This window comes from Schistocerca gregaria, chromosome 1, assembly GCF_023897955.1.
Source record: "Schistocerca gregaria isolate iqSchGreg1 chromosome 1, iqSchGreg1.2, whole genome shotgun sequence".
In the NCBI taxonomy this organism is placed as follows: Eukaryota; Metazoa; Arthropoda; class Insecta; order Orthoptera; family Acrididae; genus Schistocerca; species Schistocerca gregaria.
The window spans coordinates 358467027-358963452 of NC_064920.1; the positions used below are offsets into that span (position 1 = coordinate 358467027).

Genomic DNA, 496426 nt, shown 5'->3' on the forward strand with positions numbered 1-496426 from the left:
GGCACCCACAGAAAACAGAAGGTCCGCCCAGCAAGGCTTGAGCAGCGACAGACTTGACTGGTATACGATTCTTCTTGTCTCCAGATGTTGTGACAAACTCAGTGTTCTCGATAGTTTTGTACACTGTCCGTTTAGAACGGCGACGGTATCTTCTGTACGGCATCTCGCTCGCGAGGGGGCGAGGAAAACGCCCCATGGAAAACCTGGCCAGGCTGCGCACCACTACTGGGTACGCTCAGATGAGGAGGTGGAGCAACCATGTGCATGGGCGACGTCGGCGGCGGCGTGACGGCAGGCTCAGCGTCCATCGGTTCCGGCACCACAAAGGAACACGGCGGCCGGAGGTGAGGCCATGGCGGCGGCGAGAGGCACCCATCCGCTGCAGGCGACCAGACTGGCAGCGCCGACGACGGCAGGAGCGCCCGCAGAGGCGCGAGCGGCAGAGGCGCCGTCGTGGGCTGAGGCGGCGGAAGCCGCTTAGCATTCAGTTCTGCCAGAAAACATCGAGCGGCAGGAAACCGAGGACGGCACAAACGGATCTAGTTCAGGTGTCGCTTGACAGTGCGAGAGGGACCAGAAATGACAAATAAGGCGCGGCCAAGCTGGCGAAGAATGCGGCCTTGCTCCCAGCGCTGCCTGCCAGAGTAAACGCGATAGAACACCAAATCATGCGGCGAAAAGCCAGAAAGAAGCGAAGCAGCGAGAGCGTGCGGCAGTGGGTGCAGTAGCTGTAGGAGTGAGCGATGGACGCGGTCATGTGGCAGTTCCGCTGGGTAATGGGTGCTGTGTGGCTGGGAGCGATAGGAAGCGAGGAAAGTCCAGAGCGCGCACTCGCGAGAGTGCATAGTGCGCAACTTGCTTATCTGCGACTTAAACGTACACATAAAGCGTTCAGCCTCGCTGTTCGACTGGGGGTGGAACGGGGCTGAGGTCAGATGGCGAATGCCATTAGCAGCACAGAACGCTTCAAACTCTGAGGTCACGAATTGGGGGCCAGTGTCAGAGAAAATAACTTCAGGAAGGCCCTCAATGCAAAAAATATACGTCAATTCCCGGACAGTACTGACAGATGTACTAGAAGACATAGGTACCACCAAAGGCGACTTGCTGTATGCATCAGTAATTATCAACCAGCGGGTTTCCCAAAAAGGACCCGCAAAATTAATGTGAACGCGCTGCCAAGGCGCAGTAGGCGTTGGCCACGCAGAGAAGCGCTGGCGGGGATCAGATTGATGCTCCGCGCAAGAGCGACAGTTAGCAAGCAATTTCTCAATATGTTTATCAATGCCGACCCAAGTGCAGTGACGACGCGCTAATTGCTTCGTCTGCACTATACCCCAATGACCAGCGTGCAGTAAACGGAGGATTTACGACTGCAACGGACGAGGTACAACCACACGAGACTGATCATTATCAGTTCGCAACAAGATAACACCGTGGTGTACAGACAAGTTGTGAAGTTGCGCAAAGTCGAACTACTGGATCGCGAATCTGCATAGCTGATGGAGGCCATTGAGTACGAATATATTGCAAAAGAATCTGCAAAGAAGCATCGGCGGCTGTCGCGGCAGCAATGCGACGAAAATCCAACGGAAACCCAGCAGCTAATTCCTTATCTTGTGAATCAATAAACATGAAGGACAGTTCGGAAGAATCAAACACTTCATCAGGACCGATGGGCAGACGAGACAAAGCATCAGAATTTCCATTCTGAGCCGTACGCCGACACAATTTCGTAGTTTTAGTTAGACAAGAACAAAGACCAACGTTGCAACTTTTGCGCGGCACGTGCCGGAACTGGCTGTGACTGGTGAAACAACGACGTCAAAGGCTTATGGTCGGTGACCAAATAGAGCTTGCGACCGTACAAAAAATCATCCAACTTAGTCATTTCATATACAATAGCTAAAGCTTCTTTCTCGATTTGAGAATAGTTTTGCTGGGCAGAATTAAGACGCAAAAGCGATCTAGCGATCGACAGAAATAATGCGGTGCGAGAGAACCGCGCCGATGCCATGCGAAGATGCATCGATAGCCAAAACAACTGGTTTGGAGGGATCGAAAGGAATCAAACAGCGATCACTCAACAAAGCAGATTTGAGCTTGTGGAAAGCAGCGTCACATTCCGAAGACCAAACAAAAGGAAAGTTCTTATGCCAGAGGCGATGCAAAGGCTCTGCAATCTGCGCTGCATTTGGTATAAACCGAATATAATAGGTGATTCTGCCCAACACGGACTGAAGTTCTTTCAAGTTCCTGGGCGCTGGCAAGTCTCTAATCACACTGAGATGTGACGGAGAGGGGTGGATACTCTGTCCATTAATCATATGTCCTAAATACTGAATCTCAGTTTGAAAAAAATTGCACTTGTCTGTTACACTTTAGTCCTGCCTGCAAAACTACAGTACATAAGGCACGCAAATCCTGCAAATGTTCGTCAGGGGTGCGACCTGATACAACTATATCGTCCAGATAATTTGAGCAACCAGAGGCAGTGGCACACAACTGCTGCATGTAAGACTGAAAAATAGCAGGAGCCGAAGCACAACCCAACGGAAGGCAGCGAAACTTGAACAAGCCAAGGTGGGTGTTGATCACAAAATAGCGCTGCGACTGTTCTTCGAGCAGAATCTGAAAGTATGCGTCCCGCAAGTCAATCGTTGAAAAGAATTTTCCCGCACCAAGCTTATCAAAAATGTCTTCAGGACGCCGTAAGGGAAATGTAGCTACCACTGTCTGGGGATTTACTGTAGACTTAAAGTCAGCACAAATACGGAGACGACCGTTTGGTTTCTTCACAGACACTATAGGCCCAACCCATGGCGAAGCAGAGACAGGTTCACTTACAGCACTGTCTTGTAAATGCTTAAGTTCAGCAGTTACGCCGTCGCGCAGTGAGTGAGGTATCGGGCTTGCGCGCCGTAAAATAGGCATGGCATTGTCTTTAACTACAACATACGCTGCAAAGTCTATGGCGCAACCAGGTCCATCAGAAAAGAGTTCAGCAAAATCATCGCATAGTGCGGCAACACTGTTTGCATGGTCACTAGCGCTGATGCAAAGTACACTGTCCTGAATAGCGATGCCAAGAAGTTCAAATGAGTCCATGCCAAAAATGTTCGTAGTATCACTAGAGCGGAGCACGTGGAAAGACACTGTGCGAGTCGTTGCACCACGCGTGGCTTGCAAATTACACACGCCGAGCCCTGAGATTTCCTGTCCAGTAAATGCAGTCAGTGTGGAATGTGAACGACGCAGTGGGGGCGAACCAAGCAAGTCATACGTTGATTTGTTCAGTAAAGAAACTGACGCACCAGTGTCCAGCTGCAGGCTAACAGAACGTCCACAAATGTGAAAAGTCACAAAAAGTTTCCTTGCATCGCGCTGAATGCGAGAGGAAGTGTCTGGTAAAACTTTATTCCCACGACGAGCTGTAGAAGCACGTGAAGCAGAAGGCTTGGAATAAATGGCATTAACGTCCATAGGCTGATGTACATCATGGTCACGGCGGTCTCCGTTGCGGTGATGCCCAAGAGAGTCACGCGAACGGCAGACAAGTTGTGAAGTATTGTTTCTCTTACTGCAGACAGCTTGCACGTGTCCTTTCTTATTACAAAAATAACACTGTGCTTGACGGGATGGGCAACTGTCCCGTGGGTGGGCACGAAAGCAGTTCGGACATGATTTCAGTTTCTTAGAGGGTTCGTGGTTTGAACCATATTTACGTGCACGCGAGCGGCGCGGCGTCGCTGGCAGGGAGGGCCCGTGCTGTGCCGCGCTAACAATACACACACTCGGGGTCACGTCGAACGTGGAAGTAGCCATGTCTAAAGTATCTTGTCTGTATAGCAAGTCCACTACTTCCTGCAAAGACGCGTTCTTAAATCTGAGGATTTGTTCGCGGATGCAGTGATCCGCCACATTCTGCGCAGTAGCGTCTGTAAGCATTAAATCCGCAGATGAGCGTCCACACGAGCAGTTAAAGTCACAATCAGAAGGTAGTCCCTGAAGGTCCGCTAACCAACATTTATTCGACTGAGTAGGACCACGCCGGAGGCGAAAGCATTTGTAGCGTGCAGCTACCACATTTACACTGTCACGGAAGTGGGAGTTCAAAACATCAATCACTTCGTCGTAAGTTTTAGTTTCCGGGCGGGTGGTGGGAAACAATTTCACGAGGGCACGGTACAACACAACACCCGTGTTGGCAATGAAAAAGGCAAGCCGCTCTGTGCTTGGTATGTTGTATGGTACGAAGTATGCCTCGAGCTGTGCGATGTATTCTGGCCAGCGTTCAACGCCAGGACTGAAGGCACGAAATGGCGGCGCCGTTGGCGACGGCGTCGGTACAGGCGGTGGCGTCGGTGGCGCCGAAGTAGCTGCCGTTTGTAGTGTAACCAGGCCATTTATGACAGCAAGCACCTGAGTCATTTGCTTAACCTGAAAACTTACAAGCTCGGACAGCGAAGCCTGTTCCTGTGACGAAGCCATGGTTTACACAAATGAAAGTCTTATACTGTGCCTAGCACGAAAAGAAAGCAGTACCGAGCAAACGAAGGAAATGATGGAGGAAAAAGATTAGAAATCTCGTCGCCAATTTTTGTATCCCGCCGGGAAGGCGGTGCGTAGGTCTGCTCCGGTAAACTGAAAGGTTGGCCGAATGAAGGAAGTGAGTAGGAGCAGGAAAAGGTAAAACACGTCGGTACTGCTTGTCAAATTATAGATGTTTACTATAGGTAAAAACAAGTTGATAAACGGTTACATAACTTTGCAGTGAGGTGCGAAGTGTCCCGGCCGTCTGCTCTTGATGAAATGGGCAGAATCTGGAGCGGATCTCGTAGAGCACAGCACCGGCTAGAGGGCGCTGTCGTCGGTGTCGCTGTCGTAGTGCCAACCCACGCCGTGGCATCGTAGCTATCGATACCACAGCAACCATTTGTCGGCCTCTTCCCAGAGTGACGCTCAGTTCTCCAGTTGATTCGCACGAAGTAATGGCCGCTATCGACAGGGGATCTCAAGTTGATTCCGTATTTCTAGATTTCCGGAAAGCTTTTGACACCGTTCCTCACAAGCGACTTCTAATCAAGCTGCGGAGCTATGGGGTATCGTCTCAGTTGTGCGACTGGATTCGTGATTTCATGTCAGGAAGGTCGCAGTTCGTAGTAATAGACGGCAAATCATCGAGTAAAACTGAAGTGATATCTGGTATTCCCCAGGGAAGCGTCCTGGGACCTCTACTGTTCCTGATCTATATAAATGACCTGGGTGACAATCTGAGCAGTTCTCTTAGACTGTTCGCAGATGATGCTGTAATTTACCGTCTAGTAAGGTCATCCGAAGACCAGTATCAGCTTCAAAGCGATTTAGAAAAGATTGCTGTATGGTGTGTCAGGTGGCAGTTGACGCTAAATAACGAAAAGTGTGAGATGATCCACATGAGTTCCAAAAGAAATCCGTTGGAATTTGATTACTCGATAAATAGTACAATTCTCAAGGCTGTCAATTCAACTAAGTACCTGGGTGTTAAAATTACGAACAACTTCAGTTGGAAGGACCACATAGATAATATTGTCGGGAAGGCGAGCCAAAGGTTGCGTTTCATTGGCAGGACACTTAGAAGATGCAACAAGTCCACTAAAGAGACAGCTTACACTACACTCGTTCGTCCTCTGTTAGAATATTGCTGCGCGGTGTGGGATCCTTACCAGGTGGGATTGACGGAGGACATCGAAAGGGTGCAAAAAAGGGCAGCTCGTTTTGTATTATCGCGTTATAGGGGAGAGAGTGTGGCAGATATGATACACGAGTTGGGATGGAAGTCATTACAGCATAGACGTTTTTCGTCGCGGCGAGACCTTTTTACGAAATTTCAGTCACCAACTTTCTCTTCCGAATGCGAAAATATTTTGTTGAGCCCAACCTACATAGGTAGTAACGATCATCAAAATAAAATAAGAGAAATCAGAGCTCGAACAGAAAGGTTTAGGTGTTCGTTTTTCCCGCTCGCTGTTCGGGAGTGGAATAGTAGAGAGATAGTATGATTGTGGTTCGATGAACCCTCTGCCAAGCACTTAAATGTGAATTGCAGAGTAGTCATGTAGATGTAGATGTAGATTCGAACTTCATCATGCTCTGCACAGCAGTTGGAGACAGAGGGCCTTTTCATAATCCTTTCAACCTGCGATATTCTCGAACTGCAGCTGCAGCATCACTGTTGTTTTGATAATAGAACTTCACCAATAATGCCCTGCACCTTTCCTTCAAGATCATTTTGACACATCAACACTGCACTGCAACTGGTCAGGTGTGTGAGACTATGAGTCATGAAGACTGATCACAGCAGCTGGTGGCCATGGTGGCGCTATGATACATGGAAATCATGCACCCCATGCTCTGGACATTAATGCTACCAAGTTTGGTACTAGTAAGGTAATTAGTTTCCGTGTTATAAGGTTTTAAATAGAGGAAGTTTAATTATAACCACCCACTATAAACTCATATGCCCCCATCTGATCACAAAGCGGTAGGTATTTCCTAATTTGCCTGCATCAGTTCACCTTGAAATGCATTAGTCAGATTTGGATTCATAACTTAAATATATTATTGCTAACACACCAGTTCATTATAAATCCATATCACAGTTGCGCTGTTTGATAAATAGCTATTTCGATATAATGTAGAATGTCAGTGACTGTGAAGATCGAGCTGCTAACACTCATCTTAGTTCCATTTTTTATTCTGTATATTTAGCTGCATGGCCTCTCTTTTATGGGTTGCTCCATGGAGTCATGGGTGAGCTACCAGGTGATCAAAAAGACAGTATAAATTTGAAAACTGAATAAATCACGCAATAATGTAGATACTGAGATACAAATTGATACACATACTTAGAATGACATGAGGTTTTATTAGAACCAAAAAAATATAAACGTTCAAAAAATGTCCGACAGATGGCGCTTCATCTGATCAGAATAGCAATAATTAGCATAACAAAGTAAGACAAAGCAAAGATGATGTTCTTTACATGAAATGCTCAATATGTCCACCATCATTACTCAACAATAGCTGTAGTTGAAGAATAATGTTGTGAACAGCACTGTAAAGCATGTCCGGAGTTATGATGAGGCATTGGCGTCGGATGTTGTCTTTCAGCATCCCTAGAGATGTCGGTCGATCACGATACACTTGCGACTTCAGGTAAGACAAAGCCAATAATCGCATGGACTGAGGTCTGGGGACCTGGGAGGCCAAGCATGACGAAAGTGGCGGCTGAGCACACGATCATCACCAAACGACGCGCACAAGAGATCTTGCAGGCGTCTGGCAATACTTTTTGTTTGTTCTAATAAAACCCCTTGTCATTCCAAGCATCTTTGTCAATTTTTACCTCTCTATCTACATTATTCCGTGGTTTATTAAGTTTTCAAATTTATGCTGACTTTTTGATCACCCGGTTTATAAGGCAGGAGGAAATGCTAGTTCCAGACAGTGGCCAGGTCCCTGTCAGGCACGGGCAATTTCTAAAGCCCTCCATTCAAAGGCTGACCAGTCCTGAATCCCTGCCAAGCGGGTCTGCCCCAACCCATTCGCCTTTGTACGGGCAATTTTATAGCAGTCAGGTCAATGGTCCAGGTGTGTCAATTTGCTAGCAGATTACTGCCTGCTCGCCTCCACCACTACTTGTTATCCACACACTGTCAGTGCAAGCAGGTAGGGCCCACCACGTTGTTCCAGAGTGCCCACACGTAGTTAGGCAGGTTGCCGGCGACCCCCTCAGCGGGAGCGGGGTAGGGAGGGGCGACCGACCAGTCAGGCTGTGAATGGGCAGGTTAGAGAAAGAGCTGTCGAGCTGCTACTGCCGTCTGGTACACACCCGGAAACCGGCAAGTTACATACTTAGCTTCTTCTGTCATTTCTTAGTAGTACCGGGTGATCAAAAAGTCAGTATAAATTTGAAAACCGAATAACTCGCGGAATAATGTAGATATACAGGTACAAATTGACACACATGCTTGGAATGACATGGGGTTTTATTAGAACCAAAAATTCAAAAAATGTCCGACAGACGGCGATGGCGCTTCATCTGATAAGAATAGCAATAATTAGCATAACAAAGTAAGACAAAGCAAAGATGATGTTCCTCACGGGAAATGCTCAATATGTCCACTATCATTCCTCACCAATAGCTGTAATCGAGGAATAATGTCGTGAATAGCACTGTAAAGCATGTCCGGAGTTAGGGTGAGGCATTGGCGTTGGATGTTGTCTTTCAGCATCCCTAGAGATGTCGGTCGATCACGATACACTTGTGATTTCAGGTAACCCCAAAGCCAATAATCGCACGGACCTGGGAGGCCAAGCATGACGAAAGTGGCTACTGAGCACACGATCATCACCAAACGACGGGCGCAAGAGATCTTTCACGCGTCTAGCAATATGGGGTGGAGCGCCATACTGCATTTTGGTTCTAATAAAACCCCATGTCATTCCAAACATGTGTGTCAATTTTTACCTCTCTATCTACATTATTCCGTGATTTATTAAGTTTTCAAATTTATACTGACTTTTTGATCACCCGGTATATTCAATAAATTTCGTGAGTATTCTCTTCTATTTAAAAGGGTAATCTCGAGTTTTTGTAACTGTGAAGTGCTGTCAGGAAGTCTGCAGCGCAATTTTCATTTCTGCTAAACAGCCATCTACACAGCTCATAAGGCATCAGCCTCCATTGGTGACACGTGAGGAGATAAGTAAATTGCAAATCCAGGTTTCTGTCTGCTTTTATAGCGAAGTTAGTAGTACTGGGATGGGTAGGATGCATGCATGCTGTGGGTGAATGCAGGAGGAGTTAGTCACACGTTCACTAAAATCTGAATGTGCTGTAGGCTATGGTCACTCATCTTCAGGCTGCTACCTCGTGGTGTAGCAGTGGCGGAGAATTTGGCACAGTATGTGAGAAATCTAAGGTATCACTTGTTTCGCCCATGGGCTCTGCTGTCAAGGCACTGCCCAGTGTACCTGACATGGTGGATCTGCCCTCACACGAGGACGAGTGGCTGGTGGTAACGTGTTTGCGTCACCTTAGGCGGAGGGTCAATGTGGTGGCTGGCTGTCCAGCCTCACCCATTCACGCTGTGGGTGGTCCGGTGGCCACTCCTTTAGCAAGTAGGCACACGAGGGAAGGACTTCACTAGTTATCAGGAGCTCAAACGATAGGCGCCTTAGGCAGACAGTGTTCAGGACCAGAAAGAAAGACAATGTGCACTCAGTATGTCTGCCAGGGAGCCTCATATGAGACGTAGAGGAGGCCTCGCCTGCGGCTATCGAGTTTACACGGAGCAGTCGTCTGAAAGTTGCAGCTCATGTCAGCAGCAATGACGCCTATCACTTGCGTTGTGAGCCCATCCTCATTTCATACAGGCGACTGGCGGAGGTGGTGAAGGCTTCTTGCCTCGCATATGTGGGGTGCAAGCAGAGCTCACAATTTGCAGCATTGTTTCCAGAGTTGATCGCGGTCCTGTGGCCTGGAGCCGAGTTGAGGGTTTCAACTAAGGGCTTCGTCGACTCTGTCTTGGCTGCAAATTTTTGGACTTGCGTTATCGAGTGGGTAATTGTAGATTACCTTTGGTCAGGGGTGCTGTAGACGAAAGAATGAGATACTTGTATAGCACAATATTTGTGCAATGCCCACGTTTTTTTTTTTTTTTTTTTTTTGGACGGTTGGTTGAGGTTCTCTGATGAACACTCGCAGACAGTGAAATCAGATCGCGTTCAGGGTAACGACGCTTCGACTGCCAAAATTTTATCAGTTAACTCTCAAAGTATTCGTACCAATTTTCCCGAATTTACTCATATTATTCTCGGGACTGAGAGCTGTCTGAAACCTGAACTAGAAATCTCTGAGACATTTTGTGATTCACGGAACGTATTTCGAAAAGACAGACTAGATACCATACCAGGGTGTGTGTTCATTTCACTTGACAAAAATCTTGTCCCTATTGGGTCGAATTTGAGTTTGAGAGTGAAGTTATCTGGTCACGTATAACAGGCCTAGGTGAAATCACGTTACTTTTTGGATGTATTTACCGGCCACCCGATTCCGGTGTGACCGTTTTAGAGCCATTGAAAGAAAGTCTAGCGTCAGCACCACGGAAATACCCAGATCATCCAATATTAGTTGGAGGCGACTTTGATCGACCGAGTACTGACTGGGCTATCTATGAATGCATTACAGGTGGTACAGATAGTCTTGCAAAGTTCTTTGGAACACATTTTTCGACGACCCACACGAAATGGAAATATTTTACACTACTAGCCATTAAAATTGCTACACCACGAAGATGACGTGCTACAGAAGAGAAATTTAACCTCCTGTGATATGCCAATGATTAACTTTTCAGACCATTCACATAAGGTTGGCGCCGGTGGCGACACCTACAACGTGCTTACATGAGGAAAGTTTCCAACCAATTTCTCATACACAAACAGCATTTGACTGGCGTTGCCTGGTGAAACGTTGTTGTGATGCCTCGTGCAAGGAGGATAAATGCGTGCCATCACGTTTCCAACTTTGATAAAGGTCGGATTGCAGCCTATCGCGATTGCGGTTTATCGTATCGCGACATTGCTGCTCGCGTTGATCGAGATGCAATGACTGTTAGCAGAACACGGAAGGTAATACGAAACGCCGTATCACCAGCAGTCGAGATGACAGGCATCTTATCCGCATGGCTGTAACGTATCGTGCAGCCACGTCTCGATCCCTGAGTCAACAGATGAAGACGTTTGCAAGACAACAACTATCTGCACGAACAGTTCGACCACGTTTGCAGCAGCATGGACTATCAGCTCGGAGACCATTGCTGCGGTTACCCTTGATGCTGCATCACAGACAGGAGCGCCTGCGATGGTGTACTCAACGACGAACCTGGGTGCACGAATGGAAAAATGTCATTTTTTCGGATGAATCCAGGTTCTGTTTACAGCATCATGATGGTCGCATCCGTGTTTGGCGACATCGCGGTGAACGCACATTGGAAGCGTGTATTCGTCATCGCCATACTAGCGTATCACCCGGCGTGATGGTATGGGGTGCCATTGGTTACACGTCTCGGACACCTCTTGTTCGCATTGACGGCACTTTGAACAGTGGACGTTACATTTAAGATGTGATACGGCCCGTGGCTCTACCCTTCATTCGATCCCTGCGAAATCCTGCATTTCAGCAGGATAATGCACGACCGCATGTTGTTGGTTCTGTACGGGACTTTCTGGGTACAGAAAATGTTCAACTGCTGCCCTGGCCAGCACATTCTCCAGATCTCTCACCAATTGAAAACGTCTGGTCAATGGTGGCCGAGCAACTGGCTCGTCACAATACACCAGTTACTACTCTTGATGGTCTGTGTTATCGTGTTGAAGCTGCATGAGCAACTGTACCTGTACACGCCATCCAAGCTCTGTTTGACACAATGCCCAAGCGTATCAAGGCCGTTATTACGGTCAGAGGTGGTTGTCCTGGGTACTGATTTCTCAGGATCTATGCAACCAAATTGCGTGAAAATGCAATCACAAGTCAGTTCTGGTGTAATATATTTGTCGAATGAATACCCGTTTATCACCTGCATTTCTTCTTGGTGTAGAAATTTCAATGGACAGTAGCGTAGAACTTGTGGCTCCAAACACACCTAACCTAATCGACAACGTCAGTGTAGAGATAGGGATTAGTGACAAAGATGTGTTAATAAATCAATCAGGAGGTCTATGAGAGTATTTGTGCTAGATAGGGCATATTGACAATTGTTAACATCCCACTTAGACAGGGAACGTACATTTATTTAGTTCCAGTACGATAGACCTAGAGGAACTGTGGACAAAATTTAAACGGATTGTAAATCGTACTTCGCAGAATCATGTGCCGAGTAAATGGATTAACTACTGAAAAAACCCACCGTGGTTTAACAACAAAATTCGAAAAATGCTCAGGAAGGAAAGGCTGTTGCACTCTCGGTTCAAAAGTGATCACGCAAATGACGGTAGATAAAGGGTAACAGAGATTCGTGCGACTCTAAAAATATCGATTCGCAAAGCTTACAACAGCTCCCATCTTTATATCTTATTAAAAGACCTTACCGAGAATCTGAGAAAATTCTGCACTTACATAAAATTGCTAAGTGGTTCTAGGGCTTCTATCCAATGACTCATTGACCAGTCTCAAATGGTTTAAATGGCTCAGAGCACTATGAGACTAAACATCTGAGGTCATCAGTCTCCTAGAACTTAGAACTACTTAAACCTTAATAATCTAAGGACATCACACACATCCATGCCCGAGGCACGATTCGAACCTGCGACCGTAGCAGCAGCGCGGCTCCGAACTGAAGCGCCTAGAACCACTCGGCCGCAACGGCGGGCCGAGCAGTCTGGTGCGGCAATAGAAGATAGCAAAAATCAAACTAAAGTTTTAAATTCCGCATTTGAGAAATCGTTCATGCAGGAGAATCGAACAAACATCCCGTTGTTTTACCATAGACCGGATTCTCGTATGAAGGACATAATAATAAGCATCCTGATGTAGAGAAACAACTGAAAGGGTTGAAAGCAAGTAAGTCGCCATGTCCTCATGGAATCCCAGTTCCGTTTTACGAAGTGTACTCTACAGCACTGGCCCCTTATTTACTTGTATTTATCGCGAATATCTCGCCCAGCGCAAAGTCCCAAGCTTTTGGAGAAAAGCGCAGTTTACTCCTGTATATAGGAAGGATAAATGTATGGACCCGCAAAATTACAGACCAATATCCTTCGGTTTGCTGCAGAATTCTTGAACATACTTCCGTGAGAAGGTAAAGCTTCTGTCCACAAATCAGAAAGCAACGCTCATGCGAAACCCAGCTAGCCCTTTTCACGCATGATATGCAGCTAATTATCTATGAGGCCAACAAGTGGATTCCATATTCCTAGATTTCCCTAAAGTATCTGACACGATGCTACATTGCTGACTTAACGAAGCTACAAGCATACGGATTAGGTTCCCAGATATGTGAGTGCCTCGAAGATTTCTTAAGTAAGAGAACCCAGTGCGTTGTGCTCGACGGCTAGTTTTTGTAAGAGCCAAAGGTATCGTCAGGAGTGCACCAGAGAAGTGTGACAGGATAGCTGTTGTTTCCTATATGCATAAATGATCTAGCGGATAGGGTAAGCAGCAGTCTCCGGCTATTTGCCGGAGGAGGAGGAGGAGGAGATTACTGTTTAACGTTCCGTGGACAACGAGGTCATTAGAGACGGAGCACAGGCTCGGATTAGGGAAGGATGGGGAAGGAAATCGGCCGTGCCCTTTCAAAGGAACCATCCTGGCATTTGCCTGAAGCGATTTAGGGAAATCACGGAACCTAAATCAGGATGGCCGGACGCGGGATTGAACCGTCGTCCTGCCGAATGCGAGTCCAGTATGCTAACCACTGCGCCACCTCGCTCGGTCGGGCTGTTTGCTGATGATGCTTTGATATATGGGAAGGTGTCATTACTGAATGACTTTGGGAGGATACAAGATGATTTAGACAAAATATCTAGTTGGTGTGATGAATGGCAGAGTGCTCTAAATGAAGAAAAATGGAAGTTAAGACAGATGAGTAGGAACAATAAACCCATAAAGTTCGAGTATACCATTAGTAGTACGGTGCTTCACATAGTCACGTCGATCAAATGTCTAAGCGTCACGTTGCAAGGCGATACGAAATGGAACGAGCATGTAAGGGTTGTGGCATGGAAGGCGAATGGTCGAATTCGGTTTATTGGGAGAATTTTGGAAAAATGTGGTTCATCTGTAAAGGAGGCCATGTTCAGGACACTGGTGCGGCCTATTGTCGAGAACTGTTGGAGTGTTTGGGATTCGCACCAGATCGGATTAAAGGAAGACGTCGAAGCAATTCCGAGACGGGTTGCTAGATTCGCTACCCGTAGGCTAGAACAACACGGAAGTATTACGGAAATGCTCTGCGAACTCAAATGAGAATCACTGGATGGAAGACGACGTTGGGTTCGAGGGGCACTATTGAGAAAATTTAGAGAACTGGCATTTGAGACTGACTGCAGAACGATCCTACTGCCGCCAACACACATTTCGCATAAGGACCACGAAGATAATAGAGGAGACGGAAGACGATTTTATCCATATTCTGCCAATGCTGTTTTACCCTTTGAATAGGTACACTTTTCAAAAGAACTATAAGTGATAAGGCAATGAAATTTTTACTGCATATATATATAACATATATGCCTCAATTTACAAGTAAAATGAACATAATACCTCTTATGGTTTTGAAGAGAAAAAACATATCCTTTCATTAGTAAAATTTAACTTTTATGTACATTAACTATTATAAAACAGTTTCTGATGGTTTGTTGCTCTCAATTTACTTGTAATGCCTTATTACCATCTGCAGTACAAATTGACCAAATTTTATATTTCCAACCCCATTATTTTATCAAATAATGGTACCTGAAAGTAAAAAAAAATGTAGTTTTGAGAAAAATCCATTTAAAGTTTAATATTGCAATTCTAGTATAGTTATTGATGAGAATTACTTACCACCATACGGAGCATCCTCTAAATCATACTGATCTTTTCTTGTCTTGGTCCCTCTTTTATCTACCTGGCTTCTTTTGTGCATTTTGAATTAGGAATATCTGGTTTGCTGATTCTCTCTTTATCTATTTGCACCAAGGATTTTGCAGTATTTCCACTAGATTTTATGCCCAATAATTCCAAAACATCCAGTTTCCTAATTGCACCATCACTGAAGCATAAAAAAGCATCATAAACACCAAATTTGACGGTTGTAAGCTGAACAAATACAGTTTTCGGTAACCGGTTCCAAATGACGGAATTCACACATTCATTTAAATTTTGAGTTTTTCCATAAAAACATTTCTTCAACAAGGTATCTTTCTAAAGGTCTGTAAATATGGGTGTAATTTCATTCATTATGATGCACGTAAAGAATGTTTGTGGTCATATCTGGCACTTCTCCTGTAGTCGCACCAAGTGTCAGGATCATTCGGGCAAAGACCGTGCACTGGATTTTCATTTGTGGAAAGCTTATGGAAAAAGATATCCCATACTGCATTTTTCATGTACTCCCTGCATTTTTTCTTATGGCCAAGCCGAGGATACTACGTTTCAGGCATTAGCTCTTGCCAGGACAACGCAGCGGCCGACGGCCTGCACTTAACGATCGAGACCGGCGACGTTTGCGTAAAGTTTTGAGTGCTAACAGACAACTATATCGATAGTAGATACAGGATAGGAAACATCGAAGCAATAAAACAATAGAACCATGAAATAATATACAAGGAGTAAAAGAATGAATGCTGTGCATTATCTCTGCATGGCGCAAAAGGAAGGCGTGGCATGTAAATGCCATATTGCACAGAGCGTCAGGAAAAACATCGTATCTCATGAAAAGTTGTCGTACTTATATTAAAGAAAAACTGTTTCACGCAAGAAAGACCAGGCGTTTCAAATATGCTAAAATCTAAAAATCGAATTTTTGAAGGCCACTTGCCTTCCGTCTCTCCTTAAAGAGATTAGGGCTCGTACCGAGGTATATGGATAGTCGTTTTTCCCTCGCTGAATTTGCGATTGGTACAAAAAAGAAATGCGGTAGCTTGTGGGCTATGTATGTAGATGTAGAAACAGAAGAGCCGCTACAGACAGAGGCCACTAACCCGACTGTTTGCGGCAGTTAGACTACATCCCGCGTGAGATATTGTTTGCTATGCTGCAAGCCAAATGTGTCCACGCAACATGCTTCAGAACTGCAACTCCCCCCACTTCTGCAGTGTGTTGGCGGGGCCTTCTTCTACAAAGGTGGGTCTGAGGGTCAATGACACAAATCCATATATTGCAAAATAAGTTTTTTTTATGAATCGGAAACTGTGCCATGATTTCTCCGACCCGACTTCCAAGAACACTGAGGGAAGCCGGATTGGCCCAAGAGGCAAGCATCTCATAGCTTTCATGTGGGAAGCTACGTGGATTTTTTTTCTTTTCCTCCTAGTGAAAGAGATGTCTTGGCGTACCCACACCACTCCAAGTAGACTGAAATTTTCTCTGAATCACAACATGGGTAGGCAGCTTGTTATTTAACTAAAAAATATCAGTTGGGTGGGCATTTCGTACTCCAATCTCAAAATTTCATGTGCGGAAAGGCAACTCATTAAGCAACAAAAAACATCTGCTAGAGACGTATTGGAGTGCAGCCAACAAAAGATCTTATTCGTTAATCATTGGTTTGTCCATGCCCACTGGTGGAAGCTCACTGCGCAGATTTTGCAGAGCAGAGAGGAAGTGTAAAATTTTGAAAACTCTCTGAATGGGAGCGCGGAAGAGAACAGATTTGGCCGGGAGCCATAGCCTGTTATTTCGAGACTCAGCTCATCACATCACACCATCACTGACAAATTGTTGTTGACTGCAGTTGCAGCGGGTGTAGTCTACTTCAGTCGTAAATTCTGGTGAGAGCAGCTTGTTGCGTGGATATTCATAGGATAATCATGGTTAGGTGTTATCGATTCATTTCGTTATGTTAGGCAATATAATTCAGTTTCTTTTCTCTTAGTGGAAGACTCATACATGATCGAATTGGCTTAGGCATATGGAGCCTATATCTTGTTTCCTGGTGCGATAGGAACAATCATTTTGTGCCCATCCACGATTAGGTATTATAGGAAATGATTTATTGAGATGAACGTCACTCACATCTTACCTATTTCTTGCAGGTATTGTCAGCTTGATTTAGTTGTCAGTTAAACCGTTTCAGTATTCAATTTTTTTTCTTGTATCTTTATTATCCATATTAATGTACAGTCTTTCCTTTTCATGTGTGTGGTGACGAAGAGCAAATAAAATTGTGGTTACTTTGAACCATGAGTTTCAATTCAATAGATAGTTGAACCCCTATGATTATTTATCCTTAATGCTTCTGTGAAAACTGACACCCAGAACTCACTTGGGAGGGATCAATTTTTCAAATTATAATATCCATTGCGTGACAAATTCATTTCATCATCTGAGTTCATGGGGAGTTATCCTTCTCTCGGTCGGTCCAGCTGGAATAGATTATTAAAATGAACCAAAGGCTGGTTCGCTTGAGTTGGCATCTCACAACCTTTGAAGTGGTCTTCGGCCGTTTTTATGAAATACAAACTTTTTCTCCCCCGGTGAAGAGTTTGTCGACCACTAGAAGGAAAATGTTAGTCTTCTGTCTTCTTTCCTTAGGAGTTTCCATAACTATTTAAAAGGCAAAGTCAACACCAAACTGGTTGTAACGTTCCATCTATAGTCGCCGTACACTCGTATTTTGATTCTCGAGAAACTGTTAACCCTAAACGTGATACTGAAATTATGCGTTGAAAAAGTTTGTTGTGTGACGTGATAAGGGCCTCAAACGGAGGAAAATTATGTTACTATTTGAAAGAATAACCGAGTCGCCACACAGATGCTCACTGCGGTGAAAGTGGTACCCAGACGGAGGATGCGTCAATGGTGGAGGCAAGAAAACAGTCAGCCGGAAAGCATAAAGTCTACATAAGCTACTGCTTTGCGAAAAAAGACTTGATTAAAACTTTGTACACTCAGTCGTCGTTTGACTTCGTTACTGATTGGTGTAATTCTTTTAATTGTGTCAGGCAAAGGATGAATGCTCTTAATATTGGAATTGACAATGATTCCTTTCCATTTTAAGTATACTAGACGGTTACTGAAACAAGGTGCAATGATTTTAAATGCATTTTCAGAATGTACTCAGAATACTGAGATGATTTGAGTGTCAGAGTAACGACTTATTGTCAATTAATTACACCCTAATGGAATTTTCTTTTTATTTTATGACTGATAAGTGAACTTGGGGAATTGTTTACTCTTTACAATTAACGTGAAGTAATCTTTGCCTTACCGCAGCCGGAGGGGCGCAACTTCGTTGTCATACGAAGTTGCATTAATAAAACGCAATCAGATCGAGTATTTTAGGACCCCAGTATGACGTTTGGAATGATACAGCCACAATATTCGGAGATTTTTATGTTATGACCCGAACACGATTTGCCCCCCGAGCTAAATTAACAGAACTGATATTATACGGAACTTTTAGCCCTGGAGAACCTATGGTTGGAACTCTCTTAGTAGGGCACAGTCCTTCAGTAAAACAGCAGAATCGCCGGAGGTCTGAGCGAGAGGCTAGCGGGCGGCAGCACTCCAGCCGAAAGCTTCCTTAACAGATAGCGGAGCAACTCCACTCCATGCCTACACTTAACCTATATACCTGGTCACCATTACGCCCATATTTACCCACAGGCTTTCTAGACTGCATCCTAGGGGCCTGGATCACAAAATTTTAAAATACAACAATATCTCTGTTTGAAATATATGGGGCGGGCCGACTAATAATCGTAATAGATGTAGACGTAATTAATCAGTATGAGGTTACAGGGTTAAAATTTTCGGTGGACAGCTGATAACGGTAGCGTCCGATCTAAAATCGCAACTTAGACATTTAAAAGAATGATTACAGAAATTTTGTCAGTTTGAAGTGAGATACATGTCTCATTTCATCCAAACCAGAGTCTTTTTACTTCTCTTCGCCAAACACGAATTCTTGAGCTCTTGAACCTAACGTAAATCTTTATCAAATATGTTTCTTATTAATAAGACATTGCGATTAAGTGCTGTATTTGAACTGAATACTTCTGAAATTTAAGTTTTATTCCTTTCGTTATATGGCATTAGCATAACAAACACGTTTCCTCATAGTTGTAATATGATAAATATGTTACTTTTAAAATTGTAACACCAGTTTTTTCTTGGACTAGAATATCAACCTTTTATTTCTTCTTATTAAATGTAACCCAGTATCAACAGTAATAAACAGTACTGAATATCTTACTCGTTCCAGTTCTTGGAATTCTTTATTCTCACCAATTCGTGAAGTCGTAAATTGCATAGTAAAATTTTATAAAATTAAATAATAAAACTCAAGTGCATAATTACGGGCGCTCAGTGCAAAAACAGCTGTAAAACTATATTTTTAACACAAAATTTTCCCTGATAGGGTACGCAGCACAGGTTCAGCTTGGAGTTGTGTCGACTGTAAATGTGTCCCTGGTGACCATCACGGAGAAATTTTCCATCTCCTCGGCCGCAGACACACAAATTTTTACTCAAGAGATTCGCAAGTGGAGGGGATTGTGATGATACCCATACTTGGGTATGAGTATACCTATTAACACTGTCTGCAGTAGCCGCCAGAAAGCAACAATATCAACAGGGAAGTAGCTGATTTTGCTACATTGTACGAGTACCTAACCAGGAGCGAATTATGTGGTTCCATTCTGTGTTTTGGTAGTTTAGTTTTTCAATTTATGCCTGTTAATTTAATAATTACTGGACACATTTCCCGTGTTTTCGTCTGCATCGTAAAGTAACCGATTTGTGTCATTCACAAATTTCTACCCAGAGCGAATTATTTACTCTCACCTGTGCCCTTTGATAGTTTAGTTTTTGAATCTCTGCTTGTTAATCTAAATTACTGGACACAGTTCTTGGGTTTTCGTCAGTGTCTACAATAGAGTTCTGCAGTCATTTGTTTGTCTGTGTGGTGTAGTTTCCCACTGTCTTTAGTTTGGACTGTGATTGCTGTGTGCGGATGGGAGCTGTGTTGACGACACTCCATTCTCAGCTCCAGGCATCGGTGACACAGCTTGAAGGTGCAGTGGATGGGCATCACTACTCTGGACCAGCCATGGGAATCAAACGGATGTCCAACACGACTCACGAGACTGCCAATTGGTCCGCACCGGTGTCCAGCACAATTACTGCTCGCATTGAGGTTAACCTCTCACCCGTGAACGAATGAAAGGTTGCGATGGAACGTGGCAAGCTGGAAAAGACTACCAAGGGGGCCGAATATAAGGCCTTCGTGATTAGTCTGACAAACAGGATCCAGGTGCTCCCTGCAGTTGACAGTGTCCTTCAGTCGGATGCAGTCGCTTGTCCTGTTCCACATGAAGCCTCTCAGTCTGCGGGATCTGGGATTACTGGGAGCTCCAATGTTAGGCGCTTTATGGGCCCAAGGAGGGGATGAAAGCCAGTGTGCACTCTGTGTGCATACAAGGTGGAGTCATTCCAGACGTGGAAGGGGTCCTTCCGGATGCCATGAAGAGCACAGGGTGCAGCCAACTGTATGTGGTAACTCACGGCAGTACCAATGATGTGTGTTGCTTTGCATTGGAAGAGTTTCCAGCTGGTTTCGAGCGGATATCTGAAGTGGTAAAGACTGCCAGTTGTGCTTGCAAGATGAAAGCAGAGCTCGTCGTTTGCAGCATAGTCGACAGGACCTGTCGCCTCCAAATGGACGCCTCCAAATAGACGCCTCCAAATGTACTTAGAAATTTCTCTAAAAATCATTGTTTATGAATACTACATTGGATAGTGACAATGTTGGTATCGAGAGCTACGATGCCACAGCGTAGGTGCGCTCTCGTAGGTTGGCACCAAAATTGTTTCTATTTCATAGTGGGCGAGGCACTACAGATTTGCATTTGTAACTTCTACTTCCTTTTGCTATCGTGAGCCAGGTATGAAGCTGCCTTCATGCACTAGTGTAGCCTCAGTAGTTAAATAATAATTAATTGAGATAATAACTAGCTCTATTTCAAGGAGTCTGACGCTCTTCCCTGTTGATAAAAATTAACAAGAATTTCTTTGTAACTCATCAGAATTTGGTAGCATGAGATTGACTAGAACATTTGATCAGACCCCAACAGCCACAGATCGGATATTCTTAAAGTATAAATATTTTTCTAAAAAAAAAGAAATATACTTTTTATTCAGCAGATAGTAATCAGATCTTATCTAAGCCAATGTTCATTCAGTGTAACAGTTTAAGCTATCCACGAATAGTCAATTGTTGATGTACTGCTATCGATGTATTTTACGCCCGGTCAGGAATAGTTGGATAAAAATTATAGAGTTCTCATTCTGAATTTCAATGAAATATAATCAGGTGAAGAATTTAAGCATTTCTGTGTACAACTGAAGCCAAATTAGGTGATTTGAACTTACGTAAAGGGAATGCTCATTCTAACGTTTCTACCTTGCCATATATTAAATTCCATACGGAAACATTATAAGTGGCGTTCGAGCGCTTGGCTCGATTTACATAGTAATTTTATGTAAATATGTATGCATAAAATTTTATCTTGTCTACAGAAAAAAACTTCCTCCATTTTTTCATGCTCTACGATTGTAACCGCTTCCGGAGAAATATTCACAGTATTATTGCAAGAACTGAGAGATAAAAAGAAACCGAGCAACCGGTATTTGTAAGATTTTCAAGAGTTTGTCTCAAACAGAAAATTTGTCGTTCTATAAGATCGCGGCAGAGCGTGAAGGTAAGAATAACTTCTAATACGGTTTTTCTTTGCTGTTCGCGTGTGGTGCTTTTTCTGGTCAGGAAAATCTGTTAGGAAAATAATTTGTCAGTGCTCATAGCGACTGTGTACAAAATTTTAATATTTCAAAATTTAAATGCTCATTTTCTACAACATGACGGAAATAATAATGTGCAGAAGTGATCAGAGATATTCTTGCTGTGTCCGACCAGAAAGTGTATTTCAGTCGTTGATATTCATGTTCATTGTGCGGTCGACTCACGTGAAATCAATACGTTTGTAACCTATAATAACAGATGTTATGTGAAACTGTTGACATACCAAACACGTAACGTGATAAATACTTGTGTACTGGTGTTATGTTTATGAGTATGGTAAGGACGTGTAGGTAGTGAGTAGCAATTATGTCTCAAGTGTCGAATGCTGATAATCTTGAAGCAACAGATGGCGAATTCGCCGGAGATAGAAACGAAAACATGAACTCTACTGTAGATGAGTGTGAATCACTCGCGGATAGCAATCACGTTGCAATAGCAAACACGGATTTAACTGAAGAAACGTCGGATGCCAAACATGTTTCTCGTTTGGTAATTCTCATGGGAATGATTCGACAGCTGTCGGATCAGATAAGACAGCTGCTGGATCATTTCAGGAAGTAAAATCAACAGCAGTTGGATAATTTTAATACCGAAATCTCTACGTGTTTGGCATCTCAACTGAAACAAATAAAAGATGAGCTAAGTAACCATGCAGCTAATCAGTTTAGTGACGTACGTTGTGACCTGCTCCGTTAACAACATCGCAGAATGGCGTGGGACCTCAGTTAGCGGAAATTAACAAGGAACAAATGACTCCGTCACAAGGAATGACGAAGTTTGCGCCAGAATTGGTCAGCCCAACGGTCAGGCAAGATAGATGGAAACTGATAAGAGTAATTTTCAAGTTGCTTATCTTGAAGTTCCGGAAACAGAAAACTGTGCGAAGAGGTGACTACTATAGACTGATGAGCCAAAACATTATGATCACTGCCCACCGCGACGTCGGATACAGCCTGGTGACGTTGCGGTCACGTGACGCAGAAACCAAAGTATGGAAGTGGAGCAATGCAGACGGGAGATCACCCTAGCGAAGATATGAGCTGCAAATGGGGAAATCCATTGAGATAACAGACTTTGCCAAAGGGTAGTTCATTATTACGAAGAGCCTATGAACGAGTATCTCGAAAACGGTGAAGCTTGTCGAAAGTTCACGTGCTACTGTCGTGAGCCCCTAGGAAAATAGGTAGGACAGTGAAATTACCACCAGGTGCTAAATGGTTGGACGTCCAAGACTCTTCAGAGACCGTGGGGTTCGAAGGCTTGTCTCCTCTGTAAAGCAGGATATATGGTGATCTGTGGCACCTGTCCCGAAAGAGCACAATGCTGGTGCACCACAAGTGTTTCGGAGTACACCGTACATTGGACAAACATATTATACTAGAACTGACATGTGATTACATTTTCACGCAATTTGGGTGCATAGATCTTAAGAAATCAGTACCCAGAATAACCCCCTCTGGCCGTAATAACGGCCTTGATACGCCTGGGATGGCGTGTACAGGTACAGCTACCCATGCAGCTTCAACACGATACCACACTTCATCAAGAGTAGTGACTGGCGTATTCTCACGAGCCAGTTGCTCGGGCACCACTGACCAGATGTTTTCAATTGGTGAGAGATCTGGTGAATGTGCTGGCCAGGGCAGCAGTCGAACATTTTCTGTATTCAGAAAGGCCCGTACAGGACCTGCAACATGCGGTCGTGCATTATCCTGCTGAAATGTGGGGTTTCGCAGGGATCGAATGAAGGGTAGAGCCACTGGTCGTAACACATCTGAAATGTAACGTCCACTATTCAAAGTGCCGTCAATGCGAACAAGAGGTGACCGAGACGTGTAACCAATGGCACCCCATACCATCACGCCGGGTGATACGCCACTATGGCGAAGACGAATACACGCTTCCAATGTACGTTCACCGCGATGTCGCCAAACACGGATGTGAACATCATGATGCTGTTAACAGAACCTGGTTTCATCCGAAAAAATGGTCGTTGGCGCTCCTGTCTGTGCTGCAGCATCAAGGGTAACCGCAACCGTGGTCTTCGAGCTGACAGTCTATGCTGCTGCAAAGATCGACGAACTGTTCGTGCAGATGGTTGTTGTTTTGCAAATGTCCCCATCTGTTGACTCATGGATCGGGACGTGGCTGCACGATCCGTCACAGCCATGTGGATAAGATGAATGTCATCTCGACTTATAGTCGGAAACATGATGGTACGCATTTCTCCTCCTTACACGAGGCATCACTACAACGTTTCACCAGGCAACGCCGGTCAACTGCTGTTTGTGTATGAGAAATCGGTTGGAAACTTTCCTCATGTCAGCACGTTGTAGGTGTCGCCACCGGCGCCAACCTTGTGTGTATGCTCTGAAAAGCTTATCATTTGCATATCACAGCATCTTCTTACTGTCGGTTAAATTTCGAGTTTGTAGTACGTCATCTTCGTGTTGTAGCAATTTTAATGGCCAGTAGTGTACATGACCTGTACGTTGACATACAACACCCCATACATCCACAAACCTATCAACAAACTATGGGGTCCCTGAGGCGCAGATCAGTGATGTGTTCTGTTCCAAAGACGTACAAATAAGCTATTAAGCAGGTGGTCATAAAGTTTTGGATCATCAGTTTACGAATCGAACAACAATCGATGAGGACTAATATTCAGGTATTTAGCGACGCTTTACATTGGCTTCCTGCTAATCAAGGACAAAAATGAATTGTTGAAGGAGAAAGAAACACACATCAATGATGTAGTTACTTCAGAGGTAAAGCAAGCCATACGCAGTTCTGTTCATGACATATGCACAGATAGACAGAAGCACAGAAGTCACTTAGGATGGTTGTCAATCAGATTAACGAAACCTAAATAAAGAGATTCCGGAATGGAGAGACAGAGTTAATATCCAACTCAGCAATTAACAAAAAAAATTATCCTGTATTGGAGAAATAGATAATGATAGTGTCAGTTTAGCAAACAGAATGTGGGATTTAAAAGACCGTTCAGTACTAAGTGAACGTTTCCGTAGGGGAACAGCAGACGATTAGGATCTGGCTCCTGCTTTCCCTGCATGTAATATGAGTCAGGGCCAACACTGTCTTCTGTGCTACAGGATGAAACTCTTTTAAAGAATCAGTAATCAGAAATCTTCATTCCTGAAAAATGTCGTTTACATCCTGTAGTGTTCATACGATCATTTTGGGGGTATTTTACCAATTTCGTGTCCAGAGCGACAGAAAATACAATACGAGGCAGGACTTATTCCTCTGGGCTACTGAAGCTATTGCATAATATCAAACATCTGAACAGCCTGAGCAAGCTTGCCTTCCTAAGTACTACTTGCAAGGTATTCAGGACTGATTGCGTCAAAAGATTTCAACCCTGAGAGGTACAACAACAAGAATAGTAATTTACGGAAATATTTTGGGAAGTGTCTGAATAAGATAAACTATTGGAGCGAACCCATTTCACACAGAGATGTATTGAGGATACTAAAAACTAATTTACCTTTTGGTATGAGGGAAAAGCCATCAACGTGCCCAAAACCAACGGTAAACATTTTCTTTCTGTGCTTGACTCGTTGATGGGTATTATTAGGATATCAAACGTGTTCGAAATATTGATTGTACTAATGGCAATGCTTCAGGTTGTCAAAATTATCTGTCCCCACCTCATAACGAACAGGATAGGCCACCTTTCCCCTATGGGAACGGTGATGCTCAGGTTTGTAATCCTACACGTCAAAATTCATACCCTCATAGATTTAATACAGGGAATGCTAATAAAAAACGTAAATCTGACAACAGATTTCAGCCAGAATATCGCAACAATGGAAGTGGTTCCTGGTATAGCAGTAGTAAAAATGGTAATTATGTTAAAAACAATGCACCCGTAATCATAACTGAAGTGGCTGAAGAATCACATCCTTTGGTGAATAATTCGACAAACTAAGATCGACTATATCTTGCCCTCACATGTTAGTGAAGGAATGGAGTGAGACCTAAATTCTTATAGGTGATAAGCTTTTACGATAAAATGATGTTAGCGATATGAGACAGGAATTATTTGAAGGGTATATAATAACTATGTAGACAAACTCAAAAATAGTGTACAAGAAGAAGTCAAAGCAGTGGTAGGTAATATCCAAAGTTGTGACTCTTGACACTAGCGGGTTACCAGTGTGATTTCCCAGGATTCATTTGACCACCTAAATAATAGCAATTAAGTTACTAAACATTCGGTACAGAACTGCCGAGTTGTTGGTGCTTTTGGCAGCAGGTCACAACCTGCAAAGTGGCAAGCTTGGGTCAAAGTAGAACTCTGAAATGGAGTAATTGACTGCCTGTTCCTTTTAGTAAATAAATTTATTACATGCTGAATTTTCGGGCTCGATTTTCTTAGAGGAAGGAATGCAAAGATTGACCTTTCTTCGGGCAAATGGTACCAGTTGGCTATGGGCCAAGAAATTATAGTAGATCTTTTACATGCTGAGGGTTTACATGGGAAATATTGTCGAGGAATGAAGATTAAATCTGTAAAGAGAAAGAGAAAGTATTAGAGGCTGTAGGTATTGATAGGGCCCAACAAAATGATCTACAGCAAGTGTTCTTGAAATATCTGCACATGTTTGATATAAAAAGCATCTATCATCAAAATTTTGTGTATTATATTGTGCATTTTGTGTGTAATTCCACACCAGACCAAATGAAAAAAGCACTACTCCATACCTTGGTAGAAACATGAAGAAGTAAGTACAGAAATTAAACACATGACTGAATGGGAAATTTCTGGACCATCTCTGTCCCTTTCTTGTAGTCCCTTACTGGCAGTAGCAAAACCAGAAGGAAAAATTCGATTTGCCTAGGACACTAGAGACGTCTATAGAATTATATTACCTATCTTTACTAGGCCTCAAAGCTCAGAGGAGCAGCCGTAAAAGTTTCATGGTACACAACTTCTATCTAGCATAGATTTGAAGCCCACTACTGGCAGATGGCCCTGTCGACTGAGTCTAGGAAATATACCGGTTTTATCTTCTCTGGAAGGAGTTACCAGTTTCGGGTACTTCCTTTCAGACTGAATGTCAGTGCAGTAGTTTTCACCACTGTACTAGATACTGTATTAGGCCCTTATCTATTAGGCAAAGTAATCGTTTATGTAGATGATTTATCTACAGCCATGCAGACTTGGGAAGGACACTTTGAGTTACTGACAAGAACTTTACAAAAAATTTTCACAAACAATAGTAATGGTTAACTTAAATCTAAGTTTGGCAAAGATAAAACCAAATTTCTGCCTCATATAATTTCCCTGACAGTACTACATCTGACGCTGACGCTTCGCTATGGAGTAAGCAATGTCAAGAGGATTGCAACAGTATAAACCAAGATCAGGAAATTCTCCAACAGTTTATCACCCTGATATGTCCAAGAAATTTTGCATTACCTCTTATGCTACCTTAATCAAGCTGGCAGCATTTTTTTTTCGAGTGGCATCAAACTAACAAGAACACTTAGGATATCCAAGTCATAAGTTTTACAAACAGAAAACTATCAGAAATAGTGTTTTCTTAAATAGGAGAATGTAGAAACAAAATCTCCTAGGGTTAGAGTTTGAATCCATGGTTAAGATATGGATGTGCAGAAACGTCATAATTAGCAGTAAGTAAGAGTACCTAATCTGGCTTCAGTTAGACACAGAACTGCTAAAATTTAAAATGACTTCACAACTAATTATTTTCATTGAAAGTTAGAAGGAGAACACTACAATTTTGATCCAGCTCTTCCTGCATGTGAGTAAAATATATCGTTAGCAGCACATCTATAATTGACTGCACAAGGGAAATTTAAATTACCACACGAAATGATCATTTGCTTAGAAAAGATCCGATTATTATCTGTTGTGTATAAATTATGTTTTCTCTTGGAACGAGATTTATACTTTAAGAAGATTCGATCTGTGACTGTTGGAGTCTAAACGAATGTTCTAGTTAATGTAATGCTACCAAATTCTGATAAGCTACAAAGTGATTCTTGTTAACATTTATCAATAAGAAAAAGTGTAAAATTCCTTGAAATAGAACAAGTTATTATATGAATTAATTATTATTCGACTACTAAAACTACATTAGTGGAATAAGGCATATGCTTATGTGCTTGGCTCACGAAACTAAATGGAAGAGAACAATAGTCGGTAGTAGCGTTTTATCATCCATCAAAGATAATATGGAGTTTACTGACACTATATCACTGACATCATACACTATATATATTTTTCTATACACAATTATATTATTGTACTTTTTTTCATTTTCACAGAATTACAATTTACGGTTGGGAAAAATGATAAAATTAATAATTATGACTGGCCAATGCAGTATTCATAAACCATGATTTTTTAGAAAAATTATTAAGTCCATTGAACGCATTACATAGCCCCCTGAATGGCAGAAGTTATATGTGATTTTATTCTCTTTGATGCTGCCACATTCACCTGTGCAGGTTGCGTTATTGTCATTGTATAAAGCAAAATTTGATAACTGTTTCACAATCACAGTGTGAAACACTAACCGAATACAACATTATACGTACCATCACTTCCTTGATAGTGTTTGGGGAACAAAATTTCTGTAACACTTTTACAAGGAACGGTTACTCTAATCTGCCAATGAGTTTGCTCAAAACATTATACAAATATCAATATGTAGTTTAATATAGAGGTATAGCCTCTTACAATTGAGTTAAAAGTCATGGATATACTACACTGCAAATGTATGTGTAACTCAGTTTTATAAGCTACTGTTTTCTTTATCCAAAAAGATTTACAAAATCCACAATGGGTGTATCCTGTTAGCTTGTTTCTGTCTCCAAATAAGAAATTATGCATCTCCTGTTATTAGATTATAAAGGGTAAGTTAATGCATTTATAATAAACTTAATTTTGGCCTGGTTTTACACAGTGATTATGTTTGAACACTGTAAGAGTATTTTACAGTTTGAGCTTTTACAAGTAAAGTTAGGAAGATTTACAGTTATAGAGGAACGATATTTCTTCGAGTTATGATACCACTAATTTCATTCGTTATACATTCATAAATTTACCTTTTTAAAGATAAAGTCTTAGTAATGTATCTTGTTGGTCTGTTTTGAGTAGAACTTCTCGAAATTCTAAATTCAGTAATTTAGTAACACGGTTATGCAAGACCACTTTTATGTTTAAAATTTTCGCTCAGCAAATAGCTCAAATTTACATTACAGTGAAGTGTTCACAAAGTTTCTGCTAAAATCTGTGTGATTTTATCGATCCACTAATAGCTTCTATTCGTGTATATGCAGTTATGGGTGCATAATTTTAAAGCATTAATTTTAACAATTTCCATTTACGAAATGGGTTGCATTTGATGGAAGACTTCTCAGGCAAATGGATGGAGCAGGTGGATGGTCGGTTAGAGCTGTACACCGTGGGAACTGCGGTCAGAAGGCAAGCATGGTAAAGACTCAGCAGTCTGCACATACCATGGACTATGACGGGTTTTCCTGTCAATGACAGTTTATCTCTCCCATGATATTTACACAGATTATACTAGTTGCTGTCACCACTCGCCATCATCTGTATATACACTCCTGGAAATGGAAAAAAGAACACATTACACCGGTGTGTCAGACCCACCATACTTGCTCCTGACACTGCGAGAGGGCTGTACAAGCAATGATCACACGCACGGCACAGCGGACACACCAGGAACCGCGGTGTTGGCCGTCGAATGGCGCAAGCTGCACAGCATTTGTGCACCGCCGCCGTCAGCGTCGGCCAGTTTGCCGTGGCATACGGAGCTCCATCGCAGTCTTTAACACTGGTAGCATGCCGCGACAGCGTGGACGTGAACCGTATGTGCAGTTGACGGATTTTGAGCGAGGGCGTATAATGGGCATGCGGGAGGCCAGGTGGACGTACCGCCGAATTGCTCAACACGTGGGGCATGAGGTCTCCACAGTACATCGATGTTGTCGCCAGTGGTCGGCGGAAGGTGCACGTGCCCGTCGACCTGGTACCGGACCACAGCGACGCACGGATGCACGCCAAGACCGTAGGATCCTATTCAGTGCCGTAGGGGACCGCACCACCACTTCCCAGCAAATTAGGGACACTGTTGCTCCTGGAGTATCGGCGAGGACCATTCGCAACCGTCTCCATGAAGCTGGGCTACGGTCCCGCACACCGTTAGGCCGTCTTCCGCTCACGCCCCAACATCGTGCAGCCCGCCTCCAGTGGTGTCGCGACAGGCGTGAATGGAGGGACGAATGGAGACGTGTCGTCTTCAGCGATGAGAGTCGCTTCTGCCTTGGTGCCAATGATGGTCGTATGCGTGTTTGGCGCCGTGCAGGTGAGCGCCACAATCAGGACTGCATACGACCGAGGCACACAGGGCCAACACCCGGCATCATGGTGTGGGGAGCGATCTCCTACACTGGCCGTACACCTCTGGTGATCGTCGAGGGGACACTGAATAGTGCACGGTACATCCAAACCGTCATCGAACCCATCGTTCTACCATTCCTAGACCGGCAAGGGAACTTGCTGTTCCAACAGGACAATGCACGTCCGCATGTATCCCGTGCCACCCAACGTGCTCTAGAAGGTGTAAGTCAACTACCCTGGCCAGCAAGATCTCCGGATCTGTCCCCCATTGAGCATGTTTGGGACTGGAAGAAGCGTCGTCTCACGCGATCTGCACGTCCAGCACGAACGCTGGTCCAACTGAGGCGCCAGGTGGAAATGGCATGGCAAGCCGTTCCACAGGACTACATCCAACATCTCTACGATCGTCTCCATGGGAGAATAGCAGCCTGCATTGCTGCGAAAGGTGGATATACACTGTACTAGTGCCGACATTGTGCATGCTCTGTTGCCTGTGTCTATGTGCCTGTGGTTCTGTCAGTGTGATCATGCGATGTATCTTACCCCAGGAATGTGTCAATAAAGTTTCCCCTTCCTGGGACAATGAATTCACGGTGTTCTTATTTCAATTTCCAGGAGTGTACATGTAAGATTATGCAAAGCCATTAATATATGCACAGTATGTTCACCACATATTGTAATCTGAAAGAGAACATGTGCTATCAATTAAGTCATATGGACACAACACATAATCATTAATTTATGTGATACGCATACTCTGTACTAGTTTGAGGATTTTAGTTATCTGTATTTTCGGTTGCATATCACATATAATTATGCATTAATAAAAGCTTATTTCATGCTAACATGCATGCTCGTCAAGACATGTACAAAGTCCAGGTTATAGATATACAGGGTGGTTATAATTAAAGCTAACCTTCAAAACGCTGTAGAAATAACACCGCTGCTCAGAATGACGTCAAATTGCAACGGAATATTATGGGAGAAAGTGTAAAACGTATGGCAGAAAAAAATACTGTGAAAATTGCTCAATAGATGGCGCTGTATGTGTCAGAATACGTAAATGAAAACATCAGTCATGAGCACGACTCATTGAACCTGCTATAAGCACGCTGGGAACACCGCTTTTCCTCCTTTCGGGCCTGCGACATTCACAATGGCTGTCTCTATGCAGGATCACGCTCTGCTTGTCAAGCTGTAGTACAAGAATGATGACTGTGCACACGTCGTTCTGCAGGAGTTCCGGACACTGAAGGATTTGAAATAAGGCGTTGACCTGATGACTGCCGTGTGTCTGGAGAAAAGATTCGGAAATTCGAAAGGATAGGTTCTTTTAGTGTAGAACCTGGTAGATGGAGGAAACGAATTGATTCGACGTCAGTGGAAGCAATGGCCACAGCAATGCAGGAGAAGACGAGTGGTTGTGTGCACAGGTGTAGTGCACGCGGAAATGCCCGGACATTGGACATAGCCGTGAGCACGGCGCGTAAAATCCTACGTAACATCCTTCTTTGCAATCCATTCAAAATTACCCATGTGCACGAGCTGCTTCCTGCCAGCAAGAGAGACCTTTACTTTAGAATTTCTTGCTCCCATGAAAGTGGACAATGATTGTCCGTGAAAGATTTTGTGGACAGACGAAGCCCACTTCCATATGACAGGATATGTCAATAGATAGAATTGTCAAATATGGGCAACGGAACATCCACACTCAAGTCAACAAGTACCACTTCATCCTGAAGAGGTCGCTGTGTGGTGCAGGTTTACGGCATCATTTATCATAGGGCGAAGATGAGGAACGAGAGATGAAATGAATCTGTGAAGAGGTGGGGGGGGGGGGGGGGTGATGGAGAGTGGGAGGGGGTGAAGGATGGAAAAGGATCTTTCCTTTTTCATGTGATCTAATCACTTATTCAACATAGAGTCTGGTTTCAATACTTATCTGGTCATTGAGCAACTATTTATTTTGTGTTAATGCTTTTTTTGCAAGAAAATTTCCACATACAAAAAGCATTAACACAAAACAAACAGTTGGTCAATGACCAGATAAATATGGGAAACCAGACTCTATATAGAAGAATTGATGAAATCACATCAAAAAGAAAAGAGCCTTTTCCATCCTTCACCCACTCCCACTCTCCCACAACGTCCGCCGCACTCAAAGTTTCATTTCACCTCTCGCCCCTCACCTTCTCCTCTAACCCATACTCCATCACACTGCTGAATACTTACGTCCACTCATCATGGTCTCTCCCCCAAAAAAGAAAAAAATAATAATAAATCTCCATCGCTATTCATATTCTACTATTACAGAGTATATATACTACTGGCCATTAAAATTGCTACACCATGAAGATGAAGTGCTACAGACGTGAAATTTAACCGACAGTAAGAAGATGATGTGATATGCAAATGATTAGCTTTTCAGAGCATTCACATAAGGTTGGCGCCGTTGGAACACCTACAGCGCGCTGACATGAGGAACGTTTCCCAACGATTTCTCATACACAAACAGCAGTTGACCGGCGTTGCATGTGAAACGTTGTTGGGATGCTTCGTGTAAGGAGGAGAAATGCGTACCATCACGTTTCCGACTTTGATAAAGGTCGGATTGTAGCCTACAACGATTGCGGTTTATCGTATCGCGACATTGCTGCTCGCGTTGGTCGAGATACAATGACTGACGGCACAATATAAAGGGTAATACGGAACGCCTTGCTGGACCCCAACGGCCTCGTATCACTAGCACTCGAGATGACAGGCATCTTATCCGCATGGCTGTAACGGACCGTGCAGCCACGTCTCGATCCCTGACTCAACAGATGGGGACGTTTGCAAAACAACAACCATCTGCACGAACAGTTAGACGACGTTTGCAGCAGCATGGGCTATCAGCTCCGAGACCACGGCTGCGGTTACCCTTGACGCTGCATCACAGACAGGAGCGCCTGCGATGGTGTACTCAACGACGAACCTGAGTGCACGAATGGCAAAACGTCATTTTTTCGGATGAATCCAGATTCTGTTTACAGCATCATGATGGTCGAATCCGTGTTTGACGACATGTCATTGGAAGCGTGTATTCGTCATCGCCACACTGGCGTATCACCAGGCGTGATAGTATGGGGTGCCATTGGTTACACGTCTCGGTCACCACTTGCTCGCATTGACTTTACTTTGAACAGTGGCCGTTACATTTCAGATGTGCTACGACCCGTGGTTCTACCCTTCATTTGATCCCTTCCGATCTCTACATTTCAGCAGGATAATGCACGACCACATGTTGCAGGTCCTGTACGGGCCTTTCTGGATACAGAAAATGTTCGACTGCTGCCCTGGCCAGCACATTCTCCGGATCTCTCATCAATTGAAAACGTCTGGTCAATGTTGGCCGAGCAATTGGCTCTAGACAATACGCCAGTCACTACTCTTGATGAACTGTGGTATCGTGTTGAAGCTGCAGGGGTGGCTGTACCTGTGCATGCCATCCATGCTCTGTTTGACTCAATGCCCAGGCGTATCAAGGCCGTTATTACTGCCAGAGGTGGTTTTTCTGGGTACTGGTTTCTCAGGATCTATGTACCCAAATTGCGAGAAAATGTAATCGCATGTCAGTTGTAGTATAATATATTTGTCCAATGAATACCCGTTTATCATCTGCATTTCTTCTTGGTGTAGCAATTTTAATGGCCAGTAGTGTATATACACAGAAACATACTCAAATAGAATTACACATATACAATAATCTAATTTAAAAAAGACTATTTGTAGGTCAAAGACAAAGTAATGGGAACGATATGTTGGCAACACTACAAAACACGAACATCAACGCTCACTTGAAGTACGAAAACAAACAGAGTATAGTAGTGTGCATAAAAGGGTGTTGTCAGAAAAGCCTAGTGCTGCAGAACATCTAAAAAGTAGATAAAAATTATCAGTGTCTAACACAGAAAATCAATGATGTGCTAGCAGACGCCATTTTCCGATGTAAGTGGGAAAGCAGCCGAAAAATCACAGTAAGTACCAACCAAACTATTCTTAACGGACTGTGTTTCTATCTAAAAAGCAAATGAAAATGTAAACAAACTTAATTACAGACCACTGGTGATGCTTTACCTCAATACAGCAAAACGCGTCTGGTGAAAAAATCATACATTGTTGTAGTTGCAACGACGGATCAAAAATACCGAAATGAGTTATAAAGCAACTACGGACACCATGGCCACACAACTGAAGAATTTAATGCTATGAGTGTCTGTTGCGCAACCACGACATTCCAGCTCTCCAAATGCGTGGATGTGTGGATGGGATCATTTTTATGCAAGAAGGCACATCTCTGCACATTGTAAACCCAGTTAAGCTGCTGCTGAAGCGCTATTTCGGAAAAGCTAGAATTATCAGCCGCCATTTCCCTACAGCCTGCAGCCTGGCCGTTTTGATCACCTGATCTTAATCTGTGTGACTTGTGGCTGCGGGGCTATCTGAAATACGTTGTGTTCAATGTTCCGATTGCAAATTCAGCTGCATTGAAGGCACGCATTGCATAAACACATTTTGAATGTGACCCCGGAAACACTTCGATCAGCTGTGGAACACGTTGCTTCTCGATTTCAACTTGTTGCAGAAAACGGTGGACAGCATAATGAATTCGTTTTACGCCATCACGCTGAAATTAATAACCCGATTTGATTTTGATTGATGGTTTTATGCAGTTTTTGGTCTCAGGACAATTAAAAGCCGTTGTGAGTGATGCTTTTTATGCGGTTTTTTGCCTCAGGACAATTAATAACCGATTATTCCCATCCGATGTGATATGACCAGGCCGTGATGGATGGGCTTACGTAACTAACAGTATCACATCTGTACGCCCATGCACATGAGTAGTACGGTTTAGCGTCAGACGTGCACCTTAGCCATTATTAGATGTTCCATTGCCATTTGTAGTCGACTACTATTAGATTATGATGCTTACAGCGCCATCTACTGCTACATTTTGTAACTATTTATTTTTATTCTACCATACGTTTTCTCTCTTCTGCGATAACATTCCGTTGCAATTTGACGTCATTCTGACCAGTGGTGTTATTTCTACACCGGTTTTAAGGTTTAATTATAAACACCCTGTATTGTGAGTCGGCCCCTAGTGGGTTGGCCGTAAACTTTGGATTATTGCTGGTGGAGCTCTCTGAAAACAGTCTGCCAACAAACACTTTAAATTTTTTTTTTTTTGCTGCTCTGCGCCACCGTCTGCTTACGTCCATCACAAGGTGTGTCAAAAGCGCAGTGCACAGTTATCACCACTATAGTAGCACACGCATTGTTGTTGTTGTTGTTGTTGTTGTGGTCTTCAGTCCAGAGACTGGTTTGATGCAGCTCTCCATGCTACTCTATCCTGTGCAAGCCTCTTCATCTCCCAGTACCTACTGCAACCTGAATCTGTTTAGTGTATTCTTGGTCTCCCTCTACGCTTTTTATCCTCCACACTGCCCTCCAACACTAAATTGGTGCACATTCCAATGTAATAAATTTATGCCATGTTGGACTACCAGTGTGTGGCCACTACCCTCCGCTTCGTAGAGGACATTATTGATCGTCAAAATCAGCTTAATCGTTCTTTTTTTTTGACAGGTTTACATATGATTTACGCAGTATTAATCATGGGCTGCACAGGCACAAAGCAAAAATAACTTGATCTTCGTATCCCCAAGATTATACACCCATTTGCTGTGACGCTTTTACGATAGATATTTACTTACGGGCATAAACTACGTACCATGAGTTAGGGTACTCTGATATATAGTAAATCTTCTTATCAAAACTGTGCTAAGCTTTGACCACTAATGGCTAAATTTATCAGTGCCCATAATGCAGTCCCCTCTGTCAATTTCAATTATGGGAAGTAATTGCAAATCTCTGCACGTAGAATTGTGGGAAAGCTCTTTGGAACAAGGCACATCTCTTCATCTACCTCACATTCACTTAAGAAGTAAATAAAATAATCACCTGGTCATATATATATTTACAAGACATCTACAAATGCATTTCTGGAATATTATAGTACTCTTTCTCTGTCTCTCAAGCGTGTATCTTTCACTGAATATCCATGAGTCTAATTCAAGCATACACAACAATCTATTATTTCCTTCTTTTCATAGAACATTGATTCCGATGACATAGTTTATATTGTCAGGTCTACGACTTCCTCATAAAATTACTACATACAGACTACAGTCAGGACCGCGATTTCCCTGATTATTCCTCTATTACTATGAAAAAAATCTTAAAGCTTAATAGAAAGTTATTATATGCATAATAAAGAAATCTATTCTACAAGGAATATTTAGGCATACTTGTGCTACACCATTCCTTACTAGATCAGATAAACAGTTCACATGAAATACTGTAAATCACTGAACAATACACATATAATATATAAGAAATACTGGTTGCACAACACTACATTCTGAGTAATATCTCTTAAGATCCTGAATGGTATACGGACCTATTTTCTTGGTTTTCGGTAAAGCCAACAGCTAGCTGTTACCATGTGCTATTTGTATGATTTCATAGGGACCTGTCTATAATAACTGCCACTTCTTGTTTTGCTGATGCTGTAAGGAAGGCTTATAATGTGTCTTTAAAAGTACAATGTCACCTATGATATATTTCTGGGTTTGACAAAGATTTTTATCATGATATTTCTTGTGCAATTTCCCTGCATCCATGTGTGTAACTAGAATTTGTCTTACCTAATCTTCCCAGGATATGTCGTCCCTACAAATCGTCGGTAGTGAGTCTACCAACTCATTGCTCTCATTTATCTTTTCTGTGATTTCGGCTGCCATGTATGTAGTTGTGCTAATCAGTAGTTTATTTACTATTTCTTCCAAAAAAAAAAGGTAGTTAATCCATTCTACCTGTTGCTTGGCCACATAAGTTCTAATGAAACGATTAAATTTCGTAAGTTCTGTCACTACCAGGTTAACTTAAGGATGAAATTTTAAGTTTATCGCGTTCTTTATTCCTTATTCTTTTAAAAATTTTCAACTAGTGAAATTGGCCGCATTGTCTGACAGTAGTATGTAGGATTTCTCAGCAGTTACAAAGTAGTTATCCGTCAGGAGCATGATAATGGAAGCTGCTGCTGAGGATTTCGGGGGCATAAAATTTAACATATTTTGAGAAAATATCTTAAATGGTTATAACATATTTGACACTATCTCTCCGTACAGGGAAGGGTCCTGCAATATCTACTGATAGTACATTTAATGGCTTTGTGTGGGGAATAGGCTGCAGTTCAGTCTGTCTCTGGTATTGGTGGGTTTAGTCTTTTGACACAACAGCCAGGTTTTCAATAGTTTCTGCATCTACCTTCTACATGTTTCAGAAATAACAATACAAGCTGATTTCCTTTGTATACTCGTTCGCCCCATAATGGCCCCAAACGAAGTGAGTGCCGCCTCTACTATACATATGCACCAACTGGAAGAAAGACTGTTACATGTATAGAATAAAACACCAAGCTGTATTGTAAAATGTTACACAACCTTACCAGCTGGTTCCTGAGTAACGTGAGTTTTGCCTTACTCCATTTACTGTCAGCATCCTGCAACTCAGCCATATTGTGACACATATTAAGAAAATATTGTCTTTTGCTGGTATCTGGCATTAACAACATAAGAAATTCAGGAACTTGTTCTAAAGAATCAGATGATTCAGAAAGGCCTTGAGGTAGATGGGATAGGGCATCTGCCACAATTTTGTCTTTCTCGCTGATATGTGATTTCATAGTCGTACTCTTGAAGTAGTAAGGCCCATCTGGCAAATCGCTGGTTTAATAACTTACATGATGCCAGCAAAATAAGGGCCTGATGGTCACTATACAATTTAACGAGTTTCCCACAGAGATAATAATTAAATTTCTTAAGGGCACAAACTATAGTCAACGTTTCTAATTGCCGACCTCTGACACAGAGCAGAGTGGAGGGTCTCAATGAGAGATTCAGAGGGTTCTGCGACTGTGTATGCTGCAGATTCCTCGACTTGCGCCATGGGGTAGTGGGGTTTCGGGTTCTGGTAAATAGGGCATTACACTCAGGAGGTGGCGACACGGGTAGTGGAGGCTGTGTGGCGTGGATTGGGCGATTTTTTAGGTCAGAAGGTCTTGGGGAAACACAAAAAGGCCTTCAGCTCAAAGGGTACAGGTCGCACACGGGAAAAACGTAGATCTAGGAACCATCGGTATAACAGTTGTAAATTGTCATAGCTGCGTTGGGAAAGTACCAGTGCTCCAAGAGCTAATAGAAATCACTGATGCTCAAATCGTTATAGGCACAGAAAGTTGGCTAAAGCTGGAGGTAAGTTCAGCCGAAATTTTTGCGATGGCGCTAACTGAGTTCAGAAAGGATAGGCTAAATACAGTTGGCGGTGGAGTGTTTGTTGGTGTTAGAAATAGTTTATCTTACAGCTAAATTGAAGCAGATAGTTCCTGTGAGCTAGTATGGGTACAGGTCATTTTTTCCAGCCGGAATAAAATAATAACTGGATCATTTTACCGACCTCCCAACTCAAATGCTACAATTTCTGAAAGATTCAAAGAAAACTTGAGTCTAGTTTCAAACCTGTAACCGACCCACAATTATGGTGGTGGTGGTGGCTTCACTTTACTCTCGATATGTTGGCGAAAATACCCGTTTACATTCGGACGTACGCATGAAACATCATCCTAAATTGTGCTCAACGCATTCTCTGACAATTATTGTGCCCAATTAGTTCGTGATCCCACGCGAGTAGTAAACGATTGTGAAAACGCACTTGATACGTACTCGTGAGCTAATAACGAGCACCAAAACAGATACAAGGATTAGTGAACACAGAGTTGTCGTAGTAAGACTCAATACCGTAACTCCTAAACCCATCAAAAATAAAAGTAAAATATTTCTATGCAAAAAAAAAGAAAACAGATAAAAATGTGCTTAACGGCTTACTCAGAGACACTCTCCACCTCTTTCAAATTAACAGTGCAAGTATAGCTTGAACTCAAAGAAATAGCATCGACAGCAGTCGAGAGATTTATAGCAAATAAATTAACAAAGGACTAAGCTGTTCCCCCTTGGTACACAAAATAGGTCAGAACACTGTGCAGGAACGACGAAAAAAGACTGCCAAATTTAAACGGTTGCAAAATCCCGAAGACCGGCTATATGTACCAATAGTTCGAAATTTAGCCCGAACTTCAATGCGAGATGCTTATAATAGTTTCTACAAGGAAACTTTGTCTCGAAATCTGGCAGAAAATCAAAAGAGATTCTGGTCACGTGTAGAATATGCTGGCGGCAAGCTTCAATCGAAGCCCTTTCCGCGCGATAGCACTGGAAATACTATCGATGATAGTGCTGCTAATGCAGAGTTACTAAACTTAGGTTTCCGAGTTTCCTTCACCAAAGAAGACGAAGTAAATATTACAGAAATCGAATTAACAATAGCTGTCAACATGAGTAACTTAGAAGCAGATATCCTCGGAGTGACGAAGCAACTTAAATCATTTAATTAAAGCGAGTCTTCCAGCCCAGATTGTAAATCAATTAGGCTCCTTTCAGAGTATCCTGATGCAGTACATCGCTCGGGCAAACATCCGTACCAAAAGAGTGGGACGTTGCACAGGTCAGATCAATATTCAAGAAAGTCAACAGGAGTAATCGACTAAATTACAGACCCATATCATTAATGTCGATATGCAGTAGAATTTTCGAACATGTATTGTGTTCGAACATAATGAATTATATCGAAGAGAACGGTCGATTGATACGTAGTCAACACGAATTTAGAAAACGACAAGGTATTTCAAATTGATTCCATTTTTCTAGATTTCTAGAAGGCTTCTGTAACCATACTTCATAAGCGGCTTGTAATCAAATTTCTTGTTTATGGAACATTGCCTCAGTTATGTGACTGGATTTGTAATTTCCTGTCAGAGAGGTCACAGTTCGTAGTAATCGACGAAAAGTAATCGAGTAAAACAGAAGTGATTTCGGGCGTTTTCCAAGGTAGTGTTACAAGCCTTCTGCTGTTCTTTATCTATATAAATAGTTTAGCAGACAATCTGAGCATCCACCTTTGGTTGTTTGCAGATGAAACTGTCATTTATCGTCTATTACATCATCAGAAGATCAAAACCACTTGCAAAACGATTTACATAAATATCTATTAGTCGCGAAAATTAGCAATTGCCGTAACTAATGAAAAGTGTGATGTCATCCACATTGGCCCTAAAGGAATCCGTTACACTACAGTTACACGGTAAGTCAGTCAAATCTAGAAGTCGTAATTTCAACTAAATACGTAGGAATTACAATTACGAACAACTTAAAGTGGAATGAAGACATAGAAAATGTTATGGGGAAGGCGAACCAAGACTGCGTTTTATTGGTTGAAGACTTAGGTGCAACAGATCTACTAAAGAAACTGCCTGCACTAAGCATCTCCCTCCTCTTTTGGAATACTGCTGCGCGGTGTGTGATCTTTACCAGATAGGATTAACGTAGTATATCGAGAAAGCTCAAAGAAATAGGGGTGAGAGTATCACGGACATGATACAGGATTCTAGATGCAAATCATTAACACAGGGTAGTTTTTCTTTACGGTTGTAACTTGTCAAGAAATATAAATCACCTACTTTCTTTTCCGCATGCGAAAATATTTTGTTGACGTCTACCTACATAGGGAAAAACGATCATTATAATAAAATAAAGGAAATCAGAGCTCTCACGAAAAAATGCAGGTGTTCGAGAGCTTAATAAGAGAGAATTAGAGGTCGTAGGTTGTGTTCCAAAAATGAACAGCATAGAGACAGAAGTGATGACACTTTCTGCAGGACCTGACCATCGTTTTGCAGGACAATGCTCAATCACGTACAGTGCAAGCTGCTACTGATTTGTTTGACTGATGGGGCTGCTAAGTTCTACATCACCTACTGCACTAACCTGACTTAAGCCCTCGTAAGTTCAACTCGATTTTTAAACTGAAGGAAACGCTTCACGGCATTCCCTTCAGAACTGCTAGAAATTAGTAGGGCAATATACCGCGCCGCTCGAACTGTCAACACAACTGGCACTGCTAAGAGTATCCTACGACTTCCACATCGTTGGCAAAGGGTTATACACAATCCTGGTGACCACTTTGAAGGTTAGTAAAACTTTGAAACACGTATCTATTTTGTACGAGCTGTAAATAAATAGTTGCCACTGTTGATGTTCCAACCCTCATAAGTTAATGCGGATGAGTAGCAAGATCATATCTGTTGTGCTCGGATCCGTTATTAATAGTGTCCTGCTTGACAAAGTCAATTCGTTTAAATATTTAGGCGTAACGTTGCAAACCGATATGAAATGGAACGAACATGTGAGAACTGTGGTAGGGAAGGCAACTGGTTGACTTCGGTTTATTGGGAAAATTTAAGGAAAGACTGATTCACCTGTAAAGGAGACCGAGTATAGGATGCTGGTGCGACCTGTTCTCGTGTACTGCTCGAGTATTTGGCCTCCATAACAGGTCGAATTGTAGGAAGATACCAGCAATATAGAGGCTGATTGCTAGATTTGTTACCAGTATGTTCGAACAACACGTGTTACGGAGATGCTTTGAAAACTCGCCTGTTCTCGTGTACTGCTCGAGTATTTCACCTCCATACCAGGTCGAATCGAAGGAAGATACCAGCAATATAGAGGCTGATTGCTAGATTTGTTACCAGTATGTTCGAACAACACGTAAGTGTTACGGAGATGCATTGAAAACTCAAATGGAAATCCCTGGAGGGAAGGCTACGTTCTTTTTGAGAAACGCTATTGAGAAAATTTAGAAAACCAGCATCTGAAGCTGACTGTCAAACGATTCTACTGCAGTCAACATACGAGGGTTGTTCATTAAGTAATGGCCCACATTTCTTTTTTCAGAACATATTTATTGTTAAGAGTCAGAATTTGGTGACAATATACATCAACATGTTTGTCCATGTACTATTTTTCTACATAGTGTCCATCACGTTCTATGCCCGTACATCAGCGTTGTGGAAGAGTGTGTATTCCCTGCAGGTAAAAGTTCTTCTCCTGTAGGCGTAGCCATGTTTTCACTGCATGGCTGACACTCTCGTCATCTTCAAAGTGAGTTCCCTGCAGAGAATCTTTCAGTGGCCCAAAGAGATGGAGAACTCCGAGGGTGCCAGGTCTGGACTGTGGGGTGAATGAGGCAATGATGTCCAACCCAATTTGGCGATGTGTTCTCAGACTTGTGTGTGAGCGCGCATTATCGTGCTGGAGCAAGATTTCGGCTACATTCTTGTCCGATCGAAAACGTCGGAAGCGGTTCTTGAGTTTATTCAGAGTCTTAACGTATGCCTCTGAATTGATGGTTGACTCTCGCATCACATCCACAAGAATGACGCCATCTCAATCCCAGAAGACCGACACCATCACTTTTCTGGCAGAGGTGGTTGTCTTGAATTTTTTTTTTTTTTTTGTGGTGAATGAGGATGATGCCACACCATGGGCTGCCTTTTTGTTTCCGGCGCAAAGTAGTGCACCCAGCTTTCGTGCCCTATAACGACCACCGTGACAGAAAGGACTCTCCGTTGGTCTCAAACCTCTCCAACAATTCAAATGAAATGACCTTTCTTTGAATCTTGTGGTCCGCTGTGAGCATTCGTGGGACCCATCGTGAGCACGTCTTTGAGTATCCGAGAGTCTTGATCATTGCAGACGCACTTCCCATGCTGACCGACAACTGTACAGCCAGTTGCCGAGTCGCGATGCGCCGGTCGGCACGAGTAATGACAACCGCACGATTCAGCATGTACGGAGCAGCGGCTGATCATGGAGCTCTGTTTCTGCATTTCCTGAGGCTGTAACTTTCTTTACCCACGTAAACGTAGGCTTCCGCGGCCGTTGTCACAGTCAATGAAATTCTTATAGATTTGATGCCGCATTGTCAACTATAAATTTCCAACTTTTCGGCGATTGTTGCAAGGTGCCTTCCTCAGGGTGTATTGATAACTGCTGAATGAGCCCTAGTTTGGATACTTCCATACTATGGAGGACTGCTGTCATTGGACGTGAGGGTGAGGAGGAATGGTAGAAGGAGTTCATTTTATTGGTCTTTGCACTGCGTGTTGTCATTGGCGGAAATAGGCGTTTTCCATTGGAGTTTGCTACATTGCTTGCCATTGGTGGAAATCGTCGAATAGGAAACTGAGCGATGACTGCAGCGTAGCGTTGTTTGCTAACTGTCTAGCATCGACTAGGGCGCGTCAGCGCTCTGTATACCCTCCACCGCTGTGGCTTTCCACGAGCCTTTTTGCTTTGCGAGAGCTGTCCAGCCAAAACGCTGCAAGTCGGTACCCGTCTTCTCTGTCCATATTATCGGGTAGCTTGGCTATTTCTGTCGCCTCTCTAATCTTCTTCCCCAAACCAAACGGCTTTTTCGCCAGTGCGCGGGTCTCTCGAAATTCCATCTTCATCCTGCACTGTTCCTGATGTGCTGCCACCGCTGATTTGTTGTGTTGTTTGAGGAGGATATATGTCTAGCGTTCAGTTAACCCTGTGCTTATTGGGCGCCCAGTCTCACCTACATACACCACTCCACATTCGTACCCGATTTCGTAAACTCCCTGGGCATGAAACTTGTCAATTGTAACTTTCGTCGAGACTACAACGTCTTTTATTTTGTTGTCGCTACGAAAAATCGGCTTAACACTTGCCCGACGGAGAATTTTGAACAGACTTTCAGTAGCCCCTTATACGTGAGGTAGAAGGACGGTGTTCTATGCTTCGTTCTGCATTTCGCTGTTGCCCTCCTCCTTCGGTGGCATGGTTGTGTGTATCATTGTCATGTCTACATCTACATCTACATTTATACTCCGCAAGCCACCCAACGATGTGTGGCGGAGGGCACTTTACGGGCCACTGTCATTACCTCCCTTTTCTGTTCCAGTCGCGTATGGTTCGCGGGAAGAACGACTGTCTGAAAGACTCCGTGCGCGCTCGAATCTCCATAATTTTACATTCGTGATCTCCTCGGGAGCTATAAGTAGGGGGAAGTAGTATATTCGATACCTCATCCAGAAACGCACCCTCTCGAAACCTGGCGAGCAAGCTACACCGCGATGCAGAGCGCCTCTCTTGCAGAGTTTAACACCTGAGTTTGTTAAACATCTCCGTAACGCTATCACGGTTACCAAATAACCCTGTGACGAAACGCGCCGCTCTTCTTTGGATTTTCTCTATCTCCTCCGTCAACCCGATGTGGTACGGATCCCACGCTGATGAGCAATACTCAAGTATAGGTCGAACGAGTGTTTTGTAAGCCACCTCCTTTGTTGATGGACTACATTTTCTAAGGACTCTCCCAATGAATCTCAACCTGGTACCCGCCTTACCAACAATTAATTTTATATTATCATTCCATTTCAGATCTTTCCGCACGCATACTCCCAGATATTTTACAGAAGTAACTGCTACCAGTGTTTGTTCCGCTATCGTATAATCATACAATAAAGGATCCTTCTTTCTATGTATTCGCAATACATTACATTTGTCTATGTTAAGGGTCCTCCCCCCATGAACCATGGACCTTGCCGTTGGTGGGGAGGCTTGCGTGCCTCAGCGATACAGATGGCCGTACCGTAGGTGCAACCACAACGGAGGGGTATCTGTTGAGAGGCCAGACAAACGTGTGGTTCCTGAAGAGGGGCAGCAGCCTTTTCAGTAGTTGCAGGGGCAACAGTCTGGATGATTGACTGATCTGGCCTTGCAACATTAACCAAAACGGCCTTGCTGTGCTGGTACTGCGAACGGCTGAAAGCAAGGGGAAACTACAGCCGTAATTTTTCCCGAGGACATGCAGCTTTACTGTATGATTAAATGATGATGGCATCCTCTTGGGTAAAATATTCCGGAGGTAAAATAGTCCCCCATTCGGATCTCCGGGCGGGGACTACTCAGGAGGATGTCGTTATCAGGAGAAAGAAAACTGGCGTTCTACGGATCGGAGCGTGGAATGTCAGATCCCTTAATCGGGCAGGTAGGTTAGAAAATTTAAAAAGGGAAATGGATAGGTTAAAGTTAGATATAGTGGGAATTAGTGAAGTTCGGTGGCAGGAGGAACAAGACTTCTGGTCAGGTGATTACAGGGTTATAAACACAAAATCAAATAGGGGTAATGCAGGAGTAGGTTTAATAATGAATAGGAAAATAGGAATGCGGGTAAGCTACTACAAACAGCATAGTGAACGCATTATTGTGGCCAAGATAGATACGAAGCCCACACCTACTACAGTAGTACAAGTTTATATGCCAACTAGCTCTGCAGATGATGAAGAAATTGAAGAAATGTACGATGAAATAAAAGAAACTATTCAGATAGTGAAGGGAGACGAAAATTTAATAGTAATGGGTGACTGGAATTCGAGTGTAGGAAAAGGGAGAGAAGGAAACATAGTAGGTGAATATGGATTGGGGCTAAGAAATGAAAGAGGAAGCCGCCTAGTAGAATTTTGCACAGAGCACAACTTAATCATAGCTAACACTTGGTTTAAGAATCATGAAAGAAGGTTGTATACGTGGAAGAACCCTGGAGATACTAAAAGGTATCAGATAGATTATATAATGGTAAGACAGAGATTTAGGAACCAGGTTTTAAGTTGTAAGACATTTCCAGGGGCAGATGTGGACTCTGACCACAATCTATTGGTTATGACCTGTAGATTAAAACTGAAGAAACTGCAAAAATGTGGGAAATTAAGGAGATGGGACCTGGATAAACTGAAAGAACCAGAGGTTGTACAGAGTTTCAGGGAGAGGATAAGGGAACAATTGACAGGAATAGGAGAAAGAAATACAGTAGAAGAAGAATGGGTAGCTCTGAGGGATGAAGTAGTGAAGGCAGCAGAGGATAAAGTAGGTACAAAGACGAGGGCTGCTAGAAATCCTTGGGTAACAGAAGAAATATTGAATTTAATTGATGAAAGGAGAAAATATAAAAATGCAGTAAATGAAGCAGGCAAAAAGGAATACAAACGTCTCAAAAATGAGATCGACAGGAAGTGCAAAATGGCTAAACAGGGATGGCTAGAGGACAAATGTAAGGATGTAGAAGCTTATCTCACTAGGGGTAAGATAGATACTGCCTACAGGAAAATTAAAGAGACCTTTGGAGAGAAGAGAACCATGTGTATATGAATATCAAGAGCTCAGATGGCAACCCAGTTCTAAGCAAAGAAGGGAAGGCAGAAAGGTGGAAGGAGTATATAGAAGGTTTATACAAGGGCGATGTAATTGAGGACAATATTATGGAAATGGAAGAGGATGTAGATGAAGACGAAATGGGAGATACGATACTGCGTGAAGAGTTTGACAGAACACTGAAAGACCTGAGTCGAAACAAGGCCCCCGGAGTAGACAACATTCCATTAGAACTACTGACGGCCTTGGGAGAACCAGTCCTGACAAAACTCTACCAGCTGGTGAGCAAGATGTATGAGACAGGCGAAATACCCTCAGACTTCAAGAAGAATATAATAATTCCAATCCCAAAGAAAGCAGGTGCTGACAGATGTGAAAATTACCGAACTATCAGTTTAATAAGCCACGGCTGCAAAATACTAACGCGAATTCTTTACAGACGAATGGAAAAACTGGTAGATGCAGACCTCGGGGAGGATCGGTTTGGATTCCGTCGAAATGTTGGAACACGTGAGGCAATACTGACCTTACGACTTATCTTAGAAGAAAGATTAAGAAAAGGCAAACCTACGTTTCTAGCATTTGTAGACTTAGAGAAAGCTTTTGACAATGTTGACTGGAATACTCTTTTTCAAATTCTAAAGGTGGCAGGGGTAAAATACAGGGAGCGAAAGGCTATTTATAATTTATACAGAAACCAGATGGCAGTAATAAGAGTCGAGGGGCATGAAAGGGAAGCAGTGGTTGGTAAAGGAGTGAGACAGGGTTGTAGCCTCTCCCCGATGTTATTCAATCTGTATATTGAGCAAGCAGTAAAGGAAACAAAAGAAAAATTTGGAGTAGGTATTAAAATTCATGGAGACGAAGTAAAAACTTTGAGGTTCGCCGATGACATTGTAATTCTGTCAGAGACGGCAAAGGACTTGGAAGAGCAGTTGAACGGAATGGACAGTGTCTTCAAAGAAGGATGTAAGATGAACATTAACAAAAGCAAAACGAGGATAATGGAATGTAGTCAAATTAAATCGGGTGATGCGGAGGGAATTAGATTAGGAAATGAGACACTTAAAGTAGTAAAGGAGTTTTGCTATTTAGGAAGTAAAATAACTGATGATGGTCGAAGTAGAGAGGATATAAAACGTAGACTGGCAATGGCAAGGAAAGCGTTTCTGAAGAAGAGAAATTTGTTAACATCGAATATAGATTTATGTATCAGGAAGTCGTTTCTGAAAGTATTTGTTTGGAGTGTAGCCATGTATGGAAGTGAAACATGGACGATAACTAGTTTGGACAAGAAGAGAATAGAAGCTTTCGAAATGTGGTGCTACAGAAGAATACTGAAGATAAGGTGGATAGATCACGTAACTAATGAGGAGGTATTGAATAGGATTGGGGAGAAGAGAAGTTTGTGGCACAACTTGACTAGAAGAAGGGATCGGTTGGTAGGACATGTTTTGAGGCATCAAGGGATCACAAATTTAGCACTGGAGGGCAGCGTGGAGGGTAAAAATCGTAGAGGGAGACCGAGAGATCAGTACACTAAGCAGATTCAGAAGGATGTAGGTTGCAGTAGGTACTGGGAGATGAAGCAGCTTGCACAGGATAGAGTAGCATGGAGAGCTGCATCAAACCAGTCTCAGGACTGAAGACAACAACAACAACATGTTAAGGGTCAGTTGCCACTCCCTACACCAAGTGCCTATCCGCTGCAGATCTTCCTCCATTTCGCTACAATTTTCTAATGCTGCAACTTCTCTGTATTCTACAGCATCATCCGCGAAAAGACGCATGGAAATTCCGACACTATCTACTAGGTCATTTATATATATTGTGAAAAGCAATGGTCCCATAACACTCCCCTGTGGCACACCAGAGGTTACTTTGACGTCTGTAGACGTCTCTCCATTGATAACAACATGCTGTGTTCTGCTTGCTAAAAACTCCTCAATCTAGCCACACAGCTGGTCTGATATTCCGTAGGCTCTTACTTTGTTTATCAGGCGACAGTGCGGAACTGTATCGAACGCGTTCCGGAAGTCTAGGAAAATAGCATCTACCTGGGAGCCTGTATCTAATATTTTCTGGGTCTCATGAACAAATAAAGCGAGTTGGGTCTCACACGATCGCTGTTTCCTGAATCCATGTTGATTCCTACAGAGTAGATTCTGGGATTCCAAAAACGACATGATACTCGAGCAAAAAACATCGACGTCAGAGATATAGGTCTATAGTTTTGCGCATCTGCTCGACGACCCTTCTTGAAGACTGGGACTACCTGTGCTCTTTTCCAATCATTTGGAACCTTCCGTTCCTTTAGAGACTTGCGGTACACGGCTGTTAGAAGGGGGGCAAGTTCTTTTGCGAACTCTGTGTAGAATCGGATTGGTATTCCGTCAGGTTCAGTGGACTTTCCTCTGTTGAGTGATTTCAGTTGCTTTTCTATTCCTTGGACACTTATTTCGATGTCAGCCATTAGGTCCAAAAATGGATCTGAGGTTCTGCAGTTCACCTTCAGATTGTGTTCATCGCTGATCCTGTGGGCTCTCTTAGTTAAAGTTTGCAGGGCCGATTTCTTTTGCGTAGGATGGTGGTGCATGCAGGTACCTGTCCGTGTTGGTGGGCTTCCTATAAACTCTGTGTCGAAGCTTCCCATCAGGCTTATGGTAAACTTGCACGTCGAGAAAAGGTAATATCCCGTTCTTTTCCATTTGTAAAGTGAATTTTGCTGTGCTGTTGGTTAAGATGTTGGTGGAAGTTCTGAAGGTCTTCTTCTCCGTGTGGCCAGATAACAAAGGTGTCATCAACGTATCGTAGCCAGCATTCTGGGGGTAATGGTACGGAGTGGAGTGCTATCTCTTCGAACGCTTGCATAAAAATGTCTGCTGCGGCAGGCGAAAGAGGGGAACCGATAGCTACACCGTCCGTCTGCTCATAAAAATGTCCTTTCCACCTGAAATACGTGGTCGTCAAACAGTGGCGCACTTGCTCGCAGGTATCAGGTGCCATGCGTTCCTCTAAGATGTTCATGGTGTTCGACACGGGTACATTCGTGAAAAAAGACTTCACGTCAAAACTGCCCATCAGATCGGTACCTAAGACACGTTTTTCTTTCAAAAAGTGCTATAAAATGTGTGGAGTCTTTGACGTATGAATCTGTGTGGCTCAGTAAACGTCTAAGCTTCGGAGCCAATTCTTTCGCTTATTTCAAATCACATATTTTTGGTGCCTGTGGCATTTGTGGAATAAGTCTTCAGGTCGTGTCAAACTTCATCCTAGTTTGCTTCAGCGGCGCTTGCGTCGATTTCATTAGCTTGGTCGTCGGATCTCCTTTAAGTGTATGGTAAACGGGTTCATTCAGAAGATCCCCCGTCCGCTTGAACCCATTGAATACATGCATCCTGCCGGCCGCGGTGGTCTAGCGGTTCAGGCGCTCAGTCCGGAACCGAGCGACTGCTACGGTCGCAGATTCGAATCCTGCCTCGGGCATGGATGTGTGTGATGTCCTTAGGTTAGTTAGGTTTAAGTAGTTCTAAGTTCTAGGAGACTGATAACCACAGATGTTAAGTCCCATAGTGCTCAGAGCCATTTTTTTGAACATGAATCCTCCCACCACAATCCTACGCAAAAGAAATCAGCCCTGCAAACTTTACCTGATAAAATATGCACGATCAGCGATGAACACAGTCTGAAAGCTGAGCTACAGAACCTCAGATCCATTTTTGGACCTAATGGCTACGACATGACGATGATACACACAACCCTGCCGCCGAAGGAGGAGGGCAACAGGGAAATGCAGAACGAAGCACAGAACACCGTCCTTCTACCTTACGTATAAGGTTTTTTTTTTTTAAATGCGATCATTTTTAGGTTAGGCTTTACCGTGACTGTTACTGACATTAATATATGCAACATGGAATCTTAAGACTCCTTGCCCTGTAAATGTTTGCTCTCATAATCACTCTTTCCTCTCTCTCTCTTTCTCTCTCTCTCTCTCTCTCTCTCTCTCTCTCTCACACACACACACACACACACACACACTTTTTCTCTCTCTCTCTCTCTCTCTCCCTTTCCTTCTGCCTCCAGCCCCTCACTTCACATCTGTTTATTAATCCCAATCAAAGAGTGTAATGTATGTATGACTTTACTGTTGTAGCCAATATGATCATTGTAATTTAAGTCTGTAACATTTCACCTAATTGTTATCAACAAGTATGAAGTTTAAGCCATTTTAACATTTCACCTGATTGTATAAACGAGTATGAATATTTAGCGGTTTTAACTTGTCTGAATTGGATTTATATACCACCTGAAGTACACACACATATATTAGACACCTCAAAACAAACACCGCCAAATGCTTAAAGCAATTATTCTGTAATAATGTTGTTACGATGTATACTCTTTGCACTTTGCGATTATGTCTTCTGCTATACGATCCTTACACCCAGCTGATTTCTGACGCAATATTTGTTTACAAATGTGGCAGTATACATGTGATGTGTTACGACAGCAAAAGGAACCTGTGACCACTGAAGGTACTGTAGTTTACTCATTTAATGTTTACCATTAGATATCAGTTTAATTTTTTTGTCAAAAGTAGTCCTAAACCATATTCTGAAATAGTGTCTTGTTTTCTCCACTAGGCAGTGTCACAAGTTCCTCCAAAAATCGTAACACAACACACACACAAATGTAATACTTACTAATGTAAATCCACCCGATGATGGAGGTTTAAACCTTCGAAACGCTGCGTGGAAATAAATAAAACGGTGACTGGTAACAGTGAACTTATTATTTCATTTAATAGTATAAGGGTTTAGTGAACGTCTGTTCAAAATTCTCCGTCGGGCAAGTATTAAGCCGATTTTTCGTAGCGACAGCAAAATAAAAGACGTTCTGGGCTCGACGGAAGATACAGTTGACAAGTCTCATGCCGCCGGAGTTTATGAAATCTGATGCGAATGTGGAGTGGTGTATGTAGGTGAGACTGGGCGCCCAATAAGCACAAGGTTAACTGAACGCTAGACATATATCCTCCTCAAACAACACAACAAATCAGCGGTGGCAGAACATCAGGAACAGTGCAGGATGAAGATGGAATTTCGGGAGGCCCGCGTACTGGCGAAAAAGCCGTTTGGTTTGGGGAAGAAGATTAGAGAGGCGACAGAAGTAGCCAAGCGAGCCGATAATATGAACAGAGAAGACGGGTACCGACTTCCAGCGTCTTGGCTGCCAGCAGTGATAGCTTTGCGGAAGGACAGCTCTCGCAAAGCAAACAGGCGCGTGGTAGGCCACAGCGGCGTTGGGTATACAGAGTGCTGACGCGCCCTAGTCGATACTAGGCAGTTAGTACACAATGCTACGCTGCAGTCGCCGCTCACTTTCCTATTCACCGATTTCCGCCAATGGCAGGCAATAAAGGAAACTCCAATGGAAAACGCCCATTTCCGCCAATGACAACACGCAGTGCAACGACCAGTAAAATGAACTCCTAATACCATTCCTTCTCATCCTCATGTCCAATGACAGCAGTCCTCCATAGTATACAAGTAACCAAACTAGTTCTCATTCAGCAGTTAGCAACACACTCAGAGGACGGAGCCTTGCAACAGTCGCCGAAACGTTGGACAATGCGGTCTCAAATTCAGAAGAATTTTATTGACTTTCTTTACCCACTTCAATCAACTGCAACAAGGCCATACGGTGCACACAAACGTTTATGGATGTTCACCACGGCTTCTTTTTCTACGTACAAGAATTCATTAACAGCACGCTACTTGTAACTTAAGTCGTCTTTAGACGCCATTTTGACACTGTACTACGTACGGCTCTGCCATTAGCCAGAACAGCTCGAAACTTCACCGGCGCTAAGAACAAACATTAAATGTGAAGCACCAACAAGGACGTCTTTCTGTGTATATTAATAGCTTTTTTAAAAAAAAAAAGGAGTATGGAGTATTACTTGTTGAACGACCCTCGTACATTTCGCGTAAGTACCACGAAGATAAGATACGAGAAATTAGGGCTCATACGGAGGCATGTATACAGTCGTTTTTCCCTCGTCGTATTTGCGAGTGGAACAGGAAAGGAAATAACTAGTGTGGTACAGGGTACACTGAGCCAGGCACCGTACGGTGGCTTGCGGTGTACTGAGTAGATGTACACATCTGATTTCCTGCCCTTACAAAACTGGAACAGGATGAAGACTACACACATCCGTGACTGAATACAAGTGTAAATATTACTTACCGGGAATGCCGTGTAGGCCCTGTTGTTGACGGAATAATGGTGCGACAGACGACTGATGCATCCTACAAGAGGTGTTCAGGAAGTCCCCCCCATCCATCTCAATGCACTTGTCAACGCGTTAGAGGATGTGCTGTGTTGCACATTGGACAAAATCTCGGCGCTTTAATTCGGGCAACAGCGACAATTTCTTCATTTGTATCCACCCTCGTAGCGTACACTTTCCCCTTTAACCAGCCCCATAAACAGAAGACTACTGGGACTAGGTCGGGTCATCTGGCAGGCCAGTTAATGGATCAGCCATGACCAATCCACGATTGAGGAAACGTCTTATTGAAATAGTGGAATACTTGTCTGATACAGCGAATCGGTGATCCATCATATTTTAGGTACATTCGCCGTCGTTGCTCTAATGTTACGTCTTCAAAACCTTCAGATAGGTCTTCTGTCAGGGAATGTTCAAGTGCTGCGGCTGTCATGCGATTTGGCAGAAACACCAGCCCTACCACCAGGTCATCAATAACACACCGGACATTCTCTGAGAACCTAACGTGGAATCTTATTTCCCTAATATCATGTGGTTTCTCCACCGCACATCTTTCAGAACTGTGGGCGTCCATGATACCACTGCATGTAAATGTAGCCCCATCCATAAATAAAGGGTATTGCTGGACGTCTCTGTGTACAGCCAACCATTCACAAAATTGTTGTCTGCTTACTGAGTCATCCGAATGCAGATTATGTGTGAGCTGCACATGGAACTGGCACAAGCTATCAGAATGTAACATACGCCACACTCGCTAATGTGGACGGCTAATGTATTGATGGTGGGACTTTCAGCTGACTGGACGGCTTCACGCTCTGACGTTACATCTATAATGGGTAGTGTTCTGGATTAGCGTAATATCTGAAAAACCCTACCACAGATGATTCGTCGATGAAGGTAACATCTCTAGTATTCTGTTACAGCCACACGGCACTGCCAATACAGAATCCATACACAAACGACATGTCTGCATAGTCTGCATGGTTGAAGGTATACAGCATCTTGCTATTCACGGACTCAATGGTCTTGCTCAATTAAACAATACTGAAGCATGAAACACACAAAGCCTCACGACTGCTCACTGATCCAACCTATGATTTCAGACTGAGTACACTTGTGGCTGTTGCCTCAGTGCGATGTTACAGTGCTGCCATGTGTTGAGAATCCCTACATCTCTTGTAGGATGGATCAGTCATCTGTCCCACCATTATTCTGTCCACCAAAGTGCCTACACAGCATTTTTGTAAGTAATATTCACATTTGTCGTTCATGTTCATTCATGGATGTATATAGTTTTCAACCTGCTTCAGTTCCATAATTATCGAAAATCGGACCACGTTCATAGGAATTTTTCGGTTTATTTTCACATGTAGAATCACCTCACAAAGTATGAGACATTCATCTTGAATCACCATGCTTATAAATGATTTAGGTGACAAGCAGAGGAGCCCTCTTGGATTGTTTGCAGATGGTGACGTCATTTACTGTCTAGTTAAGTCATTAGAAGATCAAACCCAATTGCAAAAATTACTTAGGCGAAATGTCTGTGTGGTGTAACAAGTGACAGTTGAAGGGATTCTCGGAAAAACAGCGTTAATCCAAAGATGAAGTTTTTGTGAAACAAGAAGAAACTGTCCACCATCATAATGCAGCGAGATATATAGAATTTGGTGTTGCATAGGGATACGTTTGCACAGTAAGAAACATAATATGCATTTGTAAATACGTAGAATGTCATATTTCACACATGAGAATAAAACTACGATGGACATATGTCATTTATGCTTGTAAAATTCAGATATCATAAACACATCATTTTTTTCTTTGCTGTGATGCGTTCATAAGTACAACAATGTACCAAAAACATACAGAAATTTAGAATGTTTATTATACGTTCCCTCTGTGGCACAATTAGACCGCACGCTCCTCATCAAGGAGTCTTTAATACCATTTGGGTGAACTGAACCTGCAATATACGCAGTGTACATTCGTAGAACAGCGGCTGTCAGCTGCTCATCCATCACACCTACTGCTATTGTCAATACAGTCAATGTCAGCTTCTTCATTGTTTCCTTCAGGTGCAATGCAAAGTTTGTTATAAAATGCTCTGTTATCGTGCTTGATCAAATATTGCATGAAATTTTGCAGGTCCGCAAACTTGCCAGGTGGTATTGGTAATCTTACATTGTGTGCTGATTTTAGTTCAATTTCTTGTGAAAATGGAACCCTATTGTGAGTGATGCTAGTCCTTCACAGACCTGAATGTGTATCCCTGAGTCTTACAGCTGAGCGTCTCTGCTCTGTCTTGAACATTCTCACTGTTTTAATTTGCATTGGAGATTTGTGACGATTCAGAGAGTATGGGCCAAAGTCGCTCTGAAATCAATTAACTCATTATATTGAGTTTCTTGTATATTAAATGGTGATGAATTTTGTCGTGATCTTGGCATTACTTCCATCAGTCTTTAGCAGATTCTGGTGCATTCAGTTTTCTTTTCTGTTTTTCTAAGAGGGCAAAATCTTGATCTTTTGGTAGATATCTGTGTCCTCGCATTGGAAATAAGTACGTTTTACTACGAAACATTTTCAAGTCACTCCTATAAAACACATGAAATACATCATTACATGGTTTTTGTTCTGTCCAGATGCACCATCACTTATTAGAATGGTAAGTAAACATAGCGACTTGGTCATCAGCTAAGGAGTCTACACCAAAAACATAATACCAGAGCTGCCTGGAACAAAAGACATCATTGGATTTAATGTGTGGCAGCGGAAGGTTTTGCATATAATCGATGCTAATGGATGTCAGCTCATTAGTTTGGGTTTTTGCCTTGAATATTCTCTTTTGTTGTCTGAGTGCTTCTGCTTTGGGCAAGGGAAGCTCGTTTTCGGTTCTCAATTTCTCTCTGCGTTCCAGGGTCAAATCTGGATTGTTCTAGGTCTGTTGCAGCGAATGTCGAAACGTGCATATGTCTGACTGTGGAAAGCCGAACTTAATGTTGTGATTGGAGAAGACGTGCCAATACAGTTTGTAAGGAATATTCAGTTGATGCTTTGCTAGAAACATTATGTGCAGCCTTTTCACTGACATATCTTCTGGTAGGTATTTCACTTTGGGACTTTTTTGGGAGCGAATAGTGAGACTGGCGGACAGGAAATGATGTGATGTGGAACGTAGTAAGATCTGTCACTACTGACGGGAATGCACTAGGCCGGTTGTCATACTTGCCACGCATATCTTTGGGGGACGTGCCATGAACTACAAAAGACATTTGAATTCCGTGCACATCCACATGAGTTATGCCATTGAGGCTTATAAATGCTTTCGGATAAATTGGCATATTCTTACCATCCAACATTACTTTATATGTGGAAGAAGGACAATTGTATTTGCCACTGGATTCTGCATCAAGGGGAAATCTACGAAATACGTTATGCTCATTAATCAGTCCAGCCAAGTGATAATCTCGATCATTTTTGTTTTCCAGTGTATTAAACGTTTGAACAATATGCTGTCTTTCTTCACGTCCTATCTTCTGAAACAATGGAAGTGCGCACACCTGAAAATGAAATCATATTCAATGTAAAGTTATGTGATGCTACCACTACGGAATACAACACATCACAGACATTTTCCAAATGAATCAGTATGTAAATACTAACAATAGGATGCAATTGGAAATTTGTGGTAAGGACTATGGGTCCAAACTGCTGAGGTCATGGGTCCCTAGGCTTACGCACTGCTTAGTCTAACTTAGACTAACTTACGCTAAGGACGACACACACACACATGCCCGAGGAAGGACTCGAACCTTCGACAGGGGCAGCCGTGCGAACCGTGACAAGACGCCTAAGGCCGCACGGCTACCCCGCGCGGCAATAGGATGCAAATTGCACAATAAACATCTGGGACTTCGTCTTGTTTTTTACCTGCAGTCAGCTCCAGTTTCTCAAATTGATACAACGCGGCCCACATGGTTTGAATGTTCTATCCCAGCCACTTTGTTCTGACGTATCACCTCTCTAGCATGATCTTCAACTTCTTACGTAAAGGCCAGTCATAACCTTTAGGTTTTCCATTTGCGTTCATGATTACACACCTTCTCAAAAGAAATGTAATCTCGAAGGGCAGCACTTCTTTACGGAAAACACACCATGTCTGTTGACAAGATTAGTCTCAGGAGCTGCCACTATACCGCAGAACCACGCGCTGCTCTTTTATGCAAAAGCAGCAATTGTGCATAAGTAGTGGTGTTGTTCCCAGAATTCCCGGAATCACGTTGGACATATGTTTTTTTTTTTTTTTTTCAGAACCGCCTATATTACTAACCTCGACTTCTGTGGGACTAATGCCCTTTTAACAGACACAATTTTATCATCAGACGCATTCATATACACACTGCAAGATAGCAGTACTAACTCACGCGATTTTGGGCAAATGCTGTTTTTCCGAGAAGCCCTTCAATTGTCTCTCAGTAATGAAATGTGTGAGATCGTGCACATGAGTACTAAAAGGATTCCGTTAAATTTTGGGTTACATGGTAAATCACACAAATCTAAAGGCTGTAATTTCAACTAAATACATTTGTATTACAGTCAAGTATATCTTAAACTGGAACTATCACATAGCTAACGTTGTAGGGAAAGTGATCCAAAGACTGCTTTTAATCCTCTAGAGCCCACAATAATTAATATTAATTGTAGGTTGTTTTTAGCAGAGTATTATTTACAGTTACCAATATGTTGGAGGACAATTGTACAACTTTTGCGTTTTTTCACTTTTGAGTCCTTTTTTACAATGCGTTACGCACATGTAACACTGGGATTCAAGGTAACGGTATTGGCATGGGTAAGCTAAATGTACAATCACAGTTTTGCTTTATAAACTGGTTTATTAGAAAAGCTCGTACAATAATGTAACAATAAACATATTTAGTAGTGGAATCTTCTGAAGCAGTTTCTGTCTTTTTGAAGCAGAGAAAAACTTTGCATTTTTGGCATTGAACAAAAGAGTTCTGTTTCTTGCAAATTTTACACCTTCCTCTTGTGTTATTCCATTGAGGAAAGTGGTCAATTTTCTCCGTTTGGTATTCTAGTACTGGAGTTACTGTAGTAGCAGGGTTCTTGAATTTTTTGGACATATCTTCAGTATTTGGACGTCCCCTCTAGCATTTTCCTTGTCCAGCAGATATGAATGCGCTTGCGAGATTAGCTTGAAACTGTCTGAGAGAAACAGGTTTTCCAGACAGCGCCTTGCAGTCTTCTCTATATTTCAGCCAGCTATTCACAACAACTATTGTTACTGTGTGCCAGAAGATACACAAATACCATCTTTATGGGATTTAGTATAGCTATGTCAACATATCATGAAGATCTACTACTCCCATATTACAATTGTACATTTGAACAATGGATGGTCTTCGGAAAAGAATATGTTCTTTCTTAGTCCTATCCCATCTTTTTGCCATGTCCTTTGGCTCTACACCTGTTAGCGAAGGATAACAATATAAAGCAGGATGAACTTGCCCGTTGTGTCAACTTGTGAAACTATAGTACCTCGCCCTTGCGATTTCACCTGCTTTTCGTCGGGAAGAATGCATTGCTTGCATCTTCCAGCTCTTACTGTGCCTGTATAATAAATACCCCTCTTCAGTAGTCTCTCAGCAAAATGATACGATGTGAAGGAGTTGTCTGCAAAAACCCTAAAAAAAACGGCTGTCTTCCAGTGCTGCAGTTAACTTCATCACAACGTTTTAACCAAGACCTTTTCCAGGTATCTCTTTTGTTGCCTTAGCAGCTGCAACTTGGTAAACGTCAAAATCACATAAATATCCGGAGCAAACAGCTCTAGCCCACATTTTGAATCCCCATCTTGTTGGCTTGCTTTGTACATATTGCCGAAGAGTACTGCGTCCTTTGAAAGGGATAATTATTTCGTCAACACACTGATTCTGATTAAGCAGTTTTCTCAGGCAAGCTTGTGAGAACCAAGTAAGCCAAGGTCGAATTTTCCGTAGCTTATCTTCTTGCTGTGTTAGTTGAATAACAATAAGATTGTCATGGAAATGCAACAGAGATACTAGTTTCTGAAAGAAGCTTCGAGCCATTATATCAGAAACCAAATTATACACCATATTTTTCCCGTAAAATCGGACACTAGGTATTTGAGCCAAACCCATTTGCAAATAAATACCTAAAAGCTGCTGCAGCTCAGATAGGGTAATGTCAATAGTTTTACCCAATTTCTGAATACCATAAATATTAATGTGTTGAAACAGAGTTCCAGCATTTCACGTGTCACAAGAGATCTGAAGTACACCAAAGTGGTGAGCACTTCTTCAGGTTCGTCTTTGGAAGCTGCACAAATGGATGAACTTCTGGAGTAAAGTCACCATCGACCCATGACAACTCTGTATCTTTCGGAACATCCTAAGGATTTGCTGAATCAAAAACAGCCGACTCTGGCAACACCTATGGAGTAGAAGATCTTCGCAGTCATGATACGAGCTAGTCGAAATTTCATCATCATCCCCACCATCAAGTCCAGAAAAATCAGTTTCATCGGGTTATTTAGGACCAAAAGAATGTCATCAATCGTTAACTGGAAGTAAAAGAAAATGCCTAAACGTCACAATACGAACATTTATAAACGTAACCCTAAATTCCCACTGAAACACATATGATACAAGAGTTCATTTCAACAGCCCTAGGGTGTTTCAATACGCAGAACCAAAAGAATACAAATAATTTGTCCACTAGTAATTTGTATTCTATTGTATTGTACGGAACTGGGGACCTAGAAACGACGGAGAGGCTCTGTCCCCGCCGTAGCCCGCAGTGGTTCACAACCCAACAACAGGCTACAGCAATCCACTCACCTCACCGCCATCCCACACCGAACTCAGGGTTATCGTGCGGTTCGGCCCCCAGTGGACCCCCCCCCCCCCCTCCCCCAGAACGGCTCACAATAGATGAGTGTAAACCCAATGTAGAGTGATTATGTTGTATGCGTACGTGGAGAAAATGTCTGTGCAACAATCGCCGACATAGTGTAACTGAGGCGTAATAAGGGGAACCAGCACGCATCCGCCGAGGCAGATGGAAAACTGCCTTAAGAACCATCCACAGACTGGCTGGCACACCAGACCTCAACACTAATCCGCCTCGTAGATTCCTGTCGGGGACTGTTAAACCGTATGGCTAACCAGGCAGGCCCACTAGTAGTTATTTAAAGAGCAAATATTTTATATATACTGAATAAAAACACATTATGCACATAAACAAAGGATCTCACAAACCTTGCACGACATTATGACCACCTTCTGTCCTGGAGCACCTTAGAAATTACAAACATGGTCAAAGATAATATTTCTACAGTAGTTCCGATTATTCCTCACAGAATGCGCTGCATGGCTTGTAAAAATGTGTAACAATGGACGTTGGTGAACTTGCATTACCTAAATACCAGTAAAACCCATATAAAACGTATGTTACATATATGTAACTGGGGGGTACTGGAGGTTTAATTGGCAGAACCACCAGAAAATGCAACAGATCTATTAAAGAGGCTGTCTACACTACGCTTGTCAGTCCTCCTCTGAAGAATTGCTGCACGGTGTGGGATCCGTATCAGGCGGGATTGGCGGAGAACGTCGAAAAAAAGAAAGGCAGCTCGTTTTGTACTACCGCGAAATAGGGAAGAGAGTGACACGGCTATGATAGGCGAGTTGGGGAGAAGATCAAATGGTTCAAATGGCTCTGAGCACTATGCTACTTAACTGCTGAGATCATCAGTCGCCTAGAACTTAGAACTAATTAAACCTAACTAACCTAAGGACATTACACACATCCATGCCCGAGGCAGGAATCGAACCTGCGTCCGTAGCGGTCGCTAGGTTCCAGACTGCAGCGCCTAGAACCGCACAGCCACTCCGGCCGGCTGGTGAGACGATCATTGAAAAAAAAAGGTGTTTTTCGTTGCGGCGAGATCTTTTCACGAAATTTAGATCAGCAGTTTTCTCCTCTGAATGCGAAAATATTTTGTTGTCTTTCGTCTAAGTAGGGATAAATATGATCACCGTAGTAAAATAAGAGAAATCACAGCTCGCACGGGAAGATTTAAGAGTTCGTTTTTCCCACACCCTGTTCGAGAGGGAATCAGTAAAGTAATAGCTTGAAAGTGATTCGATGAACTCTCTTTCAGACACTTAATTATGAATTGCAGTGTACTCATGTAGATGTAGACCTATAAATTTATTTTGCATCCGAACGGTACATTTCCGGTCATGAACTCGTATTCAGAATTGTGTCTACTAGTTCCCTCCAGAACCTCTAGAAGCCTGTAATATGGAGCGCCCTGTACACAGAATGTAGATGGCATTACTCCTACCTACTTCAGGCGGGTGCACTGTAAGGGTAATCATTTGCATATCGAAGCTCGTAGTACACTTCATGCCGATATGACGCTTGCTGCATGCCATCTTCATATTTCGTAGTTTTATTTACCAGCCTTGTTATGTTTGCATCAAGTTTATAGTTGCTTGTTGTTCTTGTCTTGTAAATTCATAACGTGGAAGCTAAAGAATGCAACCAATTTCCATACACTTTCCATCTACCTTAATCGCTTCGACGTTTGTATTCACAAAATAGTCCTCCTCCTAACAGCTGGTTGGCGCCCCCTCAAATTTTTGACAGCTCTGTTCTTGAACTAATAACTCCATTTTTTTTTAATTTTTAGTCTCTCATCGACAGCAAATTCAAGAAGATTGAAACAGAGTTCATTACTTTCGTTTCTAGGAGGAAATCGGTTGTGGGGAATTCCAAACTCGACACTGTTTGCTGCCCTAGGCTAGCTTAATATGTGACTGGACGAAGAGGTAAACAAAGTTATGAAAGTATCATTGTGAAGCAAATTCTCTCGGCGTATGTGAGCAATACTCGTGGTCCATCTCGTTAAGAATGGTGACAACTCTGAACGCGTCACAGAGCGGTCGGCGAGTTCGCGACGGGAGAATTCCAGGAAACGTCGATCCCAGTTGACTGCCATCGGAACTGGCCGTTGGCAATCGCCGTGGAATGAGCGAGAAGTATTGCGTGAAGCGGAAATTGATTTGGCGCTACGCTTCTGCAGGACACGTGCGCGCGCAGGGTCACACGGTGGGCACTGCGAAAAGAGAACGACCGAGTGGGAGGGGGGAGCTTCGTAGTGCGGTTGTCGGTGGGGGCGGGGGGGGGGGGGGGGGGGGGAGAGCTCCGCCGGCCGGAAGCTTGCATCGATCGCCGTGGTGGCGCCTGCAGCCGGGCGGCTCTGCAGCGCCGCAGTACACCGCGCCGCCGCTGTGTCGCTGTGACGTCAGCTCCCACTACGAGTACTTCCAAGATACGGTTCTCTAGTTCCGGCACTGAGAGGTACGCAAGGGAAACATTAATGTCGTAAACAAGGCGGCGAAGTCACAGCAAATCGTTGTGCTGGAAACTGAACATGGTACCTCGGATGCAGAGCCGTCAGACTAAAATAAGTACCATGGGATTAGCCGATTTGTTCTAGATGTGGCGCAGAGATGGCGTTGATATCAACAAAGTTTTGTCTGTGGCATGTTGGTAACAGCTCAAGTAGAGTGTCAATCAGATCTGCGGAATAATTCCTGAAGTTCGACTTGAATTAGTGTTCTAATTTTTTTGTCAATAAATTTCTGTAACTTTGCTTTTAGTTTCATATAGCTGTAAAACAATACTTAATTTTATAACACTATAGCTTATCACAAAAAATATGTTCCCATATTCTCTTACTGGATCTGAATCGAAATTATTCTACGTTGTAAGACTCCAGATGTTGTTTGTGAAATAAAACACATTAAAAAATGTTTCGCCTCACCCCGGTTCCCAGAACTCCTGAAGATAGACGTTGACTGTGCATATTGTACCACAGACACAGTCTCTTTGACTGTTCAGAGACGTCACTAAACCCGCCCAAAGATATAAAGCACAATGCATGAGCACCGCCTACCTATACAACCACAGACGCCCACCACACAAACACCCCAACCTCCAAAAACACCCACACAACACCACACACCAACCACACAAACACCCCAACCGCAATACGCACCTACACGAACACCAAGCATACCACACTCACATACTTCCAGAAACAAGACCTACTAAAAACCCGAGTCGCGGTTCGAACATGGCCGACCACCATCAGATAAATCTCCTCTTCGCCAATGCGAGAGGGGTTAAAGATAGGAGGACTTTGCTCATGCACACACTATTGCGCAACAACGTACACGTGGCCGGCATCGCCGAAACGTGGCTGTCTGATGGGAAGCCGTGCAATATACCGAAGTTCAACTGCTTCCGCAAGGACAGAGACGGCAGAGGTGGCGTCGCGCTATACGTGCGCAATACAATAGCGGCAACCGAAATCCCTCCCCCCGCACAGCTTGGAGACATAGAGATCGTCATGGTCAAAATAAGGGGCCACAACGCAAGGACTGTGACAATTGCGTGTCTATACAATCCTCCAAACAACCCTCTCCCGATCCACACGATACGACACCTTATGACGAAAGACAGATTCATATTACTAGCAGACCTAAATGCGCGACACGAGAGACTTGGTGACCACAGCACAAATCTCAACGGACAAATCCTCTTCGACCTTTTGACTACCGAACCTGTAGACCGTCTCCCCATCTACCAACCCACTTTTATTGGCCACCGAGGAACGTCAGCGCCCGACCATATCCTGTACAGCCCTACCATGAGCGACACAATAGCCAATGCGGAAGTCGGCAACTCCATAACAAGTGACCACCTTCCCATCCTCTTCTCCACAAACGCAATAGCCCCACCGAATCCCTCACCAATCAGACGAACTGTACGACAGTACTCAAACGCCGACTGGAATAAGTACAAAGACGTACTCGAACAAGAACTATCCATCCCCATGACCGTGACAGACCACCACGACCTTGAACTCGCCACGACGAAAATAGAATCAGCTTTTAAACACGCAATCGAGGAAGCCATACCGCAAATTACCATAGACAACTGGAAGCCTACTATCCCCCGAGAAGCTCTCGACCTTATACAAAGGAAAAAACGACTACAAAGAGAGATGAGACGAACCAACAACCCGAACTTACGACAAACCTGGAACCAACTGAACAATCGCGTCAAACAGATCATCTCGACACATTGACAAAGACAATGGGAAGAAACATGCGAGAGACTTAACTACAGAAACGGAGGACAATTTTGGAAACGATTCAAAACACTGACGGGACAAAGAGCAACAACTACCAACACATTAATTACAAACAACGAGCCAACGACAGACCCACAACAACAAGCTGACATTTATAAAGACGTGCTAGAAGAAGTATACTCCTTCCCACACGACAACAACTTCGACGAAGTCTTCAGACGAACAGTAGAGCTCCGACTTCCACGACTACTTAACACACACACAGTAGAGACAGAAAACGAAAACTCTCTAACCAAACCTATAACTGACAAGGAAATAATGGACGCTTTACTGACGGGACGGAACTCAGCGCCGGGCCAAAACGACATACGACGAATTCACCTACAAAAGGCACCCCTCCTTACCCTCATCCCTATCCTCTCTCTCATGTTCAACTATTGCATCAGCACAGAGACCATCCCAACTGCCTGGAAAACAAGCAAGACAATCATGATCCCTAAACCAGACAAACTAAGAACAGACCCACGATCCTACAGACCCATCTCTCTTTTAGACGTACTGGGAAAAACCTATGAGAGAATCATCACAGACAGACTCAAGACATACGTAGAACAGAAAGAACTCCTTCCCCTGATCCAAGCTGGCTTCCGCAGTAAGCACTCCACGAATGATCCACTGTTCAAACTCGTGAACGGAATCACACAGGGCTTTAACAATGGACGGTGCACCCTCGCAGTATTCCTGGATATTGAGAGGGCGTTCGACAAGCTATGGCATGACGGACTCCTCTACAAGCTGTGCGAGATGGGGATCCCTATCAAAATGGTCCGGCTCGTAAAAGCATACCTCACCGACCGAGTGTGCAAGACACATGTATACAACGCCTCCTCCCAACCTTTCACCCCACAAGCAGGAGTGCCACAGGGCGGCATCCTGTCCCCACTGCTGTACGCGCTGTACACAGCAGATATACCGACCACCCAATCCCCAGACGAAACAATAGCCCTTTACGCAGACGACACAGCTTATTGGTGCACATCACTCAGGACATCAACTATACAAAGAAAGACGGACGAATACCTAAAACGACTCGAAGACTGGATGAAAAAATGGAGAATTAGACCAAACCCAGCAAAGACACAAACTGTACTCTTTCGACACAGAAACTTGACCAAAAAGAGACAACAAAACGACAACGACATACAATTAACACTCTGGAACACGCCACTCAGACTTGTCAACACGGCCAGATACCTCGGCGTGTTCCTAGACAAACACATGAACTGGCTGACTCACCTGAACTACCTTCTCGACAAGACCAGAAAACGCCAAGGACTGATACGACAAGTACAAGGACGCCTCCGTGGCTGCAGCATGGAAACAGCCGTACACACATACAAAACCTTTATCAGACCTGTCCTTGAATACGCCAGCGCCCCGCTGGGAGGCATCCCGCACACGGTAGTAGACAGACTATATAGCACAGAACGACGACTGCTCCGTAACCTCGCGAGAGTCCCGGCAAGGACGCCCAGCAATGACGTATACGAAATAGTTAATGTAGAACCACTCCAGACACGACTGACAAAACTGCGCGCGAACTACGGACAACGAATACTAACGCAAAGACCTGACATGGAAAACCTAATTACAACAAGACCTCATACTCAACGACTCCCCAAACACAAATATATCTGCCCAGCGCGTACAGTAGCACAAAACACATCAACCCACTTCCCAGACTTAGCCCCCACCATGGAACCGCTGATAACCCATACCACTACCCCTCCGCACCTAGACGTCAGACAATAAAACATGACAGACACATAACACAGAAACCAACACCCAACCACCAATCACATCACACACTCACTCTCTCTCTCTCTCCTTCTTCTATGGCACACACACACACACACACACACACACACACACACACACACACGCGCACACACACACACATACACACACACACACACACACAAAACCACAAGACAACTACACTCGCACACTTAAACTAGCCGGAGTACTCTACAACTACACAATCCTGATCTGCCACTGACAAATATGACAATATGAAAATAGGAAATAGCCATAATCGTACAACAAAACTAGTAACAATAGTAACACCTTTATATGTCACCCATAGACTAACTTCAAAAAAAAAAAAAACCTCTTCTCATTTGCTCTGATCCACAACCGAACACAGACTTAAATCAAGAAATATTACACACAAATCACACACAGAAATTCTAGTACTATTCTATTATTATAAACATTGTAAACTCTAGTAAAATATACATTGAGAAACAAATATAACTCCTAATTATGTCTCAACGTTAAAACCTAGCACTATATACTTTGTTAAACCGAAATATAACCTTGCTAAATATATATATTTGTTAATCATGTATTATTATATTGTTTGTTAATTGTTTGTTAATCAAAATGTATACTGATAATGACCACAATAAGTGCAAAAAAAAAACTTGTAAAGCACCTTTCTGCAAGCACTTCAATTGTAATAAAAATAAAATAAAATTGTAAATCACGCCTATGGCTAAAAAGTGCAATGCAAGCACTAGAATAGCCCGCCCTCCCCCTTAAGGGAAGGGAATGAAATGTGCTAAAAAAAAAAAAAAACACCGCCTATTAGACAGAGGTGGTCCGACAGCCGATCAGTTCCAGTCATTCCACAAGGAAGGAGGTACACAGCTCGTACTGTTTGTAGTTCAACTATGTCTACAGCTACATGGATACTCTGCATATCACATTTAATGTGCCTGGCAGAGGGTTCATCGAACCACCTTCACAATTCTCTATTATTCCAATCTCGAATAGCGCACGGGAAGAATGAACACCTATATCTTTCCATACGAGCTCTGATTTCCCTTATTTTATCGTGGTGATCGTTCCTCCCTATATAGGACGGTATCAACAAAATACTTTCGCATTCGGAGGAGAAAGCTGGTGATTCGAATTTCGTGAGAAGATTCCGTCGCAACGAAAAACGACTTTCTTTTAATGATGTCCAGCCCAAATCCTGTATCATTTCTGTGACACTCTCTCCCATATTTCGCGATAATACAAGACGTGCTGCCTTTCTTTGAACGTTTTCGATGTACTCCGTCGGTCCTATCTGGTAAGGATCCCACACCACACAGCAGTATTCTAAAAGAGGACGGACGAACGTAGTGTAGGTAGTCTCCTTAATAGGTCTGTTACATTTTCTAAGTGTCCTGCCAATAAAACGCAGTCTTTGGTTAGCCTTCCTCGCAACATTTTCTATGTGTTCCTTCCGATTTAAGTTGTTCGTAACTGTAATACCTAGGTATTTACTTGAATTTGCGGCTTTTAGATTAGACTGATTTATCGTGTAACCGTAGTTTAACGAATTTCTTTTAACACTCATGTGGATGACCTCACACTTTCCGCATCATTCAGATATCTTTTCTAAATCGTTTTGCAGCTTGTTTTGATCTTCTGATGAATTTATTAGTCGATAAACGACAACGTCGTCTGCTCAGATTGTCTCCCAAATCGTTTATATAGGTAAGGAACAACAAAGGGTGTATAACACTACCTTGTCAACGCCAGAAATCACTTCTCTTTTACTCGATGTCTAGACGGTCAATACGGCGGATCGATCACGTCCGCTTTGTTACTTTGTGCCACGAAGGGCTCTCAAGAAGGGAAGTGTCCATGTGTCTCGGAGTGAACCAAAGCGATGTTGTTCGGAGATGGAGGAGATACAGGGAGACAGGAACTGTCGATGAAATACCTCGCTCAGGCCGCCCGAGGGCTACTACTGTGGTGGATGACCGCTACCTACGGATAATGGCTCGGAGGAACTCTGACAGTAACACCACCATCTTGAATAATGCTTTTCGTGCAGCCAAAGGACGTCGTGTTACGACTCAAACTGTGCGCAACAGGCTGCGTGATACGCAACTTCACTCCCGACGTCCATGGCAGACAATCGTCGGAGACGCGGTCAGGCTGAACGCCTTGGGCACACTGCCCAGCGAGTGCAACAAGGTGGAGATTCCCTACTTTTTGGTATGACGTTATGTGGGGTCGACGTTCAGCGCTGGTGGTCATGGAAGGCACCGTAACAGCCGTACGATACGTGAATGCCATGCTCCGACCGATAGTGCAACCATATCGGCAGTATATTGGCGAGGCATTCGCCTTCATGGACGACAATTCGTGCCCCCATCGTGCACATCTAGTAAATGACTTCCTTCAGGATAACGACATTGCTCGTCAAGAGTTGTCAGCATGTTCTCCAGACTCTGTAGCAAAAGTAGAGCGATTTGACGACTGTTTGATGTAAATTACCTTGGCTATGGACGAAAGGAACATCCATCTATTCTCATGTTACGCTCTGCAAACAGGATGGCTTTTGGATATTACTTGGTGATAACATCTTAGAAGTGCCACGTGAAGATACTCTCATCGTATCTGTTGTTCTCAACGGTCATATTGGCTCAAATTCAGATGGATACCTATGCCATGGTATTAATGGGGCTGGACATAGAAATATAGTTGGCGAGAGAATATTGAACTTTGCAGAAACACACGAACTGCTCATCACGAACACCTACATCAAGAAGAGGATGTCCCACCTATGGACTTACTACAGTGGTAACAACATGAGCCAGACAGATTCCATTCTTATACGGCGACTCGACCTAAACTTCGTTTTGGATGCAAAAGCTACTCCATACGAAACAGATGCTACACAACACCGTCCACTTATTGTCAAATTGCGCATGAAACCTCCAAATCAAAGGAAGAGTGAATGCAATGGCTCAGCCTTAGTAAATGGTGCCGATTCAAAGAAGCAGAAAGAGACATTATTTCATCTATCACTCTTTCCTCTATTAATGACGTGGGAACAACATGGAATGCCCTCAAAGACCGTGTCATAAAAGCGTCCCAGGAAAAATTAGGCACCACAAAACCAGGCCGACGTAAAATTGATCGCCTAACATGGCCCTGGACTGAGAGGTGAAGAAGGCTGTGCACTTTAAAAAGTAGCTGTACCAAAAATCCTCGCCTCTAAGACAGATGAAAACTGGAAGGATTGCCGTGAAGCTAGGAATGCAGCAAAGAAGGCAGTTGCGGCAGCCAAATCAGTCCACTTCAACGAAGTGTGCAATAAACTAGAAACACCTACTGGAGAACAATAAATTTATCGACTGGCGAAGCAGCGCCATAAACAAACAGCAGACACTGAAAAATTCTGTGAAATCAATTATGAACAAGGCAAACTTATCACCAACAGAAAAAAAGTAGCAGAGCGATGGAGGAAATACTTTGAGGAACTTTGCAATGAGGAGTTTCCACATACTCCAATTCCAGCGTTAGTTCTAGTAGAGGGACTCATTGCACCAGTCACCAAGGATGAGTTTGTCGAAGCATCACGGAAAATAAAAAATGGAAAATCAACGGGGCCAAATGATCTTCCTACAAACTTCTGGAAATCAAAACACTGGGATTCAAATGAATGGTTGACGGATTACTTCAATAAGATAATTGAGGAGGGGCACATTCCAGCTGACTGAGCATGTAGCACAACAGTTAACAATTTGGAAGCAGAAGAGAAGTCCAGCTGAATGTAACAACTACCGCCCAATATGCCTTCTGTCACACACCATGAAAGTATTAGAGCGCATCATCGATAAAAGGATCCAACAAATTATCAGTCTCTCCATCAATCAATGTGGATTCGTGAAGGACTGTGGGACGACAGACGCTATCCATACTGCTCGCCTGGTTATCGAAACGCACCGTGAGAAGTCAAAACATCTACACTTTGCTTTCCTCGGCCTCAAAATGACCGTTGACCGAGTGCCACACGAGTTATTTGGCTCACCCTGCGAGAGCATGGAGTACTTGAAGAGCTCGTTAGGTGGGCCAGACTGCTCTATCAGAACCCGAAGATCAGGATTCAGTCAGCTGCCGGACTATCTGACGACTTCCCTGTTTCCATGGGAGTTCATCAGGGATCTGCTCTCTCTCCGCTCCTATTTATCACTGTCATGTATACCGTCACAAGAAACCTGCAAGAAAGCTCATCCTGTATGCTGATGATGTGCTACTGGCCAGTGAAGATAAGAATTATCTATAACTTCAAGTCCAGGCCTGGAATGACCGCCTTGCAGATGTTGGACTACGGCTCAATGTGTTGAAAACATACTACCTTTCCACAGATTTAAATGACTCTGTAACCATCAGAATCAATGGTGTTGGCTTACCAACAGCAAGAACTTTTAAGTAGTTCAGCTCGACAATAGCTGCCGATGGAAATCTCAGTGCCATCTCCAACCACCTTAGCAGCGCGTGACTCAAATGGCGTTCCGTTACTGGAGTACTATGCGACAAGACAGGCTCAAATCAAAAGTATACTGATTGCTAATCCATCCAGTTTCACTGTGTGGGGCTGAATGCTGGCCTTCAACAAAGGAAGTAGAGCAAAGAGTTGCTGTTATGGAGACGAAGATGTTTAGGGTGACATCAGGATTAAAATTCCATTACCACATCGCAAATAATGAAGTTCGCAGGCTATACGGTGTTGCACCAATAGTAGACAAAATGAAAGAAAGCCTCCTACGTTGGTACGGGCATATCCTTCGAGCAGACAAAACAACAGTGGCAGTTTCAACCTAAATGTAAATGGGAAATGGCCAGTAGGACAACTAAGGCAGCGATGGCTTGACATCCTGCATGAAGACCTTAAGATCCCAGGTCTTCACCCTGATTAGGCACAAGATCGCAAGAAGTGGTGACAACGAGCCGAAACAGCGGAACCCGTCAGCACGCGGAACAAACGCTAAGGAAGAAAAATAAGAAGATTTGACTCAGTGCTACACTTACGATTACAACGAAAAGTACGATCATATTGGATACGAAGAGAAATTTGCGGCTATAGATGTACATAGACACACCCAATTCCGACGGATTCCACTTTCAATTCCAGGAGATTACAGTTTCGATTGAGAGATGTGCGTTCTAGATCACAATCAATAAATCACAGGGGCAGTGTATTAAGTAATGTTCAGTGGGTCTGAGATGGTCATGTTTCTCTCGGGGCGACTGTAAGTTGAATTACTGAACTGCGGGTTCACTAAAGAATTTATTTATTCTTGCTTCTGAAGGGGAGACTAAAGACACTATATGTAATCGTGTTTTGTGTTTTTATTACAATTAACTTGTAGACGATTTTATTTCGTGATGTGTATACTGTATTTACGCTTTTAAAAACGTGTGAATGAACTAGTTTTCCTGTTAATTTGCAAAAAGATTTCCTTCATATTTTTCATATAATATAGTTCTGCAATAAATAATCAACTGTAGAACACCAGATAAGAAACTATCATTTGTACAAAATTTCGTTTGTGTTTAGGGGGCATATTTCTGGTGATTTCAAATTCATTGCTGAATTTTTCGTCTTCTACGAGCAACGCACATTCCTCACATGACACACTATACGTATATTAATAAGCAGTTTGTTATATTTACAGTTGTCTCGCCTTCACTGTTAAACACACGCCCATACACAAGAGCGCGCACACACACGAAGTACTGCCTTGTGATACAGCAGACGCACGTCCTCGCCTGTGTGCTTGCAGGTCGTATGGCTTGTTAAAGATTACGTCAGACTTCAGGGATTTAAAATACGGCCCGTAATTCGTACACGAGGACAAGAGCTTACGTAATGCCAGGTTTCTGGTTTTTACTTAGAGTTCTGGAACTAACTGCTTGCGCCCAAGAATTACGGCGAAACTTTCGTGGATATACGATTATGCGATGCAGGTGCACTTCATAGCACCATAATCTTCAGAACAATCCCATTACATGCATCTACAGCACTAAACTTAATACAGTTGGTTTTGTTTAATTAGCCGTTCGACCTTGACTGTTTAGGTTGCTAATGGCCGCCCCAGACAAATTGTTTCAGTTCGAACTGCTTTTCATTAGTTGATTTTTAGGGTTCGTTTAATAAAAATTACAGAAATATGTACAGTTAATTAAACAGAAATGTGAAATGTTCTATAAAATGGACATCATGAGAAACCACGAATTAGCAAGATGAGTGTTGTGTTGGAAAATATTACACTATTGGCCATTAAAAATTCTACACCAAGAAGAAGTGTAAATGATAAACGGGTATCCATTGCACAAATATATTATACTAGAACTGACATGTGATTACATTTTCAAGCGGTTTGGGTACATACATCCTGAGAAATCAGTACCCAGAACAACCACCTCTGGCCGTAATAACGGCCTTGATACGCCTGAGGATTGAGTCAAATAGAGCTTGCATGGCGTGTACAGGCTCAGCTGCCCATGCAGCTTCAACACGATACTACAGTTCACCAAGAGTAGTGACTGGCGTATTGTGACGAGCCAGTTGCTCGGCCACCATTGAGCAGACGTTTTCAATTGGTGAAAGATCTGTAGAATGTGCTGGCCAGGGCAGCAGTCGGAACATTTTCTGTATCCAGAAAGGCCTAACATTTTCTGTATTCAGAAAGGCCTGTACAGGACCTGCAACATGCGGTCGTGCATTTCCCTGCTGAAATGTAGGGTTTCGCAGGAATCGAATGTAGGGTAGAGCCACGGGTCCTACCACATCTGAAATGCAACGTCCACTGTTCAACGTGCCGTCAATGCGAACAAGAGGTGACCGAGACGTGTAACCAATGGCACCCCATACTATCACGCCGGGTGATACGCCAGTGTGGCGATGACGAACACACGCTTCCAATGACATGTCGTCAAACACGGATTCGACCATCATAATGCTGTAAACAGAACCTAGATTCATCCGAAACAATGACGTTTTGCCATTCGTGCACCCAGGTTTGTCGTTGAGTACACCATCGAAGGCGCTCCTCTCTGTGATGCAGAGTCAAGGGCAACCGCAGCCATGGTCTCCGAGCTGATAGCCCATGCTGCTGCAAACGTCGTCAAACTGTTCGTGCAGATGGTTGGTTTCTTGCAAACGTCGCCATATGTTGACTCAGGCATCGAGACGTGGCTGCACGATCCGTTACAGCCATGCGGATAAGATGCCTGTCATCTCGACTGCTAGTGATACGAGGCCGTTGGGATCCAGCACGGCGTTCCGTGTTACCCTCCTGAAGCCACCGATTCCATATTCTGCTAACAGTCATTGGATCTCGACCAACACGAGCAGCAATGTCGCGATACTATAAACCGCTATCGCGATAGGCTACAATCCGACCTTTATCAAAGTCGGGAAGGTGATGGTACGCATTTCTCCTCCTTATACGAGGCATGAAAACAACGTTTCACCAGGCAACGCCGGTCAACTGTTGTTTATGTACGAGAAATCTGTTGGAAACTTTCGTCATGTCAGCACGTTGTAGGTGTCGCCACCGGTGCAAACCTTGTGTGAATGCTCTGAAAAGCTAATCATTTGCATATCACAGCATCTTCTTCGTGTCGGTTAAATTTCGCGTCTGTAGTACGTCATCTTCGTCGTGTAGAAATTTTAATGGCCAGTAGTGTACATTACACATTGTTGACAGGTGCTAAACAATACTTATGTTTGCAGAGTGTTTGGAAAGTTTGGAAAGTTGGAGACGAGATACTGGCAGAAGTAAAGCTGTGAGTACCGTGCTTGAGTCGTGCTTCAGTAGCTCAGATGGTAGAGCACTTGCCCGCGAAAGGCAAAGGTCCCGAATTCGAGTCTCGGTCGGGCACACTGTTTTAATCTGCCAGGAAAGTTTCAATACTTATGTTACACGCCGCTACCACTGTGTCAAGTGCTATCTGGCAGTGGTTCCAGAACAATAGTCAAATATCTGTCAAAACTACCTCCTTCCTGAGCGGTCTGCACTACCGCGGAATCTACCAATGAATCTGAGTCTGTCAAGTGCCTTTCCTGCGATCAGTTTTGCGTGGCCGTTCCATTTTAAATCGTTCTGACATATTTAACAGTCATGACTGCTTGCAGCTGTTGTTCTGCAATCGTGTTATCGTACACTATTAGGTATCGTGTGATTATGATTTGAAGTCCAGTTATTCGCAGAGGTGTGCTGTAATTATCGTTTGGCAGCGAGACTTGATAGATACCCGAACTGTCTTAATAGCGAACCAATTTACGGTGGAAAACAAGCTAGTTCCAGTTGTGGCCAATAGGTGCAAATATGGCGCTGTTCACTGTCTCAATGACAGTATGACATGCACGCAGTCTTTTGACAAACAATAACGTGAATGAACATTGTGGTTATCGAGAAGAGTGACTATGCACTATTAAGGTGAACGGCAGCAATTATAGTCCTGCATTGAGAAAGTATTGCAGGCTTAAAGGTCTGAGGAGATTCCCGATGTCATTAAATCGTTTAAAGAGGGTCATAATGAAATTCTAAAACACAGTGGGCTTGGTGTGGCACCTGAGAAAGGAAGGCCTCGTATCTCGTGGAAGTCATTGCCGAAGCTGCTGTTGCTGTACTGACCGTGCATCACGTGCCCCGGGCACTGCTGGTGCTCGTGCAGTGTCACGAGAATCGTCCACCCCGTGGCAAGCAGTACGGAAAGTTTTGTGTTCTACATTAGACTGCTACCTCAACAAGATCCAGATGGTGAAGTAACTGAAACCTCATGACCCGCAGCAACATTCTGAATTTGCTCTTTGTTTTCTGGCACGGATCGAAGGTGATGACAAGTAACCGGGCAATATTCTGCATAGTGACAAGGCACATTTTACGCTAAAGGTTGCAACGAATAAACAGAACTGTCGAATCTGAGGTACTGTTAAATCGTGTGTTGGGAACGAAGAACCATTGCACTTGCCGTCCGTGGTGGCCGAGCGGTTCTAGGCGCTACAGTCTGGAGCCGCGCGACCGCTGCGGTCGCAGGTTCGAATCTTGCCTCGGGCATGGATGTGTGTGATGTCCTTAGGTTAGTTAGGTTTAAGTAGTTCTAAGTTCAAGGGGACTGATGTCCACAGATGTTAAGTCCCATAGTGCTCAGAGACATTTGAACCATTGCACTAGTAGTTTTTTCCAGCAATAAGGTGGTTTAAATTAAAATTACTTCGACGCTGTTATGGAAGTGAGGCCTCTCAAGGCTTCAATCTGCTCCTATTTTTGCAAACTTTACAGAGGCTCCCCTAGCCGAACCTGCAGACATAGGAGAAAAGATCTTGTGGAAACTCCTCAGCCATAGCCAGTGCAGAATCGCCAACATCCTTACCACAGTGGTAGGGGGTTGTTTCCAGAACTGGCAGAAGGGAGAGAATGACAGTTCTGCACAGCCTTAGTCTGTCAGAAAGGTTGATCTGCTACAAGATGAATAACATCATTTTAGTTATAATAGAAATGACATTTAATGCAAAAACGATAAACACAGAATAATTTCACATAAATTATCAGGTCAAAGGTTCCGCAAAACTTTTAAACTGAGGTGTCAAAAGTCAAGGAACACGTCAAAATATCGAGTCGGACCTCCTCCTACCCGGCGTAGTGCCGCAACTCGACGTGGCATGGATTAAACAAGTCGCTGGAAGTCCCCTGCTGAAATCTTGAGCCATGCTGCCCCTACAGCCGTCCATAATTGCAAAAGTGTCCGCGTCTCGTAGTCTTGCGGTAACGTTCTCGCTTCCCGCGTACGGGGTCCCGAGTTCGATTCCTGGCGGTGTCGGGGATTTGCTCTGCCTCGAGATGACTGGGGGTTGTGTGTATTTCATCCTCATTCACTCGCAAGTCGCCGTAGTGACGTTAAAGAAACTGTCGAGCGGTGGCCGAACCGCCCCGCGAAGGGTCTCCCGGCCACCACTGCCACACACTCATTATTATTATTATTATTATTGCAAAAGTGTTGCTAGTGCAGGATTTATTGCACGAACTGACCTCTCGATTATGTCTCATAAGTATTTGATGGGGTTCTTTTCGGGAGATCTGGATGGCCAAACCATTCACTCAAACTGTCCAGAATGTCCTTCAAACCAAGCATGGACGATTGTGGCCCAGTGAATGGTGCTTTGTCATCCATAAAAATTCCATTGTTGTTTGGAACATGTAGACCATGAATGGCTGCAAATGATCTCCAAGTAGCTGAACATAAATATTTCCAGTCAACGATCCATGTAAACGACCCATACCGTTTGGAGTCACTAGTAGCTTGCACAGTGCATTGTTGACAACCTGGGTTTGCGATACTCTCGAACCCTACTGTCAGCTCTTACCAACTGAAATCGGGACTCATCTTATCAGGCCGCGGTTTCTCAGTAGTCTGGGCTCCAACCCATAAGGACACGAGCCTAGGAGAGGCGCTGCAGGCAATGTCATACTGCTAGCAAAGGTATCGGGCGTCTGCTGCCGTTAACGCCATATTTCGCCGCACGGTCCTAATGGATACGTTCGTCGAACGTTACACATTGATTTCTGTGGTTATTTCACGCAGTGTTATTATCTGTTAGCACTGACAACTCCACGCAAACGCCACTGATGAGAGAAAATGCTTGAAATTTAGTTTTCTCGGCACATTCTTGACACTGTGGATCTCGGAGTATGGAATGTCCCATGCATTTAGTTCCAATTACCATTCCGCGTTCAAAGTCTGCTAATTCCCGTGGTGCGGTCTTACTCACGTTGGAAACCTTTTCACATGAATCACCTCCAGTACAAATGACAACTCTGCCAATGCACTGCCCTTTTATACCATGTGTGCTCGATGCTACTGCCGTTTGTTTATGTGCATATCGCTAGCCTTGATATTTGTCACCTCAATGTAGTGTATATAAGTATAATGTGTGCTCACCCTTCGCCTTTATGACGGTTTGGACTCTGTTAGAATATTTTCAGCGAGGTGTCTGAATGTCTGCAGAGGAATGGCACCTCATTCTTCCTCAAGAGCCGAAACCAGAAAAGGTGTTGTAGTTGGACCCTGGGATCTGAAGCGAAGTCGACGTTCTAATTCATCGAAAAGATGTTCTGGGCGGGAATCTAAGCAGACCACTCTGTTACTGGCCACAAAACATCGCTTCATAGATGTTGCTTTGTGATAAGATCCACTGCCACGCTGTTATAAACAGTCATACTCTCTGAACTGTTCCTCTACTATAAGCATTACACAATAATGTAAAAAGGTTTCATATCCTTCCGAATTTAGCGTTTTCTTAACTGCAACAATGCGACAGCACCTTTATCACGAAAAGTACCCCTATGTCGTGACGCCATCTCCTCAGAATGGCAGGTGACATTCTCCAGGAATTCGCCAAACCCAGACCCTTCCATCGGAGTGTCTCATTTCCAGTGATCCACTGTCCAGTGGCGTCATTCCTTACTCCACCTCAAGTGTCGCTTAGTACTGACTTCAGAGATGTACGAGTAGTAGTTGGCCGACTATTGTACCACCGTCTTCTCAACTCCCTACGCTCAATCATTGTGCTAACTGGACTGCTGGTACCACTTTGAAACTCATTAGTGATTCCTTCCACTGACTTCAAGCTATTTTTACAACCATTCTCCATAAAGAATGGTTCAAATGGCTCTAAGCACTAAAGGACTTAACATCTGAGGTCATCAGGACATCTGAGGTCATCAGGACATCACACACATCCATGCCCGAGGCAGGATTCGAACCTGCTACCGTAGCAGCAGTGCGGTTGTGGACTGAAGTTTCTCCATAAAATTTGACAGTCCCTGTCCGTCAGTGCATGAAGTGTGCCTGGTCTCGCATTAGCTGTGGATGTTCCATCGTATTCCCACTACACAGCCACATTACCAGCAGTCGACTTGGGCAGCTTTACAAGGGTTGAAATGTCCCTCATTGATTTGTTACTTAAGTGACATCCAATGATTACTTCATGTTCAAAGTCACAGCCGTCTCCTGGCCCACACATTCTGCTGTTCCTGCTTCTCCACTGGCAATACAATACTCCCCAGTTCCTTTTCTACTGGCGGGTTCACCTCTCGTGACACCTAGTAGTGAATTCCGCCTTACTTCGGAATGTCTGGAACTTTTGATCAGACAGCCTAACTATCACAACAAGAGATGGGATTAAAAACGCATACACAAATCAAGACAGGTATATTCAAAAGACCTTGTGTTGTGTGGTAGGCGAGGAAGGTAACGGGACAACTAATGTTAGTTTCGTGGTGAACGACGAAATAATTTTGAGATTTCACAACAAAGGGTACACATGCAAGTGAATATCCATTACAAGTTTAGCCTTCTGCAAAATGACACGGATTTGTCTGTACTTTTGGCGCAGCAGGATTAAAGTTCTGTTTACAAAAACTTTTCTACGGCAAGGGGGGGGGGGGGGGGGGAAGGAGAGGAGTAGGAGGAGTAGCTGCTGGCACCTCGCCTCTCCTACACCTTGCTGGGTACGCACATTGTTCAAAAATCAAATGGAACTATCCAAAGTGAAAGCAACAAAATGAAAGAAATCACAGACAGCCGGTGGAAACAAAAGATAGGGGAAACAAATTACTGAATGGTTGAAGAAATAGACCGACAGGAAAGGGAACAAGAAGGGAAAAAGAAAGACAGGGAGGAAAACTCGTGAAAAAGCCAGGAGATGGAATAGAAACCAAATTAAAAATAGAAAAAAGGTCGAAAAATGATACTGGGAGGAAAGTTGCCTAAGATGACAGCTCGTACATGGCGAATGCGCTGGTGGGCCAGTTGGCAACCATTGGAAATCGGAAGTTTCGGATACTGGAAGAGGAATACAAATGGTCAAATACTCATAGAATGTAGGTAAACGTGTCATTTAAATAGTACACTTGTGATCAAAAGTATCCGGACACCCCCAAAAACATACATTTTTCATATTAGGTGCATTTTGCTGCCACCTACTGCCAGGTACTCCGTATCAGCGACCTCAGTAGCCATCAGGCATCGTGAGAGAGCAGAATGGGGCGCTCCGTGGAACTCACGGATTTCGAACATAGTCAGGTGATTGGGTGTCACTTGTGTTATACGTCTGTACGTGAGATTTCCACACTCCTAAACATCCATAGGTCCACCGTTTCCGATGTGATAGTGAAGTAGAAACGTGAAGGGACACGTACAGCACAGAAGCGTACAGGCCGACCTCGTCTGTTGACTGACAGAGACCGCCGACAGCTGAAGAGGCTCGTAATGTGTAATAGGCAGACATCTATCCAGGCCATCACACAGGAATTCCAAACCGCATCTTGATCCACTGCAAGTACTATGACATACGCGGGAGGTGAGAATATTTGGATTTCATGGTCGAGCGGCTGCTCATAAGCCACACATCACGCCGGTAAATGCCAAACGACGCCTCTCTTGGTGTAAGGAGTGGAAACATTGGACGATTGAACAGTGGAAAAACGTTGTGTGGAGTGACGAAACACGGTACACAATGTGGTGATCCGATGGCAGGGTGTGGGTATGGCGAATGCCCGGTGAATGTCATCTGCCATCGTGTTAGTGCCAACAGAAAAAATTCGGAGGCGATGGTGTTACGGTGTGGTCGTGTTTTTCATGAAGGAGGGTTGCATCCCTTGTTGTTATGCGTGGCACTATCACAGCACATGCCTACACCGATGTTCTAGGCACGTTCATGATTCCCATTGTTGAAGAGCAATTCGGGGATGCCAATTGCATCTTCCAATACAATTGAGCCCTGTTCATGATGCACAGCCTGTGGCGGAGTGGTTACACGACAATAACATCACTGTAATGGACTGGCCTGCACAGAGTCCTCACCTGAATCATATAAAACACTTTCGGGATGTTTTGGAACGCTCACTTGGTGCCAGGCATCACCGACCGACATCGACACCTCTCCTCAGTGCAGCGCTGCTCGAAGAATGGGCTGCCATTCCCCAAGAAACCTTCCAGCACCTGATTGAATGTATGCCTGCGAGAGTGGAAGCTGTCATCAAGGCTAAGGGTGGGCCAACACCATAGTCAATTCCAGCATTGCTGATCGAGGGCGCCACGAACTTGTAAGTCATTTTCATCCAGGTGCCCGGATACTTTTGATAACATAGTTTGTATATTACTTCTTATGGTTCTATACAGAAGAAAGTGCGATTTTTCTTAAAAAATAGCTTTCTCTTTAAACAAATGCATGATTTAGTACGGTTAACACTTTATTACCTATTATATGGAAAACTTACAGTGAAACTGCAGTAACTAAATGCAGAATAACGGCGACACATTTTTTTTTTTTTAGTTATTAACATGTGCACATCATTTTGATAGGATGTTACATACACTGTCACGGAGCGTTACTAGCTCTCACTCTTGAAACACGTACTACATTTTGTAATGAAATACGTGGGACGCACGCATGTTGCTAAGAGGTAGTGCTGCAGTTGTCCACAACACGAGGCACCACAGAAAGCCGCATCAATTGAACAACTGTAGCAATCCTTAACGTGAACGGAGTACTGCATAAACGTCTCTCCAAATACCAAATGCAGGCAGTAATTTTCTGGAAATCAGTAGACATTGTAGCCCTTCTCGCAAGTTGAAACTCTCGTGCACACTGTTTACTTGTTGGCCCCACAAAGCAGAACGCGAGTCTTCGCGGAAAGGGTAGCGCTTTCCGTGACCTCCCAGTTCAGAGGGGGCCAGAGAGTCACGCAAATGTTGGGCAGTATTGAAAGGGAGACTTGAGATATACGGCGTTAATTCCGAGGAAAGCAAATCTGTTCTCAAAATCGGCCCTCCTGGATTCTCAAAATCGGCCCTCCTGGAAAACTCGAAATGCACTGTTGTGCAGCTCAGGGGACATTCTGAAATTAAGTGAAATCAGAATTTGGAATTTTTTTCACTACTTTAAGCGCTAACATATTCTATACACCAGTAGTGGGGTAAGGGGGTTCTGAGCGCAATTTTGATATCAAATCATTATGAAAATTAATTAACACATTCCACACTCCTATGTATGCGCCTCAACCGTGCAGGTCCACTGGCGATTTTCAAGCAACTTTAACGAATAAGTGTACAATAACTAAGGGCCTCGAAGGTGCATTTCTAGCATCGTTTGAAAATCGATACTTTATAGATCAGGAAAAAAGTAAGCTTATATGCATGCTTGCATCGGTAGAGGTGTACCAGCATTCCCAAAAACATGAGAAACCTTCACCCAGAAAAAACTTTACAATTCCTAACATCATTTCTGGCGCTTATAATAAAAAGAATTTGGTTCACAGGAAGTTTTTTACTTAATATTTTGTGATATGAAATGATTACATATATTTTATTCATAATTCACTTTCAAGTGGTAATCCTGGAAGTAATGAGGTACACAGAGTCCTACTTTGCAGTCTGTGCATCACCATCTACTGTCTTTTCTTATCCGCTTGCCGGTCTCTTTCTTCCCTTTGTCGGAAGAAACTTTGCAATAACACATAGTATTTACTTTTTTGGCAGTGAGAGGTACTTTTTCTGGAAAGTGACTACCAAACTTTCTGTCCAGGTTAGTGCCTGGTGTTGGTTCTAAAGATTAAAAGTCTCCTCCTGTTGCTACCAATTTCAAGCTAACTTTTCTTATGAAGTCCAGAAGAGATATTTTCTGTTTACTGACGTCTTTGTACAAAATAAAACTGTTCACGACAGACATTACAAAAACATGAAACAAAAGTTTTGTCCACCACTTCATCGTTTTTCGTGCAAATGTGTAGTAACTGTACAGCTGATCCACACAATCTACACCAGTCTGGTTCATATTGTAGTCAATTAAAACATCTGGTTTCATTACTGTTGTAATAGCACCTTTTGAACGTACCGGAACATATTTGGTGGTAGCCTGATGTTTTTGAATAGACAGTATATATTACACTTATTTTTTCACTTCAGCTCTAGAATGTGTCCATTCCTCAAAAATATCATATCATTTTGGTTCAGTTTCTTTGTTTTGAAGCTTGTTGGTAAGAATTTTCTGTTTTTCAGTACAGTTCCAAGCTAATGTAATTTTCTCCCACAAATCTTCAGTAAAGGAACACTAGTGTCGTATCTGTCCATGTAAATACAGTGGCGTTTGACATAATGCGCAGAACAGAGTCTGTCTACTAACACTGGAATATGGTTGTCAGTCCTCCCAGCTATTCCTGCGTTAACGTCGCAGTTCAGGACGTAGCCTGTTGCAGAATCACAAAGTGTTTAAAGCTTCATGCCATATTTATTGGATTTATTTTTCATGTAAACCCCAAAGCCAACACATCTACGAAATGGACAGATAGCTTCATCTATAGTCAAATTTTCGTATGGCTTGAAACTGGGTCTACATTTGTCGATAAAAAAGTCGAACACAGGTCTAATTTTATGAAGAGGATAGTGGTCTTCCTCTCCTTTTTTATGTATGTTGAGTTGTCATTGGCTAGCCACATGAACACAATACTGGAAAACCTATCACAGCTCAACAAAAAACTCGCAAATCCTATATGTAAAAATGGATCAGTTGACCAATAGTCACCAAACTTTGATAACTTCACGGCGCACGTATGCAGAACTGTTGCAAAGAAACAATATAATTTGTTTAATTTTACTAGATCCCATTTGTGCCACATAGAGCAATTTTTTCTTTCATTTGGCAATTTCATTGTTGCAATTTTTATACTTGCATATCTGTTTGTCTCAGTCTTTATGTTTCAGATAACACCATCACTTAAAAAGTTCGAAAAACAGTTGTAAACATCAATTCCTGTTCGCAAACAAGTGGCTCAAGATGCCGTTTGAAAATCTGGAAACAGGCTGTGCGCCTTGCTCCTGCCAGTCGTCAGCATTGTGTTGAGGAAAACCTACCATCGCGTTGTTGCTGAAACATTTGTTGTTCATTGCAGCTCCTCATCTAATGCGAAACCACAATTCAAATTAGATAAAGAGATAAAAAGATAATGTGTTTTCTTTACAAATTCTCCGTATACATTGGCAACAAAATTGAGAAAAAAATAAATACTATTAGGTAACTGATTCGTCACTTCTTTACTGTAATTTTAATACCAGTATAACGGGTAGGCTGGCAGCGGCACAATACGCCTCTCTTCAGCCAAAGATAATACAATGATAAAACAGAAAAGACACATGGGTTGGAACAAAACAGCAGGGAAAAAACAGTAGACACATGAACATAAAAAACATGAAGCCGTTTTCAGTCGATGACAATCCACACTACAAACTGTTGACACGAAGCACAAACACTGAAGATGTCGATGGCACCGGTGAACGATGGAGTGTGACGGTGAACACTGAACACTAAACACGACGGCACACACGAGACACTGATGGTGATGATCTCCAGCGCACGAATGTCAACTTAGCGTGTGCGAGTCCGGGGACCTGCCAAGAGGGGAAGAAGGCTGAGGTGGGGGAGAGGGGAGAACAAGGATTCCAATGGCAGAGGAGATGGGGGGAGGAGGAGAGGGACAGGGGAGGGGAAGCCTGGGGGAGGAGTGGGGAGAAATGGAGGAGGGAGGGAAGAGGGAGAGAAGGGTGGGAGGGTGCCAAAAGGAGCAAACACAGGAAGAGGAAGGGAGGATCAAAGTTGGTAGGAGGGGTAGATGGAGGGGAGGAGGGCATCATCAGGGAGATGGAGCTGGTGGAAGCCACCTTGGGAGAGGGTAAGGAGGGTGGAGAGATTGAGACCGGGTGGGATGTGGGAATACAGGCACGGCAGCGGGCTGGGGCGGGAGAGGATGGGCGAGACAAGCGGGTGAGGAGGATCGAGTTTACGGGAGGTGTACAGGATCCGTATCCTTCCAAGGAAAAGGAGGAGATGGGGGAACATTGTCGTCATCACTGACGTCAATATCAGAGTCTTTTCTCCAAATAAAATGTCCAGAACTTCACTTTCCCAGAGGCCTCTATCTGTGGAAAATACATTTCAGCAACCGCAAAAGTGGTGCCCATACGGGATATCGACACCATCCACATGGCCGAAACATGCGCGCCTATATGGTGTATGGGCATATTGTCGAATTGATCAATTAAATAACCCCACACCCACATCCAAGCTCACCCAAGTAAATGTTATGCATTTTCCTCAGGTAGGCACATGGATCCCTGGCCACTCTCTCTACCCAACCATCTCCCTCTCCTCCCCCTGCCACTTCCTCACCTACCCTATTGGTGAGAATTTCATTGTACCTCCACTGCACTGACCAGCCACCACAGCCCCACCTAGGAATTGGTGGTAAATTAAAAATGGCAGTGCTGTTTCTGGGACTCAAGCCTCAATCCTTCTGGATGGAAAGTGCAAGTGCACCCCCCAACACATGACAACTGTTCAGATGCAGGAGAGAAAGGTTAGATTAGTGAACTTTATTTATTTTGGTTGGGAAACTGAAGTAAAGCTCAGTCCTAATTACGTGATTAATCGTAGAGATTGGGCCAAATTACACAACTGTGTGCACAACGCTACACAAGGAGTGCCTAAAGCTTCAACATAGCTCAAAAATTGAGAATGCCATTAAAATGGTCTTATCTTGCTTGGAAAAAATTTCACAGTACCATTAGAAACTAGTGGCAGATATACACAGATCCTACCATTCACCTACAAACTACCAGGAAAAATGAAGGAGTGGAAGGTACTCTCTTTATTCTGTGCCAGGCATTGTGTTCAACAGACGAGATGCCTGTTTTGGAGTGTATTTTCTGTAAGCATACGGCTGAGGACTGTCTCTATCGCTGTTTGATGTCATAGCTCACTTCAGACAATGCCTCCAGCACTGCTCGACAATCACTGTGCAGCCTGGGTAATTCAACCCAATGCATGCTACTACAACTGATGGGAAATACTTCACTGTTCTGATTACACATCGAAATTGTTGGGAAAAAAACAAGCACCCACTATCAATGGGTCACATGTGCTAGGGAAAAATGTCACATGAAAGATTGCAACAGGAGAGAGGGGCGCCAGTTGAGTGCGCATTCTCCTTGATATGCAGCGAGGTACTAACGAAATTATAGGCAGTCCTATCTCCCCTCATCCCTCCCCCTCCCTCCCTCCTGTGACCTAGTGTGGGGACAAAGACCTTTCCAAATAACCAACTGCTACCATATTCTGTGCATTTGAAGCATGCCAAAATTTTACCAGTTCACAAGAAAGGTGACATAGAAAACGTTGAGAACTACAGACCAATAGCCCTATTGTCATGTTTTTCCAAAGTGATAGAAACAATAATGAAAAACAGGCTTTTGAGCTATTTAAGTAAATTCAACCTCCTCTGCAATGACCAGCACAGTTTCGGGCCTGGTAGAGGTACAGAATCTGCAATAGCACAATTTACAAAAACAGTTTCAGAAGCACTTGATGAGAACAGCTATGTAACTGGCCTTTTGCCAGACCTATCTAAGGCATTTGATACAGTTGACCACCAGAAGCTGTCGCATAAAAAACAGAGTACAGTCAGTAGAGATCACACATGTCTCCAGTGGATCAAAGTACATTGAGAAACATATATGTGATCCACAATATATCAATATTGGAGGAAGTGTACTAGGCCCTGTATTATTTCTGGTGTATATAAATGATTTCCCACAACATATTAGCCACGGAGAGAAGATATTGTTTGCGGATGACAGCAACATAGTAATCACCAGTAAGACACCTGCACAAATGTTGGAAAATTCTACTGAAGTGCTGAGAGATGTTCACAAATAGTCTCAGGAAAACAAAGTAACTCTCTACGTAAAGAAAACAAATACAATATGCTTTAGAATGAACAAAAAACAGAGTCCCTTAAATTTAAAACTAAATAACATCTCCATATATGATGTACATACAAAAAAATTCTTAGGGTTGCACATCGACAGCCAAATGAAGTGGAATGAACATGCTGTGAAACTCTCAAAAAAGATATCCACAACACGTTATGCACTTAGAGTCCTTGTGTCTGCTTGCAGTAGTGAATGTTTGAGAACTGTATACTTTAGTTATGTTCATTCAGTAATCAGGTATGGTATTATTTTATGGGGAAACAGTGCTCAGAATTTACAAACAGTATTTAAAATACAAAAGAGAGCAGTAAGAATTATAACAAAAAGCAGTAAGAGGGCCCACTGCAGAGAACTTTTCAAAATGTTAGAAATTCTAACTGTTCCTTGTGAATTTATATTCCAAACCATAGTGTACATCAAGAAAAATATAGAAAATTATAGCACAAATAGCATTTTTCATAACTATAGTACAAGAACAAGTAACTGTCTTCACCTAGACAGGAAGAATAAACATAAGACTAAAAACAGGTTCTTGTATGAAGGTGTAAAACTGTATAATAAACTGCCACAGAAAATAAAAGAAGCAGATAACATGTACCGCTTTAGGAAAAATCTTAAATTATTTTTGCAGGAACACTGCTTTTACACTATAAGTGAATTCCTTAGTACAAAATGATTGTAAATGGCTTTTGTTTCACAATATTTTGATAAGGAGAAAAAAATGATTGTAAATAACTTATATGTCACAATTTTTAATTACATGTAACAACAAACTATAAATAAATGAATGTACGCAACTGACAACATCCATACATTTAAAATGTCCACAGATGGCTAAATAAATAAATTTCTTTGCCACAAATCACCATCCTCCTGGTGGACGAGCTTGAGGTCACTGGCAGCACTTGGTCCTCCTTGGGGTGACGGCCCAGCCCTTTGCCAACACAAAAGACTGTAACACCAACTAAACAATGTGAGATAAATGATGTTAAAATGTAGCTGCACCCTAGTCAGAGCACAGTGATGTCAGGAGACCAAAGACACACACACACACACACACACACACACACACACACACAGTAGGCCTACTCCCAACGCCATCACCAGCCCCCTTTACATGTAAAATCAAGAAAAAAACTTGCACTGTTTTGCTGCATAAACTACCAATCACTGCAGAACGTGTTCATTATTAAGAAACCGTCATTGGAGTAAAGAAGAAGTGAGAATTTAAACTCTGAAGGAAAAAAACATCTATGTTAAGAAATTTATTTCAACTTGATAGACACATTACACGTTTTCAGAGCAGGCTTCACTTACCAATCAGTGTTCATAAATAAACTGATACGAGTGTGTGCATTACAGACATTTCAGACACATGAAATAACATTACAGAATACAGCCTTTAACACCATTTGCTTAAATGTCAGAAAAAACACAATCATTTAATGTTCAACAACAGCAAGCTATAGTTCAAGAGGACATAGCTGTTTTGTACACTATGGCAGGTCCCATTTTACAGATGTGATGATATAACACACTGGCATTTACGAAACATGTTGCAAGAGCCTGTCTTGCAATAGAACCTCCAATAAGATTTTACAATCTCTCTCCCATCCAATATATCAAAAACAAATACTATCTGTGTGCTTACATTTGACATTTTGTGTTTCATAACTTCCCTCTACTAACTCGCCTGTGAAGCTTCCATCACCCAGCAGACAATCATTCTGAATGGCAGCAGATTCTTGTGATCTACTGTCCAATTTGACCATCACAGCCTGTTTCGTGGAATCTACTCATATGTTGGGAAAAATACTGTTATTTCTAGGTTCCACAATGAACTATAATTCAGGTGGTGTCTACCTCATAATTAGAGGTTATGAGGTACGAAATAACACAGATTAGTGGTAACACCTACCATAAAACCTGCAGTCATAACAACAATAACAAAAATAATCATGTTTCCATGAGAATAAATACACCCAATTTCTATCAATTTTATGAGGAAAATAGGCATAGGTTTGAGAGAACTATTTGCATCCAAACTTTGCCCAGTTATACTGCGCCTTGTGATAGAACCTCCTATAAGAGTTTGACGCATATTCATCTTATGACATATTGAAAAGAAAAGACAAGTACCATCTCTGTATTGACATTGAGCATATTACATATTGAAGTATCACTCTGTAGAAACAAGTGGCCAGTGGATGAAGTCAGTTGCACAGACCTGTGTAAAGTTTTGTCGACTGTACTGGAGGATGACTGTATCCAATGAACTACCAATCACAAGAGAGGATTCTTGTGTTGTTCTTTCATAAGCAGTTTGATGCACTGTTTTCCAGTTGTAACACATCAAAGCAGTGTATGACTACAGCTTTGTACACTGCTATACATTATTGTTTTTCTACCATGACCTAGAGGTCTGTGTCAGGTGATAAACCATCATTAACACATTTTGATCCACTGGCTCTCACAGAAAGCTGAACATCGCATGGTGTAAACTATGCAGCTCCCACATCACACAGGATGGTTGAAATAAAACGAAGAACCAATGTGTCTCACTGCCAAAAATGTGGAAGACATCACAACTGCATCACTATGGAGCAATTCCAAACAGCTATCCAAGGGTGATGTCCTATACAGTTAATCTCATCTTCCACAGTGATGAGGTAGCAGATAGGTTGGTGTTCTGTTTCGAAGATCATTTTCTCCTCATTTTACAGTCATATACATGATCACTGTTCCAGAGTTCACCATTAACAGAAGGTGGTGTTCACAACATGCATTGTGTAGCAGAAAAAGAAAGAGGTACTGTTATCTTATTGGTGCAGAAAGATGTGGAGGGCACCACATCATATGGAAATAAGGTGAGGCTGCAGCTTTGAAGAATGCTCCTAAACAACTATCTGAAGGTGATGACCCCTATGTATAGTGCACCATAGTGTCAAGTAGCAGATATTCAGACTTCTGCCAAGGATCTCTCCATCTCAAACAAGTGGTGTCAGTCAATCATTATGCAGTAATCAACAACACACCAGTGGACAGATGGGATGAGAAACAAAGCATTGATATGGGATGATGTACTGTAATATGCATTTCTGCCGATGGCATGACCAGTTTTACCAGCTGCTCTGTAATTTCAGTGCCAGCCAATGACACAGTAGAAAGCTTCCCAATTTTTGTATCATCGCAAAATCACCCCACCACTGCTTTGCAAGTACCATACACTAGATTGTGAATGCAGATAGATGACTGTGCAGTACATCCATTTAGTCATACACACCAAAGTATACCTGGCTGCATCCTATACTTATGCAGTTAGGTTATCTACATATTTCTAACTCGACGAACATAGTGCATAATTTTTGATTATGACTGTGTGGATGGAAGTCACAGAGTATTCTCACATGCACCGTTCCAAACTGTAGCGCCTAGAACTGCTTGGCCATCCCGGCCGGCCTAACTGCATGTGTGAGAACACAGTTCTGGATTGGGATACACATGTTTTGCCTGCTTTAATATAGCGCCTCTGTGTAATACTTATATCATATTGGTTGAAATATATGTTACAAAAACCTACGTGGTTTATGGAGGGGGGCATGTTTGAATCTGAATACAGACAGAGCTATTCTTGGTACTGAGTATACAAGTACTCCCAACACAGCTCATTTCCCTGCAATTATTGGTATTTTTTCTCTAGTTTTATGTATTCTCAGTGAATTTCCTCAAGTTTGCAATTTTTTCGCAATTTTACTTATTTAATCATATTCCCCTTAATTTTACATATTTTCCATCAATTTGTCATAATTATATCAGGTTTTCCTCAACTTTTACCGGTTTTATGTCATTATTTCATATTTTTGCAATAGTTTTTCTTATGAACATGGTCACATTGCTCTCATACCCATGTGTTGTTTGTTTTTGTATGAGACGGTTGTGTATCCTATAAAACAGCCTAATAAAAAATCCTAGGAATTCCCCTCTTACCAATAGGAAGATCATGAAAAGTATGGTAACACTCGCTTCATACCTAGATGAGGCTCAACGACTGGTGCAGATTGGAAATTTTAAGTCTGGAAACAAGTCCTTGTACTGCTATGACACATCAGAGATCAGGATCTGCTATAAGGAGTTGATGTGTGTCCAGAGTTGATTTCTGCTGCTGCTGTGATATTTTTCTCACACATATATGTTAATATTGCTTACCAGATGAGCTTCACTACTTTTGTTTAAACCTTCCAACACTGATACATTTCCATAACTGCAGCAGGACATCAACAAATTGTAGATGTCAGGTATTTTTTTTATCTTGCTAATAAGTTATTCATTAGTTTATAGTGTGTTGACTGCACTTAGTGTCCTGGAATGTGAGTTTCCCTTCTCCGTACCTACAGAGTGTGCATAACCGGCAACATAATTCATAGACGAACAGTTAGCACCCTATGCATACAACACATAGATGTAGAAATGTAGAAAATAGAGCAAATAGAGGTGCATCTTTAGGATATGGGAAGGGAGGAGGTAGGAGTGCCTGTAATTTCACTAGTTACTCACCATACTTTGAGGAGAGTGCATGTTCAGGCTGCCGTCCCTTCTCGTGTTGCAATCTTTTGGGATGATAATTTTCCCCAGCACATATGTTGCACTATGGCCCATTGATTAGGAGAACTGGTTTTTTTTTTTTTCATGACAATTTCGATGTGTAATTAGAACAGTGAAGCATTTCCCACTAGTTGTGGTAGCACGTATTGGCTTCGATTAGCCAGGCTGCATGGTGATTATTGAGCAATGCAGGGGGAGGCATCTGTAGTGAAGTTTGACATCAAACAGTGACAGATACAGTTCTCTGATGTATGCTTACAGTTAATATACTTATTAAACTCCTCTGTCCAACAATGGAATCTCACCCATTCAACACAATCCCCACCAAAAAATTAGGATAGTACCTTCCACACCTTCATTTTTCCTGGTAGCTTGTAGGTGAAGGGTAAGGTCTGTGTACATTGAGTGGTACTGTGAAATTTTTTCCAAGACCATTTGTATGGCATCATCAATTTTTGACTTATATTGCGATTTTAGGCATTCCTTGTGTAGTGGTGTGCATACAGTTGTATAATTAGGCCCAGTCATTAAGATGAATTATGTAATGAAGGTCGAGCTTTACTTCAGTTTCCCAACCAAAATAAATAAAGTACACTAACCTAATCTTTGTCTCCTGCATCCGCATAGTTTCCATGTGTTGGGGAGTGGGGGAGTGGGGGGGAGGGGGTGGGGGAGGCCACTTGCACTTCCCATCCAGAAGGAAGGGACCAGAGTTCAAGTCCCAGAAACAGCAGAGCCTTTTTTAATTTCTCCCACCAATTCTCAGGAGGGGGTATGGTGGGACGTCAGCACCGCCCTGGGACAATGAAAGTCCCACCAAAATTCGACATTCCAGGCAAAATTCGAAATTACCACCAATAGGGTAGGTAGGGAAAGGCATGGGGGGAGGGTTGGGGTGGGGGAGAGGGTGGGGACCCAAATGTTGGCTGAGGAAAACACATGACATCATCTGGTTTGGGAATAGGAGCGGATGGGGGTGAGGGATGGTTAATTAATTGATGAATTTAATTAATTGGCATATTAATTTTACATCAAAATTGTGCTTGGAGCCCTTTTACCCCACTACTTACACCACCAGTTTTGAACCATTACGTCAGCAACATAATAAACATCACTCAAGCCACTAACACGACACGTCACAGTTGATTCTGATTAGTTTCATTGATATATCACAGGAAAAAAATTTTGAATAATGATTCTTTTGAGCCAAAAACTGAAAGATAACTTTAAGGTCACTGTCTACTTAGGCCATGTATACACTTAAATTGACACCACACCCTCCAATTCTCACATGCCTTCCTCCAGGGACACATGCGCACATGCACCCATATCCCAGGGCAGTGGGGGAGGCATGCTACCTCCCCCCTCCTCCCTGCTCACAGGTAAAGAAAAAAGTATAGTGTAATCACGGATTTTCTTGCAATAAAATCATTCAAAAGTTGACACTGTGTAGATTTATAACAGGGTCGGAACTGGAACTTTCTGTGGGTACTCGAAGTCACCATTCAGCTTCGAAATTATTAGAAATACTCCATAGACACAGGTCTTGTCCCACCCCTTCCCCTACACCCCCAAAAATTATCATATGGGAGCTCTTGCCTGGTAGAGTGGTGTAATACATGGAAACATAATGCAAATCCACATAAAAGCCAAGCCACCATCTTCGCTCACATCACACAGGGCTCAGCGTTACCACCTTCCAGGTTTCTTTCTCTCCATCTACAATGAAACTTTTCCTCTGACTAACACAGTAGAGTATTTGGGACTAACTCTCACAGAAAATTGGCATGGAATAAAAATCTTCTTAGCATCCAACACAAAGCCTGAAATCAAGAAAAACTGCTAAAGGTCATAACATGGTGTTACCTCTTTCTACCATTATTCTCACCTATATATACCTTATCTTTCCGATCCTAACTTGTGCCAGTATTACCTGGATCTTCACTTCCCCTACATTCTACAAATACCTTAAAATCCTAGAAAGACATGTGCTCTACCTCACCTTCTGCATGTGCCTACCATCCCAAGTCACTTATATATCATCTCATCCACTTCTCACACCTTCTTCCTTTCTTAAAGCATCTTCAGGCCCACTGCATTAATCATAAAACCCGAGCATTTCTGAACATGAGGTACATGTCATTTGGCACCAGCCCCCCACCCCCACCTCACTCTTTTCTTTGCTGCATGAATTGCCTTTCCTGGGGTTGTTGGTAAGACTAGTGTGTAAAACCTTCAAAAATAAACCTAAATCTTTTGATGATGAAAAATGATTTTCTTTTCTTTTTACATATTTGCTATTTAGTTGTCTTCTTTTAGATAAATTTCTGAATCTTATTGTAGAGTTAAATATTAAAACAAGAAACAAATTATAGATTAGAGATTCAATTAGATTAATACTTGTTCCATAGATCATGAATACGACACTTCAGTTAAAGATGTCTGTACTAGATATTACATTACACAAAATATTTCATGACACTAATGTTTGAGTTGTTGTTATTTTTTTCCCTCTTAATTTATATCTAAAAAAATTCAGCCAATGAGTAGAAGGAGTTGTCATGTACAAATTCTTTTAATTTATTTTTAAATGTTAGTTGGCTATCTGTCAGGCTTTTGATGCTGTTTGGTAGGTGACCAAAGACTTTTGTGGCAGCATAATTTACCCCTTTCTGTGCCAAAGTCAGATTTAACCCCCCATAGTGAAGATCATCCTTTCTCCTGGTGTTATAGCTATGCACACTGCTATTACTTTTGAACTGTATTGCATTATTAACAACAAATTTCATAAGTGAATATAGTTTTGCAGTCTTATAATTTAGCGTGTGCATACTGTAGGACTTCTATGAAGTGTGGAGGGTGTTGTATTTATGTAAAACAAAATTATCAGTATAAGACCAGAAGCGACTTATGTGTAATCAGTGAAGAGCAACATTTTGAACTGGCAGCAGTTGAAATCAGAGACAAATACAGGTGTAGGAATTTGATTATCTTATGTATATACAGATCTCCTAGTGGAGACTTCAACATCTTTCTCTCTAAACTTAATCATGTTCTTGACAAGATATCCACTCCAAAGAACCACATTCTCATATGTGGAGACCTAAATGTAGATAAACTGAATCCTGATGCTACATGGGACTCATTACTAAGTCTTGCTCAAAGTTTCAATCTAGTTCCAATGGTTAACAGTGCAACAAGAATAACAAAATACTCAAAGACAGCTGTTGATCAGGTATTAACAGATTTAGGCAAAGAAAACTGTGAGGTGGTGGTAGCAGAGCTAGGATTATCTGATCACTCACGTCAAATCATTACTATAAAAGTGGCTCCAGAAGAAACAAAGAAAAGGCATATTTACAGACGAATTTTTTCTAAACAAAATAGATGTGAGTTTGCCAAACAGGTAGCAGGACTAACATGGGACTCAGTATACTCAGAGGTAGATGCAAATGAAAAATTCAAAAATTTCATGACATTGTTTAAATTAAATTTTGAAGAAACATTTCCCAAAGTGTTATGTCCATTATCAACAGCAGGAAAAAACAAGTGGGTCACAAAAGGCATCAAAAAATCGTCTGAAACACTAAAGTACCTGAGCTCCATTAAACACAGCCAAACTAATCCTGCTTTCTCACTCTTTTATAAAAGATACAGGAAAACATATAGGAAAATATTGCTTGCAGCAAAGAGAGCTCATAACTCCAAACTGGTGCTCTCTGCTGAAAACAAAAATAAGGCAGTATGGAAAATTGTAAAGCAGGAAACTGGTACCAGGAAAGTGAATCTGTCAAACCTGAAAATCAAAGAGGAAGGGACTGTAATAAAAGACCCAATATATTTGGCAAACTATATAAATGATTATTTTAGTAGCGTAGGAAAAAAATTACAGGAAAATTTTTTAACAGCCCCTCAGGTCAAAAAGCCAAATAATGGTGTATCACACTCGATGGTGTTATTCCCTACAACACAGGAAGAAGTCTACAAAGCAGTCAACAAACTGAAAAACAAAAACTCAGCTGGTCTGGATGAAGTCCCCATTTTTATAATTAAGGACTGTATCAAGAGCCTACTTCCACTTTTAGTTGATATTATAAATCAATCTTTCAAGCAGGGCTACTTTCCAGACTATTTAAAATATGCTAAATTACTACCTCTCTTCAAAAAAGGTGATGCAGGAAAAATTAAAATTATAGGCCAATTTCTCTACTCTCATGCTGTGCAAAAATATTAGAAACTATTATGAAAGATAGGCTAATGAATTATTTAAATAAATACAACTTACTGTCTGTTGACCAGTTTGGATTTCGATCAGGGAAAAGCACAGAATCAGCAACAGCACACCTCACAAATCACATTCTAGAAGCGTTAGATAAAGGGAACTACACAACAGGTATATTTCTTGATCTAACTAAAGCGTTTGATACAGTAGACCACAACATATTGTTAAATAAGTTAGATGAACTGGGAATAAGGGGCCTTGTGAAAAAGTGGTTCCAGTCATATCTAAAAAATAGAAGACAGATAACTGATATCTCACATATTTCAAGTCGCTCAAACTATATTGTAAAGTATACTTCAGACCGAAATTATGTAAATATAGGTATCCCACAGGGTAGTGTCCTTGGCCCAATACTATTCCTCATTTACATAAATTACTTCCCACAGAGCATCAAGCATGGACAAACAATATTGTTTGCAGATGACTCAAATGTACTAATCAATGACAAATCACCAGATGCACTGAAAGAAAAAGCCGAACAAACACTAAACAGTGTACGTGAGTGGGCATCCAATAATAAACTAACACTAAATTTTAAAAAAACAAATGCTGTAAACTTCTATGTCTGCAAAAAACCACACTATAACAACTTTAAGCTAAACGATGAAACTATAGAATGTGTAGACTACACAAAATTTCTTGGTATGCATGTTGATAATCAGTTAAAGTGGGAGGAACATATTAAAATACTTAGTAACAGAGTCGCCACAGCATGCTATGCTCTCAGAATTCTGACTGCAGTGTGTGATACTACATGTGTCAGATCTGTATATTTTTCTTATATCCACTATGTTATTACCTATGGAATAATATTTTGGGGAGTCAACAGTAAAAATATTCAAATAGTTTTCAAATTACAGAAAAGAGCAATTCGTATAATAACCAAGAATGGCAGTAGGGCTCACTGCCTTGAACATTTCTAAAAGCTGGAAATCCTAACTGTCCCCTGTGAATACATTTTTCAAAGTATTATGTATGTAAAGAAAAATATTGACTGCTATGTTAAAAATTCTTTAGTACACAGCTATGGAACCAGAAACAAATACAATCTGCATCTAGAGAGAAAAAATAAAGTTAAAACGCAGCAGAGCTTGTTGTACAATGCTGTTAAATTGTATAATAAATTACCCCAAAATATAAAAGATATTGACACAATTGGACAGTTCAAAACAAAACTAAAAAAAATTTTATTAAATAAAAGTTATTATGCAGTAACGGACTATCTGAATTAAAACATGTAGTGAAATTAAAGTAGCCTGCATTGTAATACATGAGGAAATAATTAAAATATGAAATCCAAAATTTTACAGTACTATAAGAAAATTACATAAGGATATAAAACTAATGTAACAAATTTGTGTAAATATTAATTTTATGTGCATAATTTGTAGGTATATTGTATTGTATATGATTTTGCTGACGAAATCCACACAATGTAAATTGTTACATGGATTAATAAAGAAATCAAATCAAATCAAATCAAATCTTATACTGTGAGTTTACTGTGAGGATCCCTAGATCCTTAAATAGATGTCTACAGGATGACCATGGGTGGGCTCCAGCAATTATTCTGACTACACGTTTTTGAGCAATGAATACTTTTCACTCAATGATGAATTACCCCAGAATACGATGCCATATAAAAGCAGTGAATGAAAGCAGGCATAGTAAGCTAATTTACTGAGATTCTTATCACCAAAATTTGCAATAACCCTAATAGCATATGTAGCTGAACTCAGACATTTCAGCAGACAATCAATGTGTTGCTTCCAGTTTAACCTCTCATCAATGGACACACCTAAAAATTTTGAAAATTCTACCTTAGCTACAGACTTCTGTTCAAAGTCTGGATTTTTTTTACTGGAGTTGTACCATTTACTGTACAGAACTGTATATACTGTGTTTTATCAAAATTTAAAGAGAGTCCATTTGCTGAGAACAACTTAATAATTTTGTGAAAACATCATTTACAATTACATCACTTAGTCCTTGGTTTTTGGATGTTATTACTATACTTGTATCATCAGCAAAAAGAACTAACTTTGCATCTTCATCAATGTGGAATGGTAAGTCATAAATGTATATCAAGAACAGTAAAGGACCTAAGACCGAACCCTGTGGGACCCCATACTTGATAGCCCCCCAGTTTGAGGAATCAGCTGTTGTTTTAACATTACATGAACCACTTATTTCAACTTTCTGCATTCTTCCAGTTAAGTATGAATTAAACCATTTGTGCAGTGCCCCCCTCAAACCATAATAACTTAGCTTATCTAAAAGAATGATTTACACAATCAAAGGCCTTTGAGAGATCACAAAAAATTCCAATGTGTGATGTCCGGTTATTCAGAGCATTTAATATTCGATCAGTGAAAGCGTATATAGCATTTTCTTTTGAAAAGCCTTTCTGAAAATTAAACTGACATTTTGTTAGCACTTTATTTTTACAAATATGAGAGGCTACTCTTGAATAAATTACTTTCTCAAAATTTTTTGATATATCTGTCAGAAGAGAGATTGGGCAGTAGTTGTTGACATCCAATGTATCCCTCTTTATATGCAATGGTTTCACAATGTCATATTTCAGTCTATCGGGGAAAACACCCTGCTCCAAAGAGTTATTACATACATGGCTGAGAATCCTACTTATCTGTGGGGAACAACCTTTAAGTACCTTGCTGGAAATGCCATCAATTCTGTAAGAGCTTTTACTTTTCAGTGAGTTTATTATTTTACTGATTTCAGAGGAAGAGGATGCTGGAATTACAGTTGTTCCAAACTGCACAGGTATGGCCTCTGCTTCCTGGGACCTTTGAAAGCTTTTAGTGAAACTGGAAAGAGCTGACCTGTTGTATTGTTCTGACTTCAGTAAAAATCTGCTGCCTATTAAATTGATTGGAAAGAATACACAACATGAAATTTCTGTTACTTTTTAGTTTAATAAAGGAAAATGATAATACTATAATATACAAGTTATTTCCTTTTAATAGAACAAATGTGGAATACAAATACAAAAAATATTGTCCAATTTTATATTGGTGTAATAAACATACGGGACCAGTTAGCTGTGTAAGATGTGTGTAAGTTATGAGGAAAAGTCACCTGCTAGTAGTTAAATTTCACAAAATTCACTATGAGAGTAGCTGAAAATTACTAAATATGGTGAACATATTTCTGTACCCAGCTGAAAAGGAGAACATGACTTTGGGTGTGATATGAAAAAGAAATATTCTATCAGCAAAGGTGTGTGGGGGTGGCACATGGAAAACAAACTGTAACTTGTAATGTGTTGATGTGTAGGACGGGCTCAAAAATATTCACACAAGATTGACATGAGGTTGCTATTGTTCTAATTCTTTTTGTATAGTTACCCTTTTTGTTCACTAGTGAGCTCGTCTTGCACCACTTTGCCATGAAGCTTTGCGCTGCAGATTTTGTTGGTGAGTTTGCTAAAACACTTCCAGTTTTAAACTCTTGGACAAATAGTTCCAGTCATGTTTCCCATGAATTTTACTTTGCATAGCACTTGACAGTTAACATGCTCTGTATTGTGGACACCATTTTCTGTTGCTTGCAACTGATCGCTAAACACGTTTTCTCCTCTCACTCACTCAAACATAAGGATGCAGTGAAGTACTAGACACAGAGCATGTGGGAGATGCCAATGTGCAAACATGTGACAACAAGTGTCTGGTGTGTCAAAATCACAGTTTCCAACCTTCTCTGTAACGGCAATCCTGTTCATTACCAAGAATCAGTTCCATGTCAGCCTTATAAACATTTTCCAGTTGAATGAGATTTTCACTCTGCAGCAAAGTGTGCACTGATATGAAACTTCCTGGCAGATTAAAACTGTGTGCCAGACCGAGACTTGAACTCGGGACCTTTGCCTTTCCTGGGGAAGTGCTCTACCAACTGAGCTACCCAAGCACGACTCACGGCCCATCCTCACAGCTTTACTTCTGCCAGTATCTCGTCTCCTACCTTCCAAACTTTACAGAAGCTCTCCTGAGAACCTTGCAGAACTAGCACTCCTGAAAGAAAGGATACTGCAGATACATGGCTTAGCCACAGCCTGGGGGATGTTTCCAGACTGAGATTTTCACTCTGCAGCAGAGTGTGCACTGATATGAAACTTCCTGGCAGATTAAAACTGTGTGCCGGACCGAGAATTGAACTCGGGACCTTTGCCTTTCGTGGGCAAGTGCTCTACCAACTGAGCTCAGTCTCGGTCTGGCACACAGTTTTAATCTGCCAGGAAGTTTTATTTTCCAGTACACTTTCACTTTTCCCATCCTATAGTATTATAGATCTTGTTAAGTCTTAGGTGAAATTAGTGCCCAATTAGATAGTGGCCACTGCTCGTTACAGGTGTCTGACAACGTAGGCTGGACACACTGGTAAAACAAGACAGGTGGCAAACATCAGAATTTTAACACTGGGCAAAGTACAAGTGTGAATGAACATACAGTGCACCAAGCACTCCTAACAATGAGCCTCCACAACCAACAACCTATGCATGTCTCAATGTTAACACGACAACATCAGCAGCTATGACTGAAATGGGCCTGTGACCATTGGCACTGGACTTAAGCCCAGAGTCAGAGCATTGCCTGGTCTAATGAAATGCAATACCTTCTTCATCATACTGATGGGAGTGTATGAATCCACAGTCTTCCAGGAGAAAAGTTCCTTAACATCTGCACTGCAGAACTGAGACTAGCATGCAGCATCTCCATTATGTCCTGTGAAACATACATGTGCCCATCCATTGGTCCATTGGAGATCATGCAGGGCATGATGATGGCCAAGAAGTACCGTACACTGGTTGCAGGTCACGTACACCTCTTTATGGTGATCATGTCTCCCAAAGGCAGTGGCATTTTTCAACAAAATAGTACACCATGTCACAAGGCCTGGAGTGTAACGGAGTGGTTCAAGGAACACAGTGACGAGTTCCAATTGATGTGCTGCCACCACTCCAATTTGCCGGATCTGTACCCAATTGAACACGTATGGCATGTGACATCAGAACTAACCAGTTAGTCCCCAGGACCTGAGTGGTCAGTGCAATAGAATGTCAATCCTAACGACCCAGGTACGATTCCCGGTGGGTTGGAGACTTTGTCCACTCAGCGACTGGGTGTTGTGTTGTCCTAATCATCATCATTTCATCCCCATCAATGCACAAGTTACTGAAGTGGCATCAAATCGAAAGACTTGCACCCAGCAAACAGTCTACCCGACAGGAGGCCCTACTCACCTGACATTTATATTTACATTTACATTTATCGGAACTAATCAACCCCTTCCCCAGTATTTATGGGAATTAGGTTACTTGTGTGTGCATGCCATCTCCCCCCAGCAGCCTACTGAGCCTCATTGCTTCCATGCCACGACACTTGCCAAAAGTGGACATACAAGTAGGTGATCATAATGTTCTGGCTGATCAGTGCACCTTCTTTCCAGAAATTTTCCTCCCTTTCCATTCCTTCACCTCAAAAGACTTCTGTTGCTCTCTACAGTTCTCCAAGGACCAGTAATAGACATTCTGATTGTTGGAAATTGATTTGTTAAGACATTTATATCCATGATTAGTATAATTGATTTGTAAGTTAAAACGCTGTATGACTTGTTGTAAACTCTTTTGTTATACGAAGGTGGTTTGAAAAGTTCTGGGAATGGAGTAGGAAAAAAGTACTTACATCACTGAAACCTTTTCTATTTTTCAAAGCAGTCTCCTTGAAGATTAATGCACTTGGTCCAATGATGTTCCAGTGCCTTGACACCATCTCAAAAATGAGTTTCCTCCAGGCCTGGCTATCCACTCTTCATTTGAAGTGAAACTTCACCCACCATGAAAAATTTTCAGTTTTAGGAAAAGATGGAAGTCTGATGGAGCCATATCAGATGAATAAGGTGGGCGTGGCAACAATTCATACCTTATTTCATGTAATTCTGCCATGGCGATGGCACATGTGTGTGGGCGCGCATTGTCTTGGTGGAAGATGACTTTCTTCCTCGCTAAACCTGGCCTTTTTTCATGTATCTTTTGTTGCAAGTTGTCCAGCAGGTTAGCATACTATTCTCCAGTAATTGTTTGCGCTGTGGGGAGATAATCTACGAACAAACCAAATCTCCTACCTATCCCAGAACAATGTTACCATGACTTACCCGCCAAAGGAATTGTCTTTGCTTTTGTTGGTGGCAAAGAATCAGCACGTTTCCACTGCTTCGACTGTTGTTTTGTCTCTGGTGTACAGTAGTGCACCCAGGTTTCATCTTTGGTCACAAACTGGGGCAAAAAATCTTATTCGTTTCTCCTAAAACGGGCCAAACATTGTTCTGATATGTCCATCCTTGTGCGTTTTTGATCCAGCTTCAAGAGTCGCAGCACCCATCTTGCGCATAATTTTTCATTTATAATTCTTCAGTTAAAATGTAATATACCCTTTCAGATGACATCTGGCAACCATGAGTAACTTCACACCTTTCAACTGCAATCCTCCATGACCATTTTGTTCACTTATGCAATGATTTTTGGAGTAGTAACCATCTTGGCTGACCACTGTGTGAATTACCATCTAAACTCACCTGACCAAATTTAATTTGATTTATCCACTTGGTAACAGTTGAATATGAAGGAGCAGAGTCCCCAAGTGTATTCCGGAAATTGGCTTGAATGTCCTTTGGTTTCATATCTTTCTTTACAAAGTATTTAATTGCTGCTCGAATCTCGATTTTTTCCTTCACAAATCACTGTGCAGGAACAACAACAGAGCCACATCACCACCACAGTTCTCATCCAAGAGCACTGCCGTGGCACATGTTTACAGGCTACAGTCCAATGAACATCACATGAACAACTCATTGCACTAGCACTGATTCTCATGATTCTGAGAACTTTTCAAAACACCCTCTTTTATTTCTCTGAATCATAATGAGAGTGTTGTAAGACAAAGTTACAACCTATTACTGTTGTTTATGACATAGAAATTGGTTCAGAAACCCTGAAAAATATTCATAGTTGCTGCTGGGACCCCACAATTTTAAACGCACTACACGCAGAAATGCCGTGAGATAGTGTGATTTGCCATACCAGACAATGAATGCTGCCGACAATGACCACTTGCATACACAGCTAAGTTTAACTGAATTATCACACCACACATATTGTAGTTCAGTTTGTAAATGCAGTTGAATCAATAGTTTATACTGCTACTGCAGCTGCTCAGTTGGCACTATAACTAATTGTCAGGTATTGCACTATACCAGTAGACTGTTTATGACTGATGTTGCCAACTGTTAGTTGTGTATCAAACAACAGTATGTACTAGCTTGGCACAATGCTAGATGCAGAATGAACGTGCCTCTCCTATAGAGATGTGAGACTGTATTTCTCGATGCCACACAAATTCTACCCAACAATGCATTTGAAACAGATAACAACAATGAAGCTATTGCTTTGTCTTATGAAATAGGGTGATTTCATCTCAAAGCATACATGTCAAGAGTGAATATGTCACATCATTATTTCAAAGTTTTCTGCGAAGTATGTTGAAGTTCCCCAAGACACCTCTAAAAGATTGAAATATTTTAATTTTCTGATGTTTTATTAAAACATTATAGACCTCTCTAAATGGGAGTATTTGTGAAAATATGGGAAAATAAAAACATGTAATAAAAACTTACAAGCGATAGAGATCTGAAATTATTTTTAGTAGAAACCTTGTTCGTGTTACTATCAGACATGATTACAGTAACATGTACAAACTTTTAAGCTTCTTCCACCTTTAATTTGAAAATATAAACTACAAAAATTTGTAACATTTAGCAAACTTCAAAATGATGGTTTGAAAATATGAATAGTCACAGGATGTTAACTGTGATGAGAAATGATAAAATGGAAAGACATCTATGAAATTAATATCTGAAATTCTTAAAGTACCAAAATTTTTGTGCAAAAAGATGAGAGAATCTGAAAATTTTTGACTCTTTGTAAATTATTTTCTCTAAAACCTCCATCTTGAATACTCTACTTGAAGTAGCTATCAGGTATTGGTGTCAGTAATTGTACCTTCTTAGTGACGGTAGCTCAGATAGCAGTATCAAGATTTTGAAACCACATATTACATTGGGTACACATGTCACTATCTTCAGGCTCTGTACCAAGTGTATCTACATTATACACTTCACAAAGTTTTGAAGATGTTGTTTGTGTAAAACTTGTTTCAGGTTCTTCCACTTTTCTTTGTACATACCATTTTCTTCTTGTGCTTCTTATCTTGCCTGGGCGTTTAAGAGGAGATATATTAGGGGCTGCAACAGAAATGCTAACACTGAATACATCAACAACTTCACTCCCAGGAATAAAAACATCTGTACTGTCTTCTTCCGTCTCACATATTGGTAACAGTGGTCATTAAGGTGGTTATAACTAAATTTCTCTTTGTAGTGATTGTAACAGTTCTTACAAAGTAACTGTGATGGTAAAACAGTTATTTGAGGACCAAAATATTTCTGCAACGCCTCTGACAGATTTCCAACAATTGTGAAATGTTTTTCACTTTTGTTAAACACTGTCTTCTTTTGTATTTTTTCGTAGTCCACACATCACACACTTTCGCTGCTGGTACTGTATTTCCTCACTGAGATTGTATCTAACAAAAAGTTCAAACCAAACACAAAACTCTCTGCAGAACGATTCATGTGCACAATCTCACTTGTTTGTTATTAGAAAAAAAAATTTAGTAGAAGAAAATAAAATTTTTGTATTTTATTCTTAAATTTATAATTTAAAAGAATGTCCATAAGTGTGTGTATGTGTGTGTGTGTGTGTGTGTGTGTGTGTGTGAACTAAATTTGAACATATAAAGGTGGATCTTTAAAGCAAAACATCAGCCAGGTCTCCAGTTCTTTGGGTTTATTAGTTACACTTTTTTAGTTCTCTACTCATTTAAGAGTTAATTACAAAATATAAATTTTTCAAAGGACTGTGCCATTTAATTTTTGCCAGTAATGGCCCACATGAAGTTACTGAATTTTTATTTAGCAAAATGGGCAACTAATTCAAACTAGTTACAAAACATGTGGAGAACCGTTGAGCAAGAAAAATACAACAAATGCTCAAGTTTTAGGTGTATACTGAAACACTAAAATGGACTCCAGAATTACTTGAAAGAGCTATTGCTGGTATCTAATATTAGTTGGAAATCTGTTCTGCATGTAAGAAGAGAGAACTACTTGAAAAAAGAAGAATAGCAACTCAAGCTCAAGGAATGAGAATACCAACAGGTGGAGTATCGCAGTCAACCTGAGGAAAGAAACCAGAACCGAGGGACCAGGATTTTTGGTGGGATCAGCAGTGGTTTCACGGAAGAAAGCAGTTAACAAAGTGAGTCATCAAGTGGATTAACAAGTATGTGACTATCATAACATAGATGATCACAGTGCATCAAGATTAAAGACATTAACTGAACCTACAACTTCAAAGATAGAGTCAAATTGCTCTCAGAGGAATACAGACAGAGACAAACTACTTAATTTTCTGCAAATTAACATACATTGTATTAGAAATAAGATTTTAGAATTGGACCATTAATGTAACACTGAGCATGTAGATGTTATATGTGTTTCTGAGCACTGGTTAACCCAAGAACAAGTAAATATGTTTGTTCGCCAAGTGTATGTTGCGGGAGACATGATATGTAGAAAACAGAGAAAGAATGGCGGGGCTGGAATTTTAGTCAAAGAAGGAATAAATCTTTCCAGAATTGATGTATCTATATACTCTTCAGAACTAGATGGAGAGTTTAGTTGTGTAAAATGAATGAATGAAATTATAGTGGTAGTTAGTCTACATAGGTCGCCAGATGGTGATATAAATTTGTTTATTGAAAAATGTGAATTAATAGTTAAAATGATATTGAAGAGTTAAACAAGAATTGCTACATGTGGTGATTTCAATGGTAAACACACAGAGGCCATTTGCTAGGACATTTTTGAATATGCTAAGATCATTAGACATCTATAGTAGCAATAACCGTGCCACACGTAAGAATGCCTGCATAGGCAATATTGTTGTGAATTTCGATAGGAAAGATTTTACAGTCAGACTTTGCAGGAAGTGGACTTGCAAATCATGAGCCACTACTCCTCACACTCTGTAAGAAGCAACCACTGAAGAATCGAAAGTAGTAATGGTACGAGGACAAAAGAAAGAATACATAAGTATGTTTGTTATATATCTAAAAACAAAGATGATGTAACTTACCAGACGAAAGTGTTGGCATGTTGATAAAAACAAACACACACACAAAATTCAAGCTTTCGGAACCAATGGTTGCTTCGCCAGGAAAGAGTGAAGGAGAGGGAAAGACGAAAGGATGTGGGTTTTGAGGCAGCGAAAAGACTTACCTTAGGGGGAAGAAAGGACAGGTACACACACACACACACACACACACACACACACACACACACACACACACACACACACACATATATCCATCCGCACATATACAGACAAAAGCAGAAAATGTCTGCTTTTGTCTGCATATGTGAGGATGGATATGTGTGTGTGTGAGTGTATACCTGGAAAAACATGTTAATTTTATTACAATATCAGTAAATGTGGTAAACTGCACACTCAACTGAGACTATTACTGTTTTATTTGCATTTTGAGCTGTAGCTATGCTTCCTAAAACAAAGTGAAGCAAAACATAATAAAACAAATTAATCCTCCTGAATGTCGTTATCATCGCTTGTTCCCTCTGATATTGTCCACTCATACAATTGCTCATAAAATTCTACATATTCATGTGGAACATATCTTTTCAGTTTCAGTATATCTTAATGGGGACCCATTTTTCAAGATATGCTGACTCTCTGGGAAGTAAAGGACCTTCAGTGAAACTGTAAAGGAGCTTAAATATATCCACAATAGCAACATTAATAAATTGCTCTGTTACCACTTGCTCAGAATAATGTCACACCATACTCAGAACTCTTTGATTTAGAAGAGGAAAAATAAATTTTATGTTCCTTAGAAAGTGTTACAGTTTGTGAAACACAACAAGAAAAAATATATGTGATTGTAGCAACAGGCCACCACTGTCCTTTGCTTTCAATTAAACACATTTCCATATAGTCATTGCAAAAATCCATGAGTCAGTGACTGATGATCTTTCTACAAGGAGTGAGGGTTTTAAACTCCAATTGTGATGTCTTACATTTATTAATCTGGCTACCCTTCAGCACCTAGTCCCAATATATAACTCATTTTTGTAAATAAAAAAAAAAAAAAAGTTGACTCATGACTTTCTGCCATGACCAGTTCAAATGTATTTAACTTCAGTATGCATTTTAAATAAGAAGGTGCATGGCTACATAACATAACTCCAGTATGGTGTAGTCATTTTTTGCATAAGCTGATAATCTTCTTTTTTTGTTGAATTTCCCCAAAAAATTATTCTGTACACCAGTCGTGAATGTATACAGAGTGGTCCATTGATCATGACTAGGCCAAATATCTCAAGAAATAACCATCAAATGAAAAAACTACAATGAACGAAACTTGGCTAGCTTGAAGGGGGAAACTAGATGGCGCTATGGTTGGCCTGTAAGATAGTGCTGCCATAGGTCAAACAGATATCAACTACATTTTTTTAAAATAGAAACTCCCATTTTTTATTACAAATTCATGTAGTACGTAAAGAAATATGAATGTTTTAGTTGGATCACTTTTTTCACTTTGTGATAGATGGCACTGTAATAGTCACAAACGTTTAAGTACATGGTATCACATAACATTCATATTTCTTTACATATTACATGAATATGTAATTAAAAATGGGGGTTCCTATTAAAAAAAGCACAGTTGATATCCGTTTGACCTATGGCAGTGCCATGTAGCGAGCCAACCATAGCAGCACTGGTTTCCCCCTTCAAGCTAGACGAGTTTCATTCTTTGTAGTTTTTTCGTTTGATGCTAATTTCTTGAGACATTTGGCCCACTCACTATCAATGGACCACCCTGTACAACCATGGTACATGTTCACCACTAATGAGCAGCTTGTATTTTGAGCGAGAAACCTAATCCCATACATGAGTGTATCCAGCTTTTTGTTCATATTTTTAGATGCATCTAATATGTCAAATCCTGAATATGTAAACCTAAAAATTTTGTCTGATTCACATTTGAGACATTTTCTTTTGATAGTAAAAATAGGGTTTGCAAGATGGGTATCTTGTATGGCTGGACCAAACAAACTACTGAATGTATGTTGTAAATAGAATATTCAGGTAAAGAACTGACCACAGTTGATTCTGTAAAATTTCTTGGGATAACTTTAAATAAAAACTTGCAATGGACCAACTATGTGGACAGTTTACTGAAGAGATTAAATAGTTTAGTTTATACAGTGAGGGTACTACACAAAGTAACGGATTTAACGGTGAAGAAAATTGTATGACACGCTTATTTCATAACAATTATAAGATATGGAATAATTTTTGGGGGTGTTGAAAAGACAAACCACTTTCAAATCTTCAAACTATGAAAAAAATCAGAACACTGACAGGAACTAATAGTAGACATTCATGTAGACCACTATTCAAAGTCTGGACTTCGTGACAATCCTTCCATCTTCATGTATGAAATTCTTCTCTTTGAACAGAAAAACTAGCATCTATTTGGAGGAAATACAGTCACACATGCCTATGAAACAAGACATAAATTGAAATACATGTTACCTTGTCACAGACTCACATTATATGAAAATACCCCATTTACATGGCTTTGAAGATCAGAAATAAGATAAGGTCAATATTTGGGGAATCCACATTGGAGACTAGTGGCACATACCTAAAAGGCAAATGTTATTATAGTCTAGTAGAATTTCTATATGAATAAAAATCAAACGTTATAGTTTAGAAGGATTTATAAATAGGAATAGGGAGTAAGAATACAAGCACATATGGTATACATTCAAAGTCATATAGCTACAAAGTATACACGTTCACTGTATATTCATGTTTACATCAAGAGGGAGTGTGATCAATATTATGACTGGTATAGAAATACAGGTTCTCAAGTACTTAATGACACATTCACAGAGAAAAAGAAAAGATTAAGACAGGCCTTGAAGGAAGCTATGTGTAAAAAAATTGAAGATATAATACTAACATCTGAAAATAAGACATGTGCAATGTGGAATATCGTTAACAGTCAATGCAACATGAAAATGACTTCACACGCTGAAAGCAATAATCTGAATGCTGCACAATTAAATCCATTCTTCACTGAGAAGCTGCAAGAAATAATAAAGGTGATTGGCACTTCCAATATAGCCACTGACCATAAATACTACCCAAGAAACACCACAAAGCCTGAAAGTACATTTAGCTTTAAACTGGTCAAGGTACAGGATGTTACTAATATACTGAGGAAAATGAAGAACAGTTTTAGTAATGACATTTATGGTTTAAGTTCAGCCATGTTGAAGTGTGATTCAGTTCAACTGCTAGAATTGATAACATATGTAGTAAATACATGTATTTTGAAGGCTCAGTTCCCAAAGGCACTAAAGTTTGTTAAAGTCACTCCAATAAACAAAAAAGGCAGCCTCTCAAGTTGTGATAATTTTAGGCCTGTTTCAATTGTGCCAATCTTGTCTAAAGTGATAGAAGCTATATTCAATAATCGAATAGTAAAATACTTTGAAGGAAACAAAATCTTCACTGATAGTCAATTTGGCTTCAGGTCAGGGTTAGGAACTGTCAAATCTGCCTTATCACTCTTAACACAGTGTGTGAAGCAACTAGAAAGCAAGCTAGTGGTTCAGAATAAACTCTTTGATTTATCAAAAGCTTTCGACACTGTGTCTCATGAAATCTTATTGAACAAACTGCAATTCTATGGCTTTACAGGAAGTGCTTTGGAATTGATAAAATCTTATCTAAGTAATAGAGTGCAGAAGGTGGTTTTTAATGGTGCAGAATCAGATTACTTACCTGTGGGCATGGGTGTCCCACAAGGTTCTGTACTTGGCCCAATTCTATTTATTATTTATATAAATGACTTACCATGTAACATAGTTGGACCATCAACTAGGACGTACTTATTTGCAGACGAGCTTGCAGTTTGTATAACTGCAGAAACAACACAGAAGGTGAAATATGAAGCAGACCACTGCACTGTCAAAGTTGAAAATTGGTGTAAAGCTAATTCCCTTTGTGTCAACCGAAAAAAATACAAGACCTGTATGTATCGTGGAATAATAACACTGAACTTGAACAGAGCTCAAATGCTGTTAATTTCCATGGAATATCAATTGATTTAAAATTAGCCTGGGGTAACCATATAGAAAAAGTGGGAAGCAGCATTAGCAAAGGAATATTTGCTCTAAGGAAGCTGCGTCTTTGTCTAAACGTGCCAGTACTTAAAGTGGTTTATTTTGCTTTAATACACAGTCACATTTCCTATGGTACAATACTGTGGGGACATCAAAGCAAGGCAGCTAATGTCTTCAAACTACAAAAGAAGGCAATAAGACTGATATGTAGTTTGGCACCCAGAGCTCACTGTAGGCCAAGCTTTAAAAAATTACAGATTATGACCCTGTTGTCAATATTTATACTACAGTGTGTAATGCATATTAAGGAAAACTATCCGAGTTGTCAACAGTATGACATGCGACATAATTATAACACAAGAAACAAGCAGAACATAGTTTCTTTCCAACATAACTATAAAAAAACACAAAAGTGCTTCTTATACAAGTCCATAATTTTTTTTAATATCAGGGATCTTCCAATTCAACAATTCAAAAAAAAGTAAAAGAATTTCTTCTTCAGCTCAGCATTTATGAAACTGATGAATTTTTAAGGGAGGCAAAGAATATGGTATGACTATACTTTGTGATCAGTTTTTATATGCTTCTATATATGAGTAAGTCTGTAATTGGCTACATTTACTGTGCAATATCAATTTGTACCAGAAGTTTCTATGTTTTGTTTTTGTGTGTAGGTGCCATGATTATTTGTGTAATATTTATATTGTGTAATATTTTTCTTGTTTTTGTAATTATTTGTGTAACATTTATACTATGTAACATCGATTTTTGTAATGCCTCAAATGATCTCTGACGTCTCTACAACAATAAACAATCAATCAATCAATCAATCAATCAATATATAGAATTATAGTTTGAATGGCAATTTGTATTCTGTTCAGAACATCCATACTTCATATAGACGTGTGAAGTCTATGGTAATGATTCAATGAGTTAGGAAAAGATTTAAAATATAATGTTGTATTTTTATTATAATAAGCGATGTATGTATTACGTATTTCCTTTATTATATAAAATATTGTAGCAACTTAGACTAAAGACTGACAAGTCACCAATGTTCCCAATAGAATGATTGTATAAAAACATGATATGTGACAATAAAGTATCTTATCTTATGAACGTCTTCCCCACCCCCCCAGAATTTATGATGAACCACATTGCTAAACTGTGTACAGCCAATGTTGCAGTTAGATTTTCCCCACTGTGTAAGTTAATTACAATATTATGTCAACTGCAGAGAGTTCAATGGTTCCATCATGTATTCTATTAGCCAAGTCATTTACATACAGTAGGAATAGGGCAGGTCCCAGAAGAGACCTTTGTAGGACTTCATACTTGATTTTTTTTCTTTGCTGAAAAAAATGCCTTTGCATTTTATTTCTGTAGTGTATTGATGATTGTTGAGATATGAATGAGTTAACCTTTCAAACTGGCCTTTAATTTCATAATTAATTAACTTATAATATGAAACCTCAAAGGCCTTACTAAGATCAAGAAACATTTAAGATACTGTTGTTCACCATCCACTATCGTTAGTATTTCACTTAAAAAGGCAAAACTTACTGATTAGGTAGACTTTCCAGGTCTGAATCCATGTTGTGAGTCATTTATCAGCCTTATTTTGTTTAAGAATGCTGTTAATCTTCCAAGGAACATTTTTTCCATGATTTTTTTAAAATCCTGACAAAACTAAAACTGGCATATAAATAACAGTTCCACATTTTGAAACCTTCTTAAGAACAGGTTTTATGTTTGAACTTTTTAATCTACATGGGAGTACACCACTCTCAAATGATGAATATACCATGTATGCTAGTGGTTCCATAATAAATGTTTCACCAACATTGATGATAGCATCTGGTATCTTTTCAGCACCCACTAAATGTTTATTAGGTAATACTTTTCTCATTTTAAAATGTTGTTCAAATGTTGCTGGATACATGAATAACAGATTTTCATGAATTTTTGGTTCTGACTGTACTCTCTTACATCTACTGTTTGTCATGATTAGTATTAGTCAACTGCTGTGCTCTGTTGAGAAATAATGGTTGAAAGCTCTAGCTACTTGTGTAAGTCAGTTAGTTTACTGTTATTCATAATCAGCTCTGTATTTTGCTTTTGAAATAACTTCTGTAAATATTGATCTGTATCTCTCAAAGTAGGTAATAAAATAAGGACTAGTATTTTGCTTGGAGTAATGCCAACTCATACAATCTCCTTATCTTTATCCTATTTGTGATCTACTTGTTTGTTTTTTGAACAGAGTTAAATGTAGTTGTTTTCATGGGAAAAGAAATCTCAACAAATGCTTAAATGTGGCCATAAACTTATCATTTTTTCATTGGTATCACTACAGGATTTATACATCATTCTGATTTTTCAATTTTCACTTTTCAGGAGAAAATGACAATGTTCCTCATTTTTATACTGAATTTCCTTGCAGTTCATCTTACTCCATGAAGTTTTGAGTTTCCTGTAACATTCTTTCTAAGAATTTGAGCATACTGATCACTAAAACTAAAACTCATGGTTACCTTTTGTGTGTCATGGGCATATTTGCATGTGTTTATCACAAGATTAAGATGTAGAAGCTGATGTTTCTTTTAGATGGGTCAGTTACAGTTGAGCTAATATGGAATTATTGTGGTAAATGTATGACATCATCTTTGAGGAAATTAGACTGAAGACACGCACACACACACACACATATTATGAAACATTTTTTGTCTTTATCTGTTGATCTGTATATGCAAATAATAATTGCATTTTATCTTGGTAATTCAACTGTAGAGAGTTCTGTATGTTTTCACTGGACAAATTATAATATTTATTTATACTATTGAATTCAATATTTTCTTTAACATATACACAAGTACCCCATGCTACAATGTTTTCCTAAAAAACATGTTTGCAAATTTCAACTGAGGCAGTAATGCCAGCTCCAAGACAAAAACCGGTAAAACATAAGGCAGAAGTATCATTAAGATTATTTAATATTACTTCTATTTCATTAAGTCAATTGGACAGTGACTGAATATTCTGAGGGAGCAATTTAGGTACAAGAAAAAAAACTAACCTTGACTGTCAGTCAGAAACTGCTCTAATTTGATGCTGTAGCTCATTACAGGGCATATCGCAAAATTTTAAAGATAGTAATATAGAATCAAAGCAGAAGCATTACAAGAAAAAGATTATCTCTTTTGATAACATAATACAATATGGGATTTAGGAAAGTAAGAAACCAATAGAAGATTATCAGATAGCATTAAGAGTAAATAACACATTGGCAACTGATGTGTGCAGTGTTGCAATACTTTTTAACAAGCATTTCAAATTGTTACTGTCAGGTTCAGTAGATGTTGCCATGGAATACCTCAGACCAGTCAATACAAACAACTTCCATAATATTAACATGACCCTCAGTACACTAGTAGAAGTGTGGTTCCTTATAAAATCTTTAAAATCAAAAAATTCTAGTAATTATTATAAAATATCAACAAAGTTAATTAACTCTGAGTTTAGTAATTTCCCTGAGAATGTTCAGATCACTACTCATCAAAGCGCAGTACAGCCTGTGGAAAGGCTCAAGGAAAAAATTTCAAGAGTCTTAAAACTATGTCTGCTATACTCTGACTAGGAAGTTTTTGACTGTGAGGAAGGTGAGTGGACTTACTGAAGTTTTCTCCAAAACCAGTAAATCTGTCAGAGAACTGAAATATTAATGGTAGGTGAAATGTATGTATATAGTAAAATTCTTAATCTGTTCAATTTTTTAGTGTTACATATTACTCGTATTGTAGTATATAAATTTTTGATGCATTTGTAGCGCTATACTATATGGCTAATATGTCGGATATGTAATAACATGACCCAAGTCTGATACAGCACACTTTTTATTTTGCAAGACCCATACAAGCAAGATACAATCACAATATGGACTACCAAAAGTACCCCTAGTAATGCTTCCTTCCAATGTCTGCCATGGCACACGAGAGCTGCCTTTAAAGTGCATTGCCACAACTCGATGAGCCCATAGCTCTGTGGCTGATACATTATTGTTCTGGTTTGTCAAGTGTCAATCATATTGCACAGGTCAAGAAAGAGGACAAATTCAAACTGCTGATCCAGGTCAGTTGTAATTGACATGAGACTGCCAAAGTGCAAAATCCATGTGTCAGTAAAGACTTTGGTGGTGAACTCAGCCCTTATATCCCTGTTCCACAAGGTCGACATGCACATGCTGAAAGCATTCTTTCGGAACTTCAGAAAAACCAAGAGCAGTCGAACATGGTGTGAAACTTTGCTCTTTTAACATGGGAAGCATGCATGCATCTGAAGCTTACAATTCTTCCTCACATTAGGTCAGACAAAATTGTCCATCACCAGATACGTAGTCAGACATACACTGGAATTTCCATTTGTGAACTTCCAAGCAAACCAATTAGTGCCATTGCAATCATTAGCTGTTGCTCTGATGATGATTGAAGACATTGTTTCAAAATGCTTCATCAAATTCCGGAGTCACACTGTTCTCTGCCATCCTATATTGCCCTTTTTTGGCTATGTACAAGCCAATTTCTCTCAACCAGTGAACTACAGTCCTAAAGGTGTTGACTGCAGAAATGTCTGCTTGTGTCTGTGTATGTGCGGATGGATAGGTGTGTGTGTGCGAGTGTACACCTCTCCTTTTTTTCCCCTAAGGTAAGTCTTTCCGCTCCAGGGATTGGAATGACTCCTTACCCTCTCTCTTAAAACCCACATCCTTTCGTCTTTCCCTCTCCTTCCCTCTTTCCTGAAGAAGCAACCGTCGGTTGTGAAAGTTAGAAATTTTGTGTGTGTGTTTGTGTGTTTTATTTATTGTGCCTGTCTACCGGCACTTTCCCGCTTGGTAAGTCTTAGAATCTTTGTTTTTAATATAAAATAATTTGTAATATTTTCACTGACAGAAATAATTATGTTCCCCATTACTTAGAAACCTACAGCTGTTAACTGCCCCATCCCAATGTATTGCAAAAAGATAATAATAAATAAATTGTTTGGATAGAATCATATTGTTCACATATACAACACAAGAAACAAGGAAACATGTGTTTTTCACCTATTAACTTAAACTGTGTACTCTGTAGAAACACTATTTTGAGAGGTAACTTTGCTAGCAGTTGACTTGCCTCTGGCACAACAAAACAGACTCACTGAGAGGCAGTCAGTCAGATGGCTTTACTATGTTCAGATGTTTGCTTGTGTATGCTTGTGTATGCTCACATTGTTAATAAATGTTGTTCTTCAGAGTATCATGATCATGTATTTATTCATCATAATTATCCCCTGTACCCTGAGGATTTACACAGTCAGTATTTTCTGTCATAGTTTCGAGTCATGAAATTAGTTTGGTGAAATCATTTACTTCAAAGGGCTCAGGTATACCTTCCTTAAGTAGGGCACATAGATGACAATCATAACTGTTTGACAGTAACACTTTGTGAATGGCTTTACACCTTGTATGTATAGTCTTATGTCCACTGAAAAGAAAATTGTATGTGAACTGGTAATTTTAGCTGGAGGAATTTTATTGCTTATTCTATTAAATAAATACAACTGTTCTTTATAGAACTATCATCTTAATGTTATATTGATCTTGATTATTTATTAGCATCAAAATAATTGTCACCACAATGTAAATTTCTGAAATGTCTCCTGAACACAAACCAAGTGGTTTGGAATTGCATATCAAGTTAAGTATGAATTAAACCATTTGTGCAGTGCCCCCCTCAAACCATAATAACTTAGCTTATCTAAAAGAATGATTTACACAATCAAAGGCCTTTGAGAGATCACAAAAAATTCCAATGTGTGATGTCCGGTTATTCAGAGCATTTAATATTCGATCAGTGAAAGCGTATATAGCATTTTCTTTTGAAAAGCCTTTCTGAAAATTAAACTGACATTTTGTTAGCACTTTATTTTTACAAATATGAGAGGCTACTCTTGAATAAATTACTTTCTCAAAATTTTTTGATATATCTGTCAGAAGAGAGATTGGGCAGTAGTTGTTGACATCCAATGTATCCCTCTTTATATGCAATGGTTTCACAATGGCATATTTCAGTCTATCGGGGAAAACACCCTGCTCCAAAGAGTTATTACATACATGGCTGAGAATCCTACTTATCTGTGGGGAACAACCTTTAAGTACCTTGCTGGAAATGCCATCAATTCTGTAAGAGCTTTTACTTTTCAGTGAGTTTATTATTTTACTGATTTCAGAGGAAGAGGATGCTGGAATTACAGTTGTTCCAAACTGCACAGGTATGGCCTCTGCTTCCTGGGACCTTTGAAAGCTTTTAGTGAAACTGGAAAGAGCTGACCTGTTGTATTGTTCTGACTTCAGTAAAAATCTGCTGCCTATTAAATTGATTGGAAAGAATACACAACATGAAATTTCTGTTACTTTTTAGTTTAATAAAGGAAAATGATAATACTATAATATACAAGTTATTTCCTTTTAATAGAACAAATGTGGAATACAAATACAAAAAATATTGTCCAATTTTATATTGGTGTAATAAACATACGGGACCAGTTAGCTGTGTAAGATGTGTGTAAGTTATGAGGAAAAGTCACCTGCTAGTAGTTAAATTTCACAAAATTCACTATGAGAGTAGCTGAAAATTACTAAATATGGTGAACATATTTCTGTACCCAGCTGAAAAGGAGAACATGACTTTGGGTGTGATATGAAAAAGAAATATTCTATCAGCAAAGGTGTGTGGGGGTGGCACATGGAAAACAAACTGTAACTTGTAATGTGTTGATGTGTAGGACGGGCTCAAAAATATTCACACAAGATTGACATGAGGTTGCTATTGTTCTAATTCTTTTTGTATAGTTACCCTTTTTGTTCACTAGTGAGCTCGTCTTGCACCACTTTGCCATGAAGCTTTGCGCTGCAGATTTTGTTGGTGAGTTTGCTAAAACACTTCCAGTTTTAAACTCTTGGACAAATAGTTCCAGTCATGTTTCCCATGAATTTTACTTTGCATAGCACTTGACAGTTAACATGCTCTGTATTGTGGACACCATTTTCTGTTGCTTGCAACTGATCGCTAAACACGTTTTCTCCTCTCACTCACTCAAACATAAGGATGCAGTGAAGTACTAGACACAGAGCATGTGGGAGATGCCAATGTGCAAACATGTGACAACAAGTGTCTGGTGTGTCAAAATCACAGTTTCCAACCTTCTCTGTAACGGCAATCCTGTTCATTACCAAGAATCAGTTCCATGTCAGCCTTATAAACATTTTCCAGTTGAATGAGATTTTCACTCTGCAGCAAAGTGTGCACTGATATGAAACTTCCTGGCAGATTAAAACTGTGTGCCAGACCGAGACTTGAACTCGGGACCTTTGCCTTTCCTGGGGAAGTGCTCTACCAACTGAGCTACCCAAGCACGACTCACGGCCCATCCTCACAGCTTTACTTCTGCCAGTATCTCGTCTCCTACCTTCCAAACTTTACAGAAGCTCTCCTGAGAACCTTGCAGAACTAGCACTCCTGAAAGAAAGGATACTGCAGATACATGGCTTAGCCACAGCCTGGGGGATGTTTCCAGACTGAGATTTTCACTCTGCAGCAGAGTGTGCACTGATATGAAACTTCCTGGCAGATTAAAACTGTGTGCCGGACCGAGAATTGAACTCGGGACCTTTGCCTTTCGTGGGCAAGTGCTCTACCAACTGAGCTCAGTCTCGGTCTGGCACACAGTTTTAATCTGCCAGGAAGTTTTATTTTCCAGTACACTTTCACTTTTCCCATCCTATAGTATTATAGATCTTGTTAAGTCTTAGGTGAAATTAGTGCCCAATTAGATAGTGGCCACTGCTCGTTACAGGTGTCTGACAACGTAGGCTGGACACACTGGTAAAACAAGACAGGTGGCAAACATCAGAATTTTAACACTGGGCAAAGTACAAGTGTGAATGAACATACAGTGCACCAAGCACTCCTAACAATGAGCCTCCACAACCAACAACCTATGCATGTCTCAATGTTAACACGACAACATCAGCAGCTATGACTGAAATGGGCCTGTGACCATTGGCACTGGACTTAAGCCCAGAGTCAGAGCATTGCCTGGTCTAATGAAATGCAATACCTTCTTCATCATACTGATGGGAGTGTATGAATCCACAGTCTTCCAGGAGAAAAGTTCCTTAACATCTGCACTGCAGAACTGAGACTAGCATGCAGCATCTCCATTATGTCCTGTGAAACATACATGTGGCCATCCATTGGTCCATTGGAGATCATGCAGGGCATGATGATGGCCAAGAAGTACCGTACACTGGTTGCAGGTCACGTACACCTCTTTATGGTGATCATGTCTCCCAAAGGCAGTGGCATTTTTCAACAAAATAGTACACCATGTCACAAGGCCTGGAGTGTAACGGAGTGGTTCAAGGAACACAGTGACGAGTTCCAATTGATGTGCTGCCACCACTCCAATTTGCCGGATCTGTACCCAATTGAACACGTATGGCATGTGACATCAGAACTAACCAGTTAGTCCCCAGGACCTGAGTGGTCAGTGCAATAGAATGTCAATCCTAACGACCCAGGTACGATTCCCGGTGGGTTGGAGACTTTGTCCACTCAGCGACTGGGTGTTGTGTTGTCCTAATCATCATCATTTCATCCCCATCAATGCACAAGTTACTGAAGTGGCATCAAATCGAAAGACTTGCACCCAGCAAACAGTCTACCCGACAGGAGGCCCTACTCACCTGACATTTATATTTACATTTACATTTATCGGAACTAATCAACCCCTTCCCCAGTATTTATGGGAATTAGGTTACTTGTGTGTGCATGCCATCTCCCCCCAGCAGCCTACTGAGCCTCATTGCTTCCATGCCACGACACTTGCCAAAAGTGGACATACAAGTAGGTGATCATAATGTTCTGGCTGATCAGTGCACCTTCTTTCCAGAAATTTTCCTCCCTTTCCATTCCTTCACCTCAAAAGACTTCTGTTGCTCTCTACAGTTCTCCAAGGACCAGTAATAGACATTCTGATTGTTGGAAATTGATTTGTTAAGACATTTATATCCATGATTAGTATAATTGATTTGTAAGTTAAAACGCTGTATGACTTGTTGTAAACTCTTTTGTTATACGAAGGTGGTTTGAAAAGTTCTGGGAATGGAGTAGGAAAAAAGTACTTACATCACTGAAACCTTTTCTATTTTTCAAAGCAGTCTCCTTGAAGATTAATGCACTTGGTCCAATGATGTTCCAGTGCCTTGACACCATCTCAAAAATGAGTTTCCTCCAGGCCTGGCTATCCACTCTTCATTTGAAGTGAAACTTCACCCACCATGAAAAATTTTCAGTTTTAGGAAAAGATGGAAGTCTGATGGAGCCATATCAGATGAATAAGGTGGGCGTGGCAACAATTCATACCTTATTTCATGTAATTCTGCCATGGCGATGGCACATGTGTGTGGGCGCGCATTGTCTTGGTGGAAGATGACTTTCTTCCTCGCTAAACCTGGCCTTTTTTCATGTATCTTTTGTTGCAAGTTGTCCAGCAGGTTAGCATACTATTCTCCAGTAATTGTTTGCGCTGTGGGGAGATAATCTACGAACAAACCAAATCTCCTACCTATCCCAGAACAATGTTACCATGACTTACCCGCCAAAGGAATTGTCTTTGCTTTTGTTGGTGGCAAAGAATCAGCACGTTTCCACTGCTTCGACTGTTGTTTTGTCTCTGGTGTACAGTAGTGCACCCAGGTTTCATCTTTGGTCACAAACTGGGGCAAAAAATCTTATTCGTTTCTCCTAAAACGGGCCAAACATTGTTCTGATATGTCCATCCTTGTGCGTTTTTGATCCAGCTTCAAGAGTCGCAGCACCCATCTTGCGCATAATTTTTCATTTATAATTCTTCAGTTAAAATGTAATATACCCTTTCAGATGACATCTGGCAACCATGAGTAACTTCACACCTTTCAACTGCAATCCTCCATGACCATTTTGTTCACTTATGCAATGATTTTTGGAGTAGTAACCATCTTGGCTGACCACTGTGTGAATTACCATCTAAACTCACCTGACCAAATTTAATTTGATTTATCCACTTGGTAACAGTTGAATATGAAGGAGCAGAGTCCCCAAGTGTATTCCGGAAATTGGCTTGAATGTCCTTTGGTTTCATATCTTTCTTTACAAAGTATTTAATTGCTGCTCGAATCTCGATTTTTTCCTTCACAAATCACTGTGCAGGAACAACAACAGAGCCACATCACCACCACAGTTCTCATCCAAGAGCACTGCCGTGGCACATGTTTACAGGCTACAGTCCAATGAACATCACATGAACAACTCATTGCACTAGCACTGATTCTCATGATTCTGAGAACTTTTCAAAACACCCTCTTTTATTTCTCTGAATCATAATGAGAGTGTTGTAAGACAAAGTTACAACCTATTACTGTTGTTTATGACATAGAAATTGGTTCAGAAACCCTGAAAAATATTCATAGTTGCTGCTGGGACCCCACAATTTTAAACGCACTACACGCAGAAATGCCGTGAGATAGTGTGATTTGCCATACCAGACAATGAATGCTGCCGACAATGACCACTTGCATACACAGCTAAGTTTAACTGAATTATCACACCACACATATTGTAGTTCAGTTTGTAAATGCAGTTGAATCAATAGTTTATACTGCTACTGCAGCTGCTCAGTTGGCACTATAACTAATTGTCAGGTATTGCACTATACCAGTAGACTGTTTATGACTGATGTTGCCAACTGTTAGTTGTGTATCAAACAACAGTATGTACTAGCTTGGCACAATGCTAGATGCAGAATGAACGTGCCTCTCCTATAGAGATGTGAGACTGTATTTCTCGATGCCACACAAATTCTACCCAACAATGCATTTGAAACAGATAACAACAATGAAGCTATTGCTTTGTCTTATGAAATAGGGTGATTTCATCTCAAAGCATACATGTCAAGAGTGAATATGTCACATCATTATTTCAAAGTTTTCTGCGAAGTATGTTGAAGTTCCCCAAGACACCTCTAAAAGATTGAAATATTTTAATTTTCTGATGTTTTATTAAAACATTATAGACCTCTCTAAATGGGAGTATTTGTGAAAATATGGGAAAATAAAAACATGTAATAAAAACTTACAAGCGATAGAGATCTGAAATTATTTTTAGTAGAAACCTTGTTCGTGTTACTATCAGACATGATTACAGTAACATGTACAAACTTTTAAGCTTCTTCCACCTTTAATTTGAAAATATAAACTACAAAAATTTGTAACATTTAGCAAACTTCAAAATGATGGTTTGAAAATATGAATAGTCACAGGATGTTAACTGTGATGAGAAATGATAAAATGGAAAGACATCTATGAAATTAATATCTGAAATTCTTAAAGTACCAAAATTTTTGTGCAAAAAGATGAGAGAATCTGAAAATTTTTGACTCTTTGTAAATTATTTTCTCTAAAACCTCCATCTTGAATACTCTACTTGAAGTAGCTATCAGGTATTGGTGTCAGTAATTGTACCTTCTTAGTGACGGTAGCTCAGATAGCAGTATCAAGATTTTGAAACCACATATTACATTGGGTACACATGTCACTATCTTCAGGCTCTGTACCAAGTGTATCTACATTATACACTTCACAAAGTTTTGAAGATGTTGTTTGTGTAAAACTTGTTTCAGGTTCTTCCACTTTTCTTTGTACATACCATTTTCTTCTTGTGCTTCTTATCTTGCCTGGGCGTTTAAGAGGAGATATATTAGGGGCTGCAACAGAAATGCTAACACTGAATACATCAACAACTTCACTCCCAGGAATAAAAACATCTGTACTGTCTTCTTCCGTCTCACATATTGGTAACAGTGGTCATTAAGGTGGTTATAACTAAATTTCTCTTTGTAGTGATTGTAACAGTTCTTACAAAGTAACTGTGATGGTAAAACAGTTATTTGAGGACCAAAATATTTCTGCAACGCCTCTGACAGATTTCCAACAATTGTGAAATGTTTTTCACTTTTGTTAAACACTGTCTTCTTTTGTATTTTTTCGTAGTCCACACATCACACACTTTCGCTGCTGGTACTGTATTTCCTCACTGAGATTGTATCTAACAAAAAGTTCAAACCAAACACAAAACTCTCTGCAGAACGATTCATGTGCACAATCTCACTTGTTTGTTATTAGAAAAAAAAATTTAGTAGAAGAAAATAAAATTTTTGTATTTTATTCTTAAATTTATAATTTAAAAGAATGTCCATAAGTGTGTGTATGTGTGTGTGTGTGTGTGTGTGTGTGTGTGTGAACTAAATTTGAACATATAAAGGTGGATCTTTAAAGCAAAACATCAGCCAGGTCTCCAGTTCTTTGGGTTTATTAGTTACACTTTTTTAGTTCTCTACTCATTTAAGAGTTAATTACAAAATATAAATTTTTCAAAGGACTGTGCCATTTAATTTTTGCCAGTAATGGCCCACATGAAGTTACTGAATTTTTATTTAGCAAAATGGGCAACTAATTCAAACTAGTTACAAAACATGTGGAGAACCGTTGAGCAAGAAAAATACAACAAATGCTCAAGTTTTAGGTGTATACTGAAACACTAAAATGGACTCCAGAATTACTTGAAAGAGCTATTGCTGGTATCTAATATTAGTTGGAAATCTGTTCTGCATGTAAGAAGAGAGAACTACTTGAAAAAAGAAGAATAGCAACTCAAGCTCAAGGAATGAGAATACCAACAGGTGGAGTATCGCAGTCAACCTGAGGAAAGAAACCAGAACCGAGGGACCAGGATTTTTGGTGGGATCAGCAGTGGTTTCACGGAAGAAAGCAGTTAACAAAGTGAGTCATCAAGTGGATTAACAAGTATGTGACTATCATAACATAGATGATCACAGTGCATCAAGATTAAAGACATTAACTGAACCTACAACTTCAAAGATAGAGTCAAATTGCTCTCAGAGGAATACAGACAGAGACAAACTACTTAATTTTCTGCAAATTAACATACATTGTATTAGAAATAAGATTTTAGAATTGGACCATTAATGTAACACTGAGCATGTAGATGTTATATGTGTTTCTGAGCACTGGTTAACCCAAGAACAAGTAAATATGTTTGTTCGCCAAGTGTATGTTGCGGGAGACATGATATGTAGAAAACAGAGAAAGAATGGCGGGGCTGGAATTTTAGTCAAAGAAGGAATAAATCTTTCCAGAATTGATGTATCTATATACTCTTCAGAACTAGATGGAGAGTTTAGTTGTGTAAAATGAATGAATGAAATTATAGTGGTAGTTAGTCTACATAGGTCGCCAGATGGTGATATAAATTTGTTTATTGAAAAATGTGAATTAATAGTTAAAATGATATTGAAGAGTTAAACAAGAATTGCTACATGTGGTGATTTCAATGGTAAACACACAGAGGCCATTTGCTAGGACATTTTTGAATATGCTAAGATCATTAGACATCTATAGTAGCAATAACCGTGCCACACGTAAGAATGCCTGCATAGGCAATATTGTTGTGAATTTCGATAGGAAAGATTTTACAGTCAGACTTTGCAGGAAGTGGACTTGCAAATCATGAGCCACTACTCCTCACACTCTGTAAGAAGCAACCACTGAAGAATCGAAAGTAGTAATGGTACGAGGACAAAAGAAAGAATACATAAGTATGTTTGTTATATATCTAAAAACAAAGATGATGTAACTTACCAGACGAAAGTGTTGGCATGTTGATAAAAACAAACACACACACAAAATTCAAGCTTTCGGAACCAATGGTTGCTTCGCCAGGAAAGAGTGAAGGAGAGGGAAAGACGAAAGGATGTGGGTTTTGAGGCAGCGAAAAGACTTACCTTAGGGGGAAGAAAGGACAGGTACACACACACACACACACACACACACACACACACACACACACACACACACACACACACACATATATCCATCCGCACATATACAGACAAAAGCAGAAAATGTCTGCTTTTGTCTGCATATGTGAGGATGGATATGTGTGTGTGTGAGTGTATACCTGGAAAAACATGTTAATTTTATTACAATATCAGTAAATGTGGTAAACTGCACACTCAACTGAGACTATTACTGTTTTATTTGCATTTTGAGCTGTAGCTATGCTTCCTAAAACAAAGTGAAGCAAAACATAATAAAACAAATTAATCCTCCTGAATGTCGTTATCATCGCTTGTTCCCTCTGATATTGTCCACTCATACAATTGCTCATAAAATTCTACATATTCATGTGGAACATATCTTTTCAGTTTCAGTATATCTTAATGGGGACCCATTTTTCAAGATATGCTGACTCTCTGGGAAGTAAAGGACCTTCAGTGAAACTGTAAAGGAGCTTAAATATATCCACAATAGCAACATTAATAAATTGCTCTGTTACCACTTGCTCAGAATAATGTCACACCATACTCAGAACTCTTTGATTTAGAAGAGGAAAAATAAATTTTATGTTCCTTAGAAAGTGTTACAGTTTGTGAAACACAACAAGAAAAAATATATGTGATTGTAGCAACAGGCCACCACTGTCCTTTGCTTTCAATTAAACACATTTCCATATAGTCATTGCAAAAATCCATGAGTCAGTGACTGATGATCTTTCTACAAGGAGTGAGGGTTTTAAACTCCAATTGTGATGTCTTACATTTATTAATCTGGCTACCCTTCAGCACCTAGTCCCAATATATAACTCATTTTTGTAAATAAAAAAAAAAAAAAGTTGACTCATGACTTTCTGCCATGACCAGTTCAAATGTATTTAACTTCAGTATGCATTTTAAATAAGAAGGTGCATGGCTACATAACATAACTCCAGTATGGTGTAGTCATTTTTTGCATAAGCTGATAATCTTCTTTTTTTGTTGAATTTCCCCAAAAAATTATTCTGTACACCAGTCGTGAATGTATACAGAGTGGTCCATTGATCATGACTAGGCCAAATATCTCAAGAAATAACCATCAAATGAAAAAACTACAATGAACGAAACTTGGCTAGCTTGAAGGGGGAAACTAGATGGCGCTATGGTTGGCCTGTAAGATAGTGCTGCCATAGGTCAAACAGATATCAACTACATTTTTTTAAAATAGAAACTCCCATTTTTTATTACAAATTCATGTAGTACGTAAAGAAATATGAATGTTTTAGTTGGATCACTTTTTTCACTTTGTGATAGATGGCACTGTAATAGTCACAAACGTTTAAGTACATGGTATCACATAACATTCATATTTCTTTACATATTACATGAATATGTAATTAAAAATGGGGGTTCCTATTAAAAAAAGCACAGTTGATATCCGTTTGACCTATGGCAGTGCCATGTAGCGAGCCAACCATAGCAGCACTGGTTTCCCCCTTCAAGCTAGACGAGTTTCATTCTTTGTAGTTTTTTCGTTTGATGCTAATTTCTTGAGACATTTGGCCCACTCACTATCAATGGACCACCCTGTACAACCATGGTACATGTTCACCACTAATGAGCAGCTTGTATTTTGAGCGAGAAACCTAATCCCATACATGAGTGTATCCAGCTTTTTGTTCATATTTTTAGATGCATCTAATATGTCAAATCCTGAATATGTAAACCTAAAAATTTTGTCTGATTCACATTTGAGACATTTTCTTTTGATAGTAAAAATAGGGTTTGCAAGATGGGTATCTTGTATGGCTGGACCAAACAAACTACTGAATGTATGTTGTAAATAGAATATTCAGGTAAAGAACTGACCACAGTTGATTCTGTAAAATTTCTTGGGATAACTTTAAATAAAAACTTGCAATGGACCAACTATGTGGACAGTTTACTGAAGAGATTAAATAGTTTAGTTTATACAGTGAGGGTACTACACAAAGTAACGGATTTAACGGTGAAGAAAATTGTATGACACGCTTATTTCATAACAATTATAAGATATGGAATAATTTTTGGGGGTGTTGAAAAGACAAACCACTTTCAAATCTTCAAACTATGAAAAAAATCAGAACACTGACAGGAACTAATAGTAGACATTCATGTAGACCACTATTCAAAGTCTGGACTTCGTGACAATCCTTCCATCTTCATGTATGAAATTCTTCTCTTTGAACAGAAAAACTAGCATCTATTTGGAGGAAATACAGTCACACATGCCTATGAAACAAGACATAAATTGAAATACATGTTACCTTGTCACAGACTCACATTATATGAAAATACCCCATTTACATGGCTTTGAAGATCAGAAATAAGATAAGGTCAATATTTGGGGAATCCACATTGGAGACTAGTGGCACATACCTAAAAGGCAAATGTTATTATAGTCTAGTAGAATTTCTATATGAATAAAAATCAAACGTTATAGTTTAGAAGGATTTATAAATAGGAATAGGGAGTAAGAATACAAGCACATATGGTATACATTCAAAGTCATATAGCTACAAAGTATACACGTTCACTGTATATTCATGTTTACATCAAGAGGGAGTGTGATCAATATTATGACTGGTATAGAAATACAGGTTCTCAAGTACTTAATGACACATTCACAGAGAAAAAGAAAAGATTAAGACAGGCCTTGAAGGAAGCTATGTGTAAAAAAATTGAAGATATAATACTAACATCTGAAAATAAGACATGTGCAATGTGGAATATCGTTAACAGTCAATGCAACATGAAAATGACTTCACACGCTGAAAGCAATAATCTGAATGCTGCACAATTAAATCCATTCTTCACTGAGAAGCTGCAAGAAATAATAAAGGTGATTGGCACTTCCAATATAGCCACTGACCATAAATACTACCCAAGAAACACCACAAAGCCTGAAAGTACATTTAGCTTTAAACTGGTCAAGGTACAGGATGTTACTAATATACTGAGGAAAATGAAGAACAGTTTTAGTAATGACATTTATGGTTTAAGTTCAGCCATGTTGAAGTGTGATTCAGTTCAACTGCTAGAATTGATAACATATGTAGTAAATACATGTATTTTGAAGGCTCAGTTCCCAAAGGCACTAAAGTTTGTTAAAGTCACTCCAATAAACAAAAAAGGCAGCCTCTCAAGTTGTGATAATTTTAGGCCTGTTTCAATTGTGCCAATCTTGTCTAAAGTGATAGAAGCTATATTCAATAATCGAATAGTAAAATACTTTGAAGGAAACAAAATCTTCACTGATAGTCAATTTGGCTTCAGGTCAGGGTTAGGAACTGTCAAATCTGCCTTATCACTCTTAACACAGTGTGTGAAGCAACTAGAAAGCAAGCTAGTGGTTCAGAATAAACTCTTTGATTTATCAAAAGCTTTCGACACTGTGTCTCATGAAATCTTATTGAACAAACTGCAATTCTATGGCTTTACAGGAAGTGCTTTGGAATTGATAAAATCTTATCTAAGTAATAGAGTGCAGAAGGTGGTTTTTAATGGTGCAGAATCAGATTACTTACCTGTGGGCATGGGTGTCCCACAAGGTTCTGTACTTGGCCCAATTCTATTTATTATTTATATAAATGACTTACCATGTAACATAGTTGGACCATCAACTAGGACGTACTTATTTGCAGACGAGCTTGCAGTTTGTATAACTGCAGAAACAACACAGAAGGTGAAATATGAAGCAGACCACTGCACTGTCAAAGTTGAAAATTGGTGTAAAGCTAATTCCCTTTGTGTCAACCGAAAAAAATACAAGACCTGTATGTATCGTGGAATAATAACACTGAACTTGAACAGAGCTCAAATGCTGTTAATTTCCATGGAATATCAATTGATTTAAAATTAGCCTGGGGTAACCATATAGAAAAAGTGGGAAGCAGCATTAGCAAAGGAATATTTGCTCTAAGGAAGCTGCGTCTTTGTCTAAACGTGCCAGTACTTAAAGTGGTTTATTTTGCTTTAATACACAGTCACATTTCCTATGGTACAATACTGTGGGGACATCAAAGCAAGGCAGCTAATGTCTTCAAACTACAAAAGAAGGCAATAAGACTGATATGTAGTTTGGCACCCAGAGCTCACTGTAGGCCAAGCTTTAAAAAATTACAGATTATGACCCTGTTGTCAATATTTATACTACAGTGTGTAATGCATATTAAGGAAAACTATCCGAGTTGTCAACAGTATGACATGCGACATAATTATAACACAAGAAACAAGCAGAACATAGTTTCTTTCCAACATAACTATAAAAAAACACAAAAGTGCTTCTTATACAAGTCCATAATTTTTTTTAATATCAGGGATCTTCCAATTCAACAATTCAAAAAAAAGTAAAAGAATTTCTTCTTCAGCTCAGCATTTATGAAACTGATGAATTTTTAAGGGAGGCAAAGAATATGGTATGACTATACTTTGTGATCAGTTTTTATATGCTTCTATATATGAGTAAGTCTGCAATTGGCTACATTTACTGTGCAATATCAATTTGTACCAGAAGTTTCTATGTTTTGATTTTGTGTGTAGGTGCCATGATTATTTGTGTAATATTTATATTGTGTAATATTTTTCTTGTTTTTGTAATTATTTGTGTAACATTTATACTATGTAACATCGATTTTTGTAATGCCTCAAATGATCTCTGACGTCTCTACAACAATAAACAATCAATCAATCAATCAATCAATCAATATATAGAATTATAGTTTGAATGGCAATTTGTATTCTGTTCAGAACATCCATACTTCATATAGACGTGTGAAGTCTATGGTAATGATTCAATGAGTTAGGAAAAGATTTAAAATATAATGTTGTATTTTTATTATAATAAGCGATGTATGTATTACGTATTTCCTTTATTATATAAAATATTGTAGCAACTTAGACTAAAGACTGACAAGTCACCAATGTTCCCAATAGAATGATTGTATAAAAACATGATATGTGACAATAAAGTATCTTATCTTATGAACGTCTTCCCCACCCCCCCAGAATTTATGATGAACCACATTGCTAAACTGTGTACAGCCAATGTTGCAGTTAGATTTTCCCCACTGTGTAAGTTAATTACAATATTATGTCAACTGCAGAGAGTTCAATGGTTCCATCATGTATTCTATTAGCCAAGTCATTTACATACAGTAGGAATAGGGCAGGTCCCAGAAGAGACCTTTGTAGGACTTCATACTTGATTTTTTTTCTTTGCTGAAAAAAATGCCTTTGCATTTTATTTCTGTAGTGTATTGATGATTGTTGAGATATGAATGAGTTAACCTTTCAAACTGGCCTTTAATTTCATAATTAATTAACTTATAATATGAAACCTCAAAGGCCTTACTAAGATCAAGAAACATTTAAGATACTGTTGTTCACCATCCACTATCGTTAGTATTTCACTTAAAAAGGCAAAACTTACTGATTAGGTAGACTTTCCAGGTCTGAATCCATGTTGTGAGTCATTTATCAGCCTTATTTTGTTTAAGAATGCTGTTAATCTTCCAAGGAACATTTTTTCCATGATTTTTTTAAAATCCTGACAAAACTAAAACTGGCATATAAATAACAGTTCCACATTTTGAAACCTTCTTAAGAACAGGTTTTATGTTTGAACTTTTTAATCTACATGGGAGTACACCACTCTCAAATGATGAATATACCATGTATGCTAGTGGTTCCATAATAAATGTTTCACCAACATTGATGATAGCATCTGGTATCTTTTCAGCACCCACTAAATGTTTATTAGGTAATACTTTTCTCATTTTAAAATGTTGTTCAAATGTTGCTGGATACATGAATAACAGATTTTCATGAATTTTTGGTTCTGACTGTACTCTCTTACATCTACTGTTTGTCATGATTAGTATTAGTCAACTGCTGTGCTCTGTTGAGAAATAATGGTTGAAAGCTCTAGCTACTTGTGTAAGTCAGTTAGTTTACTGTTATTCATAATCAGCTCTGTATTTTGCTTTTGAAATAACTTCTGTAAATATTGATCTGTATCTCTCAAAGTAGGTAATAAAATAAGGACTAGTATTTTGCTTGGAGTAATGCCAACTCATACAATCTCCTTATCTTTATCCTATTTGTGATCTACTTGTTTGTTTTTTGAACAGAGTTAAATGTAGTTGTTTTCATGGGAAAAGAAATCTCAACAAATGCTTAAATGTGGCCATAAACTTATCATTTTTTCATTGGTATCACTACAGGATTTATACATCATTCTGATTTTTCAATTTTCACTTTTCAGGAGAAAATGACAATGTTCCTCATTTTTATACTGAATTTCCTTGCAGTTCATCTTACTCCATGAAGTTTTGAGTTTCCTGTAACATTCTTTCTAAGAATTTGAGCATACTGATCACTAAAACTAAAACTCATGGTTACCTTTTGTGTGTCATGGGCATATTTGCATGTGTTTATCACAAGATTAAGATGTAGAAGCTGATGTTTCTTTTAGATGGGTCAGTTACAGTTGAGCTAATATGGAATTATTGTGGTAAATGTATGACATCATCTTTGAGGAAATTAGACTGAAGACACGCACACACACACACACATATTATGAAACATTTTTTGTCTTTATCTGTTGATCTGTATATGCAAATAATAATTGCATTTTATCTTGGTAATTCAACTGTAGAGAGTTCTGTATGTTTTCACTGGACAAATTATAATATTTATTTATACTATTGAATTCAATATTTTCTTTAACATATACACAAGTACCCCATGCTACAATGTTTTCCTAAAAAACATGTTTGCAAATTTCAACTGAGGCAGTAATGCCAGCTCCAAGACAAAAACCGGTAAAACATAAGGCAGAAGTATCATTAAGATTATTTAATATTACTTCTATTTCATTAAGTCAATTGGACAGTGACTGAATATTCTGAGGGAGCAATTTAGGTACAAGAAAAAAAACTAACCTTGACTGTCAGTCAGAAACTGCTCTAATTTGATGCTGTAGCTCATTACAGGGCATATCGCAAAATTTTAAAGATAGTAATATAGAATCAAAGCAGAAGCATTACAAGAAAAAGATTATCTCTTTTGATAACATAATACAATATGGGATTTAGGAAAGTAAGAAACCAATAGAAGATTATCAGATAGCATTAAGAGTAAATAACACATTGGCAACTGATGTGTGCAGTGTTGCAATACTTTTTAACAAGCATTTCAAATTGTTACTGTCAGGTTCAGTAGATGTTGCCATGGAATACCTCAGACCAGTCAATACAAACAACTTCCATAATATTAACATGACCCTCAGTACACTAGTAGAAGTGTGGTTCCTTATAAAATCTTTAAAATCAAAAAATTCTAGTAATTATTATAAAATATCAACAAAGTTAATTAACTCTGAGTTTAGTAATTTCCCTGAGAATGTTCAGATCACTACTCATCAAAGCGCAGTACAGCCTGTGGAAAGGCTCAAGGAAAAAATTTCAAGAGTCTTAAAACTATGTCTGCTATACTCTGACTAGGAAGTTTTTGACTGTGAGGAAGGTGAGTGGACTTACTGAAGTTTTCTCCAAAACCAGTAAATCTGTCAGAGAACTGAAATATTAATGGTAGGTGAAATGTATGTATATAGTAAAATTCTTAATCTGTTCAATTTTTTAGTGTTACATATTACTCGTATTGTAGTATATAAATTTTTGATGCATTTGTAGCGCTATACTATATGGCTAATATGTCGGATATGTAATAACATGACCCAAGTCTGATACAGCACACTTTTTATTTTGCAAGACCCATACAAGCAAGATACAATCACAATATGGACTACCAAAAGTACCCCTAGTAATGCTTCCTTCCAATGTCTGCCATGGCACACGAGAGCTGCCTTTAAAGTGCATTGCCACAACTCGATGAGCCCATAGCTCTGTGGCTGATACATTATTGTTCTGGTTTGTCAAGTGTCAATCATATTGCACAGGTCAAGAAAGAGGACAAATTCAAACTGCTGATCCAGGTCAGTTGTAATTGACATGAGACTGCCAAAGTGCAAAATCCATGTGTCAGTAAAGACTTTGGTGGTGAACTCAGCCCTTATATCCCTGTTCCACAAGGTCGACATGCACATGCTGAAAGCATTCTTTCGGAACTTCAGAAAAACCAAGAGCAGTCGAACATGGTGTGAAACTTTGCTCTTTTAACATGGGAAGCATGCATGCATCTGAAGCTTACAATTCTTCCTCACATTAGGTCAGACAAAATTGTCCATCACCAGATACGTAGTCAGACATACACTGGAATTTCCATTTGTGAACTTCCAAGCAAACCAATTAGTGCCATTGCAATCATTAGCTGTTGCTCTGATGATGATTGAAGACATTGTTTCAAAATGCTTCATCAAATTCCGGAGTCACACTGTTCTCTGCCATCCTATATTGCCCTTTTTTGGCTATGTACAAGCCAATTTCTCTCAACCAGTGAACTACAGTCCTAAAGGTGTTGACTGCAGAAATGTCTGCTTGTGTCTGTGTATGTGCGGATGGATAGGTGTGTGTGTGCGAGTGTACACCTCTCCTTTTTTTCCCCTAAGGTAAGTCTTTCCGCTCCAGGGATTGGAATGACTCCTTACCCTCTCTCTTAAAACCCACATCCTTTCGTCTTTCCCTCTCCTTCCCTCTTTCCTGAAGAAGCAACCGTCGGTTGTGAAAGTTAGAAATTTTGTGTGTGTGTTTGTGTGTTTTATTTATTGTGCCTGTCTACCGGCACTTTCCCGCTTGGTAAGTCTTAGAATCTTTGTTTTTAATATAAAATAATTTGTAATATTTTCACTGACAGAAATAATTATGTTCCCCATTACTTAGAAACCTACAGCTGTTAACTGCCCCATCCCAATGTATTGCAAAAAGATAATAATAAATAAATTGTTTGGATAGAATCATATTGTTCACATATACAACACAAGAAACAAGGAAACATGTGTTTTTCACCTATTAACTTAAACTGTGTACTCTGTAGAAACACTATTTTGAGAGGTAACTTTGCTAGCAGTTGACTTGCCTCTGGCACAACAAAACAGACTCACTGAGAGGCAGTCAGTCAGATGGCTTTACTATGTTCAGATGTTTGCTTGTGTATGCTTGTGTATGCTCACATTGTTAATAAATGTTGTTCTTCAGAGTATCATGATCATGTATTTATTCATCATAATTATCCCCTGTACCCTGAGGATTTACACAGTCAGTATTTTCTGTCATAGTTTCGAGTCATGAAATTAGTTTGGTGAAATCATTTACTTCAAAGGGCTCAGGTATACCTTCCTTAAGTAGGGCACATAGATGACAATCATAACTGTTTGACAGTAACACTTTGTGAATGGCTTTACACCTTGTATGTATAGTCTTATGTCCACTGAAAAGAAAATTGTATGTGAACTGGTAATTTTAGCTGGAGGAATTTTATTGCTTATTCTATTAAATAAATACAACTGTTCTTTATAGAACTATCATCTTAATGTTATATTGATCTTGATTATTTATTAGCATCAAAATAATTGTCACCACAATGTAAATTTCTGAAATGTCTCCTGAACACAAACCAAGTGGTTTGGAATTGCATATCAAGACATCAATAAAACAATGTTCATGTAATTTTATTTAACTAATACCTCCATCCCCCCCCCACACACTCATAAAAATAGAATAACAATAGGACTAACAATGAGTGAATTACGAACTTGTAGATTCGTAGTCTAATCTTAGCTGTGCAGCTGCTAAGGCACAAACATATTACTGAGAAAATTATTATAGTGAATTCATTTCAAAGTACTTCTGTATATAGTTCTTGGTGAAAATTATAGCAACAATAGTAGCATGATTGTGGGTCTAACTGTTAAACAGTAGGTATGTCACAGATAATTACATTGGTGTGATTCTTGAGTTTCTCCCGGCGTATTTGATAAACAAAATATCCACGGGTGTACTGCCGTTCTACAGTGTCCAATGGGCACAATATTTCGGCGATCATACATGTCGCCATCATCAGGTGAACCAACAGACTTAGCTCCTGTGAACCTGCCAGCACGGAGATCCGTATGCTATGGCTGCTCAGAGGGAACTGCGGAAAATCGCCCGCATTTTGAAGAAACATTGGTTCCGAACTGTGTTTTGTCCTCCGAATAAAACTCATGCACTGGTGGGGAGCACCAAAGATGACCTCGATTTGAGGAAGGCCAGCGTGTACCAGATTCTGTGTTAATGTGGCAAGTCGTATATTGGTCAGACGATGCGTACCGTCGAGGATCGATGCCGTGGAAACCAGAGGCACATTCGACTGATGTATCTGAGCAGGTAAGCAGTCGCTGAATATTGTTTGTAGGAAAATATGCTATGCAGTATGAATGCACAAGGATTCTGGTACAGATGTCGAGATACTGGGAAAGCCTTGTTAGAGAGACCATCGAAATTCACACCAATGACGACCTCATAAACCGTGACTGTGGCTATAATCTTAGCAAGGCTTGGGAACAAGTGATTGGGTTAATCAAGAGTAAATCAAGCAAATGTATAGTTGTGACAACCACGTCGGACAGAGCCATCACACCGATGTCATCTCAGACATTGTCACAATCTTTTCCACCACGCGACCATGGCATGGGGCACGGACAGCGGAGGGAGCGTGCCGTGGGAGGAGGGTATTTAAAATATCCGCCGCGTGACAGAACCCAGTTCCCACTGAGCGGCCATAGCGTACGGATCTCCGTGCCAGCATGGAGCTCAGTCCGTCAGTTCACCTGATGATGGTGACATGTCTGATCACTGAAATATTGTGCCCATTGGACACTGTAGACTGCCAGTACACCCGTGGATATTTTAATTGCATTGGTACTTACACAGCTCGCATATAAGATGTGCAACAATGATCTCTGAACTTCCCATGTTTGGATTCAACTACTGCTCTGTACCAAAGCAAAAGGCAGCAAAAGTTGAAATTTCATACAGCAGTGATATATCTTGACTCACACCACACATCCCTGAATTATGTCTGCCTGCTTAGATGGGTGGTAACACACTCGCCTGCCATGCAAGTGGGCCTGGGTTTGATTCCCGGCTGGGTTGGAGATTTTCTTGGCTCATGGACTGGGTGTTGTGTTGTTCTCATCATCATTTCATCTTCATCACCAGCATGCAAGTCGCCCAATGTGGCATCAAGTGAAATAAGACTTGCACTCGGCAGCTGAACTTCCCTGGATGGGGCCTCCTCGCCAACAATGCCATACAGTCATTTCATTTTTTTCCATGAATTATCACAGAAGGGTTGCAAATCTGATGTTATTGCTGGTATGTGGCTACTTTGTCTTATTACCTAACTACCATATTCGTGGTACTCATTACCAATAGAAGCATGTGTACATAGGGACAATATTAAAATCTCAGTTCAGCATGGCAACAACATAACTCAGCTTTGAATGATCATTCCTATCATATCACTGAAAACTGATCATTATTCCTGGGACACCCGGTACCTATGAGGACTGTCAATAAGTTATTATCTCTCAAATGCCTTGGGAACACAAAAAAATTTCAAATTTATGTACAGGGCCAGTTGAAAAGTAATGTCTCTTAGTTTTTTTCTCCTTCATTAAACTGATAATGCAGTACTCATGAATTTATCACACTTCCACAAACCTCCTCCTACAAGCCATTCCAGTGATGGCATCTTACATCAACAGTAATGTGTTACATCTTTGCTGCTAAGAAACACATCTCTTCTACTGGGCAAGTGCTTAAATCTCTTAAGGTATACATTTTAGGGCCCATGTTTACTACACAATGTTTTCTTGTTTTGGTCCATACCAACTCCTCACAAAATATGGAAACAAAGAGCTTGAAGTAGAAGAGGTCTTCTGTCAGAGGTATCAGAAGAAGATTTGCTTATAACTTTCAGCTTGGCTGCATGTGGAACAAGGTCCTTTATATCAATTTGATACATTTATTGTTTTCCGTCAACCCTGAAAGTTTGTAACATTGTCGAGGAATCACCCAGTATAATTTCTTTTATAACAATTTTAACTTCCCCCCATGAACCATGGACCTTGCCGTTGGTGGGGAGGCTTGCGTGCCTCAGCGATACAGATAGCCGTACCATAGGTTCAACCACAACGGAGGGGTATCTGTTGAGAGGCCAGACACATGTGTGGTTCCTGAAGAGGGGCAGCAGCCTTTTCAGTAGTTGCAGGGGCAACAGTCTGGATGATCGACTGATCTGGCCTTGTAACAATAACCAAAACGGCCTTGCTGTGCTGGTACTGCAAACGGCTGAAAGCAAGGGGAAACTACGGCCATAATTTTTCCCCGACGACATGCAGATTTACTGTATGATTACATGATGGTGGCGTCCTCCTGGTTAAATATTCCGGAGGTAAAATAGTCCCCCATTCGGATCTCTGGGTGGGGACTACTCAAGAGGATGTCGTTATCAGGAGAAAGAAAACTGGTGTTCTACGGATCGGAGCGTGGAATGTCAGATCCCTTAATCGGGCAAGTAGTTTAGAAAATTTAAAAAGGGAAATGGATAGGTTAAAGTTAGATATAGTGGGAATTAGTGAAGTTTGGTGGCAGGAGGAACAAGACTTCTGGTAAGGTGACTACAGGGTTATAAACACAAAATCAAATAGGGGAATGCAGGAGTAAATTTAATAATGAATAGGAAAATAGGAATGAAGGAAGCTACTACAAACAGCATAGTGAACGCATTATTGTGGCCAAGATAGATACGAAGTCTACACCTACTGCAGTAGTACAAGTTTATATGCCAACTAGCTCTGCAGATGATGAAGAAATTGAAGAAATGTATGATCAAATAAAAGAAATTATCCAGATAGTGAAGGGTGATGAAAATTTAATAGTCATGGGTGACTGGAATTCGTCAGTAGGAAAAGGGAGAGAAGGAAACATAGTAGGTGAATATGGATTGGGGGGAAGAAATGAAAGAGGAAGCCGTCTGGTAGAATTTTGCACAGAGCATAACTTAATCATAGCTAATACTTGGTTCAAGAATCATAAAAGAAGGTTGTACACATGGAAGAATCCTGGAGATACTAAAAGGTATCAGATAGATTACATAATGGTAAGACAGAGATTTAGGAATCAAGTTTCAAATTGTAAGACATTTCCAGGGGCAGATGTGGACTCTGACCACAATCTATTGGTTATGAACTGTAGATTAAAACTGAAGAAACTACAAAAAGGTGCTAAATTAAGGAGATGGGGCCTGGATAGACTGAAGGAACCAGAGGTTGTAGAGTGTTTCAGAGAGAGCATAAGGGAACAATTGACAGGAATGTCTCAAAAATGAGATCGACAGGAAGTGCAAAATGGCTAAGCAGGGATGGCTAGAGGACAAATGTAAGGATGTAGAGGCTTATCTCACTAGGGGTAAGATAGATACTGCCTACAGGAAAATTAAAGAGATCTTTGGAGGGAAGAGAACCACTTGTATGAATATCAAGAGCTCAGATGGAAACCCAGTTCCAAGCAAAGAAGGGAAGGCGGAAAGGTGAAAGGACTATATAGAGGGTTTATACATAGGCGATGTACTTGAGGACAATATTATGGAAATGGAAGAGGATGTAGATGAAGACAAAATGGGAGATAAGATACTGCGTGAAGAGTTTGACAGGGCACTGAAAGACCTGAGTCGAAACAAGGCCCCGGGTGTAGACAACATTCCATTAGAACTACTGATGGCCTTGGGAAAGCCAGTCCTGACAAAACTCTACCATCTGGTGAGCAAGATGTAGAGACAGGCGAAATACCCTCAGACTTCAAGAAGAATATAACAATTCCAATCCCAAAAAAAGCAGATGTTGACAGATGTGAAAATTACTGAATAATCAGTTTAATAAGTCACAGCTGCAAAATTCTAACGCAAATTATTTACAGACGAATGGAAAAAATGGTAGAAAGCCAATGTCGGGGAAGATCAGTTTGGATTCCGTAGAAATGTTGGAACACGTGAGGCAATACTGACCCTACGACTTATCTTAGAAGCTAGATTAAGGAAGGGCAAACCTACGTTTCTAGCATTTGTAGACTTACAGAAAGCTTTTGACAATGTTGACTGGAATACTCTCTTTCAAATTCTGAAGGTGGCAGGGGTAAAATACAGGGAGTGAAAGGCTATTTACAATTTGTACAGAAACCAGATGGCAGTTATAAGAGTCGAGGGACATGAAGAGGAAGCAGTGGTTGGGAAGGGAGTGAGACAGGGTTGTAGCCTCTCCCTGATGTTATTCAATCTGTATATTGAGCAAGCAGTGAAGGACACAAAAGAAATATTCGGAATAGGTATTAAAATCCATGGAGAAGAAATAAAAACTTTGAGGTTCACCGATGACATTGTAATTCTGTCAGAGACAGCAAAGAACTTGGAAGAGCAGTTGAACGGAATGGATAGTGTCTTGAAAGGAGGATATAAGATGAACATCAACAAAAGCAAAACTAGGGTAATGGAATGTAGTTGAATTAAGTCAGGTGATGTTGAGGGAATTAGATTAGGAAATGAGGCACTTAAAGTAGTAAAGGAGTTTTGCTATTTGGGGAGCAAAATAACTGATGATGGTCGAAGTAGAGAGGATATAAAATGTAGACTGTCAATGGCAAGGAATCCGTTTCTGAAGAAGATAAATTTGTTAACATCGAGTATAGATTTAAGTGTCAGGAAGGCATTTCTGAAAGTATTTGTATGGAGTGTAGCCATGTATGGAAGTGAAACATGGACGATAAATAGTTTGGACAAGAAGAGAATAGAAGCTTTCGAAATGTGGTGCTACAGAAGAATGCTGAAGATTAGATGGGTAGGTCACATAACTAATGAGAAAGTATTGAATAGGATCAGAGAGAAGAGAAGTTTGTGGCACAACTTGACCAGAAGAAGAGATCGGTTGGTAGGACATGTTCTGAGGCATCAAGGGATCACCTATTTAGTATTGAAGGGCAGCGTGGAGGGTAAATATCATAGAGGGAGACCAAGAGATGACTACACTACACAGATTCAGAAGGATGTATGTTGAAGTGGGTACTGGGAGATGAAGAGGCTTGCACAGGATAGAGTAGCATGGAGAGCTGCATCAAACCAGTTTCAGGACTGAAGACCACAACAACAACAACAATTTTAAGTATAATGGAATGCAGCAGATTGACAGTAATACAGTCTAGAGGTGGAGTTTCTGATAATTGCATCACTATATTAATTTCTTTTTTAACTCTTCCTTAATTTTTTTCCTGTAGTCTTTACATTTTACCCTAAATGGCATGCGTAAGTGATTTTCTACATAGTGACTGTGCTGTGCTGTGTTAAGCTGTTGTCATACTTAACTGAGATTTTAATACTATCTACATGTCCACTTGTATCCACTGGTAGTGAGTACTGCTGGCACTCTAGTTAAGCAGTAAGGTAAACAAGCTACATACCTACGATAATATCAGATTTGTAGTCCTTCTATGATGACACATTGGTGCATGCTGTTAGTCAACACACAACAATTTTAACTTTTGCTTTAGGATTGAGTAGTAGCTGAAATCCAGACTTGGAAAGTTCAGAAATCAGTATGGGTTGTGTGAGTACCAGTGTAATGACCAGTGACTTACCTTCTATGTAACATTTAGACTCACAATAAAGCCACTACTGTTGCTTTAATTTTCATCAAATGAATCTGTTATACCATACTAATTTTTACCAGTTACATGTGTGTGCCTTAGTAGATGCACAACTAAGTTTAGATTGCAAATCCACAAGTTCATAATTCAGACATTGTTGGTCCTGTTGTTGTTCTGCTTTTATGAGGGAGGAGTGGAAGTTGGGGGGGGGGGGGGGGGGGGTATCAGTTTCATATAGTATGCGATCACCACAACTAATTACAGTTAGAGATGCTACAGGACAGATACAGAGTATCACATAGACTCTCACTCCCAAAATTTTGAGAGCCCATATTCCAATAAACACCCAGAAATATATTAGCTTATCCAATGTATGTTTTGCATAATGATCAGAATATCCCTCACAGCACCTTATACAATGGCTTTTGGAATACAGATGCAGCTGTAATTACAGATGTTCTAAAACACTATTATAATTTTACATTTTACGAAGAGCACATCTTTACATTTCTCTACTTTTACGGCCAGTTTTCGATATTTGCTCCCAGCTGATGTTATCTCAAGATATAGCTGATCATTTGTATGATTTTTCTTGACTCAAATAGCTTAAGACCTACCCAGTCACATCATCAGGGTAAAATCCATAAAAAGATATTGATCTTTTGGTAGGGTAGCCAACTGGTTGTGCTACAACCTTGGGACTTTCTAACCTTCCCAGTATTTATTGGCTTTATCTCTATAAACTGTAACATCACATCACATTTTTGTGAAATCAAAAATCTGCCCTTTATTCTCTACTATTTGTTGCAGTCAGATGCATTGATCATTGTCAGTGACATCTAATCTCGGCATCTCACTCATAGGAGAGGGATGCAAATGGGAAGATTCGCTAAACAAAATTGAAATCAAACATCATTGTCGTAATTCTGTTGTCTGTTGAAAGTGTGTGCAATTACTAGTGTTTAGAAATGAATGAACAGTTAGCACTAGCTTTTTACATTATGAGACAACTTCTTTGAAAGTACTGTGGATAAAAACAAAACAGTGTTGTGCACTTGGCATAAACTGGAAAGTTGCATTGTTTTAAACAGGATGGTCTTGCATTCAGGAGGATTGGGGCTCTCATCCCTGTATCACCATCCTGGTGTAGGCTTTCAATGGATTCCCTAAACTACGGCTGGCATATGCCAGGAAGGTTCATCCTACAACGCCACAGCCAACTGCCTGTTGTAATCTTGTCAGACTAATCTGTAAACATGCAAATTTGTATATATATGAACTATGTTTTTTGTTCTTATAATCTAACACCACATGTCAAATATCCTTGTCAAAATGAGCCATAGATGAATAAAATTACTATTACAATTAATATTACAATAGCACCCAGCACCATAGGACTTAACATCTGAGTTCATCAGTCCCTTAGAACTTAGAACTACTTAAACCTAACTAAGCTAAGGACATCACACACATCCATGCCCGAGACGGGATTGAAACCTGCGACCGTAGCGGTCGTCTGATTCCAGACTGAAGCGCCTAGAATCGCTCAGCCACACAGGCCGGCAATTAATATTACATCCTACTGTAATAGATGAAGGTTCTGAAGGACATAAACAGCAATGTCAAAATATTCATACAGAAAGAAGATGGAGTATTAATAAAAACTGACATAGAAATTCAATAATGTTTAATTTATGACCCACTATTTTGATTTATGTCTTGATCATTCCATTGTTGTTGTTGTTGTTGTGGTCTTCAGTCCTGAGACTGGTTTGATGCAGCTCTCCATGCTACTCTATCCTGTGCAAGCTTCTTCATCTCCCAGTACCTACTGCAACCTACATCCTTCTGAATCTGCTTAGTGTAGTCATCTCTTGGTCTCCCTCTACAATTTTTACCCTCCACGCTGCCCTCCAATACTAAATTGGTGATCCCTTGATGCCTCAGAACATGTCCTACCAACTGATCCCTTCTTCTGGTCAAGTTGTGCCACAAACTTCTCTTCTCTCCAATCCTATTCCAAACTTTCTCATTAGTTATGTGAATTACCCATCTAACCTTCAGCATTCTTCTGTAGCACCACATTTTGAAAGGTTCTATTCTCTTCTTGTCCAAACTATTTATCGTCCATGTTTCACTTCCATACATGGCTACACTCCATACATCATCCCACTAGACAATAAAGAATTAAACTCATTTTTTCATCTTTAATATGAAAATTGTTGCACACAAATTTATTTCTTACCTCGAATTTCTGGCAATCAAGTTATGGTATCTGATTACATAATTTCACTGTATCTATATATGTGACCATTGAGATCAAAGAGGAAGAAGAAATAGTGGCCGACTATGCAGAGCTGAATTCACAAGAAAAGATAAGAGCAACTGCTGGATGAAAGAAACAGAAAAAATGTCAGCTACCAAATTGTTAATATATTATATAAAGCATAGCATTTGCATCATACTACTTTAGGGAATGCAGGAATTACTTCTTTATTTGTAGATAACTTTGTATCATAGATTATGGACGAGCTTGGTTATGGATATTTCTGGGCATTCCTCACACCAGCAGCAAATCTGCATCCATTAATAAACAGCCAAATACAGATACAATACATTTACTTCTGCAGGCACTGCACGCAGCATGAACAGACATTAGTTTCAAAAATATAACCTCCAAGGAGGTTAAAAAATTCATCAGGAACCCTAAAAACAGAAATTTTGCTAGGTGGTATAATGTCTCCTTTTCCTACATCTTTTACAAGATGAACACTTTTGCACATTTGAGTTTAAGATACGTACTCTTTTAGCAATGAAGACTGCTATGACAATACTTTTCTGATGTTATTGGTGAGGTCAACATTACATAAAGTTTCTAATAAAGCAGTATTTGAATATGATTTTGTACTTGAATCTGTATAATAGCTTCAGATTTGAGGCTCTTTTATTTGCTGTCTAGTGATACAAAAGAGGTACAGATTTTTCTAATTCACTGTAAAAAAACAATCACAATATATATTATTTTAATTGACATTTCTGATTCTTGTTAGCACACCAGCACTTAACAAAAAATTCTTTTCTTACTAAAGAGAGCTTCTTTAAAACTGCTGCTTTTTCATGTTAATCACAATTCACAGAGCACATACGTAAACAAAAAATGCAATATTTTCACACACATGTTGCCACTTACCATTTGAGACAAAGAATAAGTAATTGTTTAATGCTCAAGTTATATAGTAGATGTTTCCTCAAAAATGCTTTCACATGACTACTGTGGTGCATAATTTCTTTTGTATGATAGAACATACCTTTCTCAGATGTTCCAGACAGAATAATGGTTCATAGTAAAAACTGTATTCATTTCTGCTTCACAGTAGGGAACAATTTTAAATAGAGCACCATTTCTGAAGTTTCGAAACACATAAGAAAAACTTGTAACATAGTTTGCTTTAAATGACTGGAAAATATAATTTGTAAGATTTTTAAATATGTCATGTGCTTAAGCCAATGAATATTTGGCTTTTTCTACTGTGTGACTGTATTTATGAAAAATTATGCCTGTTTAGTCAGTAAAACTGGAACTTTTATAGAATCACTTTATTGTCTGTCTGTCTGTCTGTCTGTCTGTACATCCAGCTGTTAAAAATAACTTTCCTCAGGAATGGGTAAGCTTAACCTATTGATACTGAATGTATATAGAGCCCCTGATGGGAACATCCAAACCTTCAAACACTCCCTCAAAGCACTACTCACAAAAATTCACTCACTAAACAAAAATCTATTAATAAGTGGAGATTTTAATATTGACTTCCTCACACCTGGAAAAAACAAAGATGAATTGCTGAATATTACAAATTCATTCAACCTATCCCCAACTGTAAACACACCAACCAGGATCACAAAAAATTCAAAAACAGCTCTAGATCAGATTTCCATAAGAGCAGACAAACTACACCACTCAATCGAAGTCATCAGCACAGCACAGCACAGCACAGGTTACAGTGACCATGAAGCCCAAATACTAACAGCGAATATAAATTACATAGGACAATATCCCACAATAACTAAAATGCAAAGGCAATTAAATGATGATAATATAAGGCTTTTTAACTATCTGTTAAGGGCTGAAAACTGGGCAGAGGTCTATAAAGAAAATGATGTAAACTACACATTTAATTTCCTTCCATGAAACATTTCTCCACCACTTCAATACTGCATTTCCACTGAAATCCAGGAAAATTGGAAACAAACACATAAACTCATGGGTAACAAAAGGGGTAAAGATTTTCAACCAAAAAAAGTGTGATTTTAAAAATCACATGAAACACCATGAAGTCGATGATCAGTTTTGGTCATATTGTAAGACCTATTTTGCAATCTACAGAAAAGTAATCCAACAAGCAAAAAAAATATACAATGATATATTTATAAAGGAATCTAACAATAAAATGAAAGGCTTGTGGACAGTTGTAAAAAATGAAACAAACAGTAAATAGCATGTTATAAACAAGACATTAAAACTAAACCTAAATGATGAAGTCATGTCAGATCCCCAAAAAATAGTAAATGGTTTTAATGACTATTTTAGCAAAATAGCAGAAAACCTGATAAAGAACAACTGCCACAGACCAAATACTCAACACCAAACACTAATAGAAACCATACCATTACAGGCATCAATGTTTTTTTCACAAAGTCTCCAATACTGAAGTACTTACAGCTATAAAAGGACTAAAGAATAAGTACTCCAGTGGTAGTGACAACATTCCTGATTTAATTGTAAAGAAATGTGGAGAATCCATTGCAGAACCCCTAACCCACATAATAAAAGTATCCTTTACAAATGGAGTTTTCCCTGACCTACTAAAGACTTCTAAAATTACCCCACTTCACAAAAAGGGCCCTAAAATTATGTAGCCAATTACAGGCTCATAGCACAACTCAGCTCATTCTCAAAAATATTTGAAAAATTATTTTACACCAGATTGGAAGACTTTACTAATAAACCGTCCTTATTAATAAAACACCAGCATGGTTTTAGAAAGCAAAAGACAACTACCACAGCTATTTATGAGTATCTCAACAAAACCTTAAAAGCACTGGATAATAAGGAAATCACTACGGGTATCTTTTTAGATTTATCCAAAGCCTTTGATGTAGTTGACCATACCATACTCCTTAAGAAGTTATCAAACAAAGGTCCAAACAAATGGTTGGAATCGTACCTCTCAAACAGATTTCAAAAAGTTGAAATTAATTTTGAAAAAAAGAATGCAACCACCTATCAATCTACTGTCCACTCCTCTGACACAATGCCTATTAGATATGGTGTGCCACAAGGCTCAATGCTAGATCGCATACTGTTTCTGCTATATATTGATGATATAAGCACGAAGCTTGCTACAGGACATACCACACTATTTGCCGATGACACGAGTATACTAATAACAGGTACTGATACAGAGGACCACAACCAAAAAATTAAATCACTAATGTTGTCACTCAGCAAATGGTTCAGTGAGAACAGACTGATTATAAGTATACAGAAAACAACATACATCAACTTCAGACTCACATCCCAAAAACAAAAAATGCCTGATGTGATCCTAAATAACCAAGAGCAAATGTGTGTGGACTCTGACAAGTTTCTTGGCATATGGCTTGAAGAAAATCTTGAGTGGGAGGCTCACACAAATTATATCTCAAAAAAGCTATCAACTGTGTGTTACATTTTAAGGATACTCAAAAAAACAGTCACAAAATCTGTTCTCATACATGTATATTATGCTTACTTCCATTCTACATTACAGTATGGAATCATATTTTGGGGGAACTCACCTCGAGGTAGATATATTTTCAAAATGCAAAGAAAGGCAATATGCATAATATGTAACCTAAGATATAACGAATCATGCAGACAACATTTCAAAACAAATGGCATTATGACACTGCCCTCTGCTTACATTTATAATATTGTTTCATTTGTCAAGTCATACCTGTTAAACAATGACTGCACACTAAAATTCAAAGGAGATATTCATAACTATGCAAGAAGGCAGCAATCTGACCTACATATGATTCAGTCCAGAACCACCTGCTACCAAAAAAGCGTTTTAAATGTTGGGATACAAATTTATAATAATTTACCAAATGAAATCAAAGCAACAAAGAACCCAAGAGCCTTCACACATAAGTTAAAAAATATCTCTTGGACAATTGCTTTTATGCAGTTGATAATTTTTTTGAAAGGGGTTAAAATTGTAAACAATTTTATGATAAATGTTCAATTAGGTCTGAAAATTATATACTGTGCGTGTCTATGAAATATATTGGATTATTATAAACTGTGCATGTCTATGAAATACACTGGACTACTTTACTATTACATTTGTATTGGCTATTTGTATTTTACCATAAAACATTTGAATTTACTGTTTTGTTAAAGATAGCTAACTTCCTCATTACAAAATAATGTAAAATCAATTTATTAAAAATTACTTGCAAATATGTTCTCTTGACCTGTCCAATATCATATGTACAACCTTAAAATTATATGATTTGTATTAACTGTTTTGTTTAAGATAGATAATTTTCTTGCTACAAAATAATGTAAAAATCAAATTGTAAAAATTACTTGTAAATAGTTCTCTTGACCTGTCCAATATCATATGTACAGCTGTGCAATACTATGATTGCCTGGATCAATCAAACTACGATACAATACAATACAAATTTGAAATTTATGTCACATATGAAGATCTACAATCCCTTGACAGTGTAAAAAGTTAAAGTTTCTAAGTCAAAATAGTCAAAAGGTACTGCCATATATGCCACATATTTTAATACTTATGAATTCACTTATCAAAACCTATAGCGTACTTTCCGTTGACTTAGAATCACAAAACTTGGCAAGAGGAGAGGTAAGATTTCACATTACAGCCAAAGAAAAAAATCTGAAAATTGTTAATCTGTAAGCATTTCACACAAAAAATTGTCATTTGTAATCTGACTGTCTGTCCACTTATCTGTTGAGACCCTTTTTTCTCAGGAATGGGTAGACATATCAAGGAAAAATTTATCTCAAATACTAATGCCTATATTCCCTTGGCAGGGAAATAAATATAAGCCTCACAGTCAATGCAACCAAAAGATACAGCCATTTATGTTAATTAATCCTATAGGACACTTCCCATTGTCATTGATGGAGAATCATAAAATTTGGCAAGAAGCAAGGTTTCACAGTACAAGTAAAGGAAAAAATCAGAAAATTGTTAATTTAAATTATATCACATGAAAAAATATTTGTTTATTCATTTGTTATTCAACTTCAAACTTGAAACTGAAACATTCTCGGAATTCTTGGACTCCCTGGGACCAATATCTTACAAGCGTCAATGTCAATAATGGGCTAAAACTGTAGAGATTCTTGGTTTCTGGAATGGATGAACTGTTTACACAGGGTGTGTTCCAATGTCCACAATGATTTTTTAAAAATCTATGCAATATCAGTTTGCAGTCTTTTCAAAAATTTTCAAAGTGTTCTCGCCCTGCTTCAGTGCACCATTGCCAGTGCTTCACCCAGTATCTGAAGGCACCTTGGAAGTCATCAATGGGAATCTTGTTCAGAGCGGTCATCGAAACTGCTTTTATTGCCTCCAGAATCCCAAGCCAAGTTCCTTTCAGGGTTCTTTTGATCCTTGGAAACAAAAATAAGTCATCTGGTGGCAGATCAGGGCTGTTCAGAAGGTGGGGCAGCACTGCCACACACATTTTGGCCAGCAACTCAGAAACAATGAACTCAGTGTGGCTTGATGTATTGTCATGGTGCACAATCCAATTGTCGTGAATTTCTTTTTGGACACTTTGAACACTGCTGCACAACCACCTGAGCACTTCACAGTTAAACTCCTTGTAGACTGTTTGTTCTTCTGGCATGAATTCACTCTGAAACACATTTCTTTTGTCCAAAAGCACAGTGAGCACTGCCTTGTTTCAAAAATTTGCTCATCCTTGTTTATTTGGACAAGAAGACTCCTCTGTGCACCATTCGCTGCTCTGACACTTTGTTTTTGGATGGCACTCCAAAATCCACATCGTGTTGCCTGTGATCACTCTGTCCAGAAATTCTGGTTCCACTTCATAGCACTCATGCAATTCCTGGCATTTCAACAAACGCTACTCCTTCATCTCACTTGTCTAGACATTTGGCACCATTTTCACATAGACTTTCCTCATTTTAAGATCCTCAGTTAACATGTGGTGAATGATTGTTTTGGGTAGTCCATATTCCTCTGCAATCATCAGAACACTTAATCATCAGTCCTTGTCCACAACTCGATGCACTTTTTGCACTGAGTCATTTGCTTGTGATGTGGTTGTCATCACTGACAGACTCCCAATCTTGCTGAAATCTTTTGTGCTTTGTTTCAAATCACCCCATCATCCTAGGCTTTCCATAGCATTTCAAGCATCTCTGCTCCATTTTTTCTCAATTTCAAACAGAACTTGACTGCATATTGCTGCTCCAAAAACTGATCCCTTTTTTGCTCAACAAAGTTACAATAGACACCTTTGCACAGAGCATGACCCTGCCTTAATAACTAGTCACAGGTGAAGCTTAGGTCTCCCACCAACTTCTCTGTCTTAAGGTCCACCATGCCAGCCAGCATTGACAACTATCAAAAATCACTCCAGGAACTTTTGGGACCGATCCTATATATATCAGTAAGTTTGTATGAAACACTCAGTGTATGAGACCTACTCGCATCTGTGTAGTTTTTGGCATACAGTAACATTTTTTCATTTATTGACTAAATAAGTTTTGTGAACAGTTATGTAATTGATCTGTCAATAATTATCAGAAATCTGTGGCCTTTTTGGTAACTCATGTAAAATGGAATCTATAGGATAACTAATTTTCTTGGCATAACATTAATTCACAGAAATACATAAAATTATTATCATTATGCTGTGTACTTGTTTGGAAAGATAGAAAATTTTGGCAAATGCACCAGTATACATCATAATGATTTGGAAGGTGCAAATCACATATTTTATAGCCAAAATTTAGTTAAAACATTATTGAAAAAGAAGGTGGTGTCACAACATTCAGTTATCTCCAGAAGTTAGCACAAAGCTTGGTTTGTTATACTGGTATGGTGTTACTACCACTATATTACAATGTTGTTCTAACTTAATAGGATTATCATTAAGGTATCTTTGTAATCAATTTAATGACTCAGATTTTTTTCACCTTCAGTTATACCCAGCTACAAAACTGAAGAAAAGTAGCAAACTGTCTTTAATTACATTCCTATTTCGCCCCTTACAGTCTTTTCAAGAGTATCTTGAAAAGTAGTCTATGATAAAAAACTGTCAAGAGAACGTTGCCCAGTATCAATATATGATCATGAAGAAACTTGATGAGTGTGCATTGCACAGTGAGCAGAATAGTGCAATATTTTTAGGGGTAAAACACATACCGAACAGTAATGTGGCATTTAGGTTTAGAGGGAATATCATCAGTAAAATGATATACAAAAATTTTTTTCATATAAAAGTTGATGTGTAATTAATGTGTTTTGAAAACTATATAATCAACCTCTGTAATATTTTGAAAGTTTGCAAAATATCCCACCACCTTTTAATTCACTTTGAAAAATGAAAACTTTCATTACAATATGGGACACTTAGGGCTTTAAAAAGAGATTTTTGAATCCTCAGTCCAAACTCACCATTACTTTCTTCTAAGAATATGAAAAGGTGGATGGTCAGAGTGAAACAATCCATTTTGAGTGTCGTACCTTCACAATAAGAAACATTTAGTGATTCCAAAGGGCACAATGGCACATTTTCAGCCATAGAATGTAAACGGATTTCAATGTTGGAAGAACTTTGAGATTTTCAGATCTAGTTCTGCTGAATAATTATGATGTCAGAAAAAATAGAATCAAGCTGCAGTCACTAGCACATGATCAATTCTCTTTGCCAAGGCTTAACAATGTGCTGAAATACACCTAATACAAATCAAGATATTTACAGGTCAGCCCTGACAACCTGAAATATTACTTCTTCATCATGTATATTACCTGAAGACATGTTGTTCATTTTATTTGTAGAGGGTTCTACATGAAGAAAGCACTACAACAGCTCACAAATAAAGTTCTGGCAGAACTAAACAATAAAAATTATCCTATAGCTGTATTTTGTGATCTTGCCAAAGCTTTTGATAGTGTAAATCACAAAATAATACATCATAAACTAAAGAGTTATGGCATTAAGAGCAACCGTCTTGAATTGACAAAGTTCTGTCTGCATAAAAGAATGTTGAGGGTCTTGTTGGCAGGATGTGTCACTGATGAGAAGCTAATCTTAGAATGGAGGGAACATAACATGTGGGGCCCCACAATTATCAGTATTGCATCATTTCTTGTTCTTAAGCTATGAAAGTGATTTTCCAATGACTTTACACCATAGTTCAAAAATTGCAATGTTTGTTCATAACAGAAGCATACTAATCAAGGATTCAAACTTAACCTTACCATACACAGCTTGGATGATAGCTGGACTATCCTGCAACTGATTCACAGCTAACAGGTTACATTTTAATCTTATAAAGTCTCATATTTCATTATTTCAGATGAGCAGAAATGATCAGTTAGTGCCTGAAGTGGATATTAACAGTTACACACTAAATGAAGCAGACTGTATAAAGGTGGCTAGCAAGCCATGAAACACAGCAGTCACTGGGGTTTCCCCAGCTGTAAAGAGGTATATATGAATTCTGGTGGCATGGTCACAGGATCCATTTTAGGAGGAGCTCTGTGACAGTAATGACACTAAATGTAACATTACTGAAAATATGTAGAAGGCCCTACTGGGATTCTAGGAAAAAACTAATGACGACCTTGTAACCATGGCAATGGGACAAGCTCATTAAAATTAAATTTTGTTTATGACATTACTGGTTAAAAAGTTGTTAATATTTAATACTATTATTATTTATAGAATTGTAACACATAAGCCCATTATGTAATTACACTTGCGATATGTATAATGAAAGTGAATAATGCCAGCAATCATATGAACAGATTATTTCCTAATTAAACTATTTAGGCAATATCTTATACAATTGCTTATTAATATTTATTGCACTAAATTCTCTCATTACTATTATGTGTAAGGTTTTGTATGAACATTATTGTGCTAAATATTTGGGCAACTTAGTATCCCCCCCCTCCTTTGCCCCCAATTGATGATAGCAAGCCACACTAAAAGTTATAGACTGTACATTGTCTGCATTTTGTTGGCACATTCTACAGAATCATGATGATTTATCTAGAAAGGAATATGCAATGTGAGAGAGTAGAAATGTTCCATTGATGAAGTTAATGAAAAGCTGTGTAGACATTCACAGTACACAGCAAAGTCAAACTACAGTCAGTCACCTCAGATAAAAACAATCTCAAAAGAACATAACGTTTAGCTGCCATGTGACATAAATGAAATGAAATCCATATTTTCAAAACCCAAATAAGATATCAAAGCACCATTAACATAAAAATTTACATTCAGGAGAGATGAAAGTAGCCCCAACATCAGCATCAACTACTGGAGAAACAAAATGTGTGAGCTCTGTTACAAACTTCAAACAAAAGGATGAAGAGAGCACGATCTCATAGCCATTGACTCTCAGAAAAAAAAGTAAGACCACAATCTGTATAGAAGAATCTCTTGCTGCTTGGCAACTGAATGAAGATGAAAGACAGTCTATATGGAGAAATTTCTGCAGCCCAGAAGGGGACAGCCAACTAGGTCTCAGCAGATGGGGCAGCAAAAGTAAGCAAGCCCCAAATTTCAGAATTTAGTGCTAACATTGTAGTATTTCACCAAAACATGCAGTCACTAACAAACAAAATTGATGAATTTCAAAAACTTCAAGAAAATGAGCTGATGGATGTTTCAGGTTTGTGCCTAACTGAACACTGGCTGAAGGAAGACACACTGGAACTGTACAAGTTTCAGACTTTATACTAGGCACTCACTTTTGCTGAAAAACACAAAGTTATGATGGCATCTGTACCTACGTTAAAAGTAATATAACATTTGTGCCCAATGAATACCCATAAGATATTGCTAGAGAAAGAGATTTGGAAATAATAGGACTTTAATTACTAAATTTGAATATAGCCACAACCTGTTTTTACAGGACTCATGATAGTGGCATGAACACTTTTCAGTGATGGCTTGTTTATGGGCACCCGCTATTTCCAGTTGATCTTACTCACACAGTATAATAAAATGTGCTCTTTTTTCTTTAATTCTTTGTTTATATTTGTAGAATATATTATCCTTAAGCTTAATGTCAGTATCCATACCCGTTTATGAAAAAGATAAAAAATCTTTATGTGGAACTGTCAGCTTCACTGTTCCAGCAGCATGGTGTTTGACTATTGTGTGAGTTCGCACATGGGCAAAAACACACACATCAAAACTCCCTTACCTCCCTTACATGAACACAATGAAAAAGATGATTCATTAAATCCTGGAATATTTATAACATTAGTACATTTCACACCAAAATTAGATTCAGATTTGAAGAACTGTTAGAAACCAATGCAGACATCAAATGTGTTTTGAAGACCATTCAGAATTCGATTCATGACTGCCTGTTAAAAATATACCATGAGGAAGTAAGGACAGAAATTAGATAAGCTTTCTTTGTAGCTATCAGAGCTGATGACACAACAAATTTTTCCTAACACCTGTAAATGACGCATTTTTAATTATATGGGGAAGTATTTTAGCACTTTGGGGGATTTTCTCAATAAAATCAAACTACAGATGGCCTATCAGAACATATTTTAGAGCAGCTGCACGTAATTCTTAGGGAAAATGGACAAAAACTGATAGCTCAGACATTTGATGGTGCAAATATCATGAAAGTTGAAAAGGCAGGTTTCCAAACAAAAATAAAAACAGGTTATAGTAATGCACAAGTATTACACAAAAAACAAGAATTTTGTCTCTATCATTTTTGCTTTACCAACATTTTTTTCAAAATTGCTGCAGTGTGTATCCCTTCTTGAGAAGCACATGGACATCAGCAGTCCACATCCAATGTTTAGAAGACAGAACTTCAAAGTTTAGAAAACTACCTTACTGAAATTCAGTCAACATCAAATACAGAACAGATGACTATAGACATAATATGAATTCTAAAATACCTGAATGACAGTAATCTCAAGTTTTGTTTAGAACTTTTATGTCAGATTATGTCTCATGTTGAAATAATTTAGAACTAAATGCTGTCAGGAGAAATTAGTGGATTTAAAGTTAATGAATATATATAACAAATTTCAAAAGTACTATTTTGTAATTAAGCAACTCTAAGCACTTTGAAAATCCTTCAAAGACGCTTATGGCAGAAGCTACAAAAGTGTTTGCATGTGTGTTAATATAACCGACAGATATCCTTCCACTAAACACTCAGAAGCTGCTAAATTATTCACCAAGAAATGCTTCACTAGTTTTTAAGAATAAATATCCCACAGAAGAGATAGTATGAACCACTAAAAGATATCCCGTAAGTGACAAAGAAAAGCTTGAAACTGAGGTAAAGATATCCTATTGTAAGTATGAAATTCATGCATCTAGAAGATTAAATGAGTGGGTGAAATTTATCTTGGAAAATAAACTGGATGAGATTCTTAGTGAAGTTATGAAACTGAAAATATCCTCCTGACAGTTCCAGTGACTATATCAGAGGCAGAACACTGTTTTTCAACACTGAAAACAATAAAAACTTTTCTAAGAAGCACTATGAATTTGGAAACATTAAATGCACTAGCAGTGCTTTCCATGGAGAAAATTTCCTCATTTGCCAAGCAGAGATGAAGAAGAAAGTTTTTGATATTTCAGTGCAAACTAAAACAAGAAGAATGGAAACATTTTTAAATGAATAGATCAACCGCGAATCGTAACAATTTAGGTTAAACTAGTAATAATTTGGTCTTTTGTAAGCAAACACTTGGTTTAAGAATTGTGGGAGAAATTTATGTATATGGAAGACATCTGGAAACACCAGAAGGTTTAAGAGTGATTATGTAATGGTAAGACTAAGATTTTGGAACCAGATTGTAGCCTGTAGGACATTTCCAAGGACAGATCTGGACTCTGACTACAATTCATTGGATATGAATTGTACATTAAAGCTGAAGAAGTTGCAAAAAGGTAGGAAATTATGGAGATGGGACCTGAATAAGTTGGAAGAAACAGAGGTTATTGAGACTGACTGAAACAGGGGAAAGGAATACAGTAGAAGGGAATGAGTAGCTTTCAGAGATGAAATTGTGAAGCTACTAGAGTATCAAATAGCTAAAAGGATAAATCCACATTGAATTTAATTGATGAAAGGACAAAAAAGTAAAAATGCAGCAAATGAAACAGGCAAAAGGGATTACAAACATCTAAAAAATGAGACTGACAGGAAGTGCAAAATGGCTGATCAGAGATTGTTAGAGGACAAATGTAAGGATATAGAAGCATATGTAACTAAGGTAAAAATAGGTACCACCTATAGCAAAAGTAAAGAGATTTTTAGAGAAAAGAGAAGGAGCTGTATGAGTGTCAAAAGCTCAGATGGAAAACCAGTACTAAGCAAAGAAAGGAAAGCTGAAGGTGAAAGGAATATATCAAGAGTCTTTACTAGGGAGATGAAATATTATAGTGATGCAAGAGGATGCAGATGTAGATGAGTGGTGGGAGAACAATTTGACAGAGCACTGAAAGAAATGAGTTGAAATAACATCCTTAGAGTAGATGCCATTCTGTCAGAACTACTGATATCCTTGGGAGAGCCAGCCATTACAAAACTGTTTCACCTGGTGTGTAAGATGTATGAGGCAGGTGAAATGCCCTAATACTGCAAGAAGAATGTAATAACTGCAATTCCAAGGAAATCAGATGCTAATAGATGTAAATATTACTGAACTAACAGTTTAATAAGTCACAGATGCCAAACAATAACACAAATTATTTACAGAAGAATGGATAAATTGGTAAAAGCTGACCTTGGGGAAGATCAATTTGGATTCCAGAGAAAAGTAGAAACACACAATGCAAAACTGACCCTGTAATGTATCTTAGAAGATAGGTTAAGGAAAGGCAAACCTATGTTTATAGCTTATGTATATTTAGAGAAAGCTTTTGACAGTGTTAACGGGAATACACTCTGTGGAATTCTGAAAGTATCAAGGGTGAAATATAGGGATGAAAAGGTTACATACAACTTGGACAGAAAACAGACAGCAATTATAAAAGTCAAGGGACATGAAAGGAAAGCAGTGCTTGAAAAGAGAGTGAGTCAGAAAAGCACTGTTGTGCCTTCTGAAGAAGAGAAATTTGTGAACATCAAATGCTGATGTGAGTGTTAGGAGACCTTCCCTGATGATATTTGTCTGGAGTGTAGCCTTGTATGGAAGTGAACATGGACAATAAACTGTTCAGTTGGGGATTTGGGGGGGGGAATTCTGTGACATGACTTTACTAAAAGAAGTGATTAGTTTATAGGGTACATTCTGAGTCATCAACAGATGACCAGGAGGGTATTGTAAAGCAAATTTAAGAGATTAAAGCTTGTTTCCAACAAATAAGTAGGATTCTCAGCCACGTATGCAGTAGCTCACTGAAACAGGACATTTTTCCAGATAGACTGAAATACACTAGCCAGCCACTGTGGCTGAGTGGTTCTAGGCACTTCAGTCCGGAACCACGTGACTGCTATGGTCGCAGGTTAGAATCCTGCCTCGGGCATGGTTGTGTGTGATGTGCTTAGGTTAGTTAGGTTTAAGTAGTTCTAAGTTTTAGGGGACTAATGACCACAGATGTTAAGCCTCATAATGCTCAGAGCCATTTTTGAAATACACTATCGTTAAACCATTGCATAAAAAAGGGGATATATCTGATGCTAACAACTACTGCTCAGTCTAACTTCTGACAGCTTTATCCAAAATTCTTGAAAAAGTAATGTATTCAAGAGTAGCAGACACATATTTGTAATAATGAAGTACTAACAAAATGTCAGTTTGGTTTTCAGAAAGGCTTTTCAACAGAAAATGCTATATGTGCTTTCACTGATCAAATATTAAAAAGCATTGAATAATCAAACATCATCCATTGGGATATTTTGTGATCTCTCAAAGGCTTTTGATTGTGTGAATCGTGAAATTCTTCTAGATAAGCTTTAAGCACTGTGGTATGAGTGGAACAGTGCACAATGGTTTAATTCATTCTTAACTGGAAGAATGCAGAAGGTTAAAATTAACAGTAAACATAGTCTGCAAAAACCAGCAGAGTGCTCTAACTGGGAAAGTATCGAGAACAGTGTTCCACAGGGTTCAGTTTTGGGTCCCTTATTGTTCTTAATATATATTTACGATTTGCCACTCTACATTCATGAAGCTGCAAAGCTAGTTCTTTTTGCTGATGATACAAGTATAGTACTCACACCCAACAATCAAGAGTCAGCTGAGGAAATTGCAAATAATGTCTTCCAGAAAATTATTAAGTGGTTCTCTGCAAATGGACTCTCACTAAATTTTGAGAAAACACAATGTTTACAGTCCTGTACAGTAAATGGCACCACACCATTGATAAACATAGACTATGGACAGAAGTCTGTTGCTAAGGCAGAATACTCAAAATTTCTGAGTGTGCATTGATGAGTAATTGAATTGGAAGAAACAAATTGATGATCTGTTGAAATGGTTAGGTTCAGCTACTTGTGCTATTAAGGTTATGGTGATAAACATATCAGTAAACTAGCCTGCTATGCCCATTTTCATTCACTGCTTTCATATGGTATCATGTTTTGGGGGAATTCATCATTAAGAGAGAAAGTATTCATTGCACAAAAGCGTGTAATCAGAATAATAGCTGGAGCCCACCCAAGATCACCTTGCATATATTTATTTAAGGAACTTGGGATATTCACAGTACCTTCACAATATACATCACAGAACTATATATATATATATATATATATATATATATATATATATATATATATATATATATATATATATAATAGAAAGAAACTTCCACATGGGAAAAATATATTAAAAACAAAGATTCCAAGAGTTACCAAGCGGGAAAGCGCCGGCAGACAGGCACATGAACAAAACACACAAACACACACACAGAATTACTAGCTTTCGCAACCAATGGTTGCTTCTTCAGGAAGGAGAGGGAAAGACGAAAGGATGTGGGTTTTAAGAGAGAGGGTAAGGAGTCATTCCAATCCCGGGAGCGGAAAGACTTCCCTTAGGGGAAAAAAAAGGACAGGTGTATACTCGCACACACACACACACACACACACACACACACATATCCATCCATATATACACAGACACAAGCAGACATATTTAAAGGCAAAGAGTAAGGGCAGAGATGTCAGTCGAGGCGGAAGTACAGAGGCAAAGAAGTTGTTGAAAGATAGGTGAGGTATGAGCAGCGGCAACTTGAAATTAGCGGAGGTTGAGGCCTGGTGGATATCGAGAAGAGAGGATATACTGAAGGGCGAGTTCCCATCTCCGGAGTTCGGATAGGTTGGTGTTGGTGGGAAGTATCCAGATAACTTGGACGGTGTAACACTGTGCCAGGATGTGCTGGCCGTGCACCAAGGCATGTTTAGCCACAGGGTGATCCTCATTACCAACAAACACTGTCTGCCTGTATCCATTCATGCGAATGGACAGTTTGTTGCTGGTCATTCCCACATAGAAAGCGTCACAGTGCAGGCAGGTCAGTTGGTAAATCACGTGGGTGCTTTCACATGTGGCTCTCCCTTTGATCGTGTACACCTTCCAGGTTACAGGACTGGAGTAGGTTGTGGTGGGAGGGTGCATAGGACAGGTTTTACACCGGGGGCGGTTGCAAGGGTAGGAGCCAGAGGGTAGGGAAGGTGGTTTGGGGATTTCATAGGGATGAACCAAGAGGTTACGAAGGTTAGGTGGACGGCGGAAAGACACTCTTGCTGGAGTGGGGAGGATTTCATGAAGGATGGATCTCATTTCGGGGCAGGATTTTAGGAAGTCGTATCCCTGCTGGAGAGCCACATTCAAGGTCTGATCCAGTCCCGGGAAGTATTCTGTCACAAGTGGAGCACTTTTGGGGTTCTTCTGTGAGAGGTTCTGGGTTTGAGGGGATGAGGAAGTGGCTCTGGTTATCTGCTTCTGTACCAGGTTGGGAGGGTAGTTGCGGGATGCGAAAGCTGTTTTCAGGTTGTTGGTGTAATGGTCGAGGGGTTCAGGACTGGAGCAGATTCGTTTGCCACGAAGGCCTAGGCTGTAGGGAAGGGACCGTTTGATATGGAATGGGTGGCAGCTGTCATAATGGAGGTACTGTTGCTTGTTGGTGGATTTGATGTGGACGGATGTGTGCAGCTGGCCATTGGACAGATGGAGGTCAACATCTAGGAAAGTGGCATGGGATTTGGAGTAGGACCAGGTGAATCTGATGGAACCAAAGGAGTTGAGGTTGGAGAGGAAATTCTGGAGTTGTTCTTCACTGTGAGTCCAGATCATGAAGATGTCATCAATAAATCTGTACCAAACTTTGGGTTGGCAGGCTTGGGTAACCAAGAAGGCTTCCTCTAAGCAACCCATAAATAGGTTGGCATACGAGGGGGCCATCCTGGTACCCATGGCTGTTCCCTTTAATTGTTGGTATGTCTGGCCTTCAAAAGTGAAGAAGTTGTGGGTCAGGATGAAGCTGGCTAAGGTGACGAGGAAAGAGGTTTTAGGTAGGGTGGCAGGTGATCGGCGTGAAAGGAAGTGCTCCATTGCAGCGAGGCCCTGGACGTGCGGGATATTTGTGTATAGGGAAGTAGCATCAATGGTTACAAGGATGGTTTCCGGGGGTAACAGACTGGGTACGGATTCCAGGTGTTCGAGAAAGTGGTTGGTGTCTTTGATGAAGGATGGGAGACTGCATGTAATGGGTTGAAGGTGTTGATCTACGTAGGCAGAGATACGTTCCGTGGGGGCTTGGTAACCAGCTACAATGGGGTGGCCAGGATGTTTGGGTTTGTGAATTTTAGGAATTAGGTAGAAGGTAGGAGTGCGAGGTGTCGGTGGGGTGAGGAGTTTGATGGAGTCAGGTGAAAGGTTTTGTAGGGGGCCTAAGGTTCTGAGGATTCCTTGAAGCTCCGCCTGGACATCAGGAATGGGATTACCTTGGCAAACTTTGTATGTAGAGTTGTCTGAAAGCTGACGCAGTCCCTCAGCCACATACTCCCGGCGATCAAGTACCACGGTCGTGGAACCCTTGTCAGCCGGAAGAATGATGATGGATCGGTCAGCTTTCAGATCACGGATAGCCTGGGCTTCGGCTGTGGTGATGTTGGGAGTAGGATTAAGGTTTTTCAAGAATGATTGAGAGGCAAGGCTGGAAGTGAGAAATTCCTGGAAGGTTTGGAGAGGGTGATTTTGAGGAAGAGGAGGTGGGTCCCGCTGTGATGGAAGACAGAACTGTTGCAGGCAGGGTTCAATTTGGATAGTGTCTTGGGGAGTTGGATCATTAGGAGTGGGATCAGGATTGTTTTTCTTCGTGGCAAAGTGATATTTCCAGCAGAGACTACGAGTGTAGGACAGTAAATCTTTGACAAGGGCAGTTTGGTTGAACCTGGGAGTGGGGCTGAAGGTGAGGCCTTTGGATAGGACAGAGGTTTCGGATTGGGAGAGGGGTTTGGAGGAAAGGTTAACTACTGAATTGGGGTGTTGTGGTTCCAGATTGTGTTGACTAGAATTTTGAGGTGTTGGGGGGAGTGGAGCTGGAAGTGGGAGATTGAGTAGATGGGAGAGACTGGGTCTGTGTGCAATGAGAGGAGGTTGAGGTTTGTTGGAAAGGTTGTGGAGGGTGAGTGAGTTGCCTTTCCGGAGGTGGGAAACCAGGAGATTGGATAGTTTTTTGAGGTGGAGGGTGGCATGTTGTTCTATATATATATATATATATATATATATATATATATATATATATATATATATAAAGTAACTTCCACATGGGAAAATATATTAAAAACAAAGATTCCAAGACTTACAATAAATAAAACACACAAACACACACACACACACACATATCCATCCATATATACACAGACACAAGCAGACATATTTAAAGGCAAAGAGTATGGGGAGAGATTTAAGTCGAGGTGGAAGTGTGGAGGCAAAGATGATGTTGAATGACAGGTGAGGTATGAGTGGCGGCAACTTGAAATTAGCGGAGATTGTGGCCTGGTGGATATCGAGAAGAGAGGATATATTGAAGGGCAAGTTCCCATCTCTGGAGTTCGGATAAGTTGGTGTTGGTGGGAAGTATCCAGATAACTTGGACGGTGTAACACTGTGCCAAGATGTGCTGGCCGTGCACCAAGGCATGTTTAGCCACAGGGTGATCCTCATTACCAACAAACACTGTCTGCCTGTGTCCATTCGTGCGAATGGACAGTTTGTTGCTGGTCATTCCCACATAGAAAGCGTTACAGTGTAGGCAGGTCAGTTGGTAAATCACATGGGTGCTTTCACATGTGGGTCTGCCTTTGATCATGTACACCTTCCGGGTCACAGGACTGGAGTAGGTGGTGGTGGGAGGGTGCATAGGACAGGTTTTACACCAGGGGCAGTTTCAAGGGTAGGAGCCAGAGGGTAGGGAAGGTGGTTTGGGGATTTCATAGGGATGAACCAAGAGGTTACGAAGGTTAGGTTGATGGTGGAAAGACACTCTAGTTGGAGTGGGGAGGATTTCATGAAGGATGGATCTCATTTCGGGGCAGGATTTTAGGAAGTCGCATCCGTGCTGGAGATATATATATATATATATATATATATATATATATGTGTTATATTCATTGTGCCTATCTACCTATATATATATATATATATATAGGTAGATAGGCACAATGAATATAACACACAAACACACACACAAAATTTCGAGCTTTCGCAACCGGCGGCTGCTTTATCAGGAAAGAGGGAAGGAAAAGGAAAGAGGAAAGGATGCGGGTTTTAAGGGAGAGGGTAAGGAGTCATTCCAATCGCAGGAGCGGAAAAACTGTCTTCCTGAAGTTCTGTGAGATGACTGGTCATCACCTATCATGGGATACATCACACCAGACTAGTTTAGTTGTGCCTGCAATGGTGCACTGCTTGAGCTGTAGACCGACAGGTAGCAGGTTTTGGACGTCGGTGTCAGTCGTTTGTGCCTCTGCTAGTTGGTCAAAGTCAAGGTGTGCAGTTGTGGTGGCAAATCATGAGAGATAGTCAGCCACTGTGTTTTCTGCTCCCTGTACATGTTAGACATCTGTAGTATATTGTGAAATCAAGTTCAGGTGGCAGAATAGTTGAGGGTACAGACTGGCTGGCAGGTTTTTAATAGCATCAGCCAGAGAGCGGTGGTCTGTGCAGATAGTAAGCGACTGGCCCTTGAAGTCATCTTGGAGGTACCAAACCATCTTGTATATTGCCAAAAGCTCACAGTTGAAGGTTGAGCACATTTTCTGGGTGTCAGTAAGTCTCCATTAGAAAAACCATAGGGATTGTGTTGCACTGGGGATGCACTGCCCCAATCAACTGGTGGCTGGCGTCAACTGTTATAACCATATGGGTGTCTGACAATGGGAGTGCCAGGGTGGTGGTCTGAGTGAGCTCAGTTTTGATGTTCTCAAAAGCTACTTGGATATCAGGAGTCCAAGTGAGCTTACATTTGCCTGATGTGTTCTTGCCATGGAGTGACTCTGTGAGTGTTTCTGCAGCATGGGGGAGGTGTTGTCAGTAAAAATTAATTACCCCTAAAAACAGCACAGCTCTTGATACTCCATTGGGGGGTGTTAGGTTATGGATTTTGTCTGTCTTTTCCCGGATGGGGTAGATGCCCGAAGCATCGACAACGTGGGCTACACATGTAACACATTTTTGCCGGAGTTGGCATTTGTCCTTGTTGACCATGGCACCATGCTCTGCTGGTTTGTAGAATACTGATTGGAGGAGTTTCTCATGATCTTGAGCTGTTTGTGAGAAGATAGTTACATTGTCCAAGTAACAATAGCAAAAGGGCATGGTAAAAAACAAGCCACAATGAACATTGCCAAGTTTGGGCTGCATTCTTTACTTCAAAAGGTGTAAAGCAGAATTCAGATAGGCTAAAAGGTTTAATTATTGCCATCTTTGCGATGTCCTCCATGACCATTGGGATCTGTGAATAAGCTCTTTTACAATGGATTATGCTAAAGGTGGTGCACCTGCCAGTTCCTGGGAGAAGTCCTGAATATTGGGCATGGGGCAACTATTAATGATGGTGGGTGCGTTCAAATGTCTATAGTCCTCACATTGGCGCTACATTTTATCTTTCTTCATTCTCATAGTAATCAGCAGGGTCCACATACTGTGTGATGGCCTGATGCTGCCTTAGAAACCTTTGGTTCGTGAGGAACAGGGGCCGGCATCTGTCGGACCAGTGGACCGGGAGTAATATTAATTCTGCAGCAGTTGTGGAGGTATTCATTAGCCACTGTAATTAGTGCAGCAGAGGTCAACATATGCAGAAGTCATGGTTTTAAGTTCCTTGAACAATGCCTGGCACTTTAGTGTGAGGTCCAGTACTGTTACAGAGATAGGAGGAGCATGCGACAGAACCTTGTCCATCGGTAGGTGGTCACTGTTAATTCCACTGATTGGTGTGTGGCCATTGTGATGCAGTAGTAACGCCCTACCCACATCTGGTAGAAGATTATAATGCTTCAAGCAATCTGCACCCAACACACTGTACAGTGCTGGCTACGATAAACGTCCATCGGCGAACGGTGTGGTTGTCCAGGTGATAGGGGCCGTGCCAGTCACAGGAATCACTGAATTATTTGTGGTGCTTAGGTGTACAACAGATGGTGTATGTTTTCCAGGTGCCAGCTGAGGTGGCAGTGTGCTAATGTCAGCGTCCGTGTCGACTAGGAAATACATTCTAAGATGGTTGTCGTAGACGAAGAGCCCTGTGCCATTAGAATGTGTATGTGGGATATGATGAGTGTTGTCATGTTTTGTTGCAAGGTGCCTTAAAGCAGGGGAGTGACCTGATGTGCCTTGTCAGGCCGCTGTACTAGTTTGGGTAGCTGCAGAGTGGATGACACCAGCACACATCAGCACCAAAGTGTGTGTGGAACCAGAAGGGGCAGTGAAGCCGTGTATGCACAGCATCCTGGCCAGTTGGTTGTTGTGATGGTTAGGTGTGGGTCAATGTCCATGTGTGAATGCAGCAGGTGGTTTTTTACATTCAGCTATAAACACGGTGCTGGGTCCATTGTGGTATCTGATTGTTGGTGTCTCACTGCAGCGCAGTCTTGTGAAGCTGCTGCAGGCATGGTGTGGCTCAGATGAGGTCAGGACAACTCAGTGACTGTCAATTGACTGGTCAATGTCCAGTGAGAGCTGCACAGTGGTCTCTGTGGGCACAGCCGGTGTGCAGTCTGGCCCGGGCTGGCTGTAGATGCAACCAGTGTTGACAGTTGTGCCGAAGCTAATCCAAGAGTTTATCAAGGCATGATGTTGCTCGAGGGGAAGCATACAATGGGCAAGGCATAACCAAGTTTCCAGAAATTTGCCCTTGTGCATTAGCATGACCATCTGTACATTTTCAGGCAACTTTAGAAGCCATAGTGATCAAAAAGCATGATACGGTAAGAGGTTTATTCCAATTCAGAGGCGTAACATGTGCCACAGCACTGATGGGGTATCGTGGCCCAGCAATGTCTCAGCAATGGCTAGGTGGAGCTGCTGTTCAGATGAACACAACAGGTGCTGTAGTATGAGTGACTCTGCTGTCTCGTATTTGCCAGTGTTTGATGTGTGCAATAGGAAGTCACTGATAAATCAGTGTTGGTAAGGATGTGGTTCAAAAGCACCAGAAACTTGTCGTGATCTTCTGTGATCCTGGCTGACTGCATCATGCACTCACATAGTGTGAACCATACTTGTGGGGAGTCAACTTGTAGCAGTGGCAGATGTAACCTGGTGTGTGGCCAGTGGTAATCTATCTGGTGGCATCAGGCCGGGACCAGTATGAGGTCGTTGTAATCGTGCAAAGTACATCGTGAAGGTTCATGAACGCTGCCTGACTGCACTGATACAGGTGGCAGTTGGCATTGCAATTGCAGCACAATGTGGTGTGTCAGTAGTGCAGGTGTTGTGATCAGTTATCATGGGACGTGGTGCGGGTATCACAGCTGGTCTGGATGATGGCATATCGTGGATGATGGCATCATAGTAGTGTACCGTGGAACAGGGCATGGTGGACAGGTCATGGTTTGTGGCAACTGTGGTGGATGGCACATTGGTGTAGGTTGCCCAGTGCGGTGGCTGTTGTAGGTACTCCCTGTGTTACTCCGGTGTGTTGGTTGTAGTTGCGGTCACACTTGCCATATACTGTGGTCACTAGGCATGAAAACCTGTGCGGTTGCAGGTACATATGGTTTGCCTGCTTGTTGAGTGACTTCATATAGCAGGCATTGCTTGAAGCAAGTCATGACTGGTGTGTGTGTGATGTTATAGTGATGACGTGACGCGGGTCGCAGCGCGGCTGTAACGACAGTGACGTCAACTGGGTGATGTACGGCATGACTTGGAATGTAAAGATCAGGTTTAGGCCATGCAAAAGCATGGTCTGGCGTGGGAAGGTCACTTGTAGGATGGATTTGTCTGCAATAACCTGCAAATAATGTTCGTACGCAGTGGAAGGCAGTCGTATATGGTGGCGATTCTTTGTCAACCATTGTGGTAGTCTGGAGGGTATCCGTAATTTGGTACATTGCACATGGAATGTCAATACACACTGAGTCATTAGAACGGAAATGGGTGTGGTGTAATTAATTAACACTGTCCCTGATTGGTATATTAATAGAGCTGGTTAGGTGAGAGGTGGGGACAGTGACAGGCAGCCATTATTCACCCTGTATGATCACTGTTGATGTAGCAAAGTTAATTAAGGGAGTAGCAGGCTTCATTTCACCACCTTCACTGATAACATTGTACTTGACTTGTGATTTAGTGTGTTCATCTGTTCGGCGAGAGGTAACAATGCCCTGGTTCAAGGTTCTTGGAACAATGGGAACATTGTCAACCATTCGAGAACCACAGTTACAGTGGTTATATCACCTGGGAATTGGTGAGAACACCAAATACTTGCACAAATAAATCATCTGTAGTGTTGCCAGGTGATGATGCACAATCAGGGGCATGTTCTCCATGGCGTGAAATTTGTATCACACTGTGATCGGTACCATGTCGGCATGAGTATAAAAATGGTTCAAATGGCTCTAAGTACTATGGGACTTAACTTCTGAGGTCATCAGTCCCCTAGACTTAGAACAACTTAAACCTACCTAACCTAAGGACATCACACACATCCATGCCCGAGGCAAGATCGAACCTGTGACAGTAGCAGAATCGCGGTTCCGGACTGAAGCACCTAGAACTGCTTGGCATGAGTATAACCCAGTATTTCACAGCATGGATGGAAAGAATATAATGGGGTCACCACTGTAGGTAGTGGGGAGCAGGCATGGTAATTATGGCAATAAATAATCACATGCACTCCTGTCATTTACAATGAATACTTTTTTCTCACAGCGTATACACAATGCATGCAGCATAGAGCACATACTACAGAGAACTGATCTGGAAAAGATACAGTTGTTCTTGCTGTAATAGGGCAGCAATATTATGGGGGGTGGGGGTTAGAGCTAGTGGTTCTACATCCCCACAACTTGAAGGTTCATCGCAGGCAACATTGCAAATTTCTTCATTGTATTATCAACAAAGAAATAAGAAACATAGACTGTTAACAAAATAGATAAACTTCCAATAACAGAGCAAAAGTAATGTGGAGCATTGTTATACATGAAACAAAGAAACTCTATAAGGTAGATAATATTCGTCTTACTGATAACAGTAAGTGGAAACAGTTGGCGGAATTCCTCCTAACAGAATAAGAAATTACAGGAGCAAAAGTATCACATCAAAAGCAGATCTGCTAGATAGTTATTTCGTACTGTAATAGTAGACATCAGTTTCCCAACTCAGTTCACAACAAGCATTTATTCACCAAAAATCAGTAACTTTTGTGACTATGATGATATCTGAAACAAAGTATTGAGCCAGGATAGCAGCTATAATCTTAGTGTAGTGCAGAAGGAGCCTCTTAATGTTCAAAAAGTGCAAAGGAATTTTATGAGTTGTTTATGTTCCAGTAACCACTACTAGCATATCAGATGCTGAAATGATCTCTGGCAATATGTCACTGTGGTGTAAATATGTCAATCATGGGCCAATAATAGTCCATTGCAGCATAAATAAATCAGTTATGACAGCCATTTGATCCTGATGAAGGAAATTATCAACAGCTCATGTTTTTATTCCACTTTGACAGAGCATGAATACCAGGAATTTTATCCATGGGTGTGATCATAAGAAACATCTTTCACAGCGTAACTCTTACTCTTACATAAATTCATAGCAGGCTGAGCAATGTCAAATAAATAAAAATATGTAGGGATCAGTCAGTACACAGTAAATGAAATCCCTTGTGTGAAATTCCTAGGCTTACATTGCAGAATAGCAATAGCAACGAAAAAGTAATCACTAAAGAATGTGGTCATAAACACATCAGTTCCATTTATGTCATCTAGTGTTTGAAATGCCCACCATCTCTGAAATAAATATTTGCAGTTGCTGCTGCAAGAGTCTGGGACAGACTGAAGGGATTCCTTCAGAATCATTTCAAATGCTGCAATGAAATGATATTGTTTTAAATCACCTTGGGTTGTGAGAACTTGTGCAGGGAAAAAGGCCCAGTGATGGTGAGTGAGGCAAATGTGCAGGTGAACTGATAATGCCGTCACACTCTCTACAGTGACCAGAAAAGAGGTGGTGAATGCTTTCATAATTACAAGCAAGTAGTGAGATAGGCACCCATCATAATGTTACGACATATGTCTCTGTATTTCAAATGGTACTTCATCTATGAGAGAAGGTAGCAATTTGGTAAGAAAACGAGCACCGTTTACCTGTTATGGTTTCTTCAATAAACTAAGGACCAGTTAGGTAGTCTCCAATAACCCCACACTGAACATACACACTTCATTGTCTCTGGTGTGAAGCCTGCCTCAGTCAGTATGCATTCGCAGTGAACCAATAATGCATATTTCTTTCATTCAGCTTTCCATGATTTGTGAAGGTTGCTTCATGAATAAAGACAATTTTTCAAAGAAAGAATACATCAGAACAAAGTGATATGTGTCTTCTGCAGTCCCTCTGGTTATCTGGTGATGAAGTGGTACATGATACAGATGGAGACTATTTGTACACAAAATACAAACCCCTTTGGGCTGATATATTCCAGAGTCACTCGCCATTTCTCTGGAGCTAACATGGACTGTGAGCAACAGCTATCAGAATGTCTATTTCATTCACTCTCTTCATTGCAGGCAGCTTCTTATCCTTTGCGTAGTATTCAATGCCTTTTCAATAACAATGTTTCACACAATCACTGAAATGTCATTCTTATTGGTCATCATTTGTCGAGGTTCCTTTGTGAGTATAATGCAACTCTTCTCTTCAAATTCCTTCTGCAGTCTCCATGAAGAATGGCATGTATAGTTTCTCTTCTTTAGTGAAAACCATTTATTTTTTGAAACTAATGAGCACTTGACATACATGAATGATGCAGACAGAATGAAAGCTACACTTCTTTGATGCATCTTTATACCCATACAGCATTGATACAACAATATGTTTCCTCTCCATCTGACATGACATATTTCCATATTTGGCTATCAAATCATGAACTTCCTCGTAAGACAACAGTCGGTTTCATGTTCAAAAACAGATAAATCCTGAGTTCTAAACTTGTAATTCCTCCAAAACTACTAATTGTGTTTTAACGATTGAAATTCCATGAACTTCATTACTATCAGTAGAAATTATTGCAGGCCTGTTTTCAAAAGCAAAGTTGTTGCCAATATCTCTGTAATTAATATACTATGAAATGAATTACACATCTTTTGATGGGGCGTTTCTCACAGTTCATCTGAGCATAAATAGTTTTACAAAACCTTAAACTGTTCTGGGACTTTTTGAAGTGAACTGTTTAGCAGAATCACCCTGTATATAGAGGAGTCATCTAGAAAGTAATTCTCATAATTAACAATGTGAGTGCTAATTGTAACTGCTTGTTGGTATATTTAAGAAAGATAGGCAGTAATTGCTGTTTCTGCCTGTTAATCTATAAAATAACTTATTCTGTAAACCTGAAGGTTATCATTCCTAAAGAGATGCACTGAACATGATGTGTGAATCAATCAATGAATGAAACTTCCTGGCAGATTAAAACTTGCCCATAAAAGGCAAAGGTCCCAAGTTCGAGTCTCAGTCCAACACACAGTTTTAATCTGCCAGGAAGTTTCATATCAGTGCACACACTCCACTGCAGAGTGAAAATCTCATTCTGGAAACATCCCCCAGGCTGTGGCTAAGCCATGTCTCCACAATATCCTTTCTTTCAGGAGTGCTAGTTCTGCAAGGTTCGCAGAAGAGCTTCTGTAAGGTTTGGGAGGTAGGAAACAGTGTACTGGCAGAAGTAAAGCTGTGAGGACGGGGCATGAGTTGTGCTTTGGTTGCTCAGTTGGTAGACCACTTGCCCGCGAAAGGCAAAGGTCCCGAGTTCGAGTCTTGGTCCGGTACACAGTTTTAATCTGGCAGGAAGTTTCATATCCTCACACACTCTGCTGCAGAGTGAAAATCTCATTCTGGAAACATCCCTCAGGCTTTCGCTAAGCCATGTCTCTGCAATATCCTTTCTTTCAGGAGTGCTAGTTCTGCAAGGTTCACAGAAGAGCTTCTGTAAAGTTTGGAAGGTAGGAGACAAGGTACTGGAAGAAGTAAAGCTGTGAGGATGGGGTGTGAGTCGTGCTTGGGTAGTTCAGGTGGTAGAGCACTTGCCCGCAAAAGGCAAAGGTCCTGAGTTCGAGTCTCGGTCCGGCACACAGTTTTAATCTGCCAGGAAGTTTCATATCAGCGCACACTGAATGGGAAAGTGAAAATCTCATTCTGAAATCAATGACTGAATAATGCTGAACAGGTGTGATGTAAAAGGCACCAGGAATCCTCCAGAATTGACTCCACTGCACAATAAAATATACCACAAATAAGGAAAAGCTAGATAATAATATTACAAAAATTAATAAGAAAAGATTAAAATTTGCAAAGAGATGGTACATACTTAATTTCCACATTCTTAACAAGCATATCCTTATACCATATTTGTACATGTTTTGTAATCCATAAGTAAGTACTCATTAGCTCTTTCTGCATTAATGCTTTAAGGTTTTAAACATTTTCTTCTTAAATTTTATAATAGCCTTATCTAGCTCATACTTATTTGTGCAGTGTTCTAAAGAAGGGGTATAGGTGACTGAAGTCTGTACAGAAATACTTTTTTTTTGTTTTGTTTTTTCTTGTTTTGCAACAGGTTGCTGGTCTTTTCAACAGATATACAGAGTGTCCATAATTAAAGTTATAGTTTTAAAAAGCTGTAGAAAGAGAACCACTGCTCAGAATGACATCAAACTTGAACAGCATATTACTGGTGCATCGGGAAACTCCATGGGACAAAAAAAGTTTAACAAAAATGTCACCAGTATACATACCAACAAATGTAAAACACATAGATTGTAACTTAACAAGTCTAGGGAGAAACTCTTGGTGTAACAAGTCTAGGGAGAAACTCTTGGTGGAACTGAAATTAACAAGTAGCTAATGTTTATTGAGTGGTTGAGGATGTGCTTACAATAGGAAACCATAATTTATCAAGTTTTTAGAGAATCCCAAGACTGCAGCTAAACATAACAGAGAGTTAATTGGATTTCGAAGCTGAGTAAATATGAACAGAAAGCTAAAGGGGTGGGAATGGTTTCTGCAGAGCAGGAACGGAGAGAACCTGAGGAAAACGACAAAATTAGTGTGAGTGAGTGACTGGGTTTTATCAGCAGGGGGATAAAAGGAGGCTGCAGAACAGTCATGATGGACCACAGGTAGTCAGACCCCAAAGTACAGAGTTGGCTAATGGTATACATAGTAAACACTTTAAAAAACCTGAATGAGGCTGGGAAAACTGGCACAACAAAATGGAAAAAAAACATCAAATCAATCAGTAGAGTACAATACAGTGTACAGAAATTACCAAGTGCATCATAAACATATTCACAATTAAATCATTCTTTCCACAACAAATGTTTAATTTACTGAGTGATAAATAATTTTATGATATGCAGTAAACAATGGGCTGGTAATGGCATTGCACGATAGCCATCGTTGACACAAACAGTGATTATTACATTTTTGTTGCTAAATATTCTGTAATATTAAATATATATGGGTCTAAGGGTGTCGAACCATGTCATTATTCCCAATTGCACTGATAAAATTAACCATTATGTAGTTATTAGTGAACTGATTTACTAAACCATGATCAGTACTGATTATAATGTGAATGAAGTGCTAGAAGCACACAAATATGCCCTTGTTAATGATATATGAACCATGGACCCCCCCATGAACCATGGACCTTGCCGTTGGTGGGGAGGCTTGCGTGCCTCAGCGATACAGATAGCCGTACCGTAGGTGCAACCACAACGTAGGGTATCTGTTGAGAGGCCAGACAAACCTGTGGTTCCTGAAGAGGGGCAGCAGCCTTTTCAGTAGTTGCAGGGGCAACAGTCTGGATGATTGACTGATCTGGCCTTGTAACAATAACCAAAACGGCCTTGCTGTGCTGGTACTGCAAACGGCTGAAAGCAAGGGGAAACTACGGCTGTAATTTTTCTCGAGGGCATGCAGCTTTACTGTATGATTAAATGATGATGGCGTCCTCTTGGGTAAAATATTCCAGAGGTAAAATAGTTCCCCATTCTGGGCGGGGACTACTCAAGAGGATGTCGTTTTCAGGAGACAGAAAACTGACGGTCTACGGATCGGAGCGTGGAATGTCACATCCTTTAATCGGACAGGTAGTTTAGAAAATTCAAAAAGGTAAATGGATAGGTTAAAGTTAGACATAGTGGGAATTTGTGAAGTTCGGTGGCAGGAGGAACAAGACTTCTGGTCAGGTGACTACAGGGTTATAAACACAAAATCAAATAAGGGTAATGCAGGAGTAGGTTTAATAATGAATAGGAAAATAGGAATGCGGGTAAGCTACTACAAACAGCATAGTGAACGCATTATTGTGGCCAAGATAGATACGAAGCCCACACCTAGTACAGTAGTACAAGTTTATATGCCAACTAGCTCTGCAGATGATGAAGAAATTGAAGAAACGTATGATCAAATAAAAGAAATTATTCAGATAGTGAAGGGTGATGAAAATTTAATAGTCATGGGTGACTGGAATTCAGTAGTAGGAAAAGGGAGAGAAGGAAACATAGTAGGTGAATATGGATTGGGGAGAAGAAATGAAAGAGGAAGCCACCTGGTAGAATTTTGCACAGAGCACAACTTAATCATAGGTAACACTTGGTTCAAGAATCATAAAAGAAGGCTGTATACATGGAAGAAGCCTGGACATACTGACAGGTTTCAGATAGATTATATAATGGTAAGACAGAGATTTAGGAACCAGGTTTTAAATTGTAAGACATTTCCAGGGGCAGATGTGGACTCTGACCACAATCTGTTGGTTATGACCTGTAGATTAAAACTGAAGAAACTGCAAAAAGGTGGGAATTTAAGGAGATGGGACCTGGATAAACTAAAAGAACCAGAGGTTGTACAGAGTTTCAGGGAAAGCATAAGGGAGCAATTGACAGTAATGGGGGAAAGAAATACAGTAGAAAAAGAATGGGTAGCTCTGAGGGATGAAGTAGTGAATGCAGCAGAGGATCAAGTAGGTAAAAAGACGAGGGCTAGTAGAAATCCTTGGGTAACAGAAGAAATATTTAATTTAATTGATGAAAGGAGAAAATATAAAAATGCAGTAAAAGAAGCAGGCAAAAAGGAATACAGACATCTCAAAAATGAGATTGACAGGAAGTGCAAAATGGCTAAGCAGGGATGGCTAGAGGACAAATGTAAGGATGTAGAGGCTTATCTCACTAGGGGTAAGATAGATACTGCCTACAGGAAAATTAAAGAGACCTTTGGAGATAAGAGAACCACTTGTATGAACATCAAGAGCTCAGACGGAAACCCACTTCTAAGCAAAGAAGGGAAAGCAGAAAGGTGGAAGGAGTATATAGAGGGTCTATACAAGGGCGATGTACTTGAGGACAATATTATCGAAATGGAAGAGGATGTAGATGAAGATGAAATAGGAGATATGCTACTGCGTGAAGAGTTTGACAGAGCACTGAAAGACCTGAGTCGAAACAAGGCCCCCGGAGTAGACAACATTTCATTGGAGCTACTGATGGCCTCGGGAGAGCCAATCCTGACAAAACTCTACCATCTGGTGAACAAGATGTAGAGACAGGCGAAATACCCTCAGACTTCAAGAAGAATATAACAATTCCAATCCCAAAGAAAGCAGATGTTGACAGATATGAAAATTACTGAATAATCAGTTTAATAAGTCACAGCTGTAAAATTCTAACGCGAATTATTTACAGACGAATGGAAAAAGTGGTAGAAGCCGACGTCGGGGAAGATCAGTTTGGATTCCGTAGAAATGTTGGAACACGTGAGGCAATACTGACCCTACGACTTATCTTAGAAGCTAGATTAAGGAAGGGTAAACCTACGTTTCTAGCATTTGTAGACTTACAGAAAGCTCTTGACAATGTTGACTGGAATACTCTCTATCAAATTCTGAAGGTGGCAGGGGTAAAATACAGGGAGCGAAAGGCTATTTATAATTTGTACAGAAACCAGATGGCAGTTATAAGAGTCGAGGGACATGAAAGGGAAGCAGTGGTTGGGAAGGGAGTGAGACAGGGTTGTAGTCTCTCCCCAATGTTATTCAATCTGTATATTGAGCAAGCAGTGAAGGAAACAAAAGAAAAATTCAGAGTAGGTATTAAAATCCATGGAGAAGAAATAAAAACTTTGAGGTTCGCCGATGACATCGTGATTCTGTCAGACACAGCAAAGGACTTGGAAGAGCAGTTGAACGGAATGGATAGTGTCTTGAAAGGAGGATATAAGATGAACATCAACAAAAGCAAAACGACGATAATGGAATGTAGCCGAATTAAATCGGGTGATGCTGAGGGAATTAGATTAGGAAATGAGACACTTAAAGTAGTAAAGGAGTGCTGCTATTTGGGGAGCAAAATAACTGATGATTGTTGAAGTAGAGAGGATATAAAATGTAGACTGGCAATGGCAAGGAAGGCATTTCTGAAGAAGAGAAATTTGTTAACATCGAGTATAGATTTAAGTGTCAGGTAGTCATTTCTGAAAGTATTTGTATGGAGTGTAGCCATGTATGGAAGTGAAACATGGACGAAAAATAGTTTGGACAAGAAGAGAATAGAAGCTTTCGAAATGTGGTGCTACAGAAGAATGCTGAAGATTAAATGGTGTAATGTAATGGACTACTGAAGAGTGCGATACCACCCTTATAGTCACATCTGCCCTTGCAGGGTCAGTGCTCCAATTTCATTTCTATGAGTTTTTTATTTAATATTATTGTATGTAGTATTTAATTTTGCCCAAATCTTTTTTATTATATTATTCTATAATGTGAACTTTATTTGTTTATTTCTGGAGAGTATGTTGGCACCAGTGTGAGCCAAAGACATTCGTGTGTGAAAGGTAGAGAGTCAGACATTGTTAAGTTGACTGTTGGAGTGAGTTAGTTGGACTGTTGTGGGGAGATCGTGGTTTTGCGAGGTGAACTGTTGATGGGAGTACCGAAGGAAGTCTGTTGTCTTATATAGAGAGTATCTATAAATAGTATGTGACATGAAGATGGAAATTAATGTGAAAAAGTTAAATTAATGAAAATGAAGAATCAATAGTAAAACAAAAAGCGAGTACCAGTTTTCATTAGCACACAAAGACCCGGACCTAATATTAACAATGTTAGATGGATGGAACGCACCATGGCGAGAATCAAGACAATGAGACCAAATTCAGGATCTAAAGGTAAGGTATTTTAATTAGTTTTAGTATTCTGTGATGTATCATTCTTTTGTCTAAATATTAAGCTTAACATCGTCTGTTGTAGATACTGTGGCGATACCTGTAAGACACCGCTAGCCCACGCCTCTCGCGGTGTGCGTTTAACCCCATTTAAATGACGCGCCAAGCGCGCGCCCAGCGGCTGTACAATTAATTAAATAATCGGCGTGCTAATCACAGTTGAAATCTCTGGTCCAGAGGGACGTGAAGAGGCTGTGGTCCAGAGAGAGAGTAGAGTCAGTCGAGTCTTGTTCAGTCTTAAGAGTCAGTCGAGCTAGAAAGTGTCTTGTGAAACGATCATTCTGTGGATAATATTAGTGTGATGATTTCTTTTATATGTGTTGTGTTGTCTTCTTCGATGAGTAAAAAAAAAAATATAGGTAAAATAAATTTTTGTGATGTCCATCAATAAGTTCATTCCAGGAAAAATAGAACCACTTCCCTTCACCTTTATTCACCCTTTTTTCTTTCTTTCCTTTCAACAAAACAAAACAAAAAATTACCACCCTCCTTTTTTTTTTTTTTTTTTTTTTTTTTTTTTTTTTTTTTTTTTTTTTTTTTTTTTTTTTTTTTTTAATTCCGGACATCACAATACAGACCACCCAAGCTGACGGGGTGTCGTCAATTGGTCATCATAATCTCAGGGTTTGAAATAGCATTTAAATGAATTGAAAGTTTGTAGCTTGATATTTGATTTTCACCCTGGACGAAAGAAGGTACATTACAATGGGTAGATCACATAACTAATGAAGAGGTATTGAATAGGATTGGGGAGAAGAGAAGTTTGTGGCACAACTTGACCAGAAGAAGGGATCGGTTGGTAGGACATATTCTGAGAAATCAAGGGATCACCAATTTAGTATTGGAGGGCAGCATTGAGGGTAAAAATCTTAGAGGGAGACCAAGAGATGACTACACTAAGCACATTCAGAAGGATGTAGGTTGCAGTAGGTACTGGGAGATGAAGAAGCTTGCACAGGATAGAGTAGCATGGAGAGCTGCATCAAACCAGTCTCAGGACTGAAGACCGCAACAACAACAACAAACAATGATATATGTAATTAAAAATGGTAAGGATTGGTATCAACAGACACATCTTGGCTTAACCTGCCAATTATAATATGTATTTTAGTTATAGAAACATTAGTGTCGGAACAGTGATCTATTTGCATATAAATCAAATGTTGTATGAAGGGCATAACTTTATGGAGAGCTACTTATGGTCTTGTTGGGTGAAGTGTCATGACATTATAGGACACTGGTGGTGGAAGAGGTGCTCCTGGGAGGAGGATGGAGGCAAACTGGACTTCAACATACCAAGAAACAGACTCATAAAGACTGTAAACGCACACAAAATAGTGAGTTTAAAACTCTTCAATAAACTTCCAGCATCTGCTCCGTCACTGACCAGAAATATTTTCAAACACAAGATTTATGACTGGTTACTCATACACCCATTTTATAAGATAACAGAATATTTTGAAATAATCATTGACATTAGTATATAAGAATATTCCTAAAAGGTATTGGACTGATCTCCGTTAGGTGTCTGGAGAAAATGATTACAAAGTTTGAAAAGATATTCTTTTGAAGAGGGGTGTGACAAAGGGAGGAAAACAATTGATCAGACCTCTGTCAAAGATGTGGCTACAGCACTGCAGCAAGGCTTGCGCAACGGTGTGCAAACATGTAGTGCATTGGGAATTGTCTTAATGCTGGACATGCCTGTGAGCATGCTGTATGAAATACTACAAAACATCCTTCATTAGCCACACAAAATGAGCCATGTTTGGGACTTACTTCTTGCTGACCTGCCAGCTAGACTAATGTTCACTCTGGAATTTCCTGCTCACGTGTAAGTGGACAATGAATGGCCATGGAACATTCTGTGGATGGATTAAGCCCATTTCTATCTCCAAGGACGTGTCAATGTCCAGAATTGCATTTTATGGGTAGTGGAAAATCCACGCACATATCAGCCAGTACCACTTCATTCTCCAGAGGTGACGGTGTGGTGCAGGTTGGCAGCATTGTTTATCTTAGGGCCATATATTTTTTGAAGTGATGAGTCCTGCGAGTCCCTTTACGTGTACTGTCTCTGAGAAAATGCTACGAGAGTCTTCTGCACACCAATGCAGCTTCCAACCATTCAACAGCATGGATGTGTGGGTAGGATCATTTATACGCAAGGTGGCACTCTTCCACACATTGCACAGTCGGTGGAGCATCAGATCCAACAGCATTTTGGAAATGCTAGACTTGTCAGCATTGCCATCCAGATGACCTGATCTCAAACTGTGTAACTTCAGGCTGTGTGGTTATCTGAAAGATGTGTTCAGGGCTTCAATTACAAACATAGCTAAATTGAAGGCATGCATTGCACAATGCATTCTGAACAGGACCCACGAGGCATTCTGATCTGTTGTGGGGCAGGCTGTTTCTCAGTTTCAACTTGTGGCAGAAAGCAGTGGACAGCACATTGAACACGTCTTGTGCCAGTCTCACAATAATTAAAACTGATGTCATTTCACTTTTTATGTGGTTTTTGGCCCCACGATAATTACACTACTGGCCATCAAGATTGCTACACCATGAAGATGACATGCTACAGACACGAAATTTAACCGACAGGAAGAAGATGCTGTGATATGCAAATGATTAGCTTTTCACAGCATTCACACAAGGCTGGCACTGCTGGCAACACCTACAATGTGATGACATGAGAGAAGTTTCCAACCGATTTCTCATACACATACAGCAGTTGACCAGCATTGCCTAGTGAAATGTTGTGATGCTTCGTGGAAGGAGGAGAAATGCGTACCATTACGTTTCCGACTTTGATAAGGTCGGATTGTAGCCTATCGTGATTGAGGTTTATCATATCACGACATTGCTGCTCGCATTGGTCGAAATCCAATGACTGTTAGCAGAATATGGAATTGGTAGGTTCATGAGGGTAATATGGAACGTCGTGCAGGATCCCAATGGCCTCGTATCACTAGCAGTCGAGATGACAGGCATCTTATCTGCATGGTTGTAATGGATCGTGCAGCCACATCTCGATCCCTGAGTCAACAGATGGGGATGTTTGCAAGACAACAAAAATTTGCACGAACAGTTCGATGTTTGCAGCAGCATGGACTATCAGCTCAGAGTTCATGGCTCCGGCTACCCTTGATACTGCATCACAGACAGGATCACCTGCAATGGTGTACTCACCAATGAACCTGGGTGCACAGATGGCAAAACGTCATTTTTTTGGATGTATCCAGGTTCTGTTTACAGCATCATGATGGTTGCATCCATGTTTGGCGACATTGTGGTGATCGCACATTGGAAGCGAGTATTTGTCATTGGCAGACTGGTGTATCACCTGCGTGATGGTATGGGGTGCCATTCGTTACATGTCTCGGTCACCTCTTGTCTGCATTGACGGCACTTTGAACAGTGGACATTACATTTCAGATGAGTTACAAACCCATGGCTCTACCCTTCATTCGATCCCTGCGAAACCCTACATTTCAGCAGGATAAGGCACGACCGCATGTTGCAGGTCCTGTATTGGCCTTTCTGGATACAGAAAATGTTTCACTGCTGCCCTGGTCAGCACATTCTCCAGATCTCTCACCAACAGAAAACATCTGGTCAATGGTGGCTGAGCAACTGGCTTGTCACAATACGGCATTCACTGCTCTTGATGAACTGTGGTATCATGTTGAAGCTGCATGGGCAGCTGTACCTGTACACGCCATCCAAGCTCAGTTTGACTCAATGTCCAGGCGTATCAAGGCCGTCATTACGGCCAGAGGTGGTTGTTCTGGGAACTGATTTCTCAGGATCTATGTACCCAAATTTTGTGAAAATGTAATCACATGTCAATTCTAGTACAATATATTTGTCCAATGAATACCCGTTTATCATCTGCATTTCTTCTTGGCGTAGCAATTTTAATGGCCAGTAGTGTAAAAACTGATGTCATTTTGATTTTTATCTGGTTTATGACTGCAGGAAAATTTTAAATCTATGTCATCTTAATTTTTATGTAGTTTTTTGCCTCAGCACAATTAAAAACAAATTTTTCCCTTCTGATGCATTATGACTTTGCTGTGATGGATGGGCTTACCAGTTGATGGTGGTGGTGGTTAGTGTTTAACGTCCCGTCGACAACAAGGTCATTAGAGACGGAGCGCAAGCTCGGGTTAGCGAAGGATTGGGAAGGAAATCGGCCGTGCCCTTTCAAAGGAACCATCCCGGCATTTGCCTGAAACGATTTAGGGAAATCACGGAAAACCTAAATCAGGATGGCGGGAGGCGGGATTGAACCGTCGTCCTCCTGAATGCGAGTCCAGTGTGCTAACCACTGCGCCACCTCGCTCGGTTTACCAGTTGACAATGCCACAACTGTTGACTGCTGAACTTGTGCAGTCATGCACATTAAACAATACAGGTAGTGTAATATGCAGCTCAAACCTTAGCCATCCATAAATTATTTTAAAAAAATGCTTCAGTTTGTTTCCTCTACAATAATTTACACAGCTGTAGTGAAGACATTTTGTGACCCTTAATCATACATGCATGTGGATATGGCAGGTCACCATAGATTATTGAAGGCACCCAAAGAGATATAGAATACATAGAGAGACTTCTTCCTTAGTAAATCTGTCTTATGTCAGGTTTCAAATGGAGGCTCTCTATTGTGTCCTGTTCTAAGCATCTTCTTTCATCTGTTTGTAAATTCATCCTCCTCTAATGTCATGCATCATTCCAGTTCTCTTCCTACCTTTTCTTCTAAGTCCTTCCATTTTTCCTCTATAATTCCTTTTTCCTATGCATATGTCCCAGCCAAGATTTTTTTCCTCTGTCTGATCACATCCAATAATCTTCTTTCTTCCCCTATATTCTTCATTGCTTATTCATGCTTAAGCCTGACACCACCTTAAGCATTCTTTTCCTTAGAATGGTATGAAGCATTCCCTGCAGTGCCACACTGTGCTATTAATTTCTATGTTTCTAGAAGTCATTCCGTGGTTGTTTTGCAAGAAGGAGAGTTCACACATGGTTTTGTAAACCACATAAATGCTGAATTTCTTATTGGAATCATGCTTGCCATGTACTCAGAGTATAAATCCATACATGCATCTCTAAAAAACATTGAATACTGGTGTACATATTTTTACATAATACATTTTGTAATTGTGTTGTGGAATGAAATTTTCACTCTGAAGTGGAATGTGAGCTGATATGAAACTTAGAACTGTGTGCCAGACCAAGACTCAAACTCAGGACTCAGGACCTTTGTCTTTTGCAGGTAGGTGCTCTACCAAGTGAGATACCCACACATGACTCACAACCCATCCTCACGGCTTTATTTCATCAAAATCTCATCTCCTACCTTACAAACTTCACAGTCTCCATAATATTCTTTCTTTCAGAAGTGCTGGTCTCACAAGTTTCACAGGAGAACTTATGTGAAATTTAGAACATAGCATACAATGTACAGGTGGAAGTAAAGCTGTGAGGATGTGTCGTGAATTATGCTTGCACAGCTCAGTTGGTAAAGCACTTGTCCGAGGAAGGCAAGGCCCATGACACACAGTCTGCCAGGAGGTTTCAACTATGCTGTGTTTTGTGTACATGTGTGCCTTTGTTTATATATTTTGAGAATTTTGTGATGATGGAAATCCTGACAAAAGCATGCATCATACTTTGTAACATTTCCTAGACTTCAGTAACATAAGATCAAAAGCTTTTATTGTTCCTGAAAACTTAGTTGCTGGATGGGATTACATCTTTTTGTATAAGTGTTATAAAGTAAGTGATACAGTTTTTTACAGTTGCAATAAGCATAACTCCAATAATTGTTTTTCTTGCTTTCTGAAAATTTTAATTCAGTGATGCAATCGCAATAGAAAACATGCATTACAGATGAAGGGCCTCTAATTTCCTGTGAACAGATAGATACTTCAAACTTAACTTTAAATTATATAAGGAGCCATTTGTACAAAAAGTAAAAAGTACAAATTGCTCTGTGAAGCAATCTTGCTATATTTTTATACATATGTAGTCATTTTGCTTAGTTTGGGTCTACAGGATGAGCTAATTCAGGAGAAAGCTAGTTTAGCTCCACAGTGTCTACAGTATTAATTACATAACCTAAAAATCATTCAACAACTTCTTTGTTAATTCAGCTGGTTAGGTTGGTTAGATCATAGTGTACCAATACCTGATGTGCAAGTTGGGGTTTATGTGTGTGGTCCACATAACACACAGTTTATTTCACTTATTTCAAAATAAAATTTAACAATATGATACATACAATTTATATAAACACAAACTTTTACCAGTACATTTTGCCCTTAACTCTATTCTCCTGAGCTTGGAGTTACTGATGTCTCCCACTGATTTTGGAATTTTTTTGTATTGGCTGTGTCTTATGTATAATGAGGGGTGTATGAAACACATGAAGACTGATCCTAATCTGATTCTTACAGACCATGTCTTCTTATTTGTTCTGAATTCCACACAATAGATTGTCTCGTACTGGAGTATTCATATGTGTGTGTTACAGTAATAGCTGAAAGATGATATATAGTATGTGTTTGTGTGCTGTTATCGGGGGTGATTTCACTTCTGGCTGTAACTGCTAAACATTTACAGTTGTACATTATTTCATAGTTTTTTGACACATTATCTGCCTCTAGCCTATATCATGCCCCCTTTCTTTTGACATCCGAAAACAAGGCAGAGGATTGTTCAGTTTACTTCACTCTGGTTGCAGTGCTGCCTCTCTATGGTCACTTTGAAGGTACCTATTATATCAACCACGATTGCATTCACATACTTCAAATTCAAGGGATCTACAGACTGGAAGGCTCTGTTAACTTCATAGTCTATAGATTGTTCTACACTAAGCTCCAAGATCTTTGTATATGCCCAAACAGCCATACAACAGGACTGTTGGACCTTGGCCAAAGTATTTAGTAAGCACGTGTCTGTAGCTTTTTGCTAGTAAAAGGTCTTTAGTATTTCCTTTTTTAAGGCTCCATTCCCCAGGTCGCCAATACCTGTTAACAATGGCTTGTCCAACAATACTGTCAGATAAGGCACTACAAGTGAAATGACCACCTGGAACACCTCAGAATAGACACTATTTGAGCCTGGTGCCTTACAAGTTTTCAGTTCATAAATTGCAACAGCAACTTTTTCTTGTGCAGATGTTGACATTAACAGATAATTTTCCTTCTAGTTATCTAGTTTGTATTTCAGTATCACTGCTCCACTGTCAGTGGGAAGGAGGGCAGTTAACGTATTCTGCACAGTCTCTCCAACTATTATTGAACCATCCTACACAAGAATTGTGGAAATGACTGTATGTTCCTTAACTTTATCTGTTAACTATTTGTTCAGAAGATATGTCATAAACATTGAGATGTTTGGAATGCTGCATTTTGATTAGCATGGAGACAAATTACCCAGAATATATTAATTCAGTGTTTGCAAAAAATTTTAAGCATACTTTCCAACCTTTCCTAAACTTTTTCTCAATTACATGCTTAAGGACAAATATTTAACCTGTTAACCCACTCAGAAAGTAATCAGATGTCTGAAGCTGTTTCTTATATTTGGGTTCAATTCTTTACAGAACGAGGTATTTACTGGTTACCACTATTACTTACAATAAACTAAAAATGAATTTTGAGTAATATTTGCACTAGATCCCAAAGAACCATTCCGGTCAGCTCCAATATGTTCTCTGATAGCTTAAGCCAAGCATAATAGTTATAGGTGAAATGTAATACATCTTTCACATTCTGTAAGAGAACTGAAATCATGTGATGGACCTTAAAACGAACTCATGCAATTCATACTGTAACTGACAAACCACAAATTTCACAAAAGTACAATTTAAAACTCACCTATGAACACACAAGAAGCCTTGTGTGTGACTTGGGCTAAAAGACATTAATCTGGTTGCAATGACACAAGTGTACTGTATGTTCTTGCAGGAGAGTGTGCACAGGGTTGACGTGAATACAGAATGACTCTGGATTTCGGATAACAACAAAAGCATGAGCTTACTGTGGCAATCTTAACACTTACTATAATCAGAAAGATGACTGAAATACAAACACTGTCAGAAAATTTAATAACAGTGCAAAAGTACTCAAGACACTTCATAGAAATAAGCTACCATTGTGTGGAACTCCTGTTGCACAATATAAATGAATCCAATGTGGTACATTATAGCCAAGTTTGTTCCAAAAAACAATGCAAATTCACAAGCTGAGCTACAATGTCCAAATCCTTTTATGTGCCTATACAGCACTTCATGTCTGTAATTTGTCTCAATTGCTTTTCTCTACCTACTGTTTTTGCATGTCAGTAAGACTAACAATGCATTTACATCTTCCTATAATGTCTGCCTGTGACAGCAGCAACAGTGTAAATTAATTACTACAGCTACTAACCAGCATTTGACAATAGTAGCCACAATCACCAGTTCACTTTGGTGGCCAAGTTGGAGCACAACTCGGGTCATGAAACTGCATTCAAATTAGTTCATGCAAGTATCTCTCATGTGGCAATGATGTTTCACAAGGCATGAGCCACTTATCACTCAAAAACTGGATTGGTTCTGCATGAGAACAATGTACAAGCATCTTGCTACCTGTCTTTTGACAGATACTGCTCCCTGTGGTCACTTCTAGATTTACTTTGAAAGAAGCAGTAACAAACTTTAAGAGCTGCCATGAGACACATGGGTGTAGTTGTTACGTATTCCCACAGGCTGCATTTCACATTTGTTAAGAGAGCAAGAAATTTTGTAAGCTGCAGAGGAAGAGCTGAATGATTCTAAATAACGGAGTCTGAGTGTGAACAGTCTGGAAAATATCTGAAAAACTGTCCCAGGAAAGCACAGTACTGGCTCAAAAATTGTTCCTAATGTGACTATCAACAATAGACATGTAGGAAGACTTTTTCCATATAAAATTCCTGCTACTATGAAGAAGCAGCATCATAGACAGGTTTGCAAGTTCTGTTCAGAGAAGACCAAACAATCATCTGGCAAAACAAGCAGGAAATCAAGAAGCTGGTATTGTCTTTATTGCAACATACTTTTCTGCATGACAGAATGTATCAGACTTTTCCATACAAAGACCATTACTTGTAAAATTACTCAAGAATTCACCTCACTTTTTTTAAGGATAATTATGCTTTGTCATAACTATGGAAAATTTGTGATCTATCACAGAGCCAAAACAGAGATGAAAAATATGCCTTGGAACTCAGTCTTTTTGATAGTGCACTGCTCTTTAAGATGTATCAAATACAGATGTTCCAGTAATATAAATCAACAGTTTTCTTGGCCTGCAATTTTTCTAAATGACTGAACCTCAATGTCTTAACTACTGCCCAGTTTATAGCTGTAAAAACTCAAGGAAAAATATGTAAACATGAGTTTATCCAGTCTAGAGAAGCTGAATACATTTTTTGTCTTCAGTTTGTTAAGTTTTAGCTTCCAAGACATTTCAACATACAAATCTTCGCCTCTTTTTCTTAATTTTTCATAAACATACAGACATTTTTAGAAGATTTGATACTTTACAGTTGGTTTCTGGAATTATTAAAACATTATTTTCCATAGGCACAGCACTTGGTCTGTGACAAAATTACTTACATCAATTTGACTATGGCTGCCTTCGTTCAATACCCTCTTCACTGCACATGCAGTTCTCACATAAAAGACAAGAAGTTATCCGTAATTATTTGAGAAGCAAGTAATAACAAATTACAGTAAATAAAGACAAATAAGTAGGACTTCTTTAAGAGTTTCACAATCTTTTTATTGCAGAGTCATACAAGTACTACCAGTTTTAATCTAGTCTTTCTATGTAACAGTATCAGACTTCCTGAGGTAGCATTTTCATCCATAATAAATCTAATTGCCTAGACATTTTGTGCTACAAGGTATGTAAGGAAAAAACTTAGTAGATTTATTCTAAAACATTCATCAAGATGAGAAATGTGGGATACATAAGAAGAATACTAAACAGACAGTTACATGAGCATGAATACTTTTAGAAAATTTCTGTGACCTATTTCTTCATTTTTATCTTTTTCCAAGCACATTACACAGAATAATTTATAGTCCAGAGAATCAAAACTCAAATTTTGTACAATGTTCCTCCTGCTAAGAAAAATGCATTTAAAACATTACCTATAATGAAAATATAACAAATGAAGTATCATTCCACAGCTAAACAAATTCCACAAGTGAATATGCCATTTTACATTGTAAATGCATCATGCCTTCTATTTTTACACAAGGACAGAACTGGTTCACAGAAGAGTAATAACATTCTATAAATGAAATTCAGTCAGTTCTTTGTTCAACAAGTTGAGCAAATCACAAACTGTGTGCCACTAGTATAATAAGATTACTCCCAGAATTTAAAATATATGTTCCATTAAATATTATTTTCCTTGCATAGCACTGTAAACCCTCCATAAATCCTCCTTTAATCAACAAAATTCATGTGCAGATGAATCACCTTACAATCTGAAGAGTGTTTCGACACGTCATTAATGCAGTAATTACTGCATCCACAAACAATGCATTGAAACTACATAACTTACTATCTTCTGACAAACAAGCTATGTAACTGAGTTCCCTGTAACCTTATCCACACATTGCATTTAATGTGGAATTGTCCCTTTTGCTTAAGAGTAAAAAAAATAAATAGTGAAAACCATCTTAAAAAACAAATTTGCTCTCCACTGCTAATATCATTCTTTCACAGTCACAATTTATTGCAGCAAAGTAATTTTTCTTATATTCAAGTTTTATAAATATTTTACAATAATATAGAGATTATCATACCAGAACTCTAATTTCAGAAAATTAACCTTCTCCAGCAGTTGTGGTATAAATTCAGTATCAGAGTATTGTGTTCTTGTTTGCATTATTGCAGATTTCAGCTTTGATTTCTTGTTTGAATTTTTCTGTGGTGTTTGGATTTTCTGTGGTGTCATTTGGAAGGCCAGATATCTTTTACATACAGTATAATAATTTGACAATGCTTACACAAGTTCTTGAACACAGTGTTACATAAAAACATTTAATCTTACAAATAATTCAAACATTTGATCATCCAATTACATTGTTTGAACATTGGAATAAAAACTACAATTTTAATTTCCAGTGGCATATCAGATTTTTATCTAGAACTCTTGATAATACAAAAGTTCAAATTAACATTAACTTGTTTATTTCAAGTTTTTTGGGTTCTGGGTTCTACTTCTTTATAGGAACTCATGACTGCACATTAAAATGATTCCATCAAAGAAGTGTATTTACCACTTATGGTGTGTTAAATAAAGAAATTCTATTTACATTTTTTGTTCAAAGTGGCTTAAAAGGTATAACATCTCAATCGGTACAATTCAAGATTGCACAATATACAACAGTGGCAGTATATACACATAATATATAAATGTAAGTTGATATATATCTTGCTTCCTTTCAACTGACAAGTTGTATAAAGACCACTTTATATTATTTAGTATTTTATGGCAATACACAATAGTACACTGCAAATGAAATGCATTTATTTTCTGGAAAGGTTTGTATCTTCACAACCACACTTGAACTTGTAAAATTTGCAGTGAAAAGGGAAGAGTAAAATTATGAATATGAAACATATATAATGAAACAGAAAAAGAAACAAAGACTTATCTAAACTAACTCTTTCTTTATAGCATAACAAAAACATAGACACAGATACAAAGGAGCTGTATACAATAACAGAATCTGAAGTATAACAACATATTTCTTCAAACAAACCTTTGGTTAAAAAACAGTTAACTAAAAAAAATCTAGTCAATGTCTGCTATATACAGTGCACAGTTAATGAAGAAACTGTGCTAATCAGCATTACATAAACTAGGTTACATAAAAATGCCAACATAATGCACTGTGAGGAAAATGGTAACCCACAATACAGCCTATCAGTATCATAGCATCACTCCACCCTACCATTAATCTTCAAAAGATGAGTATACAAGTGAATGATGTATTACACATCAAAATTATTTTCTGGAGTGGCACAGGCATTGTCTTATTCAGTCATGTGAATTTTGCCTGCAGTTCCAGTTCAGTTCTACTCATTACATGAATGTCTTAAAAGTGTCACAGCACCTCAGCTATGACACAGATGAGTATATACTTCTTGCTAAATTTTTCTCCTTCATTTACTTAATACTGAGTATTCGGTGAGTGCCTCTGATTTTGGTGATATGAAGCTACTGAATTAGTAGGGTTGACCACTGATGTAGGGTTAGGTGACAGCAGTTGATGCTGAGGTGATTGTCTCAGTTCATTCCTAGTTGGATTAAATCCCTGTGTTGCTCCTGAAGAACTACACTTATTATTTGTATAACTGGGAGGTCCACTAGTATTAACACTATTAGTTGCTCCATTTACTGATACACCACCTCTTGTCGAAGAACTGTTGGCAGTGCTTGCACCTCCACCACTGTGATAAGACCCATACGAAGAATCTGCTGAATCCTGTCTGCGTGATATTATGCCGTACATTGACTCTGGGCGAGCAGAACCTCCACCATATTTGTTTGTCCCTGTGTTGCATCCAGTCCCACTACTGCACTGACTTACACCGTATACACCACCTGCCTCAGGACGACTTGCAACTGTCGCTACTCCACGAACTCCATAGATACTATCTGATCTTTGCTGCAGCTGGCTTTGCTGGTTTTGAGCATTTTGGTTGGTAACATTGAGGTTTTGGTTGAACCTCATAGGATACAAAGATTGTGCTGGCACCAGAGGCCCAGGTCTTGGAAGTCCATCCCTCTGTGCACAGGCAGGGCCTGAAGGCACTTTGCTGTACACAGACTGTGAACGGTTCAGATTAGCTCTTGTCAATGGTGGTGATTTTGCATACAGTGATTTGGTGCCTCCATACAAAGACTCCACTCTGTCAAGTTTACAGGGTGGTGCTGAGTAGAGACTGGCTGTTGTCAAACTTGGACAATAAGCATTACCAGGACCTGAAACAAATTTATCTAACATTACAAGCTGCCCAAACTATCACATTGATGCACTAGATGGACTAAATCTTTTGTCGCAGCACTGTTGAACATATGAATGACAAAGAACAAACACTCATTCTTGAGCTCTGAAAATTTTGTAAGCAGTTCCTATGATGGTGGGGAAAAGCAGACAGTACATGAAAGAAACAAACATGATAACATGTAGAAAAGGTAGTAATAGTAACTGTAACATCAACATGTTTTAAGAACTAGAAAGGATACTGTAGTACAAACTTTAAACGTAATTGTTACTTCCAACTCTTTGTCAATTCACTGCCTCTCATGTAATCCAGAATTAGAGCTTTTCCTGCTTTCCATCATCAGTAGACCTCTCCTTTGTCATTATATATGTCATATTTGTGTTTTCCTACTGAAAAAAATACTTACAATGTTCTGAAAGTTTCAGATCTTAAGTATATTTATTCTACTTGTGTGTCAATAAAATTGTGTAGTTGCTCCTATTTCACCAACTTTATTGTCCTTCTATGTCTCACATTCATATTATAAATATGCACACATTGAAAAAAATGTTGCATCACCATGGTTCTAAGTTTCCTCACCCTTTACATAAAAACGGAATAGATATAAAAAAAATTCAGTTCTTCTTTATCATTCACAAAAAGAATTGAAAGTTGCACAATAATAATGTAGACTTTCGGAATTTGTGTTCCAGACTGTGGCATACACAACTACCTCTAATACCTAGTAACATGTCCTCTAGCATTGATGCATGCCTACATTAATCATGGCAGACTGTCCACTAGATTGTCAAGGTACTGTTGGTTCAGACTGTCCCATACCTCAATTCCAACTCAGCACAGATCTCTCAGACTGGTTGGTGGGTCATCTCACCCAAAAACAGCCCTTTTCAATGGATTACAGGGATGATAAGAAGGGTTCATGCCTGGAGAACATGCTGACCATTCTAGTCTAGTGAGTTCATTATCATGAAGGAGCACATTCACAAGAAGTACATGACGAGCACAAGAATTGTCATCCATTAAAACAAATCCCTCTACAAAATGCTGCCAATATGATTGCACTATGCATCAGAGAATGTCACCTCTGTCTCGTATAGCCATCTGGTCGACTTCAGTGATCAGAAGTGGACTACATTGCCCCGCATGGTGCCACCCCAAAACATCAGGGAACCACCACCTTACTGCACTTGCAAGGCAATGTGTCTAAGACATTCAGGCTGACAGGACTACCTCAGAAAAAAAGTCTCCAACAATTGTCTGCTTAAGGCATATGCAAGTTTCATCTGTAAAGAGAACTTGATGGCAATTTTGAATAAGTCCATTCACCTTGTTGTTGGGCCAATCTGTACAGCACTGCATGGTATCTAGGTGTTAGATGTTGGACCTTGCTACAGACATCGGGAGTGAAGTTGAACTATTTCACACCGTTTGAGTCAAAACACAACATTCTGTGGCTGCACAAAAATCATTATTCAGCATGATCGCATTCCTCTCATGGCTGCTTTGAGCTGAAATCCATAAGTAGCAGTCTTTAGCTGCAGTAGTAGCCTTTGAGTGGCCTCATCAAGGCAATTCATTGACACTTCCTGTATGTCTGAACCTCCTCCATGTCCAAACAACATCACTTTAGTCCACTCCGAGACATCTTGAGAGCCCTTCCTGTCACAATGTAACAATGCAGATATGATCAAACTTGAAAACTGACCTTCAGGGCATGGCAAACTAGAGACCATACGAGTAGTGTACTCCCTTCCTGATGTTATGATTGGAACTGACTGATTGTCATACCCACTCCATCACATAGGCACTTCCTCTAGCATTAGCATTACTTTTACAAGAAAATGTACTCAAGTAAGATTAGTTTTTTGTTATACCAGATATTTAGAAAAACAGTATCAGGAAAAACGGAGGAAATATCCTCTATCATTATGTTAAAAACAGAAAAAAAAATTAAAACTATACCTGTTGGTGAGGCTGGAGTTGGTGGTCCTGCCTGGTTAACTGCTGATCGGTACAAGTCTGTGGCGCGTAGTGTGTTGTATGTGGAGCCATTAAACTTAGGACCAGACGGCTTCTCCAGTTCATCATATGGGTCTTCATCAGAGTGGATGCTTGATGAATCTGGAAAGATGTCAAATATTATATCTCCATAACCAAATCAAATCTTTCTGGAATATGTATGACACAAAACATGTTTTGAACACAATGAAGGAGTTCTTGGTAAAGTAGGAAGCAAGTTGCACTACAACAATGCTATCAACTTTAACAAGTTAGTGAGTTATTCACCATACCTATTATGAATGTAATGACACATCATTAAACCCATAGTTTCAAAGCTTTATTTTCTTGATAGTATTTTATGACATCAGAAATAGTATAATTCATACATTTGTAAAGCTAAACAGATATTAAAATTTAAGCGTGATTGAAAAAAAAAACAAAAAAAAAAAAAAAACACGCTCTCTGGCTGCTGTACACTATACTGAACTCTGTCTCTCATGCCATCAAAATAATAATTTATATATCAATTTTTCAAGGTTATTATGAACTGAGAGTTTTGTCTATCTCAGTGTGGGTTAATACAGTCACTCTATATGATGGCAGTCCCTTTTTTAAATTAAAAATCTAGTAGTGTAATTCACTACAAAATATCATTTATGTTGTGCTTGATACACTTTCTAAAACTTAAAGATGTGACAGGCTCGCTCTCCACTGAGTTACATATTTATGAAATGAAGTTCTGTGTTCACTAAAATAGAATGAAAAATTAGATGATCACACTTTGCTCAGCATCTGGTATGGATCATAGAATAAGAATTTTGATTTTGACCTAAAGTATTTAAACCCATAAAAATGTTTGCAACACTTCAACACAAGTACGCAATAATTATTTCTGGTTTTCAAAATATAACTTAATGTAGATTTTATTTCATATTTGAGAGTTAAAACAAGTGTGAGCCAGTCTATAGAGTTTCATTCTAATATGTGGTTCACAGGGGAACTAAAACAAGAAAGCATGCTACGCAACTGCTAAAGTCAACAAAAATTATACGTTTAATACGTTTTCAATAAAAATCCAATACAAAGCAGGCAAACCATGCAGCAACCAACTTAACATGATAGCTCATGCTGAAAGGAGAGTAGTCCGTGGTGTACATATTCACTAAATTGTTTTATTCAAGAGTTCTGCTTAAATTACAGCAAATTTTCTTAGTTGTAGTCATAAGGTACAACAAATACAGATTCCATATGTGTGTCTGGAAAGTGTATATGTAAATGCAATTTTGTTCTGTGCTGCAGTTGATAATGATTACAAGTTACACAATAATGATTTTCTTGACATATATCTGAGTGACCTTTAGCACTCACTGTTCACAGAAACCAACATAACATTTCTTCTTTCTGAAGTATGTCCAAATGCATAGTTTCATCACCAATCTTAATATGCTGGGGGAACCATGGCCATATGTACCACACAGGCAGTAATATTAAATTACAGCTGGTCATCTCAGCCTTCAGACCTTCTCATAAACTTTTAGCTGCCATGAGGTGCCAACGATAAACATTGGGTGCAGTGAGCTTGCGAGTTTCCACTGAGTCCATGAGACTCATAGACAGTGAGTGCCTTTTGCCATAGCACTATGACAATGAAGTCACACCTTCTACAAACTTTATATTAAAAACAAAGATTCCAAGACTTACCAAGCGGGAAAACGCCGGCAGACAGGCACAAGAACAAAACACACAAACACACACACAGAATTACTAGCTTTCGCAACCGATGGTTGCTTCTTCAGGAAGGAGAGGGAAAGACGAAAGGATGTGGGTTTTAAGGGAGAGGGTAAGGAGTCATTCCAATCCCGGGAGCGGAAAGACTTCCCTTAGGGGGAAAAAAAGGACAGGTGTACACTCGTGCGCACACACACACACACACACACACACACGCACACATATCCATCCGCACATCATTGTGGATATGTGTGCGTGTGTGCGCGAGTGTACACCTGTCCTTTTTTCCCCCTAAGGGAAGTCTTTCCGCTCCCGGGATTGGAATGACTCCTTACCCTCTCCCTTAAAACCCACATCCTTTCGTCTTTCCCTCTCCTTCCTGAAGAAGCAACCATCGGTTGCGAAAGCTAGTAATTCTGTGTGTGTGTTTGTGTGTTTTGTTCTTGTGCCTGTCTGCCAGCGTTTTCCCGCTTGGTAAGTCTTGGAATCTTTGTTTTTAATATATTTTTCCCATGTGGAAGTTTCTTTCTATTTTATTTACTTCTACAAACTTTAGGTGACAGGACTTACATTCTACTAGACAGACCCAGAATACACCAGAATAATTCCAGGTGGTATAATTTAAAGCTGCTAGTTGTTTAAATTTTTATTAGGAATTTGTCATTTCACAGTAGATGAATGTGATGCTGATGACAGTGTTCCTGAATTTTCCTGAAGTTTCTCCTGTTTGCTCTTACAACCATCTCAAATAAAAATGTTTTAGTTTTATTTTCATATCTCTTTTAGTTTCTGAAGACTGATGGATTAAAATTATACAAATTCATGCATTTCTTTCACTCACTGTCTAATTTATCTCAGTGCTAAATACAGTTAAAAAGCTCAGTCACAGATGAAGATTCAAGAAGCCATTATGTCTCACAGTTACAAAAAATTAAAAAGGAAAATAATTTTTTTGGGAATGGAATTATATGAAATGTTCCACTGATTTTATATCCTTTAGTTTCACTGAACAGTTTGAACACTATTTCTAATTTGAATGATACTTCTTATTTAACAAAGGAATTATCTACTAAGTTTCAACTTGGGACCATTGTAGGAATCTTAATAGTTTCCACTTTACTTTTTTTAGCCCTTTCATTTCAAAAAAATATCCTTCATTATTTTAAAGAGGTAAGAAAAAAAGGGAGGTGGTGTATTCAACAGAACAAATGTTTCTTATTGTTATTTTTAATTCCAGATAGTGACTGATGTGATCCTGTAGGTTATATTCAGTGGCAAAGAGAGGGAAACGAAATGTTAGTCATATACAAGGGAAATACCATGTCTATGAAAAGATGTAAATGGAAAAATATCATACATTTGAGATACACAACAGTTTCAAAAGGCAATAAGGACACAGTCAATGACAAGCATGTGTTAATGTGTGTGTTGGATCTGTGGCAATTCAAAATTGTCAGGGGAAAAACATTTATTAGTCTTTCATAAGAACTAATCTGCATTGGTGTGAAGGACAACACAGTGAGTGCACAAGAGGTTTTGCCTTCTGCAAGAAATGTTTTGATATACAAAAGATATAGTCAATGACATGAGAAGTTAGATCTTGTCTAAAGAAAAGAAAGACTTTGAACAGAGTGAGTGTGATATGACGTCTGATCTTTGAACTGACAATTACCACAAAATGGATTATGTTACTGTCACATTCAGTATTACTGTAGATTTTGAAGACAGATGTGTTTTGAGAAAAAATGTGCTTGTCACAACAAAGTTTCCAGATGTCACCACCAACAGTGAAAAAAAAAAAAAAAAATTACAGAGTTACATGAAAAAGTGCAATAACATCTCCTAACTTGTTAGGAATTGATCGTAGTATTGCATATGCAAATAGGAAGTATCATTCTGGTTGAATGTGAACTAGTGTTACTAATGAATTGGCAGGTACAAAATTATCTGGGTCTCCTATAAGGTAAGGGTTAATTAAACATAATATAATTAACAATTATGTTATTAATACAAATGTAATAGAATCCTTGAAAGTAAAGTATGGGCGAATTTGAATTTTTTTCGATATCTCCATTTAGCCCTATCGGGCTATTAGACCTTGTTTGATGGAGAAAAAATAAGTGAATTGCTGCCATAGCTGCAATAATAAATGGTAATACAAAATGAAATGTAGAGAATTGATTTAATGTTGTGTTATCAACAGCAAGTCCTCCTCATGCTCATTGAACTAAATCTGTTCCTGTTCCTAAGTATGGAATTGCTCATAGTATATTAGTAATTACTGTTGCACCTCAGAATGATATTTGGCCTCAAGGTAAAACGTGTCCCTTAAATGCAGTTGCTATAACTAAGAATAGAATTACTGTACCAATTATTCAGGTGCACACACACACACACACACACACACACACACACACACACACACATATTGAGATTCCAAGACTTACCAAGTGGGAAAGCACCGGTAAATAGGGACAATGAATAAAACACACAAACACACACACAGAATATTTTTCCCATGTGGAAGACACAAACAGACATATTTCTGCTTGTGTATGTGTATGTGCGGATGGATATGTGTTTGTGTGTGTGTGTGTGTGTGTGTGTGTGTGTGTGTGCGCGAATGTACACCTGTCCTTTTTTTCCCCCTAAGGGAAGTCTTTCCGCTCCCGGGATTGGAATGACTCCTTACCCTCTCCCTCTCCCTTAAAACCCACATCCTTTCATATTTCCCTCTCCTTCCTGAAGAAGCAACCATCGGTTGCGAAAGCTAGTAATTCTGTGTGTGTGTTTGTGTGTTTTGTTCATTGTGCCTGTCTGCCGGCACTTTCCCGCTTGCTAAGTCTTGGAATCTTTGTTTTTAATATATTTTTCCCATGTGTAAGTTTCTTTCTATTTTATTTACATCATTAATGAACTTGCCTGAAATTCATAGATACATCCAGACAGTGTGTAGAGCTGTAGGATACATAAAATGCTCTGATTCAATGGCAACATTAGGAGGGAAAAAATGCCGTTACACCAAGATGTTGCAACTACATGGAGTAGCATCTACATGATGATGAACTCATTTCATTTGTAAAGAAAAGACACTGAGAACTTGTTACTGGAGAAAAGCAAGCAGCGAATGATATCTTACTATCAGTCTGTTGTAAGACATGGCATAATTACATTCCTGGAATCTTTTAAGGAAACCACAAATGATGTGACTGTTGAAGCAGATCTTACCCTGCCCTATGTAGCACAACAGGCATTACATTTATTGTATTCCTGTCAAAGTGAAGATCACAATGTGGTGTTCAAATTGCTGAGAAGACATGCACGAACTTTTCTAAAAGAGAAAGTCATTAATAAACTACGAGATTCTCATTACATTTCCACATTGTTTCATCCGCGTTTCAAGGAACTGTAGTTCTAAATGAGGAAAAGAAAGAAAATATAAATGATACTTTTTCTCGTAAGTTAGATAGCATAATTGTGGAAGAAGAAAAAAAAGATCTGATGCTTTCTTTCATAAAGAAGTTCCAGAGCTGATGTTCATCTACTTCCATATGTAAAAGTGGACCTGAGAGATATCTGACCATGGATGGCCCTGGTAATGACTTCAAGAATATTTTGTCTTGGAGGAAGGCCAATGTTTGTGTCTTCCCTAAAGTCTCAAAAGCAGTAGGAGAAGTTCTATGCATTTCCACCAATAGTGCTACAAATTAAAGAAATTTTATCATATTGGCTTATTTACATCAGAGTAACACTGCTGTATCGGTTTTATTAATCCATACCAATATGAGGGACAAGCAAATTATCTTATGAAGATTAATATCACACAAGATGAAACATAAATAATTTGTGTAAACACACACACACACACACACACACACACACACACACACACACACACACACACACACACACACACACACACACATACAAACACACACACATACAAACACACACACACGCACAGTTACAATAATTTTATGGCATTTTTGATACTACACTGTTTCTAAACAAGAGAGCTAGAAAATGCAAAGACCAAAATACTATGTTAGTGAAATAATGTATTCATTAAGTGTTTACTTATTATGTATTCATATACATTCATTAGCAGGTCATTCATTATTACTCTCCATCTATTTCCCTTTCACTAGGAGTATGACTGTGTTGCCTCGTTCATGAGCACCTGTGTTCAAGTCATGAGTCACTCACTGCCCCACTCGTGAGTAGATGCCGCCAGGCTCTTGAGTAATGAGCTAGTCAGATGTGTGTACTATTCACAACTTTGTTTAACTCTGTTCCATACACTTAATAATTACAGAACACTTTTAGCCTTGTTAAAGGCATACCTTCTGTTTGGTGATCTGTACTTCTAAAATAAGTCATTTCCATTAACCTCACATGCAAGAGAGAACAGTCTTTCACATCATTTGTATAGACACTAAGGTTTTATGATTAATTATCTGACAGACGTGATTCAGCAACATGCCACAGCAGCATTCATGTTTCATAATTTTGTTCTCAGCCACGTTAGCTCAATTTAAAAATGGTGGTCAATAACAATTCAGATCCAAGTTTTTGGCTTTGGGGAATAAAAATCCATGTGTTAATGTAATGGCCAACCTGAGACTTTTTGACTGTAGCATTACATTTAGTCCTACCTATTTTAGTGGTATAGCCAAAGTGACACAGATTTATAATTGGAAACAGCAGATAATTGTTTATTTTAAATTCCCAGCTGCTTATTGAACCGTATGTTATTTTCAGCTAAGATATGATTTCCAATAGTCAACTGAAGTACGATAATTTCAAATAGATATATTTCATTAAGAGATAAAATATCTTTCTCAAGGGAATTTAGGATCACAGGCAAGTTCATTACTAGTTTCAGCTTCAAATGAGTAGCCCAGATGCAAAAGCTGCTAAGTGCATTTTTTTTTCTCAATTTTGAGTTTAGCACACTACTGTATACATTTTTTCAGTACCTACATGATGGAATAGGTTTCAGAATGCAAAACTTGCTATGAACCATTGAAACTGGCAGTGGAAAATCATTTTAGTTGCAAAAATAGCTAACTGCACATTGTCTTTGGGTACAAAGCCCACTAAATATCCAAGATTGTGTGTGCTCTAGCGAACACACATGCAATGCGTTGTCAAAATATATGCCAGTCAGCACAGCTCAGCTGATCAGTAGGATGTCTGTTGATGTATTTGCATGACTGTTTTGAAGAAAATAAGTGATATGTGGACTTTTTAAATGCAGAAGATGTTCAAACGAAGTGGGAGTAATTGAAATAATAGGAATTGTGCAAGAAGTATCAGTGGAACAGAAATGTTTCCAAAACAGAAAGGTAAGAACATGAAAAGTGTTATTAAAGCAATATTATGTAATGAAAATAGTGTTGACACTTATTGTTATGACATACATGGAAGGATTAGTGAAAGTTACTGGTAACTGGCATTTCCAGTGGCAAAAAGCCAAAAAAATAATGTTCCTGAAAAGCCAAAAGAAGATTTGTCTAGTTTGTGGAGAGCCCTTCTACAGCTTTGAAGCTGGAGAGAGAAACAGCATTATGAAGAGGTGAAAAAATTTCAGCAAAGGAAATGGCTCAACACTAATCATAGCTGGTGTAGAACTTTTAGAAGCCAAACTTAGAGACGTCAAAAAGTTTTTAGAGCTCCACTTTGGTGAAGACTGGGCAACCAAAGACAAACTCAAATCCTACATCGAAGTGTCAGATGACCAGCAAGGCACTCCTAGAGTCACTCCTGCCATTTCCAATCATCATAAGGAGCCATAAACGATTCTGAGTTGATGGGCAATGTTGATGTCATTTAAAAGCATTTTCAGCTAATTTCATTTAGTATAATTTTGTTGTTGTTGTTTTATTAAGATGCAATTTTTTAAAGCCTTATGCTGAATATTCACATTTGTTCTCTTATTGAAGTTACGTGAGTTTTTCCTGGTAAAATTATGTCACATTTGTATTTTTATATGACAATTTTGTAGGGACTGATGACCATAGGTGTAAAGTCCCATAGTGCTCAGAGCCATTTGAAGCCGAGCCAATTTTGTAAAATTTTCAGACTACTCTTCGAAATAAAACATATTCTGTTTATATTTGCAATAATTAAATTCCACCCTTCTGTCATTCCTATCATATCATTGAATAGCAGATTTCGCTACCGAATGTTTGTTTTGTTATTGGATCAATATGTTTGCAAAACCCGCTAACTTCATACATCGGGTGCAAATACCACTAAGTCAATGTTTCACTTAGGATTTTAAAATATAAAACGTAATTGCAGATTTCAGCCATTACTACAATGTAATTAATTATTTTTTAATTATTTTTAGAAAATAAATGAATACTTTAATAGTTTGGATGGTATGAGTTTTTCACGATAATCTCAGTTTCGCTTATCAATGCAGTTAGTGGCTTTTCCTTCTGTGCTATCAAACATCAACATACCTGGAGTAATATTAGGCTGAGCGTATGCCACTCCTACATGTACAAAATTGACAACTGGACTCCCAACAAAACTTTCACTGAAGTGACAAAGCCGGAAGATGAGTGAAAGTGAAGCCAGTAGCAAAACACAGTGTGAATGTTATAAACTGGGCAGAAAATAATGGACACATCACACAAATGTCAGAAAAGGAACAGGAAACAACAAAAAATTCACAATTGTAATTTAGATACCTAGCATGAAGTTGTTTTTGCCATTAGATCATGATTTTACATATATGAGAGTTCTTTTGGTTTTCTTCTCATTACCATCTAGAATCACACTACCTACTTTTATTATTACTGATGGTAGGCAACATACATTTTGAGACTGCCCCCTTACAACCATACTTCACCTATAGCTATATCAAGGTGCTTTCATAACAGTGAAAGTTTGTGTCCTCTGAGAACCATATATCAGATTGTGATCGCATTTTTCTGTGGCACAGATGGAGAAACTTGCAAATATTGTAATATGAAAGATTGAAATTTGGATAAATATTAGTTTTTTGGTAATTCTAAGATTGTATGGAGCAAAAATTTCTGATAATAAATCAAGTCTACAGCAGTTCTACCCATTAGTTCTTTTATTTCCATAACTGTTCTGAGCTCATTCATTGTCTTCATATTGAAATGGTGCTGCACTGGACAAAGTATAATGCGAAACAAGTATTTTCCAGCCAAACTACAATGCTAAAAGTGTTGAAATATAGGCACAAATAAGAATATCCTTATTCGAACTGATTCAGTAGCAAAGAGCTAATTAAATACTAAGAAATTATTATTAATGCCTTAAGATTACCAGTGTGGAGTTAGATGTAACCTTTAAAATTAAGAATAACGTAGGTAAATACATGAGTTTTAGTGTGACACCAATCAATTCAGGCAGAGGGAAAACAGAATTAATAAGTGTGCATAAACACTACCACATGAGAAGTAGATTTCTTAATTGTGTCACTTAATTTGTGTAAAGAGTGTACAACAAAAAAATTAATATTTTGGATCACTTCTAGCGTAACGCTATTTGCCAGTGAAGGCACATACCTAAAAAAAATACGTTACAAACTTCCAAATAAAAAAAATATTTAACAGAACACTAATCATCCTAAAAGACCAAACACATGTTCTACAAACAGAATTTATATCATGTTTCAACACAAACTCACTGAAAGAAATTTTGATCTTTAAAAAAATGGGAATATATGTTTTAATATATTTTGTATAAATAGATATAGGGCTACTCTGCCTCTTCTTTAAAAATTATTGTTTTGGCTCCAGTTCATCAGTGTATGGATCTCTGTTGTAAAGCATGATATAAATAATTTGTTTATTATTCCATATGATGACTTCTGAATACTAAACCTCAATGTAATTACTTTGGAATCATACCAAATTTTAAACTTTTCTATTTAGTTTTGGACTAATTAAAATATTCTGCAGATTACTGATGAGTTCCACCCCTTGAAAGTCACATCTACAGGCCCTTATGCTTTGGTTTTATTTCTGCATTTCTGCAAAAGGGGAACTTTTTAACATCCGATATTAATCTAAATGTTGGGAAGTCTTTTCTGGAAGTATTTGTCTGAATTACAGCCTTTTATGGAAGTGAAACATCGATGCTAAACAGTTCAGACAAGAAGACAACAGAGGCTTTGGAAATGTGTTCCTATAGAAAAATGCTGGAGATTAGATGAGCAGATCGAATAACTAATGAGGTGGTACTGAAGCAAACTAAGGAAAAAAGAAATTTATGGCACAACTTGACTAAAAGGAGAGATTGGTTGATAGAACAAATCTTGAGGTATCTAAGGATTGTCAGTTTGATAATGGAAGGAAGTGTGGAAGGTAAAAATTGCACAGAGAGAACTGGTTTTGAATATGGAAATCAGGTTCAAATGGATGTAGGTTGTGCTAGCTATGCAGAGACAAAGAGATTCTCACAGGTCAGACCTGCTTGGAGAACTCACGACACCAGTCTTTGATGACAACAACAAGTATAACAACAAGAAAGTTTATTTTAAATCAGAATCATAAATTAATTAACAGCAACAAAACTGAGATAGGATAAGTATTAGTAAGGTATTTAAGCAATGCTGTTATGCTCAGCTTTTACTCAGGCCATTTAGTTTGGTTAAAAAAGGTAGATTTTAAATATCAAGTATACCTCAGACATATGTGAAATTATGTAAAGCCATTGTATTTGATCGCTGTCGGGCCATAGCTGAAAGTAAAACATGTAATAATAGACAACATGTTATCCAATGTGCCACTGAAACAAAGTACTGTCAACACCTTATTAATAGTTGTTTACATTTAGCATCAGCCATACATACCTCCATCAATTGACTCCTTCTGATGATGGAAATGCCTTCTCGGGTTGAAAATATATTCATAGATCAGACCAGACACAATACCTCCAAGTATTGGACCTAACCAGTGAACCTACAACAAATTAAAGATATTTTAAGAAATTGCCCTTCATCTCATTTCCTGTGTTATTTAACTTCACAATAACCACACAAACGGCAAAATATAATTTCACAATAACAAACAGCTTCATTATAGTTTCCCTCATTACTGAGGAATGGTATTTCCTCACCCTTGATGTATTTCCACTAATGAATATTTAGGTTACTTTTCATAAACCTACAACAAAAAATATGTGCTTTTACATTAACAATAAATTGTAATTTTAATGTAGTATCACCTTTGTCACACGAAGTGATCACAAATTGTTTACTTCCTTTATGGGAAATAAGGTACACATGAAGTGCAGAAAAATTCACAAAATACCACTTTCAATTAACTACACATGTTTAAAGTGAGAGGAGAAAATGGAATCTAACACAGTAGTTGCAATGCTTCCAGTCCATTTTTATACTCGCCCACTGCTGCCATTTTAGCCTCATTCATAGTTTCATTTTTGATTTGCTCTTCTATCTGACCTATCTATTCCTCTCCATTTCAATTCCAAATCTGACATTATCAGATCTTATTAGTTGCTACAGTTCACCTGTTGGTGTTCCTCTCTTCCTGTCCTGCTGTCTTTTCCTTCACTGGTGTTCAAAGTGAGTTTCCTTACTTAGCATAATTTTTTCATCTCTATATGTAACTGCAACTGCATGTGGTTTTCAGTGTAGTTCAATTCAGAAGATGCAACCAAGTGTGTTAAAACAACTCATTCAGCACTTCCATATTTGGTCAAATAGTCGACAATTATAATCAGTGTTTCAGAATATGTTACAAACTGATACCACCTTCTCTCAATGAGCACATATCACCAGGTGAGATATTGGCCCTCCACCAGCGACTATCATCATCAGTGCAGTTTCTGTGACTGATAGAAAACAGTCACTTTTCTTCCAGATGACACCAATTTAATTCCTAGGTCCTAATCTCATATTTAAGTCTACCAGAAACTATGCCACAATCCTTCTGGAAAAATTTACAATGCCTCATGCTGTTAATGTACAACATATTCAAATGTGTCAGTTGAGTAAAGTGTCTCATAACTCCCATTTTCTATGTATAAGAGGAGGTACTGAGCAGTAGGGCAGAAAATATTAAGCTTTCAAAGCCCTTTATTACAGCTGGCAAGAAATACACACATCAAGCTCCCATCCATATACAGATATTGTTGTCTCTATATGCACTACAGAGAAAACTGGCTGTTTAGTTTAGTTTCTGTTTGTCCCTAGATCATATTTTACAGTGATTGGAAACAAGCATGTTTAATAGTTGATTGCATTTGTTGTGACAAAGGATTTTGTCCATGAGATGAGCAGTTTTTGTACCAAACCTTAGCACTTCCCATCATGTGAGACCTAACTTCTCCCTGTGAATGGAAGGTTCAATCATTTTTAACAGATCTATTGACCACTTATTGCTGCCTCTACTTGTGGAGCAAACATCCAATCCTCTTGGGTATATTTTCTTCCATCCTGGATTATTGATTACCTCACCACTTTGTATACCCTCTGTTTGCTATAAGTATAATCTGTCACTGAGCTTGGACTTCTCCAGTGTGCTATCATTCATTTTATGGTTTCAACACATTCATCAAATTCAGGTTTCCTGTGATCTTGATCTTTATGTTTGCAATGTCCACTCTTAAAACCTACATAACTAATTTAAAGATTTGGACTACTAAGTTACAGGTTAACAGTCCAAAAATCAAATATTCACACATCATTTCATATGGGTCTGATTCTGTTCTACTCCTCACTATATTGAGTGCTATTTCTGCTATTTACAGTTTCAACCTCTGCCACAGGCAATTAATACAAAATTATAGACGACTGCTATTTGTGACTAAGAATTCTATTGAAACGAACTTCCTCAAAGCATTTACCTCTAGGAGACTGTTAATAGCATGCACCAGAGTATCACTCTTAACACAGATTTCAATTAGCAGGCATACTACTTGTTATCTAATGTAAGTTATGAAACTGCCTTTAGTAATGACAGCATGTGAAATAGGCTAATATATATGCTTTTAATGCTCTTTACAGGCATGCAGCCTACTTACCCAGTGATCTTCCCACTTGTTCATCACAAAAGCAGGTCCCAGAGCTCTCGCTGGGTTTAGCGATGGAGTCTACAACACATGAAACAACAACCTGAATCAGACATTAATTGCAAAATACCAGTTAACAGCATAAAATTGTTTGATTGATGAATAATCACAGACAAGTGATGGTCATTGCAAACAAACATTAATCTTCTTATGGTATTCCTATATTTCACTACAATTTTCTGACTACAACAGAATCATCCATGAACAAGCTCATGGAGATGCCTACTTTATTGATCAGGTTATTTATATAGCTGCAACAGACCTGACAAATGTCATTTCAACACTGTTCCAAGATGCAGGTAGCTGAAGAAGATTATAAATTGGAGTATTCAATCCCAAACTAGTATATGTGACTTGTTATGACAAAAGTTGCACTACTTAAATATTACATATTATGGTTTTAAAATGGTATTGTCTCCTTGATATATACTGACAGTATTAACTGAATTTCTTTATTTGTCAGGAAAATGTCTTATTTTATACATAGCCATCTGAAATGAATAAAAAGCATTAACTTCAAGCAAAAATTGTGTCTGACAGGCAAGGAGAGGTAACATCTGGATTTATTCAGTACTCTTGGTCTTCACAGCTGCTTTCAGGAGTATCTGTATGAATATTATTTTTTTTTTTTTCAAGGTTTTGAGTGTTCCCGCATCAGTCCTCAACCTCTTGTTATTGGTTCTTACCTTGGTTGTGAAATACTAGATTGCACAAACTATTGCTCACCCCCAAGGTTCATTCTCTTCTTCTCCTTCCATTCATGTGTCTCCTTCTTCTGTCGTTACTGCTTAGTTCCTAATTCTCATAAAACAGCCTAACATCTTCTGCAGTCACACTCTTCCGTGGTTCTATGGGCATCATACATTTTGACAACCTTCACACTGAAATCTGAATGTGTTATTGTCTCTAAATATTTCTTGATTTCGGTTCCTGCATTTATGATCAAAGAAGAGTCATTTGCAGCATAATGTGGGAGACATTGTAAAACTATTAAAGTTAACAGGATATAATCCACATTTCTTAGACCCTTGCACAAAATTTGTAGAAGCTGTTTGTTGACCTAGCTGCAATGCGTTCATCAGTAGACCACTAAATATGCCCTTCGGAAGACACTGTTTCTTCTTTCCTTCTGGAAACTTCCTCCACTGAGAAACAATATCTCTCTAGTTTTCACTGAGATGAGAAAAGTGAGATTATTTTCAGTAATTACTGTTCTGCCTTCTTCCTTTAAGACAAAGGGTAGTGAGTGAGTTTGAAACTGATCACTGAACACTCCCAGTTCTATCAACCCATTCTTTGATGAATTCATACATATTCCACAATGTGAATTGTAAATCTTGTCAGTTCACTTTTGTTTACCAGGAAAAATTATGTATGGATGAAGGAATTCTCCCGCTGCACTCCTACACAACTTTACATTAGAGCACAATTTTAAGATTTTCTCAATTTCCTTAGGATGTCAACATATACAATGAAACAAGAGCTTTTCCTTTTGCTGGTATGTCATGTAATCCCATTTCAACAAAACTGAAAACATTTTCAGCAGGAACGCAGCAACTATGTCTCTAAAAATGCCTCACCCAATTGCCAACTAGGTACATTATCTGCAAAGCAGTCTACTTTTCTTTCACAGTTGTCACGAAGATATGGTTTCACTATGCACCTCAAGTCCATGGTAAACACCCATGCTACTGTCACTGATACAGTTTTCAACAAAATATCTTTCCTCAATCTCCATAAACACTGTCGGCTTTCCAACTTTACAACAGTTTTTTTTTTTCTTTTAATTTGTTCACAACGGTTTGTTTTGGTATCCATGCAACTTCCCTAGTCCTACAATAATTTTTTTCTAATACTTTCTGCAGTGTTTCAGTCATACGGGTTTTTGTGCCATAATGCTGAGTACCAGATTTAATGCCAGTATTGGTAGTGTCAACCATCAAAATCGGATAATGCAAGCAACGCCAGATCATTTCATCAATTTTAATCTTATACATGCATCAACAAAATTTTTACATCATCATTACATCATCTTTACTACCCTTTGAGGAGTCCTAGACAGGACTCATAATGGGCCTGGAACTGTTCAATCATTTTGAAACAATCAAATCGCAGAAAAAATTTTACATCCCAAGTGTCAACTGGAATATAGCAATGTGATTGTTAGATTAGGAAGATTGTATGTGGCTGGTCCTAAATGGCTCTTGTAAAAGATCAAACAATTTTTCGACATTTAAATTGTTTGTCAAATTATTTGACAATGTGTAGCTTTGTTTGACCTGTTTGCTAAACAAAAAAAAAATATCGTGTTCGAGAGAAATTTTGGTCAATGGCTGATATCTCAACATAGCGGCTGTGGAATCTACAATCACAAAATTATATGGGTAAAAACGAAAGAGCACTGTCAATTACCAGAATGGTAGAGAAGTTGTGTCTTTCCCAGCTATATACACTCCTGGAAATGGAAAAAAGAACACATTGACACAAGCAATGATCACACGCACGGCACAACGGACACACCAGGAACCGCGGTGTTGGCCATTGAATGGGGCTAGTTGTGCAGCATTTGTGCACCGCCGCCGTCAGTGTCAGCCAGTTTGCCGTGGCATACGGAGCTCCATCGCAGTCTTTAACACTGATAGCATGCCGCGACAGTGTGGACGTGAACCGTATGTGCAGTTGATGGACTTTGAGCGAGGGCGTATAGTGGGCATGCGGAGGGCCGGGTGGACGTACCGCCGAATTGCTCAACACGTGGGGCGTGAGGTCTCCACAGTACATCGATGTTGTCGCCAGTGGTCGGCAGAAGGTGCACGTGCCCGTCGACCTGGGACCGGACCGCAGCGACGAACGGATGCCCGCCAAGACCGTAGGATCCTATGCAGTGCCGTAGGGGACCGCACTGCCACTTCCCAGCAAATTAGGGACACTGTTGCTCCTGGGGTATCGGCGAGGACCATTCGCAACCGTCTCCATGAAGATGGGCTACGGTCCCGCACACCGTTAGGCCGTCTTCCACTCACGCCCCAACATCGTGCAGCCCACCTCCAGTGGTGTCGCGACAGGCGTGAATGGAGGGACGAATGGAGACGTGTCGTCTTCAGCGATGAGAGTCGCTTCTGCCTTGGTGCCAATGATGGTCGTATGCGTGTTTGGCGCCATGCAGGTGAGCGCCACAATCAGGACTACATACGACCGAGGCACACGGGGCCAACACCCGGCATCATGGTGTGGGGAGCGATCTCCTACACTGGCCGTACACCTCTGGAGATTGTCGAGGGGACACTGAATAGTGCACGGTACATCCAAACCGTCATCGAACCCATCGTACTACCATTCCTAGACCGGCAAGGGAACTTGCTGTTCCAACAGGACAATGCACGTCTGCATGTATCCCGTGCCACCCAACGTGCTCTAGAAGGTGTAAGTCAACTACCCTGGCCAGCAAGATCTCCGGATCTGTCCCCCATTGAGCATGTTTGGGACTGGATGAAGCGTCGTCCCACGCAGTCTGCACGTCCAGCACGAACGCTGGTCCAACTGAGGCGCCCGGTGGAAATGGCATGGCAAGCCGTTCCACAGGACTACATCCAGCATCTCTGCGATCGTCTCCATGGGAGAATAGCAGCCTGCATTGCTGCGAAAGGTGGATATACACTGTACTAGTGCCGACATTGTGCATGCTCTGTTGCCTGTGTCTATATGCTTGTGGTTCTGTCAGTGTGATCATGTGATGTATCTCACCCCAGGAATGTGTCAATAAAGTTTCCCCTTCCTGGGACAATGAATTCACGGTGTTCTTATTTCAATTTCCAGGAGTGTATTACACAGGAAAACATTAGGATGAATATTAATATTCTACCCACAACATACAAGTGGGAGTATAATATAAATTTAAGTTGACGTAATCATCAGGTTCGAGTGTAAAATTTCCTTTAACAGATTTTCATGTGTACATTTACCTCTCAATTTCAGCAATTCCATGGACCAACGTCTTTCTTTTGTTCTCTTCCCTATAAAACAGAGATAATGTCCACGCAACAACTGATTTGTCTGCATTGGCAGCCATTCCCCACTAGTGTCAAAATACTTCTCGACACACACGGATTGCGACAGCTGCTCAAAAGTGAGGTTACAGTTTACAAATTTTTTTGGAACGTCTGGGCAGTTGTTGGATAGAAAACAATCACTAACCAGGGGTCTCTTCCAAAAGCCGAATCAAAACTACAGAGTCACTCCAATCGAGAAAAGCTATATAAAGTTCTGAGAGAACTGGAACTAGCCCTCTCTCCCTCTGACCTTTGACCTGGAGGCAGCCCCCCCCCCCCCTCCCCCCTCGTCAGTGTGAGTGCTTCGCCGATGATCGTCGCCTGTGTTTCCGTGTGTCAGTGTCCCTCCGTTTGTGTACAGTGTCTTCGTCACTGTTTTCTACTACGTTCGTGTCTCCACCTGGACGTCTTCATCTGTTTTTCAACTGGTGCCATCCTTCATTACAGTGTCTTCCGTCGAACGACTTCTGATTTCTTGTTCAGTGTTCATTTTGTGTTTACCAAGTTTTTTTATGTTTTCTATGCCTTCCGTGTATTTATGTTGTGTCTTTTGGCGAAAGAGCAGCATACGTAGGCCAGTCTTTTGGCCGAAGAGTGGCGTACGTAGGCCGCTGCTGGCCCGCCTCTGCTGAGGCATGAAATCACAATAAAGGAAAAAAAAAACTGGAACTAGAAGGCGCCACTCACCGAGACGAGGGAGCAGGCGAGATAGGCCATGCCGATGCTGACGGACGAGCCGCCGAGCCAGCGGCGGTACGAGTCCATGGAGACGCAGTAGGTGAAGACGACGACGAACGTCAGGATGAACTCGACGCCGAAGCCCTCCCAGGCGGTGAAGTGCGGCGGCAGCGACACGAGCGTGCTGAGCACCGGGGACTGCGAAGAGGACACCAGGCCGGTCCCCGACGACGGCAGCGTCACCCTGTAACATACCAACGCTCACTCAAGACGCACGTCCGCGATATCTGCGACTTGGGGGATGGCTCGAATTACCGTGTTTCCACGACTATTAGAAGTTGTTATTCCAAAAAAATGATGCGTCGCGTTGTATTCTCCAGCAGCGATAACACATCCCTGGGCCTCGCAGACTGTTGCTGCCAAGCAACAGCTCTGCTGAAGTACTGGTTATTGTAACTTTTTAGCTTCCCCTGTTAATGCATGTGGATAAAACGAACATCGCACTAGATTCATTAGGGATCGCTCTATCGAATGGGCACGTAAAATTCTACTATAAAAATACGCCAGTCATTACTCTTGATGAACTGTGGTATCGTGTTGAAGCTGCATGGGCAGCTGTACCTGTACACGCCATCCAAGCTCTGTTTGACTCAATGCCCAGGCGTATTAAGGCCGTTATTACGGCCAGAGGTGGTTGTTCTGGGTACTGTTTTCTCAGGATCTATGCACCCGAATCGCGTGAAAATGTAATCACATGTCAATTCTAGTATAATATATTTGTCCAATGAATACCCGTTGATCATCTGCATTTTCTTCTTGGTGTAGCAATTTTAATGGCCAGTAGTGTATTTCCAATGGCTTATCTTGCAACGTTAATCAGTTAAATACGTTAACTACTCAAATGTACGAGAGTAATCCCAAAAGTGAAGTCTCCTATTTTTTATAAGTACATAGACCTGTTTATTTCTACAATGGTTTACATCAGTTTACAGCTTGAAAATTTAGCTAATTTTCGACATAATCACCATTTCTGTCGATGCATTTTTGTAGACGCTGTGGCAGTTTTTGTATGCCCATGTCATACCAGCTCGCCGCCATGCTGCTTAGAACGTAATGTATCTCTTCTTTCACCTCTCCTGCAACGGTTTCAGTGGGACATAATCATCCACCCACCATATAGTCCTGACTTGGCGCCCAGTGACTATCATCTGTTCCCTAGGTTAAAAGAACATTTGGCCGGAAAGCGATTCAGGTCCGACGACGAGGTGAAAAAAGAGGTTCATAACTTTCTCAACAACATGGCGTCATGACACGGGCATACAAAAACTGCCACAACGTCTACAAAAATTCATCGACAGAAATGGTAACTATGACGAAAAATAGGTAAATGTTCAAGCTGTAAACTGATGTAAACCATTGAAGAAATAAACAGGTCTATGTACTTATTAAAAAAATAGGAGACCTTACTTTTGGGATTACCCTCGCATTCCCGAAATTTCATTACTAAACAGTAATTATTTTTTTTGTATTGCGATTTTTTCGTTATTGCACTATAACATTGAGTATAAAGCATGCTCGATCATTTAAATAGTCAATTGTGTGAGGATACAAGTTATAAGGGGAAAGCATTGATGTAATCTGCGAAAAATGGCACATCTCTATAGTCACTCCTCTTTCAGAAGACATAACTGTTTGATATCTTTCTAACAGATTTTGATTTTAGAGGAACAAATGTATGTACTGTATGTGTGTGTGTTTGTGTGTGAGTGTGTGTGTGTGTGTGTGTGTGTGTGTGTGTGTGTGTGTGTGTCCCTTTTCCCTCCTTTTTCTGTGCCTTCCGCGCTACGTTCAAAAAATGGTTCAAATGGCTCTGAGCACTATGGGACTTACCTTCTGAGGTCATCAGTCCCCTAGAACTTAGAACTACTTAAACCCAGCTAACCTAAGGACAACACACACATCCATGCCCGAGGCAGGATTCGAACCTGCGACCAGACTGAAGCGCCCAGAACCGCTCGGCCACACCGCCCGGCTCCGCGCTACGTCTTCCGTCTGGTTTCACTTGTGGAAGAGAGGGAAAGGGAGGCGTGTGATCGAACACGGAACAGCTCGTCTTCACACGACTCCATTTGTCGTATCTGCCAGAGGGTCAGCCGCGGGGTCGCTGTCGTGTCGCAACGCTGGGGGAGAAAGCGCCGGGAGCGGCCTCAGACCGCACGACGCGCTCGCTGGCTGCGCTCCAGCGGAAACACAACACAAAACAACGCTGGAGCGCCTCCAGTCGCTATATAAAGGTCCCGCCACCCTATGGAGGCGCCACACCAACACGGTTTCATCAGACAGCATTCTGCCGGGCGACGGTTTCTAAAGACACCGGGAGACCCGAGGCAGAGCTCGGTCCATTGTTCCATCTGCAGTCGCATCAAAGATTTTATGCTTGCAAGCGTCTGCTAGACTTCCGCGTGCTAATTATCCACTTGTATCTACTTCATCCGTATACCTCGCTTGCCCTCTGTAGGGATCGTTGCGTGAACACCAGCATGTTTTACATTTTCACTCTCATTTTTCGCTTGGCAAAGTGTGTATTGTATTTGAACCGTTTAATGTATTCGTAATGAAAGTAAAATCTTCTTAGAAAATCGACCCGTTGTGTGTGAACACTTCAGTCGACATTCTTTTAATCAAAAATTGTTGAAGAATACTGCGCCAGCCGCTGTGGTCGAGCTGTTCTAGGCGCTTCATTCCGGAACCACGATGCTGTTACGGTGGCAGGTTCGAATCCTGCCTCGGGCATGGATGTGTGTGATGTCCTTAGGTTTAAGTAGTTCAAGTCTAGGGGACTGATGATCTCAGATGTTAAGTCCCATAGTGCTCAGAGCCATTTGAACCATTTTTGAAGGAGACCGCAAATAGCCACAAATTCTTTTTAAAAAAGTTTATTTCATTGCCATGGTTTAAGTAGTTACAACCGTCAGCAGCTTGTCGTCTGCTCCTGTAACTGGACATTTGCAAAATTCGTAAGAACACAAGAGGATAAAACATCGTACACTAGAACAAATTACAACAACAGCAGACAACATGCCGCTCACGGTACTGACAGTATACTAAAACAACTGTACCCACCGAAAGATGGGCATAATGGACCACCACCGGTCATGGCGATGAAATAAAGCTTCTACATCTACATCTACATGATTACTCTGCAATTCACATTTAAGTGCCTGGCAGAGGGTTCAAACAATCATACTATCTCTCTACCATTCCACTCCCGAACAGCGCGCGGGAAAAACGAACACCTAAACCTTTCTGTTCGAGCTCTTATTTCTCTTCTTTTCTTTTGATGATCATTCCTACCTATGTAGGTTGGGCTCAACAAAATATTTTCGCATTCGGTAGAGAAAGTTGGTGACTGAAATTTCGTAAATAGATCTCGCCGCGACGAAAAACATCTTTGCTTTAATGACTTCCATCCCAACGCGCGTATCATATCTGCCACACTCTCTCCCCTATTACGTGATAATACGAAACGAGCTGCCCTTTTTTGCACCCTTTCGATGTCCTCCGTCAATCCCACCTCGTAAGGATCCCACACCGCGGAGCAATACTCTAACAGAGGATGAGCGAGTGTAGTGTAAGCTGTCTCTTTAGTGGACTTGTTGCATCTTCTAAGTGTCCTGCCAATGAAATGCAACCTTTGGCTCGCCTTCCCCACAATATTATCTATGTGGTCTTTCCAACTGAAGTTGTTCGTAATTGTAACACCCAGGTACTTAGTTGAATTGACAGCCTTGAGAATTGTACTATTTATCGAGTAATCGAATTCCAACGGATTTCTTTTGGAGCTCATGTGGATCACCTCACACTTTTCGTTATTTAGCGTCAACTGCCACCTGCCACACCATATAGCAATCTTTTCTAAATCGCTTTGCAACTGATACTGGTCTTCGGATGACCTTACTAGACGGTAAATTACAGCATCATCTGCGAACAGTCTAAGAAAACTGCTCAGATTGTCACCCAAGTCATTTATATAGATCAGGAACAGTAGAGGTCCCAGGAGGCTTCCCTGGGGAACACCTGATATCACTTCAGTTTTACTCGATGATTTGCCATCTATTACTACGAGCTGCGACCTTCCTGACAGAAAATCACTAATCCAATCGCACAACTGAAACGATACCCCGTAGGCCCGCAGCTTGATTAGAAGCACTTGTGAGGAACGGTGTCAAAAGCTTTCCGGAAATCTAGAAATACGGAATCAACTTGAGATCCCCTGTCGATAGCGGCCATTACTTTGTGCGTTGCACAAGAATGTTGTTTTCTGAAACCGTGCTGATTCATAATGTTTGAATACAGTATATGCTCCAAAACCCTACTGCGAACCGACGTCAATGATATAGGTCTGTAGTTCGATGGATTACTCCTACTACCCTTCTTAAACACTGTTGCTACCTGCGCAATTTTCCAATCTGTAGGTACAGATCTATTGGTGAGCAAGCGGTTGTGTATGATTGCTAAGTAGGGAGCTTTTCCAAAAGTATTTGCGGCTGGTTGAGGTACCCCTCAACAATCTTTAACCGAATAAGAACAAAACTCAGCTTCGATAAAAGAACACTCTAAGTATTGCGGAGCTACGTGAAAAAAAAAGAACCTTACGAAACGAAATTCATCCTCGAAGGATACCACTTGGAAAAACTCTTATGGCCCATTTTCAGAATTCAAAGAACTGCTGCGTGAATCTACAGCTTTGTTGTCTAAGCGCGAAAGCGTCACTTATGTGCTCAATCATCTCGAATGTAGACTTTCATATAAGTTGGAGGTCGAATTTTGAATGCGCATGCCACAATCCAACAAATCAAGAAACGTATTTCCTTCTACCACTATTATCCCATGTAATGACCGTTGTGGTGAAATTACAGACATTGGATATTAAATGTATGATTGCCGCACGACGCAATACAACAAACCAAGACAAACATTTTTTCCTCCCAAAATTATCCTATATAATGACCGCGATGGTAAAATCACAGAAATTAGGTCTTACTGGCAAGCTTACTTTCAGTCCATCTTCTCGTACACCACCGTAGAATATAATAGGAAGGGAGTCAAATTATATTAGTGGGAATCTTACCCTCTTCGCAATGTTTTACCGTGGCTTTCGGAGCACTAGCGTAGATGGATACAGAAAACCCGGCATCAGCGATCAATACATGGCAAACACGACCTTCCTATAGAAAAGTAAGTTCCTTGTATTGCTGAAAAAAAAAAAAATGTATTCAAGAATGCACATGTCCACGTGATTTCTGACAAGTTCGCCAGACGTACGTGATGTTGGTAATACAGAAACACCTCAGAAAGTTACCTACGTGAATGTTACAGGTAAAACCCCACCAGAACTGTACACGTTACTTCGCCAGTCTTCTTACTTACTTTTGTCAGCATGAAAAAACTACTCTTGTCAGTATGCAAAAACAGGAACATAAGATTATTACTTTCCTTTAAGTCTGTGGTAATTATTAAGACGCTACTCTTGTCTCCTTTCAACCAAAGTGTCGTGTGATCTGTATTTTCCCACCATCTTTCTTACACTTTACGCATTTGTGGCTTGCTCTGAAACTCGCCCGTTTGATGCCGTTATATTTCCTTGATTGAAGGAATGTGAGACTTGAATATAATGTTACAAAGTTGGTCGAGGTAAGTACGCCAGAATTAACAATCGGTTTTTGAGAATACGAAATTCAAGATTTTTCTCGGCAGAACACTGCCATAAGATTGCGTTTCGCTTTGAGGCCCAGTGAAAAAGAGCGCAGCTGCGTGACGTAGGAACTGAGAAACAAGCGCGATTGTCGGGACTTGTCAACTGTTAATACCAGGAATATTTTATACGTGCTTTGTCACCCTGGCCTTCTTAAACCAGTTCACGTTTTAATGGTGTACTCCCGAGTGTTTATGGGTTTGCTTATTCAAGTTAATGGACACTATTTCGACAACCATGCCAGCTATCTTATTCAGGTATGCAATGCTCGAAACAGGCAGTGAGTACGCATAACAACACAACTCTTAGCATAGGGCGGCTGTCGAAATATTGCGTATAAAACTAAACAATTCTAATAAATATCGGAAAGCATATCATTAATCAATAACGCCAAGGAAACAGTTTATGACCATGTAAATGGAGCTGAAAATGTCACTCACTGGATGTTATTTTACAAGATTGGTTATTGCACTCAAAGATACTTTACGATGATGGAAACCTGTAAATTTAAATTCAAACGTTTTTGATTAGGCTTTACCGTGATTGTTACCAGTATCGAATGAAAAAACAAGTTTACTGTTAGCAGTCACCATTTATTTATTTATTTATCTCTTGATTTATTTCCACGACGCGTCTCGGAGGTTTAAACCTCCTTCATCGCTTGGGTTTATGTGGATTAATACGGCACATGTTTGTTGTGATATGATTGTATAATAACCTGTGGCACTGCCTCCATTTGCAACAGGTTCCTTTCGCTGTCGTGTTACATAAATGCACCACAACACTTTGTAAGCGCTGAAGGGACCCATGTTTCCTCCCTTCAGTGTTTACAGAGTGTGATGGTGCACTGCTGTAACACGACAGGGAAAGGAGCCTGGGGCCACTGGAGTCAGTGCCCCTAGTTTCCGTCAAAGTCGCACAACACACGACACACACATGCCATATTAATACTCACGAACCCATCTAATAAGGGAGATTTAAACCTCCGAAACGCGTCGTGGAAATAAGTAAATAAACAGTGACTGTTAACAGTAAACTTGTTTAATTGGAAAATTTTAAGGATACCAACAACTGAAACTCCTTTTGGAAGGGACAGAACAGTTCATCACAATATGCAAAAAGGCTACAATGAACGGATCTTACACCCCTGAGAACAAACTCCAGTCGCCATTAACAGTGAAAGGTATTCTGTCTTTCGCCAGACGCAGGGAATATTTTCTGCGTCGGATAACAGCATGTCAAAACGTAGACATGGCTGGGAAGCGACGGCGCTGTGCCCGAATTTTAATATTCCATCCAAGTGCAAAGTCGCGCAGAGAGCTGAAAAGCAAACTTTATTTAGAGGGTCCGCGATCGCTGTCCGCCACAAGAGTGAAGCCGCTAGCGGTCTCCGGGTGGTGCGATGTGTTCTCAGAGCGCGCGCCCGCCATCTCGCGCCGTTACTGCCTGCAATTTATTGCTCCTGTTTGAAACCAAAAAAATTCGTTCGAAGAGAACGTAGATAACGGACCGCAATGTAGGGTACGGTCACGAGCATTGGGCCTCGGTATTTGATGTATGTGCTGACCACGAGTCACGAGCGAAGATAAGTCATAAATAAATACGAGTTCGTTTTTATTTGAAATTTCAGGGCTGTAATAAGAGGTACTAGTCAGAAATGATTTAATAAAATTTTCTCGGGCTTCCAGCCGCGTCAGGTGGTTAAAATCTCACGAGCTTTCGACCGACCAAGCATCCAAACAGAAATGTTTCGCTTGTGATGAAACCACCCATCTACTGCGGACGATTAATTTTTACGTTAGCTGTTCGGGTCTGTCATAATATTTCAGACTCAAATTGTATAGTCGCTTCTTCCTCGTTAAACTTGCGTCTTAAATGAATTATCATCCGTTCCTTTCACATTTAACTGCCGACACTATTAGAGTGTTTTACTTACGTTAGAAAACGTTGTTCCTCAAATAAAGTACTGGCTCTGGGCAATACTCAACTGCCTCTTGTATAACAGTCCCCATCCAATGAATTACGAGCCAACATCATGGTCTTCTCCAACCTTACTTTGTATCCGTCCTCCAGGAACATGCTAAGCTCTTGTAGAAGCCACACATCCGCGATCTCATGCAGAAGACGAATACAGATACCTTTACTATTACAATATTGTCCATATTCAGTTTCAGCAATTCAGTAAATCTGATTACTTCGCATTCGCTCATTTCTTTACGTTACACAGGATAATATTCTGGACATCTGTCTCTTAATAAAGAGCTGAGGCTCTTTCACAAGAATTGTCAGCTCTTAGCGACAAACAGCAGGTTTTCAAAATAGAAGCCATTTTTCTTCGCCAGCTCCTGTTCTCTCTGCTGAAGTAGTAGGCAGTGCTGTTCATCCGCCATTGGAGATAGCGGTAAAGTACAATGGACAACGGTCACATCAGCTCGAATTTCAAAAGACGTGACGGCACGCTCCGATGTCTACGTCCCCCCCTCCCCCCCCCCCTCAAAAAAAAAAAAAAAAATCTCTGGGCACTATGGGACTTAACATCTGAGGTCATCAGTCCCTTAGAACTACTTAAACCTAACTAACCTAAGCGGCCACCCCGGCCGAGCTCGTTTATATACAGGGGGCTCGGAAATTCCCGTTATAATATCTAAGTCTTGTAGAGGGGATTGAGCACATAATAGTTTGAATAGGAACCCAAGGCCGGAAACGTACCGTTTCCAGGCCATGATGGTTTCAATTCAGATGTGTAACGCGACCATGTTCGCTGAAGGAAACAGAAAAGTCTCTGAGTTACTTGTTCTGGCATGAAATAGGGTGCACAGGAGGACGTTTACTTCTTGTGGGGTCGTACGCAAAGTTTAATTTACGATACTCCTGTAAAAACAGAGGAAGATCTGTTTGCATGCGATCTGGTCGCTGCACTAGAAATGAAGAGAGACCATGTGGGAGGGAGAGTGTGTACAACAACATTCTTCGTAGGTACAATGTCTGTAACAACGTTGGCGGCTGCTGTTGTCATCCACCAGTACTGTTCCGTGCGTACAGTACGATGGATTCTATTTTGTTCTGGAGTAATGTAAACAGGTAATGATTAAGTCTTAATACAAATGTACTTCACGAACGTCCAGCATGTTGGAATAGCTAAGGGTCAGCAATTTCTGTTAATCTGTACAACGAAAAACCAGCCCAAAGCTGAAAATTTTACTTTTTTATCCAATCGATGACTAGTTTCAGGCAGAGACCCATTTTCACATCATCGTAACATAGTCAAAAATGGTATTTCCGAAGATGTGAAAACCATGTCAAAAGTGTGCATGCAATGTAACTGTTGTTGTACAAATGTACTTAAGTGATAAATGGATGTGCCATTATGCTTCTTTTCGAACTGTTACCTAATTATTTTACTTCCTTACAGCTGATTTCTAAGGCACTGCAGTCATGGACTGTGCGGCTGGTCCCGGAGGAGGTTCGAGTCCTCCCTCTGGCATGGGTGTGTGTGTTTGTCCGTAGGATAATTTAGGCTAAGTAGTGTGTAAGTTTAGGGACTGATGGCCTTAGCAGTTAAGTCCCATACGATTTCGCACACATTTGAACATTACACCTAATTCAATTCCTAGAGCAAATTTGCATGAGTTAAGACATCTAAACTGAAACAGTCGTAGAACGGAAACGTACCGTTTCCGGTTATGGATTCCTATTCAAAAGATTATGTACTCACACCCCTCTACAAGTCCTAGAAGTTTGCAACAGGAATTTTCGAACACCCTATACATGTGAAACAATAGTGAACCCAAGACTGAGCTTTTTGCTACGCATTGGCATCGCCTGAATTAACTACAAGATCTGAATTCTTTTCGTTAGATATGGCATTGATTTAGCTATAACATGGATTCTATAAATCCTGAGTTTATATAGGAGACCGCTTAGATAACTTACAGAACATACCTCAACAGGTAAAGTTATTTGTGTTGTTGTGGTCTTGAGTCCAGAGACTGGTTTGATGCAGCTCCCCATGCTACTTTGCCCTGAGCGAGCTTCTTCATCTCCCAGTACCCTCTGCAACTTACATCCTTCTGAATCTGCTTAGTGTATTCATCTCTCGGTGTCCCTCTACGATTTTTAGTATCCACGCTGCCCTACAATACTAAATTGGTAATCCCTTGATGCCTCAGAACATGTTCTACCAAACGATACCTTCTTCTAACCGAAATGTGCCACAAATTTCTCTTCTCCCCAATTCTATTCCATACCTCCTCATTACTTAAGCGATCTACCCATTTAATCTTCAGCATTCTTCTGTAGCACCACATTTCGAAAGCTTCTATTCTCTTCTTCTTTCCCAAACTATTTATCGTCCGTGTTTCACTTCCATACATGGCTACACTCCATACAAATACTTTTAGAAACGACTTACTGACACTTAAATTTATACTCGATGTTAACAAATTTCTCTTCTTCAGAAACGCCTTCCTTGCCATTGCCAGTCTACATTTTATATCCTCTCTACTTCGACTATCATAAGTTATTTTGCTTCCCAAACAGAACAACTCATTTACTACTTTAAGTGTCTCATTACCTAACCTAATTACCTCAGCATCACCCGACTTACTTCGACTACATTCCATTATCCTCGTTTCGCTTTTGTTGATGTTCATCTTATATCTTCCATTCAAGACACTATCCATTCCGTTCAACTGCTCTTCCAGGTCCTTTCCTGTCTCTGTCGGAATTACAATGTCATCGGCTAACCTCAAAGTTTTTATTTGTTCTCCATGGATTTTAATTGCTACTCCGAATTTTTCTTTTGTTTCCTATACTGCTTGCTCAATAAACAGATTGAATAGCATAGGGGAGAGGCTACAACTCTGTCTCACTCCCTTCCCGACCACTGCTTCCCTTTCATGCCTCTCGATTTTTTATAACTGCCATCTGGTCTCTGTACAAATTGTGAATAGCGTTTCGCGCCCTGTATTTTACCCCTGCCACATCCAGTCGCACTACTGGCTATTAAAATTGCTACACCAAGAAGAAATGCAGATGATAAACGGTATTCATTGGAGAAATATATTATACTAGAACTGAACCAATATATTATACTAGAACTGACATGTGATTCCATTTCAATGCAATTTGGGTGCATACATCCTGAGAAATCAGTACCCAGTATAACCACCTCCGGCCGTAATAACTGCCTTAATACACCTGGGCATTGAGTCAAACAGAGACTGGATGGCGTGTACAGGTACAGCTGCCCATGCAGCTTCAGCACGATACCACAGTTCATCAAGAGAAGTGATTGGCGTATTGTGAGGAGCCAGTTGCTCGGCCACCATTGACCAGACGTTTTCAATTCGTGAGAGATATGGACAGTGTGCTGGCCAGGGCAGCAGTCGATCATTTTCTGTATCCAGAAAGGTCCGTACAGGACCTGCAATATGCGGTCGTGCATTATCCTGCTGAAATGTAGGGTTTCGCAGGAATCGAATGAAGGATAGAGCCACGGGTCGTAGCACATCTGAAATGTAGCGTCCACTGTTCAAAGTGCCGTCAATGCGAACAAGAGGTGACCGAGACGTGTAACCAATGGCACCCCATACCATAACGCCGGGTGATACGCCAGTACGGCGATGAGGGATACAAGCTTCCAATGTGCGTTCACTGCGATGTAGCCAAAGACGGATGAGATCATCATGATGCTGTAAACAGAACCTGGATTCATCCGAAAAAATGACGTTTTGCGATTCGTGCACCCATGTTCGTCGTGGAGTACATGATCGTAGGCGCTCCTGTCTGTGATGCAGTGTCAAGGAGAACCGCAGCCACAGTCTCCGAGCTGATAGTCCATGCTGCTGCAAACGTCGTCGAACTGTTCGTGCAGATGGTTGTTTCCTTGCAAACGCCCCCATCTGTTGACGCAGGGACCGAGACTTAGCTGCACGATCAGTTACAGCCATGCGGATAAGGTGCCTGTCATCTCGACTGCTAGTGATAGGAGGCCGTTGGGATCCAGCACGGCGTTCCGTATTACCCTCCTGAACCCGCCGATTCCATATTCTGCTAACAGTCATTGGTTCTGGACCAACGCGAACAGCAATGTTGCCTTACGATAAACCCCAATCGCGATAGGCTACAATCCGACCTTCGTCAAAGTCGGAAACGTGATGGGGCGCATTTCTCCTTCTTACACGAGGCATCACAACAACGTTTCACTGGGCAACGCCGGTCGACTGCCGTTTGTGTGTGACAAATCGGTTGGAAACTTTCCTGATGTCAGCACGTTGTAGGCGTCGCCAGCGGCGCCAACCTCGTGTGAATGCTCTGAAAAGTTAATCATTTGCATATCACAGCATATTCATGCTATCGGTTAAATTTGGCGTGTGTAGCACGTCGTCGTGGTGGTGTAGCAATTTTAATGGCCAGTAATGGCGGATAATCCGAAAGTCGGATACTCTGCACCCAGATAACCGGAAGCTTGCTTCAGGAAAGGTGTCCAGTGAGGCGTCTGCTAGACCAAAGCGCTGTCGGCAGCTGGCGTAAGGAGAGGCTGGCGGTGTTACGGAACAGGCTGGTCTGAAGATGCGCGGCGCGGCATCGTGGCCCAGGAAAGCAAAGGTCGCGGGGCCGCGAATGTCCCACGCGGCGCCCATTGAGCCTGGCCGGCTAGCGTAGGCCACGACGGCCCGGGCTGGCTTTCTCCGTTCCGCCGCGACCTTGGCGCCGCCGCTAATGTATTCCGTGACCCGCGGGGCAGAGGCACGGGCACACGGCCACGGGCAGATGGCGCTCCGCTCCGTTCTCCCGGCGCACAGTTAGCCGGCCATTCCCACGCCGGCGCCAGCCCGCCGCATCTTCGCTTGTCGCGACCGCTCTGGGCGTACCTCCAGGTGGGTGTGAGTTCCTCGCAGTGACTGCTTCCTTCTTCCGCAGTCCGAACGCTGCTCGTCATCTTGACGACAGTGAGAGTCACTTCGGCTATCCGAGCACGCTTCCAGTAGTAGTTGGGGGTTGGGTTGTGTTGTTTGGGGAAGGAGACCAGACAGCGAGGTCATCGGTCTCAGCGGATCAGGGAAGGACGGGGAAGGAAGTGGGCCGTGCCCTTTCAAAGGAACCATCCCGGCATTTGCCTGGAGCGATTTAGGGAAATCACGGAAAACCTAAATGAGGATGGCCGGGCGCGGGATTGAACCGTCGTCCTCCGAATGCGAGTCTAGTGTCTAACCTCCAGTAGCAGTCCAAACCTCCATATTACATAGGGCCGAGCGGAGACTTCTCTGCGTCAAGTGAGGATAGCTGTTAGGAACCTGTGGAGCGTCAACGACGCTAGTAAAACATCAGAATTCAGTTTTCTATTCACAATGGTTACAAGTCGGCGTCCCACCGCACCAGCCTCGGCTGTTGCTCATTCAGCTGCGTGTTGCATTCCACGTGACGTCGGTCGAGTCAGCTCAGCGTTTGCACCCTCAGGAGAAGACGTCAGCGACCCTGCCACTCCATCAGCAGATGGTAGGCGGCGAGCAGCATGCCTATATCTCTGACATGTTTTCTGCTCGCGCATCATGTCATTTCTGGAAACCCAGAATCTACTCTATAGGAATCAACATAGATTCCGGAAACAGCGATCGTGTGAGACCCACCTAGCTTTATTTGTTCATGAGACTCAGAAAATATTAGATACAGGCTCGCAGGTAGATGGCATTTTCCTTGACTTCCGGAAGGCGTTCGATACAGTTCCGCACTGTCGCCTGATAAACAAAGTAAGAGCCTACGGAATATCAGACCAGCTGTGTGGCTAGATTCAAGAGTTTTTAGCAAGCGGAACACAACATGTTCTTCTCAATGGAGAGACGTCTACAGACGTTACAGTAACCTCTGGCGTGCCACATGGGAGTGTTATGTGACCATTGCTTTTCACTATACATGTAAATGACCTAGTAGATAGTGTCGGCCGTTCCATGCGCCTGCCAGCCGGGGTGGCCGAGCGGTTCTAGGCGCTACAGTCTGGCTCCGCGCGACCGCTACGGTCGCAGGTTCGAATCCTGCCTCGGGCATGGATGTGTGTGATGTCCTTAGGTTAGTTAGGTTTAAGTAGTTCTAAGTTCTAAGGGACTGATGACCTTAGAAGTTAACTCCCATTGCGCTAAGTGCCGTTTTCTTTTCCATGCGCCTTTTCGCGGATGATGCTGTAGTAGGGCCTATACAGAGAAGTTGCAGCATTAGAAAATTGCATCGAAATGCAGGGGATAGGCACTTGGTGCAGCGAGTGGCGACTGGCCCTTAACATAGACAAATGTAATGTATTGCGAATACATAGAAAGAAAAAAATGATTCAAATGGCTCTGAGCACTATGGGACTCAACTGCTGAGGTCATAAGTCCCCTAGAACTCAGAACTACTTAAACCTAAAGACATCACAAACATCCATGCCCGAGGCAGGATTCGAACCTGCGACCGTAGCGGTCGCGCGTTTCCAGATTGTAGCGCCTAGAACCGCTCGTCCACATCGGCCGGCCATATAAAGAAAGATCCTTTATTGTATGATTATATGATAGCGGAACAAAGACTAGTACCAGTTACTTCTGAAAGTACCTGAGAGTATGCGTACGGTACGATTTGAAGTGGAATGATCATATAAAATTAAATGTTGGTAACGCGGGTACCAGACTGAGATTCATTGGGGGAGTCCTTAGAAAATGTAGTCCATCAACAAAGGACCTATACTTGAATATTGCTCATCAGTGTGGGATCCGTATTAGCTCGGGTTGAAAGAGGAGATAGAGAAAATCCAAAGAAGAGCGGCGCGTTTCGTCACAGGGTTATTTGGTTAGCGTGATAGCGTTACGGAGATGTTTAGCAAACTCAAGTGGCAGACTCTGCAAGAGAGGGGCTCTGCATCACGATGTAGCTTGCTGTCCAGGTTTCGAGAGGGTGCGTTTCTGGATGAGGTATCGCATATATTGCTTCCCCCTACTTATAACTCCCGAGGAGATCACGAATGTAAAATTAGAGAGATTCGAGCGCGTGGAGGCTTTCCGGCAGTCGTTTTTCCCGCGAACCATACGCGACTGGAACAGGAAAGGGAGGTAATGAGTGGCACGTAAAGTGCCCTCCGCCACACACCGTGGGGTGGCTTGCGGAGTACAAATGTAGATGTAGATGAACTTTTTCAGCTGAAGCCAGTAATCTTGAGTGCATCTTGACTATGCTGGAGCGCCTTGGACGTAGATTCACTGTAGTATCGTAATCATGGAATAGAGTACTTTTACTGTGAATACTGTCGATCCCAATGATCAACATGACAAGAGAGGGAGAGCTGGAGTATGTAAAGGGAGGTAGCGTGAGGCTATGACGCAAGGCTCGGTTGATAATGACCGAATGTGTCCTCATTATTCTGTTATACTCACTTAACAGGCTGTTAACTGCTGCGTCGGTCTCTTGTTATGTCTTCTTATCAAAGAGGTACCGTTTCTTGCAACAAGTCCCACAAGCTAACGAATATGTCTCTCTCGCTTCCCTTGATTTTTTGTCTCAGTCTCCTTCCTGCCGATGTGTATCCTTCTCAGCAGATAGTGTCGTCGACGTGATCCTCTTGCGGCATACCGGCTTACTTCCTTCTTCCGCTTCTGTGTCTGGCATAATCTGTATTTACACGTGGCAACGTGAGTTTTAATAAAATTCTATGCCGTAACAATATGTCAAGTAACCACAATCCAAATGCCAGCACTTTCGTAAAATTAAGTATAGAAAGACTATTGTAATTTCAGTATCGTCATTTTAGCGACAGTGTCTGTTCATGCAGTAACAACAACAATTACAATACAATGTCCTTCAGATATGCATGCATGTCTGAAGGGACAGACGTTGTATTTGACGATTTGCTATAGCCTTCCTATGCTAGTTTCATGAAAGCGCGGGTATTTGGATTGTGGCTGCGTGACACATGGAAGTTTGGACCAGCACCAGAGGCGTGCTCGGCTAGCCTAAGATGTTAAGGCGATCGCTCAGGACAAACGGGAAATTCGGGTTCGAGTCCCGATTGGACACAAATTTTCATTTGTCACAAACAGCTGACGCTAATAAGTATTCACTACATGTGAATTGTTGTCTCTCATTTCGGGGACCGCTCTATTCAAGCCTTCCCAATCGCCCAGTTGCAGTTCTCGTGCTTACGTGGCTTCCAGAGCTTTCATACTCCAATTATCCCTGGTACTGTCCAGTCAACTTCAATATTCCATTATTCTTGGAGATGTCCACTCAAATTTTCTCTTCAGCCATCTTTCCAAAGGCAATCTCTTAAGGTGTCTTCAGTAAAGTTGCGTGCCTACGGAGTATCGCCCCAATTGTACGACAGGATTTGTGATTTCCTGTCAGCAAGATCACAGTGAATAAGAATTGGCAGGGAGTCATCTATCGAAACGGAAGTGATATCTGTGGTTCCCAAGGAAGTGTAGCAGGGCCTCTCCTGCTTTTAATCTACGTAAACGATTTAAGAGACAACCTAATCTGCCATTCTTAATCTATAGTGCGTCCATTAACTCCGCCGCTACCATTTCAAAAAGTAAAAGCTTGGAAACTACTGGATACAGAGGATCGTGGTTACTTCTAAAACGTTTAGCATCTTTCAAAGATTTTTTTCTTTGTTCCTTGTTATAGACTTCACATGGCCTGCGTCAAAATGGTGATAGACCGGGAGAAGGCGTGGTATGCAGAATCTAAAAATGTGTGAAAACGGTGGTGCGGAATTATCGAGGCCAGTAAGGGAGAGCACAGCCGGCAAAAGCAAGCATAATGAGGTGGTCCAAAAACTTTAAGAGACCCAGCCAGTGTCAAAGACCTTCCCCCGTGTGTCTCAAGCACATGCTGACACAGGGCAAGCTGCACTTAAACGCAGCCCCCAGAGCACTATTTGTCCTCCGTCGCGATTTGAATATGAGGGATCTGCTGAATCAGAGGTGGGCTCGTCGCACGGCCCCTGCGCTCTCCCGATGTCACGCTATCAGACTTATTTCTGAGGGGTTGCGTCAAGGATCACATGAACACACACTAGCCGGGCTCATTGCTAGTCTTTGTGGACAAATCAATGAAGCAATCGGAACTGTTGATAACTGAAAAGCTGTCGTACATGCACACAGCTCTTAATGTCACCTTGATGTTCTATGAGCGACGACTGAGGCACACAGTGAAATTTTGGTATAACAGAAAAAAAACTTTGAGAGCTACTAACCGACTTGCATCAAAATGATGAAAACGAGTTGCAAAATGGTTCAGATAAGACATCTGTAAGGTAAAAAAAAGTGCCAATTGACCATAAGCAATAAAAAATTAGAGGCCCTCCACATGACTACTAGAAAAATTCCGTTAAATTTCGCTTCACGATAAATCACACAAATTTAAATGCTTTCGATTTAACTGAATACCTAGGGATTACAATTACGAACAACTTAAGTAGGAACCATCGCATAGAAAATGCTCTGCGGGAGCAGACAGAACACTTAGAAGACACAACAAATTTCCTAAACAAATTGCCTACACTTCTGGTATCCTTACCAGATACGACCCACGGAGAACACTGAAAGTTTTCAAAAAAGGTCAGCTCCTTTTGTATGTCACGAATATCATTAAGCGAGTTGAGTGGCAATCCTTACAACAAAGTTGTGGAGAGATCTCTCAGAGGAGTTACAATCACCAGCTTTCTCCTCTAAATTCCAAAAGATTACTATTTTGTTGACTCCTACCTACACACCAACGTATTAAACTAAGACAAATCAGACCTCGCACGGAATAAGTGAGGTGTTCATTTTTCCCACGCGCTATTCGAGATCGGCAGAGTCTAGTAATAGCCTGAAAGTGTTTCTATGAACCTTCCTCCAAATCCGTAATTGTGAATTGCCCATTGATTATTGGCGTAGATGTAAACCACACTGTCTTTTGACTGACTCTCTAATATCAGTTACACTTCCCATTTTCCTCTCCTTTTTTAACTTCTTATCCGATCTCTTCTCACATCACAGTAATGTCCTCAGTATTCCATTCCTATTACTCTTGTTTTCTTTTAACTCCCATTTCCTGTTTCTTATCTTAATTATTGTTTTATAAATATGTTAAACCTGAATTCCGCTACCATAATTTCCGAAGTTGTTCAGGGATATTTTATAAGTATTTTGGTACAAGGGAATAATATCCGGTTGTTCGCTACAGAGTAATTATGACTCATTCTCTTTGTTAGCTCCAAGTACCTTTGTTTCTGTGAAAATACCTCTACAGCAACCATGGAGGAGGTTCTACAATGGTTTGGACGTTTATATATAGCATCTTCCAAAAGGGCATTTAGTTACATTGAAAGTAAAGGTAACTAGTAAGATCTATAAGACCACCACGTTAGGTAACCCTTGCCATTCAGTGGCGCAGGTATCGTTTCAGTAACGGACGAAATCTTCCCGAATGGATCTCTGCATACAATGGATCTGCTCCAGTAATTGCATTTCGGAAGTACGAGGTTAGCTACAGCCATAAAACTGCGACTGCCTTCTATAACAACAGTTGCTGCTGCCGTTGCCATCAGTTTAATTGAAGAGACAAAAATCAATACTTTCGCCCGTACAGACCACGAATTACAGCATGTAAACTGGCAAACAAGTTTCAGTTTTCAATTACTCATCACTAACAAACCGAAGTTATCAATTATGCTGAAAGCCTCTGCCGCATCGCCTGCTACGGCATAAAAAAAATGAAAAGAAATACACAGACGACGTGTATTCAACGTTAACGATGTGGCGGACGCCACGGCATTCATGCCACTGATTGGTCAAACGCGCGCTGCGTATAAATTTGCTTGCGCTTTCAATATGCAGCATCAAGCTGGTAGCGCAGGAGATACGTAACGGCAGCTGCACCAGACGTGACAAAGAATGACGTTTGTCCTATGCACCCTTACCGCTGTGTGCCTGGGTCAGCCAGCAGAAATGTTGTGAGACGTTATTAGTACAACCTTCTGTAGCAGACAACAAGCGAGATGACGCAGTCGTTGAGCCGATGAAACGGTACTCTCGACTAGTGGAATTCAATTCCCTGCGCAGCTTCAGGCGTGTGCACAATTTGTCCTTAAAAAGGCCTGTACGATTCAGTACTCTTTTGGCAAAACATTTAAGTGGAGCGACAACAAAACCCTCTAGAAAATACTCATTGGATTTTTGTCCGAATTTTCATAGCCAAATGAAGACTGGGAAATGTACAAATGGGATATTAAACTGAGCAGTGTAGGTTTAGTTTTGCAAAAAATGATTTAATTGCTCGAAAGGAATCAGGATAACCGAGAAAAACTTAATTAGTGACTCATGGGAAAACTAAATATTTCACTATCAGTTGCTGTTAGCTATATAAATGAAGTGTCGAAAAGTTAATCTCTTCAAGTCATGGCTATTTTGCGCATAAGAGGTACAGTGATGTAGATATTTTCCAATTCTTTCTTTCACGTTGAAAAAAATGAAGTAAATATCAAATTACAGCATAAATTGAAACTTCTGTGCTTTCGCTTTATCTGCATACTCTTAATAATAATAGAATACCGTTCGATATTATAATTTATACGGTATTTCAGGCTTTCAGGATAAAAATTGAAATTTATAAGAATTAAAAAAGGATCTGATTTTTTTAAAATGATTTGTCTAAAAGTAAGAGATAAAATGGATTAGAGAAACATTTTACACGCCTCACGTGCTGCACATTATTTTGAGCATAAATCACGGTCGCATCATTATGACGCTGACAGCTGTCACCCAAGACGGGAATGTAGCTGTGACATGGCAGCTGATCGTTGCCACGGGTGCTCTGTATTGACTTCCATGACCTCATACCGTCATATATCATACCTGCTTCGGGTGCCATGTAACTCTCTCCATTTAGTTTCGTGGTCTTATGTCGCGTTTTCATCTTTATTTTTCTCATCAGTCATCGTTAACTATCAGTTTGCGCTCATTTCAGCAATTTTATCTTCGCTGCTGCTGTTTTCCTCCCAGTTGTCTTACAATAAACGAAAAATGCAAATGCAGATGTAACTTGTCCCCTCCTGGTGGAAACTGTACTGAGCGGAGGCAAAAAGTGAAAAAGTGGAACGTTCTAAGCGGCGTTTTTTTCATAAAACTCTATTTCAATGGCATGTATTCTTTTGTTTGTACCAATAAAACATCTTTGTAGTGGAAGGAGATAACTGAGTTTCCAAAATAGTGAACAAGTAAAAAGTTGTATGTTAAAAGTGTATCACATTCATCCATACCACATAGCTACTGAAAGTTTTTACTCTGAAACATAAGAATGAAAAAGATTTTAGTACGTTCCAAAGTGGGCACACCGCGGCTGATGTGCGTCGTGCCATACTTCATCAGTTGCAAGACATAAGGAACTGTTGACGATGTTGCCATTGCCTTCTCAACATCAGACATCCTAAGCCAAGAATGGAACTCTCTAAGAAACAGAAGTCAACACAAAAGACTTTTCCTTGAATTTAATTTTGCTGTTATCTCGCAAAAATTTTAAAAATATGAGAAATGGTTTTTGTTGACTACAGTTGTTCTAATTAAAAGATTAATACTGTATATCTGTTCTCGTATTATCACGAAAAAACGTAGTGTCTCAGTATTAATGGCACTTGAAACAAAAATTTTCTTTTGGCACGAAGATGCTATCGCACTTATTGCTTCCTTTGAGACACGGCAGAGAACATTAAACCATCAGCCCTCACAGAGACATACAAGCAAACAGTTCTTCCTTGCCCTGTTCGTGGATGGAATGGGGAGAAACCCACTGCCATGAAATTTATGGGGCTTTCACATAGTACAGACTTACGTAACTGCACACCATGCAACTAAACTTACGTAGTAACGACGGAGATAAGTGCCTTAATGGTATATACTGTTCTGTTATTACACAGTCAAGCTAAATCTGTTCTAAAACCGAAAAAGGAAGGAAGGTAGGGTTTAGCAACCCGTCGACATCATTAGAGACGGAGCACAAGCTCATTCTGTATCAAGGATTCGGGAATAAAATCGGCCTTGCCCTCTCAAAGGGACCATCCCGGCATTTGCCTGAGATTTAGGTAATCCATAGTTGTTTCGGAACATGAAATACATTAATGGCTGCAAAAATGGTTCAAATGGCTCTGAGCACTATGGGACGTAACATCTGAGGTCATCAGTCCCCTAGAACTTAGAACTACTTAAACCTAACTAACCTAAGGACATCACACACATCCATACCCGTGGCAGGATTCGAACCTGCGACCGCAGCAGTCGCACGGTTCCGGACTGAAGCGCCTATAACCGCTCGGGCACCGCGGATGGCTAATGGCTGCATATAGTTTCCAGTTAATTACTATTACTTGGAGCAGAGGACACAGTCCATTTCATGTAAACACAGCCCACATCATTATGTAGTAACCGCCAGCTTACACAGCGCCTTATTGACAATTTGGGTCCATAGCTTCGTGGGGTCTGCGCCACGTTCGAAACCTACCATCAGCTCTTACCAACTGAAATCGGGACTCATCTGATCGGGCCACGGTTCTCCAGTGGTCTATAGTCCAACAGATACGGTTACGCTAGAGGCGATGTCGCGCAGTTAGTAAAGGCACTCGCGTCGGTCGTCTGCTGCCATAGCTCATTAACGACAAATTTCACCGCACTGTCCTAACGGATATGTTCGTCGTATGTCCCACAAAGACTTATGCTGTTATTTCGGTAGTGTTGCCTGTTAGTTAGCACTGACAACTTTAGGCGAACGCCGCTGCTCTCGGTCGTTATGTGAACGCCATCGACCGCTATGTTGACCATGGTGAGAGGTAACACCTGAAATGTGATATTGTCGGCACAGTCCTTGGAAGGGCAGTTGAACGGAATGGACAGTGTCTTGAAAGGAGGATATAAGATGAACATCAACAAAAGCAAAACGAGGATAATGGAATGTAGTCGAAGTAAGTCGGGTGATGCTGGGGGAATTAGATTAGGAAATGAGATACTTAAAGTAGTACAGGAGTTTTGCTATTTGGGGAGCAAAATAACTGAATTTGTGGAGCAAAATAACTGATGATGGTTGAAGAAGTGAGGATATAAAATGTAGACTGGCAATGGCAAGGAAAGCGTTTCTGAGGAAGAGAAATTTGTTAACATCGAGTATAGATTTGTCAGGGAGTCGTTTCTGAAAGTATTTGTATGGAGTGTAGCCATGTATGGAAGTGAAACATGGACGATAAATAGTTTGGACAAGAAGAGAATAGAAGCTTTCGAAATATGGTGCTACAGAAGAATGCCGAAGATTAGATGGGTAGATCACATAACTAATGAGGAGGTATTGAATAGAATTGGGGAGAAGAAGAGATTGTGGCACAACTTGACTCGAAGAAGCGATCGGTTGGTAGGACATGTTCTGAGGCATCAAGGGATCATAAATTTAGTATTGGAGGGCAGCGTGGATGGTTAAATCGTAGAGGGAGACTAAGAGATGAATACACTAAGAAGATTCAGAAGGATGTAGGCTGCAGTACGTACTGGGAAATGAAGCAGCTTGCACAGGATAGAGTAGCATGGAGAGCTGCATCAAACCAGTCTCAGGACTGAGGACCACAACAACAACAACAACAGCAACAACGGCACAGTCTTGACATCGAAGATCTCGGAATATTGAATTGCCTTCGGAATACAGAATTCCCTGACGCTTTCCGAAACGGTATGGCCTATGCGTCTAGCTAGCTCCAGTTACCATTCCGAGTTAAAAGTCTGTTAACTCTTGTCGTGTGGTCATAACCAAGTCGGAAACCTCTTCACACGAATCACCTGAGTACAAGCGACAGCTCCTCCTATGCACTGCCCTTTTATACCTTGTGTGCCCGAGACCACTGCCATCCGTGTATGCGCTTATCGCTGTCCCATAACTTTTGTCATGTCGTTGTGCTCCGACTCTCCCAGCGAATGCTGCAGTTGTTTCAGAAACGATTCCATAGCTTTTGCCTTCCCTAATCATTGCCCAACAGAGTTTATGCGACGTCTCGAATAACCAGGACAGCGACGAGACGAAGACGAGCCTTCGTCCCTTCCCTGTGACCGCCAGAATTCGCCTACGCCGGCCTGGAGAAAGCTGTAGCAGGCAGCAGCGGTCCATCCCGCCGCTGCCGCTGCCGCTGCCGCCGTCCAATTGACGGAGTTGCGGGTCAAATAAGAGTTGACCCGGCGAGGCGCCGCGCGGCGTCTGTCTGGACTCTTCTCGTCTCGTCTGGCCGTCGCCACGGCCGCCACAGCCAACTGTCATGACACTGACGGCTTCGTCCACAGCGTCGGAACGCACTACTCATTTGAAACACTTGATACGTTGAGAAAACAGAGCTATGTGTCTAGAAGACGGCAGGCGCAGAGGATGGGGGTGGGGAACCGGGGAGAGGGGACGTTTCTCATGAGTCTTCCTCCTAAAACAACTACATTGCTAAACGGCTAAAACTGTCACCCAGACCCAGTTGCAGGTTGCCTGTTTAACGGCATCCAGAGGCAATAAAGACTTTCAGTATTTCATATAATTTCTTGTCAAATTTAAATTGCCGTCACAATCTGCTCATTAAGAGACATAATCTTACGTTAAAGGTTTAACGCTATAACTTGTGTACTTTGCACATTCTTCAGGCTGTGTAACTCACACAGCGCAAACTATCCATACTAGATTGGTCCAGTATTTCAGAATGAGCGTATCCTGTGACTTGCAACAAACTTTGCTTGTGTGATGGCTCACGACCTGACTGGGAACACTAAAACGCCTAGATCTAAGTTCTCTGACAACAGTGTGGCTCAAAACCGTTCTAGCTGTCATTTTTTAATTTGTAATAGTTTTCAGTATATATAACATCATTGTACTTCCTAGATCTAAGTTCTCCGACAAAAATGTGAATAAAAACTTTCATAATGTGCATCAAAAAACTTCGCAGTCTATAATAGCTTTTCAAGTTTCTATATATGCAACACCCTTGCATTTCTTGTGGCTAAGTTCTTTGACCATAACCTTCATGTTTCTGTATGAGCAACATCTTTACATCTGCTACGTCGAAGTTCTCTGACCACAGCCCACATGTTTGTATGTAAACATAGTGTATTTCACGAGTGCACATCTAATAGTGAAATATGAAGCTATACTTGGTGAAGCTGAAATATGGACGCGAAAATGATAAAAAAAATGTGTAACTAAGTGGCAAAACTGTCACCACAGCGTAACTGTAATAATGGTGCTTCATCTTTATGTAAGTACAGATATATTTTTGTCAAATTCTGTCTTTCCACTTACAGTTGTCCCACTTGTGTTAGTGTAGTCGCCAGCAAATAATTATTTTGTATTGATACAGTGATCTCCAACAGTACAAACATGTACATGAATGTATAAACACCTGAGGATGGGTGCAAGCCCGGAACCGGTCGTGTGACAAATAAATAACCTTTTATTGTGACTGGTAGAGGATATCTCAGACAATGCACCGTAGCTGTTATCTTCCCTGAAAGCCAAGTATCTATATCCATTTTGCATATTGACTTATGACTTCTTCAAATCTCTTTTTTTATCCAAATGTTTGTCAATACATCATATTTTCCACAGTTACACATCAAATGAATCCTGCACGAATACTCCACACATTGTCTTAGTTGTCTATTTATGTAATTAACTATTTACTACTTTGTCAGTAATTTTATTAAAAGTTAGCTACAACTGGTAAGACATAATCATGCTTATTTAAGAAGTGGTCTGTCACATGTTTTAGCTGACACCACCTTCTTAGACGCTTCTGACAAGCAGCCTAAATAATTGTTTAAACAATATTAACGATAATCTGTTGCCATGGCCGCACTGGCTCATTTATTTATGGACAAACCTGTATTTATATTCATTGTGAATGGTCTGAGAGTGATGGAATGTTTATAACATTTATTTAATTTAAATATTTTCGCAATATACTGATTAAGTGTGGGAAAGTGAACATTTCTTTTATTTAAATATTGTTGTAACGTATTAGTTTAATGTGGGGAACGTGGTCAAGTTGAGGCAAATGATGTCCATGGAACGTAAGAATGATATATTTTGGGCGGGATTGGCCTCCAGCAATGGAAAGCAGACAGCAACGGAACACTTGGGAGTTAAGTGGAGATAGAGACTCCGAGTGAGGAGCTCAAGGGAGCGATTCTGAACACTTTACGTCGAGTTCTGGAATGTGGCAGTTCTGCCAGTGGTAACGAGTGGTATTCGATCGTGGAGGTGGTTGATTCTGGGCGGTGAACGGTCGCCTACCATACTTCTAGCAATTTCTGAAGGAGCTTATACTCCAAGAGATTTGAAAGTGCTCCAGCGTAAGGCTCTTTCTCCGCTTCAAGCGAGGATAAAACGGAGTATGAGTTACTATTCTTTGTATCGTGTGTATCAATTTGTGAATCATCATGCAGAACTTTGAACTGTTTTGAGCTGGTGAATATTTCGTGCACTGTGAGCACGATATGGCCTTCGTTTTCGCATATCTTTGATGGCTATTTAATTTGGGGATTTTGCTACTATCCTCGCAATGCTCTCAGCGTGACTTTACTGCATCTGCTAAGCGTATTATCTGTTTGCATTTTAACTGAATATCGTAGGACCAGTTCCCTTTTATTTAAGATGTCATTTTTTTAATAAACACTATTCAGTATAATTGTCTGTCGCCTACATCTGATACAGACGTTAGAATAGAACCCTCGATATTAAATTATTTTTTTTTATTTTATATTTTTGTGTATTTTCATTAACTCACAATTTTAGCCAATGGTTAAACTATTTGACGGCGGGATTACAACTATTTGCAGTCAATTAGCGTGAAAGCAGACGTGCTACATCGAGTTATTTTTTAAAGAGATGCGTGCATAGCCCAGGTATCTGAAATACGAGTAACTGCAGGTAAAATGCAATTGTTTTGCTCGTATGGGATGCTGTATGGAAGAGCAACGGTTAGGCATCGTCGAAATGGGTTTTTTGCTCGTTAATCTCTATTTTGTTATTTGATTTCGTGAAACCTTGCAAAGGCCGCATGAAGGCAGGGTATTTTTGCTGCTAGGTTTCTCCACGAAGACAGACGAAATATCTGGAAGCAAAAATCTGTTTACATTCTACAATACGGGGCAAATAAATAAGAACTTTAATAGACACATTTTTTTAAGAAAAACTATTTCAACAGTAAGAAGTAAGATCTATTTAACGTGAAAAATTATTTTCAGTGTTATTTGGCTCTTAGAAAGAAAACAAGATGGGATGGATAAAGTAAAAACGCGGTATTTACTGCGTTGTAGATACAATTGGAAGTGTTTGTAGATGCACTTTTTCTAGAGCAAATAAATGTAGACAGTTTTGCAAAAACAGACATAATGTCTGATAGGATAGCCGCGATCAGGGATTTTACAAGGTAAAACATACGCAGCATGTGAAAGTTGCTGTATTTGGACGGATTACTCCTGTAACCGAAATATCAGATCTGAAGAGGGTTCCAAAGGAAACGAAACCGGTAATATGAATAAACATTTGGCATTCAAGACGGATTAAATGTTAAAATGTAGATAGTTTGAAATGTTTGGTCAACGTTTTTCATATTTTTTTAGTTCTCGGGAGTGTGGAACATTTACAATAATGCCTTTGTCAGGAACATCCACTATGAATTCTGCTTCGGTCATTATCAAACTCCAACGACCAATAATGACAGGCGAGAGTCGTTAGATGAATAAAACGCCGTGGGCGCTGCATTAGATTGACTTGCAACGAATAGCCTCCTGTAACTGGCTTCAGGCGCGAGCGACTTGTGGATGTCCGTTAGGAGCTACGGTGTGTGCCTGCAGAGATGACGGAGAACAGCAGCGGCTTTCTGGGAAGGGTCTTCCGAGGGCCCGAGGCGACGGACAAAAACTCAGTCGCGCGCAGCTGCGTCGTGCCGCGTCGTTTGATCCCGGCCGCCCAACACGCGAGCACGCACGCAGCGCGCTCTGATACACGTCAGGTCCCGGGCACCACACGCGCCCTGTCTCCACGGCATCCTAGCCTGCTCGTCTCTGCGAGTGATACTGGTTCGTGCTTCACAGGAAGATAGTGCTCGGGGTTTCAGAGAGCCCTCCACGAGCGCCCTTTGATAGTTTGTGGTGGCACACCTAGTCTGCCTCTGAGAAGTGGAACCGGAGGAAAGAGATTCTCTTCCGTGAAGCCTAGAACGTGCTTGCAGCCGTCAATGTAGCTTCGTACACCTACACAGCAGCGGCGGATATGTAAAGTGTTTAGAGTTGTAATTCTCTGTGATGGGTACGTAGGACTGCCACCAGAGAGCATTAATGTCGATCGTGTTTAGTGTCGTGAATCATTGCAAGACAGTTATTGACCTACTATCAACTGATTTAACGAGTCTCCGTGAAATATTCGATTCTAAACAGAGTACGCGAAAGAACTTGCCCCACTTCTAACAGCCGTGTACCGCAAGTCTCTAGAGGAACGGAAGGTTCCAAATGATTGGAAAAGAGCACAGGTAGTCCCAGTCTTCAAGAAGGGTCGTCGAGCAGATGTGCAAAGCTATAGACCTATATCTCTGACGTCGATCTGTTGTAGAACTTTAGAACAAGTTTTTTGCTCGCGTATCATGTCGTTTCTGGAAACCCAGAATCTACTCTGTTGGAATCAACATGGATTCCGGAAACAGCGACCGTGTGAGACCCAACTCGCTTTATTTGTTCACGAGACCCAGAAAATATTAGATACAGGCTCCCAGGTAGATGCCATTTTCCTTGACTTCCGGAAGGCGTTCGATACAGTTCCGCACTGTTGCCTGATAAACAAAGAGCCTACGGAATATCAGTCCAGCTGTGTGGCTGGATTGAAGAGTTTTTAGCAAACAGAATACAGCATTTTGTTCTCGATGGAGAGACGTCTACAGACGTTAAAGTAACGTCTGGCGTGCCACAGGGGAGTGTTATGGGACCACTGCTTTTCACAATATATATAAATGACCTAGTAGATAGTGTCGGAAGTTCCATGCGGCTTTTCGCGGATGATGCTGTAGTATATAGAGAAGTTGCAGCATTAGAAAATTGCAGCGAAATGCAGGAAGGTCTGCAGCGGATAGGCACTTGGTGGGCAACTGACCCTTAACATAGACAAGTGTAATGTACTGCGAGTCATAGAAAGAAGGATCCTTTATTGTATGATTATATGATAGCGGAACAAACACTGGTAGCAGTTACTTCTGTAAAATATCTGAGAGTATGTGTTCGGAACGATTTGAAGTGGAATGATCATATAAAATTAATTGTTGGTAAGGCGGGTACCAGATTGAGATTCATTGGGAGAGTCCTTAGAACATGTAGTCCATCAACAAAGGAGGTAGCTTACAAAACACTCGTTCGACCTATACTTGAGTATTGCTCATCAGTGTGGTATCCGTACCACATCGGGTTGACGGAGGAAATAGAGAAGATCCAAAGAAGAGCGGCGCGTTTCGTCACAGGGTTATTTGGTAAGCGTGATAGCGTTACGGAGATGTTTAGCAAACTCAAGTAGCAGACTCTGCAAGACAGGCGCTCTGCATCGCATGTAGCTTGCTGTCCAGGTTTCGAGAGGGTGCGTTTCTGGATGAGGTATCGAATATATTGCTTCCCCCTACTTATACCTCCCGAGGAGATCACGAATGTAGAATTGGAGAGATTCAAGCGCGCAAGGAGGCTTTCCGGCAGTCGTGCTTCTCGCGAACCATACGCGACTGGAACAGAAAAGGGAGGTAATGACAGTGGCACGTAAAGTGCCCTCCGCCACACACCGATGGGTGGCTTGCGGAGTATAATTGTAGATGTAGACGTAGAAGGCGACCGAAGCCCCCCCACTCCCAGGTGCAGTAATATTGTTGTCGATTAATACGCAAGCGAAAAAATGCTAATGCCCACAAAGCCGAATATGTTCCTTTTTAAAAGGCTTTAACAGAAAAGTGGGGAACCTGCCACGAACCTCATAACTCCTTCTTCGCCAACAATTTTGGTCACGTGATTATATTCGCGCTCTTTCAGCACATAACATTCTATATCCTTTTACCCATTCCGTCTTTGGAGTTAAGGTGTCATGCTCAACACCTCCCTCTCACTGCCTCTGTTTATATATGTCTCTCTCCCGTTGTCTCCTGTTTCTCCCACTGATTTACAGCATAACCAATTGCCACTGTCTCCACCCTTTGAAAGTTTTGGAGAGCCACAGCGAGGTTACTCGTGCAGCAGAGTGTGGGAGGCCATCGGGTCATCAACATCCTGCTTCCTCATATGCTACCTCTGGTGCGACAGTAAGGTTTTGTCATTCTTCTATAGCACAGTGCCCGTCCATGTGTGTCACTTGTCTCTACGGACTGTTCGTGTGATGTTGAGCCACTGCCGTGGGCAGCACCGCCCCCTGTCTGTCCCCCATATGACACGTGTGTGACCAGTTCGGACGTCAACACACAAAGGACCAAATACAACAGCTGTGAGCCAGGTTGCTTCACGAGAGTTTAGAATGAGCTTATGGCAACCGCACCGAACAAATCAGTAGATGAGTCCAGGCCAGAGGTGGTGAAACGACATAGTGGGCTCATACTACCAAGTTCTTTCTACATTTGTCTCGATTTTGTAATCATCGCAATAACATCATATACCCTCTCAACTGGTGAATTTTCATTTGGTATTCTCCTCCCCTTCTAAATGCCGCACTTTTTTTGTCGGGCTCTGTATTTCAACCTCTGTCCTTCCCTATAATATTTCTACCCTCTTCAGCTCTCTCAAGTACCATGGAAAATGGTCCTTGATCTCTTAACACATATCCCATCATTCCGTCCTTTCTTCTTGTCATAATAGTTTTTCCACACGTTCTTCTTCTTACCGATTCTACGAAGAACCTCCTCATTTTATCAGACCACCATACTCACTCTTCTATAGCACTATGTCTCAAACGCTTCGATTCTCGTCTTTGGCACTTTCCTCACAGTCTAGGATTGACTTCTATTGTGCTCTAAACGTACATTGTCAGAAATTTCTTCCTTCCTCAAATTAAAGTTGACGTTTGTCGACGTTTGATACTTGCTGACTTCTTTTGGGCAGGAATGTCCTCTTTGCCTGTGTTAGTCTTCTTTCTATGTTCTCCTCGCTTCGCCATGAAGTCCTATTTCACTTCGACGGTAGCTATATTCCTTCACTACGGTTCTTTGAGGTCCTCTATTTTGATGTTAAATTTATCGCAGATTTCATTGCTGCTACTTTTCATTGCTTTCTTCTCTCTTCGTTTAACTCTCAGTCCATAGCGTGCGCTCATTAGACTGTTTATTCCACTCACTAGACCCTACAATTGTTCCACACTTTAATGGTTCAAATGGCTCTGAGCACTATGGGACTTAACATCTGAGGTCATCAGTCTCCTAGAACTTAGAACTACTTAAACCTAACTAACCTAAGGACATCACACACATCCATGCCCGAGGCAGGATTCAAACCTGCGACCGTAGCAGTCGCGCGGTTCCGGACTGTAGCGCCTAGAACCGCTCGGCCACAACGGCCGGCTTTCCACACTTTAATTGAGGGCAGCAATGTCATTAGCGAATCTCGTCATTGCTATCCATTCATTCTGAATTTTAATCCCACTCTTAAACCTTTCTTTTATTTCCGTCATTGCTTCTTCAATGTATAGCTCGATTAGTAGGAGCGAAAGACTAAATTCTCGTCTTATAAGTTTTCGAAACGAAACAATTAGTTCTTAGTCTTCCATTCTTACCGTACTTATCCCTTTTGATTCTTGTACATATAGTATATTACACGGGCTTTCCCTACTATATCTTACACCTGATTCCCTGAGAATTCTGAACATCTTGCACCATTCTAAACTGTCGAATGATTGATAATGGGCCGGCCGGAGTGGCCTTGCGGTTCTAAGCGCTACAGTCTGGAGCCGAGCGACCGCTACGGTCGCCGGTTCGAATCCTGCCTCGGGCATGGATGTGAGTGATGTCCTTAGGTTAGTTAGGTTTAATTAGTTCTAAGTTCTAGGCCACTGATGACCTCAGAAGCTAAGTCGCATAGTGCTCAGAGCCATTTGAACCACTTGATTGATAATGAAGCGTCAGTCGCATTAAATAATTTGAGAGGAGCCTTGGAAATCTCATAACAGGGAGGCATGCCGCTGTTAGGAACCGATGTCTATTTTTAACCCTGGAAGCTATAACGGAGTGCCGTGGAGACGCGCTGCCAGACTGGAAGAGACGGTATGACGCTGCCCGCCGTGGCCGGCTCATACATCACGGCTGGTTATCGCCCCTGTGAGGGGCGCCGGCGGATACTCGTCCGGTCGGCTGATGTCATTCATCCCACTCGCACGCCTCTGAAAGCATCCTTTGATTTATCTGAATGGCGCCTCTTCATCCGCTCGCTCCTCGTACAGACAGCGCCACGCGATGACCCGAGCACTTGCTCTGACCTTTCGCTTCTTTTTTCCTTCTCTGTCCCTCCATCTGAGCATTAGACAAACAAACAGGTCATTTCACAGCTAAATATACTGTTTACGTCTAATTGTGACACACATGCGTCTCCTCCTGTTTCCTCTCATCTGGACGACCGTTTTGACTGCGTTTATGTTGAATGTCAGTCAGTATGAATACTTAAAACTTCCTGGCAGATTAAAACTGTGTGCCCGACCGAGACTCGAACTCGAGACCTTTGCCTTTCGCGGGTAAGTGCTCTACCATCTGAGCTACCGAAGCACGACTCACGCCCGGTCCTCACACTTTTACTTCAGCCAGTATCTCGTCTCCTACCTTCCAAACTTTATAGAAGCTCTCCTGCGAAACTTGCAGAACTAGCACTCCTGAAAGAAAGGATACTGCGGAGACATGGCTTATCCACAGCCTGGGGGATGTTTAAAGAATGAGATTTTCACTCTGCAGCGGAGTGTGCGCTGATATGAAACTTCCTGGCAGATTAAAGCTGTGTGCCCGACCGAGACTCGAACTCGGGACCTTTGCCTTTCGCGGGTAAGTGCTCTACCATCTGAGCTACCGAAGCACGACACACGCCCGGTCCTCACACTTTTACTTCAGCCAGTATCTCGTCTCCTACCTTCCAAACTTTACAGAAGCTCTCCTGCGAACCTTGCAGAACTAGCACTCCTGAAAGAAAGGATACGGGGGAGACTTGGCTTAGCCACAGCCTGGGGGATGTTTAAAGAATGAGATTTTCACTCTGCAGCGGAGTGTGCGCTGATATGAAACTTCCTGGCAGATTAAAACTGTGTGCCCGACCGAGACTCGAACTCGGGACCTTTGCCTTTCGCGGGCAAGTGCTCTACCAACTGTGCTACCGAAGCATGACTCACGCCCAGTTCTGCACTTGTTACACACTATCTTCATTTGTACCCCGTAAGCCACCTTACGGTGTGTGGTGGAGGGTACCTCTTGAACCAACACATTTTTCACCATTCTCTGTCCCATTCGTGAAGAGTGCGCGATAACTACGACTGTCTGTAAATGTTCTTATGATCTGTAATTTCTCTTTTTTTCTGGTTGTTGTCTTTTCGTGAGACTTATGTGGGAGGATATAACCTGTCGACCGAATCTTCTTCAAACTCACGCTCTCGTAATTTCACCAGTAATCCTATACGCCTTACACAACGCCTCTCTGGAAGCGATGCCTCTGGAGTTTGTTCAGCATCTCCGAAACTCCCTCGCACCGACTAAACGATCCAGTGTCCTTCGCTCTTCTGTGTCCCTTCTCTTAATCACACTTGGTAAGGTTCAAATGGTTCCAAGCACTATGGGACTCAACATCTGAGGTCATCAGTCCCCTAGACTTAGAAGTACTTGAACCTAACTAACCTACGGACATCACACACATCCATGCCCGATGCAGGATTCGAACCTGCGACCGTAGCAGCAGCGCGGTTCCGGACTGAAGAGCCTAGAACCGCTCGACCACCGCGGTAGGCACACTTGGTAAGGGTCCAATACTGATGAACAGTACACTGGTGTACACAACTTAAGGGCAAAAGTAGCTTTCGCACGATGTGTCACTGCCAAGAAACACAGCCCGATGGCACTTGGGTCACACGTAGAAAGAACTGTTGCAGTACAGTAAAGAAGGTAACCTGAAGAAATATACAGTGAGGCGGACAGAAATGACACGTTTATTCAAAGAAAATAATTACATTGAAGTCATCGCCATTTATGGTGGTACCCTGGACGATACAAAGGGCGCGATATGATTCTTAATAGGGTGTGTGATTACCACGGACAGCAACGTACGCTCTGCAACGTGCTCCGATGCTGGTTACAAGGTTGGTAAGGCGTTCTTCTGGTGGGACGTTCCATTCCTGCACCATAGCGGTTGCTGAATGTGGACGTGCTGCAGAACGTCTCCATAACGCATCCCACACTTATCCGATGGGATGTAAGTAGGGGGGAGGGGGGCACTCCATTTGCTGAATAGCCTTTCGTTCCGACAGTGGCTCCAACGGCGTTGTTCAATGCGGTTGCGTAGTGCATCCGTAAAAATGAAGTCAGGGCCGAACGCAGTCATGAAAAAATGTACATGGGAAAGAAGTACATTACGACAAAAATTATTGACCAATTCATAGATTTGGAGATCAGATACTCATGCAACATTATGCCTCCCCACACCATTCACAAGTGGACCACCACTGCATTCATGTTTTACAATGTTCCTGGGTCATTACGTGTTCCCACCTCGCGCCGTATGAGGATACAAGGAAAATTACTACACAGGCCGAATCTGCTGTCATTCGAGAATAGCAGGCGACCCCGTTGCTCGTTGATGCAGTCCCTATCCTCATGGTAGCATCGCAAACGGTGCGATTGTCAACGGCAGCAGTTGTACCCGCCGCTTGATACGGGTTCCTTCTTGCCCGTTGCGCAATGTACCGGTCACGTGCTGCTATGGTTGACCGTGGCCGACCGGCACTGATTGTAGTTCGTAACGCTGCCCATGCACATCTAGCAATGCTGTGGACAATACTTAAATTTATTGGCTACACTCGTCACACATCGCCCTTCCTTCAGTTTCTCAATGGTTGTTGCCCGTGTGACGTCATCCAGACGCCGTCTTCGGACCATCTTGTAATGACGAACATCACCAAGTGCACACTGTCTTTTCCCTTTCCTTCGACTGCCTGATGTTGCGGAATCAGCGCCATTTGGCACTATATTCACCCTGACCAAACGCCATGTGACGTCCAAGTTCCAAGTTTCTGTTCACCTCTGAAAGACCTCTGCCAACATGCTCCCGCAGTTTCATTAAAAAAAAAAAATGAGGTTCAAATGGCTCTAAGCACTAAGGGACTAAGGATCTGTTGTTACTGATAACGGAGATTGTGAGTCTGAGGTCCGTAGTCGTATTTCGATTACAAGATACTCTACAGGCAAAACTTGTTCGTATCTGGGAAGACACCTCCGTCACTGCCAAGAGGAAGTTGATCCTCATCCCAACTGCAATTTTCCCTATCGCGACCTATGCAGCAGAAACTTGGACAATGAAGACAGCGGTACTTCTCAGCAAATACTGTGGAAACTAGATTCTTCATTTCTGCATAATTAGAGGCTCCTGTATTATGTGTAGCTTATTTTAAAAATTCCAGTCGCCTTCGTCCTCGGACTATCTTCCACTGTAATAGTCCTTGTAGGACATCAAGGAACTGGTTGTTTCACATTATGTGTCTCCTTTACTCTGTTCTTCTCCTATATGACCTTCCTTCTACAGTCGTTTTCAGGGCTTCCTGATTGGTGGTTTTACTCATCCATTTCATCTTTAAGAGGCGTAACGAACCTCAAATACTTGAAGAAATTGTATTTAATTTTTGCCTATGTCCATATTTCACACTCATACAATGCTACGCTCAAAATGGACTTCAATATTTATGTTGTTTGAACAAAGCATTTTTCTTCTCCAATTTTTTGTCTTCTTTGTTTCTTCCCAAATAATTGTACGAGTACGTGAGTTTTATTTTGTTCTCTGACGTATCACCTTACAGTACGAAGACTCATTAGGTCTAGCCCTGGACCTTGCAAATACATTATAATAATTTCATAGACAGGATAGATCCAACAGACTTACTTTTCCAGCTTTAAACGCCTGTGGAGCACAAGTTTCACTGGGAGGACGTTGTCCTTCTAGAATGGTACTGTTCGACAGAGAAAAAGACAGCATCTGACATTAATATTGCGATTCAGTCGATACAAAAAAATTACTCGAGACCCTACTGCCGGCTGGTAGCAGATTATCAAAGACACCAGCCCGTCTTTGAAGTCTACTCTTCGCATTTGATACTGGGGAAGAAAATTACAAAAAAAGAAAGCGAGAAATGCTGAGAAACCTTGCGGCTTACGTTGCTACGTAAGCCGAGGGCAGGCGCCATTGGGTGGCCGAGCAATATGCACGTCTTGGAACCTCAGCGTCAACACAGAGTTCGTCAATATCTCCGTGCAAACACATAACGGCAGTCTAATCTCAACGATCCGGCACCCGCCGCTCTCGGCGAACCGGCACTAGAGGGTGGCTGAGGGCGGACAGAAGGAGCAGCGGGCGGCAGAGGTGGGACGGAATGCTTTTGCGTCCATGCATCGTGCCAACTCATGATACTCCGCTACAACACTGTTGTACTGTCACGTGCTCCGTGGATAACAGTGTAGGATTGGTTCCATTGTAAAAATTAAACAAAACAACGTAACACGATTATCAGAAAAATTTTCTCCGTGGAATACAGCACGTCACATCCCTCTCCCGCCCTTTCACTGTTCACCTTTTTTTTCTAGAAGCTTCTACACGATAGCTAGGCAATTATGCTAATTAACCGCAATACTGCGCTAAGTATCCGCAATACTCCCATCTATCCGCAAAGTAAGGAACCTGCTAGCTTACGCTCCCGCAGTGGAAATCTCTAATGAAAGACAAGTAATAGAGAGAGAAAATGGAAAACAGCTACACCAATTTCTTGTGAGTCAGTGCCTTCACCGAGAAGGGTTGATGAGGCTTAGAGCTGATGGCTCTGGTGGAACTAAATAATTAACTGATTACGCATCAAAGTGCTCAACGACGGACAAAAGCTCGGTGTAAATGGGTCAGCTTATAAACTAAAGTTTGATGGTTCCTGCCAATTTTTTCTCATCACTGGTTCCTCCCCACACCCATCCCCTCTCCGTTCCCTCCCATTACCTTCATTCCTTTCCATATACGAGTATATCATGGCCTGGTCTCTGCGCTACTTACCCCTGGTCAAATACCATGACTCCTGCCACATGACGCATCACAGCCTATAAAGCCACCAACTATACCATCCCCTGTCCCAACTGATCAGAGCGCTATTTAAGCAAACTCACACTTTACTGGTCTAGTTCCTACAATTTAGTGCAGTGCAGTGACGAATTTAGTTTTTATCATAATATTTATTTTTAATAAACCAGAAAAATTTTCAGTTTCCTCGCATTAGAATCATCCTTTGTAATAGGTTGTAAAAACCTGTAATACGTCATCATTTGGATATCGTCACGTTTATGTGTTCTTCAGTCGCAAGACTGGTCTAATGCAATTCTCCACGCCACTCTGTCAATGCAAGACTCGTCATCTCTGAAACTACTGCAACGTAGATCCACTTGCATCTCCTCGATGTAATCAAGCCTTGATCTCGCTCCGCAATTTTTATCCCCCTCCCTCCCCTGCTGCCCCCAGACAACTGTTCTCCATTACCAAATATATTATTTTTTAATGCCACAGAATATGTCCCACCAACTGTCCATAGACAGACAGAGAGGGGGACAGAGCACATAGACACAGATATGAGAGGAGATGGACAGAGAGAAGCTGAGGGGGAAATGGACAGAGAGATAATGAGGGGGAAATTAACAGAGAAGGATAATAATAATAATAATGAGCGTATGGCATTGGTGGCCGGGAGACCCCTCGTAGGGCGGTTCGGCCGCCGCTCCATAAGATCTTTAACGCCACTACGGCGACTTTCGAGTGAATGAGGATGAAAGACACACAACACCCAGTCATCTCGAGGCAGAGAAAATCTCTCAGCCCGCCGGGAATCGAACCCGGGACCCCGCGCGGAAAGCGAGAACGCTACCGCAAGACCACGAACCGCGGACAGCAGAGAAGCAAAGAGGAGGATATGAACATTGAGAGGATGGAGGAGGAGATGGGCATTGACAGGATGGAGGAGGAGGTGGAATGAGGAAGAAAAGAGGTGAAAACTAACAGAGGGGAAAGGGGGAGATGGACTGAGAGGTGGAGATGGACAGAGATGGGGAGAGGAGGAGATGGACAGAGAAGGGGGGGCAACAGGAAATAGAGGGGGTGAAGAAGAAATAGAGGGAGCAGGAGGTGATGGACAGATTGGGAAGGAGAAGGTGGACAGAGGAGGAAATATCATATGGACAGAGAGAGGGGAGGAATAGATGGACAGACACAACGAGAGGAGGAGATGGAAAGAGAAAGGAGAGGAAGAAATGGACAGAAGTAGGGGAAGAAGAAGAGAGGCAGAGAAGAGGACCGAGGAGATGGGCAGAGTGGGGAAAGAACAAGAAGGACTAAAGGAACTGGAATAAATACATATGCGGCAACGGCAGGTGCTCAGCTGGTGTTTTATAAAAATTTTCAGTTAAAAAATAATAGTGTCTTGTGCCAGCCCACTGTCGATCCTCAGCGCCGACTCTACATCAGAAAATCTAGATTAAGATCTTCCGCTACTTCTTACGCTTTTTCAAACGAATGTTGAAGTGACTTGTGCGACTGGATTCGTGATTTCCTGTCAGGAAGGTCGCAGTTCGTAGTAATGGACGGCAAATCATCGAGTAAAACTGAAGTGATACCAGGTGTTCCTCAGGGAAGCATCCTGGGACATCTGCTGTTCCTGATCTATATAAATGACCTGGGTGACAATCTAAGCAGTTCTCTTAGGTTTTTCGCAGATTATGCTGTAATATACCGTCTAGTAAGGCCATCCGAAGACCAGTATCAGTTGCAAAGCGATTTAGAAAAGATTGCTGTATGGTGTGGCAAGTGGCAGTTGACGCTAAATAACGAAAGGTGTTGATGTGAACCACATGAGTTCCAAAAGAAATCCGTTGTACAATTCTCAAGGCTGTCAATTCAACTTCAGTTGGAAAGACCACATAGATAAAATTATGGGGAAGGCGAGCCAAAGGTTGCGTTTCATTGGCAGGACACTTGGAAGACGCAACAAGTCCAGTAAAGAGAGTCCTCTGTTAGAATATTGCTGCGCGATGTGGGATCCTTACCAGGTGGGATTGACGGAGGACATCGAAATGGTGCAAAAAAGGGCAGCTCGTTTGGTATTATCACGTAATAGGGGAGAGAGTGTGGCAGATATGATACGCGCGTTGGGATGGAAGTCATTAAAGCAAAGACGTTTTTCGTCGCGGCGAGATCTATTTACGAAATTTCAGTCACCAACTTTCTCTTCCGAATGCGAAAATATTTTGTTGAGCCCAAACTACATAGGTAGGAATGATCATCAAAAGAAAAGAAGAGAAATAAGAGCTCGAACAGAAAGGTTTAGGTGTTCGTTTTTCCCGCGCGCTGTTCGGGAGTGGAATGGTAGAGAGATAGTATGATTGTGGTTCGATGAACCCTCTGCCAAGCACTTAAATGTGAATTGCAGAATAGTCATGTAGATGTAGATGACACCCGGTGGGTAGGCGAATCGGCAAGCACACGGCCCTTACAGTCATCACAGTATGGGAGCTATTCAAATGCGACCAAAGGAGAAGGTAAAGGGTTACGCACCGATGTGTCGTCTCTGGCTGTGACCAGAGGAGCGGAGGTATTCTTAGCAGCAGTGCGACGGGGTCGACGGCCGGCGCTGAGAGGAAGCTTTGTTTTTCTGGCGAAACAGCAGTGTGGCGGTGCTGTGTTCGGGAAGCTAATTACGGCCCACGCGACAAAAGCGCGGCTTCTGGAGGGACCGTGTCCAGAGGCCGCCCATCTGGCGCCAAGCGCCTCTTTCCTGGAAGGATGGCCGCCGATGTCGCACTGCTGCTACGAAACATCGAGAAATACCCTGAACTCCACAATGGCGCGCACCTGCAGCCTCGGGCTCTGTAGAAAAACACCTGGAGGCGGCAGGAGGGAAATAACGCGATGTGGGAGAAGCACGGCGACTCTTAGGCCTCCCACACAAGCCTTGACTACATCAGTGTCCACAGCATAACTCTTCCTCGCAGACCGCGGGAAATAAGCTCCCACAAACTTCACAACTATACTGTGTTCACGGTAATCGTTCTCATCATTTCTGATGCCACATGACACGTATCGGAAGCTTTCACAACTTGCAGCAGAAAACGTATTGATCTACCGGGTGATCAAAAAGTCAGTATATATTGGAAAACTGAATAAATCACGGAATAATGTAGATAGAGAGGACAAATTGACACACATGCTTGGAATGACAAGGGGTTTTATGAGAACCAAAAAAATAAAAACGTTCAAAAAATGTCCGACAGATGGCGCTTCATCTGATCAAAATAGCAATAATTAGCATAACAAAGTAAGACAAAGCAAAGATTATGTTCTTTACAGGAAATGCTCAATATGTCCACCATCATTCCTCAACAATAGCTGTAGTCGAGGAATAATGTTGGAACATCACTGTAAAGCATGTCCGGAGTTATGGTGAGGCATTGGCGTCGGATGTTGTCTTCCAGCATCCCTAGATATGTCTGTCGATCGCGATACACTTGCGACTTTAGATAACCCCAAAGCCAATAATCACATCTACTGAGGTCTGGGGACCTGAGAAGCCAAGCATGACGAAAGTGGCGGCTGAGCACACGTTCATCACCAAACGAAGTGCAAGAGATCTTTCACGCGTCTAGCAATATGGGGTGGAGCGCCATCCTGCATTTTGGTTCTAATAAAACCCCATGTCATACCAAGCATGTGGGTCAATTTTTACCTCTCTATCTACATTATTCCGTGGTTTATTAAGTTTTCAAATTTATATTGACTTTTGATCACCCGGTACTTTCGTCCGTAAGTTCGGCACACCAGTGTTTGTGTGTGTGTGTGTGTGTGTGTGTGTGTGTGTGTGTGTGTGTGTGTGTGTCTATTTTTGCGAGCATCGGTGCAGTAGACCAGGAACGGTTAAGACTCGTAATCCCATTAGTTACCGGAACAAATCAAATTAATTTAAATAGTCTGCGAGAGGTTAAATCCTTTCCTTAAGAATGGAACCAGTATTGATACAATACCACAAACAAAATTAAAGTTCTGATATTTTTTATTTTTCTCGTATGGAGCAAACGAAAGAAAACAGTTTGGCAACAAATTTAGATCTTCTAAAGATGCAAACTGGTGTGACGTGGATAAATGTTTTCGCTCTGCGGCGGAAACTGTCAGCAACGATCGTTATAGCGGGAAACATTTCTGCCTGCGGCGGACTTTTCAGCCAGATAAAAGCCTTTCTCTTGAGGAAACACAAAAGCGATGACGGTGCAGGGCTTCGCAGGCTTCACCGAAGGGGCAGAATTCACAACTGGAGGAACGATCCAGCGTTCGCACATCAGCTGACAACTCGACGGGCTCATAACCAATAAGAAAAATAAGAACAAAAGGCAAATATGAAGACTGTATGCTACAAAGATGTAACTCTAAATTAATTTTGAGATAAGAGAAGACTTAAGACTAAATCAGATTATATATATATATATATATATATATATATATATATATATATATATATATATATATATATATGGATCCTCTCTGGTTAAAGTTTGGTAATAACCTACAACCTTAGAAATATTTCGTTTATCGGGCAGATATTCTATTGCAATTTTCTCGTAGTAGAACTTGGGTTGCATCTTTCCTGCAATCATATGTCGTTTTTCAACCAATTACGTATGCATCATTAAGTTTTTGCTGATAATGCCATATCGTCCCTGAATACTAGGAACCCCAGCTCCAGCCTTTTCGAGTAGAGATAAATACACTTTCTTTTTCGTCCATTACAATATTTCATAAATCTTTTAATTCCATGGACTAGTTCTAAATCTTTCACCTACGTTGACTGTAACACTTAGAAATGGTACTTGTTTCTTTTGGTCTTCATACCTATTCTGAACATTTACTTTACTTTCTTTATTGATTCTTGTGCCTTTGTGTCTTTTAAAAATCTTTTAAGTTAAATATCAACATACAAGAACATACGTAATGAAACGCAGTCGAATTAAATAAGGCGATGCTAAGAGACTTGGCCTAGGAAATGAGACAGTAAAATTAATAGACGAAGAGATGGTACAAAACGCCGACTGGCAAAATAGAAATTTGCTAACACCGATTATAAAATTAAGTGTTAAGTAGTCTTTTCTAGGGGTATGTGTCTGAAGCGTAGCCTAGCACGGAAATGCAATGCGGACAATGAACAGTTCAGACTTTAAGCCAATAGAAGCATTTGAAGTGTGCTGCTACAGAAGAATGCTGAACATCAGATGAGTAACCAGGCCTGGAGGAGCAGATTTAATGGTTTTTAAGGAAGTCGAATGGTCGAGAAAGCGAATCCCAGGCGGACAAAGCAATTTTCAGGTTGCCTTTAACCTAGCCTTCTCCGCTAAAATAATGCAGCTCCGCTTCCATGTAAAACTGGATTATTGGCGTAAGTTAGGGGCATCCAAGTCGGGGAAAAGGCGTCCAGTTGAAAGATTTGCATCAAGCCTTTTAGCCACTCTAAATTTTTATTATTATTAGACAAATAGATTGGACAACTAATGAGGGTTCTAGGCCCTACAGTCTGGAACCGCGTGACCGCTACGGTCGCAACGCACTGGCCTTTACTACCTTGTGTACGCGTTAATTACCGCCATCTGTATATGTACATATCGCTATCCCGTAAGTTTCGTCACCGCAGTGTAATTTTAGATGCATTTTGCGGCGTATGTTGATATTTTTGAGAAATGTACTGCGAATAGAGTTAGAAGTATGGAAGTAAACGTCATGTTTCATGCGACAGTTTTCCAAGCATCTCATTGTTTATCTCCTCATATCCCCTGAAGTATGATACGGAGGTGGTTCTTACCACTGCAATTCTTTCCAGAGAGTAAGGAGTGACTGTGCCTGCCGGAGTGGCCGAGCGGTTCTAGGCGCTACAGTCTGGAAGCGCGCGACCGCTACGGTCGCAGGTTCGAATCCTGCCTCGGGGATGGATGTGTGTGATGTCCTTAAGTTAGTTAGGTTTAAGTAGTTCTGAGTCCTAGGGGACTGATGACCTCAGACGTTAAGTCCCATGGTGCTCCGAGTCATTTGAAGCATTTTTTTTTGAACTAATGAGGAGGTACTGAATCAAACTGCTGAGAAAAGAAATTTATGGCATGACTTGACTAAAAGAAGGAATCGGTTCGTAGGACACATTTTAAGGCATCAAGGAATTATCAATTTTATAATGGAGGGAAGAGTGTGTGTGAAAGGGGGGGGGCGAAGAGGAGGGAAATTGTGGATTACCGTAGGCAGGATCAAACAGATAAACAGATTTATAGGGTAAGTCACATGAAAACGTGGAGGATCGTAGATTATAGTATGCAGGTTTAAACATATTTATAAGAAACAGTCAAAAGTAAACGAGTCGGATAAAAAAAAGTAAGTGAACTGTTCATTATTTCAAAAGTAATCGGCATTCGTCCGACTGCGAGACAAGATTGTCAATTGTGAGGTTATGGGCGAGTTGTGGCGCCCTGAAAGTATTCTAAGTTAAGAGTTGGCGGCCACCGCACGGGTCGCTCGGCAGGCCGGCCGCGTCGTGCCGGATATCGGCCGTTGCAAGAGGGGTGGCCCCAGCGCCTGGTCCAGCGTCGGCGTGGCTGACAATTCCATGGCGACACTGTGTCGATCAAGGAGACATGTCGGGAGTGCCAGAGATGGCTGACTTTGTGAAACCTTCATGGCAGACAGTTCACAGTTTGTACAGAAATTAACAGTAGCCAGATAAATCATGGTACCTCAAAAAAGAAACATGTACATTACCATTATTTGCACGACGATTCTGATGGCGTAATCAGATTTTCAATATCGTTATTAGTTTAAAGTTTAGTATATGACGATAAATTATACAAGTAACACATAGCAACGAATTTCCAAAATCTAAACTGTTCATTCGATTTTGTCGATCGACGTGTCTTTAGAAAGCTGTTAGTGTAAACCTAAATTGGTATAAATTACAGGTACGTAACTTGAATAATACATGAGTTACTGGGAGTCAAAGTGGCCGATTACTACCGATCGCGTCAGGCCATATGTACTCCACAGTTACACGAAAAAACGGTAGCAGCATGTTTATAAATATATTTGTTCATCTATGTCTTTGTTTATACCCGATATATACGGTTCCTGAAGAAATTGGTCAAATATTTGCTGTTTTTTAGAAAGCACAGGGAATTGTTGAGGCTTTCGTGGGCAAATGTTGACAAACTGCATATTGGCTTCTGTCTAGAGTTCTTCGGCCGACGTTCATCTAATGATTTTACCGACGTTTCGTCAGCAAAAGTGGCTGGCATTGTCAACGCTTCACCCTCCATTGCCGGTGGTGAACTGGCAATGGAGGGTGAAGTTTTGACAATGCCAGCCACTAGTGCTGACGAAACGTCGGTAAAATCATTAGATGAACGTCGGCCGAAGAACCCTAGACAGAAGCCAATATGCAGTTTGTCAAGCACAGAGACATTAGGCGACTGGCCTACCTTTTGTTTCTATTCCTTTGATATATGTTTATTTGATTTCTTTATGTATTTAATAACGTGTGTTAGAGCGTGTTTATGGTCCAGCAGTAGGAATATTTGTTTAATTTCAAGTTGTTTAAATGTAAATCCAGTATTTCAAATGTGTTTCATTACGTTTGTGACTGTGCGTTGGACGGACGGAGCAAGGAAGACATCAAAAGCAGACTCGCTATGGCAAAAAAGACATTTCTGGCCAAGAGAGGTCTACTAATATCAAATACCGGCCTTAATTTGAGGAAGAAATTTCTGAGGATGTACGTCTGGAGTACAGCATTGTATGGTAGTGAAACATGGACTGTGGGAAAACCGGAACAGAAGAGAATCGAAGCATTTGAGATGTGGTGCTATAGACCAATGTTGAAAATTAGGTGGACTGATAAGGTAAGGAATGATGAGGTTCTACGCAGTATCGGAGAGGAAAGGAATATGTGGAAAACACTGATAAGGAGAAGGGACAGGATGATACGACATCTACTAAGACATGAGGGAATGACTTCCATGGTACTAGAAGGAACTGTAGAGGGCAAAAACTGTAGAGGAAAACAGGTATTCGAATACGTCAAGAAATAATTGAGAACGTAGTTTGCAAGTGCAACTCTGAGATGAAGAGGTTAGCACAGGAAAGGAATTCGTGGCGGGCCGCATCAAACCAGTCAGTAGACTGATGACAAAAAAAAAAAAAAAAAGTTCAGGAGGGTAATAAGCAACGCCGTGCTGGATCCCAACGGCCTCGTACCACTAGCAGTCGAGATGACAGGCATCTTATCCGCACTGCTGTAATGGTTCGTGCAGCCACGTCTCGATCCCTGAGTCAACAGATGGGGACGTTTGCTAGATAACAACCATCTGCACGAACAGTTCGTCGACGTTTGTAGCAGCATGGACTATCAACTTGGAGATTATGGTTGCGGTTACCCTCGACGCTGCATCACAGGCAGGAGCGCCTGCGATGGTGTACTCAACGACGAACCTGGGTGCACGAATGGCAAAACGTCATTTTTTCGGATGAATCCAGGTTCTGTTCACAGCATCATGATGGTCGCATCCGTGTTTGGCGACACCGCGGTGAACTTACATTGGAAGCGTGTATTCGTCATCGCCATACTGGCGTATCACCCGGCGTGATGGTATGGGGTGCCATTGGTTACACGTCTCTGTCTCCTCTTGTTCGCACTGACGGCACTTTGAACACTGGACGTTACATTTCAGATGTGTTATGACCCGTGGCTCTACCCTTCATTCAATCCATGCGAAAGAGTACATTTCAGCATGATAATTCACGACCGCGTGTTGCAGGTCCTGTACGGGCCTTTCCGGATACAGGAAATGTCGACCGCTGTCCTGGCCAGCACATTGTCCAGATCTCTCACCAACAGGAAACGTCTGGTCAATGGTGGCCCAGCAACTGGCTCGTCACAATACGCCAGTCACTACTCTTGATGAACTTTCGTATCGAAGCTGCATGGACGCTATCCAAGCTCTGCTTGACTCAATGCCCAGGCGTATCAAGGCCGTTATTACGGCCAGAGATGGTTGTTCTGAGGACTGATTTCTCAGGATCTATGCACGTGAAAATGTAATCATATGTCAGTTCTAGTATAATATATTTGTCCATTTATCATCTGCACTCCTTCTTGGTGTAACAATTTTAATGGTCAGTAGTGTAGAACTATGAATACATTTAATGTCTTTCTCCAGAGATCCAAAAATTGGGTAAACGCTTGCGGAGGGACCGGGACTGTATGGACTACAGAGGATGTGTAAGAGCTTCCCAAAAAAACTACTACAGCCTAGTGAGCTGGCCCACATGTTGTCAGGGAGAGGCTTGTACAGGACAGACTAGCGTGTACAGTTGCACTGAAGACCGCAACAACAACGCTGACTTTTCGACTTGAGGGCTGACCAGTAATGACATTACTGAGATAACATAAACGCTTCTGATTCACTACTTGCTACAAGTGTTGCTGGCAATACGGTATAAGTGTCACGTTCGGCTAGCGGAGAGGACGCCGAGCTTGCGAGCATAGCCGCTCCCTGGCCGGCAGCTGGCTGGTGGACGACACAGAGCGTGCCGACAATTAAGGCAATTGCACGGCGCAATTGAAACACACAGCACACAGATGGGCCGTCACAATTACAGAACGGCCAGCAGCCATCGCGCTCCCCGCGCCGCTACACACCACGGCTGCATCCTGCGCGCTGCAGTCGCCTGCTAAGTTTTGCACGGTCGGGCGGTTACTGCAGAGTTGCAGAGTACCCAGTCATACGCACTGCCTGACCCAAAAAAATGGGGAAGCACCCAGAGGGGGAGGCGGATACGAAATGGAACTTCATAGGTCAAGAGGGTGCGTGATTCAAAATCCAGTCAAATTCACAAAGAACTTGGCACTACGGTATGAGCCCACTTATCGGTATTACGAGGCAGCCCGCAGACGCATACACTGGACTCAATTGTCATAAAGCCGTTGTATTCTCTCCTGAGGCAAGCTGGCCCCAAAACTGTTGTAACTGATCATTGATATTCTGAATACTGGCTCTGGAATGCAGTTCACGTCCGAGCTGGTCCCACGCATGTCCTATAGGGGGACATATCTGAAGATCTTGCTGACACGGGAGTAACTCAACATGACGCATACAATTCACAGACATGTGCCATGTGAGGGTGAGCATTGTTCTGTTGAAAAACGGCACCACGATATTGTCGCACGGTGACACAAGAGGACGCAGGATGTCCATGACGTATCGTTGTGCCCTCAGAATACCCTCAATCACTACCACCCGTAACACGATGGCTCCGCACACCTTGACACCAGGAGTAACACCGCTGTGCACCTGCAAGACAAAGTCAAAGTAAATCTCTCGTCGAAAGCATTCCAAAATGCCTAAAAAGTGCAGTACCGAACGAATTGGAGAGCTACGTCAGACTCTAAATTAAAATGAAAAACACTGCGAAACTCTTATGTAAGCTGGGGCATACAGAGGCCAACGACAGTGTAAACTCGTGATTTACCTGTTCTTTAACCATTATAAGATATTGTGTAACTTTTGTATGGTCTCTAATTGAACACATAGATTTTTAAAAATTGTTTTAAGGTAATTTGTAAAAGCCTAAGCATATGTGCTCCCTTCCGACAACTATGGACGAACTGCAGCGGTGCAAAGGAACAATACTTAATTCACTGACTCCATACAAGCTCGCAAAAGTATGTGAAGACTATGAGTGTCGTCTGGATGTTTGTCGGGCTTCCGCTGGATAGCATATTGAACATTTCTAAAAGATAAATGAAAATTTTATCCTAAATATAATTCTACGAAATACGCCAATATAGGATGTAGATGTATGTAGAAGGTATACAGCTGTACAATCAGATGGTTCTTTTGAAAATTAAAAAAAAAAAGAAATTTAGTCCTGTGAGCAAGTTCAAATCTACTCCAATTTTCTACCTTCATATGTGTGGACGATATAGTCTCGTGAAACTGGATGAATCTCTATGTAAGAACGCCGTATTTTAAATCCTTTTCGTTGTCTTCTTGTATTGTTCCGTACTGGTTTTTAGGGTTTATTCTAATCCATTTTAGCTGCATTCGCCTCTATTTTATGATAAGGTTCTGACGATCCAGCAGTTTAAATTAACATCATGTAGCAGTTAAAAATCAACATCACGAGAGGCCATGTTTCTTACGAGGTCCGTGTGGTAACAAAAGGGGGATCCTCAGACGCCCAAACCAATTAACTGGAGCCTTCCCGGAAGCAGTGAGATGGGATGAGCGATATGACGGAGCAGCAAACAGAACCTTCCCGTCGCGAGGGCGGCGTTGCCAGACAGGGGTGTGGGTATCAGAACTGGGCCACTTGCGGAAATGCCCAGAAGGAAAAAAAGAGTCGGGCTGTTGATTTGCATGTGGGGAGTGCAACAGATGGGCCACTCGCTTAGCGGGAACGTGACGCCGCTGGCGCACTTGACTCAGCGGCGGGCCTCTCAGCCGAGCAGCCGGGGCTGCCGTGCAGAGCCCCGGGACAGGGGCTGGGGGCTGGGGTTGCGAGCGCCGTTGTCGAGGCGCTGTCGAGTGGGGGACGAGCTGGCGAGATACGGCGGAGCGCCTTATCGCCGCGTGGCCCGCCACTGCCCCAGGCTCGGGCTATTGTCCCGCCTGCGCATCGCCAAGTAGCGCGTCCAGTCTCCTCCTCACCTTGCAGGGCCCGGGCCCTGGCCACGGTCGTCTCGGCAAGACGAGGCTACAGTTTAGGGCCCACTCAAAAATCTGGGTCACTCGGCCTGGAACATTAGCCCCAGTCGCAAGAGCAGGAGACCAAAAATTGGGTCGTGCTCCCAATAAAGGCTCTGTGGCATCTTTGGCGAATATACAGAATGTCTCTTTCACACATCTCAACAAAGAAAAACAACAGTAGATATGATAATGAAATTCCACCACATGTGACATCATCTTACGGAATTTATTTAATAATCATCAGTACCCCTCTACATTTGAACCACTTGCAGCACGAAGAATATCGAGCCTATATTCCATTTTTTACCTTGTTCCTCGTAACATCTACATCCACGTCTACATACATACTCTGCAATCCACCATGCGGTGCGTGGCGGAGGGTACCCCGTACCACAACTAGCATCTTCTCTCCCTATTCCACTCCCAAACAGAACGAGGTAAAAATGGCTGCCTGTATGCCTCTGTACGAGCCCTAATCTCTCTTACCTTATCTGTGTGCTCTTTCCGCAAAATAGAAGTTGGCGGCAGTAAAATTGTACTGCAGTCAGCCTCAAATGCTGGTTCTCTAAATTTCCTCAATAGCGATTCACGAAAAGAACGCCTCCTTTCCTGTAGATACTCCCATCCGAGTTGCTGAAGCATTTCCGTAACACTCGCGTGATGATCAAACCTACCAGTAACAAATCTAGCACCCCGCCTCTGAATTGCTTCTATTTCCTCCCTCAATCCGACCTGATAATAGGGATCCCAAACGCTCGAGCAGTACTCAAGAATAGGTCGTATTAGTGTTTTATAAGCGGTCTCCTTTACAGATGAGCCACATCTTCCCAAAATTCTACCAATGAACCGAAGACGACTATCCGCCTTCCCCACAACTGCCATTACATGCTTGTCCCACTTCATATCGCTCTGAAATGTTATGCCCAAATATTTAATAGACGTGACAGTGTCAAGCGCTACACTACTAATGGAGTATTCAAACATTACAGGATTCTTTTTCCTATTCATCTACATAAATTTACATTTATCTATATTTAGAGTTAGCTGCCATTCTTTACACCAATCACAAATCCTGTCCAAGTCATCTTGTATCCTCCTCTGTCACGGCTGCAATCGCGTCAGTGATTCCACGTCTCAACAAAGAAATATGGTCTACTTTGGTCACTTACACGGTGTTCTTAACGCATCCCCAAACAAGAACAAATCCGGGGTAGAGGGTGGGGGAGGACGATGACGGAGGAACTTGGTGGCTAGGCAATAGGTCCTCTGCATCCGATCCAGCGATTGGGAAATCCAGGAACTTGCGAACAGCCGCTGACCAATGTCGCTTAACTCCGTCTTGTCGAAAGATGACGGTTGGATTGCTAGTTTTGTATCTGAGGGTATACAAATTGCTGTTTTCTCCAAATAAGAACAGTCCAACATTCCTATCGTGCATTAGCCCACATCAGACGTTCACTTACGGCTATCACGAACCTGTTCAGTGATAGTGTGTGGATGCTGCGAGCCACAAATCAGACCTGATACATGAAAGACTGCCTCTTCTGAGTGTAAACATCTTTCAAAATGGTTCAAATGGCTCTGAGCACTATGAGACTTAACAGCTGAGGTCATCAGTCCCCTAGAACTACTTAAGTCTAACTAACTAAGGACATCACACACACCCATGCCCGAGGCAGGATTCGAACCTGCGATCGTAGCGGTCGCGCGGTTCCGGACTAAAGCGCCTAGAACCGCTCGGCCACGGCGGCCCCGAGGTCGGCTTCTACTAGTTTTTCCGTTCGTCTGTAAAGAATTCGTGTTAGTATTTTGCAGCCGTGGCTTATTAAACTGATAGTTCGATAATTTTCACATCTGTAAAGACCTGCTTTCTTTAGGTTTAGAATTATTATTTATTCTTCTTAAAGTCTAAGATTATTTCAGCTGTCTCATACATCTAGCTCACCAGATGGTAGAGTTCTGTGACGTGTGGCTTTCCCAAGGCTATGAGTAGTTCTAATGAACTGTTGTCTACTCCCGGGGCCTTGTTTCGACTCAGGTCTTTCAGTGCTCTGTCAAGCACTTCACGCAGTATCATATCTACCGTATCATCTTCATCTACATCCTCCTCCATTTCCATAATTGTCCTCAAGAACATCGCCCTTTTATAGACCCTCTATATACTCCTTCCACCTTTCTGCTTACCCTTCTTTGCTTAGAACTGGGTTTCCATCTGAGCTCTTGATATTAATACAAGTGGTTCTCTTCTCTTCAAAAGGTCTCTTTAATTTTCCTGTAAGCAGTATCTGTCTAACGCCTCGTGATATGCGCTTCTACGTCCTTACATTTGTCCTCTAGCCATCCCTACTTGGCCATTTTGCACTTCCTGTCGATATCATTTTTGAGACGTTTGTATTCCTTTTTGCCTGCTTTATATAGTGCATTTTTATATTTTCTCCTTTCATCAATTAAATTCAATATCTCTTCTGTTACCCAAGGATTTCTATTAGCCCTCGTCTTTTCGCCTACTTGATCCTCTGCTACCTTCACTATTTCACCTCTCAATGCTACCCATTCTTCTTCTACTATTTTTCTTTCCCCTCATTCTTGTCAATCGTTCCATAATGCTCTCCCTGAAGCTCTCTACAACGTCTGGTTCTTTCAGTTTAGAGTGTATTAATACCAATTCATATTTATACAACCGAAGGTATCGATACCCTCTGGCATAGGTGGATTCTTATTGTATCATTGGTTTGATCGCATTACAATCGTCTTTGTCGAACTCTTCGAACAGTGATGATGAAATTATTTCTGGCACTGGGAGTCGGGGCGTGTCTTCCGGGACAGGCGACATCGCTTTAACGTAGTCAGCGACCACTGTAACGAAGAGGGTGACGGTGAGAGACTGGCGTTAAACGCCGGCAGAAGGAGGTGCTAGCGGCAGTGGTCCGTACTGCGAGCAGTGAGGGACGGCTCCAGCTTCCCACGGCCGTGCCGGATCCAGATAAGCTGTGGACCGGAGAGCTCCTTAGAGGCGGCACAGCCTCCGCCAGCGCCGAGCACAAAGCGACGGCGGGGGCGGCAGGAAATCCGGCCACGGCCGCACGGATGGCGGTCCGCGCTGCCGTCCCCGCCGTCTGTACACTTCGGCGGCCGGTCAAGTTCTGCCGGCACTGGACACGCCGAATGGACGACCTCTCACCGGCACCGCTTCCTCAACCGAGCTGCGTTTACAATAGCGTCCGTCATTACACACAGTCGTGACGACAAGCTCGACATCAACCTTCGGCCGATTCTCTTCGATAGAGCGCGCCTCAATAGCCGAAGTTGCTAACGCACGCCTGTCAGGTGGAACTCGACCTGGGAAGTAACCGAATCGAATACTGGTGGCGGGAAAAAGTCGCACCGTCAGTGTTTGGCCAGAAAGGGAAGAAGAGATGGTACCGTATAGTCCCTGATCACGACTGAATTGGCCCAACGACGTGGGTGAAACGGATGTCGTGGAATGACGGTAAGTGACATTGTTCATGGAGATACTGAAACGTCCCTTTGAAAAATTATGAATTACTGAGCTGGTAAACTTCTACGTTATTTGATACAAAGACAACTGAGTAAAACTGAACGTACTCTGACTGTTCTCTCTTTACTCATTCTGATCATCACAAAACTGACACACAATAATTTTTTAGCGCAACGCTATCTGACTTTCAATAATCCCTACAAAAGAATGGCCCCGACTAACAATAACCAATACCTTTCATGAATCATTTACCTCACAGAGATCTTCGTTACTCGAACTACTGCAACACAGCGAGCGCCAATACTGACAGCTAAATAAAAGATTCCAACTACTGAAGGCACTAACTACTGATGGGCATAGTTAGCGAATTAAAGACTTTGAAAGAGAACGAACAATGTATTTAGCTTAATAGCGTAATAGCGTTCAATATATATATAATTTTTGACATCCAAATAAACAAATTTCCTTTTTCTGACGGACACACGTCCAGATCGTCCGCTCAAAACTCTGGTATCTCTCTCCCCACATCCACCACTGCTGGCGGCTCACCTCCAACTGCCCCACGCTACGTGCTGTTCACATCCAACTGCCCAACACTACACAAGCGAATATTCCAACAATAAGTCCAACCAGTCACAGACTGCGCACAGCAGTCAGTGATTTTCATACAGAGCGCTACGTGGCGTTACCAACATAAAAACCTAAACAGCCCACTTACAATACGTCCGTCGCGTGGAGACGTTAAGCGCTGCGATCCTTTTGGTATTCATCCAGAAAAGCCTTAGTGCCGGCACCGGGTTTCGCAGTCCCCTTTCTCTCATCATCAAACCACACAAACATGGAACCACACTGTACACTTATCTATGACGTCACTTCAAAAAATAAGTTGCACATTATTATAGCAGGGCAAGTTATTTTTGCTGAATGCTGCACTACATTTCAGAGTGACACTTTTTCACACAGTCGCGAAGTCTCTACAGACAACGGTCGGAAGGTTCTACTAGTCCTCCAATCGTCGAAGAAACTATCCACCGTTCCTTGCTCACAGACGGATTCGACAACCACAGTGTGAAGGTTGTTATCGCCGGAAAATCACCTGCTCCCTCCTCATCAGATGTTTTTCCTTGATTGCCAGGACATTGTCGTCTGTTGTCGATGTAGATGCCCTTCCTCTCCGATCAGCATAAGCTACGTATGTGCGGTGTTGGTCAAATTGTTAGCATTACGTCACTACTGCTGGAAGCGACATTGCATTTGGTCCATTTATCGAAAGAATTTCTGGACGAATCTGTGCGTAATCTAGAAGTTTCGCTCACAAAAATCGTACTGTCCCAAGTACTACAGTTTACTTTTTGTAGTCCCCACGTATTACGGTTAACAACGGGTACTCTTCAGTGGCAACCCTCGCATAGCACCAGAATGAGGTCGGCCAGTGCAGCCGTGCGGTTCTAGGCGCTTCAGTCTGGAACCGCGTGACCACTACGGTCGCAGGTTCGAATCCTGCCTCGGGCATGGATGTGTGCGATGTCCTTAGGTTAGTTAGGTTTAAGTAGTTCTAAGTTCTAGGGGACTGATGACCATAGATGTTAAGTCCCATAGTGCTCAGAGCCATTTGAACCAGAATGAGGGCATTGTGCACTGATGAAGAATAACGCCACAGGGGTTTCAAAATTAAGGTTCTGCGCTATCTTACAAGTATGCGTTCGGTGTGTATTATCGGCTGTAACTCATGGCAATGAGCCATGGAGTTAATGTGCGAATACTATTCATAAATTCAGGGAAGCTCAACAAGAAATAGAGAGAAGCAAATTATTGGAAGAGATAAGGAGTCAAATGAATGAACGATCGAAGAGGAATGGACTGGAATCATGATTGTGATGCAAGCTGCGACATTGTCTCGAAAAAAACAGTGGTCCGTATAAGTAATAAGTTTTCTTTAATTTACGTCTATGGTCACAAACGTTTTGTTTACAGATTACCGGTTTCGGTCTTTAATGACCATCATCAGTTCTGTTCCTAAAAACAAAGTCCTAATGTACTGACGATGCCACTATGGCCGTATTATCGGCTGTAACTCATGGCAATGAGCCATGGAGTTAATGTGCGAATACTATTCATAAATTCAGGGAAGCTCAACAAGAAATTCCTGGTAACGAGACCGGTTTCGGTCTTTAATGACCATCATCAGTTCTGTTTCATAAAAACAAAGTCCTAATGTACTGACGATGCCACTATGGCTGCAGTACATTAGGACTTTGTTTTTATGAAACAGTTCTGATGATGGTCATTAAAGACCGAAACCAGTAATCTGTTAACAAAAAGTTTGTGACCATAGACGTAAATTAAAGGAAACTTATTATTGTGATGGTGAAGAGAATGAAATGGAAGTGAGCGGAACATGCAGTTGGACCAGGGGAGATCTCTGCTGGATTCCAACGTATAAGAATAGGTCGGGACGACGAACTAAAGGAAGACATCTGGAAACGTTCAGAAATGAACATGGATGCGTATTACTGGAAGAGTTAAGGAGGCCTTCATCCAGCACTTGATGTCAAAAGGCTGTGATGATGATGATGACCAGGTTCAGCGACATCAGTCGAAAACCAAAAGACCAGTAGCACATTTCGCTGCTGCAGAATTCCACGTGTACATGAAAGCAGCTCCAGAAGGATGAATGGGAAGCCACGGCCGCGGTAGGGACAGCGACCTCAGCTGCGCAACCGGGCGGCATCTTCAGAAGTGCAGATTGCGCACAGCTGTTGTCTGCACCGCGCAATATGGCCGCTAACGTCGTGATCTCGCCTCCCGCGAGAAGTTTCGTGCCGTCATTCCTGGTAACGAGCGCACCATCGACATCTCCCGCCGCCAGTCGTGATACCTCGGCGTTAATAAAGGCACATCATCATGGCAAGACTCTCCACACCTTTCTAGCTGTTAGGTTTGCTACTTTTTTCCATCTGCACATTCCATTCTCCAACGGTCATTTCACTAGCTCCAATCGATATACGCATCGTACTCCTGCACAATCAGCCTTTGAGGCTCTGCTGGTGTACGCTACTTCTTTCGCAAATGGTCTATGTACTGGACTGGTGTATAATAAGCAATACTGCAGAATTAGAGACGTTTGAGAAACACAGGACTTTTCTGGAATATTTTCCCGGTTTCACAAGACTAATTCTTCTTTGCGATATCTGACCTTTTCCATGACAATCGTGTTTAGCAGCGCGTCCAAGATGAGGAAGTTCATGAGAAATAGCATCAATAGTCAACTAGGGCAGTTTTTGTCTGTTTGTTGCACGACTTCATCGTTCTGGATACCTTGCCTGCCAGTCCGCTCTTCAACGCAATGTCACTTTTATATACTCGACACTATGGCCCACCCTTCCTTTCCTGGTACTGTAGGCCCATAAACTATGCGCAACTTCTGATGAACATCAGCAGCTGCAAATCTTTCTGTACACAAAAATCGAATTACCGCACGCACTTGGCAGTTGAGGAAAACACATTTTTTTCCACCCGCGCAGACAATTAACCATTCACTCAAAACAATGGCTTCTAGTGCTTCGTAAGCAATCAATTGATAGCGCTACATTGGTACAACTTTGCTGTCATCTGTCAACATTTAAACATAAGAAGATGGCCATTACTTTTCTAAAGGGTGCAACTAAAATGTACGAAACATGTCGAAGGGCACATTCCTCATACGTAGACTAAGAAATTATGTTATATGAACATGGGTCTAGAAACGCTTTCTTTGCATGTTACAATTCATTTTCTCCAACTCCACGCAACTATTGAAGAAAGTCACAACAAGGTTCTCTGTCAATGTTTGGACCGACACTGTTGACTTTTTAGTAGGGCCTCAGTTTCTTCCACCCAATATCAACGGACAAAGTTGTCATAATTTCGTAGAGAATGTTCTACCTGATCTGTCACGAGATGTGCCTTTATCTGTGCAACAAAACATGCACTTCATGCACGGTGGAGTACCTCCTCATTTTAGTGTTGATGTTCGTCGGCTTCTGACAGATTCGGTGACGGATGGATAGGCAGGAATGGACCAACTGCCTAGTCTCCATGCTTTCCGGACCTAAACTCACAGGACTTTTATTTGTGGGGACGGTTGAGATCTGTTGTGTAAGGAACTCCAGTACAAGATGGCCAGAGTCTTCGTGCCCATATTATGGAAGGCTGCGAGACCATACGAAATACTTCAGGGATACGTCAGCGCATCCGAGATACACTACGAGAGCTGGTTGATGCATGTATCAGTGCCCACGTAGGGCATGCGGAACATCTCCTGTGAGAAAGAGTTGCATGTGGTATGCTGTTCTTATGTGTTTCCCATTGTTAATAAGGTGGAGAAAATGAGCTGAAACATGGAAATGAAGCGTTTCCACACCCATGTTCATATAACGTAATTTCTTCGTCTACGTGGGAGGAATGTGATTTGCAATTTCTGTCGTACATTTTTGTAACACGATGTATACGCTAGTACAATCCTGAGCACTGAAACTGCAACATCACGAAGACGGCATGTAACAGACATTAAATTGACATGCTCGGATTCACAAATGATTGGCATTTCAGCACAATCATATCAAGTAGGTAGGAGAAACGCTATACAAGTATTACAATAAAATGAATACCCCTAGCTGCATCAGGCGTTGATACAAGTCAACGGCGACAGTTGAAAATGTGTGACCCGACCAGAACTCGAACCTAGGATCTCCTGCTTACAAGGCAGACGCTCTATCGATCTTAGTCACCGAGAGCACAGAGGATAGAGCGACTGCAGGGTCTTATCTCTGGCACGCCTCCCGTGAGACCCACATTCTGAACTTAATGTCCCGCACTATATTCATAGTGCCCCTGCCCATTATACTCATTACTCGCAGCTTTTTGCTGATTCCGCCGGCCGAGATGCTCTCGCGGTTCTAGGCGCTCAGTCCGGAGTCGCGCGACTGCTACGGTCGCAGGTTCGAATCCTGCCTCGGGCATGGATGTGTGTGATGTCCTTAGGTTAGTTAGGTTTAAGTAGTTCTAAGTTCTAGGGGACTGATGACCTATGATGTTAAGTCCCATAGTGCTCAGAGCCATTTTTATTTTTATTTTTTTTCCCGATTCCCGTAAGAGTTCGGGCACTGTTTGTGCATCCGCACAGAAGAAGATGGTCAAATGGCCGGTGAGCCTTATATACGAGGGTCACTCCAAAAGAAATGCGCACTATTTTTTTAAATCCATCTTTTATTCTACATGTTTGAAAGTTTTATAGTGTGTAGATATATCCTTTAGGAACAATATTTTCATTTCTCCACATCCCTCTCAACTGCCTTACGCCATCTTGGAACCAGCGCCTGCAAAACCGCACAGTAAAATTCTGGACCAACCTGTTGCTGCCATTGTTTGGCAGCGTGCACAAAGGAGTCATCACCTTCAAACCTTGTTCCACGAAGAGAGTCTTTCAGTTTGCCAAAGAGATGATAGTCACATGGAGCCAGGTCAGGACTGTAAGGGGGGGGGGGGGAGGGGTGTTTTAGTGTTGTCCATCCGAGTTTTTTGATCGCTTCCATGGTTTTTTGACTGACATGTGGTCGTGCATTGTCGCGCAACAGAAAACATCCTGCTTTTGCCGATGTGGTCGAACACGACTCAGTCGAGCTTGAAGTTTCTTCAGTCTCGTCACATATGCGTCTGTCAGCAGTCACCAGTTCGTTAACTCCCTGCACATTGTCTGGAGTGTGTTCAGTACGAGGCCTGCTGCTGCGAGGACAATCCTCAATATTGTCGTGCCCGCTTTCGTCACGTAACCTGCTTGCCCACCGACTAACTGCACTGTGATCGACAGCAAGATCTCGATACACCTTATTCAACCTCTTGTGGATGTTTCCGACTGTCTCGTTTTCACAGCACAGGAATTCTATGACAGCACGTTGCTTCTGACGAACGTCAAGTGTAACAGCCATCTTGAAGACATGCTGTGACTGCGCCACCCACGGGAACAGGTTGAACTAAGTTTGAAAACAAGCGGAATGGATGTATTTACACACTGAAAAACTTTCACACATACAGAAAGAAAACTATATTTTTACAAAAATAGTGTGCATGTCTTTTGGAGTGACCCTCGTACATATCTATACAAGCAAACATTACGCAGCAGGTTTTTCATTCCTAAATATCATCTCAATGTTGGTTGACAGAAAACTAACGGAGAGCGGCGCGCGGCGCATTGCATGACGGGATCGTTTAGTCGGTGCGCACGCGTTATGGAGACATGCTGAACAAACTCCAGTGCCAGACGCTACAACAGAGGCGTTGCGCATTACGGAGAGGTCTACTACGGAAATTTCGATGGAGTACGTTCCGTGAAGAATCGAATAACGTATCACTTCCTCCACCATACGTTCGTGTAATAACCACAACGAGAAAATTCTAGAAATTTGAGTTGCAACAGAGGCTTACCGACAAAGAATCTTCCCACGTGCCATTCGAGAATGGAACAGGGAAGGGAGTATCAGTTAGTGGTAGCAGAAATGCTCTCCGCCACATACTGTGAGACAGCTTGCGTATTTATGTAGCTTGTATTAGAAGGAGAAGCGTCTATCGGCATGTGTCGGAATTCGATAGCGGCAGGATCGCGCCATATCGACGCAGGTTTATCACTGCGCAATGCTGCTTCTTGCGTTAGTCGGAATCCTACGACTGCCATGCGAGTACGGAATCGATGGGCTCAGAAGGATCATATTCAACGCCATGCAGGATTTCAGCGGCCCCACGCTAATAGCTGCCGACAGGACTGACATTGTTTGCTCTGTCGTGCAGCATCGTACAGCCACGCCTCGAACCTTCAGCCATTAAATAAATTTGTTTGCAGCAAGAGAACTACATACACGGACACTGCGGCGATGTCTCGACCACAGAGATTGTAAGTACGGCGACCACTGTTACCAGTTATGACCGTCTTCGACGCAGCACAGGCGCGCCGAACAACTTTGGACACAGGTGTAGCACCACATCGTCTTTTCAGACGAGTTCTGATTCCGCATACACCATCACAAACGACGTATTCGTGTGTCGAGGCTCCAGGGGGACGAATGTTGCCGGGTTGCACTCGTCACCATCATACAGGCCCAGCAACTGCCGTCACATTTTGGTCTGCCAATGGGTGCACAAGACGATCACCTGTGGTTCGCATAGGCGGTTATTTGGATAGTAGGCGTTGCATTTCTGACGTGTTTAGGGTCAGTGGTTGTGCGCTATCTTCGAAGTCTTCGTGAGATTATCTTTCAAAAATATAACACAAGCCTGTACGGTGACCATGCTGTCCTGTCCTACCTCGTTACATAGTGTGTCCCACTGAAACCCTCTTCATCGAGTCGAAGCAACAAAGAAGTGTCATTCAAGCTCAGCGCTGTTGTTGCAGATCTGTGTACTAAATAGTTCAAATGGCTCTAAGCACTATGGGACTTAACATCTGAGGTCATCAGTCCCCTAGACTTAGAACTACTTAAACCTAACTAACCTAAGGACATCACACACATCCATACCCGAGGCAGGATTCGAACCTGCGACCGTAGCAACCGCGTGGTTCCGGACTGAAGCGCCTTACACCGCTCGGCCACAGCGGCCGGCGATCAGTGTACTACATTTTAATTAAAAATTTAATCGTATATGCTGTAAACGCACAGTAAGTAAAACTTCGTTACTTGCTATCGTTCCCGGTGCGCATTTCTAATGGCCATCAGTGAATATTTGTAGTCTTTACAGGCAAAGAAACGAGGCCGGAAGAACAGTACCCACAGTCTGTTATCTGCAGCCGATAATATCGTTCAGCGGCTCGTCCAAACTACGGAGTCCACGTAGGGCAACACTGCTCCCGTTTCATTCTCTCGTCGGCGGACAAAGGAGCGTCGTCACATTCTCCGAGAGTGATTCAGTGTGTATGACGCCGAGTCACTGCCCAGTTGGCCACGAACAAGGGCCGCCTAGGCTAGCTCACCGCAGCAGCTAAGGGCGCGTTCTCACACCAAGGGATCGGCGGCTTCGCCCCCTCGCTGCAAAGTGCCGCGTTTTGTCGCTACACGCCCACAAATCTCGGGGCGACACGCTCCGGCAGACAACCTTTAAAACTGTCTGTGCCCACGCACACGTGACAATCACGTGGTCGAATTCTCACGTGACCCCAGCCGCTCCGGCTTTAATGGCGCTTTCATTCTCGGCCCGACTCATTAGCTTGACGACCGTAAACCCTTCGCGTGGTCGCACGATCAAGCGGTCAAAGCGGACAGGGGTTTACGGCTATTGTGGCTCCTTCGGATGGGTGCTTAAATCACCACAGAGGGGCGCGCCGTCCATTATGCGTGGCTGTATTAATATGCCCTCGAAGGCGATATCTACTGTGACTCGTAGTAAAAATTCCCAAGCTGCTCATTCACTGCAGCGATCTAGAGCTCATCTACCTCTACATAATACTGCACCAGCCATGGCGGAGAGAGTAAGTTGTGCCACTGCTATACATTCTCTTTCTTGTTCCTCTATCAAATGGAGAAAGAAACAAAACGACTCCTTATATGCTTCGAAATGACTCTAATGGCTCTGAGCACTATGGGACTTAACTTGTGAGCTCATCAGTCCCTGCGAATCATCTGCAGAACCTAACGGAGAATTTCCATTATAGGTAATTATCAGCGCTCCTGTCGGCAACGTGAAATCTGTTAATGACGTGTTTACGTTTATTACATAATGATTTTTTTTTTTTTACTTTACTGGCTTTCATTTTGAACCCATACAGCCATCTCTACAGTGAAAAGACGACACGAAAGTGGGTTTGAGACGACTTTCGTGCTAGTTAAGACACACAACACACAGTCCCTGAGTAGAGAAAATCTCCGACTCGACCGGAAATCGAATCCGTCATGAGATAACGATGGTTCTCAAAACTGTGTGACGTTGTTCCTAGTGGCGCTTTCTGTTGTTTTGTTGTTTTGCGTCACTTGGTGGCGTGGTAAACGTGCTGCATTGCAATTGGCCTTGTTGTCGATGTTTTCAGCCTAAAAAACTAAACTTTGATGTAGCTCTCGATGCAGTCTATCTTATGCAAGTCTCTAGGTCTCCACATAACTACAGTAACTACATCCATTTGAACTCGTTTGCTGGACTCAAGCGTTGGTCTCCCTGTTCCATTTTTATACTCCACTCTTCTCTCCGTTATAGAATTTACTATTCCTTGATTCTTCAAGATCTGTCCTGTCAACCGACACGTTCTTCTAGTCACGTTGCGACATTGACAAGGAGTCCAAACGGCAGTCAGGCTTTTGTACTTGTTTTGGTATATATTTATGGTACTATGAAGTTTAGAATTCAATTATCAGTCAGCCAAAGCAGCCACGCAACTCTCAAAAACTCCCAAGAAAATCGACTTTGAAGTTTTACGAGGTCTTCAATATCCTAAGTCAAGAACATTGTTCCAATGGACCGTGTGTCTCCGTGCTAGGATGCTCGCCTTCCGTGTGCGAGTTCGATTACCGGCAGTGTCAAATTTTTAAACAAAGATGGTTCAAATGGCTCTGAGCGCTATGGGACTCAACTGCTGAGGTCATCAGTCCCCTAGAACTTAGAACTACTTAAACCTAACCAACCTAAGGACATCGCACACATCCATGTCCGAGGCAGGATTCGAACCTGCGACCGTAGCGGTCGCGCGGTTCCAGACTGTAGCGCCCAGAACATGCTCGGCCACCTCGGCCGGCTTATATGCATCGCCCAAGCCCTTCAGGCTGTAATTTTTATCTTTTCTTCGTGGTTCTTATGAGAGACGTACGTTGGTAGTAGTAGAATCCTTCTGAAGTCTGTCACAAATGTTTGCTCTCTCAACTTTCGGAACAGTGTTTCGCGAAAAGAACGGCCTCCTTCCCTCCAGGGATTCCCATTCACATACAAGGATCATTTCCGTAATTCCCGCGTGCTGTTTGAAACTACCGCTAACATATCTAGCAGCACCCCTTTGAATTGGTTCTAAATGCTCCTCTAATTCGACCTAGTGAAGACCCCAAACACTAGAGAAATACTCAAGAATTGGTTGCACAAGTGTTTTGCGCGCTGTCTCATTTCTATAGGTCAACTTTGCTTTCTTAAAATTCTCCTAACAAACTTTAGTTGACCATTCGTCTCCTTGCAACCGACCTTATGTGGTCATACCATCTCACGTCGCCTTGCAACGTTACAATTAGATATTTAATCTATGTCGCCTTGTCAAGCAGCACACCTTTAATACTGGATTCATACACCTAACTTCTTCCTTACTTTTTGCTGTATGATGAAACATGTTCCCAGCTGACGTAGAAATCTCTATACTGACCTACTGAACAGATGCTGAGTAACTGTATGGCGACAGGTGTGTGAGCAAAAATAAATAAATAAATAAATCGTGACATCCCTCCCTACACACGCATCAAACGCAGGGAAAGTTGAATAAGAACAGTCTGTATGAGCGGCCGAGCGGTTCTAGGCGCTTCAGCCTGGAACCGCGCGACTGCTACGGTCACAGGTTCGAATCCTGCCTCGGGCATGGATGTGTGTGATGTCCTTAGGTTAGTTAGGTTTAAGTAGTTTTAAGTTCTAGGGGATTGATGACCTCAGATGTTAAGTCCCATAGTGCTCAGAGACATTTGGACCATTTGGCAAGGATGACACTTTGGTGGGTCGGAAACGCGCGCTCCCTTGGTCAAGATCGCTGAGTTGTTTTCACGCACGAGGTATTAGTTCAATCTAAAGATATTAATTTCTTCTCATTATTTATAAATGAAAACCAAACACTGCGGATATTCTACAGTAGTAATTTATTCGCATAAATTAAATAAGAATCATTTTTGCCTTGTTTCACAAACTTTATTTTATTTTTGTACGACCCATGTTTCGGATTGTAAGCCCATTTTCCAGTAGCCACCTAATTCCAAAGAAGGTAACCAAGAAAAGATAAACATGTCATCTACTCAATCTATTTCTCATCTAATTAAACACTAAGAGTGATCTCTCTTAACATTTTTGTTATGACACAGTTACATCTTCGTCCTCACTCCTACGTAGAAGTTACACCTTTACACTGCCCAGTCACGGTAACACCACCAGCTGTCAAAAGCCTGAATAAACATCTTTCGCATCGCGGACCGCTGCAAGACGTGGAGGAAGAGGGTCTGAAAGGTCCCAGCAGGGATGTGGAGCCATGCCGATTGCAGCGCCGCAGCCAGCGGGGCTAAGTTTCTAGGCTGAGCATCAGTGTCGCGAACAACCCGCTCGAGATGGTTCCACAGATTCTCGACTGGCCAGGGAGTGCTTTCAACTCATCTGGTGCTCTAAGAACCAGGCAAGTGCACTGCGAACTGTGTGACACTTTGCATGCCATCGCGCCGAGGAAGAACAAACAGCATATAGGGATGGACACGGTCGCAATAATAGATGCCTACTTGTGTTGATCCATTGTGCCTTGCAGAATGACGAGATCACCCAGGCAATGCTACTAAAACATTGTGCAGACCATAACGCATGGAGAGTGTTTGCTTTCAGACGTTTCACGCCATACACGCCAACACCCATCTGTCCGACGGAGCATAAAATGCGATACACGTGAGAAGGCCCCCTGTCGTCGCTGAGTGAACGTACAGTTGCAGTGCTGGTGTGCAAATCCCAGCCTTCGTCGGTGACGTCCGCAGCCCGTGATCGTGCGGTGGCGTTCTAGCTTCCCGCGCCCGGGTTGCCGGGTTCGGTTCCCGGCGGGGTCAGGGATTTTCTCTGCCTCCTGATGACTGGGTGTTGTGTGATGTCCTTAGGTTAGTCAGGTTTAAGTAGTTCTTAGTTCTAGCGGACTGATGACCATATATGTTAAGTCCCATAGTGCTCGGAGCCATTTGAATTTCGTCGGTGACCAACAGCAGCCCACATGCTTGCATAAACCAGGCGCCCACTGCGGAGGCCCATACGCAGCCAAGTTAGCTGAACGCTCGTTGAGAAGACACTTTTGGTAGCTCCATGGTTCACATGGGTCGTCAGTTACTTAACAATCGCACGTCTATCCGCCCATATAGATCTCCGCAGTTGTCGTTCACCTCTGTCATCTATGACTCGCGATGTACCATGCCTCGGAGCCAGTTTCAGATAGCGCCATTTTGCCGTGCACGGTATACTTTAAGCAAGGTGTCAGCGAACAATTTACAAACTTCGCCTTTCGGTGACGATTCCACTCGTGGCCCGAAAGCCAATGACTATGCCCTTTTGAACGTCAGATAAATTGCTCCGTTTCAGAATTACGGCTGGCCGCTGTGGACGAGCGGTTCTAGGGGCTTCAGTCCGGAACCGAGCTGCTGCTACGTCGCAGGTTCGAATCCTACCTCGGGCATGGATGTGTATGATGTCCTGAGGCTAGTTAGGTTTAAGAAGTTCTAAAGTCTAGGGAACTGATGACATCAGATGTTAAGTCCCATAGTGCTTAGAGCCATTTAAAGCATCAGAATTACAACAGCTGCATTATTTTCCGCGCTACCCCACGCCCTGCCCCCGGCATGTCCTTCACTGCTAGTGCTACCATCTGCCGACTGTGAGCTGCAATTGCACATTGACGTCGAACATAGGCGGTGGTCATATTAATGTGACTGCACCGTGTACAACAATATGTAAAAGGGAGGTGGATAACTGAATTGAGTCTGCTCGTTCAGTAGTAAATGGGGGGGGGGGGGGGTTACATACATATGCTTTTTAATTTCTCATAGGGAGTGAAGCTGATTCCAGCACGTGGTGCCCCTGCATAGGTACTTGGAACAGATTTTCAAGTACTGAACCGAGCACCTGCATTCCAGAGGGACAACCAAATGATGTAATCTGTTGTACAAAGGCCTTTCTTAAGGCCAAACTATACTGACTTTTAATGTAGAGGGACTGTCACCTCCCAAACAAGAGCTTTTCGGTTAACTCTGCCAAGCTAACTGCTGTGATGTTCTGTGCCTACAAGAAACCCACAGAGATGATCAAATGCGTCGCCCCAAAATACTTGGAATGAGACTTGTTGCTCAAAGACCTCATAAACAATGCGGAAATTTCTCATAATGTCGATTGTGCACCCTTTCCCTCCACGTGCAAGACTTCTGCATTTACTACATGTTTGTGCTTCTGGTCTAAACAATGTTCAGCAAAGGATGAATCTGACTTCTTTAATCTCCAGCTTCTACGGTGTAGATTGACTGTGCAGTCTGTCCAACATAGCCGGACTGAAAGCCTTCGCGTCTAACAAAACAAACGCCATCCGAACAAGCCTTGAAGGCGCAACAGTACCGACCGGCCGCCATGTCATTCTCAGCACTAACGCGTTACCGGATGCACATATGGAGGGGCAAGTGATCAGCACACCGCTCTACGGCCGTTGGCAATTTTCGCGATAGGTTTTGTTATTTCTGAATCAAGTAGCTCCTCATTTGGTCTCACAAGAACTGAGTGTACCCCGCTTGCCAACAGCACTCGGCAGACCAGACGGTGACCCATCCATTGGCTAGCCAAGGTACACAGCACTTAACCTCGGTGAAAAGCCTTGACATATGATTTTATAAACCCCACTTTCACAACAGGTAAGTTATCCTTTGCATTCAAGAAACATAGTACCTAACGTCTTGTGGACGAGCGGTTCACAGTTCGGAACCGCGCTACTGCTACGGTCACAGTTTCGAATCCTGCCTCGGGCATGGATGTGTGTGATGTCCTTAGGTTAGTTAGGTTTAAGTAGTTCCAAGTCTAGGGAACTGATGACCTCAGATGTTAAGTCCCATAGTTTCTAGAGCCATTTTGAGCCCAACGTCTCTTGGACTTAGAAAAGATACAGAAACTGTTTATTAAGCCTGTTTTCCTTACAAGACCAACATCAGATAATAACTGACTATCGTCATGTAAGAGGATACAATGTGGGTGAATAATGGTGAAAAGGATATAAACATGGAAAGGGACAAGGACAGAGTTATCACTGAGTAACAAAATGTATCTTTGAAACAACCAGCCATGTCTGGATAGCTTCCTTTTATTTTTTTATTACTTTATTTATTTCCGAAGTCCATTTATCATATCCACAGTATAACGTGAGTTTCTAGCAACCAAGCAAGTGGCCAGGTCTCCACAGGGTTTCTGCACACCGGTGGTCAGATGGCTCTGCGGCCGCGCGCGCACGTGTCCGGAAGTGGTCAATCAGGGAGGGGAATGGAGGCAATCAGCGCAACGCACTCATTCATTACACAGCCTGCCGCATCTTGACGGACAGCCTCTGGCCATCCGTGACTTCACAAGTTCCTACAGTCCAGCGGATTCTGTGGGCGGGCGAAGCGATGTCTTGGGTAACATCTTGTGAAACATCATTAAAGTGTTGTGTCTGACAGCGCTGCCTTTCGTGACACGGGGATAGCTTGGATCGAATTGGCAAGAAGAATTGGTGTGGTTTTTCCACATCCATCCAAGCGAAATAAGGATGAGGAAAAAAATCGGCTGTGCCCATTCGAAGGAAGTAGCCCGGAATTTTCCTGTAAATCACGGAAAACCTAAATCTTGGTGGATGGATGAGAGTTTGAACAGTCGTCCTTCCGAATGCCAGTGCAGTGTGCTAACCACTGCGCCACCTTGATCAGTAATGTTCATTCGACATCGCGTTTACTAGAACCTGAGCACTAAGTCAGGTAAGTCAAACTGAACACGTACAGAGGATGTAATTAACTTTTTTCTCATTGAAGGAACTCTTCCGACATTAAATAAATTATGAATAATCCGCCTCGATTGCGAAAATTCCCGGTGTTTACCCACGTTTCAACGTGGATAATCACGCCTTCTTCAGAACAAAATAAAAAACAGCTTGCCTAAATGGGCATAGTCAATTTCTAAAATGAACACCCACAACGGCAGGTCCCCATAAAATTTATTAACATTACACGGTACATCCGTACCAAGTCAATGCTGAAAGTTCTTCCGACATTCCTGAGAAGTGATTTACGGAAATATGAACCATGTTGTTCGTACGACAACTCCTACCCAGCTCCTGCCTTTGAGACGAATTCTGAAGAGATTCTACAGTTACGACTCACGCAAGTAACCCACAACACTTGCAATATGGTAAGACGGTATAACTGATATTATTTACATACAGGTAGCGTATGCGACACTCTTCCCTTTAGATTAAAGGGACTTTCTGGCTTCAAGAAGGGCAATCCCACGAAAGCCAATGACTGGATGACAGAAATAGTTAAAGATGTATAATAAGTGAAGGTAAGATAAAAGCCTAATGAATACGTTTGAGACAGCTGATACTTAAAATACCAATAAAGTCACCTTTTAGGAATTAATGTCTTCTAAAAATAAAAAAACGCCAGAGAAATAAAAACTACTTCATCAGATGTATAATCGTAGGACGCGGCAGACGGCACATTTTTACGAGTTTTGACTCTTAGTATCTACGAAAAATAATTTTCTCCTGACTCAGAGACATACGGACATATCTCTACAAAGATTCACCACTTTGTTAGTGTAATGCATTGAACAAAGTAGTCGCAAGATGTCTTTGCTGTGCAGGTGTGATTTGCAAAAAACGTCTTTCTCGCAGCTGAGAAGCAAGTAGTATTTCATTCCACCGAATATAACTGATGCACACACTCGTGCCCTCACTTCCAGTTCTCTCAACGAGCCATCAACCCGTGATCCGCTTACTGTGTTGGAATCTCGTATTCCTTTACGTCACGTAGTGGCATTGTTTCAGACATTGCTGCCGCCGTGGCGTCTCCGCGGGAGGCTGACGCGCCGGATACCGAACGCTACGACAGAACAATGCCCTTGCGTTGTGGCGGAATTTTGCTTTGCATGAAGTTGTGCTGGTCTTCCTAGCATTTCGCCGTTCCCCCAGCCAGCGGTTTCTGAGAGCCAAATGCAAATCAACAATTTAGGAGCAATCAGTTGTCGTTTGTGAGGAGAACGAGGGTTCGTTAAACAGCTGTGCATTTTCTGGCGGAAAAATAAAACTCATCATCCCGTTAACGGAGGTAATTGAAGATGTCCGGCCGCGACCTTCTTGAAGAAGCCAACAGAAGATACGCGATCACTGCACAAATTGCTTCATGCAGCCACGCTTCCCCCGGAAACATTCTGAAATAACTTATCAATGATTTTCTGGGGAGCTCATCTCCCTGTCACACTTGAATGCTGTATTAAATATAATGGCTGAATCGACAACAACTGCGAAAGAGGGTGCAACAGCTATATGAATCCTGGATCAAGTGGAGAGAACGGCGCATGTAGAAGTGTGGACTTTGCCATTATCAACAATATCTTCACAGCAGTGACAGTTAAGTGTAAAACTATTGTATGATGATTTTTATAATGCTCTGCTTTCATTTAGGATCTCTGTGTGTGGCAATTTTGGAAATTATTGTAGTGCTCTCGATTGCTGAAAGATTAAGAGAAGACATCGCGTCATTGTTGTGGTTTACAAAGTCGCTGGGTCTCAATCCCACAAATATTAAGCATTCCATACTCCTTCCCCCAAGATTTCAGTCTATGTACCGCCGAAGCAAAAAGGCACTGCGAATCATCTGCAAAGCCTAACGGAGAATTTCCATTATAGGTAATGATCAGCGCTCCTGTCGGCAACGTGAAATCTGTTAATGACGTGTTTATGTTTATTACATAATGAATGTTTTTTTTTTTTACTTTACTGGCTTTCGGTTTGAGCCCATACAGCCATCTCTACAGTGAAAAGACGACACGAAAGTGGGTTTGAGACGACTTTCGTGCTAGTTAAGACACACAACACACAGTCCCTGAGTAAAGAAAATCTCCGACTCGACCGGAAATCGAATCCGTCATGAGATAACGATGGTTCTCAAAACTGTGTGACGTTGTTCCGAGTGGCGCTTTCTGTTGTTTTGTTGTTTTGCGTCACTTGGCGGCTTGGTAAACGTGCTGCATTGCAATTGGCCTTGTTGTCGATGTTTTCAGCCTGAAAAACTAAACTTTGATGTAGCTCTCAATGCAGTCTATCTTAAGCAAGTCTCTAGATCTCCACATAACTACAGTAACTACATCCATTTGAACTCGTTTGCTGTACTCAAGCGTTGTTCTCCCTGTTCCATTTTTATACCCCACTCTTCCCTCCGTTATAGAATTTACTATTCCTTGATTCTTCAAGATCTGTCCTGTCAACCGACACGTTCTTCTAGTCACGTTGCGACATTGACAAGGAGTCCAAACGGCAGTCAGGCTTTTGTACTTGTTTTGGTATATATTTATGGTACTTTGAAGTTTAGAATTCAATTATCAGTCAGCCAAAGCAGCCACGCAACTCTCAAAAACTCCCAAGAAAATCGACTTTGAAGTTTTACGAGGTCTTCAATATCCTAAGTCAAGAACATTGTTCCAATGGACCGTGTGTCTCCGTGCTAGGATGCTCGCCTTCCGTGTGCGAGTTCGATTACCGGCAGTGGCAAATTTTTAAACAAAGATGGTTGAAACGGCTCTGAGCGCTATGGGACCCAACTGCTGTGGTCATCAGTCCCCTAGAACTTAGAACTACTTAAACCTAACTAACCTAAGGACATCACACACATCCATGCCCGAGGCAGGATTCGAACCTGCGACCGTAGCAGTCGCACGGTTCCGGACTGCGCGCCTAGAACCGCGAGACCACCGCGGCCGGCTAAACAAAGATCCTTGTTCTATAATCATTTTCGTGGAGAATAAAAGACGACGAGTACATAAAGATGAATTTAATTTGAAATGCTTTCTTAATTTAATCAATCTTTATCAATAATGTTCTATAAAAGATCAGTAATTAAAAATTTATATTTACAATGAAAATTGGATTTGTTTGTGCGATATCTAATCAGAAAGATGGAGATGTGCATTTCTCATAAAAATGATGGCTAGATATGTTAGCAGATATTTGATGAATTTTATGTTTGTACTGGAAATGAACGAAAAAATAACGGCCGAAACGAGACTGGAACCAGCGATTATTATTCCCAAGTGCTACCTATTTCTTCCATCTTTATCTGTTTTACGCCTCAGGGAAATGTTCGTATAAAATGGAACTTTGTTTACAAGCTTTTATTAGCGAGGAATCGAACCCAGACCGTCCACGTGGCTCGCTAGCATCCTATCACACAGCCATATTGCCTAACGAGTAGTGGACTTCATCACTGCCTAACGAGTAATGGACCTTATCTTACGCTAGTAAATAAGCTCGGAGAAGTTCAGAGTGGATTTATGGAGAATTTTTGCTAGTCGCATGGAACTGCTTTGGCATATTGATTGTTGAGTTCTGAACTTCACGTATCATAAATATAAAAATTAACGAACATCGGATTGCTGTGTGGTCTCTTTGTTAGAACGTCTGACAGTTCCACTCTTCACGTGGCGTCTTACGTCTGTTAACCGAAAAAAGAAACGGAGGACACCTAGCGACTACCAAAAAGCGCGGGTCAATGACAGATGCGCACAATTATAAACTTATATCATTGTGACGTCAGTCTGTTGTAGAATTATTCAACATGTTTTGTGCTGAAGAATTATGACGTTTTCGAAGAAGAAAATACTCTATAAAAAAATCAACTTGGATTCCGCAAACAGAGATCTTCTTAAACTCAGCTCGCTCTATTAATTCAAGAGATGCATAGCGTTGTAGATAACGGCGCTGATGCCGTGTTCCTTGACTTCGTGCCTCGAGCGCCCTCGCGACCAGAAGTGCCGCAACACGACGTGGCATGAACTCAGCTAGTGTCTGAAGCAGTGCTAGAGGGAAATGACATCAAGAACCCTGCAGAGCTGTCCATAAATCCGTAAGAGTACGAGGGAATGGAGATCTCTTGCTAACAGCACGTTGCAAGGCATACCAGTTATGCTCAATAATGTTTATGTTTGGGGAGTTGGGCGGCTAGCGAAGTTTTAAACCCCAGAAGTGTTCTTGGAGCCAATCAGTAGCAGTTCTGGACGTGTGGGGTGTCGCCTTGTCCTGCTGGTATTGCCCAAGTCCGTCGGAATGGACAATGGACACGAATGGATGCAGGTGATCAGACAGGATGCTTACGTACGTGTCACCTGTCAGAGTCGTATCTAGACGTGTCAGGGGTTCCCTATCACTCCAGCTGCACACGTCCCACACCATTACAGAGCCTCCACCAAGTTGATCAGTCCCCTGTTGACATGCAGGGTCCATGGATTCATGAGATTGTCTCCATACCCCTACACGTCCATCCGCTCGACACAATCTGAAACGAGACTCGTCCGACCAGGCAACATGTTTCCAGTTCTCAACAGTTCATTGTCGGCGATGACGGCCCCAAGCGAGATGTAAAGTTGTGTCTGAAGGGTACACGAGTGGGCCTTCGGCTACGAAAGCCCATATCGACGATGTTTCGTTGTTTCGATGGCCCAGCACTGAAATCTGCAGCAACCTGCGGAAGGGTTGCACTTCTATACCATTAAACAATTCTTTTCAGTCGTCGTTGGTCCTGTCCTTGCAAGGTCTTTTTCCGACCGCAGCGATGTCGACGATTTGATGTTTTACCGGATTCCTGATATTCACGGTACACTCGTGAAATGATCGTACGGAAAAATCCCCACTCCATCGCTGCTTCGGAAATACTGTGTACCATCGCTCATGCAACGTTCAAAATCACTTAAATATCGATAACCTGCCATTGTAGCAACTGCGCCGGACACTTGTAGTCATATAGCTGTTACCGACCGCAGTGCCATCTTCTGCCTGTTTACATATGTCTGTATTTGAATACGCCTACACCGAGCGGGGTGGCGCATTGGTTAGCACACTGGACTCGCATTCGGGAGGACGACGGTTCAAACCCGTCTCCGGCCATCCAGATTTAGGTTTTCCATCATTTCCCTGCATCGTTTCAGGCAAATGCCGGGATGGTTCCTTTGAAAGGGCACGGCCGATTTCCTTCCCAATCCTTCCCTAATCCGAGCTTGTGCTCCGTCTCTAATGACCTCGTTGTCAACGGGACGTTAAAGACTAATCTCCTCCTCCTCCAGTTCCTTGTTGACCAGTCTGGTGTGACAGTTGAAGAGAGAATGCGCGTGCTTATATCAATTTGTTTGGCGCTTCGGTGTAGATGTAGATATGGTTGATCACACGCAGTAGTCAAGGGAGCACTCTTACTTCTTCCGAAGTAAGAGTGATTTCAGGTGTGCCGCATGGGAGTGTCGTGGTACCGTTGCTATTCCAATATACATAAATGACCTTGTGGATAACATCGGAAGTTCAATGAGGCTTTTTGCGGATGATGCTGTGGTATATCGAGAGGTTGTAACAATGGAAAATTGTACTGAAATGCAGGAGTATCTGCAGCGAATTGACGCATGATGCAGGCAATGGCAACTGAATTTCAATGTAGACAAGTGTAATGTGCTACGAATACACAGAAAGAAATATCCCTTATCATTTAGCTACCATATAGCAGGTCAGCAACTGGAAGCTGTTAATTCCAAAAAGTATATGGGAGTAGGCATTAAGAGTGATTTAAAATGGAATGATCATATAAAGTTGATCGTCGGTAAAGCAGATGCCAGACTGAGATTCATTGGAAGAATCCTAAGGAAATGCAATCCGAAAACAAAGGAAGTTACAGTACACTTGTTCGCCCACTGCTTGAATACTGCTCACCGGTGTGGGATCCGTATCAGATAGGGTTGATAGAAGAGATAGAGAAGATCCAACAGAGAGCAGCGCTGTTCGTTACAGGATTAATAATCGCGAAAGCGTTTCGGAGATGATAGATAAACTCCAGTGGAAGACTCTGCAGGAGAGACGCTCAGTAGCTCGGTACGGGCTTTTGTTGAAGTTTCGAGAACATACCTTCACCGAGGAGTCAATCAGTATATTGCTCCCTCCTACGTATATTTCGCGAAGAGACCATGAGGATAAAATCAGAGAGATTAGAGTTCACACAGAGGCATACCGACAGTCCTCCTTTCCACGATAAATACAAGACTGGAATAGAAGGGAGATACCGATAGAGGTACTCAAGGTACCCTCCGCCACACACCGTCAGGTGGCTTGCGGAGTATGGATGTAGATGTGGAGCAGCTAGCTGATCTGCTCTTGGCCCTACTATGCCCAAATGAGAAGCAGGCGCGCCCTCTCAACACACGAGTCTGCGGGCTCTTTCGGCAGCAGACTGGACGGGGCGCCACGGAGCACTTGGGAGGCAGCAGCAGCAGCAGGCAGCAGGAAGTATGCGTCACGGGATGATCGGCTCGCGGTAATTGTAGCGCTTGTTTTCACCCCACCTCTGCCGCCGCCGCCGCTGCCGGCTCCCAGGGGCCTGGTTTTTTGTGGCGCACCGTCGGCTACCCCAACCGCGGCCACATGACGCCGTAATCTTGTTACGCCACATGCGCGCCTCCCACCCTTACCTCTCTCTCCCTCTGCCGTAAAAATACTGTGCAGCGCACCGCTCGCACACACTACGTCATAACAGCCCATATGCGACGCAGCCCTCGGCTCGTCCCCACGAATTATGCATCGCCGGGAGAGACGAGACGACGGGGCACTTCCCGACCACACTGCACGCCCTCGCTATTTTTAGAACTACCAGGTGTGTCTTCACTTCTTTACCCCTTTTTTCCCCTTCGTCTGCAGCCTCAGTTCCAGCTGCAACTATATCCGTCATTTGGCTGTCTGCCCTGGAGGATGACTGAATCATTAATCTCGGGGGAGTGCCAGCGTGTGTCCAATGTCGTCGTTGGGCGCACCTCTCTCTGCTGCCGCTTGTAACAAACCAAGATTAAAGATTATCGGTCCAACGGAACTTGTAAGGTGCCACTTTCAGTTGGGTAGAATTTATTCTGATCTCGTTCGTAAATTACGCGATACAAATGAGCAATCGTAGCACCAGGAAAACATGGTCATGCTATTGATTTCACTTTATAAGTAATCGGAAAAGTAATTTAGCGCAGAATTTGTATGTTTAAAAGTTTTAATTTGCTTTCATGTCGACGATGCAATTTACAACAAATGCCACGTGCAGTCACCAAATTTCAAATTCTATAAAAGTTATCGCAAAGTGTGGTTTATTATTCATTTGATAAATACCCGTAATTGCATTCAGAAAAGCTGGCCGGTGTGGCCGTGCGGTTCTAGGCGCTTCAGTCTGGAACCGCGTAACCGCTACGGTCACAGGTTCGAATCTCGCCTCGGGCATGGATGTGTGTGATGTCCTTAGGTTAGTTCGGTTTAAGTAGTTCTAAGTTCTAAGGGACTGATGACCACAGATGTTAAGTCCCATAACGCTCAGAGCCATTTGAACCATTTGATTTGAACCAATTCCACGTGACAACAAAACGCAATATTCTCGAATGTAAACAAACCTCTTCACGCACAATATTTTTGAAATTCTAAAGTCTAATTCAGTAGTTTCAAAAATATCTTTTGTAGCTCTTTTAATTCTCAGATTTTCTAACCATAAAAACAAACATTTTTATCTAGATTTTCACTGTTATATAAGCAGAACTTCAGTACAATAATTAATTTGACAGCGAAATTTCCAGAATATTCTAGCAGCAATGCTAAATTACAAATATCATCGAATGCGCGCCACGGATTTGGTTCGTATTTTGCGTTGAAATGAGACGCACCATAGAGGGCATCTCTCCGAAAGCACTTCACACTTAGCGTGTCTTTTGCTATCTGAAAGTGCGCCAGAATGAAGTTCTTAGATGGATTAAAGCATGCTGGGTTAAAATTGTATTTTCGACGCAAACTTCAAAACTGTCGACGAAAAAGAACTGTGGAATCTTTTTTTCTTTCTTTTTTTAATGTGATGACTGTTGTGATATACAAATAAATCAAATGATGAATATTCAACAACAATGTCTCTGCGTGCTATTGTGATCCGGGTGACCTTCCATACTACCTAGACGAGTGCCACAATTCATGGGAGACATAAACGTAAGTGCTTACTTCCAGTAATTATTATACAGAATTAGGAGTTCCTTCTTTCCGTGAATTCTGTATGTGCTAAAATAGCAAAAAACATTCGCTAGAGAAGTGATGGTATTCTGAAACAACCGCACATGCGTTAAATGGAAAGAGAATAAGTTTACGCGTCAAGCCAAGCCGCAACAATGGTCCCGCACTGACAGTCCACGATGTTCCAGACGTCGTCACACTGAGGGCATGGATACTTGTCTTGCTACAGACTAATCTATCACCTGACTTGATACTCGTGTCCTAGATATACGACCCTCAATGGTCGAGCGAAGAATGTTCGTCCTCTCCAGAGATAGTCGCGTGGGGCCGACGAGACCTTGCTTAACGTGTTGACTATGGCCCTCTTGGACCCAGCAATTCAATATTTGCGTAGCAGTCGTGGGATCCCGACCAACACCAGCAGCAATACGACGGAACAATAAACTGGAGTCCTGCCTCAGCCGAGTTCCGAAACGCGTTTGTCGACATGTCTCCTCAAACGAGCAATAACACGACCTTCTCGACCGCGCAGCGGACTGCTAAGCGAAAGGGCCCGCGTTCGATTCCCAGCCAGGTCGGAGATTTTCTCTTCTCGGGGAGTGGATGTTAATTTGTCCTTACTTTCGTATCGTCACACTAGACGTTACTACTGAGACGGCGGAATGGAAATGGGCCGAATGAAAAAAAAAAGAGAGAGAGAGAGAGAGATTTCTGAAGGAGAAACGTGCAGAGTAATCTTTTCTTAAACACAAAATACGCGGCTGCGCTGAAATGCCAATCACTTGCATATCCAGATATGTTGTGCACGTAGTGCCTAAGAAACTGTCATGGTGTCTGCCCTTCCCCACACGACCCGTTGGCACACCTGGGGCAGCTGAAGGGACCTAGAACGGAGGAGCACCTGGCCCTGATACGAGGCTCGCCGCGCAGCCGTTGAAAAGGCCTGGAGAGTTCTTACGGCGTCGCCGTCATAATCCCCTCAATCTCTGCTCGGACAGATGCCAGCCGCTTCCCGGCCGAGCGATAAGAGCCGCGAACCACCTACACACCTAGACTGCAAGCTGCAACTACGAGTTAATACAATACAGTTTTAATTACCACCCCAAAGAAGTTACGTAATTAATTCGTGTGTTTGCAGGGTATGCCTGCTGCCTTGGAGCACACTGTACTCAGCGTGTCACAAGACTAGCTGCGCAGCCCACTGATAGAGTGGAGTATCGTGCGGTGATTATTTTTCTGTATTTGAAGGAGAACACGCAGCAACAATCCATGCTGAATTAGTACAGGTATATGACAAAGATCCACCACTATTGAGAGAAAAATTAGGTGGCGTACATGCTTCCACTGTGGCCAAACGCGTTTGAATGGCGAATAATGAAGTCGCAGACCATCTGTCTGTGGTCAGTAGAGAATCGCAAGATGAGTGGACGCCCTGGAGCTACAAGACCGACGTATCACAATCAAGGCAACAGTAAAAATAGTGAAAATGTGTCACGGATCAGCTGTCAACATCTTGCACGATACTTTGAACATGACAAAGATAGCTGCCCACTGCGATCGGCGACTGCTCACACCAGTTCAAAAACACTGCCGTACAGGCAGTAGCGGGAATGGCGGAGCTCTGACAGGCCAATGCAGCTGTCTAAGGTAGCAGCCTGAACACCGTAGACGAGTGCTGGGTGTGTCACTACAATATCGAGACAAAGGACCATAGCGAGTTGTCGAAACACATCAATTCACCACATAATATCAGTTCCTCGCTAAGAGTTTATCACAGCTTCAAGAAAACGGATTCACGAACTACGTGCTGTTTTCTACTCAGGGGACAACAATTGTGGAAGACTGCAGGTTGGTGAACATTTATTAGAACCTTATGAATTCCCCTTATGGCGGTGGAAGCAAATAGGCACCTCACGTGTACTGCAGTCTTAGTACAAATGGGATCAGCATGACGTCATCTGCAGTGAAATAGAGAAATTTTCAAGGAAAGGGGTTTACAGTATATATTTTTCAAGGAAAGGGGTATATATCTCTCCTTTCTTCAACATGCCGTAAGGGGCAAACAGCCGTAGGATCATACGACCGAAACCTCGAAAAGAGTTTACGGAAAGCTGTCAAGACGAAGCTTCGCGCCAAATTGTCCGAGGAGCAATTTTTATTCCGCGACAATGCCTCAACCCATTCTGCACAGGTCACAGTCACACAAGCTACTTCTTTCGGCTATAATGTTTTGACTGAACCCCCCAACCACACATGCAACTCAGTGACCTCTTTCTCTTTCCTCGGATGAGTAAATCATTTGCGTGGCAGGCATTTCCATAAAGATAACGACGTGATTTTCGAACTGGAATCTTTCACAGCTAAACAGCAGACTTGTATATCCAAGGTTTCTACCAGGTCATCCGTCGCCGAGAAATACGTGTCGCACCAAAGGGCGAAGATGGAGAAGAGGACTGACTTTGTCACGAGTTTCATGGTCGGAGCTTGACGCTCCTAAAGGATACAGCATCTTTGAAACTGAAGGATACTCCTATTCTAAGTCAGAACAGGCAGCTCAAATTTTCTAAGGCAACGTGCTTCGAACACATCTTCGGTATACCTATGTCTTTCCTTCATGAGCAATTGCTCTTTATTCCGAATGCGTGTAGTCGCTGTTGATCCTCTACGACGCGGACTACAACAGAAAGTCAAGACTTGATATTAAAACTAAACGACAAAAAAAAATTGGAGCGATATATTACCAGCCTAATATGCTCGAATGCTTCCAGAAAATTTCTGGTATCAAACAATGTCGACGAGAAAAACTACGATCGGAATCCTGCTTTATTTCTCCAGATTTTTTTTTGTTCTCTATATATATAATTTCCTTAATAAGACCATAATCCATTTCCTCCATCACCATCAGACAAACTAGGCTAGTGGTGTTTTCGGGTTTGTAAGCGAGTTGGCGATTTTGTGGTAAAATGAAATTGCCATCTTAGATCAAAACAACGATCACAAATAAATCCAGCCGAGAAAACATCGAGATTGAAGTCTCTAAACGTTTCTTTCATTTTCTTCATACTTCTAAGAAATTAAACCTTCTAGAAGTGAGGAGCGTATCCGTGTGCTATGATCGCTTATCTAGACATAAATAAAAGTCGGTCTACGATCAAGCGCAGAGCACCAGACGATGCCGACATGCCGCTGTGTCATCCTCTGCCACATAACAACATTTAGATTTGGCGTACAGCATCATGCGGTCAGCACACGGCTCTCCAGGCCAGTGTCAACTATCTAGAGCTTCCTGCACGTTTCATATATCTTGATATTTAATTTGAGCTCCATAATTGGCCAATAATGCAGGATACAGGGTGCAATGTAAGCAACCTGCTTCGTAGGCTGACTGCATTTTGCCTGTATACCACGAATGGATCGAAGCCTGACACCACGACTGATTGTTTCTAAATCAGATAATTTCAGTGTGTACTCACTCACTAACCCAGGTGTTCTGCAGCTCATGTATGAATTCTGAGACGTCACTCACCTGAAACATACAAAAGGAAGTGTGTTACACAAAACATTTCTCATTCCTAACCTCCCCCCCCCCCCCTCTCTCCTTCTCTCTCTCTCTCTCTCTTCCTCTCTCTTTCTTTCGCTCCCTCACAGAGCTCCTCAAAGTATTTACAGATACAGGTATCACATCTACCGTAGTAACACAAGTTTTCGTCTTCCTGACCACCTTCGGCAGCGCTTTCCATGTACAGTTTAGAGCTCTGCAGACACAGTTTTACAGAAATGCGTAACAATTTGGAAATATGTACCAATTTGCGGACAAAAAACACACAATATACACAGGATAGCCAACTTTAAATTAAAAAATAACGTGTTCACAAGATGTGACCTTAGTTACTCTTGAAAACAAAGAGTTCAACTCTCGAACCTAGTCAAGTCCCTAATAACGACATTGCCTAAGAAAAAAAAAGTGAAGCACTTAGAAAACATGACTGGCTGTCAGTGTAACTGCGTACACGTGCACACCATCGCCCAATGTGCCAGTGCCCAAAGTTGCAACTCGCTATAGCAAGGAGAAGGGCCGCCAGATTGCTTTCGTATTTACTGTTATCAACCAGGTCTGGTGCGGTATACAAGGGCTGTGAACAGCGATAGATGTTGGGGGATCACTTTCGAGCACACGGAGATGCCACGTACTCGTGTAACACAGCGTTTATCAGCACACGGCAGCGTTTGGGACAACTCTCATTTTGGGTCTCCATTTGACCGCCTGCTGGAATAGTGCAACATCCAGATTTGCGGGACATTCGGTTGTGCCAGTGGTCCGATATTGGACTGCATGGGAATCCGAGGGCAGACATACTCGTCATCAGGATTTCAGTTGACCACATCTGATCACAACACGGGAGGATCGTGTTTTCATCAAGCACGTCGTAACCCTTCCACATCCGCAAGTACCATCCGAGAAGAACTAGTAGACTCCTTTCAACATTCTGCATCATCCCGCACCATTGGTTGAAGACTAGTAACGGCCGGACTAGGGTATTACCGTTCACGCGTAAGCTGCCGTTAATACCGTCACAGAAAACAACGGCTACGTTTGGGGTGATGCCAAGACCAGGAAGTAAGGACTGCTGACGACTGGCGCTGCGTTAAGTCCAGCGAGAAATCGCGGACGGCCGTCGTCGACGAGTATCTACTCTGTAGGAATCAACATGGTTTCCGGAAACAGCGATCGTGTGAGACCCAACTCGCTTTATTTGTTCATGAGACTCAGACAATATTAGATACAGGCTCCCAGGTAGATGCCATTTTCCTTGACTTTCGGAAGGCGTTCGATACAGTTCCGCACTGTCGCCTGGCAAACAAAGTAAGAGCCTACGGAATATCAGTCCAGCTGTGTGGCTGGATTGAAGGGTTTTTAGCAAACAGAACACAGCATGTTGTTCTCGATGGAGAGACGTCTACAGACGTTAAAGTAACCTCTGGCGTGCCACAGGGGAGTGTTGTGGGGCCATTGCTTTTCACAATATATATAAATGAACTAGCAGATAGTGTTGGAAGTTCCATGCGGCTTTTCGCAGATGATGCTGCAGTATACAGAGAAGTTGCAGCATTAGAAAATTGCAGCGAAATGCAGGAAGATCTGAAGCGGATAGGCACTTGGCAGGGAGTGGCAATTGACCCTTAACATAGACAGTTGTAATGTACTGCTAATCATAGAAGAATGATCCTTTCTTGTATGATTATATGATGGCGGAACAAATACTGGTAGCAGTTACTTCTGTAAAATATCTGAGAGTATGCGTTCGGAACGATTTGAAGTGGAATGATCATATAAAATTAATTGTTGGTAAGGCGGGTACCAGATTGAGATTCATTGGGAGAGTCCTTAGAAAATGTAGTCCATCAACAAAGGAGGTGGCTTACAAAACACTCGTTCGACCTATACTTGAGTATTGCTCATCAGTGTGGGATCCGCACCACATCGGGTTGACGGAGGAGATAGAGAAAATCCAAAGAAGAGCGGCGCGTTTCGTCACAGGGTTATTTGGTAAGCGTGATAGCGTTACTGAGATGTTTAGCGAACTCAAGTAGCAGACTCTGCAAGACAGGGGCTCTGCTTCGCATGTAGCTTGCTGTCCAGGTTTCGAGAGGGTGCGTTTCTGGATGATGTATCGAATATATTGCTTCCCCCTACTTATACCTCCCGAGGACATCACGAATGTAAAATTAGAGAGATCCGAGCGCGCACGGAGGCTTTCCGGCAGTCGTTCTTCCCGGGAACCATACGCCATACATGGAACAGGAAAGGGAGGTAATGACAGTGGCATGTAAAGTGCCCTCCGCCACACACCATTGAGTGGCTTGCGGAGTATAAATGTAGATGTATATGTAGATGTATGTTGGTCCCATTCTTCTAGTGTTTCGGAGAGTTGGAGAGGCACAGCGACAGTGGGGAGCCATCGCATACGAGTTGAGTTCATGGCTCGTATTGATGAGGGGACTCCCAACGGCATAACGGTTCATCCTGCGCGCCAACATCTTACCTCTCATGCGACAGTTCAGAGGTGCCATTTTTCAAGAGGACAATGTTCGCGCGCACATGGCACGCGACTTTGTGAGCTGCCTATGTGATGATGAGATACTCCCATGGCCCACAAGAGGACAAGATGTGCCCTCCGATAGGACAAGTGATGGACTAGATCGGACATCATCTCTGTCCCTGTGCCAGTGTCGGGGATATCAAGGACCGGTTATAACAGTTTTGGGCCAACTTGCCCCAGGAGAGGATACAACGGTATTAAGGCACCCTTCCCAATCGAATCAGTGCACGCATCCAGGCCAAGGGGGGGAGGGGGGGGGGGACATCGTACTGATAAGCGGACTCATGCTCCCAAGGTTTTTTTTTTTTTCTGGCTGTGTCGTTAAATGGTTGCTGTTCGGAGAAAATTTATACAAGAAAGGGCAAATCGCTCGATGTGTTCCGCCCACAGATGTTTTAAGTCATCAATACTCTCTTCTAAACTGAACAAGTGTAACTATTATCTGATCACCGTACTGGAGTTCTGGTGCCTCGAGATAGCCCAGTGACTGTTCTTGTTGTTGTTCTTGGCTCTTCAGACCGAAGGCTGGTTTGATGAAGCTTTACACTCTACTCTGTCCTGTGCCAGCCCCTTCATTTCTGAATAACTACGCAACCTACATTCATTTCTATCTGCCTGCCGTATTTACCCATTGGTCCCCCCTCTAAGGCCGGCTCTATGACCGAGCGGTTCTAGGCGCTGAAGCCTGGAACTGCGCGACCGCTACGGTTGCAGGTTCGAATCCTGCCTGGGGCATGAATGTGTGTGATGTCCTTGGGTTAGTTAGGTTTAATTAGTTCTAAGTTCTAGGGGACTGATGACCTCAGAAGTTAAGTCCCATAGTGCTCAGAGCAATCTGAATCATTTGATCTCCCTCTACGAATAATCAAATGGTTCAAATGGCTCTGAGCACTGTGGGACTTAAATTCTAAGGTCATCAGTCCCCTAGAACTTAGAACTACTTAAACCCAACCAACCTAAGGACGTCACACATATCCATGCCCGAGGCAGAATTCGAACCTGCGTCCGTAGCGGTCGCGCGGCTCCAGACTGTAGCGCCTAGAACCGCTCGGCCACCCCGGCCGGCTACGAATAATCCCCCCCCCCCCCCTTCCACTTCGATTACGAACCTCATATCCGCTTCAGAATGAATCTTTCACTCTACAGCTGTGTGCGCTGTTTTGAAATCCCAAAGTTCCATGATTTCTTTTCTTTCAGGAGTATCATTCCAGCAAGATATCCAGCAAAGCTTCTGAGCAGTTTGGAAATGGGGAGAGAATTTTTGCAGTAGAAATCCATCCTGGGTCGCACCTAGGTAGCTCAGAGGCTAAGAGCATTTACGCGAAATGTGAGACTCCTTGATTCAAGTCCCAACCCGGTGTAAAATTTCAATTTGCCAAATTTTTTTCGTATCTACTGCTATAATTCTAGTTCTCGGGTATTGATAAAGAATTCTTAACATGGTCTCACCGAACGACTGACGGCACAAAGTTGTTTCAGGAAATTTTTAATTAATTTTTTTCTGCCGTAATCTGTAGAAGATGGGCACCTTTTCCAAGGTTGTGTGCAGCTCCTGCGAGAGTAAACTAATAGTCACCAAGTGAATTAACTTCTAAAACCATTTGCGACGAAGTGTTTGCCTGCAAGATTTTGCTGATGACAAGCAAACCACGTTGCTACAGACGCAAAGTAACACGTTGCTACAGACGCAAAATAATACACGGGACAGTCATTAATGTTGCCTAAATCCACAGCTTATCGGTACTGTATTCAGTGAAAGCTAATTAGAGCACACCGCCGTGCTTTTACACATTTTCATTGATTTAATTTTTTAGAACAAGATCTTTCGTGATATATAACACAAGAAAATATACATCTGACTGCAATTATACCTCTATTGCACATGACGTTAGTTTCAAGTTACGAACCGATTTTGTAACATTGCAACAGGAATTTTTAACCCAGCGATGCTTCATCAACGAATTATGGAAGCCTGAGAAACCGCCTCGGATCACCTAGGTGCGTTTGAGTCCGTGGTCCGGCGAGTACGTATGTTTGAAGAACAAAGCGACCGACATTCTTAACAATTACAATAAGTTACTGACTTCTTAAGAACTTTTTCGTATGTTATTTAATCGATAACTGAAAACGGAGAGACATTCGGACATTTTTATGTGGCTTTCTTTCCATGTTTTCAAGTAATTAAAATATTTCTAGTTCACCTTGTATCTATAATGAAATTGAGAGTATGAAAGCTGAGCGTGACCGTATTGTTAGCGAAGGCAAATAAATACCGATACCTTAAAGAGTTGTACTCCCATGTGTACAACAGATTCAAGCATCTCATTACTTTGCAAATGAGTTAATGTGTTAAAATTTGACGTTAAGCATGTAAATAAGAAAAAAAATAGAATAGGTTAGAAGTTATGGTTAAAGTTTGTTGTAAGTCCGTAAGTGCTTCCATTATGAAACGGTGGATGAATATCGTAATTTGTACTTCATTTTAAACAAAAACTAATTTTTCGCGCACTTAAATTTTTATGATTTCATTTCTCCTGAACTATCTGTCGTACGGGGATATTATTTTGCAGGCAAATTCAGTGATACCTGTAGATATTGTCTGCAAAGCATATTGCGAGCAGAATTAGTGATAAAGAAGTGATAAATTAGACACCTTGCCAGATGAAGTTTTACTGCGCGCCAATGTAAGCAGGAGCTATATCTGGCGCATCTAAATGTCTATGATGTTATATATCCTGAACTGTGTAGAGTACAATGACATAAGATTGTACCTCTTAATAAGTAGATTATGACAACATTTTAAATTTCTAAATTCAGTCAATAATTATGCGAAATATTGACAGTAAGATTTTTGTTTCTGCGCCGTCTATAAGCTGTTACATGGCCAAACTGCAAGTGGTAGTGGTGTCCAGGTTCCAAGACAGTTGTTTAATTACATACAGGGATTGCAGAAGGAACGGTCCGTGTTCAGGGATAAGACAGGAACAACCAGTCGAAGCAAAAAAAATCTAGTAAACATGGAACCTAATATGCATACCTTAAGAGCTATGAGCACTTGCTCATCTTCGCTATTGTGAAACACAACTCTTCTGCTGAACAAGATTCTAAGGTACGCATTGTGCACATGTGTACTGCGCTTTTCCGCTGGCGTTTGCTCTAAAAGATATGCAACGGAGTGGCTCAAATGTCATAGGTGTGTAACCCATAAAATTAAAAATGCTGAGATCACTGTGCCATCTAGTGAGGAAACAGCAGTTCCCTTATAATTCTTGTTCTGACGTAACCACAAGCGCCGGAACGAAGATGAAGAACGCCTCCTGCCAGCCTCGTCCGGACATTAGTGGCTCAGTACCCGACCGGGACAGTAATAGCACTACGATAGCAGTGACGTTTGATCCATGTCAATAGCTTACATGGATCTGGTATACAGCAAAGGACTTTGCTTGCATGTCGCCTATCGCTTGCAAACCCGTTGTAAATTCAAAGTTAAGTATTGTCAATCATCTTATTTGCAGTAGAAACTATTAATGTGATTTGCTTGAATTGTTGAGAACGCAGCATTCTGTAGCCACCCTGTACGAGACGATTGAGCAGGACCCCACAGATCTAAAACTGCTCAGCTCCTCCCTGTACCCTGTTAGGCTTTTCTGGCACTAACAGAACTCCAGCAGCCCCATTAGACGATACCTATGCCTCTGGCCCAAACAGTTATCCGTAGCCTGTGGGCTTTTGTCGACCGCACACTAGAAAGGTCTCGATGTTCTTAATAACGGGAATACTACGAGGTTGAGTCAAATGAAAATATTAAATTTGTAATAAAAAATCGAAATTTCGCACCGTTATACTGTAAGTTGGTAAGCATGCTACAAACAGTGTGCAGAATAGCCTGTAGGTAGCATCATAGTGCAGATGTATACATACGTCGCAGTATCAGTATTAAGATGGCCGACCCACTTGCGACTTGCACCAGGGAAGAACAGCGTACTGTTATTCGGTTTTTTGCGTAGTGAAGGTGTGAAACCTATTGAAATTCATCGAAGAATGACGGTTCAGTACGGTGATGCATGTTTGTCACAGCAGCAAGCCTACGAATGGAGTAGGAAGTTTGCAAATGATGTGACTGCAGTGAGAGAACGACGTGTTGATGCTTGTGAAGAACTTTTTCGGCGCTTTGAACGAGAAGGTGATGGCTTCCTTGCCAGAATCGTTACTGGGGATGAAACCTGGGTTCACTTCCACCAACCGGAAACGAAGAGAAAGCGCAAAGAATGGCGCCATTACTCATCACCAAAACCAAAGAAGTTTCGAACAGAACCATCAGCAAGGAAGGTTATGCTCACTCTCTTTTGGGACGAAAAAGGCGTCATTTTGGAGCATCACATGCCTAGAAGGACCACTGTCACCAGTGCATCATACACAGATCTCCTAAAAAATCATCTGCGGCCTGTAGTCAAATGAATGCGACGCGGATTGTTGTCAGCAGGTGCCCTTTTCCAACATAACAATGCAAGGCCCTACACTGCCCGTACAGCAGTTGCAACAATGGCAGACCTGAATTTTGAGTGTCTTCCTCATCCATCATACTCACCAGAGCTTGCCCCAAGTGATTTCCACATATTTGGACCAACCACTCAAAGACGCAATGGGAGGAAAGAAGTTCTGTTCTGATGAAAAGGTACGCCACGCGGTGCATGATTGGTTGCGCGGACTACCAAAAGAATTTTTTTCTAAAGGAATTGATGCACTCTGTAAGCGCTGGAGGTCTTGCATTGAGCGTGGGGGAGATTATGTTGAACACTGATACAGCTCTGTACCACTTCTACACCAAGTAATATTTAAAAAAAATATTGAAGGTTTTCATTTGACTCACCCTCGTAATTATCAAGTTCCGTGGAACATAAGACTCAAAGATAACTTTGTCGTAGAACGATTAAGTACTTAATATATATAATGCAAATTAGAAAATTATATCAAAAGAAACTACAAAATTAATAAAACTTGAATCAAATTGGGTGAGAATATACAAATAACTAAAAATGAAAGATCTCAACTACTTGGAAAAATACCTGCACATGATAGGAGTAGTGCGCCACAAGGAAACTTTTCGACTTTATTTCTACTAAGGACTGACTTTTCATCCAGTCTGTAAATTGGAGTCTAGTGCTGGAGAGGAAGCCCCACAAGTTTGCTGGATGACTAACAGCATCTGGAAACTCGGCGGAACAGTGCCAGAACGCCCATTGCCGAGGAAACGGCCTATATGCAGAGGAGTCCAATCGAGGAAGTGACATCACCGCAGCCCACATGCCCCACCCCACGTGTTCTACAAACCCCATCCTGCCTCGAAATATTGCGTCCCGGCTGTGAGCAGAAGAAGCGACTGGGAGATGCAGTGCGGCGCGCCATTCATTAGCGCAAGGAAAACACCGGCCGGTCTCATAATACGCCTCCATTGTAGGTGGGGAGCCTTTGTCTGGCGCTGGCACAGGCGCACGCCCGCTACGACTAGACTTCTGTCCAAGGAGGATGCACACAGTGACTTCGCTGGCTGCATTTCCCACCAGCGAAGCGTACAGGCAGTTATACTATTGAGAATCAGCCCGCACATTCTTGCCTTGTCCTCCTAAGTCTTTTTAATCAGTTGATTCGTTCTCTGCTGTCTAGCTGTAGGCTCTAGGTCTTTTCTCTTGCCGGGACAATATCGTCGTTATTTGCTTTCAAATTACCATTTTTGTTTATATTTGGGACTCATGCTAGGGAGGAGTGGGGTTCAAATCTCTGGCCAGTCATCTTGATAGGGTCTTTGGTAGTTTTCCTAAATCAACTCAGATTGGGAAAATACCAGGATGGATCCTTCAACAAGAGCGCGGTCCATTTTCCTCTTTTTCTTGCTTCATCCTTGTTTCTGACCTTGAGAGAAAGTTCAACTTTTGCTTCCTTCCAACAGTAAATACAACTGAATTCTGTACTCTCTTTTTACGACATATGTTACTGAAACCTTTTGTAATGGCGATGTGGTTCGGGAAGCAACATACGCTTGTGCCTGTTACGTTGATCTTTGTTTTCAGTGGGTAGTCGCTTTTCATCTGCTTTCGTAGCTACTGATATGCATTTCTGGATACTGTCAAATTCCAACTGCTGGAAACCTTTAAAACACTGCAGTAAACTGAATTTTAGGAAGTCGCACATGAATGCAGAACTGAGAAGAATTAAAGTTTCTAAACTCTTCGACATTGATTTCATTAGAGACTGAAGAGAGAAGTGATAATACGGAGTTGAAGCTATTAATGTTACAAGACGACCAATGCAACTGCTGTATACGAAGTATGGATATCAGTAGACAGGGGCAATTCTGGAAGTCGGTCAAAGAGGGGGGGGGGGGGGATGGAATATCGCTTAACAAAAGGAGAGTTGAGATCCTACACCGACAAACTGGTAAAATTTGGTATTGCTTAAAGTAGTTTTTGGTAACTGTTTCGAAGTTCTGGGTAAAAACGTGTCCAAAGAATGTGTGTGCCCGGGAAAATAATACGATTTGACCCAGATGTCCGGCGATTTCGAAGTTTTTGTCTGGGGTTAGCAATTTAAGTATGAAGTGAGGCAGGTGAAGCAGCAAGATGATGAAACTGTAATTGATCAACTGTCATATAAAAGCCTTACACTCTATTTTCGTAACACATAACTGATGCAAAACTATCTGCATCCTATACAGGCTGTAATATACATAGTCAACCACAAAGAAGAAAACCAGCAGAAGATATCACTGATTTCGATTTCTAGCCATACACTGCCTCCCTCCCTCCATCCAAATGCCACACCAGCAGCTACTGTAAAAAACAACGGACAAAGCGTTCTAGATTAATCTAGTTTAAGATTGTTTATTTTTAAGTATCATTTGGCTATGTATATATAAACGCCTGAAGATGAACAGAACAGGTTCGAAACGCGTTGCATTATGTTAGATTAAGCATAAAATAAAAAGTGACTTCTAGCAGAAACTTGAAATAAATAATTATCCCACACAGTCACGGTTCACAAACATTGCCATTACGGCTGAAAATAATTTAAGTGTTGTTTGACATATCCGGCATATTTAGCTTTCTTGATTATTGTAAGTGGTACTCGCACATTAATATACATCCAATATATATAAATAAATAATAAGACGCCCATTTTAAGTTAAATGATATTTATTGGTTTCAATAGTAAGCTATTTGCCGCTCTTATTCTTTTGTTAAAATTTGTTTGAAATACATTGCACGCTATATTGCTACATAATTATTTTAAAAAAATGATTGTATCTCTTGAAGTAATATATTCGCTGATTTTTGAAGTCATTTTATCCAGTGTAATATGATACTCCATTAGGTGGGGCGTATAGCACCCGTCCCTCCCCCCCCCCCCCTTTTGACCGCCCCTGTCAGTAGAAGTGCATTACCAAAATAATCTGTAAACTATCAGCAGATAATGGTTTCTTACGCTGACATAGCGTTGTTACACGGGCGCCAACTGAATATACGAAGCGAGGTGGCGCATTGCTGAGACACTGAATGGATTCCTGTTAAGGTTCAAACAGCTGTCCAGCCATCCAGAGTTAGGTTCCCTACGATTCCCCTACGGCCACGGTCGATTTCCGTCCCTAATCCGAGGCTGTGCTCCGTCTAATATTCCTTACATCTTAACAAATGTTTAATATTTTGTCTGGAATAAGAACAGCACTCAACATAATTGATGACAGTTGAAGAAGGGAGGATATAAAATGTAGATTGGCAATGGCAAGAAAAATTTTTGTGAGGAAGAGACATTTGTTAACGTCGAGTATAGAATTAAGTTCAGGCAGTCCTTTCTGAAAGTATTTGGTAGGAGGGTAGCCATGAATGGAAGTGAAACATGGACGATAAACAGTTTAGACAAGAAGAGAATAGAGGCCTTTGAAATGTGGTGCTACAGAAGAATGCTCAAGATTAGATGGGTAGATCACGTAAGAAATGAGGAGGCCAAACTTTCGATTGCAAAGGTGGTCTGCCTTAAACTGTTTATCAAATACTATCTGACAAACCCAGCATTGCCTTGGTATTCATTTTGCCAGTTTACTATTAGAAATGAAAACAAAAAGTGAACTATGTTCGTAATGTAGCACTACAAAAATTTCATTTCTACATATTCATAAAAACGCTCTTGAAATTATGAAACAGAGGTACAAACAAATATGTATCATGTAAAAACGTTGTTGTTGTTGTCTTCAGTCCTGAGACTGGTTTGATGCAGCTCTCCATGCTACTCTATCCTGTGCAAGCTTCTTCATCTCCCAGTACCTACTGCAACCTACATCCTTCTGAATCTCCTAAGTGTAGTCATCTCTTGGTCTCCCTCTATGATTTTTACCCTCCACGCTGCCCTCCAATACTAAATTGGTGATCCCTTGATGCCTCAGAACATGTCCTACCAACTGATCCCTTCTTCTGGTCAAGTTGTGCCACAAACTTCTCTTCTCCCCAATCCTGTTCAATACTTCCTCATTAGTTATGTGATCTACCCATCTAATCTTCAGAATTCTTCTGTAGCACCACATTTCGAAAGCTTCTATTCTCTTCTTGTACAAAGTATTTATCGTCCATGATTCACTTCCATACATGGATACACTCCATACAAATACTTTCAGAAATGACTTCCTGACACTTAAATCTATACTCTATGTAAACAAATTTCTCTTCTTCAGAAACGCTTTCCTTGCCATTGCCAGTCTACATTTTATATCCTCTCTACTTCGACCATCATCAGTTATTTTGCTCCCCAAATAGCAAAAGTCCTTTACTACTTTAAGTGTCTCATTTCCTAAACTAATTCTCTCGGCATCACCCGACTTAATTCGACTACATTCCATTATCCTCGTTTTGCTTTTGTTGATGTTCATCTTATACCCTCCTTTCATGACACTGTCCATTCCGTTCAACTGCTCTTCCAAGTCCTTTGCTGTGTCTGACAGAATTACAATGTCATCGGCGAACCTCAAAGTTTTTATTTCTTCTCCATGGATTTTAATACCTATTCCGAACTTTTCTTTTGTTTCTTTCACTGCTTGCTCAATATACAGATTGAATAACATCGGGGAGAAACTACAACCCTGTCTCACTCCCTTCCCAACCACTGCCTCCCTTTCATGTCCCTCGGCTCTAATAACTGCCATCTGGTTTCTGTACAAATTGTAAATAGCCTTTCGCTCCCTGTATTTTACCCCTGCCACCTTCAGAATTTGAAAGAGAGTATTCCAGTCAACATTGTCAAAAGCTTTCTCTAAGTCTGCAAATGCTAGAAACGTAGGTTTGCCCTTCCTTAATCTAGCTTATAAGTCGTAGGGTCAGTATTGCCTCACGTGTTCCAACATTTCTACGGAATCCAAACTGATCTTCCCCGAGGTCGGCTTCTACTAGTTTTTCCATTCGCCTGTACAGAATTCGCGTTAGTATTTTGTTTTTAGTTTAGTATGTAAAAACGTATAAGCACAGTATGCTAATTAAGAAACATAGTTTACAAAATACAAATTCACCGTAATGTTTACTTAACATAGAACTTTATTATAAAAAATATTGCTACGTACGTGTCCAGGCAACTGTGCGTAGCTGCTTCGCGTATCTACAACGCTATTTTGTAAACGTCTCAATGGTAAACCACCTTGCAGCTCCAGACGGCTATTGTTTTAGCCTAGAGCCGTTTGCGCTTCTCTGTTGAAAGTTGTCAAAAGCGCTCCCAAGTGTGAGGGATTTCCTTAAAGTTGATTCGACTGTAAGAGTGTCTCAGTAAGGAAGAAATGTATTAGAGCTTCACACATGACGCGGTATTTTTTCACGCGCCTCCGTGTTTCTGACCTCGTGTATCTTGAACCAGCGGCATATGTGGATAGTGTCTACAAAATATATTGCGAATAGAGTTACTAGCATAGAAGTAACAAATTTACAGGTCATGTATGGGCAGTTTTTCATGCATCTCAGTGTTTATGACGTCATATATCCTGATTTGTGTGTCATACAATGTCATGCAATGAGCTGACGAACGTCATGGGATGCCTCTTAATATCATATCAACCCTCGTTTTGCCCGGCGTAGAATAACAGCTCGAAGTGGCGTGTACTCAACAAGTCGTTGGAAGTCCTCTGCAGAAATATTGAGCCATGTTGCCGCTATAGCCGTCCATAACTGTGAAAGTGTTGCCGGTGAAGGATTTTCTGCACGACATAGCCTCTCAACTGTATCTAATAAATGTTCGATGGAATGCATGTCAGTCTGCCTAGCTGACAAAATCATTAGCTCGAATAGTCCAGAATGATCAAATGAATGCAAACAATTGTGGCCCAGTGCCATGGCGCAGTGTCATCCATAAAAGTTCCATCCATGAATGGCTGCAAATGGTCTCCAAGTAACCCAACATCACCATTTCCAGTCAATGATCGAATCAGTTGGACAGAGGACCCAGTCAATCCCATAAACACACTGCCCACAACATTATGGTATAATGTCTTGTCGGCGATCTGGGTCCATGGCCTCGTGGGGTCTGCGCCACGCTCGAACCCTATCATCAGCTCTTAACAACTGAAATAGGGACTCATCTGAGAAGGCCAGTCGTCTCGGATCTCACTGTCCTAACGGATAGTTCGACGCACGCACCATCTTGACTTCTGAGATTATTTCACGCAGTGTTGCTTGTCTGTTGGGACTGACAATGCTACGAAAATGCCGTTGTTCTCAGTCGTCAAGAGAAGGCCGCCGGCAACTGCGTTGTCCGAGATGAGAGGTAACGCCTGAAATGTGGTGTTCTCGGCACACCCTAGACACTGTGTATCTCTGATTACTGAATTCCCTAGCGACTTCCGAAATGGAATGCCCCTTGCGTCTAGATCCAGCTACCATTCCTCGTTCAAAGTCTGTTTATCCCCGCTGTGTGGCCATAATCACGTCGCAAACGTTTTCACATTAGTCACCTGAGTACAGTTCACAGCTCCGCCAACGCACTGGCCTTTTCTACCTTGTGTACGCGTTAATTACCGCCATCTGTATATGTACATATCGCTATCCCGTAAGTTTCGTCACCGCAGTGTAATTTTAGATGCATTTTGCGACGTATGTTGATATTTTTGAGAAATGTACTGCGAATAGAGTTAGAAGTATGGAAGTAATAAACGTCATGTTTCATGCGACAGTTTCTCACGCATCTCATTGTTTATGTCGTCATATCGCCTGAAGTATGATACGGAGGTGGTTCTTACCACTGCAATTGTTGCCAGAGAGTAAGGAGTGACTGTGCCTGCCGGAGTGGCCGAGCGGTTCTAGACGCTACAGTCTGAAAGCGCGCGACCACTATGGTCGCAGGTTCGAATCCTGCCTCGGGCATGGATGTGTGTGATGTCCTTAGGTTCCATGGAACAACCTGTGGACTAAGGCAACGATTCTTACAAGTGAAGTCCGATGGACGTTCTTTCTTCGCACGACCAAATCCATTTAACCCTTAAATGCATGATTTTTTATTTCAAGCTGTAAAAATTACCACATTTAGTTTATAGTGCCTACATTACGAAAAAAATATTGAAAAATTTTTAATTAAATTAATAAAACATTATTGTTGACTATTGCTACAAACACGAAACAGACCTAATTTCAAATCTATCGCAAAAACACTCGAATTAACTGTCTGCACCATATCTACTTACGTGTTCAAAATAAAATGCAAGTTTCAAACCCACAAATCAGAGCACAAACACACAAAAAACGTCTCTACTTTCCGCCAAAACACACGCGTAGCAGTACATCCACACAGCTGATTGTCGAACTTGTTCAGTTTATCCTGCCATCTACGATCGCTATGAAGAGCTACTAGCAGCTTAGCAGCTGGAGTAGAGGGTATACATTTAACTGTATAACGAATGTGTTACAAAATGTTGCTGAGTATAGGATACATCGAAGAAATGAACTCTGTTGCTCATCAGCTTCACTATGCATTAAAGCAGGGCTTCCCAACGTGTGGTCCGCGGACCCCTAAAAAGGGGGTCCGCGGTCACCCTTCACCAAGTCGTGTAAAATAATGAGTAACATTATTGAATAAAAATGTGAAAATCAAATCCATCACTATTTTTTTTTTCGTGTGAAAAACATGTGTATTTTTACTCCAGGTCGCATTCCCAAGCAGCCTTTGCGGTTTCTAAGTGAGAACGCATACACAGTTTAGTGCCGGAGAATGCGGCTTCTCTGATCGACTGTTTCGCAACAATACGGGGATCGTTTGTGCGCCGGCTCACGGCGGTAGATACGCTGAAACATTTTACGCACGCGCGGAGCAAGCTTTGTCGACCGATCACAGTGTTCGCTGGTACGTATGCGGCCCCAGGCGTCATTAAATGTTAAACTTGCTTTGTCAGTGCACTACCTATCTCATAAGTCGATTTTTGACCTTCAAGTTGCTTTCATTCATCTCTAAACCAAAGGCTATTGATACTTTGGTGAGGGCGGAGGGGAGGGGGGGGGGGGGTTATTGGGAATATGGAACTTGCATTAAGAAGCTTTCACTTCCCATGGGTTTCGCTCTAAAATTTAAAATTACTGTGCTCTTGACTGACTAGGGATCCGCCACGGATTTTCGACAGAAGGGGTCCACCAGCTGAAAAGATTGGGAAGCCCTGCATTAAAGGGGTTAATTCCTGGACAAGTGTGATACCACTGTTCGCTTCAGTGCCGCTGCGGAAATAAAGAAGTGTGCGTCCTGTGATGCACAGTCCTCCTACTTCTGCCGCCCCCCCCCCCAAACCTTATTATGCTACAGTTTGTGGTAATATTCCGGTGTTAATGAGGCGGGCTCTACGGCCAGCTTAACCCTCTGCCGGCGAGAGGAAAGTGGAGCACGAGGCGCATCCCGATGACGCAAGGAGCCCCCGCGACTGCGGCTGCGGTGTGTTCCCAGGAGCCGGCGTGGGAGCGGGCGCTGCCGGCTGCTGCTGGCCCGGCCCTGCTGAGCCTAAAAAGCGGTCACGTGGGCCGCATCTGGCAGAGGCCGCGCCGGAACAACGCCACGCTACCGGCAGCCGCCTACTGCCCGAACTACCTTACCGTCTAATGCCACGCCGTCTTCCTTTCCCTCACCGTTCTGCTCCTGTTACTTTCCATACTATTGTCCTCAAAAACATCGCCCCTGTATAGACCCTCTATATACTCCTTTCACCTTTCTGCTTTCCCTTCTTTGCTTAGAACTGGGTTTCCATCTGAGTTCTTGATATTCATACAAGTGGTTCTCTTTTCTCCAAAGGTCTCTTTAATTTTCCTGTAGGCAGTATCTATCTTACCCCTAGTGAGATAAGCCTCTACATCCTTACAATTGTCCTCTAGCCATCCCTACTTAGCCATTTTGCACTTCCTGTCGATCTCATTTTTGAGACGTTTGTATTCCTTTTTGCCTCTTTCACTTACTGCATTTTTGTATTTTCACCTTTCATCAGTTAAATTCAGTACCTCTTCTGTTACCCAAGGATTTCTACTAGCCCTTGTCTTTATACCTACTTGATCCTCTGCTGCCTTCACTATTTCATTACTCAAAGCTACCCATTCTTCTTCTACTCTTTCCCCCATTCCTGTCAATTGTTCCCTTATGCTCTCCCTCAATCTCTGTACAACCTCTGGTTCTTTCAGTTTATCCAGGTCCCATCTCCTTAAATTTCCACCTTTTTGCAGTTTCTTCAGTTTTAATCTACAGTTCATAACCAATAGATTGTGGTCAGAGTCCACATCTGCCCCTAGAAATGTCTTACAATTTAAAACCTGGTTCCTAAATCTCTGTCTTACCATTATATAACCTATCTGAAACCTTCTAGTATCTTCAGGGTTCTTCCATGTATACAACCTTCTTTCATGGTTCTTAAACCAAGTGTTAGCTATGATTAAGTTGTACTCTGTGCAAAATTCTACCAGGCGGCTTCCTCTTTCATTTCTTAGCCCCAATCCATATTCACCTACTACGTTTCCTCCTCTCCCTTTTCCTACTGTCGAATTCGTCACCCATCACTATTAAATTTTCGTCTCCCTTCACTACCTGAATAATTTCATCAATTTCTTCATCATCTGCAGAGCTAGTTGGCATATAAACTTGTACTACTGTAGTAGGTGTGGGCTTCGTATCTATCTTGGCCACAATAATGCGTTCACTATGCTGTTTGTAGTAGCTTACCCGTACTCCTATTTTTTATTCATTATTAAACCTACTCCTGCATTACCCGTATTTGATTTTGTATTTATAACCTTGTATTCACCTGACCAAAAGTCTTGTTCCTCCTGCCACCGAACTTCACTAATCCCCACTATATCTAACTTTAACCTATCCATTTCCCTTTTCCAATTTTCTAACCTTCCTGCCCGATTAAGGGATCTGACATTCCACACTCCGATCCGTAGAACGCCAGTTTTCTTTTTCCTGATAACGACGTTCTCTTGAGTAGTCCCCGCCTGGAGATCCGGGCATTTCTCGCGGTGTTTCCACGTTTATGCCCATCCCCAGTTCATGATAGTGGCGTACATTCGTGTGACTCGACGCCAATGCAAGTGATTCGGCATTACTAATGTGGTTCCGTATCTCCTTCTTGGTCAGCTTAATTAATGTCAACCAATTAAAGTCTAAACTTGTTGTTTACATGCTTACTGACGTACAAAAGTGATCGGACGTCGTGCTTATATGGCGTTTGAAGTGTTGAACATGTATACCTCTTCATTTTATACGTGGACACACTACACCCTAAAAATTGTGGCTGAAACGCCAAATCAAATATAGGCAACATCTGCAGCCTGAATATTTATCAACACCAGCTAAAGAAATCCAGAAGAAAATTACTCATCATTACTAGGAACTATGGAATCTGCCGAACTGCATTCGTTGCTTAGTCGGAAAGCAGATCACAGTTAAAGCTCCTGCAAAATATAAATATACATTTAATAACTAGATTACAATGGTTTTTCTTCTATTGTATTGTTAGACTTTAAGATGCAAATGGATTACTTTTTGTCTACTGAAATTGTAGAATACAGCCGCAACAGTGGTGGGAGAGCATGAATGAAAGCTGACTTGGGAAAGTATTGCTTGGAGGAGAGCTCTCGCCACAACGAAAGGATCTGATATTGCATTACACCCAGCGAATCAGTAAAAAGGTTTGCAAACATATTTTATAGAGAGCCACATAATGTGTTTCTATTAAGTTATATAACTTCTTTCTCTTCCACAAATACATGAAATGAATGTCAATTACTGTAGCTGTCTGATATTTCACTTTCAACCCTTTTCCGTACAATATCTTTTGCTGTTGGTGTACTCAGCACTGCTGTGAACCTAAATCCATTGATATTTCTCCACAAGACCAATTAAACGAATACTAAAGATCTTTCATTTTCCTGGGTAAGGACTCGACCGCACAAAGCAAAGCAGAAACTTCCGTGAACTGTAACTAGCTTAGACGTGGCACGTGGCTAAAGAGGATCACACCCTGTTCATCTGGCGGTGGCTAGCATGCCATAGTACCCAGTGATGTCGCGTCAGTCCGGTAAGCATGGTTGCATTTACAAGCTAGATGCAAGCCTTATGCCAAGCCTCGAGCCGGATCGCTTGCCCCCTCATTCCGCCCCTACAGAAGAACGTAAAAATAATGTGATTGAATGGAGAGACGGAGGGAGGAAAGAAAGAAAAAGTGGCTAATTAAGCTCAGACCTGCTCTCCAGTTCAGAACAGCGAATAAAAAGCACGTTTAAGTGAAGACCTATATCGCGTTTACGGCTCGAACATTTCTACTATGCCCTTCTGCAAAACACTGCATAATTCTCATATTCCTCCTTCTATTCTGTATAAGTCCTTTTCCGTTGAAGAAACTCTTTATAATGTAGGAGCGATCAGTACATTACGGTAGTGACGAGATGGATAACTTGTAGCACACAGTTTTGGGTATTGGTATCGATACCAAATGTCGTATTGAATCTGTTATAGGAAGGTGCCTACTCGCGGCGACCGTGACAGGACATTTCCCGCCCGAAAAAAATACACGCTCAGCTTGAGTTTTGCTACGTGGGTGACACGCTGGAAAGCCGGTACTGTGAAATTCAGCATGTGAGGTGAGTGACAGGCTGGTATTGTAAATGACTGATTATTTCGTAAAGACGAGCTTGCTATCTTGCAGTGTCAAAATGACACGTATGAGCAACGTAAAATTTTTATGTCACCGTTTGTGGTTGGAATATTTCTCTTATACTTCAAGCGTTTTAACAGACTTTATGCGCTTAATTTGTCGATGAAAACATAACACAATTTCCACATTTCACTTTCTAAACTAATCGAGACCTTTTGTATTCAAGAAAAGCTTAAAAATACTGAAGCAAATAATACTTGGCGATACTGTCGGTAACGAAGCATCCGTCCGATATTATAGACATGTCAGTACAATTGTAAGTGTTGGTACCGATTTCAAATATTCTACTCCTTTTTTTTCACTTTTCATTCCCACCCCTGAGGGGTGTGGGCGGGCTGCTTGAGGGCTTGAATTGCCCTTTTCAGCCTTTTGCTGTACAAGTACATTCGTTTATTTATTAATTCAATATTTCTAGCAAAAGTGCATTTGGTCATATTGACTATACAAAAATATAAAATGTACCAAGATGGAAAAATATAAAATAATAAAATAATACAAAATATAAAATAAGTGCAAAAATATTATATAAGATAACGTATACTGAAAATAAGTTAAGTTAGAAATTGAGGTTTAAATATCAAAGATTTTAAGTCATATTGAAATATAGTGTATATTTTATATATTATACAATATTTTCCGTTATGATTATTCCGTAAATTCTCTTTGAATACTTTAGTGTATATAGAGGTTGTAGCATACGATAGTGGTACAGTAATTTTGATGTGTATGCTACTTATGTTATTTCTATGCTATGGACACAACCTTAGCGACACAATGTCAGATGCTGTCGTGGGCACCTCTATAACAAGTGACCACCTGCCAGTCCTTTCTTCGACCAGCGCCACCCTGCCCCCAGACCATACACCCACAAGACGAACAATCCGCAAATGCGGACTGGGAAAAATATAAAGACGTACCCACGGAACAACTATCAATACCACTGACGATAACAGGCGATGACGACCTCCAACACGCCACCGACAGAATAGAGACTGCCATACATCAAGCAATAGATGAAGCCATACGAACCATAGTAGTCGAAAATTGGAAACAAGCCATACCCCAGGAAGCCCTCAACCGAATTCGACCAAAAAAAATAACTCTATAGACAAATCAGACGCGACAACAACCCAGGCCTAAAAAGACGAATAGACTGAATGCCAGAATTAAAAGAATCATCCAGAATGAGATTTTCACTCTGCAGCGGAGTGTGCGCTGATACGAAACTTCCTGGCAGATTCAAACTGTGTGCCCGACCGAGACTCGAACTCGGGACCTTTGCCTTTCGCGGGCAAGCGCTCTACCATCTGAGCTACCGAAGCACGACTCAGATGGTAGAGCGCTTGCCCGCGAAAGCCAAAGGTCCCGAGTTCGAGTCTCGGTCGGGCACACAGTTTTAATCTGCCAGGAAGTTTCATATCAGCGCACACTCCGCTGCAGAGTGAAAATCTCATTCTGGAAACATCCCCCAGGCTGTGGCTAAGCCATGTCTCCGCAATAACCTTTCTTTCAGGAGTGCTAGTTCTGCAAGTTTCGCAGGAGAGCTTCTGTAAAGTTTGGAAGGTAGGAGACGGATACTGGCAGTAGTAAAGCTGTGAGTGCCGGGCGTGAGTCGTGCTTCGGTAGCTCAGATGGTAGAGCGCTTGCCCGCGAAAGGCAAAGGTCCCGAGTTCGAGTCTCGGTCGGGCACACAGTTTTAATCTGCCAGGAAGTTTCATAAAAGAATCATGTCTGTATACCAACAAAGACAATGGGACGACACATGCAGAAGAGTTAACTACAGGGAATATTGTACTGACTCTCACAGTGGAACATTGCTAACACCGGAGAACGTTTAGTTTTAGGTACTGGTATCGAAACCAAATATTGTATCGAATCTGGTGACCTGGACGGGACATTTCCGTCTATGAAAAAACAGACTCTTAGTTTCTATTCCGCTACGTGGGTGAGATGCTGAAGCAGTGTGGATTTCAGCATGGCTACCGCCACATATGGGCTAGCGGGCCGGCTCGAGTGGCAGAAGGCACATAAAACAGTCGTTGACGTGGCGGCAGGTCCGGCCGCTAAAACAGTGGCGCCAAACGCGCCCTCGCGGCGCTGCGACAGATGCGCCGCCCACTTGTCACAATCACGGCTCTTTGTGGCCGGCGAGCCGGATCGCCTCCCGGGGGTGCACTTGCGCATCTGCGGCGCCAACTGGTGCAACAAACAGTACTTACAGGCCGCGCCGCGCTGTGGTGTGGTGTGGTGTGCTGTGCGGTCTTCCCGCGGGATGCTCTATAGCTGCCGTTCTCAGCGGGACATGACGCACGCCCGGCGTCTGCCAATTGCCCTCCCAGGAACGCGGCACTTCACGCCGGATGCATTACAGTCCTAGATGGAGCTGTAACGCGACCGTGGGCTTCCCGCCTCTGTCGAGTGTTTGGTGTTTTACACCGCGCCGGCCGGAGTGGCCGCGCGGTTCTAGGCGCTAAAGTCTGGAAGCGCGCGACCACTATGGTCGCAGGTTCGAATCCTGCGGGCATGGATGTGTGTGATGTCCTTAGGTTAGTTAGGTTGAAGTAGTTCTAAGTTCTAGGGGACTGATGACCGAAGATGTTAAGTTCCATGGTGCTCAGAGCCATTTGAACCATTTTTTTGAACCTCCCAGAGGCACGATGAAGAAGGTATTGGGGCCATCAACAAATGTCAGCGTGCGAATCATTCAACAACACATCATCGATATGAGCTTCCGGAGCCGAAGACCCACTCTTGTGCCTTTGATGACTGCACGACACAAAGTTTTACGCCTCGCCTGGCCCCGTCATCACCGACATTTGACTGTTGATGACTGATGTTGCCTGATCGAAAGAGTCTCGTTTCAAATTGTATCGAGCGGATGGACGTGTACGGGTATGGAGACAACTTCATGAATCCATGGACCCTGCCCAGTCACCACGGGACTCTTTAAGAAGGGGAAGGTCTGTAATGGTGCGTGTGCTGTTGGAGATAGATACGACTCTGACTGATAACACGTACGTAAGCATCCTGCCTGATCACCTGCATCCATTCATGTTCATTGTGCATTCCGATGGACTTGGGCAATTCTAGCAAGACAGAGCGACATCCCACACGTACAGAATGGCTCCAGCAACGCTCTTCTGAGTTTAAATACTTCCGCTGGTCACCAAACTCCCCAGACGTGGACATTATTTAACATATCTGGGATGCCTTGCAAAGTGTTGTTCAGAAGAGATCACCAGCCCCTCGTACTCTTACGGATGTATGGACACCCCTGCAGGAATCAAAGTGTTAATTGGTTCAAATGGCTCTGAGCACTATGGGACTTAACATCTATGGTCATCAGTCCCATAGAACTTAGAACTACTTAAACCCCTAACTAACCTAAGGACAACACACAACACCCAGCCATCACGAGGCAGAGAAAATCCCTGACCCCGCCGGGAATCGAACCCGGGAATCCGGGCGTGGGAAGCGAGAACGCTACCGCACGACCACGAGCTGCGGGCAAAGTGTTAATTCCTCCCAGCACTATTTCAGACATTAGTGAATCCATGCGATGTCGTCTTGCGGCACTTCTGCGTTCTCGCGATTGCCCTACACGATATTAGGGAGATGTTTTAGAGTCTTTGGCTCTTCAATGTATAACGCTCTAAAAAAAATGGCTCTGAGCACTATGGGACTTAACATCGGAGGCCATCAGTCCCCCAGAACGTAGAACTACTTAAACTTTACTAACCTAAGGACATCACACACATACCCGAGGCAGGATTCGAGCCTGCGACCGTAGCGGTCGCGCGGTACCAAACTGAAGTGCCTAGAACCGCTCGGCCACAAGGGCCGGCTATAACACTCTCCCTTGAGTTAAACAGAACATTTAACAAGCGTTCTACCTTTCTCTGTACGTGTTCGACATCGCCTGTTGATCTAATATAATACAGATCTCATATATTGATCCAGAAATTCTGAACAAGTCGTCCATACTGTCTTTAAGCAATTTACTTCGAAGACAAGCAAGATCCCAAAAGTCTTCCAAACCAAGCTAATGCCGGAAATTGTTTCTTCTTCAAATGACACCATTTCTTATCTCCATAAACTGTTATCCCTACGAACTGGCCCGAAATGTTTCGCTCCAATTGTGGTCCACACAATATAACAGTACGCTCTTACGTAACATATTTTTGTTATTTGAAGAAGGCAGAACTTTGCATTCTTCTGCCCGCGGATGCAGTCGCGAATCGAGCAAGTGTTTTTTGTGATGCATAATGCCAGTAGCGCTCGAGAGACAAAAGGCCGTGTTTACGCGCTGGGTGCGGCGCCTCATATTTCTTCGTTTAGTCGGGGCTAGACGGGCCGGGCAGGCAGCGCCTCTCCGTGTAAACAACGGCGGCACATCTGCTGCCAGCCCCGTCTGCACAGTCCACACAACACCCTCCAAATGTCTCTGTCTGCCTCTTCGTCCATCAATGCTGCTTACGAGCGAGGTGGAGGTTACCGAATACACAAACATTGCGCCAGGGAACGAATAAAAACATAAGTGAACGACATTCGCTCTTGTCACTGACATCATTTATCTCGAGATACAAACACTCATGTACTCAGAGTACGTGGGGGAGGGGGGGGGGGGGGAATTCACATAATTTTACACACGTTTCAAGATATTTTCCGATACGTTACAGCGTTTTTATTTACGAGGGTGAATCAAATGAAAACCTTAAATTTGTAATAACAAATCGAAATTTCGCGCCGTTATCCTGTAAGTTTGTAAGCGTGCACAGGATCTCGAACGTGCTACTTTAAAGAAAGCTTTTCAAATACCTTCAGTGCTAAGAATTTAAAATGTTCAACTTCACTGAGCACCCTGGGCCAAATAAAGTTTCCTTTTGCAAGAGTTCACTGTCACGAACTGTATGCACTGCGTGTTGTACCCGTTTAGCGTTTATCTGTTCTGTGAAAGCAAGATGCTGACATTACAAGCGGGGTACTGTTACCTTCACTATGAGAAAGATCTCCACTGTCTGCGACTCTGAAACGCAAATTTTATTTTACTTTACTTACTTCCAGTCCGCTTTTAGTATGGTTTCATACTTAGGGACAGCTCTGTGCAGTCACCAAGAATATTCTTAGTTCAGAAAGGGGCCATCATGTTGACCTGTGGTGTTGCAACGAAACTCAGTACATTACCGACTCCACTATTAGCTCGATCAACGACACGGATGGACTGCTGATTGTGCCGTATGCTGCATGCCGCTGAAAGACCCAAACAAATACACACTTTAATTCGAGATTCGGCTCTGTGCGCTAGTAATGACCGAAAACTGTCCGCCATGAAATCCAGGTAAAAAATAAACGCTCCTTCCGCCACAGTGGTTCCAGCCGGCCAGCACCAGGCTAAACGTAGCCGTCTTAGCAGGATGTTAATTCTTAATACCCCAACTACAAATAAGCATATCGTAGTCTGTGTGTTATATGACTAAGTCCTCCACTACAAAAATTGCTATGTCCATGAACATGACAGTACGAGATATAAGGAACACAAACAACTAACAGCTTGTACCCGAAAGAAATAAATTAAAAGGAGTGTTGGAAAAATAGGTGGGAATGGACGCGATCTGAGAACTTCTGCAGGCGGCAGATCACAGTCGCTGTCTGGCCTTTCATGCCCCACTTCGCGCAGTTTCCGCAGTTCGCGCGCGCTAAACGCATCCACAGGAGGGTTTTTGTGCGCCTGGGGGGCTTGCATTAGACGGTGAGGGAGGGGATTTAGGGCAGGGCTTTATCCCCTCGTTTCTCGCGCACAGGAGCGCATTCCCCTGTCAGCAATGCCAACACACACACACACACACACACACACACACACACACACACACTGAGTACACACATAAGGGGAAGACCACAAACACCGCTCCGCCCGCGAAAAAAAGAGAAGAATAGCAGGAAAGCGCCTACCGCACGTATCTATTGAACGCAATCCTGCAATGACCACTAAGACTCTGCCGATTCAGACAACAAAGCACTCTTTAAAACTTGTGTTAAGTACTTTTGTACCATTCTGATGACGCTTTGACACAAAGGTAAAATGTGTGGACTGGCGTTCAGCCTCGTCAGTTTTGCTTCTTCTCCTAGCGGATTTTCTAGTACGCCATAGTATTTATTCCCACCAATGCAATTCACGTCTTCTATGGGCGCTAAAATGAAGAGTGCAGAGATTCGTGGATGACACAAGCACTGAAATAGTAACTAGCAAAACAAAAGCCGAAATGTTGAATCTGGAGTAAAATGTTCCACACAAAGGAAAGTCAATGCAGGTTGGCATAGTTCAATAGCTGTAGCGCTGCTAATATGAGTCACATAATAATCACTATTAGTGGTGAGAAAAAACCAAAAAAAAGCTTAAATCATTAAAAGTCAAAACGACTCTCGGGAGAATTAACTGCAGGTCTTCCAGTAACTCGATTCATACATCAAATACCTATCATCCCATCATACTCGAAACTTCGTTCTCACTTAACTAGTATCTTAGCTGTTCCGATCCATAAGACAAAATCTTTCTCAAATCTCTTTTCCACTTCTGCTGCGCGTCTCTGGAACAAAATACCCCACAGTCGACACACTTTCAACACCTGTTGCATTTAAGAACGAACTATACCACTTATTTTTCTAGTCTTGACGTTTTCTCCCTTATAAATTAACGTGCTCACTTATCTCTGTCAAATAGTGAAGCGACTGTTCACTACTTCTTCTAGTTACGTTTATTCCCCGTTTTGTTTTCCCGTTAGTCACATTATATTATTTTTTCGATCTTTAATTACAAACTATTTCTTGATTCCTGTGTCGTTGGAGTTATCGCTTATTTAGTCAAATCGGGCAATGGTGTGCTTATCTCCCCAATTATAAGGCCGAAAGCGCAACAGATCTCAATGACGGCTGCACCAGCAATTATCTGTGACACAGCAAACGAAACAGAATGCACACATATTTCTTTGTATATATGTCATCCGCTGTGCTTGTATTTACGGTCTAAGAAACACAAAATGCGCAAGGCTTCTTGGATATTGGATGCTGATATGAACTGTTGTGCCAGCAATAGGAAAGATGCACACGTTGTTGCCAACACGCTGCAGAAATATCTCAGAAAATCCATGTAGTTAGTGCAGTGGCTTTATCGGCAGTTCAAGTAGGAAAAAGCTCAGTTTACTTTTTACCTATCCTTATTTTCAACAGTCGCAGCACTACTACATAGGTTTTTAATGCTCATTACGAGTCCACTTATCGTTCTAGAAGGAACTCACGGTAAAACAAAGAGGAAAATTAAACGTAAGTGAGCAATTATCGGGATCAGATCACGTAGCAGGGCAGAGCAGGTCGTTATCAAGGCGTCAGCGGAGGGGCGTGCATTCCTTCCTTAGGTTCCCACAGGACGGCGACGGGCTCCTCCAAGTATTCGGGTCGGCTGGCTTTATACTTCACCGCTGACACGAATTCCGCACATGAAACGCCCGAACTGCAGGGCACGGCGGAAGGTGGGGGCGGGGGGTGTAGTGTAGTGGGGGAGGGTTCCGGCCGCAGGGGTGGCGGCCTGTTGCATTGTGATCGCCGCCCTTATGTGGCCAGGAATTCCTCAGTTCCACCGCCGTCATCCATCAGAATCCACTACCGTACGCCAACGATGGGAGCTGTCTTTAAGGATCCCTTCCGTAGCCGTTGAGAACGTACGAATTATTATTGTGCTTTCTCACGGCACTTCGCAGTACTTTAACCTGGGAAGTTTTGAGCATAAATTAACAGTTTAAGAAACTAAAAGTTGGAATTTCCTAGGGTTGTTCACACTAATTAAACACAACACGGACCTCCAATGGTCACGCATATGAACAAGAGTTGTCACTGCAATAGAAAAACACCTGCACTGCACAAAATCATATCTGTATACTGTTAATTAAATATACTCTAATACGGAACAACTGTGTTGACCTTCTTTCGCCCTCCACCTTTTTAATTTTATATTGCCCTCAACTGTAATGATCATCAAATGTTCGGTACACACAGGGCAATTTCGTGATGATGTTCCAAACTTTCAAGGATGATGGAGAAGGGTAAATGTATCAATTTGAGGTAACGGACAAGGGATTTCTGCCAGTTGTTATTAAAGGAAAAGTGAGAGCAGCTTAAATAACATGTTCCTTCTCCGGAGTTAGAGCAAACGCATTTTTTCTGTTACTAACATGTTGCATCTTCCACATATTTTCTTTGTTTAGTCTAGATCTATGCTCAATAGGAAATGAATGATATATTTGCTTAGTAGATGCTTTTTGCTTTGAAAACAAGAACACCGAATGTAAAGCGCATGTGTGAAGACCAGACTGATCTGCAGAATATTATAAAGTATGTTATGCGTAGCACAATGACTTACTTACAATACGTGCGCTGTTTGCACCACAACAGCCTATACATAGTCTGGAAAAGCGTGAGGACCATATACCGTACAAGGTACCCCAGGGGGAATGGTCAGTATTCAGGGATATGATAAGGACAATCATTCAAGTAAAAAAGTCTTGTAAAGATGGGCCCTTAAATGCATACTTTAAGCGCTATGAGCAGTTGTCCAACTTAGATACTAATAAAGCCAGTTCTCTTTAGAGGAAGCTCTTTGCTTTCCATACTTAGACAGATGGTATTATTGACCACAAGAAGAAAAAATGTTCAGTAAACATGCGCTCTCAAGTGCTCTTCTAAAGGGCTATGAGTACTTGTTCATCTTCTCTACTGTGAAACACATCTATTCTATTCAAGAAGTGTTCATAGCTCTTAAGTTATGCATTCTAGAGCCCATTTTACTAGATACTTTTTTCTTCTTTTGGTCCGTAGTAACTCCTCCCAAAATATGCAAAACAAGGAGCTTGTAAAAGAGACTTGTTTCACAATATCCATGATAAATGTGCTCCATAGCTAATAAGGTACGTATTATAGAGCCCTTGTTCACAGAAGTTTTTGCTTCGAATGTTCGCCCCTGTCATATACTAGGATCGTGACCAGGGATAAAAAAAAGATGGGTCAAATGGCTCTGTGCACTATGGGACTTAACTTGTGAGATCATCACTCCCCTAGAACTTAGAACTACCTAAACCTAACTAACTTAAGGACATCACATACATCCATGCCCGAGGCAGGATTCGAACCTGCGACCGTAGCGGTCGCGCGGTTCCAGACTGTAGCGCTTAGAATCGCTCGGCCACTCCTGCCGGCGAACAGGGATACCCTGCGTAAGTGTATGCAACTGTTTCACCTTACATCTAGATAAATTCTGGCACTTCTGCACGTTTTTACTATCGAAACAATACATAAACAAGGCTACATTATTGTGATATTCAAATATTCTTGTACAGAGCTGGAGCCGAAGACATGCTGCTGATAAAAACACGAAAAGACCCATTAGTGTATGGTTACACGATTACGAGTCACTGGAAACAAAATATATGGGGAATACGCGCATGGAGTGATGTAAAGTGAAGCGATCGCGTAAAACTATTATCAGGAAACTCAGATGCGGTTTGAGATTCTGTGGAAGATACCTCAGGAATGTACTCAGTCAACAAGGAAGGTGGCTTATAAAACCCTCGTTCGAGCAATACTTGAAATCAGTGTGGGATCCATGCCAGATAGGAATGATGGAGGAAACAGAGAAGATCTAAAAAAGAACAGCTCGTTTCGTTACAGGTTCGTTTAGCAAATACGAAAGCGTCACGAAGATGACGAACCAACTCCAATGGCAGACGGTGCAAGAGACGCGTTGTGCATCACGATGTGGTTTACTGTTAAACGTTGGTTGATTGGTTGTTGGAGTTAAAGGAACTAAACTTCAAGGTCATCAATCCTTTCATCCTATATGTATCGAACCAGGAATTATCCTCAAGGATACAAAAGGCAAATACTGGGAAGCCCAACTGCAAGCAAGATACAATAAGACAGAAATAAAAGTAAGGAGAAGTAAGTAATAGGGGAGTGAGAGGGAATAAGGTGAGCCAGTTGCAGGTGGAGGTCCCAGGAGCATGGTATGCGGTGGGAGACGTACCTTCTGCATCCCACCAGCGTCCGTTACCCCAACAAAACGAGCAGCAGAGGCAAGATGACAAAATTTGACGCAACATAAAACATTAAAAAAGGGGAAACATAAAAGTACAAGGGGAATAAAAGATGAGCCAGTCCTATTGTTAACGTTCCCAAGGCGTACGTTCCTAGAAGAGTCAACCAATATATTGCTTCCTTCTACGTATATCTCGTGAAAAGACTATGAGTATAAAAATAAAGAAATTCGAGCCCACACGAAGGCTTACCAACAATCATTTTTCCCACGAGCCATTCGCGACTAGAACAGGAAAGTCGGACTGTGACAGCAGTACAAAAACTACCCTCCGTTCACACACCGCAAAGTGGTCTGCGCATTCTAGATGTAGGTGTAATAAACATTAGTATGACTGGAAACGTCAGCCATCTGAAGATAGGCATTATTGCCCAAAAACGGTTATAGCACCGAAATAATGCGTTTAAAGATATTTATGTCGAGAATACTGCCCGCGTCCTAGTCAAATGAAACATACTGGCATTCGCCTACAGCACTTCACAGAAACCACGGAAAATCTACATCCACATGGTCTGAATTGGATTTGTTACCGCTCTTTCAGAGTGAGAGTCCACTGTCGCAACCACTGCGCTAACCGACTCGGTTTTAAGTAACTCTATGACACACCTTCGAATATCAGTTCAATTGGTAGAAAATCTTTCCTGAGGGTACTTTGTCTGCACTGAGCCTTCTACAGAAGTGAAATGTGCACAATAAACATATCAGACAAGAAGAATGGCGCTACACAAGAAATCTGAAGCCTGGATGAATAGTTCCGGTTTCTAATAGAAGTGGATAAGTAGTATCGATATCTAATGTAAATGTATAGAATCGAATGGGTAGAAAAGAAGTTTATATCGCAACTTGATTAAAAGAACGGCTCGGTTGATATGACGTATTCTGAGTAATTGTGAAAATTTAAATTGGTAATTGAGGGAAATACGGAGGTAAAAATGTAGAAAGGGGATCGTGGTGTGAATACCGTAAGGATGTTCAAACTGATGTGGGCAGCAATACTTATTTAGAGGGATCGACACGCCCGCTCGCACTCAGAGGCTGTTTCGCAGCCGTCCGTGGGAAGAGGCGATTTGTGTCCGACAGCAGCAAACTGTGAGAAACAGGCAGGCTCGAGAGTCTTCACGCAAGCCTAACCAACCGCGTCGCCATCAAGGGGCTCTACCTGTCTCTCTGAGAGGCGTCCAAGCACGGACTGGCACGTTTAAAGCCTTCTTCCCAGTGACCACCCGCCTCCCCGCCGGCAATCGCTAAATACCACTGACCGGCCGTTTCTATCATGTCTTTCTCGCCCGGAAAGTATAAACTTCTTACAGCTTTTCGTCCTAACGCTGAGCCGGCCGCGGTAGCCGAGCGGTTCTGGGCACTTCAGTCCGGAACCGCGCGACTGTTACGGCCGCAGGTTCGATCCTGCCTCGGGCATGGATGTGTGTGATGTCCTCAGGTTAGTTAGGTTTAAGTAGGTCTAAGTTCTAGGGGACTGATGACCTCAGGAGTTAAGTCCCATAGTGCTCAGAGCCATTTGAACCTAATTGTGAGCAACATCATGGCACACTGAGTTCTTCTTCTTAGATCTCAAAGGCAGACCACCGACGCTTTGATGCAGGGACTGCCAGTGACCCTCAACGTAAACAAATGTAAGGTATTGCGAGTAAACAGCCCAGGTAGCTGAGAGTAGTGAAAGAATCAATTCAAAAGAGGAGAAGACTGGATCAAGGTGGAGACAGAGAGACGGTGCGAAGACAGAAGTCGATGGAGAGGGCAACGTTGGGTATCCCTGACAGCAGCTGGAAATAGTACACAATGGAGGTAAATACACTTTTTGAAGAAAAAAGTAATAAATTTAGAAACCTTTTAAGATAGACAAATAAGAAACCATGAACAACATGGATAGAAGGAAAGAAAAGACAGTATTATACGAAGAAATAATAGGTCCCGGGCCGGCAGTTGTTGCCGATCTGCTTCTAGATGCTTCAGTCTCGAACCGGACGACCGCTTCGGTCGTAGGTTCGAATCCTGCCTCGGGCATGGATGTGTGTTTTGTCCTTAGGTTAGTTAGGTTTAAGTAGTTAAGTTCTAGGCGACTGATGACCTCAGATGTTGAGTCCCATTGTGCTCAGAGCCATTTGAACCATTACAGTTGGTCCCAGTGGGTCACAATTTTTCACTGTTTGTCCTTCTCCCTCCATCTCTCAAAATATCTCATCCGTGCACATTTAACGTACCATAGCTGCCCATGACTTCAATATTAGTAGCAATAAAATACGTAGTATATAAAATGTTTCATAATCATAACATCAGTGTTAGCCGAGCGGTCTAAGGCGCTGCAGTCATGGACTGTGCGGCTGATCCCGGCAAAGGTTCGAGTCCTCCCTCGGGCATGGGTGTGTGTGTTTGTCCTTAGGATAAGTTAGGTTAATTAGAGTATACTGATGACCTTAGCAGTTAAGTCCCATAAGATTTCGCACACATTTGAACATAACATCAGTGGTTAGTACAGTGATTTCGATTTTTTTGCGGGAAGTCGAGGGAGGTGGACCACCATGAGGTCACCTCCCCCCGCCACGCACCCTCCCCTTAGCTCCGAGCCTGTTGAAGAAGTAGGAAACAAAACAAGGAAAAGGACTTGAAGTTGTTACGTGATCCTAGCTGGTCAATAATAAGTTAAAAACCGGACATGTGTGAGTTGCACTTGCGTTCTGAGGGTTGCGTACAAACGTAACCATGTATATGTATAGTTCATCTACAAGTTTTGGTGAGTGACTTTGCAAATATCAAAATATGTGACGTATATTGCTGTACCTTTTTACTGCATTGACGTAGAAGCTTAAATTTGTTTACACTCCCAATAGACAGCAGATCGCAGTATTTGACATAAATTTCTACTCGATTCCTCTACCCTTTCCTGAGAAATAGGGATCTTAACAGATGGACAGAGAGATGGACAACAATGTGATCCTACAAGGGTTCCGTTTTTACCAATTGAGGTACGGAGCACATCCCCATACTTGTGAAGCAAATAGGGCAATGAGAAACAGTGGCAAGACACTAAGGTAACACTGTGACATTGAAGTGTACAAATGTCGCGTCGAGTGGGGGGTGCTGGTTTCACGTCGAGTGCAGATCCGTTACGACGCGAGCGCAGCCCGTCCGTTGGACCTGCCTACCTACCCACTCTGCCGGTTACAGGTTCCTTGAGGTCTGAACCTGCATACTAGCGGGAGGGGGAGAGAAAGAGGATGCGGCACAAAGCAGACACAGGGCGATGCCCGGCAATGAAAGATGGGACGGCGCAGAAAAGGGCGCACGGGGGAACCTAATAAAGGACGGGAAGGGCGGAAGGGGCGGACCCATCTGGTTAGGGCGAGGGGGCAAAGCTCCTGATCGCAGGGCAACACGTGCAAACGGGAGCGCGTCGCAGAAATTGGAGCCCACATACTCACATCCACAGCCTGCGCGAGGTCGCTTTTTGTCCTTTTTCGCGTTCTGAGCTTCCTGTTAGCGCATTCATATTGGCTGTATGTCGAAACGTAGGGACATCTGATCACCGACCTTTACAAAGCCGTTGTTCATTCAAGATTCCTGGTGGATCCTGACGATGCCTCTTTGATGTAACGCGTATAGTGTGGTTAACTATGCTACGTCATGAGAAAGGTATGAGTGCAAGACAATAAAACAAGCAAATAATCCCGATACACGTAGAAGGAGACTAAAAGTGCATTCATGCCAATGTACGCCTACGTTTGTTCTGAATCACTGCAAATGAGGCCCAAACTAGTAAGTGATAATTTTATCGTCATTCCGGGTACATAAGTACTGGCAAACAGCGTTTTGACGACATCATGGTCCGTCAATACCATGGCCTCCCCAGTCCCCCGATTTAAACCCATTAGTTTATTTTACGTGGATGCGTATTTAAAAGCTTTGGTGCATTCCAGTCCTGTTGATAGTGTCAACGAACCCCCACGTAAGCACTGTAGGTGGTTGTCAATGCTTTCGGGGGACGCCTGGAATTTCTGAACATTTCTGGCCATCGATGAGGAGACGTGCTGAAGCTATCTACACAACAAAAATTTGCTGTGTGGAACATGGAACACTTGTTGTAATGCGTTTGTCCCCAAGTTTCTGTATTCAGGCGTAATACGTTGTATCGGGGAAATCATTGGTTTCCGGAGCTAAAGACATATTTATCACGACTATCTGTGTGTTTAATCGTCCTCTACTAGACCCTTTTATTTGTGCCTATAATAAACACCCAGCATAAAACATAAAATAGTCGCGGCAAACAGCTACACTTTGCTTTCACCTTGAAAAGCCTTCATTTTCTCTTACTGTGGAAACCCATTGATATGATAGGAAATTGTGTGAAAAGTAGAAAGTTAAATTCTGAGAGGAAATGTTATGGTCAAATTGTTGTGACTGAGGACGCAAAACAGTACAACAGTGAGTCGGGAGTGCTAAGATGGAAGATTTGTGAAAGTTGCTCAATGTTTCAGTTTGAAGTACATATTAAACGCATATGTGTGTTTACGTGACGTGTGTGCGCTGGATGCCAAATGGGAAAAAACCTAAGGCACTGTAAAATAATTATGAAATATGTACGTTGAGAGGTATCGCCCGACTATTCATTACCAAAATTATACTGCAATATTGTTTCATCCACTTCACGAACGATGTAAAAATTTCACTTTTCAAATACTATGGAAACTATTTTCTCAACTGTACAGGTGTAGCGGCTCGAATTTCGGCTTCTGAAATTTGGGAAATGAGCAGCCGATTCCTGTCTTCTAAGTCTTCGAGTGTATGGGGACTGTGCTCGTGTATCACGTCAGATATGCTAGTCTGCCGTGACTGAAATGTTTTTGCTAATGCAAACACTTTCAGAATGTACTAATTCAATCTTTTAGGCGTGAAAGTATTACTGCATTTGACCTCTACCCAACCACGTCTTTGCATGGGAAATGTTTAGTTTTTGGGAAAAGATATCTGTTAAGGCAATTTCATACTGCAGAGAACTTCGCAGAACATGTTTACAACGACGCACTACAAACAAACTATCTTTACTTAACAGATAGATTACACAGTTTGTTTCAACTAATTGGGGCGCCTTGCCTCCAAGGCTTAAATTTTTTTTAACGGCTAGGCTTCCTGAAATGGTAGGGCAAAGTGCTATCGATGAATTTATTTACAAGAAACAAGAAGACAAGGTACAAATATTTGAGTTCAATTGGCTGAAAATGAAATATCAGTATTATTTCTAAGGACGGTTAAAACGTTTTACTTTCGATAGTAATTTAACGCGTCCGACGATCATACAACTCGAAGTCTGAACTTTATACTGTATCTAACATAAAAACTACAAAATAAGTGTAAAATTGGGGGATCCTAATTATCATTCCGGCACTGAATACTGAGATGGTTGTTTCAAACACCACGTGGTTTCTATAAAATCTTCACATGACATGAAACATAAATTCGTTTTTGAACGGATATAGCTATTCTCTTTCACAATCAGCTTCATTTTATTTTAAAAGAAAACAGTTGAAAGAAGATTTGCGGAGAATACGTTGCTGTTGCTGAGAAAATCCGACAGGTGGCAGAATGCGCATGTTGGCAGTTTCTTCACGCCTGGTGGCGAGTCAGCGAACTACTACTGATTCCCGGCCTTACAGGCTGTTGAGATGATACGAATATGCAAAGACAGCCTGTTTTTATTCTAAAGTATGTCAGACTCTCTATGAACTACAAACATTGTGGGTTTGTGAATACTACAAACAGACATTTTGACAAATTGATAAGACTTCTTTTTCTAATTACTTGTATGGAATACACTGGTTGGAAGCGTTTTAATCAATTAGCAAACAATAATATTTTCATTCACAGCATAATTCTGGTTCTTTAGGAAGTCAAAATCGAGTCACTAAATACTGAATGTGTTGTTATCCGGTAAGTAACCACCTCGTTTTACTCTCGAATCACTGGGAGAAAAGTTTACGCCCATTAAAGGAGGCGCAGCTGAAAACTAGTCGATTTAAGTGCCTAGTCCTAACTTCATTCTACCAAATCTGATTTAACTTCTACGTGATTTCATTAAATGTCTCTACGGAAATAGGATTCGTTGGCCCCACTTTTAATTTACAGCTAGCTGGAAATTCATCTTTATACACTTCGCCACCGATTGACTTTAAAGACTAATTAAGTTTTCAAAAAAGTGTCGACACGCAATGAGTGTTTATCGTTTGTTCAAGCTATTTAAGCAGTGAACATTTAAGTAGCTCCTGTCAGATGTCTATTCAGGATGATTTTACTCGAAATTCGTAATACAATGTTCAGTTGCAACCCAACGAACAATCTCACTATGCGTAATGCATTAGTATTATTATTTGTCAATAGATATTTAGCGATGCAACCACCACATCAGCTGTGATGTGCTACAGATGGAGTACACCGACCTGTTAGATCCCGGCAAGGCATCTCTGAATTCATTTGCTTTCTGTTATCTTGGTCGCTTGATACGAATTTCAAACACTGGAAGAATACTGCGGGAAGGATATCCGGCCATCCCCTAAACTTAACATGCCAATTCCGTTTAACCATAACAGCAGACACCGGAAGTCAGGAGTGATGCTTGCAAAGAGAGAGACTGGTGAAGCAGACTAAAATATTAACACAAACATTTGATTTTTATTTCAAACTTCCTTAATTAATTCCTTAAATCCTTCCACCAACGCGTATGACGCCAAATGGCAAGATAAGCAGTACACTTTAAAGTTTCAACATTCTGGGAACGTTACGGGAGTTCAACTTTCAGAATCAGTTCGCTTACTTAAGAAAAGAGACCATCAACAAAGCCCGATTTCCCTTTTTCTTGGAAACTTTTGCTCTTGCAAAATCCAAAAGCAGTAGAACTGCACTCACTTCCACTACAGGGAGTGCACAAAAATATGGCAACACAACAAACACGACATGGTTCAAATGGCTCTGAGCACTATGGGACTCAACTGCTGTGGTCATTAGTCCCCTAGAACTTAGAACTACTTAAACCTAACTAAACTAAGGACATCACACACATCCATGCCCGAGGCAGGATTCGAACCTACGACCGTAGCAGTCGCGCGGTTCCGGACTGCGCGTCTAGAACTGCGAGACCACCGCGGCCAAACACGACATATTGCAATGTCTAATGAGGTGTAGGAAAACTGTTGGTATTCAAAACAGCTTCCTGTCCGTCTCGGAATGAATAAATATAGGTTTTGTGTGGCTTTTTGAGGGAATATAATGGTGACAAGTTCGGGTAGTGATGGTGGAGGTGGGTAACGGTTGCACACCCTTCTCTGCAAAGCAAACCACAAAGGCTCAATGATATTGAGATCTGCTGGCTGTGGTTACCAGAGACGTGGCAATTCACCCTGTGCTCACAAAACCAGATCTGGACGATGAGATCTGTGTGAACAGAGGCTCTGTCACCTTGGAACACAGCATCACGATTGGAGAACAACTGCTGAACCATGCATGCACCTGATCGGCGAAACAGGTCACATAATCCTTGGCAGTAATGCAACCTTGCGGAGTACTCACGGGGCCAACGGAATAAGATATGGCTGTCCATATCACTACTGGAACTCCGCCATGTTTCACTCTCGGCCATAAGTTGGAAACTGTATTGAACAAGACTTGTTGTTGTTGAGGTCTTCAGTCCTGAGACTGGTTTGATGCAGCTCTCCATGCTCCTCTATCCTGTGCAAGCTTCTTCATCTCCCAGTACCATAACCAAGGCTTATCCGACCAAATTATTTCCTTCTATTGCTTCGGCACCACGTTTCTCTGTTACAGATATTGCACCACTGATGAGTGTTCTTATTGTTCCTACTCGCCCTGCAATTCCCTCCGTTCTTGTTGTTTTGGTGTTGACAGGATTTGCGTATGCGACATTTAGGTCTACAGTGACATCCTCAGCTGCCGTCATTTTATTTTTTCCACAACGCTATTCAGCGATCGACTATCACGATCACTCGACACACAGTTTCGTCCGCGTTGTGACTTCGCGGATAATGTATTTCCCTTTCCGTGAATGGAGTATAAACCTTCGATATGGTGCCTCTTGAAACAACAGTTGGGATCACTTGGTTGTGGAAACACCCGACAACATTCGAATTCACTTAGCTCCGACATAATGCACTGAAAACTACGCAGAACACTGTTCTGATACGACTGACACTTGCAACGTATTGAGGACACGGTAGAAGTGCCGTTCGTGGCAGGCTTTGTCATCATAATACGCATTTACGTTCAATCGCGCATTTCTCGATGTGTTTCCGTATTTTTGTGTAGCGTCTATATTTCGCTATCGTCTACGTCACGGCCATACTGTGTGGCCCGTATGAACACTTCCCACCTGAGAATATACCAGGTACCTATAATTAAACTTTCCCTATTTAACACGCCATAACATGCAAACTAATAACCGTACGAGTACTAAACTTGGTAGCATTAATATCAAGGGCATGTGGAAGAGAAATACTGCAGAATCAATTCAACTGAAACATCATACCATTAATTGAAACATCATACCATTACATACCGGTGCCACTGCTACAAAAGGGGCGTAATATGGCGACCATCATTGTCCAGAAGCCTGAAAGCGCAGGATTGCCTTCTGTACAGCAGAACGAAACATGTCTGTAGGTATGCTGGCTACCTCTCTTGATATGCTCCGCTTCAGATCAGCACATATGTGAATGTTCCCCTGGTAATACCTGCCCTTCAGGTAGCCCCACATCCAGAAATCACAGGGAGTGAGATCAGTTTATCGTGCTAGCCAAGCATTTAGAAACGATCGGCTGATAAATCGATTGTTTCCATATGTGTTCCGGCGAAGCTGGTGAACTTCACGAGCGATGTGCGGTGGGACGCCATCTTGCATAAAACTGTTGAATTCAATGCGTCTCTCTCCTGTAGGGCGAGTATGCCATGCTGGCGAAGCATATCGCAGTAACGCTGGCCAGTCACACTGCACGTCTTTCGTCCCTGAGCGCCAACCTGTTCAAAAACGAATGGGCCAACCGCGAATATAGCCGTCAAGTCACACCATACGGTGACACGTTCACCATACAAAGGAACTTCATGCCAATGATTGGACGTGAAGAGACCCACACTCGGAAATTCTATGTTCACCTCAACCGTCAGAGAAAAATGAGCTTCGTCTGTCCATAAGATGGTCCAGGGCCAGCCACCGTCAACTTCAATCCTTGCCAGAAAATGAAGAGCGAGGTCAGCACGCCGTTGTGCGTCCTGTAATGCAAACTGTTGTATGATATGAATCATGTACAGATACCATTTGAAAATGGTTCAATGTACCTCCCGAACAGTGGACCACGGGGTATTCAACTGACGTGACACAGCACGCGCATTGCCTGACGGTTGGAAATTGCGCGGACCGTTGTCTGGCATAGCAATAGCGATTTCATCAACTACCTGTGGTACAAATGGTCGTCAGCCTCTTCCCGTAGAGACGCCCAGTTCATTAATTGAGCCGGGAGGTGTGGCCGAGCGGTTCTAGGCGCTTGAGTCTGGAACCGCGCGACCACTACGGTTGCAGGTTCGAATCCTGCCTCGGGCATTGATGTATGTGATGTCCTTAGGTTAGTTAGGTTTAAGAAGTTATCAGTCCTAGGGGACTGATGACCTCAGCTGTTAAGTCCCATAGTGCTCAGATCCATTTGAACCATTTGATTTCATTAATTGATTAGAGCTTCTTCATCATACTCCACACAGCTTCCGTAATTCTTTCAGTGGACGATATTCTCCAAGTGCTGGAACAGCCTTAGTGTTGTTTTGCTAATAGAGCATCACCAATAATGCCTGCTCCTTTCGTCCAAGCTCATGTTGACACGTCAAGTGCTGCTGGCCAGGTATGTGGTGCAAATGGCTCTGAGCACTATGGGACTTAACATCTGAGGTCATCAGTCCCCTAGAACTTAGAACTACGTAAACGTAACTATCCTAAGGAGATCACAAACATCCACGCTCGAGGCAGGATTCGAACCTGCGACCGTAGCGGTCACGCGGTTCCAGACTGAAGCGCCTAGAACCGCACGGTGGCCAGGTATGTGAGACAAAGAGTAACGATGACTGATCACCTGATGGCCATGGTTGCCACACATGCAAATCATGCACCCCAAATCTGGACATTAATACTACCAAGTTTGGTACTCGTACGATAATTAATTTCCGTGTTATAACGTGTTAAATAGGGGAAGTTTAATTATAGTCATGCGGTATTGCACGGTAACAGTGGCCAGTAGTTTTGCCGTGCACGACTGCCGGACTGCACTGTCAACAACGGCCCTTTTCTACGGCCCGTATATACCCACCACAAGTAGTCGATTTTGCGCAGAAGGCCGCTCTTGTAGAATAGGCCAGCCAGCCAGCCAGCGCAGACAGTAACAACTGTACCGTAGATAGGCTACCCGGCGCGCCGGTGCGAGCAGAGGGTTGCCGGCAGCAGGCGCTTGCTGCTTGCTAGACGGGCAGACTCGACTCAGCTCGGAGCTCGGCTGTTGTTGCAACAGCAACACCGGTTGCGGCCGCGGCGAGCACGCGCGGGAAGATGCGTGCGAGATGAGCGGCGCGGCACGGCGCCGAATCATTCCCACGGGCCTCTAACCTCTCGGCCCGAGGTTCGTGAGAAATCGCCGCTGCTAAGATCCACCTGCCAGCGATTCCGGTGACTAATGGCGAAGGAAGATGCGCCCAGCCGACTTTCTAGCGACCAGGGGGTCGCGCGCGCGTGCTGGCTGTTACTCGGCCCTGGCTGCCTGCTAATGACTGCCTCACCACCGCACAGCACCGCACCACCACAGATACTCACCGATTCCCACGAGCGGGCTGCCCATCTAAAAAGCACGAAACGCGATACATCGACCCACGTTCACGAGTCGAATCTCGCGACCAGGCACGAAAAATCGACAAATCGTGAACTATTACTAAAACCATGCTACTATTGTTTCGAAACTCTTATTGTGCGATATTGCCGTAACATTTCTGGAAGTTTAGCCCCTAGGTGCGTCTCGTTGTCACTAGGAGCCGCCGTATCAGAACAGAGTTGGTACCACGTAAAGCACAAGTTTTTCTGTTCAAGAGCTGAATGGGGGCTCTCCCTAGTTCTGTATCGGCTGAAGCCGGTAGAGGTCGGCCGACTTCGGGCCACGAGTACTGTGTGACGGCCCGCTGGCAAAATTGGCGACCTTACGGTAGCAAATACAAAGTGACCGGTGTCTTATGTAGTGCCAGATTTACGAGAAGAAGAGCAGCTTATTCTTCCCGCACCACCACCCTTTTTTGTATATGTAACTAGGCTTCAGTTGGAAAAGCTTGGTTTTCGCCTTCCACGCAGCTTTGAAAACTCTGGTAGGACTTCCTGAACAGGTTCCGAATTAAGCCTCGTTAACGCACGCCTTATGAATGACTCCTCCAAAGCAAAAAAAATAATGACAGAAACCGGAAAACGAATATTTTGGTATTAGTCGATCTACATCTACATCTTCATGGATACTCTGCAAATCACATTTAACTGCCTGGCAGAGGGTTCATCGAACCACCTTCACAATTCTCTTATTATTCCAATCTCGTATAGCGCGCTGAAAGAACTAACACCTATATCTTTCCGAGTTTTCGACTTTACAATTGACCTTAGTCAATGTTCGCATCCTGCCTCGGTCATGGATATGTGTCATGTCCTTAGGTTAGTTAGGTTTAAGTAGTTATAAGCTCTAGGGGACTGATGACCTCAGCTGTTAAGTCCCATAGTGCTCAGAGCCATTTGAACCATTTTTGCTACAGGTAAAGCTCTTTTACTAGAACTGTGTCTCTCCGTCAGTAGAACTGCAGGAGTTCACTCACGGGTATGAGAAAAGGCATTCGTCCGATGTCCGCTAAGGATCTGGAGGAAATGCTCACAAAATTTGGAACATTTTGTGGACAGACGAATCCTTTTCCGTACCCAAGTATACATCAATGCGCTGATTTGCAGAATATGGGCAACAGAAAATCCGTACACACATCACCCGACACCATTTCGTTCTAGAAAGGTTATTGCGTGGTGCGGGTTGATGGCGTCGTTTATCGTAGGCCATATTTTTTTGAGGTAATAAGTCCTGTGCGTCCTGTTACCTTTAGCGTAACCGGCAATCACTATGAGCGACGAAACTTTCTGGCAGATTAAGACTATGTGTTAGGCCGAAATCCGAACTGCAAGATTCGCAGGAGAGCTTCTGTGAAGCTTGGAAAGTAGGAGACGAGGTGCTGGCAGAAATAAAGCTGTGAGGACGGGGCGTGAGTCGTGCTTGGGTAGCTCAGTTGGTAGAACACTTGTCCGCGTAAGGCAAAGGTCCCGAGTTCGAGTCTCGGTCAGGCACACAGTTTTAATCTGCCAGGAAGGTTCATAATAGCGCACACTCCGCTGCAGAGTGAAAATATCATTCAGGGCTATGAGCGTCTTTTGCGCACCGGCGTTATTCCAGCTCTTCAGCAGCGTGGATGTGTGAGTAGAATCATTTTTATGAAAGATGGCGCTCATCTGCACATTGCACAGATAGTGAAGCAGCTGCTGCAGACGTATTTCGAAAATACTAAAATTATCAGCCATCATTCCCTACAGCCTGGCAGTCCAGATCTCCTATTCCGGGTGGGGGGTCATCTGAATGACTTGTGTTCAGTGCTCCAATTACGAACGTAGCTGAACTGAAGGCACACATTCTGAACGTGACCAGTGAGACACTCCGATCTGTCGTGGAACATGCTATACCTCGATTTCAACTTTAGATAGAAAATAGTGGACAGCGTGACGAGAACATACTGCAGTCCCACGACAGTTAGAAATCGATGTCATTTTGATTTTTATGTGATTTTTTGCGTCAGGACAATAAAAACCGATTTTTCGCATCCGGTGTGGTACGACCTTGCCGCGGTGAATGGACTAAATTAAGTAGCAACGCCCCAAACGAACTTATGTGGTCATGCACATTGAACTGTACAGAAGGTGTAATGTGCAACTCGAAACCTTAGCCGTCGTATTGCGATTCATCTGACATTTGAAGCCGACCCCATTTACATTAAGACGCTTAGAATGTCGTTCATTGGTAAAATTTTCGTTATTATTATTAATGTTATTATTTTGTTACCACGACGTTTCTGGCTGCGTCAATAATATCCTGCTCAAATTTGATGTCATTCTGAGCATGGCTCCCTTTCTACAACGTTGAAACTGGAACTTTAATTATGGACACCCTGTATATAGGAGTATAACGACTAATAATGTAATCATGCACCGAAACAATATCGTACTGATGGATTTTTCTCTGTTAAACGTTAGGACAAACATTACGGGCAGCTGTAAGTCAGTTCAAAGGGAACGGCGTTCCAACTCTGCCCTCTACTGGCCATTAAAATTGCTACACCACGAAGATGACGTTATAGAAGCGAAATTTAACCGACAGGAGGAAGATGCTGTCATATGCAGATAATTAGCTTTTCAGAGCATTCACACGAGGTTGGCGCCGGTGGCGATACATACGTGCTGACATGAGGAAAGTTTCCAACCGATTTCTGATATACAAACAGCAGTTGACAGGCGTTGCCTGGTGAAACGTTGTTGTGACGCCTCGTGTAAGGAGGAGAAATGCGTAGTATCACGTTTCCAACTTTGATAAAGGTCGGATTGGAGCCTATCGCGATTGCGGTTTATCGTATCTCGACATTCCTGCTCGCGTTGGTCGAGATCCAATGGCCGGCCGATGTAGCCGTGCGGTTCTAGGCGCTGCAGTCCGGAACCGCGTGACTGCTACGGCCGCAGGTTCTAGGGGACTGATTACCTAAGATGTTAAGTCCCATAGTGCTCAGAGCCATTTGAACCATTTTTGAACTACTCTTGAAGAACTGTGGTATCGTGTTGTGCCTGCATGGGCAGCTGTCCCTGTACACGGCATCCAAGCTCTGTTTGACTCAATGCCCAGGCGTATCAAGGCCGTTATTACGGCCAGAGGTGGTTGTTCTGGGTACTGATTTCTCAGGAACTATGCACCCAAGTTGCGTGAAAATGCAATCACATGTCAGTTCTAGTATATTTGTCCAATGGATACCCGTTTATGATCCTCATTTCTTCTCGGTGTAGCAATTTTAATGACCAGTAGCGTACTACGCCTAGCAAAGTATAGTGGTGTTCAAACAAACCTTCGGGTTGATGAAGACTTTGCTGATTCAGAGCGACCGATTCCAGGCGAAATCGCCAGCGAACTGACATTTATGTACTTGACGTGTTACATCTTAGATGGATTAGGCGTGACGAGCGTTAGGCTGCCTCCGCCGCACACTGTGGTGAGTTGCTACGCTGCTGTGTACTGTGGAGTTTTTCGTCAGCAGCTTTGGGTGGCGGGGCGCAGCGCCAGATTGCGGGCAGGTAGCGAGTCGCTTGTGCGCCTGCGCCGGCAGCTGCACCTGGCGGCAGGTGTTGCCTGCAGTGTGTACAGGCCGGCCGGCTACCTGGGCCCGGCTGGCCGCGCGGCCCAATCTGGCCGCCAGCGCCAAGCATGGCACCGCTGCTCGCATTTATTCAGCCACGAGAAACATCTGTCCACCTGATTGCTCGGGTCACGCACACACCAAAGTCCCTACAGCCGGGAAACAGCGATTACAATCCCACTTTTGTGTTCGAATATTCTTAGCCCCTACTACCACGCTGCGGAGTCAAAATGGAACATTTTATTGCAAGCGTTAAAATGTAAATGTCGTGTGACTAGGGCTTCCCGTCGGGTAGACCGTTCGCTGGATGCAAGTCTTTCGATTTGACGCCACTTCGGCGACTTGCATTTCGATGGGGATGAAATGATGATGATTAAGATAACACAACACAAAGTCCCTGTGCGGAGGAAATCTCCGACCCAGCCTGGAATCGAACCCGGTCCCTTAGGATTGACATTCAGTCTCGCTGACCACCTTTCTTTTTTTTTCTTTTTTTTTAATCTCATTTTGTTCGGTTTCGTTCGTTGCATCTGCTCGGGGCGGACGTCGTAAGACGTCCGTTTAAGTTCGTTATTGATCGATTAACTCAGTTTTTTTTTTCATTACAAAGGGCAGCTAACCCTCTGACCGAACACGCTGAGCTACCGCGCCGGCAACGAAATGATCGTACGGCATTGTTGGCCGGGAGACGTCATGCGGGGTGTTCGGCCGCCGAAAAATCACTCAGCTACCAGGGGTGACACAAGCATTTATATGTTTCAATCGAACGTTCTACGTTTGAGTTTGAAGAAAGACGGAGTCTTCGGAGAAAACAAAAGAGTGGTTTGCTCCAACGAACTGGTTTGTCCGCTACGCTCTTAAGTATACATTCCAACGACCAAACAAGTCTCAACAGGTTCAAAAACTTCACATATGCGGACAATCTCGCTTCAGTAATCCAACCAAAGAAGTTAGATGGAGCTGAACAAATTCTGACGACAACGCTGAGAACGTCCACCGGGTAAGAAAAAAAGAAAGAAAGAAATTGCGAGTAATACAGGGTAAGCGCAAAGTCTTGCCCTGATTATAACAATTTATTACAGAAGAACCGTTTGACATAATAATTTACATTTGATGCTGTTACATAGGTTAGTGTTACTAGTTACTTTATGACCACTTACGTTAGTAAATCTCAACGTGTGCTCCCTTGGTAGCTCGGAGAATGTCGAGGCGGTATTCCATTTCCCGCCAGGTGTTTTGTAACACGTGTTCTGACACAGTACCCACAGCAGCTTGTATCCTAGCCTTCAGTTCGTCGACGTCAGCAACTGGTGTCTGACGAGGATTCTGTCCTTGATATAGACCCAGAAAAAAAAGTCAAGGGGCGTAATATCTGGAGTGGGGAATAATGTCCGGATCGGTCGTTTGAAAGGAACTATGCAAACCCTCGCCACTCCGCTCTTCAGACATTACACCCCTTGACTTTTTTTATGGAGATATATCAAAGACAGTCTTCGTCACACCAGTTGCTGACGTCAACGAACTGAAGGCTAGGATACAAGCTGCTGTGAGTACTGTGACAGAACACGTGTTACGAAACACCTGGCGGGAACTGAAATATCGCCTTGACATTCTCCGAGCTACCAAGGAAGCACACGTTGAGGTTTACTAACGTAAATGGTCTTTGAAAAAACTAGTAACATTAACCTATGTAACGGCATCAAATATAACATAGTACGTCAAACGATTATTCTGTTATAAATGGTTATAATCAGTGCAAGACTTTGTGCTCATCCTGTATAATCTTCAGAAAACGTTGGTCGTTGTTTTCTACAATTGCACCTTCAAACCAGACAGAAGAAAGAAAACTAAAGATTAATTGGGAGGGAACCGAGTTCGAACACTGCTTTACGCCTAAAACCTTGACATCACTTTATGTCTCTAACTCACGACAAACTCTATTTCAAAACTGAGGTCTAGCTGTCAACTCGGAATAAAACCATTTGGAAAATTCACTAACAGTTAAGCGTGGAGCCTCAACCTCAAGTCATTTGAACTTCCGCCACAGAAGTTTGTTTCTACGCACTGTAATGATGTAACCCTGCCCATACAAAGCAAGTGGACGTCGCACAGAATGATCACTGGACCTCTGAAACCGACAAGTACAGACAAGGTTTATTATTTGGCAGGCATTGCAACCCCTGATATACGTCCTAAAGTAGGTGCAGACGTCCGAAGAAAAAAGGGTCAAACTAGTATATACCTACTTCATCGCTATCAGCCACCAAGAGTTAGGCTGAAATCCAGTTTCCTCACTCTCCACACACTGACAGAGAACAATTGTGGGCAGCTAGATGTGCTTTCCTTTCGCTACCAGGTCTCCCCAGACATTCTGTAATCGCCTATGAATATCTGCGAAGCCCCGATTTTCCGCCAAAACAAACTCAAGGACAGCTCTCTGCTTGGAACGTATCTCTGTTACAGGCGCCATTCTGAAGGGTACTTCATGAAACTATAAGCGCTGAAGCGGGAATATCTACGATGTCCCACAAAAAATTCCGCATTTTTTCCATCGAAATAGACCGGAAAAAAATGTAAATGTCTAGTGACTAGGGCTTCCCGTCGGGTAGACTATTCGCCAGGTGCAAGTCTTTCGATTCGACGCCACTTCGGCGACTTGCGCGTCGATGGGGATGAAATGATGATGATTAAGACAACACAACACCCAGTCCCTGAGCGGAGAAAATCTCCGCTCCAGCCGGGAATCGAACCCGGGCCCTTAGGAATCACATTCTGTCGCGCTGACCACTGAGCTACCGGGGGCGGAAGAGAGGGAAAAAAAAGTGTTGCATTACTTATTGAACGCTTCTCGTACATGGCACAGTCTACAAAGTGGCTCGTAGATTGAAGGTACTCGTATTTGTGGCTACTAAAGCTCGTTTGTCAAACTAATAGATTCCAAAAGGGAGCAGCATATTGGCTAGAACTCCAGTTTCGATTCCCACGGACGAGGCTAAACAACGCAGCAAACAAGACTCGCAAGAGCAGTGGTATTGTGGTGACTGGGTCCTGTGTGTCTGGATGTGTGCTTAGCTATGGGAGGGAGAGGCGGAGAGAACGAACAGACGGGCGTCGGCCTTAATTGGTGGCCGCTACCTGCTGCACCTGCCCGTCTGCACGCGACCGCTTCCTGTCAGACAGGTTCCCAAGCCAGACAATACCGGCGCCGCCGCTTCAATGGGTAAAAAGAGGAGCAAGTCAGCTAGTAACGTCAAATTTCCTTACTCTCACCACCAAAAAAATCTGTAAATCTGGCCTTGAGATATCTGTAGCTAGCAAGTAACCAGTCGTCTTAAACACAGAAATCAAACACTCTAGGGCACCATAGTCCTAAGTTAAGGTACTCAGCCAGGTTTCGAAGCTTGGACCCCAAATCTGACACCACTTTCATCACTCGACGTGGGTCACAATATACTTTGAGATCGCCCAATCATCAAACTGGGGTGACGTGGTATTTGAGGTCATTCGTGTCGGGTGCGCGAGTGTTTACATGCAGATGTGAGGCGGCGACGCTGTCACGCTGAGGTTTTTTAGGCCCCTGTGGTTGGAAACAGTACCGAACGGCTCGAATGTCAGGGTAAGGCAGATGCTATCGTGGCAATAAGGAAATGAGGCCTCGGGTTGGCTTTTGGTCTGCTTTTATTGCTTCTTCACGTGTTTACAAAAACATATCGAAGATCACAGATACTGGTTTACAATTGATTTCATAAGATGCACTTACGCACATGTAAAACGTAGACGAGGCTTGTATCCTCATGCTATTATCAGCCATGCTTCAACCAGTTACTAGAACAAACGGCCACACCGGAGTAACACTCGATTAGGAACAGGTACAGGCAGTAACGTATGGTATTGTAGACCACGAATCATGAAAAGCTAGTTTCCTTTGTTCTGATCGAAACCTTAGGTTAGGTCACAATGGAAGTAATGAACAGATATATAGGTAGATATAAGCAAACGTACAAAGCAAACCGCTAGCCACAGTCCAGAGATACATGCTGCTAAGTTTTAGGTTTAGTTACAAGTCACAATAGAAGTGACGAACAGATATATAGGTAGATATAAGCAAACGTACAAGGGAAACCACTAACCACAGTCCAGAGGTATATAACCGAGCGAGGTGGCGCAGTGGTTAGCACACTGGACTCGCATTCGGGAGGACGACGGTTCAATCCCGCATCCGGTCATCCTGATTTAGGTTTTCCGTGATTTCCCTAAATCGCTCCCGGCAAATGCCGGGATGGTTCCTTTGAAAGGGCACGGCCGACTTCCTTTCCCGTTCATCCCTAATCCGATAAGACCGATGACTTCGCTGTCTGGTCTCCTCCCCCACACCAACCCAACCCAGACGTATATAGTGGTTTAGTTACAAGTCCCAATGGAAGTGACGAACAGATATATAGCCAGATAAAAGCAAACGTACAAAGGAAAACGGTAACTACAGTGCGGAGGTATATAGTGCTAAGTTTTACAAGTCCGTTTTAGTGTGCAAGCTTAATTCAGTATAATTCTTCTCACCCACATAGTTCTTGCCGTCGTTTTGTGAGCATCCGAAACCGAACTTAGCTGCTGGCTGGAAACCTGCCCGGCATTCCGGTTTTTGGCCTCTATACACTGCGTTTTGGCCTGTTTCCTTACAGATGGTGCGTGATTGCGTCACTCTTTGTGTCCAATTCGTAATCAGCGACCTTAAAATTAGCGGTTTCCTAACGTGTAAGACAACAAACCGGATTGTTAAAATTCGTACCTCGACAGTTTATTTTTATTTTGCTCCCAGTCCTACACGATTCGGATAATATAAAGACAACAACAATTTCTGCATTCGTCAACATAATTTAATGATGAAACTTTCCTCCTGCCACTATCTTCTAGTTAACAAAGAATATTAAGATGGAGAAAGTGTAAGGTATAATATGATCATACTCTACAAACCCAATTCACGTTCAGTATTTGCTTCCTGAAAAACCAGGTGTGTATGTGTTCGCTGACTATGTTATTGGAATAAATTTGTCATGGATACCACGAGGTAGTGCAACGTAAGCGTTCTAAAATACCGGGTGATCAAAAAGTAAGTATAAATTTGAAAACGTAATAGACCACGGAATAATGTAGATAGAGAGGTAAAAATTGACCCACATGCTTGGAATGATATGGGGTTTTATTAGATGCAGAATGGCGCTCCAACCCATATTGCTAGACGCGTGAAAGATCTCTTGCGCGCGTCGTTTGGTGATGATCGTGTGCTCAGCCGCCACTTTCGTCATGCTTAGCCTCCCAAGTCCCCAGACCTCAGTCCGTTGATTATTGGCTTTGGGGTTACCTGAAGTCGCACGTGTATCGCGATAGACCGACATCTCTAAGGATGCTGAAAGACAACACCCGACGCCAATGCCTCACCATAACTCCGGACATGCTTTACAGTGCTGTTCAAAACATTATTATTCGACTACAGCTGTTTTTGTTGTTGTTGTTGTGGTCTTCAGTCCTGAGACTGGTTTGATGCAGCACTCCATGCTACTCTATCTTGTGCAAGCTTCTTCATCTCCCAGTACCTACTGCAGCCTACATCCTTCTGAATCTGCTTAGCGTATTCATCTCTTGGTCTCCCTCTACGATTTTTACCCTCCACGCTGCCCTCCAATACTAAATTGGTGATCCCTCGATGTCTCAGAACATGTCCTACCAACCGATCCCTTCTTCTAGTCAAGTTCCTCTTCTCCCCAATTATATTCAATACTTCCTCATTAGTTATATGATCTACCCATCTAATCTTCAGCATTATTCTGTAGCACCACATTTCGAAAGCTTCTATTCTCTTCTTGTCTAAACTATTTATCGTCCACGTTTCACTTCCATACATGGCTACACTCCACACAAATACTTCCAGAAAAGACTTGCTGACACTTAAATCTATATTCCATGTTAAGAAATTTCTCTTCTTCAACAACGCTTTCCTTGTCATTGCCAGTGTAAATTCTATATCCTCTCTACGTTGACCATCATCAGTTATTTCGCTCACCAAATAACAAAACTCCTTTACTACTTTAAGTATCTCATTTCCTAATATAATTCCCTCAGCATTGCCCGATTTAATTAGACTACATTCCATTATCCTCGTTTTGCTTTTGTTGAGGTTCATCTTATACCCTCCTTTCAAGACACTGTCCATTGCGTTCAATTGCTCTTCCAAGTTTTTTGCTGTCTCCGACAGTATTAAAATGTCATCGGCGAACCACAAAGTTTTTATTTCTTCTCCATGGATTTTAATTCCTACTCCAAACTTTTCTTTTGTTTCCTTTATTGCTTGCTCTCTATACAGATTGAATAACATCGGGCAGAGACTACAACCCTGTCTCACTCCCTTCCCAACCACAGCTTCCCTTTCATGTCCCTCGACTCTTATGACTGCCATCTGCTTTCTGTACAAATTGTAAATAGCCTTTCGCTCCCTGTATTTTACCCCTGCCACCTTCAGAATTTGAAAGAGAGTATTCCAATCAACATTGTCAAAAGCCTTCTCTAAGTCTACAAATGCTAGAAACCTAGGTTTGACAGCTATTGTTGAGGAATGATGGTGGTCATATTGAGCATTTCCTGTAAAGAACATCATCTTTGCTTTGTCTTACTTTGTTATGCTAATTATTGCTATTCTGAGCAGATGAAGCGCCATCTCTCGGACATTTTTTGAACTTTTGTATTTTTTTGGTTCTAGTAAAGCCCCATGTCATTGCAAGCATGTGTGTCAATTTGTACCTCTCTACCTACATTATTCCCTGATTTATTCAGTTTTCAAATTTATACTGACTTTCTGATCACCCGGTGTTATACGACCTCTTCGTTGGGTAAAATTTCCGTTATTTTCGCCAGCGTCACGACCCTAGCGTAGTTACACTTGTTCCAACCTCAGTCTGACGATGAGGCTGAAGTGGCTCGATAACTAGTTAATAAATCATACCAAATCTAAAGAGCCACTCGTGTAATATCATACGTACTAAGATCGAGAAATGGGCGTATGTACTAGAAAAACGAGGAGAAAAGTGACCGAATTTGGGGAGGAGCCAGTGCGTGGGATGTTACTTTTGAAGTGTGGGGCGCGGCAGTTGGGCGTTTGTAGCGAAGGCGGTGGGTGTTGACAAAGGGAAGGGCCCGCCAGACCCACGGCCAGGAATGCCCGCAGGAATCACACGGGAAGCGGGCTGCAGCCCCAAAAATGCACCGGTGCGGCGTCTGGCGGGCGGCGCCGGCGCATCGCGAGCACGCCGCGCCACGGCCTGGGAACGCGCCGAGACAACAGCTCCCTGCCCTCTTTAATTACCCACAGTAATGGCTGCCCGGCAGCGTCTCGCCTATGCGAGAGGTACTGGGATCCGGCTCCCGCAAAAACGGCGCCGCCGGCTCGCTTTTTATCTGTGGCTGCAGCCGCTGCTTGCTCGCGACTTCCGCTAAAGGGCGACCTCGGCAGTCGGCACGCGACAGGTGGCGTCGCGTCTAACAGTACCGACCACGGCGCATGCGCACTCACTTCCCCTGCTCCCTTGAGCTGGCGAGGGCGTGGAGTGCAAAACGGCATTGTGGATAGCGAAAACACTTACGCACACAGCACGGATGTACACTACTGACCATTAAAATTGCACACCACGAAGATGACGTGCTACAGACGCGAAATTTAACCGACAGGAAGAAGATGCTGTATGTGCAAATGATTAGCTTTTCAGAACATTCACGCAAGGTTGGTGCCGGTGGCGACACCTACAACGATTTCTCATAAACAAACAGCCCTGCCTGGTGAAACGTTGTTGTGATGCCTCGCGTAAGGAGGAGAAATGCGTACCATCACGTTTCCGAATTTGATAATGGTCGGATTGTAGCTTATCGCGATTGCTGTTTATCGTATCGCGACTTTGCTGCTCGCGTTGGTCAACATCCAATGACTGTTAGCAGAATATGGAATCGGTGGGTTCAGGAGGGTAATACGGAAAGCCGTGCTGGATCCCAACGGCCTCGTATCACTAGCAGTCGAGGTGACAGGCATCTTATCCGCATGGCTGGAACGGATCGTGCAGCCACGTCTCGATTCCTGAGTCAACAGATGGGGACGTTTGCAAGACAACAACCATCTGCACGAACAGTTCGACGACGTTTGCAGTAGCATGGACTATCAGCTCGGAGACCATGGCTGCGGTTACCCTTGCGCTGCATCACAGACAGGAGCGCCTGCGATGATGTACTCAACGACGAACCTGGATGCACGAATGACAAAGCGTCATTTTTTCGGATGAATCCAGGTTCTGTTTACAGTATCATGATGGTCGCATCCGTGTTTGGCGACATCGCGGTGAAAGCACATTGGAAGCGTGTATTCGTCATCGCCATACAGGCGTATCTCCCGGCGTGTTGGTATGGGGTGCCATTGGTTACACGTCTCGGTCACCTCATGTTCGAACTAACGGCACTCTGAACTGTGGACGTTACATTTCAAATGTGTTACGACCCGTGGCTCTACCCTTCATTCGATCCCTGAAAAACCCTACATTTCAGCAGGACAATGCACGACTGCATGTTGCAGGTCGTGTACGGGCCTTTATGGATACAGAAAATCTCCGACTGCTGCCCTGGACAGCACATTCTCCGGATCTTTCACCAACTGAAAACGTCTGGTCAATGGTGGCCGAGCAACTGGCTCGTCAACACACGCCAGTCACTACTCTTGATGAACTGTGGTATCGTGTTGAAGCTGCTTGGACAGCTGTACCTGTACACGCCATCCAAGCTCTGTTTGACTTGATGCCCGAACGTATCAAGGCCGTTATTACGGCCAGAGGTGGTTGTTCTGGGCACTTATTTCTCAGGATCTATGCACCCAAATTGCGTGAAAATGTAATCACATGTCAGTTCTGCTATATGTTCGTCCAATGAATACCCGTTTATCATCTGCATTTCTTCCTGGTGTAGAAGTTTAAATGGCCAGTATGTACGTACGCCTAGCCAGTTATTGCACGACATTGCAAGCCGTACATACGTCGGAAGCGGAAATTAAGTTAATGACGTGACTTGTACCGCCACGTTCTAGATCAAAGCTGCGCGTCAAGCACGGAAAATAATCGCGTAGAAACATCGCGACTGCTCGCTGTTGACGTCATTAAATTTATTGAAGTTGAAAAGGAGGAAGGAGCTGCAGTGTGGATGAACATGTGACACAACGTTCAAGCAAAATTTTAAAGCTGATATTATGTTGACATTCCTCTTGTAGGTCCGTTGTTCTACTGGATAAAATCAGTTTTCGTGATAAATAAAAACACTTACAGACGTCCTTATGATTTTATTTTATTTTGTCGCTACCAGTTTCAATGCTTCAGTGCGTCATTTTCTGGCTGTTTTTTATGCGGTCTTGAAAGGAGGATATAAGATGAACATGAGGATAATTGAATGTAATCGAATTAATTCGGGCGATGCTGAGGGTATTAGATTAGGAAATGAGACGCTTAAAGTAGTAAATGAGTTTTGCTATTTGGGGAGCAAAATAACTGATGATGGTCGAAGCAGACAGGATATAAACTGTACACTGGCAATGGCAAGGAAAGTGTTACTGAAGAAGAGGAATTTGTTAACATCGAGTATAGATTTAAATGCCAGGAAGTCGTTTGTGAAAGTATTTGAATGGAGTGTGGCCATGTATGGAAGTGTAAAGTGGACGATAAATAGTTTGGACTAGAAGTGAATAGAAGCTTTCGAAATGTGGGACTACAGAATAATGCTGAAGATTAGATGGGTAGATCACATAAGTAATAAGGAGGTATTGAATAGAATTAGGGAGAAGAGAAATTTGTGGCACACCTTGACTATGAGAAGGGATCGGTTGGTAGGACATGTTATGAGGCATCAAGGGATCACCAATATAGTATTAGAGGGCAGCGTGGAGGGTAAAAATCGTAGAGAGAGACCAAGAGAAGAATACACTAAGAAGATTCAGAAGGATGTAGGGTGCAGTACGTAGTGGGAGATGAAGCAGCTTGCACAGGATAGAGTAGCATGGCGAGTTGCATCAAACCAGTCTCAGGACTGAAGAATATATATATATATATATATATATATATATCAACTGCCAACTGATTGCAGTGATGATACATTATGTGCGTATCCAGTAATACTGGCAACTGATGCGTTATGGATGGTGGTCATATCAGCCTGTACGGCATCAAAAACTGCCTGAAGATGACGCACTGAAGCGTTGAAACTGGTAGCGACAAAATAAAATAAAATCATAGTAAACAGCCGTCGTCCCAGATACCTCCTGCTAAAAGGATGCACGTGCAAAATAAGTTTTATCGTGATAGAAGGGTTTCGTCATCGTTTTCTGAAAGGCATCGTCATTGGCAAGGTTTGTAGCTGCTGTTCTACATGAGTGCTCGTTTTGTTGTTAAAAATATTCTGCTACAGTATTTCGAATCACCGTTAACTCTATAAGGTGAAGTTTTCAGTTCGTCGACTCACTGAGAACGAGGAAGGAGAGAGTTAACCGAGCACTTACGTCCTCGTAAATCACGGTCGGGAAGTCATTCCTACCGCAGAGTCGTAAAGAACCGAACAAAGCATGAGCTATACGAATCAGAAGTGGAGCTGGAGTCGAGTACTATCTGTCTCCGGAAGCACGCGACGGGTCCGGAGTTTACACTTTGATAACAGGCTCATCCACACCCGTGGCCAAATATCGAGCTCGTCGGCGTGTTACAGTCTCAGGCTGACTCGGTCCCCCTCGATGCATATAAAAATTAGTCCAGTGTCGAATCACTTGTTTTGAAATACCAATAAAAATTCTAATGGGATAGGGACGGAGAGTAATGGATTTAGTAGCTGAGGGTGCAAAAAAGAATATTCGGTATCGTAGTGCAAATTTTGTTTTCTAGGTCCGACACTGTCAGTCGCAGACTAAAAGAGAGTTCGTGGCAACCTTTCAAGTCCAGCGATGTATGCTGCTAAAATTAACACCGTATCTTCTCAAACGGGTGCAGAAAATGACAGTTTTTGCACGCTTGCTATACTAATGAGTAACCAAGATTTGGGTATTTGTTTAACAACTGCTGGTTGCTTACAAGGCCATCATTAAACTTCACAGCCGGAAACGGGTTAAAGCCGGCCGCGGTGGCCGTGCGGTTCTAGGCGCTGCAGTCCGGAACCGCCGGACTGCTACGGTCGCAGGTTCGAATCCTGCCTCGGGCATGGATGTGTGTGATGTCCTTAGGTTAGTTAGGTTTAAGTAGTTCTAAGTCTAGGGGACTGATGACCTAAGATGTTAAGTCCCATAGTGCTCAGAGCCATTTTGAAACAGGTTAAAGAAATAAATTATTACTCTAGAACATTCACAATTTTTTACCTCTTCGTTTATAATTACGAAGCTGTTTTACCAAGAAACGACGGAATAATCTGTTAGCAACTGCTGGTTTCTACACTGTCCCCCCGTTTGGAATCGCTTTTCGGCTATTTGCCACATCGAATAAGACAAATTCTGGTCAGCTGATTGTGTGAATATGAGGTATTTCCTCCCCGCTCTTCTACCCACAGAAAAGTATCATCATTAAATCCCGGGTGCATTATTTTATGCAGAACTCGAAAAAGTGAGAATAACTTCCAGAGCTGATTTTCATCATAAGTGACACCGTTAGAACTTCTCGAGCACTGTTAGTAATATCTCGGTGACGAGGATCTGCGAAATGCGGTTTGCAGTAATGCTCCGTCATCAGTGTTGTGCGTGCAGTTTTTGTTTTATTTGGCCTTCGGCGCTGCTGCATCACACAGCTATCACACTATACAATAAAAATTCGAATTACAAAAGATATTGATAAAGCTCTCCTCCGGACATAGTCACATGTCAATTAATTTGTTAAGTCTATAAATAATTTAACACATCTGGAAAAGACCCTGAAGGAAGAACGAAGGACATGGGGAAAATTAATACCGTTTTTCCGGGTTTTGTCAACTCGGCAAAACATCTGGGAGCACACAATTAATCAATGGAGCCGTGAAAACCTGAGGGATCATATGGGGAAAATACTTGGCGCAGAAAAACAGAAGAGTGAAATCCCGTAACGCAACAGAGAAATTATGAGACCTGGCAGCAGACATTAGAAAACGCAAATTAAAATGGAGACGTTCAAAGACTGCCAACAATGACGTTCACATAAAAGATTATGATAGATACAAGACAATTACAGACTATACCATATCTCGAACAAGTTTAAAAAAGACGTCGAGAAAGCCTAGATAGAACCAGTAGAAGCAGTAAATAGACAGGAATCTTAGTTGCTGGTGAGTCTTCCGTGTTGCGTTATTGTGGTCCAGGAATTTTCCCATTCCTAACTTTTCGTCCAGAACTACACTTGACGTATTCAGAGGTACTCCTGATTTCGCTGCGTCATGGCGAATGATTGGTCGGGCGTCAGAGAGCGACATATTACTATGGAAAGGAGGCGCAGTCGAAGATTACACGTGACTGACGGAGATAATCCTTGTCGAAGATCAGTTGACAAGACACAAGAACCTAGGCGAAACGTTGGGAATGGAAAAGTATCAGGCACCATGACAGTACAATCGGGGATACTCACCAACAACTGAGATACCAGATCGCTAAATCCTTCTTCCTATGATTAGACACGAATGTCTGTCTAAAGGTAAACTGTTGGGTAATGCAGCTAGAGGCAGGTTCCAAAAAACTAAGGGGATTGAAAAAAGAAAAATAGCCCACAGAGAGAAAGAAGAGAGCCACGAGGAAGATCAGGAAAATGAATTTAAAAGCACTGCTAACCAATGCTTTGCATAAGCAAATAACAATAGTTATCTCAGTATATCCATTGTGGATGACGAACTGTCACTGTGAATTAAACTGGCGTTTATTTCGTAATAAATATGCAACCAGAGTGGTCTGGTTGCATATTTATTACCAAATAAACGCCATAATAGAGATCATTTTTAAGACATATGGGCGGCGATGTCACCGAGTGGTTCTAGACGCTTCAGTCTGGAACCGCGCGGCCGCTACGGTCGCAGGTTCGAATCCTGCCTTGGGCATGGATGTGTGTGATGTCCTTAGGTTAATTAGGATTAAGTAGTTCTCAGTTCTAGGGGTGTGATGATCGCAGATGTTAAGTCCCGTAGTGCTCAGAGCCATTTGAACCACTTTTGACAATGGTCTTCAAGATGTTTGAGTATAAATTTTGTGGTTGTGAGCCGGAAGTGGAGTGCCTGCTCTAAACTGAATCCAGAAAGCCGCTTTTAGAAATATGTAACGTAGGAATGTTTCATGTACAGTATATTGTTAATCACAGTCGGGAGCACTGGACTCGCATTCGGGAGAACGACGGTTCAATCCCGCGTCCGGCCATCCTGATTTAGGTTTTCCGTGATTTCCCTAAATCGCTCCAGGCAAATATCGGGATGGTTCCTTTGAAAGGGCACGGCCGACTTCCTTCTCCGTCCTCCCCTAATCCGATGAGACCGATGACCTCGCTGTCTGGTCTCCTTCCCCAAACAACCACAGTCGGGAGTGCTATTTCGATTTTTCTTGGGCCTCGTTACTATTTAGGAAGCAAGAGATAAACGCGTTTGCACTGACAAAGCACATGGCTTCTCAAGTATTTTGCATCACGGAATGCAAACAGCAAACGCGGAGCAAAAATCGTGCACGCAGCTTCTAAAAAGCGAACGTGTGTCGTATTGCTGGGCGTCCCGTGAGAAGAGTTGTCGGAGGCTTTCGCAAGCAAGGCTGGGCGGGCAGGCACACATGGTAATGCGTTTTTAAAGAGCAGCGCCACTAAAAAGCCGGCGACGTGACGGGGTAGGAAGGGCAAGGGAAGCGATGGGCATAGGCCGGAGGGCGGAGGGAGGGCAGGCGTCCGCAGTCGCCGAGGTGGCCGCAAGAAACACGTAATGGCGCCCGCTGCAGCAGCCCGCAGCAAAAACTGCACTACGCCCGCGCGTGGCCTCAACGGGGAAAAATTACTTCCTAATACTCGGCTCGGCCGGTTTTCCAAATACCAGCATATGCAGCACACGTCATAGCTCGTAAGTTCGAGGTGCATTCAAGTTCTAAGGCCTCCGTTTTTTTTCTAATTAACTACTCACCCGAAATCGATGAAACTGGCGTTACTTCTCGACGTAATCGCCCTGCAGACGTACACATTTTTCACAAGTCTGACGCCATGATTACATGGCAGCGGCGAAGCCTTCTTTAGGAGTCTGTTTTGACCACAGGAAAATCACTGAGGCAATAGCAGCACGGCTGGTGAATGTGCGGCCACGGAGAGTGTCTTTCATTGTTGGAAAAAGCCAAAAGTCACTAGGAGCCAGGTCAGGTGAGTAGGGAGCATGAGGAATCACTTCAAAGCTGTTATCACGAAGAAACTGTTGCGCAACGTTACCTCGATGTGCGGATGCGTTGTCTTGGTGAAACAGCACACGCGCAGCCCTTCCCGGACGTTTTTGTTGCAGTGCAGGAAGGAATTTGTTCTTCAAAACTTTTTCGCAGGATGCACCTGTTACCGTAGTGCACTTTGGAACGCAATGGGTAAGGATTACGCCCTCGCAGTCCCAGAACATGGACACCATCATTTTTTCAGCACTGGCTGTTACCCGAAATTTTTTTGGTGGCGCCGAATTTGTGTGCTTCCATTGAGCTGACTGGCGATTTGTTTCTGGAATTAAAAATGGCATCCACATCTCATCCATGTCACAACCGACGAAAAGAAAGTCCCATTCGTGCTGTCGTTGCGCGTCAACATTGCTTGGCAACATGCCACACGGGCAGCCATGTGGTCGTCTGTCAGCATTCGTGGCACCCACCTGGATGACACTTTCCGCATTTTCAGGTCGTCATGCAGGATTGTGTGCACAGAACCCACAGAAATGCCAACTCTGGAGGCGATCTGTTCAACAGTCATTCGGCGATCCCCCAAAACAATTCTCTCCACTTTCTCGATCATGTCGTCAGACCGGCTTGTGCGAGCCTGAGGTTGTTTCGGTTTGTTGTCAGACGATGTTCTGCCTTCATTAAACTGTCGTACCCACGAACGCACTTTCGACACATCCATAACTCCATCACCACATGTCTCCTTCAATTGTCGATGAATTTCAATTGGTTTCACACCATGCAAATTCAGAAAACGAATGATTGCACGCTGTTCAAGTAAGGAAAACGTCGCCATTTTAAATATTTAAAACAGTTCTCATTCTCGCCGCTGGCGGTAAAATTCCATCTGCTGTACGGTGCTGCCATCTCTGGGATGTATTGACAATGAACGCGGCCTGATTTTAAAACAAAGCGCATGTTTCTCTCTCTTTCCAGTCCAGAGAAAAAAATCGGAGGCATTAGAACTTGAATGCACGTCGTATTTACGGGGCAGTACTGATAAGCAGTATGAAATGAAACGAACGCGTACAATCAATATTAGCGAAGGAGAAAACAACATTAAAGATTTTATTGGAAGGGATCTACGAATGTGGTGTGTATCTGCAAAGGAAATCGGACACAAAACGGAAGCGCGACCAATTCTAGGGTATTATTCCGGCGTTCAGAGTCCTTATCAGCTAGGCACGGCAACAGTCATCGAACTAAAACGGTTCAAATGGCTCTGAGCACTATGGGACTTCACTTCTGAGGTCATCAGTCCCCTAGAACTTTGAACTCCTTAAACCTAACTAATCTAAGGACATAACACACATCCACGCCCGAGGAAGGATTCGAACCTGCGACCGTAGCGGTCGCGCAGTTCCAGACTGTAGAGCCTAGAACCGCTCGGACACTCAGGCCGGCCATCGAACTAAAAACAAAATGGCTCTGAGCACTATGGGACTCAACTGCTGTGGTCATCAGTTCCCTAGAAGTTAGAACTAATTAAACCTAACCAACCTAAGGACATCACACACATCCATGCCCGAGGCAGGATTCGAACCTGCGACCGCAACAGCTTCACGGTTCCGGACTGCGCGCCTAGAACCGCGAGACCACCGCGGCCGGCGCCATCGACGTAGTTCAGAGATATCGGGCCTGGTGGTCTAGCGATAAAGCGCTTAGCTGGAAACCCTGTCGGGTGTCGGATGTTACACTCTGCGTATTAACCTAGCCTTCACCTCTCAACGAAGTGAGAAGTCGTCAGGAACGACACGTGGTTCGGATTCCACGTTGGTTAACTTGGGTAGGTTAGGGATACGCAAGTCGCCGAAGTTGCGTCCAAGTTACTGAGCCACGCGAAATTATTCAGAGATGTGTGAAGATCGTAACGTGTCAGATAGCTCAAACGAAAGTGAAAAGACAATGCTGTAGACGTTATACATTATTAATTTATTTCGTTATGTGGTTTTCCCTCCCCCCATGAACCATGGACCTTGCCGTTGGTGGGGAGGCTTGCGTGCCTCAGCGATACAGATGGCCGTACCGTAGGTGCAACCACAACGGAGGGGTATCTGTTGAGAGGCCAGACAAACGTGTGGTTCCTGAAGAGGGGCAGCAGCCTTTTCAGTAGTTGCAAGGGCAACAGTCTGGATGATTGACTGATCTGGCCTTGCAACATTAACCAAAACGGCCTTGCTGTGCTGGTACTGCAAACGGCTGAAAGCAAGGGGAAACTACAGCCGTAATTTTTCCCGAGGACATGCAGCTTTACTGTATGATTAAATGATGATGGCATCCTCTTGGGTAAAATATTCCGGAGGTAAAATAGTCCCCCATTCGGATCTCCGGGCGGGGACTACTCAGAAGGATGTCGTTATCAGGAGGAAGAAAACTGGCGTTCTACGGACCGGAGCGTGGAATGTCAGATCCCTTAATCGGGCAGGTAGGTTAGAAAATTTAAAAAGGGAAATGGATAGGTTAAAGTTAGATATAGTGGGAATTAGTGAAGTTCGGTGGCAGGAGGAACAAGACTTCTGGTCAGGTGACTACAGGGTTATAAACACAAAATCAAATAGGGGTAATGCAGGAGTAGGTTTAATAATGAATAGGAAAATAAGAATGCGGGTAAGCTACTACAAACAGCATAGTGAACGCATTATTGTGGCCAAGATAGATACGAAGCCCACACCTACTACAGTAGTACAAGTTTATATGCCAACTAGCTCTGCAGATGATGAAGAAATTGAAGAAATGTACGATGAAATAAAAGAAATTATTCAGATAGTGAAGGGAGACGAAAATTTAATAGTAATGGGTGACTGGAATTCGAGTGTAGGAAAAGGGAGAGAAGGAAACATACTAGGTGAATATGGATTGGGGCTAAGAAATGAAAGAGGAAGCCGCCTAGTACAATTTTGCACAGAGCACAACTTAATCATAGCTAACACTTGGTTTAAGAATCATGAAAGAAGGTTGTATACGTGGAAGAACCCTGGAGATACTAAAAGGTATCAGATAGATTATATAATGGTAAGACAGAGATTTAGGAACCAGGTTTTAAGTTGTAAGACATTTCCAGGGGCAGATGTGGACTCTGACCACAATCTATTGGTTATGACCTGTAGATTAAAACTGAAGAAACTGCAAAAATGTGGGAAATTAAGGAGATGGGACCTGGATAAACTGAAAGAACCAGAGGTTGTACAGAGTTTCAGAGAGAGCATAAGGGAACAATTGACAGGAATAGGGGAAAGAAATACAGTAGAAGAAGAATGGATAGCTCTGAGGGATGTAGTAGTGAAGGCAGCAGAGGATAAAGTAGGTACAAAGACGAGGGCTGCTAGAAATCCTTGGGTAACAGAAGAAATATTGAATTTAATTGATGAAAGGAGAAAATATAAAAATGCAGTAAAAGAAGCAGGCAAAAAGGAATACAAACGTCTCAAAAATGAGATCGAAAGGAAGTGCAAAATGGCTAAACAGGGATGGCTAGAGGACAAATGTAAGGATGTAGAAGCTTATCTCACTAGGGGTAAGATAGATACTGCCTACAGGAAAATTAAAGAGACCTTTGGAGAGAAGAGAACCACGTGTATGAATATCAAGAGCTCAGATGGCAGCCCAGTTCTAAGCAAAGAAGGGAAGGCAGAAAGGTGGAAGGAGTATATAGAAGGTTTATACAAGGGCGATGTACTTGAGGACAATATTATGGAGATAGAAGAGGATGTAGATGAAGACGAAATGGGAGATACGATACTGCGTGAAGAGTTTGACAGAGCACTGAAAGACCTGAGTCGAAACAAGGCCCCCGGAGTAGACAACATTCCATTAGAACTACTGACGGCCTTGGGAGAGCCAGTCATGACAAAACTCTACCAGCTGGTGAGCAAGATGTATGAGACAGGCGAAATACCCTCAGACTTCAAGAAGAATATAATAATTCCAATCCCAAAGAAAGCAGGTGCTGACAGATGTGAAAATTACCGAACTATCAGTTTAATAAGTCATAGCTGCAAAATACTAACGCGAATTCTTTACAGACGAATGGAAAAACTGGTAGATGCAGACCTCGGGGAGGATCAGTTTGGATTCCGTCGAAATGTTGGAACACGTGAGGCAATACTGACCTTACGACTTATCTTAGAAGAAAGATTAAGAAAAGGCAAACCTACGTTTCTAGCATTTGTAGACTTAGAGAAAGCTTTTGACAATGTTGACTGGAATACTCTTTTTCAAATTCTAAAGGTGGCAGGGAGCGAAAGGCTATTTACAATTTGTACAGAAACCAGATGGCAGTAATAAGAGTCGAGGGGCATGAAAGGGAAGCAGTGGTTGGGAAAGGAGTGAGACAGGGTTGTAGCCTCTCCCCGATGTTATTCAATCTGTATATTGAGCAAGCAGTAAAGGAAACAAAAGAAAAATGCGGAGTAGGTATTAAAATTCATGGAGACGAAGTAAAAACTTTGAGGTTCGCCGATGACATTGTAATTCTGTCAGAGACGGCAAAGGACTTGGAAGAGCAGTTGAACGGAATGGACGGTGTCTTGAAAGGAGGATATAAGATGAACATTAACAAAAGCAAAACGAGGATAATGGAATGTAGTCAAATTAAATCGGGTGATGCTGAGGGAATTAGATTAGGAAATGAGACACTTAAAGTAGTAAAGGAGTTTTGCTATTTAGGAAGTAAAATAACTGATGATGGTCGAAGTAGAGAGGATATAAAATGTAGACTGGCAATGGCAAGGAAAGCATTTCTGAAGAAGAGAAATTTGTTAACATCGAATATAGATTTATGTATCAGGAAGTCGTTTCTGAAAGTATTTGTTTGGAGTGTAGCCATGTATGGAAGTGAAACATGGACGATAACTAGTTTGGACAAGAAGAGAATAGAAGCTTTCGAAATGTGGTGCTACAGAAGAATACTGAAGATAAGGTGGATAGATCACGTAACTAATGAGGAGGTATTGAATAGGATTGGGGAGAAGAGAAGTTTGTGGCACAACTTGACTAGAAGAAGGGATCGGTTGGTAGGACATGTTTTGAGGCATCAAGGGATCACAAATTTAGCATTGGAGGGCAGCGTGGAGGGTAAAAATCGTAGAGGGAGACCGAGAGATGAGTACACTAAGCAGATTCAGAAGGATGTAGGTTGCAGTAGTTACTGGGAGATGAAGCAGCTTGCACAGGATAGAGTAGCATGGAGAGCTGCATCAAACCAGTCTCAGGACTGAAGACAACAACAACAACAACAATGTGGTTTTCAGCTTACAAGACCATCATCAGACTCTCAGCGAACTTACGCCGTCCATGTCGGATTGTGGTCCGGAAACTACGATTGTTTATGACATCCGTGCGTATTATAAAAATGGATGGATGGATAAGACGTGTGTGTGTGTGTGTGTGTGTGTGTGTGTGTGTGTGTGTGTGTTACACATCTCATCCTAAATCACTGGACAGACTTCAACCATACTTGGTACACACATACTTTCCCATCACGCGACTGCAGCAGGAGGAGGGGGGGGGGGGGGGGGAGATGGCACGAACCACTTACCTATCAAAGATAAGTGTAAAATTATATCATTGTACCACTCATAGTTCAACAGATACGACGTCATAAACAATGACATGCATCACAAACTGTCTCATCTTGCATGACGTTTACACTTATTACTTCGTTGCTACCAACTCCGTTCACAACGCTGAATATATCTACAAAATTGTATCTTTGTTCCACAACTACTTCAGGAGATACGACGTCATAAACATATGTACAAGGACAGACGGCTGCGTGGTAAGGGCAATGCCATGTTTCTCCGCAGGTAAGAGATAAATTAAAACAACTATTTGTATCACTCACTTTTATTTTCTTCCATGACGCGTTTCGAACTTGGAGTGGATCAGTGTTTTGTTAAGACTCTGACCGGTCGTCGTCAAAGGAGGTACAATACAGGTCAACAACATTAAAAAGACGCTAAAATACGAGAATGAGATACAAAAACAGAGTAAATGTCATATTTAACAGTGCTGTGGTAACATAATTGAAAACGTTAAGCCGGCCGGAGTGGCCGAGCGGTTCTAGGCGCTACAGCCTCGAACCGATCGACCGCTCCAGACGCAGGTTCGAATCCTGCCTAGGGCATGGATGTGTGTGATGTCTTTAGGTTAGTTAGGTTTAAGTAGTTCTAAGTTCTAGGCGAGTGATGACCTCAGAAGTTAAGTCGCATAGTGCTCAGAGCCTTTTGAACCAGAAAAACATTAACACTAAACCTTGAAACAGCAGTGTGTGTGTTGAAGGGGGGGGGGGGGGGGGATTAGGGGGGCGTGCATAGATAAGAAACACCACAGTACAGCGATTTTCGGTATCAAAGATAACACCCAATTACTGGTAAGTTTTATATTGGTCCATCAGGCAGACACTAGGCTGAACATGGAAGCAGTGAAAGTTGCAGAATTCAGACTCCACGTGTGCTGAGCATGTACCGTGTGAGGGCCACCGCTGCCAGCTACGGTGCATGGTCTGCAATTAGCGAACAAAGGCCAAAAACGTACAGTCTTGCAAGCTCCGGAAGTCATTAAACATCTGGCCCAAAGGCTTGATTTACTATTAAATGACTAAACACAGCTCAGTTCTTCTCTTCTAACAACTGTACCTTTACATTCCTTCCCACACAGTTGGTTAAATGCAACCTTTCCATTTCTTGTTGTGATGCTACGTCATGCGTGATAGATGGCTAATAGCGACGTTCACTTCTCAAAAACCCTTGCAGATATTAGACTCAACCCACGTGCTTTCATTCTCTGTACGGATGCTGGGTGATCTATTTTTAACCTCATTTGTAAGTAAAATTTCGTATCCTGAATATGATAAAGTAATGATTCTTGTTGTGATGCTGCGTCAAAATTCGTGCGTGATAAATGGCTAATAGAGAGAGAACCGCTTCGCAAAAACCCGTGCACATGTTAGATTCAACCACGTCTTGTGACCAACGATGCTGTCATTCTCTGTACTGACATTGGGCGATCTATTTTTATCATCATGTATAAATAAAATTTCGTATCCTGAGTATGATAAAGTTATGAAATCTGAAACCAAATTCTTTCTTAATGAACAATAAGACGTATTTGTAAGATAGTGTACGGGAAATCTGCACTGAGCAGTGCTTGAGAAAATGGCAACAGATGATGGTTCGGTAGACAAGCCCTATAAAAATTAGCACCCAACACAGATCGACCAGCCGTGGGAACACATTCCATGGCATCTCCGGTGCTTCTTAAGAACGACGACCACTTGTGCCGTCGAAATGACTGCGGGAGTTTCGAAACAGGATCTGAAGTCAAGCTCGACGGTCGTCCCACACCACAACTTAAAACTTGGAGAATTTCTAAGGTGCCACAGGTTTATTACTAGTATCAATCACAACAAATTACTGCGATCAAACTGATTTCTGTTATGTGGTGTTAGAAACATTAACGCGAGACAGGTTGAGCTTTATGCCACCGAGAGACATCAGAGCGTATTTTAAATGCTCAGGAGAGTACGTAACTTGATGGTCCGCGGCCACCTCAGTGGGGAAGCTCTAATGGCAATGCGCCTCCCGGTTTGGACAGCGCCAGTGCGCTGTTAGTGGGCGGATTCACGGTCTGCGGGGCGCGGGGCGAGCGGTACAAGAGTCGCGATTTAACGGGTGCCCCCTGTCGGCTGCGGGAGACCAGTCCTGCCGTAGAGGGTCAACTACCTGGAGGGCGACCGCCGGAGCCACACAGGAAGCTCGCTGGGGGCACCGAGGCCGACCTGGACAGCCTGTGTAGGGAGGGAGTGGCCAACCGGACGATACGGCGGCCAAACTGCGGGCGGGACTTTTGAATGGCCAGTAGTGGTGTACACACTCACCGAACCAAAAGCACAAGACAATATGGCGAAATGCCTTTGGTTATAACAATTATGTGTTATAATAATTTTCACGCAGCCAATTTACAGGTCTGTTCTCAAATTTAACTACGTATATTGCAATTTGTTTTATATGTAGTAAAAAGCAAAAACGACTTACTTCGCATAGATAAGAGTACTTTGTTGGTTTCCACAAGGCTCCTCTTTGATTTTTGTCAGCCCTGTTGACTGAGACTGCCCACTGCTTTCGTCTTTCTTCATTGCGTGGAAATGCTAACATGCGAAATACACCTTCGTCTCTATTGGAACAACCAAATGCAGCACAACCTGGCATCGTTTACGAACGTCTGCAAAACGAATTGCAGATGTCAAAAACAATACTGTACAATTACTAACGTATTTACTTCAAACATGTTGGCCTACCGACTTCATCACAAAACGCTTCATTGTTTCAACTGGTATTTAAGATCGCAAACGCTAATTACGTAGTAAAAACGATATACAACTAAATCGAGCATGCATGCACAACGCATAACAAGTCTCTCAATAATTCAAATACCTTTTAATCGTTTCCAAAAGTCCTCTGAACTTTAGTTCAACTCAAAAACACGACGAACATAGAAAGCGCGAGAAAAATTTGGCGCCATTTTTCTGCCAAAGCTAATCAACCAATCACGGGCAACTTCACCTATGGCCACTCTCTCTTTATACAGGCTCTCTAGGCCGACCGAGTCTGCCCCCCCCCCTCCCCCCTCCCAAAACCCGTGAAAAAAAGGGCACCTGCACTAGTCTGCTCGAAAATATTCCACCACCTATAAATCTACTACACCGACGAGAAATAATAAACAGGTGTGCATATTGACGAGAGCTCAAAGTGGAGAAACCATGAGGTAAACTGGCTAAAACGTTTAAGCTCAGCTACTTTTGCCATAAGAATAATTGTGAACTTTGGTGATATAGAAGTCAGTAAAAAAAAAAAAAAAAAAAAAAAACATTCACTCATGTCTTATAGGATAATTTTCAACAGAAGCTCCTCACTTAGGATTCCCTTATCTGCTTACGGGCGTCGACATACATCAACGGGGAGAGATGAAAATGTGTGCCCCGACCAGGGCTCGAACCCGGGAGCTCCTGCTTACATGGCAGACGCTCTATCCATCTGAGACACCGATGTCCGAAAGGACAGATACCATCTTAGTAAATATGTAGTTTAGGCTCACCGGCCACTTGACCATCAGCCCGCATCTCGCGGTCGGGTTCCATTCCGGGCGGGGCCAGGGATTTTCTCTGCCTCGTGATGGCTGGGTGTTGTGTGTTGTGCTTAGGTTAGTTAGGTTTAAGTAGTTCTAAGTTCTAGGGGACTGACGACCATAGATGTTAAGTCCCATAGTGCTCAGAGCCATTTGAACCACTTGACCATCTTCTTCTGTGCGAATGCACAAACAGTGCCCGAACTCTTACGGGAATCGGCAACGCGCCGCGAGTAATGAGTATAATGGGCGGGGGCACTACGAATGTAGTGCGGGACAATACGTTAGGGATGTGGGTTTCGAGGGCGGCGTGCCAGAGGTAAATCCCTGCAGTCGCGCCATGCTCTGTGTCCTCGGTGGCTCAGATGGATGGAGCGTCTGTCATGTAAGTAGGAGATCCCGGGTTCGAGTCCCGGTCGGGGCACACATTTTCATCTGTCCCCGTTTATGTATGTCAACGCCTGTAAGCAGCTAAGGGTGTTCATTTCATTGTAATTTCATTCTAACGAGCTGCTTGGTCACCGATGGTTGTTTAGTGAGTGTCTGTGTTTTGAGTGACAAGTGGCAGTGCATCACCTGCGTTCTCACATGTGAAAAAGTGCGTTACAGCAATCATATCGTCACACAACTAGGGAAAGTGCTAAAATATTGGTGATCTCCAGCGTGTCCAAAAGGTGATATGTAAGTACTGCATAATTTCACTAACACTCATTTTAATAATAGTGAAAACCATAAACAGCTGTGTCAAAATGCAAAAAGACGATTCGCAATGATTTATTACCATATATCTAATGTTTTCCTCTCATTTCTCATTTCTCATTTCTCATTTCTCATTTCTCTCTCTCTCTCTCTCTCTCTCTCTCTCTCTCTCTCTCTCTCTCTCTCTCTCTCTCTCTCTCTCTAAATACAATCAAACAACTCTCCTTAAAATAGCTATCCATATACATGCCTATATTTTGTTTTCTTGAGTGTACCATAGAAATATCTCTTAGTCAATAGGTCTAACCAAATTTAAAGGACGCCATCTCTAGGCGAAAACAAAATTAACCTCATTAAATGTCATTAAATATTCATTAAAAAATACGGCTTTAATAAGTCCTAACAGAACTGGAGCTGGAAATAGACTAGAAAACAGACAAATATTAAAAACAAAAGGAAAACACCAAATTTGCTTAATAGAGAGAACTAAATCATAAAGAAAATACAAAAAAAAAGACTATACGAAAAGGACAGATGCGATTACTGTATGTGTAAACCTAAACGTGCATTTGATCAAGCAATGTATTTTGTTTAATTTGTAAATAAAAGTTTATTACGTTACAAAAAAAATGGTATCTGTTCTTTCAGATACCATCTTAGTAAATAAAAAGGATTCATTGCACAAACGAAAGTAATTAGAATTATGGGCACACACGAACCTCTCGTATTCATTTCTCTGAGTAATCTGGAATTTCAATCACTGCCTCACAGACCACAACATTTTTATTTTTTTGTTACTTAATTTTTTTTTGTGTCATCAGTCTCCTAACTGGTTTCATGCGGCCCGTCTCGCAGAACATTTATTCACTTATAAAATTTATCAACAGTTCGTATGAGTTTGAAAGTATCAAAAATATTCACAACTACAATACTAGAAAGAAAAATGATGTACATTATCCTGTAATGAATCTCATTTTGGAATAGAAAGGAGTGAAACACTGATGTATAAGCACGTGTTCATTGATATTTAACTTAGATCAGTCCTCTCACTATTTCTTTCATACTCGTTTATGCATTATTGTGAGGTCAATTTTATGCTGTTTAAGAGTCTTGATGTATTACGTGTGGTGAAGTATATATCTAATAACTTTGAGCACTTTCAGTTTATCTAAAGGAAAGATGAATTTCTTATGCTTCTGATGTACTGTGTTTCTCTTCCTATCACGGTGGTCGCCAATAAATTTCGTGTACATTCTCATAACACTCACAAATCTGTTCTTGATTTGATACGGGCGGCATCAGATTTAAGTGCGAGTTTCTTAGTTATAGATTTTTTATTTTATTTTTTGGTCTTGTTTATTTCGTATTAGCAGTCTGAAGTATTGCTGATTTCTATCACAGAAATTTCTTCAGTTTTGTGTATAATGTGAACCTCAACAAAGATCGTTTCTTGTTTGTGCGCTTGTTTGTGTGCATCTTGGAAAGATGGGAGAGTATGCATTGCTTTTGTTCACTGTATTCCTTTGTTAAATATGCAGACTAGAAGTTCTTAATACGTTGGTGAGGTGTTTCGGGTCGACAGACGAAATACGTTTCTGGGGGCAACCAATAACTTACTATTTTTATCCTTAATTGTAGAATGGATGGTGGCCCGATATCGGCGGCTTGCTTATCAATGCATGCGAAGTATTAGTCGAATAGTTAGCGACGTAACAGCTTTCCGTGCTTCAGTAAATCACGTCAGATGTGCACGTGTATGATTCCGTGAACGACGACGATTTCTCTTACATTTACCCAACTGAGCTTGTAACTAGTCTCATATAACCTCGATGTTAATGCGTCATGAAGCTCTTAATTGTCATTCGACATTAAGCAAGCATTACTGGATGATATTTTGCTTTTTATTATTTGTTGTGAATAGGAATTTAATATCGGCTGCTTCTTGTACAGCTTATGTTCGTGAGTGACCTTTACGATGAATAGCAGCTGAAGGGACTGGCAGCATCAGCAGTCATGCTCGATGGCTGACGTCACACACGTCCCCTGTGGAATTCATTCCGCCAATTTCTTCTGGCGTCAGTCATCGTTAGAACTGGCACTCCCGGCGAACAGTCTCCGCCTACTGCGAATGCTTAGCTGTTTCAGTAGCCAACAATTTCGAGGCCGCTTCCTTAGACATAAAACTGGAATTATATCGACAGCTTTCCGGAAAGCTGACCTACAGACAGGAAAATAAGTCGACTTTATTAAGTGGCTTGTTTCCCATCAGAGGGATGCAGCCGCTATCAGAACGAAAATCATAGCAAAAAGAAGGTCATTACGTTGTACAGATAAAATGCTTCAACTGTCACGAAAATAAAAAATACACGGACAAGTTAGTGGCGTAATAACGATGTTCATTTCGACGACAACTACAGCCGGGAAATCATAGAATAACGTCACAAATAAATGTCCCAATTTAGCGCCACAAATCTTGATCACCGACATTAAGTAGTACCACGTAGTATCGGAACACACCGTTGAGCACACATTGTTGAACATGAGACTCCGCAGCAAACAATCCCTACGTGTTCCCAACTGGACTCAATCACATGGCCTGTTACGATTGCAGTGGGTACGGGATCATTGAGGTTGGACTGTGTATCAGTGGAAACTTGTCGCTAAGTCGTGTGAACTACGTTTCTTGTTACACCAGGTCGATGATCATAGCCATATATGCCGTCATTCACCCAAACAGCTGATCGAAACATGTAATGCACAGTATTATACTATGCGAACATTCAGCAGGTCTTCCATGAGACCTGTCGTACTAATCGAAGACACAACAACAGCTATGGACAAAGTGATCGTTACTGCGGACCACCTGAATTCCTTCATGGTTTATGTCTACGCCGACGGCGACGGCATCTTATAGCAGGATAAATTATCAGTGTCACAAGGTAGGATTCGTGCTGCAGTGATTTGACGAGCGTGACACTGAACTCACGCTAATGTCTTGATCACCAAATTCGCAAGATCTGTGCCTGATGGACTACATCGGGGGAGTTTTCGGGCGTCAACATCAGGCCCTAAAACCACTTGCCCGAAAATTACAGGAAATGCGTAACCTATGCGTACATATTTGGCGCTTTTTACCTACGGTAACGTACCAAGGACTTGTCGAAACCATGCCAAGGAAAATCGCCGTTGCATTGCGTTTCAAAGGTGGACCAAAACACTTTTAAGCAAGTGGTCATAATTATTTAAGAGATACAGCAACCAGTCACATTTTAAATTTTTTTTCCAATAAGCTTTTTTGCCTTTGAACCAACTTCAATTGCCGTAATACACAATCTTTACATCGTTAAAACATCGACAGCAATTTGGATGCAGCAACTGCCTGCGCAAATAAACAGTTCTTTTTAGCAACTATGCTTCGCTGGTTGTATATTTACCACACTTATTACTGGTCAGATGTACTTACTTTATAATCTGCTGATTGTTAGGATGTTCGCCGTTACAATCGTGGCACAAATACTTTTTCACTTGCGTTTTGCATAAAGACAGCGCAGTGTCCGCCATGTTGCCGACTGACGTTTTTGATTACATCGGAAAATTACATCTGTAGAAGCTATATTTTACTTTTAGAACCTATAAGTAAAATATAACTCTGACCAAAGATATAATTTTTCGATGTAACCAAACATGTCAGTTGGCAACATGGCGGACGATGCGCTGTCTCTGTACAAAATACAACTAAAAAAGTGTTTTTGCCACAATTAAAACAGCAAAAATCGGAACAGCAACAAGAGTAGAAAATAAGTACATCGAAGCAGTAATTTGTAGTAAATATACAACTCAGGAAGTGTAACAGCTAAAGAAAACTTTATTTGCACAAGCTAGATGCAGCATACAAATTCCCGTCGATGTTTTAACTGTATACAACTAAAGACTGAATATGTATTACACCAAATGAAGATGGGTGAAAGCCATAAACGGGTACCGGCATAAATAAAAATACATAATACATAGGCCGTGAGGTTCTAGGCGCTACAGTCCGGAACCGAGCGACAGCTGCGGTCGCAGGTTCGAATCCTGCCTTGGGCATGGATGTGTGTGATGTTTTTAGGTTAGTTAGGTTTAATTAGTTCTAGGTTCTAGGCGATTGATGACCTCAGAAAGTAAGTCGCATAGTGCTCAGAGCCATTTGAACCATAATACATAAAAAAGTGACTGGTTCCTGTTGTGGAGCTCAACAACCAATAATACAGATAAGTTATTGTTAAATGGCCATACTGGTATGGTTCATCAGTGTAGGTGGCTTAGCTGTTTCTTGGGGAATCACAGATAAGAATGCTCCATGTTGCGTACATAGTTCCCCGTAGTCAGTGCGTACACAACTTTCCCACTAGAGCGCGCCCCGCTAAGCACAACAGCGCAGGCGCAGCGCTCGTCCGTCTCCGCACTACGAGATGGCGCAGTCTTAGAGACGGACCAAATTCTGCTTCCGCCGATCCGCGTATTAATATGTAACGCAGCCAATGAGATTCCTGCTAACGCAGATCCTTTTCTCCTCGCGGATCACACTCGCGCAATGATACCTGAACGCATGAGGTATTATAACGAGTGTACCGACTTCCGATTAGTCAGTCTGCATTTGTCTTCACCAATCTGTACGAGTCTACATTAGTCTGTACCAGTGTATAGTCAAGTTTCAGTCTGTGCCTAATAAGATTACCATATTCCTATACATAGCCATGAAGATAAATGTATAGACACTTTTGTCAAGTATCAGAGCTATGTGAGAATAAGATTAACGTACCAAGACCAAAGGAACTTCAGATTGTCAATTGTAAATAGCATCCAGAATCAAGTTAAGCAAGGTTTATGATTGTTATTATTTTAATAAATGTTTGTGAAAATTAATCAAGTTCTGTTTAAAGTTGGTCACCGTCAAGCTGCTACTCTAAGCGTGCAAGTGGCATTTCTATCGTCTGACCTAACGGCAGAAGGTAAAAACGCCACAATAAGACCACGAGACATATTGCTGACACTCGCCTACTTCGTTAGAGCAACAAGTCAAATAATCTGATGGTGTGTGTACCGAAGGTGTTACAGTATGCACACCACACTCCACAATTTCTTCTCCTGCCTGCTCTTTCTTCGCCTCTCGCGACAACAAGCCGGCCGCTATGACCGAGCGGTTCTAGGCGTTTCAGTCCGGAACCGCGCTGTTGCTACGGTCGAAGGTTCGAATCCCGCCTCGGGCACGGATATGTGTGATGTCCTTAGGTTAGTTAGGTTTAAGTAGTTCTACGTCTAGAGGACTGATGACCTCAGATGGTAGGTTCCATAGTGCTCAGGGCCATTTGAACCATTTGATTCCAGGAGGAAGTGTCCTTGATTAATTCCCAGAAGTCTAGATAACTGATGACCTCCGATATTAAGTCCCATAGTGCTAAGAGCAATTTGAACCATTTTCTAGTGACAGCAGGTGCAACGTTTCTCTTCAGTCCTGTGTTTGACGCACACATATTTGCACTGTGCAAACACGTTGATTCCGGGCCAGGGCTAATAAGAGACTGTGGCTGTGAAGCAGATGTGTTTTTGACAGGCACCACAGATGCCAGCAGACCCGAAGTGGACTCGTGGCTCCGGTAAACCCATTGTTGCAGCAGCTGTGATTGGGCGCGGGTGCAGATGCGGAGATTCGGTGCAACCACCTTGCGCGGGCGCGCTTCCGCAGAAGCACGTGTGGCACACAGCTGCGGCGGCGCATCTGCGGCGCAGATAAAGCAGAGCGCTGGCAGCTGGCTGTGGCGGGGGTGTGGGAGGGGGCGGGGGCGAGGGCACACCTGGCAGCCGGCAACAGCAACAGGCGGCTGCTGCTGCGGCTCTGTCTGTGCCTGTGCAGCGATTTGCCGTGCCGGGCGTGCAACAGGCGGCCGCCCGCTACCTGCGGCGCGTGCGCCAGCTGCCTGTCTGCTCTGCGTATTGTCCTGGCACGCGCTGCGTTTACTAAGCCACAACACCGCCGAACACTCCGATGCCTTCGACGCCAGACAAGAGCTTTTACATCTGGATGACGTTTCTGGAGAACTAAACGAAAAAAAGGCGCAGTCCGCAATAGCTGATCTTCCGAAACTCAGCTCGCTCTGTTCCACAGTGCAATAGACATGGGCGCTAACAAAAATGTTCAAATGTGAGTGAAATCTTATGGGACTTAACCGCTAAGGTCATCAGTCCCTAAGCTTACACACTACTTAACCTAAATTATCGTAAGGACAAACACACACACCCATGCCCGAGGGAGGACTCGAACCTCCGCCGGGACCAGCCGCTGGGCGCTAAAATTGATGATGTCTGCCTTGAATTCAGGAAAGCATCTGACACCGTCCCGCATTGCCGTTTAATGAAAAAAGATATGAGCTTACCCAGTATCGGACCAGATTTGCGACTTTACTCCAGTCTCCCTTGCAGATATTAAACACACTGATCTTAACACAATAAAATCGACAATGAAAAAGATAATTTCAAGAGTACCCCAGATAAGTGTGATAGTGCCGTTAATATTTAATACATAGGTAAATTAGGTAGTAGAAACTCTGAGAAGTTTCATAAGGTTGCAGATGATATAGTTATCTACAAGTAAGCAGTAACGCCAGAAGACTGCAGAAAGTTGCTAATGGACTTACAGATGATTCATCAGTGGTGCATGAACTTGCAGACGGCCGGAGTGTCCGAGCGGTTCTAGGCGCTACAGTCTGGAACCGCGCGCCCGCTACGATCGCAGGTTCGAATCGTGCCTCGGGCATGGATGTGGGTGATGTCCTTAGGTTAGTTAGGTTTAAGTAGTTCTAAGTTCTAGGGGACTGATGACCACAGAAGTCCCGTAGTGCTCAGAGTCATTTGAACCATGAACTTGCAATTGACCATGAAGGTAAATAAGTGTAATATACTGCGCATACACAAGAGAAAAAATACACTACTATACAACTACACCATTTATGAAAAACTGCTAGGAACAGTATCTGCTGTAAAATAACCATGCGGAGCGACCTTGAGTGGAATGATCACATAAACAGATAGTAGGAAACGCAAATTCCAAACAGATTTGAAGCAAGAACCATAAGGAAAAGCAATTCATCGCGAAAGAAGTGGCTTACAAAACATTTGTTCGAATGATTTTTGAGTATTCCTTACCACTCTGGGGCACTTACCAGGTAGGCTAATATGAGGAGCTACAGAAGATCCGACGAAGAGCGGCGCATCCTGCATCAAGTAGTGTTTTATTATAGAAATAACGAGAAAGTGCGTTCCGGGGAAGAGTAGGGAAACATATTACTTCCTGAATCTTCCTGGTAGACTAAAACTGTGTGCCAGACCAAGACTCGAACTCGGATCCCTTGCCTTTCCAGGGTAAGTGCCCTAACGTCTGAACTACCTAAGCACAACTCATGACCTGTTCTCACAGTTTCACTTCTGCCAGTGACTGTGAGGATGGGTCATGAATCGTGCTTGGGTAGCTCAGACATTAAAACACTTGCTCGCGAAGGGCAAAGGACCCGAGTTCGAGTCTCGGTCCGGTACGCAGTTTTTATCTGCCAGGAAGTTACATATAAGGGCACACTCCGCTGCAGAGCGAAAATTTCATTTTGGATATTACGTCTTCCCACAGACGTGTCGCGAAATGACGACGACGAGAAAATTCGAGAAATTAGAGCCAATACAATCATTCTTCCCACTCGTCATTCGTTAATGGAGCAGGGAGGGAGGGGAGGGGGGGCAGTGGGGAGGCATGATCAGTTTATGGCACCAGAAGTGCACAATACCGCACACGACCAGTTGGCTTGTGGAGGATTGATGTAGACGATTCGCAAAGTGGCAACCAAAATACCAGTACCACTACTAAGTTCGAGGACAAGTCTGAAAAGATAAAATAAAACCTAATTTTAATTCCCTTTAATCACAGTCCTTGAACACAAACTTACATCAACTGGTTGTCGATTACGGTCTCCGACAACCATCTTCAGATATGTTTTATGATTGAAAAATATAAATGTGCTTCTGCCGATAGCCAGGCAGTAAGACCTATTATTTTGTGATCACACGGTTGCAGAACAGTCACTGGAAACAGCCACATACATAAATGTCGAGGAACGTGCATGGGTAGTATTTTATATTGGAACGACCACATAAAACTAATCACAGGTAAAGCAAGTGCCAGTCTGAAATTCCTTGGAAGAATCGTTAGGAACTGTAGTCCACTACTCCAGCAACAAAGGAGATAGCAAACAAAAATCTCGTTCGACACAGTTGTGAATATTGCTTGTCAGTCTTGGATCCGTACCAGACAGGACTTGTGGAGGACATAGAGATCAGAAACAGCAGCGGGATTGATTAGAGATTCATGTAGTAACCGGAAAAGAACGACGGAGGTGCAGAACGCCTCTCCTGAAGTGTCTGGCATTGGAGTTAGCTGATAATTATAGTGTGGTTTACTTTTCCAAGAGCGAACGTTCCTAAAACAGTCTACCAATATATTCCTTCTTCCTATGTGTATCTGGAAAGAGACCATGAATGTAAAATTAGAACGATTCGAGCCCGCACTGAGGCTTACCGACAATGGTTCTTTCCGCAAACCATTCGTGACTGGAACAATGAAGAGGGAAAGTGACAGTGCTTCGTAAAGTACCCTCCACCACACACCATTTGGTGGCTTGACGATCATACTGGGATTTCCGCAATTCCGATTATAGGTTTATATGGGTTGTAGAACAGAGTTGGTAGAAAAGTTTTAATAATGAACCCATGTCCAAAAATGAAGCGTGTGGATGTAAAATGAGTTTGAAGACCGTATCCTACCACATCAGCCGCGCCGCGATACTAACGCAGCGGAGATACTGATCTCTTGACTTGCGAGCTCTATAGGAAATACTGCACGTGTGACCCTGTTGTTCGTTGCACAGGGTATATCTGCAACGTATGCTTTCACACACACTGCCCATAAACCTTGGAGTGTGCTGAATAATTTCTGTTGCCGCCAGAACTCGTGAAATAAGGTCTTCTTCAAATTGTACAGGAGTCTGATACCAACACTCTTCATATGTCCCTACAAGAAAAAGTCGAGAGGCGTTAAATCTGGGGACGGCCGTGGCGAAGGAGTGCGGTTTGTTTGGTTGAGATATTCGCGGAATCCAAGTGCAAACTCATGCATAAGGTGCATGTCGGCCAACTCTTCATCGGAAAAAGCACCCATGCTACCGTGTATCAATGTAACGTACAGCTCCCTCCACCGAAAAAACAAACCACAGAGAACCGGGTGGTGCTGAATGCGAGCTTGGGGTCGTATCGTAAAGTAGGCGTTACTGTTGTCTACAGCAAGTAACGTGATTGAATTGGACAAGTTGTTTCAAAACAAGACACGCAGCCCATAATCTTAACATCTGCCCTGTTGTGCAGATATTTTCGCTCCAATACAAATACAAAGACAAATGGAAGCAAGAAATCAAACGAAATGCATTTACTCTGTATCGGTCTACCAGAGACTACGGGTCTCTTATACCAAAATACTCAGATAACACTCCTGAACAATCTTCGAAATTTTGTCGATGGAGTTGGTGTGCACGCCCTTTCGTTGTTTCTATTTTGTAAGTTCTCGTACCATTTCAGAGTTAAGCTTTCGAGACTTTAGTGTCGTATCTAGCAATGCTTCCGTTGACGAGATCTACTGAGTAACTTAATAACATCTCCTGTGTCTAGGACACGCCAAAACCAACGTAATTGACGTATCTATTATGGTTCAAATGCCTCTGAGCACTATGGGACTTAACTGCTGAGGTCATCAGTCCCCAATAACTTAGAACTACTTAAACCTAACTAACCTAAGCACATCACACACATCCATGCCCGAGGCAGGATTCGAAACTGCGACCGTAGCAATCGCACGGTTCCAGAATGTAGCGCCTAGAACCGCTCGGCCACTCCGGCCGGCTGTCTATTATGAATAAACGTCTGTCAACTGTATGTATTTCATTCTTTTTAAATTTTCTATAGTTGTGCCTCGGTAGCACAGATGATAATTACTATGAAGGTACGGCTCACTAAAACACGGGTTGCTGCCAGTGAACCTTATCTAATTTAGTCCTAAGACAATACTGTCTTCCTAAGAAATATTCTTGTGTGAAGTAAGGTCGTTGACTTGACAGTGAGAGAATCGAGAGCGAGACTTGCTTTGCGATGCAGCTTACTCCTCTCGGAAACAGCCAGTGATATTTCAGCTTTTACGTTACCGGCTTTTTTATAATATTCTTCAAATGATTGTAGGACAATCAATATACTCATCACTCAGTTCTTTCATCGTAAAAGCAGTAAGTAAAATCACTGACTCATTATGGCTTTCGCCTTTCATTAGCGTGCATGTTTCTTAGGTATTCTTCTGTCACCTTTCTCAGATTTACGAGGTTACATCATGTCATCTGCATCTACGATACTTCAGTCTAAACTAAAAAAAAAAAAAAAAAATTAAAAAAAATAATTCTGTCTAACTTTCGTTCTGCACTTGGAGTTAGAAATTTCGGCTCACGTGAATAATCTTGGAGCTTACATGTTTTTCGGGACTTCAGATTTTTTTAAAATGACTATTTCTTACGTAATTATATGATTCCTTCCCTGTGTGTGTGTGTGTGTGTGTGTTTATCTGGCTGTCAAGAAATTCGTTTGGTAATTGTGATACTTTGATTGGTAGGAGGTCGGATTATGGATGCAGATTATGGCTTATGCATTAGCGTAATATGAATTCAGTACGCCGGCCGGAGTGGCCGAGCGGTTCTAGGCACTACAGTATGGAACCGCGCGACCCCTACGGTCGCAGGTTCGAATCCTGCGTCGGGAATGGATGTGTGTGATGTCCTTAAGTTAGTTAGGTTTAAGTAGTTCTATGCTCTAGGGTACTGATAACAGAAATTAAGTCCCATGGTGCTCAGAACTATATGAACCATTTTCAATTCATTACCTTCAATTTATTCATAATATTTTCTTCTCTACGATGACCAGCCGCGCGGTCTCGAGCGACTTGTCACGGTTCCTGCGGCTCCCCCCCCCCCCCCCCCCCCCCACCATCGGAGGTTTCGGGTCCTCCCTCGGGCACGTGTGTGTGTGTGTGTGTGTGTGTGTGTGTGTGTGTGTGTGTGTGTGTTATCCATAGCATAAGTTATTTTAAGCTAGATTAAGTAGTGTGTAGACTTAGGGACCGATGGCCTAAGTAGTTTGATCCCATAAGACTTTACCACAAATTTCCAATTTTTCTACCATGACCGATCGTATTAGGAAAGATCCGTGCGCAGACAGACACAGTTATTCCAGACAACCCATTCGTCTATCAGCTGGTGTGCTTAATTAAATTTGCACGCTGGAAGTCATAAGTTCCTACTTCGGTACGGGCATTGTCACAATAGTGAGCCGCTCCGTTTTGCGTCATACCATCATTTTTCACTGGCTGTTCATTGTTACTGCACTGTTCTGTTGTAACCTTCAACTTGCAAAGTACAAAGCCCGTGTTTCTTCGCAAGCAGTGCTTTCTAACATTAAGGAACACTCCACAATTTTTCTTAATATTCTAACACTTTACTTCAGCAGTTGAACCGAGTGTCTGGTCGTCAGTCGTTAAGTGATCGTATTTTGTTTTGTTTTGGCAGCGACTTTTTGAATCTGTCACTGCCGGTGCTCTGCATGTGAATTCTTTTCAACTTTTTTAATACACTCTATGCTAGTGTGTGTGTGTTTGTGTGTGTGTGTGTGTGTGTGTGTGTGTGTGTGTGTGAAAGAGAGTGAGAGAGAGAGAGAGACAGATAGGCAGGGTGGTTGTAAAACACATTGCTTTAGCTGTTGCCAGAGAAATAAAATCCAAAGAGCTGAGCGCGAAGCACCTGGACAGCCACGGATGAGACACGCATCTCGCTGCTACCAACTACATGAGGATTCCAGTCCGCAGCTACCGGCGTTTTCTGTGTAACGCCGCCTTTAGACGAGCCGTAAGCTCCTCACCTGCAAGCGACCAGGATTCCATTCGGCGGTCCCCTTCAACCGGGTTCAATTCCCACAGTAGCAGGCGCAGCCCCTCGACCAGAGATAATCTTTCACCGCGCGATGTCCGCTGCAAAGACACGAAACAGCTTCTCTGTCCTGTACTTTCTGGCGTTTCTGTCCTACCCGACTATAAGATATCTTGTGTAGTGTGTAGCCTCATTGCCGGCCGGAGTGGCCGAGCGGTTCTAGGCGCTACAGTCTGCAGCCGCGTGGTCGCTACGGTCGCAGGTTCGAATCCTGCGTCGGGCATGGATGTGTGTGATGTCCTTAGGTTAGTTGGGTTTAAGTAGTTCTAAGTTCTAGGGGACTGATGACATCAGATGTTAAGTCCCATAGTGATAAGAGCCATTTGAACCATTTTTGTAGCATCATTGCGTTTAGGAATGCTAGATGTCGAGATACCTATCCAGCCAGCATGAATCAACAACAAGAAAACTACAGGAAGGAGTGTTAGGATTTGACGCCCCTTCAAAGACGAGACCACTGGAGTATATTCTCGGTTACGTTAAGGATGGGGGATGAAACAGGCTGTGTCTTTTTTAAAGGAAGTATCTGGCATTTGCCTAAACCGATTTAGGGAAACCATGGTAAACTTAAAGCTGGATGGCCGAAGAGAGAATTCAACTGCGGTCTTCTAGAATGCGCCACCTCGCTAGATCAAAAAACAGTTTGTCCCCAAGTATTTCCTGTGCCATGGGTTCATTTGGACATTTGGAAGACGCTTCGGTAATCATCCAAGTTGTTCACATAAGGTACATTTAGATCTGTACAAAACACCAGTCCTCTGATAAATTGTACTGTAGCTAACTCCAACACTATAGCAGAGGAAAACTTGTTCATATCTGAAACAAAACAAATTATTTGCCCCTGAGTTCTTCACATTTTTATTAACATCCAATATGCACTTTTTTTGGGGTTGGAGGGGGGGGGGGGGGAGTTTCACCCTTTTCCTTAGCGGTTAGCTGCTTTTCGTGACATTTTTTAAACAAAAGTGTGACTGACAGGTAGCTTAATTTGTTCTGCATCTCAAAGTCTCAGGCATTTATAAAACAACTCCTACATGGACGATATGGTTTTGTTCAATTGTTGATAATTTCGAAATTTCGTCCTTTTTATATGGATTGGTATCTGTTTCGGCCACTGTCTTGACAGTTTAGAATGAGAAAAATGTCAAATTTTCAAGTTTGGTGTATATATAGGGTTAAAAAAAACCGGATACAAAATTTTGCTCTTTAGTGGGAACAAAAAGAAACACTTTTTAAGTGACAAAAATATACTTTTAAAAACACATGTAACTTTTATAACAGCTGACAGTGCGCTAAATATCCGATATTGCTTATACTGTAATGATACTTTTCAGAGCTGTTTACTAACATAACAACGAAAAAAATCGCGCCAATTGGACTAATACAATACGTGAAATTATAAAATAGTCTCTTCCCCATTCTTTTTGAACGCACCTCTGGTATTAAAATAACTTAGTTCCGTTTTAATGATAGTTCCCCCATTTGACTGCACAAGTAGAATAAAAAATTTACGTAGTCAAATGGAGGAACTTTCATATAAATGTGACTGTGGCCACAAACTATGGACAGATTCATTAATTCCCACTAGTATCTCCATTATTCACCGGCGGGGTCAGGGATTTTCACTTGCCTCGAGGTGACTGGGTGTTTGTGCTGTCCTCATCATTTTATCATCATTCATGAAAGTGTCGAGATTGGACTGAGCAGTAGTTGGGAATATGTACGGGCGCTGATAACCGCGCAGTTGAGCGCCCCACAAACTAAACTTCATTATGATCAGCATCATTATCATCATCATCATCATCTATTATCCACAGCCCTACATCATTTTATGGGATTTATTGCTGGATGCTGTTGCGTGTCGCTTAGATCTGTACAGTATTTGGGTTTTCTGCTTGCAATGCTGCTTCACTAGATTCCGGTCTTATTTACTATCGAGTTCTGTGATGAGACATGACAAGTTCATGATCGTGTTGTCTTACAGGATTTTTTTACATAGCTATTATTTGTTTGATTTCTTATCTTATTTTAACACTTCTTCGCAGTCGCACGCAGCTACCTACGATGTCAAATGTTTGGTTTACAGGAGATAAAGAGGTTTCACATTTAAAAAATCTATGTGCGCACTTCGGGTCCGCGCTGCAGTTTATGTATTTATTTTTTGTGAAAATGAGAGAATATCATAATAAGTGTTTCGTATTAATACGTGATTTTAATTATCAAACTGTTTACTACAATAGTTACAGAGTAGCATAATGCTTAGAGAGGTGATAACTCACAAGTTTGAACTGTCGCTGGCCAGAGGGGCCAGATACGTTATCGTTTTGCGTCCTTTTTTTTCATTTTCTTTTCAACACCGCCTTAGATCTCGCATCTGCTCGGCACTGAAATTTTCAGACTGCGCTGGACTTCCTTCGACGCGTACTTCCCTCCGACTTGCATTTTATGTGATTCCGAGCATATTTACGAGTCATATGAGTCACCATCTTTCTTTGATTTGAAATTTTCAATGTAATACCGATTTACATTTATATTATGGCGAATATTTATATTGTTTCACTTTGGGTACCAATAGCGCTCCACAAGCTTTTTGCAATGACACCCGATTCGAGGTCCTAGCTAAACGCGTTTCCACGCTACACGAAGTCATACTGCGCGACAAACACCTGCTGATCAAGCACAGTATTGTGGCATCTGCCAGTGGTGGCGCTGTGGTCGGCTTATCGTGCTATTTCACGAGGACACGTTGAACCACTTCATAGTAGTCTATATGCACAACTGTTCCGAAAGCATTCACAATGCAATGCCCTTCCCTTAGCCACCAATGTACCTGTTTACTGTAACACCAACCGCGTGTTTCCGATAACGCCTACGGGATGGCAAGTGTAATAATGTCGTGGTCGGGTTATGCAGTCATGATCTATCCGTTGTGACTCCAATCACTGTTTACACTTTATCAGTCTCGGTGGCTCAGTGGTAAAGTACGAGGCTACAAATCAAAAGGTCTCTGATTCTACATCCGATCAATCCTACGATTTTTACCTGCCACTTATCACTACTTTCGCCTCTCGCAATGTTTGTTGAGGCAAAAATGCCAGCTTAAACGGTGATCTCTATAACTGGCTGGACTAGTCAGTTCAGAGGTCGAAGGAAGGCAAAGCATTCCTCTCCAACAGGTCCGTCCCTACACTACTGGCCATTAAAATTGCTACACCACAAAGATGACGTCCTACAGACGCGAAATTTAACAGATAGGAAGAACATGCTGTGATATGCAAATGATTAGCTTTTCAAAGCATTCACACAAGGTTGGCGCCGGTGGCGACAACTACAACTTGCTGACATGAGGAAAGTTTCCAACCGATTTCTCATACACAAAACAGCAGTTGACCAGCTTTGCCTGATGAAACGTCATTGTGATGCCTCGTGTAAGGAGGAGAAATGCATAGCATCACATTTCCGACTTTGATAAAGGTCGAGTTGCAGCCTGTCGTGATTGCGGTTTATCGTATCGCGACATTGCTGCTCGCGTTGGTCGAGATCCAACGACTGTTAGCAGAACAGAACGGATCGTGCAGCCACGTCTCGATCCATGAGTCAACAAATGGGGACGTTTGCAAGACAACAACCATCTGCACGAACTGTTCGACGACATTTTCAGTAGCATCGACTATCAGCTCGGTTATCCTTGATGCTGTATCACAGATAGGAGCGCCTGCGGTGGTGTACTCAACGACGAAGATGGGTACACGAATGGCAAAACGTCTTTTTTTCGGATGAATCCAGGTTCTGTTTGCAGCATCATGATGGTCGCATCCGTGTTTGGCGACATCGCGGTGAATGCACATTGGAAGCGTGTATTCGTCATCCCCATACTGACTTATCACCCAGTGTGATGGTATGAGGTGCCATTGGTTGCACATCTCGGTCAACTTTTATTCGCATTGACGACATTTTGAACAGTGGACGTTACAATTGAGATGTGTTACGACCCGTGTCTCTACCCTTCATTCGATCCCTGCGAAACTCTACATTTCAGCAGGATAATGCACGACCGCATGTTGCAGGTCCTGTACGGATCTTTCTGGATACAGAAAATGTTCGACTGCTGCCCTGGCCAGCACATTCTCCAGATCTCTCACCAACTGAAAACGTCTGGTCAATGGTGGCCTAGCAACTGGCTCGTCACAATACGGCATTCACTACTCTTGATGAACTGTGGTATCGTGTTGAAGCTGCATGGGCAGCTGTACCTGTACACGCCATACAAGCTCTGTTTGACTCAATGCCCAGGCGTATCAAGTCCGTTATTACGGCCAGAGGTGGCTGTTCTGGGTACTGATTTCTCAGGATCTGTGCACCCAAATTGCGTGAAACTGTAATCACATGTCAGTTCTAGTATAATATATTTGTCCAATGAATACCTGTTTATCATCTGCATTTCTTCTTGGTGTAGCAATTTTAATGGCCAGTAGTGTAGTAAAGCACTGTGGTGTTCTTAAGAGTCTTCGGATTGATGACAGTTACGCTTGTAGTTACTAGGGATTGAAACCTGACGGCATTTAGTCACACAAGAAAGATGGACCTAAGAACAAATAGACGGTTTCATATTAAAAACATCGCACACAAAAATTGTTAAATGATCTGTGATGACATCGGAGCTACGTCAAAGGCGGTGTTTGATAGCTCACACAGTATGCGACGAAGAGACGTGTACGCCGGAATAGGAAGATTGAGACTAGAGATAAGCAGAAGAGGCCGGCGGGCTCTTCAAAGGCGCTAAAACAATTATAAAAGGAGGAGCGGGCGGCCCCGGCTGCCGCGTGGTGGGGGGACAGCAGGTGGCAGGTGGCCGCTATCACAGGAATGCCACACGCCGCAGCTGCCCGGCTGTGCTGCTGTTGCCTCGGCGTCAGCGCCCAGACTGAACTGCAGTACACACTCTGGCTCCCAGCGCTTTCCTGGCAACTGCCGAAAGTGTCCTGTGCGACACAGGAAGGAGTCAGCAACAGGGTACGGTCCTCAGCTGCGTTATGTGAACGTGTACAGCAAGGAAAGTATACCGGACTAGCCACATAATTTTTGGGCGACGCTGCTTGTCTACATTTTGCTGTCAGAGGGAAACTTGAATATTACACGTAATAGCTTTGTTTTACACAGCACGACTCATAAAGAACTTTACAACTTTGGTACAATAGAGAAATGTATTGAAATAACTTACAGTATCAAATCTTTTTTAATTGCAGTGTCTGATCACAACATCAGTTCTTTAGACGATGAGGTTTCAGTCCGTAATGGCCAGTCTCAGATCTTTTTTACACCATTAGACCATAAATGGCATATTCCCACGCCCAGGTTCGATTCCCGGCGGGGTCAGGGATTTTCTCTGCCTCGTGATGGCTGGGTGTTGTGTGATATCCTTAGGTTAGTTAGGTTTAAGTAGTCCTAAGTTCTAGGGGACTGATGACCATAGATGTTAAGTCCCATAGTGCTCAGAGCCATATGTGGACGACGTGGCCTATTCTACACCTTATTTTACATCTATGTGACGATGCTGTGCTGATTATATTTACATGTTTTGACGATGCCATTATGGTCTAATCTCTTTAGGACATGGTGTAAAAAAGATCTGGGGATGGTCATTACGGACTGAAACCGGTCATCGTCTAAAGAATAGATATTGTGATCAGAGACTGGAGTAAATAAACATTTGACAGTATTGGATCACTGTTTGTGTACGCGATTATGTCGCAGTTGGTGAAACTTACAGTATCGGTGGATGTGTCATTTTTTTTACAAAACAACCTCAGATTTCACATAAAAGTGTCAAGTGTCGTTTGGTTCGACATGATTACCATTTGTGATGCGCTATACATCTCACCGGTAATCAATTTCTTTCCACACTCGTTGCAGCAAATGGGGCGTTAACTTTTGAAACGGCAGCATGGATTAGATTTATCTGGTCGACTAAATTGTTTGGTAGGGGAGGGCTATACACACGGTCTTTAACGAAACCCCAGAGAAAGAAATCAGATGTGGGGAGCGAGATGGCCGTGCTATCGGTCCTTCATGGGAAGCGACTGTCGAGGAAACGTCGAATTACCGTGAGGAAATGAGATGGTGGCCCGTCTTGCCGGTGGTAAAGCACCCCCCTTCCCCTCTCCAGGTCATCTTCATCGATCTGTGGAATTATAAAGTTTTTCAATCATATCCAGTGGCACGTGCGCGACCTGATGATGTAGAATGTCGCAGTGAACAACACGTTTCAATAAAGTTATTGTGCCAAGAGTAAGTTGTAGGCCTGCTTGGAGGTTCTGCGTATGCGTTGCGAAATTTACGCCGGACAGTTGCTGCAGAATTCGTTTCATGAAACCAAAACACACAGCAAGTACACTCCGCACTCGTGAAAGTAGCCATTTTAACTGTGTAGTACGCTGGCACACCTGGTGGCGGAATGGGGTACTGACGCACTACGTGAACCCACAGAGCTGTATTTGAACACGACTCTAACTGATCGAACAGTCTACGTCGCAGTTCGGGATACTTCGGGTTCCCTTCGAGCTTTTGGTCGACCTCGATCTAATGAATTTTTTCTTGGTACTATCACAACGGCCTGTATCTTAGCGTTTTTAATGAACTGTGGATTTTAATAATAAGAATGGCTACGAAACACGGATTGAAATATCTTCTAGGGTAGAGACCATGCGTAAAAACGGCAACAGATAAATAAAAGATTAAGATCATGACTCTGTCCAATTCTCAAGCTTTCGTTCGTTCCGCTATCTAGTGACATCTGTTGGTACTTTCTGCAAGACGAGTCTTGCCGCTGTAATTCATTCTCGTGATAACAATTACATCCTCTTCATTACGAAATATTTTGTTTGTTCGGCTTTTTATTCTTGATTGTTTCATCTGAATGTTGCCGTCTTGTTATCTGAGTGATTAAAATCTGGTAAGGTTTCAGTCTGTTATTGTAGTATGTAGCCGAAGACTGCTCATTTGCAACCTACTTGGTAAATCGTTACAGCCTATCATAGACAAACAAAATATAATACTTGGTTCAGTTACGTAATATTTTTTGGAGCACAACATTTGCGCCTTCGTTACCTTTACTTAAAAATGAGCCTAAATGTTCGTTCAAAATGGTTCAAATGGCTCTAAGCACTATGGGACTTAACGTCTGAGGTCATCAGTCCCATAGAACTTAGAACTACTTAAACCTAACTAACCTAAGAACATCACACACATCCATGCCCGAGGCAGGGTTCGAACCAGCGACCGTAGCGGTCACGCGGTTCCAGACTGAAGCGTCTAGAATCGCTCGGCTACACCGGCCGGTGAAACGTGGACAATAAGCAGTTCTGACAAGACGAGAGTAGCAGATTTTGAAATGTGGTGCTACAGAAGATTGCTGAGGACTTGAGGGATAGATGGAGCAACCGATGAGAAGGTAGTGAATAGAAATGGAGAATAAATAAATTTGTGCCACAGCTTGACAGTAAAAATGGATCCGTTGGTAAGACACATCCTGAGGCATCAAGGTTATCGTCCATTTGGTAAGGGTATACGTAAGCAGACTCAATTGAATGTAGGTTGCAGAAGCTATGCAAAGATGAAGACGTTTGTACGGGATAGATTAGCGGTGAAATATGCACCAAAATAGTCTCTGGGCTGATAACAACAACGACCTCAGCAAAAACTGAAAAACTCCCAGGTGCTTCACAAATTAAGCAAAGGCCGGAACTACACGTTATATGTATTTGCATGTTTGTGTGTGTGTGTGTGTGTGTGTGTGTGTGTGTGTGTGTGTGTGTGCGAGTTTAACTCTAGCAGTTCGAAGAAGTTTACTACTTCACATCAAGCAACAGCCAGTGTTTTATCGACAAATATCATACATGTTAACGAGTTAATTATTATATCGCAAGTCAGCCGAATACTCGTGTTCGCAACAGATGATAGCAGTTGACAGAACATTTGGGTAATTGTATGCTGATGTCAAATGTAGGATGTAAACGTTCCTCGAATGTAAGTCGACACCTGAAGGAGAGGAAACCATCCTCGAAACGCGTAGCAAGATAAACTGCGAGTGAAGTTATGTAATGGTGCGCGCTTCGTTACAGGATCATTTAGTAATCGCGAAAGCGTTACGGAGATGATAGATAAACTCCAGTGGACGACTGCAAGAGAGACGCTCAGTAGCTCAGTACTGGCTTTTGTTGAAGTTTCGAGAACATACCTTCACCGAGGAGTCAAGCAGTATATTGCTCCCTCCTACGTATATCTCGCGAAGAGACCATGAGGATAAAATCAGAGAGATTAGAGCCCACACAGAGCCATACCGACCATCTTTCTTTCCACGAACAATACGAGACTGGAATAGGAGGGAGAACCGATAGAGATACTCAAGGTACCCTCCGCCATACACCGTCAGGTGGCTTGCGGAGTATGGATGTAGATGTAGGTGAGTCAGACAAGGTATAATAAAGTAAAGTAGTCATTAATGTGTTTTTTGGCCTTTAGTAGATATGGTAATTTCGACGAACATATAACTTGCCCTCTTGCAAGCCGGGGAACATCTCAACCTGGGAGTTACAAAACCAAAAAACATAAATAGTACTTCGGTGTAGAAAAAAAAAATTTGCCAGTTTTTGTCTCAACCAAAGTTGGACCGTAGACGTTTGGATTACTAATCGAGTAGGTAATCAACTCTGTTATGCTTCAACTGTAAAGTCCCCTCGCCCCTACCTGTCCTCGACCTTCTCCTCACCCCCACTGAAGAATTGGCTTCTTTTCAGTCGCCGATTGTCAGAAATTATGGCACCCTCTTGTACAGGTCAACTGATATTCAGCAGTTCAACGTCCGGCTGGCAGTGAGTTCATTAGGGTCCATTTAGGCTGCTCCACTCAACTGCGCCTGAGTGTGCGCGCGCACCAGTAGCCCGGTATTTGCCTTGTGACGAGAGCCTCTTCCAGTCCTTGTCAAGTAGCTCAGCGCAGGTGCTTCAATTAGCTTCCAGAACAGCTGTCATACGAATTCTACTTGCAAGCGACTGAAAATTGTAGCAGCACGAAAGTGCTGTGGAAAGGGTAAATGTTTGTTGAACTTTATGGGGAGATGAAATCTCTGTGAAAATGTAGGCACACTGACTACAGAAATAAAAATGTATACAAACGAATGGACAATACAAAAGTTGAGGATGATGAATCTTTGGCTAATAAGCGTAAAAATTAAATAAAATGAAAGCCGTCTGGAAATCAATAAATGGCGGATCAGTTCCTACTAATTGAAAGAAGGTGACATTTTTGAAATATTCTTGTTAATTGCGAATAAGCCGATTAGAACCTTTTAAATATTACTATAAATACTGTAATCCCCTCTGTTACTTCTATTAAATGGCTGCTGTTATTTTTTTATATTCTATTATGATAACGATCGCCTAGCCCATAACTAACGCCGCTTTTTTCTGCCACTTTTTGAAACAGCAACAAATAGAAATCGCTTTGGCACAAACTACGTAAACCATATTTTCAAGGAAACTGATGTAGTACACCCGAGTCGTGTTAAAAAAAATCGTTGTGCAACTAGCGTCTTGCTTCGTTGCTATTCTAAGTCGACGAACTTCTTCGTGAAGTCTCAGTTCCCCAGACAGCAGTCTGTGGTCTTGGTGAGTTCTGCATTTACGAATGACCAACAGAGTGCTTCAGCGAGTGGGAAGCCACATCTCCTGTTTAGTCTTCATGTTTTTAAATTTCATATTTTTACGAAAATTGATATTTAAGAGTTACCAATAAGCGCGAACTATACCTTTATATAACAATTCCAGTTTTGACAGCCTGTCCACGAAGATGACGAATCTAATTCTAATCTCACCGTTCGTCTCCCTATAACAGTTAAAGTGCGAACTGGATATTCTTTCCTCAGTTCCTCCTACGGCTACCTAAAACTGGGCAAGAAAAAGTACTCGGACTCTTTATGTGACGTAAGTCAAGCTAGTGGCAACGGGTGAAAAGGGGTTTTAAGAACAGAACAGTAGTCTGGAGAAGGACAGGGGATATTGTAGTCATAGTCTTGTTAAAAGATAATAAAAATCCTTCTCTTCCGTAGACTACTTCTATTATTGTAACTTGTAAAAGGCGATGGGCACAAATTACTAATTCACTTCTGTATATTTTTAAAAATGTTATAAATGTTCAACTTGTAGCCACATTTATATATTTATGTGCGATGTGAATGTAAAATGAATTCCACATCTTCACGATTTATTGTGCAAAATGATCCATGGAACACGAAGCTAACTAACCGTAGTTTACGTTTCACCTCTAGCTCAGAACATCTCTGGCCATCAGGATGCACTTTTTCGTGGTCATGGCGTGGTCCGCTTACTGCCCTTACGTAAATGCTAAATGCAGAAGAAGACATTTTTCAGCGCTGTGTATTGCGTACAGTAGAGCAACACCTCGGAGGCGAGGATTATACCAGAATGACAATGCACCATATCATCCAGTAGCATCACGCTGTCACCTGTCATAAGCGAATAATAACATTTGTGACGTGGACTGGCCTGGCCAGAGTCCCGTGCTGAATCTAATGAACACCTTCGCGATGAGTAAGATCGTCGACTTCGCACCAGATCCCAGCGTCCACCATATCTTCTCTGGTTTCCGCTCTTGACTGCCACTTCACCACACAGACATTCAGACACCTCACCGAAACCGTCCCAACAGATTTCATACGTCATAAAGACGAGTACGAATGGTGGACATGTTGGCCCATACCTGAGATAGAGACAGTTTTACAGCACTAGACTACTGCTACTGTAGAGTTTCCGCTGTGGGCGGAATTCCACAGCCTTTGTGTGGAGACGAGCATCTCCGGGCTGCCGTTACAACAGCCCCCATCAGCAGCAGCGCAGTGAATGGGTGCGGGAGCCGGGAGATCCTTTGTACTGGAACAGGTGGCGGCTGCCTGCAAAGGGCACTGCTTCCGCCCCCCCCCCCCCCCTCCCTTCACCTCCCTCCTATCCACTGTCACTATTCTCAGCTCTTCCGTGACGCCTCCTACCAATAACGACCGGTCAAAGCTTCCAGGGACCAGCATCTATCCATCCCCATTTCTACTGCTCACCAGTTCGCATTATATCGTGTTACGTAATACATTTCCGTCACTTTGAGCTCATTACCAAATGTAATTTTAAAAACAAAAACTTAACCCCTCCCGCACAGGCCACGAAGGCCTGGCCGCCGTGTCATCCTCAGGCCACATGCGTCACTTGATGCGGATATGGAGGGGCACGTGGTCAGCACACCGCTCTCCTGGTCGTACGTCAGTTTCCGAGACCGCAGCCGCTACTTGTCAATCAAGTAGCTCCTCAGTTTGCCTCTGCTACGTGGGCTTCCCTATCGTGGGGTTTCCTACAAAGGTGCAGCAGGTAATGAAGCTGTCCCGGGTAACCGGTTCCCTAACGAGGTGTTTCCGAACTCAGCCTCCCCCCCACTGCTTGTCTCCCACAGTCGCACACCCTTAGTGCAGGTGCTGTCACCGGCGTATATCTGCCAACTTTCCTGCCGATTGAAGAAACGATGTTGAATTTATTTAAAGGTAGGCCAACTCTCCGCCGTCCAGCATACGTTGGCTTGTGTAAATGACTTCACCACGACCAGTCAAACGGAGTGAAATTCTGTTGTAAGGTACCCTCCGCCATACACCATATGAAATTTCACGTAAACGGTGAGGTTCACCTTGTTTTGAAGATCAAATGTACGAAATTTCATCAAGATCAGAGCAACACTGTGCCTTTTGTTGAAATCCGTAAATAAAGTACCCTCCACCATGCACTGAACGAAATTTTTCGTAGACAGTGACCTTACTCTTGGTTTGGGAAATAGGGATTCATTTTTATATAACCCGCTCGCTCTATGCCGACTTGGTTGCGAAACATAAATAATAGATTCGAACAACAGAAATTATGTAATGATTTCTATCGTATAAGGGGCAACATAGCCATTAAATAATAGCAACGAGATTACGAGAGCAGCCACTTTCAGTGTTACGCAAATTAACGTTACACCTTGTAAATTATCACGACACAAAATGAAGATGATAAGCAACGTGGGAGTTCCTTCCGTTTGCGTTTGAAACTCTCGGAGAAATCCTGTGTGGTGAGGAGGGTCGGAGGGGGCAGCAAGGGAAGCCTAAATTTGTTTTGCCGGCCCGGGCCTCTGACAAGTTTAGTGCGCCACTGCTCGTAGGAAACCCCACGACACCGTTTGCCTCACAAGGGCTGAGTGCACCCCGCTTGCCAAAAGCGCTCGCGAGACCGGATGGTCACCCATCCAAGTACTAGCCCAGCCCGACAGCGCTTAACTTCGGGGATCTGACGGGAACCGGTGTTACCGCTGCGGCAAGGCCGTTGGCCAAATGTAATTTCCTTTTTACATTACTTATCTTCTCTCTTGCTCTTTCAAGGGTGAAGTCGTAGGAAATTATGTTGTTACGAGAGGCTTTTGAAACTCGTTAATTTAAGAAAACGAAAGAAAATGAAACGAAAGTGAGAAAGCGCTCAAAAAGCTTGTAACAGAAGCTGGGAAGAATATTCTGTGTCTTTACTTCAAGCATTTTCAACTTTTAACGCCAAAGAACGAATTTGATGTACCTTCCCCCTCTCTAGTAGTATCACCTCAGTATTTTCAAAAGCGATGTGGCATGTAAGTGTGAATGTTCAAATGTGTGTGAAATCTTATGAGACTTAACTGCTAAGGTCATCAGTCCCTAAGCTTACACACTACTGAACCTAAATTATCCTAAGGACCAACACACACACACCCATGCCCGAGGGAGGACTCGAACCTCCGCCGGGACCAGACGCACAGTCCATGACTGCAGTGCCAGAGACCGCTCGGCTAATCCCACACGGAAGGCATCTAAGTGTGATAATACTCTTATGTGTTCTTCCTCTCGATATAGCAATATGTCACCTACGCCTTTAATAATAACGAATGTTTTTAGAAACGTTGGAATTATCGAAAACGAGCTTTCGACACAGGACAAAAGGGGAAAGAACAGTTATTTTAATGTATGATTAATCAACATTCAATGCGTATGTTTTCAAGTGAAGCTTTAGAACACCCTGGACAAAGCAGTGTTTATTTTTTATCATCATGACTGAGGCAGTGTCAGCTTTTATTGCGTAGTTTTGCGACCAGCACAGCACGCACCTATTAAATATATTAACTAATATTCCGATGAATTACAAAATTTATTGCAACTACTATATTTCTGCACTCATACAACGAATCTTACGTACATGGAAGCACCTATCCCTACGAATATCGACACATTAAAAGAGTACAGAGAGGACCTCTTTCGCACAGGGGTTTAAGAACGTGATTGTCCTCCGATCACTCGTTTCTCGTGGGGCGAGGAGGGAGAAGGCAGCCTGTCAAGTTGCGAAAGTTTGTTTATAACCACTCAGTACATCGCTTTAGACTAACTTACAAGAAATTGCAGTTAAGAGAAATGAGATGTATAAGAAGTATTCGTCCCAAAATTTGTTTCACTTAATTAAGAAGTATAATACAAATATACTTTCACAACTACATTACACAACATGAAATCGAAGTGTGCAGTCACCATATGAATATTTTATGTAATACTACGACTGAGGACACATCTGCACACCATGGCTGTGTGACTGTGTAAACGAAGAGAAACTATTTTTTAGGGCCTTCGACTACGTTCTGGAAGTTACTTTTTCTGTTATTTTTTCTGAGCTGAAGGTCTTCTCCCCTTTTCCGTCTTGTGTTACTCAACTTCCCGCATTATGCCGGTTCCACTTTGAGCTCGCGAACAGTGTCAGGTTTGCTGTTGACAGCTGTATGCGTCCTGCTCTCCTGGCCGGAATATTCCGTGCTGGTGGTGAGAACGCAAACCAATCCACGTCGACAGATTTACAACTGAAAACCACCCTATTTGGTAGAAAATCCGAAGAAATTCTGGTCGTATGTAAAGTACACAAGCGGCAAGATGCAGTCAATACCTTCGCTGCGCAGTGCCGATGGTACTGTTACCGACGACTGTACCGCTAAAGCGGAGTTATTGAACGCAGTTTTCCGAAATTCCTTCACCAGGGAAGACGAATGGAATATTCCAGAATTTGAAACACGAACATCTGCTAGCATGAGTTTCTTAGAAGTAGATACCTTAGGGGTTGCGAAGCAACTCAAATCGCTTGATACGGGCAAGTCTTCAGGTTCTGATTGTATACCGATTAGGTTCCTTTCAGATTACGCTGATACTATAGCTCCCTACTTAGCAATCATATACAACCGCTCACTCACCGATATATCTGTACCTACAGATTGGAAAATTGCGCAGGTCACACCAGTGTTCAAGAAGGGTAGTAGGAGTAATCCATTTAACTACAGACCTATATCATTGACGTCGGTTTGCAGTAGGGTTTTGGAGCATATACTGTATTCAAACATTATGAATCACCTCGAAGGGAACGATCTATTGACACGTAATCAGCATGGCTTCAGAAAACATCGCTCTTGTGCAACAAAGCTAGCTCTTTATTCGCACGAAGTAATGGCCGCTATCGACAGGGGATCTCAAGTTGATTCCGTATTTCTAGATTTCCGGAAAGCTTTTGACACCGTTCCTCACAAGCGACTTCTAATCAAGCTGCGGAGCTATGGGGTATCGTCTCAGTTGTGCGACTGGATTCGTGATTTCCTGTCAGGAAGGTCGCAGTTCGTAGTAATAGACGGCAAATCATTGAGTAAAACTGAAGTGATATCAGGTGTTCCCCAGGGAAGCGTCCTGGGACCTCTGCTCTTCCTGATCTATATAAATGACCTGCGTGACAATCTGAGCAGTTGTCTTAGATTGTTCGCAGATGATGCTGTAATTTACCGTCTAGTAAGGTCATCCGAAGACCAGTATCAGTTGCAAAGCGATTTAGAAAAGATTGCTGTATGGTGTGGCAGAAGGCAGTTGACGCTAAATAACAAAAAGTGTGAGATGATCCACATGAGTTCCAAAAGAAATCCGTTGGAATTCGATTACTCGATAAATAGTACAATTCTCAAGGCTGTCAATTCAACTAAGTACCTGGGTGTTAAAATTACGAACAACTTCAGTTGGAAGGACCACATAGATAATATTGTCGGGAAGGCGAGTCAAAGGTTGCGTTTCATTGGCAGGACACTTAGAAGATGCAACAAGTCCACTAAAGAGACAGCTTACACTACACTCGTTCGTCCTCTGTTAGAATATTGCTGCACGGTGTGGGATCCTTACCAGGTGGGATTGACGGAAGACATCGAAAGGGTGCAAAAAAGGGCAGCTCGTTTTGTATTATCCCGTTATAGGGCAGAGAGTGTGGCAGATATGATACACGAGTTGGGATGGAAGTCATTACAGCATAGACGTTTTTCGTCGCGGCGAGACCTTTGTACGTAATTTCAGTCACCAACTTTCTCTTCCGAATGCGAAAATATTTTGTTGAGCCCAACCTACATAGGTAGGAATGATCATCAAAATAAAATAAGAGAAATCAGAGCTCGAACAGAAAGGTTTAGGTGTTCGTTTTTCCCGCTCGCTGTTCGGGAGTGGAATAGTAGAGAGATAGTATGATTGTGGTTCGATGAACCCTCTGCCAAGCACTTAAATGTGAATTGCAGAGTAGTCATGTAGATGTAGATGTATGTTAAATATAATTTGTGATTTCTAGAATTCCTTGTCATATTGGATACAGTAGTATGTACTTTTATTTTTCCGAAAATTAGCTGAGAAATTTGTAAACCTACCTCTCCCCTCCCCGTTGTAGCAGTGGCACGGGTCGCGACCGCCGTCCGTAGTGGCAATTCTATAGTCTATGTTTGAAAATGTCTCAGTTGGGTAAGGCGAGAGTCACAGTAAGCAGCGGGTGACCACGGCATGTTCCCTGGGCTTGTCAGCATCCCTTTGAGTAGCGATGAAGCGCAGCGGCAGAGGCCGACTGCGATCGTGACAGAGCGGGCCTTTAAAGGGCCTGGTGGAGCGTCTCGGCAGTGAATGAGCAGCGCCGGCGGGCTGGCGGCCCACAGCAGAGCACAGAAATGCAGGAAGAGGCGGCCGCAGCTGCCGGAAGCGGCCGGCCACCCCCGGCTAATGACACGCAGCTGCCACGCGGCCGCGCCGCTCCACAGGTGGTCGGCGGGCCGGACAGCCTCAACACTGTACGCCGAGCGCCTTCCGCGCCGCTCCGAATTAGCTGCGCCAATAACTTCGAAGCGTTCCACGTGCCCTCAGCGCTAGCGCTAGTGTAAAGCCCTCCCCTAAACAGCCGCCAGTTCCGCAAACTTGAAGCTACAACAAAGTTGTTATCGTCACAGTCCGACACATGTTATACTGTGATGAAATTCAGTAACGATAAGAAATTTAAGCTTTTCTGGGTTGTAATGTAATATGAATCTGCATTATTAAAGAAATAAAAATATTTATAGAGAATTGAAAGCGTCGCCAGCAATAGAAAACAACAAATAACGTGATGTTATTTAAGGGCAATAAGGAGAAATTATCATTAACTAATTCACTTATTATTCAATTTATTCACTTTATTTGAGGGCAACAGCAGAGCAAACATACAATGCGAAAACAATGGTCTTGAATCTGTCATGTCAGTAGTAAAGCCACGGATACACTCGAATAACTCTGTTGTCTAAAATCACCGTTATATAGAAGTAAGTGAAGGTTGTTTTGTTTATGTAGGCCCTCATAGTAGCTCACGAAAATTAAAGAATATAAGAATGTCATAAAGTAGAAATGCCTAATGAAAGCAGTAAGATATTTGCATGTATGACATATTTCGTTAGTATTTGCATGGGTAATGAGTGAATTTAAACTTGTAAATTCTTCCAATGCCATACCTGTGCATTATAAACGAGGTTACAAAGAATTGTGGCTGTTTCTGTGTGATTAGTGACCTATATACTGTTGCAAACGTCTCAGGAAAATAATGTGTCGTTATTCTTTGTCCTGTCTGTTTTTAACGAAAAGATTTATTAATTTCGTAAATGTCATTCAAACTATTTTTAAAAAATAATAATGTTATGTTTATGTTTGCCACAGAGCAGTTATGGAGGAAATATATGCTGGGGGTGTTTCACGGCTGTAAAACGTCCTTCATTCTGTGCTAGTTCTTCTTTCACCCCTAAAATTTTTCAGCAAAACTATTCAGTGAATAGCACGCAAAATCAGCTTGGATCGATCTAGCAACAACAAAGTAATTTTGATGCCCTCTAGAAGTATAGTGAACATTGGTGCTTGTTTCACATATACTGCATGAGTTCTGAAACTTAAGTGTCAAGTATACTGTGGTTCCTCTTTCTCCAAACAAATTATCTTGTTTTAGCTTTTGGTGCTTTTCCAAACATAGAAGTATGTTTCTTCACAGGCTATTCATCTGAATACTGAGTTCTCGTGTTTAAAGAATTCAGTGCTACATTGTTTTCTGTTATGTTTTCTGTGGAAGTACCTGGCACAGCTGAGGCCAACTCTGCACGTTTATTGTAACGTGTCTTTTAACTATCTGGAAAAATTTAAGACGTAGCAAGATATTAATTTAACATTCACTCCTAGTGCAGCCGAACGCGGTGAGCCACGTGGGTCAACTGAAACGATGCCCAGGCGCCGAACAAAGACCTCGGGTCAGAGGGCGGGGCTTGTTCCGGGTGAAATCCTAGCGCTAACGATTCCTCGCATCTTCACGTTTTCGCGGCGCAGTGAACTAATTAATGAATGAATGAATGAATGAATGAGCCATTAGATTTGGGGCGTGCATACGTAGAAAGCCTATTTCTTCGTCAGGTTTTCGGCAGAGTATCTTTCGGCCATATTTCTTTAGAAACTCTCAAAGACGTCGCTACAACGCAGCTCTTAATGATACATCGATAACCACGCATGGAACAACCAGCTAACCACTGGTTCAACCTATGTATACGAGGGTCACTCCAAAAGAAATGCATACTATTTTTGTAAAAATGCAGTTTTCATTCTGCATGTGTGAAAGTTTTACAGTCTGTAGATACATCCTTCCCGCTTGTTTTCAAACTTAGTTCAACCTTTTCCCGTGAGTGGCGCCGTCACAACAAGTCTTCAAGATCGCTGCTACACTTGACGTTCGTCAGAAGCAACGTGCTGTCATAGAATTCCTGTGCTGTTAAAACGAGACAGTGGGAAACATCCACAAGAGGTTGAAAAAGGTGTATGGACATGCTGCTGTCGATCGCAGTTCCGTTAGTCGGTGGGCAAGCAGGTTACGTGAGTACACCGTCGCAGGCGCTCCTGTCTGTGATGTAGCGTCAAGGGTAACCGCAGCCACGGTCTCCGAGCTGATAGTCCAAGCTGCTGCAAACGTCGTCGAACTGTTCGTGCAGATGGTTGCTGTCTTGCAAACGTCCCCATCTGTTTACTCAGGAATCGAGACGTGGCTGCACGATCCGTTACAGCCATGCGGATAAGATGCCTGTCATCTCTACTGCTACTGATACGAGGCCGTTGGGATCCAGCACGACTTTCCGTATTACCCTCCCGAACCCACCGATTCCATATTCTGCTAACAGTCATTGGATCTCGACCGACGCGAGCAGCAATGTCGCGATACGATAAATCGCAATCACGATAGGCTACAATCCAACGTTTATCAAAGTCGGAAACGTGATGGTACGCATTTCTCCTCCTCACACGAGACATCACATCAACGTTTCACCAGGCAACGCCGGTCAACTGCTGTTTGTGTATGAGAAATCGGTTGGAAACTTTCCTCGTGTCTGCACGTTGTAAGAGTCGCCACCGGCGCCAACCTTGTGTGAATGCTCTGAAAAGCTAATCATTTGCATATGACAGCATCTTCTTCCTGTCGGTTAAATTTCGCGTCTGTAGCACGTCATCTTCGTGGTGTAGCAATTTTAATGGCCAGTAGTGTAATGGCTCGCTTGGAAAGATTTAAGCGTTCATTTTTCCCGCGTGCTATTCGTGAGTGAAACGGACGATAACTAAACTGAAGTGGCTGTTTGAACTGGCCGCCAAACAGTTAAATGTGAATTGCACAGCAATGGTGTGGATGCAGCTCAGGTCTGTGCATTAGCTGTGTAACAGTGTTGCAGACGCTTGCATGATCTCTCCACTGCGCCAGCGGTTACAGCCTGGTCTGGAGGCAGGACTGTTGCGCTTGAAGCGCGGCTACTGCAGGTGGGAGATACCTCTCTGGACGGCAGGTGCGCTCTTGTGCTGTGAGTCATGCCATCCTCGGCTGCTGCGCCCACAAAAGGTGGCCCCGCCACACTTCTCGGCTGCTGCCTGCAACGCGGGACCGCGCTCTCCCGTCCACACTCATTATTTTCAATTCTGTCTGCCGTTCTCCTGAAGAGGAAGAAACATTTCCTGTCCTCTAGCGTCAGTATTGTCAGTGTGCTACCCTACAAGGTGAGTTCGAACGCGACCGGCAAACGATAGTAAAAAAACGACAAAGATCCGATTCCATATAAAACTTGTGTGTTCAGCGACTGTGTTTGTTTAAAAGCTGGCAAAATGCACGGCAATCAGTCGCTAGTAAACTGTTCATTGCAGATCTAGATTTCAACTACTGATCTACATCTACATACATACTCCGTAATCCATCATACGGTGCGTGGTGGAAGGTACCTCGAACCACAACTAGCATCTTCTCTCCCTGTTCCACTCCCATACAGAACGAGGGAAAAATGACTGCCTATATGCCTCTGTACGAGCCCTAATCTCTCTTATCTTATCTTTGTGGTCTTTCCGCGAAATGTATGTTGGCGGCAGTAAAATTGTACTGCAGTCTCAGCCTCAAATGCTGGTTCTCTAAATTTCCCGAGTTGCGATTCACGAAAAGAACGCCTCCTTTCCTCTAGAGCCTCCCACCAGAGTTCCTGAAGCATTTCCGTAACACTCGCGTGATGATCAAACCTACCAGTAACAAATCTAGCAGCTGGCCTCTGAATTGCTTCTATGTCCTCCCTCAATCCGACCTGATAGCGATCCCAAACGCTCGAACAGTACTCAAGAATAGGTCGTATTAGTGTTTTATAAGAGGTCTCCTTTACAGATGAACCACATCTTCCGAAAATTCTACCAATGAACCGAAGACGACTATCCGCCTTCCCCACAACTGCCATTACATGCTTGTCCCACTTCGTATCGCTCTGCGCCGGCCGGAGTGGACGTGCGGTTCTAGGTGCTGCAGTCTGGAACCGAGCGACCGCTACGGTCGCAGGTTCGAATCCTGCCTCGGGCATAGATTTGTGTGATGTGGTGGTGGTGGTCAGTGTTTAACGTCCCGTCGACAACGAGGTCGTTAGAGACGGAGCACAAGTTCGGATTAGGGAAGGATTGGGAAGGAAATCGGCCGTGCCCTTTCAAAGGAACCATCCCGGCATTTGCCTGAAACGATTTTAGGGAAATCACGGAAAACCTAAATCAGGATGGCCGGAGACGGGACTGAACCGTCGTCCTCCCGAATGCGAGTCCAGTGTGCTGACCACTGCGCCACTTCGCTCGGTTTTGTGTGATGTCCTTAGGTTGGTTAGGTTTAATTAGTTCTAAGTTCTAGGCGACTAATGACCTCAGAAGTTCAGTCGCATAGTGTTCAGAGCCATTTTTTTCATATCGCTCTGCAATGTTACGCCCAAATAAAGTGATATACCGGTAACTTTCAAGTCAAAACATCAATATCGCTTCCCTGTACAACTAGCCCCTACTAGCTATCTAGGCAGTATATCAATCCATACTGAGGCCGCTGTTTACAATTATTACACTACTGACCTCGATGTGCGGCATAAAGGTAAGCACAGCCCTCTGTACCTACATATATTAGTGTCCAAAACGTAAGCATATTACCGAAAAGAGGAGATATTGCATTATCAGGATGTCGGAAGGATTACTGAACAAGCTACAGTTTAATCGCAAGACATTTGTCATCCAACATCCGATACGTGATATTAGGAACGTTCTGATAGCTAATATATACATTTTTAAGAAGATAACACAACTGCGAAATCTCTTCCACAACAAAAGAAGCTGCTAATAGGTGATGTGGTTACCACAGCGACTAGGTATGTATGCTCTCATAGCATTCAGATCCGAAGACATCGCTGGCCAAGCCACGTGACGAATATCTTCGTCTTCAAGAAATTCATCCACCAGAGCGGATCAGTGCGGACTGGCAGTGTTGTCCACAAAGAGGAAATCTGGACCAGCTACATCTTTGAATGATGTAGTAGTGATGTTGGTGACGGCTCACCTCTTCCCTTTCACTTCTATGCCTTTTGTGGTTATGTTTAACTGTTAGACACTAGTGTACTTCAGATTACAGAATTTACTGACCTATTAATTCGCACAATGTTGCCTGATATTTAAAATACACCAAAAACAGATTTAAACATTACTCAAAACAGCTTAGCTACGTTTTATTCGAAATGCAGTTGCAAACCCATTTGCCGGTCGACCTGCGTGGTGGATGCTGTGCGAATTGGCAGTAGCTTGCTGCTTAAAAACTCAAATAAGTAATAAAAATATACAATTACTCTTGCTTACAGGAATAAAACTTTACTGAAAACATTTTACTAAGAACAATTGGCCTCATTTTAACGGCAGTTCAACGCGCGAAGTGAAACAGAGAAAGAAATGCAGCCAAGCCTGCGACTTGGCGTGTTCGGCGAGAAAGTACTTTGAGAAAGAAAAGGAGAATGATGAAGAAGAGCTCTTATTTTCTTTTGTTCAGCTTGTAAAGCAGACTGTAAGAGATTTGGGAATAAGCAAAAACACTGTTGTAGCGACAGGGAAAGAATAGTACAATGTAGACTGAGACAAGTCTGGCACAATAAAATCGCAGACACCAGAGGAAAAAAAGAGATTGAGGACGAAGCACGTAACAGCTTCGGAAGACTTTCAGAATGACGCCGTTCGTCGTAAGAGAAGGAAACATCCGATGCTTTCTAAATTATTGGTGTCGCTTCAAATACACGGTCTCTTTAAAGGCAGAGAGTGATAGTTCGAACAATGCAGAAGGAGATTATTCCATACTGGATGTTGGTAGCGTAGTGACAGGTTTTTTGTTCTATTATCATAAATTCTATGCAGTCAGGAATTTACAAGGAGAAGTGGTCATCAATTGGTCGCCACCCTGTCAGCACTTTGTCACATTATACCTGTAGATATGATTATAGATTCTTCTGTGGCTTGTAGATAGTTAATGATGGGATATTTAACAATGAAAGGAAGATCTGTGAACAAGCAATGACATTACTAAAATATTTAGAATTTCTATTGTGAAGTTATAACAATATTTTAGCGTACTACATACTGCATAATTCCTAGCAGTTTTTTGGGTTTATTAGAGCTCAGTCTCCACGCCTCTTCAACACATTAATTATGTATTTTGAAACGAAGTCTCGTCCGCAAACAGCACGTTTGTACTGTGAGCGTGGACAGATTGTTGAATGAACCATTCCCAAAGGTGTAGCCGGCCGCAGTGGTCTCGCGGTTCTAGGCGCGCAGTCCGGAACCGTGCGACTGCTACAGTCGCAGGTTCGAATCCTGCCTCGGGCACGGATGTGTGTGATGTCCTTAGGTTAGTTAGGTTTAAGTAGTTCTAAGTTCTAGGGGACTAATGACCACAGCAGTTGAGTCCCATAGTGCTCAGAGCCATTTGAACCATTTTTGAACCCAAAGGTGTACGTGTGCAGAAAAATCAGCTGGTTGATGTGATCAACATTATTTGTTGTAGCTAAGTGTCTAAGGCTGACACTAGGGTTACAGTCAACTGCAGGAATAAGCTCCCCTATTGTTGAGGTGTCCTCGTCCTTCTAGCTCCTACCCCCCCCCCCCCTCCCCCCACATCCACACGGGCGCGCTTAAACGTTGCATGCTCCCTAAGTAGACCATCAATTTCTTCAAACATCCTCTCGCCCCAGCAGCGTCGTTCTGGAAATCTCTCCCGATGAAAACGTTGAGCGCCAAGGCCATTTCGCCGTCCGGGGTGGCCGACCGGTTCTAGGAGCTACAGCCTCGAACCGCGCGACCGCTACGGTCGCGGTTTCGACTCCTCCCTCGGGCATGCGTGTGTGTGATGTTCTTAGGTTAGTTAGCTTTAAGTAGTTCTAAGTTCTAGGAAACTGATGACATGAGCAGTTAAGTCCCATAGTGCTCAGAGCCAGCTAAGGTCATTTCTATTTGCTAATCCGCACAGGAAATTGCGATCTTCCAACTCCGCACCTGAGTACATTTGCTTTACACTGTACTGGAAATATAGTCCGTGATGAACAGTATAAGCAGCTGATGTAACATGCTTGCTACTGGTAGAGCTATGAGTGTGTATTCTGCGCAAGTTAGTCTCAAATGGTTCAAATGTCTCTGAGCACTATGGGGCTTAACTGGTATGGTCATCAGTCCCCTAGAACTTAGAACTACTTAAACCTAACTAACCTAAGGACATCACACACACCCATGCCCGAGGCAGGATTCGAACCTGTGACCGTAGTGGTCGCGCGGTTCCAGACTGACGCGTCTAGAACCGCTCGGCCACTACGGCCGGCTGTGTGTGATGTCCTTAGGTTAGTTAGGTTTAAGTAGTTCTAAGGTCTAGGGGACTGATGACCTCAGATGTTAAGTCCCATTGTACTCAGAGCCATTTGAACATCTTTTGTCTCACGGCAACACGAGTAATGAAGTGACATTTCAATATTTCCTTCGCTCAACTGGAGCAACAAACACTGGTGATCAACCTAAGAATTACAATTTACTGCACGTTCTAACCACACGTAACCAAAAGTGTACCGGCATTTTGAACATTTCACGTACGAAAACGTTTCACGTAAGTTGGTAAGTTCTGCTTCTGTATGTTTCCCATGATTTGTGTGTCTAGGGCGCCTTGTCACGGTCCGCGTGGCTCCCCCGTCGGAGGTTCGAGTCCTCCCTCGAGCATGGATGAGTGTGTTGTCCATAGCGTAAGTTAGTTTAAGTTAGATTCAGTAGTGCGTAAGTTTAGGGACAGATGACCTCAGCAGTTTGGTCCCGTAAGACCTTACCAAAAATTTGCAAAAATTTCCAATGTGAATATGAAGAGACGTAGAAAATGAGCTCTAAAATGAAAAAAAAAATGTATTTCTGGACCCACGTCCATACAACACATTTTATACCTCTTTGTGTGAGACATATTTCCTGAAAGTTTGGCCGCACCTTTGTTACACCTTGTACATCAGAACTCGTCACTATAGATAAATTTATATGTAAAGTTAGGATCTACGGGACGTCGCATACTTTGTCGTTTGAGGTGGCCGTATAAAAAAGACTTTTTCAGTGGATAAGGGGAGCAGGAGAGAGGATTCATCGCACCCGCCCACGCTCCAGATTGAAGCACGCAGTGGCTTCCGTGAATCCCTTAGAACGAAAACTGGAAACGGTTCCTTCGACGGAGGCACCACCTGCTTCTTTGCCATATCTTACAATCCAGCGTGGCCATTCTGCTGTTTTCCGCTGATGTGGCAGCGCTGTTTTGCTGCTGGCGACTTCGGTCGGTAAGTCACAAATGTGGTTCCGGAACCTCTGTATTTTGTACTCTGCATTGTCTTTTTACTGACGACGCTTCTCGCGGCGTACGAGACTGCAGCCTGCCACTGACAGCCCGCATGGCTATCACGCGGAACGCAGTAAAGGACGTTACCAGGTACTCCCCGGGCTTTCGCGGTCACTCAGGCGGCCGTAGCTCATTCCTGTACGGCTACGGCGGCGCTGCTTGTGACACCGTGGGAAAGGAGCCAACGCAGTGAAGCATTCCGGACGCCATCTGTAGATAATAGGGGCACCACTGAAAAAGTGATCTTCAAAGTACTCACAATACTTCTATCGCGAAATCCTAAATGTTGACACCAGTGATCCTATCAACTGGGCATGTTGAGCAATTGAAAAATGTAAAGATGAGTTGCTTTCTCGTCAAATACTGCCTCCACTGATTAATTCAATAGCAACTACAAAATACTAACACGAATTCCTTACAAAAGACTGGACAAACTGGTAGAAGCCAACCTCAGGGAAGATCGGTTTGGATGCCGGTGAAATGCGGCAACACGCGAAGTAGTAGTGACCCTACGACTTATCTTAGAAGAGAGGTTAAGGAAAGGCAAACCCACGCAAATAGCATTTGTAGATGTAGAGAAAGCTTTCGACAGTGTCGACTGAAATACTCTTTGAAATTCTGAAGGTAGCAGGGGTAAAACACAGGGAGCGAAAGGATGTGAAAAAAATGATTCTGAGCACTATGGGACTTAACTGTTGAGGTCATCAGTCCCCTAGAACTTAGAACTACTTAAACCTAACTAACCTAAGGACATCGCACACGTCCATGCCGGAGGCAGGACTCTAACCTGCGACCGTAGCGGTCGCGCGGCTCCACAATGTAGCGATTAGAACCTTACAGAAATCAGACGGCTGTTATAAGAGTAGAGGGGCATGAAAGGGAAGCAGCGGTTGAGAAGGGAGTGAGATAGAGTTGTAGCCTGTTCCCAATGTTATTCAATCTGTACACTTGAAAACGGTAAAGGAAACCAAAGAAAAATTTGTAAAAGGAATTAAAGTTCACAAAGAAATGAAAACTTTGAAGTATGTCTATGACACTGTAATTCAGTCAGAGACAGCAATGAACTTGGAAGAACAGTTGAACGAAAAGCCTAAAAAGTATTCGAAAGTGCATTTCCGTACGCGGGCGTCGAATTTTTCTTTGGCACTTCCCTGCTTTTCTCAGTGAGCCTTGTGAATTAGTGGGGAGTGAGGAGGGGGTGAGGGAGGGATTCTTTCGGTAAGGAGACATGAGCGTAAAACCATTAGCTAGCTGGAGGTACTGTTCGAAATAAGTGGGGCTTGACTAGGGTTTAAGCAGATTCAGAAAGAAGTACGCTGCAGTAGGTAAAGAGAGATGAAGAAGCTGGCACAGAATAGAGCAGCATGGAGAGCTGCATCAAACCAGTCTCAGGACTGAAGACCACTACAACAACAATGGCTAGGGTTAAGTGATACCAATAACGTTTTCAGCGCATATTTGAGAGTGTGATGTTTCGTGTGATCCTTGCCGTATTTGTCAACTATATTCCTTCGTTGTTGTTGTTCATGTGATTATCGGCAGGAGTTTGCTAGTAACCAGCTGGAGGTGGTGTGTTGAGATGTTAGCATGGATCGTTTTCAGTCAGGTTCTCAGAGCTCGGAATATTTGCTGAAACTAGTTAGAGAGTTAAAGTGCTTTTAATTACTGACCGTTGTGAAGTTGTACAGTGTCTCGAGGGCCGTAACGAGAGTGGCGACCATTATTTACACTGATCGGATAGTGTAGCAGAGCAGCGAAATAATCCAGGCCCGCTAATAAGCCGGCAGCAGTGGCCGAGCGGTTCTAGGCGCTACAGTCTGGAGCCGCACCACCGCTACGGTCGCAGGTTCAAAAAATGGCTCTGAGCACTATGGGACTTGACATCAGTCATCACGAGGCAGAGAGAGGTCGCAGGTTCGAATCCTGCCTCGGATGGATGTGTGTGATGTCCTTAGGTTAGTTAGGTTTAGGTAGTTCTAAGTTCTAGGGGACTGATGACCTGAGAAGTGAAGTCCCATAGTGCTCAGAGCCATTTGAATCATTTTGAACCGCTAATAAATATGTTCTAATGTGTGTGAAATCTTATGGGACTTAACTGCTAAGGTCATCAGCCCCTAAGCTTACACACTACAACCTAAATTATGCTAAGGACAAAAACACACACACACACACACACACACACACACACACACACACATCCATGCCCGAGGGAGGACTCAAACCTCCGCCGGGATCAGCCGCACAGTCCATGACTGCAGCGCCTTTGACCGTTCGGCTAATCCCTAATAAATATGAAATTAGAATGAGCATGTCAGGCTGACAGTGGGAAAGGCGAATGTTCTCGACTTCGTTTTATTGGGAGAATAGGTAATACGAAGACGGCGTATTGAACGATGGTGCGATCCATTCTTGAGTACTATTCGAATGTTTGGGATCCCCACCAGGTCGGATCAAAGGAAAACGTCGAAGCAGCTGATTTGTTACAGGCAGGTTCGATCAGCGTGCAAGTATTACATAGATGCTTCGTGAATTAAACTGAGAATCTCTTGATGGAAGACGCAGCTCTTTTGTTTGTATTTGATTTTTTGGGGGAAGAGACCAAACAGCGAGGTCTTCGGTCTCATCGGATTAGGGAAGGGCGGGGAAGGAGTGATTTAGGGAATTCAGGGAAAACCTAAATCAGGATGGCTGGACGCGGGATAGAACCGTCGTCCACCCGAATGCGAGTCCAGTGTGTTAACCACTGCGCCACCTCGCTCGATCAGCTCTTTTGGCAAGCGTTATTGCGAATATGGAGAGAACCGCCATTTGAGGCCGACTGCAGAACGACTCTACTGCCGTCAATGTACATTTCGCGTGAGGGCCATGAAGGTAAGATGCGAGAAATCAGAGCTAGTACGGACGATTTTAGATATTTCTGCGAGAAATTAGAGCTCATATGGAGGTTTCTACACAGTCATTTTTCCCTCGCTCTTTTAGCAAGTGGAACAGGAATGAAAATGACAAGCAGTGGTACAAAGTACCCTCCACCACGCACCGTACGGTTATTTGCGGAATGTAGATAAACGTTTCCAATTACATCCACGGAGCAGTACGTCGCGTAATTTGCCTCCGCGTCTGCACATCGTCAAAGGTGCGAGGATTCTGGCCGCGGCCTCAAGTATGATACCGCACGACACAACGGAAGCTCCGAGGCGCGGACTGGAGGACCGTTTCAGCCTCTGGCACAGAGGAGACAGAGCGATCGGTGCCTATACCCACGAGCGCGCCACTTGCGTGGTACCGGTGTCTGGGAGCGGGACCGGGCCGAACACTACGGTATACGGGACGAGCGGGCGCTCTCGTCCTTGCGCTGCCGGCCTTCACCTAACCCGCGTCCGCCTGTGGGAAAACGAGACCTACGACCGTATAAGCTCGACCGTCGTCTCTGCTTCGAGAGAAGCCGATGTCTGAAGTGTTCTCGGAACAGCCTGGGAAACAATCGGCTCTCACCTTTACTACGCGTCTATAACGGCATCCCACTGCGGTAAGTTACGGGCCTGTTAATAATCTCCGCAGCGGAATTTCCACTGTGTCTCCTCGGACGCGAATGTAGCGTTGCCGGCTACTTTTTTGCTTCTTGTGCTATCCTGAGGGGATAGATCGGGATGTTACGCTCCTTGCTGGAGCGGTATCATCAATCGGCAATAAGGGCAAGGGGCATTTCACGTGCGATAATCCATCACGATGATCGATCCAGCCAGCTGCGAACTTTTGCCAATTTTTTCCCGAGGTAAAACAAAAACAGAACGGTTTGGAATACACTACAACAGCCCTTTGTGCTGTGTACAAATAGTAGTAGGAGGGCAGAAACAAAGGATGGGAATAGAATTCTGGCAGACTTACTAACATTGCCACTAATTTCCCAAATCCTCCTCTGTTTCACCTTTCTTTTTTCCAATCATGCTAGGCGAAATTTATCATTCTCACTACATTGCTGGTAGACACTCGTCCTCACTCTACCTATCCCACGCCTTACGGCTTTTTATCGAATATTTTACATCTACATAGATATTCCACAAGCCACCGTGCGGTGCGTAGCGGAGGGTACACTGTACCACTGGTAGTCATTTACCTTCCTATTCCACACCTCGCAATTAGAGCGAGGGAAAAACGACCGTCTATATGCTTCCGTATTACCTCTAATTCCTCATATCTTCGTGGACCTAGCGCGAAATGTAATTTGACGGCAGTAGAATCGTTCTGCAGTCAGCTTCAAATGCCGGTTCTCTAAATTTCCTCGGAAATAGCGCCGCCTTCACTACGGCGATTCCCATTTGAGTTCCAGAAGCATACCTGAAAAACTTGCGTTTTGTTAAAATCTACCTGTAGCATCTCTAGCAACCCGTCTCTGAATTGCTTCCGTGTCGTCCTTTGATCCGATCTGGTGCTAAAACCAAACTCTCGAGCAGTACTCAAAAACAGGTCCTACGAATGTCCTCTATGCGGTTTCCTTTATAGATGAACCACACTTTCCTAAAATTCTCCCAATAAACCGAGACGAAAATTCGCCTTTCCTACCACGATCCTCACGTGCTCTTTCCATTTCATATCGCTTTGCAACGTTACGCTCAGACAGTTAAATAGTATGACTATGTCAAGCAGGATACTACTAATGCTGTGTGCGAGCATTGCGGGTTTGTTTTTCCAACCCATCGGCATTAGCTAAGATTTTCCTACATTTAAAGCTACTTTCCATTAATCAGAGCAACTAAAAATTTCGTCGCACATTGCTGCCCACACTGTCCACCAGGTCATTTATGTCTAAAGAAAATAACAGCGGTCCCGTCACACTTCCCTCGGGCATTCCTGGTGATGTCTACTTATATTGTTACTCAAATCAACACTTCCATAATCTGCATTCACACAACTTCTTTTATTCTCTACCGTTCTTTGCATGCATCGTTCATATATTTTTGCGACTGGTTTCGAACCGACTGGCGCATTCTCAAGCTTGACCTACTGAGGCTGCAGTGACAGTGCCTGCTCTTATTGACAACCATCTAAAATCGCCAATACGTGTATCAAATAGTATGAGGATGGATAAATGTTACAGTATATACATTCTCAGCAAACGAGTGTGTATCAAACTGATTGGTCTGTCACTTAACACGAGTTTCAGATTAGGTTGCAATGCGACAGTTTGGTAGTGAGTTGTCGAATCCACGGACTAATCTGTAGCTTAGCCCTAGATCTAAGTGGAGTTTGAATATTCAATCTATTTGTGAATAGAATTCCAAGGCAATAAACCTGATTGTGGTAACAGACTGATCTGCAGCTTAGCCCGAGGTCTAGGTGAGGTTGGCATATGATAGTTTGGTAGTGAGTTGGCGAATTCCACGAATGTGAAAGCATAAAAAGCTAACTAAAGTATCTTGGGTTTCGCAATTAAGTCAAACATTCCGTCTCCGCACAAGTGCCCTCGCCAGCCAACTGTCACAAACACAGGTAGCCGGCTGCTGTGGTCGAGCGGTTCTAGGCGCTCCAGTCCGGAACCACGCTGCTTCTACTTTCGCAGGCTCGAAGCCTTCCTCGGGCATGGATGTGTGTGATGTCCTTAGGTTCGTTAGGTTTAGGTAGTTCTAAGTCTAGGGGACTGATGACCTTAGAAGTTAAGTCCCATAGTACTCAGAGCCAGTTGAACCATTTGAAACTAAGGAGCATTGCCACAAAAAAGGTTCCCAGCTGTGGTCCTACCTGGGCAAACCATTATAAAACGTAGGTGCTTGTACACAAGTGTGGCCATACTCCAATGGGGAAGCGAAGTGACGATTATAATGAGGGTTATATGAGAAGAGGAGGAGGTGTTTGAGGAGACGGTGGCGTAACATTAGGCCAGCGCGCGGCCAGGGAGGCGCGGAAGGATCGTGGGAAGCGGCAGGTGGCCGGGCGACGGCCGTCACGGTCTCTTCCCGCCTCTTCCGCAGAGTCCCGGACGGAACTGGCGGCGAGTCCCGCAGTCCCCTGGGAACGTCACGGACGGATGGGCCGGCTTCCGTCTCCAGTCTCCGGCGCGGGACACTGCAGCTGGCCGGCGGTCTTTTCTCTGGCCTCCGTGAATGGAGCGGAAAGAAAGCGATCGTCGCGGCACCTGTGCCTCGCCACCACCTACCACGTCCCCTCACCCGTCAGCTCGGCGCGGTAATTAGCTTTCGGAACATGCTCCGTGGCCAAACAATTGTGAACAAGGAAACACTACCCCAACTAATATACAGCGTACTACGCCACGATAGAGAGGACACTGAATTTGGATGTTCCGACTCCTGCCAAACCCCGTTGTACATGCTGTTGTGACGGTTCGCTCCCAAAGAAAGCCGGCCGCTGTGCCAAAGCGATTCAGTCTGGAACTGCGCTGCTGCTATGGTCACAGGTTCGAATCCTGACTCGGACGTGGATGTGTGTGCTGTCCTTAGGTTAGTTAGGTTTAAGTAGTTCTAAGTCTAGGGGGTTAATGACCACAGATGTTAAGCCCCATAGTGCTTAGACCCATTTTGAACCCAAAGAAGACTTTGGAACGTAACCAAGTCCGCCGACAACTACGATGTCTGACAAAGAATGAACGAAACTGCTTTTCATTAAACAGACACTCTACATAAGACACTTTACGTCACGGCGTATTAGTGTGTGTTGAACAAAAATATGGACACACCGCAGGTTAAACATGAATGTAGATGCTAGCTAAGCCTGCAGGTTGACATGTTGTGTTTCACCACAAGTGGCACCTGTGCAATATCCCCAATACATAGCTCAGTATGTATCACTCGTGGTCAGGACAGAGTTTTGTGTATTGTGGCTACACCATGTAAGGTGGCACAATAAATAGTCAGATTCGCACCTTACATGTGACCTTTACAAATCGCAATGAGAAGGTGAAGATGACACCTAACGTAAATCGACAGTTATGAGGGCATGTGCCTATCAGTATTTAATCCAAAAAGGGATGACACACAATCTGACAGTAATTAACACACCATTCCTATACAATGCATGTCTTTGAGCAGAAGGTAGAACAAGGAACGCGAGTCGAGTCGCTTTTAGTTTTGAAAAGCCAGCTCCACAACGGCGTAGCGAAGCTGTGCTGCAGGAGTTACGCCGGCAACCACCTTAAAGGGGTGGCATGAAAGAGGACAGCGACCCCGGGCCAGGTTATTCAAGTCTGGATGGCAGCCTGTAGAGGGGGCAGCGGTAGAAGGGCAGAGAAGAAGCTTCAGAAAACTGCATTTCGACATTCCAATGGGAGATGAACAAAAGCAAGTGGTGCATTTGCGTATAGCGAGTGCAACACTCGGAAAGGTCAATGTACTTTAGGCGTCTAGAACGGGTACAAAACGCCCGATTGAACACGCGATCTAGTGTAGGAGGAAACTACTGAAGTCTGACGCAGTTTGATAGAAGGGACCTTGCGATTGGTAGAGGGTGTTTCTACAAAATGATACGAACGCTCCTGTTGGTAGAAAAAAGCCGTGGCATGAAAAAGGAGCCCAAATGGAGGGAGGCAGTTCTGCCATGACAGGACAAGAGAGAAATTTTGAGAGGGAGACTCTTCTCTGAACTAGTGTGAAGTGCAGAAAGGAGTGCTTAACGCAGAGAAGAAATTGGTGTGGACACTGCGTTCACAGCGACTGCACTCCAGCTAAAGTTAGCTGTAGCAACGTTTAGCTCCAACTGTGGTGAAACGAACCAGCCAAACTAGTTAATTGTTCTTGCGGGAACTGAGAGGGAACTATAATATTAACACTGCTCCAACCATGCGCGTGTATATCGCCAATAATAAGACTAGGGCTGAGTACATGTTTTTACGCATAACGAAAAACATAGGAAAAGTTTCTGCTGGAAAACTCAGCAAAGACTAGATTAGTTTTGTAGGAGTTTCAGTGGGAGAGAGGGGCCATGCAGACAGCAGCACATCGCAGCATAAGGAAATACCGCGTGCAGAGGCGTAAACTTTGTTGGTTCATCAGCTTGCGTCCACTGTAAACTCAAGCAGCCTTTGGTCACCTTGCACTCAAATTGTCACTTGACTAACCATCCACTGTACACTTGATTGTCATCCTAAATAGTACTGAACTTTGAACCGGAATCGTACGTCTTTCGTAGTACTGACCAACATCATAACGTATGTGTATGAGCAATTTTGTAAAGACACGTCCAATTAAACTTTCATATTATTGTGCTTAGGATTAATGTAAAGAAACTTCCAATTAAACTTTCATAATATTGTGCTTAAGAGTGATGTTCTTTCAGAGAGTTAATATTTAACATTGTTGTGGATAAACGTATTTTGGTGTTGGCAAGATGCGTTATCCATTCTGCTGTTTTTATGTTGGCGAGTTGAAAACTGTGAGAAAAGCTGTAATTTGGTGAGAAATATTGCGACATTAAACTTGTCATTTCACCTCACACAGTTGCCCTCAATTCAAGAATAAGCAAAAAAATAAAACACGCAACCTTACAACTACGTTGGGGCTAATTGAATTCGAGCTGTTACTCTTAGCGTGTGTGCTTCCTTAACAACGGGAGCGGGAGTGCTTGGTGTTTTAAAGAGGCAACGTGTCAGAGATTAATACCGCACACAGAGAAAAAGAAGCAGTCGAAATACGTTATAAGTAACAAACGGATTTTCCAGAATGAGATTTTCACTCTGCAGCAGAATGTGCGCTGATATGAAACTTCCTGGAAGATTAAAACTGTGTGACGGACCGAGACTTGGACTCGGGACCTTTGCCTTTCGCGGACAAGTGCTCTACCATCTGAGCTCCCCAAGCACGGCTCACGCCCCGTCCTCACAGCTTTACTTCTGCCAGTACCTCGTCTCCTACCTTCCAAACTTTACAGAAGCTCTCCTGCGAACCTGCAGATCTAGCAGTAGCTTAAGCCGTGTCTCCGCTACATCCTTTCTTTCAGGAGTGGTAGTTCTGCAGGTTCGCAGGAGAGCTTCTGCAAAGTTTGGAAGGTAGGAGACGAGGTAGTGGCAGAAGTAAAGCTGTGAGGACGGCGCGTGAGTCGTGCTTGGGTAGCTCAGTTGGCAGAGCACTTGCCCGCGAAAGGCAAGGGTCCCGAGTTCGAGTCTCGGTCCGGCACACAGTTTTAATCTGCCAGGAAGTTTCATATCAGCGCACACTCCGCTGCAGAGTGAAAAGCTGATTCTGTACACATGACCTGTATTTATCCCCGCCTAGACGTCTGGAAGCTATTTCGAATGCTGACAGTTCGGGTAACACATAGAAGTACCCTGCTATTTGCACGTATAATTAATACCGCACTGGCTAAACAAAATACCACAGTTCAGTTTAATTAAGTGTCCCTGTAATTGACCGCATAATTATGTATTAAAATCTGCGCCCCCGCGGGTGCCCGCGAGCTCGTCCAGAACTGCGGCACAGTAAAGAGCTAGCGACGCGGTCGCATCCGCAGGCTACAGAGCAGTGAGTGGGAAGCTGGTGCCGCCGTGTGGTTTCCATTAATTGGGCGGCCGTGGGAACCGCGCTGCCCCGGCGCCGGGTCGCAGGTCAGCACGAGCGGCCCGCGCAATTACACGCCACACAACAGCTGCCGCCTTCCGACCTAACAGTGGTCCGCCCACTGCTAGAGTATGCGGCGGTGGTCTGGGGGAAAGCCGCAGATGCTCACATTGTGACTCTGCAGAGGATACAGAATCGCGCTCTGAAGACTGCCATGCACCTTCCGAGGCGATACTCGACGCGCCAACTCCACGACGACACCGGGATCCTGCCTCTCCGAGATAGGTACCGCGCCATCGCCAAGAAGTTTTACGAGAAGGCGGGCCACTCCCGCAACCGGCTCATCCGAGGACTGGGCCAACAACCGCACTACAGGCCAACCACGCGTTGGCCTGACCTGCTGAGGGATTAAGTTTTACTAATCCCCCAGCAATATGATATTTTCTTTTACAGGTCATACCAGCATGGACAATTCGACAAGTGTGTGAATGTATTTTTCTTTTCTCTTCCGCAAGAATGACAAATCTGTCTAGACTGCACCATTCTCGAGCCAAGGATCGGCTCGTCTTTACAGCGTGAGCTGGCAGTTCGTGGCTCTGCTGGGTCCAGCCCAAAAGCCGGCGGCTGCCGGAGCGGCGACATCGAGGTCGTCGCAGGCGGAACACTTGCTGAGCTCCACAAGGATAGGACGAGGAGACAGCGACGCCTGCCAAAGGCGATTTCAGGCGTGGTTCCCACTGCCGCGATACGATATTCGATACGGTACGCGACGCTACTCGCGATACGACGCAGAGGCACTCGCGATGGTGGAGCGCATACAAATGGAGTGCACCAGCCAATCTGGTTCACGCTGAGTATGTTCATCGTACCAGCACCGAACGCTGATTGCTCCACTCAGCTGTCTCGTACCAATTGCGTGGACGGGTGGGGGAACCAAATTTCATCAGGTGTTCCTCGATAAAGACCATTTTATGTAAAGGAAGCAAAATTACATCCGGGTCTTTACCTACTTTCACAATAAAGTGCGAAAGCGTACAAAATTAAAAAGCACGTTTTTTTTTTTATTTCGACGTGTTCTCCGCGTTTTTTTCATTCGATTCTAAGGAAACTATTCGGTAAAAAAGTCGAATTTTTCACATCTTACAGTCTCACATCAAAGCTTGATAATAAACTGGTGTAGCTGTTTCCCACAGTTACTGTGGCACTTCGAAAATAAGCAAAACACTGGGAAAATTTTGAAAAGACCGCAGTGAAGAATGTAGTCGCTGGGCAGTTTACAAAAAAATGGCTCAAATGGCTTTTAGCACTATGGGACTTAACATCTGAGGTCATCAGTCCCCTAGAACTAATTAAACCTAACTAACCTAAGGACATCACACACATCCATACCCGAGGCAGGATTCGAACCTGCCACCGTAGCGGTCGTGCGGTTCCAGACTGAAGCGCCTAGAACCACTCGGCCGGCTGCCCAGTTTACATTTAGTGCATTTTTACGTCATACATTGTTCAGTACAAAATGTAGCCAGAATATCGAAATGGCTCTTAACACTGGAAAAAACAGCCATATCTCTTCCCAATCCCCAGTAAATGCGTGATATATTTTGATGATTGGCCGACACGAACTATGATGTGCCACGTTAAACGCTATGCAGAGTTGTGGGTCATTTTTATCTTTTCGTCTGTAATTTATGATGTCAGTTACAGTCACATTTTGAGTTAACATTGCATTTAGAGTTATGTCGATTTTAAAACAATCGCAGATCCTGTGGCAGTGTTAGTTATGTACTTTATATGTCATTTTTCTTGTCTGGACGTATCACTAAACAGTCACTACCCGTTTTTGTTAACATATTGTCGAATGCATGGCGTGTCTATCAGCTAGCAATTAATGTAAAATTGAATTTTGTTATTGGTATTGATATTGTGATCTACAAAATTGTTCAAATGGCTCTAAGCACTATGGGACAGCTGAGGTCATCAGTCCCCTAGACTTAGAACTACTTAAGCCTAACTAACCTAAGGACATCACACACATCCATGCCCGAGGCAGGATTCGAACCTGCGACCGTAGCAGCCGCGCGGTTCCAGACTGAAGCGCCTAGAAAGGCTCGACCACAGCGGGCGGCTGTGATCTAAATGTTATCAATTTCACGAGTCATCTACTGTGAAAGGATTTGAATCTGACACAAAATCAGACAAAGGAAGAAGAAATGTGTTAGCAATAATAAAACAGACAGGTAATGGGTAATTATTTTGCAAGTGAGATTGGTAAAGTGCCTTTACAGAACGGTAAAATCTGAGGTCTTACGTAAGGCAGAATGTGTGCTCTCACACGCACTGCCATTTACATGTACAATTCTGTTAATTTCATTGTTATTTTCGGTAGTTGTATCTGTAAACTCTTCTGACATGTAATAAAACAAACTAGTCTGCTATTGTTCACTCATCCTGAGGCTACCCAGTTATCGGTTTTAGAGCAGTGCTTACTGAACGTGGTTTGTTCAATGTTCTGTTTTTATTTATGTAAGTAGCACTATTTCCAATGACGTAATTGTGCTAGGTGATAATGCGGTTCGATTGATGTGATCTAAAGGAACCGATACCGTTGTTGCCTTTTGTTCACGAAACGAGCTTGTGGGAACAGTATCCTTTGTCGTACCTCGTAAGAAACTATGTTTGCTACCACCGAGTATTCGTGCTGTCTCGTTAATTTATCGCATCGGCTGAGTAGGAACACGAGTGTCGCACGAATAAGCGACGTGTCACGCGAGCTATACTACAACGTGTCGAATTGCATAGCATATCGCTTCAGCGGAAACCGCGCTTACTGGAAACTTCCAATTAAGGTCGCAGACGAATTTGTTACCCACTGCTCCTCTCACACCGATGGTAAAATCATCACATTCCGCCTCAAACTCTCCAGTACTCGACGCTTTGAACCCTCTGCTGGGATCTTCTGGTGAACAGTGTTCAGCCATCTGTGGACACGAGAAATCTCATTAACGAGATCCCAACAGGGGCGTCAAAACGTCTAGTATCGGAGAAGTTTGAAGAGGACTGTGACGCGACCTAACAATTCAGACCATTTTACCAATATATCCACCGCACCATCTCCAAACGGAAAGGGACGTATTTTCTTGGCGAATAAAATCGTCTTCTCCTGGTGCGTGGACCCCAATGGAGGAAATAACACTTTTATTACACAGTGAAGTTTTTTCCCCCTCCAGCTTCTTGCGGCCAGTGGCTGCAAACGGCGTCATCATTAGCTCTGCCGCAGTTTCGTGCCTGACAGTTCACACCGTTCAGATAACTCACACCCAAACTAACCACAAGGATGAAATATTTTTCCAAAAGACTCTAGCTCGTTCCTTGATCTTTTGTCGTTGGTCCACGAACAATTTTAAGAGGAAGTTGTCATCTAACGGAGGACTGGTTTTAACACAACAGTGCTTTATTAGGCATGGCTCTATTGGAGGTGATATGCCGTTGCTTTCTTCCACCTTTCGAACTGACTTACTCAGCTCGTTACAGGGCGACCTACAGTTTAACGAGGACCCCAAATTACGGTAAAAACGGCATTTTTCAACTGGCATGGGTGAAAGAGGTCATAAATGGAAGATAAAAAATGTAGGACTATGTGGGTGTCGATACCGTGATATTTGTATCAGGAGTGTGGCACATTGCCTCAGGGCCACACTGCCGCCTTGAACAATGTTATCAACACAAAATAGCACGGATCAAATGTGAATCACTTTCGAATGCCTTTCATAATATTCGTGAGGACCGTGAAAAGTTTTCTTTGTTGGAGTTTACAGAGATCTTCTCTTATGTGAACCACGGTAGCCGCATCGATGGCTGAAACTCTCTTAAGTAAACTTTGGTCGACCACATCGAGTGCTTTCGCAGAAACTCGCATCGAACTTCAGACAACGTTGGACACTTGCCTTCACGGAGTAAGGAAGTACTACTTTTAACTAATGAGATCAATGTTAATAGCATCAGAGGGGACGTACCAACTAGCGAAAAATCCATTGACTATGACGAGAGCTTTGCCAAGCTAGGTCAATTAAATTTCTTCCCAAACTAGCCACGACAACAAATCAGGTAAAAAAGGGGGGGGGGCGATGGATTGATATGTAATTGATATGTAATGCCAATGTTCAGGGGCAGTCACAAACATACTGCAAATATGCCGGGTATAAAACTCTGTAAGCCTACGGCGTAAATGTCATGGAAATCATTCCAGCGAGCAACTACTGTAGAGGCTTGTAAGCCACCCGCTGCCGGTAGCTTGTAATCTCCTAATCCTAATGAGTTGATTCGGTCAGCATCCATTATTCTTTCTTGTCCGCCACGACAATTTTCTTCCATATCGGACATCTTACTATGACTAAAATTCAGTAAAGGAAGCACTTTCTCTATTCGCCACTCGATTCTGACATGAATGCAGACGACGTCTCCCTGCAGCTGTGCGGTGGCGTTTTCCATCACACGCGCCGTTAGCGTCGAATGGATTCGCAGGCCATCATTCTGGCGAGAGCTGGCTACCAAGTTTTAGGGCTGAGAATCACTTCTATGCTACATTCATTGTGTGAGCTACCCTTGCTTTCTATGATGTTTCAATAGGACGAATTTTGCACCTTTACGTTTTTATGCAACCTCAAATTGTTGTTGTTAGCAGGGGGAAAATAGGCTGTACGCTGTTCATAGTGAATTCTGACAATACTCTATTTAAGCACCTCTAACATCCATATTATTGTGCCGAAGGGCAGTGAGACTCACAGTTACATGGTCTGTGCAGTTTCGCGACAGCTCCAGAGAAAATGGTCAGCCATGTCGTCCCATTAAACGCTCATCAAAACGGTTCAAATGGCTCTGAGCACTATGAGACTTAACATCTGAAGTCATCAGTCCCCTAGAACTTAGAACTACTTAAACCTAACTAACCTAAGGACATCCGTGCCCGAGACAAGATTCGAACCTGCGATCGTAAAGGTCGCGCGGTTCCAGACTGAAGCGCTTAGAGCCGCTCGGCCACACCGGCCGGCTAAACGCTCATCATTTCACGATTGTTTCATATGAAGGATCTGCAGGACGTCTTCGGATGTCCTGGAATCGTATATGGCAATCTACACGCGCAAATCGTTCCCTGAAGTTGCTTTTTAGACCAACGATCTTGACCACTTATTGACGTATAACGGTAGCGGCAAATGCCGTCAATGGAATCGTACGTTAGTTCATCAATGAGTACACTTGATTATATGAGGTTTGAAAACAGCACTTTACACTCAAGCGAAAAAGGTCATAACATAGTCGCCACCACGTGTTGCCCAGTGTTTTTGTAACAGATGCTCGTGCCTTCAATGGTTCTTCTTCACACCCTTACCTCACCATTTAGCTACTTTCAACTGATGTTTGATTCGCTGTTTCATGGCAGCCATTTATGTCCACTTAACGCGGAAGAATGCTGAAGATTAGATGGGTAGACCACATAACTAATGAGGAGGTATTGAATAGAACTGGGGAGAAGAGAAATTTGTGGCACAACTTGACTAGAAGAAGGGATCGGTTGGTAGGACATGTTCTGAGGCATTAAAGGATCACCAATTTAGTATTGGCGGGCAGCGTGGAGGGTAAAAATCGTTGAGGGGGCCAAGAGATGAATACACTAAGCAGATTCAGAAGGTACTGGGAGATGAAGAAGATTGCACAGGATAGAGTAGCATGGAGAGCTGCATCAAATCAGTCTCTGGACTGAAGACCTCAACAACAACAACAACAACAACAACAACAACAAGAACGCGGCTTTTAGTACTGGGTGTTCTGTGTACCCCACATTTCTTCTCAATAAATTTCTACTGGAAAAAAGAGAAATTTTGCTGTGGGACGTCGTCAAATATTACCGCTTCTGCCCATATAGTTTCGTAAGTTGCGATGGATGACGGTAGTCTTAAAAATAGCGTCCGTAACAGAGGTGCATTCCAAGCAGGGAGCTGTCATTAAGTTTCTTTTGGCGGAGAGCCAAAGAAGTGTAGATATTCATTGGCGCTTGCAGTGTCCACAAAGACCTGAAGTGAACAAAAGCACGGTGAATCGTTGGGCGTGTCATCTGTCATCATCGCAACAAGGTCGCCTTTTCAGGTGCATTCGGCCCTCTCTTCATTTTTATGGATGACAATGTGAGACCGCATCGAAGAACGCAGATGTAGGAGCTCTCGGAGCGACAGGATATTCGACCAATGTGCTGGCCTGCCAGCTCCTCGACTTAAATGACATCGGAAACGCCTGGAATGCGTTGGGAAGACGTACTATATCACGGCCAGGCGCATTAACTACCACCCGGCAGTGTTCAACATCAGTGGTGGAGGAATGGAACGCCCTATCATAGTAACTCCTTACCAACTGTCTGGAGAGCATAGGAGCTCCGGAACCGCGCTGCTATTACGGTCGCAGGTTCGAATCCTGCCTCGGGCATGGATGTGTGTGATGTCCTTAGATTAGTTAGTTTTCACTAGTTCTAAGTCTAGGGGACTAATGACCTCAGATGTTAAGTCCCATAGTGCTTCGAGGCTTTTTTTTGCGTTGGTGATTATCATAGATCCTAATTAATAACAGCATTTCCGCCTTTTGTGATGTCCAGGTGACCATAGCGATTCACGGTGACTTCAGTGTAAGTATTGTCTTTGCAGAGTCAAATGGCTCTGAGCACTATGGGACTTAACATCTGAGGTTATCAGGCCCTTACACTTACAATTACTTAAACCTAACTAACCTCAGGACATACATCCATGTCCGAGACAGGATTCGAACCTGCGACCGAAGCAGCAGCGCGGTTCCGGGCTGAAGCGCCTAGCGATACATCGGCCGACCTTTGCAGTCATTTCTGTTCGTCTCATTGCGTATTTCTTACAGCTACCATTTGTACTATGCTGTAGCAGTTCTTTCTATGTGTAGTCCAAGTTTTATCGAGCTATGTTACTCGGCAGTGACTCATCATGGGAAAGCTGCTTTCGCACACGGTTTTGCACACCAGTGTAAATCTATTTTTTAACGGAGCTCTAGAAATCTAGAAGTGAATACTGTAGTGCAGTTATGTAAAATTCGCTAGCAGTTAAAACTTCTCCCAATAGCAGAAAAACTAACTCCTCCCGAACAGGCCATGAAGGTCCAACGGTAACGGCCGGCCGCCGTGTCATCCTCAGCTCATAAGCGTCACTGAATGCGGATATGGAGGGGCATGTATTCAGCACACCGCTCTCCCGGCCGTATGTCAGTTTCCGAGACCGGAGCAGCTACTTCTCAGTCAAGTAGCTCCTCAGTTTGCCTCACAAGGGCTGAGTGCAGCCCGCTTGCCAACAGCGCTCGGCAGGCCGGATGGTCACCCATCCGAGTGCTAGTCCAGCCCGACAGCGCTTAACTTCGGTGATCTGACGGGAACCGGGGTTCCCACTGTCCACTGGCCCACAATAGCAGAAACGTGTGCTAAATATGAAGGGCAATGCAGCTCACACACCACAGTATCCGTCCCGCTCGGGGATATTTGCTTGGCAATGGAGATGAAGTGACGCTGGGACCTTTGTAGGCCTTCAGATTCACCAAGTCAGTCGGCTGCTTCTGTGAAAACTTTCAGTGTCAGTGTTAACAAGTGTTACATAATTCGGCCCTTATTTTCGCACAGCAAGGAATGGAGTTACACAAGACAAGAAAGGAGGAAAATTTACCCTGCACATTAGAATATGTGAAAGCCATCTTAAATGTTGTGGAAAATATGAGGTCTAATCGGGATTTGAACACCGGATCGTTAGCAGACTGGCGTCCACCCAACAGCTATCACGCCACGGAAGAGTATTAATGCAGTCCATTTAATAACACGATTACGCGGTCCACAGCGCGCAATACCTCCCACATTCGCCAACTTTGCGACTCGGGCAGTATTTCAGCGTTCGAAAAGAAGGCGGTAATGGGGAGGAATGCAACTCGCGGTTTTATGGCGTCCCGGATCGGCGGCACGCCGGGCCGCGACATTCCGCGGAACAATTTATGCCGGCAATAAAGCGAGGCGAGTGGAGGCGCTGAGGGAAGCAGGGCCAAGTTGGCGCTCCGCTAGCGCCGAGCCCCAAACGGCGAGCGCTGCGAGGCTATCGCGCCGTGCATTACGCCCAACTCGGCGGGCGCAAACTCTTCATACAGGGCACCGACACCGCATTTTTAACTGTACTGAACGAGCGCAGGTTCTGATGTTACGCGTAAACACCAGCACTTCTGGTTCCACTACAAAATATATGTCACACCCTTGAAATAGTACGCTGGTCGCTTTGGAGATGTGCAGAGGGTGTATAACTGGGCGTGTAACCCTCCAACGCTGACCTACAGAGGTTGGACAAATTATCGAAACACCACAAATACAATACATTACCATGCCTAATACGGCGCACGAAACGGTTGGCGTCCAAAACCTCTTCCAGTTTATCCGGAGTTGATAAATAGAGGTCCTGTATTGTTCTCAAGGAAACTTATCCCATTCTTCCAACCAAACAGAGGAAAGTTCAGGTAACAGGTTGATAGCGCTCGCACACTTTACTGTGTAAAGTAGATCACAAGGGTTCAACAACGTTGAGATCTGGTGTCTCGTGCTCATGAAACCAGTCCTGGAAGATGCGAGTTGTATGAACAGGGGACCTGTCGTTTTGGAACAAAGCATCAACATTTGGGAACAAACACTGTACCGCGGGATGCACCTGATCGGCGAAAATGATCACATAATGTGATTTTGCGGAGTAGCCATAGAGCCCATGGAATACTACGATGTGGCTGGCCGAATCATCATCGTACCCCAGCCATGTTTCACTACTGGAACGTAAACTCGCCCAGAAGTTGGAAAAAAGTGTGAAACGGGAGTCTTCCAACCAAATGACATTGTACGTGGGATGCTTCTGTGTTGGCAGCGCTGTGTAGCGCATTGCATTGGATCTCTGACTGCGCTTTCTCTGTAAGACACTCTGTGGCTGGTTGGACTCGTCGTCGGAAGTTAATCGCCAGTAATGTTGAGCAGTTGGAAGTTAGTCGCCAGCAGTGATGGAAGTACTGTTGGGAAGTTGGAGGTAAACAGCCAGCAGTGATGGATGTTAGCTGTGAGAAGTTAGCATTGATGGAGGGTAGACGTCTGAAGTGTTAGCGTAGGCTAACGATCTGTACGTGTTCGACTTTTAGATTGAATATTATTCATGATTATATACCTTTGTACTAGATGTCAATGAGGATTTATAGTCGTATCTGAAGTGGATGTCGAATTATTAAGGTAAAAAAATACACTATTTGGTTTGCAACAAAATCTTTCCTTTGCTAACCATATGCCTATTAGTAGTTGGTGGCTTTAGTAGTTGGAATCTTTTATTTAGCTGGCAGTATTGACGCTCGCTGTATTGCAGTAGTTCACGTAATGATGATTTTTGTGAGGTAAGCGCTTAATGAAATTTATAGGTTATTGTTAGGATTTATTTTTAGTCAGGACCATTCTTTTGAATTAATTATTTGAAGTTAGGTTATTCTTTTCTTTGAGCAATCAGATTGCGTTGCGCTAGAATATTGTGGGTCGGTGCTGACACGATAAAAAAAAGTAAAGAGAAAGTCGGCTCAGTACGTTCTGTTTTGCTCAGCTGTTTCAGAGTTAAATAACGTAGAAGCAGAAAAGAATTTTAAAAAAAGAAGTTTCAACATTCTTCCGTTGTTCCGTTGTCCCAAGTTTTATGCCTTCGATAACACGTTTTCTTGCTACGGGCATTTTAATCAATGATGAGTTGTTATGATTTTCCTGCACGCATTATAGTTCTCTGATTGTGCAGCTCCCTTCGCGTTGAAAGGATTCGCGAGTCTCAGTTCCGCAGCGACTTTCGCAGCTGTCGTCCTCTTATTTTTCGCCGCAATCCTCTTCAATGACCGTCAGCCACGATCGCTCAACACACACTTTTGTCCACGTCGTTAGTTAGCGCAGGATGTTTCTCCGCTTTCTGTGTATGCGGTATAAACCTTCGATGAAGTGCCTCATGAAACGCGAGTCTCTTCTGCTCCCTTGGTTACGAAACCACCCACAGTACAAGTACCAACAACTTTCCCTAGTCCACATTCATTTAGGTTCGATGTTATGCTTGTACAACTAAACGGAACACTGTTCTGACTTCTCACCACAACTGACACTTGAAGCGTAATAAGGACATTGTGTTTCCATATTTTTGTCGAACACCAGTAGATTGTGGCAGTGAAAGGCATATTTACCAATCGGTTGTATGAAATCAGCATAGGAAGCTAGGTGGAGATGGAGACGTGAAAAAAAGGCAGAAAGGAGCTATCGTGCTTGGACGTGACCGTGACGAATAGCTCATTTCAGCAACGGAAAAAAGCACATCTTAAAACATTACTGTCTATATACTTTTGTTAGTTAATGAATTGGAAAATAACACCCTTAGACAGTTCTTAAAGTTATGTGTCGTTTTTCGATTTTCCTGACAGCTGTCAAATGCATCTACACCTATGTATGTATGCACCACATCTCCTCTTAAACCGCTGGACAGACTTCACCCAAACTTGCTACACATACCACTTACTGTCTGTAGTGGTAAGAACCACCTTGCCTATCAATGAGGTGGGTTGAAAAAGAAGTGTAGCCCGTGACGCAGGAATGGCGTCTTTATTCGTCCAGTATTTGAGAATGAAAGCACTCAATGACTCACAACAAACTTTATAGATAATTTCAAACCTCAACGAAATTTAATTTCGCTGACAACCTCAACAAAATGATGAAAGGGAAAAAGTTTATCGCTTGCTGCATTCTCGCTGTTCACGCAGTAATACTGCCGCATCAGAGATAAAGTTTAAATTTATTACTTCTTTGCTACGTAGTCAATTCACGACAAATTTCCCAGACAGCATCTACATATGCAGCTGAATGCACCTGCAAAATTGTTCAGGAGATATGACGTCATAAATGTTGATCTGTAAAAACGAAACTGCAGAGATACAGGCGAACTATGTGTACAAATAATTGTTAAATATATGTTAAATACCTGAAATATGCATGTATGGGGAAAGCCACGGTAAAAAGCTCTTCCTAAACACCTGGATCCATTTCAACCAAACATGCTTACTATCTAGAATGAAGTACTGTTGGGTAAGAACCTGTAACCTCCTATTGGGATAGGGAAGAGAGAAGGGAGATAGGAGGAGATGCACAGACTGAGAGGGGGAAGAAGGAGATGGACAGAGAGAGATGCATAGGGAAATGGAAGAGAAAAGGAAGAGGAGGAGATGGACAGAGAGAGGGGGGGAATAAGATGGGCAGAGAGAGGGGGAGAGGAGGAGACTGGCAGACAGAGAGAAGGAAGAGGAGAAGATGGAGATAGGGGAGAGGAGAAACGGACAGAGGGGGAAGGAGGAGATGGACTTACAAGGGGGGCCCTCCATACTGTAAATCACGGATTTTGATGCGCTTCAAATATGCTGTAGAGGCACTTACCCTGAGTACCTGGCTATCCGGTATTTTAGCTACGGGCCTTGGTTTTGAGAAATTCGATTTTGAAGTTCATTGCGAGATATGCTTGTCCGTAACATTACATATACTTTGAGCAAGTCAGCGTAGCGCAGCGGTAAAGGTTCACGGCTACGGCGCTAAAGGTACTGTTTACGAATCCTGCCCGTGTACTTTTTTTTTTTCAAAATCGAATTTTTCAATTTTATTTCAAAGGATATCGACAAACAGTGTAAGCTGTGCGAAATTATGAAGATGTTTCAGTTATTAATTTTTTCAAATATTCATTCGGTTTGTGGTTCGCAGTTGGATTTCCAAATGTTCGTACCACGGTTCTTCTTGTATTACCTGAAATCGATCTCCGCCCACTATCGTCCCCTCTCCCGTGAATGCCGTTAGCCGTAATGGGAACTCCAGCTCCTTGGCCAATGAGGATGCGAGTTGCATTCCTTTACGTTCGCGTCTAACTACAGCTTCAGTTGTTGGCAAAGCGTCTCTAGTGCCGTGTGTTGCGAAAATTCTGTGAAATGGAATAACCAAGTGTTTCTGCAGTAGTGCCGCCAGAAGAAGATCCACAAGTAGAGGAGTTGAACGAAGAATCAAAAGGCGAAATCATAAATGCCATTATATACGCCAAAAATCTACTACGCGATTTGAATCTCGTAAGGAGTACACCGCCTAGCGTGTGATCTCTGCCAATTCCGTTGAAATTGGCGATGAGGCATGTATCGCAATACAGGATCTCTTGGTCGCAAGACAGATCATTATTGAAGATGAACTGATAGATTTCAACGAAAAAGATGAATTGGAAGAATATGTTGCGAACCACAAGCGGAATGAATATATGAAAAAAATTAATAACTGAATCTATCTTTATAATTTCGCACACCTTACACTCTTTGCTGATACTTTTTGAAATAAAATTGAAAAATTAGGTCGATTTTGAAAAAAAAAGGTACATTAGCAGGATTTGAACCCGGTGCCTCCAGCGCCGTAGCCGTGAACCATTCCCACTGTGCCACACTTACTTGCTTGAAATATACGTAATGTTATAGAGATACAAATCACGCAAAAACTTCGAAATCGATTTTCTGAAAATACAAGGCCCGTCGCTAAAAAACCGGGTAGCCAGGTACTCAGGGTATGTGCCTCTACAACATAATTCAAGCGCATCAAAATCCGTGATTTACAGTATGGTGGGTCCCCTTGTTAGTGGAGAGAAGAAGATGGACAAAGGGGAAATGTGTAGGCTGACAGAGGGGGGAAGAGCATATGGAAAGGAAAAACATTCCCGCGCAAAGCTGGGTATACTCGGCTCGTATTACTATAAAATACGAGTATGAGTTGCGAGCAGTACGAATAGTTGATACGGTCCTCATTTTGACGAGAGAATGCAGAGAGTGTAAGGCAGTGTGTGATTTGTGCTTTTACCAGTGGGGGCGATGTCTTAGGGGGTTAGTATAATTACATATGTTACTTGCTTGGAACGTGGCGTTACCCATGGTTAAACAGTTATTTATAAATAGGCGTTAATGCCGAAACTCACTATTCACGCGTATGCGCTATCAGAAAAGCCATCCCTTGTTATATCTTTAAAAGTACATTATAGGTAAAGCTTATTTACAGAATCATCTACGTACAAGTATACGACGGGAATTAAAAAAGTAAAGGCACATTTGTGAAATGCTGTGCTTATTCTGATGATAGAATACTGAAATATGCGTTATTTTTCTACGTAACCTGCCTGTACTTCAATGCAGTTTTTCCGACGTTTACGAGTTTTTTTTTATTTCATCAGGAAATGCGTTTTTCGGTTGCATGTGTAACCAATTTTGCACCGCAGCAATGACGTCTTCAACGCTTTCAACTCTTCTTCCCTGTAGTGCTTCAGTTAAGGGTCCAAACATGTGCAAATCGCTTGGAGCCAGGTCTCTACTGTATGGTGGATGTTCGAGCACTTCGAATCTCAACTCCTTTATTGTGTTGGCTGTCCGTTTGGCAGAATGTGGGCGAGCGTTATCTTGCTGCAGGATGACGCCTCTTCACAGTTTTCCACGACGTTTGGATCTGATTGCAGGTTTTAGTTTCGTACGCAACACATCACATCCACCATACAATACAGACCAGGCTCTAAAGCCTCGATTACGCTGGGGCGACCTCTTGCAACATTGCGGCATGCTACGGAAATGTGGCGTGCGTCGTCTTGTAGCATGCTACAACAGGCAACATCTTGCGGCGTATGTTGCACGCGGCAGGTTAATTTATACCAAAGCAACAGAATTTGTGCCACATGTGTGTCGGCCTTGCAGCATAAAGGATGATAAAGTATCGCAGCGGCGGCCTACTTGGTACTTGCACAACGGAAATGAAAACCAAAGGAAAACAAAACGATGGTGGAAGAGAAGAGTATTTAAAGAAGGTCCTAGGAACTAGAAGCAGACGATGGTGCGTTATTTAGTAATGTGTGCTTTCGTCCCAGGCGCGTTAGTCCGTTGCCAAAAGGTGGCCTAACGGTAAATGTTCGCACAGGTACCGGGTCGGTCACCACCCTGTGGGTGGGAATTTCAGCCCCCAGCTCACCCAACTCTGCGGTACGACTGCTGCGGTATGAGTGCTACACTACTTCCCTCGCATGCTGGCAAGTAAACGGATGACGCACCTTAGACGAAAGCAACAATGGCAACATGAGAATGATGATTTAGTTCTAAATGTTTTGAAATGCTTAACTACTACACAACACTTTTTCAAACTTAATAAGCAAACATATTAATGGTATTAATAGTAAGACTGTATTAAAATCTTTCAGTGTTCGGCTCCAAAAATTTAAATGATATCCCAGGTTGGGATGCATAAACTAAAGCCAGAGGAGGGGACGGTGTGATGCAGAGGGGGGGGGGGGGGATCCCCCCTGCAAATCGCACCCTGGTGCAAGGTCAGATCCCAGATCCGTGTGGAGCTGCGCTGTACTCACCCGTAGAGCAGTGCTGCGCCCGCGATGCCACCGCCGCACTGCGCCGCGACGAACATGGCGGCTCGCAGCACGGAGACGCGCCGCGTCGCCAGCAGAGCGGCCGTCACCGCGGGGTTGGCGTGCGCCCCTGCACACACAACAGCACGCCCCGCGTCACTACACCAGCAACTGGCCCGCGCCACGCACCGCGCACCAAACGCCTGGACGAGTCGCACAAGCACGTAACGCCATCGGCTGCCGTTGGGTGCTCAGGTTTTACCCGACAGACGCAACTACACTGCTGGCCATTAAAATTGCTACACCAAGAAGAAGCGCAGATGATAGACGGGTATTCATTGGACTAATACAGTATACAACTGACATGTGATACATTTTCACGTCATTTCGGTGCATAGATCCTGAGAAATCAGTACCCAGAACAACCACCTCTAGCCGTAATAACCGCCTTGATACGCCTGGGCATTGAATCAAACAGAGCTTGGATGGCCCATGCAGCTTCGACACGATACCACAGTTCATCAGGAGTCGTGACTGGCGTACTGTGACGAGCCAGTTGCTCGGCCACCAATGACCAGGCATTTTCAATTGGTGAGAGATCTGGAGAATGTGCTGCAGTCGAACATTTTCCGTATCCAGAAAGGCCCGTACAGGACCTGCAACATGCGGTCGTGCATTATCCTGCTGAAATGTAGGCCTTTGCAGGGATCGAGTGAAGGGTAGAACCACGGGTCTTAAAACATCTGAAATGTAACGTCCACCGTTCAAAGCGCCGTCAATGTGAACAAGAGGTGACCCAGACGTGTAACCAATGGCACCCTATACCATCACTCCTGGTGATACGCCAGTATGGCGGAGTGGCCGAGCGGTTCTAGGCGCTACAGTCGCAGGTTCGAATCCTGCCTGGGGCGTGGATGTGTGTGATGTCCTTAGGTTAGTTGGGTTCAAGTAGTTCTAAGTTCTAGCGGACTGATGACCTCAGAAGTCGAGTCCCATAGTGCTCAGAGCCATTTCAACCATTTTGCATCTACGACAGCCTGGAACTGCATTATAGATTATGTTAGTGTATCTGTGGACCGTGGAATATTTAGCTGTTGCAACACAGCTTGTGAACTGCTTGTAAATCGCACACTGCGTCCAGCATTTTCAGAAGTGGCAGCACTAACTTCTTCAACAATTTGTGGCGTAACTGGCAGTCGGCTTTTCCCAGGACCAACTTTCAAATCGTCAGTTAATTCGAGCTTCCGAATCACGTCCTTCAAACCCGGTGCAAAAATGGTTCTAATGGCTTTGAGCACTATGGGACTCAACTGCTGTAGTCATCAGTCCCCTAGAACTTAGAACTACTTAAACCTAACTAACCTAAGGACATCACACACATCCATGCCCGAGGCAGGATTCGAACCTGCGACCGTAGCAGTCGCACGGTTCCGCACTGCGCGCCTAGAACCGCGAGACCACCGCGGCCGGCACTTGAGGAGCGAACCCATGGATTTTTATACGTCACACCCTGCTCACTTTGTCCGGACCCATGTTGATGTCTGCAAGTGTAATGCACACTGAATCTTGTGTTCCAAACGTAAGTCGCCCTACCAGTACAGGTGCACCAACACTACGGAAGCAGAAATTCGGCAGCGCAGTCTGACCATCATTCCCAAAAAGGTGGGCACCCATACGGTGAGTACTTTTCCGTCCAGAATGGCTCAAGTACCGAAAGCTTAATTATAGCCAACCAGTACTTCCGGTGACGACAGTGAAGGCAGGCCGGCCGTTGTGGCCCAGCGGTTCTAGGCGCTTCAGTTCGGAACCGCGCGATTGCGACGGTCGCAGTTTCGAATCCTGCGTCGGGCATGGATGTGTGTGATTTCCTTACGTTAGTTAGGTTTAAGTAGTTATAAGTTCTAGGAGACTGATGACCTCAGATGTTCAGGCCCATAGTGGTCAGAAATTATATTAAATACTAACACAACAGACAGTTCAGTTGATAAAATCAATCCTTGATTTCAGCTGTTGTTGATGTGGTCTTCGGTCTAGAAACTAGATCGATGCAGCTCTCAATGCTACTCTATCCTGTGCAAGCTTCTTCATCTCCAAGTAACTACTGCACCCTACATCCTTCTCAATCTGCTTAGTGTATTCATCTCTTGCCCCCCCCCCCCCTCCCCTGTAGTTTGCGCTTGCTTTCAGCCGTTCGCAGTACCAGCACAGCAAAGCCGTTTTGGTTAATGTAACAAGACCACATCAGTCAATCATCCAGACTGTTGCCGCTGCAACTATTGAAAGGGCTGCTGCCCTTCTTCAGGAACCAGACGTTTGTCTGGCCTCTCAACAGATACCCCTCCGTTGTGGTTGCACCTACGGTACGGCTATCTGTACGCTAAGGCACGCAAGCTTCTCCACCAGAGACAAGGTCCATGGTTCAATGAGGGATGGGGGAGGGGGGGGGAGTTGGAAATTAAAAGCATTAAACTCTAAAGTTCCAGCGTGACTAGCTGATGAGCTGATTCTCTGGCCACAGCAATACATAACCGCATACCACACCCAAGGTACCTTGACTGCTGTGGCGATATTGTGATCAGTGTACTTTAAGAATTATATTCCATTAAATAACCCGAGCTTGGGCCGATATTTTATGGCTCTTCCCGAAAGTTCAACAGTCTCTCGTCGGAGAACAGCGCTCAGATTATTTGGTCGACCTGTCTTCAGACAGGCACACCACAGAAGCAGCTCTCCTTAAGCCACATGATGCACACTGAAAGATTTTTCCGATATTTCAGGAACGTGATGGGCGGTGAGCGAATAGTCTGTGCGATGCTTCCTTTGGAAGGATTTCGGCACGTAGCTTCTGTGGCCGCCTCTGAAAATTTTGCAGGGACCTAGTCGCTTAGCCACCTTAATTCCCGCTTTCGAAATCATAATTTCAGGCGTAAGGCATTGGGTTTCAGGTAGAATGTGCAACCCCCCCCCCCCTCCCCCGCAGTGAGAATTCATATAATATTCACACATACACAAACACGTAAGTGCACGCGCGTAGCCCTAGCCTGCAATTTCCCGAAACACGGCGGGGCAAAAGAGCTTCCACTGTACAGAAAGTGAATTATTAAAATTCCTCGTCCATTAAGCCAGAGGAAATTCGGAAGGCTAATAAATATTACCGGTAAGTATGCCCCTCGCAGCAGCACCCCAAATAAAATACGAGTGAAACCTTAATAAGTGCGTGCAGGCTATCAAGGCGGCTGCAAGAAGGCGGCAGGTAAATCTTCTGTAGAAACGTACGTAATTAAGGTTACAGCAGCGCAGCGCCGTCCGCTGCTACCAATTCTGCTAAATACTCCAGAATTTTACTGCGCAGCTTAATTAGGGTGCCAAATGGTATTCGTCCACACTCTCTCGACTACAGTTGGCCGTTAATGCCATGCTCGCTGGCCAACTATTTTGACTGCCCCGTGAGAGCTGCGGTAATTGCGCAGTTTTCGACTCTTTTCGATTTTGTGGCTCGTTGTAAGAAGTGTAATTCTATATCTGTCTTTCTTTTGACTCCAGGATCCATATTAAGACATAAGGCAATAATTATGAAAGCATCAATTACTCACACGAGTTTAGATCTTAAATCGTACTTCCGAAAACTACACAGTGGCATTAATTTTTCTCTGTAAAACATGTATGATTTCGCTGCCATTTAACCTATATTGCCGGCCGGAGTGGCCGAGCGGTTCTAGGCGCTACAGTCTGGAACCGCGCGACCGCTACGGTCACAGGTTCGAATCCTGCCTCGGGCATGGGTGTGTGTGATGTCCTTATGTTAGTTAGGTTTAAGTAGTTCTAAGTTCTAGGGGACTGATGACCTCAGAAGTTAAGTCCCATAGTGCTCAGAGCCATTTGAACCATTTTAACCTATATTGTACGTTTCCCTCCTGATGTATTAGTGCTGCCGTAGGTATAATTAAACAATACGATGAACCCAAAACGTACTCTCATCTTATTGTGTGACCTGTGAAACAAATTCGCGTACGTCGAATTATGAACTGGTGTGTTTTAGATGACTCGAGTTACATAAATTGGTAGACAACTAATTTACCAAGATTTTCATTGTTACACATATAACAGTGGAAGGACTTTTTGATTACATAGGCAACATCGGATGTTGCACAAATGTTGTTGTTCATGTCAATTCTCTGAAAGATCTGAAAATTTGGAAATTTGTGGTAAGGTCTATGGGACCAAACTGCTGAGGTAATCGGTCCCTAGGCTTGCACACTACTTAATCTAGCTTAAACTAACTTAACGCTAAGGACAACACATACACACCCATGCCCCAGGGAGGACTCGAACCTCCGACGGGGGGAGCCGCGCGAACCGTGACAAGACGCCCAAGACTGCACGGCTACCCCGCGCGGTGAAAACTGTCTGAGAACTACAGCGCAATGCCTATAGTTGCTATCAACTTCAAATGTAAACAGAAACAGGGTGGTTGCAAATAGTAATTTAATACTGTTATTAAATACAAGTACATAAACTAGCAATTACTACAGTATGTAACGCGTATCGGAACACCTCGCTACACCTTGAAAATAAATTCCCCCTCCAGATGCCCCACGTCTGTCAAAATGCAGTGCTGAAAGAGTTGTGGAAAGGCTACCATAACACGCCTTAACATACCCTGCTAAATGGCGCTTATTTCACAGTTGATGAGTCTTCAAGTTTGTCATCTGTCTCCAAAGTGACAAAGACCCTTTGCTACATGTTACCCCCACAGGCAGATATCCGGAGCTGTTAAATATGGCCGGCCGCTGTTGCCGAGCGGTTCCAGGCGCTATAGTCTGGAACCGCGCGACAGCTACGGTAGCAGGTTCGAATCCTGCTTCGGGCATGGATGTGTGTGAAGTCCTTAGGTTAGTTAGGTTAAAGTAGTTCTAAGTTCTAGGATACTGATGACCTTAGATGTTAAGTCCCATAGTGCTCAGAGCCATTTGAACCATTTGTTAAACATGGGGGACTGGATGGCCATGTCACATCTCCACAGCGGGATATTACCACGGCTTTGGAAACGTTAGTCGGAGTATAGCCATACTCTAGCGTGCTGTGTGAGCCGCTGCAACCAAATGTTATTCAGTAACCCTCCTGCCTGGTATTCGGGGAATATGGGAGTTCTGAAACATACACATACACGTCCGGCGTCATCTTCGAAAAAACAGGGACCAGGAACACCGCCCATGCCAGCTGCACATCATACGACAACTTTTGGACTCGCCTGGGGTTGTTCAAATGGCTCTGAGCACTATGGGACTTAACATCTGAGGTCATCAGTCCCCTAGAACTTAGAACTACTTAGGCAGGATTCGAACCTGCGACCGTAGCAGTCGCGCGGTTCCGGACTGAAGCGCTTAGAACCGCTTGGCCACAGCGGCCGGCTGACTTGCCAGGGGCTTTTCATCTAAATGTCGAGAGTTTTCCTGAGAGCAGTATCGGAAGTTTTGCTTATTAACGCATCCAGCTTTGAAAAAGTTTGCTTCGTCGGATGTCAACGGATGGAGAAACACTTGTTCTCAGTTACTCATTGCAAGAATGTACGTGCAGTTGGCGAGTCTGTTTTGCCAATCAATATCTCTGAACGCTTCAACCACCTGCCGTGGGTAAAACTTGAAATAATCCAACAAGCGGCCGACTTAACGTCGCGATATACCAGAGAATGCCGTGCCTCTCGGGTACAACCAAATCATGACGGCCATCACCCTTGTGACAAAAGCAATTCGGATAAATATTTTCACCGCCGCATTTCGCGTTTACGCAACTACCGCCACGTGGCTTACTACTTACCCAGTGCCATACTATTCGCGGCTTCAACGCACATTTGGTCATAGTTGGCAACTGCAGTTGGTAGATACGATGAGCAACTTCTAAGAGCTTGTACTGTCCTAGGCTTCGTCAGTCCGAGCCTTTCAGCCTCTAAAACCTCGACATCGACGGGACATTAAACCCTAATCAACCTTCCACATTTCTTGCAGCACATAAGCACTCTTTTTGCCCTGTGACTGCAACCTAAATCTTGAACCCCGCTCCTCTTGAATGAGAGATTAATAAGCTAATCACCGGCTCCGTTCAGACAGTAAGACGGAATTTTCCGGATGGTTATGTGGGTGCCGGAACATTGTCGTTTGACGCTGGAGTGACGCATTCATCCATCCAGCAGATACACTGTTACCTTCTGATGGTGGTTTGATTTGATGTACTTATTACTGGCTCGTGATATTCACAGTAAATGTAATATGGCACCTATCTGAAAGTTCTCTGAGCGACAGGAGAGATGAAGACTTGCGGGTGTAGGGGGTAGCCAGCTACCTAAATTTCTTTGTTAAGAACTTTTCTTCTAAAACGTGTTAGCCTTGTGAGTTATATGAAGGCTAAATTTAGTGACTAAGCGTAGTGTGTATTGTCATGTTCGTGCCACTGATGAAAATGAGAGAAATAACGAAGAGAGTGTAAGTGGATGACGCCATTGCTCTCGCACAGAACCAACCGATCCCCCCAGTTTAATGTCCCTATCCGACGGACAGATAACAATATACAGTCTCCCATGCGCTCACTCTAAGAAATCCTGTCCAGAAGGAAAGAATGTTAGGCTTTGAAGTCCCATCATGAAGCACAAGCTCCCACTTGACAAAAACATTGGCCATATACCTTCTAAAGAAACCATCACGGATTTTGCCTTAAGTAACTCAGATGGGTATATTCTGAATGGATTCACTTTTAATCTGAACCCCCTCCTTCTGATTTGACTGCTGTGGTTGAACACGTCTCTGCATCGCTCGATTAACTGCGCAGAGGTTCAAGATCGAATGCGCATTAGCTCAGTTGGTTAACAGTCACTAAAAAAAATCTCTTGGCATACGCGTGAAGCGATTAGGAGAAAGCACGGACAATCTAAAACGGATGACTGGACGAGTATTTGCGCTCCGTCCTTTCTAGCAGCGTCGTAATCACAGTGTCAGCAATGTCTGCTATGGTAACTGTTGAAAGAGCCTAGGCCTAGGACCATCTCGATTTCGGAACGAAAATGCCCCACTGATTCAGGGACGACCACATTACCGGCCGGTGTGACCGAGCGGTACTAGGCGCTTCAGTCTGGAACTGCGAGACCGCTACGGTCGTAGGTTAGAATCCTGTCTCGGGCATGGATGTGTGTGATGTCCTTAGTTAGGTTTAAGTAATTCTAAGTTCTAGGGGACTGATGACCTCAGAAGTTAAGTCCCATAGTGCTCAGAGCCATTTGAACCACCACATTAATGAGTTTTTGTATCTTGAGCGTCCACTACAGAGGTGTAACGAGTCTCGCCCAACTGTCTGTCACGATGCCTCACTTTCCGTTTCTATTAGCGTAAATTCACGAGTCCTTAAAAATATCAGAAATGAATGTGAGTTGGAACGTAACACAGAAATGACCTAGCGGCGCCCAGCTTTAAGGACAGACGGGTACAGCAGACGGGCTTCACGTTGGCTCGCCACCGCCACACGGGCAAGGCGCGAGGCCCGGAAGCAAGGTCCGTGGCCCGCAGGCAGCACCTGCCGCTTCACGCCAGCTGCCGCCGCGGCGCGCACAGGCATTTGACTGTGGCCTTCGCCCGCCGCTGCCCCACTCTGATCTCGCCGGTCACTGCACGCATCTCCTGCGCGGCTTTCTCTACGTCTCAGAAAACAGTAGGGCGTATACCATCTGATCACACTGTCTAGACACCTATTACTGGACAATAATATGGGGTGTGCCCAACCTTCGCCGGCCGCGGTGGTCTAGTGGTTCTATGCGCGCAGTCCGGAGCCGCGGGACTGCTACGGTCGCAGGTTCGAATCCTGCCTCGGGCATGGATGTGTGTGATGTCCTTAGGTTAGTTAGGTTTCAGTAGTTCTAAGTTCTAGGGGACTGATGACCACAGATGTTAAGTCCCATAGTGCTCAGAGCCATTTGAACCATTTTTGTGCCCAACCTTCGCTTTTGTGACAGCTTCAACTCTGCTGGGGACGGTTTCAATGAGGTGTCTGAATGTTGGTGGAGCAACGGCGGCAAATCCTTCCTCAAAGCTTATACGGGAGCAGATAGTGATTTTGGACGCTGAGGTCGGGAGTAAAGTCGACCTTATAACTCGTCCAAAAAGAGGCCTCTTGGATTCTGGTTGGGATTGTGAGCAGGCCAGTCCATTCCAGGAATGTTACTGTCCAGAGACTATTGCCTTACAGATGCTGCTTTATGACAGGTCTGCGTTGTCATGCTAAAGCAAACAATCATTTTCTCTGATCCGCTCCTCTCCTGTATGCAATGCACAATGTTGTGAAATGAGTGCACATCCTTGCACATTTTAAAGTGTAATACTCGAACCACAAGCAGACCACAAAGGTCACCCTCTTACCATAACACCACTTCCTCCGCACCTCGCTGTTGGCACTAATATGATAGCAAATAATGTTATGCAAGCATTCGCCAGAGTTACACTCTTCCATCGGCTTGCCACAGAGCATAGCGTGATTCGTCACTCTAACTCATTCGTTTCCCACTAATCTACTGTCCAGAGGCGTCCCTCTTAACACCACCTCAAGCGTCACTTAGCAATGACTACAGTAATGTGTGGCTTATGAGGCAATACTCGACCGTCGAAACCCATTGTTATTAACTCCCTACGCACAGTGACAAAACTCATAAGATACGTCCTAATATAGTGTCCACCTCCTTTTGCCCGGCGTAGTCCAGCAGCTCGTCCTTACATGGAGTCGACAAGTCGTTGAAAGACCCCTGCAGAAATACTAAGCCACGTGGCTTTTAAAGCCGTCCATAATTGCGAAAGTGTTGCCGAGGCATGAGTATGTCTACGAACTCTAGAAAATCTTTCATATATGTTAGATGGGATTCACGTCAGGAGATCTGGGTGTCCAAATCAATCTCTCGAATTGTCCATTCTTCCAACCAGTCGAGAGCAATTGTGGCCTGGTCACATTGCGCACCGTTGTTAGCGAACATGTAGTCTATGAATGGCTACAGATAGTCTGGAAGTAGACGCACATAACTATTTCGTCAGTGATGGGTTCAGTTGTCCCAGCGAAATCAAACCATTCCATGTAAACACAGCCGACACCATTAGGGGTCAACCGATATGGTCACCAGCCAAGGAGATGCGCTGCGGGTGATATCGTGGTGTTAGCAAAGGCACTAGCTTCGATAGCCTGCTGCCATAGCCCATTAACACCGAAGTTCGGCGCACTGCTCTAACGGATAAGTTACTCGTACGTCCCTCATTGATTTCTGCGGTTACTTCAAGCAGTGTTAGCACAGACAACTCCATGCAAACGTTGCTGCTCTCGATCATTAAGTGAAGACTGTCGGCCATTGAGTTAGCTGTAGTAGGAGGTAAAGATTGAAATTTGGTATTTTCGGCACACTCTTGACACTGTGGATCTCGGAATACTGAATTCCCTAACGATTTCTGAAATCGAATGCCCCGTGCGTCTAACTCCAACTACAATTCCGCGTTCAAAGTCTGTTAATTCCCATCGTGTGCCATAACCACGTCGGAAACGTTTCACATGAATCACGTGAGAAAAAATGACAATTCTGCCAATGCAGTGCCCTTTTACACTTGTGTACGCCATACTACGGCCATTTGTATATGTGTATATCGCATGACAGATCTGACACCGACATATATGCGATGTAGTTTCTACTTCTGCACCATCACAGTCGTCGAACTGTTTGTTGTTCACCACTCGAAATTGGTGTCCGACTTATCGCCACTGCATTGCCTTTTAAGGTGTTCCTTTCAAATGACACCCGCGGGTTTAAAATTCAGAAGGTTTCCCCATACTATTGTCGGCGGCTTATACAAGGCGCGGGAGATATCGAAGCAAATTTTCTTGATCATGAGCTTTCTACTTGGGGATCAGTGACGAAACGGCAGTCACCTCTAATCCTAAGTCTGTGGATGGTGAAACAAAAGCCATGCAGTAAAGATTGTCAATATGTGTTGGTTTCCAGTGCCATTTTACAGATCAGTAGTTCTCTTCACATGATGTATCCGCCCGATTTGTATGGACACAATAATGGCCGCTGCACTTCCGAGACGTCCAAGACAGGAAGACCTCCTCGCGGTTTTGTTACTGTGGCTACATTCGCAATAAAGTACAGCAGGTCACACACAAACTCCCTATCGACCCATTGCAACCGACCGAACACCGTGTCATCCTTTTCAATGGTGTCATTGGATGTATGGTGCAGGGCAGTGGAGTTAGCCAACCGCTCTCCCTGCCGTTGTCAGTTTTCGTGACCTGAAAGTATAGCAGATATCAAACCGAATATTGCCTTACCTACTTACTGTTTAGTCTTTACCTATAGAAGACTTAAGAGTGTCTAAGTAATTGTGTGGCCAATCATTTCAGAAAAAAATGACCGTTTTTACTAATTTTTCCCTTTACCCAGTAATACTGGGAAAGAATTGCATTTTCTATCAGTTATTTTATAAATAAGATGTTACACCTTTGAAACCACATCACCCAGCGTGTTCTATTGTGACGTCCATATCGCCGTGGAATCGCAATCACATTGCAATTTACCTTTCTCGCATACACAACGCGTTGCCATCTGGCAGGGGCAAAAGTTTCGGTAAATACCTGCAAAAAACTAGGACCGACTGGGGATCGCCTGTGCTGTTGGAACCCGTCACCTGCAAAGCCGCCAAACCACTAACGACGACAAAAAAGATTGTGACGCAGAGCAGTGCTGGCTTCTGTTGTACTAGTCCTGCAAATTAATTAGTTGCTTGAGTTTCCTTTTCAATAATTGCTTTGAGCTACTTGGAGGTGAAACTGGTACAAGGAATATGCTGTAGATGACACATCACTAACCTTACAACTTTCTCGTGTAGCGAGGAATTGTAAACAAACCATCTGATTGAAAACTACTATGTAGCATATCAGTGTATACCGGGTAAAAATCCATTAGCAGCTGGATTAAAAACCTTGCCTGGCCGTCCTGTTATATCTTTTCCACGGTTTCTCTCAATCAACTGGGGATATTGCTGGGATGATTGTGTAAACGCCTATTGTGAGTCCAGTAGAGCTATTGCTTCGTCTCTAGTGATAAGACATTGAACTTTCTTCCTTTAATTGACAGTACTCCCAGCTGGATTCTCCCGTGGTTACGTTACCGTTTGAGCGACAATATAATTTTTTTTGCCTAGATAAAGGATTCTGTGCGCAAAACGCTACCATTTGTCTTGTAATTACATCAGATTATAGTGTAACAATTTTCCCGCATCTTCAGTTAATTTCCTGGAGAAACAAATGAAGAGTGGAAATGGTTCGAAGTGATATATCTCATGTTTGTCAGAAGAAGTAAAGCATTATATCTATTTTGTACATAACTTATTTGTATCCAAAAAAAATGAGGTGTTCTGATACTACAGAATTACGTTGTCCACCTCATCACCGAAAAAAGTGCGATAAATTCGAAAATAAATAATTTAGTAGAAGCGTTCTACGTGTCATGTCAAGAAAATAACTGCGACTAAGTGCCAATACGAGAGTTTTCGTTTCAAGTGCCATTGAGACAGATGCACTATGTTTTATTTGTCCTAAAACGATTACAGAAATATATCAATAATATTTTAGTCAACAAAACCATTTCTAATTGCTTTTAAATTTTTTATAGGCGAATAATAAAATTAAATTCAAGAAAAATGGCCTCTCAGAACTGACTTCCGTTTTTTATATTACTCCACTCTTGGGACCAGATGTTGGAAAGTTTGCTGTAAAACTCCCAGTACTGATGAGGAAGAACTGGCATCATCGTCAAAAGATTTTCCTCTTTTGCAACCGATAAACGTGCCTGTCTTCCAGATGAAGTACGGCGTGGCATACATCAGCCGTGGTCTTTCCTCTTTTGAATACATTCACATTTTTCCATTCTTCTGTTCCAGAATAAGAATTTCTTAGAGCTGTTTGAGACAGATGAGTACGGTACAATTTGATCATACTGCATTTGGAGATCTTACACGCCTACATTGACAACAATATTACAGCAGCATCTTTAAAATAAGAGAAGTCAGTTGTGTGTTTTGGAATTACATGAAATGGTTTCATAGCTGACTGAACAATCTTCTACATCTACATGACTACTTTGCAATTCACATTTAAGTGCTTGGCAGAGGGTTCATCGAACCACAATCATACTATCTCTCTACTATTCCACTCCCGAACAGCGAGCGGGAAAAACGAACACCTAAACCTTTCTGTTCGAGCTCTGATTTCTCTTATTTTATTTTGATGATCATTCCTACCTATGTAGGTTGGGCTCAACAAAATATTTTCGCATTCGGAAGAGAAAGTTGGTGACTGAAATCTTGTGTAAATTTTGCGCACAAAGGTCTTGTTAACTTTTCTTTATTAGTGCGAAATTTGTCGCAGCTCAGAGAGCAGTATCCACTCTCCAAAAACTAGTGTGTTATCTCTTCGAACCATCATAGGCTAAATCGACAAGACCTTGAGGCATCTCATTCGGAACTCCACTGGCCAGCTCTGCTTGTCACATAAACCATGTGCTATCTAGTAAAAAATCCTTGAAACATTTTTCCCCTGATTTGACACTTAGAATAAGTTTTCGGGCATGCAAAAGAGTGGCGTGAACATAAAAGCGCTGAAACGCGTTTTATGATAAAAAAATGATACTCAGAATGTTTCTCATTTCCCTTCTTCAAATATTGTGTTTAACAAAGAGAACGGGCTGGAAACCTTTACCTTGTTGATGTAACAGTTTCGGTATTCGCGTACAGTCATCGACAGCAAACTTAATAGCATAGATCGGGATTGGAGAGCCGATGTAGCTTATTGCTTCTACAGCGCATCACAGGAGGAATGGTCAATTTTGAAGCGTAAGGCAGGAATGATCATTCGAAGCAAAAGTGTCCAGTAAACATGGGCTCTAAAATGAATTCCTTGAGAGCAATTGACATTGTTTCGTCTTCGATACTGTGAAACCGGCTCTTCCACTGAACGAGTGCTCACAGTTTTTAAGGTATGCATTTTAGAGCCGGTGTACGAGACAATTTTTCTAGTTTCGGTCCACATTACCTCCTCCCAAAACATGGAAAGCAAAGAGCTTGCACTAGAAGATATTTGTTTTACGGTATGGAATAAGTGCTGATGGCCCTTAAGATATGCAGTTTTAGAGCCCATGTTTGAGACTATCTCGCTTCTGATGATCGTTTCTGTCATACCCCTGAATATCGACCATTCCTCCTGGGACACCCTGTATAGAATAAGTGATCACTTTTGCGATGTAATACTCAGTTTTATGATATGCTTTTGAAATCAAGGTAGGAAGGATCTAAGTAGCTACTATAATTCTTCACATTAAACTATTTGCCGCAGTGGATAAGATGTTGAGCACTTATCAGTGAGCTGCAATATTCGAAACTCCTTTCGGCTGTCCTGTCGGCTTTTTGTGGCCTCGTAAGCCATTTCAGGCAATGTTGGACTGGTTCCATATAAAAGACGACGGTCAATGTCTTCGTTAAGGCCATGCTCGAGATACTTGTCTAATGGGTCCACGGGACTTTAAACTCTAGTTCCATTTCCTTAACACTTGTATTGAATTTCTGTGCAGTTCTAGCTGACCTCGTGCTTCTTTACGTTACAGGCCCTCAGGTTAGGCGCTGCGTGTAGTGACTGGACGCTGGATTTGTGCTGTAGGTGCCTGACTGCTGCACCAGATTCTTCTGTACAAGGCCGCCAAGTGCCCGCCCGCATCTCTCGGCGGCCGGCAGCCAGCCAGTCCACACGTATTCTAATTGCCTGCCTCCCCCACCCCTCTCCAGATCCATGCACCGCGTAGCACGGCGCTACTCAGCCGCTACCTTTCCGACGCCACTGTTAGACAAGTTAAGCGGGACACGGACTTCATTCGGTGCACAGTAGAGCCGTCTCGACGTAATGATCTTCATCTATATGCAGACTCCGCAAGCCGTTGTATGGTGTGTGGCGGAGGCTACCTTATAGTACTAAAAGACGTTTCCTTTCCTGTTTCACTGGCAAACTGAGCGAGGGTAAATCGCTTATCTACAAGGTGTCGTCCCCCGCCGCTCCCAAAAAAAAGGCCAACTTTACGGACAGAATTCTTACACAAGAACAAGAAAAAATATTTAGTAAGCAAGGGTTCCAAGGCGCATACCTTAAGAGATATGAGCAGCTATTGATCTGCAATACTATGAAACTCATCTCTTATATTGTCCGCCCCTGGTAGCTGAGTGGTCAGCGCGACAGACTGTCAGTCCAAAGGGCCCAGGTTTGATTCCCGGCTGGGTCGGAGATTTTCTACGCTCAGGGTCTGGGTGTTGTGTTGTCCTAATCATCATCATTTCATCCCCATCGACGCGCAAGTCGCCGAAGTGGCGTCAAATCGAAAGACTTGCACCTGCCGAACGGTCTATCCGACGGGAGGCCCTCGTCACACATTTCATTTCATCTCTTATATTGCAACCTCTTTGCTTTTCATATTTTTCGATAGGTAGTATGAACAAAAACAAGAAAACATGTCTAGCATCGGCTCTAAAATGCACACCTTAAGGGCTATGATGTGTTTCACAGTAACGAAAATTCAAAGTGCTCAGAGCTCTTAAAGTACGTATTTTAGAGCCCAAATGTACCTGACTTTTTTAAAATTTATTTCTGTATAAGGGACTCATCCCTACCTGTGTTTCTTTTTTTCCCCCACCTTGTATATACCCTCGTACAAACATTATGAATTAGTTCAAATGGCTCTGAGCACTATGGGACTTAACTTCTGAGTTCATCGGTCTCCTAGAACTTAGAACTACTCAACCCTAACTAACCTAAGGACATCATACACATCCATGCCCGAGGCAGGATTCGAACCTGCGACCGTAGCGATCGCGCGGTTCCAGACTGCAGCGCGTACAACCGCTCGGCCACCTATCTCAGAAAGGGTTGCGACCATTTCAATATAATGCAGTGTAGGTAACTCCATTAATGGGAATCAATACTCTTTCAAGATACTAGCGGCTATAGATGAAGGGAAATTGTAGCTCTTACTTTAATGAATTTAGCCACCGAAAGGGGCCACGTACATACAATATACGCAACTGCGATTTCTCGACAGTGAATTCTTGAAACGTCTCGCTCTATGTGTTAAGTCCTAAAGAGCAACGTACAAGTAAAGAAATATACGTCTTTTATTCGAAGTGTACAGATTTCTCATTGGACGTTGTTAAACATATCCATTCATACCATATCGACTCATTCCTTGTAGCGCTTTTCGTCCTTGGGTGTAAAGTTAATGCCCACTAATGAATAACCCGTGTTGCTGTAGTAACGTTGCTCCTGTATGCGGCCATTCATCCCCAGTTGCTAATCAAATATTATTTATCTTGTAGAAAATGACAAGTATTGTTCGTATTGTACAATTGAATTTCAACTGTTTTTCTTCCACGAAACATATTCGACATAATATTGTTTTAGGCATCTTCCATGGGATTTTTTCCTCTCCTATCATCTAAATGTGTTCAGTGCCTCTTCCATTGTCATTACAGACAGTAAATCATTACCCCTACTTTGTTTACGGGTTTTCACTCTAATGTATTGCCACTGCAGACATACATCCTCACGTGGCAAGTAAAGGTGATTATTAGTCATTGTTATCTACAAGTTAAACAACTTACTGCTATAAGAGCTATGTTGTTGTTGTTGCTGCTGTTGTCGCTGTTGCTATTGTGGTTTTCAGTCCGAAGTCTGGTCTGGTCTCAACTCTACTTCACACTGTACTCTTACTGCTGGTAATATCCGGGGAGGAACGTCACAACCAATTAGAGCACACTCAACTGACGTCAGCTGCGTTCAGTATTGATAACTAAACTTTAAGTTTCCATTCTTTTCCCTTATATTTCAGGTCACTATTTAATTTCATTTAGCACTTAGAAATATATAAGTAGATTTTACTTCTTCAAATAACCTGATCGAGTACTGTCTGTTTACCTCATCTATTTTTTATTACTCCCTTTTGATAATAATCCTCATATTCCCTATCTTCGTTTTGCTTCTGATTCCGTAGTATCAGCTTTTGTTACTGTTAATGCGCCTGTGAAGTGTCTCATTTCGCTCATTCTTATTGCAACATAGATAGTCTGAAGTATCTCACACACATGTGAGGTCCTAGGAAAATTAAGAAATTCTTTTAATCACGTCTTCACACGAACCAACCACCATCAGTTTTACAGACACAGGACAATGAACCAACTACGTTCACGGCACGAGTGATGAAGCGTGGGCTCCGATAGCGCCCCACAGATGATGAATCTCGTCGGGGCAACACTTGCTCACACGGCCTGACCCTGCATCTTGTCTGACAGAATCTTCCGGACAAAACCAGCTGGTCTGCAGAGTGTTAGTCTAAGGACGAGTAAGTGCGGACTAATCAAAGCTGTTAGACAACGTCGGCAATGAATTAAGCTTGTTCTACGCATCGCGAAAGGCATTCTCCAGCATTTTTCAGAACGAAATCTAGTTGTAACAGAGCCCATTGTGATAGGATTGCAGTCGTAATAAAGAATGAAAAAATAGGTGTATACATTACGACAGCTCCGTTGATTAACTCTCCAAATCGTAATCAATAAGAGTTTCTACAGGGAAGCATTAAAAATCTAGTTTTGGCAAAGGAAAGGGTGTTGGCGGAGGGTGGGTGGGGGGGGGGGGGGGAGGGGATTATGGTCACCTGCATTCATTTTGTTGCAGTATCCAAACGATAGACTGGAGTGGTTTCGAGAGACCAGGAACAATTTCTGGTATGTCCCAGTGACGGATCTAAGTCTAAAATTCGTCTCCCAACAATCGGTCCAATACGTCAATAATTCGCCAGCACTCTTGTTTAAATCCATTGCCTTCCACACTCTGCAACATTGTGGTTCAATATGGCAGTCCATGTTTCTGTCTTCAAAATATCTTTGAGATGCTCTCGATGGTTTATGAGCCATGTGATACGGTACAGGCAGTGATGGATGACCCTAAGGGGCAGCTTAACGGCACAGCCTGGGCAAACGAAACGCCTCCAGAGGAGGGTTATCTGGCCCTACGTAGGCGCAGCGGACCGCTCAACGATAACAGACTCTTCCTCTAACGCGGCCTGGTGTTCTGTGCGTTTAGAGCTGGCGTTCTATTATTTCCTCGGAAACTACTACAGGTGATGCAGTTCCTTCATTAGCTTGCAGTGTTATGCACTAAACTGACATAAATGTAACTGAGCTAACAGACCCTTTATTAGACGCCTGCTGTGGCCACACTGTGTAAGCGTCTGCAGACGACGTCTGTCATACTCTGTAAGCCAGAAATATTGTCTCAGACATGAAATTTTACAAATGTCGGCCAGTAACTGAGAAAGTGATGAACAAAAGTTGTTTGGAAGCCAAAGATACTGCAAATCAATAAACAACTACGAAAATAAACAGAATTGATGTTCACGGTACCAACAAAATTTTACTCTAGTTTAGTAAACGTTAGGGTTCATCCCGAACGAAGCCTATGTATCAGCAAAATAAGATTTATTCGAAGTTGTTAAACAGTGATGTAAGATCAGCTGAACACTCGCAACCAACTAGCGATTAAATAGAATATTTCTTCACGTTCAGTTTAGCTTACTTCCTTACAACAAGGAGTAGCAGGTTACTCCATGAAATAATCTCGAAATGAAGACACAAGGTGATGGAGTTCTGCATGAATGAAGCAAGAAACAGAAAGAGTAGAATCTGACAACAAATGGAAGTAAAGAAGTTGCAGCGCATTAACGGCTTGCAGAGAAACCGAAACGATCTTCACATCTAATGTCTCCTTTGTAAAAACACTTAATGAGAAAAGTAAACGTTGCACAAAAAATGCACAGAACCGAGAGAGAAGAAACTTCGAAATATAATTTAAGTGAAAAGATTAAATTCTTGCGAAAGACAAAGAATTGAAAAAAAATGAATGAGGTGCCGACTAAAACTCCGAAAGGAATACTGCGTCGGACAGAGCAAATAGAGAGCTACAGAGCGTGAAGCTGTAATTGATCAATAGATTCGTGATACTGGACGTTTAAATTCAGAAGCTTACCCGAATTACATATGCGCGCTGTAGCACGTAAAGTAACGTCGTGAAACCGGTTTTGCGCTGGGCTGTTAAAAGTAAGTTTGAACAGTGGGTCGCAACGCGAAGTCGCAGCAACGGTCTCTGCTAAGTGTCGTCGAGTTCCTATATTTCAGTGGGAAACAGCGATGCAGGGATTGCGTGCGGGAAGCCACACTGACGAGATGCTGTGATATCTCTTAACTGTCGTGCTTTCAAATAATTCTGCCATTTTCATACACATCATTTGTGTGAGGAGACAAGGATGAAACTGCTACGAAGCAGATGCGGTTCCCTCACAGACTCGGGTGGATTCTGTTCCACAAAGTGCCTGGCCACAGCGGGGATTAACCGAGTACACACGATTGCATGTGCTGAATGCAAGGATATAAACAGTTAGATTACTCTGAGGAATATGTAGAAGTCTCGTCCATTTAGTTCTTAATAAACTTCGAAACTGGTCTTGCGGAAGTCCTACACAGACACACGGAAATCAGTTCCTAGACACATCGCGTGCTGATAGTGCCAAATCAATTACGCCACTTCCCCATCCTTTAGCCTTGTTTGATACACGAGGTTGTTCCACTTTCACTAAATGTATATCTGCATCAGTACACAGGACACCAGGAGACCAGCGCACTGTGTATGGAGGTGGTGTCATCAACATTTCTCCCCGTCCTCTTCCATTAGATGGTGATGCAGGAATGTTGTTTTGTAACGTTTTGTACAGACTCGAATTTTCCTAATAGTGTGAGAGGTATGTTAGAAGAATTAATACGTTTCTTGATCAATACTGGGACGTAGGATATGAGTATCGATGGGGTCGGAGTAATACATTACTCTAAATTTAATAAGGACTAAACCGAACACTTTATCTGCTGTGTTTTCGAATGTACCACATGTTGCAAAGTAGTAGTTCCCTACGGGTCACTATAACAACTGTCTACTAAATAAGTTTCTTTGTCTTATTGCATTTCTTCCCGGGTTCGATTCCCGGCGGGGTCAGGAATTTTCTCTGCCTCGTGATGACTGGATGTTGTGTGATGTCCTTAGGTTAGTTAGGTTTAAGTAGTTCTAAGTTCTAGGGGACTGATGACCATAGATGTTAAGTCCCATAGTGCTCAGAGCAATTTCTTATTGCATTTTATGTTCAATTCAATCAAATACATAGCATGAAATATATCAAAATACGCTCTAGTGGTTTGACATTATCTTCAGCGGTCCCCTCCAATTTGAAATTAAAGCTCTTTGCTCCGTATAAAGTCTCTTTGCAGCCTTATCTCACCCTGACAACATATACCGTTACAAATTGTACAGTCCTCCTTTGAATCTCATCTGTCTCACCCGTCAATTCAACTTCATGAAGGTGCTATATCGAGGGAGAATAATCAAGAACTGGATTCTCCGTATAATAATCATGCTGTAGGTTTTCCACATTCTCCTTTATCTACAAACATTAGTCAAGGTCTGATCTGATCGTAAAAATCATATAATCTTGTCTAAAAGATAATGATTATAAATTATGCAAAGAATAATCCGTAGATTCCATTACAGCACAGGTGGATACAGTTATAGCAGCAGTAGTACTTGGCAACACCAAACAGCTTTAAAGTTTTTGAAAAGTGGTTCGAAATCTTACTAGACTCACAAAAGAATGAAGGCTTAACTATTGTGTACCATGTCACTACGTATTCACTGTAGTCAACTTTCGAATGTAGTTTACCGTACATGTTGAGGCAAAGTTCGTGAAACTTACATTCCTACGAATCTCATATCTGTGAATTTATATTCTTGTTTGCTGCCGTGAGATAGTCCTTCAAAAAAGCTGCGTCAGAAGGAAAGCAATACCTTTTTATGGATTCATTGACTGTCTAATGCATTCGATAATGTGCGTCTTGTCGAATAGTAGGGGCTTGAAGGCAACTTCCACACGGCACAAGCTGATTTTTCTTATTTTTGGTACATCATTTCAGAAAAAAAATAGATGTAGAATGTTTTGAAGTTGCGATTTGGCATAGATAGATCACGTAAAAGACACGTGGATAACTACATACCTTTGCCAAACAAACCTTTTAACAATTTCACACGATGCTTGCAAAAATAAGGAATACCTGGGGGATCGAACCAGGTGCAACTGCAGCGCCTATTTCATATGCAACCAGCTCTGCTCCCGTACGGTAGGTCATGAAAAGGCGACTATCACACACTAATGCATTGTTGGCTTCCCAGCAATAACTGGGCCTAAGAAACAGCATTTTATACTTTCCAATGTCATTTATGTAATTCGCTAATGTATGCGTTTAAACTGCAAGAAAACCATGCATCAAATGAAATTCCTAATTCTTTACAGGTTTAGTTGTTTCATAGTAGGAAAAAATCCGATACGAGAAACAGAACTGAGGGCGAAAGACAAAGAAATGCCAAAGGCTTCGCCTATCTGTTGACATGATCACATGCCCTCACTAAATGAAACACTGCAGGAATTTGCACATCAGGGTCGGTTGTCTACCTACGCTCGCCTACCATCCAAATTCTTGTGACGCGTATTCCTGGAAAAAAAAATTGAACCAGCCACAGAAGCATCCCTTAATAACCACAGCTGACGTTGAGAACTCCACTAAGTTGACTTCGAATGCCTCCTTCTAAAATCTCGCAACCTAGCAAATTTTCTTTTGATTTGTTATGCTTACAATAATTGTAAGCTGGAACATAAAAACGTTCGCAAACAAAAACACATAAGAAAGCATCATAGGAGTTTATCATCTAGTCGCTATACAGGTCGTTAAAAGAGTCGTAGCACTTTTTAAATTAGAAAGAAATCAGCTGTGGCACTCTTTAAGGTATTCATCCTAGATTACCCAGTGACACCACGCAAATCTTATTTAGGATGGGGAGCCAGGAATTTGAACTCCTTCCGCCCGAAGTTAGACTACCACGGTGGTATTGGTGTCACGTCTCTTCGTTTCAGAACGTTCCGCAAGTTATTTCTAATTGCGGCAGTACCAAAAACCGCCAACAGCCTGACCAGGCTCCCTCCAAACACGTTTCCAATGATTGTCTGGTTGAAGGCATATGCGACACTCATCGGTGAAGGGAACTTGATGGCAATCCTGAGGGGTCCATTTGGCATGTTGTCGGGTGCATCTCCACCGTGCTGCACGGTGTCGTGGTTGCAAAGATGGAACTCGCCATGGACGTCGGAAGTGAAGTTGCGCATCATGCAGGCTATTACGCACAGTTTGGGTCGTAATACGACGTCCTTTGGCTGCACGGAAAGCATTATTTAACATGGTGGCGTTGCTGTTAATGTTCCTCCGAGCCATAATCCGTAGGTAGCGGTTAACCACTGCAGTAGTAGCCCTTGGGCGAACTGAACAAACTGCAGACCGTATGTAGCTTCCAGGGAGCTGTTACACAAAGATTCAAAATTCATAGCTCTTTATAGAAAGACCATTCCACCACAACTGGCCTTGGAGAGCGAGTTCGAAAATTTTCGCGCAGTCTGGGAGACCATAGACCACACCTCGTGAGTTGGGGGTTAGAATGAATACTAACGTAAATAACCATTCCAGAACTAAGACATGAGTCTTCGAAACGTACCACGACAGCAAAATTGATATAATAATTCCTTTAATAATGGCAAGAATTACGTAGTGGCTCCCCCATTGCATTAGTTAGTTGTTCATTGTGGACATACGATATGGTGCCCATTGCATTAGTTGTTCATTGTGGACATACGATATAGTGTGAAGCGGAACTCCATCAACAAACTTTCAGTGGTAGTTCTGGGATATTTTTATATACGGAACACAGTTTCCGGAGGCTCGTTAAAGAGTTTTGCGTTTCGTTTGGTGTCTTTCCCCAGATAGTTTTTATTTGCACTGCGCTGAAAACGTTAGGAGCCCTCAAGAAGAAATGAACCGGAGGCTATAAAACGAAAACCGCTGAAGGAATCGTAATATCATTGGCTACGGAAGAACGTATGGTCCCTATAGGAATGCTGTGGCTTCAAACTCACCGCTAGAGGGACACAGGCGCACGCACGGACCACCCTCTGCACAATGGCTGACGTCTTATCAGATAAGTCAACAGAACTTAAGCGTGCGGTCCCATGACGCCCAATACCGCCATTTAAATATGCTCTGGTGTCATCTGTTGACATGGAACGCTCATTCTCGGCATATAAGCTGCTATTAACAGACATGAGATGCAGTTTCTCAACGGAAAATCTGGAGAAAGTGTGACTATAATTAGGGACATGGACAATAATATAATTTGGATTTTTGTCATCTATTCATCTTCCTAGACAATAAAAAAACAGATTTTGGTCACCTATTTTGTGATTTTTATAACCTAATTTTGTACGTGATAGAATCTATTTTAGGTACCTAATTTAACAATTTTTAGAACCTAAAAGTCCGAGGTTTAATAATTACATTAATTATTACTCCGTAACAAACTACTGGAGACCACAGTTCCTCTATACCAAAACACTCTGAAAGCTTGTCGGTGGTGTTCTCATTTACATTGTATGTACATAACATGCACTGTAATAGCCTACTGAAACGTGTCCTGGAATGCTATACATTAAAAAATTAACAATAAAAAAACTTTCCGAGAGCGACAAGTACAAAGTGCCGTAAGACCCAACGACAAACACTGATAACGAACACGGAATATCAATATACAAAGACGCTATAAATAAAAGAGCGGCGATATCAATCGTCTGCTATGAGCTTATACTTCTCTGCGAAAACGTTCCGTCGCTATTATCTCCTCAGCTCTATAAAATGTATTATCTGTAAGTTAATGTGTAAAAAATGAAAATTTTGCATTCGTGTAAGATAGTACCCCGCGCCATAATTAGATTAATGCATGATATTTGCTACAAAAAAATATCTTTAGCGTATTTGCATCGTTTGATTGTCGGCTGCCATTACAGCACAGCATAGGATTTTGCTTGAATACGGGCACAGGAGCCATTATTATCAGGAGACAATTGGCGAATTTCCTTACTTTCACAACACTTTAAATAATTATTCAAAGAAGATTCGAATAACTTTCAGTGAAATGAAATGATTGTATGGCATTCATGACCGGGAATTCCCTTATTTCGTCCGTACCGAGATACATAATTCATGTACGTTAACTCGTAGCCATTTCAAAGGTCATTTCTATTTTATTGAAGGAAACGTATTAAATGAACAATAAGAAAACTAGTGGTTCGCGGGTAGATACACGGTGAACGTTAATAAAATCGATAAACTGCAGGGACGGATTCCTGACTGGAAATGGAGGAAAAAAGGTCCTATGTACATCTGCCCGGGATAGCATCGTTGCCACTGTACAAGACCATGACGAATGAAGTTCCTCTGGCTACGTGCCGTACGCACCTTGTGTGTTGCTTGCTGTTTGATTTGACGTAGCGCACTGTAAGGAGCAGAATGGTCCGGTATTCATGTCGGGGACAAGCCGAGATGGTGTTTGTGTACGGCCGAGCAAATGGAAACGGTCGATAGACAGCACAGCTATACCACAACAAGTGCATTTCCAGACACCAACCACATCACACAACATTTCAATAATTTTTTGGGCTTTTGTGTGATCGTGAGTCCAGACCCACGAACGTTCTGGGGGCGGTGGTGCGTACACCAGATCTGGAGGACCGGGTCTATTGGATATTGAGACGAACTCTGGTACAAGCACCAAGCAGATGGTCCGTCAACATGGTTAAGACAAGCACGATTACGTGTATCCTGCATGACAACCGCTACTATCCTTATCACCTGCAATCCCATGGAAGCCACTTTGATGGTAAATCATCGAGTAGAACAGAAGTGATATCTGGTGTTCCGCAAGGTAGTGTCATATGTTCTTGATTTATATAAATGATCTATGTGATAATCTGAGCAGCCCCCTTAAATTGCTTGCAGATGACGTTGTAATCTACCGTCTAGTAAAATCATCAGACGATCAATTCTAATTAAAAATGATCTAGAGAGAATTTCTGTATGGTGCGAAAAGTGGCAATTAGTACTAAACAAAGAAAAGTGCGAGGTCATCCACATGGGTTCTAAAAGAAATCCGATAAATTTTGGGTATACGATAAATGGCACAAATCTAAGGGCTGTCAATTCGACTAAATACCTAGGAATTACAATTACGAACAACTTAAACTGGAAAGACCACATAGATAATATTGCGGGGAAACCGAAACAAAGACTGCGCTTTCTTGGCAGAACACTTAGAAGATGCGACAAACCCACTAAAGAGGCAGCCTACATTACACTTGTCCGTCCTCTGTTGGAATATTGCTGTGCGGTGTGGAATAGTGCAAAGAAGGGCAGCTCGTTTCGTGTTGTCGCGCAATAGGGGTGAGAGTGTCACTGATATGATACGCGACTTGCGGTGGCAGTCACTGAAGCAAAGGCGGTTTTCTTTGCGGCGAGATCTATTTACGAAATTTCAATCACCATCTTTCTCTTCCGAATTCGAAAATATTTTATTGTCACCCACCTACGTAGGGAGCAATGATCATCATAATAAAATAAGAGAAATCAGAGCTCGAACGGAAAGATTTAGGTTTTCCTTTTTCCCACGCACCATTCGAGAGTGGAATGGTAGAGAAGTAGTATGAAAATGGTTCGATGAACCCTCTGCCAGGCACTTAAGTGTGAATTGCAGAGTAACTACATAGATGTAGACATCTGTTGCGACTTGCATCTGATGCAGCTCTGTACTGCACACCGGGACGATTTATTGTTGCATGCACTCCGTCCACTTCCGGACACATGTTCATAGGGCCTTTTTTCCTCAATTTATAGACAGCAATCCGTCCTGCAGTTCGTCTGCTTTATTAATGTTCAGCCTGTTATTCCTGAACTCTCACCCATGAAATAAATGAGCTCGTGTCTGCGCGAGTTATGTGACATGATGATATACGCAACATAATGTTATGTGAAAAAGAGACAGTTAAACTTTAAGCAATATTAGTTTATTCTTTGCTTTAAAATAAGAACTGAGATAATATATAAAGCGGCAATGGTTCAGTCACCAGATTATTTTTTTTTCTTTCATCTCTATACTTACTACCACAAAAATGGCCCCACACATTCATTCGTTATACTATCACGTAACTCATATTTTCCTCAATTTACCTTGCATGTTCTACAACTGCCAGTTTCGATACAAATGAGTTGGTCAATTTTGTGACATGCCTTGTCATACGAACAAAATTTCGTAGATGACAAAAAAAAACATTATATCACAGAGAGTTGATGGATATGCTCTCAATATATGAAAAAAAAAATCTGCACTCCAGATTTCGGAGAGAGGGGGGGGGGGCTGGAGGGGTAAGTGGCTGCTTTTGCCCCCGCCTCTCCCCATGTGGACGCCTATGATCGCAACATACACTGAAGAACCAAAACATTATGACCACCTGTTTAATAGCGTTCTGGTCACTTTTCAAACACAATACAGCAGCGATTTTGTTTGGCGTGGATTCTACAAGTCCTTGATACGTTTGCGGAGGTACATCGTAACGGATGTGTACTAACTTGTCACGCAATTCCCGCAAATTAACCGGCCGGAGTGGCCGTGAGGTTCTAGGTGCTACGGTCTGGAGCCGAGCGACCGCTCCGGTCGCAGGTTCGAATCCTGCCTCGGGCATGGATGTGTGTGATGTCCTTAGGTTAGTTAGGTTTAATTAGTTCTAAGTTCTAGGTGACTGATGACCTCAGAAGTTAAGTCGCATAGTGCTCAAGCCATTTGAACCCGCAAATTACTGGACGGTGGTTTGTGGGTGTGCTGCTGGCGCCCGATTTGTGTTTTAGTGGGTTCAGTCAAGGCATTTACTGGCCAAGACGTCAATGAAAGTTGGCTATCATGCTCCTCAAAACCTCTGTATCAAGATTCTAGCATTGTGACGTGGGCAGCTATCCTGTTGGAAGATGCCATCGCCGTCGGGGAAGACAATGGGATGCAGATGGCCCGCAATAATGTTCACATAGTTCACTGCAGATATGGCGTCTTCGATTACTACCCCAGATGCCATGGAAGGCCAGCTAAATGTACCCAACAAGATGCTTCTGGCCTCACCGGCCTGCATCTGGGGCGCGGTGCACGTTTCGAGCAGCCATTCGCCTAGATGGCCGCATTGACGTGGAGCAGCAAGAAACGCGATTCATTCGACCACGCGCCGCGTTTCCATTCATTCACGGTCAGAGTTTGGTGATGCTGTGCCCACTGCAATCGTTATCGACGATGTCGTTGGGTCAGCACGGTAACACGTAGGAGTCGTGTGCTGTGGAGCCCGATGTTCAAAACCGCCCTTTGAACGCATCAGATCTGCCACAGATCGCTGTCTATTCTGGATTACACAGTGGCGGATCATCCGACATCCAAGTTTTATGATGAGATGTGAACGTCCGGTAACACACGGCCTGCTCGTTATTTCGTCATCCTTCAATGACAGCTTACGCGAACTGCCGACCAGATTCCCCGTTTCAGAGATTCTCGTTTCCAGCCGCAGTAAAACGTGCCCTTTGTCAGAACCGCTTACATTAGGGGATTTTCGCATTTGCGGCCCGTATCTTCTCTATAATGACTACATATTCATCTCTGTCCCGCTTATTTCTTTCCTTACCGCGTCACGTGCCCGCAACACCACGGGGAAGCATTTATTCTAGCGGTGGGCAGTGGTCATCATGTGCCGGGTGATCAAAACATCAGTTTAGTAAACCACGGAATAATGTAGATAGAGAGGTAAAAATTGACACACATGCTTGGAATGACATGGGGATTCATTAGAACAATAAATAAATAAATAAATACACCAAAGTTCACAAAATGTCTGACAGATGGCACTGCGCAGCAAAACGTCAGTGACTGCGCATGACAATCGTATTACAGAATCGCATCATCCCCAGCCTGGCTGAAAAAACACGTACTGGAATGTACGATGTTTATGCAGGATGGCGCTCCACCCCATATTGCTAAACGAGTGAAAGATCTCTAGCACGCGTCGTTTCGTGATGATCGTGTGCTCAGCCGCCACTTTCCTTATGCTTGGCCTCCCAGGTCCCCAGACCTCAGTCCGTGCGATTATTGGCTTTGGTGTTATCTAAAGTCGCAAGTGTATCGTGATCGACCGACATCTCTAGGGATGCTAAAAGACAACATCCGACATCAATGCCTCACCAGAACTCCGGACATGCTTTACAGTGCCGTTCACAACATTATTCCTCGACTACAGCTATTGTTGAGGAATGATGGCGGACATATTGAGCATTTCCTGAAAAGAACATCATCTTTGCTTTGTCTTACTTTGCTATGCTAATTATTGCTATTCTGATCAGATGAAGCGCCATCTGTCGGACATTTTTTGAACGTTTGTATTTTTTGGTTCTCATAAAACCCCATGTCATTCGAAGCATGTGTGTCAATTTGTACCTCTCTATCTACATTATTCCGTGATTTATTCAGTTTTCAAATTTATACTGACTTTTTGATCACCCGGTATACAGGGTGTTACAAAAAGGTACGGCCAAACTTTCAGGGAACATTCCTCACACACAAAGAAAGAAAATATGTTATGGGGACATATGTCCGGAAACACTTACTTTCTATGTTAGAGCTCATTTTATTACTTCTCTTCAAATCACATTAATCATGGAATGGAAACACACAGCAACAGAACGTACCAGCGTGACTTCAAACACTTTGTTACAGGAAATGTTCAAAATGTCCTCCATTAGCGAGGATAAATGCATCCACCCTTCATCGCATGGAATCCCTTATGCGCTGATGCAGCCCTGGAGAATGGCGTATTGTATCACAGTCGTCCACAATACGAGCACGAAGAATCTCTACATTTGGTACCGGTGTTGCGTAGACAAGAGCTTTCAAATGCCCCCGTAAATGAAAGTCAAGAGGGTTTAGGTTAGGAGAGCGTGGAGGCCATGGAATTGGTCCGCCTCTACCAATCCGCCGGTCACAGAATCTGTTGTTGAGTAGCGTACGAATACTTCGACTGAAATGTGCAGGAGCTCCATCGCGCATTAACCACATGTTGCGTCGTACTTGTAAAGGCACATGTTCTAGCAGCACAGGTAGAGTATCCCGTATGAAATCATGATAACGTGCTCCATTGAGCGTAGGTGGAAGAACATGGGACCCAATCAAAACATCACCAACAATGCCTGCCCAAACGTTCACAGAAAATCTGTGTTGATGACGTGATTGCACAATTGCGTGCGGATTCTCGTCAGTCCACACATGTTGATTGTGAAAATTTACAATTTGACCACGTTGGAATGAAGCCTCATCCGTAATGAGAACAGATGGTTCAAATGGCTCTGAGCACTATGGGACTTAACATCTATGGTCATCAGTCCCCTAGAACTTAGAACTACTTAAAACTAACAAACCTAAGGACATCACACAACACCCAGTCATCGCGAGGCAGAGAAGATCCCTGACCTCGCCGGGAATCAAAGCCGGGAAACCCGGGCGTGGGAAGCGAGAACGCTACCGCACGACCACGAGCTGCGGACCGTAAAGAGAACATTTGCAGTGAAATGAGGATTGACACATTGTTGGATGAACCATTCGTGTAGCCGTGGAGGCCAATCAGCTGCTGATAGTGCCTGCACACGCTGTACATTGTACAGAAACAACTGGTTCTCCCGTAGCACTATCCATGCAGTGACGTGGTCAACGTTACCTTGTACAGCAGCAACTTCTCTGACGCTGACATTAGGGTTATCGTCAACTGCAAGAAGAATTGTCTCGTCCATTGCAGGTGTCCTCGTCTTTCTAGGTCTTCCGCAGTCGCAAGTCATAGGCTGCAATGTTCCGTGCTCCTTAAGACGCCGATCAATTGCTTCGAACGCCTTCCTGTCGGGACACCTTCGTTCTGGAAATCTGTCTCGATACAAACGTACCGCGAAACGGCTATTGCCCCGTGCTAAAACCATACATCAAATGAGCATCTGCCAACTCCGCATTTGTAAACATTGCACTGACTGCAAAACCACGTTCGTGATGAACACTAACCGGTTGGTGCTACTTGATGCTAGTACTGTAGAGCAATGAGTCGCATGTCAACACAAGCACCGAAGTCAACATTACCTTCCTTCAATTGGGCCAACTGGCGGTGAATCGAGGAAGTGCAGTACATACTGACGAAACTAAAATGAGCTCTAACATGGAAATAGGGCGTTTCCGGACACGTGTCCACACAACATCTTTTCTTTATTTGTGTGTGAGGAATGTTTCCTGAAAGTTTGGCCGTACCTTTTTGTAACAGCCTGTATACGTGAGGCACGCCTGGAACTTCTTCTGTTCCAGAAGAGTAATGACAAAAAAGGGGGCAGGCGTCACCAGTCTGCCTTCCGTCGGGACACAACAAGCAGCAACAGTGCTCGGGGGCTCACCTGAGATGTGTCCGAAGCAGTGCGTGAGCGTCGCTACGGCGAGGCCTGTGGCGACGGCGGTGGTGAGCAGCAGCGGAGATCCGCCGGCCGGCGGCCCGGAGACAGCCGCCGCGGCGCCGCCGCACACGATGAACACGTAGAAGAAGGACGCCAGGCACTCCGAGATGATGGAGCGCCAGAACTCAAGCGTGCGCACCTCGGCCTGCATCGACGGCCGGCGCAGCGCGGCCGAGGGCGCTCCGCCCCCGGGGGCGCACGCCGCCTCCAGGCGCGCCGACTCCAGCTTCTCGAACAGCGTCACCAGGTGGAACTCCAGAGTCGCGTCCGGCGGTAGCACTCCAGTCGCCATGCTCACGGGTAGCAGGTGCCTACGTTTGTGCGCTCTTTAACGGAAGCGTTAACTGTCGCGTCCAAGACTGTCAGTGGTCGGTTGTCAAAACACTCCGCGGTTCATGTCAGACAGCTGAGGGAACGTGAACGAACTGCCTCCAGTAAGTTACGGTGCGAAGACGCGAGAACGATACCTATTCCGTATGACTACACTCGAAAGTAACTGCGGGTGGACCACTGTGCGTGTGTATACTGGAGCGCACCCGGTGCTGTGACGCCGCTCCTTTCCCCAGCTGCACGCGCGCCGGCCGCAGCTGACAGAATGAGCGGCGAGGAGGCTCGCGCGCCGACCTGCGCTCCTCCCTGCGACGGCCGCCGGAACTACTGCCGAGCCAGCGGGGGCGGCTCGGAGCCCATCTGCCCCACCTTGAGCGGGCATATGATGGCCAACACATGCTCCGGCAGGTCTTCGACATCCGCATTCTGGAAATGAATTCAGTGTTCATACAGGAGGATATAAGATAATAATAATGTCGTGTGACTAGGGCCTCCCGTCGGGTTGACCGTTCGCCGGGTGCAAGTCTTTCGATTTGACGCCACTTCGGCGACTTGCGCGTCGATGGGGATGAAATGATGATGATTAGGACAAGACAACACTCAGTCGCAGAGCGGAGAAAACCTCCGACCCAGCCGGGAATCGAACCCGGGCCCTTAGGATAGACATTCTGCCGCGCTGACCACACTTTTTTTTTTTTAAATCTCATTTGGTTCGTTTTCGTTAGTTGTATCTGCTCTGGGCGGACGTGAAAGACACCCGTTTCAGTTCGTTGTTGATCCATTAACTCAGTTTTTTTTATTACAGAGGGCCGCTAGTCCTCTGACAGAAACGTTTTTTTGTTTTTTAATCTCATTTTGTTCGTTATAGTTCGTTGCAACTGTTCGTGGCGGACGTCCCCTGACGCCCATTGGAGTTCGTTATTGATCCATGCACTCAGTTTTTTTGTTACACAGTGCAGCTAGCCCTCTGACCGAACACGCTGAGCTACCGTGCCTGCAAAATATAAGATGAACATCAACAAAAGCAAAACGAGGATAGTGGAATGTAATCGAATCAAGTCGGGTGATACTGAGGGAATTAGATTAGGAAATGAGACACTTAAAGTAGTAAAGGAGTTTTGTATTTGGAGAGCAAAATAACTGATGATGGTCGAAGTAGGGAGGATATAAAATGTAGACTGGCAATGGCAAGGAAAACGTTTCTGAAGAAGAGAATTTTGATAACATCGAGTATAGATTTTAGTGTCATCAAGTCGTTTCTGAAAGTATTTGTATGAAGTGTAGACATGTATGGAAGTGAAACGTGGACGCTAAATAGTTTGGACAAGAAGAGAATAGAAGCTTTCGAAATGTGGTGCTACAGAAGAATGCTGAAGATTAGATGGGTAGATCACATAACTAATAAGGAGGTATTGAATAGGATTGGGGAGAAGAGTTTGTGGCACAACTTGACTAGAAGAAGGGATCGGTACCAGGACATGTTCTGAGGCATCAAGAGATCACCAATTTAGTATTGGAGGGCAGCGTCGAGGGTAAAAATCGTAGAGGGAGACCAAGAGATGAATACACTAAGCAGATTCAGAAGGATGTAGGTTGCAGTAGGTACTGGGAGATGAAGAAGCTTGCACAGGATAGAGTAGCATGGAGAGCTGCATCAAACCAGTCTCAGGACTGAAGACCACAACAACAACAACAACAACAGATGTACGAGCAGGGTGTTTTGCTATGGACTACTCATTGTCTCGAGTTACAGATTCTCTGTCGTCGCTGGTTTTTTCGTATTTTTCAGCTGGCCTCTAGTACTTTATTCTATGGCTCGTATGAGATGAGTTCATATTTGTCATGGTATCGGCAAGCAGCAGCAGCGACGGGCACAGTCATTTCAACCTCCTGCCCACAAGGTGGGGTGAAATCTACCTGCCCGCCCTATTTGCTTAAGTGCACATGCGCAGTGTAGGTCTTATACGTAGCTAGCCAATCCTCCTAGTATCTAGCTCGTCACGCTCACAGTATTGGAGGGGTCACATGCTCCGTGCAACGTACTGCCCGTTCTACGTAGGCTTGTAGCGGGACTTTGAATTTCGCCGCGCTACACTCGTTCCCTCAGATGTAAATTATACCGTCGCAGCTGTATGAGCGCTCGACGGCAGAGAAAATATTTATAAGAAAATTATGGTACAAAAATTGTAACTCTCTTTGTTTTCTACCCGCTCTTGTCTCTTGAGAGCGGAAGCTTAGGTTCACTTATTGGCTAGTCTTGGTATGATTCAGACGTAAAAACTTATTCGTTACTCTTGGTCTGATTAAAACGTAAAAACTTATTGAGGTACAGACATATTGTATTGTGGAAGCTTGTATGAAATTTGGAGGATAGAAGCAGCCGTGTAATACATTGCATTCAATATCAAGATGGTTTTAATTTGTGGACATTAGTAACTCCTGGACGATGAAATTTACTGCTAGATTTTGGAGCAGCTACGACTTTTTCATGCAGAAATGAAGCAGGAGATTGGTGGAGAACAAGACCTGAACGCCGCACGAGAGAAGACATATTAACTTGGTAATGAATGAACTCTTATCTACACCATTTCCCCTTGTTAATCACATTTTGTTATTCTCTTTCAAATAATTTTGTAGTGGAAATTGGTTTGACTTTTGCTCAGAAACGCCACAAGGAACACCCAAACAATATCTTTTCCGAATCACAAAGTCCGATAGCTTTTCCCTTTTCCTTTTTCACGGTGATTAACGATTTAAAAAAAACCTTTTTATTTACCATTTCTTCCCACATTTTCAACCTTTTCTTTTCTTCTCTTCTCTTTTTCTGTTTTATTAACCACTACAAGGTGCTAGGTGGGATTCTACTCGTCCATGTTACGCACGTGATTGTAGCTCACGTGGATTTCCACCCAACCTTGTTAACACTGTTAATTTTTTGTTCTAGTTTACAGATACCTCAATGGCCTACATAGTCGTGTTCACCTCCCCAAAAGAGGTTTTAGAAGAATTGCAAAGGCGAATAGCTATGGATTCTGATGATGAGGACGAAGACAATTTTGCTGAATGTCGCTGACATCGGATGGCGTATTATCTCATGAAGACGCCATCGACGATGAATTCGAACCCGATGTGAGATTCCTGCAAGAAGAAGGACAGTTACCGGAAGACAGCGACGGAAAAGCTAGATACTTTACTCTAGGTAAAGATTTAGAAACAATATGGACCAACGCACCTCTAAAGTCTAAATATACCATAGCGCCTACGAAAAATATAGTACTACGCCTGCCCTGACGGCATGACGGAGAAGGGAAAACTATTTCCATTGTTTGTAAATTAAGAAATGATTGCTATGTTGGTGAAACACACAAATCAGGAAATCAAACTAATAGCCAGACGATACAATTCTGTCCAATGGTATACCGCCCCCACAACAAACCTTAGATGAAAGCGCTTTGTGAGTTACCATATAGGAGCGGTTACTTGGATTCCCGATTGAACACCTATGAAATGTCTCAGAAATAGACAGATCCCCGGTTTTGCGATTGACAATGTCTAAAAATCTGTTTTAATTTCTTATGCGTGCCCTTATATTCAATAAGAAAACACGCGACCGAAGGAAACAAAACGACAAATTTGCGGCCTAGCCACAGTTCTGGACTTTTTTTACTATTCAGTGTAAAGGCCATTATACACTATCTGAATGCTTGACGATAGGTGAAACGTTACATAACTTCAGATGACGATGTACTTTTTTAGAGTATTTACGTAAAACAACTTGCAAATAAGGCTTGAAAATTGTCAGCATATGTGATGCAAAAATATTTTTGTTTTCGACGGAATTCCTTACGTTGTGAACGAATCTAAGAAAAAAGAAACAGTTATCCTTTCCATGCCAACGAGGTATGTCGTACAGCTTTGTGAATCTGTAAAAAACACAAACAATAATTACAGGACCGACAATCGATGATATCGTGCGAAATGGCCGACGTGTTGATTAAGATGAAAGTCACATTCGTCTGCACGTTACGCAAAAATAAACCACAAATACCACCGGAAATGATCAACTCCAGGAATGCACCTCCTATTTCATCTCTTTTTCTGCACGACCCTGATAAAATGCTCTTATAACAAAAAAATTCAAAAATGTTAGCCACACTTGATTCACCTGGGCCGGCCGGAGTGGCGTGCGGTTCTAGGCGCTTCAGTCTGGAACCGAGCGACCGCAGGTTCGAATCCTGCCTCGGGCATGGGTGTGTGTGATGTCGTTAGGTCAGTTAGGTTTAACTAGTTCTAAGTTCTTGGCGACTGATGACCTCAGAAGTTAAGTCGCATAGTGCTCAGAGCCATTCGAACCATTGGATTCACCTGGAACAGATCCTTACATGCAAAAGACTGAACAAAGCAAATTCTACAATATGACAAAATGCGCTGTGAACGTTTGACCGACTGTGTCTCGATAAAAGCATCAAATGTAAAACGCGAAGATGGACACTCCGATACTTTTTACAGTTTTTTGGATGCTGCGGCTGTGAATACATTTGTATTTTCAAAACTGAATCGCCCCCATACACATTTCTTCTCTAGTACGGAACAAGGCCGATTCCTTAAAAGGCTTTCCTTCGATTTAACGGAACCACATATGAAGAAAATAATTTACAATCCTCGTCTGCGTCGGCCGCAGTGGTCTCGCGGTTCTAGGCGCGCAGTCCGGAACCGTGCGACTGCTACGCTCGCAGGCTCGAATCCTGCCTCGGGCGTGGATGTGTGTGATGTTCTTAGGTTAGTTAGGTTTAGGTAGTTCTAAGTTCTAGGGGACTGATGACCACAGGAGTTGAGTCCCATAGTACTCAGAGCCAATCCTCGTCTGTCAACAGGTCTTCGACTTTCTATCAAGAGCTATCTCTTCGAAAAAGAAGATGGGATGGAACATGGGAAGCTGTCAAATAAAACCTCGTTGATGTGACGTTTGCAATGAAAAGTAGTATAGTAGCGATAGAAAAGATTATTCCTTTTGTACAAAATGCCATTGATCCTTGGCTGGTGAACATAAGACTGTGGCGTGTTCCAATTGTCTTGAAATGTAGCAAACTAATAATAATACTTACTTTATTTTTTATTGTTTTTGAATTATTTTACAATAAATTTTCCATTTTGCTAGAGTATAGTTGTAGTGATGTGATGAAAGTTCCTAGCTGTCCGCGACCTGTCACAAGCAAAATAATATATGTAAGACTAAGATTTTTGGACGTACAATTACGTGTTACCTATTTCAATGAAATGTTACTTTTTTATTGTTGCTTTTCCCAGCAATATCAACAAACATTCGGTTCATTAATATGAATCATGTCACAGTTAATTATGCTTAAAAATACAAACGTATTTCATTTAGTGGTATTCTATCCGACATTGTTGTTAGCTTCCTTTCAGTCCACACCGTGGGCAGAGGGGTAACAATAGAGTTTATTGTGGTCAAATGAGGAGTGAAAACGTCAAACGTACAAAGTATCACTTATTTCAGGAACACGGTTTCGGTGCCGTTGTTTTCTAAACTTGTTCCAAGTGTCAAATCATGGATAAAATGTTTTAAACATTCATTACTAGTCAGATACGAACCCATTCCATGTAATTCGAGTGCATGCTGATAACTTACGTGATTTTAAAGATGCTGCCGAAGCATTGTTGTCGATGTAGGCGTGTGAGATCTCCAAGTGCAATATGATCAAAGTGTCTCATACTTATCCATCTCACCTATTAAAATTTTTTACCCTGAAACAGGAGAGTCAGTGTATTCAAAAGATAAAAGATAAAGGCAAATATGCCGTACTTCATGCGAAAGACCTATTACGTTTACCAGTTGCGAAATTGAAAGATCTGTTAACAATGCTGCAATTTCTTCAACAGCACAGATAATTTTGCAGTACACTTCACAACATGTGATCCCAAGAACGGAAGGCTGTTTTTTCATGAATTTAAGGTTATTCACTTGCAAAAAAATTGAAAAAAAATGAGAAATGGTTTTTGTTGACCGTGGTTCTGCTGGTTGAAATGTTATTGCTGTATTTCTGTACGTGTATTATTACAAATAAAACATAGTGCCTCTGTATTAATGGCACTTGGAATAAAAGTTTTCTTATTTGCATTGAGAACCAATCGGCTTCCCTGTATGGCACTTAGAACGTTCTTAATATATTATTTGTATACTAATTTGTCTCATTACTTTTTGCAGTGATGAAGTGGGAAGCTTAATCCTGTGGTATTGGAATACGTTCTCAGTTCGTTGCATACACATAAGTTATATACGAAAAGGAATACTTTTTTGTAATCACCCTGACAAATGTGAGATTGGCGGCTAGAAACATTTACATTCCACTCTTTAAATGTTCGCATAAATTCTTCAGACGCTAAAAGGGTTTCGACTGATACGTCATTTTCAATTGCCGTATAAAAATTAAGAAGACATATAGATTACTTTTGACCGATGGCTGGCTCGGAACATATGGGGAATCACAGATTTCGCGAGGCTCAGATTAGAACAGTTGTAGTACGACACTATACTACTCGTATCTTATTTCGAAGTTACTCTTCGCTCAGTGCACGGCGACATTTTATTTGCTTGACTACTTCAGTCGAGTGTGTCTCTAATGTTCCTTGTACCTCTCTTGGACTGTTATAACTGCTTACCTAACGTGCAACACACAACAGGCACACACGAGACCTTCGCTCTCAGCGGTCGCCGAAGACAACGACTACGTCAGTCTTCGAACCATTGCATGTGAAAGCTGAGCGTAAGGCAGACAACATACCGTCTACCAATCGCGATTAGAGTGCTTGAGAAATCATACACATTTATATCTGCTATATTCAAGACAGAGATGTGATACTGGTTGCCAACCATTGGAAAATTAAGGTTCTTGTTATTGCAAGTTTCGCTAGAACAGCTATAGTGTACAAATTCAAGATCCGACGAAATTGGATATCTTAACCAATATTGGAAAATGTCAACTGAATCTTCTGTCGATTCTTGGTAGAACAACATTATAATAAATGAAAAGCGCTAGTTTGCTTCTGCTGTACAACATTTTATAATAATGGAACACGTCAGTGTGCTGTCTGGTAACTGGAGACCGCGCCAGCCTCTTCTGGAATCGTGGATACAGACTTTTCAGACAGTTTTTTCACGGGAAATTATGCTTTTTCTTTGACACGGCGGCGATTTCAACGTTGTCCTGCATTCAGCGCACATGTGAAAACTTACGGAACATTGCCAAAACAGTCCTCAAATCATTTTCTGTCCGTTTCTCATACACTCCTTGCCGACCTCAAAAAACAGACCATTCCAACACTCTGGCGCTTTAAACCTGGCGCCTATTACCAGCACAAATTAACATGGCTGCAGTATAACACCCCGATATACACTATCTAATCAAAACTATCCGGACACCTAGCTGGCGTCCTCCATTGGTAAAGCTGGAATTCAACGTGTTGTTGGCCCACCCTTAGCCTTGATGACTGCTTCCACTCTCGCATGCATACGTTCAGTCAGGTGCTGGAAGCTTTCTTGAGGAATGGTAGCCCATTCTTCACGGAGTGCTGCACTGAGGAGACGTATCGATGGCGGCTGGTGAGGCCTGGCACGAAGTTGGCGTTCCAAAACATCTCAGAGGTGTTCTATAGGATTCAGGTGAGGACTCTGTGCAGGCCAGTCCATTACAGGGATGTCATTGTGGTGTAACCACTCCACCACGGGCGGCGCATTATGAACAGGTGCTCGATCGTGTTGAAAGATGAAATTGCCATCCCCGAATTGCTCTTCAACAGTGGGAAGGAAGAAGGTGCTTAAAACTCCAATGTAGGCCAGTGCTGTGATAGTGCCATGCAAAACAACAAAGGCTGCAAGTCCCCTCCATGAAAAACACGACAACACCATAACACCACCGCCTCCAAATTTTACTGTTGGCACTATATGCGCTGGCAATGACGTACACCGGGCAGTCGCCATATCCACACCCTGCCATCGGATCGCCACATTGTGTACCGTGATTCATCACTCCACACAACGTTTTTCCACTGTTCAATGGCCCAATGTTTCCGCTCCTTATACGAAGCGATGAGTCGTTTGGCATTTACCGGCTTGTGACCAGCTGCTCGACTAAGAAATCCAAGTTTTCTCACCTCCCGCCTAACTGTCATAGTACTTGTAGGGGATCCTGATGCAGTTTGCAATTCGTGTGTGATGGTCTGGGGATGTGTGTACCTATTACACATTACGTCCCTCTTCACCTGTCGGCAACTGTCAACAGACGAGGTCGGCCTGCTGTACTTGTCCATTCACGTTTCCACGTCACTATCAACAATGGACCTAGAGATATTTAGGAGCATTGAAATCTCGCATACAAACGTATGACAAAAGTGCCACCAAATCACCTAACCACGTTCAAAGTCCGTGAGTTCCGCGGAGCGCCCCATTCTGCTCTCTCACGACGTCTAATGACTACTGAAGTCGCTGATATGGACTACCTGGCAGTAGGTGGCAGCACAACGCACCTAATTTGAAAAACGTATGTTTTTGGGCGTGTCCGGATAATTTTGATCACATAGTGTATTTCTTCAATTCCCACAAGAACTCCCTCTTCCCCCTCCTACTCATGAATAACTTAATCGCAACGGTAGTTTACCATCCGTCTGTGGTCAAAGGAAAGCCAGAAATAACATTCAGTTCTACACTCCAGAGTGATAGAATAGAATCTCGAGAATATAATCTTGTTATATGTCCTCAATGATCCAATTGAATCAATTGAAAAGAAAAATGCCATTTTCTGCGCTAGAAGACAGGGAAAAGCGTGAAATATCAAGGTGTACAAGTTCTCTACTTCAATAAATTGGATCTTCTCAAAAGCCGTGGAGTCCAACAACACCACAACATGCTGTCAGCTTGGTCCAGTGCTAGACTGTTATGAGTCGATTGTTCCAGGCGATTTGTGATTCTATTGGGAAGTTTCCAGCATATATCTCGTCGACTGCTGGCCTGGGTTACACTTTGCCTAAACAAAATGTAGCGTTAAGAATACATATTATTATACTTTAACTACGCCAGTCAATTTAAAAAAATAGAAATATGAAGGAAATACAGTGGACGCTCTTGGATACCGTTCTAGGTATTCCCCCTCCCCATTATTCCATCCTTCCTCAGCACTTCTCATACTTGACACAAAAACGACGCACGAATCTCTTTGGTTCAAATGGCTCTGAGCACTATGGGACTTAACATCTATGGTCATCAGTCCCCTAGAACATAGAACTACTTAAACCTAACTAACCTAAGGATAGCATACAACACCCAGCCATCACAAGGCAGAGAAAATTCCTGACCACCCCGGGAATCGAACCCGGGAACCAGGGCGTGGGAAGCGAGAACGCTACCGCACGACCACGTGATGCGGGCACGATATCTCTTTACTTCCGTCTAATAATTGCAACTATCAGTTACAACAACAGTTAATTTAGAATGTATTAATATCTGAAAGATCACGATGTTCAACAATAATCAACATTTAAACGCCAACTTAGAAACATATATATCCAAAACGGACATCCAAAAAGGAAATATGAGTTGTTGTTGTTGTGGTATTCAGTCCAGACACTAGTTTGATGCAGCTCTCCATGCTACTCTATCCTGTGCAAGCTTCTTCATGTCCCAGTACCTACTGCAAACTACATCCTTCTGAATCTGCTTACTGTATTCATCTCTCGGTCTCCCTCTACGATTTTTACCTTCTACGCTGCCCTCCAATACTAAATTGGTGATCCCTTGATGCCTCAGAACATGTCCTACCAACCGATCCCTTCTTCTAGTCAAGTTGTGCCACAAATTCCTATTCTCCCCAGTCCTATTCAGTACCTCCTCATTAGTTATGTGATCTACCCACCTAATCTTCAGCATTCTTCTGTAGCACCACATTTCGAAAGCTTCTATTCTCTTCTTGTCCAAACTATTTATCGTCCATGTTTCACTTCCATACATGGCTATACTCCACACAAATACTTTCAGAAATGACTTCCTGACAGTTAAATCTATACCCGATGTTAACAATTTTCTCTTCTTCAGAAAAGCTTTCCTTGCCATTGCAAGTCTACATTTTATATCTTCTCTACTTCGACCACCATCTGTTATTTTACACCCCAAATAGCAAAACTCCTTTACTACTTTAAGTGTCTCATTTCCTAATCTAATTGCCGCCGCATCACCCAATTTAATTCGACTACATTCCGTTATCCGCGTTTTGCTTTTGTTGATGTTCATCTTATATCCTCCTTTCAAGACACTGTCCATTCCGTTCAATTGCTCTTCCAAGTCCTTTGCTGTCTCTGACAGAATTTAAATGTCATTGGCGAACCTCAAAGTTCTCATTTCTTCTCCATAGATTTTAATACCTACTCCGAATTTTTCTTTTGTTCCCTTTACTGCTTGCTCAACATACAGATCGAATAACATCGGGGAATGGCTACAATCCTGTCTCGCTCCCTTCCCAACCACTGCTTCCCTTTCATGCCCCTCGACTCTTATAACTGCCTTCTGCTTTCCGTACAAATGGTAAATAGCCTTTCGCTCCCTGTATTTTACCCCTGCCACCTTCAAAATTTGAAAGAGAGTATATTCCAGTCAACATTGTCACAAGCTTTATCTAAGTCTACAAATGCTAGAAACGTAGGTTTGTGCCAGTATTGCCTCACGTGTTGCAATATTTCTACGGAATCCAATCTGATCTTCCCCCATGTCGGCTTCTACCAGTTTTTCCACTCGTCTGTACAGAATTCTCGTTAGTATTTTGCAGCCATGATTTCTTAAACTGATAGTTCGGTAATTTTCACATCTGCCAACACCTGCTTCCTTTGGGATCGGAGTTATTATATTCTTCTTGAAGTCTGAGGGTATTTCGCCTGTCTCATACATTCTGCTCACTAGATAGTAGTGTTTTGTTAGGCCTGGCTCTCCCAAGGCTGTCAGTAGTTCTAATGTTTCGACCTAGATCTTTCAGTGCTCTTCACGCAGTATACTATCTCCTATTTCATCTTCATCTACGTCCTCTTTCATTTCCATAATATTGTCCTCATGTACATCGCCCTTGTATAGACCCTCTATATACTCCTTCCACCTTTCTGTTTTCCCTTCTTTGCTTAGAACTGGGTTGTCATCTGAGCTCTTGATATTCATACAAGTGGTTCTCTTTTCTCCAAAGGTCTCTTTAATTTTCCTGTAGACTGGATCTCTCTTTCCCCTAATGAGATAAGCCTCTACATCCTTCCTACGTTTGTATTCCTTTTTGCCTGCTTCATTTACTGCATTTTTTTCATTTTCTCTTTTCATAAATTCAGTATTTATTCTGTTACCCAAGGATTTCCACTAGCCCTCGTCTTTTTACCTACTTGATCCTCTGCTGCCTTCACTACTTCATCCCTCAAAGCTACCCATTCTTCTTTTACTGTATTTCTTTCCCCCATTCCTGTCCATTGTTCCCTTATGCTCTCCCTGAAACTCTGTAAAATCTCTAGTTTAGTCAGTTTATCTAGATCCTACCTTTTTTCAGTTTCTTCAGTTTTAATCTACAATTCATACCCAATAAATTGTGGTCAGTGTCCACATCTGCCCCTGAAAATGACTTACAATTTAAAACCTGGTTCCTAAATCTCTGTCTTACCATAATATAATCTATCTGATACCTTCTAGTATCTCCAGGCTTCTTCCAGGTATACAAACTAGCTATGATTAAGTTATGCTCTGTGCAGAATTCTACCAGGCGGCTTCCTCTTTCATTTCTTACCCTCAATGCATATTCACCTACTACGTCTCCTTCTCTCCCTTTTCCTACTATCGAATTCCAGTCACCCATAACTATTAAATTTTCGTTTCCCTTCACTACCTGAATAATTTCTTTTATCTCATCATACATTTCATCAATTTCATCATCTGTAGAGCTAGTTGGCATATAAACCTGTACTACAGTAGTAGGCGTGGGCTTCGTGTCTATTTTGGCCACAATAATGCGTTCACTATGCTGTTTGTAGTAGCTTACCCGCAATCCTATTTTTTTTGTTCATTATAAACCTACTCCTGCATTACCCCTATCTGATTTTGTATTTATAACCCTGTATTCACTTGACCAAAAGTCTTGTTCCTCCTGTCACTGAACTTCACAAATTCCTGCTATATGTAACTTTACCCTATCGATTTCCCTTTTTAAATTTTCTAACCTACTTTCCCGATTAAGGGATCTGACATTCCACGCTCCGATCTGTAGAACGCCAGTTTTCTTTCTCCTGATAACGACATCCTCTTGAGTAGTCCCCGCCCGGAGATCCGAATGGGGGACTATTTTACCTCCGGAATATTTTACCCAAGAGGACGCCATCATCATTTAATCATACAGTAAACCTGCATGCCCTCGGGAAAAATTACAGCCGTAGTTTCCCCTTGCTTGCAGCCGTTTGCAGTACCAGCACAGCAAGGCCATTTTGGTTATTGTTACAAGGCCAGATCAGTCAATCATCCAGACTGTTGCCCCTGAAACTACTGAAAAGGCTGCTGCCCCTCTTCAGGAACCACACGTTTGTCTGGCCTCTCAACAGATAACCCCCTGTTGTGGTTGCACCTACAGTACGGCTATCTGTATCGCTGAGGCACGCAAGCCTCCCCACCAACGGCAAGGTCCATGGTTCATGGGGGGGGGCTAACATTATGCGCACAGATATATATATATATATATATATATATATAAACACTACTTCTTCATACCGATTCGAAGAGGAAATAAACTAGCACGCCTCTGCCCTCAAATCCTACGAGGGGCGTTCAATAAGTAAAGCAACAGCAGTTTGGTTTTCTTCAGAATTCCAATACACCATATTATCCCCCATCCTTTTCGTCACAAAATCCTATTTTTGAACATAATCTCCGTTCAGTCCGGCGGCCTTACTCCACGTTACTGGGTCTTACTCCACGTTACTTGGACGGCCCTTATGCCCGCACGGTACCACTCCACTGGTCGACGCCGGAGACAACGTCTTGCTGCATCAGTAACCTCCTCATTATCCACTTACTGCTTCCCGTGGAGTGCATATTTCAGAAGTCCGAACAGATGGAAGTCGGATGGTGCGAAATGCAGGGCTCTAGGGTGGATCAGGAACAACAGTCCAATTAAGTTTTGTGAGCTCAAGCGTACAGACTTATGTGAGGCCTTGCGTTGTCGTGGAGGAGGAGAAGTTCGTTTGTATTTTCCTGGCGACGAACATGCTGAAGTCGTTTCTTGATTTTCTTGACGGTGCCGGCGGCACAATGCATTTCAGAGTTGATCATTGCACCATGAGAGAGGACATCAAACAGAATAACCCCTTACGAGTCCCAGAGGCCCGTCGCCATGACTTCACCGGCTGAGAGTGCTGATTTTAACTTTTTCTTCGAAGGAGATGTCATGCGGAGCCACTCCAAGCGTTGCCGATTTCTTCGACTGTGAGATGTTCGACTAAAATTCCCTAGATCACCCTCGTAACGCGCAGGCAATTGCGCACAGATGGTCCTTCGTTGCCCTATGCGGTCTTCTGTTTGGCGGCGAGGGACAACCCAGTGGGCACCCCAACTGATGGCCGAGTGTGTCACCACTACCAACAGAGATGTCCAGTCGAGCAGCGAGGTGTTGGTGATCCGTCGACCGGCTCGCATGAGAGTGTCCGCACGTCACAACATTGCAGGAAGTTACAACTGTGTGTGGCCGGACGACACGCAGGAGACCGGACAGGTTTGCGCGCCTTGTTGCGATGATGACAGACGCCTCGCCCAACGACTCGTCGTGCTTTTGTTCACTGCCAGGTCTGCGTAGATATTCTACAAGAGCCGACGAATATCTGCGATGCTCTGGTTTTCCTCCAATGAAATTCTATGACAGCCCTCTGCTTGGAACGCACCTCTGTTACAGACGCCAGTTTGAAGGCAACGTATAGCGCCGCCACCTATCGGAACTTCATGGAACTAAAGTGGTCGAAGGGAAAACGTTCCACCATACCCCAGAACAAATTCCACGTTTTTTCAACCGAAATTGACGGGGGAAAATGTGTTTCATTACTTTTTGAATGCCCTCGTATATGAGACAGCACCCGGCCGTGAATGAGGGCCACAGCTACCGATCGCTCTCTGCCGTAGTCACTCCTATATGAGATGCCCAACTCCTCTGTACATTGCGTATATACGCTATCTAGCCCGGGAAATTACCGCCACGCCTCTGTCTGCACCCGACAAAGGGCGGACAACAAACACGCATTGGCTGCCAGTAACTGCCAGAGAAACGTCCTGCGCACACCTGATAAACGGAGAATCTCCCGCCCTTCGTCGCTCTCGATAGGGGTCCAGCCTTCCACGCTCCATTGCAGCTGCCTCCTCCAGATAACAGTCGCACCGCTTCAAAGATACCCGCCCGCCAGCAGTAGCAGCATCTACACAACTAAGATTAGAACAGCGAGCGCGCTATCAGAAGCAGACAGCGGACGCAGTATGCGCGCAGAGCTCGGTTGTGAGCTCTGCAAGATCCATGAACTATTTTATATTTACGTGACAAACCCTAATTCTAGGGCTATATATCACTTTTGACAAATGGATCTATGCCGACATTTCTATAAACGGCGATGGTACATTAGTACTTACTAATGTAAAATTGCTACCTTCTGAAGAAGACAAATTTATATTTGTCGAAACCTAGGTAAAGAATCTCTTTATCCATTGCAACTGGTCGGCTGTTTATAATTTTTTTACTTGGAACCGTTGCTGTTGTGCAGCTATGTTTAGTATATTTCAGGAATGAGTTGTTATTAAAATCATTACATCACAAGAGAGCAATAGTCCATGACTATACTATTCCTTAGTTTTCTTACGGTTTCTGCGTGTAGCCAAGAATCTCTCTAGATTCCAATCCCTCTCTGAATACGAATATACACGAGGTGTGTGAGAAAAATAATGAGACTGACAACACGGCGAGTGATCTGGCTAACGCTGTGTTTGTTGTTCTACTTGTATACACCGTGTGTTCGTCCACTCCAGATGCTCAGTCCGAGTTTCAGCTCCGTACAGCTAGCACGTGATTTCTGAGAGCGCCATCATTGAAGCTGCGTTTTTGTTGTGTGTTACAAAATTGGAACAGCAGAAGTTAGAACAACGTAATGCCATCAAATTTTGTGTTATACTTGGGGAACGTTTGAAAAGTTGAAACAGTCCTATTGGGAACGTTCCTTATCAAGAGCACAAGTTTTTCGCTTGCACAAAACGGTTTTGGCAGGCTGTGAAGACATTGAAAATGGACGTGGCTCGGGGAGACCTTCGACTTCAAAAACCGACGAAAACTGCGAACGTGTGAGATCAGATCGACGATTAATAACAGGATGATGGGTGACCTCTTAAACTTAAAACGCCTTTACCGTACATCAAATTTTGTCTGATGTTTTGCACATACGAAAGGTTTGTGCCAAAATGGTGCCGAAAAATCTCACAACTGAGCAGAAGGACAAGCGAAGAAAATTGTGCGCTGATCTTCTTGAGAGGACCAAAAAATGATCACGAGTGGTTCAGTTTTGAGTGCTGTCCTGAGACAAAGCGGCGCGCTGAGACATCTCCTCCACTAAAAAAAAAGCTCAAATGAGTCAATCAAAGCAACGCCGATTTGCTGTTTCGACTGTAGTGTTAGCCGGCCGTTGTGGCAGGGCGGTTCTAGGCGCTTCAGTCTGGAACCGCGCGACCGCTACGATCGCAGGTTCGAATGCTGCCTCGAGCATGGATGTGCGTGATGTCCTTAGGCTAGTTAGGTTTACGTAGTTCTAAGTTCTAAGGCACTGATGACCTTAGAAATTAAGTCTCATAGTGCTCAGAGCCATTTGAACCATATACCAATTTATCTTCCGCCCTGTAGAATGGTTGCCAAATAGTAACAGTTACTCCGTCTGACAGATCGTTGCATTGTGAATGCTTCCGCAAGATGTTCGTTTATTTACACTTTTGTAAATCGTTGGTACCGATACATCCATAGTATTTGCGAAATCTGAAATGTTGTAATACACTCCTGGAAATGGAAAAAAGAACACATTGACACCGGTATGTCAGACCCACAATACTTGCTCCGGACACTGCGAGAGGGCTGTACAAGCAATGATCACACGCACGGCACAGCGGACACACCAGGAACCGCGGTGTTGCCCGTCGAATGGCGCTAGCTGCGCAGCATTTGTGCACCGCCGCCGTCAGTGTCAGCCAGTTTGCCGTGGCATACGGAGCTCCATCGCAGTCTTTAACACTGGTAGCACGCCGCGACAGTGTGGACGTGTACTGTATGTGCAGTTGACGGACTTTGAGCGAGGGCGTATAGTGGGCATGCGGGAGGCCGGCTGGACGTACCGCCGAATTGCTCAACACGTGGGGCGTGAGGTCTCCACAGTACATCGATGTTGTCGCCAGTGGTCGGCGGAAGGTGCACGTGCCCGTCGACCTGGGACCGGACCGCAGCGACGCACGGATGCACGCCAAGACCGTAGGATCCTACGCAGTGCCGTAGGGGACCGCACCACCACTTCCCAGCAAATTAGGGACACTGTTGCTCCTGGGGTATCGGCGAGGACCATTCGCAACCGTCTCCATGAAGCTGGGCTACGGTCCCGCACACCGTTAGGCCGTCTTCCGCTCACGCCCCAACATCGTGCAGCCCGCCTCCAGTGGTGTCGCGACAGGCGTGAATGGAGGGACGAATGGAGACGTGTCGTCTTCAGGGATGAGAGTCGCTTCTGCCTTGGTGCCAATGATGGTCGTATGCGTGTTTGGCGCCGTGCAGGTGAGCGCCACAATCAGGACTGCATACGACCGAGCCACACAGGGCCAAAACCCGGCATCATGGTGTGGGGAGCGATCTCCTACACTGGCCGTACACCTCTGGTGATCGTCGAGGGGACACTGAATAGTGCACGGTACATCCAAAGCGTCATCGAACCCATCGTTCTACCATTCCTAGACCGGCAAGGGAACTTGCTGTTCCAACAGGACAATGCACGTCCGCATGTATCCCGTGCCACCCAACGTGCTCTAGAAGGTGTAAGTCAACTACCCTGGCCAGCAACATCTCCGGATCTGTCTCCCATTGAGCATGTTTGGGACTGGATGAAGCGTCGTCTCACGCGGTCTGCATGTCCAGCACGAACGCTGGTCCAACTGAGGCGCCAGGTGGAAATGGAATGCAAGCCGTTCCACAGGACTACATCCAGCATCTCTACGATCGTCTCCATGGGAGAATAGCAGCCTGCATTGCTGCGAAAGGTGGACATACACTGTACTAGTGCCGACATTGTGCATGCTCTGTTGCCTGTGTCTACGTGCCTGTGGTTCTGTCAGTGTGATCATGTGATGTATCTGACCCCAGGAATGTGTCAATAAAGTTTCCCCTTCCTGGGACAATGAATTCACGGTGTTCTTATTTCAATTTCCAAGAGTGTATATTCCTTAGGTACTAGAGGCCGAATTTATCAGGGAATTTATCTAAATTTAAAGGGCAGTAGCCCTAAAGCTTACGTCTGACGCTAGATACAGAGAGGAGAACTTTTCAGATAGGATTTTACCTATATATCTCTGTTTTCATTTTTTTTAATTCTCTTGTAAGATGGTAAACGCTTCCCTTCTCATCTCGTACGTGTTCATAATCTATGCATATGATGATTTCCTGTTGTCGCTCGCTTTCCTACAGCTCTAAAAATTTCTTTTTTGAATTGTTTGCTCGATCTTAACCGATATCTGCTTTAGCTTGTAGTTCACGAGTCACATGGTAGTAATATTCGGTGTTCTTTCTCCAGTTGCAATTTAACCTAAAAGTTACATTTTAACGTTACCGCTTCCACGGTAGCTTTATGACCGGGCTAGGTGGCGCAGTGGTTAGCACACTGGACTCCCATTCTGGAGGACGACGGTTCAAACCCTCGTCCGGCCATCCTGATTGAGATTTCTCGTGATTTCCTTAAATCGCTCCAGGAAAATGCCGGGATGGTTCCTTTGAAAAGGCACGGCCGACTTCCTTCCCTAATCCGACGGGACCGCTGATCTAGCCCTCCTCCCGAATCGTCCAGCCAACCTGGTAGAAGCCTACCAGGTTGAGCACACAAGTCGTCGTTTGATGTTAGACAGTCACACATATTCATTTTGCTAAAAATCCCAGTGAAGTATTGAATTATATCCACTAAGCTGATACAGTAGTCCAGCCACATGATCCATTATATCACGTAATTTAACGTTATCTTACGGCATAGTGTTGCGGGTTAATACTTATAATTGTAGAAACTCTGACAATATTCATTATCTGTGACTTGATCTGTTATACATTCCATGATGTACGTTCATGAGAAATAAGTCAATGATATGTTGGAATCATAGTGTAGTTGGTCCGTAGCATTCAGGTGCCGAAACGTATGTACAAATTACGATTTTCCGTGTGATTTCAACTATTAACGGCTTTTCTCATGCTGCAAGGAACAAGAAACGACGTCGGGCAGCGTCACCAGATAAGTCCATTACAACGCAATTGCGTGCTTCACACCATCGTTTACGGCATGTTTCAGTACTTTTGCTTTGTATTATAATTTCAAGCGTGTAAACTTTTGCCTTGAGAGTACAGGAAGCTAATTTGTGGCGTAAAGTTTCACTCATTGTACGTTTATACATACAGTCTTTGTCAGACGTCTAATCTATTCACAAGCGCACTCTTAAACAATTGTGCAATAGCCATCTTTAGTAAGACATAACGCGAGACAAATTACAAAAAAACAGTTAGTAAATTAAAAGCAAGAGAGCTAAGTAGAGGACTAATACCTCACGGTTGTATGGTTTTGTACGGCTGTTTATGGACTTGATTGCAGGAAGCCTGTTCGACGATTTTGAACGCTACAGGGAACGTCTTCAAGGTACCTGAGAGCGAAGCTCGTCTTATTGGATAACGCTATTCGCAATTTTTTCTGTATGATAACAATGATGTAGACGTGACGAACTGTGATATACTGTATATGCGCTACATAGAAAGCTGTAAAAGCAACTGGTTACAAGCGTTCAGCCACAACATAGCAGATGAATATCGCGTTATCTTCACTGTCCCCCTCCCCCCCCCCCCCCCACCCTGTACTCCACTCCATCTACATCTACACCTACATCTACATGGATACTCTGCAAATCACATTTAAGTGCCTGGCAGAGGGTTCATCGAACCACCTTCATAATTCTCCATTATTCCAATCTCGTATAGCGCACGGAAAGAACGAACATCTATATCTTTCCGTACGAGCTCTGACTTCCCTAACTTTATCGTGGTGATCGTTTCTCTCTATGTACGTCGGTGCCAACAAAATATTTTCGCATTTGGAGGAGAAAGGTGGTGATTGGACTTCCGTGAGAAGATTCCGTCGCGACGAAAAACGCCATGACGGCCACTGTGGGCCGAGCGGCTCTAGGCGCTACAGTATGGAACCGCGCGACCGCTATGGTCGCAGGTTCGAATCCTGCCTCGAGCATGGATGTGTGTGATGTCCTGAGGTTAGTTAGGTTTAAGTAGTTCTAAGTTCTAGGGGACTGATGACCTCAGATGTTAAGTCCCCGTTTTTTGAAAAACGTTTTTCTTTTAATGATGTCCAGCCCAAATCTTCTATCATTTCAGTGACATTCTCTCCCTCATTTCGCGATAATACAAAACGTGCTGCCATTCTTTGATTTTTTTTCGATTCACTCCGTCAGTCCTATCTGGTAAGGATCCCACACAGCGTAGCAGTACTCTAGAAGAGAACGGACAACCGTAGTGTATGCAGTCTCCTTAGTAGGTCTGTTACATTTTCTAAGTGTCCTGCCAATAAAACGCAGCCTTTGGTTAGCCTTCCCCACAACATTTTTATGTGTTCCTTCCAATTTAAGTTGTTCGTAATTGTAATTCCTAGGTATTAAGTTGAATTTGCGGCCTTTAGATTTGACTGATTTAAAGTGTAACCGAGGTTTAAAGAATTGCTTTTAGCACCCATGTGGATGACCTCACACTTTTCGTTATTTAGAGTGAACTACCAATTTTCGCACCATCCAGATATCTTTTCTTGTTTTGATCTTCTGATGACTTTATTAGTCGATAAACGACAGCGTCATCTGCAAACAAACTAAGACGGCTGCTGAAACTGTCTCCCAAATCGTTTATAGGGATAAGGAACAACAAAAGGCCTATAACACTACCTTGGGGAACGCGAGATATCACTTCTGTTTTACTCGATGACTTTCCGTCAATTACGAACTGTGACCTCTCTGACAAGAAGTCACAAATCCAGTCCCATAACTTAGACGATATTCCATAAGTACGCAATTTCACTATAAGTCGCTTGTGTGGTACAGTGTCAAAAGCCCTCCGGAAATCCAGAAATACGGAATCGATCTTAAATCCCTTGTCAATAGCAGTCATACTTCATGTGAATGAAGAGCTAGTTGTGTTTTACAAGAACTGTTTTTCCCAAACCTATATTGACTGTGTGTCAATAGACCGTTTTCTTCGAAGTAATTCATAATTTTCGAACACAATAAAAATCCTACTGTATATCGACGTTAATGACATGGGCCTGTAATTAAGTGGATTACTCCTGCTACCTTCCTTGAATATTAGTGTGACCTGTGCAACTTCCCAGTCTTTGGGTATGGATCTTTCGTCGAGTGAACGGTTGTATATGACTATTAAGTATGGAGCTAATGCATCAGCATACTCTGAAAGGAATCTGATTAGAATACAGTCTGGACCAGAAGACTCTGAGGATATTTACTTCTACATTACTCATTGTGGCAACTGTTCTTGATTCGAATTCTGGAATATTTACTTCGTCTTCTTTTGTGAAGGCCTTTCGGAAGTTTGTGTTTAGTAACTCTGCTTTGTCAGCACTGCCTTCGATGGTATCTCCATTGCTATCGCGCAGAGAAGGCATAGATTGTTTCTTGCCGCTAACATACTTCACATACGACCAGAATCTCTTTGGATTTGTGCCTGGTTTCGATACAAAGTTTCGTTGTGGAAACTGTTATAAGCATCTCACATTGAAATCCGTGCTAAATTTCGAGCTTCTGTAAAAGATCGTCAATTTTGGGAATTTTGCGTCTGTTTAAATTTGGCTTGTTTCTTTCGTTGTTTCTGCAACAGTGTTCTGACCCGTTTTGTGTACTAAGGAGGATCAGATACGTCTTTTGTTAATTTTTTTGGTATAAATTGCGGCCTATACTATTTCTCTGAATTCAAGCCACATATGGTTACTCTTATGTTATTAATGTGAAAGAAGTGCAGACCGTCTTACAAGAAAGTGTCGAGAGAATTTTTATCTGCTTTTTAGAATAGGTATATTTTTCGTTTATTTTTGGAGGATTTGGAGGGTACAATATTCTGTCAAGCTACCATCTATTAAGCTTGAGCCATTTGTGGAGATGTCGAAATGTGGTTCCGCATTTTTGAACTGTTTGGATAGAACACTGATAAAGACAGCAAACAAATGTGTTTTCCTGCGAGGGTAGGGGAGAGCCGAGAAAAAATACGCGCTTTTAACATATTTCTTGCTGTGAAAAAATAATTCCAAAACATATGAAAATGCCATATCTTCCACACCAAAAAATTCCTCCAATACAGCATGGCCAGCCGGGGATGGCATATCTCCAGTGACAAGAGCTCCCTTGCCCAGTATGCTGAGCGTATCACCAAGGTCTACTCAGACAGAATTACCACTGAGACCTAGGCTGCAAATAGGCTTAACATACCCCTTCAGAGACCAGGTCACCTGTGAAAGCAGTCATGTCATATATCATCTCTGCTGCAATCATTACACAGCTTTTTGTACTGCTGTGACTAACAGTATCTGTCCACGAGGTTGAATGACCACCGCCAAACTGTGGCCTCGAGCAAAATCGACCACTCTGTGCCACAACATGCGGTTCAACATTGTTTGTTGTTGTCGTCAGTCCAAAGATTGGTTTGATGCAGCTCTCCGTGCTACTCTATCCTGTGCAAGCTTCTTCATCTCCCAGCACCTACTACAACCTACATTCTTCAGAATCTTCTTACTGTATTCATCTCTTGGTCTCCCTCTACGATTTTTCCCTCCACGCTTCCCTCCAGTACTAAACTGGTGATCCCTTGATGCCTCAGAACGAGTCCTACCAACCGATACCTTCTCTAGTCAAGCTGTGCCACAAATTCCTCTTCTCCCCAATTCTGTTCAGCACCTCCTCATTTGTTACATGATCTACTCACCTGATCTTCAGCATTCTTCTGTAGCACCACATTTCAAAAGCTTCTATTCTCTTCTTGTCTAAACTGTTTATTGTCCATGTTTCACTTCCATACAAGGCTACACTCCATACAAGTACCTTCAGAAAAGACTTTCTAACAAATCTATACTCGATGTTAACAAATTCCTCTTCTTTAGAAACGCTTTCCTTGCCGTAGCCAGTCTACATTTTATATCCACTCTACTTCGACCATCATCAGTTATTTTACTCCCCAAATAGCAAAACTCAGCCGGCCGGGATGGCCTGTGCGGTTCTAGGCGCTACAGTCTGGAACCGTGCGACCGCTACGGTCGAAGGTTCGAATCCTGCCTCGGGCATGGACGTGTGTGATGTCATTAGGTTAGTTAGGTTTAGGTAGTTCTAAGTTCTAGGGGACTGATGACCTCAGAAGTTAAGTCCCATAGTGCTCAGAGCCATTTGAACCATTTTTTGAAATAGCACAACTCATTGACTACTTTAAGTTTCTCATTTACTAATCTAATACCTTCAGGATTACCTGATTTAATGCGACTACATTCCATTATCCTCTTTTTGCGTTTGTTTATGTTCATCTTATATCCTCCTTTCAAGACACTGTCCATTCCGTTCAACTGCTCTTTCAGGTCCTTTGCTGTCCGTGACAGAATTACAATGTCGTCGGCAAAGCTAAAAGTTTTTAGTTTTCTCCATGGATTTTAATTCCTATTCCAAATTTTTGTTTTCTTTCCGTTATTGCTTTCTCAGTATACAGATTGAATAACAGCAGGGATAGGCTACAACCCTGTATCACTACCTTCTCAACCACTACTACCCTTTCATGCCCCTCGACGCTTATAACTGGTATCTAGTTTCTGTACAAATTGTAAATAGCCTTTCGCTCCCTGTATTTTACCCCTGCTACCTTCAGAATTTCAAAGACAGTATTCCAGTCGACATTCTCGAAAACTTTCTCTAAATCTATAAATGCTATTTGCGTACCTTTCCTTGCTCCATCTTCTAATATGTAGGTCGTAGCTTCAGTATTGCCACGCGTGTTCCAACATTTCTACAGAATCCAACTGAACGTAAAATGCTTGATTTCAATAGCTGCTTCACTATCCAAGCCATCTGGATCGTACCCTTTATCACCAGCTTTTCAGAACTGTGTAGATTGAAGTCATCCTTACAGCATATCCTCCATTCCTGAAATCATTCCGGCCTCAACCTATGGTAGCTTAGTGTTCCCACACCCTCCACCCCTCTGCCATATCATCTCCTCCCTGTTCTCGTCCCCTCACCCTCTGTGTGAGCTGCCCCTGCCATTGCACCCACCTGTCTTTTCCCTTTCCCTCTCCTCTCCTCATTCGTCCCCGGTCTGCATTCCCCCTCCCCACCTCTCTGCTCACAGCTGCCCGACGTTGCGCCTGTTGGCAGTCTAGTCCACGCAAGCTCTGCCAGACAGTGCTCTTCCCCAACCCGTGCCTTGCTATCCCTTCCCCTCCCCCTCCCCATCCAGATTGCTACTACCCGTCTATGTGACAGTTGCATTCCGGTCTGGACTGCCAGAGATGGCGGTCATATAAGCGTGAGGTATGCTTCCTCGGGTGAATGGATACGTGTTTCCTTTTCGGAAGAAAGCTTTGGCCGTAAGCTATTGTGTGTCTTTTCGCTGTGACTCTCTGCAACTCAATGTGTCATCTTCACAGTGAGTAGCAGTCTATCCTTTGCCTTTTACTGTTCAACAATGATCTTAAATATGAAGTTCTAAGCTTGCTTTATCAGAGTACGTGTTGTGGTACCATTGTTGCTACTCTCCACACTGCAGCTAACAGTCTTCAAAGCTCCCATGCCAACTGGAGCAAATGGTCTTCTTATTATTTGTTTATTTCTTCGCGTTGCATATGGCGTATTGTTTTTGTTTGATGAGCTCTTCTTGTCTTATTCTATCTGAAGCTTTATTTTCATAGGTTTTCCCTTAAGCTTCTTATCTCCTTTTTCTCCTTTCTTTCTTTTCTAGAAGTCCTCGTTTCTATTCTTCTGTTTTTTTTCTTCCAGCTTAATTTGAAATGAAGTGTTTGATACTGTTTCAGACTTTATGCATTGCCTTCCTCTTTTTGAATTTTGCTCTCCATATTGGGTGAATTTAAAGAAGCTGAGTGATTTATTTCCTTGGCGTTGTCTTTAGTCTTAGTAACACCAGAATAAACAGCTTGCGTTTTCTAGTTTTGGATCGCTTTGAATGTTTCACTACTTTTAATATCAAATATGTCTTTATTCTATTTAAATTTAATATTCAACTTAGCAGCAATTCCACACTAGTTAATCGCGACAATGGACCTGGCTGCGAGAAGGAATCATTAAATCTTTCAATGGATAGCATTTCCTCTTACCTTTCGTGATTCCTTGAAATTGGTAAGCTTCTTACTTCTGCAATTAGAAATCTGAGATATGTTTTCATCAAGGCCTACAGGGTCACTGATATTGGCAATATGAATAAGGACAAGTGGATCACCTTCTGCTGATTCTTCTGCAGTGTAATTTTGTAAGTTTTCTGAAACAGATGTATGTTTACCCGTCACTGAAAAAGAGCCAAAATCTTCGTCAGTAAACATGTCTCGATTGAATGGGTATATTCCAGATGCCTGAAACTCTTTGAGACCCTATTGCATCCTTCTATAGATAAAGCACCGGTATGCGACTTGACTACAGCAAGTTCTGGATTAGTCACCATACATTTCTCCACCTCTGTTGAGTGTGCAATCTTCAGAGGATCAAAAAACTCTTGTCCAGAGGTGGTATTTTATGTCTGACATGGAGCGGTAGAGAAACCACTGTTATAAAATTTTCCATGCAAAAGTTCATACCCAAAAATCTTATGCGATCAATGTGATTACCCATAAGTAATAAAACTGGGCTTGTTCCACTTGGATTTATATTATAAGCAAAGTTCTTTAATTAATCAACAAGGAAGTAGCAGTCACATAGCCACTGTCAGTGATAACGGACGATGTTCCAGCAGGTGCTTCAGTTTAAAGTTCCTGTTTTATCTTCTTCCAGACAAATAACGTGGCTAGTGGTATACAAATACTTGAAGCACTAAAACAAGCTATAATACTAACACTTCTTTCTCCCGAAGGCACCTTACAGATGCCGTTTTTTCCTACTAGTGAAATTAGTTTGGTGTTTTGTTAGGCATCTTTGATAGCGCCATTTCATCACAATTAAGGATCAAATGAGGATGGTGGTGGTGTGTTGGGTCTTATGGGCGCTCAACATCGAGGTCATCAGCGCCCTGACACACATTAAAAGGAACGAACGTGGACAGACCTAAGAAAACTAAAGCACACACTCAAAGAAAGCAGGAAAAGAAGGGAAATGCTACATAAGAAAGTAAAACCTAAGGAAAGGGGAAACATAGTAACAAGAATGTCACAGGAAATTGTTATTGGCTGGCCACTTACATAAAATATGGGATAGCTTGTCACACAGTGAGCAAATTAAAATCCTCTCCCTAAAATCTTTGTAAAAACGTTTGACATGGCACAGAACTTTAAAACTTTAGCCACATTCGTCCGAGTGTTGCCTAAAAGAGACGGCAGGTCCGCTGGCAAGTCAGGAGAAAATTTCTTTCGTTCATCAACAGATTTTAAGTTGTCGGTTAAGGCCGATTGTCTGTCATATAACATTATTTTCTGGCTTGCTGAAGGACATCCTGTGTCTTTTCAAAAACCCTTTGGCTCAGGGTTTTTTTTCCATTCAGTTTCTTTTCAATAACTTCAGCAAACTGATACGTAGTTTGCATGACTTTCATCCTTGTCAAACCGTAAAATCGTGCATCCAAATGTCTGCATAAATTTGCCGGCTGATCTTCCATTTCATCAGAAAAAAATCTTCTTGAACCTCCCAGGACAAGTAGGGACATTCCACTGAAAAAAAAAAAAAAACAGATTACTACACTTCTTTTTAAATAATACGACAACATTGACGCCAGGGGAAAAACTGCTTTTTGTGGAGTACATCTATACTTTTAAGCCGGTTTCGAAAAGCAGTCTCCCTAACGCCATACGATTTCACTACTTGCCTCTTGCTTTCATTCACAACTTGCCTCTTGCTTTCACCGTTTTCTATTCTAGCGAGTATCTCATTTAGTATTTCTTCAGTGAAAATTAACTTCGTCTCGATTTTCCTGGTGTAGTTGCCTATTACTACAATTGTAATCTTAACAGTTTGAATTATACATGGTCCAACAGTTACTAGCACAATAAAAACAAATAACGCACACGTAGAGAAAGAGGGAAGCTAAGGCTGCGCATTCTAAACGTTCCGCAATCTTAGTAGACATCTGAGTGCACAGTCTTTGCCACCATCGACGTAAAAACACAACCTCAAATCTTACTTTCCTCCACGACTGTGTACTGCAGTACATAACATCAATTAACAGCTAAGCATCTGCTCTTTGTAGTGGTAACACTGGAAATTGTACTGAACCAATGTGATTGCTGTAGCTTGCTCCTAAGCAGACTGAGTATATTATAACGAATACCCTTCGTATAAACAAATATCTCTTATCTGCTGACCGGACTGAGCCCACGTGATGTCAGACAAGCCATTGGGCGACTGACTGGCTAGTATGTGAGGTGGCTAATCAGGTTAGTCAACTTAAAATTATAGCGATCTGCACTCTTACCCGACCGTGCACTCTTACCTTACTTTTTTTCCCTCTCTGTCAGGCGAACCGTGAATACACTACTGGCCATTAAAATTGCTACACCACGAACATGACGTGCTACAGACGCGTAATTTAACCGACAGGAAGAAGATGCTATCATATGCAAATGATTAGCTTTTCAGAGCATTCACACAAGGTGGCGACACTTACAACGTTCTCACATGAGGAAAGTTTCCAACCGATTTCTCATACACAAACAGCAGTTGGTCGGAGTTGCCTGGTGAAACGTTGTTGTGATGCCTCGTGTAAGGAGGAGAAATGTGTACCATCATGTTTCCGACTTGATAAAGGTCAGATTGTAGCCTATCGCGAATGCGGTTTATCGTATCGCGACATTGCTGCTCGCGTTGGTCGAGATCCTATGACTGTTAGCAGAATATGGAATCGGTGGGTTCAGGAGGGTTATACGGAACACCGTGCTGGATCCCAACGGCATCGTATCACTAACAGTCCAGATGACAGGCATCTTATCCGCATGGCTGTAACGGATCGTGCAGCCACGTCTCGATCCCTGAGTCCCTAGAACTTAGAACTACTTAAACCTAAATAACCTATGGACATCACACACATCCATGCCCGAGGCAGGATTCGAACCTGCGACCGTAGCGGTCGCGCGGTTCCAGACTGAAGCGCCTAGAACCGCTCGGTCACTCCGGCCGGCCCTGAGTCAACAGATGGGGACGTCTGCAAGACAACAACCATCTGCACGAACAGTTCGACCACGTTTGCAGCAGCATGGACTATCAGCTCGGAGACCATGGCTGCGGTTACCCTTGACGCGGAATCACAGACAGAAGTGCCTGCGTTGGTGTACTCTTAACGACGAACCTGGGTGCACCAATGGCAACACGTCATTTTTTCAGATAAATCCAGGTTCTGTTTACAGCATCATGATGGTCGCACCCGTGTTTGGCGACATCGCGGTGAACGCACATTCGAAGCGTGTATTCGTCATCGCCATTCTGGTGTATCACCCGGTGTGATGGTATAGGGTGCCGTTGGTTACACGTCTCGGTCACCTCTTGTTCGCATTGACAGCACTTTGAACAGTGGACGTTACATTTTGATGTGTTACGACCCGTGGCTCTACCCTTCATTCGATCCCTGCGAAACCCTACATTTCTGCAGGATAATGCACGATCGCATGTTGCAGGTCCTATACGGGCCTTTCTGGGTACAGAAAATGTTCGACTGCTGCCTTGGTCAGCCCATTCTCCAGATCTCTCACCGATTGAAAACGTCTGGTCAATGGTGGCAGAGCAACTGGCTTGTCACAATATGCTAGTCACTACTATTGATGAACTGTGGTACCGTGTTGAAGCTGCATGGGCAGCTGTACCTGTACACGCCATCCTAGCTCTGTTTGACTCAATGCCCATGCGTATTAAGGCCGTTATTAGGGCCAGAGGTGGTTGTTCTGGCTACTGATTTCTCAGGATCTATGCACCTAAATTGCGTGAAAATGTAATCACATGTCAGTTCTAATACACTATATTTGTCCGATGAATACCCGTTAATCATCTGCATTTCTTCATGGTGTAGCAATTTTAATGGCCAGTAGTATAGATGGAATACCTATAACAGCTAACACTTACCGGGAAAGAAAGAAAATTTTACTGAACTGGCACAGAGATAGCAGTCACATTACACAGGTGCATCCCGATTATTTGGATGCGCTAAAGCTTGTACAGTCGGCGCCACTTGAAAGGCTGAACAGTACATTTCTGGTATATAACCACCGTATTCAAGTACTGCGTGCCCTAGGAGAAGACGTCTTAGCATACCGTAAAGCTCTCGCTCACAAAATTCAGCGAACATTTCCAGTTGAAATGTGTCACACAGGAGTTATTCACGGTAGATAAACCAAAGTACCCGAAGGAGAAGTATTAAAATAGGTGAACATTTTGGATGCAGAAGCTATGGTGCTCTTACTGCACAAAAGATTCGTGCAGAATGTTTGTCGTCCTCTAATTTCACACCCATTGCAGAGAAACTGCACATAAATTCAAAGCAAGCTAGAAACTCGCGAAAACCTCAACGAGAAGTACAACCATATTGTGCATTTTGCGAAATTCACACTCATTGGTCCCAAGACTGCAACACAGCAACTGACAGTCAACAACGTATCAATAAATTAAAGCAAGATAGTCATTGTTTTATACGTCCAAATCGAGGTCATAATGTTAGAAACTGCAGTAAGAAGGGCGAGGTCTCGAGTTCTAGATAGAAGAAACGTCGTCATAAAGCGGCCTGTGCTGAGACTTCTACCTCTGCTTCATCTTCTGATCAAGTTACTACTATTTCTGTAGGCTAAATCGACGTACGTTCAGCAGATTTCACTTATATTTTATGAGAGCTCGAGCCTAGGCCAGTGGACCCAGGGGATCAAAGAGATTTACTGGCTGCGTTCTGGATAGCAGCAGTCAGTCGAGTTTCATTAATTCAGGTTCCTCAGTGATTGCAAACAACCTGTCATCGCCTTTGAAAAAAGGATCTGGACAAATTCCACGACGTCTGCTACTGCATTTGTAAGCACATACTCATTTACTGCACATCCATTTGTATTTTCAAATATAAGAAAACGAGTGCGCTCCCGGAGACTTCAGTTAGCTGGCCCAAAGGATGATACGGAACATCTTCTAATCGAGATCCTTATCGGAGCAGAGTACTATTGGAAAATCGTTAAACATTCGCCTCCGATTCGGCTAACATCATCCATTTTACTGGTACCTTCTGTTCTAGGCTGGATTCTTAGCAGGAGCAAGTAAAGCTCCATGGCAAACTACATCAGTTTAGAGACAGTGACGCCGACGGACGGTATTTCACAACATTTCTGAAATTTGGAAACAATCGGTATCACAACGGATCAAACAAGAATTCCGATTGCGACAGAATTGGCATTTTTGCAAGACATCTCAAAATCCTGCTGCATCGAAAACAAAAGAAGAGTGGTTTCTTTTCCCAGAAAATCCAACGTTATGATGCCCAGTGATCTTTAGCAAACAGAGAAGGGATTTATTTCACTGATTACATTTTTTCACAGTATCTAGAAACACATCTACGAGGCGCAACTGATAGACCACCTCAAAAAGTGACATGTGGAAGTCATTTTGGACAGACATTTCGTGACACATTTTGTCTGTCACATCTTACAGTAAGAAATGAGATGTTAGGTGTCATCAAATGGGGGATTGTATGCAAAGTTTTGTCGCACGAGAAGAATGCACGTTCATTGAGAGACTCTTTAGAAATGGGTCCTAATTACCTCGTGACGTTCTTCAACATAGCTGTGGTTACGTTCATATCCAGTAGACTTAATTATCGATATCAGACAAGCTTTTCAATAGTCAGTTCTTCGCATGAAAGACAGAGATCTCACGAGGTTTTTCGTTGTTGCAAAAAAATTATAGACTAACAAGGAAACTATACTATAACTGATGATAGGATTTCTTTTCGCTTCACGTAACTGTATTTCGGACTTAGTGCTGCCCGTTTCTTATTACAGCCACACAAGTAGAACTTGCTTCAATACAGAAAACGAATTTTCCTCGAGCAGCTTTACTTGCAGAAGATAACCTGTAAATGGATGATTTTGTAGCAGTTGCTAAGGATGACAACGCCATGATTAATCTGTGTTATACGCTTCCGCAACTGCCTACCAATGGCAAACTAAGCCACAACTTTAATCACAATACTGTAACCAGAAGGTTTCGTAAACATGGTAGATACTGATGTAGTAGGAGCCTATAGGAACACGCCGACTGACACACTCAGTATTGTTCACATCAGTGTCATCGTCAGTATTATAGTGTTCTGTCACTGAACAAAAAGCATTTCGATGCACTATCAGATTCTATGATCCACTGGGTCTGTTGTCGCTTGTGTCACTCACTGAAAAAATTAATGATATACAGGACATAACATCCCGTCTGAGGCCTGCTATCATTTTTATGTTAATAATTGACAACCAATGCTGTACAGTTGCATGAGATATTCAATTGACTCTTTTATTAGAAGATGTTACCAGTTTCAGTATTACACCAATCTTCAGACATCTGTTACAAAAAAGTACATAACATAAGTGAACAGCACACCCAACACGTCTCAAAGTTACAGAAAATGAGATCCGGTCATATGAGTTACAAACCACTAACTTCAACTCCTTCCTAAGCAACCAGGCGTACTGCCTTGACAACTCAAAGAAAGTGTCCACTAACGTATGACTACAACTGCAACACAAGCAGTCTTGCAGCAGAACGTATACCGACGCTAAACAAGTCAATCAGCAGCGAAGCGCCCTCGGTAGAGGGCGCTGCGTGGTCATGTGCTCCATGCGTTCACGTGTTGTTTAATAATAATATACTCAGCATATAACATTTAAAAGGGTGTAATTACGACTAGCAACCGGAATGGTAGTTGCGTACACGTTAACACTGAAGGATTTTTTAAAAAATTTTTTAACTCCAAAATTTTTACGTTGCCATACTATACCTATAGTCAGTAGTGGCACTAAGCACAACTCAGACCACATGTCAATATAAAATAAATAAGATCCAACCGACATTATCCATCATAAACTAAAGCCCTGTGATCAGCTCGCGCACGCAAATGTCTTAGGCGCCATCTGTTAAAGCCAACGGCAACCACGTCGGCGGCAGCCATCCGCCTATCGAATTAATAAAATAAAATAAATAAATTTCGAGGAAATTGGAGCGGTATGAGAACAACTGACACTAATAGTACCTGCCAGGCTGCCTGAATTTGCGCGCGTAACGTCCTAATTGACTAACTTCAGTGTCAATTAACTCGAAAATTTCGCAACGTATCGAATTTTTTATTAACAATTATTTTTCAGCACGTCGTGCCCTGCAACACCCTTACAAGCTTTTCAGATCGCTTCTGTCCACGATGTACGTACGTAATTAAATTTGTACAGAACACTCAGAGCAAGAGTACTGCTCGCACTTGGCCTTTTTTTTGCATTAAATGTGACCTGTGGGTACCAACAGAAATCAGACATATGTCTAAATTAATACGCCATGTCACCATTGCTGTATTAGACTTGTCTTGAGCTGTACCTGGTTTTTAACTGCCTGTCAAACGTATTTTGTTGATGTTTTTATATTTGAAATGAAGTTTTCCCCTGCTCATTATTGAATTCTGTGTCTTGTTACATTTGCTGTGGCTTGAGCAACTGTTTCACTGCACAATTTACGTTTTTGATACACTCTTGACAGTAGTTCCGTTCTTGCAGAAATACAGACCCCCTTTCATTCATTATTACTTACCACCGTTGATGGCCAAAAAATTGTTTGATGTTATCAATTATTCAGAAATTCAGGTCTGTTTCTTGATAAGCATTATAGCCCCTACAGCGCCTTTAACGGCTAAATTAAAAAAAAAACGTTACTTGATTTTCTTTGGGGACCATTGTGCACGCCACTTGTGACGGATGCTCCATGACCGAAACAGTTGCTCACAGCTAGTCCCTTTCTTGCTTTATATTCAGTTAACTGATGTTCGAATGCTAATGCAGATTAATCTTTGACCGGTGTAGAGGATGCAAATGATTTGAGTATCTTTATCTCAGAAAGACAACCTTAACAAACTTTGATTATTTTAATATAGTGAAGATGTAAGGTTGCAAGATTTTGTCGCCATACATTTAATATTCGTTTAAATTTATATTTATACAGGGATATTCTAAATGATGGAACCATTTTCAAAAATTCGTATGTATTCAAATTCAAAATGAACAAGCCTTATACCAATGGAAAGAGGAAGTTTCAAAGCTTTTGGCGGACGATTGTGTGCGGGCGGTGATGGTTTCAGAAGCGGCCGGTAGAGTTCACACGACAATAGGGGCGTCATTTCGTTTCACCGTCAGTTGTAAGTCAGATGGCGACTGTGATGCGCAAGGTTTTCTGCGTTCTTGAGTTCGCGAAAAGTGAGTGCAGCGGGTATTTCGTACCAAATTCGGTATTCAACCACCAACTAGCAAAAGCGTTAGCCGTCGGTTTAAGCAATTTAAACAGACTGGGAGCGTGTGCAGAGGAAAAAGCACAGGCCGACCGCGTGTATTAGAGCATAATGTCCGACGGATTCAAGAACGTTTTGGGTGCAATCCCAGTAAGTCTACCAATAGAGCCAGTCGAGAACTTGGAATACCCCAACCAACTGTTTGGAAAGTTGTGAGACGGCGCTTGCTGTACAGGCCCTACCGATTTCAACTTGTGCGGGCTCTCAACCCCAATGACAAAGAGAAGCGTCTCGCATTTTGTGGTTGTTGCTAGCAAAGATGGAGGATGGTGCATTTCTAATTTTTAGCGATGAAGCGACGTTCCACTTAGTGGAAAAGTCAACAGACGCTATGTTCGCATATGGGGTTTGGAAAATCCATATTCACTCTTGCAACACGAAAGAGACTCGCCGAAGATCAACGTGTTCAGTGCTGTATCCCGTACAAAGGTTTATGGATCTTTTTCCTCTGCGGCAAGAACTGTAACAGGAATCACATATCTGGGCATATTGGAACAATGGCTGTTCCCTCAAATTATGGAAGATTCCAAGGACTTCATTTTCCAACAAGATGGAGCTCTACCCCATTGCCACCATGATGTACGAGGCTTTTTCAGTGACTCCGTTCCTCAGCACTGGATCAGTCTCAGGAGATTCGAGGACGCGACTGTGCACTTCTGGCCACCGAGGTCTCCTGATCTCACACCTTGCGACTATTTCTTATGGGGTTATATGAAGGAAGCTGTTTACGTCGCACCTCTACCAACCACTCTGAACGATCTGCAGAACCAGCTAACTGCTGCCGTGCACTCAGTAACAGCAGATACACTTTTCCATGTGTGGGACGATTTTGGCTATGTCGATGTCTGCCATGCAGCCAACGGTGGCCACATTGAACATTTCTATCATTTATCTCATTTCTAATTATTAAATAATTATTAAAACTAATTGTTTACAAATTATTAAATTTATTAAATTGACATCAAACATTTTGAAAAAAAAACTTTGAAATGCCCTCTTTTCATTGGTATAAAGCTTGTTCATTTAGGATTTGTACTTGAATAAATATACAGTTTTGAAAATCGTATATCACTTTTTACATTGCACAGTTGGATTATTAACCACTTCATTGGCTGATACTGGCCAGCACCACGAACTAACAATTTCTGTAGTACTGCACGTCTGGGAGTTAATTAGAATTAGAGCAGAACACTGACAGAAAGGGTGAAGAGGGTAACACTTTCTTCCAAAGCTGCTTTTGGCTAAAGAGCAGTTGGGAAGAGGCATACCATGTTCCGCAGGGACAGACATTTACTGTCCTAAGAGGGAACAGAGCACGGAAATGGCAGCTTACATGCTGGAGGCTCCAGCGGTCAGGAGGTTGCTCTTTTGAGGGATGCAAAGAATTTCAGAATAGTGTACCTGGGGAAAGAGCGTCGGGGGCGGAACAAGGAGAAAAGACATCCTTTCAGTGCGAAGGAACGCGTGGGATCGCAAACGACCTCCGAAGAATCTTTTCATGGAAAGCGCCGGGGCACACTTCCTGTCGAAAAGAAGAGACACGGTTTTGATTGTCGGAGTGCTAAGAATGTAGAAGGGGATCTGGAAAGTTCCAGGTAATCTTCTGAAAGGAGTATGAGTTTCAGGTGATTGGCTGGCGGATTCATAACCCACGTACTGGAAGGTAATGTTTCTGTAACGGCCACTGGGATAGGTCGCCTAAGCACAAATGTAGACACCATGTCTCCAGGAGGGAGCATGGTACGGTGTGGAAAGAAAGCTTTCCGACGTGGAGAAAAGACTTCCTTCTGGGAATTAATCAAGGACACTTCCCTGCTGGAATCGACTGAAGATAGTTCCCTCTGTAGATCAACCTAGAGACTCCACTGGCGAGAGCAACAGAGGAGAATTTGGCGGTTAAATTTTGTGAAAATCTGCTTTCAACACAGGGAGTGTGTGAAGTTGCTTCTCTGTGACAGAGTTGTTGTTCCGTTCATTAGAGTGACAATTCTTCAACTGTCTGTGGAGCCTCACATGTTGAAGTGCTTCTTTACGAAAGAATCCTTGGGTCGAATTTCTGTGTCTGGCTAGTAAGCAAACAGGAATCTTGACTCGTGTTCCGTCTTGTACTGAGATAATTTCAGCCCTAGGTGTTTGTAAGCGACATATTACATCCACTGCATAGACAAAGAATTGCAGGTATGTCATGTACGTGATATACACAATGGCTAACGCCACAGTGAACAAATCATCGGTGCAGTTGTGGGGCGGCGGTTTAATAATAAGAAAATATATTGTATTTGTTCGTTCAAAGCCGTCTTTTTACAAGAGCCTGAAACATTTTTGCGGTCAACCAGAAAGCAACGGAGAACATACTAACCATAGTTTCCAGTCTGGAAGTCCACATTCTTCTGTGCTTACTGAAAGAAATGTTTCTATTCTCTATTTACTCATTGGGATCAGGAACTAGGATTCTACATAAAAGTTTTGATTTCTGTCTGACTCATATATTTAGTAAATGTTCACATGCACAATCATAGTTGTATTCCTGATAACAATAATACTAATGTCCCTATCATAAACAGCACTATGAGCAGTTCAGAGGCTACCTCTACGGTAAGTTCCATTTAAACGGTCTTTTGTTCTGACATCTTATCATCAACTTTAATTATTGCTTGCCACAAAAGTGGAAAATAATCTCACCCTTGTCACGTGGTTTTCTTAACATTACGGGCGGCACACAAAGTTACTTCCGTGAAATCTAAGCTATCCACGACGGTGTACAGTCGTCGCGAATTCACTTCCTATTTGTTCCGAAAACATGCGTTTGCTTGCAGCCTGGCTGTGACGTCATCCGAGGCAGCGGGTAAGTTTGTTGGCTGACGTGAACAGTGATAGCTCGGCGCGAAGTGTGTTTGTCACTGCCTCTCTGGCCGTATTTATGCATTGAAGCGCCAAAAAAACTGGTATAGGCATGTGTGTTCAAATACAGAGATATGTAAACACGGAGAATACGGCGCTGCGGTCGTCAGCGTCTATATTAGACAACAAGTGTCTGGAGCATTTGTTAGATCGGTTAGAGCTGCTACAATTGCAGGTTATCAAGATCTAAGTGAGTTTTTACCTGGTGTTACAGTCGGCGCATGAGCGATGGAACAGACCGTATCCGAGGTACCGGCGAAGAGGGGATTTTCCCGGACAACCATTTCACGAGTGTACCGTGAATGTCAGGAATCTGGTGAAACATGAGATCTCCAACATCGCTGCGGCCGGAAAAAGTTCCTGCAAAAACGGGACCAACGAAGTGACAGAAGTGTAAACCTTCCGCAAATTGCCACAGATTTCAATGCTGGACCATCAGAAAGTGCCAACGAAACATCATCGATGTGGGCTTTCGGAGCCGAAGGTCCACTCGAGTACCCTTGCTGACTGCACGACACAAAGCCCTAAGCCTCGCCTGTGTCCGTCAACAGCGACATTGGACTGTTGATGACTAGAAACATGTTGCCTGGTCCAGAGTCTCGTTTCAAATTATTTCGAGCGGATGGACGCGTACAGTTATGGAGACGATCTTCTAAACATTCATGGTGGTGTCTGTTTGTACTATATCGTGTCTCCCTACCACTTTCGCGCAACGACGCTCTGAGCGTGTTTTTTAGGGAATTAACTAGTTTGAACCTGGGACCTGTTGCTGGTAAGGAGACGCCAGACCACACATGACATGTAGAATTCAGAAGAGTTCAGTGAGACTAGCGATGATATAACCAAATACTAAATGATCTCAGCGTCAGCTCCACTGCACTCCCTGTAAAAGAATCTTAATACTAACTAAATTTAGTGGAAAGGGTTCAAGGCTTTCCTATTTTTAGTTAGCTGGTAAAATAACGTCGAAAAAGCAGTTAAGTTTACCATTGGAAATTTTATTCTACTCACAAAACATCGTTTATAAATTGCGCTATTGATAAAAGGAAATGTTTTAATACAAGATGGTAAAAACCAACTGCGTTCAACAAAAATGTGAACGAATATTCCCTAAATGGGTTTCCAAGTTCTACAATCGATCGAAGGATGACCTATGCCATATCACATCTATAATCTAGGTTTAAATTAAGTTTCACAAAAGAGAAAACTATCAAAATGGTCTACAGTGACCCTCTATTATCTTTAATTACTTATCTAACCTGTCGTAAATTACAGTGGCTGATGTGGCTTCTCAATAACTAAAAATAGAAAAATCATCGCGTTTCAGATCTTTACTTCAAGTGGCAAATGTGAACACCATGGGTTTTAATTAACGATCGACACTAGTATTACGTAAAAAGGGGGTGTAACAGATGAGTCTTCTGCAGTTCTGAGTGAAGCCTTATGCGCTCAAAAATGCGGCATCGCGTGCGTTCATTACCTTGTCGGTGTTTAAGCAGCGTCAGGGCGACAGCGGCCGGCGCAGCAGCCATCCAGCTCGCCGTCTCGGAACTAACTCTCTACTAACTTCTCCTTACTACAGTTTACCGAAGTTAGTTTTAAAAAAACTATCTGGCAGTGTTTTCATCTGACCAATCAGGGTCTCAATGTTAACCTTAAGCTCCGCCTACAAAAATTCTGTCTATCCAATGAGAAACGTTATACTTTTCGTGGTGGGGCAATGTTTTTAAAGTTTGCAACGTAACAGAGACGCAAAAAAGTCTCACGCTAAAACCTGCAGCTAGTGTGGTCCTTTTAGCGTTATCGTAAGATCTATACTGCTCTTCTGGAGGGCTCTATCTTTTAACATGGGCTGGAGGATTGTCCTAATGTAACAGACACGCGAAAAAGTCTCACGCTAAAACTTGCGGGTGGTAATGGCCCTTTTTGTGTTATCGTAAGATCTATACTGTTTTTCTGGAGGGCTCTAGCTTTTAACAGGGGCTGGGGAGTGGTCCTTGACGTATCTGAGACGCGAAAAAGTCTCACGCTAAAACGTGCGGGTGGTGAGCCCTAGTGGTTAGCTGGAGAGGTGGGTGTCCGTCCCTCCGTCCGTTATCGTAGGGCCTTCTAGCTTAACACGGTTCTGCTCTCGGCTTCTGTCCTCGTTTCTCCCCTCGGAACTGCGTCTGCCTCACGGTGGGAAGGTACGACATGCATTTAGGCATTCTTGTGTTAGTCTGTAGTATTCCATTTGCTCACTCTTTACTCGTATTACTTTGGTTAATTTAATGTCACAATTTATTCGGAGCTATGTTACACACTACTGGATTTGCTTATCATGTCAGGGTTTTCATGTAAGGTGTTGGATTTGCCTGACACTTTACAATCTCATGAATCCATGGAGCATGGATGGCAGCAGGGGACTGTTCAGACTGGTGGTAGCTCTGTAACGGTGTGGGGCGTGTGCAGTTGGAGTGATGTGGGACCGCTGATACATCTAGATACGACTCTAGACAGGTGACACGTACGTAAGTATCCTGTTCGATCACCTGCATCCATTCATGTACAATGTGCATTCCGACGGACTTGGGCAATTCCAGCAGGACAATGCAACACCGCACACGTCCAGAATTGCTACAGAGTGGGCCCAGGAACACTCTTCTGAGTTTAAACACTTTGCTGGCCACCAAACTGCTCAGACATGAAAATTATTGAGCATATCTGGGATGCCTTGCAACGTGCTGTTCAGAATATATCTCCACTCCCTCGTACTCTTACGGATTTATGGAGAACCCTGCAGGATTCATGGTGTCAGTTCTCTCCAGCACTACTTCAGACATTAGTCGAGTTCATGCCACGTCCTGTTGCGGCACTACTGCGTGCTCGCGGAGCCCCTACAAGATACTAGGCAGGTGTGCCAGTTTCTTTGGCTCTTCGGCGTATACGAACGCAGCGGACGGCCGAAAGGAACATCTGCCGTCATCTGCTGTAAGCCTACGTAGCAGCATCTAAATGTCCACTTTCTCGGATACGCATTATTTTACATCATTGTTGTGAATCAGTTTACAATCTTCGTCATTTTTGTATGAATGGAGTTAAGATGGCTTTAATTACAGAAAAAGTTTTAGCTCGACTGCAATTAAACATTGCCGACTAGAATTTTTAGAACGGAATCGACAGTAGAACATGACCTCTAAACTACTTCTTCAAGAGTCTTTGTATTGATTGTTATTTACCTCAAAGTCTTGAAACTTTTTTTATCTTCATTATTTAATGGATGTGATCAAGTGCTGAAATCAAGACTTTCTGTCTTTAATACAAATGATACTTAATTTATTACAAAAACGGAGTTTTTTCCAAATTTAGTTTTTGGTAAATCGCTTGAAAACTATTAGAGGTAGCTTAATGGAGTCACAGAGTTAAACATTTTATATAAAACTGAAGTTCCACACAAATTTTTGTTTTCCGGAGTCTAATATTTAGCGCCTTATATTTTTCGTAAAAACGCCAATTTTGACAAAATTCTTACTTCGATCAAGTTGAGACTTGTAACAGTTGATTGCGACATACACATGCACTTTTTGAACAATTTTAGGCTTTCTAGCTTTATTATTTAGCGCCACCTTTTTTCATTTAAAACCATGTCTTTAGCGAAATATATTCATCTGATGATAGTGACATTCAACAATTTTAACATTAATATACTGAAGCATATATCGACAAAGTTCGGAAATGCTACTTTAATTTTTAATTTCATCCTTAGATCACGATGCTGTACTTTGTATGCTACGCACAGGCGCGTTATGATGAGTTGGCGCTAGTAGCAGTGAACTGGGGTAAGTCCCGGCACACTCCCTCGCCTCTGTATCTCACAAATGATATTGCGCTTGTTTCGCCACACAGTAAAACTGCTGTCCATACTTTAGTAGGTGCTATGCGGTCTCCGGTACGGCGGATAGGGAAACACACTAAATGTGCTGAGATTCATTTGTTTCTCGCCGCTAATCAGTCTCAGCCAACTTGTGACCTTCTGATAATGGGGCAAGGGGGCTGCCTAAAGAAAGTCAAGCACATGTTCTGCAGATCTCGAAATTACATGTAGTGTAGAACCTGACACCGTGTACTTCATATTTATACAATTTTTTGCACTCTACATGTTTTTTTTCCAAAATAAATAATTTATGGTATCCACTCTGTGATTCATTCTATTAGCACCCTGACAGAAATGATTGGTTTGATGTGCTACATTGAAATTATGTAAAACCACAAAATGATACTTCGTTTTATGGAAACCCCTAGGTGCAGGTGGTGAATGGCAGTGTCTTCTAATCATTTGCAGGCGTGAGAATTTCCTATCAGAGACAACATTAGGCAACCATACACACACACGCTATATGTTACAAACACCACAGGGATTCACAAAGGTTCTTTCTGGACTGATTTTACTAATTTGTCCAAGTTTTATTCTCAGTTTGGTTTTTCAATAGTTCCTCCGTTTTTTTTCTTTCCAGAGACACCTCATCCTCTGGGGCAACGTCCCAGTTGTCCCAGGTAAGTTGAGCCCCTGCTGTGGCTGGATAGATTCTTTAATTGCACGGAGATTATTTTCTGCGTATCCTCATAGAGTAAACAACATATCAAGACGTGGCGCTGCTCTCAACAATACACGTGTCTGTGCAGTGGAGCACGCCGTTTATTAGTGTTACTTTGAAATGCAGCGACTGGCGAGCAACATGAGCCCAATCAGTGAAATGTTAAGAAAAGCACGGAATGCAGTAAGATTACAGGTGAACGAAACCCGTATAATTAAACCAAACTAACCTAAGGACATCACACACATCAATGCCCGAGGCAGGATTCGAACTTGCGAGCGTAGCGGTCGCTCGGCTCCAGACTATAGCGTCTAGAACCGCAAGGCCACTCCGGCCGTCCTATCAAATCGACTGCACCTTTCTGCGCACTCGTAGGTCCCCACATATATGTTCGTTTAATACACTGATCGGCCAGAGCATTATGACCACCTACGTAATAGCCGGTGTGTTCACCGCGGCAGCGCGTCGTGACATGGAAGCAACGAGGCATTGGTAAGTCGCTGGTGGGAGTTGGCACCATATCTGCACACACAAGTCATCTAATTCCCGTAAATTCCTGGGAGAGGGGGGGGGGGGGGGGGCGGGGGGCTATGAGCTCTGACGCCTCGTTCAATCACATCCCAGATGTGTTGAATCGAGTTCAGATCTGGCGCGTTGGGTACCAGCACATCAACTGGAGCTCGGCACGGTGTTCCTCGAACCACTCTATCACGCTCCTGGCACTGTCACCTGGCGCATTGTTGAAAAATATCACTGCCGTCGGAAAACATGATCGTCATGAAGGGGCATACGTGCTTTGCATCCTGGCTGTCATGGTGCTTTGCATGAGCTCCACTGGACCCATGGATGCCCACGTGAATGTTTCCCAGAACATAATGGAGTCGCCGCCAGCTTGTCTGCGTTTCGCGGTACAGATGTCAAAGAGCTGTTCCCGTGTAAGACGACGGATTCGCACCCTCCCAGAGGCAGCCAGCCGCGGTGGCCGTGCGGTTCTAGGCGCTGCAGTCCGGAACCGCGGGACTGCTACTGTCGCAGGTTCGAATCCTGCCTCGGGCATGGATGTGTGTGATGTCCTTAGGTTAGTTAGGTTTTAAGTAGTTCTAAGTTCTAGGGGACTGATGACCTAAGATGTTAAGTTCCATGGTGCTCAGAGCCATTTGAACCATTTTTTTGAACCTCCCAGAGGCACGATGAAGAAGGTATTGGGATTCGTCAGGCCATCAAATGCCCTGCCGGAGCACTAACGTCCAGTGCCGCTGGTCACGTGCCCATTCCAGTCATAGTTGCCGATGACGTGGTGTTAACATTGGGACATGCATGGGTCATCGGCTCCGGAGGCCGATCATTAGGAGTGTTCGGCGCACTGTGTGTTCAGACACACGTTTACTCACCCCAGCACTGAAGTCTGCTGATAGTTCCGCCACAGCTCGCAGCCTGTTCTTTTTTGCCATTCTACCCAGGCTACGACGTCCGACATCTGTGATGAGGGGTGGCCGCCCTACCCCACGACGTCTGGAGGTGGTTTCACCTTGGGTTCGCCACGTGTTGAGGACACTCGCCACAGCACTCCTCGAACACCCGACAAGTCGTGCTGTTTCCGAAATGCTCGTGCCGAGCCCTCCAGACCATCGCAATCTGCCCTCGGTCAAACTCAGATAGATCGCGGGCCTTCCCCATGCTACACGCAGACACGCTCGCTGATACGACATGCATCGTGCTTGTGTTTGACAAACACTCATCCCTTGTCGGGTGACACCACTCATCCCTTGTCGGGTGACGCTGTTATCGCCTAGACGGGTATATATCGATAGTAGGTCTCTGGTCGTAATGTTCTGGCTGATCAGTGTTAAGTGCGGAGTTCTTCGATACTGCAGCTATATTCAGGGTGATTTGATTTTGAAAGCCAGTAATCCAGAATATTTATAATGTTTCGTCAAATGCAGTTTATGATGGAGAAGCATAAATTTTATGAATCCTGTAATTAAAAGAAAATCGGAATACTATAAATTACACATTCTTCATAGATAATGTTCGAGAAGTCAATGTTACACCCTGCTTTCTTGAAACACACGTCTTACATCCGCGTGTAGTAAGAAATAATGCATTTTTATAATAATTTCTTACTCATCGTAGACGAATTTGAGAGATGATTAAATTCTACATTTTCGTCAGGAAACTATTTGTCTTTTAAATCATAAGCGTCATAAAAATACAATGAAATGCGATCTGAAATTGTAGTTTCTTCTTGTTGTTGCGGTGGTCTTCAGTCCAGAGACTGGTTTGATGCAGCTCTCTATGCTACTCTATCCTGTGCAAGCTTCTTCATCTCCCAGTACCTACTGAAACCTACATCCTTCTTAATCTGTTTAGTGTATTCATCTCTTGGTCTCCCTCTACGATTTTTACCCTCCACGTTGCCTTCCAATACTAAATTGGTGATGCCTTGATGCCTCAGAATATGCCCTACCAACCGATTGCTTCTTCTAGTCAAGTTGTGCTACAAATTCTCCAATTCTGTTCAATACCTCCTCATTAGTTATGTGATCTACCCATCTAATCTTCAGCATTCTTCTGTTGCACCACATTTCGAAAGCTTCTATTCTCTTCTTGTCTAAATTATTTATCGTCCATGTTTCACTTTCATACATGGCTACACTCCATAAAAATGCTTTCAGAAACGGCTTCCTGACACTTAAATTTATGTTCGATGTCAACAAATTTCTCTCCTTCAGAAACGCTTTCCTTGCCATTGCCAGTCTAAGTTCTATGAAGGTGTGAATTTACCAGTGTAAGAGTACGAAACTGAAAAATGCTAACAGGAGGCTAAATCAGCTGATCATGTTGTAAATAACAATGGTTTTAAACAAGTAGTTAGACCATCATCAGTTGTTTCGCTCCACAAATAGCAAAACCCATTTACTTCTTTAAGTGTCTCATTTCCTAATCTAATTCCCTCAGCATCACCCAATTTAATTCGACTACATTCCATTATCCTCGTTTTGCTTTTGTTGATGTTCATCTTATATCCTCCTTTCAGGACACTGTCCATTCCGTTCAACTGCTCTTCCAGTACCTTCGCTGTCTCTGACAGAATTACAATGTCATCGGCAAACCTCAAAAGTTTTTATTTCTTCTCCATGTATTTTAATTCCAAATTTTTCTTTTCTTTCCTTTAGTGCTTGCTCAATATATAGATTGAATAACGTCGGGGGTAGGCTACACCCTGTTTCACTCCATTCCCAACCACTGCTCCCCTTTCATGCCTCTCGACTCTTATAACTGTCATCTGGTTTCTGTACAAATTGTGAACATCCTTTCGGTCCCTGTATTTGAACCATTCATAATTTTAAAGAGAGAATTCCAGTCAACATTATCAAAAGCTTTCTCTAACTCTACAAATGCTAGAAACGTAGGTTTATCTCTCTTCTAAGGTTCTATACGAGGGTTGGAACTTAAATAGTGGCAACTGTTTATTCACAACCGATACAAAAGAGTTACATGTTTACACCGGTTACTGTCTTTCAGAGTAGTCACCAGCGTTGTGTAGAATCCGTTGCCAGCGATGTGGAAGTCGCAGTATACCGTTAGCAGAGCCTGTTCTGTTGATGGTGCGAATGGAGCGGTCTACTGTCTGTCGAATGCTACGAAGTGGTTTCTTCATCTTTGGAATCAAATTAAAGTCACAGGGACATACGTCCGGGGAGTATGGTAGATGGTACAGTACTTCCCAGTCCCTTCGACCGAACAGAGCTGCCACAGCTTGCGCTGTATGCGCCCGCGCATTGTCGTGCAAAATGATGGGTTGGTTGCGCGGAAAGTGTCACCGCTTCTTTCACAAAGCTGGTCGCAGATGATGCTCCAAAAATGAACAGTAGTTTTGAGGATCTTTTGTTGTCCTTAATGTACAGAGGTGTGGCATGTGCTTCCTCCCAACCACTGCGCACGCTTTTCTGTTGGATGGATTTACAATAGATTATAGATAACAGAGCGGCTAACTCAACCACAAATTGGATACAGATATGACAAGGATTCCATTGGACCTTGGGGGTTTTCTTCAATTTTAACTAACGATTTCATCTGTTTCTCAGTCCACTGTCATTAATATTCAATATCTATTTCACTTTTTTGTTTGTGGGACGATAATTAAATAGGGGCAATACCCCTGCGTTTTGCGTCGTAGAGGAACATTTGGAAAAGGAGTTGGCCATTTCTGATTCTGCTCTGCTACATTCAGATTTAGATCCTTTCTCATCCGTGAGTGACAGGGCAGTAATATAGGTTCCACTAACAGCCTTTACATACGACCAGAAATTCTTTGGGTTTTGAGAAAGAACTTGCTACAGTATTCTGTTACGGTAGCCACGGAAGACTTCTCGCATTGCTCTCTTGGTAGCCCAACGTATTTCGTTCAGCATATATATTACTATAGAGCTATTCCTTGTTTTATACTTGATATGCAGTAGTCTCCGTTTCCTTACAGTGTCCTTATATCATGGAGGGTCTCCCCCACGATTGACTGTTTTACTGGGTACATGTATATCCAGTGTCAAATATTCTTTTAAAATTGAATCATAATTCCTCTTCATACCCCTGTCTTGATCTGAAAGTTTCAAATTCCCAGTCTTGCAAAAGCGTTGCCGATTGCAGAGCCGAATTCTGGCTGTTTACATATCTCTGTATTTGAATACGCATGCATGTATCGGTTCTTCGTGTAGAGTGCTGAACGTATGAGCTTTCCTAATTGTTTCAATTGCTCTTTGTACTTTCGTATTCATGGCTGCCATAACTACCTCATGGTCACTGATACCAAAATTCATAAAAATTAATTCATAGTACCTAGAGAGGTGACTGTAGTTTCAATTTGTAGGGAAATACATTGCGACATGTTCGTGATAGCCCTGAACTGAACATTTGTTGTGCATTGAGCAAGAACAAAGTGAACGGCGGCTTTTTTTTCCCGTGAGAGAACCTTCAACAGGATAGTGTACCTGGATACGTTACAACAAATTTTGATACGACAGATCGATGAGGATGACCAAGAGCGAAATCTTTACTTCATGCAAGAAGGTGCACCACCCCACTACCTGGCTGACGTCCGGGATTTTCTCAGTGATAACTTTCCAGGGCAATGTACTGGCTGTTATGCGCCAACTGCATGGCCCCCCACGTTCCCCAGATCTGACACCACCCTTTTTTTATGAGGATTCATCAAGGATATCGTCTCCAGAATGAGATTTTCACTCTGCAGCGGAGTGTGCGCTGATATGAAACTTCCTGGCAGATTAAAACTGTGTGCCCGACCGAAACTCGAACTCAGGACCTTTGCCTTTCGCGGGCAAGTGCTCTACCACAGTATCCTTTCTTTCAGGAGTGCTAGTTTTGCATGTTTCGCAGAAGAGCTTCTGTAAAGTTTGGAAGGTAGGAGACGGATACTGGCAGAAGTAAAGCTGTGAGTACCGCGCGTGAGTCGTGCTTCGGTAGCTCAGTTGGTAGAGCACTTGCCCGCGAAAGGCAAAGGTCCTGAGTTCGAGTCTCGGTCGGGCACACAGTTTTAATCTGCCAGGAAGTTTCAAGGATATCGTGTTTGTAGCTCCTGTGCCAGCTTCTCCACCTGAACTTAGAGCAAGAATTTACGCCGTCACTGAGCAAGTTACACCTGCAATGCTACAGCGAATTTGGGAAGAAATTGGCTTCCGATGGGATGTGTGCAGGATAACCAACGGAAGCCACATACAACGTATGTAATTTAAGGTAAAAAAAAACTTGTTATATTTCCCTACAAAATAACGCTAAATCCAGCTTTCTATCTTCATTCAATAAATTTATATGCATTTTTAAAGTAGTAAAGCACTTTTTGAAAAACCCTGTATTTCCATCATGATTGGGGTTTCGAATTATATGTTCTAGACAGTTTTCAGAGAAGGTATTTAGTAATGTTTTACAGGATGTTGTCACGCCCACCACTAACAAACCTGTAATAACCGTATCCCAACTGAGTGCTGGATGATTAAGATCCTTTCCAATGATAACAGTATGATTTGGGAATTTACACACAAGCGTACTGACTTTTCTCATAAAGTTTTCGATTACTTAGAGAGGTGAGCCTTGCGTTCGATGTAAGGATCATATTACTATTTTATGCCCACCTCTGATATTGAGCCTTCCCGAAATAATCTCGCTTGTAACATGAGTCTCTTGTTCGCTGAGACAAATGCACCACCTCCATTTCCCATTTTCCTATCGTTTCAGTATGTGCTTAAATTTTCCCCAAAAATCTTACTTCCATCAATTCCAGATTTTAACCACCTTGTACCTTGTGTTATATGAGCTTTTCAGCAGCATTTCAATTCTGGTATTTTTTAATGCTTTGACACTTAACCATTAGGATTTTAATAGTCCCATCAGCGGGGGGCGTTTCTTTGCATCTTATAATGATGCGTCCGGGTTTCCTACAGCTATCATTATCTGATCTGGGCGGAGAGTCGCCTAAACAAAACAAAACAAAACATCCGATGTCTGGGTAGCTGCCTCTGATGTGTAGTGCGCACATGATCCAAACTAGAGGACACTATAATACTCGATCACGTGGTGCATGTCTAGGAAGTTCCAGCCTATCTCCTCACAGAACCTGATTCAAGCCTTCCACTCGACTCAAAACCAGGGGGGCAAGATTTTTTCTGGGGACAATGTTGCAGATCATGACCTTCATTGAAACTCCATGAGCTGGAATGGTCCAAATATGACCTCAGAACCCAGACGACAGTTTTTTTTTTTCCTCCAACATGTGCCACGGTCTATAATTAGTTTCACCCTATTAACTCAATGGCTACTGGTATGGACTCTTCAACTTGCTGAACAAGTTATACACCCTAAGTGCACCTGATGTTCCTTCCCATCCCTTTGTGTCATTTAGGCCCCATTTCAGCCCACGTTTTATCATGTTTTATCATACAGTGTTACAAGGCTCTCGCTGCTGCAAGTTAGCAAGCTAACAAGATCAGTAGAATAGCCCACCCCACTGAAGAAAGATGGCCGAAGAGCTTGAGAACAAAGCCGAGTCGTGCTGCAGTATGCCCAAAATGCTGTGATCCACCTGTTAGCATTGATGCCAGTTTTGATTATTTATGCTTACTGTCTAAATATTTGTGCACAGTTCCAACAATACTGATGACGTTATCCACACGGACTGCTTTCTACACTCCTGGCCATTAAAATTGCTACACCATGAAGAAATGCAGATGATAAACGGGAATTCATTGGACAAACATATTATACTAGAACTGACATGTGATTTCATTTTCACGCAATTTAGGTGCATAGATCCTGAGAAATCAGTACCCAGAACAACCACCTCTGGCCGTAATAACAGCCTTGATACGCCTGGGCATTGAGTCAAACAGAGCTTGGATGACGTGTACAGGTACAGCTGCCCATGCAGCATCAACACGATACCACAGTTCATCAAATGTAGTGACTGGCGAATTGTGACGAGCCAGTTGCTCGGCCACCATTGACCGGAAGTTTTCAATTGGTGAGAGATCTGAAGAATGTGCTGGGCAGGGCAGCAATCGAACATTTTCTGTATCCAGAAAGGCCCGTACAGGACCTGGATTATCCTACTGAAATGTAGGGTTTCGCAGGGATCGGATGAAGGGTAGAGCCACGAGTTGTAACACATCTAAAATGTAACCTCCACTGTTCAAAGTGCCGTCAATGCGAACAAGAGGTGACCGAGACGTGTAACCAGTGGCACCCCATACCATCACGCCGGGTGATACGCCAGTATGGCGATGACGAATACACGCTTCCAATGTGCATTCACCGCGATGTCGCCAAACACGGATGCGACCATCATGGTGCTGTAAACAGGACCTGGATTCATCCGCAAAAATGACGTTGTGCCATTCGTGCTCCCAGGTTCGTCGTTGAGTACACCATCGCAGGCGCTCCTGTCTGTGATTCCGCGTCAAGGGTAACCGCAGCCATGGTCTTCGAGCTGATAGTCCATGCTGCTGCAAACGTCGTCGAACGGTTCGTGCAGATGGTTGTTGTCTTGCAAACGTCCCCATCTATTAACTCAAGGATCGAGACGTGGCTGCACGACGATAAGCGCGTCCTTAGCAGGTAGGCGCGAAGCAGTCCAACTAGTTCATCACCCAGTCTACTACTAACTTTCATTCAGCCTACAATTATCTTTCACACCAACAATATGTCTGTGGATATTGTGCGTCATTCAAATTAAGTTAAAGTTCAAACCAGTCTCAGGAAACGTTTGTAACCACAGTCTGCCTCTACAGTCCGATTCACGAACAATGGCGGCTCTCGCATGCCGAGGCACAACAACGATTTCATTGTTGACGATTCCAAGAGACAGATGCGGTACGCGCATGCGCATGCTCTCCGACTGAAGAAAGCATATATCTTACATATTATGTCTCTCCCTTGCTAATGCGGAATGTATCACTTGCCACCACTATCAGCGATGACAAATCACAAGAAATGCAATAAAAATTCACTAAACAATTCGCTACGATACGTTTAATGTTCACATTAGCTGCGACATTTAGAGCAGAGCGCTCGGAACACTACTGAATATCCAATGGCTGTAGAAGAGTGCGTGACGTAGGTTCGCAGAACAAGCCTAAACTCGATCGCCATCGTTCGTGAGTCCAACAAAAGTATTCCGTGAGTTGTGCATGTGTGCAGAGGGTCTTACGTTCTTTAGCGTCGAAGTGAATTGTTAATTAAAATTTCCTCGTGAACATTTATGAACAGTTTATATATGCCATAAAACTCGTGTAACGACAGTTTTTAAATACTATTATACTGTATTCAGCGATGTGTGATGGAAACTTTGATGCTATACTGGCTCTTAGATAATGTTTATTGTAACATCTCGCTTCCTGATTTTGAGAATGAAATAATAGAAAATCAGTTGGCATTCTAGTATTTTGAAATTTCATTATCATAGTATCGAAATATTACTGCACGCTATTCCAAAGATTCACTGTTCACTGGATGCACGTTAGGATGTGCGCCCAACGGAGGAGAAATCAAGTGGGGACTGCTACAGAAGACATGAGGTAAGCATACCTAGGCGAAGTGATTATGGCGAGCAGTCGCGACCATCGGGTTCGAGTCTCAGTCGGACACAAATGTTTACATGTTACTAGTAGCTAGTACACCCATAACGAATTGACGCCTAGATATTCGCATTCAGCGAATTCACTTCGAGTTAATTCTGGACGGCTGTCAGTCGTCATTTATATCTGTTCATCCAGAGATGTAAATATTACATTGCGGCGGGCCCAGGCGATAACATGGGTCTCGATTCCTCATAGTCTCGTTCTCACTGGTGTGAGAATACAGAGTAAAGCTGCGAGCATTAAGTCATAAATGTAGCAGACGATGATATAGGGACGTAGACGGTGTCACATGTGGTAGTTTGGGAGGCGTGCACAGATAGTCGTAGTGGTTACGCAGACATCTCACGATAAGTGGGAAATGCTAGTTCAAGCCCCGGCCTGGCACACGTTTTCATATATCACTAATAGGTAGTTCTTCTACACCTAACACAGCTGTTGCATAGGTATTCGCATGCAGTAAGTTTATTTTGGTTTAATTTTGGAGGCTGCCAGTCGTTATTATTGTTTGTTCATCCGGACTAGAGGTGGATCGTCCGTGAAAAAACGGGTCCAAAATAAGGGTTCCCTAAAGTGAACGGAAGGACCGAGGAACGACTGTTAAGGTATGGTCGTACACCGTTCACTTCGATGGCGGTCGGTCTCGTTCCCTGAACGATCATTCACCGTTCTCTTCGGTCACAGCTGGTCTGGGTCCCGGAACGGTAGCTCACCGTTCACTGTGGACGGTCTTTTCCTCGTTCTAGTTTCTCCGTTCCTCATTCCCGCCTCGGTCTCGTTCTTTTTCCTCATTCCATTTCCATAGCTCCTAGTTTAGTATCGTTCTGTCGTCGGTTTTTACATTGAGATGGTCCGTTTCGTTCTAGCTTTTCTCGAAATCTCGACTTCTAGTTCTTTGTGTATTCCACTCAGTGTCCATGACTAGTAATTTATAACTGTCTCATAATTATATAACTTAAATGAAAATTACGTTGTAATACACATTTTTTGGGCAACAAATATAGGAATCAGGTCATCTCTTCGTCATTTTGAATAGCTGTAGAACATACACGTATCACAGAGCATTTTTTTTTAATTCGTAGATATTTTAGGTTTCATCTGCTTTATTTAACGACTAGATTTGGAGATAACATTTAATAATTTTTTGCAAACTGTAATGGAGTAAAGTTAACATAAAACTTGTGATTTTCGCATTTCTTCCAAAAATAAAACATGACACTGAAGGAGGATCTTATTTTTCAAGTTTACTTGTCTCTTTGTGCTACGCTAAAGGTGGCTTACTTTCATAAGAATCTGAGTTGTAAGTGACTCAGCTCAGTAAGAAAAGGGGATGTGCCTGTCCATTTGAAAAATCGTAGAATAAAGGAAAATTGTATTTACATTTTATCTCAAAAGATACTGTTCAGAAGTAGCTTTTAATGAAAAACTTTTGTTATTTTCAGTTTCATTCGTAATACCGCATTGCTGCGTTAACTTTAATAACTGTTTACTAAGGGCGTGAGACAGAAATGACGAGAAAATCAAATTTTCTCTTTAAAATAGTCTTTGGACAAAGTCTTTTTTTTCTTTTGCCCTGGAACCATATGGGCATATTCAGACTCAACCTGAAGTATACACAGTTCCTGTTCATTGTTTTTTTTTTTTTTAAAAAAAAAAAAAAAGACGAACTGGCATTTCAAGAGCCTGGTGCCTGTCTCAACCGGATAATTTACTAATTTTAGTTTCGTACCTAAGTGAGGAGCGTTGACATCTTCATTTTCATGCCATTTTGAAGAATCTGTCTCAAGAAACTAGTCACTCAAATCAAATATGTTTAAAGATATTCTCTGTTAAAAAAAAAAAAAAAAAAAAAAAAAAAAAAAAAAAAAAAAAAAAAACTATTTAAACCCGTTATTCATAATTTTTGGGGTTTGATCGAGTCCTACTCGAATCTTCAACACATCTCTTGTCGTCCTGATCGTGGAGAAAGGATGAGCTACGCCACTTAGTGTGTCCCGTGTTGTCAATGCGTTGCATGTTTTTAAAGTGCCACTCCTTGGGCGCTCTGTTCTTTTATGCTTGCAGCCAGTTGATAATGTGTTTGTCGAGTGCGCGCCACTTAGAATACGTGGACAGTGGCTGTTCCGCCCCTAGCATGCATGGGTGGTTCGAGCCCGTCCGCCCTGTGTTATTTTGCTTCCGCGCTGCCAGCTTAGTACTACAAACAACTTGCAATGGCTTCTGTTTTATCTGTTAGCACGCCAAGTGGCAACTCCGTGTATGCTGCCAAAACAATCTGAACGTTTGTAGGGATCCGTTTGAGTTACAATATCCGTAACGCATTTTCTTGTAACAAATCCGTCGCCGCAAATGTCCTAAGCTATTGCAATAGTTGTTTGGGCGATCTGTTTCCCAATTGCTCGTCTGTATGTAGTTTTTTAAGGCAGTGTAACTATGAGTTAACTACACTTTCTGTCCTTGGACAGTCTAAATTTCGTGCAAGTAAGCAATTACACAGTGAAATTGTTCCATTGCCTTCCTGACCCCATGCTGACTGAAAATACCTTTTGCCTCAGTGAATCATAACTTCGGTTTCGTAGTCCAGAAGGAAGGTATTTTAACATGGTTGGAGGACCTTCCTTGTGCTGGCGTCATAGATAGCGTGGAATGCTGATCCGTTGATGTATAAGGTGTACAACTTTGCATCCGCCGCTTTTCCCCAACATTTGAGGCTTTAATTAAACAAATTGGTTACACATGAATCATTCAAAGTATTTTCCACCGCTGGCCACTACTTTCTCCCATCTTTCGGGCAGTGTACGAATCCCGCGTCGAAAAAATTGTTCATCTTTTAAAGCGATCCACGAATTGATCCAATTTGTGACTTCTTCATGACATCGGAAGCATTGGTCAGCCAGGCCATGCGCCATTGATCTAAACAGGTGATAGCCAGAGGGAGCAATGTCTGGAGAATACGGCAGGTATTTTAACGTTTCCGAGTACGTTTTGACCTCTTTTGCGATGTGGGGTCGAGCGTTGTCCTGCTGCAAAATCATATTATCGTGCCCCTCGCTGTATTGCGGCCGTTTGTATTTTAATGATCTGCTCAAATGCATTAACTGCGTTCGATAACGAGCACCTGTGATTGTTTCACTTGGTTTTAACACCTCATAGTACACGACGCCGAACTGGTCCCACCAAATGCAGAGCATGATCTTAGAGCCGTGAATATTCGGTTTGGCCGTCGACGCGGAAGCATGGCTGGGGTATCCCCATGGTTTTTTGCCTTCACGGTTATCGTAATGAACCCATTTTTCGTCCCCAGTCAAAATGCGATGCAGAAATACCTTCCGTTTTTGCCTCTGAAGCAACTGTTCACAAACACACAAACGCCGTTCAACATCTCTTGGTTTCAGCTCACACGGGACCCAAGTTCCTTCTTCCTGAATCATACCCATAGTCTTGAGACGTTTTGAAACTAATCGTGCCAATTCTTATTGGGTTTGACGCGAGTCTTCACTCAGTAATGTCTCCAATTCTGCATCTTTGAAAACATTCTCTCTTCCGCCACTATGCCGGTCTACGACGTTAAAATCACCGTTCTTGAAGCGTTGAAACCACTCACGACACTTCTTTCGCTAATGGCGTCCTTACCGTACGTACTTGAGAGCATTCGGTGAGACTCAGCCGCTGTTTCCTTCATATTGAAACAAAACAGTAACATCTCCCGCAAATGACGAGAATTAGGCTCGGAAACTGACATTTTCAATAAAGAACAACTTTATAATGCACACACAAATCGACTACCGTTTGAATAAGGTTATGTTGACAAAGGTCCCACCAAGCTGTCTGACGTCTGCGATCTGTTTCTTTCGTCCGCTACTTACCGCTGTCGCCACCTATTGGCAAACGGCGGAAGCAAAGCCGTACACTTTGTACTTGCCTAGAATGCTATGACGTTTGTATTTCGTTATGTGTAGCCTCCTGCTTGACTCTGCTACCATCTCTGAGGTTATTCATTTCCTGTGTTTTATTTTCACGAAATAAACAGGACGCTACAATGAAAATGTAGACACGATCTCTGAGTACATACTTTACACTGCATTAAAACTTCTTTCAACAATTTTATTTTCACGAAATAAACAGGACACTACAATAATAATGTAGACACAATCTGTGAGTACATACTTTACACTGCATTAAAACTTCTTTCAACAAGTAAAAGCACGCGATAAGCAAGAAAGTTCAAAGAGATCAGAACAAAAATATCACACACAATTTGTCTTTGTTTGTTCGCGACCGATCGGTCGATATTCAGCTTCCTGGGTCTCTTTTTAATTTATTAGTCTGATATGCTACAAATATTACCTCCATGTACGTTATAATTAAAGAGATTAATAGCCAAAATGAGATATCTATTACAACAGAAAACTTAGTAATTTTAATGTTTCTCTGAAGCCTCTTTCAGGTTTTTGTCACTAACAAATTCGACAATAGCGTTAATCCATACATAGTGAGAAGTTTACGCATGTTTATATGTATAAATGTGTGTCTAGGATGGTTATAATTAAACTGATGGTGTTCTGAGTGCCACAGTGTGTGCTGTATACAATGCAGGGCGCTGAAACATCGTAGGTAGGTTTATTAAATGGTGTGCTTGTAGTGTGTGCTGAAAAAAATATAAGTTCCAATTTCCAACACTAGAAAATATGTAGCTGTAAGCAGTTAGAAAGTGGTGTGGGCGCAGGAAAAAGGGGAGGAACTATCAAACACACGATTCCGGTGGTTCTGACACGATTTTTAGGATATGGTCACAAGCTGCAACTTGTGTTCAGTATGTTCTCCCGATTCAGTAAAATGCTGCATACACAACGCGGTATGGTCGTCAGTTGGTCACAGTATACCTGATGTAATAAGAGCGATATATCATTGTATGTTATCCCTCAAATCAGGAAGAGTCTGGATACATCCCTTATAGATATGGTCTTTCAGATATCCCCACAACCAGAAGTCACATGGATTTGGGTCAGTGTTCTGGAAAGCCACACATCTTGCAGTTGCCCAGAGATGATGTAGCAGTTATCGAAGGTTTCTCAAAGCAAATCTTTTATTTGGCAAGCAACATGTGGTGTCGCCTCCATCTTGCATGGAAGTAGTGGTGTGGACACAGTTGTATTCTTGCAAAGCTGGAATCACATGTTGCACAAGGAGGCCATTATAATGTTAAGATACCGCTGTACACCTAATAGACCCACTGAAAGGGTACAGTACCGCAACATACTTCATTATTCTTGTCAGAACAACATATTTTTTTGTAAAAATAACTGAATTTCAATTAATACAGCGAAGCCGGATACCAGTGTGGGAAAGAATGACAATTTATTTATTTAATTGATCACATGTGCACTCCCACAAAATAAATCCCTACATCCAGTTTGGTGAGATCTGTGAAATGAATGAATGTATGGTCG

At 42.6% G+C, this 496426-nt stretch overlaps 1 protein-coding gene and 2 pseudogenes across 1 annotated transcript; 1 reads left to right on the top strand and 2 right to left on the bottom strand.

The window, feature by feature from the left end:
• Window positions 1-258: 258 nt before the first annotated feature.
• Window positions 259-152226, top strand: LOC126348074 (uncharacterized; annotated as a pseudogene).
• Window positions 152227-182299: 30073 nt separating this feature from the next.
• Window positions 182300-441554, bottom strand: LOC126345875 (neurogenic protein big brain-like). The gene is made up of 7 exons (XM_050002139.1): window positions 440898-441554; window positions 411325-411451; window positions 205121-205355; window positions 200337-200405; window positions 198142-198250; window positions 187536-187694; window positions 182300-185550 (listed from the first exon to the last, which is right to left on the bottom strand). The coding sequence occupies exons 1-7, from the start codon at window positions 441244-441246 to the stop codon at window positions 184736-184738; spliced, it is 1863 nt and encodes a 620-aa protein (XP_049858096.1). The 5' UTR covers window positions 441247-441554; the 3' UTR covers window positions 182300-184735.
• On the bottom strand, window positions 374989-375106 carry LOC126289775 (5S ribosomal RNA; annotated as a pseudogene).
• Window positions 441555-496426: the final 54872 nt, after the last annotated feature.

Coding starts and splice junctions, on each gene's coding strand:
- LOC126345875 (XM_050002139.1), bottom strand. CDS start 441,246: ATGGCGACTGGAGTGCTACCGCCGGACGCGACTCTGGAGTTCCACCTG. Junction 411,452..440,897: donor CTGCTTCGGACACATCTCAG/GTGAGCCCCCGA, acceptor TTGTGTGTGCAG/GGGCGCACGCCAACCCCGCG. Junction 187,695..198,141: donor GAAGGAGTCAATTGATGGAG/GTATGTATGGCT, acceptor ACATCTTTCCAG/ATTCATCAAGCATCCACTCT.